The 496007-nt window shown below is 37.8% G+C and overlaps 20 protein-coding genes, 1 long non-coding RNA gene and 2 pseudogenes across 38 annotated transcripts; 14 read left to right on the top strand and 9 right to left on the bottom strand.

Moving 5' to 3' along the window:
- Positions 1-4113: 4113 nt before the first annotated feature.
- On the bottom strand, positions 4114-57993 carry LOC132127590 (relaxin receptor 2-like). Of its 2 annotated transcripts, none has more exons than XM_059539514.1 (18): positions 57599-57993; positions 47643-47789; positions 47078-47155; positions 45510-45615; positions 44539-44610; positions 31912-31983; positions 29545-29616; positions 28625-28696; positions 22052-22126; positions 19203-19274; positions 11604-11675; positions 11347-11418; positions 10822-10893; positions 10650-10721; positions 10313-10542; positions 6665-7075; positions 5761-5979; positions 4114-5287 (listed from the first exon to the last, which is right to left on the bottom strand). In XM_059539514.1, exons 1-18 carry the CDS (start codon positions 57684-57686, stop codon positions 5010-5012), a joined length of 2280 nt encoding a protein of 759 aa, XP_059395497.1. In that variant the 5' UTR covers positions 57687-57993; the 3' UTR covers positions 4114-5009. The 2 variants fall into 2 exon arrangements, with proteins under 2 accessions (XP_059395497.1, XP_059395498.1); XM_059539515.1 differs by having other exon boundaries at positions 47643-47786.
- A 22017-nt stretch (positions 57994-80010) lies between these two features.
- On the bottom strand, positions 80011-92363 carry LOC132126951 (beta-1,3-glucosyltransferase-like; annotated as a pseudogene).
- Positions 92364-92918: 555 nt separating this feature from the next.
- Positions 92919-101907, top strand: LOC132127336 (hormonally up-regulated neu tumor-associated kinase homolog A-like). Its single transcript, XM_059539142.1, has 9 exons — positions 92919-93923; positions 96027-96319; positions 96511-96566; positions 96910-97045; positions 97135-97262; positions 98379-98505; positions 98604-98772; positions 98859-99012; positions 99893-101907. Exons 1-9 carry the CDS (start codon positions 93681-93683, stop codon positions 100678-100680), a joined length of 2094 nt encoding a protein of 697 aa, XP_059395125.1. The 5' UTR covers positions 92919-93680; the 3' UTR covers positions 100681-101907.
- A 5458-nt stretch (positions 101908-107365) lies between these two features.
- LOC132127522 (protein Mis18-alpha-like) lies at positions 107366-110438 on the bottom strand. 2 transcript variants are annotated; one of them, XM_059539426.1, is made up of 5 exons: positions 110184-110438; positions 109366-109432; positions 109152-109274; positions 108936-109038; positions 107366-107946 (listed from the first exon to the last, which is right to left on the bottom strand). In XM_059539426.1, the coding sequence occupies exons 1-5, from the start codon at positions 110386-110388 to the stop codon at positions 107893-107895; spliced, it is 552 nt and encodes a 183-aa protein (XP_059395409.1). In that variant the 5' UTR covers positions 110389-110438; the 3' UTR covers positions 107366-107892. The 2 variants fall into 2 exon arrangements, with proteins under 2 accessions (XP_059395409.1, XP_059395410.1); XM_059539427.1 differs by lacking the exon at positions 109152-109274.
- A 2025-nt stretch (positions 110439-112463) lies between these two features.
- Positions 112464-115968, top strand: LOC132126950 (protein eva-1 homolog C-like; annotated as a pseudogene).
- A 1684-nt stretch (positions 115969-117652) lies between these two features.
- On the bottom strand, positions 117653-118471 carry LOC132127674 (uncharacterized). Its single transcript, XR_009427576.1, has 3 exons — positions 118284-118471; positions 117783-117982; positions 117653-117705 (listed from the first exon to the last, which is right to left on the bottom strand). It is a non-coding gene; the product is annotated as an uncharacterized LOC132127674 (long non-coding RNA).
- A 587-nt stretch (positions 118472-119058) lies between these two features.
- On the top strand, positions 119059-124755 carry si:dkey-18a10.3 (heat shock factor protein). Its single transcript, XM_059538974.1, has 12 exons — positions 119059-119267; positions 120541-120649; positions 120730-120860; positions 121006-121121; positions 121874-121949; positions 122029-122090; positions 122205-122319; positions 122455-122543; positions 122730-122870; positions 123420-123516; positions 123631-123739; positions 123867-124755. The coding sequence occupies exons 1-12, from the start codon at positions 119175-119177 to the stop codon at positions 124031-124033; spliced, it is 1305 nt and encodes a 434-aa protein (XP_059394957.1). The 5' UTR covers positions 119059-119174; the 3' UTR covers positions 124034-124755.
- A 1360-nt stretch (positions 124756-126115) lies between these two features.
- Positions 126116-130799, top strand: il2rga (interleukin 2 receptor, gamma a). The gene is made up of 8 exons (XM_059538523.1): positions 126116-126272; positions 127010-127091; positions 127173-127345; positions 127433-127569; positions 128726-128894; positions 129972-130068; positions 130188-130284; positions 130392-130799. The coding sequence occupies exons 1-8, from the start codon at positions 126200-126202 to the stop codon at positions 130638-130640; spliced, it is 1077 nt and encodes a 358-aa protein (XP_059394506.1). The 5' UTR covers positions 126116-126199; the 3' UTR covers positions 130641-130799.
- A 625-nt stretch (positions 130800-131424) lies between these two features.
- On the bottom strand, positions 131425-177737 carry LOC132127002 (ryanodine receptor 1-like). The gene is made up of 105 exons (XM_059538621.1): positions 177690-177737; positions 174559-174678; positions 174339-174464; positions 173840-173914; positions 173655-173733; positions 173451-173563; positions 173273-173372; positions 173079-173175; positions 172896-172970; positions 172649-172805; positions 172381-172545; positions 172081-172202; positions 171692-171884; positions 171440-171575; positions 171236-171331; positions 170879-170997; positions 170660-170793; positions 170337-170578; positions 170066-170258; positions 169578-169794; positions 169391-169495; positions 169134-169237; positions 168976-169059; positions 168267-168426; positions 167815-167962; positions 167509-167714; positions 167146-167320; positions 166857-167065; positions 166067-166425; positions 165858-165987; positions 165567-165727; positions 165258-165420; positions 164702-164788; positions 164367-164593; positions 163798-164242; positions 163106-163702; positions 162826-163026; positions 162580-162691; positions 161723-161863; positions 161363-161636; positions 161105-161219; positions 160897-161029; positions 160638-160732; positions 160419-160554; positions 159957-160143; positions 159710-159821; positions 159505-159625; positions 159253-159422; positions 158852-159072; positions 158638-158728; positions 158409-158549; positions 158122-158285; positions 157963-158041; positions 157679-157768; positions 157135-157275; positions 156888-156965; positions 156718-156793; positions 156459-156582; positions 156260-156375; positions 156111-156178; positions 155887-156008; positions 155662-155711; positions 155405-155465; positions 155175-155301; positions 154964-155075; positions 154784-154865; positions 154564-154694; positions 153753-154070; positions 153426-153666; positions 153256-153343; positions 153027-153119; positions 148837-149007; positions 148653-148712; positions 148447-148581; positions 148141-148253; positions 147913-148009; positions 147688-147794; positions 147204-147255; positions 146910-146975; positions 144054-144153; positions 143888-143967; positions 143717-143793; positions 143558-143631; positions 143036-143053; positions 138907-138987; positions 138564-138652; positions 138334-138462; positions 138103-138207; positions 136880-136961; positions 135508-136790; positions 135338-135408; positions 135056-135224; positions 134856-134942; positions 134385-134660; positions 134113-134243; positions 133868-133910; positions 133643-133779; positions 133456-133516; positions 133200-133346; positions 132987-133121; positions 132707-132863; positions 132501-132565; positions 132312-132412; positions 132182-132233; positions 131425-132103 (listed from the first exon to the last, which is right to left on the bottom strand). Exons 1-105 carry the CDS (start codon positions 177735-177737, stop codon positions 132008-132010), a joined length of 15225 nt encoding a protein of 5074 aa, XP_059394604.1. The 3' UTR covers positions 131425-132007.
- Positions 177738-178224: 487 nt separating this feature from the next.
- Positions 178225-183697, bottom strand: LOC132127464 (rho GTPase-activating protein gacJ-like). Its single transcript, XM_059539361.1, has 13 exons — positions 183407-183697; positions 183226-183314; positions 182987-183083; positions 182030-182313; positions 181604-181767; positions 181353-181499; positions 181036-181116; positions 180852-180954; positions 180705-180760; positions 180505-180613; positions 180314-180398; positions 180029-180173; positions 178225-179934 (listed from the first exon to the last, which is right to left on the bottom strand). Exons 1-13 carry the CDS (start codon positions 183527-183529, stop codon positions 178400-178402), a joined length of 3018 nt encoding a protein of 1005 aa, XP_059395344.1. The 5' UTR covers positions 183530-183697; the 3' UTR covers positions 178225-178399.
- Positions 183698-185175: 1478 nt separating this feature from the next.
- On the bottom strand, positions 185176-189547 carry LOC132127325 (malate dehydrogenase, mitochondrial). Its single transcript, XM_059539133.1, has 9 exons — positions 189364-189547; positions 187656-187824; positions 187197-187280; positions 186860-186969; positions 186560-186685; positions 186359-186436; positions 185984-186083; positions 185647-185798; positions 185176-185485 (listed from the first exon to the last, which is right to left on the bottom strand). The coding sequence occupies exons 1-9, from the start codon at positions 189424-189426 to the stop codon at positions 185354-185356; spliced, it is 1014 nt and encodes a 337-aa protein (XP_059395116.1). The 5' UTR covers positions 189427-189547; the 3' UTR covers positions 185176-185353.
- A 2297-nt stretch (positions 189548-191844) lies between these two features.
- Positions 191845-195696, top strand: LOC132127247 (spindle and kinetochore-associated protein 2). Its single transcript, XM_059539026.1, has 7 exons — positions 191845-191914; positions 193509-193598; positions 193676-193852; positions 194018-194092; positions 194620-194662; positions 194789-194921; positions 195085-195696. Exons 1-7 carry the CDS (start codon positions 191885-191887, stop codon positions 195236-195238), a joined length of 702 nt encoding a protein of 233 aa, XP_059395009.1. The 5' UTR covers positions 191845-191884; the 3' UTR covers positions 195239-195696.
- Position 195697: 1 nt separating this feature from the next.
- Positions 195698-209266, bottom strand: LOC132127245 (uncharacterized). 3 transcript variants are annotated; one of them, XM_059539025.1, is made up of 29 exons: positions 209215-209266; positions 208734-208883; positions 208519-208633; positions 208262-208427; positions 207629-207768; positions 207146-207230; positions 206759-206892; positions 206520-206636; positions 205792-205915; positions 205529-205707; positions 204423-204571; positions 204128-204318; positions 203791-203899; positions 203114-203655; positions 202523-202599; positions 202286-202377; positions 201985-202179; positions 201672-201769; positions 201364-201477; positions 201108-201207; positions 200936-201011; positions 200478-200629; positions 200231-200382; positions 198765-198945; positions 198506-198670; positions 198338-198419; positions 197781-198084; positions 196192-196252; positions 195698-196039 (listed from the first exon to the last, which is right to left on the bottom strand). In XM_059539025.1, exons 2-27 carry the CDS (start codon positions 208861-208863, stop codon positions 197925-197927), a joined length of 3825 nt encoding a protein of 1274 aa, XP_059395008.1. In that variant the 5' UTR covers positions 208864-208883; positions 209215-209266; the 3' UTR covers positions 195698-196039; positions 196192-196252; positions 197781-197924. The 3 variants fall into 3 exon arrangements, with proteins under 3 accessions (XP_059395008.1, XP_059395006.1, XP_059395007.1); XM_059539023.1 differs by having other exon boundaries at positions 208734-208914; positions 208979-209260; XM_059539024.1 differs by having other exon boundaries at positions 209060-209260.
- A 2476-nt stretch (positions 209267-211742) lies between these two features.
- Positions 211743-222443, top strand: LOC132127767 (C2 domain-containing protein 2-like). The gene is made up of 14 exons (XM_059539851.1): positions 211743-212760; positions 212909-213004; positions 213256-213375; positions 215771-215869; positions 216015-216131; positions 216415-216532; positions 217262-217370; positions 217999-218063; positions 218466-218581; positions 218834-218990; positions 219159-219263; positions 219438-219565; positions 220317-220587; positions 222111-222443. Exons 1-14 carry the CDS (start codon positions 212491-212493, stop codon positions 222338-222340), a joined length of 2001 nt encoding a protein of 666 aa, XP_059395834.1. The 5' UTR covers positions 211743-212490; the 3' UTR covers positions 222341-222443.
- Positions 222444-225301: 2858 nt separating this feature from the next.
- Positions 225302-237963, top strand: LOC132127766 (PR domain zinc finger protein 15-like). 5 transcript variants are annotated; one of them, XM_059539849.1, is made up of 24 exons: positions 225302-225394; positions 226493-226532; positions 227190-227283; positions 227873-228026; positions 228104-228256; positions 228414-228516; positions 228593-228841; positions 228947-229100; positions 229463-229584; positions 229671-229765; positions 229860-229947; positions 230216-230383; positions 230684-230778; positions 230863-230994; positions 231211-231354; positions 231915-232078; positions 232163-232242; positions 232324-232443; positions 232583-232714; positions 232803-232886; positions 232972-233147; positions 235607-235687; positions 235824-236027; positions 237175-237963. In XM_059539849.1, the coding sequence occupies exons 2-24, from the start codon at positions 226502-226504 to the stop codon at positions 237712-237714; spliced, it is 3363 nt and encodes a 1120-aa protein (XP_059395832.1). In that variant the 5' UTR covers positions 225302-225394; positions 226493-226501; the 3' UTR covers positions 237715-237963. The 5 variants fall into 5 exon arrangements, with proteins under 5 accessions (XP_059395832.1, XP_059395833.1, XP_059395831.1 ...); XM_059539850.1 differs by lacking the exon at positions 225302-225394 and adding an exon at positions 225726-225763; XM_059539848.1 differs by lacking the exon at positions 225302-225394 and having other exon boundaries at positions 228950-229100; positions 235610-235687.
- Positions 237964-239150: 1187 nt separating this feature from the next.
- On the top strand, positions 239151-242902 carry LOC132127448 (transducin beta-like protein 2). The gene is made up of 7 exons (XM_059539328.1): positions 239151-239671; positions 239827-239942; positions 240063-240247; positions 241329-241480; positions 241585-241711; positions 241967-242119; positions 242345-242902. The coding sequence occupies exons 1-7, from the start codon at positions 239539-239541 to the stop codon at positions 242802-242804; spliced, it is 1326 nt and encodes a 441-aa protein (XP_059395311.1). The 5' UTR covers positions 239151-239538; the 3' UTR covers positions 242805-242902.
- An 847-nt stretch (positions 242903-243749) lies between these two features.
- LOC132127178 (B-cell CLL/lymphoma 7 protein family member B-A-like) lies at positions 243750-248737 on the top strand. The gene is made up of 6 exons (XM_059538871.1): positions 243750-243933; positions 247034-247109; positions 247246-247339; positions 247453-247626; positions 248085-248164; positions 248482-248737. Exons 1-6 carry the CDS (start codon positions 243842-243844, stop codon positions 248566-248568), a joined length of 603 nt encoding a protein of 200 aa, XP_059394854.1. The 5' UTR covers positions 243750-243841; the 3' UTR covers positions 248569-248737.
- A 6-nt stretch (positions 248738-248743) lies between these two features.
- Positions 248744-266209, top strand: LOC132127179 (collagen alpha-1(XXVI) chain). Its single transcript, XM_059538872.1, has 15 exons — positions 248744-250492; positions 252349-252471; positions 252594-252697; positions 262570-262631; positions 262712-262841; positions 262937-263047; positions 263137-263253; positions 263675-263758; positions 263849-263892; positions 264176-264238; positions 264607-264642; positions 264793-264837; positions 264935-265010; positions 265303-265704; positions 265761-266209. The coding sequence occupies exons 1-14, from the start codon at positions 250350-250352 to the stop codon at positions 265419-265421; spliced, it is 1257 nt and encodes a 418-aa protein (XP_059394855.1). The 5' UTR covers positions 248744-250349; the 3' UTR covers positions 265422-265704; positions 265761-266209.
- A 445-nt stretch (positions 266210-266654) lies between these two features.
- On the bottom strand, positions 266655-268865 carry myl10 (myosin, light chain 10, regulatory). Its single transcript, XM_059538737.1, has 7 exons — positions 268762-268865; positions 268236-268322; positions 268065-268140; positions 267500-267604; positions 267178-267256; positions 267015-267063; positions 266655-266863 (listed from the first exon to the last, which is right to left on the bottom strand). The coding sequence occupies exons 1-7, from the start codon at positions 268762-268764 to the stop codon at positions 266759-266761; spliced, it is 504 nt and encodes a 167-aa protein (XP_059394720.1). The 5' UTR covers positions 268765-268865; the 3' UTR covers positions 266655-266758.
- Positions 268866-274500: 5635 nt separating this feature from the next.
- cux1a (cut-like homeobox 1a) lies at positions 274501-406465 on the top strand. 8 transcript variants are annotated; one of them, XM_059539519.1, is made up of 25 exons: positions 274501-274801; positions 309758-309868; positions 332484-332531; positions 349074-349152; positions 353121-353258; positions 356434-356596; positions 357590-357657; positions 357773-357839; positions 370379-370427; positions 371574-371678; positions 372284-372472; positions 374397-374455; positions 375670-375721; positions 376645-376741; positions 378281-379009; positions 382256-382336; positions 383405-383506; positions 384339-384425; positions 385843-386291; positions 387397-387729; positions 387972-388131; positions 394229-394507; positions 396597-396785; positions 400358-400655; positions 401639-406465. In XM_059539519.1, exons 1-25 carry the CDS (start codon positions 274739-274741, stop codon positions 402084-402086), a joined length of 4443 nt encoding a protein of 1480 aa, XP_059395502.1. In that variant the 5' UTR covers positions 274501-274738; the 3' UTR covers positions 402087-406465. The 8 variants fall into 8 exon arrangements, with proteins under 8 accessions (XP_059395502.1, XP_059395508.1, XP_059395507.1 ...); XM_059539517.1 differs by lacking the exon at positions 274501-274801 and adding an exon at positions 288938-289166; XM_059539525.1 differs by lacking the exon at positions 382256-382336 and having other exon boundaries at positions 274502-274801.
- A 39261-nt stretch (positions 406466-445726) lies between these two features.
- kctd7 (potassium channel tetramerization domain containing 7) lies at positions 445727-448304 on the top strand. Its single transcript, XM_059539807.1, has 4 exons — positions 445727-446157; positions 447189-447358; positions 447523-447701; positions 447782-448304. Exons 1-4 carry the CDS (start codon positions 445879-445881, stop codon positions 448156-448158), a joined length of 1005 nt encoding a protein of 334 aa, XP_059395790.1. The 5' UTR covers positions 445727-445878; the 3' UTR covers positions 448159-448304.
- A 1539-nt stretch (positions 448305-449843) lies between these two features.
- Positions 449844-457357, top strand: LOC132127737 (rab5 GDP/GTP exchange factor-like). 3 transcript variants are annotated; one of them, XM_059539803.1, is made up of 11 exons: positions 449844-449936; positions 450431-450623; positions 450747-450940; positions 452201-452329; positions 452667-452687; positions 453324-453490; positions 453578-453659; positions 454850-454982; positions 455222-455313; positions 455413-455669; positions 455972-457357. In XM_059539803.1, exons 2-11 carry the CDS (start codon positions 450445-450447, stop codon positions 456371-456373), a joined length of 1656 nt encoding a protein of 551 aa, XP_059395786.1. In that variant the 5' UTR covers positions 449844-449936; positions 450431-450444; the 3' UTR covers positions 456374-457357. The 3 variants fall into 3 exon arrangements, with proteins under 3 accessions (XP_059395786.1, XP_059395787.1, XP_059395789.1); XM_059539804.1 differs by lacking the exon at positions 452667-452687; XM_059539806.1 differs by lacking the exons at positions 452201-452329; positions 452667-452687.
- Positions 457358-459173: 1816 nt separating this feature from the next.
- Positions 459174-485785, top strand: LOC132127066 (E3 ubiquitin-protein ligase TRIM37-like). The gene is made up of 24 exons (XM_059538684.1): positions 459174-459275; positions 460355-460456; positions 460911-460951; positions 461294-461410; positions 461939-462026; positions 462223-462345; positions 462919-463042; positions 463121-463188; positions 469528-469652; positions 469960-470010; positions 470110-470191; positions 470267-470343; positions 470429-470608; positions 473966-474080; positions 474347-474544; positions 474901-475037; positions 477068-477150; positions 477845-478021; positions 478120-478410; positions 479118-479282; positions 479637-479829; positions 482445-482557; positions 482889-483041; positions 484308-485785. The coding sequence occupies exons 1-24, from the start codon at positions 459255-459257 to the stop codon at positions 484364-484366; spliced, it is 2883 nt and encodes a 960-aa protein (XP_059394667.1). The 5' UTR covers positions 459174-459254; the 3' UTR covers positions 484367-485785.
- The last annotated feature ends 10222 nt before the right edge of the window (positions 485786-496007 follow it).

Genomic DNA, 496007 nt, shown 5'->3' with positions numbered 1-496007 from the left:
GGAGGTTTCATTACAAAACTTTCTCTCAAAAACTGATTTAACTGAAGCGTGAGGCTGCCCTCTAGAGTTCAGTAGATGTACAGTTCATGGGTTTATCCCAATATTATTTCTTTATTTTTGAGCAAATAAAGTATGCTATTAAAATAACTTCACCCATAAATAATTTTAAGAAGCTAGATTTTAGTTCAATTTTCAGTTTCACATGGTTCTTCAGAATTCATTGAAATGCTGATGTGCTGCTCAAGAAACACATCACTTTTTTCAGGATTATTTGATGAATAAAAAGTTTTGAGCATTACTTTACATTAAATGTATTGGCTTAAACCATAAAGCATATAAAAGCATTAAAACGATTATGGAAACACATTACAACTTCACACTTTACAATAAGATTTAATTTGTTAAGATTAGATAACTCATCAGCTAAAAAACTCACAAAGAGCTAGGAAACATGTAGATAACAATGTGTGATCAGCACTAGGGTTGCAACTGTGTATCTCTCTCCTTGCTTATTAGATTGAGATACATCACAAAAAGATAAACTATTTGAGATGAGGGATGTGAAGATGGATGGAGATAGAGATAAAAAAAAAAGAATGCAGTGTTGCTATGGCTATGTTCCTTTTTTTGAAACTCTTACTCCCCAGTTAATAATTCATGATTAGAGCTTTGAAAAAAAAAGCCAGACTGAGAAGAGAGACATACAGTTCACAATATGGCTACAGCAGCTGAACAATGAAAAGCTCTTGACTAAAAATGAGTCACCATAGCACTTCGGCTTGACTCAAATGCACACATCTCACTTATGTTTCTAAAAACTACCTGCCAGAAGCTGTTATATAAAATCCCGTAAGCACCCAATAACCTACACAGTACACACAATAACCAAGACCATCGCTCTACGATTATATAATGTCTAAGTGGGCTGCGCATCACACATTCAGTCAGATCTCTCAGTAACTGTGAAATGTGTTCTTCTGAAGCACTACAGAAAGAATGTAAAACAATTAGATATGCATTTCCTGAAGGACATCACACTTATGTGAACAAATTGGTGTCATAACTGTTGTTTATATTTTAAATAACATTCTAACAATATATTAAGCAAACAGGAAATTTGAAGTTCATAGAAGAAAAGATACAAAGCACATTTAAGCCCAAAATGATCAACAGTCTTCAGGTATTGCAAGTTCTGATCCAGAAACCATTTCTTTGACATGAGAACCTAAACACATCAAGACAATGCAAATATGTTTTTAAAGATTTATAAGTCAAACTATCATACTGGCTAAAATGCATCCTTTAATATACAATTACATGACTTGTACTGTAAAAATAAAACCAAAATTATCTTCACTGATTGTAAAGCAGGATATGAGCCGCAAGACTAAATTACAACATCAAACCATCAATGATAAATGCGCCCACACTCACAAACAAACCCACAGCTGATTGCCTCCTAAAGGGGCTATTTGACAGACCTGTGCAAGCTTTTCTTCACATTGGACCAGTATACATTACAATACAGATTATTAGAATGATTAGCAAAACATTTCAAGCTAAATTAAATGCATTCACAAATGGCTTCAGCAACTGAATGTAAATATTTATAAACCCTCAAGCAAGCACACACATGGTTCACAGCAATGAAGTGAGCAATGCCGGCCGCCTGCTTTTGTCTAAACTAAATGTAATGAATAAAACATAGATGCAAAAGCTGTTTGTGCCCACAATTCTTCCTGGAACCTATGAGTATTGAAACAACCGAGGTAGCAGCAACCTGCCATACAGTAACAAAAACTGAAGCTCCTAAAGTCTGAGAGTGATAAAATGCTTCTACTTTGCCTTTTTGTTCGATTTAATATTATATAATAAGTATAACAAGTTTACATGATCTGTCACAGATATGTTTATTTGATCAGTGACAGAATAGTTCACAATTTTTATATATATATATATATATATATATATATATATATATATATATATATATATATATATATATATATATAAACATATCTTTACGTTTTCTTTGTTTGACCTTTTAAAATATTTTTTATTTTTATATAGATTTTGAATGCTTGATGTTCAGTGTGACTTTTTCACATAAATAAAACAGATTTGCATCTAAAGTCTTTGTTAATTAAATTTGCATCAGTAAATATAATCGGAATATAATTATTCATGATAGTAACAAATGTCATCTACTTTGCAGTATCCATGTCACATATATTGCACATCAATAAAATGACCTGCACAAATGAAAGAACGCTAATGCAATTTCTACTGCAAAACTTCAGGGTGCTCCACAGATTTTACATATTCCTACTTAATAATTAATAATTAAATAATGGTGGAAAAAATCTGTCACGACCTACTTGTTTAGACAAAGGAGGCGATTGCTGCCATGCAGAATACAAAATCATCCAATTTTTTTATATATAATAATATCGGTGATGCTTGATCGTGATGATCTGTGTCATAAGAAGATGTGTCTCAAAAGCGCGTCAACTGCCTAAGTAAACCAAATTTCTTAAATATTTACGTTACGGGCGGAATTTCAGTGTATCTTTGACAAAAGCTGCACACGCCGTGTTGCCCACAAATGCCGTCTAGATAGGCAGCACACTCGGTTTTGAGCACAGCCAGCCACTATTACATTGTTGTCATAATCACCGCAGAGATCTATCTCCATTACAGCTACATGTAAATTACATTTATTCCGCTTCGTGAACCCAGAACACCTATGCCAATCATTTAGAGAACACAAGATATTTGTAAGGTAATTATCCAAGTGACAATGTTATGCCAAATCTGTTTTGTTGTGTTTGTTATCAACAACAGACAGACAAACAAACACAATCTGTGCTGGTGGTATGGCCTTCCTCACGCTTTCTTCGTCAATTTTAGGCGGTTTCATAAATGAAGGCACACTGGAATAAAAACACGATTACATTTCCCACCGTAAAAGCATCGAGTAAAAACAGAATACCTTGTGTGTTCGTGTATAGCAGTTTATATGATCATATCTTTATCCAAACGTCGTCGCTCAATTCAATTTCACTTCATTGGTCTCCCGTCTCCTCGCATCGACTGACAGAAAAAGACGGCCGCTGAGGATGGCGCAGCTCCGCCCTTGGTGACCAATCAGAGCGTAGATATTTTCCAAAGGAGAGAAATGGAGATCGCTGATTGGCTCAGAAGCAAGCCCATCTGTTTCCTTCCATCCATTAGGTTCTGGAGCGGCTGGATGGATGCTGCTGCATACTGACAGGTGCACAGTGGCAAACAACCCAGACAAAAAGCATCAAATGTAATATTTTAATGTAGTCTACCTTTAAAAGAGCACAATTTCATTAAAACTGCGACTTGGAGTTTCTCCTCAAGTCGCTCCCGATGCATTTTGGAAAACATGATGTAATTTAATTGCGTAGTTCAAACGGTACACAACTGATAATCAGAATGTTCACAGCACCGACTTTACATAAGAAAAAATTTATATTCTACCAGTCAAAAATTTGAAACATTTTTTCAAATAAGTATTATGCCCACAAGGCTGTATTTATTTGATCAAAAATTCAAGACTGCGATAAATTATTGTTTCATTTTCAAAATACTATTTTGTGTCTGTTATCAATTAGGCTGCCATTGTTTCTCAATTATTAATAATGGTTTTTATTATTATCAGTACCAAAAACAGTTTTTGGTGCTTATTTGGATCATGTGCAAATAGCAATAAGCCTTGGGGAGCATTAGAGACTTATTTCAAAAACATTAAAAAAAACTATTGACCAGCAGTGTAAGCTGTTTGTGTGATATACATTATGAGAAAACTGCACAAACATGAGAATTTGAGAAAGATCACTCATTCATGATAAATTATGAACAATCAACATGCTTTTTTTTACTAAGAGTTTAAAATCTCTGTGTCATACAATGATTAAAGTACACTGAAAAAATTATTCATTGAATTTACTTTTTTTCTTTCAAGGTAAGTGGTGCAATCAATTTATTTTAGCTACATTTAAATAAATTTAGTTGAATAACTTTCAACATAGACATAGTTATTTTTTTAATGTAGCTAAAATAAATCGTTTGCAACCACTTACCTTACGAAAATGTAATATAATTTTTTTCAGCGTACAAGGATATCCTTGGCTCACTAGTGTCACTGGTTGATGAACTTCTGCAGATTTTCAATTGTATATTGCTTGTTAAATTGTTAAATCTGACTTTGATTATTTGTTCACATATCTCCAAAAATCCAACTTATAAATAGTCTGCATGAGTATAAAAATAAAATGCTTTCGCATCATTGTAAAAAAAAAAGAAAAAGAAAAAATATATTAAAAAAAAAAAAATTACTGAATGATATACATCACTTTATCTTGTTTGCATGCTTCTGTTCAGTCAGGAATTATTTACTTTGTTGACCAAAACAACTTTGAGGCATTCCATTCAATGTGTCTTTTCTGTGAAATGGCAGAACAAATATATAAAAAAAAAACCTTTGCTGTATATTACAAATAACTTCTCAAATTCAACCTCAAAACCACATATCGAAACATTTCCATAAAACAAATGCCCTTCATGTAAATAATACTATAAAGTTCTTTGGATCCCTCTGATGTGCTCTGCAGTAAATACTGACAGTCTTGTGCATTGCGTTTTGTAGTCATTGATTTTCTTCTTTAAAAGCTTTTGAGACAAACAACTAACCCAGCTCAGGGGCTGTGAGCCAGACATGGCATTTAGGGAAAAAATGGACGCTGGAGGGGTCTGAGGCTCTCGTCTAGCTAAAGTGATCAAAAATACTTCTCCTAATGGAGAAAACAGTGAAGCTAGAGTCATGTGTCTAAAAAGAGCACTACATACTGGAACCAAAACGGCAAGAATCACAGTTCCATTCTTCAACTGAACTGTTTCAGCAAAGACTGTCATTCTCCTGTCTGAACACAGATAATGATTATGATAGGCTACAGTATAAAACCATTTACTCATTGACTCTTTCACCCATATTGGTTATCCATGTTTGTCAAAGACAGTCGTGGCAAGGACATTTTTGCAGGGTATTCTGCAGGGTATTCTGCATTGCGAAAGGGCTCCATGTAGACGGTGGAGCTGGTGAGACTCTTACGGACTTTCTTTGACAAAGAGCGCCGCTGCCATTGGCAAAGGAGAAGCTCCACCTGCTCTCTGAAGAAGCTGGTGGTCAGGGTGTAGAGGATGGGGTTAAGAGCGCTGTTGATCGGAAGAATGAATATCACCACCCAGGAGTTTATTGTCCCTGCAGACATAAACATAGGGCATTCAGGTTAACAACAGAAGAGCTGATTGTTCTGATAATCTTAACATCTGTAAAACACTGAGACAGAGATAGCTTGGTCACTTTTAGAAACATTTTTTTTTCCATTTGTGCATACAAACGACGACAACAACCACTGAAATTCATTTAATTTGGAAACTTAACTTATATTATTTTTTGTGCACCTTAAATTCTAAAAATGTCACAGGGCTGAAGATCTGTGCAAAATGTCTAATCCCAGTCTTAGCTAGCCCCCATCATTGCACTACATTATTCACGGTCAGTATTCATGAACAATGTTTTCTGTAAAAACTTTTTAACTACAGTGTTTTTCAGCACAACAGAGGTCAAAATGCAAATCTATTGAAATACTGATCAAGAAACTTGCATGTTTAAAAAAATTTAAGTGAATAAATAATAGTTCCACCAGAGGATATACAGATAACATACTGTACCTGGAATCTCAACTTTTAGCAGAGAGAGTGTTTTGACCAAAAATATGGGTATCCAGCAGAGGGCATCAGAGAAAACAATAAAGAAAAAGCGGTTGGCCACGGCCACATCTTTGTGTAGCCGACTGCGCACATCTGTGGCATTGATGCCGGTTTTATAAATGGAACAGAACATGCTGGAGTAGGAAATGACAATCACCAAAAACGCCACCAGATTAAGACCTGTAAATACATAACAGACAAATATTTCAGGATGTGCATGAGGACTGACATAGGAAAGTGAATTAGGGTGACCAGACATTCCTGTGTATACAGTTTCATGAACTACAAGTTTAAAAGAACGGCTTATTTGAATATTTTGTAATATTATAAATGTTTTACTGTCACCTTTTTATTATCTAATGCCTGAATAAAAGTATTAATTTCTTACAAAAACAAAACAAAAAATCATTACTTGCCCCAAACTTTTGAATTGTAATGTATTAAAGTAAATCCACAAAAATATTAAGCAGCACAATTGACAGCAACAGACAGCAATAAGAAATGTTTCTGGAGAAACAAATCAGCATATTAGAATGATTTCTGAAGAATCATGTTACTCTGAACTCTGACAGTAATGACAGCTGAAAATACATCTTGCCGTCAAAGGAAAGAATTAAATTATTCAACTTGAAAACATTTATTTAAAATTCTTGATGTTTCAAAATATTACTTTGATCAAACAAATTCAGCTTCGGTGAACATAAGAGACTTCAAAAACAAGTCTCTGGTTTAAAATCTTAATTATTAAAATCTTAATTATTTAAAACTTTGACTGGAAGTATATTTTACATTCATAGAATAATTAAAACTACTAAATACATGAAAAACACATTAGCAAACATCAAATCTGTGAAATGATTCGAACCTAGAAATATTCCTGTGGAGTATCCTTTGGCTGCTGGTTTCTCCAGCCTATCAGAGTGCAGAGGAAAACAAACTCCATTTCGCCCATAATAGTTCCCAAACAGGTCTTCATTTAGCAAGGGAACAGCTGCTATGGCAAATCCTAGAATCCAGATGAAGGCCAGAGCCAACACTGTCTGCAGCTTCCCAGGCCGCAGATGGCTAAACGGGAAGACGATGACTAGGAACTTCTCTAGTGTCAAGTAGGTGAGGAGGAGAACAGATACTTCAGAGGAGAGCATGGCAAGAAAGCCAATCGTTCGGCATTCCACGCTATCCATCCAGATTAGAGCATTTCGGTTATATTCGCCCCGAAATTTCACATCAAATATCCCCAGGAAGAAAAGATAGACTCCCATCAGACAGTCAGCAACTGAAAAACATTAAAGTGAAGGATTAAACAATGACAGAGATCCTCAGGCATGTGATAGAGTGCTTAGCACAAATGAAAAAAAAAAACTGTAGGCTTCTACACATAAACGTAATGTGTAATCTGTTTAAATATGTGCCAGCCACAGGAAGATGGCTTGGTTTGTTCCTCATCCAAGTCCATCAATCCTCATTTCATAACTTTACAATGAAAGTCAGCATCTGTACTGATTGTGAAAATGCTATGTCTGGTACCGTCAGGTCGCTACATGTTGGTTTTTGTTATTCACTAGTCACAGACTAATTAAATTGATTTAAATCAGTAGTGTCTAGCGCCTGCTGTATAAATTAAAGGCAGGGTAGGTAATACATGTATAAACAACTTTCTTCCAAATTTGTTTAAACTTTCTATATATATCAATGCATAATTAAAATGTAAGTACTCTGATATAAAGAGTATAAAAATCGAGTGACTCTAGACCGTTTAATCTGTATTAAACACAGCTCATTGTTTCCATTCGGGACGAAACATAGGATTGGCTTAGGCGACTGTCACTCTCTCGCAACCATGGCAACCACCCTTTTGCCACACATGACCTGCCCACTTGCGCGTGCACGTTTGATTTGAGGAATTCAACAGGCACGGATCCTAGGAATACCAAAACAATGGCAGAGAAACAGCAAGCAAAATTCACAGTACCAGCCTATGCAGTTAGTGAAGGCAAGCCAGGCAAAAAAAGGAAGACAGTAACAGTACAAGAAAAGGCAATGAACAAAAAGTCTTTGGATAAACAAAGAAATAAAACGCGAGTTAATATCAGCGTGGCTTTCCAGCGATGGCGAGAACTGAGGGAACTCAAGGGGCTGAAAAGTGACTCCTTGATGGCTTTATTTCTGCTGGACAGGTAAATCTTTCTTTTTGTATTTTGATCATACATATTTTTTTCATGAAGCATGTGTCATTAGCACACGTAGCTGCGTAACATAGCTAACATAACATTACTTAGCGAGCCGTAGTAGAGATGATAAAGCCCAGAAGGGAGGGGGTGGAATGAATGGAAATAATGAGCTGTCTTTAAAACAGTCATGAGAGGTCTACAGTCACTCGATTTTTATACTTTCTTTTTCAGAGTACTTACATTTTAATTATGTATTGATATATAAATAAAGTTTAAACAAATTTGGAAAAAAAGTTTTTTTGACATTTTTTTACCTACCCTGCCTATAATGCATGGATATTAATCTTGACAGTGCAAATTCTGTTCCTCATTACCAATACAAAAACAAACTCAGTGTTACCAGAAATGGCGTAAAGCTCCTTGCCAGTTTATTTTAGGCCTTTCTATTCTGAGGTGTGAAATATTTAATAACTGCTCATTTTCTGGTTCGCCCACAAGTCATACACACAATTTAGGAAAACTGCAGCAGTCACAAAAGCTTATGAGAAAAGAGAACATGTTTCATATGAATAATATATAAATGCATTCTTGTTCATTATAGTTTGAAAGAGTACATCATGAATCGGAGCCAGACAATGGTAACACCATCTGTGGTAGCAGGCGATCTTTGATTCTGACAGCTTAGCAAAGGTGAGCATTCATGTCAGCAAACAGTCAACGGTAAAGGCCAAGCTCCTGTTCCCACTGAACACAGTGAAGCGGCTGAGATTAACAGAACAAGCAGACTGTTCAGAGACTGTGAACTGTGAATGTGACACCAGCTAATAACATCCCTCTGTGATCACAATGACCTTTACCTGACACATCTTAGGAAGAGAGTAGTTCCTGCAGCTCAACAGGACAAGCATCTCATTATTTTGTCTGCATACTGTACTTACAATTTAATTATATTCAGTAAATCAATAATTAATATGGACAATAAAAAGTTGCATAAATCAAATGAATATAAAATCTAATTCATTGCACTCCTACACACACATATACACTTTTTAATTGAATGTATTCTATGTAAAAAAATCTATATAATTAACATTAAATAATTAATTCCATAAATAAAAATATGCTGTAATACAATAAATTAAAACCGTCTTTAGCTAACATTAAGTCAGAATTCTTACATTGATTTTTAAAAAAGTTAAAAGATTTATAATAGATTTTATTATAGATTTATTAATTTATTACATTGTTTTTTTTACTAAGAATGATATACAAATTATAAAAATGTAGTATCAAAAAAATAAACCCAATAATTTATCCGTGACCTTACCTTGATGTTTGGAGAAACTACATCTGCCACAGATTAAGCATTAGTAGATGTGCTTATTTTTCGGTACATCAGGAAGTGATTGGAACTTTCTGTAACTTTACCCTTTAAATAAGTCCAAAAATGCATATAATGTTCAAAAAAAAGATAGCTTATGAAGACGAACGAACTGTCACTTTCTTAATAGGATTACAGATGCCATGCGTAAATGCTGAAGAACAAACAATCAAACATGCGCAAGTACTGTATACAAACGGACACAAAAGCAAACCATATCATAATAGGCTTAACTATTGTCAGCATCCACTATACAGATAAATTCCTTTACCTATTGTTACCCTTGGCTTTTCCACTAATCCCCCCATTCATGAACGCTGCATATCTGGGCATAGTTTCTCTCCAAGAATTTTTCTTTCTATCTATCTTTTTTGCTAGCAGAATGTCTAGCCAAACTTTTTTGGAGTTATTCCAAATCTGGCCATGTGGACTTTTATGATACTGTTACAGACAGATGACAGTGTGAGTGCTTGCATCTGTGTTATTATTAAAGTTATTTTTATTAAATATACAAGTTTACAGAACAAAAACTAGACTGATCTGTAATGAAGTTCATTCAGTTCATTTTAAATTTTATTTGTATAGTGCTTTTTTACAATGCATATTGTGAAAAGCAGCTTTACCAAAAGTGTATATATAACCTGATACACAGATAACAGATATAACCGATAAGTAATCTGTTATTTGTCAGAGTTGTATCCATATAGTTGTAGTAGCTATAAGGTAATACAGGTTGCGTGGCTAGTTAGCATCGTGTAATCAGCTAAGCAGGCATAATAAATATGTTAGATGATTACAGCTTGTGATCATAATGTCTACAATATAAGGTTAGTATCTGACAATTATGTATTTTAATCCGAGACTGGTATCATCTGAGATCATCATCTAATCATTTATATTATTGTTTTTGCATTTGGTGTATTTATTAATCAAAATTATCTACAGTTTCAGCTGTACTTACAACACAGGACTTTGATGCAGGCTGCATGCAGGTTGTTCTCTGCTTTAATGAAGGAGCGCATTCCGATAACAAAGAGATTCCCGAAGCAGGTGATGAAGGCCATAACCCAGACGGACACCCGCAGAACATGGCTGGCTAACAGGTCTTCCACTGATGAAATGCCATCTGTATTAGGTTTACATTTCCGTACATGTGGGGCATAGGAACAATACTGAAAATCCTTAAAATATCTAAAAAATAAATAAAAAAAGACAAAAAATGCACAAATAACCCATTACAAGCTGAGCGTCCTGCTTATGCAGTTTAATAAGCAGACCACACAATGAGAAGTACGTACATGTGGGACAAGTTCCCCATGGGAAGAAACATCTTGGTGGATATTTTAGGAATTTCAATGCCCTCCAGACTTCTGTTAAACGCACATGAATGTTGTATTTCATGTAACACCTACTAATAGGGTCTTAAAATGCATTCTTTTGAAAAGCAGGTCATGCAGTGTTGATACTTACAGAGACTGAAGTTGGACTAGGTGATCGAAGTAGCTGGCATGAATATGGAGTGAAGGATTATGGGATATGTTCCTGCAAAATCAAATGGAATATGTCAGCCAAACAGGTTCATTCTGATTATTTCCTGATCAAATTCCAAATCTGTTTTTCTTAAAACACAATTTTTTAAGGTACAAAAAGGACATGAAACACTAATCTGCTAAATTCAAAGTCTTTTGGCATCAATAACGTCAACACACCATTTTTTATCTAAATGCAGATGTATGCTACAAATGAGCTTTGATGAGGTTCTAAATACAGCTAGAATACTTTTATTGTGCTTTATTTTGGGAGGTTGACAGTTCTCAAATGTAGAATTGTTGGTTCCATGGAAGAAGTAACAACACACAAGGCTTGGAAGGACATGAGGGTAAAATAATGACAGAATTTTATCATTTTGGGGTGAAATATCCCTTTAATTTAAAAGTATTGTGGTGGATTCAACACATTTGAAATAAGGATGTGACTGATATGTGCATGACTCACAGTTTCTGCAGATATTGTAAACTCCTGAAAGTGTTTTTAGGAAGATCGGAAATTCTGTTGCAAGACAAATCTCTAAAAAAAAATATATATATATATATTAAGAAGGAGAAAAACAAATACATCATTTAGATAAGCAAAATCCATGTGCATAGAAAGAGATCTCAATTATGATGTCAGTGCATAACATTTAAACAAAGTTATCACTTTCAAATCATGAGATTTCACATCCTCTCCAGATTATGTGCCACAGTACTCACAGTTCAACCAAAGATTCAAGAGAATGAAAGGTGTTTTCTGGAAGGATCTTGATTTTATTGTCATGCAGTGATCTGGGCATAAAAAATAATGAGAGAAAAAAATTAATGTTACTTTCCAATGAGACTAAACTACACCACTGGCCTGTGAAACAGCCAGATGTTAACAAAATCTTACCGCTTTCTGTAGCTTATTTTTCCAGCAAGGGCAAGCTGACCCTATTTGCAGAGATACCCATCTTGCCATGAAAGTCTCATTTAAGATATGTCTGACACTTCCCCACATCTATTACAATAGAGAAAGGCACGTCTAAATAAACTAATAGAACCTTGAGAAGCGTCTGGAAGGGGTATTGTTGTCAGTTTCAGAGATGTCGGTCTGTCCGCAGAACACTGACAGAATCTTTCTGTCTTCACACCATTCCTGGGACCCTTTCTGCTTTCAACTTCAACAGTTTTAGGAGGAAATCAGGACTATGGCAGCTTTATAGCTTTTCTTCAAGTAATATCAGTTGTATCAAACTTCATGGTAACGCTTCATTTTAGGGACCAATACTCACTGTTAACTAGTTGCTGCATATTAGTAGAATATTGGTTTTTATAAGTACTTATAAACCACATATTAATGCCTTATGTTGCATGATCATATTTTCAATCCTTTAATCCTACCCCATAACTAAACTTAACAACTACCATATTAACTATTAGTAAGCAGCAAATTAGGAATTTGTTCAGGGAAAACTATTCGTTAACAGTGAATAATAGTGATTTTCAAGTGTTATAACAAGTATCAGTTAGCTTAATGCATTGCATGTAGTAAGGTTTTTTTTAATCATATAATAAATAAAAAGAAAACAAATAGAATAAAAAAAGAATAGAGCAAGCTAGTGTTAGAGGCTTTTTTGCTTTTGTTATTTATATAATAAAGAAAAAAGAAAAGAAGATTAGAGGAGCAAGTGTTAGTTTTTTTTTTAAGAAAACAAGCAGTAAAAAAATAGAGTGCAAGTCTAAAAGAGGAGAGTTTTTTATTTTGATAAAGAATAGAATTAGAATAGAGAGTGCTTGAGTTAGAGAGACAAATAAAGATGGAAGATATGTGTTTTTAGCCATTTCTTGAAGATGGCTAAGGACTTAGGTGCTTGGATTGAGTTAGGCAGGTCATTCCACCGGGAGGAAACATTTCATTTAAAAGTGATTTTGTGCTTCTTTGGGATGGCCCAATAAAGCAACGTTCACTTGCAGAATGCAAGCTTCTAGAGGTCACATAAGTCTGAAGTAATTAAGTTAGGTAAAGGGTTGCAGAGCCAGTGGTAGTTTTGTAGGCAAACATTAATGTCCTGAATTTTATGTGAGCTGCTATTGGTAGCCAGTGCAAACTGATAAACAGAGGTGTGACATGCATTTTTTTCAGCTCGTTAAACATGAATCTTTCTGCCAGGTTCTGGATTAATTGGAAAGGTATGATAGAACTGCCTAGAAGACCTGCCAACAGAGCATTGCAATATTCCAGCCTGGACAGAACAAAAGCTTGAACAAGGAATTGTGAAGCATGTTCCAAAAGAAAGTGCCTGATCTTCTTGATGTTGAATAAAGCAAATCTGCAGGACCAGGAAGTTTTAACAATGTGGTCTGAGAAAGTCAGCTGATCATCAATCATAACTCCAAGTTTTCTGGCTGTTTTTGAAGGAGATGTGTTTAACTGGATGGTGAAATTGTGATGAAATGATGAGTTTGATGGAACCACAAGCAGTTCTGTCTTGGCAAGGTTGAGTTGAAGGTGATGGTCCTTCATCTAGCAAGAAATGTCTGTAGACAATCTGAGATGCGAGCAGATATCGTCGGATCATCAGGATGCAATGAGAGGTAGAGTTGAGTGTCATCAGCATTGCAGTGGTATGAAAAGACAGAGAAGAGAAGTGGTCCACGATCTGAGCCCTGAGACACCCCAGTAGTTAAATGTTGTGACTTCCACCTCACCTCTCCAAGATATCTTGAAGGACCTATCTGAGAGATAAGACTCAAACTACTGGAGTGTGGTTCCTGAGATGCCCTTTGCCAATAGAGTTGACAGGAGGATCTGGTGGTTAACCATGTCAAAAGCAGCAGACAGATCCATTACTCCAAGATAAGTATTGAAGATTTGGAATCTGCTCTCGTCAGTTTTAGGCCTTTAAAAACTGAGAGCAATGCAGTCTCAGTTAAATGTCTACTTCTGAAACCAGACTAGTTGCTTTCGAGGAGGATGTTCTGTGTGAGAAAGGTAGAGATTTGGTTGAACACTGCTCGTTCAAGTGTTTTTGCAATGAAAGGAAAAAGGGAAACCGGTCTGTAGTTCTCTAAAAGAGATGGGTTAAGGCTGGGTTTCTTAAGTAGTGCAGTTATACAAGCCTGTCTAAAACACCAGTGTGAAGTGATGTGTTAATGATGTGAGTGAGTGCAGGAACAACTGCAGGAGAAATGGCTTGAAGGAGATGAGATGGAATAGGATCAACCGGTAGGGTAGTAGTAGGTAAGTAGTAGGATGATTAGAAAGGATGAGTTTGGAGACTTCTGCCTCAGAGAAAGAAGAGAAGGATGTGAACAAGTGTATGTTTGCTGGTAAGATGTGCTTGAAAGATTGTGGTGTGGAAAATTGTTCACTGATGGTGATATGATATATATATACCGTATCATGTGAGTAGCTACAAAGTAGGTCTGCGAATGTCTGAAAATAATATATAATCACCAAAATAATTTTAAATACATTACAGTTCAAACTTATATATTAATTTAATAGGTCTTTAAATGAATTTAAAAACAAATATGAATTGCAGGGGTGTAACGGTACATGTATTCGTACCAAAAAGTTCTGCTGCGGTTCTTTAGATTAGGTACATGTGCACTGAACAAATGCAGCATTGTTTTAACCACTGCACAAGTGAATCATCATTGGAAATTTCCAGATTTATATATTGTAACTTTTAATAAGAATCAAAGTATCGTCTTTCAAATTATGTCCATTTTATTTCAGGAAATCAAACAACAAATGCTGTTTTGACAGTCTTTGATGTGGCGAGACAGATCACTTTATAAACACCTCAGTTCAAATGGCAGCATGGAGCGCGAGTGAACGTGATCTTGTTACTACTAGTTTTAAGGTGAAAAAAACATGAATGAACATTAAATGCCTCATGTAATCATCTAATATACTCACTATATTTTACTTTACCTGTAATGATGTCTTAATTATTTAATGCATGTTTAAATAAATCTGTTATGAAACAAGTTATAACAGCCACTGTGTAAATGAATATATTTTAACAACAAATAAAAGTTTTTATAATTTAGAAGTTAATTTAAAATCTGCATTATGTGCAATTTATATTTTTGTATTACATTTTTAAGTTGAGTGTTTATTATTATATATATACACATATATAAATACATTTAAGGGTTACATTAAAAAGGGCTCCCTAAAGGGATCATAAGAGGGGGATTTTTATCCCTAATGAAATTTTTATTATACTGTAATTGAATTCATTTAAAAGAGTAGGAAAACCACTGTTCCCTTTCAGTCGGTCACTTTTGACGCCACGTCGGTGACCGACGAATATGGGATATCGCTTCGATAGACCAATCTACTTCGAGTGTAAACTAAACGAGCCAATGCACATTGGCATGCAATTATTGCATCCAGCTGCCGCTGATCACTGCGTGAGTATAAGAAGGCAGCAGGTGCAATGCATTCCAGCTTTTCGCTTCAGAGCCGAGCATTAGTATCGCTCTGCTCAACTGTGTCTGCTATGAACTACGAGTTCAGCACGCTCTCGGAAGCTTCGTGTGTTGGCGAGACGGCGCTTCAGCGGCGGTCGTTCCTGTGTCGAGTGGATTGCACACTTCAGGCTGCACTACCCCTGTCATGTTGCAAGCAGCCAATTCCCCTGTGCACCTCAGCACTAAAAGAGTATTTCCTAAAGAGCAAAATTCTCTAAAAGAGCTTCACGAGTGCGTCTTTGTAAAGACGACGGATCGTCCTTATAAGGATGCCATTTCACCCATGCGTTTCTGGGTGTGGTCGTTACCTGGCAACGGGTGATGGTCACGATCGCTGCCTCACGTGTCTGGGCATCGACCACGCTGAGGTGGCTTTCGTGGATGAGTCATGTTCTCACTGCTGGAATATGACCATCTCGGAGCTGCGAACCAGGCTCCGCTACCTTCAGGGGGCAGAGCCCCGTTGCCGCGGCCTCGATCTGGGGCTCGTTCTGGCTGCCGACAGACGAGAACCACTTCCGGCAGTAGCGCGGGTGGTTTGAGGGTCACAGTGGTGGCAAACCCCGCAGGGAACCAACCCTCTGGGGACCACCACTCCTCTTGCACCTCCGATCCAGTGGAGCAACCCACGAAACGCGCTCGGCCCTCTTCAGGGAGCATACCAGCGGTAACCATTGGGACTCCCCCCGACCAGATGTCGATCTCAACATAGGAGGGAGAGCTGTCGGATGACGATTCGGCTGACTCGGATCCCGAAGTGGCAGCTATGCTTTCCTGGGCCGCCGAGAGAGTAGGGCTCCTTACACCCTGCTTACGCCTTGAAGTGGAACTTGTTCGTCGAGTGGTGTTCTTCTTGCCGAGAAGACCCCCGAAGATGCCCGATTGCGGTCGTGCTGTCCTTTCTGCAGCAAGGGCTGGAACGAAGGCTGTCTCCCTCCACCCTCAAAGTCCAGGTTGCTGCTATTGCTGCGTACCATGAGCCTGTGAATGGGAAGTCTTTGGGTAAGCATGACCTCATCGTCAGGTTCCTTAGAGGGCCTGTCTCTAGTGCTTAAATCACTATAGCAGGGCCCATTCGAGCCTTTGCATTCACTTGAGCTAAAGTTTCTTTCATTGAAAACTCTGCTCCTGCTTGCACTGGCCTTCATCAAGAGGGTAGGGGACCTGCATGCATTTTCGGTCGACGATTCGTGCGTAGAGTTTGGGCCAGCTGACTCCCAGGTAAACCTGAGGCCCCGGCCTGGTGCTCACTCAACCAGAAGTGTTGCATCCTCATGGGCGCTGGCTCGTGGCGCCTCGCTGACAGATATTTGTAGAGCTGCGGGCTGGGCGACCCCTAACACGTTTGCTAGATTCTATAGCCTTCGTGTAGAGCCGGTATCCTCCTGTGTTCTCACCTCAAACGGGTAGTGGCACTGAGAGGCCCCGGTTAGTGTTGGCTTGCTTAAACTGCTCCAGAGTGTCCGTACTGTAGACCCTGTTGAGATCCTCCATCACCCTAAGCAGCTGGACGTGGCGGAACGTCCGGCGCCAGGCCTTCATGATGTATCCGTGAGAACCATGGAAGGGTGGGTTCCATATTGAGACCTAAGCGCTACTTGTATGTGTACAGTCGGGGCCAAAAGTTTTGAGAATTACATAAATATTAGTTTTCAAAAAGTTTGCTGCTAAACTGCTTTTAGTTCTTTGTTTCAGTTGTTTCTGTGATGTACTGAAATATAATTACAAGCACTTCATACATTTCAAAGTCTTTAATCGACAATTACATGACATTTATGCAAAGAGTCAGTATTTGCAGTGTTGGCCCTTCTTTTTCAGGACCTCTGCAATTCGACTGGGCATGCTCTCAATCAACTTCTGGGCCAAATTCTGACTGATAGCAACCCATTCTTTCATAATCACTTCTTGGAGTTTGTAGGAATTAGTGGGTTTTTGTTTGTCCACCCGCCTCTTGAGGATTGACCACAAGTTCTCAATGGGATTAAGATCTGGGGAGTTTCCAGGCCATGGACCCAAAATTTCAACATTCTGGTCCCCGAGCCACTTAGTTATCACTTTTGCCTTATGGCACGGTGCTCCATCGTGCTGGAAAATGCATTGTTCTTCACCAAACTGTTGTTGGATTGTTGGAAGAAGTTGCTGTTGGAGGGTGTTTTGGTACCATTCTTTATTCATGGCTGCGTTTTTGGGCAGAATTGTGAGTGAGCCCACTCCCTTGGATGAGAAGCAACCCCACACATGAATGGTGTCAGGATGCTTTACTGTTGGCATGACACAGGACTGATGGTAGCGCTCACCTTTTCTTCTCCGGATAAGCCTTTTTCCAGACGCCCCAAACAATCAGAAAGGGGCTTCATCAGAGAATATGACTTTGCCCCAGTCCTCAACAGTCCATTCACTATGCTTTCTGCAGAAGATCAATCTGTCCCTGATGTTTTTTTTGGAGAGAAGTGGCTTCTTTGCTGCCCTTCTTGACACCAGGCCATCTTCCAAAAGTCTTGGCCTCACTGTGCGTGCAGATGCGCTCACACCTGCCTGCTGCCATTCCTGAGCAAGCTCTGCACTGGTGGCATTCCGATCCCGCAGCTGAATCCTCTTTAGTAGACGATCTTGGCGCTTGCTGGACTTTCTTGGACGCCCTGAAGCCTTCTTTACAAGAATTGAACCTCTTTCCTTGAAGTTCTTGATGATCCTATAAATTGTTGATGTAGGTGGAATCTTAGTAGCCACAATATCCTTGCCTGTGAAGCCATTTTTATGCAATGCAATGATGGCTGCACGCGTTTCTTTGCAGGTCACCATGGTTAACAATGGAAGAACAATGATTTCAAGCATCACCCTCCTTTTAACATGTCAAGTCTGCCATTCTAACCCAATCAGCCTGACATAATGATCTCCAGCCTTGTTCTCGTCAACATTCTCAACTGAGTTAACAAGACGATTACTGAAATGATCTCAGCAGGTCCTTTAATGACAGCAATGAAATGCAGTGGAAAGGGTTTTTTTGGGATTAAGTAAATTTTCATGACAAAGAAGGACTATGCAATTCATCTGATCACTCTTCATAACATTCTGGAGTATATGCAAATTGCTATTGTAAAAATTTAAGCAGCAACTTTTCCAATTTCCAATATTTATGTAATTCTCAAAACTTTTGGCCACGACTGTATAGTCCACGGTATACCCTTAGAGCCCGTGTTTCCCCGGCAGACTTCTGCCTTCCCAAGAGGGTTTTTAATCACCTCAAATTTCTCAGTATACTTCTAAACGGATGCTATATGTCTATTTGCCTCCGAGACCTCCTTCCGGAAGGATGGGGCTTCCGCAGCGTCCCGGTTCTAAGCAGCGATCGAAGCGATATCCCATAGTCATTGGTCACCGACGTGGTGTCTCCGTTCCCTCCTTCAGGGAACGAGGGTTACCATACGTAACCGAGACGTTCAGTAAACAAGAAAAAAAAAGCTATTCTGTGTTTAATTTCCTCCACTGCTGCACCAAAAATTTTAATTAAGATGATTTTAACACATGCTTGACTTCATTGGTTCTTCACTTGTAAAAAACACATGCAGACAGACACTCACATGCTGATGACTAACCAAGAAAAAGCATTTCCTCTCAGAGATAATAAACTGAGGATAAAAAAAAACATGTCTGAGATCCAAAATCAACATTGTAAACTAAAACAGACATTTGTACCACATTCAATTACATTTACTATTAAATCAAACTCAATGCCATGTTGCCATTTTAAATTGTGATGCTGGCATCAATATATGTATAGCCATCATGTAAAACAATGAAAGTTACAGTGGATTGTGGCTGAGGGTAAATGCAAGTAAAAACACTTACAGCACTGTGAGCTCGGTGCAAGTCTTCAGAGAGGAATAATTCAAGAACTCAATGTGGTTCTCAGCGAAGTCCCTTCATTGAAAGATAAGCCAAGGAAAAGAAAAGATAAAAAAAATCTGTAAATTAAAAATACATATAAATCCTGACTTCAGGATATGAGAGGAAGACAACTTGTACACTGACGACTGGGAGAACTCATCCCACTGCTCTGCCTGCAACAGAAAAATTTGATCAAGAGCCACACGTGCTTGACATTAATTGACAAGCTTGCCTCATGAAGGCCCACACCAAAATTATTCATTCAGCGAGCACCTCGTCGAGAGGAGGTGCCTGAATTTGATGGTACCGCTGATAGATAACTGTTAGGCTGGGCTAGCAGATGGCAAATTGTCATTCAGTGGTGAGAGTATCGCAGCATAATTTAGAGCTGCTTGCATAGGTAACGTCAGAAATCACAGCGAACGAAATTATGTCCATTGTCAGCCTCTTTCTGCACTGACTATAATTACCAGAGTGAACTGTTCACAGAAAAGCTGAAAATGAGTCCTAAGTACTTATTATGAAGGGAAAGACACTCAGAAATACACAAACAACACATTTGGCAAAGATAAGTTTTTATTGTTAACTCAAGATTTGTGACAGTCAATGGAGTTGTAGTCAGACCTCTGACTAAATAGCACAAGCAGCTTATTCTGGTTTATTGTGCACTACAAATGAGTGTTTGACTGACATTTTAAAGGGGTGGTTAACTGTTTTTTTTCTAGGCTTGATTGTGTTTATGTGTTGCAGTCTAGAATGTGTTCATGCTTCGCTTTTTTTAAAACGCATAATTTTTCACATAATTTACCTTTATTCCTCACCGATCTGTCCCTTCTCTGACAAAAGCCTTGATTATTTCCTGTAATTATGAAGTCCCTCCCTCAGAAATACGCAATGGACTGAGATTGGTCATATGGCTCAGTGTGTTGTGATTCACTAAACCGCCTCTAGAATGCGTTTAAACATCCCGCCCCTCAAGCTCAGGATGTCCTAAGGTTGTATAGTAAACAATGACATCCTCTATATTGCTTATCAATTTAAGCCAGATTGAGACAGAGAATTAATGAAGAGGATTGCACAGAACCTGTGCAAGCACGGCTCCTAATGGTATGTTTGATTGTTACTGTCTCATACTTTTAGATATGCTGTTGTTTGTAAATGCTACTGCTCCTGTTAGCTTTTAATATACAGTTTTATTCTGATTAAAGCTTTAATACAGCACAGCAATATTTTCTATATTTCATACAATCATATCAGCATGATTAAATCGTTCAGCGTGTCATATCATCAGTTGCTAAATTGTTCGCTGGCTGGTGCTAAGCCAAATATAGACACATTTTACAGCACTGCTCATTATAACCAATAACACATGATGCTGTTGGGCTTATGAATGCAATGACCAATCAGAGGTGTTCAGATGATTCTTCGCTATGCAGAAAAATATATATATTGCTAAAATGTTTTATTTACTCGCTCGCTGACTGAATACCTCTTTCTTGCAAATTCTCTAGTCAGAAACAACAAAGTGCGAACGTGTTTATGAATCTATAAGATATTAATTTCATAGTGTAAACAGTTTTGCTCTTTTTCTGTACAATGAAAGTGTTATTAGTAGCCCAGCTTGCAATGTTTCTATTCACATGAAATATAAACGTATAAAAAATATGTTATGGCATTACCCCCATATCTGTTAATAAAGTAAACAGAAAGGTTTTTATGCATAGTTAATCGATTATATTATTAGGTTATTGACAATTGCCCACTATAGATCCACAATCTATAAAGATGAGAATCCACACACACACAAACAATTGAGTGCATGACGCCTCTGACACTAACTAATGTTAAAAAAATGAAAATGCAATTAACCACCCCTTTAAAAAAGAAAACAGTTTGTTTTGTTCTCACTAACCAGAAAAACGGGCAGATCTAGAGATTATTTTTTATCCCCGAAAGCACTCGTTGTATCACCCGGTACATCGTAAACATGACTTTGTTTCCAAGTAGACTGATAATAAACCCTGTGTGCCCTTACTCCAGGAAGCTACTTAAAATCTGCCAATCAGATTTAAGCTTGCCAGACACAGAAAATGCTTTCCAGTTTTGTGTGCAGTATGCATCAGACGGTCATTAATTTGGTCTTGGTCCTGTCTAAGAGAAATCAGGCTTCAAGGTAATTGCTGACTATAAAACTTGAGCGAACAGATCTTTAAAGCTTTTGAGTGTGGTCTTCTCTGGATGGTTTATCTAAGCAAAGTAACCGCTGAAAGTAGCCTAAGCTATATTAAGTGGTTTTACTTGGACAGCTGTGGAATTTCGCTGATGATATATGATTTATACTGAGTGAGATTTTCTCAATTCAAACCTACCTCATAACAAAACACTAGAGAGGATTATGATGAGGTATCATTTGTCTGGAGTTCAGAGACCATCAGCTAAGTGTTAAAGACTCTCTCTGTTCGTTAACTTTAGAATGACCTATTCAAATAAACCAAAGAGCCTGATGACTAATAAACTAACGGCATGCAGGAATAAACACATGCATACAGAGAGATACAGACACTTACACAGCATAAAAAAAGAGTACCAAATCATTCCAAATAAAGGCCTTATTTTTGCTCTCCCTAAACAAGATGCACATGTACAGAAATAAATGGAATTTAACACCATTTAACACTAAAAACTTTAACACTATTAAAGTACCATGCACAAAAACTGGAAGATTTTCATATTAGGAAAAAGGTGTGGATGATTTTATTCTCTACTTTGTTTATGAGGTGAAAAAAGGCTCAATAATAGGAGATACTCACAGCCACCTGAGCAAGGGCATATGCTGACAGAGACTCGAATCGGGCAGCCACATCAGGGACGTGTTTACCATTGATCTGAAATCAAAAATTAAAATCAACCACCTAAAATGTAAAATGTCTTGATGTGCATACTGTTACAGTGAGAAGGTCTTTAGTGCAGAAACGTAACAACCCCCCTGCAACACTTCCTCGCATGACTAAATCAGTTTCAGAGAAAAACAATCAAGGCTTTCTGCCAGACTAGCTGTGTGCCATTAGGTGTCCTCTGTTTTACAAGCATAATTATCTGGAAATTGTGTCTTAAATTAGTTCTTGTAAAGTTAGTTCTTGATTATTCTATAATTAATTTAAAACATTTAAAAAATGAAAGGATGTCATTAATTTAGTCAGAAACACCAGGAAATAAAACATTAAACTTAAACACAATCAATAATTCATCTTATTATGCAAATTTAAAGAGTTAATTTTTCTGTACCCTTAAATGCAAGATTACTGGAGTGCTTGTTATTCAGCGGACATCTGCAGAACTCATTTACAAAGTAGTATCTATTTCACAACAAATCACAAAAAAAAAAAAAAACGTTTTTATTCAGCTCACATATTTATTTTAATGTGTGCTACCTTGTTCTGTTATACATTTCTGACTATTTAGCAGTCCAGTCCTGCATCATTGTTCCCAAAGAATAGTTTTCTGTAAATACAGACCCCGCAAGCTAAGCTTGTGCATATAGTGGCTAAATTGCTAACAGAGCCAGGCTGCTGGAAACCATTCAAGAGACATACTATCGTCATTTTAGCTATACCATAATCATAAAGCGAAGTGAAATGGAGAAAACATTCTGCATAAGCATATAATCTCTTTTGGGATGACTTCAGATATATATATATATATTCATTTTTAAAAGGCAATCTCACAGGGGACTGTTCTTTGCAGTGATGCTTAATATCTCTATTACTAGTTAGCCGTCCCCGAGAAGACCCTGGTTTTTATTAAGGTGGAGAAACAAATGAAACCTTCATGAAACATGATTTAGTCATTCAATTATTCTTCACAAGCTGGAAGTGACATATAATATAATGTGAAATCATGCCATATATAGTATTATTATATAGAGCTGTGACGTACAAACACAATATGATAATTATGGTGGAGTTGACTAAAATTGCACATTAGTACACAGAGTCTCTGAGTCTCTGTGTGAAAAAAAAACATAATAATGAAAAAAAAAGAAAAATAAGCAATATTTTTGATTTATGGAGTAGAAAGAAAAGAAAGAGAATATTATGCCAATGTATTATTATTTCATGTGAGTAAAAACATAAAAAAATAAAGGGAAGGAATAAAATTAAACAAATCCATGTATATTCTATGTAAAGTATCTACACTATATTCATTAAAAGTGTGTAAAAGGTAAAGGATTCTCATGATGAAAGACAAAAACCCCGTAAGATTACAAAAAAAGTCACTTTTTTTGGCTGTTGTTTTTAGCAAAATGTCTATAGTCCCACAGAAAACGTCTCTAGGTTACGTATGTAACCCTAGTTCCTCGAGGGAACGAGACGCTGCGTCGAAGCGCTTTGGGGAACGCGTTCAGCAAACGCGACTCTGAATATCGTGTGTAATCAGTCCAATGGAAGGGCGTGACGTCACCGACGTGGTGACGTAAGCGACCAGGAAGCTATAAAAGCACGTGCCACGCAGCTGGCGTCAGCTTCGAGTACCAGCAAGCGCCGGCAGGGGTGCCGGGGGTATGGCTCCGAGACGCAGCGTCTCGTTCCCTCGAGGAACTAGGGTTACATACGTAACCTAGAGACGTTCCTCTTCAGGAACTCGAGCTGCGTCGAAGCGCTTTGGGGAACGAGTCCTAACGCCGCCAGACTACCAAACCCCTGCCTGGTGTGTATCCGAAGAGCACAGCTCAGGACAGGAGGACAGAAGCGCCTGGAGTGACTGGCATATCTAGGCCATAGAACCTAACAAATGTAGAGGGCGTGGACCACCCCGCAGCGTTGCAGATGTCCAGCATGGATACACCTGCTAAGAAGGCCTTAGAGGCCGCCATACCCCGAGTAGAGTGAGCCTTGGCTCCCGACAGCGGGGGACGACCAGAGGACTCATAGGTGACGTTGATAGCCTCGACTATCCAACGACTAATAGTCTGCTTAGAAGCAGGAGAACCCCTCTTGGGGGGACCGTAGCACACAAGCAATTGGTCAGTTTTTCTCCACAGGGCAGCTCAGGGCAGCTCAGTGCACCGCGGAGGAAACGTGTAACTAGGGGGTGTCTTCCCAAAGACTGACCGTCGAGAAGGGTGTGGTAGGCCGCAATGGCCGCCACGTAGACCTTCAGAGTAGAGTGGGTCAACCCTGCAGAGAGCCTAGCCTGTAGAAACTCCAGAACTGTACCAACTGGGCAGTTTGCTGGGTCTAGCTGGCGGTCTCTGCACCATGAAGTGAAAAGCTTCCACTTCAGGGCGTACAGTTTCCTCGTAGAGGGAGCTCTGGATTGGAGTAGGGTCTCCACAACCTCAGTTGAGAGACCAGCTGCTACCAGTTGTGCCCCCTCAGGGGCCACACCCACAGCTTCCACAACTCCGGGCGAGGGTGAATTATCGTGCCCTGCGCCTGTGAGAGTAGGTCTGTCCTGATCGGTATCTCCCACGGAGAGCCGTCGAGGAGCGAGACTAGATCTGAGAACCATACTCGGCCCGGCCAGAACGGGGCTACTAATAACAGACGGACCCCGTCCCGGCGTACTCTCGCCAGAACTCCCGGAAGCAGAGCGATAGGGGGAAAGGCGTACAGACGAAGCCTCGGCCAGGTCTGTACCATAGCGTCCAGTCCCAGAAGAGCTGGATGAACTAGAGAGAACCAGAGGGGACATTGTGACGTCTCCTGAATCGCAAAAAGGTCTACTTGAGCCCTGCCAAACACTCTCCATATCTGATCTACCACCCGTGGGTGAAGTCTCCATTCCCCGGGCCTCGGCCCCTGCCTCGACAGTATGTCTGCTCCCATATTTAATTTCCCAGGAATATATACTGCTCTTAATGAGAGGAGTTTGTTCTGGGACCACACCAGGATCTGGTGCGCCAGCTTGTACAAAGGGCGCGAACGCAGACCGCCCTGGTGGTTGATGTAAGAGACCACTGATGTGTTGTCGGTGCGCACCAACACATGGTGACCTCTCAGGTCTGGGAGGAAGTGCTTCAGTGCACGATAAACTGCTAGCATTTCTAGACAATTGATATGCCACGTTAGATGGCGATCGCTCCACAGACCACGGGCAGGGTGGCCACTCATGACCGCACCCCAGCCGGTGAGGGACGCGTCCGTCGCTAGTGTCACACGGCGACAAGGAGCTCCCAGCACCGGGCCCTGATTCAAGAACCAATGTTTCTTCCACATGTCTAAGGCACGGAGGCAGCGCCGCGTGACCTTGATAGTGCGAAGCGGATTGCCCCTCGGGGAAAATCCCTTGGTCTTGAGCCACCACTGTAGGGGTCTCATGTACAGCAGGCCAAGAGGTATCACGTTGGACGCAGCTGCCATCAGACCCAACAATCTCTGAAATTGTTTGACAGTGAGTGACTGGCCTTCGCTGACTCTCTTGACTGAGATGAGGATCGACTCGATACGAGCAGGGGACAATCGTGCCTGCATCGCGGTCGAATTCCATACTACGCCTAGATAGGTGGTTCTCTGAGCCGGAGAAAGTACACTCTTCTTGGCGTTCAGTCTCAAACCCAGCTCCCCCATATGTGCGAGAACGACATCTCGATGTCGAACCGCAATCTGCTCTGACTGAGCTAAAATCAACCAATCGTCGATATAATTGAGAATGCGGATGCCCTGCGTGCGCAGGGGGGCCAGAGCCGCATCTACACACTTTGTGAACGTGCGGGGTGAGAGTGCGAGGCCAAAGGGAAGTACTCGATATTGGTAGGCTTCGCCCCCGAAAGCGAACCTCAGAAACTTCCTGTGTTGAGGAAGGATGGAGATATGAAAATATGCGTCTTTGAGATCTATCGTGACAAACCAGTCCTCGGACCTGATCTGAGCTACAACATGCTTGATTGTGAGCATTCTGAACTTCAGTCTCATAACCGAACGATTTAAGACCCTCAGGTCTATAATCGGACGCAGCCCCCCATCCTTCTTTGGAACTATGAAATACCGGCTGTAAAATCCGGACTCCCTGTCCTGAGGAGGGACCACCTCGATGGCCCCCTTCTCTAATAGGGTTTCCACTTCCTGTTCCATAACCAGACCCTGCCCGGGGCCCACTATCGTGTGAACGACCCCGTTGAATATAGGCGGCACGGAGCCGAACTGAATGCGGTAGCCTTTTTCTACTATATGCAGGACCCAACGAGATACATTTGGCAGTAGTTTCCACGCTGCTAAATAATCTACTAAGGGAATCAGTCTCTCGAGACTGACCTCTGGTGTAAGAGACCCCCGCAGGGGCGGCGAGCGTCCCAGCCCCGCTACGCGCACGGGCGGAGGATACTGAGAACGATGCTCGCCCGGGGGCGCTGCGCCCTGGAGCACTGGCAGGGTTGGCAGAACGACCCCTAGAGGGCACTGAGGTGGGACGGGCACCGTGGACTGCGGCGTGTACCGTTCTACCCCAGCAGAGGCTGCCCTCTGAAACCCCGGGCCATTGGCGTCAGGGTTTCTTGGCCGAGGACTTCTTAGCTTCGATAACCGCCCTTAAATCTAATTTGGGCTTAGAAGACCTCGGCCTAGAGCGTCGCTGAGACTCTCGTTCCCGACGCGGAGGAGAATGGACGTTTCCACGACCTGGCGATCTCATCATGCAGGTCGGGAAAAAATGGAAGGCCCCGGCTGGGAGGTGGCTGACTCGCGCGCAGGAAGCGTTCATCCAGCTTGCTTCTCTGCGGTTCGGTAGACTTTTCGGCGGGCCAATCGATACTTAATTTGGCCACCGCGCGAGTAACCACCTCTAAGAGCTCCTCATACTGTAGCGAGTGGGGTGGCGAATCCCTATCGAGCGACTCCACATCAACCTCCTCGGAGGAAGAGAGGCGGAGCGTCGATCCCTCACCCTGAGTGGAAGGAACCGCTGTGCGTGCTTCCGACTCTAGGGATTGGGTGCCGGATCTGGCAGAAGTGGAAGGAGATAGAGACTGGCCCGTCTCCATTCCCTCTACCAGATCGACTTGCGAACCCCACGAGTGCAGCCGCCGTTCTGCCTCGACAGAAGCGGGACCAGCACCCCGGGGAACGCTGGCGAAGGCCCCCTCCTCGAAGAGGGCCCTCCGGGAACGAAGCAGCCGCACCGACATTCGCTCACAGTGCGGGCAGTCGGCCCCCTCGAGAGCCGACTCAGCGTGCTTCGAACCCAGGCAAACCACGCACAGGTTGTGTGTATCCCCACCCGTTATGTATCTCGGGCAGGGAGGAACACACAGCCTATAACGCGATTTGGAATCGCCATCTGAGTGCTTAACTTTCGCCTTGCTTTTTGGCATGTCTAGGAGCTCTTTTAACTGGACAGACAACAGTAAATAAGACTCACAAGACAGACAATTGACATTCACACACAGAGCGCTTGCTGAAAGACGCGAAGCTGACGCCAGCTGCGTGGCACGTGCTTTTATAGCTTCCTGGTTGCTTACGTCACCACGTCGGTGACGTCACGCCCTTCCATTGGACTGATTACACACGATATTCAGAGTCGCGTACGCTGAACGCGTTCCCCAAAGCGCTTCGACGCAGCTCGAGTTCCTGAAGAGGAACAGGTTTTGACAGAGTCTATAAAACACGTAAAAGAAGATATTAATCATAATAGAAAATTCATTAAGAAAGTAATCATAAAAGCAGGCAGAAAAGAGGAAAATATGAAATATAAATACAAACCGGGGTAAATGAACAAAAAGTGTTGTGATGGGAATAAATTTCATTTTTGTATTCTAGTCATCTCTGGCACAGCAGTGGAACTGGAAGCCAGAGGACATTTTCAGCAATATTAAAGACATTCTGATGAGGAATTATGATAACAAATTTGCTACTACTTGTAAAAATGGCTGCACAATGGCCTTCAGGCAACCCACATGTTGAAATATAAAATGTAAAATGTGTTTGCAATCTTGTGGGTTCAGACAGTTCTGTGTTAAGGTGAAAAGATCAAAAAGTTGTCTCAGAGATAGTTTGTTGCATCTTGTTGCAGATACAAAATTAGTTGTGTTTCAGGGTTTGTGAGCTGTATATTGCTTTAGCTGTTTCTTGAACAACAAGGTGCCTTTCTGTTGACTTGTAACCGACAAGTGAATGCAAAAGTACTGCTAATAATTTCAAATCATTTTGGCCATTGTGCCATTGCATTGATTTAGTGCACAGTAACAAGCAAACACAGAGTAGGAAAAATAAAAAAATAATGCTCAACTATAACTTCATAAAACACGTCAGACAGTAGGATCAGAAACAGGGACAAGCTTCATTAAATTTGACATTTTCCTCAAAGAGATAACAGTAAGTACAAGCTGATTAAATGAAATTCCACAATGAGAATGACTATAAAATATTTTAAAACAGCAAGATACTTACAGAAATGTCAGCGACCTCAGACCGATGAAAGTATCACAGGTGACACTTTTAAGTGGATTGTGATCCAATACTCTGAGGGGAAAAAAATAATTTTGAAAAGTCTTTTACAAAATGTTAAGCAAAGAAATACCTTGTTAGAATGTCAGATTTCAACAGTTTTTTTTTTTGCATGAAAGAAAGAAATATCTCGATGCCACTTGTTCTAGTACTGCATGAATCTGCTCAACCTTTGTCCGTGTTTGGCAATCAACAAGCTACCCAAGTAATTCTCAGCTACTTTCTGCAAAACCACATTCTATTTTCAGCACTTTCCAGTGCTAATCCACAGACCACATCTTTTCTGTGTGATTATGCTTATTATTCTGATTAATTTAATTAAGCATTATATTTTTTTGCATCATATTTACCAAGGGAGACAGTGATTCTCCAAAACATCTATATGATAAAAAATAAATAAAATGTGTAAAAAAAAATAATGTACTAAAATGTATTGTAATAAACAAAAGAAAATAAAAAGTAAATAAAATATTAAAAATATTAATAGAAATACTGACTAAAATAAAAATACATATATGAAATTTTAACAAAGTGTAAAACTAAATAAAATGACAGATATGCCTGTTCCTGTATTGTTGTAGTTATTACTTTTTTATATAGAACAAAATAAATGCTTCAGAATGCATGAACTGGATGATACTTTAAGCTGAAATTTCTTTAAAGTACATACAAATTCTGATAGTTGCTAACTGGTGGTTTCCAGTTGCTAATATAAAACTAATATAATATAGACCATTATAGTTGCTAATATAATGGTCTCAACATTCTACCTGCATTTCTTTTGTGACTGATATTTGATGCAAAAGACTAAGAAGCTATTTTCCCTTTTCTTGCTCATTAAATGTGATGTGATACATACTCACAGCCAGTCTAATTTGTGTAGATCTCTGAATACACCTGGTCCTAAATAGCTTATGTGGTTTTGGCTAAGAAACCTGCACAAAAGATAATTAGATAATTAGTTTAATTAGGGGCACAGATTTGAAATTGATAGAAAATGTATTAAAAAGGTTAAGTATTAAACTGACCAAAGGATTGATTCACAGACATAAAAATAAATTACCCTATTAGGAATCCAAGTGAATATGAGCACTGTAAAACTAATTTATGTCTCACACTGTGCTGCTTCTTAGATGTTTTTAAATAAACTAAAAACAGATTGGAACAGAAAAGCCCAGGTAAAACACAATAAAACTAAGATGTAATTTATCATCCAGAGCTGACTTTCCCTAATGATATACAACATCATACTGTATATCTTCATCATCTCGGGATTAGGCTCGTCCTTCATCACTTCTCCAAAAAAAAAAAAATCTCAGAGCTGCTGAAAAGGAAAGACAATGACTATATTCTAGTCGCAAGGAGTTCATAAAACTGCCTAAAAAAATTAGCCAGTCCCCATTTGGCCCCACAAACAAACACCTAAAGTAATAACAGAAGAAACATAATTGATCATGCCACAGTCTCGTGCAAGGGTGTAATATTGTTCAATATTCAAACAACAGTGCAAAAATGGGACATGCACTATATGTAGTCCACCATTTTGCAAAAATATTTTTGTGCAAATCATCTAAAATGTTATAAATAATCAGTTGTTAAAAATAATATGTTTTAATGAATTCAAAAATGTATTTATTATAAACTGAGTACATATCAACCGTTCAGTCTACAAACAAATTACTGTCACAGTCCAGACATATGACCAAAATGAACATTATGGGGCGCAGAAAAGAAAAAGGATAAACAATGCATTGAAATGTGGACAGCAGGACTGGTAAGCTTACCCTATTATAAGTCATTTTTAATCAATTTAACATTGTTGTTTAACATTGTTTAAATCAATTTAACATTGTTGCCTAAAGGGGCAAAGTGAATATCAGTTCATTTCTGAGTATCTTTATTGCTCAAAAAAAAAAAAAAAAAAAAAAAGATTATGATATGTTTGTGAATGCATGAGCATTTGATTTACATTTGAGAGAAACTAAGAAGATGGTTAACAAGGATGAAAAACTAATAAACGTTTGCTAAAAATTATCATTGTTAAATCATTGGGCCATTTGTGTGATTCATGTAAATCCGATGATCCGAGTTTTTAAAAAACTTTTTGCTACTCTATTCTTCAGTACAAAACGATGGTGAACTGACAAAAAGATGATTTGTTAGAATTTATGATTCTAAGTATAAATTAGGGCTGCACGATTAACCTTTATCGCATCGATATTGAGGTTTTAACTCCCGCAATAACCTAACCTCAGGAGTCTGAGGTTTTTTCCCCCGCCTCTGACATTTGAGTGACAAACCTATTAGCCAATCAAACTGGTCGAATCTCGCGTTCCTGGCTTGCTGGCCAATTAGAAATGGCAATGGAAAAACAAGGTTGTATGCAGTGCATCGGCTTTCTGTCAGCAGAAAAGCAGCTAACACACAACGTTTACCTCGAATTGTGCCAGAAAAAGCTTGTGTAACTGCGCATTCTTGGGTGACGGGAGAGGAAGCGGGGGAGCACTTGGTTAACAAGAAGGGTGGTACTTCAGCTGTTTGGACTTATTTTGGATTCGCGAAGAACGACGTAGAGCAAAAGAGTGCTAAATGTAAAATATGTTGACGTGCCGTGGCCAGATCCAGATCCGGTTTTATGCACTTAAAAGCATTGAACGCAAAAATCGAAAATCGCAACGCAATCGCAATATTTGTCAGAAAAACCGCAATTAGGTTTTTTCTCAAAATCGTGCACCTCTAGTATAAATCCAAAAGCAAAACATGTGAAAATAACTATTTTGCAGAGTGGAAATGGTAAACGTGACAAATGAGTTATCCTCTTCTGCCATCTATTGGATATAGTGGGAATATCAAGACATTTTTATTTTAATAGTGTGTTATCCAGTGTAAATCTTCCACTTAATCATGGCAAATTTACCATGAATTATCTTTATGAGTAAAAATGAACAAAAGTGAATTTTACACGTCTTCATTTAATAAAAAAAACATTACATTTTATTATAGTATTTACATGTATATATGTATATTCATATAATTTGTTATATATAAATAAATATATTTAATATATAAACAGCATAAAATTTCATGACCACACAGCTTTTCATGAAGGAGCAGATGCTAATAAAAGTTAATAAAATTGCACTGATCAGTAACTCCAAAACAGAGTTGATATTTATAATCTTTTCAAAAAGCTGATCTCAAGTGAAAGATAAGGAGAGAGAAGAACTTACAGTTTTTCTAGAGTGTATAGTCCACTGAAGGCACAGCTTGAGACCATCTGAATTACGTTGTTCTGAAGAAACCTGCTCAAAAAGAAAGTTGGAACAAATAAGCACTAAAAATATTAATGGATACTATTAATCATTCTTGGTTTGGATGCTCTTTTGGACATCAGACACCATAAATGGCCAGATATTCAGCTTTAAAATCTAAAAAGTTGCATTGTAAAATTTGAAAACAAAGCCACTGCTAAATAGCCATTCCCAAACACCACACGAAAAACGTTGTGTTTGTACAAGTCATCATAATACTGTACACTAATCATATGGTTCACTGTAATGTCCCAATGTTTTTACCTAATACATTTTATGTCAATTAATACCTCATTTTTTTAAGCCTCATTTACAACGTTATGACAGAAGGTGGACTGAGACTTTTATATTGTTTACCTCATCACACAGACATTCTTTTCTTTTGACAAGGCTCTTAACTATTGAAATACAGCCATCTCTATATATTTTATATCTCTAGATATTTTCAAGTCAAACAAGGCTATAAAGCATTAGAACATTGAGCAATACTACTAATAATTGTTTATATGTGTGAGACAGAAAGCAAATAATGTTTACCTCTACCTATTTACTTCAAGGAATGGACCATATGATGAGAGTAAGGAGGGAGAAAACAGAGGCACAAGCGAGCACTGGCATCATACCCAGATGTTAATTTACTTAATTAATAAATAACTACATCTGAGGTGATCCACTGTAGGTAATCTCGAAAATACTTGAAAAATAATTTGTAATTTGTAAATCTTAATCTGTCAGACCTTCAACATGCCACTGATGTTTTGGCCTTTGTCCCAGATCCTGGAAAATGCTCTGGTCCTGTTCTCTGTTTTATATTAGCATATGTTAGCTATATCAATTATTTAAATCCAGGACTATTGCCGGTGAGGCTAGTGTTGGGGTTCTAAATTCATTTTTGGATCCATGAGCTAGAAACTTTACTGAAATTGCAATATGATTTTCTTTTTATTTAAATGGCAACTTTTGAAAAGCAAATTTTGAAAAGTGACTCAAATAATTAAAAAAAAAACGTTTTCCCACTAAATCACACAAAAAGAGGAAACCGCTGATTACCTAGCAAGCCAAGCAGCATATCAGCTTGAAGAGAGCTGGAGATAGATGCCTAGCAGTACACATATCACATGTGAATTATGTCGCTAGTTGCATTGTTCAGTAATAATGGTTTACAGACATTTCCTGTAATCCTAAAACACAAAATGCAAGGCATAATTTAAAATACAGTTAAAATATTAATAAGATTTGTGCCATTAATTTTGAACATAACTTTTCAAGAAACTAATAAAATCTATAATGATAAATAAATAAAATGTCTTCCAATTGAAAATAAATAAATAAATAAATAAATCACAGGCAAATGTTTGACTTTATATTTAAACACACTTAGATCACTGTTTTCTCCTCTTTCTTTCACCGTTCTGGGCTTACAAAAGCATCTAAGTTTTACAATTCTGTAGTTCCTCTTCAGGAACTCGAGCTGCGTCGAAGCGCTTTGGGGAACGCGTTCAGCGTACGCGACTCTGAATATCGTGTGTAATCAGTCCAATGGAAGGGCGTGACGTCACCGACGTGGTGACGTAAGCGACCAGGAAGCTATAAAAGCACGTGCCACGCAGCTGGCATCAGCTTCGCGTCTTTCAGCAAGCGCTCTGTGTGTGAATGTCATTTGCCCGTCTTGTGAGTCTTATTTACTGTTGTCTGTCCAGTTAAAAGAGCTCCTAGACATGCCAAAAAGCAAGGCGAAAGTTAAGCACTCAGATGGCGATTCCAAATCGTGTTATAGGCTGTGTGTTCCTCCCTGCCCGAGATATATAACGGGTGGGGATACACACAACCTGTGCGTGGTTTGCCTGGGTTCGAAGCACGCTGAGTCGGCTCTCGAGGGGGCCGACTGCCCGCACTGTGAGCGAATGTCGGTGCGGCTGCTTCGTTCCCGGAGGGCCCTCTACGAGGAGGGGGCCTTCGCCAGCGTTCCCCGCGGTGCTGGTCCCGCTTCTGCCGAGGCAGAACGGCGGCTGCACTCGTGGGGTTCGCAAGTCGATCTGGTAGAGGGAATGGAGACGGGCCAGTCCCTATCTCCTTCCACTTCTGCCAGATCCGGCACCCAATCCCTAGAGTCGGAAGCACGCACAGCGGTTCCTTCCACTCAGGGTGAGGGATCGACGCTCCGCCTCTCTTCCTCCGTGGAGGTCGATGTGGAGTCGCTCGATAGGGATTCGCCACCCCACTCGCTACAGTATGAGGAGCTCTTAGAGGTGGTTACTCGCGCGGTGGCCAAATTAAGTATCGATTGGCCCGCCGAAAAGTCTACCGAACCGCAGAGAAGCAAGCTGGATGAACGCTTCCTGCGCGCGAGTCAGCCACCTCCCAGCCGGGGCCTTCCATTCTTTCCCGACCTGCATGATGAGATCGCCAGGTCGTGGAAACGTCCATTCTCGGCCCGCCTCTACATCCCCTCGTATGATTACTACGGAAATGTAGTGGGGATGGGAGAGCACGGTTATAGAGCGATGCCCCGGGTGGAAGAGACGCTTGCGAGCTATCTGTCCCCTGGCGCGGCATCGTCTCTGAAGGCCCCGGCATTGCCCTCAAAGCCACTAAGAACAACTTCGGCTTTGGTGGGCAAAGGGTATGCGGCTGCAGGTCAGGCTGGTGCGTGTCTGCACACCATGGCGGTGTTACAGGCGTACCAGGCCGACCTGCTTAAGGAGCTAGATGAGGGAGAGGAGATCAAGTCCCATGATATTTCTGAATTAAGAAGTACCGCTGATCTCTCCCTCCGCGCCACCAAGGAGACCGCCCGAGCGATTGGGCGGTCCATGGCAGCTATGGTGGCCGCGGAGAGGCACTTATGGTTGACCCTGTCCGATATGAAAGAACGGGACAGGGTCTGCCTCATGGATGCCCCGATCCAGCCGACTGGCCTGTTCGGCGACGCAGTTAATTCTGTCGTCGACAGGTTCCAGGAGGCCCGCAAACAGGCGGCGGCGTTCCATAAGTTCCTCCCTCGTCGCTCCCTCGGGGCATCTGGGAAGGAGATGCCCCAGCCGCACCCTAGCTCCTCACGCCGCGAGGCCCAGAAACAGAGCGTCTAGGCCGAGGTCTTCTAAGCCCAAATTAGATTTAAGGGCGGTTATCGAAGCTAAGAAGTCCTCGGCCAAGAAACCCTGACGCCAATGGCCCGGGGTTTCAGAGGGCAGCCTCCGCTGAGCCATCGTTCTCAGTATCCTCCGCCCGTGCGCATAGCGGGGCTGGGACGCTCACCGCCCCTGCGGGGGTCTCTTACACCAGAGGTCAGTCTCGAGAGACTGATTCCCTTAGTAGATTATTTAGCAGCGTGGAAACTACTGCCAAATGTATCTCGTTGTGTCCTGCATATAGTAGAAAAAGGCTACCGCATTCAGTTCGGCTCCGTACCGCCTATATTCAACGGGGTTGTTCACACGATAGTGGGCCCCGGGCAGGGTCTGGTTATGGAACAGGAAGTGAAAACCCTATTAGAGAAGGGGGCCATCGAGGTGGTCCCTCCTCAGGACAGGGAGTCCGGATCTTACAGCCGGTATTTCATAGTTCCAAAGAAGGATGGGGGGCTGCGTCCGATTATAGACTTGAGGGTCTTAAATCGTTCAGTTATGAGACTGAAGTTCAGAATGCTCACAATCAAGCATGTTGTAGCTTAGATCAGGTCCGAGGACTGGTTTGTCACGATAGATCTCAAAGACGCATATTTTCATATCTCCATCCTTCCTCAATACAGGAAGTTTCTGAGGTTCGCTTTCGGGGGCGAAGCCTACCAATATCGAGTACTTCCCTTTGGCCTCGCACTCTCACCCCGCACGTTCACAAAGTGTGTAGATGCGGCTCTGGCCCCCCTGCGCACGCAGGGCATCCGCATTTTCAATTATATCGACGATTGGTTGATTTTAGCTCAGTCAGAGCAGATTGCGGTTCGACATCGAGATGTCGTTCTCGCACATATGGGGGAGCTGGGTTTGAGACTGAACGCCAAGAAGAGTGTACTTTCTCCGGCTCAGAGAACCACCTATCTAGGGGTAGTATGGGATTCGACCGCGATGCAGGCACGATTGTCCCCTGCTCGTATCGAGTCGATCCTCATCTCAGTCAAGAGAGTCAGAGAAGGCCAGTCACTCACTGTCAAACAATTTCAGAGATTGTTGGGTCTGATGGCAGCTGCGTCCAACGTGATACCTCTTGGCCTGCTGTACATGAGACCCCTACAGTAGTGGCTCAAGACCAAGGGATTTTCCCCGAGGGGCAATCCGCTTCGCACTATCAAGGTCACGCGGCGCTGCCTCCGTGCCTTAGACATGTGGAAGAAACCTTGGTTCTTGAATCAGGGCCCGGTGCTGGGAGCTCCTTGTCGCCGTGTGACACTAGCGACGGACGCGTCCCTCACCGGCTGGGGTGCGGTCATGAGTGGCCACCCTGCCCGTGGTCTGTGGAGCGATCGCCATCTAACGTGGCATATCAATTGTCAAGAAATGCTAGCAGTTTATCGTGCACTGAAGCACTTCCTCCCAGACCTGAGAGGTCACCATGTGTTGGTGCGCACCGACAACACATCAGTGGTCTCTTACATCAACCACCAGGGCGGTCTGCGTTCGCGCCCTTTGTACAAGCTGGCGCACCAGATCCTGGTGTGGTCCCAGAACAAACTCCTCTCATTAAGAGCAGTATATATTCCTGGGAAGTTAAATATGGGAGCAGACATACTGTCGAGGCAGGGGCCGAGGCCCGGGGAATGGAGACTTCACCCAGGGTGGTAGATCAGATATGGAGAGTGTTTGGCAGGGCTCAAGTAGACCTTTTTGCGACTCAGGAGACGTCACAATGTCCCCTCTGGTTCTCTCTAGTTCATCCAGCTCCTCTGGGACTGGACGCTATGGTACAGACCTGGCCGAGGCTTCGTCTGTACGCTTTCCCCCCTATCGCTCTGCTTCCGGGAGTTCTGGCGAGAGTACGCCGGGACGGGGTCCGTCTGTTATTAGTAGCCCCGTTCTGGCCGGGCCGAGTATGGTTCTCAGATCTAGTCTCGCTCCTCGACGGCTCTCCGTGGGAGATACCGATCAGGACAGACCTACTCTCACAGGCGCAGGGCACGATAATTCACCCTCGCCCGGAGTTGTGGAAGCTGTGGGTGTGGCCCCTGAGGGGGCACAACTGGTAGCAGCTGGTTTCTCAACTGAGGTTGTGGAGACCCTACTCCAATCCAGAGCTCCCTCTACGAGGAAACTGTACGCCCTGAAGTGGAAGCTTTCCACTTCATGGTGCAGAGACCACCAGCTAGACCCAGCAAACTGCCCAGTTGGTACAATTCTGGAGTTTCTACAGGCTAGGCTCTCTGCAGGGTTGACCCACTCTACTCTGAAGGTCTACGTGGCGGCCATTGCGGCCTACCACACCCTTCTCGACGGTCAGTCTCTGGGAAGACACCCCCTAGTTACATGTTTCCTCCGCAGTGCACTGAGGCTGAGACCTCCAGTACGGTCCTGTATTCCCCCGTGGGACTTGGTTGTGGTGTTAGAGGCTATGTGCAAACCCCTGTTTGAACCTATTCAAGATATCTCAGACAGACATCTCACACTTAAAACCTCTTTTCTGTTGGCTATTACCTCTCTGCGGAGAGTAGGAGATCTTCAGGCCCTCTCGGTGGCCCCTTCTTATCTTGAGTTTGCACCAGGCATGACTAAAGCGTTCATATACCCTCGAGCGGGATATGTTCCCAAGGTTCCCTCTGTTACACCACGACCTGTAGTGCTGCAGGCCTTCTGTCCTCCTCCCTTACGGGAGCCCGACCAGGCGAAGCTAAACTGTATATGTGTCCGGTTCGAGCACTGGACGCATACGTCCACAGAGCTGCCCTGTGGAGAAAAACTGACCAATTGCTTGTGTGCTACGGTCCCCCCAAGAGGGGTTCTCCTGCTTCTAAGCAGACTATTAGTCGTTGGATAGTCGAGGCTATCAACGTCACCTATGAGTCCTCTGGTCGTCCCCCGCTGTCGGGAGCCAAGGCTCACTCTACTCGGGGTATGGCGGCCTCTAAGGCCTTCTTAGCAGGTGTATCCATGCTGGACATTTGCAACGCTGCGGGGTGGTCCACGCCCTCTACATTTGTTAGGTTCTATGGCCTAGATATGCCAGTCACTCCAGGCGCTTCTGTCCTCCTGTCCTGAGCTGTGCTCTTCGGATACACACCAGGCAGGGGTTTGGTAGTCTGGCGGCGTTAGGACTCGTTCCCCAAAGCGCTTCGACGCAGCTCGAGTTCCTGAAGAGGAACGTCTCTAGGTTACGTATGTAACCCTAGTTCCTCGAGGGAACGAGACGCTGCGTCTCGGAGCCATACCCCCGGCACCCCTGCCGGCGCTTGCTGGTACTCGAAGCTGACGCCAGCTGCGTGGCACGTGCTTTTATAGCTTCCTGGTCGCTTACGTCACCACGTCGGTGACGTCACGCCCTTCCATTGGACTGATTACACACGATATTCAGAGTCGCGTACGCTGTACGCGTTCCCCAAAGCGCTTCGACGCAGCGTCTCGTTCCCTCGAGGAACTATGGTTACATACGTAACCTAGAGACGTTTTCATTTATGCTTTTGCCACACACTGCAGAATTTTAGCCCCAATTTTCACTCGCTGACAGGTTTTGTGAAATTGCGAACAAACGTCCGAAATAAGAGGCAAATCATTCATGTGAGTGACAATCATGCAGTATGAAATATCAAAGACACAATCATAGAGAATCGCCTAAATATTTGTCATGTAAAAAATCTGGACCGATCAGTGATTCAAAATCCTGCTGTGTGAAATGAGTTTGAAATTAGTTCTGACTGAAAAATACATCAGTGATGACCTACAGCCAATGAGAGAGCAAGAAACAGGGCAGCAGGAAGTCCGGGAAGGAGTTATATGGAACATAGTTTGCAGACCAGACAGAGTTTTCTGTGATTCTTCCTATTGTAAAGTCATGCAGTGTGCATGCACCTTCTATGGCCGAACCATCGTACAATGTGAACACAGCAGCAACTAAATGCTATCCCATATAGTCGTGCAGTGTGAAAACAACAGTGATCCAATGACTTTGAAAATCGTGCAGTGAGAACCCACAGTTCTCTATGTTATGGGCAGAGTTTCGGAGCCTTGGAGCCACAACACAAAAAGCATGGTCACCCTTTGTCTTAAGGTGTGTTCTGGGAATAGTTAAAAGATCTACGTCAGAAGACCTCAAAGGCTGACTAGGGGAGAGATCCTCGATACAAAAAGGTGCTTGACCATGTAGGGCTATGTAAGTAATGACTAAAATTTTTAAATGCACTAAAACCAATGGGAAACCAAGGCAGGGCCTTAAGCACTGGGTAATGTGTGACCTCCTGCTAGTCCTATTCAAAAGCCTTACAGCTGCATTCTGTACAACTTGCAATCGAACCATAGAGGATTTGTTCAAACAAGTGTGCAGAACATTGCAATAGTCCAAGCGTGAAGAGATAAAGGGATGAATAGCATCTCCAACTATTTTTTGAAACCATAGATCTAATCTTTGCAATGTTCCTAAGATAGAAAAAAAAACATGAACAATCTACAGACTTTACATGACTGTTAAAACATATAGATCTGTCAAAAATAACACCCAAATGTCTTATGTCACTGCAGTCAGTGGATGGCAGACCTCCAATAACCTGCCTATAATCTTAGAAGTAATGTTGTCTGGGGCAAAAATCCCCATCTGCCATCCATTTGTTAATGGAGACTAGACAATTCTACAAAAGGGACAGTTTGTTTATCAGTACTAAAAGAAATGTATAATTGGATGTCATCGGCATAACAATGATAAGATATTAATTTGAAACTACCAATAATCTTGTCTAGAGGAAGCATATGCAGATTAAAAAGCAGAGGGCCAAGCACAGAACCTTGTGGTACACCACAGGACAAAGGAGCAGAGTCTGATATGTAAGTTCCTATGGACACCGAAAAACTTCTGTCAGAAAGATAGGAGGATAACCAGACCAGAGCTGATCCAGAAATGCCCACTAGAGAATACAATCTATTAATCAAAGTGCAGTGATCAACGGTATCAAACACTGCGCTGAGATCTAGCAAAATCATCACAGAACATTCACCTGCATCAGCAGCCATCAAAATGTTATTTGAGACCCTAAGGAGGGCAGTCTCAGTTAAATGTTTTTTAAGAAAGCCGGACAAAAATTTATCACATATATTATAAGCCTCCAAAACAGTATTTTACTGCATTGCCACAACCTTTTCTGAGATTTTAGGGATGAAAAGCAGTTTAGAAATAGGCATATAGTTGTTCAATGATGTAGCACCAAGATTACACTTTTTCAAGGGAGGCTGAATATCAGTAGGTTTAAAACACCTACAGTATATATAATTACATATACCAATAAATGTAATCAATTTCATAAACAAAGATGTAGGCAAAATATCCACAGGGCTTTGAGAAGGTTTCATCTTACCCACTAACTTAAGGATGTCATTCAGGGAAATAGGGCAAAAAGAGTCCAAAATGTACAGTCTTCGTCAAATAACTATGAGAGGGTTTTCTGACTGTGCAAAGCTTGCCCTGACAACCCTGACCTTGACCACAAAATGAGAGAAAAATTATTAAAATTATCATTAGAAAACAAAGGGACAAGAGATGTAGCAGGAGAAACAATATTGTTAATAGTCTCAAATATAGTTTTAGATTCCTTTAGCAGGCAGATATCAGTTATATAAAATAAGATGCTCTAGCATCCTTGATCATCTCATTTAGATCTGACCAGATGCAGACTCTTTAAGATGCAGGCGGTGAACTTGGAGCTGAGTTGGTTTCTATAAACGCTCAGTCTTCGCTGGAGAGGACTGAACTACTACAGTATTTTAAATAGAACGTATTGTACATTCAAAGCATTTAAATAGGTTTGAATGGGCACTAAACCCTCCAAAATTAGAACTCAGTAAATGGCTTCTCTTCTTATTACGTTAATTTGGATGAAGGATGATAATCTCATCTGCCACTTTTTTTTTCTTGGGTGCAAAAGAGCTTAAAAATGAATTTGCAGTTCAAGTGAAATGAGATCAAAAGCATGCTCTTGATTCAGAGGTTCCTGTGAGGGACACACTGACCCAGTGAGAAAAGTGGAGCTCTAAAGCTCTTACCTGCAAACATTAACAGCCATCACCACATGCTCCCAACAAGGCGAAGGGAAGTTTAGCAATGGGAAGCCCTGAAGAATGCATTGTCATGCTAGGAAGAGCTGTGCGCATAAAATGTTAAAACAAAATGTTTTGGACACTTTAGATTTTTCAAAGGTTAGTGGAACATTTTCATAATCACTGTTATGACAGCTGCATGAACCAGAAAATTACTTTACCCTGAGATCAGTTTGTTAAACATTACTGAAAAAAAGACTTAGTAAAGTAAAAATAATTTTTATGTAGATGCCACTTGGTTAGATATTTGATATTTAATACAATAACATTTACACATATTAAAGGAACAGTTCACCTAAAATGAAAATTTACCTCCTGGCCATAAAAAAAAAAAAAAATTGGAACAAATTTCTAGAAATGGGTTCCGTCAGAATGAGAGTCCCAACAGCTGATAAAAACATCACACCAATAATCCTAAAAGTAAAAGCTGTGTGTTTGTAAAAAAAAACACATGCATTATTAAGATGTTTTAACTTTAAACAGTTGTGCCGGGGGAAAATAAAAGACTACAAGATTTTTTCACTGAAGAAAGCAAAATTATGGATAGATTACTCATATTTTAGTTAGAAGCAACTTATAAATGTCATAATTAATTTGTTTATTACAAACACCCAGCTTTTCATTCACAAGAGGTTATTTGAGGTTGTTACTTGTGGATTATTGTGAATGTGATGTTTTCACCCATTCATTGCAAATCTGTTTCTCTATCTTGAGTATATTTTCAGCCAACTTAAATTTTTGCGTGGAATACTCCTGCTGCAAATTCTAATATTAATAAACAAAAATATCCAAATGTTTTGAGACACTAGGTCTCTAAAATTCTCTTGCATTTGAACATTTCTGACAACTTCATAATGTTGTTATAGTGATCGGATCAAAAAACTAAAAATGAGATGTTAATACTACATTTAACTTGGATCTATATATCCGTTAATTAATAGTGGCAAAAAAAATTAAATCAAAAGTCATACAATCAAAGATTTTCAGATCAATAGGCCTAAACTGCTGTAAAAAGCTAAACAAAGAGGACATCTGTCATTTAGACTGTCTTAACATTCCACAGATGGTCCCAACAGCCCTTTACTGTCCCTTTTATAGTCTTCTAAAAAAATGTATTAGTCTGTGGCTTTAGAGGGAATTTATCCTCATCACCACATGCCACTGCAAGTTTTTCTTATCATTGTTCAAAAACATTATGTGTAAAATAAGCTGAACTTTATGGCACGTTATCAATTATGAGTTGTACCCAGTACTAAATGTGCGTTTGGAGTAATGTGTTTCAAGATGGGGCAAAACTAAATATCACTATTTAACAAAACTAATAACACTATCAAAGAAAATATTCTATCAAAGAAAAGAAAAGAAGTGTGTTTCTTCATAATAAAATAATTTAATGAGTTTGTTTGCCCATATAATCTTTAGGAAAATATTTACATTTACATTTAGTCATTTTGCAGATGCTTTTATCCAAAGCGACTTATAATTGGGGGATACATAAAACAATTCTTCTTAAAGAGGCAAACAGACATAGGAAATGTTCGTAATAACAAGTTTTAGACATTGTTCAAATAAGTACAAGCTAGAAAAAGGAATAAATAAAGAGAAATGTTTTTTTTATGTTTAAACTTATTTGGTTTGCTGTCCACTGATGACTCGAGCTCTGTTAAACCGCCACAGAGACTCGATATAGGATGATTACAGATGGCAAGCTACCTAAGAGGAAGGTGGAGATTGGGGAGGTGGAGGGATGCTGGAACAGCTCAGACTGCAGAGAGGTAAGCAGCTGCTTATATACTCTGGCTGTTGATTGAAAGAATAGATGGGCTTGCACCTCCCTAACTTACGTTTAGGAACTTTATTTATTTTCCTGTCTCGCTGAGATGGTACTCAAAGCTCACTCAGTTCATTTTCACTCACTTGACATCAAAGATCTCTGATTGGGACAATTGTGTGCCAATCCATGAAGCCCTATATTCTGTAGACACCCTGTGCAGGCCTATTTCAGTTATTAGATAGGGTGGATATAAAGTCTGTTCTCAGCTATAGGCGTTGTCTAGCCAGTGGTGTCTTCTCTTTATTTCTGCACAATGAATCAGAGGCCTAACCCATAATTATGACACAGACAAACATCTCATCATCTAATAATTTATATCAATCAAAAATACAGTGAAAACATCCACATCAATTGTTGCATATACTGTATCACGTTGTGCATATATCTTACTAAATGCATAATTCTCTTGGTGTACAAGTTACATTATAAAGACCTCAAATACAAGATGAAATAGTGTGTTTTCGCTATTGCCAGTTAACAGCAAACAGTGGGATTAAATCAGCTTGACTCACCAAATTACATTCATTTGAAAAGTATTCAGGAGAATCAATTATTCAAACTTGTTAGTGCCTTTGCAGTCAAGATATGGATCCCCATGAATCAATTTAAATTTAAACTGAAAGCATAACATAATGAAGGTGTTCAACCTCTGACCAATGGAATTTCATTTAAAAATGTTTGTCCTTTTCAACATTTTTCCGTAATGGAGAACACTTGTACATCTTATCTGAAGTGAAAAAAAAAATCTGAATGAGAAAATTATTAACTGAACTACAAACAAAACTAATCAAACATTATGAAATCAAAAATCTGTGACGCTCTCATTTCTTAACTGATTTGAAAAAGTTTTCTTCAGTTTTGTCTTGCTTTCCATTAAAAATATTTGAGAAAAATTAGAAAGTAAAACTTATTTTTAGAGCACATAAACCTCACCAGTATAAAATCATAAGATCAGATCTGAACAAACTGAATTATGAATGAAGGTCTAAGCAGTAGATTGTGTAGACAGGAGGCTGTACTGTCTAGTGGCCTAAAAGTCTTATTATAAAAGGTTGCATGGTGGCCAGAAAATGTATGAGATATTGCACTCATCTCCCTCAGACAACCAAGGTTTCAAGACATAACCCAAAGTTCTCAGAGTTGAGATATTTTGGTTCATTAGATATTGGAAATTTCACAGCCTCCATAAACTTAGACATCAGCAGGAACTGGCGACATACAGCAAGTGGAAAACTGTTGAATGACTCAAAAAACATTGGCTGAAAACTTAATAGAATGGCCCAACAGTCTTAAATTTATAGTATAGATGATGTTAATGCAATTGGAATGCCTCTTGTTTCTTTTCTTTTCCCTTTTAACTACAGATCCCAGTAAACTCTGAAGCCTTTCTCTATCATATGAACCAATTATCTGACTTGTTTTTGTCATCCATGGCTGATTCTGATTATGTTGTTGCACTTTAACACTTAATTAAGTGATACTCACAGCCTCTGCAGTTGTGTGTATTTGGTGAAGATGTAATCATCCAAATTCCTGATCTTATTGTTCTTCAGGGATCTGTAAAATATAAAGCATCGTATTACAAACACATCATTACAGGTGTAGTTCATCTGAGAAAGGAAAATCTGTAATCTTTTACGTGACTAATAATGTCATACAAAACAATTCTTTTTATATTCCATTCCATTAGCTAAAGCCATATGATATGTATGAGGAACAGACCAATATGTAAGTCATTAGTTACTGAAAATCTTTCAAAACTCATTCCATGGACTGCTTTGATTTTCTGAGCTCGCTCAAACATTCAGTACCTTCAATAGAAAAGAAAGAACAACCTGGCCATTTTAAATATCTCCTTTTGTGTTCAAGCAAAAAAAAATCATACAGTTTTCGAAGAATATGAGCGTCATTCAAGAGTAAATTATTAAAGAATTGCCTTTTATCGGGTCAATGATCTCTTTCTTTTCATACCAGAAAAATGAAACAATGTGGTTTCCTGATACAAATTAGAAACTGCTGATATGAATTATCTAACATTCCTCTTTTTCCAAAAACATCCCCAGATTCCAAAAGATAATCTCTAGAATCTTTATTCCGAAAATCATAAAGTATCAATAGATACATGTTCTGCCCTGTTTATCTCAAATGATCTTCAAAGTCCAGAACAAAACAAATCCAAAATACCATTAGTACAAATACACCACATGCCGAACAATCTAAACATAACCAAAACCAACCAACAAAATAAAATCCAACCTTTCAAGCAATGTGCATAATTTTTCCTATGCCTGGTAAATGTTAAGCACAAAGAAGCTCTTTATCTCGTTAAGCTTTATGGCTCAGTGATGAAGCACTATGTCTCACTGATGCCAAATTTGTACTTCTACAGATTAATAACCTCTCGTGGGAGCAGAGGAGTAAAGCTCTGCAGATGGATCCCAGCTCGATGTACTTACAACCAAGTCACATTGGAGGAGAGGATTGGTACAACATGCAAGTTCACGTCAACACATTCCACCTCGGTCTTGATGCAATCACAGCTCTCCGGATACTGCTGCACAACTGTACAAGATCAATAAAAACACATACAATTATTCAATTATTATAGTAACATATTATTATAACATCTAGTACAAAACAAAAAAAAATGTTACAGCATTATTGTTGTTTTTCAAATTATGAACTCTTTTGCTGTCCCCCTCACTCTCTTTTAAATACTAACATATTTAACTAAACATAATTAGATATTTAATATATAGACATTAGTATCAATTTAACTATTGTTTCCATTAAATGCCATTAATCTTGTAGGAGTCATTGAATTCCAAAATGAAAATAAAAATCCCACACCAGGAATGTGTAAATATCATATGATATATATTAATATAATTAGTATGAGTGCGTGTTCTTTAATAAAACAATAATAATGTAATATTTAAAATAATATTTTATTTTATTTTTCTTCAAAAATCATAATTTCCTGTCTGCTTATGTGCCTTTCAGCAAAACTGTTTACAGGACAATTACAGAGCAAGCATCACCTAATTAATACTCATAATCCGAGTACATTTATAAAAGTTAATATAGTATTCCTCATTTGTAAATTGCTTTGGATTAAAGCGTCAGCTAAATGAATAAATGTAAATGTATAAAGTTCCCTTATTTTCAAGTCAGTATTAAGCCCCAGTAAGTACAAAAATGTCAAGGCCAAGGGACTTTGAAAGCTAATAAATTTCCAACCATGTGCTTCTACAAAATCGTAAAACTCATGCAGATTTACAACACATTACAGTAAAAAGCAGCCTATAGGATTTCTAACTTCAAAAGCATCCTGTAGACTACTAAGGCCTAAGGCTATAAATATATCAAATAAACTCTTAAGCCCAAAAAATACTGCACGATTTTAGCAATCCTATAAGATCACTGCATGTCACACTGTGCGACATGTGTGTAGACTGTACGATGATGACACCTATTGACTCATACGCTACGACGCACGTTACTACAGAAGAAAAAATATCATCAGGATGCGCTAGTGGTAAACAAAAATAGCATGATAAATCACACTTTAGCAATTGTATTTTTTATGTGTGCTGAAAAAAAGTGGAAGCGGCGAAAGAGGAAGGGATAAGAGCTAGAGGTAAACAGTTTTATGTTTTAGCGCCATGTCGCGTTGATTTCATGTCGCATTTCTATTGGTTGGTCAATAAACATGGATCGTACCAGTAAACACACTGTGCGATGATCATTCTGTTTCGTAGGCTTTCTTTGGTTGCAAGACCGTCTCAATCTAAGAACCTCTCTCACTGTACGACATAATAGCCACGATCAAAGAAATCGCCACGATTATTTCACAATGACAAATCGTGCAGTGTTTAGGGATTTAGAGAGGCAAAAAAAATCTAAGTCTGGCCCTCACATGGAAGTTGCAGCAGCAAACTAGTTTTTTTTGGACGAGCATCAAGATAACATAACTCATGCTAATCTTTTCCAAAGGAAATTAGATCAACACAGGGACACATACAGCAGTCATTAGGAAGGTCCTGTGGCTCTGCCTTTTTAATAGTGCGGTCAAAGATATCCGCCCATCCGCTGTTGTCCCCTGCAACAAGTAAAAACACATCTTTGTATGAAAAAGTAGGCACTGTAAAAATATAAAAATGTCACTTTAAAGACATGAATGACTTTTGTGGTCTAAAAGAGATGTCTTCTCACCCTGCATGGTAAAATTGATTATATACATATTTTTAAAAGTCAAAAAGGCATTAGAATTAAGTACAGCTTTAAGTACATCTATTTAATTTCGGTAACACTTTAATTTAAAAGTGTCTTTGTTAGACAGGTAGCTTTTACTTATTATTATAATAATTATGCATAATTACATGCAAGTAACCCTAAACCCTAATCCTGACCCTAACCATATAGTAAGTACATGTATTTAATTAATTTCACACAGTACTTAAATGTATAGTTACACTGTAACAATGACACTTCATGTTTTCAATGAAGCTTCAACCAATCAATGAAACTTCAACCAATTTCATGCAATTATCAGCAAAGTAAAAAAAGACAGATAAATGGGGCCTCACCGCAGTGTTCCTCATCTGCTCCGTTCTTGCAGTCCCTGTGGCCATTGCACTGAAGGACCTGGGGCAAACACACACTCATGTTTCCACAAGGGAACTGACCCAAAGGGCAGTTTTCTGTCACTGCCCTGCCAGCCATCATGGATGCTGCTGGGGGCGATAAGAAGAAGGCAAAAGAAGGAAGAGAAAGAAAAGTTACAACAGCAAAAAAAAAAAGCACTACAGAAATTTGTGCTTCTGTCAGGAAAAAGTAGATGACTGGAAGCCCTCCAGCAGTGTTTGATGGAAAGCATAAGCCAACAGACAAATGCGCACCAAAATACAGCAGAATTTGATCAAGTTTGTCCTTCAATGTCACAACAAAAGATATGCAAAGTGTATTATTCTCCCTTTTGAAAGTTGCTAAGCATATATGTTTTATCATCTTAACCATGTACATTGATGCCTCTAGATGCAGTAAATACAACGACATGGAAAGCACTCACACACAGCGTGTGACAACAATACTATATTTTGAAATTGGAAAATATGACGTCTATGAAGATGGGGCTCCCTACGGCAGGCAATTATTCTTCTTTCCATTTGACGTGACAGAGACGCCAGAGTACACAAACAAAACGTTCTGTACAAAGGCTCTTCCGTAATAAAAAAATCTTGTTTATGATCTTTCTTATCGGCTCTCACTAACACTCATTACAAAGTGGATTTGTCACAAATTGCGAGAGTGGGGGCATCTGCCAACTCGTAGATTTATCACAATGAAACATAGGCTTGTCTCTGACAGACTTACATACAAGAAATACGCTGTTATGTCTAAGGGTTATTTGTCACATTGTATATGTCACAGCTAGTGAATGACACAATTGTCAGAGCATATATATGCAGCTTATAATAAATATGTTGCACATTATTGGTGTAACCAGTGCTAGTTACAGCTTGTAGTGTATATAGCTTCTGTATAAGACCAACCATAGTCTCTTCTATAGGCCTACCATATATGGGTAGGAGTTTTAATGTATTTTTTATTAAACATTATGGAACACTTTCATATGTGTTAAAAATGTAATAAGAGGGTAAATAATGCTGCTATATCCACTCTTTTTTGGAAAAAAAGAATAAATGTTTGAACTAATTGGTATGCTTTCTTGAACCAGATTTTAACTGCTCCTAGAAACTGGAGAAACTGGTTTTGTTTTTTAATTGAATCATTTGTTAGACTGTAGAAAATGCTTAGAGCACAGGCTTTCACACATCAAGTTATAAAAGAAAAAAGCATATAAACACCTTCAAGTTATCATCATGCAACCTCAAATTCCTGGGAAAGAAAAACAACTCTGCATGGAATAATATTTTTAGCACTGGCTCAACAGTAACATTTCTGTCTGCCAGCCTCATCAAGCCAGTAGTTCTGATTTTCATTCTCTAATATATTTAAATATACTATATACTATATATTTATACTTTCTTTACTAAGACAATTTGCAATGATACCTGAAAAATATACAGGAAGTTCCCAGAAAGTCATAAATTGATGAGTACTGTACATATGCTAAAAAATGATGACATAGAGGGCAAAACATTACTCAGTGGTTTGTAATTTTCTACCTATTCTTGCTGATGCTAACAAGACTAAAAAACCACATGTCAGCCAGCAAAAAAAAAGGATAACAGTAGTTGAGAAAGTAAACAAATCCATTACAATAACAAAACGCCACAGAAACCAAATGTTGTAGTGTGCACAGCATAAAAATGAGTGTCAAATCAAAACAATTTAAAGTGCTGACCAAATAGGGCAGGGATCTCCAACCCCGCTGCTGGAGTGTTACCGTCTCACAAACTTCAGTTCCATCCCTGCTCCAACACACCTGCCTGCAATTTTCAAGTAATCCTGTACAACTTGATTAGCTGGTTTATGTGTGTTTGATTGGGGTTGGATGGTAGCTCTCTAGTGATGGGATTTATGGCTCTTTGAGGGGATCCGGATCTTCGCGATCCGTTCCTTTCAAAGAGCCGTTCAAAAGAACGGCTCTTTTTAAATATTTAGTCAGTTTTAAGAAGCCAGCTTGGGGGCATCTCAGTTTATCCTGGAAATAATCACTGGGAGGAATGATGAGGTGAGATTTGTAGCCAAATAATTAAAACTCAGATATCACACACCAATATCTGAGTTTGAATTATTCTGAAATATTGATTATTACCTCATTTGTCATGTGTGGACTATATTCCATAGGGTTGCACAAATCCCTCTGCTTAGACAGTGACATCACTATTTTGGATTTACCTTTAGTACAAAATGTGTGTGTGTGTGTGTGTGTGTGTGTGTGTGTGTGTGTGTGTGTGTGTGTGTGTGTGTGTGTGTGTGTGTGTGTGTGTGTGTGTGTAAAGCTACGTTGACTTATGTTATTCATACAATACCTACTCAAATAAACATCAAAAACAAAGCCGGCTGCAATGAATTTCTGTGCAAAACAGCTTTTACTACAAACACTTTCACACAAGAACATTGTTATCACACAAGAACATTTTGATAGAAAACAAAAAATATTTAAAGTAGATAAAATTAGAATAAATAAAATGGAAATGTCTACATACTACATACTATTACTACTGTAAACTTTGCAAATAGGACATCAGCCCCTTCAAGTCAATGAACAATAACAAAGTGGGCTGCAATGAACATGCACAACTAATAACTAATATCATCACGCTATAAAGGGTTGGCCTGCGCTGGGTGCGCCCCTCCCCCTATAACTGTTCTGTCTCGCGGAGGAGCTCATTTTTGTGCATCTGTGTGAAATACGCATAGGAAAAAAGAACGACAGAAAGAACGGCTCCCCTCCAGCCGCGACTCGGCTCCCATCGTTCATGTTTATGAGCCGTTCAAAAGAATCGGTTCGTTCGCGAACGTCACAACTCTATAGCTCTCCAGGAGCAGGACTTAATGCAAAACACAAAGCAAGAGAGATGTCATATTATCTTTTGTTTGTTTCCATTCCTATTTTTAGCAGACTATCTCTTTTTTATTTTTTTGCTGTTCCCCCAATCTGTGACTTCATTTAAAGGGATCATCGGATGCAAAATTCACTTTTGTTGTTCTTTGAACACAAATGTGTGTTAGAAGTGTGTACACATCTACCCTCTAATGATAAAAATCCACCCAGTGTTTTTTTTTTAAATCCCTATTTTAAAATCCCCTTTCTCAAATCAGGCTGTTCAGAGATTCCTAGCAGAATGACGGATTTCTGCACAGGCCCCTCCCACGATAGTTGATTGACAAGGCCTTTTTACCTTAGACCCGCTCTGAGTGAGCTGTGAGCTGTGAGCTGTCCATCATTGTGTCTACTCCGGTGCAGAGAAAGACAACAATGTCTCTGATTAAGTGATTGAGATGTTTTGTTGTTGGATTTAATAATGAATATAGCAGTCGTCATTTACCCCTGACATCTGAGCCGTTAAAGACGCAGAGAATTAACGTTACTTTCGTTTTTGAAGGAAATGCGCCTAAATGCGGTTAAGTTTGCGCGAATCATTCGTGATCCAGCTTCATCTACATCTAAGGGTTTTTATGAATCTTTGGAAATCACCTTTCCTAATATATGCTAATTAGCAAGTTTCGCTGCTGAAGTTTACAGTCTGCTCGTCACCTCATGGGAGAAAGCGGCGGGGTCAGCAGAGCTCATTAGCATTTAACGCAACATGGACTAGAACAACGTGCTGAAAACAGAGCTGATTTTGACAGAGTAAAAAGGGTTTTTTTACACTACCATTGAGAAATTTTAACCAAAGTATGCTATTCATTAAGAGCCTAAAGAATCATATCAATTTTTGGAAAATGGGCATCCGATGACCCCTTTAAATCTATATTTGGCTTCCAAGAATTAAAAAGACTAGCACTATTCTAGCTGATATGTTTAATCCACCTGGAAAATAGTACATAAAAATGTTTCTGGTGCCAGTATTCATTAGTTTTTATGTGTATGCAGCTGAGAAACAACATTAAGTCTGTGACTTCAAATAGCTAGTTTTGCCCTTCTGTGGCCAAGATTCCTATTAAATCCGTATGTGGCCATCAGGGTACATCAGCACTCGAAGCAACATATTCAAAACAAACAAACAAACTAAAAAGCTAGTTTTTAGACACCAATGCTAATCAGGATAATCACTGCAAATTAATGTAAGAGCCAAGTCCAGATCAAAAATATTAAATGAGGACGACCAACTGGATGGCTGAATGGTATCCATGCAGCATGCAGTGCTCATTAGGAAACCTGTTTAATAAAGTAACGAAGTGGCCAAATGCCACTTCAAATTAACCAAGAGAAAAATAAATAAATAAATACAACTTTCTGATCAGAGGCAATAAAAACGCTTTCATTGCCTGGCTGTAAACTTAATGGTTGTCACTGGTGTGGAATGTCCTTCTGAAGACATTTTCAAAACGCATGCAGTGTTCCTGTGAACATTCAAAAATAAATGCATAGGTAAACAAATAGTCAAATCATGACAGTCATGGTATTTGAAAAACACATGCTTTATACAGTGTGATGAATGGCTCAGCACTGACCACCTTAGAAAAAGCACAGCTGTGCTGTTCAGATATTTCTAAGTGTTGTCAGGAAACAGACTTTGACCACTAATCAAAAAATGGACTGGAGCAGGTATTAATTAACCATTAAAGCTATGTGATTTTGAGATGAATCAGAAAATCTGCATTCTGCCCATTTCTCACAGAATTAGAGGGGTTGGAAAAAAGCATTATTATTATGCATTATTAGTATGCTAGTATCATATTACTGCTACTTTTTTTGTGGAGAGTCCCTGTATGAAAAAACAAACACAAACACAAAAAATCCTTATCTTGTGTTCCATGGGAAAAAATAATAAGCATAAATGTTTGGAACAGCATGAGAGTAAGTAAATAATGACAGAATGCTTAATTTAGGGTGAACTTAGTTTAGGGTGAATCGTGCATTTAATTTTCCAGATGGGAATCAGGGATTAAGCTGAGCCACAAACTTGTCACCTTCTCATTTATCTCTCTCTCCTGCATAAAATGGCTGTAATCCTAGTAACTGGACCAGGTGGCCCAATGAGTCCTGCAAATCTGGTTTTCACGATCTTGTTAGCAGCCTTCCAGCAATGATCAGCTCATGGTGTCTCTGAACATGTTTAAAGTTGGGATCAAGTAAAAGAAAGTCTGGTCCTTCAAATCAAGAGAACAATTTTTTCTTTTAAAAGGTGTATTGAGAGCCAGAAGAATCCACAGGAGATGACTTTGTGTTTCCGAGACATTTCATCTGTTGGATTTCTACGTTTGTGGCATGAATCTTGCAGCAGCCTTTTTTTAATTCTACAAAAAAAGTCTTAGTTTTTTTTCATAGTCTGGAAATGCAATAATTTGCACTGTAAAACCCAGATTCACATTTTACGTCTCCCTGAAGATGTCCTTGTTTAAGAGGGAGCAGAGAACTTCCTATTCCTCACAGTTTTTGAACTGCCACAGTAAAATTTCAGCAAAAGTATTGTAAATGTCCCGTGTATCATCACAATTTTAATTTATGCAAATATTAGTGCTCTAAATAACTGCATTGCTCCAATTTTCTGTTTATATTAATATATTTTATATATTAGCCACTTATCTCCAATGCATCCGATCTCTTGGTTCAATGTATCCAATAGCCCAGAATGAATCTAATATGTGAAAAAAAAATAGTTTCTCCTCCTCAATTTGTGTGATGTGAGAAACTGAATAACATACAGCACAGGCACCTGTGTTATGAACTTTATGAATGAGACAAACAATCTCTAGACCAGGCAATCTTTGATAAGACACCTGTGAAAGACTCATTTATTTGAAAAGCTTCACACACACAGACATATAAACACGGCTTTGACCACTTTATCCAATGGTTATTTAGCGTCAAAACTATTCCATTATGTATTTCAGCAAAATGAACTGTAATAAATTATGACCAACCTCATGTTGTGTCATTAACCTTTCATTTTGAGGGCATGCCCACCATTCCCCTCATACTGGAAATCTGTTGATGTGTGTGCATGTCTGTGTGGAAGCCCAATGTTTCAGAAGTGCGATGGAAATATTAATGTCACTTGCAAACTCTTCAAGCTGTACTGTGAATCAGTCCGTTTTCAACTAAAAGCCGGGAAAAAAAGAAATTTTCTCACATTTTCTCATGCTCAAAAATAGCATAACATATGATGTTAAAAAAATAAATGGCACAGTGGATGAGAACAGTGATTTATTTACAGCATGGCCTCTCGTACCTTTATTGCTATAGATTAGAATAATGTTATTCTTTCATATCACATGGTGAAACAATTTAGTGAGGTTTAAAATATTATAAAAACAGAAAACCAATTATTATCTGACAGAGTTTTTTATCTACATCTATATATCTACAGATATGCATTAGTATCAAAAAGGTTTTGGGTTTTTTTTTTTTTTGTACTATGGTAAATGTAATTTCAGGGGAATTAAGGTTGGGGGTTCGATTCCCCGGGAACACATGATAGGTAAAAATTGATAGCCTGAATGCACTGTAAGTCGCTTTGGATAAAAGCGTCTGCTAAATGCATACATTTAATTTAAATTTAATTTTAATTTAATTTTAATTTAATTATTGTTGAGGACTTTATAAATGGCACCATATGCAAGTGTTTGTAATTCATTTAATTGTATTTGCATTTAGCTTGATCATTTTCTTAAATAATTTGCCAGCTCTTGTAAGGCTGCACTATTATAACAAAACTCACAATTGTAGATTATTCACTTGAAATTACAATTGGGACTATTAATTACAATTATTACAATTGACATTCTATGATGTTTATACCATTGTTTGATGCAACTGCATGCCGTATTTTTATATGAAAATAAACAAGCTAAAAACACTCTAACTGAAAGAATTTTAGTGCTTTTCTATAGTATTAAGTCTCAAATGTCAGCTATATATCGGATTAGTGTCCACTTTGCACGATTCTGTAATTGTGGCATCCATAATTGTAATCGCGATTAGAAATTTGATTAATTGTGCAGCCCTAAGCTCTTGCATGAAAAAGAACATATCAGTAATTTCTGCACACTACTGGAGGCTAAGCACAGAAGATAATGTTACAAAAAATCCATAGACACAAAATAAAAGAGAAAAACAAGAGAGCACATATATAACAATCTGATAAAGAAACCAAGTGAAACAAATGGCAATGCAGACCAGAAAGATGGCTTTTTTAACTGTGGAAATTTTTTAGATCTGTGTTTACATTTGAGTTTCACACAACTTAGGATTGTGGCTTTATGGAGGGCTCACATGTGACACTAACATCTGGAAAGAGGATCATGACAGTGGCAACAGGCTTTTTAAGGCAATGTTGCCAGGCAACCGTATTGGTTAACAGAAGGAGAAACTGGCTAACCAGTATTAATACAGTTTCCTACGTCTTTATTCACTGTTCAAGTTATAAAACAGAAAATTTCTTCAAATCAAAAGCAAAATTCTCAGTTCAAATCTAGGACATATAAGTGAAAACTAAGGTATAACCACTGATCTATAATAGAGAACATTATAGATCAGTGGATATAACTATAATACAATATAAATGACGATCTGCAGAGCCATAACAACACAGACGCAGTCAATGAGTCTGGATTATTTCCTACACATGGTGGCAGGTGCTTATTTCTTAAAGCTTGTCACAGTGAAATGAACATTCAAATAATCTTGATACAAATAAGAGCCATACAACACTGTCATTTTGTTTATGGTATAAAGCAGCCCAAATCATTACCAATACACTTCAAGATCAAATCAAATACACAAGAGCAATGTATAGCCTATAGCCTTTACCAATAACCAGGAGTTTAAAAGAGCAGGGACCTGTGGGAACTGGGAAGAGAACCGTTGAAGTTGACAGAGTAATAACTGAGCTTTCATATAATGAACAACTTATTAAAAACACCCCTGTACTATTACATTTGCAGTCAGTCTGCTGTCCACAGCGCAGTCTTTGACATTGGCCATTTGAAGTGCAGTGTCAGACAAACACCAGTGAACCATTTAATATTTTGCCTTTCAGCAAAGGTACTTACAAATCCAAGGCCATGGAACAAAAACCAGACACTCTTCACAATAAAAGTTCAAATTAGATCCAAAGAGACTTTTTAAAAGTCTTATGTAATGGAAGGTACTTCTATCATCTTTGTATAAAAGTTCATCAAAGATCTTTTAGAACTTTCACTTAAAGAACCCCGAAACAAATATGCTGATCCAAAGAACCTGTAAATTATCATTAAGAAGGCGTTTGATCTCCAGAAGACCACATAACCTTAGTCAGGGTAGATGCCATATTTAATACAAATGAAATAAAGACATGAGAGACTGATGTACAATGAATTGCATGTGTGTATTTTCAAATCTTTAAAAAGAAAAAAATCCTAAAGTATTTTCTATGTTCTGTAGGCCAAACTACTGCTTCAGCATGAATTTCTCTGTAAATCATTCATAAATCCATTTGTAAATTGCCCCACTAAACTGCATGTGACAATTTACATAGTGTAAGATGTTTTACGAATAATTAATCCTGAAATTCATTCCGATTCATAAAAAAGCTCATTACATTTTCATTCTTGTTAAATAAAACAAGGCATCTACCTGATTCTTATGTTTCTTTGGAATGCCATATTCTTCTTCTGAATAAAGCCTCTGATAAGATCCCTCTGCACCATGGCACACTGCATTGTTTGCCCGTCCCACCTTATTTAACCTCTTTCTACCAGCCCATACCTTATTTAACTTTACTTGTTTGGTTATGTATTAATAATGAATAAATGCACATAATTTTCGATTGCAAAATTTCACTATTTCACTCCAGCCAAATTTTCCCCCTACTACAAATACAATATTATATTGAATAACAGTCACATTTCTGAAATGACTTTCCATATTACGTGACATAATGGAGGGATAAAAATTCAATAATATGTCCAGGGGCTTTCATTAAGTCAAATATATGGGCATTAAGACAGTAAAGTCAATTTCAAAAGAACATGAGGATATAATAACAGCAGAAATGGGATTCAACAAACATATAACAGATGAAAACTCGTGGGTTTTTAAAAATGAAATGGGAGAAAAAAAGCACATATAGACTAAATAAAATATTAAAATTCAATGTTATAAATTCTAGGCTAAATTAATAGGCCTGAATGAAGTAGGTTACTAAGACTGAAAATAGATGTAATTTACACAAGCAACGCATTGCTCTGTAAGCACTGGCTGGCCCTTTTGCGTTTAATTAATTCTTGTCCCGTCCACTTAAAATACGTGCCCACTGTTTACTTTACTTCTTGTGTTGATAAGAATGAAACTTTTAAAACCTGTAGTGTGTCTGGTTGACATCCTGTGCTTGCTGTGAGGCGAAATGAATGTCTTTGTGCGGAATGAAGCACCTGAGTGAGTGACCAAACAACTGCGACAAGTTAAAACCTGCAGCCAAACCAAAAGTGTGTAGATACGCATCGATAAAGCCTCCATCGCTCATGTGCCACATTTTGTTTTATCTGATAGAAGTTGTTCAAGTCAAAGTAAGATAGTTAAACAAGTAAAATATTGTCATTGCTAAAGAACAGAGTGTACTGCGAGAAGGGTCAAAAGTTCCTCAGAGGTCTGACACGAGTGTTTTCTTCTCAGGCTAGTAAACATAGTCAAACTGTTTTGTCGTGGTGTATAACCTATAACAGTTAGGCTATATCTTATGCAGAGTGAGATTTTATTCTTTATTAAATTGATTCATTAGAAATTCAACTCATAGCCGCTTCTAGTAAATCATCAGAAAAGGTTACATTAGCATAAAGATCCGAGAGATGAATGAGAAAAAGTTTGTAAGAAAATCCCCGCTTGAATAACATTTTACATCTAAACGCAACCTAATGAAGATCTTACCTTCGGTCTCCATCCTGGAGTTTTGAATGAATAGACAAATGACGGTTAGTTCCAGGAGAGGATTTGAAGGATATTTGAAGGATTTCATTCTGAAGCTTCACAGCGATCCCACGGGACAGTCTATTCCAAAATCACGCTATTTCCAAATGAAGATGCACGTTTGTCGCTTTCATGAGGATGAACGGTGGAGCATCGCTCGGTTTGCGTCACCTGCAGCGCGTTAACGGCGCTCCCGCGGACTGAGAGGAATGACGAACGCCGCCGCTCGCGCTTCTTCTGAAGCTCAGCTCCACATCGTTCATTGACAACTTGGTCACTGACGCGTAGTGAGGGATTATAACGCAGCCTACGTATAGAGGTCGTTGTTTTCATTTTACTCTTTCGTGAGAACGCCAATTCCTGTGATCAGTAAGAAGAGATGAGATGAGAGTATGAGACATAGTATTAATTAGGCTACGTATATCATAAACACGTATTTTTATATGAGTGTCATAACATATTTTATTTAGATTGAGTTTATATATTAACCTGATCACAGTTTAATGGTAAATTACTAGTTTTTTTCATTATATTGGTTAATTGGTAAATTATATGCCGAAAGCGAGCAAACATTAGGCTATCACATTGTCTGACTAGTCTAGCGCGAGTAAAAAAACACGCGCGCTCTAAAAAAAAATAACTCCCGTTTTTATTATTCTAGACTGTGAAATGAAACTCTTCTTACGTCTTTCTTACCTGCACCTACCACAGACTGTATAAAAACAGGCACCTACACCCTTGGTTGTTTATAATGGCATTTCAGCGATGGCTCATCTTAATGCTTCTGATTGTAATCTTAAACGCAACAGAATGGTGTGTGATTGGTTATGATGCGCAGTGATGTAAAACGCATACAAACAATTATGATGCGAAATGAGCAGATCTGAATGTAGCCCGCATTCAACACATTTCATCACTCTATTCGCGAGAGCCGTAATATATTTAGTTTAATTGTGTATGGGCCTTCTTGGCCAATATGGTACAGGTAGCAGTTTTGCCTCAAGCCCCCTTAACCATATGTTATGAATAATGGGCAATGGCATTATCATAGGACTCCTAGCCCTGATTGGTGGAATTGGTGTCACTACAACTCTCTTCATGTTATAACTATATCCGGTCTCCCCCCCATATATACAATTAAATATATCGTAAAATATTTGTGAAATCATAATATGTAAAATGACTTGTAACGTCATTATTGTATTTTTTTTTTAACTGTAAAGTTTCGGTAACCACTGCTGCCATTTTTTTTTTACAGTAAATACATTTTCTTGTACAATCCATAAACAGCATCATTAATAATAATAATAATAATAATAATACATTTAATGGAAAACACAACAAAATTACAAATTAAGTAAATTACAAAAAATTTGCTTTTGCAACGACTTTCTCCAATGCTATGTTCTTTTTCTTTTTGTGCATTATGATAATAATGCAGTAATTCTTCTTACCCCTTTTGAGATCGACCCACTCCTTATGAGCAAATATCTTTATATAGCTCAGTGATTTTATTTTCATCAGTATGTGAGAAATACCGCACACTACATGAAAGAGAAACAATAGTGTGGCTTTTAAGCTTCAGGAAGTGAGGACCAATTTAACTTTGGAATATGCCAAATTGCTCCTGCAGAAAGATTTTTGGTAACACTTTATTTTATGGATAAATTCTCACTATTAACTAGTTGCTTACTAGCATGCATGTTACTAGCACATTGGTGGTTTATTAGTACTTACAAAGCACTTATTAATTTATTCTGCTTGACCATATATATTTAGATCCCTTAAACCTACCTCGTGCGTAAACATAAGAACAACCATACAAACTATTAATACATTTATTGAGGCAAAAATCATAATTAATAGTTAATGTTACCAGATTTTGCATGTATCACTTTGTATTGTTCTAATCATTTTGGCCACCATTGTAAGTTTTTTATGCACTTCAGCATTCAAATCAAGGTCAAGGTAGTGTTTATTGTCTCCCTTGGGAGAAATTTGTTTTGTATTATAGAGAACCGCTGCACATCAATACATAGAAAAACATGCAACATACAACATTAATAATCCTTCCAATCCTATAATTCCACATTATAAAAACCATGCCATTCAAATTAGTTTCTACTTAAAAAGAGACAACCACACAAAATTGCATCATCTCATACCAAATGATGCAATTTTCCTACTTTCCCTTTTAAACGTCCTGTCAAAATTGTTCATTAATTAATTTAACAGACAGTGGAACAAATTAGTGTTTATACCGACTATGCCTGCATAATGGAACCCTGTATCTTCTTCCAGAATCCATCAGCATATACTCGGGGTGCAACACATGTGAAGAGTCCAATGAAATCTTATTGGCCTGCTGGATCATACACAATTTAGAAATGTCTTGTAACGAACTGAGTGTCTGTATCCCCATAATTTTCCCTGCCACTCTCAACAAATTATTTAATTAGGCTCTCATTTTTACAGTTTAGTTCCCAAACCATACAATTATTCCATATCCTAAAATGGACTATTTTTTGGTTTATAAAAAGTTAGCATTACATTGCTGCTCACTCCAAATAATTGTAATATTTGTAACGAATTTAAGCGCTGATGAATTCTTGTACAAACTTTTAAGTTTAAGACCCCCAAATATTTGTAGGAATCATTCTGTTTAATATCTTGACCATGAACCACAACAGAGCCTCTATCCCCCACTAATCTGGGGTCTATAATGACGACTTCTGTCTTCTTAACATTAATCTGCAGAAGGTGGTCATCACACAAGGCTACAAACCCTCCTACAGCAGCTTTGTAGTCATTAATTCTGCAGTCTCTTGTCAACAGATGCAACAATACCATATCATCCAAGAACTCTGACTGGCGCATTTGTTAGTATAAAGAGTAAACAGAAATGGGGAACGTACACACCCTTGTGGGGCACCTGTTCTACTTACTATAATATCAGACAGAACTTAATTAATTTCCACCTGTTGTATCCTATTTGTTAAAAAAAGGATAATACTAATTAATAATAAAAGGATTGACTTGTAAATTAACTAATTTCCCCAGTAGTTTCTGCGGTTGAATTGAATTAAATGCAAAACTAAAATCTATAAAAAGTAACCTAGCATAAGCAGTCGGACTCTCAAGACGCTATAAAACAAGATACATTAATGTAGAAATCGCATCATTAGTTCCACGATTACTTTTATTAGCAAATTGGTACTAATCTAAGACTGGCTCAACTTCCTCACGCAGCTCTCCTATTATGATCTATTCAAATGATTTCATAACATTCAATGTTAAGGACAGTGGCCTTAATAATCATTACTGTCCTGCTGACATGAAGTTTTTGGAATTGGAATTACAATACATTTTTTCCAGAGTTTTGATACAATATGCATATCAACTGAGAGCTGGAAAAGGCAATGCCAGACTGGTGTAAGCTCCTCAGCAAATGTCTTTAAAAGGAAACATGACATACCATCTGATCTTGTTGCTTTGTTAGAGCATAAAGTTTTAAAAACCCTTAGAACATCCCCTTGACATATTAATATTCTATCATCGCCAACATCACAATTTACTTTACCAAAAATTTCATCACATTCCTTAAAATAATCAGTCTCAAATCTCATATAAAATTTGTTTAGTTAATTTCCCTGTCAGCTTCATTACGAGCAAACAATGGCTTCCTTACCGAGGTCATGTCTGCCATTCTCCGAATTGAGTTCCACAGTTCTTTTGTATTGGATTTAACAAATGTTGTTCAGCCTGTTCCTTATATTGTATCCGTGCTGTCCTCAGTTGCTGATTAAGATCCTTTTGTGCTGCCCTGAGCCCTACAGTGTCCCCCAGCCTGTAGGCCATCTTCTTCCTATTGATGCATCTTTAATTTCCCCTGTTACATATGGCTTATCGTTCTGATACCTCTTAATAACTCTCTGAGGAATAACACTGAAGGGAATATATGCCGTAATTGTTTCGGTGACCTTGTCTATTTGGTAATTTGCATCTTGGTAAAAAATGCCCAAGTCACTTGACCACACCTTAACAACCTTAATAATTGGTTTACTTGCCTTGAAAACTGAGCTATAAGTCGGGAGCAAAATTTGTCATTAATTAACATTCCCTAATATACACTGCACAAACAAATATATTGGTGAATCATCTGTGCAAATAATACGGCTGTAATGTAACACACAGTAGTTCAAGATCAGGATTACATATGCTTTCTCTTATTGCAAAATTAAAAAACCAACTTTCATTAATATAAATGCAGATGTCTCACAAGAATGATATACTTTCTTTTGTGTCCTCTGTTCAGAACATTACACGTAAAGGTATTTATAAAGAAACACAAAACACCACAACACAACCATCATAATTTGATGTAATTGATGTAAGGCTTGAAACATTTTATAACAGTGTATGCTATACTTTGATTCAAATAACATTGTGCTGTAGATTTACAGATCAGAGTTTATTTAGTTATTATTTGTGCTATTTAAAGAATTCATGTGAATAAAATAATTATATTACTATTAGTAATGATTTCAATACAATATCCTGATTAAGTGGAGAAGATGATTAAATTCTCAGCATTCAGAATCATGAAACATATCTTATTCTGGTTGTTCTTAAGCCTAAACATTTGCAGTGACCTTCACCTCCTGTTTTAATATTGAATATTAAAGAAGAATGAAAACAGAAGAATTGGAAGTCACCTCAGCTCCTCTGTTACTCTTATTAGCATATAGACTCAAAAGACACCAAATTAACATTCACAGAGGACTGGACCACAGCAACTGTAATGGATTATCACCATGCATGTTCACAAATAAATGTTCCCTTTCAAGGGAACTTCGAACTGCGTCCTCTGAGGGGACACTATGGGGAACACCTCGTCGTGACCCGTGTCTGAAGCATACTTTGAAAAACGCCAACGTGTTGGCCGGCGACAGCCTCTGACGTCACTACCAGCGCGACTATAAATACGCGCCCGTAGGACCCGTCACTATCTTCTTCGTCTTCAGTTGACTGTTTTGTTTGAAGCGTGCATCTGAGAAACGACCAAAACGGTAAGAGCGATCTATTACTGTTTTCATCATGGCTTCCACTAGCAAGGCGTTTAGACAGTGTGTGCATCCGTGTCAGCGTTATCTGACACCCGATGACACGCACACTCTTTGCGTCTCTTGTTTGGGCGAAGAGCACGCGCGCGATGTCCTTGAGGGGGCGGTCTGCGTGCACTGCGAGCGTTTCTCTCTGAGAAAGCTCCACTCTCGTTTGTCTCTCTTTTCGAGGAAAGAGGGACAGCCATCTGGATCCCGCGGCTCAGGTCCCGCCGTTGCCGAGGCACGGAGGAGAATGAGCTCGTGGGGATCACAAATGGATCTCGCTGAGGAGTTTAGAGAGGGAACTTCCTTTTCACACTCTCTGGCGGCGAACGAGAGCGAACTTCGGGAGGCAGATGTGGTATCATTAACCTATTCTGACACTGAAGTTAGTGCTCTGCTGGGTTCTACCCAGGAAGAGCAGGAGATGTCTGAGAGTGGTGAAGAAGCTGAGGCTGAGCCTTCTCAATCCTCCTGTCCCGCGTATGAGGAGCTGTTAGAGGCTAGAGGACGCAGTGTCTCGTTCCCTCTCAGGGAACCATGGTTACATTCGTAACCTGAGACGTTCCCTTTCAAGGGAACTTCGAACTGCGTCCTCTAAGGGGACACTATGAGAGGATGCCCCATGTAGAAGAGACGCTGGCTTGCTATCTCTCTGTGGGGCAAACATCCTCTCTTAAATCTCCCGCTTTGCCATCTAAGCCCCTCCAAGATACATCCCGCTTAAATGGCAGGTCATACGCGGCAGCCGGTCAGGCTGTGGCTTCACTGCACACGATGGCGGTGCTCCAGGCCTACCAGGCTGACCTGCTGAAGGACCTGGATACAGGTGAGGGCCTTTCACCTGACCAGGTAGCCGAGCTGCGCCGCACCACAGACCTCTCTCTCCGAGCTACCAAGCAGGCCGCCTCCGCCATGGGCAGGTCTATGGCGGCCATGGTGGTGACGGAGAGACATCTGTGGGTGAACCTGGCTGACATCGGGAAGGAAGAAAGGGGGTTTCTTCTCGATGCTCCGGTCTCGCCTTCTGAGCTTTTTGGTACCTCCATCGAGATGGTGGTCGGGAAGTTCAGGGAGGCAAGGGCGCGCTCAGCGGCCTTTAAATCCTTCATTCCACGAAGGTCCAGGTCCGAGCCCGAGCAACTCAGGGGTCCTGGCTCATCTCGATCTGAGGGTCGTAGAAGGGCGCAGAAGGCTAGTGTTGCGGCTCGCGCTCCTCCCCCGCCTAAGGGCAGGGGCAAGAGGAACCGCGGGTCACGGAGCGGTAAGCAGGGTCTGAGGGACGTGATTCGGACGAGGCAGCGTCCTCGCCCGGGTCAGAGCGGTAGTATGACCTAGTAGCTCCGGAGGTTTTTAACCTCTGTTTTTTGTCCTCCCCTGCCTAATTCCCCTGTAGCCACCAGCTTCCACCTGATCGAGGTTAGGTGGACGGTGCTGGTGGTTATATGTCTACTAACAATCTCTGTGAGTTTCCTTACAGTAGCTAGGTGGCCAAAGAATTGGCACAGCACTGCAGGGAACTCCATAGATGTCCGGCTAGAGGACGCAGTGTCTCGTTCCCTCTCAGGGAACCATGGTTACATTCGTAACCTGAGACGTTCCCTTTCAAGGGAACTTCGAACTGCGTCCTCTGAGGGGCCGCCTGGCGAGGTGATGCTCCCCTCGCCTAGAAAAGAGGGTTGGAGCTCACCGCTCCCGTGCGATCCAGCGCCTCTGCGATGCTTGGGAACCTCTCTGTACACACGCTTGCCTGTGTACTTTCTCAAAGCCACATAATGGTCAGTGTGCACGTTAACGCTTTGCGCACTGTCTGAAATCCACGTAAAGTGGTAAGTGTGCACGCAAGACTCTGCGCACTTTCTGAAATCCACATAAAGTGGTAAGTGTGCACGCAAGACTCTGCGCACTTTTCTAAAATCCTGTATGGTAAGGGTTACGCGCTCCGCTTCGTTCCCTTTCTTGGGATGATTCGCCCCCGGTGTTCCTTGGGCTTCATCCAACCAGTGTGTATTTGTTATGCACCTCAAGCATCGCTTCCCTCAACATGAGGGGCTGGGTGGTCTCCCTGGAGATTTGGCTCCCACATACTGTGCGTCTCCACTAAATAGCATATTGTGGTTTTCAGATAGTAGGCTTCACCAGGTCTCTCTGAAGGTGAGCTCCCACGTTCGGTGGTCGCCAGGTAGTAGGCCTCACCAGGCCTCCCTGGAGATTTAGCTCCCACATACTATGCGTTTCCACGGAATAGCATGTTGTGGCTTTTTTCAGATAGTAGGCTTCACCAGGTCTCTCTGAAGACGAGCTCCCACATACTGTGGTTGCCAGGTAGTAGGCCTCACCAGGCCTCCCTGGAGATTTAGCTCCCACATATTGTGCGTTCCACTAAATAGCACATTGTGGTTTTCAGATAGTAGGCTTCATCAGGTCTCTCTGGAGACGAGCTCCCACATACTGTGGTTGCCAGGTGGTAGGCCTCACCAGGCCTCCCTGGAGATTTAGCTCCCACATACTGTGCGTTCCACTAAATAGCACATTGTGGTTTTCAGATAGTAGGCTTCATCAGGTCTCTCTGAAGACGAGCTCCCACATACTGTGGTTGCCAGGTGGTAGGCCTCACCAGGCCTCCCTGGAGATTTAGCTCCCACATACTGTGCGTTTCATAAAGAAAATACGAGCTCCCGCGATTTGTGGTTGTCAGGTGGTAGGCCTCACCAAGCCTCCCTGGAGTTGAGTTCCATATTGCTTTCAGTTTCCACTGAGGTGGTTATCTGGTAACAGATAGTAAGCCTCTCTAGGCCTCTCTGTAGATGAACTCCCACATATTGTGGTTATCAGGTAGCAGGCTTCACAGGCCTCTCTGAATGTGAGCTCCCACATACTGTGGTTGTCAAGTAACCTTTCAGTACACACGCTTGCCTGTGTACTTTCTCAAATCCACGTAAAGTGGTAAGTGTGCACGCAAGACTCTGCGCACTTTCTGAAATCCACGTAAAGTGGTAAGTGTGCACGCAAGACTCTGCGCACTTTCTAAAATCCTGTATGGTAAGGGTTACGCGCTCCGCTTCGTTCCCTTTCTCGGGATGATTCGCCCCGGTGTTCCTTGGGCTTCATCCAACCGGTGTGTACTTATTGTACACCCCAAGCCCCCTCAACTTGGGGGGGCTGTGTGGGCAATTCTCGGGTAGTTCAGCAGCACCCCCCTTTTCTGAAAGGGTCACCTATGAGCATGCTGCTCGGAGCTCGGAGTCTTCCTCTCTTGGGAGACTGATTCCCGGTTCTTCAGAGCGCTCCAGTACCACATACTGTTTGAGACGCTCTGTGAGAGCAGGCATCCTGCTGAGGCAGGGGCTGAGGCCTCCAATTGCTCTGCTCCCGGGCCATTCTTCTACGAGCTGCTCTGACAGAGTCCCACGAGAACCCCTCCTTAGAACAGTATTTTAAATCCATGTTATGGTAAGTGTGCACGGGAGTCTTTGCGCACTTTCTAAAATCCACATTGTGGTAAGTTCGCACGCTAGTCTCTGCGTTCTTTCTAAAATCCCTAGATGGTAAGGGCTTCGCGCTGCTGCTTCGTGCCCTTTTCTTGAGTTGGTTTAAGCCCCGTTCATCTTGGGCACCACTCCACCTAGGTATCCTCGGATACCTATCTAGAACAGGGCGCCGCTACTAGAGTGCTGTAGGGACAGCCCTTTTCGGCAGGTTTTTGCGAAAGCTAGCAGTAGCCCCTGTGTGACAAAGACTTGGTAGAGGAAAGTGCCAGGCTCTTAGCCGTATCCCTTTAAAGGAATCTCCGTGATTCCAAGCCTTTAGCTCTACCCCGGGCCAAGGCCCTACAGGATAAGTTGGGTATGTAGCTTAGGCCTTTGGCCGTAAGGGATAATGTCATAAGGCAGCCGTCAGACCGTCCCAGGGGCGACTCCCGGTGAAGAGAAAAGCGGTAGAGTTGGTACTTAGTGTTTGCCATGATTCTGGTCTGCACTCCCCTCAGCATGGCGGCGTGGGTATACTGTTCCCCATAGTGTCCCCTCAGAGGACGCAGTTCGAAGTTCCCTTGAAAGGGAACGTCTCAGGTTACGAATGTAACCATGGTTCCCTGAGAGGGAACGAGACACTGCGTCCTCTAGCTCCCTGCCATGCTTCGGACGCAAGCTTCACGAAGAAGATAGTGACGGGTCCTACGGGCGCGTATTTATAGTCGCGCTGGTAGTGACGTCAGAGGCTGTCGCCGGCCAACACGTTGGCGTTTTTCAAAGTATGCTTCAGACACGGGTCACGACGAGGTGTTCCCCATAGTGTCCCCTCAGAGGACGCAGTGTCTCGTTCCCTCTCAGGGAACCATGGTTACATTCGTAACCTGAGACGTTTTTCATGATCTAGCAGCTGGAAAGGTAATCTCACCATGGTTCATTAAAAATGGAGAGAAAGGATGGATGTGGTGGAGTGAGAGATGCAGCATTGTTCTGTGGATGACAATGTCTCTTGTGCAAATAAGAGGACAATTGCCCTCTTTCCGTCTTTTCATTATTGTTCATTGAGCTGGATTCATGCTTTTCTTTATCAAATCACTGTGAAAGCATCGCTCTCTATTCCTATTGCTGATCTAGCAGAATTGTTAGAGGCAATAACCTGTGGAGAATCACTGAACTCCGTAAAGTTCAGATCGAGAAGTGGTTATCCACTCCCAACAGAAATTAAAAGGCTTTGCTCATCCAAACTGTTTCCCGCACCAACCATTATCTGGGAGCCTGCCTCAGAGAACAGCAGAATGTTGTTGTCTCAGACGTCCATCACCTGTCACTACTCAGACAATTAAATGAGGAAGCTATATGACTGGGGGACTTTTACTAGCACAACAGAATAATCTAAATGTTGAATCTATATAGTTTGATAGACAGAATGCCCGCAAGAAAGAAGAAAGAGAAAACTGAGAAAAGATAGAGAGAGAAAATGGCTTAATCTCAAATAAACATAAAAACATATATTAAAGAATGATTCAACTGTTATTATCCACAAAATGGCAAACTTATCTCTTTGTCTGTGCAAGGTATCATTAAAAGTAAAAAAAAAAAAAGATTAATGAGAATCTGTAGTTCAGTAGCTCATAAAGCATCGAGATGACAACACTAGCACAACCGTTTTTAAAATGTGCACTGCAGGAAACTGTGCATGAATGCAGTATTCATCAAGAAAATCAAAACATTTAGAGGTTGACAATGTCCTTTAATATTTCAACTGAGACAATGAGACAGAGTGTTCTCTATAGCAAAGTCAAGGATTAGCCAAAAATGCTTCTATTTGTCTCTTTTTCTTTTAGTTACTACAGACCTCACTCCCCTGAGCCTTTAATAAAGCGAAAGCGCCTTTGGTTATGTCACTGCTCTCTCATGCACTGAACCCTGCATCTGCTCAAGGTTGTTTAGAAGAAGCACAGTCAGTCTGTCACCATCGCTCTCACTCTGAGGCCATTCAGAATCAATGCATTCTCATGATTTCATTTGTAAAATATCTAAAAGATCCATATTGCTTTTAAATTATAAAAAAAAAAAAATCCTTTTAACAAATCACTGGCTTACACTGGCCCGACAGTGGAAAAGCAGGTATTGTGAAGTGCTTAGACAATTTTTTGGCATTCAGAAACATAATTGCATTATTTCAAACAAATGCAAGAGACATTTTGTAACTCTAAACCCAGTTGTGTATTTCTACCAAGACGTTGTCACACCACAACCTCATCTGCAGAAAGAAACTGCCACTCAAAATACGCACATAATGATGAATGTCATCATTATCATAGAGGACTGTGAAGATGTTCACTGGGACTTGGTCTTCATTGCATGTGTTTTGTGTTACACTTCCAATGTATTTATTCATGATCAGTGTTTATCATTTATTGTTTATTCAGCTTAATTGTTATTTCTGTCAATTCCCCATGTCAATAAAAAAGTACATAATTTGCACAGCTTGCTGTGCTTTTTAAATAAAAAAAAATACTAATGCTAATAGTGGCAATATACCATATTATAAAAAGCAATATGAATAAATCACACACACATTTCTATATGGAAACTTATATAGTTCTGCTATTGTTATAAGCCAATCTGGTTGAATCCAAATCTGGTATTGTTTAGAAGTCTGAAACTGTTTTCGGTGCTAAGCATCTAAACTTATAAAAAAAATTAAATAAAAAATTGCCATAATTAATTTTAACATTGCCAGGAGTGAGCTGGCACTGAACTTTAATAGATTTGATCAATTCATTGTCAGTGGTTGAGTCAGTTCTAGTGAACACAGTGCACTGCATTGATAGCTCTTTAGCTGTCCAACTCAGTAAAAGTTTCCTTTAAAGACTCCTGATGTGATTTTCACCTTCGTCAATCCTAAACCTTTTTATAGCACCTCATTAGGCAGCATTTATGATGTCCTAACAAAGTGCATTAGCCTATGCATCAGGGCCTGCTTCACAGAACATGTGTGCTTTAGCATCATCAATCAGGTCCATCCTGCTCTTTAACTTGTGCTGTGTTTGAGCACAGAAGGCAAAAGTAATACACCAATGGCCAAATAAAAAGCCATTTACATCCTTCATCTTCATCCTTCATCTTGCATATAACAGATATAGATTTTCCTCCTCATTAAAGCCTTGGCATATTAACGACCACTCAAAATGACTGAAAAAACGGGGACTAAAGGACAAGGCAAGAACTAAATTGCCATTTCAACCATAAAACCACAAAAGAGCCAGGGCTCTTCAGCCTTCTGCAATGACACTGGAGCAAGAAAGCACCTTTTTCTCTCCTTTTTTATTTTTTTTATTTGAAAGAATCATGACCATTTCTTTAAGCACTGGCATAAGTGCCCCACTTACAATGAAGGCCATACCTGAGAGAATAAGTTTTTTAGACCTTCATTTAAAGGTGCCATAGAATGGACAACTGCATTTACCTTGCATAGTTGAATAATAATAGTTCTGTACATGGTAATGACATACCGTGAGCCTCAAACACCATTGTTTCCTCTTTATGTAAATCTCGTGCATGCAAAAGACGAACCTGAACATAACACCAACTGTGCAGTCAGGATCACTAGTTATGCCCCCAACATTTGCATATACCCACCCATGTTCTATGCCAGCCACCAGCTGAACCTACACAGCCAAATCATTAGAAGTTCTGCAGGTATGTCATTGCCATGTACAGAACAGTTATTATTCTACTATGCCAAGGTAAATACAGTTTTCCATTCTATGGCACCTTTAAATATATAGATATTTTTTCCATTTAGTATTGCCCTTCAGAAGCAACAGAGGGTACCTGCAAATGCTATTTTTGACATAACAGAGCAGCTGAGCAGGAGCACCTGTGCATTTGTTCTAAAAGTCTGAAAATGATTTACTAACATCACCTGCGCTGTGACATCAGGATTGTAAACCATTCTAGACATAATGAGATTTTGAATAACTTCTGAAATTCTGAATGACTCATTGTTGTCTGCTTCTTCAAGATGTTCTCAGTCAGCAGGGAATCTGCCAATTTAAGATGGATTTAATTTGGATATTGATCTGTGTCTGATAATGGACCCAATGAAGTACAAGTGAAGTGTGAAAATTTACATTTGTTCCCACTTTTGGAAGTAAATCCAATATCTCGTACAGAAAAGATTACTTAGATTTACAGATAGCACAGAGCCATCTGATATATCTAAAGCTTTTAAATCCTGTATAATAGTGTAGTTTTGTAAATTACAGTTTTCTATGAAGAAAGGATGAAGAAAGAAAGGCATATGTTCAGATTAAACTAAATAAGCACAGAGAACTAAAATAATGATAGCCTCACTTCATTGGTCACGGTTTAGAGCATTACCAATTCTTTGAAAAAACTTCTAAAGCAAGAATTAATTTTAAACAGTCCAAAAAAAACAAAAACAAAGGATGACAAAACTTTATGTGCTCCACTTCCATCAAGTTCAATCAGACATATGTTCATTTAGCAAATTTAAAAGGCATTGGACTCAAATAAAAGCACATTAAAAGATGTTTAAGAAAAGATAAAACATCTTAAACCTAAGGTTTTCTATTCATGAGTCCTTTTTTCTTTTTTTGGCTTTGCTTGGAAAATTATAGTATTATTTTTACAGAGAAGCAAAAGAGAAACAAAAACCTTGAAAAACTTTGAAAACAGGCAAAACCCTGAAGAGCCATTAGCGAGTCTCTCAGCATGAGTGCAGTTCTATGAATTCTTCCTTGTTAAAAATGTTGCCATCTCTCATACTATGGAAACTGAGTTTAGCACTCTTGCTGTGACTGACTTCACGGATATAAGCTCAAATCCAGCATGATGCCCAAAACACATTCTAGTTTCTTTAAGCGTATTTCCATGGCTCCACTGATCCACTGTGTCAGCAGTAAACAAAAAATCAATTTCCAAAACAGAAATTCTATAATACATGCATTTAAATCTCTTACTCTTGTAGATTTTAAGACTAGGTGGATGTATGTACACATCATCTAGCATTGGTTACAAACAATGTACAAGGATGTTCTAGGTTCAAAAGAAGAGAAAGAATAGGCACCTCAGTCAAGTAGATGGAGATGTGCCAGGGTAAATAATGCTGCTTCTAAAAATTTACAGTGTAGCCAACTGAATCCTATTAAATGCTGCCAAAATTATTGGAGCAAAATCTTCTGTCTTAAAGGGAAGGACAAGAAGTTTTCCTCCTTTAGAGGAACACACTGACTATCCCTAGACAATTTAGCACCATATTTCACACAAAACGCACACACACACACACACACAAAACACAGATTGCCCACAGAACACTGTTGAGGTCGGTGGTGTTAATGAATGACAGATAGATCCTTGAAAAGTTCAAAAGTTGCACTGACTATAAAATAAAAAGTTCAAAATTCAGAACATAGATATGAACACGTCAAATAAATCAAATACAAAAAAATTCTTACATTTAATACACATTGTGTCACATATTACATATTTTTTAAAGTGTAGAAATATAACATTTGACACTTATGTTCTTTAGCATTAAGCCATTAAAAGGTTTAGCAAACTGAAACACAAAATACTTTATATTTTTCTTATAAAAAAAAAACTGAGGAAATTTAAAGGTTATAATTCTATTTATTTTGTCTATTAAAAATAATTACATTTAAATATAGTTTAAATATATATAAAGTCTAAAATAAAATGTTATAATAAAATCAGATTAATAAAACTATAATTAAAAAAATAGAAACACACATTTTCAGTGATTCTGTTAGAGAATCTAGTCTCCGGTCATTCACATGAGGAGCACAACTTGTGCCGTGCAACAGGATAAACTTCAAATCAGTCATTTTGCTTCAGTTGCTGCATTTGGGGCACTACCTGAGACAGAAGACTTATCACAGAGGATTTTGGAAGGGAGCTGAAGTCTCCACTCCAGAGCTTGTTAGCAGTCCAAGAGGGATATACATCTTGTTTTAAGTATAATACAGGTGCATCTCAATAAATTAAAATGTCTTGGAAAAGTTTATTTATTTCAGTTATCAACTCAAATTGTGAAACCTGTGTATTAAATCAATTCAATGCACACAGACTGAAGTAGTTTAAAAGTAGTTTAAGTATTTGGTTCTTTTAACTGTGATGATTTTGGCTCACATTTAACAAAAACCCACCAATTCACCCACATTCATCTAAAAAAATTAGACTCATAAAATTAAAGATTTAGTGAATTGTTGGCCTTCTGGAATGTATGTTAATTTACTGTACATGTACTTAATACTTGGTAGGAGCTCCTTTTGCTTTAATTACTGCCTCAATTCGGCGTGGCATGGAGGTGATCAGTTTGTGGCCCTGCTGAGGTGGTATGGAAGCCCAGGTTGCTTTGACAGTGGCCTTCAGCTCATCTGCATTGTTTGGTCTCTTGTTTCTCATTTTCCTCTTGACAATACCTCATAGATTCTCTCTGGGGTTCAGGTCTGGTGAGTTTGCTGGCCAGTCAAGCACACCAACACCATGGTCATTTAACCAACTTTTGGTGCTTTTGGCAGTGTGGGCAGGTACCAAATCCTGCTGGAAAATGAAATCAGCATCTGCAAAAAGCTGCTAAGCAGAAGGAAGCATGAAGTTCTCCAAAATTTCTTGGTAAACGGGTGCAGTGACTTTGGTTTTCAAAAATCACAATGGACCAACACCAGCAGATGTCATTACACCCCAAATCATCACAGACTGTGGAAACTTAACGATGGACTTCAAGCAACTTGGGCTATAAGCTTCTCCACCCTTCCTCCAGACTCTAGGACCTTTCCAAATGAAATACAAAACTTGCTCTCATCTGAAAAGAGGACTTTGGAGCACTGGGCAACAGTCCAGTTCTTCTTCTCCTTAGCCCAGGTAGGACGCCTCTGATGTTGTCTGTGGTTCAGGAGTGGCTTTACAAGAGGAATACAACAACTGTAACCAAATTCCGTGACACGTCTGTATGCCTTGACCCCAGCCTCAGTCCATTCCTTGCGAAATTCCCTCAAATTCTTGAATCAATTTTGCTTGACAATCCTCATAAGGCTGCGGTTCTCTCGGTTGGTTTTGCTCTGAGCTAAGATGATTCATTCATCCCAAGTGGGTAGTTCAAGATTAGCCTTAACATGCCTGAGTAGGGTCTGGGATGAAACTCTATGCTGTCCTCCAACAGCTTAGTCTCTGATGTATTCCTACACAAAGAATGTCTGTCTATGCAAGGTAGAAATTAAATAAATAAATAAAAGTCTCCTTTCAAAAGTGTCTTTCCTTACATTTATGCTGTAAGCGTCCTTTAGTTAATTACTGGAAAATTACTGGAGAAGTATGACCTAAAAACAGGTGTAAAACTGCTGTTTTTCTGAAGCCTATCCAAGTGTTCAGAATAAGGAAGTAATTAAGGTGAATATGTTGAAAGCACAGAATTAGAAACAGTGATTCATTATACCTGGAACAAATGACGAGTCCTGTTTACAAGGTTTCTGCAGGTTTTATGATGATACATTGAAGACTTATTAAAAGACCTTTTAAAAGTCTTAACCAATTACATAAATTTTAAGAATAAATTGAACAACACGTCAGTATGCTCTCATAATGTAAATCTCTATAGAGCACACATTTAGTTAGTGACACTTCAAAGCATAGACATACAGTTTCCAACAAATTTACATTCATTTATCATTCATTTTACAAAAAAAAAAAAAAAAAAAAATAGGTTCTCAAATATCTGTTCCCAACCACTATATGGAAATAATCTTAACCATAAACAAAACTTGTTAAAATGTTATGTTCTTCCTATGTAATTTTGTTTTATTTCCCAGAGCAAATTTATAAAGATTCTTTACTCAAGATATATTTACTTGAAAAGCAAAACTCAGAAACCCCCCAAACTCAGAAAACAAGATATCATATCTTTATTTTGCATCCTAAGTAAATGTATCTTGATTTAAGCATATTTAGATATATTTATTGGAAAACAAGGCAATAATACTGAGAAAGACTTTTATTTATTTATTTATTTTTCAGTGCATGCAATATTTTATTTACTTTTCTTAAATATATACATGCATGTGTGTCTATTTATATATGCATGATAAATATACACAGTACACATATTATGTGAACAAAAACATTTATTTTGGTTGGATATATCGGCAAAAAAATTGAAATTTCCATTTGGGGGTGCTGGCACAGAAATGAAGCTCTTCAGCTTTAACTGATAAAACATTTGCTTATCATTACACAAGTTTCAAAGTTAAGGTCAAAGGGAAACAGTAATGAAAGCATTAAACCATAAAAAGTAAATCCCAAGATGCATCAAAACAGAGGGATTTTGTTTGTTTGGGATTTGCTTGTTTGTTTTGATCTGCATAATTAAATGTGACCACTCTGCAAACCATGCATGGAATATTGTGTCCCTGGGCATTCTGTTTCCTACACTACTGCATGCTTATAAACATTTTGTATGGTCACAGTCCTATTCAAGAAGAGGTCAGTTTTACTTTCTTTATATCAGTAGTATTAATAAGTATGAAGAAATGCACATTAATGTGATACAGCTTCTTCTCTGCAAGTATTGCCAACTATATATTTATATATAGTCTGACCTCACGACAACCCTAGACTATTCACCATTGTTTAGTTAATTATCTTATTAATCCCTCTCCTATTTTGGTATAAGTATTCCCCATTTCTGTTTCATCCCTGCTGGTATTATTGTTGCTTTGGTCTCTGTTACTCTGTCTCTGATTACCTGTCTTCCTGTGGATTTATATTAAAAGCCTTCATAACTGTATTCTTCATCATATGCATTGTATCACTCTTAAGCAAATGTGACAAGTGTATTCCAGGGAATTATTCATGATTTATATTGTAAATTAATTCTGGAGAGTAGACCACAAATACTTGTCTTTTTTCATTTACTTACCGCATTCAATTTGTACAATTCAAACAGTTTAAATCAAAACCTACTGTACTTATGTAGTCACTGGTGTTCCACAGGGTTCTGTCTTAGGACCTCTTCTGTTTCTTATCTACCTATTACCAGTTGTCACCATTTTTAGGAAATATGGTATTCATTTCCAATGTTATGCTGATGACATCCAACTTTATCTGTCTTCTAAACCCCCCTCAAACTTTCTTCCTTCTGCTCCTGTCGAATGCCTTGATGAATTAAAAATTTGGTTTTCAAGTAATTTTCTCAAATTAAATAGTAAAACAGAAATTCTTCTTGTTAGTACAAAACCCACAATAGACTAGTCAAACATTTTCTCTGTGATAATAAACAATTTTGCCCTGTTCCTCAGTTTAATCAGGTTAAAAGTTTGGGTGTCATCTTCGATAAAACTTTATCTTTTGAAGCTCATATTGCGGTCGTTCTGCATTCTTTCACATGAGGAATAGCAATCATCTGCGTCCTTTCACTGAAGAGTATTGCATCCTCACAATCCTTCTTGTGCATGCTCTTGTAACATCACATATTGACTATTGTAATGCTTTGTTTTATGGGCTTCCTTCCAAATCACTTCACAAACTACAGTTGCTACAAAATGCCACTGCTCCAGTTATTACCAAAAGTTCCATCTCTGAACACATCTCTCCTGTTTTACAAAATTAGCATTGGCTCCCAGTGAAATTCCGTGTAAATTGTACAATTTTACTTTTAACTTACAAAGCTCTCAACAATTTGGCTCCTTCATATCTCTTAGATCTTCTTCATATACACACTCTTTCTCAAATTTTAAGACTGGCTTTAGAGCTTACCTTTGTTCTCCCACGCACTCTGACAACTTCCATGGGGTCACAAGCTTTTGGTTATGCAGCCCTTCTTTTATGGAACTCACTTCCTATAGAAGTTTGCAATAGTTCAAGTCTTCCGGTCTTTAAATCGTCTTAAAACTTATTTGTTTAGACAGGCTTTTATGTGAGTTTGTTGTATTGGCTTTTATTGTTTAATGTTATTGTTTCACCCTTTTTTATGGACCTTGTAAGGTGTCCTTCAGTGCCATGGAATGAAAATGTAAAATGTTATGTAAAATAAAATAAAAATGTATAATAATAATAATAATCCAATTAGTCAAAATGGTGGATAAGGATTATTTGTAGTGCAATCTTGTGATTTGAAATGCAAGTCTTTTTGAGTGGAACTTCCCAAAACCATGGGAAAGAGTTGGATATGTTCGATTCAAAGGGCATTAATGTGTGCGAGATGTGAATTTATATTGCATTTATTTACAGATGTATATTATGTCACACTTCACACATCTTTAGTAAGTTTTGTATGCGTGAGGATGCTGAAAAAATTGAGTGTGATATGAATTTTTTGAATAACATGAACAAAATAATTGTTTAAAGTGAAAAAAGGTTAGATTCAAGGTTAGATTGCATTTAACAAAATATATATGGTTCATTTTGATTGCATGGTTATTAAAATGCTTCTAGAGTATCAAATTATTAAATTTAATACACACACTCCATAAGCTCCATCTACAGCTCCTCTCTGGTCTTTGTGAGTGTGTGCGGTCTCCTCAGATTTGGCACTGTAAACCAGTGCTGGTATACGGCCACAGGGTTTATGTTGCAATGTTTGTGGAAGGAGACTGGGCTCTGTCGTGCCAGAAGCTCTTTTAGATAATCTTGTGGACGAGCCTTTGGTCAGAAATGAGACCATGTAATTACACCAGCGGTTTCACACAGCTCATAAAGACATAATTGTGAGCATATTATTTCCCATGATGTATATTTAAAATGTATGTCCTTTACTGCCATTCTTAAAATATCAACAATAACTATGCCTTTTAAAGGTGTATTTCACCCAGTAACTAACATTGTCGTAATTTATTTACCCTCATATTGTTAGAATCCCATTTTACTTTTTCTTCTGTGGAAAAAAGAAGTAGCTAGCAAAAAAAAAAAGAAAAAAGTCTAAGCTGCTTTTCACATAAAAGGAAAGTGAACGGTAGTCACATTACTGATCAAATGTATGGGGTCAGTAAGTTTACTGCCTTTGAAGGAAATTAAGACTTTAATCAGCATGGATCCATTCAATTGTTCAAAAGTGACAGTGAAGATCTTTATGTTACAGAAAGAAAATACAATTTCAAATAAATGCTTTCTTTTGAACATTCATCAAAGGATCCTGAAAAAATGTATCTCAGAAAGCACAACTATTTCCAGGTTTGATCATAAAAAAAGTGTTCTTGAGCACCAAATCGGCATTTTTTTATCATTTCTGAAGGATCATGAGACTCTGAGAAATGTAGTAAAGGCATCTGAAAAATCTGCTTTGAATAAACTACATTTTAAAGTATTTTAAAAGCAAAACAGTTAATAATACCTCTCAATATTACAGTTTGACTGTGTTTATTGTTAAAAAATGCAGTCATGGCAAACAAAAGGGATTCTTTCAAAATCATCTTATCAACCCCAGATTTTTGAAAGCTAACATACAGGGTGGCAAGGTTTTCTATGAATAACTAAATTTTTAATATAAGCATCTATCATAAGACTTCAAAAGTCTTGGAACAAACTGTACAGATCACATTTAGAATGATTTTATGGTGCTTTTTTATCCTTTTTGAGCTTGATGGCCACTTGTCCCCATTTACTTTTACTGTATAAAAGAAAGCAGTGTGAATATTCTTCAAAACGTTTCCTTCCCTAGAAAAACAGGTTTAGGGTTTGGAACAGAATGAGGATGAGTACCTGATTACATCATATGGGGAAAACTACTTTCATTTACAATCAAATCCATGTAGGATTTAGGATTTAATAGTAAATTCATTTTATAAATGAGGTTCACACAATTCAGTTTATTAGCTGCTCTGCTTGGGTGCTAAAAGCATCATTTACAGTTTTTGTTGCTGTAGAGAAGACAACAATTGAGTTGGCAGTGTGTGGGTGTGTATGCTACCTGATTGAAAAGTGGGCTGTGTGTGTCCGGGAGTCCCAGTGTGGTCAGACACATCCCTATCACCATCTCATCAGGGGCATCCAAACTGCAGCAACTGCAGCCACCTGCCAAAATATTCTGCACTGCTACTCTACTGAACACCATCCTGTAAGAATATACAAAGAATGAAACAGTTATGGCATTGTTTGGTTCACACAGACAATTCAGATACTGAATACTATCACAATTCAGGATCTAACAATGTAACAAGGTCTAAAGTGTCACCTGTGTGACAGTCACACACCATTGTTTTTTTTCACAAAGTACCTACATGGTAATGGGAAGTCACTGTCTGCAAATAACACTGCTTCAAGTAAACAGAAAACTATTTAGAACATTTAGTAGGCAGCACTGTTAGGTCACAAAGATTGCAATGCTAAAAATATGAGTACAAAACTATATATTACCACTCTTAAACCAACATCTTCTCAATAGCAATAGCATTTTCTTAAGTGATGTTTGCTTAAGTTGCTGTAAAAATATAAGGTTAAGTGGTTGCCATGGAGCAATTATGCAGTTGCAAAGTGGATTTGAGTGGTTTTTAGCATGTTGTTGTTTGGATCATAGAGTGTACTGGGTGGGGTAGAAGGTTGCTAAAGGATTCGTAGTTGTTTTAATTGTAGCTGCTTCTCATTTCGGAGACTGCATCCTCCTGCATAGGTAATCAAGGATGTCTTATTTAAGAAAAATAAACATTATAAAAATTACTCCTTGTGAGGTTAAGAAAAAAGTATTTTTTTTTTTTTTTTTTGCAATTTAACAGTTAATTTTCTTAAATGTGACTGCCCCAATGATGTATGCAACATTCAAATGTGAAGGTGTTCATTGCTAGTGCTTTACTATGTGGTGGATAAGGGGATCTGAGTTCATTTTTTAGCAGTTGCTTGGTGGTTTAGATGAATAAAGTAAACTAACAAAAAAAAATGAAATTAACCGTGATTAATAACATTTAATTATACTTTCATATTACAATAATTTCACATTCAAGCTTCAAATCAATGTATAAACAACATAAAGATATTTTTTTATATTTGTTTAGTGGTATCTTTTTTATGACTGAGGGCAAGTATCACCAATACTACTGATGTCTCTAGGAAATTGTTCTTTTCTTCCTAATATTTAACCATTGACTATAACCATTCAGCCATACAGCCTAATTAAAAGATGTCAATATTAACAGTTATTAGACTTTAAAAAATAACAAATTCTAATTTAAGTGAACTTAAAACAATCTTCACATAAACCCATTATAATAAATGTCATATATTTACCTGAGCCCTTCAGCAAGTAGAAAAAATATAGAAATTAAATAAAGTTTAACTATTAACTTAAATATTCAACTTAAATATTATTACATGCATTACATCAAATATTTAGCAGTTCACTCGTACCCGGCCACCTGCAGGTTCAGAGTGTTTTTAATGTTAATGGGGATCTAAGGGTTTTTTAGCATGTTGGTTATTACATATGCTGAATTCCATTTGTACTCGGAAGTTGGAAATTCCGAGTTCCCAGTACAAAATTTAACTGCTATATTGGCATGAAAACACAATATATTAAAATAAAAGCAATACATTTTTAGTTGACAGATTAATTTAAAAAAATGAAAACTTGAAAACTTGAACACGTATACCAATGTTATCCATCAACCCTGTTTACATCACATTTTTTTCCATTTAAAGAGATAAAGAGATTTTATATACTTCATTTAAAAGTAATCCTTTTAAGAAGTGACCTCTATAAAAGTCTCCTTTTTACTCCTCTATGTAGCATTGTCCTAAACTTGTCAGTTGCAATGTTCTTAAAACATCAAACCAGTAAAAACCTGATAATGGAAATACCAGCATTAAATTCTCTTACTGAGAGGCACCTTGTAGTTTTACGACTGCCTACAAATCTTTCTACAACCCAAGGAATCCATCCATGCAAAGAAAACAATACAAATAAGTTTGTTTAACTAAAGGAACTATGAAGATACATTTGAGCATACAGTTTAAGATAGCATTACATTTGAGATTATAATATCCATCTGAAAGGGCAAAAAGAAGATAAAAATCAATAAATCATATGAGGTTAACTTCACAAAAAATATATCCTGCTGTAAATTTGCAGATGTTTTACCAACACTGATAGTTATGATCTTTGTAGCCACACACAAAATGTTGTAGCATTAAATGCTGCCTGGAAAGTTTGATAAAATCAAACTCTGAACATAATCATGCAAATCGGTGCAATTACGGCTGACCAGCGGCAAAATGGAATCTCTCCTGGAATATAAAAAAGCAATAATACCTGTCATATTATACAGTATAGAGAGACTAAAGAAGGGGACTTGGGGGAGAACTGTCTTTGTGAGTACAATGTTTCTGAAAAGCTATGATGGAAATTATTGTAATTATTCCCTTTTATTATTTTCTATCTGTAAAGCATGTCTCGGTGGGCCCTTTTGCTGATTTGCAGGCTTTACTTTTTTTTTAAGACTGAAGGATCCAACCCCTCATAAATCTAAACTAATTAAAAGCTACGATAAATAAAACATGCAGTCATAGATATTTATAAGAAGCAAAGATTTAATGACAATGAAAAAGCAGAGGTGAAGTGTGTAATTTCTGCATAATAACCATCAACTCAATAAAAAATCATTTATTTTAAGATTCGGCATAATTAATAATGTTAACTAAACGCAATACCTCATGGTAACATTTACAACTATAGTTTTACTATATTGTTATATTGTTATATTGAATATATTGTTAGATGCAAAAATTAACATTGAACAAAATGTATAAATAAAGTACTGGTCATTATAAGTTTGTTACCTAAAAAGCCCTGACTTCACCTTTAAAGTTTGGTTAGTTATGATCAAATCACTGTCTTTATCTATTTCTGGAGAACAGGCTGACTACACCCACGTCTATCTCCATGAAATCTTTGACATGTTTTAACAGCAACAAAGACGTCAGGGTTTCCCTATGAAGAACATAACAGATATTTAAAGCAGTTAGGTGTCTGCTACCACTCTGGGAATTACAGTATTTGGGTCAAAACCAAAGTACCTCTTGTTCCAACTTTAAGATGTAGTATAGGACTTAGGACCATTAAGTTATTACAGAATGTCTGTGTGTCAGCTTTGAGAGGACACTTAGTATAAGGTGGCTTATTTCGAGGAATCTGAACTTATAGGCCTTTGATTATCACAAGAACAGCATGTGTGAAAAGCCACAAGCAGGAATTTGGCGTTCACATTTGAAGATTGTCATTTATTAGGGCATTAGTGACTGTGAGATATTAATACGCCTTGACTTTCTCTTGGCAGTCTCTTCTGAACAGAACGATTTGTCATAGTTTCATTAATTTACATGGCTGAGAGCTTGTATAAATCTCTCTGAACAATTGGTGAGGTCCGTTAGCATTTCTAGTACTTACACATGCAGACAAGGTGTTGATGGACGTAGCACAATCTCCTGTAGAGGACAAGCTGTGTAGCTCTGAGCAAAACTCGTTCACCGCAGTCAAAGCAGGACCTCTCCCTTCCTCCCAAATATAAAGGGAAATCTGAAACATCACCAAAAGAAGCAAAGCATGACTTCTTCTAGGAATCAATGACTATTAAATGTTGCACTTAAGAAACAAAGTTAAAATAAACAAAGAACTAAGCACTTCAGAAATCAAGGAAAGAGAGAGTATCTTGCAAACAAATAGTTCACCCTAAAATTAAGAGTCACAGTAATATGCACCTGTATACCTATAATTTAAATAACAGATTTGCAAGGAATAATTAATTAAGGAACTGTTGTAATGTTTTATAGTGGCTTTATGGAACTTGTGAGCTTCTGGTCACTATTTACTTCCATTGATTTGAAAAGAGCAACATGAACGTTCTGCTAAACATCATCTTTTTGTGGTCTATGGAAGAGAAGAATTGGACGGATTTGGAAAGACTTGACCAGTAAGTAAATGACAACAGGATTTTCATTTTGGGAGAACTATACCTTTAAGAACAAGACAGATGCCAGTTGGTAAGACCAGAGGGTTCTGAGCAGACTCTTAAGAGTACTGCATCAATAGAAATCACAAAAGTAGCACTGAGAGTTCTCTCTGGAACATACGGTCTCATTTTTATCAGTGAGGGAGAGAAGTCATGGCAAGAGAAAAGGAGAGAGACCGTCTTTCAACGTCAAAAAATTCTAAACCCTTTAATGATGACAGCTCCTGTGTGAAATCAATGAGGATTAATATATACACAGATATTCCCGTAGGCAGATGGCGCATTATTTCAACAGGAGATGCCAGACACTTTGAATTGAGATGTGACACCAAAGGAGACTATAGAGAAAGTGCATTATATTAGCTCAGAAGAGATAAGACGATACATCTGGAAAGAGGTAAAGAGTCTGTGTCTGGGTTATTTTGGAAAATGATATTTTTTTAAAGATGCTTTGTAACGGGTGCATTAGAGCAATTTCCATTACAAATATTCATGTTTATTGTAAAACCCCAAGCACTTCCACTGGAAGATAATGAATATTTGCCAAACCAACAGATATCTCTAGGGCATTTGTACATTACACTTAAATATCTTGAGCTCTTTCTCACGTCATGTTGAAGGTCAGTTGTGAAATCTGATTTGGGCGGCTCATAATTCACACGTTCTGCAGTTCTGAGATACCAGATCAAATGATATCTGTATTAAAAGTGCAAAGCAACAGTCTACAGCAGAGGTACGCAAGAAGCACAGAGATGAAATCTGACCGCTTAGCCACGGGGCAACTGAGGGCCCAGCCAGCAATGAAGTCAGGATAAGTGAAGCTGTAGGGGTCCTCTGAGAAAGCATAGTGGTGGATAATTGTTGCTTCATCATCATGGAGGGGTCTGCCCAGAAACCACTTCTATGGAGAAAAGACACTGGGGTAAGAGTTATTTTTTTTGCAAAGTGCTGTTTCAAGTCCGCAGGAGTTTTTATGTTTTGTGTTGACCTATCTACTTGTTCTCCAGGGAATGTTAGTTCAGGAGTAGGCCTATATAGCAATATCCAAGATGTTGTGGTATAAAAGTTTGTTTTCAGTTCAGTGGCGATGAAAGTCAAAAAAATGTTTAAACAGGGAGGACAGAACAGCCAATCCTGCTTAATTTGTGTGCAAGATCCAAGCAGTTGCACGTAAAATCCAAATCTGTAATGCCCTCCCATAATTTAACTAACATTATGTTTGGGTCTCTTAAGGAAAAAAAACAGTACAGGTAACATTTCACATAATTAAGAACAATTTATGAGAGGATAGGCCCTTAAGGGCTTCCTTGCAGCTTCTTATGATGGGATGTCTGAATTTAAAGTGACAGAGAAGTTTAAGTGTTGCGTGTCCACAGAGTGAAAAGTACATTTGGTCGAGAAAGTAAACAAGGACAACACTTTCAGCTGCTTTCTAGGACTTTTGCACACCCAGTCTCAGTGACATAATTTATGATCAGTCAGTCAACTCAATCAGTGACATGCTCTCTTAGTTTTCCTGATTCAAATACAACGATTGTTGCTATAAGAGAGCCACAGTAAACAAGCCATGAAATCTTCATATATAACTTTTGCAACAACTGAAAGACTGAAAAGTCTGCAGCTCACCTTTCTTGTCTTGAATTTGCTTAGCACCTGCAGAAGGTTGTATAAGTTCATGCTGGTCTCTTCTTCCAAAAACACAAACCATGAAGATGTTTCACAGTATAGTGAGTCAAAGCTGAAGACAATAAAAACAGATGCATAAAATGTGTTTAATAAGACAACTTCTTGAATCAACACTTGTAATTCTGACATGTCGAGAGGTGCAGTACATTCTTTGTTGTGTATATTTTTGAGATTTACCGTGGCAGTGCCAGAAGAATGCTGCACTTCCCATCATAGCCTGACAATTTGTGTGAATGAGCACAACATCTGGTAAACTCTGCTATACAGCACAGAATCTGGTAACAACTCAAATGAACGACACCCATTTAAAGGTTTTGGTCTCAGTCTTATTCATAACTCAATGCATTCTATAACAGGAGACATAGACTAAGGCAGAAAACAGGCCTTCATGCAGGTGTCAGAATTGAAAGCTAAACATTTAACAATTGAGATGCACTGATATGCATGGATTCACACTTAAACAAAATATTAAAGGAACACATGATTCAAAAATGAACATTATGTTGAAACAGATATTTCAAAATATTGAAAAATTCAATTTAAACATTTCAATTAAAATGATATGAAGTCTTATATAAAATATTTTTAAGTAAACATTAATAACTCCAAATGACATCAAAAGTAACTTCTAGCATTTCAGAAGTTGGGATTATGGCTCTACTACACTTGTTTGAACTTCACATTGACCTTTACGGAGAAAGGTCAAGGAATGCCCATTTTAAATGAGAAAAGGTAGGAGTAACGGGACGCCAGAGTGTACCTCTATGTACCAAATGTACTTGGAACACCAAAACATTTCAATGATGAATGTGATAGCAGAGAGTTTGAGGTTATTCAGAATGTGCTGGAAAATTAAACAGATGGAAGATCAAAAATTCAGCATTTGGGAGTTGAGATGAGTAAAGATGATGTGTGTAATTTATGCATTCCAAAAGAATTTCAAAAATTATAGCCCTGTAAGACTTGAAGAACCTGAGACACTTTGATCTTCTGAGATACGAACAATAAAACAGTGTATTAACATTCAGACATCTGTTCCCATAACTCAATGAAAGAAGATGCGGGGAAACTCCTTTCTCACTTATACATTGTTCCTTTTCATCCACTTCCTTCCCCTCACCTATCCTTCCTTTCACTCGGCTCACTCTGAATGATAAACAGCTAAATATAACATTTGACGTGAATGCAAGTGATATTCACAGTCATGTTTGGTATCATTGAATTGTCTCTGGTACAGGTGCAATGGTGGTCTCAATACAAGTAGTAGACTAAAAGGTAATGAAGATCCTAAGAGTTTAGAGATATGTTGCTTACTGTAGAGGGTGTGCCATTTTCCAGAGTCTTTCATACAAATTACCATCTATCCCAAAAAAGGTGTAAACTATCCATATCTAGGCATTGATAAATGCAGATTCCAATTAGTAGTCACCAGTGGCATAGCAAGTCAGCTTTGGGCCCATATGCAAAAAAAAAATAAATAATAATTGTCAGAAAATGAAATTGACGATCCTGACTCGCCATCTCCTCATTGGACATGTCTTGAGAAATGAATCTTTACAAATCACATAATGAAGGAGTTTTAGTTTTTGATTTTAATTATTTCATTTTAAAGAAGTAATTTGAATATTTCTATAAATATATGTATTTAACATGTCTGTGAAGCAAGTATATGCTGAGTTTCGACTAGCTTTTGTGAAGCGCTCCTACTCAAGATTCAAGTTTGTTTTCTTTATTTTACAAAAGCACAGCGTTTTGTTGATATTGTGAGTGCACACAAATAAAAGTAGACCCTTTACAGTTTTGAATGATTGATTACTCTTACATTTGAGAGCAAAGATTACGGCGTATTTTAAGTTATTTTCACTGTTATTAAGAATAAAAATGTAAGTGATTCTGTTATTGATGTTTCCTGCACAGAAAACGTTAGCTTCCACTCTCTTTACAAACAACTGGATATACACCTAACAGCACACATTTATCTAGGTTAAATGTTTAACCCTTATGCACTGTTGGTTTGGGGTGGATACTCGGGCTGTTTGGGGTCTCACAGACCCAAGGCAAAAAACTGTAATTTTGTAACAAAATATTTTTTTTACAAATGTAATTTAACTCCATTTATTAATGTTTTTACTCCACATTTGTGCCATTTTTGGAGGATTTATTATTTTAATTTATATAAAAAGCTTTTTTTCTTTTTCTTTTTTTTTTACAAAAATAGCTTTTTATTAGGTCCTAATGTTTAGAATTCCTAATTGAATTTCTTGTTGATCAAATGGCCAATATGCCACAATTTAATGCAAAATCTATTTAAAAATAAACACTTTTAAAATAAAATAAAAAACATGAAGTTTTAGAGCCTAGATGGCTCTAGAGCAGTACTCAATGGCTTACATGCCATTTCTACATAGGTAGTAGGTACAGATCTTTCCAGAATTTTTTTTTTTGTGTGTGTTTTACCTCCATCGTGGGCGTGGTAGTGGTGACCCCTTCAATTTTTGTGTTATCTGCATTGTAACATTTTGACAATTTTTTTATAAATTATGTAACAAAAAATATAGATTTTTTATAGTCTCCCATTAATGTCTATAGGTGAATTTTCTATTTTGTGGTCTGATTTGTGGTGGATGTAGTGATTGCTATTTGATGCTGAACAATTTGTGGAATTAAAAATTTGTCCTTAGCCAGCTCACTCAAATGTACATGAATCTGGATTATTATTGTTGTTTGAGTGAGCGAGCATGTGCCCATAACTAATCTGTTGCATAAAATATGGCAAAATCACTTCCATATTAGAACATATTGTGCAACCTCACTATTCACTCCTCTCACTCTCGAGAATTCTGTCTTGTCTGAGAGCATCTGCAGCAAAATTGTCAAATAATGCAAAGTGTTCCATTATGAATACCAGTAAAAACAAAAGTTTTTTTAAGCATGTGAATGAAGCATTGTTTACAAACAGGTTTCCAGAGCAATGTTTAAGCTCCTTTTTCCTTTTTTGATGCAACTCAACCTACGGATGGCTTACTTATAGCTGTCTCTGCATTATTAAGGTGCAGCAAAAAATGCACACATCACCCTTAGCATAAGAAAGAGACTATATTTCAAAACATACTGAAGAACACTTAAAAAGTTTAAGTTAAATTTAAATCTCTAATGCTGAAATCTACTTCATGAGGATTTGAGTTAATGAATGACACCTGAATGTCATTGTTACATGGTAATCTTTTTTATTCTGATCTTTGAAGGCTCCCAGACAGCTGTATTTTTTAAAGAGTGACAAAAGTAGTGTTGTTGCCTAAAGTGCCAGTTATACTGCCAAAAGCCTGAAGATGATTATGACAGAACCTGAAGAGAAAGAAAACAATGAGGAAAGAAGTCAGGCCTTTTGAATTTATGCACGGGAAACACTTCCCAGAAGTGGTTTCTACTGCCAAGTCACATCCAGTCATAGGGCTTTTACTTATCATAGGTTCTCGCCCCAGCACATGGTGGTTAATGAGCAGGGCTGATATTTCAGACAGGGTGATGTTTGGGAAACATGTTCCTCATGCTGTAGCACTGAGATGCAAACTGAAGTGTTAGCACCTTCCTGTCAACAGCTCCAATCCTCCAAAGAAATCTTGATGAAAAAATAAATGTCAAGATAAACAAACCTGAAACGACCTCACCTGAGAAAATATAAGGCATAACAAAAAAATCCTTACCTAAGGCTCTGGTATCAATAGCACTTTTTGCAAATATGTTTTTACAATAGAAGTCTGTCTATCTGTCTGTAATTGTATTCCTTTAAATTCTAATTCTTAATACATTATAGCTCTTTATTGAGTATAACAGTTATAAATACATATGTTCTACATAAACTTTAAGGCTTTGTCAAGCTGAAATACACTGTTTTGATATATCTTACTTTATAATTTATTAAGAGAGAGAGACGTTGAAAAAAAAAGGTTTCAGATAGTGCCTTTAACATAGGATTGTTGTGATATATTTTTGTACAATTCAGCACAGATACATCTTCTAAAAATGCCAAACTTAGTTTACAATCATAAATTGAGTATTGTGAAATCAAGGAAGATGGTTTCATGATATTCCGATGTATATTTTGTGACTTAAAGCCATGCGTATGTGTATTACTGTCTGAGCACTTTATTTTTATACAGAACTGCAAGAAAAAATACAAACAGCATATCACATTAAAGAGCATTTAAGTTAAACCAAATATTTCAATATTAATTACTACTAAAGTTGTAGATTATTACATTTCAGGTTTGGGGGAAACTTACTGAATTAAACAATTATGCTATATTTCATCCACTTACTTTGCGATGATTAATTAAATCAAATTAAAGCTGTTCAAGTAAACAAACATTTCCAGCCCATAGAGGATTATTCCAAATTAACTACAGCCGTGGCCAAAAGTGTTGAGAATGACACAAATATTAATTTTCACAAAGTCTTCTGCCTGTTTTTATAATGGAAATTTGCATATACTCCAGAATGTTATAAAGAGTGATCAAATGAATTGCAATTAATTTCAAAGTCCCTCTTCGCCATGAAAATGAACTTTATCCCAAAAACATTTCCACTAAATTACAGCCTTGCCACAAAAGGACCAGCTGGCATCATGTCAGTGATTCTCTCATTAACACAGATGAGAGTGTTGATGAGGACAAGGCTAGAGATCACTCTGACATGCTGACTAAGATAGTTTGGGGCATCTGGAATAAAGCTTGTCCGGAGAAGAAAATCTAAGCGCTTCCATCAGTCCTGTGTCATGCCAACAGTAAAGCATCCTGAAACCATTCATGTGTGGGGTTGCTTCTCGACCAAGGGATTGAGCTGTCACAATTTTGCATAAGAACACGATGAATAAAGAACTGTGCAAAAACAACCTCAAAGAGCAACTGCTCCCAACCATCCAAGAACAGTTTGGTAATGAACAATGCCTTTTCCAGCACGATGAAGGACCTTGCCATAAAGCAAACGTGATAATTAAGTGACTCGAGGAACAAAACATTGACATTTTGGGCCTATGACCAGGAAACTGCCCAGACCTTCATCCCATTGAGGACTATTTTAGGACTGAAACAACAGTGCCATCACGTGGCCAGAAAATCAGGAATCTGATAAACATAAACCATAAACATAAAGGTTTTAATTATATTGTACACTGCAAAGATGGCACTGAAGTGCTTATTAAGTGCCGATTACTACAAGTGTCTTTTCACTGCTACTTACTGGTGACATCAATTCATTTCCACAGCTATTACAGCTATACTTTGACACATGGGAGTCTGAGATGGATCTGAGCAGGCATAATTTAGTCTTGACTTTTATGTGGCAAAAGATCAATACACTTTTTTTTTGGTAAATCAAGAAATTGAAATTCAAGATTATCATTTTGCATTGTATATCTAACATCTTGATAAAAACAAATAATAATAACATTAAAATTACTGCAATATAAATAATTAATAAGGAACATAGTCATATCTTTACCAAAGCATTTAAAAAAAATTAAGTTTGCTAAATGAAACCAAAACTGCATTTTACAGATTTACTTTTATATACAGTACAATGTAAAACTAAGTGCTTTAAGGTTTGAGCCTGATGGGGAAGCGCTGTTCTTCATTGTTCAGCCCTGTGGGTGTGATATGAGTTTTTTAGGCTCCGTATCACAAAAACCACATCCCACACCTCTACCAAAGAAGATGAGAAAAGGGAGGAAAAAACTGACTTCATAGCGCCTAGCAGAGTCAATAAATTTTTCATATGCCTCAATTTGATCAAATTGGTGTAAATGCAGGTAATTACATCCTACTATAATTACATGTAATTCTGATTATTGCACGTGATTATTAAATGTGATTATTGCACAATAATCGGAAAGAAGAAGCCACTCAGCAGTAAATTGGTCAAAAATTTGTAGATCACTTCTAACTTGTTTCTGTGAGAGACAATATGAAGCATAAATGTTTCATTCAGTTAAACTCTAATAATGTACATGCATTCTGTACACAGCCACACACACCTGTTGGTTTTAACTCATCAAGCTAATCAAAGTATTCAGGACTATTTCAAAATAATGAACAGGTGTGTTGGATAAGGTTTGGAAGTAAACTATGAAGATCACAGGCCCTTCAGGAACGTAGTTGACTAACCCGTGCCCTACAATATCCCCTTACTCCTAAACCTACCCCTCACAAAAAACTTTTGACATTTTTAATAAAACATTATTTAGTATGGTCTCAGCTATTTTAATTATTAAAGGGGTCATATGATGCGATTTAAATTTTTCCTTTCTCTTTTGAGTGTTAAAAGCTCATGGTGTATAAAGAAGATCTGTTAAGTTACAAAGACTAAAGTCTCAAATCCAAAGAGATATTCTTTATAAAGGTTAAGGCGGCTCATTATAACACGCCCCCAAATGTTTAAGTCACAATGTGGAAAGATTTGCATAACACTGCCCAAATGTTCACACAAAGAAAGAAGGCTTAACTTTTATTCTTGCTGTTGCCACTGCTGTCATATTGTGGAGATGATGTGTGTTCTGTTGAGAAAGCAAAACTACTTTGTTTGACCTTCCAAATAAGCACACAACTAGAAATCAGTGGTTAAGTTGTATTTACAACACTGTTCCTGAACAGCTCAACCCAAATATTCAGATGTAGGCAATGCATTTTTACGGAGGACGAGGACTGTTTCCTGGGAGAGTAGCCTACAATGCCGGTGTCTGTTTCTGTAAAGTGGGGCAATTTCAACTTTGTAAGTACAGTTTGGTGCTTCTGACTCACACTCTGTAAGTACGTCTTTATATTTAAAGAATTTGCCACTGACTATTCAAACGCTAGTTTTGCAATCACAAATGTAGAAATGGTTTTACGTTTAAAAAAGACAATACAAGTCATTATAATCAGTAATTATGTCCCCACTGGATACAACAAATGACTCATTTATAATGGCTTTTATTGTTTTTGCCTCAGGACACACAGCATCACAGTATGGTAAGGGGCATAACATTTTCGTCACATGCTTGAGATCTTCGGCCAATCAGTGTACACCTTGCTTTTCAGAACAATGAGCTTTGTAAAAATTGACACATTTCAGAAAGGCGAGGCATAGATGTACATTATGTGGGAAATAATGTGGGTTTTTTTACTTTAAACCGCATAAACTCATTGGATTAAACATCAAATACACAAAATAATGTTCCCAGTCATATGACCCCTTTAAATAATTAATAATTGTGAATCATGTTTATGTTTTTATAGCAGTGTTATACCTATGTAATTATACAAATTTCTGTCTTCATAAATTATATAATCATGCAAACACCCACCCACATAATGCATAATTGCTAAAAAAAAAAAAAAAAAAAAAAGCCCTTATTTAACAAAGAAGACAGAATAAGCTTTCAAAGGTTAAAGAGTTAATGTGAAAATGCTTTCAACGTGTTGTCAGCTATTTACTGAGATGACTTAAGTGCATTAAAAGGTTTTTATTTTTTTAATGGGCTGTAAATCAGGTGTCTGTCAGGGCTCTGCTCTGCCTTGAGTTTGAACCAAGAAGTGAATCTCACGAGTCCCCATACTGATAATTATTTGGAACGCACAGAGCTTTATTTAGATTCATATATTATATGCATAGTATGGATAAATACTATGTTTCTTCTTACTTGTGAGATTCCGTCGTTAAAAGCTTTGCAAGAAGGCACTAAGAGAGATGGGAAGAATATAAAATTTAGTTGTAAGCATCTACAAATAACATTTCTAAAAAAACAAAAACACACACAAACACAGCTAGACTACACTTTTTTACACGCGTATATTTAATTTAATTAGGTCCGTGGAAATTGACATTATTTGTAACAACAGGTGTGTTTTCAGTTTTGAGAGAAACGAACTCATTTAGCTAAAAGTGGGAAGCGATGATTATTATGCGGAGAATGTGCACGTCACCAACTCACCAAACGAGGGCAGAGAGCAGCAGAAATATATGAAACTGGGTCCAGCAGTATGTCCAGACAGCTTTGAGGACCTTTAGCGAGCTAAGAAGCTCAAGCCGGCTGCAGAAGGATGGAAATCGAATACACCAGAATCAAGCCGTGAAGCTAGTAATGTGCGCCCTCTAAAGGTCAGCGGTGGCATGATATAATGATCCATAGCTACAGGTAAATATTTATTTAAATAAAGAGGGTAATAAGATGGCCAGGATCTTACCATTTATTGACATTTCATTGCAACAGCTCATGCATAATGCATCCAAAACAGAGGTCTGATAGCATACAAAGGCTGCTAAGGACAACAGGCTATTCTGATCCTAGTCTGGTCTTTCACCTCATGTACCTTTAAACAAATAAAATTCCCTTGCTACTGGGGAACATGAGCTTTAAAGAATGCAGAATGCATAGATAGATAACTTGTCTTACATCATATTACCGATAGAGGGCGCAATAGACCTACATACCTTCTTTCATGGCTCGTCTCATGACCGCATGGTAATGTAAACAAGCTACCAGGCTAGCCGGGGTGAGGTGACGCAATAGTGTGTCTTATTAAAAAAAAATATTCCATTGTTGTGGCGGTCTATTAATCATGTCAGGACAGTCGTCGCTGAGAGACTACAACTGATGAACGAATAAAACCCAAAGCACTCATTTACAAAAGACGTGTATAAGATACTGTATGATTAATATTATGCAATTTAGGGAATTTATTTGAAAGATTTAAAATGACATTGGTGTCTTTCTATTATTATTTCATAGGATAAGGTGTTTCATGGAAAATCTTTAATTGGCAACATGCTCAATTACATAAAAAAAAACAGTCTGAGGCACACTTGGGTTATTTTACATTATTTGACATATTTGTTATATTATTGCCAAGAATATAAAGTGCTTGAATTATTGAAATAGACAATGAGGAATACAAACACGGTGAGGTAATAAAAAATAAGGGGATAATAAAAGATAAAAGGATGAGGATGAATTTATGTAAAATGTGGAAAATACAAAGTTTAATGTTTAGAAAATAATAACAATAATAAAATGTAATTCTATATAATGCGGTAAATGTCATTAGCAAATTACTTAAACATATGCCATGACATCACTGCATAAAACGTGTTTGTGTGCATAAGCATCTCTGTGTCAATGAATAATCAATAGATAATTTAGTCGCGACCAATAGGTCAGCCAAAAGCGGTCTACGTAAACCATCACCGGGGAAAGCTGATAGAAATCAAGTATCACGGCGAATCTGACCCCTCGGCAACATGCCCTTTGTTGTCTAGGTAAGCATGGGAGAGGGGTGGGGTTAATTTTACAACTCCGGGGTGGGAGGAGCCTCTGGCTCCGGTACGATCACTGATTGGATCAGATTTCAGCCCGGCGACTGAGATGGGATTTTCTAGCAAATAAGAAACGCCCCCACCCCGTGCAGAGAAACTAACTACAAACAACAAATGTGAGAGAGTCGGCAGTCAGACACTCACTTCTCATTCAGATACAGTGAGGTGCTAGGAACTTCGCTTAATCACACGGAGACATTCGCATGTTAACAGGACGTTTTGGTCATTTGATTTAGATTAGGACCGAGAGTGGCTTTATTCATTATCCAATGACGACTAAAAACTATCACAATCTTATAGTTTGCGTATTGACAGCCAGCTGAGCAAAACAGGTGGTGCGTGTGTCAGGGTTTAGTTTAGGGACAGGGATTCAGATGTCCCATTCTCACAGAGGACTTCATAGTAAGCAGTAACAGTAGATTCAGAGGACAACAGGTTTTGTTCAACAGGCGCAGGGATGCCCGATGCAGGAACAGACATGGGGACGGACAGCGGGAGGATTTTGGGGGTGAAAGCTCCCCTGGCTCCCGCAGGAACAGAAAACAGCCCTCCTTCGTCTCTGAGCAGCGGTCTTCAAGCTGACATCCTCCGAAACTTTTACCACACGAAAAGTGTTGGGAATTATCTTATCGGGAGGAAGCTGGGAGAGGGATCGTTCGCCAAAGTGCGAGAGGGGCTTCACGCGATCACCGGCGAGAAGGTGAGAAGATCCAGTGTTTGACGAGTGTTAGCTTACTTGTATCTAAGTAACACTGTAAACTCGCATATTGATAGTGTTTCTTCAATATAGCCTACAGGTATAAAAAGTGTTTATTTCATTCTATAAGCAAACGAAGACGAAAGCATAAATCATCCTGTCAATATACATTAGTCTGAATCCATCCAAGACCACAACTGTTGCATTTGTTATTTGCTGCATTTAGTTTATCTATTTATCCATACCATTGCCTGAAGAAGAAATTGTTAGTTGAAAAAAATAACACAACTTAAGTCCAAACTGTTTAAAATTCAGCCTATACATCAATGCTGTTTTTTTTATACTACAGCTAAGTTCGTCTATTTGTTGACATTGTATGAATATGAAAACTGCAAGTTAAATATACATTTTGGTTAACTGACTTCCCCTCCCCTCAGTGTCAATGGCAGGCAAGGGACCATGCCTTTAATGCATTGTAATATGTTATTCAGTGATTAATTCTAAAACAAATGTTTACTGTCATTGTTAGGTTAAAAGCTGAATACTCGTCAGTAGATGTTTTCTTTGGGTGCAAAGAATGTCAGAAACACCATCCTCTGATTATCAGATTGAGTTGTTTCTCACTGGTCTCATGCTCCTCATCATGGAAATTAAATTAGGCAACAGAGACAATCCTTGAGCCTGTTTGCATTCAGGTGTCTGTATTAATCTTAGACCCCCCCTAGAGAAAGTGTGTAGTCATTCAGAATGAATGGATAAATACGTATAATGACTCATAGTTTTTCATTTTTTTGTTTATGCTGCATGATGCTATCTCTGTGAGTGGGGTGTGATTTTCTTTAGAACTGGCTGCTGGCTTCCTTGGAAGGATATGCTATGGGGTGGAGCTGCTATTCACTGTAGAAAAACAAATGTAGATTGCACTTCCAGTGAATGACCTGAAATACCTTCTTAGCATATTAGGGATTTGTTCAGCCTTCTTGCCTCGTTTCACTGTTGCTGTGGGAAGGAGAAGAGGTCTGTCCCGGGCGATGATGCAAACGCCAGCAATCACAAAGAGAAGCGAGGCTGCCTCGTGCTCCTCTTGTCTCCTGCCTCGCTCTCGTTCTCTGACATCACCTAGAAAAACAGACGGGGTGGGGCGGGGCTCACGATCGGTGGGCGACAGCACATGCTTCCCCCATGTATGTTGTGAGCATATCTAACCCACTTTCACCCTCGCCGCCTTTGTCTGCCAGAGAGAAAAACAACATGTTAGTCTGAGGCTTTGGGGGTCCTCCCGCCACCCCCCTTTAACCATCGACCACAAATGTCCCCCATCAACAATGCTTGCAAAACAGGGTGCTTTGATCCAGAAATGTCGGATTAGGATTTTAGGGAATTGTTTAGGGAGGGGATTCTGCCCTTTTTTCTCAGTACGTCTTTTGACATGCACTTCCGTTGACGTAATTGATCCAATTATCTTCTCAATTGGCCATGTATGAGCAGTTTGCTCAACTGTTTCTTTTTGTACCTAATGATTTGTGGTTGCACGGCAGGTCACCTCTTGAACCCTCCTCGAGTCATGCTCGGGGGGCTCTTTTATCAAGGCTATTGTTACAGCATACAGAGGGACTTTCAACCCAGGACAAAGAAATCCTGTTTGATAAAGAACAAAGACCCTCTCCTCCCACCTTAATCAAAAATAAAACATTGAAATGATGCAAATTATTTTATATATATATATATATATATATATATATATATATATATATATATATATATATATAAGGGGGGGGGGCTTTGTTTGGCTCAATGTTTATACAGCATTAGTCGACAAATGGGTGGTATTAAAGGCCATTTGGAGATTTCTCCTTCAGCTTGAGGTGTTCCAATGGCTACACATCGGTCATTTGTCCTTATCCCTCCCCCACCAAGTCCTCTACAGGATCTCAGGGTTGAACATTCAAACCTGGAGACGTGAGGAGACAGGCAAATAAGAGTCCTGTCTGTCTTAGTCTGGCTTGCCTCACCTGATCAGGGCTGTTAGAATAATTCTGTACATCCTCTAAACACTCCAGTTGTATTTTATATATTTACTAAATCTTTTTTTTTTATTCCCCACAGGTGGCAGTAAAAGTGATTGATAAGAAGAAGGCCAAAAAGGACTCGTATGTCACAAAGAACTTGCGTCGTGAAGGACATATTCAGCAGATGATCCGGCACCCCAACATCACCCAACTGCTGGACATCCTGGAGACGGACAACAGCTACTATCTCGTCATGGAGCTCTGCCCTGGTGGAAACCTCATGAATCATATTTATGAGAAGAAAAGGCTGGAAGAAAGAGAAGCCCAGAAATATGTACGCCAGCTAGTCATGGCGGTGGAGCACCTGCACAGGGCAGGAGTAGTTCACAGGTGAGAAACGAAGTGTAAAGTCATTAAAAAGGGAACTTTAAGCAAGACTTTCCAAAGAAACAAAAAATTTGAATTTATGCAGAAACCATAGGTTGATACTCCAGATAATATTGTGTCTTTGTTTTAGTTCATATAGCTGGTTTGATAAATTAAGGTTGTTTAAATAAAATTTTCTGTCTTAATTTCAACAGAGACTTAAAGATTGAAAATCTCCTCCTTGATGAACAAGACAACATAAAGCTGATCGGTAAGTATTGTCCGAGATCTAAATTACACAGGGTTTTTAAATTCTACTTAAAGTACAGCACAAACTCTCAATGACTCCTAATGACACAAAAGTGAAGTGGCATGGAAGTGTTCATCTTTAGCATGTGGTGAAGACTGATTGAGCAATCAGTATCTCATTAAAAATAAATGACCTCCTCTTTGTGAGACGGCTGACAAACGCATGGCTTTTATTTAGCAGCTGTGTGTGACAGACAGGGTTAGTGCTGGGCAGCCATAAACCCTTTTGCACCCCTTCTAGTAGGAACAACAGTCCCTCTATGAGAAAGTACATGCAAATACCCTCTCTCTTTTTTCCCATACAGATTTTGGACTTAGTAACTGTGCGGGCATTCTGGGATACTCTGATCCCTTCAGCACACAGTGTGGCAGCCCAGCATACGCCGCCCCTGAGCTTCTCTCAAGAAAGAAATATGGGCCCAAAGTGGATGTCTGGTCAATGTGAGTTCAGGAAATGTGAAGCACTGTGTTCCAAGTTTGCATTTGGGACATGTTTCTGAATTTAACTTTATGTATGTGTTTCAATGTAGAGGGGTGAACATGTATGCTATGCTGGCCGGCACCCTACCATTCACCGTGGAGCCATTTAGCCTGAAAGCACTGCATCAGAGGATGGTGGACAAGGATATGAACCCCCTACCTCCATCCATCTCTTCAGGTATTGAGAGAACTGCATTGCTGAGTTTCCCAAATGTTCTTCAGGACCACAAAGGTCCCATTGAAACAACAAGAAGCAACTATTACATGCTAAAAATAAGTTTTGTCCTCCTACCAATTAGGTTTTTATGGGCATCATGCTCCAAATGTTAAAAATGAATGCACTCTTTGTAAAACTACATGTTTTTTAGTCCAGTATGATGCTTTTGAATGCTAAATGCATTTTTTTTATTACAACATACTCAAGAAGTCATACTTAAAATTCTCAGTGCAGTTCCGTCGGCTCATAAACACATTGCAAACGTGCCAGATAAGTGGTGGCCTCATTTTTTCAACCACAAGAAAAACTTGTTTTAGTAACAAGGAATGATTTGCTTTGTTCAGATTTGTTTACAGATTTAATTATTAACCTTCCACAGAAGTAAGGTGTTTCTATAGTATGTACCTTAAGGCCATGTCCACACACGCACAACAGCTGACAATATGTGCATGTGCACGTTGTGTTGCCATGGACCAATCACTTTCCAGCTTCTCTTTTGTATTAAATTTGAAAAATGTTTTTGACCAATCATTCTTGTCATGCGCTTATATTTATATATTAAAACAGATTATGAGGTTTATGAGCACAGATTAGTGGAAAAAACAGCTCAACAGCGTTGAAGTGCAGACTTTACTCAGAATGCAAATACGACATGATGATGTCATCAGTATGCTAATGAATGACATTTAGCGACATTTAGCTACTTTTCAAGCAGGGTTTAGCTACTTTCCATTGAAAATAGTTGGCAACACTGATCATAGCATGCGTTTACGTTTTCATGTGGACATGCAAGTTTTTTTGTTTGTTTTTTAACGAAAGAAGGAAAAACTTGGGTTTATAAAAATACCCATGTACATGTGAACATGGCCTAAGAGTCATCTCATCTTTGTTCTTCATTGAGTGATATGATGCAAGCAGAATTCCAGATAAAATCTGTTTAAGAATAAGATATAGTAAACATTATGATTAATTGCATTCTGTTTTCCATTGCATTACACTTACATGATTGATCTCATAATAAAAAGAAAGATAGAAAGATAGCTCAAAGGCCTCACCTCTTCATGTATGTGTTTACAGCTGCCACCCGTCTGCTGAAGAAACTTCTCGAGCCTGACCCCGACAAGAGACCCAACATCCACCAAGTGATGGCAGACCCATGGCTGCAGTTGGGAAACCCTCATACTGGAGTTCCTTACTTAAATAGGTTAGTCACCTAATATGTTTGCAGGTCAAAAGTCAAATCTCATCTCTTAGATCTTCTATGACTTATTATGGCCTAAACTATTTTGTTGTAACTATCAGGATCCACATTAAGGAGATCAACCACACAGTTCTGCTCCACATGACAGAGAAAATGGGCTACAAACACAGTGAAGTTCTGAGCGCTGTGCTCACTAACAAAGCTTGCCACACGCTGACTGTGTACTTCCTCCTCAGCAACAAGATGAAGAGACTCTCAAAAGAGTACAGGGTAAGTTAGAGAAAACAATGACATTCACATGCCTTTTAAGCATTTCAGTTCGTTCTCATGAGTTTAACATTGTCTGGTTCTCACAGGAGAAACAGTACAACATTGAGAAGGAGAAAAAGAGTGAGCTGTTCCAGACTCAATGGAGGAAGCACGTTGAGAAGATTACGATTCCACCCAAGCAGACGCCCGCGTATCTCGCTGTGAACAAAGGTCCCACCAAAGAGAAGAAACAGAGAAATGGTGAGAGCCTGAAACTAGACTATAGACACAGTACAACATAGACATGCACATAACTGATGTGACAATAATTGTCTGAGAATGAGAATAAATACTACATAAAATAGCTGCTTGCACAAAATTTAAGACTATAAAATGTACAAAAAGTTTGCCTACAAATCCACCACTGGCTCTGTACCCATTTACCTAAATTCATTACTTCAGACTTATGTGCCCTCTGCAATTGAACGGTGCTTTATTGTGCCGTCCCAAAGAAGCACAAAGTCACTTTCACAGACTTTTAAATTAAATGTTCCCTCCTGGTGGAATGACCTTTAAACATTAATCATGACTTCACCAGTCACATGTAAGAAACCTGAAAACAGAAACCTGTTCCACTCACTTGATTGGTTGGTTGCCAAGCCATGTGACTATACTGAAGTATTCAGAGCCTCAAAGACGCTTCAACTCAATATAATAGAGGACATAGTTCATTAACTTGTACTTAACTTTTTCTCTTAGATCGATAGCCACAAAAACTCGAGTTTACTCACCATCACATACTTCACCATCACCTCACCTGTAAGATTTACTTTCTTTTGAAAAATGTCTCAGTTTGTTTGTTTGTCTGTCTGTCCTTACAATCAAAATCAATTGGATCCTATGTTGTTTTGCCTCATTTTTCTTTTATAGACAAGAACAGTCAAAACAACCAGCAATTTAAAATATCAAGTGCTAAACCTCAAAAGACATTCTGTAGCCCAGCAGACTTTCACTTTCTGTATGACAGAGTAATGTAAATATTAATAGAAAATATATCAGCCCACTGTTTAGTAATTGCTTGTACAGATAACACACGAGTTGGATCTCTTCTCAATCAAACTCTTTCCTCTCTCATTTTCAGGTCTTCTGAAAGCTGTGACTGGAGGTTTTAAAGATGTTTACTCAGGACGTGATGGCTGCATCACCTCATCCTCTCTGGAGTACATGGAGATCCACCCCCTTTACCCAACCCCACAGTCCACCCCAACCCATCCTACACCCGAGACCCAACCAGACCAGAAAGATAGATCCAAAGATTCCCCAAAAGCTGTCAAAGTCCCCGCTCGCCCACCTTCCTCCCTCGGTGCTCATTCCTGGGCTTCCGCAAGCAAGGAACCCAGCAAAGACAGTCCTCCATCACCATGGTACAAGCTGACCAACGGAGAGCTCTCTCCACCTCGACATGTGTCTGCTTTTCAGCCCGATAGCTCGTACTTGAAGAAGGCCACGATCCCAAGCATACCTGCTGTCATCGTCAAACCTCAACCCAAGAAAGCTTCAGAGTGGATGAGCTACACGGTGTCCAGCGGTAGCCCACCTAGCAGCATGGGAAACAATGAACCCGACAGCCCACCTGTTCACATCATCAAACCTCAAGCCAAGAAAAGTCCTCCTGCTTCAGAGCGTTTGAGCTCCTCAGAGTCAAGCGGTAACCTACCTAACAGCAGGGGTAGCGATAAACCAGACAGCCCTCAGCACCGCATCAAGTTCCCTTCCATGGGCATCGGGCAGATTTTAAAGAAAAAGGTGTCCCCCTTCAGGATTCAGCTGTCATTCAAGCCAGAGCGTGTGGTGGAAGTGGAGTCTCCAACTCCCTACCATATGCAAACTCTGATCTGTGCCACAGGGGCTCTCAAAACCCTGTGCTGAGGAGAAGAACTTTTAGATTATATAAAGTCAGATGTATGCAGTAACATGTTATCTCACCAACAACGCTTGCAGTTTGAGCAGTTGGGCTTCCCACTCGTAGACCAGATATATTGCTAACCCCCGCAGGGAGTCATTTGGCATGTGTCATATACATAGCTTGAGTGAAAGCTTGCAGAGAACATATAGGCTCTGAACACTGTGTAAAATTAGCCCTAGGACAGTAGACACTGAACATCAAGTTCACATGCAGCAGCACATACAACACGAATCTAGTCCAAGTGCCATGTAGCAGCTTAGCAACAACCTTTAACGCACAATTGTTCTGTGAAACAATGCTGTCACTGCCCACAATAATGTGTGTACTAATGTGTTCATGTACAGTAATACTACGAAGACTGTTAATGAATGGTTGGAGGGGTTTTTGACAGCGTGCTTATTTGATCAAACAATATTAGTGATTTTTAAGCTCTTACTGTATTTAACCTCAAATTGTAATGACACTCAGGTCAACAATGCTGAACTTTTCTAATTGCCTCACTTTTAAACCTGTAGTGAAACTGTCAATATTTGATTGGTAGATGACATTTCTATTGTTTTTTTTCCCCTTTATAGGGGATTGCTGGCATTTTGTATAGCCTTAAATATAATGCATTCAGCCCTTGGGCTGCAATGGAAGATTTACAGTGTTATTTGAACTCTTAGTGTATAAGATTCATTCTACCTACGAAGTAAATGTTGGGTGAAATAATAGATTGTGCAATAGTGTGTATATATTTAATGGCTGACCTGGTTATTACCAGGGTGGTGTTTTCTCTCCCAGAAGTGTCTTTCATTCTATGTGTTTGAAGGTGATTCATGCTGTCAATACACATTAGATTTACAAGGAAGACCTCTTTCACAGTCTTCACGTGCACCGAAGAGTATAACTGTGAAAAAAAATGTTCTCATCACAGCTACGCTTTTGCATGCACACCAGAAAAAAAAATGTGATGTCAGTTTTTGGTGACACGTCTTTGTACTTTTGTTATGTTGAAGAGCAATTTGAAGGTCTTTTGTAAGTTTTGTATTGTTTTGATTATTGCCAAGTTAAAAAAAAAAAAAGATTTTCTAAAGATGTAAAAAAGATTTTAAATATTTATATTTAAAAATATTCTTTCTTTTCTGAATTTTCTATTTTAAACCGGCATGTATTACTTCATTGACACAAATAAATGCACAAAACCTAAATACAGATTTGTATTTCTTTTATTCATACATACATAAAATGTTTCTTTTTTTGATGGTATTTAAACGATTTGTCACGAAGTCATTTACAGAGAAACAGGTGTTGGTGTAACTGTACGCTTTTCCCATGAGAACCCAGCAATAACCATTAAATGAGTGACAGCGGAAAGACTCGGTCAGATAATCCAGTCAGCTGCACCCTCACATGCACAAACACCCATATTATACACCCTCTCGTGCCCCCAAACAGAGACGGGAGGGGGGGGGGGGGTGACCCACAGACATGTACATTCAAGGCCTAATAAGTCTGTGCGGGTAAGCTGATAAAAGCTGAAGGACAAAAGAGGCTGCAAAGTATATTAAAACAAAACTCTTTGTTTACAAAGGATGGCACTAGTCGAAAATCCGATCAAGAGGCGAAAACAAGCTATGACAAAAATTTAAAAACAACAACAAGAGCTGGAGATATATTGGCTGTGAGAAGATGTAGAACAACATTTACACCAAACATTTTACTGCCCACAATCCATTTTACCTTAAAGTTTTAGCTCTGACTGATTCAAGAACATCCATCAAGCCCTTAAAAAGAACTGATAGAGTTCTGTGGTAAAGTGATGATATCAAATGGAAATATGAATCTCTTCTACTCTTGAATATTTTCTACTCGGCCATCTAAGCCTAACACAAGAATAGAAGGGCTCCACAAATGTCGAGTTAACCTGCTGACATCATAACCTGAGCAAAAGGAAGGATAAATTTTCTGTAAAGTTGCTTTGTAACGATTTGTATTGTAAAAAGCGCTATACAAATAAACTTGAATTGAATTGAATTGAATTGAATAAAGAAATCACGGATATCCTCTCTAGTGTCATCAGCATTGGACTAGCAGGGCATGTTAATGTGGCAATGTCGCAAGTTAAAATCCCCAACCCTTTGGACAAGGTGCGCAAATCAGTGTTTACTGTCGTTACATGGCTAAGACCATCATTAGAGTCTAAGTCAAATAAAGGCCCTCTTGCTGCATTTAGACCTCTTAATCTCTCAATCTGTTTGGGTTTAGAACCTGATTGAGACTAATCCTATTTTCAAAGGCGTTTTTTTTTCAGCTCAGGAATATTTTCTTTGTGTCTGAAAACAAAACAAAAACAAAAGACAATCTTCACTGGTATAGTTTTCACGTTTTCAGGGTGAGTTTATTTTTGAAAGTCTGTTTCTGTAAGGAAAGTTTAAAGTTTTGTGTGGAATATCGTCACACGGTAAGGGGAATGTTGTCAAAATTAAAAAATTCAACTATTTTAGACTTTTCAGCTAAATCTGTTTATAAAACACAAAACTCTGATTCAATGTAATGTAAAAAACAAATATCTTAATAAATATATTCTATGAATGTAGAACTTTTAAAACATGTGACAAATTATTTCTAAAACACAAAATACTTTCAGTACAATATAAAAAGTATTGTTTTGGACAACAAATGTAAAAAAATAATAATAAATAAATATATATATATATATATTGTAATGTCATTACATAAATTATATAATTAATTTTAATATATGGAAAATTGTATTGTAATTATTGCCAGTCAATGTAGATATTTTGTAAAGTTCCTACTCTAAGTATATCAAAACTTAAGTTTTGATTAGCAATATGCATTGGTATTTTTTTTTATTATTATTATTATTGTCCTATCCTAACAAACCATCCATCAATGCTTATTTATTCAGGTTTCAAATGATGTATAAATCTCAATTTCAATTACTGGTCCTGGATCACAATTATGTTATCCTGTAAAATAATATTTGCATACAACATTTAAGAAGAAAAAGCATATTCTGTATTTGTCAAAGTTCAACATATCAAAATTCTTTCAACAATAAATGCCAAGTCCAATGAAATGTTGAGCCGAATACAGGAAAATGAGAAGGCAGCTGTTCCAGGCAACACTCAATTTGCATATAAGCAAGAATGGACTGGCAAATCCTGTTTTGAGCTCCGCTGCTATTGGAGGGTTTGTCTCTACAGTCCTTGTGTCGATTGCCTCACGGGGCTATTTGCAAAGAAGTACCCTTCACTTAATCAGACTGTCTACATTATTGATTACCAGGCCACCAGTCCTCCAGGACAAACTGTGTGCGCGTGTGTTCATGTCTGGACATTGAGAGGGAGGTGGATGGGGTGGGTAAGATCATACTGAAAGTGCAGCGCATCAGCTCTTCAGTTCAAGTGAGATGCACTCTAAAATTTCAGCCAGCATCCATTAATCAAAGTGACAGCGGCTGGCAGAGAAGGTGGAGAAATTAGGCTATGGGAGAACAAATACATAAATTAACAAAGACAGCAACATATGTACAGTTCAGTAGTTTTTCGTTGGTGAACAAATCAATGTTTTTAAATATTTTAAGTCACTTTCTTTTTCTAAATTCTTACATTTATCATTCACCCTTTTGAACTGCTTTAGTTGGAAAACTCAGTGTTGTGAAGGAACATTTTCTTTTTGGGCTCATGAATGAATATGCTTCTTCAATGACCGGGTTTGAGATTCGAGGCACTGAACCGATGTTGTTTGGGAACAAAATGAACCAGACATTAAGAGATGGCATTTTGTTCCTTTATTGAGATTTGCTGTCACCCACATTTTAATAAAGAACTAAAAGACATTGCAGTTATTTAATAAATTGGTTGAGTGAATAGTTCAATGATTCGGAACACATAAAAACACTCACCTTTCAGCACCTGTTAAAACCAGTAGAACAGGACACTGAAGCAAACAATGAGCGAATCTCAACAAATATTTTATGTAACTTTTATCTTGTTGAACGCAATAAATAATAACTATAAGATTTTTATAATCATTCTATACAACTAGTAGTGTTAACTGCACATATAAGAATAATGGCACACTATCCACCTTATTTTCAATGCAGAAGTAAGTCTATGGGTGAGATTTCTGGTTCATTAGCCATCATGAAATAATGAGAAGAATAACAATGTGCAGTTAATGGTAAAACTGTTTGCAATACAAACCAGTGTCCTCATTATTAAGACAATACATTAAAAAAGTATTGTAAGACACACCTATTTTCAATATCAATGGGCTGTTTTGTACAGCTAAAAATAGCTGGAGGCAATGAGACCAGAAGCTAGACCTATAAAAAATATGGCTGTACCCACTCTTATGGGATGAAAAAGGTGGATAACCCGGCTTCAAAGAGCTTTAAAGTCGCAGATGACAAAACAACAATATGCACTTCTTATAAACTAGGGGTTGAAAAACTCCAGATTTTTTGTATTTTTAAGATTTATTTTTGGAGTTTTTGCCTTTTATTTAATAAGATAGTGAGACAGGAAGTAAATTGGCAGAGAGAGGGGATGGGATCGAAAATGTCAGCGAGCTGGGACTCGAACACTGGACACCTGAAGCACAACGGCCCTAACAGAGCCAACAACTTCAGAACCTTTAAAGCTGACATTTATGTAATGAAAATCGAGTCGATTACATTAGTAGTTACTAAGAAATATATGGTAGAACTTTTCTGTTTCTAAGTTATTTTATTGTTGACAATTCGGAGCTACTGAATGATTCTGTGTGTGTTCAATATACAAGCTACTGTCTGTAGCCTGTGTGTTTGCATTACAATACAGCATGCACAATTCACTTAGCTATACAATAAGCTGTTTAAAACCTGTCTTCTCCCATTCAGTTTTGAGCATCCAGATGATATGTTTACACATCTTGTGGAGCCCTTTCGGAGTATGCATTTATTTGCCATTTTAACTGTTTGGAAACGGAGCGTAAATATTGACTTAAAAGATTTCTTATCCTGATGATTTTCTAATCTACCTTACTTTTCCTGTAAGAGTGGGCATGGCCATTTGTAAGTTTAATGTCTGGCTTCCGGTATCAGGCTTATATCATGGCTTATATTTTAAACTGGTCTGTCTTACCATATTATTTTTATGTATTATCCTAATTATGAACACTCTTGTTTGTAGTGCAAACAGTTTAACCATTTACTGCACTTTGTTATTCTTTTAGGTTAATGAACCAGAAGTCTCACACATTTACGGAAAAAAGCTTAGTCCGCATTGAAAAATAAGGTGGATAGGCCTGTGACTAGTCAACGTCAAGATTAAAGCAGAGCATTAAAGTAGACTAGTTCAGTGGTTTTCAATCCTGCTCCTGGGGACCCACTGCTCTGCACATTTTGTGTGTCTCCTTTATCTGACACACTCAGCTGAGTTCATGGAGCTTTCTCTTAACTGGCTGGTGATCTGAATCATATGTTAAAAAAGGGTGTTTTTAACATATAGATAATTTTAAAGGAACCAAACCTAGCTCACTTAAGGAACCAGCTGAAAGTGACCTTAAGCCGTTTGGTGTTCACACTGTGAACTCAAAAAAGATCCTGGTTCTTTTCTTGGTCCTCTTCAGCATTAATGTGATCTCAAACCCTTTTTTTGTTCACAACGCAACTTCATAAAGACTCAGAACCCAGCTCTCTGAGCAGCAGTGGAATGCTGGAGTCTTACCTTTTGGAAAATTTGGAAGAGTAAGTGAATCTGAAATCAGATCTGAAATCACTTGGTTTGTTCACATATAGGAGCTGAACTGCTCCAAGAGCATTTGGAGGGCTCAAACAAACTAGTTGTGAAAGCACCCTAAAGGAGACATACAAAATGTGCAGAGCAGTGGATCCACCAGGACTAGGACTGAAAACAACTGGACTAGACAATTAGTCTGTGCAACCCTTAAAATTAACTAAATTATTGTCTGTTGGTGTAAACCCTGATACAGATATCATTTATAGTTATTGACTACGTTTACATGCTGTTAAAATTCGGGTTAAGGTCACTATTTGGGTTTCTGAAACATTCGGGATAACACGTTTACATGCGTGAGCAGAGAGAGTTACTCCTGTATGCATGGAATGTGTAATCAGTCGCCAATCCCGATGTAAACGGCGACGCACGGTTAGCGTCTGGACGTACGGACAATAAGACGCAATATGCGTCATTTCCGATTCTTCTTCCTGTATCCAAAGACAACAACAACAACAACAGCAGCAGCAGGCGGATAATGAATAGTTTGGGGCAGATAGCGATAGTCTTTGTTTGCGCTTTGGCGCTGGTACTGATCCACCAGCAGCACTTGACACTACTGTGCCTCTATACTGCACGCGGGGTTTTTTTATGCGCCGTCTCTACTCAAAAGACCAAGATTCCTTGCGAATGGAACATGCGCAGAACACACATTTTGATGGGGATATGCCGAAACGCGTTTACAAGACCAAATATTCGGGTTAGAAAAGGGGTACCCCAGGTATAATATCCGGGTTTTTAAAAACCGGGATATGAGCATATCCGGGTTTTTGCCGGTGTTTACATGGCCGTGCGCGACCGGGTTATTGCTAATATCCCGGTTTTGAACGGGTTATTGGCTGCATGTAAACGCAGTCACTGTTATTGGTGTAAACCGGCCTTTACTGAGATGACTCCTCAACAACTAGTACAACTATATATTATTGGCCTTTTGAGTGATGAAGTGATGTTTCCCTCTACTGGACACAAACAGTAAACATGATGCTATAATACCATGTGCTATACACAAGTTTTACCTCTTGTCCCTATTTTTAACTCTTCTGGGTTTACAGGCAGAACCTAGGAGGAGTTCAAAGGCACAAGAATGAAGAACTCTCTGCTGGTGAGGTGGAGACCACGCCCCTGCGAACGACTGAAGCGCAACGTCATCAGACTGACAGACCCCCCCCTCGCAAGCTGGTTGGCTGACTCGCTGGCCGGCAAATAAGGAAACAACGGATGCGATGGCAACAGGCTCTAGCGACAGCATGTGGTGCTTTGTTTCCATGGCAGCATGGTCCTTAGATACAGCTCTCTGGTTGGTCCGAGGTGCACGGATTCTATCAGCCGCTGTTGTTATGCTACCCCAGCTTTGAGGGTTGGGGGTGCGCGCCTTCAGAGTCTGTACTAGTCTTTTCCCGCCTCCTGATGGAAAGTGTTGCTAGGCACATTAGACAGGAACTGTAAACAAAAAAATAGCTTGAACCGAAATGCCCCCTCTTTCTCCCACCATTCACTTATTACTGAACCAGTTTTTCAGAGGGTTGGGCAGGGTTATTTTGATGCAAACGATGAACGATGGTGCTATGTGTTTTGCTTTACCATTATATTTACTGTACACGTGTATACATCTTGTAAATACTAGCATCACATATGACAACAACACAAGGATCGAGCTCATATCATATCATAGCTCATATCATTTCCCAGAACTGCACTGGAGGTGATTTTCAATCTCTAGTAGGCATTGTCCTATTATCACAGCTAGAGATTTTATATATATATATATATATATATATATATATATATATATAAAATTATTAATTCACAGCAAATCTACAGAAATCGTCTTGTAATTTAGAAGTTCTGTTTGATTTATTCGACAAGCACACAGACAAGGAATATGAAATTAAAACATTAACAATCACAAACAGATATAACTGTCAACACCCTTTTCTGGATCAAATTCTTGAACAGATCCTAATGTCTATTGTTTGCCGGACTCAGTGACCAAACAAAGAGCTCTAGCAGTACCGCGAGAGCGCCATCTGCTGTTTACTTGTGCGTGTTAAAAACACTAAAAAGCCCAGATAACTTTTTTTCAACAGCTTTAATTTTCTTCTGTGTACCTCACCCATACTGGAACATGTTTTTTCTTTTTTTTTTAATGAATGGATTTATTTTATGACCGCCCCCCCCCCCACCAAAAAAAGAAAATCAGTTTTAAATTCAAATTAAAACAATAAAATTGTTTTTAAGTTCAATTAATTTCCCCTCATAAAGCTTAATATCAATTATTCTTGTTGTCATGTTTTCTACACATTTAATATTGCCATTAATCCATGCATCTGTAGTGCAAAGAAAAAAAGCTTATTTTTAAACAGAAAAAGACTTAAATCGGTTTGCATCATAATAAATAATTTAAACAGTCTCTATAAGGGCTACTTTACCTCTGTCAACTGCTGTTCCACAATGTCCTGGCACTCCAGGGTCACTGGTCTGTCTTCTCTGTCAAAATCTGGCACCCGCTGGCCTGGACTGCCGACTACATAACTACAGAAAGAAAGACACAACCTTGTCCTCAGTGTGATACACAAAAGTGATTGTGATTATAAAAAGGACTAACGGTGAACATTGCACAGGCTTGTGCATAATAGGCTACTTACCTTTCAATATTTTCAACATTAAAGCAGAAAAGAGATTTCTTGTAATAAAGATTTTTTGGGGTTGATATGTACATGTTTCCTAATTCTGAGCAACAGCCACGGCAGGTCAGATTACCAACAAGACTGAATGTGAGAGACAAATTTTCAGAGACACTTATTTCATGTTTAGGTGGAAAAACACACGTATAAATAAATTGAAATAAAAATATCTTACCATCCAAGCTCCTTTCGGTTACCAGAAACTAAGGGCTCTTTACCTATGACAACATTGTCAGATATCCCTGAAAATACGTTAAAAAATATTGTGTGTTGCATGTTTTGCAGTCACTGTTATCAGTGCAAAAATCCCTATATTTGGATTTCAGCTATGTTTAAACTGTTTTTACCCACAGTTATATTATGCTATTCTAACAAATGCATGCAAAGCAAAAACTAAAATCACAATATTTCAAAATGCATAAAATTTGACAGTAAACACTACCATTCAAAAGTTTAAGATTGACGAGATTTCATGTTTATGATAAAGTCTGTTGACCCAATCACTTACCTTAGCAAAATACACTAAAAATAGTAAAGGTATTAAATATTTTTTTACAATTTAAATTCAATCTCTTCTCAACGATTCAATCTTTTAAAATATAATTTATTTCTAGGAGGCAAAGCTGAATTACTCCAGTCTTCAGTGTCACATTATTATTATTATTATTTTAATTTGCTGACCAAGAAACGTTTCTTATGTTCTTATTGTTGTCAGTATTGTAAGCGTTTTTGCTGCGTGATATTTTTGTAAAAACATTTTTCAGGATTCTTTGATTAGCCTGAAAGTTTAAAAGAACGACAATTCCGTAAAATCGTTTTTTGTAGCATTATAAATGTCTTCTCGGTCACCCTTGGTAAATTTAATGAGTCTTTGGTACATAAAATTTATTAATTCCTTTCAAACTTTTGCATAGTAGTGTATATCAACATACGACTTCAAGTTATAACCAGCATTTTACCGAAAAGAGCCATAAAAACATAATAATCTTGTACGTTTGAGCATGATTTGGTTCTGCTGGTCGTCACTGCCTGCCCAGGACAAACTGTTACCGACGGGCAGCTTGCATTTGCCGCACATAAACACCGCTGGACCGTCGCTTTCTCCATCTTTCTCCACTCTGCTGCTATCAGCGGCACTCTTACAAACAGAGTATGTTTTATTGCTACAGTAATCTGCAACTTTAATTTTGCCTGCCATTTCAGACAGAACATCAAAATCGCTCAATTCAATATATATTTCAACGTCTTCAAACGCTTCAAACGTACCATAGACAGTAAAAGAAACGTACGCGGGTATTTCTACTTCTGCAGTTTTGCAGTGATTTAGATAAAACGACAAGCGCGTAGCGCCCCCTGCTGCAACGGAGTTTCACTTCATCGCGTGAAGATCGATTTTAGAATATTATAAACATGACCAAACAGACAATACATACTTTTATAAAACAAACACTCTCACACACATATGAACGAAATATTTATATTTTTAATGTACTTATTTATATACCTTTTTATAAAGGTGTAATAGTCCAAAAAGGTTTGGCTTAGAAGATAAAGCTGCTAAGATGACTATCCATCCATCCATCATCATCCGCTTATCCGTGGCTGGGTCGCGGGGGCAACAGTCTAAGTAGAGACGCCCAGACTTCCCTCTCCCTAGCCACTTCCTGCAGCTCTTCCGGGGGAACCCCGAGGCGTTCCCAGGCCAGCCGGGAGACATCTGTCCCTCCAGCGTGTCCTAGGTCTTCCCCGGGCCTCCTCCCGGTGGGACGTGCCTGGAACACCTCCCTGGGAAGGCGTCCATGAGGCATCCGAAATAGATGCCCGAGCCACCTCAGCTGGCTCCACTCGATGAAAATGACTATATTAAAGGCAGGGTAGGTAAAAAAATGTAGAAAAAACTTTTTTTCCAAATTTGTTTAAACTTTATTTATATATCAATACATAATTAAAATGTAAGTACTCTGAAAAAGAAAGTATAAAAATCGAGTGACTGTACCTCTCACGACTGTTTTAAAGACAGCTCATTATTTCCATTCATTCCACCCCCTCCCTTCTGGGCTTTATCATCTCTACTACGGCTCGCTAAGTAATGTTATGTTAGCTATATTACGCAGCTACGTGTGCTAATGACACATGCTTCATGAAAAAAATATGTATGATCAAAATACAAAAAGAAAGATTTACCTGTCCAGCAGAAATAAAGCCATCAAGGACAGGAGACACTTTTCAGCCCCTTGAGTTCCCTCAGTTCTCGCCATCGCTGGAAAGCCACGCCGATATTAACTCGCGTTTTATTTCTTTGTTTATCCAAAGACTTTTTGTTCATTGCCTTTTCTTGTACTGTTACTGTCTTCCTTTTTTTGCCTGGTTTGCCTTCACTAACTGCATAGGCTGGTACTGTGAATTTTGCTTGCTGTTTCTCTGCCATTGTTTTGGTATTCCTAGGATCCGTGCCTGTTGAATTCCTCAAATCAAACGTGCACGCGCAAGTGGGCAGGTCATGTGTGGCAAAAGGGTGGTTGCCATGGTTGCGAGAGAGTGACAGTCGCCTAAGCCAATCCTATGTTTCGTCCCGAAATGGAAATAATGAGCTGTGTTTAATACAGATTAAACGGTCTAGAGTCACTCGATTTTTATACTCTTTTTATCAGAGTACTTACATTTTAATTATGCATTGATATATATAGAAAGTTTAAACAAATTTGGATGAAAGTTGTTTATACATGTATTACCTACCCTGCCTTTAAATAGTATTATTAATATTATGAATGATACTACATTTCAATCAGCTTCAGTGCTTCTCAACTCCACCGCAATGCATTTTCCCCGTGGGTTTTCCTCAACATCCTCCTCAAAAATCACTTTCTGAGTGCTAAAAAAACGTTTACCATTTGTTGTCTTACGTGGGACCCTAAAATCATCAGCAATGAATAGTGCGAATGTCGCTGCTTTCAGGCACCACTGACTTGTTGCGCACTTGTTGCGTCGCTTTGAGATGTTTGTTTTTTTGTGTGTCATATCCTCTGATTTCTCTTAAATCAAGGGAGAAAAATTAAAAGTAGCGGTATGAAAACATACTTTAAGTCAGGTGAAACTCTCAGGCAGGTGAGAGAGACAGACAGGAATTCCTGACAGTGTTTCTCCAGCTCGCGGCTTTGATGCAGAAATAACTGAAGGACTTGAACATGATCTCTGCGCAGCACCTGAGAGGCTGCAGGGCACCTGGGCTATGTGTTCAAATACTTTAGTGTTCTCATACTGTGGACCAAAGAAATGGACGGACTCTCGGATTTCTCAAGTGAGTCAATAAGTGTTGATTTACAATAAATGCAAATTGTATGGTTGCAGTATTCACTAATAATAATTAGAATTATTTAAACAGTATTTTAGAAATTATAGTATTTTTTTATACATAAATTTACATGTATGGGGCAGTGACACTTTTTTTATTCATGGTTTGATAGGCTAACTCTTTTCACAATAATAATTTAAATTGAATGGCTCTAAAAATATAATATAAAAACATCCAAATAATTTATTTAAATAATTTACACATTTATTATAGATCCAACCTCTCCACCTTTTCGTTAGATTATCTGTTTAGGATCATCAAGAGTCAATCAGCTCAAGCCTGTGATGGAGATCTCCTGCTCCTCAGGTGTCCACGACACTCCACCTCAACTATTCAGTCTGCATTTTATGGACAGAGTGCAATCCTTCCCGGGATCGTGCCAGGAATGAGATGCCAACGGCGTAATCACAGCTGTTCTGCTACCACAGCGCTGCAGGTGTATAGTCTGTGCTTTGCTTTCAGACAAAAAACAGACCATTAATTTTACATGCACTAAACACTTATTTAATAAAGCTGTTTTAGTACCTTTTCAATAGTCCCATAGTGAAAACAGCCCTAAGATGACTGTTGTAAGACAAGACTCCTCTGGCAGCCGAACTTATTCACTTCTAGCTCATAATCAGGACAAGGCTACTACATTTTCCCTGCCTTTTGTATAACACACATTCTATGGTGTTTGATAATATTTCTCTGTTAGAAAGTGCTCTCTGAATGCCAGGGTTACATAAATTGCCAGTTTCTTGTTAATCATCAAGTCTTTGGCAGAGATCCTTGTCCTGGAACTCCTAAATACCTCCATGTATCATACAGGTGTATACCTAGTAAGTATTTCCTCCTTTAAAGCTTTAATTGATTATTTCTTCTCCAATTATTTACTCCTGTACATCAGTAAAGATGTTTGTCTTACAGAGGAGCACAAGAAGAGAATAACATGTGAGGGAGATCGACTTTTGCTGCACTGCAAGTATCCAAAAGTGCTGATTATCTACTCTGCTGTTTATGGAAGACAGCTGAAAGAGAAAGACTTGTGCCCATCAGAGGAACAACAACCTCCACCATTTGGTACGTTTTTGGATTTAGTAAGATTTATATTTATTACTATATAAAATTAGGCTTTGCAGTTGGACAATGTGTTGTTAAATTAGTAAAAAAAAAAACATTTATGTTTGAATCTATTGTAATATATTATACATCTGTTTTAATTTTGAGCACATTTTGTTTATTTTTGTAGTTTGGTACTTGATAATGAGACATAAAAAAAATAAATCTCTTTAATATTACAGAATGTCTTTTTCATGGAGCCGTTGATATGGTATCCAGCATTTGCTATGGAAAACAGAGGTGTTTGTTTACCGTGGATGAGGAACATTTAAAAAAAACCTGCTCTCCTGGAACAAAAAAGTATATCACCATCCTCTATGCATGCGGTATGAATGCTCTCATTTCTGTCAAAATTTTCCCAAAGCAAAATCTGTTTGAATGTGTTTTGTCTTGAATTTTCTGAGTACAGTCACAGTATGGCATGCCGTCTTCACAGCATGGCAGATCTTTAATAATTTTGAGATATTAAATCATTGATTGAGAGTGTGGGAAAAGACTAACAAGTGGCCTTTGTCTCATCTCAGATTGTTGATTTACCCATGTAAGTTTTCTTCCCATCTCATAAATTACAATGGACACAAAAGTTGTTTGGAAACAAAAATATGGAAAAGAGCCTGGCATTTGAAGGCCTCCAGTCTTCCTGTAAAACCTGTGATTGCTTTGAATGCCAGGATTTTATTACTGATTGGAAGGCAGGATCAGTTCATCAGAAAAATATAAAGGTTACTCCTCAACCCTGCACTGAAAGATCCTGGAAGTTGGAAGATGTTAACTCTTTGTCCTGGGCCTTTTTCAGTTCTCCAAAGTTTACTCAAGCAGGCTGATCCCAGCAGTTTCCAAACTACCTCAGTTCCTAATCAGAGCACCAAAAAAGGTGACAGTACACCATACAGATCACTTTGTATAGAACATCTGTGCAGTTGAGGTAAATAAACCGTTAAACTGTTTTTCTTTGTTATTCATAGGGGAACGCCCAGTTATAGTTCAAAGTTTCCAGAGAACAGTTTTATTGTCAGCAGTTCTCTAATGGCATATGGCTACATTACAGGTAAACTGAAATATATTAAACATCTCAAGCATAAACATGTCTGGATTTTTTATGAGCCCAGTCAACATAAAGCAGCCCAAATGGAGGAATGGTTTTATATAAGTATTATATATATATATATATATATATATATATATATATATATATATATATATATATATATATATATAATTTGCTCACTTTCATGTAATTTCAAACCACTATTATTTTATCCATGCTATACAAAGGACAATTTTACGAAACATTTTACTTGAAAATACTATTTAAGCCTTTATAATTAAAAATTTCATTTAGTTCAATGTTACTTGCCGTTTCTTTGCAATTATTTGTGAGATTTACTAGCAGTTTTCAGAATGAATATAGTTTCAAAGTAAATCCAAAGCTAACTATAAGTGTACGCACTTTTACTTTTTGTGTAAACTATTCTTTACATGTACTCACAAGTCCTTTTCTCTTTCTCTCAGAACATCCAGAGATGACAAGACTGCTCTTCACATCAAGTGTTTGTGTGGGACTTCTGATTGTTCTAATAGCTGTTTCAACACAGCTAACCTGCAGTAGACATCTAAATGCAACTAGAACATTCAGGAAGAAGAGTAGAACAACTAATCTGGAAGAGGAGGAGCCAGTGAACCAGGATAATGATGAAGAGGAGGAAGATGAAGATGAGAAAGGGTCACTAATGGACAGCTCTAACCTGTCAGAGATTGGCAGGAAGGTGTGTTGCTGGATAGATGTGACGTACACCAAAAAGGCAGCAGAGCTGATGGAAAGGATTGAGTGCAGAGAGCTTGTCATTCAGGAGATCAGGATGAACGCATAGCTCAATGGAAACGCATGCTTCCTGCACTCATACATCCCAACTGTTACGCAGAATGTGCAGTAGCTGTAATTTCAAACAAAAGGAGTGAGCATTTTGAATGTTTTCGGCTACCAAAACACTAAAATTAAAGGTGAAGTGTGAAATTTTGTTTCACAACTGTCTACAGACAGGTTTGAAAGATTTGAAAGATGCATTTTAACATTAAAAAATAACACACATCACCTTTAAAGACAATGTCCGGTAAAAAAAAAAAAAGGAAGACATAATAGTATAGAACAAGCAATACCTGATGTGTTTTACTGCCTAAGTGAAGGTCAGAGTTATTATTCTGTTCTAGAATTATTCTATTCAGCTGATAAAGTAGCTGTTGTATTACACTTTACATAATGTAAAGCCATGTAATGAGAAAAGTATTTTATGAATTATTGCTCTATTAAACACTGGATGTATAATATATGTGGTATTGAAATCAATTCAAATTGAGAAGACTGGTAAAAATTTTACATTAAATGTATTTAAAAATTAAATCATAGAATGGAAATAAAATGAACACAAACAGAAAGTACTTTAATTACACGACATCGCACTCAACTTTTTCAGTGAAACCACACCTCCCGATACTGTAACCTCGATTTTGCCTTAAGGATTCCAAAATGTTCTGTAATTCCTTCTCAACTCTCTCCAAATGAACTCTGCGGTGCAACAGTTATCCTAAGAGCTGCACAGCAACATCCTGTCTTTAAACAGCATCAGGTTTCAACTGAGTAACTGCCAGAGGCACAGACAAATAGAGGAAAGGTAAAGAGAAGAAAGGTGTTGCATCCTTCTGCCAATGAATAAGAGCAGAGAAATCTGACGTCTCACGCTTTGCATTTACAAACCGTCACATATATACCTTTCATATGTAACGAAGGCACCAAATGGCATAAAAACAGCAGCAGTAGTGTAGAGATCTCTGATTTGTCAAATTGAGAGCAGCTGTAGATCAGCTGTGATTTTCTTTGTTCATCTATCTTGGGCCCCATTTGATATTTGTGAGTCCCTGGAACTGTCTTTTTAGGGCCTGTCTGTCCGACCAATCAGACTGAAGATATGAGTCATCATCTACCTCTTCTAGTTTCTATTGGCAAGAACAAAACAGACCAAACACTGATGAATGCTATAAAATAATGTAAATATATATATTTGGATATATTTTAATCATAAAAATAAAACTATATATATATCATAACGTACAATTAGATTATAAACTCTAAGAGTTAGTTAGAGGCCACTCACTTTTAGTTCTTCCTGCTTCTTGTAATAGTGCAGCATCATCTTTTTTTGTTCATTTACATTACATTTTTTACATTTTTATTCATTTAGCTGACGCTTATATCCAAAGCGACTTACAATTGCTATACATGTCAGAGGTCGCACGCCTCTGGAGCAACTAGGGGTTAAGTGTCTTTCTCAGGGACACATTGGTGTCTCACAGTGGATTCGAACCCGGGTCTCTCACACCAAAGGCATGCGTCTTATCCACTGCACCAACACCACCCTCCACACGCTAGTGGTTGTCGAGCTGGTGCACCCTGGCCTCTCTAAAATGAATGTGCAAACAATTAGTGATCAGTTTTCATTTCATTAGGTCAAATCATCTATAAAGAAATTCTTTGAAGATAAGTTTAAACACCAGTTTAAGGTCACAAAAATAAAAACTCAAATTCAAACTGAACACATACTTTCAGACTTTTTACAATAATTTTCATTGTCTCATTTTTTCCAACATTGTTCCACAGATGGTAGGAGGTCAGAAATGTTTGGAACGACATGAGGGTGATTTTGGGTTGAGTGTTCTTTTAAGAAAGACAGAAGATATCTCAGTTACCTGTGTTCCAGTTAGATCCTCTTGATTTTCAAACTCCATCCTTATTGGATCATGTGGAGGCAGCCCAATTGGGTAAACTATTATCACAGCTCCTCGCAACTGCTCCAAAGCCTCTTTGACCAAATCCAAGGTAACGCATACATTTGCTTTCACTTGTTTCATTAGAGTAAAGAAATGAAGATCACAAAACATATCAAAAGGGTAACAAAATATTGAAGTTGAGAAGTATTCTATATTAGAATCAGCTTCATACTTTTGAGATTAAAGCTTTGGCTTCATCCACTGTTTTCCTTAAAACTTCTTTCATCTTCTTGTTCGGAGCTAAATGGAAAGTCAGAATTTAGTTATAGCAATTAACCGGGCACTTCAAATGTAAACTTTAAAAGTGGCAGGACTACCATGTCCATTTCGACATCCAAGCTCATCCTTCTGTAACATCAGAGCAGATCCTGTCCACTTTTAATCTTCCATTATAGATGGCGCAGACCTGCTGGGCCAGTGTCTCAATCGACACATCCACTGCATTACTGAAAAGAAACTTACTCTCATCTCCTCGTTTGAAGTACAGCTGAACCATCTCCCAATTGCTGAATTTGTCCTGTGTAGGAATATAACAAATCTGAGATTTTGAAATACAAAAAAAAAGATATATAACCACCGGACAACAACAACAAAAACAAAGAAGTGTTGAGGAAACTGTTTTGCGTCCCGCGACTAGTGCCTGTGTTTGGGTTTGTTGCCATGACACCCAAGGACACCGCGCTCCAAGAAACTTATTCAAACATAACATGCGAGCAGCCTTCATAACATATGAATTTGAGGCGGTAACGTCGTAATAATACAGGCAATAGGCAAAATTAAGTCAATGAAAAATTATTATTAACCAAAATTATACTCACTCTTGATTTAGTAAATGAAAGGAACGCGGATACGCACAGAAACAGTAGAGATGTTATTTACACCGGAAGTAACGTTAGCGTATTCAAAATAAAAGCTTCAAACGCTGTCTAAAATAATGTGAACTTATTCTTCACTGTTTTCTAGTTATCTTCACTAATTTAATACTATTGTTAGTTTTCAATATACACACAGACGGATACGCATTCAATGATATCATACATACAAATACATTAATGTTAAATATTACATAAAAGATGTACAAGAAGACACCAGATCAAGTTACTTACTAGTTAACGTTACTGGTTAAGTATTAATTACTACTCATAAGTCAATGCATGTAATAATACAATTCTGCAAAACCGTGCTGTTCATTAAAATTGTCTCATTTAAATTATCCATTATATAGTAACGTATACTGTTGTTGTTCTATTGTTGACCTGACTGCTTCTATTGTTCTCATTTGTAAGTCGCTTTGGATAAAAGCGTCTGCTAAATGATTAAATGTAAATGTAATATAGTCAACACACAATACAAATATACACAAGTATGTTAGCTTTTTTCTATATTAATGACACGGAAAAGTATCAGAGTCTATCTTTATATAACAAAAGTTAATTTATTTAAAGCGGGTGACTATGTAAGACAGGAAAAATCATAGACAGTAAAATACAAGTACTTTTGCACAACACACTTATGTATGCTACAGGGATCCATGTTCGGGATTGGTGAAGAGAGGGACGAGGGGGTGTGTCGCAGCAGAGAAATTCACGTGTAGGTCAGCCTGGGACTTTATTTACCTCCTCACAGTCGGCTAAACTAGAGCAGTGTGACCAGCTTTATCTTTAAGAAAGTCAGAGAAGTTTTTTCACCTCTGTTTTTAAACAGGAGAGATGAAACACAGCCACTGCGTCCCAGCTTTTGTCAGCAAACTTTGGACACTTGTAGAGGCTCCGTCAACGAACGACCTGATCTGCTGGAGCCAAGTGAGTGTTTAATGCAAAATGCAGATTTGATTTCTTTTAACTTTTGTTCGTGTGGGGTAATTATTATATAGTAGTTATTGTTTATGCCGTGTCCTGAGTAAGAATTGTACAAAGGCAGGCCTTTGACTTTGACCAGACCAACAATATTAACTTTTCAGAATAAAAACCACACAATAATAAACTCTTCAAAATGTATTATAACTCACTGAACATTACTCAGTTTATCTGCTAAAATGATGTTAATCTTCAAATGGCCTATTAGTAATACTTTTTAATGCGCTGGCTGACCCATTTTACAAAACAGATCCACGTGTATTGCGCTGCTGCAGGTGGAGGCAGCTCGCTATTGGTCCACTGTCCGTCCAATGGGCGCTCTGTTTATTATTAGAAGAACGTACTACCTAATGAAGAACAGCAGTCTGGTTTGGAACGCCACGTTCTGAACATACGCTTCATGTGACACAACGATGTCCACTGAAAATAGAACATTTGTGATCAACATCCAAAAATAAAATAAAATAAATTCTTGTTATATTGAAGATGCTTCTATACATTTTTAAGTTAAATACATTAGTGTTAGATTTGAATCAAGCAAATTATTGAATTGACTGCTATAATTTTTCCTTTTTTTAATGAATTTATTTCTGGTGTTCAACTTCTTGTATTATTTATATATAGTTTTTTTTTTTTTTGTAAATGTTAATGTATATTACATTTGTTTGCTTTCAAGTTGTTATTAACACGACTCCTCCTAGTGGTAAAGATTATATTAGTCTATATGTTAACACCATAATAATTATTAATAATTACATTGTATTATGTTGAATAATTAATTTAAATGAATTAAATAACTTTATTGTCATTGTAAGCAAACAACGAAATTCTTAAAGCACCTGAGAGGTGTAATATCTATCTATCTATCTATCTATCTATCTATCTATCTATATCGTTTTACTGATCTTTTGCCATTTTTTCTTTAAGCAGGCATTTGCAACAAAAATTCTAGTGCCAGATTTAGAGCTTTTATAGTTTGTTTTATAAAAATAAAACATAAACTATGCATAACATGTTTAACTTTAAAATATGTAAATGTAAAAGTAGTGAACTCAAGAAGCAAACTTGAATGATTCTAGAAACCTGCGGTAATATGTGCAAGCGCTTTTAAAGAACAAATAGTGTTTCCTGCCAGACCGGAATGGGCTTTTCTTTAGAAACCGTATGATATATCAAGTGATGTAAGTCTAACCACATCTTCCTGTTTCCGCTCTATTAGGATGGCTGCAGTTTTCTTGTCCAGGATGAGCAGCGGTTCAGCAAGGAAGTCCTGCCTCTTTACTTCAAACATAGCAACATGACCAGCTTTGTGCGCCAGCTCAACATGTGTACGTGTTCAGCCAATGATCAAATATATATATATATAGCATCATTTTCTAACCCTCCTGTGTCTGACATCCACCTACAGATGGCTTCCACAAAGTGGTACATATGGGTGCTGGCTTGTCTAAAGCTGACAGCCAGGTTAATTGTGTAGAGTTTCAGCACGAGAACTTCCAGAGAGCTCAACCTCATCTGTTGGGCCTCATCCGCAGGAAGGTGAAGCTGATAAGCATTATCATACAGTGCTTGTGCAGAAGCAAAGCACTCACACACAGTTGCTAACCCTCTGATTCTCTCAAGCTGAGATGTGTGTGTAAATATCTGTGTTGTATATGTGGTGTATATGTGATTTCATGAGTAGGTTTCAGTTAGCCGTGGTGTTGAAGAGGGAGGCCAGGTGTCTCAGGTACTCATTCAGGTTAGTCACGTCAGAGGCTGGCAAGACTCCTCAGACCTCAAACTCATGGCTTTGTGCAGGTGAGCTTTCTCTATCTATCTATCTATCTATCTATCTATCTATCTATCTATCTATCTATCTATCTATCTATCTATCTATCTATCTATCTATCTATCTATCTATCTATCTATCTATCTATCTATCTATCTATAATTCTATAATTCTATAGTTCTATCTATCCTGAACTGTCAGTTAATGATTATTTCCTAATATGTCACTTTAAATACCAATACAAAAAAAAAAAGATTTGAAAAATATGACTTTTATTCATCAAGTCTGTTTATATGCGATCAAAAATACAGTAAAAAAACTGTAATATTATTACAATTTAAAACAACTGTTTTGAAAACAAAATATTTTCAAATGTAATTTATTCCTGTGATGCAAAGCTGAATTTTCAGCAGCCATTGCTCCAGTGTTCAGTGTCACATGATCCTTCAGAAATCACTCTAATATGTTGACTAGCTACTCAAATATCTTTTTAATCTCAGTGTTGGAAAAAAAGTTGTGCTATTTTATTTAGGATTATTTGATGAATACAAGTTCAAAAGAACAACATTTATTTGAAATGGAAATCATTAAAAATGTCTTTGCTGACACTTTTGATCTTTTTAATGCATCTTTGCTGAATAAAAGTAATAATTTCAACAACAAAAAAATCCATATATACTGACAGCAAACTTTTAAATGATACTATAGATCAATGCTAATAGCATTTTACATATTAAATTCTCTGCCATGACTAAACCTTTTAAATGTTTCTTTCCTGAAGGGATAATGAAAGCTTATGGAGAGAACTGGACTCATTAAGACAGAACTATCAGCAGCATCACAAAATCATACGCAAGGTAAATTAAAAACCAATAATAAATACTTTTTTGGTAATCACTTTACAAACGTCTCCTTTTGTATGTCACTCTTTTTCAGATTATAAAGTTCATCATCAACATCGTTCAGTCAAATGGGATAAAAGATTGCAAAAGAAGACTGTAAGTTTGTTCGCCTAAAGCACACAAAATGATCTTATAGTCAGTGAGAAATGTTATTGTTTGCATTTTCAGCTATCTTTTCTCACATCACATTTCCTTTCTCCACCCTAACAGCCCTATGATCAACAATTCTGGGGAGTTTCAGTCTGCGCCGAAATATGCCCGCTCCTTCAGTGTGAATCCCACCCTTACCACTTCCTCCCTCCAAGAGATTCCTTCGTTGCAAGAGGTGCCTGCTAAAATCATGATGTGTGATCTAAGTTTGAATTCTTGACTTTATCTAACACGATGCTCTTTAGTTATAAAAGGAGCATGATTTCTGTCATATTGAAAGTCAGTGACATCACTGTGGGTTTCTTGGTAGCTGGATGTGTCACCGGCTGATGTGTACTCAAATGGCATGATCATCTCTGACTTCACTCACCTGCTGGATCCCACACCTGAGCCCATCAGGTAAGACGGCAACTGCTCACCTGCAGTCTTTATCCTCTACAGGAATTGTGTTTTGTATAATTCACATTTTCCAAGGTTTTTAAAAATACTTCTTTACTGGGTAAATAAAAAAAAAACAGAACTGAAAGTACTTTTTAGGGTTTCACAGTCTATCTTCCGGTTTCATTTGTGTTTTCGGTTTTACAGAGAGCCAGTGACAGACTGCTTTCCCGCAAGTCCAACTACATTTTTACCTCCTGCCTCCCCTACTCAGCCCTCCATGGAGCTGGCGTTGAATTTGCTAGATGATCCAGCTGCCCAGGAGTCTGAGGAAATACCCTCTGAAAGGTTAGATCGCAAACAGATCATGTATGCCATTTTCTTTTATAGTTTTAAAATATCTCTGTTCTGTTTTATCAATAACTCTGTGCAGGATTTCATAGGGCTGCACAATTGGGAGGAAAATATAACTGCAATTCTTTTTTTTTTATAAAGTGATTTAAAATGCAATTTTCCATATTTATTGTGGTTATTTTTAGGGCTGAAACATTTGGCCAAATATTGTGATTATACACTCACTGGCCACTTTATTAGGTACACCTTGCTAGCACTTTTGCCTACAAAACTGCCTTTATTCTTAGTAGCATAGATTCAACAAAGTGTTTGCCGCAGGGTTAAACCTTCTCCTTTGTTGAGAACATGCAAACCAAGTTGCCCCAAGACACTGAAAACAGTGTTATCCTAAGTAGCCTTTCTATAAATGAACACAGTGATGTGCTTCACTCTAAAACACATAGTCTGCGATTTACTTTTAAATAAGTCTTTGTCATTTGATAATCACACTTAGCCATTTTGATTAAATGTTCAGCCCTTATATTTCACTTCTCTTGAGAACAGTAATGATGTGTCTGATCCACTGGCACTCATTGAATCCAGTTTAGCAGTGATCTCCTCATGCGTTCCACCTTCACCAGACCTGGACACTTTCAGCAAGGTCTGACTTGGACATCTTTAAATATACACAGATGCTATTACAAACCACACTGCTTTAGTAATAGTTAACAAGCTTTTGTATAATCTGACGTGTTTGATTTCATGTTCACGATAGATCCTTAGTCCTGGCTGCCACATCTCTGCTGTTAACGACTCTGACCCAAAAACCGAGAGCAAACAGAGAAGCCAGAATGAAGCTGATGCGCTACTTCACGCCGACACAGGTACACACATAAACGCCCACGCTTCCCTCTCACACACCATCCTGAACCCACACATGTATCACCTGCACAAACCACATGAATTCAGAACTTACACTTCTGGTTTGTTCCTTTTATTGTGCTTGTGCAGTTCCACAGCGGCAGAGCCTGCAACAGAATGCAGACCCAGAGCAAGAGTGCTACGATAGTGGAGAGTATTCAGATATCTTACCATCCCTTCTGCAGCTGGCGCAGGAAGCATCCAGCCTCTCCTTCAGTAACACTACACTGCCTTTAGAGCTCTCTTTTGTCATTTAAAACTCTAATGCATTTGATATTGTGCTGTGGTGGTTGATAGTATAAAGTGGTATTTGAAACTAATGAAAGGCTGTTTAATGAAAGGCTCAGTATCATTATGCGGCAATTTGATATGTCAATTGTAAATGTAAATCATGTACATTTTCTGTAGCGATTTTTATCCATCAGTGAACTCGAACCTCTCTTGTTGACTCAAGAGTGATTTCACAACAGACTTTTAGTCTATAACCACAATTAACCATGTAGGTTGAAGCAATAGACCAAAATTCCAGATAGCACTTTGAATCATCTGTCAGATTTTTTTTTAATTCAGTAAATGACAGAAAATTTTCCATTAATGCAACCTCTGCAGTGGGTGAATGGTGATCATGTTTGCGGAAGTGAATCATGGCACGAACAAAGGAGATCTTGGAGGACCTTAAAAAAAGTTTATGTTGCTCATCAGGCTAGAAAAAGGTCTTAAAAGAGACCATCTCTAAAGATTTTGGACTCCACAAATCCACATTCAGAAGATCGGAAATGGAGATGACCACTGTTACCTTCCCCAGAAGCAGTCGACCAACAAAGATCACTCAAAATGCAAGACTTGCAAATGAACCCAAGGTAACTTCTAAGCAACTAAAGGCCTTTCTCACATTGGCTAATGTTAATTTTTCTCCTGAGTCCATCATCAGGAGAACACTGAACAACCATGGTCTGCATGGCAGAGTTTCAAGGAGAAAGCCACTGCTCTCCCAAAAAAAAAAAAAAAAAAATCACTGCCTGTCTGCAGCCTGCTAAATATCATGTGGACAAATGTTTTGTATTAAGATGAGACCGAAATAGAATTTTGGTTTCTATGAAAAGTGTTCTGTTTGGAGAAAAGAACACAATGCATTCCAGCATAAGAACTTTATCCCATCTGCGAAACATGTTGGTGGTAGTATCGTGTTTTGGGCCTGTTTTGCAGGACGGTTTGACATCATTGATGAAAGATGAATTCTGAATAACTGTATACCAGCAAATTCTGAAGGAAAATGTCAAGACATCTTTCTGAGACAATTGTAAAGGGTTCACAAACTTTCAAGCAGCACTGATATATATAATATATATCAATAGTGTATCAATAGCATATCATACTCTTAAGCAACTTTAATTGCCACATTAGTACTATTATTAGTATATTAGTTATTACTTATTTAGACATTTGGTGGCTGAGTATGCAGCAGATTTTCTATATAAAACCTTTAAAATAAAAGAATCTTGGCAAGCCTCCCACACAAAAATGCTGACTTTAAAACAGCACAAACTGCAGAGGTTGCTGAATTTTAATATACACTGACAGATGTTTCAAAGTGCTTTCCGTCATTTTGGTCTATTGCTTTACCCTACATGGTAAAGCTAAATTGTACTAATAGACTAAAAGATTGTTTTGAAATCACTTTTGAGTCAGCCAGAGAGATTAGAGATAAAAATCACGATGGAAAGATTGACGTATCAAATTGCCTCTGAATCTGATAATGTTTTGGGCCATATTTATGCAGAAATATAGTTTATTGTAAAGGGTTCACAAACTTTTGTGTGTGTGTATATATATATATATATATATATATATATATATATATATATATATTAGTTTGTAGCACTAATACATTACAAATTTCATAATCAGTTTGTTTAATAGTCAGTCTTCTTTAGTAGTAAATTTCTCCACTGAAATATAGTTGGCGACCATATATTTATGATAGCATGTTAGTTTTGAGACAAAAAATAGTTTGCAGTACAATGATTTCTGATGTGGATCAGTTGTTTTACTGCATTGATTGTACTTGATGTACTTTATTGTCTAACTAAAGGTTAGAATATAGGCCATAAGTTTATTCTTTAAACATATTATAGTATAGTTTATTTAAGGTTTTTGATATGTTTGTTTTCATGTAAAAGTGAATTATGTAAAAGCTAAATAAAATGTTCTAAAATTGTTAATGCCTATACTCTCTTTCATACACAAATGTAGCATTCAGTTATTTTCATAACAGGCAATCGGCAGAATGTGGGTTCTTTGAACAGGAAATCTCACACGCAAACGTCAGCCCACACAGATACATTCAGCAGATACATAAAGGTTTGAACAAGGAAGACAGAAACAGACCTAAACAACAAGTGCGTTATGTGACCCTGTCCAAGATGATATTACTTTTAGTTAGTCTCTTCCTTGGGAACATTCCTTCCTTTGCATTTTCTGCGTCCTCCCAGCCAAGTGAGTATTTTACAGCTGCACTATTTTGTAATTATTTAGATTTTACATTATGTTGCCTTTACAAAACACAAACCTGGTATTAAAATACAAAAAATGATTACAAAAGTAATTTCTAAACTATTAAACAAAACAGGGTAGGGTTTGTTGGATTTGTATTAATTTCTTCCCCTTTTCGTGGTTTTATTATGCTCTTTAAAACTACGGAAGTATGCGGTTGTACAACAGTTAAGATGAAATAATCTTATTTGTTAACATATATAAGGCCTAAAAATGTCTCCTGATGGCAATTATTTCATCAGCAGACGTGACCTTTACATACTCCTCAGGAAATTGTGAAATTTTTCAGCAACCTGTCGTCTGAATAGTTGACAATATTCATATGCTTGCTTTCCAAAATGGCTTCTCTGTGGCCATGATGCGTACACGCAACCAAAGACAGTTTTGACTTGAGCCTACAACACTTTCAGTTCAGTTTTTCCATATAATGACTATCAAAATGTTCAAAAAATTCACATGTAAAGCTATGATTTAATTTTAATCAGTAAGACTGTATAAATCTGTGATTTTGACTGAAAATGTACATATTTCCTGTCTGTGTACGTTTCTTTCCAGTCCTCACAGGCTGAGCATCCTCTACTGACAACCTACAAGCTGCAATACTGTGCCATTTATATATAACATGATTACATAAAGTGCATTTAAGTTTTAACTATATTGTTTTTCTCTTCTTCACCCAGAAATTAACTGTCTTATCATAAATCTGGACTATGTTAATTGCACATGGACTGAGCATGAGCACCGTTACATTTTCAAGAGCATGTACGTATGTTGAACAAAATAGAAAACCTGCAATTTTGGATCGAGGTTTCCGAACTGACAACAGTGTGTTTTCTTTCTCAGGTTTACTCATAAGGAAATTTTGGACTGTCCAGAATATCTAAGGATTGATGGTGTTAATGCGGTCTGCAAGTTCCCCTACATAAAACCACAACGGTTTAATGACTTAATTACATGGCTGTACAGTGACAATGGCAGTTTGGTGACAAAGCAGGAACATAAGCTCAAAGAATATGGTATTAGAAATTATTCCTATTTATTATGACTTGACAATAATTGACCGGTTGATGAATTGAAACTTTACATATTGTATTGGTAATCAGTGAAGCTTAACCCTCCGTTCAACCTGTCCGTGATGGAGAAAAAAGACACTGAACTATGGCTGTACTGGAATAATTCAAAGAACGACAGCTGCATTGAGAGTGAAGTTCGTCACAGGACAGACAACAATCCATGGAAGGTATGAAATTTGTTCTGTGAAACCAAACTATGATTGGCCACATTTGAAACACATGGACATTGTATAGGTATTCATTTCATATGATAATGTTATAGGTTAAAAATGTTAGCCTGCATGCACTAAGTATGCTAAATGCATAAATTTAATTTAAATTGAATATGGCCTCTAATGGATTAATGATATAAGAAACATGTACTGATACTGAAATCACATCAAAATAAATTTACAAAAGTGGTTTTATATACACAGAGAGCATATCGAATGCAACTAAAGTGTTTTTAAAAATCAATTGATTGATTTTGCATTGTGATCCTTAAATAGTACTTGAATGTCCTCTAATGGTTCTTGATCTAAATATGCCTTACAAGGTTTTATTTATTTTTTTGGTACTTTGACTATTGTTACACTAAATTCCCTCATTCAAGTGGTGTGCCACTCAGCTTCTGTGAACAGTAAACCCCGCTGCCTTCGATTTGACTGGCTATTTCAAACATTTTGACATGGACGAGGGCTTTTGAGCACCACTGAGCCGGAGCACACTAAATTAATTAGACTGTTTTACTCAAGTGGCCGTGAGGGCCATTTGTCTGGGCCGATGGACATTTATTTATTTATTATAATTTATTATATATTTTTTCCCCAGTGGGCCATTGTACAATGTAGGCCAGCCCGTTGCGTATAAATACTCAATGGTCTGGCCTACATTGTACAATGACCCACCGGAAAAATCCTTGTGCTCCAGATGGCCATTCCACCACTGACTGGGTGAATTATTCAATGACTCATTTGTAAGAAAATGTCGCTTGTTTCTTTAATGTAGTAATCATTGTTGAAAAAGATACTAATTTGTCGCCACCTATCGGCTAAATGACGTATCATGCAGAGTACGTTCAGTAGAAATTCCAAAAATAATAACAGAGCAATTAGTATTTAAATAATAATAATAATAATAATGGTTACTACATATGTTATATCTGGTTGGAACTGCTTATTAAATGTTAAAGTGTTTGCTGGGATAAAAGAGAAAGTCCCAGTGCTTGACGACTAATCAATTTCAAGGACCATGTTGTACAAATTGTCATTGTAATGCATTCTCAACTTGCGGTTGTCTCACAATCAAACACCAAACGACAAAGTTTACATCTCTCTTCCCTAGAACACCACTCCAGGCAGAAGGACTACTTTCAGTTTGCCTTTCCCCGCAAAAAAACGCTATGAGTTCCAGGTCAGGGCCCGAATAGAGTCATCCTGCGGAGAGTCCAAGTTTTGGAGCGACTGGAGTGAGCCTGTCTACTGGGGATCTTTAAAGACCAACGACACCTCAGGTAACGTATCTTATCCGTTTTACAAGTCTCCTAGTGCTTTATCTGCCTAGTGTGCTGCGATTTAAAAGACAAAAAGATGCAGACAAAGTCACAGCTGCAAGCGCATTACATACTTTATAACGTTACATCGAATGCGAAAATATAGCGTGACGTCTTGCCTGTGCGCGCTCTCAGCCTCACACTCGCATCGCACTGCAGCATATTCCATGATGCTTTACCAGACTGAATGTTTTTTTATTATTATTATTTTTATTATTATTATTATTATTATCGATTTACATGTTGAAAGCGAGGAATTTGTCATTTAAAATCTTTCCACAACCAGTTTCACATTTGATTATTAATATACATTACGTACTAAGTTAGGTCTAATGAGACTGCTCAGTGATTAAAGGCGTAACGTTAGTCTCTTACTCTAACTTCACTATGACAGAATTAAATAATCCTGATATATTCCTTATTTTTTTTACATAATATTTGTGTCAATCCTTCCTGTTACAATGCTAAATATTAAAAACTAAAATTTACTAATTAACTTATAACTAGATAAAGTATATTCAAAGAAACTGACTGACTTACTAGTTGCAAAATAGGGTGCACAAGGGCCAAGGCCTGTACCAATACCCACACTTGCAGTCTTTGCACTTGCCCACTTGTTGACTTGCATTATGATCTATATAGGGTTAAAAATTAATAAAGTACTTCAGAATGTCTATTCAGTAGTGCCTTATGTAACAGATGACACAATTTAGCAATCGTGATGCTTATAATGTTGTAAACTTTGAACAAAATGCACATAAAAGATGCCTCAAATACCACAAGGAAGTGCATTAATGGCACTTAAAATTAACATTTTTCATATCTGCTGGCTAATCTTCCTATCAAGTGCAGAGTCTCAAGTGGCAAAGGCCACAAGTGTGGGTAGTGTTACAGACCTGCTGTCAGTTAAACAAGTTACTTTTTTTTTTAACTGTAACCATAAATGTCATTTGTTTGCAAAGGTTTTGGCTTAAATAATTAAAAAAAAGCACTTCTTAAAACTACAGCAGTGGCTTTAAAGGAAACTCTTTTCCCCAGGTGGTTTCCCCATGTCTGTGATGTCACTGGTGCTGTGTACAGCAGGAGCCACAGTTATTCTCATCATACTGTCCTGCTTGCTCGTCCATAGCGAGAGGTTTGAATCTGTTTTTTAACCATTTTTAAATACACATTTTAATTTTCCACTGTAAACGTTATCTTTTAATGCTGCAATAATGTTTTGTTTATGCTAATTTAATATCTAACTTTTCTTAGGCTAAGAATAATTTTAATACCAGTGGTACCAAATGCAGGACGAAATGTAAGCAAATACCTTGCAGCCCTGTTTGACAATTATGATGGCAATGTTGAGGTAAGAAACAGTTTTTATTTTATCAGCCATATACCATGCTTTAATTTGTTCTTTAACCCACAGTGGTAAAGAGGGAATGTGAGATTCAATCTTTTTTTGTCATGCAGAAATGGCTGTCCATGCCTAAAGATCTGGAGAATGGCTTCAAACCCAATTTCACGGAGCGTGCCTGTCCTGTGCGCGAGTACAGGATAGTGTCCCAGTCCAGCACTGACAGCGAAAGCATCCTCTCAAACCCAACAGACCTGTCATCAGATTACCAGTGCATGCATAGCTACTCATCAGCCTCCACCATACCTGGGTCTTCTGAAACCATACAACCCCAAGATCTGTCGCAAGTGGATAATCCAGTCTAAATCTTCATCTTAATCGGAAGCTATTAAAGTCGAGAGTTTAGAAATGAGTGTCTTTGACTTTTAGTTTTGAAACTAAAATCCTGAAAAGAAAAGAGAAAATATTTACACCTCAAAAAGGGGTGATGCATATGTTTTATGATGAATCCAAGTAAAATCCTGTTTTGGCATTTTGAAAATACATTTTTGCACTTAAATAATCAACTTGGAACAAGCAATGATAAACATTTGATTTGTTTTCTTATGTTAAAGCAGGGTAATGTAGTGTTTGAAACTGAAATTGTTCCTTTTTGTGTTTTATATAGTCTGGATTTTTTCTTTCTTTCTTGTATTAAGTCAGGCTGAGTAGCAGCATACTGGTCATGTGTTTTTATTTGTGTCAAAAGTATATTTTTTACTTGCAATATTATGTTTGCTGTTTTCCACAGTTATGTAGGTGAGATTTCTGTAGGATCTCCCGAAGCAAGGCTTTTTTTGCAAGCAGTGACCATTGTAAAAATTGTGACAAAGTGTAAAATGTGTCTGTGATAACATATATACTTAGTACTATGTAAATTCTAGAATCTGATTTGTGTACTTCTCGGGAAAATCCCATCACCTAGCAACCTAGTATTATCTGATTATTTAGCTGAGTGATATTTGTGAATCATGCTGCTGGCAATTTGTAAAGTAGTTGAAGAAGTTTCACTTCGACTAGACCTAGCTCCAAAACTTTTTCATACCATGTTGCAAAAGGCCCTAAAAAGGCACCTTAAAACTTAAAATTATACAACATTGATAACAAATGTATCTTGATTAATTGTTTATTCATTGTGTGTGTTTTCTTGAGGCTTTATTTTTGCACTTTTAGCGTTTTGCTCGTCTGTAGTACTCATAGAATTTTTTAACATTCAACATACTTTTAAAAATGTGAACTTGCCATTTTAAGATGATTATATGTTTAAAGACAAATATGATGCTTCAAGAATGTAATGCTTTTACAATCTGAATAAAAAGATTGGAATTTTCACAATGTCTGTGATAACTAAGATATTTTGATAAAATTTTTCACAGTATATTTTGAGCTGATCTTGAAGTGGGATGCTTAAAATTTTGAAATAAATATTTTGACATGCTAAAGAATCATTAGAATAGGTCTTAGGCACATTAACATTTTAAATGAGCAGATACTGTAAAATGACCCAAAAACACTTACTATGCATAAATAGAGTGCATTCTGAGTGTATATTATTATTATTATGCTCTGGTATAGACTCTTATACTCTTGTGCAAGTCTATATTTCTATGTATAATTTTACATAAATCATGGATTGTCACAAATATCATACTAGCTTTGTTAAAAGCTATGTACTGTACAAAACAGAAAAGCTTTATCCAAGCTGGTCTTCATATTGTTTCCTGAAGCAGTCTCCGGCAGGGAAGAAATCCCAGCATCTCTCCTGGTACATCTTCCACACGTATGATTCCTGTCACACATACACATGTCTGTTATATTTAGATCGCTTTTCATGTTTAGCAGTTATGAACATTTTGACATGTCTTGCCTGCCCAGTGTGCTCAGTTTCATCCTTGTTGATTAAGTACATCAGGAAGAACCTAGTGAAGAGAGAAGCATTGTTTTTGTTTGTCCGAAGATGGAGAGATTGTATAACATCAGAAAACTTGATTGCTCACATGTAATTGGCCAGGTTGTGTTCTTCAAGCGTATGTGTCTCAAAGCCATGTGGCGTTGTATCGAAGTAATCACTCCCAATTCCACATATAAAGCATTTGGTCTGAAGAAGCAATGCAAAGTATATAATCAGACACATCAATAAGAATATAAACTTAATCTGTATTTTTATTTTGTAAAGATCTTCGTACCTCCATGTCTTCTTTGACCTGCTCTTGCTGGTCTCTCAGCTCACCAAAAGCATCAATGATCAGACCTGTGCAAACAAAAACAGTGAATTGCAGTTTAGTGTTTTCAATCTAATGAAAATGAAATCTCAAAACCAGTTATACATCTCCGAAATGTAAGGTTTAATGCTAATTTGCTTGGCGCAGTTGAATAGAAACATGAGTCTAACCTTGAATGATGGCTAGCAGGATGACAATGACAAAGAAGAAGAAGGTGATGTCAAAAACCACCCGATAGAGTTCATACTCATCCCCTGCTGGGTCCTCAATCTCGTCTCCTATGCCTCCACCTGCCCGCACACCCACGTACATGTGGAACAGATAACACTGAAGAAAAAAAAAGAGAGAGATTTGTTGGATTATACAGCAGGTGTTACCGACAAAATGAGCTATTAGAGAAGAAGAATAAAATAAAATGTAACACTAATAATGTATAACGCAGTGACCAACCGTCATCATGTCATCACACTTCATGTCCGGCTCATCCTCATCCTCACTCTTATTGTAGAACTTCCTGAAGAAGTTGAAGGCCACCACAGTGTAGAGGTACACAACCACAGCCAGCAAACCCACAGTCATCATCAGCTGAAACAACCCAACAGAGTCAACCGGTGTATAAGTGCAGATTTTCAGAACCAGTTGAATTTGTTGTACTGACTGTACCTGTTTTCCATTGTGTGTGACCGAGGACAGAATTGTTCGCAGGGTCTTGACACCCATTGCGATGTCCAGCAGGTGACAAGCAAAGAAGAAATTGTTGTAATGTCCAAGAAGTGACATAACTGTGTACCACACCAGGTAGAGGAAAGTCTGTTAATTGAGAACACTTTAGTACACTTGACTAGAACTGTGCTTGGCAAAGTCTGCGATTTTATAAAATACAGTAGATTTTAATACCTGAAAAAAAATAAAGACTTACATTGTCTGTAAACACAACTCCAAATTTCCAGATCTGATACTTGATGTCAATGGAAGTGAGCCTGAAAAATAATATGGAAGGAAAATCTAATACTTTGCCACTAGTGGCAAAAAAATAACACACAACCTATATGTAATATCTTAAAATGTCATAGAATGATATGTCACTTGTAATGTACTTTGAATACCATGCAAGCATAGAGTTGTCTGGCTCTTTGGGTTTCTTGTCTGTCTGTTGTTTGCTGACATCCAGCGATGCCAGATCCATTCCCAGTAGCTCTGCGATTCGCTCACGACCATAAATGTCTCCATATTTATCCAGAACCTTGCCAAAGCAAACGAGAACAACATGGCTTCATAAACGCACATATTTTAAACCTACACACCAATGCACAGGAAGAATATAGGTTTACCTTTCGCTTAACAAATTTGTCCCAGTAGTTGGTGGGAAAGGAGCTAAAACAATGATAAAGAGTTTTAATAACAATTTTCCCAAAGAAAACTATGAATAAAAATGGCTAGGTCTGCTAATGAACACTTACTAGTCTATCAAGGAGACATAAATTAGAGACCACATATGTGAAAAAACCAGTTTGACCACAAAACAGAATCTAGTTCAACTTTCATTTTAGTCAACCAGATATATCTCCACACTTACGGTGTGTTAAGCACCAATCTGTCCCATTGACCTTTGATGTCATCATCCTCCGGCTGTTCAGTGATGTAAAGACCATCGAACTCCAGCTTTCTTGCCAGCTCTTTCTCTCTCTTAAAGATGACCAGTGGAATCTAACGGACCACAACATCTGGATAACTTATTGATAGCACAAATAATTGATAGCACATATTCAGAATTAATTAAAACAACCTGAATCAAGACTGATAATGACACAAGTTCAAGTGCTAAAATGTAAATCTAATGGTCCAAACCTTGAGGCAGTTGTATCCAATGATAGATAAGAAAGCAATGATGGTGTGCACAATTGCCAAGCAGGACAAAGTGGGCTGCATATATCCGGTACTCTCTTCCAGGAAAAAATACACAGGACCTTCCTCATCATCATCATCACCACCTCCATCCTCTCCAGCAGAGCCCTCAAAGTCTTCCCCAGAGCCTTCAAACACTCCAGAGCCTTCAAACAACCCAGAGCCTTCAAACATACCTGAGCCATCAAGCTCATCAGCAATCGGAGGAGTATCAGATACCTGGAGAATTAAAAAAAAACAGTAACAGTCTTAACAGTAACAGATTTTATTTTTATCTCTACGTGCATTTAAAAAGTAAAATTATTGTGAGGCATGCCATTTTAATTTAAACATTTAAACATATGCACATGTAATCAAGCCTAGAAGTCCAAATTAACCACAAATGAAATCAGTAAAACAGTGTAAAAATCCAACCTTGTAGAAGAGAAGAATGAAGTTCAGGGCAAAGGCGATGAACAAAGCCAGGAAACGAAGGTTGTAGAAGTTACGGGACAAGCAGTTCTGTAGATTGAAGTGGAGATTAACAGCAAATCAAAACCCGTAAAAATGTAACTAAACCTGGAAATAAAACTCAAAGTTTCAACTCAAATTTAGAAAAAAAAAATTTTTCCTACCATGAATTTATTTCTTTGAACATCCAACTCATTCCAGAGCTCAAATCCTGCTCTCTTGACTGATTTCTTTTCCTTTTTTGCTTTAGCTGCTTTCTCAGGTTTTGGTTCTTCTGTTGTGGCCTCAGACTTGACTTCTGCTTCCTTCTCAGCCTTCTCTCCATTCTCAGTGCTGTTACACATGGAAGATGGTCACTGAATTTGTAAATACGTCTAGAAAAACAACAAAAAATCGAACAGAAACACTACAATATCCTGTTTTCCCTTCATTTGGGAGTCACTCACTCTGCCTTCTCAGGCTCAGGAGGAAGTTCTTCAATAGCAGGAGATTGTTCAGGTCCTGCTTCTTCTGGTTGCTGCAGCATAAATAAAAAAAATAAACAACATGACACATACAAATTTGTGTAGAAGTCTGGTGAAGTAACACAGGGAATCCAGCTAAATAAACACCATACCATTTTCTTTTTCAGTAATGGAGTGCCCTCTGGAGTTGGCGGTTCCACAGGGGTCGTGTCACCCATATCTCCAAGTCCACCTGGTGTATCAATACCAGGAATCTTCCCACCGTCTTTTTCTTGGATGTCCTCATCCTCCTCCTCTCCTCCTCCGACTTCCATTGAGTCTGTTATCCCTCCTGTATCCTGCTCTTCTCTACCCCTTGGTTCTCCCGGTAGGTCTCCATGCACCTCATCCTGCGTGGGATCAGGCATGCTGGCCAGCAACTCCGTCACGGTGATGTTCTGGGCCCCTTCAACTAAACCACCTCCAAAAAGTGTCTGCCAGATGAGCAGGAAGAAACCTTTACACACACTGTAAATGAAATAGAGGATGCCCATGAGGATTGTCCATAGGAAGGTAGCAAGCTTGACCACAATTTCCTTGATGGTCATCTTTCTGAGCCTACAGTACCGTCTGCGAATATTCCTAAAGGTAAACATGCCCAAGAAATTCATTATGCTTTGGATGAAATCGGAAAAAGCAGAGCTTGATTCTGGCTGGCCCTCCTCCCCACCTCCCTCTTCATCTCCTCCTCCGGATTCCTCCTCATCGTCCTCTTCTTTCTCTTCCTCATCCTGCTCTGAAATCTGTGAAGCGATGTTCATCTCAAAGATGGTGTCCTCACAGAAGTTGACAAAAAGTTCCATCTTCTCTGATTCGCCACCTTCGTTGACCACGTCAAATATGAACTGCCGCTTGGACTCTTTGACTTGAGGCATTTCCCATTGCTTACGATTCACTTCACTGATCTCAAAGTAGATCCTCTCGATCTTCCTGCTGGCGCCCATTATCTCGATACGACCCAAGAATGGGCGGAAATAGTTTAGAACGCTTTCCGCTTGTTCAAGGAAATTCTGCAACCTGGTATCATGAGGAACATGTTCAGAGAGGTTGGTTAGCAGCACAGCTATGTTAAAGCCAATGTCTTTTGCTGGCTCTTGGAACCGACTGGCAAACTCCTCGTAATGAATCATCTCATTCTCATCTGCCTCAGAGCAGGACAACAGAAATTGGATCTCCGCAGGTGTGTACTGTTTCTGGCTGTCCATGGCTTTCTGGAAATCCTTCTTGGATATCAAACCTCTTAGGTCTGTCACATAGTCGCGGAATGCATCAGACGCAACAATGTCCTTCAGCTTGAGGAACATGTCAAAGAATTTGAGGATCATTTCCACATTGCTGGAGGACTCCACTAGCATGTCCACCATTTGGCGAGCAATGGTGCCATTTACAACATTACCTGACAAATATAGAGTCATACAGGCTAATCAGGTCTAGACTGAATGATGTGAAACTGATGATGAGATAAAATCAAGATTTTATTCATACCCTCCAGCAGAGACAATAACATGACCACCATATCTTTCTGAAGGTCCAACAACTCTTTTAGAAGACCAATCTGACTGGAATCCTTCAAGAAAACACAATGACATTCTGTATAATATACACTGTACCATAACATATATAATCTAAATCAGCAGCTTTTGTAAAAAAAAAAAAAAAAAAAAAAATATATATATATATATATATATATATATATTTTTTTTTTTTATATATATATATATATATATATATATATATATGATTTATAAAACTAAAATAATATATATTTATTATTTATTTAAAAAAAGGGAAAAACACAACTTAATGTTTTTGTGAGGGTATAGCTTACTGTATAAGGGTATGGTTACAAAACAATTAAATCAGCATCTTTACAAGAAATGTTACCTTATCAGATTGGTTCAGGAAAATGTAAAAAATTTTAACATTTAAATGTAGGTTATTGCATGCAGTAACAATAACAGGTGTTAATTACTAGAAAGAGAAACACTCCATACACACAAGAGATTGAGAAAAAAAATTCTAATAATCAAACAGCACACCAAAGGCAGAAGTGTAGAAGAGGCAAAACTTTTTAAAACAGCAAATTCACATAAAGTTGAAAACACATGGTTTTTCTGGGTAATGTTAACTGCCATTCATTTTCTCAGGCTGTTTGACCCACTTGTTTGCATACTTGCCAGATTTTTGTTTTTGTTTTTTGCAGAACTGTTGGAAAGTTCAGAAATTGGCATGTTAAATGAAGAGTAAAATTAGATTTTGTGTCAAAAAAAGGCCTACTGGGTTCAAAAAACCTGGATTTGGGAATCTGGAACATAAAGGGAAAAACTCAAATACAATCACTTCAATAGATAAAAAGAGTGATACATACTCTTCCCTGCATACGGTGTATGAAAAACAGTTTAATTAATCAGTAAAACATTGAGAGTAAAAACAATATTACATTCCAACATACTAGTCATTTAAAGTTTGAAAAAGGAATGTAACATGTTCTTTAATTCAGCATGTTATCTAATTATTAAAAACAGTTCTACAATACATAAGCAACTACTAAAGTTTTATTAACATGCACTTTCTATTAGCCACTTAAGTAAACCATAATCCCTTTTAGTAGAAATTACACACATTTGCTACTAGAGAAAGTGTGATTCAGATAAAATAAACACACAAAAAAATTAGATAAACAGAGGAATCAAGTTTAGATGGGTTACCTGAGCCAGTTTCATCATCATATGGGCAAACACGTGCAGGAAGCCCACCACAGCATCCCACAGGCGACTGTGGGTCAGAGACTGCTGGTTTCCTGTGCAGGGACCCTGAAACAGGAGGACAACTTAAATACATGACAGGACAGCAATATAATAAGTATATGATTTTGGAGAAAATTATATTGTTATATTATATTATGAATGTCAATGATCAAAAAAAAAAAGGTAATGTACCTGGATATACTCAGTAAGGCTGTTGAACACCTGCTTGGCCACAGTCATTGCTTTAGAGAAGTTCCTCTTGCCTGGTTCATCTATTATGTCTTTTCCTGAATAATACCAGTAGAAATCACTGATAGACTCCTGGAAAGAGAAAATAAACACCAACAAAGCAATAAGTGTGCTTACTGAGAGTGCTTAACTTTGTCTGAATTAGTCAGTTATTGAGGGTAAAAAGACTTCACCTGTAGTCTAAGCAGGTAATCCACTGTACAGATAATGACATTGATGGTGGTGGTGCTGCCTGTCTGTGTTCTCAGGTAGTTCTGGAAGTCTAAAGTTAAGTGAACTCACAGATGGTTAAACATTAAATCTGTACAACAATGACATTCCCTAAACTCTTGAAACTTGCCTCTTCAAATTCACTTTTTGTGTTTAACAGTAAAAAAACCAACATCATATAGGTTTTGAACAATATGATAGTGTTTAAATTCAAGACTCATTTCAAGAAATTGAAACTGCAATAAATCACAGTACATATTTTTCATGTGCACTATATTTGACTGTACATTCTGTTTAAGGACCCACCATTGTTGTGACCCTCACAGAGGAGCTGCAGAAAGCGAAAGAGGTCACAAGTGAACTCATCGTCAGCCATGACCTTCTCGCCTATGCGAAGGAAAGAAATATGCAGCAACACATTACATATAGATGAACATGTTGTGACACTGATCACAGGTTTAGTGTAGCAGCAATCTGATTAGAACTGGAAAGAGAAAGTAAGTGAAAGAGAGCAACTGATTAAAGAGCTTAGAGAAAAACTACCTCAAATTTCTCATGTTATAATGTTAGTGAAAACTGCTATATTTTCGTCCCTTTCTGTAAGACATAAGCAAGAAATTTAGTTATTTTTTTTGTTTCATTCCACTGCCCAGTTCAGTATTACATATGCTTACCAATTTGTCCCACCGAAACCCTAGAGGGCACCAGTGAGCATAGGCTGCTCACTATATTCACTTATGTCAATAAAGCCTTGAGAAGCACCAGAAATCTACAAACTAATATTTCAAAATAGTACCACTCTTTTTAAAAGCTACAATAACAATGCACAAAAAAAATGTATACAAAATGGCAGAATTGAACAATTCACTTCATTGTGAACTAGGGAGTGGAAAGAGACAGCTATTTGCGTAATCACTCGTTCTTAGACTGAAGTGATTTAGACTGAATTATACAAGCATAAAATTAAACACATTACAGAATCACTTTACCCAAGTAACACAACACATATACATCAACTATACACATACACAATAATGTGCATATAGGAACACAGATATAAGAACACTGATATATAATCACAAATACTGTGGTTCAAACACAGAGGGGGATTAATTACAACATGAAGCAGACGAGACACAGACGAAACTTAAGCATGCGGGATAGACCTACTGCAATCCTAAACCTCAGCTGTGTTTGGGTAGGTAAGGAGGAGGTCAATAATCAATGCTAAAATCATGAAAATCACATTCAAAGTCTTCAGCATAGAATGATGTTTTTGCAAATAACTTCAAGTGAATTTGTTGCATAGAAAAAACTGCACCGCTAAAATGCTGCGCACTAACATAACCTACCGTTTTTGATAATGGCTGGTTACTGGATTAATTGTGACCTCAAATCAATGTCTCAGCTGGGGTAAATATAGGAGGGCATATAGGGTTACATTAGGCACAAAAATGGTGAAGCCAAGACAGAGTTAGATCATTTATGGTTTAATTCATAACCAATGGCAGGATCTGGTAAGTTATATGTATTTGTTAGGAACAAAACAAATATTCTCAATTTAAGCATTTTAGTGCCATCATATGAAGGCTTAGACCTTTTTCACTGTAAAAACTAAATTTATTAAAGGGGTCATATGATGCTTTTTTAAAGATCGTTATTTGGTGTATTTGGAGTAACAGAATATGTTGACATGCTTTAATTTTCAAAAAACGCATTAGTTTTTCAAATGCTGTACATTATTGTGGGTCCTCTATGCCCTGCCTCTCTCAAATGCATAGTTTTCTACAAAGTCCCTCCTTCCGACAAGCGCTGTCTGCTCTGATTGGCCAACTGACCCAGTGCATTGTGATTGGCGGAACACTGCAAGCACTCGTCGGAAATGTAATGCCCCTTTCCGTAACTGCGAGCTTCATCTTTCAAAATAAATGTAAAGACAGTTAATAATGTCCTTAGTTTTACCCTCAGTTCAAACCCGAAAGAGACACAAAGTCACGTGACAGACACATTGATGAAGCTCGTATGTGTTTGCAGTATACAAGCCACTGACAATTAAGACAGCTGACTGCACTGTGAGACTCTGTCTCACTCTCTCTCGCTCTCTCGCTCTCTTACAGCATGCATCCACACACACATGTGATTAGTAAAACTCATTTGAACATTCAATAGCAAATACTTAAACTAATAACAAAACTTCCAGTAGCTGATTCAGAAGCGCCAGATTGTCATAGCAAAGTCAGAATTACCTCCTCTCCTAGGTTCACAAAACCTGAAATGTCTGCTTCAACACTAACGCCTGTTTCACATATAATCCGTCTGCAGTGCGTTTGCAGTCCGAGTGCGTTACGTATGTGATGCTGAAGCAGCATGGACTCATTGTGCTTTCACACAGGACGCATTTGCAGTTGCTACTGATGCGGCTGTTTAAGCCACAAAACACAACATTTGTCCATTATATTGCTATCAAATCATGTAAAAAAAAAAAAAAAAAAAAAAAAATTTAAAAACCTTTTTCAGCATTGTGATACTCTTTCATCACAGTACAGTAACAATCTTTCATAGACATATTTAGATTCAAATATAAACAACATTTTACTCATGCGTTTGACTGCTAGGTTTTTATAATAAGTTGCTGAAACAAGCTGCAACACATTTAAACACAACATGAGCCTACTTTTCTTGTTAGGATATCACAAACATTTAAAATTAAAACCAAAATTGTTTTTCTGCCTCTATAAAAGTGCATATATAATGTTGCCTTGTTTCTCTAAAGTTGCTCTTTTTCTTGTTTTAAATCTAGCCAAAACCTATGTGTTGCGTGTGAAACACAGTAGGCTTTAATTAGTATACATTTGTTGTGAAATGACTGCATTTCCGTGTCAATCCATATAAATTTTTACCGCAAACAATGCGCTGTCACTTTAATTCAGCACATGCAGCACAGCAAAAATAGACTCGGTACATAAACGATCACTGCACTGCTGCAGATGCACTGCTCCTGGAACGCATTGACGGACAGCAACCGCGTGCAGTGTGAACGCTGGAATCCGTTAACATGGGTGCGTAAAGAAATACGCAATGCATACACACTGCAGATGGAGTATGTGTGAAACGGGCGTAACTGCGGTTACTGAAACCACTCCTTTCTTTGCTTGAACATTTGGGTGGCATTACGCAGATATTTTCACATAGTGACGTAGATATGTGGGGGTGTGTTTGAACGAGCCATTTTAGGGGGGTGTGGCAGAGTCTTAACTTTGATAAAGAATATCTCTTTGGATTTGAGACTTTAGTCTTTGCAACTTCACAGATAATCTTTATTCACCAAGAGCTTGTAACACTCCTAAGAGAAAGAAAAAATTTTAATCGCATCATATGACCTCTTTAATACAAAAACCAACACTACGAATAACATTTTAAATTTTTTTGCCTGTTATACAAAACTAAAATGCAGCATATATTTATTATATAATTTATCTCCTGTTTTTTTTATAGATTAGACACAATGCAGAGATCTAGAGTTACAGTAGATCTGTTTCAGCACTCAAGGGGAGAAGAAAAACACTTCAGTCACATTCTGTGTAACTATACAGTAATTCAGATATAATGTAATGTACTGCGATCTGCATTTGCAATGTGACTGAATGTTGTTTTTACAAATCCTTGAGTGATAAGATTCATATATATATAATATAATATATATATATATATATATATAATATATATATATATATATATATATATATATATATATATATACATATATATACAGTACAGACCAAAAGTTTGGACACACCTTCTCATTCAAAGACTTTTCTTTATTTTCATGACTATAAAAATTGTAGAGTCACACTGAAGGCATCAAGGGCTATTTGACCAAGAAGGAGAGTGATGGGGTGCTGCGCCAGATGACCTGGCCTCCACAATCACCGTACCTGAACCCAATCGAGATGGTTTAGGGGTGAGCTGGACCGCAGACAGAAGGCAAAAGGGCCAACAAGTGCTAAGCATCTCTCGGGGAACTCCTTCAAGACTGTTGGAAGACCATTTCAGGTGACTACCTCTTGAAGCTCATCAAGAGAATGCCAAGAGTGTGCAAAGCAGTAATCAAAGACAAAGGTGGCTACTTTGATGAACCTAGAATATGACATATTTTCAGTTGTTTCACCCTTTTTTTATGTATATAATTCCATATATAATTCCACATTCCACATTAATTCATAGTTTTGATGCCTTCAGTGTGAATCTACAATTTTCATAGTCATGAAAATAAAGAAAACTCTTTGAATGAGAAGGTGTGTCCAAACTTTTGGTCTGTACTGTATAAAAAATTCCAAAACCCAAAAAGTGAAATTTCAAACAAAAATGATTTCAAAGAGATAAAAGGACAGAGAGGAGCGACAGGAAGAAATAGAGGTACAGAGGCATTATTTACCCCGCTCTAGCTTCATGTCTGAGGCCCGTGAAAGGACGGAACAATGAAAAGAGATGGAGGACAAAAGTATAGTTATGGAAAAAGAGGGATGGTGAGTTGACGGCAAACAGACAGCATGGAATGAAAAGGGAATTATTCATGGCCAATATCAAAATCAGTTTATTGACATCATATTAGACTAGACTATAAAATTTGGAGATGGTACGACTGTGAGAATATGGTTACAATTAATTTATTCAACTGATATATTTAACAAATTATGTGAATTTCCATATTAGAATGACCAAACATGTATGATTACAGATGGATGAATGAACACTTGGATGCCGTATTTCATTTGGCCTTAAATGTTGGAGCCAAACAAGACATTCTACATGTTTATGCATTTAACAATGTCTATACGATATAGTTACTCTATGCTTGCAAAATTACATTTGATAGGACTTAACTGATCTTCCTTTCAACAATATATTGGTATTATTCTTGATGAAAAAAAGATTCTAGACCATTCACATTACTTACTTGTTCCCTCCTCTGACACCATACCTAGACCCTCTGCTTTATTCTGCCTCTCAAAGGCATTCAGGTCCAAAACACTGCAAAAGAGGCACAAACACTGATTTAATGAATCATTTAACTAATATGAATGCGAGGTGACAACAGTTCCCAATCAGAATGTACCTGCAGGTCTGCATTAGAGCCTGGACACCGAGGAAGAAACCCACATCTTTCTTGTCTTTCAGATAGTCCAGCATTTTCTGCAAGCAAATTACCGATGCTGTTACATCTCAGCATCAGTTTAGGGTCTAGTTCACTGTCATGCCTCCATGATGCAAATGCCTCTTAACTAACCTGTTGGACCTCACTGTTTCCACCATTTAGAATGGAAATACCAAGTTTTAGGGTGGAAGAGACCATGCGACCAGTCTCACCTGTACAAAAAAATAATTAAAAAATAAATGGAGAACAAAGTGCTCAAGCTTAAAAAAAAACTGGATGAAAAGAGGTGAACATGTACCCTTGCAGGCGCTAATCATCTGTAGGACCATCTCAGCAGCCCCTCTGTTGTGGAGACGTGACTGTTGGTAGAGGAGTCTTTGCTTTTCCATCTCTTTCTCCTACAGGGTTAAACAAGGCAAAATTTAACTGTCTGAAAGCCTTAACATTTCTCTTTTCTTACAATCTGTTCTTTCTGCTCAATCTCCCTGCCCCTCTAATTGAACTACAAGCAATAATGTTCATTTTTCAGTCTTGCCCAGTTACTACTTGTCATTTTTATTGGCCTTATCCCATGAGCGATGGAAAAATCCAATTTGGTATTTCTAATTTTAGAAACTGCTTTTTACTGAGACTATGACTATGAGCAGCAGTGAGAATATGAAATTATTGTCATAGCAACCTAAAACACTGTTTGAGGCTTTCATCAAGTCAACCACAAACACTGGTAATGTTTACAACTTTAATTTTCAGCAGTATCATCAATTCTTTTCAGTGATTTTCTCTATTGATTGTTTAAATATCTTATACAACACAAAGTGAACACTTGTTTATTTTAGTTAAAATGTGATTATAACGGTGTTAAGGCAAGATCAGGTGATTGTGAGTGCTTGTAAATGATTTGGGCCCCTGCTGATGTGATTATTATTATTATTATTATTATATTCTAATATTCTCTTCTCTTTCAGTCATTTTTATTTAGCATGCTCCCATCATCATCATTAGTTTTGGGACATTCTAATTTCTCACGTTTGTCTATCAGAGCAAACGTTGGACTACAGTAAACTCTCCTGATGGCTTTGCATCTTACAAAGAAACAAAGAACCATGCAGGTGTTACTCATCTATAGTCTCCTGGAAAGTGAACTGTAAACTTAGGGAAGTGCTTCTGTAGAATATTCATAACCTTAACCCAGCATCATCAAACATCATTTCATTTAAAAATAAACTGGAATTGTATTTATAGTTTAACTTTAGCAGATTTAACAGATAATAAAAGCAAGCTTTTTTATTACAGACATATGTAAAAAGGATTGCATGAGAGATACATTTAAAAGCAAATATAAACACTGGTTTACTTAAGCTTACTTTGCTAAAAATTATAGAAATCATAAAGCGCATATGTTTATAAATACTGCATGAATAAAACAGTACACCCCCCTCCCAAACCTCCCATCCCACCCCCCTCCCGTGTAAGCCTGACCTAAGTAAGCACCCAAAAGTGTGGAGTATATAGAGCTTTTCTTTTTCCTATGTCTATACATATATGTTCAGTCTGATTGAGTGAGTGTGTGTGTGTATGGTGTGCACAATCCACTTAGTTATAGGTGCATCTGTGTGCTTGTTCCATTGTGTGTGTGTGTGTGTGTGTGTCTGTGTGTGTCTGTGTGTGTGTTTGTGTTTGCAGACTAGGAGACCGATCTGGCTTTAACTGTAGTCTGTGTGTCAGTATACTATGTCAGCAATATTAAGAAAACTTTCAAGTGATTATTGTGAATGGGTTAAAGGGGTCATATGATGCGATTTAATTTTTTTCTTTCTCTTTGGAGTGTTACAAGCTCTTGGTGCATAAAGAAGATTTGTTTCAAAGACTAAAGTCTCAAATCCAAAGAGATATTCTTTACCAAAGTTAAGACTCTGCCACACACCCCTAAAACGGCTCGTTCAAACATGCCCCCACATGTCTACGTCACTATCTGGAAATATTTGCGTAATGCCACCCAAATGTTCATGCAAAGAAAGAAGGAGTGGTTTCAGTAACTGCAGTAAAGCCCCGTTCACACCGCCAGTGACATTTCCTCTGCTTGTTGCTGGCAATTGAGGTCACTACTGGTTGCCTAATTACCCCGTAACTCTCTACTACAGCAGATGAATCACGTGCTCTCCACTGACTTCACTCCCAGTGGTTGTCGCTCACGAAATTAGCTGCTTATTTGCATAAAGTTGAAGAAATCTGAACTGGCTTGAACTAATGGTAAAACTGAGGACATTATTAATTGTCTTTAAATTTGCTTTGAAAGATGAAGCTTGCGATTATGGAAAGGGGTGTTACATTTCCAATGAAAGCATCATATGACCCCTTTAAAGGAAATCAAGGTAAGAATGTGAAAGCATACAGAAACAAAGTGACAAATATATTATCATTAGTTATTGCTCAAAGTAAAACAGCATATAGAAGTAAATGCACGTTCATTTGACACATCAATCTTATAGCTCATAGCAAGAACATGATTAAAAAATGTCATTCAACAAATGTTTACAAAGAAATGAGGACATAGCTTTTTTTGGACATCAAAGCTGCAACAGGTGATTTTTCACACACCGTACTGTAGTTTGTATCTGTTACACTTAAAAGCTTCATGGCCAATTAATGCAATTTGTTGAGCAGATTTGTCATTTTTGCGACATATTTGAAAATGATCACATGCTGCAACTTTAGGTTATGCAAACACTGAAAGGTACAACAAAAAGCATAAAAAAATCTCCTTAAGCCTAAACTACTAAACACATCTGAATAATGCTGCTCTTTTGGCATAAAATATAAGTTACTGTTTTTGAGATTTAATTTATTGTATTTAAATGTATTCAGATATTTTTATACTATTAATATCTGTGTTTAGTAGGTGGCTCAAAGTTTAATAACAATTGTAAAACAAAATAAACATGTAAAAGATGATGCAGTGTAATGTGATAAAGCATATTAGATGTAGTCAGATGGAGAGACAGAGAGCACAGCCTGGACAAAGAGATATAAAATGGGATGTGAGTGAATGGATGGATGATACAGTGGTTGGTTTGGATGTCACTCGGGTCTACCGCTTCTGTGTCTTTCCCGTCCCCAGCCCCCAGACTCCCCCTACCATCTCTGTCTGTCGCACCTCAAAGGACATCTCCTCCTCTCCCCCCTCTTCTCCCCCCTCATCCTCTTCACCCATGTGGCAACTCTAAATTCACCAGAGATGGACACAAAGAATATTACACAGCATGAGATCCTGCGATGGAAACTTCCATGTATTTAAAAACAATCTGAAAAAATCTAAAATCAAATAGGAAAATGGCTTGACTGACATGGAGAAAAGTTACAAGTTACAGTAAAGTAGCAATATTTTAAATCTATAAAATAAATTACTAAATTGGTGATGATTGTTAGCCATAAGACAGTGAGGTCTCACCTTAGCCATGATATCAGCATATGCCATGTATAAGTAATCCATGTCCAGTTTACTGTGACAGAGCAGAATCAGGGGGAAAAATAATCAAAGGATATAAAAGATGTAAAAACATGCCTGCATTTTAAATCCTAATTGATCCTAAAGTTGCTTTCTTTGTTAATAATTCTAAAAACCATATCATTTTTAGATAGTAAATACATATTTAGAAATATCCTTTTTAGATCATAATATCTGGTCACATTTCTTTGTATAATGATTTTTCAACTGAATAATTTACTGTTGCATTACTTACTGTATGAACACCGTACATCATAGAGTACTTCTAAACCTATACATTACATATCTGTAAATTGTTTTTATTTTGTAATGGATGATTACATAACTTCACCAAAAGACCATGTGAACAACGTGAATAGTCTGGTTACGTCCGTGTGATCATCTACTTTCATCACTACATCTAATCAGAGGTGTGGAGGGGTCTCACCTCTTCTCGGTGAGGGCTGTGCGACTAAAGTGAAGTATGAGCTGATGAAGAGGGTCTGGCTTTGTCTCCTTTTCTTCTTCCTCATCCTCTTCTTCCTCCATTGCTTTCTATGTCATTGAGAAAAAGTAATCTGTTACTAAATTTTTCTAGGGAAAAACAAAACTAACAGGAATTTCTCTCACACTAAAATGCATCAGTTATTTTTGTTAATTTGGGAGCACATACAGACAGGTCATCAATCATTCTATCCTCAAAGGAATATCCTTCGGTTTGGATCCAGTTTCGCTTGTACCCATCCAGGAACATGTTACATGCTCTATGTCTGAAAGAGAGACAATACATTTATATATCTTCTCTAATCCACCATTATCTCTTTTATTCATTTTATGAATCAGACCGACTAGAGCAGAAACATATACTTATGTTGTATGATTGTGACCTGTCTTGTCTCACCTGGGCAGGTTGTAAAGTGGAGTCATCCTAAAACAGGCCACCACCGCTCTACGTCGTTGCTTTGACAGCAGTTTATGCCAAACCATCTTTTTGGACTTGAAAGGGTGCTCAGTCTTTAAAAAGAACAACTATCTCAGGGCGTTTTCAGAATTTAAACCACATATAGAATAGATATTATGTCATCTAGACTACAAAAGGCTTAAGCAATTTCAGTCAATTAATGAAGTATAATGGGAGTGTGGGTGAGTGGTCGCCAAAGTGTGCATTATTTGCATTGCACTAGGAGACCTTGGAATTCAAACTCACCACTTCAATGTGGTACAGAACTGCAGAGACCTCTTGAACCCGCTTCACAACTTTCTCTGGAGCATCTGCATCTTCTGCCTTCCCTGCCATTTCCTTATACAGTTCCATCTGCCAGCGCATAGATGGGTTATCAACCTGAGGACAGAAAGATAGCATTCAAATGTCTGCAAAAACACTTTTTAAAAAGACATAAGACATACACTTACCTTGCCCTGGAGGTGCAGGTTATTTTGCAAGAACTCTCTGACCTCCTCATTTGTGTCTTTCTGTGGGTCAAAAACACAACAGACATGCTTCAGTTTACCTGTTTAGTGACCATCCTAAAGTTTTCATGTAAAACTTTATTAAAACATCCTAAAACAGACAGACAAATAGATGGGACCACACTACCAAAGAATAGCGTGTCTTGGCCAGGTTAATGAGCTCCTGGTCTGCAGGAGAGCACATGTTCAGTCCAATGGGAAGCATTTTTTTCAGGGCCGCCACAATGAGGGATGTTTGAACAGAGTATCGATCTCCCCGTCTCTTTTTCTTGGTACGCTCCACGTCCGAGCCACCAGCCTGAGATGACAGTAACATTCAAAGCATGACAGCTGACATAGACATCATTAAATAACTGTTAATGAAACCTTAGCATCTTGTAAGGCGATTTTCATATTGAATGATCTGCTAACAGAGTCTGTTGACCACAAAATAGACGTCCACCTCAAGAGTGTACCATCATTTTATTGCGCAAAATTCAAAGATTCCTGTTCCCTCACCAGGACCTAGACAACTAAACAGACCAATCCATCCTTACTTGAAGACATTACTTCAGTCATTAGATTTAATTTTTTAAGTTAGGACCTCTTTAGAGAACAGTCCTTAGAAATGAGTCATTCTGATTAATAGGGTCATTAAGAGGGAAGGAAGGGTAAATGTTCAGGGTTGCTTTTTATCAAAATAGACAACAACAGTAGGGCTTAGTGGGGAAGACAAGTTGTAGTATGTCTGAAGCTGAAATCTCAATACTACTGTAACAGCGAGGTGACAGCACCAAAGGAGCAAAAATCATTCAACATCATCTTAACTCAGACATATAATAGAAGCAAGCACTGGAGGTTGGCTGGTGCTGTAATGTGTCAGTGCAGTTTAATACACTCCATGCACTGAAAAGGTCTGCAAGGACGTGCACAGTCATAACATGCTCAGCCGCAGCGGGTGGAGGAGGAACAGCAATCCCACACTCAGTAATAATAACAAACACATTCAGTGGAGTTAATTATAAAACTAAGGCGAAACGATTGCTTTTGACTCGTTTTGGGTTGCTAACCTTGAAGAAACCCAACGCACAGAGACAAAGGAAATCAATCTTGATCACACGAGTCACGTTTGCACCAGTTTTGCCCCTCCAAACCAACACTCCCAGTTTTAGAAACTGGGCCACATTTAGGAAACATGAGCAAAATACATTTAATGAGACCCGTTGTGTGTAAGAGAGAATACATTGTAGTTGTTTGAATGTAAATCTGTGAAATTGATCTTACTCATAAATTTTTATGGAACAGTTTACTGAACCTTTAGAGACACATTTTAAAAAATGTGTTTGCATATGTTTTTTTGAGTATCATTTATTTATTATGCCAGGTTGTTCTGCCCTTTGTATCAAACACCTTGCTTGGTTCGGTCAGAGTCGAGGAATCATTTCTTAGCTTTATTGTTGAACATAGAATAACTTAAAACTAATGTGCCTTCTGATCAACTTAAATCGAGAAACTTTAACAGCCATAACCACATGCTCTTCCCTGCTACTGCTGAAACCCTGGCTCACACTTGTGATGTCATCACTTAAGGACCCAACAACATTATATACAGTACTTAACCTTGAACAGAAGGGTGCACTTAACTGGAGCTTTTATTAGACTAAACGGAGAACAGCACACAGGCTTTTATGGTTCATACAGTATGATACTGTATACAGAGCTCAAACAAAAAGAGGGAAAAAAAACACCTCACTTTTATTTAGAAGCCCAGACAGCAAAAAAAGAGATGGCCTTTATACTTAAATGGAATGGTATTTATATGGTCAAAATGTCAGATGAAATTCTGATAGATTCCATAACACTGGATATGTCCTAATAACATGTCTTAGAAAGATTATATTTAAATGCTTAGGTTCATGATGTAAAATCTGTTGTTGTTGTTTTAATTGTTTAAAAAAATCCAACCCAGTGATGCCTGAGAGATGGACAAATAACAGTTCCTTATAAGCCTGATGTATAGTATTTAATATTTACATTTTAACATGATTTAACATGATCCTTATGTTTACTTTATAAAAAAAGGTCTTTTAGTTTCTAAAAAATATCCACCTTATTTTTCAAGACAAATGTATGCAGTTTTCTGTGAATGTGCGAGGCTTACAGTTCATTAGCCACTGTAGGGAAATAAAAAGAAGAATAACAAAGTGCAGTAAAGGGTAAAACTGTTAACATTTCAAACCAGTGTGTTCAAAATTAAGACAATATTAAAATATTATGGTAAGAAACACCAATTTGCAATATCAAGCAGGAAGACTAGCTGTTTTTTTACAGCTAAAAATAGTTGGAAGCGGGTGAGACCTGAAGCTAGACACATAAAATGTACAAATGGCCACACACACTCTAGCAGGAAAAATACGTTTTTTTTATTTTAGGGTTACGACCATTAAAATCATAATAAACATGGCCTTTGTGTGGGTCTCATAACTTGGACTAACACCTCTTTGTCTGGGTCTGGGTCTTAAGAGCCGTGGTATTGGTCTTGATTTAGTGCTTATATACATTTCAACCCTGGTCTGAATAAATCCATCTATTCTGTCATTTCAGCTGTAGACCACTATGTTAATGCAAATTGTAATTGAACAATTAAAACCAAGTTTTAGAGGTTACATTAGTTCTAAAGTATGCAAATTTAGTCCCTTTTTCCACAATCCCACCTCAATCATTTTCTTTTGATTGGATCAGGGGTCATGGGCTGAAAGGGGTGGATGGGGAGACAAAAATGGAACAATATGGAGATGTGAGCCATTGGATATAAGTATGGCAACAATACCAGTTAAGGTGGGACTAAGTAAGCACACATTAGAGGATGGACTCTAAATGCCCCCCTTTGTCAGGGAGGATGTATGATAAAATAAACATTAATTGAGGTCAAATTCCTTCACATGAATCTAATTTAGGAAATTAACTGAAATACATTTTGAATCATTTGATGTGTGCATTTCTGCAACTGAGTCTCAGTTGACTTCCTGAACAGATTAAATATTGACCCCAACCTGCAGCCGTTATACAACACGAAAATGAAGATAAGAGATGTATGAAGGTCCCCATCCGAACTACAGTCCAACAGATGCAAACTGCTGTACAGGGTGATGGCACAGGCCTCCAGGGGCTCGGACCCTCTGCGACAGATATGGAATCAAGTGCCATGAACCTCTACAAAGAGTTCTTTCATCAAACGCCTCCATTCAGACTCCCCCCATCACACACTGGCAGCACAACAGGCTCCCTGTGGCCCTTGTGTCCATGGGGATGGGATCTTTTCATTTGCATCATAGTAGCCATTTTACCCATAATTCTTTTATTATATTCTCTCAAATTCACATTTTCAATTCTGTATTTCTTAGAAATCCGATCCATTAGGAGTAATACCATTTTGGGGGGATAAAACAAACCACCATTATGATTTCTAGCATGAAATCGATCAAAATATGTATCATGTAATGGAGGGAGTGAGTCACTAGTCTGGTCAAACAGTTGAGAAGTCACTTTTATGTGTGTGTAGAGTGCCAGTGTGTTGGGGGGTTGATGAAATGCCCCCCCGGATGTGAGGTGCCATGCGGTAGCACAGCAGTCGTGCAGTCAGAGAAGCTAACCTCAGAGTCCCCGGTCTAGAAACCCACCAGCATCCAGATGAGAAAAAGAGGACAGGGCACAGTCAGAGAGAGAACACCATTAACACTGTGATCTAAATCCTGTAAAACGCATCCGAAAAGCACTTGCCTTTGTGACAGCAAGAATTAGCACAACGTCTTTGAAACGTGACGCATGAAAGCACAGCATACTTTACCTTTGATGTAGAGCTCGATGCCAAACCAACCATTGACTGTTGGTTTATTAAGTATTTGTAAAAAAATTGCAGCTTTTACATTCACGGCATTAACAACCAGTGTTGTTATTGTTAACTAAAATGACTGAAAAATGTTTTTGGTAACTGACATATTATTGGATGAAATTAGTCTAAAATTTACTAACAATAATAACATGACATTAAATAAAATATAAATAAATATATTCTATATACTAAATATATAGAAAAAGCAACTTCAAAATATTAATAAATACAATATAGAAATCATTCTGAAGTAACACACCAAAACTATTATGCAAATGTAATGAATGAATGGACATTTTTGAAAAATGCAGTATAAACTAACATAGATGTATGAATTCACTCAAAAAAAAAATACTCAGACCACATGATAATCAAATATTAAAGTAAATTGTTAGTCAAATATGAAAGTCTATGCCCCATTGATTGCACATCTCAAAGGGCCTCACCTTGCTCATCTTGCTCTTACTGTCCGCAGTGAGAAAGGACATATTGTTAATTTCATTCATCACCACAAAGTTTTGCTCCTCTCGCTTGAAATTCTGCAGAGAGAATGAGAAGATCAGTGAAGTACACATAATTGTAGATTGTTGTATATGAATGTCATACACTGTGGCTTCAATTAAAGTATTTATCATGTCTGCTGATACTGTGATGAGTCAGGCATTTGTCTCTTACATGAGATTTGGACCAGAAGATGAAGACCTCTCCCACCATGCGGAACAGCTCCTCAGCATCAGGGTCTCTGCACATCAGCCATCTTGCTCTAAAACCCATGCAACATTTAAAATGTTAAGAGAGCTAAAAATAAATCCATAAAAAAAACCTACACAAGAACCACAAAATACCTGTTGTTATCCACATAGCGGATGAGAAGAGGGTACAGCGCATATAAGTCTCTACAGAGAACTGCAAATTCATCTCTAATAGTTCCTTCCTCCTCGTCCCCTTCAGACTTCCCCTCCATACGCAGGTGCTCCTCCTCAGCCACTACTTTAGCTGTACGCTTCTTCAGCTTCTCCATGGTGGGAATGAAATGAGATTTGAGCATCTCTGCTTTGGCTCGGCTCACAATAGGCTGGGAGAACACTGGATCGAGACAAGGACATTATGTTGAAGATCAAGTACTGAACCTAAAATACAAACACATACTTTAGAATCAAAACTTCTCGTACCTGCAAGCCTCTTCATCCAGGAAGCTTCGTCAATTCCCAAGTTGTTGACCACAATTTTCATGATACTTCCCAGAAGCTGGTTTAGCTGATCGGAAGTGACGTCTGTGCACAACTTACCCTCTAATTCGGGAAAGATCTCCTCTCCTCTCTCCCACCAGCGGGGCAGATAGTTACACAGCATGGGCAGGGTGACCTCGATCACATGAGGCATTTCTGTGTAGCGAGCCCCCGATTCAGCCAGGTCCCCAATCTCTTTTAATAATATGTCTAGCTCAGGAATGTCACACAGCTCATGGACGTTGTTCGGAAGGCCCAGGACTGTCGATTAAAGGGAGAATAAAAGTCAGAAACAAATACAGAAATGGATATATATGTGTTTGGTGTCATAAGATTTGTAAATGTTTTCGAGCAGTCTCCCATGTTCATTAAGGCTGCATTTTATTTCAAAATAAATACAGTAAAAACAATAATATTGTGAAATATTATTACAATTTAAAATTGCATTTTAAAACGTATTTTATTCCAGTGATGTTAAAAGCTGAATTTTTAGTAGCCATAAAAATGACGTGATTTAAAAGTCACATGATCCTTCAGAATACATCTAATATCCGAATTAGGTGCTCAAGAAACATTTCCTATTATTATCAATATTGAAAACAGCTGCGCAGCCTAATATTTCTGTGGAAACTCTTTTTTCCCAGAATTCTTTGATGAATTGAGTTCATAAGAATAGCATTTCATTGAAAAATCTTCTGTTACATCTGTAAGTAAGTTCTTTTTTATCAACGGTAGTGTAAAAGAGAGGACTTACTTGTTCTTTCTCTGGGTGTCTTGGTAGTGTACACTGAAAACGCATTGTATTCATTAAGATGGGGCTCAAGGTAGGCCACAGGCATGGCTGCAGCAAGATGAGCAAGACATTCTCCAAGGGCTGGTCTATGCCTAATGTAAATATAGAGGAAAGCTATAGAAACCTCAACCACAGTCACATCATTTATAGACTAATACACACAAATACACTCATAACAAACCTCTCTGCATGAGGTGTTTTTACACTTCCGGAATAGTAGATACTACACATGATTCGGTAACAGGACATCTGCAAATCATCCACTAACAGAAACAAAAGAGACAGGTTTATTTAACTACATTTCAAGACTATTGAAAAACATACTGGTTTTATGTATTTCAGTTTTCAAAAAAGTCCTTACGGATAACATCATCTCCAAATTGGTGTTGAGCGATGTGGTCAAACAGAGAAGTGAGGACAGGGAGCAGAGCTGTTGTGGTGTAGTTAATATTCTGGGATACACCTTTAACCGGCTGAGAGATTAAAAAATAATAATAATAATAATCATGCTATGCAAAAACAATGCAGCAAATGAACTTTGTCATAAACAGTCATCATTACTCTAGCTGTACCTGATTGCCTTTGGACAATTTGCCGAGTTTGAGGTTCTCCACCATCTTTTCAATGTCATCAGCTGCACTCTCAAAGAACAAACGCAGTCCTGCTTTCACGATCTCAGGTCCAGATTTCATCACAGTTCTGTTAAAGTCAGAGAAATGAAAAAAATTATTAAAAGAATGCAACATTTAACTACTTCACAAACGTTTTCCATTCTTACTGGAAATTCATTTCAGTGACTTACCTGGCATCAAGTGACCGTGCAAGGATATGGAGGCAGTTGACAATAGCAGGTGCATCCGTACCTGTGCATCACAAATAGATGGTATTACATCAAGGAGTGAAATTGAGCTATTTTAGACCCACAGGTAAAGTAAATTATATGCTTTATGCATTTAGTTGATGGAGAGCAACACAAAAAGAAAGCAAAGCAATAAGAAATAAAAGCAGTAAGAAAACAGAAAGGAACAGTGATGGAAGACAGCAGAGTAGATATCTTACCAAAGAGAAACACTCTGTGTCGCACCAGGGCAGACATCTTACAGAAGATACTGACACCAAATAAAAGGAAACCAAAAGAACATGATGAATAAATGAGAGAAAAAAGGAAAAGAAGGCAGCGAGAAGAACAGGGTGAAATAAAAGTAACAAAACGCGTGAAGTAAGAAGATCTGACCTTGTATTTGCCATAAACATCTGGTAAAGTGTCTGTAAGTGTGTTGTTACCTTGCAATCATCTCTTTTTCCTTGTTGGAGGCATGTCCACCACTGCCCAGGATTTTGGCAGGTGTGGAAAGGAAGTACAGGCAGTGATTTTTAAAATATTGATTTATTAAAGCCAAAAGAATCTGAGGATGACAAAAAAAGTCACTTATTATTCAAAGTCCTGTTCTAAAGTTCAGATGCTGAAAGACATTCAGCATCAGGCGTACAGACCACGAGAGCCTGACCTTGGCGAAGAACTTTATCTCCTGTTCGTGTGGCGACTTTTCCACACGGCCGCTGCTCACAACAGCCTCTGTAAACACAAATCTTACAGGAAATTTCGTTTTTCAATTATTCCGTAAATTCATGCAAAAAAGGATAAAGAAAGTTGTACCAAGATGGGCTATGAATTCCTGGGCAATATCCATCCACTTTAGCAGCTTCTGTAGGAAACCATATGCAAAACGCTTCTCAATAGAGGAAATGTCACTTTCCATATCTTTGAGCCCTCTGGACAGAGATTTTTTAGACAATCAGAATTATAGCAATTACAATATTTTGGAGTATACATTAATTTCAGTGGCTCCTTGTACCTTGTCACAGCATATCCATTCAGCTGGAGAAACTTGAGCAGCTCATATGCCTTCTCTCTATCCCGAGCCTTTTCTTTAGCCGTCAGTGTGTCATAAGGCACAAGCAAAGGGTGTGTGCCGCCCCCTAATTCAAAAAGAGAGATGTGGCCAAACTAAAAAGAGCTGCAACTAAAATACGAATTATAATAATAATAATAATACTGCACCAAAACAATTTTATTTTAGACATTTTCTGATGAGACATTATTGAAATGCAAACCTTTTCCTTGTAATTCCATTTTCTTTTTGCGCCCCCAGGTGTTGTGGTAGTTTTCTGCAAGCTGCTCTGCCATGGACTAGAACACAGTGTGTGGTTGGCTATGATGCTTTACATTGTATTAAATGTGGATATTGAATTAAATGGGAATGTGCATTAGCAGCACTGTGTACCTGTAGCTCTCTGGAAAGTGTCATGCCTGAGATATCAATGGGCTGAGGGCTGTAGCCATGACTGGGGTCATAAGTCGCCTATGAAAATAAATTAATTAAAAAATCATACTTTAAATATTTAGAGTATTAATATGTAATTTCTCATTTAGCACGAGAAACAAAAATCACAGAACAAAACTTGGAAACAGAAGTATGCAGCTAGTATTTGGTTAGAATCTCAAGATATTTTCCCACTCCCTGTCCTTACCTGTGCAGTCTGTGAGATCTTGCGAGCGGTCTTCTTTTCTGTTTTCTCGTCGTCTCCATCTCTGGTTTTGTCCAGCGTCCACTCCCATGCAATCATGGCCTTGATGGACTCTTTAATGGGCCAGCGGTAGATTTCTTTATCCTAATGCAAACATTATTGAATTAAAATATATGAAATAATGCTCTTGCAATAAACAAAAAGAGCACTGTGAAGTCTGAAAGTGTCAAATATCCCGTTCTGTGTCTTACTTTGGACTATTATGTGGAAATTTTGACTATGTAGCATTTCCTAGCTGTCTGTTTGCATTGTCTTTATTAATTTATTAATTAATTTAGGTATTAGTTATCTTATTTAGTGTTTAAATTGTGTTATCAGCATTGGTTCTTGTTTTTTAATGTTTTTGTTTGGTTTCTAATATAGGTTTTTGGTTTATGGTTGTTACATTTTTTTATTCTGCACTTGGATTTAGTGCTCACTTGTTTCCAAGTTCACCATAGTGATAGAGAGAGTGAAAATCTAATATTATACGCATGATGTCTTTTACCTTTTCAGAGAATGTTTTGTAAGGCCTGAGCATGGGATGAGTCTTGGCATTTTCATCCAGCACCTCACCAAATGTCCAGTTGTTTTGAATCTGATGGATTATAAGGCACTGGTAAGACTCTTACACAAATAAATAAATAAACAAATAAATCTGAAACTACCCACCTAGGCACCATTCATAACATACTACCAACTATTTTGCAGCACCCTTGCAACATACAGACCCCCTAGCAATGCGTTATATAAAAAATAAAAATAAAAATGAACAAACAATAAAATGCATACCTTTTCAAAAGCCCATCTATCATGTGTGTATTCTGCATATCTGTTGATGAAACCATCCAGCTTCTCTGGAATGATAGTGCTACAAGAACATAACATTAAAACGTGTGATAAGTGATCAAATATTTGACTTTAACAGAATAATTTAAAAATTAAACATACTTGGTCGTTTCCACAGGTTTGGGATCAAAGTTACCCTCAGCATCGACGGAGGCCTTTTTCTCTGTTTTGGAGGAATAACTGGCATCCACATAATCTGGAGGAATCGCTCCAGCAATCGCACATATACATGGCATGGCAATTTTAAATAGCTCTGCATCAAATTTCTGTCGGTAGACACAAAATATAAAAGCTACAATGTTACACAATATATTGGGACAGAATAACACTCTCAAACAGCTCAGTAAAAGCATCTTTTGTATTTATTACACAAGAGGGTGTATTCCCACCTTGTGGGCTAGAGATTCAAAAATTCCCCAGAAGAGTTTACGGGTCAGATGAAGCTCCTCCTCTGATGATACGCCAAAGTTAGCCCAGCCATTGGGCAAACAATAGTACTTCCAACAACGCTCGTAATGATTAGTAAGCAGCTGCAAAATAATCACACAGGTGAAATAACTGTAGAAACCAGTTTAAATTAATACTACCTACTGAATGTGTGATTAAATAACGCCATACCTTTAGGGGCATTTTAGCATACTCGTTTAGAATCGGCACATCAAACACCAGCCGCCTGAGGAGGTGCTGGAGCATGGATGGACGCAGGAACCTGTAAAGCAAACATTACATAATAAATCAAAATTATAAAAATAATGACGTCCGCTAAGGCTAAACATGTTTTAAATCCACACTTGTTGTTTTATTGCTGTTTGCTGCTGTGTATAACACTCACCTGCACAAAGACATGAGGCATTCCTCAATAACATCCCTCTGAGCTTTGGTTAGAGAGCGTCCTCGGGACAGCCTGTAGATGGTGTGGAGCATGGAGTCGATCATGATGGCACGGTGGTCTGTGCCAGCAAATAAAGGAGCACATTTAGTAATAAGAGGAAGCACAGCGGAGCACAGGTAACGGTTCAGCGCCAGGGCCATTTCTGTAGTGCTGAATGCGGCCTAAGAGAAAGATCAGGACGGTCATTGTGAGTGCAGACAGTTATGTACAGAGAATGTTGCAAGCTAAACTTAAATCCACATTTCCCATGTGAACACCACAGCTCAATATGTCTGATATTAATTGAATGCAAACACAGACAGCATTTTTGCTAGTGAAGAAAGATACAGTAGGTATCTTACTGTGTCTAAGGAAGCTGCTGCTCTCATGTCAGGCAGGAAGCCCACTTCCAGTACATGCAACAGGAAGTCTTGATTGTCGATGCCATAAACTCTGTCCAGGAACAGGACCATTGGTGCTTTATGATCAGGCACAAAACTGGCAGACATCTTTGGCTCAATGATGCTGTTATCTGAAATGTTATGGGCAAAACAGGAGGTGTGAGAATGGTATGAATACATGCATCTATCTACAGTCTGTTAACTGATAATTACCTTTTCCAAAAGCAGGTATCTGGAATGGCAAGCTGATCACACCAACCAGATCCTCAATAGGCACCAGAGACCTAAGAATGGCCCTGATTCTCAAAGCCTCGCCTTTCCCAGCTTGGATCAACTATGCAAGACAGGAAGTGTGAGATGTTCAGTTAATCAGATTTCATTTAGTATCACTCAAACATTAGCATACAAACGCACTTACATGCATCTCAGGTGCACAGCGACCCAGCAAATCAATGAGAGCTGAGTAAAATGACATGATGGCATTTCCCAGGTGCACTCTGTTCTCCTCATGCTGCTCTTCACCTCCAAACCTGACAGCATAAGAAGCACTCAAAAACCTCTGTACATACTACTGTGAAATCAGACAGTAACAAAGCATCACACTGGGTAACTTTGTCAGGATAAAATTAAGCATAAGATGTCTGGATAAGGTCATTTGTACGCACATGGGGAAGCGTCTGTCTTTTTTAACAGTGGGTCCATCTCTTGCAGGATCTTCTGAGATCTTAATGGCCTCTTCAATGGCAGCAAGTAGACCGTTGCCCCCTTCTCCTCTCAGCGCGGGACCAAAACATTCAGGCCTCCTGATCAGCAGTCGGACCACCACGTTAGCGTTCTCCTCCACGCTCTCTCCTGAAATGAGAACATTACATATAATGTTGAAAAACAATTCAGTTTAATTGAATGGATCTGAATTGACTTAAACTGAATGGAATTTGAGGATATTATACCGGATATGTTTGGTCCAACTAAGCTGTACCATCAATTATTATTATTATTATTATTATTATGTAGTCATATTAAGAGTCTTACACTAACAAACAAACCAATAGTGTACAGTATCTAATGTATGCAAACTACACTCTTTATTTTTCAGTTACATCCATCATCACATTACAAATACAAACCATTAACAAATACAGCAAAGCGCAGGAAATCCAAATACTTCTCGCCCCCGCAGGGATTCCACCCAATATCTGGGTAACCTTTTGATAAGAGCATGGGGCAGCTCTGCAGACCACAACCTGCCAAGTACTTCACCACCTGCATAAACAGAAACAAAAAGAGTTTTCTGGCAGCCACAAAAACTGGTCAAAGTTTTCCGTTTGTACTTTAGGTTGACACACCATCTCCAGGTCTTGCTCTTGGAGGGCCAGGGCAAGTTCGTTATTATCGATACAGGATGCAGCAGCAACATCAAGAGGAGTGGAGCCACGCATTCCTAAAAAAACGGTTTACTGGTTGGCTGATGTGACGATAAATAATAAACATTTATAGCTGAATAAAGTTAAATTTAAATTTGATTTTTGTTAATGTTAACTAGGCTACACATAAAAACACATACTGGATATGAAAGGGAGAGACAGCTTAAAAATCAGACTTTACCCAGCCCAATGCCACTGTTCTGCAGGAGGTAGCCCAGGTGATCAAACATTGAGCGCTGATTTTGTCTGCTGATACGGCAGAAATAACACAGGAAACGACAGCAATTGGTCACCATTCGAGGGAATCTGATCTCCTGCTCAGAGAAAATGATAATTAAATAATGTTTGAACATCAGATTAAAATGTGTCTTTTAATAAAAACTGAGTACCTTGGAATCTCCACCTCCAAGTACGTTCACCATCACCTCCATGACCGTCTCATGCATCCCCAGAGCTCTCATCAGGTTGGGGTGCTGGTAGAATACCCTGTTGCTCATAATATTTCTGAAAGACGAAGTCAGAGCATGGTTGCAACTCCAGCGTGGTGTAAATTCAAGACAGTGTAAGAAGATGATATCTTTTGCAGTTGCTATTGTTACTTATTGAAGTTAAGGAACTTTGTAAGGGTGTGATCATGCCCTCCTCACCCAATACTTTGGATCATCAGCCTTTCCTCTTCAGGCCCCATCTGTACGATGAGCAGGGAGCGGATCTGTCCCAGACACTCCAGTAGCTCCATTGTGTCTTGCACAGACACTGCATTGATAGTGTAGGCTTTGGGCAATGCTCGGATCAGCTCACCCAGGGCGTCGTACTGTCTGTGTAGCAGACTGAACATGAGCCGCACCAGCTCAGGGTTCTGAATGAAAGACTCCTGAGCCCAGTGGATCATGGTGTGGGAAATCAGCTCCTGCAGAGTACCTGTGACACAAGAGCAAATGTTCATGTAATTACGTTATGGGGAAAAAAAGGACTTTGAAGTCTAATTTGAAGTAAAAGACTTTTACTGGGTTTTTTATCTTCTTCAGGTTCAGGCTCAGCCTCCGGCTTCTTTCGCAAGCTCTTAACTTTCTTCACTAGTCTCAGGAGGCGCCCACGCAGAGAGGTGTCCAACTCCTCTTCCTGCTCTTCCTCTTCAATATGAACCCCTTTAATAGAGGAGGAGAATACATGTGACGCCCTACATCAGGGCTATTCAATTGGAGGCCCGCAGGCCAAATACTGCCTGCCAATCATCTTCATCTGGCCTGAGGAAGAGTATGCAGGTCGCAAATATGCCTTATACTGATTTTGCACTAATTAGTTTGTCCACAAGGTGGCAACACTGGCACAGACCAGCCAAAAAAAGAAAAGGAAGAAACGCAACAACAAACCTACCCGGAGACCGCAACACATAGAGGGGCAGCACTGACAAGCACTTGTGTGAGGGAGTTATGAGATATCCACCACATCTCTAGTTTAAATGGGTTTAGAGACAGGTTTATCGATGATAATTTGATGATGTCAATGATGAGTGCTGAAACTGGACGAAGGTTATCAAAGGAAGTAGCCTATAATTTGAAAGTCTGTGCTTTCAGCTGTACACATATGCTGAGCCGTTTAGTTTTTTGGAAGGCGGGCCTACATCAAACCTGGAACTAATTGAGCTGTTTGTGCCAGACTGTGGACAAAGGTATTGTAATAATGTAAATTATGTGAAAAATAATGTGTTTTTAGAACCACCAAGCATGAGAGCATGTTCTTGTACATCCCCAAAACAAAATCAAGACTTTGTAAAAGAGCATAGGGCCCCTTTAATCCTTATATGAAACATTTCAGAGTATATGTTCTTTGAACAGGGTTTAGTCTGTGTGGATAAACTGACCACAGTGAGCCAAAAGGTCATGGTGAAATGTCAGCAGGTCATTCCGGACTTCCTCAGGAATAGGGCAAACATCCTCCTCTGGAGAGTTCTTAAAGCTCATCAACATGTTCACCTGAATAAACAGTGTAAGTGTAAATTATAGCTCTTTTTTCCATGGCGAGAAAAAGCTTTTTTAGCTTTATATATACCAAGGCTGCTTTTTGAATACCAAAGCTGCACTGTCTCTCCAGAGCGGCTGAACAGTACCTGTTCCTGTGGAGGGGAGCGGAATTCACGCGTCTTGCGGGCTGTTTCTGCGGCGCTCATCGTGAAGGCCAGCATGAGCTCATTATAACGCTGTCTCTGATTGGTCTGCACCTGGTTGACAAACCTGTCTGAGAAAGCAATAATGGCTTCCACTCTGTGACGTAGCTCACAGTCACAGAAATATTGCAGGAGTGTACACATCTAAGGATAAGACAAAAAAAAGTCACAAAGTAAGAGAAATACTAATATATATGAAAGTCTTCAATCAATAGAACTTCACCTGAAGTTTAACAGACTCAGGAAGCTTCATGTGCAGCAGTCCCTCTCCCACATCCTCCTCTTCCTTTGCTTCTGTCTCTGCTGCACCAGTTTCTTTCTCAACTTCTTCATCTGTTGTTTTCTCTCTATCCATTTTTTCTGCAGCATGTTCATCCTCCCTTCCTTCTTTTCCTGCATGCTTTTCATATTCCTCCTCAGGTTCGAGCTCATCCTCATCTTCTTCAAGCTCTTCTTCCTCTTCCTCTCCCATTCCTTCGTCCAGTAGCTCTCTCTTGTTTTCACCCTCTACTTCCCCCTCTTCCGCTTTAACCTCCATTCCTTCCTCTTTGTAGACCAGCTGTTGTTCGGCATCTCCAGTTTTGGCAGCCTCCAGTTCTTCAGCTGGGTTCTCACCATCACTGAAGACAGATGGTTCGATTAACTTCAGGATGTGCTTGACGTCACTGTCATCAAACACGCCCATTATTAGCAAGGTGCTGATGAGTTTCAGAATGGGCACGAAGTGGAATTCAACGCTGCCACCTACTGGATCTCGCATGGCCTGCCCACCGTCCTGCACGGCTTCTGTAAGCATGCTGAGGGCATGGTCTTTAAGCGTCTACAGTACAGAAAGACAAAACGTAAGAAAGAAAAATTAAGATGCTAATTTTGTGTCAGTCTTTACAACAAGACACAAATTTCATTCTCACCTACCTGCAGAGGTAAAATGGGACTGAGGGTGTAAAGGTCTGCATTAGTACCCACAAATCCAGTTGGGGCAAAGTGTAGTTTGGGGCGTAGACAGGTGGTTAGCCCAACACCAGGAAGCGCATGGGCCTTCTCAGCATCTGAATAGAGGGTGATGCTACGTGTGTCATCCGTCATGGGCACAATGAACTCTTTATTAGTCATGAGACGGTTGCGCTTGGCAGACTCGAGGTGCATGGAGATAAGCAAGTCGTAGTAGCCGCTGCGGATGGGGCCGGGAAGGTAGGTGTTTTCAATAGCATAAAAGAGCTGCGATTCGTCAACATGGCTGCAAAGGGCGTGAGCGACACGGTTGTTGCCCAGAGCGCACACCGAACCATACAGTTTCAGTGTGTGGTAATGGAACTTCATTAGGTTGGTGCACTCCGACAGTTCCAGGATGTCAATGCACCTGGAGAAGAGAGAAAAGTTACATTTTTCATAGCACACTGAATTCTTTTATTTAAAAGGGTCAAGTATTTTTTTCTAATTTCTAATATAATAACCAGGTACTATTTCCATGCTAAATGTAATACCTGTTTTCTTCTGGAATGTGCAGCGCCATCATAATAAGAGGTTCCATGCACTGCACTTTCCAGCCCTGCCTCTCACTCACACGGCCAGTTTCAGGAGCCAAAAAGTGATTGGGCATCCGGCTCCAAATGACAGGTGTCAATATCTGGACATCCAACCTGGGAGGACACTGAGGGACGGGGTTCTTATGGTCGCTACGGAACATAGCTGCAGAGATGGGCATAATGTTCTGGATATAGAAAAGAAAAAGTAGAATAAGAATAAAAAACTATTTGCATGAAAAATCACTGTATAATGTTTGTACAACAAAATGACATTTTTAGCATGAGATAGTGACCTTTAATTTGCCGAGTTCCACCTGTAACATGTTCTGGCTTGATGGCAAACAAAAGACAGCAGGGAAGAGTTTAGTATTGGGTTCCACCTGAAACACAGAGAAAGAGCTTAATGTCACATTAAATGGACATAAAATTAGAGGTGCACGATAAATATCGGCAGATAATTAATACGCATCTCTTTAGGAAAGTTCAACAAGGATTTGCGCAGCTTGTCAGTTAACATCGGTTCTGTGCAGTAACAGCTGCTCTACATGAAATCACGCACCTGATGGAATTTACCACTGATTAGAGAGCAGGCTTTACTGACAAGATGCGCATTCATTATCGGCCGATATTTTTCGTGCACCCCTACATAGAATTATGGTGCTATTTAGTATTTGTAAAATAAATTAGATGAAATAAATAAAAAACATGGAAATAAGTTAATATTAATAATTTTAATTTAAAATTATTAATTGTAATTAATTTTATATTATATTATATCGCACTTGAAAAACTGTTGCAAACATGTAGTCATGTAATTTAAACTACTTCACTCTGACTACGTTCTCTCACCTGATAGAAGGCATTGATCTCTTTCCCATTGGCTGTAAAGGTCATCAGTCCTGTGTCCAGGTCCACCAAGCAGCCAATCACAAAATCCTCCTGGCTGATGCGTGTTTGCTGTGAGCTGCTAAACTCTCCTCCCCAAACCATGTAGCAATTGCTGCATTTTACACTGAGGAAAGCAGAGTAAAGACACTGTATTGTTCTGAGAAATGTAAAGTGATATGAAATGGCTTAAGTTAAGCCTGGGTCATTGCTCATGTATGCCTATTCTGGTGGAAAATGTACTGAAGTATGTAGCAGCATGAATGGTCTTACCTGTCATGAATGTTGCCTTTATCGTCCCCAACAGTAACGGTTACATTTCTGACTTTACCCAGATCAAAATGTGGGTCATACTGGTGGTAGTCAGGAGTGACCCACCCTACCCATACTCCACTGGGCTCCTGTCCGGCAAACACCCGGACTGAATAATAATACTGGTGGAAAGAAAATAAGCTTTTATTATACATGACAACATTGTCAAGGATCAAAGCATTATTTAAATGAAATTCTTCAAGTGATGCGAAGATATTTAGTAAGCAAAAGATTATAAAATTTCATCCATACAGTCGTTGTGTTAGAGATAATTTCAGTATCGTCTCGATCATCTGGGACAACGTCCTCCATCAGACGAGGCACTGCTGGAACCACTGGTGGTGGGGCAATAAATGCTGCCTTTTTTGCCATAGAAAAAAACCTGGAAATCATGAATACTTTGTCATTTCAGAAACAAGAGAGAGAATTCCAAATCTCTCATTGACTTTATATTCTCTCACCCTCTCTTTTTGCTCTTCTCTGTGGTGGTGTCTTTCTCATTCTCGCCCTCTTTGTTGCCAGGAAGCTCTTTAGGGACAGATGGCTCTTTTTCTTTCTCGTCTTGCTCCTTACGAGTGGCTGACTTCTTCAGGAGCTCAAATTCAGATTCAGGGTCCACCTCAAGGGCCTCATCCTCGGGGATAGTGAGGGTTCGGGTGAGGGGGGAAGCTCCCACTGGCACTTTGAAGGTTTCATGGAATTCGATTGGCATGCTGAGTCTAAAGAACAGAAGGTCTGTGTTGGCATTCTGAGACCCAAATGTCCTATGGTTCAGTTTCAGACAAGGGGCGCTATCCACTGTTCCATCCACACGGTACACCTGTTGGAGCAATTAAAGAAGAAAAGTGTCATAGACAGTGTTATTTTTAGCTTTTATAGCATTTATTAATATTTGGAAGAATATTAAATATGTTAAGTTTTCATTTTAAATTTGGTTTAAGTTCTAGTAATTGTCATGTATTAATTTTTCTTAATATATCCAATTTAGTTTTTTATTTCGATTTCTGTTTCAGGTTTAATCAATTTAGTACTTCATCTTATTTCAGTTATTTGCAATATTTTCCCACAACATTTTTGACTTTCATTAAAGTTTTTCATCTAATATTCATATTTTATTTAATTTATTTTATTTTATTTTAATCATGATTTTTTTATAGTTTTAGTTTAACTTAATGTCACTTGATTGAGAAAGGGAAAGACCTGCAGCTGAGATTCAAATGAATTAATAAGGCATTTTCAGAGCATTTTTACCTCAATATGAGGATGGTCTGTTGGCACAGGCACAAACTGGGGCAAGCTCTTGCTGAACCACATGGTAATATCTCTCTTCATGTTGATGGCAAAAGGCTCAAAACCTTCCTGCAGGCCACAGATTGTGAAGTAACGCAGGCTGCTCACATTCTGCCCAAGGTTGATACGGCCAACCTGAGACAGCCCCAGACTGCACACCGGGATGAAGCCTGCTCAGGAGAACAACGGACATATTATTAAATGTCACAGCAACTAATGTCTCAGTCTTATTCCTCTTCATGACTCTCACCTTCTCCGATCTCAATGTCTTTGAAGGCCATCTCAGATCCAGAGTCACTGATAAGCATTTCTCCATTCAGAGTAAACATGATGTTCTGCTCCGTCAGGTCAATCATGCAGCCCACCACATCACCAGACTGCCATTGCCGGCCAAACGGCTCATTCCCTATATGCCAACGCTGAGCCTAGGGTTCAAAATCAGATATATTATATTATACAGTACTGTTCAGTTTCATTTTTCAAGATATTTATTTTTTACTCTACATTAAATTGGTCAAAAGTGACAGTAAACACATTAGGTGCAATTAACAACAGTAGGAAGTTCTTAAAACAAAGAAGCCCCTAAGAATGCTAAAATTTTACATTAAACTACCTTGAACCCATTGAAGACATAGGCCAGGTCATCTGACCCCAAATCTCTGTCAGCATGGACGCTTGGTCTTGCCCAACCAACTCTCATCTCTCCCAATGTTACCGCCTCAAACTCAAAGTACCATTTGCCTTGGGTTACAGCGTAGGATTTCTCTGCCCTGAACACACGGATCTTATCACTCCGACCACTGCCAGCCCCATGGCCACCTAAAATAGAGAGTCATAGTTTACAAATACAAAATTCATTGTATGATTTTAAGTTCCCTTTGAAGGTTTATTTGGTAAATGACTAGATGGACAAACTCACTGCTCTCCTGGTCAGGTGGCTCAATATTGTAGCCATAGCCAATTAGAGTTCGTACAGCGGCACATACACTGTCACGATTGGTCTTTTTCGTCTTTTCATCCAGTAGATTGTACGGCACAAGACGGGGGTTGCGCTTGTTCACAATGTCCTAAAACAAATCAGAAGCAGATGCTGCAAGTCCTACAGGAAAATCAGCTATTAAAATGCTAATCTCATAAAAAATTCTAGATTTCTACGGTAATTATTATTGTATATCTTAACATTTTCAAAAGATTTTAGGAAAGAGTATTTCTGTCAGAAAATTGTTGAATACGAGTTCTGAAGTATGAAAATATGAAAAATGACTTGTAAAGGATAAGCCATGCTCTAGATGCATTTGTGCATTTCCTTATTTTTGTCATTTAATGTTGTTGTTATATTTTGTTGCTGCTGAAAAAAGCGTGCAGCCCTACCTGAATAATGCTGTAAGTCCATCCTTGACGAACGCGGTCTCGAGCCCAGACGTTGTGTCCATTTTCAGCCAGTCTTTCCACAAGTGTGTTCTGATTCGGTGTCAGTTTCACATGGTTGAGGTCCAGAGGAGCAGGTTTGTATCCATTACTTTGCATATATCTAAGAATTAAAAAAAGTAATTTAAGTTTAGACTTTCTTTTTTTTTTTACATGTTTAGTACTGTTCAAAAGTTTTAATTCGGTTAGTATCTTATGCTCATAAAGGCTGATTTTTTTTTTTCAATCAAAAACTACTGTGAAACATTATCACAATTAAATATAACTTTTAAATTCTAAAATTTTATTTATTCCTGTGATGCCAAAGCTGAATTTTCCATTCTTCAGTGTCACATGATCTTTTAGAAATCATTCTAATATGCTGATTTGATGTTGAAAACAGCCATACTGTTTAATATATTTGCAGAAACAAAGATTTTTTCAGGATTCTTTGATGAATAATAAAATAATTTAACTGAATGTTTTTTTAAAACAATGTAATAGTCCTACCTTTTTGATAAACTTTTAATGCATCCTTGCTGTAATATTAAAGTATTAATTTCTTTTAAAAAAATAATAATGTATTTAATTATACATTTTTGTGCAAAAGCAATTAAGACTTCATTATTCATATTCATGATTAGTGGTTATCAGAATATTCTATAGTACTGACGTTTTAGGAAGCTTGATTTTCTTCAAGTTCTCCTCTGCTTTTTCGTCACCCATTCCAACGTGACATCCTAAAGCCAGAAGTGTCCTATACAATACAGAGAAACAGGGATTAATTAACCAGACAGAAACAATCATGTCAAATCTCAGTATTTCACTCACTTCAGTGTCTCTCCGGACATTGCCAAGTTGTAGTTCTTCTCAGGCTCTGGGAGGCTCTGGAAATCCACTAGACATGGATGCAGCTTTTTGTTGTCATCACGAAACTAAAAGAGTGTAGACAGCAGAATGACAGTATTGAGTTATTGACTTCATACAGAGACAAATCAACAAAAAGACAGATTATTTATATATTAAATATGTTTATTGTGCACATAGTATTTTAATGATATATTTATCTTATGTAGTCATAGACTGACCGGTCCATAGGTCCAGCCCTGCTCAATTCGAGTGACGGCCCATAGCTCATGGCTGTTCTCAGCCAGTCTCTCTCTAATCCGCTCTAGATGAGGAGGAAGCACAATCTGCAAAAATAATTTAGATAGCAAAATCAGTAGATCTCACTTTATAAATATATTCCCTTAGCTACATTTTATGAAATCCTACCTGCACAGTGTCCACAGGGCAAGGAGTGAAGGCAGTGTGGGAAAGAGACTGGGTCGGTCCCAAAAGGTTCCGGACCCCATCGAAGTCATGCTTGTACTCTTTAATGGGCTCAATATGCAGTTTATCTCTGGGCAGAACTGCCTCATAGCATGGGGCGTAACCAGGAGGAGGAAGGAATTTAAAGTCTCCATGCCGTCCACCAAGTAGAAACCTAACTCTGTGACCGTAAAAAATTGGAACGATTGGACAATTGAATTTGTCCCATTAAGTCAGGTCTAATTCTGCTCTCTGAGGTCCACTTTCCTGCTGAGTTTAGCACTATCTCACATTCCTGGAAGTTTCTAGTGATCCTAATGACTCTGATTAGCTGGTTCAACAGTGTTTAAAAAGGGCTAGTGCTAAACTCTTCTGGATAGCGGCCCTCCAAGAACAGAACTGGAGATTTAAAGTTAACATTGTTGTGTTGAAATTAAAAGCTTGGCTCTTACTTGATCCCAGCTGAGAAGCTGACTGCAGGGAAAAAGAGACCGTCCAGGTTAAAGTTCTCGAACATGCCTTGAACGGGATGTCCATTGATCCGGAAGGAGATGCTAGGAACGCTCAGATCCAAACAGCAGCTCACCACATCTCCAGCCGCGAGAATGTGTGGATTTGATGAGGCCACCTGACGTAGTACGCGACCTGACGAGAGCATAATGTTCTAGATGACCGCAGTGGGATATCAGTGTGCTGGAACAGATTAAGGAAGGTAATCCTCACCTGTCCACAGATGTAGCCCATCAAAGCCATATGAGTAAAGATCATCTCCAACTCCATTGCTTCCCCATCCCTCTCCTCCTCCAGGGTAAGGGCTGTAACCCTCGGTCAAAGCCCAGCCAACACGAAGGTGACATGGCTGAGCAGTCAAGAATGACTCCACATGGTCTACAATTAACTCGTAGTACCACTTCTTATATTGTGTAGAGCCTTCACATGTTCCCAGAAAGATGTTGGGTCTCATACTGCAAAACATCAAACATGAGCTCCAGATGCCAAACAAACTAATCTACTTTCACGATGTATTATTTGGTTTGTAGTCAGACCTGGTGACATAATTGATGATGTTGGTCTGCAGGAGGAGATCACGCCCAGGAAGCAGATTCTCAGTGATCAGATTCTGATTGGACCTCACGGCAACACCATTACACACGCATAAAGAGCAGAGGACATCTAGAACCTACAATGAAAAGTCATAACAGAACAGATACAACTGAAGGTGCAGTCCAGAAACGTTTCAATCTTGATTACGAAGAGAGATCAACCTTGTGATTGCGTCCATGTTTGTCCAAAAGTGCAATGATAGATTTGATGTGGTTCTCCTGGATGATGTTAAGCACCTCAGGGCTTTCAATAAGGATACAATACAGCACCTCCAGAATGCCTGGCAGTTAAATATGCACATTTACACTACCGTTTAAAAGACATTTTTAAGAAAAAAAAATTTTCAATCAGGAAGGACACATTAAATTGATCTAGTGTTACAGTACAGACATTCTATATCAAATAAATGTTTTTTTAACTTTCCATTTATCAAAGAATCCTTAAAAAATGTATAATGGATTCAAGCTTTTAAATAAATTTCAGCGGCCTCTATTTTTAAATCAATTATGGCTTCCTACCTGAGGATGCCTCTAAACGGTCCAGTTTGCTGACCAACCAGTCAAGATTATCACAAAACAAAGCACAGTTTGACCTGTTTCCTCTGATCAGAGATGCTATAGGAGAAAAAAAAATGTTAGGGCTTTGCATTTTTCTAAAAACACTGAAAACAGTGTGGCTAAACATGCATTACATGTTACAATCATTAGTAAACACAACCATACCCAACAGCTCATAAAATAAGTTGACTATCTCTTTCCAGTACTCAGCTGCTTCCTCCCCGGCAAATTCTGAGAAGTGGGCTGAAGTGTTGTAGACATTCAGCCGATCAACACAGTCCAATACAAGACTGATCATGCCCTGTGCAACAAAGCAGACCTTGGTAACTATGTGCGTATGTTTTTGTAAATGTTAAAGACAATATATGATTTAGTATAAATGAAATTATACAGTATATATTTGCTAGCATGTCTAACCTCCTCTTGGAATAGATTCTGTCGATTCCTTAAGGAGCGCAGTTTGGTCTGCTTCTCTTCATGTTCCAACTCCTCCTCTGGAGGGCGGAAATAGAAGATGAGATCCTGCAAGGACAGAACCACGGCATCTAGAGGCAAGGATGGAGGTGATGTGCCTGGAGATTTACTCTTCCCTCTCAGAGAGTCCAGACCCCTGTCAGACAACACAAATTAACAAATACATATTATTTATCTTTACCCTAATATTTACCCTTGATAAAAAAAGCTATTTTTCAGCACAAGCTTATCTATCTGGTCTCTTTTGATGGTTTTTGGGTACTTTTTTTCTTTCATCCTGGAAGACCAGACTAAACCACTATAAGCTGGTTTAAGAAAGGATTTTTTCTTACTTAATGAACTGAGTGAAAAGTCCTGTTGTGCTATAGATCATTCTAGCAGCCTGGGATTCTGCTGTTTGAGAGCGCGCTACAGTCAGAGCATCATCCATGTGACCCTCCTGATGAAGTATAGCCTAAGAAAAAGAAGCACACATGTTAGCACTGGTGAAATCTCTGAATTGTGCAGTCTTACGCCTGACTAGAGGAAATTTACATAGCTGTTTTTCTTTTTTGGAAAAAAGTCTCTTATGATCTCCAAGAATGCATTTATTTGATACAGTAAAACAGCAATAATGTAATTAATATTTGTACCTTCCTTTTCAATGGCCCCAGCCGAGCAGATTTGGCATCCAACGAGGCATATGTAAGCCATAAGCTGGTAGAGACATGCTGCACAAAGCACATGGACTCTCCATACTTGATCTCTGGGATCCCCATTCCCTCCACATCACGTTTCTGAGTCACCTCCGTCTTCTCCTACTCAGTCACATGATGTTTGACATCAAAGATTGTTAGAAAACATTTTCAAAAGGGCAACCTCCCAGAGAGTAAGGTATGAAGCTGAGAGCAGTATATAAACCTTTGAAGCACGAAAGCAGAAAGCGGAGTTCTTTGTATTCGCTTTTTCCGCATCCACAAGCAGGAGTCCTTTCTCTTCATCCAGACACAGATACCTGCCTGTGGTGATGTGACGCACTCTGAAGGACTGACCCCACTTCATGTGGCTACCACTCCACCTGTGTACAGGTTGAACATCAGCTCAAAGAAAGAAAGAAAAAAAAAGTATATTTTTGTTAAGGCTCTTGATGTATACAAATAGCACCAACCCAATGCGAAGAGGCTCCAGCCTCCACAGAGATCTGGCGTGGCTGCACACGGCTCCACCTTCATAGTGTGCATTTCTGAAAAATCATGCAAAACAAGAAACGCTTGACTGTGGTGCATGTTTTCACTGAAAAAAAATACATTTAATTGTTTACATTACATTAGCATATGGCTTTATATCTCACCGTCTCTGGTCATCGCCCTGGTCAGCAGCAGGAATTGTTAAACATTCATCCATGTGCCCGTGGAAAAGACGCAGAACATGCCCTCCAGTCAGATACCCTGAACAAGGGAAACATCACAAAATAATGCATTACATTTGTTGTAAATACAAAGAAATTGGTAATCTCCAGAATGTATATCAATATTAGTTGCTTACCCTCTGCAAGCTCACAGCCAGAACAGACTGGGTTCATGTTCCAAAGAGTTTGCATAAAAGAAGCATCCACCATGAGGTCTCCGCTGGCATAGGAAAGGTGCTGTTGATGGGACAAATTTTTCAGGTAAAAACTCTAGACGAGACTGTGCTGACTACATATAGTAGAGATGAGCATTACCAGATATCTTTCAGAAGACACGCTAACCAGGATGAGATCATCGCCCACCCTGACCTTTTCACCCTCTGACCTCTGCTTGGATGCAGGGTGAATGGTCCACCAACATGCCTCACCTAAATGAAGATATGGACCTCTTTTAGTCAGAGTTCCCTTTTGTATATTTACAAGTACATTTGTGATAATGATCCACCAGAAATCAGACACCTGTCGACTCCTCACGCAAGCCCACGTCAAAGGCCAGCTTGTCTGTGAGTGACCTTGATGTCGTCAAACAGCTGAGGTACTGCATCATGCAAAGAAATGTCAATCAATAAAAACAGATAGGCTGAATGACTCTTTCACTGTAGTGATGATCTAGTAATGTATATGTGTATTGAGATTTGACCCACCATGCTAGAGTGAGTGTGTCTAAGCAGGATGGCGTGGCCATACAACAACGTGCGGTGGCCTCCTCCTTGTGAAGACTTGAAAGAAGGGGGAAAAACATGACTATATACAATTCAAAAGATGCATAAACATCTATATGCCTCTCTGTCGTTATTTTTCAAACTCCAACAAGACCAGTTTTTTTGACACAGTAATAAACAAAAGATTAATACAACATTAAGGTGAGTAAAGACAAGGACACTCTGACAGTGTTTAGCATCACAATGACTATGCGGCTATATTAGAAACAAAGCAATAAGAATAAACTAAATTCAAAGAACATTTCGAGGCACAAAGGGAAACCTACCCATTTATCCAAATCGACTGCCTAAAACAGGCAAAAGAGAAGGAGGACTCAGAAAAACAGTGTGAAAACATTTTAAGGTTAAAAATATGTACACTTTTATGAAGAACCCTCATGCTGTTTCAAACTTAAATGAACTTTTTTTAGGTAACTGAGACCTGAAGTACGTGTTCTGAACCGACCTCATTAAGCTCAGTTGTGTTAGCCAGCATCTCCTGTAGGGCCCGCACAGATAAGGACTGCTCCAGAATAAAGCAGCATATCGCCAGATCAGGAGGAACATTCTAGAATGGCAAGAAAGAAGTGTACAGGAAACTGGGAATCCAAAACCTTATACAATATTTAATAAATTCTGAATGACATCGATGAAAAGCAAACCTGGGCATTGGATGTAGTTTCCAGAAAACATAGGCGATTCCCAAAACCCTCACAGGACAGACAGAGTTTGATCTGCTCCTTTAGGATAGTAGCAGTGCACTGTAGAACCACCTGGTCATCCTACCAAGAAAATGGATGTCAAGATGTCATTCTTATGATTATATATATATCAATAAATAAGCCTAAATATTTTAGAATGTTTAAAAAGCAAACGAAATAGAACTTTCAACTTTGTGTTCAAGACAATATTGTTTTTTGATGCATTTTGTGATATCAAAACTACTGGCAATAAATATCTCAATTCTATTGCTTATTTGGAATCCAATCTGATGTCTGTTAAGATATCAACACTTCCTGAAATACTACTTTAGACAAGTCATCAGTGTTTTCTTTGTAACAGCATATTCATAGCACATGTTGCTGCTAAATAACATGGCATTTGTAGCCTTGATCAGGGCAGCATGCATCTAATCCTGAATGTGGCTCAGGTTACAGACTAAACACTTGAGGAGGCCTAGATGAGGCTTGTTTGAGAAGAAACAATTCAAATTTTGCCTTAATATATTTGAGCTCTATGAGAAAGTCAAATTATTGTTCTTAGTAGTGATAAAGCCTGTGGTGGTGCTACTCATTTTTATGTGCAGCACCCGCCGTCTGTAACTCTATTCCCATATAAGGTGACCTAAAAAGTCTTGATTTGATAGACAGCCTCATAATTGCTCCACTGATCCAGTTTAAATTATATGATGTGTTGTACAAATATGTCATGTTTATGTAATTTCTATTGTCAGCATTTCATTATAAAGATGTAATGTAAGAATGCCTTTTTAAAGAAATTGGGGCAGGTCATGTCCTTGACAGATTAGTGACGGTGTATTATGTATGTAAGTGTGTCATCTGCTGAGATATTCCAGGGCTGGAATGTAAGCCAGTGGGCCGTGAAAAACCCTGTCCACACTGACACATGCTGCTAGCAACCTGAGACCCAGCACTTCACAATATAGTCATTGTGAGATCACAAAAATAATTATTATTTTTGAATTTAATAAATTTCAGAATATGTATTTATACTGGGTGAAAGGGGAAATGCAACAAGCATTTTCAAGTGAATAAGAGTTTATCTCATTTACATCATCCAATTAAAATGTAACATATTTAAACCTGTTGATGGAAATATATTAAGGTTTAAAATTTTGGGGTCAGGTTTTTTTCAATAATTATTAATACTTTAATTCAGCAAGGGTGCAATAAATAGTTTAAAATGACAATAAAGGCTTTTATACAATTACAAAAGATTTCCATTTCAAAGATTTCTGGAAAAAAAATAATAAAGCCATTTTCAACATCTTAAGTACATTTTCAACATCTTAAGTAGGAAATTAGCATATTAGAATGATTTCTGAAGATTCATGTGACACTGAAGACTGAATACATTTTTTACAATTGTATTTATTTATTTAGGTTTTTACATTTATGGGAATGTGTAAACTTAGATATTATAAAGTTACTTAAAAGTACTCAATGTAATCAATTAACACAAGGTCACAAAAATCTACATGTAAAAAGAAAAATATTTAGAACACTTTTTTATTTTATTTTATCATGTCACTTTTTGAAACATTAGCCATGCTATGAAATTACAGTGACACAAACATTAAATTCTTTTTCCATCAGCTTTCTCCCCTACTTGTCTCTCCTGGCCTCCTCCTCATTCTCGGTCCCTCTATTTCAGGCTATAGCACCTGCTACATGCAATTTTCTCGAGCCAGAATACATCACGACATATCAACCAACAGTGCTGACTGGAAACTGAGCCACGAACAAATGTCTGTTTATTAATGACAGTCAAAAGATCATTAGCACAGAGTCTAAACGAGAGAACGGCCATCTGACTCCTTTTGAACAATCACTCCAGAATAAAACTTTAAATTAAAAAATTTTCTGAATCCTGAAATACATATACAAGTCAAAAGTTCGGACACACATGCACAGTTTAGAATAATAGTAAAATCATATAAATATTTTTCTTTCACCATCAATTACAACTTGTTTTTAACACGATTAAAAAAAACTGACTTTTCATCACAAGAATCACATACAAGTTATATTTGTTGTCACAAATTTAATTTCAAACTTAATTTCAAGAATTTCAGAAGACTTTCAGATCACAAGAAACAAATTAAAATTGTCTCCAAACTTTTGACTGGTAGTGTAGTTTCTTCACTTACTTATTCACGGTTAAATTATGTTCTTGAAATGTTCCGATTAATCAAACAAAGCACTAAATATGAACTGAAAAACTCTAGAGGCTGTCATAAAAGTAGAAGGACATGTAACAGACTTTTTAAATAGACTGAAACAAACAGGTGTTGGTTAAGGACAAGCCCAGAAAGCTGCTAATCCCATCTCTGTATATAGACTCAGAGCATCACAAACAACAGTAGAACAGCACTAGTTATCTCGATCTATGAAAATCTTTCAGTCAATCAATGACAGGATAGTTTTAGCTCTGGCAAGAACAACTAATGTCAAGCTCATGTTGACATAACCCCAACACAACCAGGTCAGGCATGTACAACACTAAGGTCAAGGATGGGCTCCTCTGTCCACAGAAGTGTGACAATATACAGTAGAGTGCAACCATATATTATAGCAGCAATGGACCTCATACTTACATCCTAAATTCATATACAGTATTCACCCTGCACATTTAGTCTACAGTCTAATTTATATTTTAGTCTTGGCAGTATGTTGCCTTCATGATTCTTTCTGTGAACAGTGTAAAGTGTAAAATCTTGTTTCAAACAGTGACAATCTAACCTCTGCACTGGACCTTGTATAAATAGACAACAAAGACTCACACCTGGTCATGTCACTCCACATTCTTCCAAAAACATCCATAAAAATGGCATGAGAAAAGCTGTCAAAATGTGGTCAACTTTAACAATATAAAAAGCGTCGTGTTCAAGATTTCCCCACTTCAAACAAGAATTTCTTGTGATTTACATTCATTCAAAATATTTCTAAAGCGTAATATACCGTGTATTATATAAAATGTATCATCACATTCTTACTATAAGGTATAGTTATGCAAATTAATCAGAGGTATGGTATTGTCAAGTAGAACTCACTGTTCGTAAGAACTGGATTTCCTCCTCTCCCTCTGCTCCTTCTGCCATGGTGCAGAAGATCTACTTGCCGTACAGATGTCAGGATGTGGTCCCTTCTCTTTCCTTTTTACACTCAAGACGGCAGATTGCCGGTTTGTGTGGGAGTACTGGGAGTCTCCGGCTCTGATGAATGTGGTTGAGAGAGATTGACAGGCAGCTCCACTTTCTCTAGTTTCCCCTCACTAGAGGGGAGGAGCACCAGCTTCATTAAACTAATGTTATCACTTTGTTTGTTTTAGCTACTTCATAATTAAATATACTGTTGTTAACATCTTTTTATGACAACAGGGACTGAAGCTTTTATTTAATGAGTGACATTGAACCTTCCTTTTTAATGCCTTCTCTTAACTCGATCAGTGCTTGAGATACAAAAATTTAATGACAATAAAGTAAAAGTACCTCAGCTTGTAAAAAATTTAAGTACTCAATATTTTGTTATTCAGTTTCTAAGAGAAAATTTAATAAACTGATCTTCTATAAAAACAACAACAAAAAATTTAACTACTGAAATTGATTTTATTAAGAACAAAGAAAATTTGTGACCGCTCACAAACATAAAAACACAAATAAAAGCATTGTTCCATAAATAATAAATGATTATACAATCCAATGTCAGATCCCAGTCATTGGGAACTAATATTTATTTAACCAATAAAAATGAAAAGAAACGTTTAAAGTGGTAACGGGTTCCAAGCAGACATTCGCACCTCATGTGAGGGCCAGCGGGGAGAATCTCTGTAATGCCTCCTTGCGGTCACATGCCTGAACTGAAAGGCTGGAGGGGAGAGATCGCAAGGTGACCGGTTACATGTGTCATTTTCAGAAATCACACCAACAAATGACAAAGGAGCAAAATTTGGAAACACAAATGGAGGACTGGCATTCAGCCATGAGGCAGTTTCCTTTTCACTTCCATTTAGAGGAGAGACTTGATCCGTTTTGAAGTCTTCGACTGAGCTTGTGTCTTCAAAGGGTTTCAATGGCACCGTCTGCTGGAAGAACATTGGAGACGCAAGATCGGGTGTAAGAGTTTCTGCAGGAACACTTGAATCTTGATGATCGTCTTCACTATGACCACCAATGTGGCACTTCTGATCCAATAGTTTATGAAGGTCAAGTTCCTTGACATCCTGCTCTGTTTGCTTGCAGGGAAACTGATTTTTAGTTTTGTCTCTTGTGGGCAAACATGGATCTTTGTTTGGATTTCCCAACGAGCTCAGAGAATTCACATCCACATCTTTTGTCACTGGAACTTTAGTGTAATATTGTGAAATCTTGCACACCTCTTGATGTTTAAAATCAATAATCGGCTCATGATCAAACGACTCCACACCTGAATCAGGGCTAGCATCGTGTATACCTATAAAAGCCTGATTTACTGGTGGAGATCCCACAGGGCTCTGCTCTAGTGGTCTCTCTGGCACTCCCTCATGACTGAAAGAACGACTGAACCTTCGAGCACCTTGTCTCCGGAGACGCGGGGGTCCCCTCTGAAGGGCTTCCTGTGGTTTCTCCTGAAACTGAGGTGCCGTGCGTGATGTCCGGAGAAGCAAGGTCAAAGCACTAAAGCCTCTAAGTCGCTCAGCCATGGACAAACGCAGATGGGGTCTTTTGAAACCAACAGTTGAATCTGTCATTTTGTCTTGCTTATAATTCTTAAAAGTTTTAACTTTGGCCTCTTGCATTTCTTTGACACACACCTTCTCCATGGCTACATTTTCCTGCTCATTTGAAAGGGTGGGACTTGCAAACATTGGCCAGACAGCATTATCCATCTCAGTTTCCGCTCTACCAACTTCTTTTTCCAACTCAGGCATCTCATTAGTACACAACTCCAATGTCACCTCAGGTAGGCTTATGGATCTACGAGGACAGGATCGGTTCTTAGAGCTCTTCTTCACTTTTTTGGACTTTTTACGAGGCTGGTCTTCTGGCTGCTTCACCTCTCGTTCATTCACTACTTCTGTGCTTGCATTTATCTGAGACACCTTGTTTTGAGTGACAGATTGTATTACCTCACATTGTCCTAACTGCACAAAGTCCTCAGTTTCGAGTACAGTCCAGGATTCATCATCACTGGGTTGCTCACTGTTCTGTCTTTGAATGCAAGATACTTGAGAAACTATGTTTAGACAGTCATTAGGGTTTTCAGCAAAAGTGCAGTTGAGAAGATCCGGGTCATCATCCACCTCATTCTCAACAACTACTGCAAGACAACAAAAGAGAACAGGAAAAGATTTATAGCATGTACTAATATTCATGATTCAGCCAATAGTAAATACATAAAGACTGATCCAAACCTCCTCCTGGTCCATCAATGAGGATAAGTGGTGTCTTTGGAGAAACATCAGCATTTGTAAGTGGTGAACCACTTTTACTGTCAGGCTGTTCTTGGTGTTCTTCTAAACAGTTTTCAGGGTCTTTGTGGTTTGGTGTAACTGAAAGCTATAAGTATTGAATAATGAAAAGGAGAATGGGGAAAAACTATAGTTAAAACCAAGTAAAAACTAAAATCACAGGCAAAAAAAGATGGCAATTAGTTAGTTAAAAAACAAACAATCAAAAAAATAAAATAAAACACACACAGGGTTACTGTTGTTGCCACTGGACTCAGTGAAAAATCTGAGAGATTTTCTTCTCCGATGCACCTTTTCTTCTCGTGCTGGAGGCCTGAAAACCCCAAAACAGATAACCCTGACTGCTCCTATTTGTACATTAGAATTCATGCACAAATGGTTTGATAATGTTAGTATAGTGTAGAATGCAGTCACGATACCCAAGTGATTTCCGCTTCTCTTTTAATTGGTTTCTCTTTTTAGAAGTGGTGGGAATGGGATCTTCTTTTCTACACTTTTCTTCCAGGGGACTATGACTGCTTACACATTCTAGCAGATGTATGCAAAGCAACCTTGCTGTGTTAATATTCTGAAACAATAACGAGATGAGCTGTTAAAATCCACACATAAATAGACTTACCTTCTGGCTGGGTGATGGGTGTCAGTGTGTCCTCTCTTAGGTCATGCAGAGACCGCCTGAACAAAAAACACACAATACATTACCTGCAAGTAATCTGAAGTCTTCTTACAATCGGGCACCACTGATATCAGGTAAGTCGCAAATCACCTTTTCCTTGCAGACCCTTCAAGTTCAGGAAGTGATTCCTCAGTGGCTTTGCGTTTGACTGTAACTGGTGATTGAGGGGTGGGGCTTTTTGAGAGAGGAGTCACTGCAGAGATCCAAAGTATTTTTTATAAGGAGATACTAATTTATATGAAGGCACTTGCCATACAAAAATATAGTGGCTCACCTGGTGTGACATCTAAAACTATCAGTGGTCCAGTAAGAGTACGACATGGCTTCAGTTTGGATAAAGCATCTACGAATATTTCTGAAACAGAATTTTTATATATATATATATATATATGCATGTATGTATAGCCTGAGGCAACATTTTTACACTGTTTAATGTAGAAAACAGTTGTGCTCCTAAATATTTTTTATACTTTTTTCTGGATACTTAGATTAATATAATTTTCATATGAATTATTAAATAAATTAGTAATAAAATATATAAATTTGATTAAAATCAAGAATGACACCATGTATTTATCATCGAAATCTCACCACCAACACTTCGCCTCCGTTGTCTTCTCAGGCTTCTGTAAACACTGAGTCCTGTCCTCTTACTAAACATAGCGCCACCTGCAGGAGAGGGCGTCTCAGTTCTCAATGTTGCTTTTGATGCCTCCAGCACACACAATGGAACAACACCTGATATACAAAGTTCATGCACAAGTTTACACAAAATAAAAGGATGCTTAAACCAGCAAATGGCCAGATAACCAATTATTTATACAAATCTCATACATCTTTACCAATACGATCTGCATGAAGAATAAGAGATTTGATCACTGATGTCTGCTGTTCTAAATGTTTCTCTGTGTCCAGAGTGAGTTTGCAAGGTGGTGTTGGAGACTGAAGCAGGTTAGGAGCAATAACAACTGCCAGACTGGTAGCATCCATTCTATTTTCACTGCCTCTGATCAAAGACATGAACATAAGGGGGAGAAAAAAAAAGTACTAAATCATTACTGACCTCTAAGAATGAGCTTTTGCATTGTCTGCATGTCTATGTAAAGCATCAGTTGGATGCTCTCAATTACCAAAAATAATACATTTGAATAAAAAATTAAGATTACAGAAAAATAAGAGAATATTCCTATAACATGCACAAATCCAACAAGTATAAAAGACTTTAAAAAGAAAAACAAGCATTTTCAAACTCTAATCAAATGTAAAACCTCTCTGCAACTTGGTGCAGAAAGGTGCAGAGGTATCTGAGAGCACGAGCGTGGGATGAAGGAAACAGAGCTGTTATGAGCAGTGTTGTTCTGTTTCTTGCTCCCTCCTGGTCATGTATCATCTCAAGTCCCTGGGCCTGAATCAGAGGGATCTGGAGGTCCGTAGGGATGAGAGGAGACGGCAGCTCACGTAAAAATTGCTTGATGAGAGAGGCAACATCCGAGGGCTGCAGGAGGGATGCATGCGGGGGAAGGAATACTGGCTTTCCCTGCTCCAGATCTGCCTATGAAATAGAAGCACTTTGCATTAAAACTGCTTTCCATTTTAAAATGGAATTGATTTCTGTGATAGCAAAAGTCTTTTTTTCCAGCCATTACTTCAGTCTTCAGTGCCACATGATCCTTCAGAAATCATTCTAATGCTGATTTGGTGATCAAGTACAATTATTATTTGTTCTCAGTTAATAATGATTCTTATTATTATCAATATTGAAAACAGTTTTTGCTGCTTAATATTTTTGTGGAAACTGTGATACAATTTTTCAGGATTCTTTACTCAACATCAGCATTAATTTGTAATAGAAATCTAATGTTTGTAACATTTCAAATGTCTTTCCTGTCACTTTTGATCAACTTAATGCAACCTTGCTGGGGAAAAAGGTGTGTTAATTAATTTTTTTCTTTAAAAAAACAATCACAATATTACAGTTTTAACTGTATTTTTGTTTAAATAAATGCAGCCTGGGTAAACACAAGAGACTTTATAATTCCAAACTTTGACCAGCAGAGTAAAAATTGCGTAACTAAAAAAATACATATGAACATATTATGTAAAGGTCAAAACATGTACCTGAATGAAAATGTGGTCATCCTCTAAAAGAATAAATCACTGTATATATTTTTTAAATGCAAAATTACTTAGCGTTATGAAAAAGTCTTATTAATGAAGGAATTTACCCTTAGAGCCCGAATACGACTCAGTGAACCAGTTTTCCTGAAAAGACCCTCTGTATCCAGATGTTGTGACAGATACCCACAGGCCTCCACCAGGAACCTGAAAACCAGCAAGCACATCAGACAAACACAAAAAACAGGTTCCTCGGTTTCTGTCAACCACTGTCATGATTCCCACGTAAAAAAATCATGGTTATTCTTTATTGTTTACATTTTTAAATAAAGTAAGTTATTACACATACTGAGGTACTGTACCACCCATGTCAGACAGTTCATGTTGAGGGAGCAAGTGCAGGTCACGGCTAAAAGCAAAGCGTTGAGACGCGCTCTCCTGAGAGACAGATTCAACGAATGACAATGATGATTTATATTTAAGCTACAAATAAAGGCATGGAGTTTCATACTTTTTTTTTTTGTCTTTACCTCAGTAAAAGTTTGTTCACCGTTTGAATCTCCGTTTAGAAAGTTCTTCCAGTTTTTCACGCGGATACCGACAGCTTTGAGCGCGTGAATAATCGCTACCACGCGCAAACGCTCCTCTGCCATTATTCTACGGTTTGTACACCAAAATACCTTTCAGTCTAAATTCGGAATGTTTTGTGTAATTATATGTTAATATACTGGCACAGTAAAGTAACAGAAACGGAAAATGTGACTAATTAGTACGGTGGTGGAACCGGAGACGATGTTTTCGTACGAACCGCCTGTACTGAGTGATTGCATTGGCCGCAGGAGTCCGCACGTATGCAAATGAGCAAACCTTACGCAAATAAGCCAACGTGAGACAAGAATTTAGAAAACGTATTTTTTCAGCGTTGACAATTTTTTTGTACAGAATACACAACAAAAATCAGCCTGTTTTGATTTATCTAATTTGGTGGAAGCATGGTTTATGTTTTATGCCAGTAAAATAGAGAGTCATTTTGGATAACGTGTCCTAACCCATTACATTTTTTTAAAAGTACAATAAACTGGATAATTATATATTTAATAATCTGCATGTTTCATTTAGATTTACATTTAATCATTTAGCAGACGCTTTTATTCAAAGCGACTTACAAATGAGGACAGTGGAAGCAATCAAAAACAAAACGAGCAATGATATATAAGTGCTATAACAAGTCTCAGTTAGCTTAACACAGTACACGTAGCAATGGCTTTTAAGTAATATAATAAATAAAGATTAGAAAGGTAGTTAGATTTTTTTTTAAAGAATAGAATTAGAATGGTGAGTGCTAAAGTTAGAGGGTCAAATAATGATGGAAGATGTGTTTTAAGCCGATTCTTGAATTTATATGTATATATATTACTTTTGAAACTTTGGACCACTTCTCTTCTCTGTCTACATGGCATCACTAGGTTCTGTCATTCAGAAACATGGCTTTTCATACCACTGCAATGCTGATGACACTCTACCTCTTATTCCATCCTGATGATCCGATGGTAGCTACTCGCATCTCAGCTTGTCTAACAGACATTTCTCGCTGGATGATGGACCATCACCTTCAACTCAACCTTGCTTAGACAGAACTGCTTGTGGTTCCAGCAAACCCATCGTTTCATCACAATTTCACCATCAAGTTAGTCACATCAATCATAGCTCCTTTAAAAACAGCAAGAAACCTTAGAATTATGATTGATGATCAGCTGACTTGTATATATATACATATATACACATATATATATATACATACATACATGCATACATATATATATTATTATTTTAATTTCTACTAAGGCAGCTTATGCTACTGTAATTGGAAAATGTGAAAACGTTAAAAACATAAAACTCGATATTTATAAAATTTTCATACGTTTCTAAAATGTTAGCTGGTTATGGTTACAAAATATTTGGGGGGGGGGTGATGCTTTCAAATTCTTTCATGCATGCAGCACCCCATTTTCAAACGATACAACTAAGGGGTAGATTTGCAGCCATCATATACGGTTTTTAATGAATAAATCATACAAACTTGAATTAATAGAATACGGATCTTTGTTTAAAAAAAAATACACACACTGACAACAGGATTAATCAGAGCCATTTCTGTTTATGTAAAATTAATTCACACTGATTTATGAGTTACTCAAATTGCAACTAGTTATCAACAACAACAAAATACAAGTCAATAAAAGGATCTCATAGCAAAATAGCAAATTTAACATTGAGTCAACTGAAAGGCAAAGTCGTATAGAGTTGGTAAACAGACCATTTTATTGATGGTTGGATTTGCCCATTTTAATCGTACAAAGACTGATAGTGTCTTTGAACATGATGAAAATACATTTTTGGGAAACCTTGTTGACATACAATGACTCCAGATTATTAAATAAATTACATTTCACAAGGTAATGTGCCACAAGCGCAGATCACTTCATGTTTGCAACAAAATCTTCTCCTTTCTTGATAGAGCCCTTCAGTTCATCCATGGCTTCAGCTACCAGCTTCTCCTCAAACGCAGAGAGCTTGCCAAGACCAAGGTTCTTTTCAATGCCGTTTTTCTAAGAAAAGATAGTTAATTAAATTTTAATTAAGTTCATTAAAACAAAAACAAAAAAATAACAAACCTAGTCTATTTTACTGGTTTATGGTTGTTACTTTGACCTTCTATGATCTGAAAATAAGGTGAAGTAACATCTAAAGAGGGTCTAGCTAGATTTACCCCGAGGAGGAGAGGTGTAGAGAAGTATTTGCATTCGGTCTCCTCAGATCTCACAAATGCACATTCAACAACGCCCTCTTTTCCATTCATGGCATCGAGAAGGGAGAATGTGAACCTGGCTCCAGCATAGGCCATTGAGAGAGTGGCAGAGCCTATGAAAAGATATACATTCAGTTTACACATTTGAATTCATATTCCAGATCTTCTAAATGGTATTTTACTTCACTAAAGTGAGCATCCGCACAATTAAAATGCTGCCAATGAAGGAACCAATCTTCAGAGTTCTTAATCAAAAACAAACAAGCAGCCAAACATCACAGAAAACTTCAGTTCTCACCTGCACCGGCTTTAGCCTTCACAACCTCAGTTCCTGCTTCCTGGATCCTGCCTGTCAGAGCAGACAGCTGATCTGCAGGGAACTCGACCTTGGGAGTACACTGAAAACAACACAAAATAAAATTTAAATCTGTCCTAAAGCAATCACAGCCAATCAGTTATTTGATGTTCATGGTATAGGACTTTGAACCGATTAGATTTCACAGTGGGGGGGGGGGTTTATGCAGTGCAATGCCACAGGAAAAAACAAAACAAATCAACAACTAACATACAACAAAATATCCGGTCACAGCTTGTCTTGCTATTTTTTGTGATATAATATTGTTCATATGCTTATTAAATAAATTAGAATTTAGGTAGTAACAGGTTTCCTTACCCGTGAAATGAGAGGAATTATGGTCTTTCCTGCATGTCCTCCAACAACGGGCACATTGACTCTGGCGGGATCAAGGCCCTGGAAATATTACAGCAATGCTGACAATGGGCTGACTGTGCAAAAGTATTTTCTGATGATGACATTAAATCTGCACTTAAAAATCAATTCTTCTTCTATCAATCTTGTATTTATAGAACTCACTTTGAGCTCAGCAACAAAAGTGTTTGCTCTGACAATATCCAGTGTTGTGACACCAAAGACTCTGTTGGGGTTGTAGACGCCATGTTTCTTCATCACCTCTGCTGTGATCGGGATGGTGGAGTTCACCTGAAATTCACAGTATCAAAGTTCAATACGCAATATATTTTTCTTTAGGAACATTTATCAATTATCGTAATGGATAACAGATAATTATCTTACAATGCTATAAACCCTTGTGACTTTTGAGCAGGTATGAAGTAAGATCTCAGCAATGCAAGGCTCCTGAAACCTTATACTTACTGGGTTTGAAATGATGCAGATCATGGCCTGAGGACAGTGACGGGCGCAAGCATCAGTTAATGTGGCCACAATGGTGGCATTGGTGTTAAACAGATCATCACGGGTCATACCTAAAAAAAACACGAAAAGCACAATCTTGAGAAAATCTGGTGGGTTTTTATCAATTTTTGGATTTATGATTGAGCCCATTTACATCTCCAAGACCTTGTATGTTTAAGTCAATAGTTTATGTTGAATTCATATATTGCACATATGCACAAATAAAATGGGTTACAAATGCCATTCCATGCTGACTTTAATGCACTTAATATATAAAGCAGAGGTAATATATACCCACCAGGCTTCCTTGGGACACCAGCAGGGATGACAACAACTTCACAACCTTTCAGTGCAGCACCCAGCTGATCTGCTCCCATGTATCCTACAATGCAAGACAGTGAACACTATAGCAGACATATTCAAAGTCACAATGACTTGAAAGCAGCAGATCTTCTTTTCAGATCTTTTAAGAAACTGGCAAGCTTTAAGTGATCTAAATGATTGAAGTCTGGCATACATGACCAGAGGGAAGTCTGTTGTTTCACAGTTAAAATTTTACTTACAAACTACAGGCTACAAAAAATTACATGGATGAATCTTTTAGAAAATCAAAAAGATGTATTAAGAAAATAGATGGGGTGAATTTTCACTGTATTTCAACTTTAAAGTTGCAAATATAATTTCTCTGCAACTAATAAAAACTCAAAATGACTAACCCCAACCTAAGGGGTTTGAGGATCTGAAGCCATCTCTGTACCTGTGACAGTGGCTCTGGTCTCAATGTGACTAAGGTCAGAAGCCACTCCTGGAGTGTGAGCAATATCATAAAGCGAAAGCTCGCTCACTAAAGGGCTGTTCTTCAGCAGGAGGGACAGGGGCTGCCCGATGCCACCTGAGGCACCCAGGACAGCTACTTTCGCATTGTGCTGCAAAGAGAAATAATTGCAATGTGTCACAATATATGAAGATCCACCTTACTCTTATCATTAAAGTGCCCTTTGATTCCACAGGCCAATAAATGTACTGCTTTGTATTGTTGAACTTGTGTGCATTAAATACATTAAAGATGGATCATTAATCATAATCTGACTGTTATAAAATGATTAAATAAAAATATAGAACAACCACTGAATGCAAAATGTAAAAACTGTGCACATCTATAAGCGTTTACACATGTAGGGTAACACTCACAACATATTTTTTTTTTTATCTTGACCTTGGACCTTTTTAGTCTGGAAAAAAGCCAGTGGAATTTTTTTCTACCACAAGGTTTAAACCAAGTGATTAAGGATTCTGTTGTTTCGACAGTGCAAAGGAAGTTTGTATGGCATATGAATGTGTTTAGAGAAGCAAACAAACTAATTAGTTTCACACAAATGGCAGTTGAACTGCATGCATTGCATTATGTTAAAAAAGAATGTCAAATACTTTTTTATAAATATATATATATAATTTTTTATTTTTATTTTTTAATGCCACAGACTCACAAATATTATCATACTCATGAGAAGGACCCTCTAAATGGCAGCTCTATATTTGAATGTATATAGATTCAACTAAATTTTTATTATTAATGTATAAATATTACTTGCAAAATATCTAGTTTGTTACATTCATTTTTTTATTCTACTCACTATAGTACTCTACTATTAAGACTTATTGTTTCTTCATATATAGCAACTATTTTACTATTTGTTCACTAACTAAACGTTTTACATGCATTTATTTAATCCAATCTTATTTAATAATATTTATTTTCACTGTTTTAATTTTTTTTGTGTTCCCGAAACCTCGAAAAAGTTTGAAATTCCCTGCCATATAAAAATAAAGGTATAAGCCTTATAATATGCATCAGATGGCACAACTAACAGCATCCCTGTAGCACTTTTGCTTTTTTCCATGGCCTTGCTGTTCACAACACAAAAGCTGCATTAAGCCTGATCTCTCATTACACTTTGTTTTATTTACTATGCAACAGTGAGCCAAGAAGCTGATTACAGTAATGACCTTTCAAAGGTGGACGTGAGTCAAAGTGATACTTCCTCTTAACAGGTTGATCCTACAGGCAGACTAAATGAGTTAGCAAGGTCGACTGAAAGAAAAACTTCTCATGCAAGATAACAGAATTTGACTCATAAGGAATACTGAATGATCCTTGCAACTTCCATAAACATGTGTAGACCATATGACTAAGAAATTAGTTATGTTGCAACACCTACACCGTCACTGTGATAGCTAAATGTCAAGCAAGGTAACCTCCAAATTACGTGGCAGGTTTACTTAACTTAGTTTCAATTATGCTATTGTAGTCTATGGCTAATTAAGAAATAAGAATTAGTATGGGGGGGGGGGGGGGTACACTGTATTAATTTTTCAGTTTGACATATTAACGTCATCGCACAGTCATACAAATCATGGAGGTTACTGTTAGCGCACTCGCATGTTAACAGATATGAGATTTTTACCTGGGAGGACGTGGACAAGCTCCGGACGAGGGTGGTGGTCGGTCTAGCGATGCGGGAGAACATGCTGGCTGGATTTTCTGTAAGTGCTTGCTGTTTTAAAATTAATATTTGATATAGAACCCCTCCTGACTGTGACTCCAACGTCCTCTATCAAGACAGCGGGGCGAGAGCGAGCCTCTGGCGCAGCCTAACTTGATTGACGCTGTGAGCAACTGGCCTTCTCTGATTGGTGTAGCAATGTCTATGCAGTGCTATGATTGAATATAAATTTTGTCAGTCACATTCAAAGCGGCGGAGTTAATCACCGCCTACTCTTTCAATGGCTGTTCACATTCTGGCGGTCGATTGGTCCGTTTGGGTGAAACGTCATTGAAATTTTTCTCTGAGAGGTCTTTATCCATCCACCTTATCCATGCTTTGGAGTAATGTATGTAACCATCATTGTTTTTTTTTTCTGTCTTTGAATTTGTTACATAATAATAATAATAATAATAATAATAATAATAATAAAATCCACCTATAATAAATAATCAGTTTAAACTATAAGTAGCTATAGTGTTCCTTACAACTTACCAAAGATGCAGCAAGGAATCGTGTTTCCTTTTTTTATTTTTTATTGCAAGACAAAATAAATACAAATACAAAATAGCACTGCATTGAAATACAATGGAAAAAAAGAGACAGGAAAATCTTTCTTTAAGTATAATATCCTCATAAGCCTTAATAAACTTGTTATTCTTATTATTATCAATGTGCTTAAGTGATTTAAAAATAAGCAAAATCTCTGCATGGAAGACATCAAATCTAGGTAACATATTGAGAAATGGAATCGTGTTGGAAAATGGAAAATTAGAAATGGAAATGGAACCTCTGGCCTTGGGACTCTTATTATTGCATTTGCCCATGTTTGGATTGAATCGTATTTTACTCTATGGTCTCTCATTGGAGCAGCTTTATTAAGGCACTGATACCAAATGTGTCTGTTGCATGCATTAGCTGGTGACTGATTCATCACTTAAGCTAAGCAGGCCAGAGCCTGGTCCATAAGTGGATGAGAGACTGTTGTGAAAAACTAGCTTGGTTGCTATTTTTAAATGGCCAGCAGAACTTGCTCATTCTCTGACTTGTATGGGTCCAAAAAGTCCTACTATAACGACGTGGATTTCAGACTGTAAAAAGAATTTCCCTTTTGATAGAGCTATGTATGTTTGTATGTACATTTCAGCATCTATCCGAACAGATTTTTGTACCTGTAAATGTTTTATTATTATTATTTTATTTAAAATACATTCAATCATGAAAATAAGTTTAGCAATTTTTTTTTCTTATTATTCCACAAGTGTCTATATTTTATGTCTGTGGCTGAAGTATAATGAAGGCTAATATATATATATTATATTTCCCTTACAGTCTAAAGATGTGTGAATTACAGACACTTAATTGTCTAAAGGTGTGACTGTGTGTTTTACTTACTATTTATGGATCCATGGGTTATCCAAGTTATTTTTTTATGTTTTTTGGGCTTTTTTATGGCTTAGTTTTGGGATTTCTGGTTAAAGACTGGTCTCTAGGTGGTTTTCAGAAGGCTGATATTGGATAGCAGTATTAAAACATGTTCTGGCCCAGTTCGGGGCTGGTTATTAGTTACTGTTTGGGTGAGATTTGGACCAGTTATTGTTCTTGTGTGGCTCGTGTCTGTAGTCCAGATCTGGTCCAAACAAAGGCCGTAATTCTTTGCTGCATGTGGGCCAAATGTATAACTGGTTGTTTGGCCCAGGTGACAGTTGCTATGTGGAAATTGTAGAGTCAAGGGCTATTTGACCAAGAAGGAGAGTGATGGGGTGCTGCGCCAGATGACCTGGCCTCCACAGTCACCGGACCTGAACCCAGTCGAGATGGTTTAGGGGTGAGCTGGACCGCAGACAGAAGGCAAAAGGGCCAACAAGTGCTAAGCATGTCTCGGGGAACTCCTTCAAGACTGTTGGAAGACCATTTCAGGTGACTACCTCTTGAAGCTCATCAAGAGAATGCCAAGAGTGTGCAAAGCAGTAATCAAAGACAAAGGTGGCTACTTTGAAGAACCTAGAATATGACATATTTTCAGTTGTTTCACACTTTTTTGTTATGTATATAATTCCATATATAATTCCACATGTGTTATTTCATAGTTTTGATGCCTTCAGTGTGAATCTACAATTTTCATAATCATGAAAATAAAGAAAACTCTTGAGAAGGTGTGTCCAAACTTTTGGTCTGTACTGTATGTAATACTAAATTTTAAATACTATGCATTATACATACACTGTGCAGTAAGTACAAGCAAAGTCTCGTATAGTCTTTGGTACAAGGACGTTGAATTCCATCCCGAACATACCGCCCCTTTTCCTCTCGTTCTCCCTCCGAGTCCAAACTGACCAATCATCTTCCACACTCTCTGACAGACGACCAATCAGAGAAGGCCTTGCGTTCTGCTGCGAGCTTTATATTTCCGGGTCTGCTTCAGGAATGTAAACTATTCAACATGGAGACAGTTGATAAGCTGGAGGCGATGGTAAGCTGTTTTTTTTCCCCAGCCAAACGTTTCCATCAGATGTTTTCAAGTGTAAACCGACCGTACGTGTTTATCGGTTAGTGACCCAGGTGCCTTTGCGATAGACAACGTAACGTAGAACAAACACGAAGAATTACATGTTCTGTAAATGCCTCTGACTTTCCCTCAGGTCGAAAAATTACGAAAACATGTAGCTGGATGGCTAACTAGCTAATGTCTTTTTTCAGTTCTATTTACAGCAAAAATCAGCCCGAATATGATTAATTTACTGTAATGAGCATAACTTGAATCGAAACCATGGCATTCACTCCGAAAAGTGTTAATTTGGCACGATGGATGCTGTGTGAAGCGCTGAGCGGCTGCGGGTGCACGAGGGCCTGTGCTCGAGTCCGCGCGCTGCATCCCGCACTTACTCCTCCTTAGACCTTATTATTCCATAATATATTTAAATGTGTAAACATTATGGGTTTATATAAACACCAGTTATCGTAGCAATTGTTATAAACTGATATTCGATAAAATGTGTCCATTGTTTCTGGATACACAGACCTCATTAAAAGTTTAGCTTTTGAAGACTGATTATTTGCATGCCTGCAAAATCTCATAAAAGCTATGTTGGTATTCTATTTAAGTAAAACCGTAATAACATGCAATAATATTTTTTTTCATGAGTTCAAATATCGTTAGGAAGTGGAGACGATAGGGGGCGCAGTTGCTCTTTGTAGCAAACTAGCATTAGTAACTTTACTACACTGCCAGTTAGAAATGCCTAGTAATAATTATATATTATATATTTTAGGTATTTTGAGTAAAAATTAAAATTATCTATCTGAACAATTACCGATGTTGCCTATTAAATTAGATAAATGCAAAATATCTATAATAAAATACCATAACGATAAACATTCACTTTTAAAAATTATTGATTTATTATGTCACATTATGACATGTCTACATAACTGTATCTCAACCCTATAATGTTTTAATGTTTATGTGACAATTGTTTTTTCTTCCCAGGCTTTTTGTTGACATTATTTACATGATTGGATATTTCAGCTTGCAAATGGACCGTCCTGAATGTGTACCGTCTGTCCAGTGCCCCTTTTATATTGTACTACTGATAACCCAGTTATTAAAGCAGTGCAATGTTAAAAGGGCATTGGCCAGGGATTTTTCTCAAAGGTAGGGTCAACAGCGTAGCCAGCTACATCAAGTGCTGTTAACAGGTGCTCTGACTTCATTGCACTACTGTACTGGACAGCTAGCAGTGCAATAGTATTGTCAAAGCATCTGAGAGCAGCTTTGCACAATGTTTGAAAGTTTTCAAAGAGGTGCGCCCACCGTCTCATCTGGCATATTGTGGTTTGTCCTCTCTGTTTTACAGGTCATGTCTAATCCTAATTCTTGGGACCCTATCAGTATTGCCTCTGCTGTCCACTGTGTTCAGAGTAGTGCAATATTGCTAATAGGGTTTCAGGTTTTAGGTTGTTCCCTCATTCAGATGGGTCACTAAAGCGTACAAACAGCAGTCGACCCCGATTCAAATCTTGTGAATGCTTACTGAATTTTGATGTTTAGATCTGTGTCCTTGTAGTTCCAGAAAGCAGAAGCTGATATAGAATATGTGGAAAAGCGGCTGAAATTTGACTTCATGGCCAATGCTCGAGAAGCGGGCACGTTTGAGGTATGTTCGTATTCATTTTTAAAAATTTTAAATACTGAACGAGTCAGTGTTTCTAAATCTGTGGTTGTGGATTTCAGGGAAACCCTGTTCAGTTGCTGGAGAACCTGTCGGCTATCAAAGCACGGCATGCGGCCCTGTGCACGCAGGTGGAGGAGATTACGGCCGAACAGAAACGATCAATGGATTCAATACGAGCTCACCTGGACACCACTGTGCAGCTGGTTCAACAGCTGCAGAACACAGCAGATGTGCAGGTATTTTTTCAGTTGTGCAACAACAGCCAAAATCTAACAAACCAAAAAAAAGTCCATGGTAATCTAACTACACTAGAGGCCATACACAGTGATTTCACTATAGATAAGGATTAGTCTTTACAGGTTTTTGGGTTTGGACTATGCTAATGGTAAATCTTGTTCAAGGTTCCACCGCTGACAAAAGAAGAACAAGAAGCGAGAGATTTTCTCTGCTCATCCATTGCCGCATTAAATGTAGAGGTTAGGCATTTTGTAAATCTTTTGATTACCATGATTACACCTACACTACTGTTCAAAAATTTGGGGTTGGTTTTGTAAGAAGTTTCTACATCGATTTGATCAAATACTACATAAACATTTAACAAAAGAAATTTGAAATATTATTACAATTTAAAATAACTTATCTGATTTAATAAATTATTTCTTCCTGTGATTGCAACACTGAATTCTCAGTCGCTATGACTTCAGTCTTGGGTTTCATTTTAATATGCTGGTTTAATGCTTATGAGTCATTAATTTTGAAAGAATACAAAGAAAGAATTTTGTTTAAATATATATATTTTTTTAACATTTAAATGTTTCCCCGGTCACTTGATCAGTTTAATGCATCCTAAATAAATAGAAGTCTTAATTTCAATAAAATTAAATAAAATCATACTCCCTCTAATTTTTGAACAGCAGTTGCATGTACTTATTAAAATAATTATTTGTGACGTTTTAAGGTTAAAAGCTACTTTGAGTTGGTGAATGTGTTTCTGTTTCTTTAGGATGTGCCTGCAGGAGAACCTCAAACTCAAGCACAGTCTGAATGTAAGGACAGAAGAGGACTGTCAACATTTAGCATTTGCAACACTGGCACAGTGTCAGGGGTCATCAGAATCAGTGTCAATATCAATAATTATGAAATTTACTGTGCTTTTTTTCACTCTCTTACAGCACAGAACGTGTGTGACGAGGTTTCTGAGGGGACTTTTGAGACTGTCCCACGGAGTGTTCGTGGTAACTTGAAGCTGAATGACCTCAACATGCTCTATAAGCAGTTATCTGAGTACTTCTCAGATAAGGACAGGTTTGTCTGGTCATATTTGTGCAAACATAACACATCACCTTTAACCCTGAGCCCTAACAAGATTGATCACGTCCTGTAACTTAAGACTATGTGACTTTTACATATACCATAAAAGTATTATCTAATAAATTTTATTTCAATATTTTCATTCTTGTCTCTTCAGGGGGCCAATAAGCACTCAGAGGATGAAGAAGCTGAACATGAAAGTCAGTGATTCTGCATTGAAGACCTTACAGCATCTCAAAATCATTGAACTGGATAAAAAAGGACTTGTGTCATTGCTGGCAAAAGACAGGGAAAAAACAGGAACAAAATAGACATCAAAACATATAAATCATCCAGTTCCTTCCACCTCTGTGCTGAAGTATATCCCTTCTTGCACTTTGATTGGATCAACAGTTTAGAACGGGAATAACGGCGACTTGAAAACACTTCATAAACATTGCATCCATAAAGTTAAAGTATATCCATTAATCAGAATTGCATACATTTAAAAGAAAATAATTTTAAGCACTAAACTTATTTTTGGCTGTTATTTACGGCCTACATAATGGTATGGAACCATTATTAAATTAGATCATGACCTGCTGTGGCATCATTAGGTTTGTATAAGAAAGAAACTGTTCGGCATAAGAGTTTATATTTTTTGTAAAGTGAAACCGGTGTTTATGAAATTTCAGATCTTAGTGAAGCAGGGGAGACTATTTGAATGGTAAGATTTTTAGATGGGTTACTGTTATAAATATTTTGAGTATGCAATAAAATCTCTTTTTTTTTTTTACATGTTTCCTTTATTGGAAAGCTACTGAATGCAACAAGACACTGGCAGTACATTTCTGTAACAACAACATCAGAACATTTAAATACAACTGAAAACATTTAAAAATTTATTACAAAGTAACATCAAAGCTCAAACTGTTGATGTATGTAAAAAAACAAGTCTGGAAGCTAAATATTTGGAACATTTTCTTCATTAAACAGTACATTCAACTTAAAGAACACAAACCACATGCCTTAAGCATCTAAAATGGAAACAATTCAGATGCAAAACATCGGGAACAGCTTTTCTTTAACCGTGCAGTTTGACTGACTCTGGAAGTGTCTGCTCAAGACCTCCGCTAATAATTAAACAATGAAATAACAAAAATTAATTCTGGAGCATTTTCAACCAGGAAATCCAGCAGGATTTTTCTAATATATAAGCAAAACGATTTACACTAGCAATGTATTCCTAGGGTCAAATATGTTTCGTTTTAAGCATCTTGTATACCTGTTAGGATGGTTCTCCTGATCAGCTGCCTCAATCTTCTCTCCTAGCTTGTTTATACATTCTACAAAAAGAAAACAAATGGGGCTTTAATCAGTTAAACCAGGGATAGGCAACGCCGGACCTGGAGTGCCGATGTCATGCAAAGTTTAGCTCCAACTCTATTGAAAAAAAAAACCTACCTATAGCCCTAGTAACCCATGTAATTCATAATAAGCCCTATATTTATAACATATAAATAGCCCTACTAATCCATTTAGTAAAAAGTTTATCCTATCCTAAGTCATGTGGGTTTGATTATGGTTGGAAATCAACTCTGCAGAACAGCGGCACTCCAGGACCGATGTTACCTGTTCCTGAGTTAAACACTTCATTGTGTGTTTGAGCTTAAGACTGTTTTAGTGCCGGCGTTAGATAGAGGCAAAACAAAGAAAAGTCTTGGAGGCAGCCAGTTCAAAATTTGGCTACATAAGGAGTTTAAAATGTCATCTTGTGTTGTTGGATGGTAAAATCGATAGTACAGTACAGTACAGTAATTAGAAATTTTATCACATACCTGCTGCCACCGACGGACAAAAAACCTGATGACAGCTATGTTTAAAAGCAATCGAATGAGTGGACTGGACAGAAACAATCATCAAAAATGCTTGCATTTGCAGCACATATAGATCAGGAACAATTAAATAGTGTTGTTATTAGTTGTTATGGATTATGGTTTGGTCACGTGAACCCCTAAAGATTTCTCATGCATCTCGCAATATGCAAGAGTATGAAATAATGTCTGTATGCATGTGTGTAAAAAAAACAACAACTGGCGACTTGATATGCTTAATCATCTGTGACTGTATATACATTGTTGTGATTGATTGTAGCTGGAATTTTTAAGAGCCTGGTAAGAAAGGATAATCAAATACAGAAAGTTCAAAAATGAATTGAGAGTGTCTAGAATTTTGATTTCTAAAAAATATTCACATCTTTAAATGCACTGTATTCAAAGTAATGTACGGTAATGATACTGTAATGTCACTGTAAAATATCATTATTTAGAAGGGGGTATTACATTTTAAAATAACTATTTGGCCATTGCATACATACCTCTTCAAATATCCATTACATTGAATGTTGAATTTTTTTTTTTTTATTGGCCCAGTTGATCACTCATGTAAAAATAGTTGCCTGTTGAAATTGAAATGTATGCCTACATCTTCATGGCTAGATAGACACAAGTGAGTTTCTCTTTACTGTACATGTTAGCTTTCTCAGTCAGGTAGGTGTAGATGTGAATCACTCAACCAGTGTCAGATCATCCATCCACTGAGTGAGGATATGTGTCGACCAATCTGGTTTTGTTTTTGAGATAACAATTGTGGCCCCAGACAGTGAGTGACCTTATCTATTCAGGTAAATCATGTTTCTCTGGTCATTGTTAAAAACAAGCAAACAAATCTTGATAGCTAGTGATGGAGAAGCAGTCCGGGGAATCTTTCTGCCTCCACCTAAGCTCCGCCCACAAAAAACATCACAATGTTTGCTGAAAAGGGGTCTGTACTAACCCTTGAAAGGAGACTAGAAAAAGACTTCTATCCACGCACCTGCTGCTGTCTCTATGTAGTGCCCTTCTGGACAACCCAAGTCCTCTCTCACATCCCCCTCTCCTTTTATGTCAGACACGCTAGACCAAGTACAGATTAATGTTTGACAGTAAAATATCATTCAGAAGACATATTTAATCCTATTTATAAAAATCCAGAGGCTGGTTTTTGAGACAGTCTTTGTGTCTGCAAAGAAAAACATGGAGCTTCAGCACTCACGGACCCTGGGTCTCTAGGGTTTTTCTGCTCTGTGGCTCTTTCCAAAAACATTCTCTGTAGATCCTCATCAAGGGTGGAGCTTGCCCTGTGAGATTTCATATGCCATTTCAAAGTAGAAGCAACTTTATTTTAGTTTTAAGAGAGGAAAATACAAATAAAAGAACCTCTTAACATGGATCTAAATATTTTTACAAATAATTCCACTCCATAAATTCCTTACTGCTGTAGACAATTTTAATAGAAGCCATTTCACTGATATATCACACTGTGTCTTTTTTTTGTCATCACCGTGTCATAAAGTAAAGCCTTTTACTACTGCAAACTATTGGGGGTTTTACCTCTCAGTTTCATCAAGGCTGTGACTCTTCTCTCTTTTCTGACAGTTTGCATTTTCAGCAGGGTTGTGATCTGGATGATGGTCTGAAAAAAAAAAAAAACAGAAGCACATTACTTCAATTCCTCATTTAAGTTAATAAAAACACAGTCCTACTGTAGATCTGTCTTACCATGTATCTGACATGGGTTTTCACCCTCACATCCTTCCATCTTCTCTGCAATGTCTTCATCATCAAACACCTTTTCATCAGAGGACTCTTGCTCACATTGACGTTCAGAGTCTGACAGGTCATCATCACCTACCTCCGCTCCCTCCTCACCCACATTATTGTTCTCTGCAGGAAGCACAAAAGAACAGTTTTCCCTTGTCATGGCAAACACATTATTACGTTTTTAAAAACGGTTGGAATGAACAACAAACTGTCGAACCAGCAGGATGCTCCGTCTCTTCACTGGGCCCCTGGCTGGTCTCAGTGGTCTGTCTGGCTCCAGAGCTGGCAGTGGTGAACTCTGCATTACCGCTGGAGGAAGAGTCTATTTCCTCCCTTCCATCCTTAGAGATGTTGATTTTTACTGGAGACTGCAGGACGCTGGACACAGAGGCATTTGTCTGAAAAGAGAAGCAGTATACAAGGATATCAGTATAAATGCTGCAGCTGTGACTAAACTGAGGCAAAAATAAGATAATGGTACATTTACATTTATCAGATGCAATCTTCTTCAACCAAACAACAACAAGCTTTTGTTTATAATATAAAGAAGTTGTCTTTACTGAAAATGCTCTGAGTGTATTCAAGTTGCGAAAACACAGAAAAGATGTCAATAGCATAAAACTAATAATAATACTGAAGATATCTGATGACTAGAGTGTACCATAATTTTATGCCAGTAAAGATGACATTTAATAGATTACATTTAAGATGACCCTGGACCACAAAACCAGTCTTAAGTAGCACAGGTATATTTATAGGAACAGCCAAAAATACATTGTATTGGTCAAAATTATCGATTTTTCTTTTATGCCAAAAATCATTAGGATATTAAAGATAATGTTCCATAAAGAGATTTAGTAAATTTCCTACTGTGAATATATAAAAACTTCATTTTTGATTAGTAATATGCAATGCTAAGGACTTCATTTGGACAACTTTAAAGACAATTTTCTCAATATTTGGATTTGTTTGCCCCCTCAGATTTCAGATTTTCAAATAGTTGCATCTCAGTCAGATTTTGTCCTATCCTAACAAACTGTACATCAATGAATAGCTTATTTATTCAGCTTTTTTTTTTAAAGGTGGTTTTGTGGTCCGGGGTCATGTATTAGAAATCAGAGATGCACTGATACTGAGATTTTGGGCAATAACTGAAATGATTAATACTTATGAAATCTAGATCAAAGAAATTATAAAAAAAACACCCACCTTAAAAGACAGACAGATAGATAGATAATTAATAATCAAATACATATTTATAAATAAATAGAAAGTAAAGGAATAAATGACATGATAAAATCAATTAATTATTGCTAAATTTTTGCATCACCTTTTATTTATTATTTTCTGTATTTATTTGTAACTTTATTTGTATTCTTTTTAACTTATTTTCAAATTCTTATTTTCAATACGTAGCCAACATTCTTTTACACTATGCATGTTAAAAATTAAAATAAAATAAAAAACAGGATCTATGTAGACATTTTAGGTTTAACATTATTTAGTCCAACTAGTGTAAACAATCTGGGGTGTTTATCTGAGTATAAATTGTCAGCTGTATATCACTTCATTTTACTTATTGGACTGATATGGAAAAACATAAAAAGTCACATTTATTGCCTGATACTGATATGATTGTTGTCAGAAATGTAATAATTCAAATATCATGATTCATTGACGGACAGTGCTGCTGTCTCCTGCGCTGACTGTGGCGAAACTCTCTGTGCAGACAGTATTGGATGGAGCACTGCCCCATGGTGACGTGTCCAACAAGCTCTGGAGGTGAGGGAGGGGCTCAGTGCCAACCTGCACATCTCTGAGGTGTGTCCTATGGCCTGTAATTAAACGGAGTTCACAATTAGACGAAACTGACCCACACAACATATTCTGAAACTTCATTCATGTTACATTCTTCTGATTCCCAGTTTACCTTTTGGGCTGCGTGGGGTGCTGTTACAGGGTGGATGTCCTCTGCTGAGAGGGATGGGCGGGGCTTCGGCTGACTCCACCCATTCTAGGTGACTGGCTGGTGAACAGGATATGCTGGAGAGGTCTGCAATCTCAGCGAGGTCTGGCAAACAACTGATCGAACAAAATTATCAAAATGTGGAGCACAGACTCGACCAAAGGAAGATTTCATTTATAATGACAAAAGACTTATACATACAAATGTACTTAAGAAAAGTTATATAATGTTTGGGGTTGGTAAGATGTTAATATTTTAACAAGTAATGTATTCCTGTGATGGCAAAGCTGACATTTCAGCAGCCATTACTCCACTGTTGACCCCAAAACTTAACAGTTAATAAAAAAGAACATGTATATTACAATAAACTGAATTATATCATCTGTTATTGAGCTTTGTGTGAGATGATTTATTTCTTGTACCTGATGGTAGGAATACACCTGTGCACTGGAGTAATGGATTCAGATTCCTTTGAGTCCTCTTGAGCAAGCTGGTATTCTAGATAAACAAGGGTGACATAACGGTTATAAAAAAGACAAACGTTACCCATAAAGCAGGCAATGCAATAACTGCAGGCTGTTTTGATCTACATACCACTCAGACTGTTTTCACCAGCCTGTTTTCCCTCTGCTGGAGATGTGCTGGGACGACACACCTCCACTGTGACGTCCAACTCGTCCTCTGAGCTCAGTGACTGAAAGACATAACAAGGGTAGAGGAAATCTACCTCTTTTATTCTTCAAGGCATATGCCTAATCTGATTTATATATATATATATATATATAAATTTTTTTTTGGCATTATATAAAGAGTGTCCCAAAAAATCTAAAATTGCATTTTGTATTTTTACCTGAGAACGCTCTTCACCAGATGATGTGTGGTTGGACAGGTGATGTTTGGGTGTGTAGAACATGCTAGACTGCTGTGTCTGTGTACAGTCCAAACCATCTGAACTTCCCTCATCCTTGAGATATAACATACATTAAAGGAAACATATTTAGAAGTTTTATAGCATTTTGTTGTAGAAGTCCACCTGTACTGTTAAAGTCATACAACAATCTCGATGTAGTTTTAAATGACGATTTATTAAACTCACACTGGCTTTATCAAACAAACTTTTATACAAAAATATATATATATAAAATCATAGTTTATCACCTCAGTTTGGCTTGTCACCTCCAGCACTCCATTTGTCACATCAAAAGTGTGATAGATAGTACGGTCATTTGTGCTCTCCTCACTATCACTCTGAATACCTGGCATTAAATAGCATTTTATATTTACAATTATTTAAAAAAAAAAAGGAATTTAATATAGAATTGAGCCCAAATAAAACATTAAATGAAATATCTTAAAGGAACAGTTCATCCGAAAATGAAAATTGTCAGAGGGTTAACAGCATGAGGGTCAGTAAATGATGACAAAATTGTCATTTTCAGGTGAACTATCCCTTTAACAGTAATTTCATTACCAGCAAAACTCTTGAATAGATGCTCCAGATCAGTGCTTTCCTGGTTCTCATATTCCTGGTAGTCTTTCACACTATGACTGTCCTGTAGGTGGAGCTGTTGCTCTCCTACATCCTCACTGTCACTGCTGCCAAAAGCACTCAAGGGTGACCCCAACCACCCACGTGTCATTAGGGCAACCATTTCACTAACCTCACCTACAATGAGTACACACACAACAGGTCACATTACACCTCTAAGACAGTCTTTGAACTGAATAAATTACGCATGAAGATAGTGAATGGTGTGGCTGTTGTTTCTCACTAGTCCATGAGGGTTTTGTTTGGACGTCATTTTCAAGAGATTGGTGTGTGTCATCTTTCTGAGTCTCTGACAACCCAAACCGTACATGTAACCTGAAACAAAGAAATGTATTTGCTTTTTTTTGTCATGTTCTTGACTATTTGTTCATATATATCCTTCCTGTTGTTGCTATCCATCCATCATTCTCCTTTTGACTTATATCAGTCTTTTTCTGCTAATGCTCTTATACTGTTGTACCTCTCTGACTTTTGACGTCCTGTCTGTTGCTGTCCTCTTTTTGTTGTTTCAACTCTCTTCAAGTCCCTGTTATCCTCCTGTAAGTAAAGCTTTTTCCTCATATTTTTTCAATAATTTATTTCAATCATTAAGCTTTACTGATTTTTATTCCTTTTTTGTTTGTAGGTGATCTCTGTTGGGGTATGCTTCACTCATTTAGTTTAGTTTTTTTTTCTTTCTTCAAGAAATTAATACTTTTTACGGAGCCATGACATGACATGCAAGAAAAAATAAATAAATTGTGTGCACAATTTACTAATTTGTTCCCTCAATGTACTAAAACGTGCAAACGATTACTATTGCGTTCCCTCGATTTACTATTGCGCTCCCTTGATTTGCTAAATTGTGCGCATAATTAAGCAAATCGAGGGAACGAATTAGTAAATCGAGGAAACACAATAGTAATCGTGTGCACGTTTTAGTACATCGAGGGAACGAATTAGTAAATCGTGCACGCGATTTAGCCTAATATTTTTTCCTGCATGTCATGTGCGGGGCTCAGTAACTTTTATTCAGCAAGGGCATATTAAACTGATCAAACGTGACATATACCTTTATACTCCTAGGAAGGGATGTGCTGTCGAAGCTCTCATCTTGAGCTGAGCTGTACTGACTGTCCTCCTCATCTCTATTAATGGTCCAGTTGGGAATATAATTTTTAAACGGTGGTCCCACAGCCTTCCCAACACCATCACTGCACTCTTTTTCCATGTTCACCCTCTTCATCACAGCATCCACCTCATCAAAGCATGGAGCGTCCAATTGGGCGGCCTCTACATTATCCAGACTCTGTTCAGCCTGCTGTAGAAGAACCTGAGACACTTTAAGGTTGAGAACAATGGAGCCAGTATGCTTTGAGATGGAGCGGCTAATTGCCAGATCCTTGTCTGTATCACTATAGTTAGAACAAGGTGGCTCAGAAAGTGGAATATGATGGGTAGTTGGCCATTCATGCAAAGCAGTGACGTCACTATGCGAAATATCCCAGTGGAGGTCATCAGTGTCTGTGGTGGACTCCTCTTCTTCTTTGTAGATTCCTTCCAGGTGATTTTCTTGGGTCTCATTATGAACTGCAGTCCTGCAGTCCTGATATACTAAGAGGAAAGAATAGGACAAACTATATTAATGTATTACATTAAATTAATGTTCTTACCAGACACTTTCTCACAAAATCGATCATTTTCTATGCTCTAAAACTTTCTGTAATAATGACTGAATGGAAATCTCACCAGATTTGTCCTGCTCTCTCGTCTGATTAATGTCAGTGTTCCATCTAGGGATGCTCTGAAGAGCTGACCATGAGTTCCACCCACGTCTCGTATTCTCGCTTCTTATTTCCTGTTGTAGATCAGATTGCACCATTTACTCTCATGCTGATATACTGTATATTACTCTCTATATCTCGAAGAATCTTGTATAACATATCCAAAAAAATTTACTTACTGATTTTAAATTTTCGTAAAAAGACTTTTGAACAGTAGTGCACATCCAGAAAATAAAGCATGTTACATGTGCACTGATACATACTAAAGAGATACAGTATCAGAGCTAGACCATTGTACAAACCCTTATATAACAGCGTAAATTAAAGCACAAATCGTGCAGGTTGCTGGTCCTGTGCTGGGCTCTGTGTTGCAGGCCCTCCTGCAGGAATTGGTAATAAGGCTCAGGCACGGCAGGGTTTGCTATCAGAGCCTGACCGGCTTCAACCGACCGTTTTATCCAGCGTGGATCCGTGGAGCCCCATGGCAAAGCATCTGTACAAGGCAATATAACTGCTTTACAAGTGCAATGCAATCTAGCAACACAAACAAGATCTATTACACAAGCTCTACAGTTTGCATCACATGCATGAAGGTACCTGTGTAGATCTCCTGTATAAGGGTGCACACACTATAGAGATCAGCTTTTCCAGTACATGCTCTACATCTGATCACTTCTGGAGCTGCCCAGTTGATAAGGCTGAGAGGTAAAGGAACGAGAGGTGGAGTGTAGGTGCTTGTTCCCTCACTGCAATTGGAAAAGAGGGTAAAGGCAAGTTAAACAACTAAAAGACTGTGTCCATGTAAGCCATTAAATTGACACATTTCCTAAATTCAGGTTATTTTAAATATATAGAGTCTTAATTTAATTTAAAGGGGCCATGACATGGATTTTTATTATTTTCATTTGTTCCTTGAGGTTTACTTGTAATGTTAAAAAAAGTTTTTTTGCCCACAAAAAACAGCAAATATGTGGGAAAATGATTATATTTCTAACACATATTCTGACTCTCTGTCTGAAATGATCTGATTTTAAGGGGCGGGTCCTTTAAGGATTGTCAGGAATCAGCCACTGTTGTGATTGGCTGAAGTCTCTGCATAGGAAACCTTATCAAATCCCCCTCGCTACTGCATGTTAGTGTTTTGACAAAATGATTAAAAAAAAAAACGCTAATTTCCAGACAAAATATTATGAAATCATTTACTTTTGGTTTATGATGCAGCTGCAGCCAGATCTAGTACCACTTCATCTTTCAAAAAAAATGTTTCCGAAAGCGAATGTGCCCCTGTATACTGCATCTAGTTTAGACAAGATAGCTGTAATGATTATAATTTCTATTTGCTTTAGACGCGTTGTGATACTCATATTCAGTGTAATCAAGTGTCAGCTGTTAAGCGACTGAACTCCAGTGGGCGGGGCCAATGGAGAGAGGATGACTATTCGTCGATGTCTTGCTCTGGATACAGTGTTTATGCAAACATTTGTGCCCAGGTGACGTCATCTTGCACCTCAGATCCAAAACAAGCCATTTTTGGAGCTTGATTAAATAAATGCTTTGTTTACAATGAGGAGGAAGTTTTAATCTATGAAACTCGCAGCATGTTGTAATAATACAGAGACCTCTTATATGCCAAAAGATCAAGGCAAATATGATTTCTCATGTCATGATCCCTTTAATATATGCCTTTAGTGAGAACGGTGTACCTGGGCACAATAAACCCGAGGCCTGTAACCTTGGCAATTCCAGGGTGCACAATAAGTACAGTGTGTGAGGAAAGGGCCCGGAGCACCAGAGATCGGCCATGCAGGTACATTAACACCTCACACACCTGTAGCACCACTGATAACAGGTCAACCAGCTGTAGGAGAGGAAACTCATCCCGCTGCAGATTGTAAACAAGGAACACATTTTAAGATAAACCCCCTTCTCAGCCATTTATAAATCTTTTTTAAATTTCAAATATTACCTTTTGGTGCAGCAGACTGTACAGGGACCCCACATTTACTCTCTCATAGACCAGCTTTGTGCTGTCCAGGTCAATGGACACACTCACAGCCATCAGCAGCAGCAGGTGCGGGTGAGACAGCTGACTACACAGGATATAATAGCAACCATTGCTACTGCACAGTGTATTTAGATAACACATGACAATGTAGAAAAAAATAATACAGGTTTTGAATTACTTCAACAAATGATGATAAAACTTTCATTTTAAGCTGACGTATTCCATAATTAAAGTATTCCATTTCTGTCAACATTAAATTAAAATGGACCTTAATAAATCTGTTGAAAAACGTCACTGGTTTAATTGTGCATGATTCTAACCAGGGTTATTGTTATAGGTAACTAAAACTATAGCTAAAACTAAAAAAAAAAAAAAAAAAAAAAAAAAGATTTAAATTGAAATAAAATAAATGTTATAAAATGTTTTTTTTTTATTTAGTTGATGTACTGAAAAACTAAAACTGAAATACAAATGAATAAAAAAATGTACAGACATTTATATATATATATTTCACTCAGAAATACAGAACGTTACGGAAGTGAATGCACTGCAAAACAAAAATTCATATTGTCTATAAAATGATATGATACAGAAAGATTTATCATCTAAATCAAATTTTAATTCAACAGTCCTTTACATGTTTAATGTCAAACTCTTTTGTAGCTTTTAAAGAGTGTTCATTGTCCTACCAGCAATACTCCTGCTCAGAAATGAGCAGATCCAGGAGACCATCACGTTCTTCATATTGTTGCACAATCTGATCATGCAACTCTTTAACAGTGACACGACATCCTTTCCAACTGCAACTAAGGCACAGTTAAAAAAATGATTACGTTTGCTGTAAGGAAATGCTGTAAATCCATTTCAATCTGTCCTCTGATTTCACGCATATTCAATAAAAGGTCATGGCTTGATTACAATGTCTTACTTGGTCATACGTATGAAAGATCCACACATAAAGGAATTGAGAGGCTCATCGTTAGCTTGAGTTAAATCACTGTCATTTATCAAGGGCACAGAAGCAGCCAGTCCCAGACCCAACTCTGGCCTTTCAGAGTATAACTGTAACGATTACAGAACAACATCTTAACAGCTTAATGTGATTAATAGCTGTCAACATGAAATTACATTGTGTTTAGTAGATTTGGTATGCTAATGGAACAGGGAATGTTCATTTTATAATCGTAGTCTAGGATTTAGAACATGTTTGTTAATAAATATGAAAACATTTATGCATATTATTAAAAATGTGATGTGTGTTCAGGTTTAATCTTCTCAAAATATTTGCAAGAGAGAACAAAATGTTTATGCATACCTTTCCATAGCCAAAACACTGCATCGTCATATCACAGGTAGACATCTTATGATTTATTTTATCTTCATGAGTGAGCCCAGATGCCCTAAAGAGAAGGACAAATATATGTAAACCTTTACTTTTTCTTTTGTATCAGAATCAATCAGAATCTTGAATCACTGTTCTCTTTCTCTAAATGACACTATAACTAAAGGCTGGAGAACATTAAACAATGTTTGTACATATTTTCCTTTGAATTGCATTCAGGTTCTCTGTTGTCGAGTGTTTTATTCCTAGTGTTCCAAAATCTGTTAAGGTTTTGAAAGTTGCATATTCAAGCCTTAAAACACAGAAAGTGTTAACTAATAAAGATGAATGGCCAGAGACCCAGACAGCAATATAGTGTTGGCCCAAATCCGGCCCACATCTGGCCTGCGTGAAATCCATTCGGGCCGGATCTGGGCAGACACTGCTTGCTGTATGGGGAAGAGCTGCAGATCTTACCAAGGTCGCAAAAGCTTAAGCAGGGATGGAGAGCTGAGCAGTGTCTTTGAGGAGGTCGGGGTGGTACGCGCATCCCTGGATGGATGGGTTTGCAGCAAGCTCTGCATTTGAGACTCACATCTCTTCAGAAAAGCAAGCATCTGTAGATAAAAAAAGAATAAATGGTCTTATGATGCCTTTACACAGCGGTGCAAATACAAAGAAATTACTACTATACTAAAATATATTATGGATATATAAATACACAAATACAGTATAATTTGAAAATATTTACATGTATTAATATGTCTATATTTATATTCATATAATTAATATTATAAATAAATATAAAACATAACTTATTTTTCTGAAATATATACATGCATTTGTGTTTTTTATATACACGGCAAACATACATATATTATGTAAACAAAAACTTTTATTTTGGATGCAATTAATCATGATGAATCGTTTGACAGCACTGGTTTTAATTAAAAACATACTGAAATGTGTTGAAACTATTAAAATTGTAATTAAAATGTGATGATTATATTATGAAATACTCTGTCATAATAAAGACAAAGTTTAAGGCTGCACTGGTGCTGTATGTTATAGATACAGAACCAAAGCAGCATCAAAACAATCAGTACACACCTTCGGACTGTTCTCCTGAGCACCTGCCTTGGCCCAGTCCTTCGGCATCCGGCCCTGGTCATCATGGAGACGCAGGTCGCCGCCAGAATCCAGCAGTGAACTCAGCAGCCAGGGATTACAAGAGAAAACTGCAGCATGAACGGGGGTACTTCCATCATTACAGCGGCTGGTGAACATAAACATCACACATGAGATAATATGCTATTTTCATATTCAAACAAGCTTCGTGGGCTTATTATGTGAAGGTTTGACCTTACTGATTTGGGTTTGCCCCATACTGTAGAAGCTTCTCTGCTACACTGGCAAAGCCAAGGAGAGACGCACAAAAGAGTGGTGTCTGTCCAAGGTGATTCATGCTGTCAACTCCCACACCTATGGAAAATGTCATTTAAAAAGTATTAATAAAACATGTAAAATCATTATAATGTATGTGAATATATATATATTGGAAATGCCTCTGATGTATGCTAACCTTTTTTGAGCACATTCTCCAATTTTGCTACTTTTTTCTCAATTGTGTATCTGTGCAGAAGAGTTGATAAACCTCCACCTTTTACTTTGCCGAGGAGCACAGGACAGGGCATTGGCTGAACCCCTGTCATGATGCAGATGTCCCATGGATCTAATTAGAAAAGCAAAGATTTCTTCCTCACCTGAAAACGGAAATATGCTTGGTTAAATAATTTTATCATAGCAAGCCGAGCAATAAATGTTTACTTACTAATTGCATGTGCAGTTATAGTTAAATTGGCTTCAGGCATAAAGTTCGAAAAAAAAAAGTTTAACAAGAAAACTAACCAGCGAAAACATAACCTTACTGACTTCTGTCACACTCAAACATAAATTTAAATGTAAACAACTTAACTGTACATCTATGCTAGGAAGCGGGCACCATTAGCTCAAGCTCATTTAATATCAATAGGCCTATTCCTATTTATCGAATTATAATTTACCCGTTCAGGTAGAGTAAGGTTCACCTTCGCTAATTAAAATTTGCGATTGAAAGTTTTTAAAATAAACAAAGATTGGAATTCAAATAAGTTCTTCGATATTATGCTTTTTTTTTAAGCTTCACGCTCTCATAATTCCGATGTGCAATGGGAATCGGCGGATGAATACTATTGGGTGGATCTTGAAATATCGACATTTCAAATGTTATCTAGAATCGATACTACAGTGTTTTAACTAATTATTTTAATATTTTAACGTGGAAATTACAGTTTTTATACACTTTAAAGTGAGAAAATAATTTTAGCAAAAAATATTCTATGATGCGCACTATTTTTCCTTCTGTTTTCTGCCTCCGCGCAGATTTACTTCAAGGATCAAACGTTATGCCTCGAAACTAAATTAATGACGTAGTAGCTCGTGTAAGATAATCGGTTTGTTGTTATAATAGGTTTTTGTAAGTTATCTAAGGAGTGCTCAAAAAAAATCTAACTATCTTTCTAATCTTTTTGTATTCTATTTTCTTTTCATTTATTATAGATTTAAAAAAAGACCTCTAACACTAGCTTGCTCTATTCTTTTTCTATTCTATCTGTTTTCTTTTAATTTATTATATTATTTAAAAGCCCTTGCTATGTGTACTGCGTTTAAGCTAACAGATTTGTTATAGCACTTATATCTCACTGCTCTTTTGTTGTTTTTGATTCCTTCCATTGTCCTCATTTGTAAGTCGCTTTGGATAAAAGCGTCTGTTAAATGTAAATGCAATGTATGTAATGTGCTCTGTTATTAATGTTAGCAATGAATAAACCAAGCAATGAGTAAATAATGTGAATAATGTTAGCAATGAGTAAATAGCGAACTAATTTTTTTTATTTATTTGCATTCTAAAAACATGTATGAAGGTAAACTGTAACGTTAAACATACTACTTTGAGAAAAACGTTTGCAAACACTCCATAGATCATCACAGTCCCGCCCACAGCCGGTGCCGGAAGTAAAAATTCAATACAATTTCTGCATTGACATTTAGGAAATAAACCATAAAAACGTAACCATACATGGTAGACTTAAAACCAGCTACGGCTGTACTAAGCGATAGTATATGCTCATATAAATGCCAAAAGTTCATGGGGCACTAACCTTGTTTTGAGATAAATGCCTTTTATTCGCGATGTCTTGGATTAGTACTTCATTACCCATAATCCTGAACAATCCCACAGTGATGCATCTGATTGGTGGAACTCGTGTAACTGTCTTGTGGTTAAACCCCGCGAAGGTCCGTGAAGACTGAAGATCATTAATAAAAAAATTAAATAAAATAAAAACCTGTGTTGCGTTTTTGCACGGTAGACTTATCAGTGCAATCATGACCTCCTTGGCTGCTATGATGGCTTTTTTCAAGGAGGAAAACAAGTGTTCAAAGGGGTGAAAAACACTTTAGATAGGGTCATGAAACGTTAGTTGAGTGTAGCGTGTCCGAGGGTCAGTAAGGGCCAGCATGAGGGACAAGACCTAACTTACAAAGTTTTGGTGAGTTTTGCAGGGAGGTTGGTAACGTTAGTTAGCATTATCGTCCACTTTAGCTAGGCTACTGTAGCCTTCATACGGTAATATACGGTATATTATTCATATCAAGCATTTTATGATGCCACTGTCAAAACATTATTTAGCCTAGGCATACCTTTTTGTGCATTTACTGTACATTTGTGTAATGGCAACGACATGTGTTGACTACTGAGCGGTGATTTCAGTCAGGTACAAAGCACTGCACCATGTTGCTGACGTTACCGTTAACCGCTTTCTAAAATACACGATGATAAATTTATAAAGATCAATACACAATACCTATATAAAACACTATTTATTTACACGATTAATACTGAACTGCTATTACTGCACATTTACTATATAAAATAAAATTCACTGGAGGAAAAAGTTAGGTAGATTTGGAAGTAGCTCAAAAGGCCAAGCTGCAGTCGAATTCAGTGAGGCGCGGTGGTTTATGGGATGAGTAGTTCCTTCGCTCGAAATGAAAATATGTACACAGTCTTGTACCCTTTTTTTGGATTTTCTCTTACTTTTTTGACTCGAAATGATATGTTGTATGCTTATGAGTTCAGCCGTAGCTGGTTATCCTCAGACATGCTCTAAACTCTTTAGATACGGATTTTTCCGAAAGTGAATGGGAGAAATGAATAGGAAATTTACCTTCCGGCACCAAAGCTCTCTCGGGCTGTGGGCGGGACTGTGATGCTCTATATGTTTTAGCAAGTAATCCACACACGCACATTTTCATAAAAACAAATAAACGCCCATTGTTCAAATGAAGAGACAATACCTTTGTCTTTTTTCTGCTAGCATAAATTCCCCGTAATAATAAATACTACAAGTAATTTAGTAATTTTTTATTGATTGATTTTGTCTACATATTTCAATTTACTGTTATTTAATGTTATTAATTAATTTAATTTAAACACGTCGATTTGTATTATTTTGGAAACAGCCGTCGGGACTTTTATTTTGTCTCGTCTGGTGACGGCGTTCTAGGACTCCGATCCTCAGTGCAAAGCTAATAATCCTAGAAATCGGCGGTGTGTGTGGCACACTCATCCACTCTGTTTCTGCCTCTCTTCATTATACACGCCCAGGAGGATGAACAAACCCGCTAGAGAGGATGAGAGCTGCACTTAATGTCACTTTTTAAACTCTTTTTTTCGGCTAATGTGATGGTAACGTGGCTCATCAACCCCGGGGGATTTTCAGGAACTTTTTTCACCTAGGATGCTCCGGATCTAATGCTTTTACTATTTAGAGTTGCCTTTAAATCTTCAATAACCGTCTAAAATGGATCTTTAATTTATGTTATCAAGTATATATATTTTAAAAAAACATTTCATCTAGTCGATTTATCCGGCTAGAATCTCGCAGATTCATTCACGGGCGGTTTACTGTGAACTGGCGCGTTAAAATGCTACGTAGAGTCTCAGTAGATGTGCAGATGCTGTAATATTTTAAACATCTGATTTAATAATCGTATTTTGTGTTAAAACACATCTGTCTGTCGCTGTCGTGCTGGTTGGAGTGAGATTTACGAGCCTCAACCCACCGTTCGCGTGTTTCCACCCACCCTCCGTGAACTTTCATTTTTGCTGTTTGTGAAGGAGCTTTATTAGTCAGGACTAGGAAGGTAAGTATCGTTATTGTGCTGGGATGCGGAAGGGAGAGGAGTAGGGCTGGTGGTAAACATGTTAAGGGTTTAAAGTGAGTGGCTTGTTGATCATGTCGTCCATGGAGGGTGTTTTCTCCTGGGTGGGTGACTGGCAGTGGCTCTGCATGGTCACTCTCTTTCTGGCCTCTGTTGTCACTTTGATTATATACTTGGTGCTGTATTTTTCCAACGAACCCCCTCTTGGGAAAACACTTCTCAGTCATGTGGATTCTGAGGAAGCTGATGGGATTTTATGCTGGGTGCTGTCTCTGAAAAGCTGGAAGTGTCAGTGGAGAAGAGCCTGGTTCAGGAGCCTCAATGAAGAAGTTTGTAGATCACAGGTGGGTTTGTTGTTCTTGTTGTCTTAATTCAGCTATATCTATGTATAGTCTTCATTTTTAAAATGGCACGTATGAGCTCCTAAAAAGGTAAATAGTGTGGTCTTTTTTTACTTATTGTTTTCCTTTGGTGTTTTGTTGTTCTTATTAGAGTGGGATTCAGTTGACATTTGAAGAAGATGGTGTTCAATCATCAGAACTGGCCGTGGACCAGATTTCGAGCTTTACAAAAACACTGGGTCAGAAAGTAAGGCCACGCTAACCCATATGAGTAAACTATTTGTTGCCATAGTTCTTTATTATATCACCCTGCTTACTTACGAGAACTGTATTTAGGTTTGGATGTTTTTGAATAAAAACAGGGTCATAAGACTTCTGGTTTTGACGTGCACCCTGTTTGATGATTCAGAAAAAGTATTAGCTATTTTATGACCGGTGAAGCGTGAGGATGTTTAAAGTGACATACTACTCTTAGTCATAATTGTATTCTTTTTGCAGAATGTCCTGTGTCAGGTGGTTGGAAACAAGCTGCAGTTTTCTCTCAGTGCTTTACCAAGCTCTATGTCTTCAGAAACCCCCATGAGATACAGTGTGACGATATCTCCACTTCGTCTGCAGGTAAACATGAGTGTTTCTGCTCTTAGTGTCACTTGAGGATGGTTGGGTAAACACAAGCGCTTTGACATATGTATAACAAATTGTAACAAGACAGTCATTCTTGAAATGCTTCCAGGAATATTGGCGATGTTGAGGCAGATAATCCAGTTTTAGTTTTTCTGTCACATGTTTTGCTATCAAAGTAAATAGTCATTTTAGTCACATTGGGATAATTCAACACCGTGCTCATTTGGGCTGTACATTCAGTTTTAGTGAAGAGGGAAATGAACCTTGTAAGGAAATGAAATCTAATCTAAAATAGGGAATAAACAAAGTTTTGTGATTTTGAAACCTGTATTTCAGATTCTTCACCATTTCGAAGTCAAATATAAGTAAATTCTTGACCATGTGAACTCTCGTACAAAAGGTCAGATTTTGCCAATTTTCAAATTATACTTGAAATAAAAAATATATATTTAAGTCAAGTAATACACAGTTTTTATTAGTGGTCTCAGTCATTTGGACCCCAATGTTTTAATTATTTTAGAATTATTTATATACTATTATAGTATTTATTAATATTCTAAATTATATTTTCACTTTTTTATTTTTAGATTGAGTTTTAAGAATTTTCCCTACTTGTCATTTTGATGTTTAATGTTTCTATATAGCTTTAAATGTTATTTATTTATTTATTTTTGGGTTTTCAACTTTTGTAATAGTTTTGGTTAACAATAACACTGTTTTATATGTGTAGAGCTACATACCTGTAAGGATCAGGAATAAACACATTTGCTCTTGAATAAGATGTGTCGTGTGCTCATGAGAGATGTAACGTTTCATGCGCCATCCCGAATGCTTTTGATTTAGAGGGTGTGACTCACTCTGCCGTTTTATTCGCCACGGGAATCAGATTAAGTGCCATGGTCGCAAGTACTGGCTCGATGTCCTGCCTTTATTTTAATCACCGTTAATAAGTCTCTGCCTCAGAAACATGCAATTTCGCTGGTACATCCTGCCTAGAATTATTCATGGAAAAGCTTGTACCTCTTGGACAGAGAGTTCATTTAATATTGCGCTACAAATGGCTGTAAAATGACTTTCAGTGTGCCCTCAGAGCTGCAGCTTTTTCTGCTCTGCAGTCGTTTACTATGCATTGTGTTTACACTCCCACAGCCTTTACTCAATTGCATTACAGCTATTTTTAAACCAATAAGTTGGCACGGTTCCTCATTGTCGTGCTGATCCCATTTTAGCCATAAGTGCGTTGAGTGGCTAAATGCGTTTAACCTGTCGTTAAATCTTTCGTTTCCTTGTATGCCTTCAGAATCCGCCCCGGATCTGTGGTGTTCTGTCATAGTGGGCTGTTTTTGTCCAAACAAATCAGGTCAAGTGCTAGATTGTAAATAGAATACCAGACATGTGCCAAGTGTACATACGGAATACTGGCCTTTAGGAGCAGTTGCATTTTCTGTTTGTCATTCCAGCCTCTTTCTGGAGGAATCCAGGTGGTTTCTACATATTTTCTAGCCGTTTCTCCTTCTGATCAGGGCTGGTTGCTGGAAAGCTCCCAGTGGTTGTTAGAATGGTTTCGTAGGCTGAACAACAGTATATTTAGAGCTTTTGTTTCTGTTCTAAAGGTCAGTGCACTCTAGAGCCCACAGCCACAAATAAAGATGTGGAATAACACTTTTATTGTGACTCCATAGGGTCCAACTCTTAGCAGAGTTACAAGTACTGTAAGCAAATATCTTTTCAAGCTCAGAATGAAATATATAGAAATTTCTGTATATATTGCACTGTATGCCATTAGTGCCATTTTCTAGTTCATCCAGACATCCACCCTCTTCAGACTTTAGAATTCCATGTGATTTAGAAATCAACTTGAGCACTGAGCATTGGACTTGAATTTGGCGTCCTGATTTTTTTTCTCTCTCTCCACTTTTCACCCAAGTTCAGTCGTGCTTGGACATGACAGCCCATTCCTCCGTGTACTGTGGGCCCTGCGGCTCAATGAGCTGTTGTGAATATGTGAATGCTCTGGACCCTTTGTTTATTGTGAGTTTGAAGTAGGCAGTGTTATGTTAGTCTCTTGTTGGCCGCTGTGTGTTTCTGCCTTGCTGATATACAGCAGCAACATTTTTTGTTTAATTTATGGCTGATATTAGGTCAACATAGATCTGTCAGCTGTTTATTTCATTTGGTTTTTCAAGCACCCTTTTTCTGAAATTGAAGATATACAAATACTTGTATGCAGCAAGTTAACATTTCTGTTTTCGGTTTCTGTTTCATTATTGGTAAAAGCAACAAGACAATTAAGACCTTGTGTTAAACCATTTTAAAAGAGGTTTTAGGCTTTACAGTTTTGCACACAGTGTCTCGTGGCTTACTGTTTGTGTGTGTATTGTTGGCACAGCTGGCCCTACAGATGAAAGAGGTGAACGAGGAGGTGGAGATTTCCTGGGGGGTGCTTCACCTGGACTCAGATTTGCAGCTTACACCAAGTTTTACACAGGTACATCCACACATTGAACCACTCGAGATTGCTCGACTCCATCGTTTGATTGCACACTCCATCGTTTGTAAATCTCAGTAGGTTTTTAAAGGGTGACTTCTGCTTATTTTTTCAGAATCCTCATGACTCTTTATGTGTGTTTCAGGGAAATTGTGAGAATATAAGCGAGGCTGCTGTGAACGACAAGCTCAGACAGGTCTTAAGTCGAGCTCAAGCATCCGTAACTCTGAGCAGCCGGCCTGCAGAGTCTGCAGAAGTTAAGGTACTACCCTGCACAAATGTGTCAAATGTTTAATGTAAATCATATTAACATTAGCGTTTAATCCTCTCTAAAACACTTAATATCAACCACAGAATCTAATAAATGTGTAGAACCCTCTTTTGTTTATCCTTAGGCCTTGATTATATGATTTGGTAAATTTCATAGTATTCAGAATGTTACAGAACTTTGGAATTTGCTCAGAATGGAGAGAAAAACACAGAAAAGGATGTTGCTGTTGGTGTTATGAGTGATGATGTTTTATTTCCTCTGTCCTCTTTAACAGGAAGTAAGGAACAAGACCTTGCAGGTGACCTCACCCCCAAAGCCCCCACGAGCTCATGAGTGGAAATTATTAGTGAAGAACATCCGGGTCACATGCAAACAGGAGGATGGTGCTGCAGGTCACTGAAACACACTCCTATTCCAGCAGAATGCTTGTCCTTCCAGTTCTCTTTAATATTTAGCTGAATCATTTAGAAGAAAATGAAACATGTATTGGTGATTTATTTTCAGCATGTGAAAATGTTTTTAGCATTTTAATATCACTTTTGCATCTTTCAGTCACTGTCAGCCGATTGTGATGGGCCATATATGGTCACATGACACAGATTCTCATTCTCTGAAATCTCATATGTCTCGTATATTAGATGGAACTCATACACACCACAGACTTCAGCTAATGTTTTCATATTGCTTGGATCGAAGTAATCAAGGCAATTATTAGAATGAAATTTTGTTGTGGGCACAAAGTGCAGGCTACATTACCCAAGAAGTACTGCCCCCACAACTTATTCAGTTTAACTGGCCATGTTTCCCTCAATCAGGATGTCCCTTCTGTTCGGAAATCAATTCCGGAAGAGGTCTAATAGTCCCACTGCTCTCCACTACTACAGCCCAGCAACCACTTAACAGAGACAACTAGCATCTCATCCATTTTATGCATAATTCATTATGGCAAAAAGCGTTTTCTGTTATTTTAGTTAGTCAGTTATTTAGCTCAAACACTCCTAGATCTCTTCTTTTTGCGCAAATACCTAGTTTTATTTCAACGTATTAGATTAGCAAATGGGCCTTCTTTTGGTAAGATATTGCTTGTCCTTGGTTATGAACTGTTTCTATTCTGGTTTCAGGCGGCATGAATCCCCAATGTATCCTTCAATTGGATGATCCTCCTCAGAAGGTCACCAGTTCAGTCTTGACTAACACATCCACTCCGGCCTGGGACCAGCCCTTCATGTTGTGAGTTCAGGTCCACTTCCATCTGCTCCCTCCCCAGCTGCTTCTGCAAACTTAATTCATCACCATTAAATTATTATTATAATTTTTTTGCCCATTTGCTACTTCTATAGAAAAGTACAGTAGAGGTAGGACAGGAAAATATTAGGAGAGAAGGGGGCGACATGAACCAGAAAACGTGAATCGGTCAAATGTTGGGCCAGAACTACCTGTTTAGCTGGGAAACCTGTTTGAAAACAATCAGAGTTCTTTGTACTCTTCTGTTTTGTAATGCTAGTAGGATAAATAAATGAATTAATATATCATGTTAATTACCAACTCTTATGTGGTGTGTGTGTGTGTGTGTGTATGTATATATATAAAAACACAAACACATATTTATATAATTTATGCATTTATTATTAGTTATTTGTATGTATTTAACTTTTTTTCTTTTTTGCATTTTATATGTGGTTTAATTCAAAACCATGATCAAGATAGTCAACTCAAGAAATCACAAAATATAAAATCAGCCAGCATTTAAACAATAAAATGTTTGTAGTTTGACAGTTTTGGGGCATCATCTAATCTTTTAAGATGAAATGCTGCATGATTTATTTTATCTCTCGTCATTGTCTATCTGTTTTTGCAGTGAGCTTAGCGGCCGATCAAAAGAGCTGAACATCCAGGTTGTGGATAACGGCAGAACTCTGGAGGGTAAGTCCACATGACTGAAAATAAACCAGCTTAACGGCATAAAAACAGAGAAGTGATATCCATTAATCTGGTCTTCTGTGAATTTTAATCTACTTTGGGTCATCTGTTTCTCTAAATAATGAAAAAGCCTCAAAAATCCTGTACATTATTATCAAAAATCCTGATTTATTGAGCTAATAGAATGATACTGTGATAATATCTTGACTTGAACACTTCTAACAGACACGTGACAGTTTATATTACTTTATGTCATTGGCCTTTCACCCTGATTTCCTAACAGCTTGTGTGAAATGTGTTTGTCTGTGTGTTTGGTGTCACTTTTGCCTTCCTTTGCAAACACATTGATCAAATAATGTACATTACTTTGATTTGATCAGTCATCGCTCTCTGTTTTCCTCCCAGATGGTTTGTTAGGGCAGGTATCTGTGCCTTTTGATCTAGTGAAGAAACACCCCAAAGGTCAACAGACGTTTTCACTCATGACCAAAGATCAAGTGACCGGATCACTAACTACTGAGGTGATCATGATACAGTGCAACTAGATGTTTATCACATTTCAGAATTAATTCTCATAGATTTCTCATAGAGATTAGATGCTTTATGGATTTTAACTGCATTTGCATTTCATAATATATATGTAATGTAATGTAGATTTTTGTTAAAATGCCATGCCCTAGCTTAATGTGCAGAAAGACTTGTTTATAAACCATTGGCAAATTGAATATGCAATTTGAATATTTGTTTACCAACCTAAATTAACTTCTGTGTAGTTCACCTACCTGGAGCCCAGCGAGGTGCGTAGCTGGCAGATGCCCACGCCGGCCCCTAATAAAAGAGTGGAGATGGACCGCACTGTGATGCCCTGTGGGACCGTTGTTACCACTGTCACTGCTGTGAGGAGCAAGCCAGGACGACCTTTAGCACCTGGTACCATTGATTCAGTTGTAGATTTTGAGAAGGCAATCTGAAAGTTATTTGGGTATTTGAAATCCAGCTTTAATATGAAGATGCTGCAGTTGTCATATCATTTCCTAAACCACAGTATCAGAATCTCCCATATGATTTTCATGTTTGGTTTAAAACTCGGTCTTACAGAATCCAAATCGCCTTCTAAAAACAAGCTGGCGGAGAGAAGGGTGTCGGAGCAGACGTCCCTACATGGAGCCAAAGTTAGCAAAGCCCTGTCATCGTCAGATACAGGTGGGATTTCCAGTAAAGCTTGTTGGTATAAATGGCTAAATGCATTTCCTTTTGTTTACAATTTCTATACAGCAAGTCCTCATCAGCAGTCCTGGAGTGTAAATTCAAAATGTCACTGTAGTAATGATTACGTTCAGCATTTTGACACTCTTTTTCACTTGTTTTCCTGCACAGAGTTATTGATATTAAACGGGACCGACCCTGTAGCCGAAGCTGCCATCAGGCAGCTCCATGAGTCTGCAAAACAAAAGCTTAAATCACCTGTCAAAAAGAGCACCATCATCATCTCAGGAGTGGCCAAGGTAGAGAAAAAGACAACTCTGTGAACCACATATGTATATTTAGTTGGCATGAACAGCGTATCAGTACCATATCAGCTATTGTATATTTAAAGTGTGTGCTTACTTCCCTCATTTTTACATTTAGATTACCTTTACTTTGTAAATTTTAAAACACTAATAACAGTTGTTAAATGATAAACTTGGTAAGTTTCAGTTATTATATTTTTTCACCTATTCATTCACTTTTTTCATTTAAAAAAAATGGATTTTAAATTAATTATACAAAATAGTGCAACATTTTAATCTGCTTGTTTGTGTCAGACAGATTTATTTGTATTTATTTTTTTAATTGGAAAACTTCGAAACCTTGGTGAAAAAGATTATCAACCCATGAATTAACACAAAATAAAAAAATCTGCGAGGCATTGATTTAATTAAAATTATAATCTTGTGATGCCCATTGTCACTCGTAGAATTAACAACTGATTTAGATTTATTTATACGAAATGTACAAAACTTAACAGCTTTTTGGTAAAACTTTCAAAATGTAAAAACCTTAATCTAGATTGTCAACCCAAGAATTCACACAAAAATAAAAATCAGCAAGCAATGCAAAATTGTCAAACCGATATTATCTGTCTCAAACAGAATTAATTTAGGTTGTTTCTACAGGTAGTTAGATGTACCTGTCATAACCACAATGTTGCAACATAAAACAAGTTCTTCAGTTGTCAGTTTCTAATTAATGCTTTACTATTAACCTCCTCTCTAGGCCCCTCTGACACAGGATGAGGAGATGACTCTGATGGCAGGATACGCAGCTGCGATGGACGCTTCAATGTCTGGAGCATCTGAGGAACCCAGCAGCGAAGCATTACTCTCAGAAACAGCGGTAGAACCCAGTGTTCTTGAACCCACAGAGTCTCTGGTGGGTGCGAATGGCACAGACCACGTGGAGGACTGGGAGAGCCAGACTGGAGAGGACCCAGATGCAGATAAAACATCTCTCTGTATCTCTGAAACGGGTTCCAAAAAAGGAAAAGGTGAGGGGGGGAAAGGGGGATGAACTTTGAGATTTCTGTGAATGAAGATCAACAACATTTAGATTATGCTGAACAAGCTTTTGAATTTGTGTTTAACTACATAAAGCGTTTTACTGGAGTAATAAATGTGATCACAGGACTTCATGTGGAAAAACGAAGGTCAATTGCCTGCATTAACATTGCCGTTCAAACATTTTGGATTAGGAGTTTTTGAAAAACATGTTATGTTCACCAAGGCTGCATTCATTTGATCAAAAATACAATATGGGATGGCTGCTAAAAATTCAGTTTTGCCGTTATTCCAGTCTTCAGTGTCACATGATCCTTCAGAAATCATTCTTATGTGTTGATATAGTGTTCGAGAAACATTTATTATTATCGTGGAATTATTATTTTTGTGGAAATTGATACATTCAGTGAACAGAACAGCAGGAAAGTGTCTTTGTCACTTTTTTTATCAATTTAATACTAATTTCTACAAACTTCACATGAAAAGTAGTTTATTCTTTCACTTGAGATGCTTTGTGAATCACCTTTGAGAGAAGAGCGAAGGATTTCTTAGTGATAATCTCTCTCAAAATTGAGTCTATTATTGGGGTGCCACAGCTAACACAAAGTTACTAAATTCTGCCTTATCTTTGTTTGTGTCTAATATGAACATTTCAGCACATTCTAGTGTCTTTCTGTTTGTACTTCTGACATTTGATGAAATTCCACTTTCTTTTTTTGTCCTCTATACCTCTCCCTTATCACTTTGTGTTTTTTTTCTTTGCCATCTTAAAGTGGAAACCTGTGCTAACCAGACTTTATTGCTGGAAGAGTAAGTGACCTCTTGAGAAGTCTATAATCGTTAAAGTATGTAGACTTCCTTGTGAAATAGTTAACAGACCCTTTAGTAAAAAGGCAGCCCATGCTCCAGCATATCATTCACACTTCCATCACAATAATAACTAAGCTTTTATTATCCTGTATTTAAATGAAATGTGGTTTCAGACTTAACTTTTGGACATGGAGAAAGATTTGACATGCTGTTTAGCATCTCAAATCTTTGGAGGCATCCCTTTCAGTTTTGTGCTGTTGAACCTTTTCATTGTTGGCCCAATGAGATGTTTGGCTGATAACTTGCCCAAACAGCTTTAAAAATCCAGAAGTTCAGCCATGCTGAACTTCTAAGATGGTTTGGACTGGCTTATACTTCTCTAATTCTAAAACCAAGCAATTTCGAATATGTTTGTGTACTTTATTTTAGTAGTGTGCTTGTGTTCTTTCAGCTAATTTACATTTGATGCAACCAGTGTATTGTAGTAGCATCTTTCATAGCTGAGAAAGACACAGCTTATGTCAGAATTCCTACACATCTGCTGCGTCTTCATGGAGGTCAACAAAATCGAAAGAATATTTGATTCCTAATTTCACAGTTGATCGGAGTGTGGAGTTTGACCTCCAGGTTGGCTCAGTGAAGTACTGTATGTTGTTTGGGAACTTGTCTGATTGTTTTCATCTCTGTTTGGTGCCCCCTGTAGGCAGCTTCCTGCACAAGAGTGCCAAGCTATTCTTCAGACGGCGACATCAGCGAAAGGAGCCAGGGATGAGCCAATCCCACAATGACCTGCAGTACTTGGAGCATCCCGAGGCGGCCATGATGGGCGACCGGGAAAAGAGGACAGCCACCTTCAGGCGCATCATCAACCGAAAGCTTCTGCCAAGGAGTAAAAGCAAAACCAACGGCACAGTGAGAGAACCGCCTACATGAGCTGCCCACTCGGTCACCTTCATCAAAGCTAATAGCTTTTGCACCTCTTAATCTTTCTAACATCCTCCTTTTCACATTCAATCTCATACATTTTATGCAAGTCGTTGCTTGTTTCTGGGCTATATTTGCCAAAACCTCTGCATAGCAACAATCACTATCATCAACTCCATATTAGCAATCACAATCATCAACTCCATATTAGCACCATGATCCAGATTCCCTGAAAACCTATTCCATTATTCAGACCTCTCCGCTTATGGAGCCAGAATGATCTCAATAATAATTCACGCAAAAGATGCGATGCACACATGCGTAACCCAGTTCACATGCATGAGAAATAATTCACATGTACGGAAAATATATATATATTCACAAAAACCAATTCACCTGCACAAAATAAAATAAAAATATGTTCATAAAATACATCTCAAATGCAAAACACACTTCGCAGATGTACAACTGTGTTTAACATTTTTGAATGTTTCAAATTCACAAGTTTATCACTGGTTGTGAATGTGAATCGCCTTGGATTTGTGTGTATTTAAGACTTTTCTGGTAGCGAACTCCTCCCACACGGGACACTCATACTTTTTAGCCAATCAGATTTGAGCCTGTCAGTTGACCATCAAATCAGCCGCTGGCTTACATTGTTCTCATTATCGAGTGTCTAAACGACCGATTTTACTTCCAATTTTTAAGTAAACATGCAAAAATAAAACGATAAACCTTTACTTGGCTTGTTAATTGTAATAACTAGCATTTTAGGAATATATGTTCTTATATTGTGCACTTGAACTGGTTTTTGTGAATTTTTTTTTTTTTTTTTTTTCGTGAATGTAAAATATTTCTCATGCATGTGAATTGGCTTACGCATGTGTGCATAGCGTCTTTTGCGTGAATTATTATTGAGATCATTCTGGCTCCATACATGAAAACTGTCTGCCTGGCGCTAGATTAATCTCTCCATCCATTTGTGTGCGTGTTTATGCAAGGAAATTTACAAAACAGCATTGAAATGAACACACGCTCTCTTCGTCTCTCCAAATGACTGTGTCATTTTACCTTATGCAAATATTGATCGTCATGCAAAAGATATTCTGCATTTGTGGCCTTCTAACCAAAGCGGGCTTTGAGGACAACTCTTTCTTGCCATCTATCTGAGCTTTAACCTTCTGGAAACCCTCTGGCGACCTGATGGATCCTGGAATATCAGACAAGGGAATACCATTGATTTTGATTTGCACTTGTTTATATGCATTTGCAGGGATGTGCAGTGAATTCTGTGAGGTTTGGTGTTGAAGATGCTCTGAATTAGTTTATTAAATTATGTGAGAGACCTCGGTCTTGATGTGAATTGATAATGGGAGTGTTCATTTTGTTAGGGAGAAAATTTGATTCTGGGAATAGTGCGTTTTAATGTTCAACAAAACATTTTCAAACAGAGCATAACATTTAAAATGTTCTGGTTTGGCACTGATATAAAACAGATTTTTTTTTTTTTTATTCATCTTTTAATTTCTAAATATTATCCTTTTTAAGTACACATTCAGTGTAATGTGTAATTATGTGTAAGCATATTTGATTGTTCATTTTTTTTCCACAGTTATTCCATCATGCCTCACATTAAAAAAAAGTGTGTTAATTGTACCAAAGGTTTTTAACACTAAGCCAAGGGCATTTTCGCATAGAGAAAGACCTGAATGAATGAGAATTTAGGTAATCAATAAGTTCATGATTTATGAGATTTTCCCAAGTGTGCAGTCTTTTTTTTACCCGTACTCTTAAACCAGCTGAAATGGCTGTGAATGATAACAAGTTTGTATTTTGGACATCATCTGTTGACCCTGTGCGGAGAACTGCAGTGGATTTTGTGATGAGAGATTCAAAAACAGGCTCCGCTTGACATTTACTTGACCTCAAACTGCATATGTAGAAGAAACCTGAATGCCTGTCCATACTGAATGTTGCCAGAAAGAAACCTCAGCAGTCTGGCTGTTAAATGTGTATCTTGGGACTACTGTTCTTTGTTTTTTTCATTTTTGTCTATGTTGCTATGTGAATCCTGCCTGTCAAAAAAAAAGAAAGCTGTATTTGAAATGGAAGGAGGCACATGAAGATTTTATTTTTGTCATGCTTGATTGGCCGGCCAGAGGTCATCCAGGCGTTAAATGAAATCTAACACATCAGTCCTCTGTATATGCATATCATCATAATATATCCATGTGCATTAAAGAACTACTCTCTTTAACTTAACTCCTCTATGCTTTCTCTTGAATTCTTGTTGGCCTCCTTAACTAGAAGGACCTTAGGAATTATATTTGTATGCTCACCAAAACACATTTATAAAACCGATACATATGTATGGCCTGTGAAGAAAGAACTTACCTAGCTGTTCAGTTTGAAGACTTAAAAGAAAACACATTTGAAGAAACCTCTAGAATTCTCTCAGTTTTAAAACTGGTGGTTTGCGATTTATGAGTAAAATAAAGTCTGTCGTTACTTATATTATAAAACATAAAGTACAGACTGACATACTACTGTGCTGTGCGTTTTAAAACATACATGGCGAGTGTGTAGCTAAATAAGCACTACAACTACCACAAGGATGTTAGTTTATGAAGCACTCTTCAAACCCAATAATTACCTTCCCAGTTAGCCTACAGATTGACTCCATGTCTGAGCGACTCTATTATGAGAAAGTGACAAAGACTTTGATGTCTGTGCTTAATGAATGTCAGCCTGTGCTTTGCAGGGATTGTGTATATCTTTAATAGTTTGAGCCATAAACACTGACTGAGCATTGCTGTGATACCTTTTTACAGATTTTAGGCCTTCAAAATTAAGACGTTTTGTGTTTGCATGAATGCATTTGAATCATCGATTTAATCAACTGGAATATTTACTAAAAATCTCACAGGGTATGGCGTTTGTGGGGGAAAAACTACAGATCCCATAATGCCATTCGATGGTCTTATTTCCGGTCCTGCGCGGTTTCTGGAGCGGATTGGAACCCGGAGTCAGGATTCACTAAATGTGTAGACGTTTCGGAAACAGGTAATGACTTTATGCTAAACTTGTGAGGCGTTTATATTCAAACGTATTGAACGAAATGCCCGACTGCTCCTCATTCACAGGTGCAGTAGCAATGAAAAGTGTTAGCGAAGCCAGTTCCTCGAGCTTTGCGCTTTCAAACGCTCTGGCTCCAGATGAGCGCTGCGTCTCCATTCCATCCGCCATGCCGATTGTTCTTTGTTACATTTGCATTGCTGAAAAAGAGCGAGCGCAGCCTGAGATCGGAGTTAAAACCCGGCTACAGTTTGAAATCTTCCCAAATCACGGATTCTGTCCGTATTTTAGTATTTTCCTGGCTGCTAACAGGCGATTCATTCGCGGACTGCTACCTGTTCTGCGTTGCTAAAGAGCGTAATTTGTTACTTTTGTTGATCTTCGGAGCATCAACAAAATATGTTGGGCTCTGCTGACTGACAGCAATGCAATGAATACAAAGTTATAATGGGGAACTGCATTTATGTGTTATTACTGTATGTGTGCATTAAGACCTTAAAGACTTACAATTTTATAACATATAATGATGATATAATCTTCTCTTTACTCAGTCTCTTACTAGACATCTGCATATTAGTCCATATTTATGTAATTATATTCAAAGATACATAAAAAAAATAAATGTCATACCAAAAATGACTTCAATAAACCTTATGTGGTGTAATTTTAATACTGAAAGTAAAAATGTTTTAAAAGTCTTGTTTCTTTAGACATAAATGTTAGCATAAGTTGTTTGACATAGTCTTTTATTATTATATATGTATTTAAGAAGTAATTTAGTAATTACTGAATGGGTATTTTTTTAAAGTCACAAGATAGTCAATCCAAATTTTTGTAGAAAATGGTTTCTCATTTTTAAAAAATGTGTCACATGAATCCAAGTCTGTGTTATTTGAATATGTAATGTTTTACAGTAATGTAATTACTGTGTTAATCTACATTTAATGGTTAATGAATACAAAAAATATTAAATGCTATTCTGTAATTAGCAAAAAATGCATAAGGACATCATGCCACAAATTAATTAAATGATAAAGTTGTCACAGGTGTTAAAACTAATGCACATATTTTATGCATCATCTCTAGGGTGTAAGAATGGCAGCGCAGACACCAGATGAGTTTATTTGTAAGTATGCAACTATAATCTCACATGTGTTTATGAATATGCATGCAGCATTATTGTAATAGTGCCATATTCAATTAAAGTTTATATGAATAGCGCTTTTTACGATACAAATCATTGGAAAGCAGCTTTACAGAAAATTTTAAGTTTCTAAATTATGTTAAGGAGTAGGTTATAAGTGGTGACTATGGCAGGAATGTACAGTAAGAATCATGCAATATATTACAAATTACACGTAATCAAACAGACGGTGGATACTATTTACTGCAATGATTATATTTTGCGATTAAACTCTACGATTGCAATTAAACGTTGCGATTAAGCCAAATTTGGTAGTTTTATGTTGTTCCAGGGTTATCATCATCTGAGGTCTTCTGGGGGTTGGCATCATCTCTTTTTAGGTGTTTAGTCATCTCAGATCTTCATGAGAGTTGGATCCAGACTGAAGCTTGTGTAATTCCTAGTTGCCTTGGGATGCAAGTCCCATGGCAGAAACAGAGAAGCAAATAGAGACTAAATTAGCATAGCTACTGTTCCAACCAAGCAAAGATGATGTGTTCAACCCAAGCAAAAGAATGATAATATTGTATCCTCATTGCCACTGTGAGGCTTTTTTTGCAGTGTCCTTGTCTTATGTGCATGTGACTGTTCTTCCTGCAGGGTGTGAGGACTGCGGGCAGTACCATGACTCTGAGTGTCCTGAGCTGGGGCCTGTCATCACGGTGAAGGACTCATTTGTTCTGAGTCGAGCACGGTGAGCGGACATGAGTGGCTTTTGGCCAGATACCATCAGAGAGGGTCTTGGCACTCCTTGAGTGCACTGAGCGCAATTAGATGACCATATGTGCCAGATATTCACTCTGTCTTGTGTTTATTACAAGTGTTTTATTATGACAAATACAGTTTATAAAGTCAGTTTTTATTGTAAAATTGTGAAATATTATTGATATTTAAAATAACTGTTTTCTGTTTTTTAAAATGTATTTTATTCCTATATATTTATTCAGCAGCCATTATTCCAGTCTTCAGTGTCACATGATCCTTTAGAAATCATCAACATTTTTTTTTACATTTTAAAAAGTTGTGCTGCTTAATATTTTTGTGGGAACCATGAAACTTTTTACATTTTTTCAGGAAAAATAAAATTGAAAGGAACAGTATTTATTTAAAATAGAATATCTTTGTAACAGAATGTAAGTTTTTATTGTCACTTTTGGTCAATGTAATGCTTCCTCGCTGAATAAGAGTTTTTTTTTTATTATAGATATATATTAGATATTAACTTAATATTATATATTAACTTTTAATTAGAAATTTTAACATCATCATTGTCCATGTTCCAGGTCGTCTTTACCAGACAGCTTGGAGATCAGGTCGGCTGAGGAGGGCAAAGAAGGTGTATTTGTAATTAGTCGGCTGGTTAAGAGGACTCGTTTTGGCCCGTTTGAGGCCAAGAGGGTTCCAAGCCTTCAAATTGAGGGGGCATTTCCTTTAAAGGTAAACAACAGACCGTCAATGTGTCACTTCTATCCAAATGGGCCTATAATTTATGTTTTCTCTATTGTTTATCTTAGATATTTCAAAAGGATGGCTCAGTTGTGTCATTTGACTCGTCCAATGAAGACGACTGTAACTGGATGATGTTGGTTCGGCCCGCCACAGACCACAAACACCAGAATCTGACGGCATACCAGCAAGATGATGATGTTTACTTCAATACATCACAGGTGAATTGATGCCTCACTCCTGTGCAATTCAGAGAACTATGATTATATAGTGAGGACAGTTACAGATAAATAATACACAGCTTAGTTTAATATTGGGGTGTTGTTAAACTTCAAATGCTCATTTACTTTGATTATTCTATCATTTGCTCCATCTCAGGATGTCCTGCCAGGAACAGAGCTTAGAGTCTGGTATGGAGCTTTTTATGCCAAAAAAATGGATCGGCTTATTCTTAGGCCACCTGTACTCCCACCTCCACCAGGTATGTGTGCTTTAAAGTCTGTACAATGTGAAGTATAGCTCTGTTGGATGACGTAATTCATCCTTTGTGTCTTCAGAAATGGTGTCCAACAAACAAGGAGTCCCTCTGACAAAGGGGCCAACAACATGGACCCTTCCTGTCCCGGACCAGCTGTTTTGCCAAGCCCCCGCGGCTGCTGTAGACCCATCTGTCCAGCAGGTTACAGAGGCGGTATCCCAAAACAACACAGCCAACATTGCCCCCACCCCACCAGAGCCAACCAGAAAACAAGGCAGGCCACGGCGAACAAAAACACTGAAACCTGGAACAGCTGATTCTAGTCAAGGTGTGGTGGGAATTTTAGGGGTATGACTTACAAAGTAGCATTTTTCAGAAAAGTAACACTTGAGAAGTTGTTTGAATGAGGTTTATTTTTCCACCTCCCATCTAGTAGAAGCCTCTGTTCATACATCAGGTGAGCGGACGCTCACTACTGTGGCTCCTGATGTTCCCCTGTCTGTACTGGATGTCCAAGAGGTGGTTGCCGGAGATGGCCCTCCACTCAAAACATCTCGGGTGACACGCTCCCCCATCTCCACTGGGAAGTAAGGAGACCCTTTACAATTACTTTGTTTTAAAGCACATTCCCTGCTGTTTACATTTGGGGTTTTTTTTTTTTGGAAATTCAGCAGGGATTCATTAAAATGATCAAAAGTGACAGCAAAGACATTTATAAATTTACTTTTGAACTTACTATTCTTTAAAAAATAAACTGGGGAAAAAATATCACAGTTTCCACAAATATATTAAGCAGCACAACTGTTTTCAACATTGATAATAATAAGAAATGTTTCTAGAGCACCAAATCAGCATAGAATGATTTATTTTTTATCAAATAAATGGCAAGCTTTTGATCAATAGTGCAATTTCACTCATTGATTGATTCTGTATCCTATTTGTCTCTTAGACCTGGTATGAGGAAGCGATCTCTGCGGCAGGGAGGCGATCATAAAAGAGTTTACCAGTGCTGCCTCTGCAGTAAGGTGTTTCAGAACAGCAGCAACCTCAACCGACACATCCGATCCCACGGTAACTCTCCCATCATCCTGAGAAATGAGGTTATTAGAGGTGCAATATGCTTCATTATTAATCTAAACTGTTTGCTTCATTTACAGGTGATAAATGTTTTAAGTGTGATGAGTGTGACAAGATGTTCAGTCGAAAAGAGAGTCTTAAACAGCATATATCATACAAACACAGCAAGAATGAGGTATGGCACATTTTTACTGATTTAATAAAAGAACGTATTTAAAGGTGGCTAGATGCATTCATTTGACATGAATCTGCGTTTTTGTATTTCTTAGCCTGACATAGAGTATAGATACAAATGTTCAACCTGTGACAAATCCTTCCGAGTGGAAAATGCCTTAAGATTTCATAACTGCAGGACAGGTAAAGAAGACGTTTCATTTGAATGATATCCATTAAATCATTTTAGCAAAGGATTGCAAACTATTCATACATATTTGTGTGCAAATATTGGCATATTTCATTTCTGGAATTATTTATCAGTTTACTTTTTTTTAGGGCTGTCGATTTAATTATCTGATTAAAAACAGATATGACTAATTAACAATTGTGTTATGTAATTAATTCCTAATCATTTTACTAATGTTTAAAATGTATTTAACAGCATGCATATGTTCTCCTCTTATTGCAGATGACAAAACGTTCCAGTGTGAAATATGCTCTAGGTTTTTCTCCACTAACAGTAATTTGTCCAAGCACAAAAAGAAACATGGCGAGAAACTCTACGCATGTGAAATCTGCAATAAGATGTTCTACCGCAAAGATGTCATGCAAGACCACCAGAGGCGGCATGTTGTTGGTACGTTTTTGAGATTGCTGCTTCAAATGTAATTCTTCAAATGAGCAAAGCAAAGACTCCATGCATATTTCAAATATAAATGAAGTATTTTTAAAAGTGTAAAGTGGCAGATAATGTCTGAAGTTGATCTAATCAGTAAATAAGCACAACCACTAAACAGATGGTTCTTGAACATCTATTATCTGTTCCTAGGCCTCATTAACTTTCTTTGCCCTTCGCTTTAAGCAGAGATCATCAACCATTATGTCGCTTCCTCTGTGTGTGCACTAATGGCTTCCACCACCCATTGCTTTTCCACAGGCCCGAAGAACATGAAACGAGAAGAGCTTGAAGCGAATGGCGAGGAGGGAAGCAAATACAGGAAGGAGCCTTCGGGGTGCCCCATTTGTGGAAAGGTGGCTTGCCTACATCAGTGACATCAAATATGTCGATATCAGTTCTGTGCAAAACGGAATTAAAAACGTAACTTTTTATTCAAGGTGTTTTCCTGTCGGAGTAACATGAACAAACACTTACTAACCCATGGGGACAAGAAATACACCTGTGAGATCTGCGGCCGCAAATTCTTCCGTGTGGATGTGCTGAGAGATCACATTCATGTACACTTTAAGGTGAGGAATAGTGGCGTGCTAAACTATTTTTTCATTATCTGGTAATTGGTGAGTTGTCTGAAGGACTTTTCGGCTGGAAGGAAATGCTGAATCAATAGGATCCACCACTGTCTATTAAAAGCATTTTTGTTTAGGGGCATTTGCATGCTTAAATGGAAATTAAATTGTTGATTAATTTGTGTTGTTGTACAATAATTGAATGCATATTTCTTTCAGGACATCGCCTTAATGGACGAGCAGGAGAGAGAGGACTTCATTAAGAAGATTGGCATCTCTATGGAGGAGAGTGACGATAGCTCTGATGAGGAAGATGAGAAGAACGATCCTGAACATCACAAATACAGCTGCAAGAAATGTCAGGTAAACTGTCATTATTGATTAAATATTGTCTTCTTCACATCTTAAAATTTACAGCCTTTTTTACATTAATGTCTAATATTTATTTACTCAGATTTTTTTTTATTTTATTAATTTAATTTTTAATTAATTTAATATTTTTTTTTATTAATAACCAAAATTTCATTAGTTGTTAAAAATTAAATGAATATGTTTATTGCGAGAATTAAAAAACAATCCAAATCTAGAAAAAAAAATATTAAGTGTGTTTTGCTATTTATTCATTTTCATTAATATGCACCACTATATATGAACAGCCATATTTACCGACATTTATCGCCACATTATCATTTATAAAATGTGTAAATGTATAAAACGTATTAATGTATAAAAATTCCATGAACATTTTTTTACTATTGCCATTAATTGAAATTCAGCTGATTCCAAAATCATTTAATGGCTAAATAAAAAGAACATTAAAATCAGTGTGATGTTCATAATGTTGCTTAATTTGGTATTCCTAGCGAAATCATTTATTTTCAGAATTTCATAAACTTTCTCCCACTTTTCATCAACTTCCTCAGGTGACATTCGCCAAGGGTCGTGACTACTTGAAACACATAATGGACATGCATAAGGAAAAGGGGTACAACTGCACCATGTGTAATCGCCGTTTTGCTCTGAAGGCCACTTACAACGCTCACCTGGTCATCCACCGAGACCACCTCCCTGATCCTGCAGTGCAGAAGTAAGACACAGCGTTTACACACAGCTGGTAACATCATGAGGTTTCCTTTTGTAGCAGAATTCAATTCCACTACTTTCTTTGCAGATATATTCATCCGTGTGACATGTGCGGACGGATTTTTAACAGCATCGGCAACCTGGACAGGCACAAAATCATCCACACAGGTGAATCTAGAATTACCAATAGATTATATAACATACAGATAAACAAGGCTTAGTAAATGCTAAACCCACTCTCCACCGCAGGAGTGAAGAGCCATGGCTGTGATCAGTGTGGAAAGTCTTTCGCCAGGAAAGACATGCTAAAGGAACATCTAAGAGTCCATGACAACGTCAGAGACTTCCTGTGTGCAGAATGTGGGAAAGGTATGAACACTTATCCCTCTCTATCCTATAATACATCTTGCATGATAATGCGAGACGCTGTGGTTTAACCTTAACCATAAGTGATTCCAAAGGCAGTGCATGTATGGGATGAGTCCATACATTTGTCTGTGTTTTCCAGGCATGAAGACAAAACATGCTCTACGGCATCATATGAAGCTGCACAAGGGAATTAAAGAATACGAATGCAAAGAGTGTAACCGCAAATTTGCCCAGAAAGTTAACATGCTGAAGCATTACAAAAGACACACGGGTGAGCAACATTCTAGACATGTACTGTAATGTTGCATATGATATGTACTGCAAAACAAGATTCAAAATATAATAACGTATTCCTTCAGGCACAAAGGACTTCATGTGTGAACTGTGCGGGAAGACGTTTAGTGAGAGGAACACAATGGAGACACACAAGCTTATTCATACAGGTACAGTTCACTGAAATATTATAGGGTTTGGTATAGTTGCAGAAAAACAGTCAGATGTTTACTATCATCTGTTTCTCTTTTGTAGTTGGAAAGACGTTTTCTTGCGCCATCTGTGACAAGAAGTATGTGACGCAGTATATGCTGCAGAAACACATGCAGCTGACCCATGAGAAGGTGGAGGCTCAGAGCTGCCACCTGTGTGGCACCAAAGTCTCCACACGCGCCTCCATGAACCGCCACATGCGCCGCAAACACCCCGAGGTGAGACACTACTTCACGCCTCAAGGTTAATGACATTAGTGATCAATATGATTTTTTGAAAAAGGTTTTTTGATATTGTCAATGATAATTAAGAATGATGAACGAAGTGATGATTATTCAGTTACTTGAATTAAAAAACTGGTATGTATGACGAGAAAAAATTGATGACGAGATATTAACAATGCACTAACAATGACATAGAAGAGGAAAAAAGTCGCTTTGGATAAAACGTCTGCTAAATGTATAAACGGAAATGTAAAAAAAGTAATTCAACCATCATTCATTTTGTACTGATATATCTTGTTATGCTTTCAAAACATTTGAAACTTTCTTTTGTGAATTCTACACATTTAAATAAATTCATTTTCAAAATGTTAATTTGTTAAATATCTAACTATAAGTTTGCATCAAATAAATAATGTATTTGTTGAATAAATTACATGCTGTCTTAGGAAAATAAAACTGTCTGTCTTTACTGTCACTTTTGACCAATTTAACGCATACTTGCTGAATAACGTTTTTTTTAAATTTTTTTATCTTACTTACCCCAAACTTTTGAATGGTAGTTTATCAGTGTCCACAAAAAATATCAAGCAGCAAAAAAAATGCAAATATAAATTAGTTATTTTAAATTGTAATATTTCACAATATTATTATTTTTATTGTACAACCCGAATTGAACAACCGAAAGTTGGGACGTTTTTTTAATTTTAATAAAATGAAAACTAAAGGAATTTCAAATCACATGAGCCAATATTTTATTCACAATAGAACATAGATAACGTAGCAAATGTTTAAACTGAGAAATTTTACACTTTTATCCACTTAATTAGCTCATTTAAAATTTAATGCCTGCTACAGGTCTCAAAAAAGTTGGCACGGGGCAACAAATGGCTAAAAAAGCAAGCAGTTTTGAAAAGATTCAGCTGGGAGAACATCTAGTGATTAATTAAGTTAATTGATATTAGGTCTGCAACATGATTAGCTATAAAAGCTTTGTCTTAGAGAAGCAGAGTCTCTCAGAAGTAAAGATGGGCAGAGGCTCTCCAATCTGTGAAAGACTGCGTAAAAAAATTGTGGAAAACTTTAAAAACAATGTTGCTCAACGTCAAATTGCAAAGGCTTTGCAAATCTCATCATCTACAGTGCATAACATCATCAAAAGATTCAGAGAAACTGGAGAAATCTCTGTGCGTAAGGGACAAGGCCGGAGACCTTTATTGGATGCCCGTGGTCTTCGGGCTCTCAGACGACACTGCATCACTCATCGGCATGATTGTGTCAATGACATTACTAAATGGGCCCAGGAATACTTTCAGAAACCACTGTCGGTAAACACAATCCGCCGTGCCATCAGCAGATGCCAACTAAAGCTCTATCATGCAAAAAGGAAGCCATATGTGAACATGGTCCAGAAGCACCGTCGTGTCCTGTGGGCCAATGCTCATTTAAAATGGACTATTTCAAAGTGGAATAGTGTTTTATGGTCAGACGAGTCCAAATTTGACATTCTTGTTGGAAATCACGGACGCCGTGTCCTCCGGGCTAAAGAGGAGGGAGACCTTCCAGCATGTTATCAGCGTTCAGTTCAAAAGCCGGCATCTCTGATGGTATGGGGGTGCATAAGTGCATACGGTATGGGCAGCTTGCATGTTTTGGAAGGCTCTGTGAATGCTGAAAGGTATATAAAGGTTTTAGAGCAACATATGCTTCCCTCCAAACAACGTCTATTTCAGGGAAGGCCTTGTTTATTTCAGCAGGACAATGCAAAACCACATACTGCAGCTATAACAACAGCATGGCTTCGTCGTAGAAGAGTCCGGGTGCTAACCTGGCCTGCCTGCAGTCCAGATCTTTCACCTATAGAGAACATTTGGCGCATCATTAAACGAAAAATACGTCAAAGACGACCACGAACTCTTCAGCAGCTGGAAATCTATATAAGGCAAGAATGGGACCAAATTCCAACAGCAAAACTCCAGCAACTCATAGCCTCAATGCCCAGACGTCTTCAAACTGTTTTGAAAAGAAAAGGAGATGCTACATCATGGTAAACATGCCCCGTCCCAACTATTTTGAGACCTGTAGCAGAAATCAAAATTGAAATGAGCTCATTTTGTGCATAAAATTGTAAACTTTCAGTTTAAACATTTGCTATGTTATCTATGTTCTATTGTGAATAAAATATTGGCTCATGTGATTTGAAAGTCTTTTAGTTTTCATTTTATTCAAATGTAAAAAACGTCCCAACTTTTCCGGAATTCGGGTTGTATTTTACTGTAAATTACATACTATATTAGTCAGTAACATAGACTAATTAATAAAAAAAAATAAAAGATTATGAAATGACAAAATACTCACAGACCTTAAAGCACATTTTCATTTCACCTTGTTACTCATATCTTTAAGATTTTTGAGTTTATGGAAATATAATATGTCTAAGTTTCATGTGATCTCAGCAGATTGTGGCAGTACGATTGAGTGACTTTGATCTTCAAGAACCCTCAACAGTCGACGCCTCCACCATCAGTATTTCACAGGTTTGTCTTTACACAGCCTGTATTGCGTGATGATAGACAGAGAATGGAAATTAACGGAGATAATTTGTTGCATGAGAAACATTTAAAAGTGTTTTTCCTGATTTGGTTTCTGTTTGTCATTCTCGCTGGTGTTCAGCCCTCTCTGACTCTGGAGAAAGGCTCTCTCACTGCAGAAAAAGTCTCCAGGAACTCCAATCACTCCAAGAAGAGGGCAAAACACCTGCCTCATGAGCCTGAGCTGTCTGATTCAGACGAGTACGATGACTTCACCAGCAAATCCACTGAGTTCTCCACCACTGTGGGAGATGAAACCAACTCTGCCGTGCAGAGCATACAACAGGTTTGTTCTATCAGAAACGCCAAGTCAACATTAAATAAGAATCAACACTATTTATTTTGTTAATACACACTGCTGGCCTTATTGAGCCTGATTCTGTTCAAAATATAATTAAAATTATATACTGTGTGTCTAAAGTTAATTCGTGTTTTAGTTAAAGTGTTGAAAATTTACATTTACATAAGCAAGTATACCATGAATCCATTTTCCAAACCGTGTTTTTGGCTTGTCTTGAATCACTACGGTACACCTCTAATAAGTGTTTATATTTGGACTATTTTAGACTGGTTCGGGTAGGTACTGCTGCAGAGTAGCCCAGTGCCTGCATGATCCGTGAAAGACATAAGCAGAGAAAAGTAGCTCCGGCTACAGTGTTCTTCTGCAAGAAGCACGGAGTTCTGTTTATTAACCACTAGAGTGCCAAAAGTTAAGGACTGCAGCTTTAACTATGAGTTGTTATATTATTTAAATATAACCGTTAGTAAATAAAAAATTAAACCCTAAAATCATTTTTTTTAAATGCTACATGTGAATTTGGGTATCATAACATAATGTACAGTATGAAAAATGTATATTAATTTTAAGATGTGCTGAAGATTACATTTAACAGTGTTATTAAATTAAATTTAATCAGTTTAAAAATGAACCCCATTTACTTCCATAATGTACATTCCTGGTCACATTGAGCATGATTCTTTTCACAGTTCAATTAACGATATGAAAATTCTGATGATAAACATATAGTTATTTCCATGTAATGGCTGAAACTGATGATCGGCAGATAATACAATTTTATTTGCTCCAAGTTAAAAATTAAACAAAAAAAACTTCATCATAACTTATTAATATATGGTTTAAAAAAAATGATATATATTTTTAGATTTACTGATTACATTTAACATTGTTAATTCAGTTTATTACAGTAATGCATAAATATCTAATATCAATCAATATTTGTAGTGTTTCCCTAGACCAAATCAATTCCTGAGAGATCAAATATTTTTTGTAATGGTCAAATATTTTGTTTCACAATTTTTAAAGCAAAAGAGGTTGTGAAATCCAGTACATGACTTTTAATACAACTTTGATTTTAAGTGTTGTTTCATCCGATTATATTGAATAATCTCCTCTGTCCAATGTACACACACAGGTGGTAGTGCTGGCCGACCCCAGCGCCCCTCCAGCCCCCTCCAGCTCGGTCAGTTTGACCAACATCACCGTGACCCCCATCACCTCACCCGCTTCTGCACAGTTCAGCAACCTGCAGCCTGTCGCTGTCAGCCACCTCGCTCCAACCGATCGCCCCATCACCCTGGACAGCTCCATCCTCACTGTGACATTCGATGCTGTCAGTGGTTCGGCAATGCTGCACAACCGGCCAGCGGATCTCCAGTCAGAGGCGGTGGGATCCACGGGGGCCGCAGCTCCACAATCAGTTGCACATTTCATTAACCTCACTACCTTCGTCAACCCGATCTCCCACCAGCTGGAGCAGCCTGCTCTAACCTGGAGGCCCGTCGCATCAACCGATGGAGCTCATGCAAGCACCATAGATGAAACCCAGACAGACACTCAGGCTCCCCCAGAACAGCCACAATCACTGCAAGAACAAAGGCACCAGATTCAGCCGCAGGTCACGGGACCTCCCCAACAACAGACCACCACAGCAACACAGATGTTCAGCTACTGAGAAATTAGATATATGATATAATTTATAGCTAAGATCCAATTTTGGAAGTTGGTTAAGAATAAGAACCAATATGATGAAAGGTTTTGTTAATAATTGAGCACTTCTCGTTGTTGAAAGTCTGACTGTGACTATAAGGGCAGTGCAAGTCTTTTGTTTGAATGTATTAAAATCGGTGGACAGTTTCAACAAATTATTAAGATCCTGGAGGTGATTATCTTATTTTTATTATTATTATTTTTTAAATAAATGCATGAAATTTAAATGATTATGATTTAAGAGGAAGCGGGGACCTTCGTTTTCTTTAAATAGTAACTCAGCTTATATTTGTTGTATGATGTCATGCTGTAGCACCTGTGGATTGATGATGTCAAAAGAATGAATCGATATAAATGTCATACATGGATAGATTGTATTGTAAGTGCTAACTGGAAATATTTTCTATTTTTCGTTTCCTTTTTTTAAAAAATTGGTTGGCCTTCTAATAAATGCATGTATGGGCTCGACTCTGAAGTGTTTTTTTTGCTTAACTTGTATTAATGGATAGACAATAAATATAATTTATATATTAATGTAAATTAATTGTACGCCCTCTAAATGGTTTAGCTCCTGCGTACCTAACTAGTCTTCTACCACATTACAACCCATCAAGCTCCCTAAGGTTACAAAATGCTTTTGGTAGTACCTAGGATAGCTAGGTCCACTAAAGGAGGTAAAGGCTCCTAAACTCTAGAATAGCCTTCCAGATAATGTTCGGGGTTCAGACACACTCTCTCTGTTTTAATCTAGAATAAAAATACATCTCTTTAGCCAAGCATTCAAATAATGCAACTCATAACTTTGGACTGCAGTTACATCTGATCAAATGCACATTACTATTCTTTAGCTTGTGTTAAATTAATTAATTTTACTTGGTTGGGACAACAGCTATGCTAATTATGTCTCTATTTTTTCTCTGTTTTGTCTATCTAGGATTTACACAAGCTCCAGTCTGGATCCAGAACACCTGAGAAGAGATGATGCTGACCATAGGGATGCTGACCCCTCAGAGGACCCCAGATGATGCTAACCCTTAAACAACATACAGAACTAACACGTTTTGCTACAAGTGTGATTGCGTCATATGATAATTGCTGTTAATAGTGTTCATCGTCTGTTTGACTAAGTCCTTAATTGATTTTCCCGAAAATATCGGCCATATGGACATAAACTGAGTCACCACTGATAAGCGACTACTTAATATTGTAGAAACTTCATTTTCTCTAAAGTTGCTTTACATGATTTGTATGGTAAAAAGCCCTATACAAATAAACTTTAATTATCTAATTGTTAAAAACGTCCACGTTAATCATCCACGATCTAAATGCAAAGAAAACCCGAGAATTTAACATCGGTCTAGAGTTCTGCTCTGCTGTACTCCACACCGCTAGTGGCGCTAACAGCGCGAACTTCACCGAAGTCATTCACTCCACAAGGAAGAAGAGAATTTTGCGGCTGCGCGGTGGCGAGCTAACGTTTGTCACTAGATTCAGTACAATATAATGAATTCTATTATAAAATAGACTATTTTAAGATTACATTACATACACGTAATTTATATAACAAAACAAATACAGGGGACTGTCGCGTAACGACTGAGAAGTTTGATGCACAAGGATAGTCAGTGAAGATCACGGTTATGTGTTGCAGCGAGTCACTGGAGTGAAGTGGAACTAAGTGCGACTCGAGTTACAGAAAAGAGAGAAAGACAAATCTGCAGCTTCACAGCCGTGGTCTGAGTTTGCTTGCTTGTGCCAGGAGTGAAAACGTGCCACAGATCTCGCCAAGATGGAGTTTGCAGCGATCTTTGCACTATCACTACTGATAGGTGCGCTGGTTTTGTTGGTGGTCGTGGCTGTTAGCAGACAGAAAGGCGAGTTATCTGAGCAGAACGAACAGAAGAAAGACACCAGTGCTCCGGGTAAGCGACGCATGCCTCCCACACCTACCAGCAAGTTTTGAAGTAGAGTTCTTGTCACTAATGTAACGGTATTTTAAATTAGTCAATGTTTATGTTTTAAAGTAGTCTATTTTTATGTCATGTCTTCACAATCAAACTGCTGGATAATGTTTCAGTGGAGGAAAATGCAGCGAAAGCTTCTTCCAAAAAGCAGAAGCATCAACAGCGCCCCCGTAAGGAGAAACCGCAGCAGCACACATTCTCACACAAGCTACTGGCTTCCAGTCTGAAGGTGATTTCTGCTTAAATATCAGATCTAGTAAACATTTACTGTCAAAGCTTGTTACAGTAAAGACATTTCAAAATGTTGTCTTCAAAGTCCTTTTCTCTCTGTTTAATTTCTCCTTTCTAGAATCACAGTGGTAATGTCACCTGCCTGGATTTTAGTAGCAATGGCAAATACCTTGCATCTTGCTCAGATGATCGTACCATCAGGATCTGGAGCACTAAAGACTTCCTGGAACGAGATCACAAGTGTTTGCGTGCCAACGTTGAGTTTGACCATGCCACACTCGTCCGCTTCAGCCCAGACTCTCGGTATGTTCGGCTTCATTAATAACCCCCAGTTCAATTATGGCTCAAGAATGGCTTTTTAAATCCTGTCTGGTACTCAATACTAAAAAGACAGTTTGTATGATGTTCACTAAACAGTCCCGCGACATTAAACAATCTGGTGTATTTTTAAGAGGAGAAGAATTAGAAATCGTCTCGGAATTCAAATACCTTGGTGTGACCCTTGATTCCACATTAAGTTTTAAAAAACATGTAAAAAGAATATCGAGTACAGTAAAATTAAATCTACAAAATTTTAAACAAATCCGTCAATTTATACCATTTGGGGCTGCTAAGGTGTTTCTACATTCTATGATTTTGTCACATATTGAATATTGTTGTACAAGTTGGACATTGACTGGTATGAACACACTCAAATCAATAGAATCACTCTATAAAAATGCCTTAAAAGTCTTTGATAAAAAACCAATTTCCTTCCATATTTGTAATATATTACAAACACATAATCTATTAAGTCTAGAGAATTTTAAACATTTTAAATATGCCTGTTTTGTTTACAAAGTGTAAAATGGATTAGCCCCATCTCCCATGTCGGACTTCTTTAAATTAAAGACTCACAGTGGTGCCAGGACACGGGCTTCCACTAGAGGTGACTGTGAGGTGCCTTTCAGAAGAACAGCCTTTGGACAAAATGCTCTGTCTGTGAAGGCTTGTAAGTTATGGAACAGTATCCCCATCACTGTAAGGGAATGTTCCACATTTCCTATATTTAAAATCAAACTCAAAGTGTGGCTTAAAGCAAACCAGTTTTGTGACCATTAAGTGACTTTTATTTTACTTTGCTTGAACTTATTCATTTTTGTCATTTTGTATGTTATAAGTTCTGTATTTCTGTAATTCGCCAATTAAGGGACTACGGATGTAAATTAGCCCTGTGGCTATAATCTGGCATGTTTACGTCTGTTTTTGTTGTTTCAATGCAGATGTTCATTAATGTGCATTGTCCCTATCAAATAAATAAATAATAATAAAAAAAAAAATTAGGTTAAATCTAACCGTTTTCTGTAACTGTTATTGCTGCTGACTTGTTCGTATTTGTCCCTAGAGCGTTTATCACTTGGCTGGATAATGGAGAGACCGTTCGCATCTATAAGATGATTAAAAAGGATGATGGGACATTCAATTTCAAAGCTGCCCCGGAGGATTTCCCTCAGAAACACAAAGGGATCGTTATCAACATCGGAATTGCAGAGACCGGTCGGTGGACTCCAGTAATTAAATGCAGCTAAACTAAATTGGATGGACATAGGCTAAGCAAGCTTACAAAAGACTTATATAGTAATTGTATATTCTATTTTCAGGCAAATTTATAATGTCTGCCTCTGTTGACACCACCATTGTGATCTGGGATCTAAAGGGAGAGGTTTTAGCTACTATTAACACGAATCAGATGACCAACTCGCATGTTGCTGTGTCACCGTGTGGAAGGTGTGTTTTCTGAAACCTCTAGGGCTCGTATCATATGTATTTTTTATTTTTTACTGATATATACACTTATAATGGTAGTGAAATGTTTTTTGGAGCAATAACAATCTGAATTGACATTTTTAATGTAGTTTAACGTGTTCCTTTCTTTAATGAAACCTCTTTGCACCACAAAGATTCATGTGGCGCATCAGTGGTAATAAAGAATATGGTTGTAATGTAGATCTAAATGAAACAATTTGTTTTCCTTCTCATAAGGTTTGTTGCTTCCTGTGGCTTCACCCCTGATGTGAAGGTGTGGGAGGTTTGCTTTGCTAAATCAGGGGAGTTCAAAGAGGTCGCGCGTGCATTTGACCTTAAGGGACATTCGGCCGGGGTCTACTCCTTTGATTTCTCCAACGACTCTCGGAGGCAAGATCATCTCATCTCATCTTTTACTATTGATCAGAAACATATAATAATATAAATATATTTCTATAAATAAAATCATAAATGCATAACTAAGTCATATAAATGAATATATAATATAGTAATACTATTATAGCATGTATTATTATAGCAGATACTTAATTTTTAGTTTCTGTTAAATTTAGATTTAGCTATATTTAATAACATTTCAATCACTTCCATTTACAGAATGGTGACTGTGTCCAAAGATGGCACGTGGAAGCTGTGGGACACTGATGTGGAGTATAAGAAAAAGCAGGACCCATATTTGCTCCGGACCGTGCCATGTCAGGTGTCAGAGGGGAGCCGCATTGCCCTGTCTCCTGACGGTCGTGTAGTAGCCATATCAAACGGTTTTGATATAGCTATGTACAGTGCCAGCACTGGTGAACTAGAGGAGGAGTTTCATGGTGTTCACAGCGAAGAGATAACAGACCTTAAGTTTGACATCAACAATCGTTTCCTAGTGAGTAGTGGGGACCGTGCCATTCGCGTCTTTCACAATGCAGTCGGTTACCGTGCTGCCATCCAGGACATGCAGACCATGCTGAAGAAAGCCTCAAATGATGGAGTGAGACAGAGACTCCAGCAGCAGATCACAGATGCTCAGAATGCTCTGGACACAGTGCTGAATGCAACAAAGAACTAAAAGCTGATTTGATTTCACTGGAAATTTAGTCTGTTTTTGGTTTCAGAATTAAGTTGATTTAGCATGCTGATTTTATTGAATAAATTGGGTGTTTTTAAGTGTTTGTCAATTACTTTTGTTCCTCTTTCACCGATTTTTCTACTGCCATCTCTTTGTGGCTTTTAAGGGGAAATATGTCCTACAAAGGCAAAATACAGTCATACTGAAATGGAAACACCCTTTTATTTACACACACACACATATATACTTTTCTGTTGATTGTATTCATTATTATTTATTATTTCCCTAAAGTGGCATAACTGAGCCAAACTTGTCTGACAAAAGACAGATCATAATCTGATAACTTTATAAACTGATACTGATAATTTAAAATGTTTAGACACTGTCTTTTGCCTTTTCCCTTCATTATATTTGTCTTTTTATAATTATGTCTACTTATAGTAGTATAGTAGAATATTGTATCATCAAAGAACCTTTAAGGAAGCGCTATCAGCTATTTGAAAATAATAAAACGTATAAAAATGATATAAACAATTAAAAAATATGTATATTCATTTTTTTTATCTAAATGTCAAACAAAAAAGCTCATATTTACTTTGTTTTATCACATTTTATCTTATACATTGCTGGCCTTAAGCTCGATTAACATGTATAATATTTAACATTAACTTTAATAATCACAACACATTTTAAAATCTCAATTCATCTAAAAAATAAGAATAGATCCTGAAGACTTTTATTTTGAAATTAACTTTGACCTTTTTAAGTTAAATTAAAGCATTTTGATTACAAATAAGTACACATTTTACAAGATGGGTTGGGCCATCGGTCGTTGAGTGATATATGTGCCTAGCGGCAATAAAGTTACCAAAAATGTAACAAATAAAACCACAACAGCCACCTGTGCCCTCAATAAGTAGGTGGGACCTGTCAAGAAGCTCTGGAAAGTGGAGTCATGAGTTCTCGCGATGCGAGATTAGCGCAGCCAGACTGCGAGACCGACACGATTCCAGTAAGAGCACTGATAAAATTCAGAAATGTCGGGTCGCTCGGTCCGCGCGGAGACCCGAAGCCGCGCTAAAGATGACATTAAGAAAGTGATGGCGGCTATCGAGAAAGTACGGAGATGGTGAGTATGACGGGCGGCGTCAAAATTCTTTGAAAGAGAAATGTTTTTCAAAAGAGAAACTTCAGTCGGAAAGGAGGAGGAGTTTTATAACAGGATGCCGTTTGATTGACACAAGAGACAGCCAATGCCAACGCGCTTGTCTTTGTTTTCTCATGGGACAATTGGCAAAAAGAGGCGGGTCCAGAGGACTTTTAAAAGGTTTCTTTATATATATATATATATATATATATATATATATATAAATATATATATATATATGTATATATATATATAAATATATATATATATGTATATATATATATAAATATATATAAATATGTATATATATATATAAATATGTATATATGTATATATATATATAAATATGTATATATGTATATATATATAAATATGTATATATATAAATATGTATATATATATATAAATATGTATATATGTATATATATATATATAAATATGTATATATATATATAAATATGTATATATATATATATATATATATATATATAAATATGTATATATATATATATATATATATATAAATATGTATATATATATATATATATATATATATATATAAATATGTATATATATATATATATATAAATATGTATATATATATATATATATATAAATATGTATATATATATATATATATATATAAATATGTATATATATATATATATATATATATATATAAATATGTATATATATATATATATATATAAATATGTATATATATATATATATATATATGTATATATATATATATATAAATATGTATATATATATATATATATATAAATATGTATATATATATATATAAATATGTATATATATATATAAAAATATGTATATATATATATATAAAAATATGTATATATATATATATATAAAAATATGTATATATATATATATAAAAATATGTATATATATATATATATATAAAAATATGTATATATATATATATATATATATATATATAAATATATATATATATATATATATATATATATGTATATATATATAAAAATATGTATATATATATATATATATAAAAATATGTATATATATATATATATACATTTTTATATATATATATATATATATATATAAATATATATATATATATATATATATATATATATATATATATATATATATATATATATATATATATATATATATATATACAGTCGTGGCCAAAAGTTTTGAGAATTAAATAAATATTGGAAATTGGAAAAGTTGCTGCTTAAGTTTTTATAATAGCAATTTGCATATACTCCAGAATGTTATGAAGAGTGATCAGATGAATTGCATAGTCCTTTTTTGCCATGAAAATTAACTTAATCCCAAAAAAAACTTTCCACTGCATTTCATTGCTGTCATTAAAGGACCTGCTGAGATCATTTCAGTAATCGTCTTGTTAACTCAGGTGAGAATGTTGACGAGCACAAGGCTGGAGATCATTATGTCAGGCTGATTGGGTTAGAATGGCAGACTTGACATGTTAAAAGGAGGGTGATGCTTGAAATCATTGTTCTTCCATTGTTAACCATGGTGACCTGCAAAGAAACGCGTGCAGCCATCATTGCGTTGCATAAAAACGGCTTAACAGGCAAGGATATTGTGGCTACTAAGATTGCACCTAAATCAACAATTTATAGGATCATCAAGAACTTCAAGGAAAGAGGTTCAATTCTTGTAAAGAAGGCTTCAGGGCATCCAAGAAAATCCAGCAAGCGCCAGGATCGTCTCCTAAAGAGGATTCAGCTGCGGGATCGGAGTGCCACCAGTGCAGAGCTTGCTCAGGAATGGCAGCAGGCAGGTGTGAGCGCATCTGCACGCACAGTGAGGCGAAGACTTTTGGAAGATGGCCTGGTGTCAAGAAGGGCAGCAAAGAAGCCACTTCTCTCCAAAAAAACATCAGGGACAGATTGATCTTCTGCAGAAAGTATAGTGAATGGACTGCTGAGGACTGGGGCAAAGACATATTCTCCGATGAAGCCCCTTTCCGATTGTTTGGGGCATCTGGAAAAAGGCTTGTCTGGAGAAGAAAAGGTGAGCGCTACCATCAGTCCTGTGTCATGCCAACAGTAAAGCATCCTGACACTATTCATGTGTGGGGTTGCTCCTCATCCAAGGGAGTGGGCTCACTCACAATTCTGCCCAAAAACACAGCCATGAATAAAGAATGGTACCAAAACACCCTCCAACAGCAACTTATTCCAACAATCCAAGAACAGTTTGGTGAAGAACAATGCATTTTCCAGCACGATGGAGCACCGTGCCATAAGGCAAAAGTGATAACTAAGTGGCTCGGGGACCAGAATGTTGAAATTTTGGGTCCATGGCCTGGAAAATCCCCAGATCTTAATCCTATTGAGAACTTGTGGTCAATCCTCAAGAGGCGGGTGGACAAACAAAAACCCACTAATTCTGACAAACTCCAACAAGTGATTATGAAAGAATGGGTTGCTATCAGTCAGAATTTGGCCCAGAAGTTGATTGAGAGCATGCCCAGTCGAATTGCAGAGGTCCTGAAAAAGAAGGGCCAACACTGCAAATACTGACTCTTTGCATAAATGTCATGTAATTGTTGATAAAAGCCTTTGAAACTTATGAAGTGCTTATAATTATATTTCAGTACATCACAGAAACAACTGAAACAAAGAACTAAAAGCAGTTTAGCAGCAAACTTTTTGAAAACTAATATTTATGTAATTCTCAATATATACAAGCCACGGCTGTATATATATATATATATATATATATATATATATATATATATACTAGTAAATTTATTATACAATTACTGTGCAAGAATAAGCACATTCTCTCAGGGTTTAGCCCAGCAAAAACCAAGCACTTTTGTGATTGAAATAAATGGGGATACTGGATAGGGTTCAACTCAACAACAAATGGACTTTGTAATCCCACATGTCCCGAAAAAGCAGCTCTTAGAGGAGCCTTTAATATTTCTCCAAATGGAAACTTGATAAGTGCTTTTTTCTGCATGGTTGCATTTTTAACATGGAAACTTGATAGAGCTTTTAAGTCATGTTTATGGGAAACCTGTTACACAATTCCTCTATTTCAGGGAGAAGAAATGGGTCACAGTTGGAGATACATCGTTAAGAATATTTAAATGGGTTCCTGTAGTAGACACAAAGGAGGTATGATAAATCTAAGATGATGATTTCTCTTGGTTTTAATTGTTTGAGAGTTAATTTTATACATTAGATCAACATCTAAAAAGTAGAGGATTTTCCTTCACTATATTTACTGTATCTGTAACCTGATGTCATTTAGAAGGACAAGAGCAAAGTGTCTGTGGGTGGAGAGAAAATTTTTCCAACAGAGGAGTCATCTGATAATTCCTGTTCTGTACTGTTAGATTATCAAGGTAAACATTTGCATTTTAAAGGCACAGTTCAATCAAATTCTGCCAAAATTGTATTGTTGACCTTCTTTCATCTCAAATTCTTATCTTCTTTTGGTTGCCTCTTGCCTTCTCAGATGAGAACAGCAACCAAAGTTCCCTGTCAGACTCCTACCAGCATAAAGTAGCTGCAGACAGCAGCAACAACTCCAGTCCACAGCCCAGTGAGCCGGTCAGCCCTTCACCTCAGAGTCTAGACTACCCTACAGATGACCCACAGCCGCCCACCCTCGGCCAGGAAATCATGGAAGGTGAGACTTCTATTTCTATTCATTAATTACATTTTTTATATAAATTTAAATAAATATATATTAATATTTTGCATTTTTATGATATTTTATTGTTAACCTCTGAGTTGAGGGATTCATTATATTTTATTATATTATATTCTATAACGAAATATTTTCATTATTTATTATTTATGTGTAATATTATTATTTAGAATTAAATTACACATTTACAAAGGTATATCCAGTGTTTTATAAAGTTTGTCATTTTATGAATTTGGCTAAAATATTTAATCATATTAACCTGAGATCTCACAGTGAGTTGTTTGCCCTCTTTGTGTCATTGTGATTGTGATCTGAACAAATACATTATGCTCGTATCTCCAAAACTACACATTTCACGGTAGGTCACTGAAATCGGTCCGGTCAGTCAGTTGAATTGGCCCGCTTTTAAAAATGAAAAGGTTTTTTTTTTTTTCTAGAGCCACTGCTGCAGTCAAGTGAGATTGCAGATGAGCCGCCGACACTGATCAAAGAAGATCTTTTACCCCTCACTGCTCAGGTACAAAACTAGTCAGAGGTTCTATATAACAAAGCATGAATGCTGGGACAGTTCCTCTGCCTTAGGCTGTGAACCTTGCTTTTTTTCAAATTCATATTAGTTTTTAATTTTGTGAAGTGCTGTATTTCAGTGCTGTATTCCTATATATAATATTTAAAATATAAAATTAATGTTTTTTTAACCATTTTTGCTCTTTATTTTACTATATTTTGTATTTATAATATATTTTGTAATATTTATTTGTTATATTAAACCTATTGTACTAGTGAAATTAATAACTAATTAATAATTTATTGTTCCTTTTACTTTGAGTACAGGAGGATGAGGACAGTTGTGGAGCCCCACCACTGAAAAGAATCTGTATCGAGCAGGTCTCGGTCATCCAGGCGGCCACTTTTAGCTAACACGCGCACACACACAAACACACACACACACACAGTACACTGGGCATTGATAATCAGCCAGACTGATCACTGACCTTCCTAGAACTGCTGCAAAAGACACAATATGGACCAGACATCAAAAAAGCACTATATTTATTATCAAATGGGATCACTTTGCAACATTTACAAATCATATCTCCCACAGTATGCTTCAGGTCATGTCTGGATTTCTGAAGATCTTATAGAAGAATCTCTGAATTGCTATCTCCAATTCTGACATAACATGAATGATGCATTGATTCAACATTTATTGGCCAAAACCAAAAAAAAGCCAGACTATTGACTAGACATTACTGTTTACATGGAAAATGAATGAATGTATTATCTCTATTAAGCCCTTCTTGCTGAAATTTATGTTACAGTTATTATAATGATAATAGTTTTATTTTATTGTCATTAGAATGTGATGCTTGTTATAAAAAGAAAGCCATAAACTAATTTCATGTTGACTGAAGGCTTAGCCATTATTGAAGAAAATGTCCTCCAAAACAAAGACAAATAACGAGTTAAATTATAAGGGTACTTGGAATATAATTGAACACATCACGCTTTATGCACAAATAAGCTTATTAGACCACACCATTGCCTTTTTAGAAAAACAATGATTCAACATGAAGAATGTCTTTAATCAAATTCAGTTTACATTTATATGATATCTATATTTTCTGCTTGTAGATTCTGATCTCAGGGTCTGTAGTGCCTCCTCTCATTTGTTTGTAGGAATTGAAAATGTACTCTTTTGTCACTGTAGGACACCCCTAAAAATGTCTGTCTCTTATGCCCCCTTTATTTTTTGCACAGTTGTCTAGTTGGCACACTGAAGTTGATGAAGCCGTCGTATTGTTATTTGATGCAAATATCATTAAAATTTTAGACATCTCAAGATCATTTTCAAAATTTATTTTCATCAATATTCTTTGAAAATAATAATGTATGCCACTGTTGAAAAATTTGGCGTTTCCAATACGTTTTCTTGATGAAGAATGTCATTTTTACATTCAAAAACAAAAAATGTTTTACGGTTTCTACAAAAATATTAAGCAGAACAACCCTAATAATAAAGAAATGTTTCTTGATTTCTGAAGGATCATGTGACACTGAAGACTGGAATAATGACTGCTGAAAAATTCAGCATTACATCACATCAAATTACACTGACTAGTGAAGTGAATTTGAACTAATTTATTCAAATAGAAAACTGTTGCTTTAAATTATAATAATATTTCAAAATATTATCCAAAACATAAACTGTATGGAGATTCAGTACCCAACGTTTGACCTGCGCGTGGCGCTGAAACACCATTTTCATTAAAAATAGTTATTACTTTCGCGGTTTTTATTTATTTATTTATTAATATATATCTAGGCTATATTGATATGTCCTCACGTATCATCATTGTATGTTTGAAATATCTGTTATCAACTAAATACATATTTTTCCCTTCTGGTTGTATTTTAGAACTTTCTCTATTGATTTTGGCATATGGATTACAGAGTACATAGAAGCCTGACGCATTTTTTGGCAATGCTGACTATGATGTAGTAGGTACTAGATAGTCAGCCAAATAGGTTATGAGACATAGCCAGTGTTTTACTCCAGAAGAGGGGATTGTATTTTACTCTAGTCAGTCCTCACCCGTCAGGTCTCAATAACTCCCTCAGGCGTTGAACTCTACTCGTCTGAGCAGGATAACATCAGATAAAGCACAGGGAATAAGGGAAGAGCTGTTAGACGTCGGACCATGCGTGAGGGATTTTGGAAACTTCTTTGTATTTTCATGTTTTCCTTTCGTGCTTTTAAAGCTTCGGCAGCTATTTATCAGATTCCAGTGAGACTGCAGCGCACAGTGTCGGAACACAACACTGGAGCAAACACACTCAGCAGGTAAACCTGTCACCGACTGGAATGTCTATAGCTTTATCGAACTGATTTAAAGCCTTATTATATTGCAGAATTATTGATTAAGGTAAATGAACTCGAAAAACCTTGAATAGTTAAACAATTATATTATTGTCTAATTCAACAGAATTTTATTTCTAGTGGCTTGCAGCTTTTCTACATGTGTATGTTACAACATTTCTGACGCTTAATACATTCTTGAAACTGTGTCTATATGTATGTCTTTTTGTCAGTCATTCCATATATCTATTTGTCTGTTTTCTATCTATCTATCTATCTATCTATCTATCTATCTATCTATCTATCTATCTATCTATCTATCTATCTATCTATCTATCTATCTATCTATGTGTCTGTCTGTCTGTCTGTCTGGTTTATCTATCTATCTATCTGTCTGTCTGTCTGTCTGTCTGTCTGTCTATCTCTGTCTGTCTGTCTGTCTGTCTGGTTTATCTATCTGTCTGTCTGTCTGGTCATCTATCTATCTGTCTGTATGTATGTCTGTCAGTCTGTCTGGTTATCTATCTATCTTATCTGTCTGTCTGGTTTATCTATCTGTCTGTATGTCTGTCTGGTTCTCTATCTGTCTGTCTGTCTGTCTGTCTATCTGTCTGTCTGTCTGTCTGGTTATCTGTCTGTCTGGTTGTCTGTCTGTCTGTCTATCTGTCTGTCTGTCTGGTTCTCTTATCTGTCTGTCTGGTTTTCTTGTCTGTCTGTCTGTCTGTCTGTCTGTCTGGTTCTCTTGTCTCTCTGTCTCTCTGTCTGTCTGTCTGGTTGTCTGTCTGTCTGTCTGTCTGTCTTTCTGGTTCTCTTATCTGTCTGTCTGTCTGTCTGTTTGTCTGGTTCTCTTATCTATCTGTCTGTCTGTCTGGTTCTCTTGTCTGTCTGTCTGTCTGTCTGGTTCTCTTATCTATCTGTCTGTCTGTCTGTCTGTCTGGTTCTCTTATCTGTCTGTCTGTCTGTCTGTCTGGTTCTCTTATCTGTCTGTCTGTCTGTCCCAAACCCATCTGTTAAGCATCCTGTGGACCCCTGATTATTTTCCCAGAAAAAGCATAAACCAGACCAAAGCCAAAAGTAATTGTTTAAAATGAAACATTCATTTTCCCCAAAATTTTTATGGTCTTACGTGTGGTTGAGGTTAAGCTATTTAGTCTAGACATGTGGAGCTTGTGTGTCTGTGGTCCGGTCACAACTAATCACAGTCTTTCCTGTGAAAAAATTAAGAAAAATGACTTGATAATTAAACAACCAGAACAGGGTCACAATCCTGTGATGTTCTTAATCATCTGAGACGTATCAGAAGGGAAGTTTCCCAGATTGAGTTTAGAAAACAAAGCATGTAGATTCAGGCACACATTGGATTTTTGTTTTAGTTCTCTTCAAGAATGTCTGTCAGACTCTTCTGGGGTGTTATATGATTGTCGGGAGAGAATAAATCATAAATCGGTCTCCTGCGGTAAAAGAAAAAAGATATGCTTGTGCCACTGAGAGGGTCTCTCAGAGGACTCTAAGTCCACTGTACTGTATTTTATCTCACTTTTGAAGTGAAGGAGATTCATGAAGAACATAATGGCACTAAAACTATTGAAGCCACACAACTGTTTACTTTGCAATGGCATCAATCTAAGTTTTGTAAATAAAAAAAAAGTGAATCTCAAGCTCTCTACATACATCACTTATTTTCCATGATTTAATTTCCTTGTTGTCTGATAGCAAATTAATTTGTGCATTAATTTCTCCATGGATGAAAAAAAAAATTCTGTTTAATTCTTGAATTTGCTGTATTGTGATTGGTCTGGTCTTTGTCATTGTTATTGTTTATTCAACATGGAATGAATAAGGAACTGGTGCCAGTACACAGTACAGAAGATTGTTTCATGCCAGACACAAAATGGGACAGAGACCATTGTGCAGCGACTGTTCCAGAGTTGCCGATGGCCTGGACCGTGTTCAAACCTCATCAGGTACAAAGAAAAGAAATGATCTCATGGTATACACTGGGTTATACTCCACTATTCACTCTTACATTAACTTGGACGACAGCTAACAGACTCTGTGTGTGTTTTGCCTCTCTATATTTTCCCAGCTACAGAACTCTGGTGAGACCTGTGTACAGAGTGACCTACAGGAAAATCACTTCTCTGGAATGGCGATGCTGTCCAGGATTCCATGGAGAAGACTGCAGAGAGGGTGAGGGAGCTCATTTTTTGCTGATCTCAAGTTCACTGAAGCATTACCAAATCATTTGAATGACTGTAAGGCAAAGGAATTGTTTGATGTCCAATTACAACGACATTTATTAGTGGCGTTTGCTAAGACAAGCAATATATAGCACAATTATCAAAGAGATTTTATGGTTGGCATCTTTTGACTTGTGACCCTAACAACCGCATAAACACCACTTAGAAAACTGGATAGCAATGCCTTAGCAATCAACTGGAACACCCAAACATATGCTACTGTGCATCCAAAATCGAATACTTTCCTATTAGGATATATAAATGGCCATAAAGCAATAGGCGCGTTCGACTTGAAGTAGCTCTACACAGATTGATCACTGTATGACATCAAAGTACCGCGAGAACGATAAGAGAGCGCACGGATCCAATGCATTCGAATTGCTCTTGTGGTACTTTGATGTCATACAGTGATCATTCTGTGCAGCGCTGCTTCAAGTCGAATGCGCCTAATGTAACTGAAGCTGGTAGGTCACATGACTGTAACAACATGGTGGATGTAGTACATCTAAATTTCATTCATACTACCCATATTCATACTATATGGAATTTACTTATTTTAACGGTTACAAAGTAGGTTCTAATTCAAATGTAGTACCTACTCAAACAGTATGCAATTTCAGAAACACCGATAATGATTTTGTGATTTGCCTCACTTGTGTAAACAAGCAATCTGAAATGAGGATGCCTCCCAGGTTTTTTTTTTTTTTTTAATCTAAATTCATGTCCCAGTCACATTTTCTCAGTTAAATAAACATTACTTACACGATCAGAAAAAGAAACATTAATATTTTAATCAGTATTCTATGAATCTTAAGTTAGTGTTTTTAAGCATTTTACATTTATCCCAAAATAATTTTAATTAATGTGAATTTTTAGGATCATCAGTCATCAAAGCTTGGTAAATATTGTTCACAGACAAGGAGATTTACTTTAAATTACACCAAGCTGATTACTTACTCAAAGATCCCTCAGATCATGTTTTCAGGTCATTTCAAGTCTTATTTTGAAGTAAAAGTGGTAATATCTAAGTGGGTGAGTTTTACTTTCTTTTTTAATTAATTAGTCTTCCTATTAATGCCATTTATATTCTTCATTTAGACTGATTCGCAAATGTGGAACATGCACGAACATGGGATTTATCGCATGAACCAATCACAGCCGAACATAACCAGTCATATCCAGTCATATTGCAATGGAGGCATTGCCTCCTCTCACTTGACTTTCCCTCATTCATTCTTAACAACCCCCCTCCCACCACCACCGCCAAACTCACAGCTCACTGCAAATTGTTTGCCTCTAGTCTGCCCTAGAAACCCCTTAGAACACCCTAGCAACCTCCTAACAATATCCTAGCAACCACCCAGAACATCCAGATATAGAGATTTATCGGTTGGCCTTTTTTGACTTGTGTATGCCAGCAACCATATAAAAACGACATAGAATACTCTAACAATACCCTAACAACCACTCATAACACCCTAGCAACCACATAGCAATGCCCTGGCAACCACCCAGAACAGCCAAGCATCTAGCAAGACATTTGCACGGGCGAACACCACTCACATTTGACTTGGCATGGCTTGGTGGGTGGTTCTTTTTTTACATTTAAATCTCTTAGCAACAAGGAAAGATCCCTTACATTTCATTGTGTGGGTGAGAATGTGAGTGACAACAGCTGTCCTGACTGTGGAAATCAAGCATCTGTGTGAAATCTCAAAGTGAATGTGTTATAATTATATGCCCGTCTGAATGTATTTCCTTTCTCGCAATATAAACAATAGAAACTTAAATGCATAAACATGTCTCTACATTAACCAGGGGAAACTGCATTATGACCGTGCTACAAAGCATGCTCAGATTTGCAATAGCTAACATTTCAAGTCAAAAGTCAGAGATCTCATCATGAATATTTTCACTATACTGACTCACTTTGCTGTTATCCTAGAGAGATAATAATAATCTAAACCGGCACAGCTCTGGGTCTTCAGATATATTGAGAAAATACATTTTAATTAACACTGAAATAAATAGCTGGAAGAAAATATTTTGAATTAAGGAAATGAGTTGGTGCTTTGATTCGTTTTGATTAATTTGACATAGTACAGTTAGTTGTGGTAGAGGACTCAAGAGTCCAAATATTTTCTATCCCAATGGGGATAATTTACCCATGACACACATTCCCATGTTTTTCTGGATTGGGATGGTTTGATGGCCCTCCTCCCCGCCCAAAGCAGACAAGCTGGCCCGTCTGCGGTGTCTCTTTTCAGATCATCCCCTGTGAGATGCAGATGATTTAGTTTGGGTCAAATCCAAGGGCGCCATGATCTCTGACATGGTAAATAAATCGGAAATCTTCATTCCCCATCCCTTTCTCCTTCCTCCCACTCCTTTATTCCTTCTCTATTGGGCTCATAGCTTTAGCCTGAAGCTGTCAATCCCCCGGGTCTTGGGCTTCTCTGTGTTTGGTTTATTTAAGAACATATTTTTGGAATTTGGATTGTGACTCACAGTCAAATAGCTCAAGTTAGGTCAAAGTCAATCCATGTGAAATACCAACATTTCTAGTTGTCATGTGTAATGAGGCCTAACGAAAAATGCTGTGTCTGATTTCACTGGATATAGAGCCTTTTTATATTTTCGGGTTTGAACCGTGGAAGTAAACCTTAGCAGGTTAAACTTCTATTCGTACTTGGTAAATGGGATATCATAGCAAATATTATTTTACCTTATCCAATTTGCTCCAGCAGCAGCTGTATTAGAAACCACAAATATTTTAATGCAAGAGTTGAATAGCAAGAAGAAATTTATAAAAATACTTTTTGTTATTCACTCTAGGCATTCTAACTATAAGAAACTGCAACTATGCTTTCTGTGTAAACAGCCCATAAGAATTCCTAATTTTGAATGGTAACAGTGTGTATTTGACCGATCAATATAATTGAAACCACTGTCGCACCACACAGACTTGTGCTTTCTCGGTTGTCTTCTGGCAGGATTCAAAGCTTGGTTGTAAGAACAAGCCAACTATAAGAGTGAACAATCCAGCCATGAATGTAAACAGAAATGCAATAAGAAACTTTTAAACTGATTCATGCTCCCCTGGAGTTGTGCTTTGAATGTTTATTCAGCTCAGTTTGACAGTTATTGAAAATTGTGTGACTAGTTGAGGTCATGTTCAACCACTTTAGTGATGTTTTGTCCTTCAGGAATGTACAGTGTCATAAATTTGTGTGCCTTGTATTAAAAGATACCAATGTGATGAAGTTGTTTGTTCGTTAATGCAGTCCAGACAAAGAAATCGTTTCCCATCCATCAGATTAGTCGTTTTGTTGCTGTCCCTCCCTAGGTTAACTTTTTGTTCATCAATGCATTCCTTGTATATTAAGACCAGTTCCTCTCTTCGTCTCAATAAATATTAGTATGTCAAGAAATTGGATATTCTGATCAGTTGTGTTTGACAATGTGAAAAGGATAGCTTTATGTTTGACTAAGAAGGAGTAGACGTCAAGGAATGCACTGGTGCAAAGTTGTTGAGATGCGGGTGTGTGGTTGCAGCTGGGATCGACAGCTGTAAGAGATCCTTTGTCCCATAACCATATTTCAGTTGTCACTAGAGTGCAACCCCCCCCCCCCCAGAGATAGCATGCAACAAATCAAAAATCCTTAACAATTTAATGTAAGACTTGGTTATGTTTTTGGATTTGGTGTAGAATTTTTATTGATATCTCAATTGATATATAAAACAAGATTGATAATACACTATCATTTAAATGTTTTTTTTTTTTTTTTTTTTTTTAGCAAATCAGCATATTAGAATGATTTCTGAAGGATCGTATGACACTGAAGACTGGAGAAAGATGAAGAAAATTCAGTTTTGCCATCATAGGAATAAATTACATTTTAAAGTATATTAAAATAGAAAATAGCTATTTTAAACTGTAATAGTATTTCACAATATTATTATTTTTATTTTATTTTGATCAAATAAATGTATAGACTTATGAAACATAATAAACTTGATAAGACAATTTCTCAAACTAATACTGAATATTTTTGAGAAAAGTTTTTATATATACAGCTCAAGACAGTGTTTCCTTTTTCCATTAGTAGAGTTATGATAGAGAAGCTAAGAAATATTTTCAATTCAGTTCTGGGCTGCGTTTTTCCAAAAGCATCGTAAGTGACCCATTGAAACCAATGGAGCTACAATCAACTCAAGCTTATGATGCTTTTGGGAAATGCAGCCCAGATGTGTTTGCAAAGTGCATTTCTCAAAATACATCTCTCTTAAAAATATTTTATCTTAAGTCAACATGTGCACTTTAAAATACATTTGTAAAATATTTTGTCTCCTTAAATTGTTTTTATTATTTGCTGTGGCTCTACATTTTTTTTTTTTTTTTTACTTATTTAGTCTAATTTATATTCACGGTGCAAATAACAGTGGTTTGAGGAATTCTATCCCTAAAAGCAAATCTAAACAAAAAGTTGAACTGATTTATTTTACAGTAATACATAATAATATGGCTCCTTTGGGGTTCCTGGATCCCAACCACTAAACCCTGATTGGTAGACTAAAGGCATTAGTCATTGATGGGAACAATTCCCATCAGCAGAATTACTCTGGTACTCGAACTTCCCATAATGCCCTGGTCAAAGTCTTATCAAAGTCTTATCTATATCTACATACTGTACATAGTCTGCTCCAGCTGTCTTTCTTACTACCCCCATACCAGGTTTCAAGAAGGCTTGGCAGAGGTTCAAATCTATCACCTGCTCTACAAATTCCGTTAAATTGAGAATGTGATCAGTACCCCTAGCCGTGAGAGTGGCTGTGGGAAAATGGGATGTCTGTGGTGTGGTATCTCATGATTGAGGAGGACGCGTGTGCTCCAGCCCCCTCAGCTGCCTGTAGTGGGTGAGATCATTTCATTTCTGTGGTGGAGCACAGATGGTCATGCCAATGGAGTCTACCTGTTGTTAGGTTAGCTTGTACGACAATGAACCCAAAATTGTATTTGACCTATGATGAATATAAGCTGTTTACCAATTATTTCAATCATTTTCAATCATTTTCAGGTCACAGTCTGCGGTTTGTCCTCTTAAACATAATTCACACTGCACAAACAGATGCCAACAAACAAGTTCAGTGGATTTTGTGTTATCCCTGTTCACGTCTGTTGACATTAGCCAATGCTTGTTTTCGCTGACTAAACATGACTAAACATGTTCTGTCGTTGTTTGATACCGTTTAGTACTTCTGTTACATTGTCTTCCCTTTGGGGATTTAAAATTTAAATGGGGTGTGAACCTCCAAAAAAGTATGTAAATTAGACTAAATAATTACAGAGTAGGGCTGAATCAAATTGACTAAAGCCCTGTTCACACCAAGAATGATAAAAATAAAGATAACGATATTAGAGTCCACACCAGTGAACGATATTGTTTCTTTATTCTAAGCACAAGAGCGTTTCTCACTTTAAACTCTTGAGCTCATCACGGTAGGATTGATTCTGATTGGCTGTCAGTGTTTTTATCGTTCATTAGCTAGAAAAAATAGTTCTGAAAGTAATTCCAATGATATTGTTTCTTTGTGCCTTCATTGTTATAGCTGTGGTGTGAACTCTGCAGATTTCCACTTTGCTACAGTCCATTTTAAATGAGCCTTGGCCCAGAGAAAATGCCTGCGCTTCTGGATCATGTTTAGATATGGCTTCTTTTTTGACCTATAGAGTTTTAGCCGGCAACAGCGAATGGCACGGAGGATTGTGTTCATCGACAATGTTTTCAGGAAGTATTCCTGAGCCCATGTTGTGATTTCCATTACAGTATCATTCCTGTATGTGATGCAGTGCCGTCTAAGGGCCTGAAGATCACGGGCATCCAGTATGGTTTTCCGGCCTTGACCTTTACGCACAGAGATTGTTCCAAATTATCTGAATCTTTGGATGATATTATGCACTGTAGATGATGATAACTTTAAACTCTTTGAAATTTTTCTCTAAGAAACTCCTTTCTGATATTGCTCCACTATTTTTCACCACAGCATTGGGGGAATTGGTGATCCTCTGCCCATCTTCTGAGAGACACTACCAACTCTGAGAGGCTCTTTTTATACCAATCATGTTGCCAGTTGACCTAATAAGTTGCAAATTGGTCCTCCAGCTGTTCCTCATATGTACATTTAACTTTTCCGGCTACCTGTCCCAACTTTTTTGAATGTCTTTTTTTTTTAGACCAAGAAACACTGATGAAAGATCTGACCCAGCCAGACTCTCCAACCACCTCGTCACCAACTTACTTGCTTGATTCCTGCACTGCCAGTGTAAGAAAAATAGTTTTAGGGGGAAAAATAAAGTATGAAAGCTCACTGGGACAGTACCCTATTAAAAAGTACATCCATGCACCTTATTTACCCGTAAAGGATGCGTTTTCGTACCTTAAAAGTGCATATTTATAACTAAACTTTACATATTAGTACCTTAATGGTACATATTAGAAGCTTTTGAAAATATACTGCCTCAGTGACAGCTTTTGTACTTTTATGAGAGTGTAGGCTATGCATAATAGTCTAAAAACAGTATCACAAATGTAATTAGATCAGAAACATGAACATCTTATTTTAAACAAAATGGAAGACAGCAAAGCTGTAAGGTGTTGTAGGATATTTGCAGCTGGGATCAACAGTTGTAACAGATCCACAGCAATGGTATTCCAATTATCAATAGACATCAAATCCCAGTGATATTATGTATCAAATGAAATGTCCGCAAGAATCCAATTTTAATTATTTAGTTTTTTTTTTTTTTTTTTTTTAAGCACCTGGGGGCTCTAGTTTATTAGAGGTAAGGTCCTTCACAAACCAAATGAGTAAATGGAGACTTAAGTGAAGTGCATTGAAATTAGATTTGTTTAGTCTGCTTAATGTATACTATATGCTTTAGGGGGATAAACTTCCCAGCCAATGAATCTCAAAGAGGAAAGGCATTCAGTGACCAGTCTTTCTGCAATGCATGTGCCCAAAGTATTTATTCGAAAGCAGAAACAGAGATTGAAGATAATTACTAATAAGATTAACAATTAATTCAGCAGAAGCAAAGGCTGATGACGATGATCTTTAGATATGGCAATACAGTTAATTCCAATTCTGTCTTAAATGCAGTTTACCAATGACCCCTTTTATAAACTTTATTCACCCAGGAGAACATGCAAAAGTATCTTGTGTCTTCATAATCTCTGAAAGCCCCTTCAGTCTCTGCCAAAATGCTGCTAATGGGTGTGGAGTCTTAATGTGGTCACTTTGCATGTCTGATTTGTGCATTTGTACTTCTCTTAAGACACAAGTCGCACTCTGGTTTGGTACATCAATACATCACTGATGTCTGAGCTGGCATGTTTTTGCATAACTTTATTAACCATGTCAGTTTTAATAAAACCGTTGTGCTAGTTCCAAAAATGGCCAGTTTAAAGCCTCTCTCACATCTGCAAAAATCATAGAGGCTCAGTATCTGCAGATCCCATTGAGCTGTGCTTCTTTACAGCTCATCCGTTGGGTGTTTTTCCAGAATACCCCAATGTTCAGCCTTCCACTGATCTGAGAGCAGTCCGGTATCCAGCAGAGCTGTGTGTTATGACCAAGGCACGAGGAGAATAGGCATGTCAGACAGCTGAACTTTTCATTCTGCTTTTGCATAGCCTGCCAAACTTAAGCCAAGGTTTAACTTGCACACAGTCTTTCTATCATACATCACCAAGTGCCATGAAGTCCCTACAAAGTAAATATTACAGAATTTGAGTTTTTCTGAGCAAAACAGATACAGAATGAATGGCATCCTTTGGGTTTACCATCATGGGTGTTTCCAGACGTGTAGATAGCATTGCCCTTTAATGCAGTCCTTATGTCTTTCCATCCAGAAAAACAGGAGACATGTCAACTTTTTCTGCTCTGTTGGATGTGTATATTGTGGTGAAGGGTGTCTAATTAGTTATTTTGCATTTTATGGAATGAGATAATGTCCCTTCATGAGGTCTGGCATCCAGAATGTCCTTTGATGACACTGTGACATGTTTGTGGCCTTTTGCAGTCAATTGAGAGCAGATGATGAAGCTCGTAGTTGTAATAGACTTTGGTCTATTAACTACCCACGTTGACCAGAAATTTAGCTGTTGTTAAAATAGTTGAAGGTACATGGGTGAGACTGGGGCTAGCTGTCACCCGTCAATGTATATTTCTTAGTCTTGTTTTTTTAAATAATATGCTGCATCATATATATATATATATATATATATATATATATATATATATATATATATATATATATAGTTTGAGCATATAGCTTCATTTGAATGTACACGAACAAGCTTTGTGTTTCAGGTTGTTTATATATTGGTTTGTGTAGCTCCTGTGTTTTTAACTCGCTCCTGTGAATTAAGGATTTTTTTCTTAGTAGATTTGTTTGTGTTTAGTGTGTTTAGTTCCTGATTAAATCAAGTCTTGTTCTAGATTTTATCACATTCAGTGTCCAAAAAAAAAGTTTTGGGTTGTTACAAATGTTTTTTTTTTTTTAAGAAGTGTTAGGTTATGCTCATAAAGCCTGCATGCATTTATTTTGTAATACAGTAAATGGTGCGAAAACAACAGTGTTGTGAAATATTATTACAATTGCAAATAACTGTATTCTGTTTAAATGTATTTTTAAATGTAATTTACTCTTCGCAAGAAACATATCTTTAAAACAGTTGTGCTGCTTAATATTTTTGTGGAAACCGTTATACATATTTTTCTGGATTCTTTCAGGAATAAAAAATTCAAAAGATCTTGAATGTAACTTTTGAACAATTTAACATGTCCTTGCTGAATAAGATTTTTTTAATCTTAGAAAATCCTAACTTTTAAATGGTAGAATTCATCAAATTATGTGTAAAATGGGAACGGCAATTATTCTGTACATTTAAAGTAGACCAGTTTATTAATTGTATCTCTGATCTCATCATCTGGTGATCTTTAAATTCTAATCTCATCATTAGGTAAAAAATAGCTGTATTGCATTTCAAATGTCACCACTAAGCGATCCCCTGCCATTCATCATCATCTCAATTCATGCTAAATAATTCCCAAATCTCTGCTGTCTGTCTTGGAAGATCTGTCTTCTTCCATAGAGAGATCCAGCACCTTGTGGTTGTCTTCAATCTGACCAGCCCTATGCTGTGAACAGCATCTCTCTCAAATGAAAAAGGTGAATGTTGGGGAAACCCAGAGTGAGATATTTCCCTTCACTAGGATTCCATGCAAATGGAAATTCATGGCTTGCCAGCATCTGGTTTTCCTGTTCCTTATTCTACCCCTGGGAGAGATGCTAACCAAAAATGTAATTTAACTCATTTACTGTCTCTAACAAATTCTCTTTGTTCACTGTTTTTTTTTTTTTTTTTTTTGGTTTCACACTGAGGTTTTGGGATTGATTTCATTTTTTGACTACAAGCCTGTGACTCCAAGAAAGAAAAAAAAAATTCCAAGGCGGGATCCTTGGAATTTTAAGCACAGTGTGAATGAATGTGTCTTTGTTAAGTTAACTTGTGAGAACATCACAAAAACTTTATTCAGATCACTTACTTTGACTAGTATACAATTATAAAATTGCAAAAACATTGAACTGTGATAGATTTGACTTATGACACGACAGATGGCTGAGAGATTTATAGCATTTGCTTAATCCATTCACTCTATCATGTATCACTTTTTATGGTTAGAAATTCCCCTTTCTCTACTGTCATACTTCATGTTACCTTGATGTGAATCTCTTTCTGCATTCATCCTTTTAGAGTGCATGAACTGTACTGGTTATGCTGACATCAAAGAGCGCTTGAGTGTCATTGAAGCTCAGGTAAGACACATATGTAGGTAACCTCTTCTATCAACCAGTTGTGTTAATATAGTGAGCATGCAGTTTTGCTTTTTTAACAGATAATGTTACTGAGAGATGCTGAAGCGCCCCCTCTCCCTCAGCCCAGCCAATCACATGAGAGAACAGCTGATAATGAAGTGGACAGGACACACCCCTCACCAATAACACCCAATGCCATTGGCCGACCAGGTGAGAAGAAAATAATTGTTACTAAACTGTTCTTTGAGAAGTGTAATTTTATTTAGATAATTAAGATAAATAGAAATGTGTGTGTTTATATATAGGACCAATAGGACAACCAGGACTTGTTGGGCCTCCAGGTCCCCCTGGGCCTCCTGGACCTTTAGGAAAGATGGGGTTTCCTGGAAAACCTGGTCCCATAGGACCTAGAGGTAAGAACTATCTCTATACTTTTATACTTCTATACTGGGAATATTAAAACAAATATTGAGCTTATTGAGCTCCTCTGCTCACTCTACATGACCTCAAGGGCTGCAAGGCCTTCCAGGTGAAAGAGGCCTTCCTGGGCCACCTGGACCCCCAGGGCCCTTCTCCATCAGGGGAGATGTTTACACTCTAATGGCTAAACAACATGCCCAGTGTGAGTACAATAGTCCACATTAAACAATCTATTTTATCACTTTATTTAATTTATGGCATTAAAATAATGCAGCACTAAATGAAAAATGAAATGAAAATATCAAATGCTTAAATTATTGTTATATCGAGTCTTTGCAAACACTACAGCAAACTGTTATTTCTCAACTTGACCATAAGATGGCAGCATCCGTACAGTATCAGCTTAAATAAACCTCTTGGAGAGCTGGCTCAGTTTAACAGTCTGGTTGGTTTCTGTCTGTCAGCAATTAATCAGAGTCATTTGTTAGCTGTCTGTGAAGCAGCATGAATCTGGATAACCCAGATAAGCTGAACCTGAGCACAAAATCCTACTGAATAGAACAGCAGTACAGCTGCACAAGTTTTGTTTTCACCTCAGTATGGCCATATCTTACATGTTGCAGATGAAGATAGTGACTTAGCTGCCTATCGTGACCTGCAGGCTTTTCTTGGTCCTCCTGGGCCCTCGGGCCCTCCTGGTCCACCAGGTACGTTAGAATATCAGAGCATACATAACAGCATCAACTTGTACTGCCCAGCCATTTCTTCACACACTTCCGTCCATACATGCTGAACAGGGCCTGCCGGACCACCTGGACACCCAGGTGCACCAGGGGAAAATGTAAGTCTAAATCTAAATCTAAATCTATCTATCTATCTATCTATCTATCTATCTATCTAATCTATCTATCTATCTATCTATCTATCTATCTATCTATCTATCTATCTATCTATCTATCTATCTATCTATCTATCTATCTATCTATCTATCTATCTATCTATCTATCTATCTATCTATCTATGTGATGTGCTCTAAGGTATGCATTTATAGTATGTATAAATAATTGGACAATATGTATAGATGTACAAGGCACAGTATACCAATTAATTCACATTTATCATAGGATGCCTTAAGCTTTTCAGCCACACCAGGTGACAGGGGACCCAAAGGAGATCCAGGAGAAAGAGTAAGTCATCAAAGACCTACATTTGTGACTCTGGACCACAAAAGTAGCACTGGTATATTTGTAGCAATAGCCAACAATGGGTCAAAATTATAGATTCTTTTTTTAATGCCCAAAATCATTAGGATATTAAATAAAGATCATGTTCCATGAAGATGTTTTGTAAATTACCTACCGTAAATATATCAAAACTTAATTTTTGATTAGTAAAATGCATTGCTAAGCACCCTCACATTTTCAAATAGTTGTATCTCAGCCAAAACATACGTCAATTGGTTTTGAAAAATTGACCCCTTATGACTGGTTTTGTGGTCCAAAATATATGTTGTTTTTATTTGAGCTAATTCGATTGCATTACTCTGTTTTCAAAGGGACCACCTGGAATAACAGGAAAGCAGGGACAGCCTGTGAGTGCACATAGTGGATTGCATTTCTGTTTTCACAGTTCATTCACTCATTTGTTTGCTTGTTTTATTTACCAATTATTATCATAATTTTTTTTCATATAATTATTTTATCATATTCACTTTATTCTTATTATCTTTTGTTGTGAGTAGGGTTTTCCGGGTCCTAAAGGTGAGCCGGGAGAGACTCCATCAGAGGTAAGGCTGGTGCCCATAAAAATTGGGGTGATTTTGGAGTTTTTGATTGTGCAGTTATGAGGATTTATTGTCACATGCTAACGCCGCTTTCTTGCAGGTGCAGCAGTTGAGGGAAGCGCTGAAGATTCTGGCCGAGAGGGTCCTCATTCTAGAACACATGATCGGCATTCATGGTGAGAATTATGGATTAATATTAATCTAGATTTCCAGTTATACGTTCTAACTAGAGGGCAGTTGGATTCCAGAGCACCATTATGATCTCATGGAACAAACTGTTGCTGAGGTTAGCGTGTGATGCAATTATTTAGTAATGACTTTGAGGTTTCATGGTGATAGATTGCTTTTAAGAATGCAAAATGATATCAGAGGACTAGAAATATAAAGCCAACTGCTTGTATTTAGACACATGGTTATGCAACAAGTTTTCCTTTAATTTTGTTTCTTTCCTGTCGTCGCTCTGCTCAGATACTCTGTTGGACTCTGGTTCTGGAATAGATCTCCTGGCGGACTTCATGCTAACAGGCAGTGCTAAAAATGTTGGCGCTGCCAAACCCTCCTCTCCTCTTACCTCAGACAGAGAGTAGCCAGACTCTGTTGGGTATGGAGAGTTAATAACAAACACTTGTGACCACAAGGCCTTTATCTCCTATCTGTTACTTTAAAGGACAGATCCCTCAATGTATTATGAGCTTGATAAGAGTGGCACTGATCTTTTCTACATTATTTACTTGTATTTCATGTTCATTTTTCTTTACCTGCCAAAAATATGTTTTTATTGCCAATCACAACCTGTTTTACTTCCACAATGTGATGTATTTCAGTGGCTGGTCTTTATTTTAGCCATTTATTGGATGGTGAAAAGTGGGCGTTTTGCTAAAGTTATGAAAATCTGGCTTTTAACTTGAAGTGTCTATTTAATGAAGTTCATTTCTTTTATTATAGTAAAAGTGAGGATTTTGGATGGGCAGGATGTCTGGGTTAATTAATCAACAAAGATGATACTTGATTATACAAAAAAAGCATTCTTGACACTATTTACTTCTTAATGGTTGTTATGTGGCATGAATAATGATTCAATACTGCAGTCATTCAAGCTGAAAATAAATGTTTTATCATAAAGACTTTCCAGAAAACAAAAAAGGCCCCGTTTTTCTTGTCATTTCCTTTTTGTTTTCTGATTGATGACCTATAATGACCTCATGCACATAATTATATATAGCAGCCTTAGTCGTGGCTTTGTATAAAAACAATTCCTGCCTCAAAACTCACAGTAAGCAAAAAATAGACTAGAATAGAACTTTAAAACCATATTCAACCCTTTGTCTGCATAGAAAGTGCAAAGTCTACCATAATAAATTGAGTTTACACCTCTGCTCACCTGTTTTTATTCATAAAACCTATCATTGACTCGCTGAAAACCAAGAATGGCCGAACGCACCAAGGGCTGCTATTAATAGGGCTGCAGTGAATAGCTGGAGAGACACAAAAGGCCCTGTTGACCTTGTTCGCAGAGCTCCGTTCAACACGCCAGTGTGGCTTTAAGCTTATTGTTGCACTTGAGCATTTGTAATCCCCTCGGGAGGGAACGGAATCTTTCCGAATCTTGGGCTTTTTCTTGTTGTTGTGTTAAGAAAGTGTTTGGTTGAAAGGTTTCTCACGGTAATGGTTTACGTTACTGAGAGCCAAAACCTGATTGCTAGTATTTTGCTTTGCTTTCTTTTGTTTTTTTAAATCAACTTTATGGGAAAATATTAATTTATTTTTAAAATCTATTATTATCTGAGCAAGTTAAATTGCAATAACAACTGCAGCTAGACTTGTTTTTATCTCTTTATTGACAAAAGGCGGATACAGAGCTTAAGGAGAAGACGACACACACATGGACGTGAACAAACATGGAGAAATATGGGAAAGGCAGTTTTTACTCCTGTTCTTTATCTTCTCCGTGGGTGATGACGTAGCACAGGTTTTTGTAGTCCAGGTTGCCAGCCACATCCAAGGGGAAATTTGTGAACATCTGGTTTACCTAGGTAAATTTTGAAAAACCATGATTAAAATCCATTGAACAATTGTTATATATTTTGATATCAAATAGTAAACTTTAATGATTTTAAATATTAAATGTAAATTTGAACTGGCATCTATCTCATAGACCGATAGAAAGGAAAGTATAGTACCTCAGCCTCTGTAAATTTGTCTGCCTGGGACATAAGGTGATATTTTATCCTGTGAGGAGAAACAAAAGAAATATATGAAATGCTGTGCATTTCAATGAGACCGTTTCCAGTCAAAGGTCGCTGATGTGCTGAAACGTTTTTACATTTACATAAATCTACATACTCTTCTCCTTTAAGGATTCCTGTGCCCTCTGGGTCGAAGATCTTAAAGGCATTGAGAATAGTCTCTTCAGGGTCTGTACCTGTTAGTCACAGAAATGTAACAGATTATTGATTAGTTTGTAATTATAATACTCTAATACATGTTAATTAACACATATAGAAGTCATTTCTGGGGGAAGCTGCATCCAAAATCCTAGCTTCTGATGCTAAACTGTATGATTCTTATATCAGTATGCATTGTGCCTGATATCTGCCGGGTTCTGCAGCTATTTGCACCACATTAGTATGATTATCATTTCAGTGTTGATAAATCTGATCCTTGCCTTTGAGCTTCTCTCCGAACATGGTGAGGAAGACGGTGAAGTTAATAGGGCCGGAGGCTTCCTTTAGCATTTCATCAAGCTCATCGTTGCCAACGTTGAGACGTCCTGCCAAACATGCACATACAGAGATACACATTAATACATAGCGCCACTTCCTCTGATAGTTTAAATGGAGTGTGAGTGAACTGGAATGCTTGTAGATGCTCAATGCAATTAAATAGTTGTCGACCTTAAAGGCCACACTGAAACCTGAAAATATAAGGGAGGTTTTAGGATTTTGAAAATAAAATAATTACAATTTTAAACCTTTTCATCATTTTTGGACCCTGCTATATCAAAATGTAATAGTATGATGACATTTGCAACTAAATCTGTGACAAACATAGCGTTGTAATCGCATTTAGGCTTCACAGCATTCAGCAGGGGTCTAAAGAGAGGCCACTGTAATCCTTAAAACAATACTCTTGTTAGTTCAATAGGATAAGCCCCTTTTAATATCTGAGACCTAGCTTCAGACTCTCCAGTATTTACACTGTATATAGTCATTCAGTGAGGCTTCACTCACCCAAAGCAGCAAATGTGTCCCTCAGGTCGTTTTTGTCAATGAAGCCATCTCTGTTCTGGTCCATGATGGTGAAAGCCTGGAGGAGCATTCAGATTTACAGAGGTAAGTAAGTACCTAAAAATATGCCAGAATAAAATGTTTAGGTGTAAGTGAAGCCTAGAAATGACCGACCTCTTTGAACTCCTGGATCTGTGACTGCTCAAACATGCTAAACACATTGGAGCTGGCAGCTTCCTTCTTCTTGGCCTTCTTTGGTGCCTGGAAATCAAGCAAAAGTTGATTTCTTCCAGCCTAATATTTTTTAAATGCAAGTTTGAAGCACACAAAACGTTAAAATCAGTGCAGAAATAACATAAACCTCTAAGACGTTTGTGCCATTTTAACCACTCTATGGCATGAAATTGAAGTACATCACAAACTGAGTTGCATTTATTCAACACAAAATGTCACAGACAATGATATTCACTCAGTTGAAAACCTTACTAAGATTAAAACAAAGTTGCTCTCATCACAAAGATCAAGGTACATGGAGACAAAACTAATAAAATTGTCATTGTCACAAATATATAAATCAATCCATAGAAGATGTACTTTTTAACATAACATAATACATTCTCTCAGTCTGAAGAACAACACCGTTCACTTGCACCAGCATTTCCATGTTAAAGAGTCCAAAAGCAAAGAGACACACTCCTACCATTGTGTAGAGCTTCTCTTTACTCTGTTCTTGGTCTCAAAAGCCTGAGGGACACTCAGACATCGTTGGTTTCCAGCTATATATTGGCACAATTGGCTTGAGAGCCCACCTGTTCTATGTTTAGACAAAGGAGGAGGAACAATACAAGAATACTTGCCATATAGAGAATCACCCAGCCCTTGCACCCCCCAGTTATTGTTACAGACAGATGCTAGGTGATGTGATCATTGTTTGTGGGCTTTGCTATCTTGGGATCATTTGGAGCGTCCTAACCCCTTAAAACTCTTCTATACGTCTAATGTGTCGTTTAAAGGCATTATGAAGCTGGCTTACTTCTCACATCAGTGCGTTTGGTCAGATGTTGATGTTATGTCTTCGCTACATGGATTAATTCAGTGATTTGATGCCCTTGTTACAGTGGTGGTCAGTAGAGACACTTTTTTGACCAGCTTTCAAGTCTGCAGACAAGGCTTAGGACCACAATCAAGTCAAGTCAAGTCACCTTTATTTATATAGCACTTTAAACAAAATACATTGCGTCAAAGTAACTGAACAAACATTCATTAGGAAAACAGTGCATCAATAATGAAAAATGACAGTTAAAGGCTTCATCCAGTGCAAAAAGTTTCAAACATTCTGGATGGATGCTTAAACTAGTGTAAGAGATAACAGAAATGTAATATATAATATATATATATATATATATATATATATATATATATATATATATATATATATATATATATATATATATATATATATATATATATATATATATTGCCCTTTATCAAGAATTATATTGCCATAGACTAAGGTAATATATAATTTCCACATACATCCGTTCTTGGGGTAGATGAAGATAGTTATAAAAGCCTCATAGAAAAATGTGTAATGTTAATAATATCTATTTGTGGATTTGTGTATCAATCATAAATGTCAACAATATATGCTTTTATTTATATATGCAACTTTATTAAAACAAACATATATGCAAAATAAAATAATAATAATAAAAAACGAATCTGTATGTTTATATATACCCTTTCTGTAGTATACATAACATATATAAACATATATATTTGTATGGGATACATAATGAAATTGCACTTTTTGAATAGGTTTCATGTATGTAATTTATCATTTTTTGTGTTTCATTTTGGACAGTTTACATGGGTGAGACTGGGGCTAGCTGTCACCCGTCAATGTATATTTCTTAGTCTTGTTTTTTTAAATAATATGCTGCATCATATATATATATATATATATATATATATATATATATATATATATATATATATATATATATATATATATATTATTTAACCATTATTGCCCAGGAATAGATACAGTCTATTAAACACATGCTGACCTTTTGTGACAACATGCCCCAGTGGTGGAGTACTATATTGTCACACTATATAGTCAGCTGTCACAATGGAAAACTGTTGTTACATGGCTTATTGATTATTGCATCATTATAATGACATATTTTCATTTGATATATAATTGCAATGAAAATACATGTACATGTAAGCAACACCAAAGCATACGTGAAGCTGGACTGCTCTCTCAAACCCTTTATTCATGAAGAAGGTTGTGAATTCTAATTGATTGATCTGTATGTACAGGGCAAAATGACTGCACATTATTGGAACATTCACATATGGAACTCATCCATTTAAATACAGTCATCTTAACATGAGCGCAGTAAAGCCCTTGGCTTCAATTTGGCATGCAACAGTTATGAACAAATTGTTTCTGCTTTGTCTCCCATTATCTGTTGCGAACAATCAGACTGAACAAAAGCCATTCTCAGCACTACAAATATAGCCAGTCATCCCATGCTTGCCAGATTTAAATGTGCTCTTACAAACAGCCAAGTAATGTGCCGTCAGATTGCCATAAATAATCTGTCCAGCTATCTGGCACGGCAGCAGGCTGTGTAAAGCTTGTTTTAGCAGTGTCCTCACAGACAACTGAACGAACACTGGCTAAAAGAGCTGTGGAGAAGAACTGCACCATGGGATGTTTGGAATGTCGCTGTGATCTCCTGCTTGGCATTGTGCATGTGTGTGTGTATGTGTGTGGTCATGACAGGGAGCGTGCCCATGTTAGGTGTGTGACTAGCAGGTGGGGCCCGAGAAGGAGTCAAGGTCTGCTTATGTGTGCTAGCAATAACACAACTGATCAGGAGCCTGGAAGGGAAGTGTCATCTTCCATTACAGCTGCTTCTTACTGTCAATCACATTAGCCATATGGTTCCATCACATCTCGACAAGCCTGTAAATGCATGCTACTTTATATGACCACACAGAGATGATGATACACTGCCCTCGATCTCTTTATTTTTAGTCATATTTGATGTTCCTCTCACTGTTCTTTATAGTAAAGTTAGGTAATTGGGCCATGTTTTGATCTCTCTGGTAAAATGTCTATGGACATCTACGATATGTGTGTCTTTCCAAAAAGTTTGTTTGTGTGTGTCAGGCCTGTTCTTTTACTAAAAATAAATAAATATGAAGGATCAAGTACTCAAGACTTTTTAAAATGACAATATTACAGTACATTTAGTGTTCATTTGCATATATGTGTTTTAGTGTGTTTCAGTATTATTGCAGTATCACTGATATACTATCAGATTTTGGTAATATTTGATGTAGATTAAAAAAAATACATTTAGATTTTAATTTTACATTTTCTGATTTCATTTTAATTTTTGTTAGAGTTTGTTGTGTGTTTTTGTGATTTTTTTGTATCATTTAATGTCTATATAGTTTATTAAATAATTTTTTGCTGAAACAAAATATCTAATAAGTAATTATGTATATATAAAAATTAATTTTAATTATATTAATTATAATTAATTAATTATATATATTTTTATAACAGTACATGAAATATGTGGACTATTTAATAAACCAGAACAAAATTCAGTGGGGTAAAAATGTAATGATTTATTTATTTGTTTATTTTACTTCTTTTCTTTTTGCAATTTTAATATTTTGTTAAGTAATAGTATATATAATTTGAAATAAAAAAATATACATAATATATGTGTACAGTTTTACATTTTGTTCATAGTATCTTTCTTAAAAATATAAGAGTATTCAGTTGTAGTTTGTTTGCCTGCAGATGGAGCAGTTTACCCAGTTCTACAAGTTTTTATAATACTCCACTACAAAATATATGACCTGCACAACTATAGTTCGAACTTCATAGACTTACATATTACACGATCGGTAAGCAATTTACATTTCAAATGTTATACATGAGTATTTATGGTAAAGATGTATTGTTTATCAGACACCTATCCTCTGCTCATCAGGTCTAGGTGTGCATGTGGAAACAATCATGCACACACATCCCCAGAACAATGCCCTCCTCACATCTCTGCTTGTCTCTTCATTATGTTCATTTGCCGTGTCTTTGCATCTCCATAATTAAAATCTAATCCTGCATGCCGACTTTTTAAACGAGGACTAGTCTCAAGAGGAGGCTTATTTGATTAAAAAAGGGGAAGGGTAGAGGAGGGAGTCCTCCACAGCTCGGCAGGCAGGAGAGACAGCTCTTAATTGTGCTCCCATGAGGTGTGTGCCCGCCTGGGTGGAGGGAGGGGGGGCTGGGTGCTCAGAGGCTCCAGTGGGCCTGAAAAAACAAACCGCCAGTGGGACCGGCTCTCCTGCGCAGCTCCCCTGGTGTCTCAGTGAGGGGAACCAAGGGGAGGAGCACTTATGAGGAGCCATGGGACTTTCCCAGCTTCCAATTCTCACTCCACCCTGCGGGGTCTGAACTGAGACCCCTCATCCTCTCTTTTTAAGTGTCTGTGTGCGGTGGTGAGGGTGAGAATCAGGGCTGCTCTACAGATCAACCAAACTCATGGAACTGGAGCCTCAGGAATCTGCTGGAATAATTAAGGTTAAAATGATCATTGTTTATTTTCTTACATAAATTCTGGTGTACTTATACATACTCTTTTTTTTTTTTTTTTTTGCATGGTACCACAAAATGTTTTTAGATAAAAAAATAAATATTTTTAAATCTCTTTTTCTAATAAGATTAGATATATGTTTTTCAATTATAGTACCTGTATTGTAACTGTATTGTTTTTCTTTGTATTTTTGTACTATATTGTATTATATATTTGGTACATTCTGCGGTTTTCTTATTTAAAACAATTCTTATTTAGATATTGTTTTACTGTTTAAGCACAAGGTACTGTAGATGCTAACTGTATTTTTATTTGTTTATTTGTTGTACAATGACAATAAAGTTGAATTACTATCAGAGTGGTCAAAGTGACAACCTGTATTGAAATTGAGTTGAAAGCTTATAAAAGCAAGCAGAGAGGACCAATACTATTATTGTGACAAGTAAATGGATAGAAAAAATGATGGTCTCTATGCATTGTTTCCACCACTTTTGACAGTGTATTAAGCGTATTACCTTTAAACAGTTAAAGAGCAAAAGAATGACCTCAGAATATTAACTTTGGTTGAACACACATACACACGTATGAGAAAGAGTTAAAGAACATCTAATATCAATATTTTATTATATATGTGTGTGCAGTTCACACACACACAATGCAAAATAATCATATTTAGTTTTTGAAATGAGCATAATCATGATTTAACATCACTTATTATATATATATATATATATATATATATATATATATATATATATATATATATATATATATATATATAAATTATGTAATATATATTAAATTAAGCTATTAAATTATTTTAGAATTTTAATTTTAAATTATTTTAATTATTTAAAAAGTATATATATATATATATATATATATATAAAATAATTGCAGTTCTAAAATAATTGAATTAATTTAATATCTGGCCATTTTTTCCCACTAATTTTATAATAATAATAATAATGATAATAATAATAATTTTACTTAATAAATGATGTATTTATGTAATCATCGTAATCACTGTCCAGCAGTTAACAGTCTTGGCTAAACAATGATTGATTGGTTATCATCATTAATTGGGACAATCAATACGATTACTTTGGATCATCACCATGCATCATAAACAATGAATTGAGACGATACTCCACACATCCAACAGAGGTCGCTGCTCTCCAACTTCAAGTTCAAAAGCAGTATTTACAATTCATCAGGAATCGACCTGACAAGGGTTTATGTTATAACATCAAATCATCTAATGCCACCATCTTAAACACCCTCCATAACCATTTTAAAGGCATATCGCTTCATGCAGTATTTATATGGAGAACGGTTAGATTGTGTTTCATTTTATTTAGGCTATCGATCGCCGTATCCACATTCTTCACGCAAGAACGCCCATAAAATCAATATAATAGATGTATTGGTTTTTGAGTACAAACAGAGGGTAGCTGGACATATAGACGACCAACATCAAAAACATTAGAAGACAACTGCGTCCACCCAAGAACATAAGATATATGTTCAATAGGATTAAAAATGAAAACTGAAAATCAGAAATCAATATATCAGGTGTACGAACGCAACAACAGGCCAGAAGGTTCTTCATCTGACCATGAAACATAAAAACACTCAAGTATCCGTCCGAACTGATCAGCGTCTCGTAATATCTACCTATAGTGATAATAAAAAATCAATAGCCGTATAAACTATTTTCTTTTAGCGGATGAAAATGTATCCAGTATCCCCCTCCCTCTCCTGCGCCACAAGGAGCTCGGCTCAACGGGGAAACTCCATCCCGCGTTTTCTGCCTTTTATTGAGGACGCTCTCAATAATTGTTTTCAGTAGCCCTATTCAATATCGCAGGTTGGCGTTCGTTCGATAACTCCGTTCCTCGCGCGCCCGCGCCGTTCGTCCCGCTCCGCTCCGTGTTTTGCGCGCGCTCCCCCGCCTCTCTCTCTCGCGCGCTCTCTCTCTCGCGCTGAACTCCAGCCCCTCTCGCGCTCTCTCTATCAGCCTTTCATTCCGTCTCAATATGTCTCAAGATGGCGGCCAATGCGGGATCGATGTTTCAATATTGGAAACGCTTTGATTTGCAGCAGCTCCAGGTCAGCTTCCTTTCGTTTTGTACTCGCGGTGTGTGCCGGTGAGCCGGTCCCGGGGAGCGTCGCGCTGAGAGGCTGGCGCGTTGCTCTCGCGTCGGCGCTCTCGCCGGGTTCGGTGCCCATTGATTAAAGCGGCTCTCGCGCTGATCGGAAATTGATCCTCTTTGTTCAATTCCCATCGATCAACCATCACGGTCAAGGTGGATGCGGCCACTTCGGCAACGGGAGCCCTTAGGTTTCCCGAGTCTTTCCCGCTCCTTTCCATCTCCGGGATGTTTTGAGAATAGTTTTTGCCGAGGAGGTTTAACAGATAGTATGTTTGCTGAAATAATTTTGTGTTTAGAAGTGTGTCGCGCTACACGGGTGGCGCTGTGCTGGACCGAGACGTTATTGCTTAGTAACGAGAGAGGAGTTAACGTTAGACTGTCTTCCTTTTTAGATTTCACCTCGTTTATTGTTTACTAGCACTTTTTGTGTGACTTTAGAAGTTTATGAAGTTAGCAGACGCAAAGTTCAGCTTAGTAGGTAAGTTTAAAGTGAAGACATAAACCTGCGCCAGACAGGAACAATTAAACACAAAACAATAAACAAACACCAACGGATGAACGTTTTTTTTTTGAGGGGGAAATATAGATGTGAGACTCTAGAAAATACGATTTATTTCTTTATTCAGTGTTACAGAGCCCGAATGAATGGCTCAGTAAAACAAATTAATGCTGTTCCACTCCTTGTTTTTTTCTTCACACATAACTTTTGCTTAAGTCGTGATACAGAAATATGGATCAAATGAGAGTTTAAACGCAGGTGGGAACGTAAAGATTCTGTTTTCATGCTCTGCAGTTGTTGTGGTATTTGTTTTTAAAATTGATTAGTTGTCAAAGTCAGAACTATTTCGTTATTTGTTAGTGTTCTTGCTGTAGGAGGATGAAGTGCATTTGTCGCGTTTGGTTAAGCATAAACAACAGACCCATGATTATATCAATTATTGATTAAGAGTTTATGTATTTATGAACTGAGGTCGCAAAGCTTAGCTAGAAAAAAAACGCTGACCTATTTTCCGTCGAACTTTAAATTTCCTCTGCACATATAATACATATTATAAATCTTCATTAAGCAACCCGAGTCATCAAAAAAAAATCGATATTATTCGATAATAACATGAAAACGAGCTTTTTTAGATCGATTAGGTTTTCTACGTTAGAAGTCTAGAAGATTTTTCATAGTTTTAATAAATAACGTTCATGTTAAAATATTTGTTTGTCAAATATGCTAGTATAAATGTAAATGAAAAAAAAAATGTAATACTATATATGTGCATGTGTTGCAGTATGTTTTGTGATGTTTCAGCTTTTGTGTAACATTAATCTGTAATAGTCAAAACATTGCCAGACTCGTTGCATGTCAGATGTTCTGCTGTTTGATTATGTTCTGCTCACGGAAAATCGTTTATTCAATTAGGGTTCAGACATATAGTGTTGAACATAAAAGGACCACACACACAGCTGGGCATATTCTGATGTGGTGACTCTAAATTTTCAATGCTCTCTCTCTCTCTCTCTCTCTCTCTCTCTCTCTCTCTCTCAGGCTGATAAGAAATGGCATCAGGGAGTTCAGGCTTTGATGATGTCATGGACGCTATTTATCTATTTTGTGCCTTTTCTATTCAAATCTTATTTTTCAGAATGTTTTAAATGATTTTATTTATTGTTTTGCTCTGATTAACTTCACTGATTTATGCTTAATTGATGCCTCGATGTGAGTCAGATGTCTTATATTACCCTGCAAAAACCTCACCAGACAGTGGAAGAAAGTCATCTTAATTATAATTTCCCTGTGACTCCAAAACAGACCTTTTCATCTCAAATATCCCCAACTTTCTGTTTGCCGGTTTCACCTGCGTCCTCCTGTGACCACGTGGCTCTGAGGTCTGTGAATGCAGGTGAGGTGTAAGTGTACCTCACTTGGTGTGTGGTCCCGGGTTTTCGTGCGTCAACATGGAGAGATTAGCGATTGACGCAGGCAGTTCTGTCACCATCAAGATGTGAACAGAGTCTCTTGTCTGGACCTGTGTTGGGCCCCTGTGATGACTTTAAAATGTGTTTGATTTCTTTAATGAGGGGCACATGGGTCGGCTGCGGTACACTGTGTACCTAAACACCATAGGAGCGTAATCTGTTGCGTTTTCAGTTCCTCTCTGTGGTGACTGTATGAATGGTGCTGCTATATCTTTGAGATCTTCTTCTGTACGCCTGTGAAGAGTTTTAGCAGATTAGGCTGCCAGACGTTATACTCATAGTTGGACGTGCCGTCATCCACTTTTCATACTGTAATAGATAATTAACAGACAACTTGTAATCTTGGTTAATAATTTATTGGACGAGTACAGTGTTGATGCATGATATTTGCATTTGAATATTTTTAAAGAGATTCGTCACTTGCAGATGGAGTGTTTTCATTAAACATCACTTAATGAACCGAGCACCTGTATTTTGACTGTTTTAAAAATAACTGTCTGACTGACACCTGGCTGGATTCGAAAGAATGGGGAAAGTCCCTAAAAAGTGAGCAGGAATTTCTCCACGTGTCTGTGAAAATGCGGGTAAACTACTTTTAGGCATGGTTTTAATGCTGAAATGAAAGATGAATAGAACAACAGCGTCTCTGTGGAGCCCACCCCACACATTGACTCAGATCCTGACCACTTCAAAACCAAGCCTACTATATATATGAGGCCCCAAAACAACACACATATTTGCATGTGGCCTCTCCAAATTAAGCCTCAAAGTAAAGCTCTTGTATTCGTCTAATTTTACAATTAAGACTGATGACAAATTCTGCAAGGCCCTTCGATCGTTTTTGATTTGCACTTTGAGGAAACCAAAAACATTTTCAGATATATTATTTGGTCTGAACTTGAAATTTTACACATTTATAAAAAAAAAAAAAAATTAGCCTTTTCACATTCATATAGAATATAGTGAAGCGCTTACATTGACTCTTGTATTACTATTTTTATTATTTGACAGTTTAGACTGATAATAAAATATTGCAACAAAAAAACATTTTTGGATATGTAATAACACTTTCATTTAAGGAACAATTATCTCTAAGTATGTAGCATGCATATTACTAACATGTTGGCTGTTTATTAGTACTTATAAAACATTTATTAATGCCTTATTTAGCATGACCATGTTTTAGATCTCTTAATCTTACTCCATACCTAAACTTAACAACTACCTTACTAACTATTAATACACAGCAAATCAGTTTATTGTCAGAGTTTATTGAGGCAAAAGTCATAGTTAATAGTAAGAACTGGACCTAAAAATAAAGTGTGACCATTATTTGCTCTATATTTGATGAAATTGTACAGTAAAATATTTTTTTTTTGATTTGTGTACATTAATAGCCTTTTCATGTTTGTAAAAACATGAAGAATGCTAGATATGCAGCATATGGTTCATCTGTGGTGGTTTTATTTTACCATTTCCTTTGCTGCCTTTTTTGTTTTGTTTTTGTGAATTGTATACATTAATAGCATTTTCATCTTTGGAAAGGCCTTAACACTATAATAAAACAGTTCAATTTAGGGCTGAAACGATTCCTCGAGTAACTTGATTACAAAAAATGATTGAGGCAAATTCCACTGCCTCGAAGCTTCTTTTAATTTATTTAAAATCTCACGTCAGGTTCTTTCGCAGTGATTTTTTAAATGTGACACACTGCGTTTACGTCACCCACAAAGCTGAAGGAGACACAAACACTGCGTCCGAAATCGCATACTGCAAGGAGTCAGCAGTGTTTTGATTTGAGGGCGCGGGCAAACGTAAAGAGAACATCGTGGCGTGTGTCCATTGCAAGATAGAGCTGGCATACCACAACTAGGGTCCTATGATTTCCGCGATGCAGAAAACGCGGCGGGAATCGTGGAATCCAGTTATAAAAAGGGAATTTACAGTTTAACGCGGAATGGCACGGAATTTGCCATATTTTGAATGCATTAATCCAAAATAGGTCATTGCACTTACATTAAATCACGATATGGACTAATATCTGTAAATATTAAGCCGGAAAAGTCTATTTAAATATGAATCCTGCATGTTCTGCGTGTCTCTGTTAATGGAGCAGAAGCGTGTCTTCATTCATTAAACACACTGAAGTGCGTGACGCTCGCGGTGATTTCAGCATCTGTCGTCTCTCTAAATAAGGACGTGAACAAATGAACAACATCTCCAGAACTGCTCTGACAGTCACTTTATGAGCATTTGACCATTTGATTTAAGTAAAACTAGCGTCACATCACATACACAGAACTGTAAAGGTACGTCAACCCGTCAAAATAAAAGTCCGGTTAAAGACTATTGTTCAGCAGAATGTACATAGCCTACTACTAAAAAAAAAAATCAAACATTATTTTTTTAAGGTTTAATCACACAATATTTCTTCCATGTTTTATTTTTAATAGTAAATCCCCTTTGTTTACCAAAAAGTTAAGTTTTCAATAATTAAAAGATAAATTAAATGTTTTATGTGTTTAATGTTTAATGTGCATCTCAGAAAATGCTTTATTTAAAACCCCAACTAAATGGCACTTTAATGCACTTAATTCATCTGTCAACAGCCCTAGTTCAGTTGACTGTTAATAAATTTGGTGTGGCCCTTTGAGTGTCTTAATATGCATTAAAAAAAAAAACATTTTCATATATATTATTTGTCTAAATTTGACTCAATTGTACATGAAGAAACACTAATAGCTTTTTCATATTCGTAAAGACATGACAAATATTACATATGCAATATAAGCTCCATCTGTAGTGGTTTCTCCATCTGTAGTTGACTTTCCTGTGTGTGACAGGAGATTCAGTCTGTTGCCTTGCTTTGGTTATTAAAAAGTAGCAGTGTTTGTTGCTGAAAAGAATAGGTTAGCAGCACTTTGTTTCAGATCTGGTACTTGAGCACCTCTGTTCTACTACCAGTTCAGCCCAGACGGCGATAATCTCACAGTATTTGAAATTACCTGCTCTGGGAGGTGCCACGTTCTAAAATAAGTGGGTTTTTTTTTGTCTCTGTGTAGTTGTCTGCCATCTCGTGTGATCAGGCCAGCAACGGTGGCCTGAGTATAGCTCCTTTAAAGAAGGACTTGAATCTTGTGTGATAAATACTTGATGATGATGTATTTTTATTCGGTCTGAAGAGGGAATCAAACTGTTCCTAAGGCAGTTCACCGGCCCCTGATGTATTTTAGTTTGGATATAAGATAAAGCTGTGTGTGGTGGTTAAATATATATTTATAGATTCATGCTTAATGTTTTTTTTTTATTTTTTATTTTTTTACTGGAATATGTAATATAAAGTGACTAAATAGTTAATGATGTGTTATAAGTGAGTGCTTTTTATAGGCTGTTCGGCTGACCCCTCTTTCCTTTGCTGATCGGTCTGTACTCGGTTGCTGGAGATAAAGATGGCAGAAAGAATTCAGTGGCCATGGGAATCTGGGGGAGGCCATGTGCCAGCACACTCTTTTTCTCTTTCTCTCTTTCTCTCAGTCACCCTCTCTCAGACGCTCATACACACGGTCATTACCTCACTGACTGCCCCCTTTTGCTGTGTCTGAGGGCTGGGGTTTCACGGGGGGGCCGCTCCCCTCCCGCCCCACACAGGGAAGCCAGAATTCTGACGCCACCAGCATAATTAGCCGTCCATTTCAAATAGAGCCTGAGTTGGAGGAGGGGATGAGATCACTCGCCCCTCCCACCCCTTCTCTCTTCCTCTCTTTTTCTCTCTTTCTCACTTCCTTTCGTTCATACTTTATGGCGTGTTTGGTCTGCGTTCCCGTGCACTCTGGAAATTCTTCCAGTTTGAAGGAATTTAACGCCTCTGATTTGTTTTTCAGCAGCTGAATTGAGAAAAAGAGCAAATTGCAAAAGAAAACCAAAGTTTAATGGCACTATAATGGTCTTTTTCTTTTTAAAAAGTCATTTTTAAGTCATGCAAATCTAATAGACCCTTTATTTTTTACTTTATTGATTAATGTGTCTTGTTGTATTGCGACTGATGCATCTGTGCATTTTATTGCTGAGTTTTTTTGTTTACTTTCATTAAAATGTGGTAAATTAGCTCCCTTTGAAACTACTTTACTGTGTTGCTGACATCACCAAAGCCACGGTGTCTATTTGATAATGTAACTAATACATTGACATTATAGATACACTGACATTGAGCGTAGCTTATGATATTTAAAGCCATTTTAATCCATTAATTTCTCATTGATAAAAAGTTCAGTATGGTTTCATTTGGCAATTTCAAAATACAAAAGTAAAATGGGTTGAAATGACAGTTAATGCTGACTTGTAAAACTGTACGATCACAAATTGTAGCATGAAAATTACAGATTGAAATGTTTAAAATGGTTAGAAAACTTCAGTTCCTTGTTTTTTCAAATAAAGGTCTGGAACATTGTTTCCTGGTGGTCGTACAAAAGCTACTTAAAGCCCTGAAAAGGAGAAAATGGACTGCTGAATAATATTTATGTAAAATAGTGTTAAAACAATGCGTCAGGTTATTACTGTGATAGACTGTGGAAAAAGGTTAGAACAGCGTTTTATTTGCTTCTGTTTAGAAACATCTGGAAAGAGTTTGAGGGAAGTAGTTCTGAATTAAGAGCCATGGGAAAGAGATCTGCTCCGATTGCCCTCTTTCCTGAGCGAAGGAGAGAGAGATAAAGGGAAGTTTAGTTCAAATGGTCTTTTTGTATATTGTCACTTAAAACAGATTTTATACTTAAGAATCATTACGACTGTCATCTTGTTCCATGTTATCTGTTCCATGTCATTTGGATATATCAGTTTGAATGGATACATTAAACAAAAAATGACAGTGCTTTCATGAAGGTTGTACATTTAGATCCTGTCATAAACAACCATTTTAAACCTGACTGGATCACGCTTACATTTGTTATGATTACCCCAACGTTGAACGTTTCGCACTGCAACCTGATCCATTGTTTTCAGACAAGATTCACTAACTCTGTGTCTGTGATGAGAAGAGCATGTTTTTATTTCCAGTCTTTGCTGCCATTTTGAGGATCGGCCGCGCCATCCTAATTCGCCGCAGATATGTTTAAAAAATCACAACCGCGGAGATCAAAGGCCTTGACAAAGCCTATGATTTTACTGTGCATAAAACTAATGAGGTGCATCTTCCTGCCTTCCTGCCTTTTTCATCTCCTCGTTGTCTGCTGTTGTCGTCAGTGGTATGTGGTTTATAGCAACCCTCGGTTTATTCTAATTGGAATTTACCTGCAAAATTCAGCAAAAAATAAATTTGGACAAAGATGAAAACTTTGCGAGCCATGAAGCTCTGTTTTCTAAAGTTAACATGTTATCAAAATTTTGAAAATAAAATTATTCCTGGTTTTAATTTGAATTATTCATTTGTGTATGTTAAAATGTTTGTCTTCATAGTCCAAAAAATAACTAATAGTCTTAAACTGACGTCTTTTCACCAACTTTGCTTGTTTCAGTCAAAATCTATTGAATTATAACCCTTTTATAGATGATTTGAATATTCGTTACCCTCAGAAATATATCACATTACAGACAAACGTTTGTTGAGACAAAAAGTTTGTGAATGTGAACACTTATTAATGTTGAATTCAACCACAAATGATTGGTGCTAGTGCGTAAATATTGCAGACTTTGTCTCTTAAAATCAACATGAAATCAAAATGGACTATATTTACCTTCTAAATACATGTTCCAGTTCTTAAGTTTTATATGCAAAATAATAATGTTTATCTTCGTGGTGTTTATTCATAAGTAAGTTGCTCCATCTTCAGAATGACGCCACTGAACTAATTTTTTGGTCCTACATCGTTGAACATGTTCTCCTTAAATTGTAACTAAAGTAGTTTGTCTTCAACCACAAATTGAAAATTGAGTATTTACTTTACAAAAACAAAGTTTTACGTTGCCGTTTTACGTTGACTTCTCCTGTGAGTGATTGGTGAAACTAGCTAGCAGTGAAGCCAAACCGCTATTTATCTTAACACAAAATGACTCGTCATGATGTTGTATTCGGTCCAAACAGCAGGCAGACGCCGTCCCTCGCTCGATAATTTACTTGGCGAGATTTTTATTGAAAAATATAGATTGTATTTGCTCTTTAAATATCAGAGTATTGATCACATGCGGTGGCAGCGGGTGAAGACTCGCAGTCGAAACTGTTAATGTATGTGTGGGAGACTCGAGAGGCTGGAATCTCACTCACATGCCATGTTCGATAAAAGCCCAGCTCTTAGGGTCTATGAACCGTCCATTTCAGCTGAGGCAAGGAGGAGGCGCGCACCTCTCTTTCTCCCTTTATCTCTCTTACTCTCTTTCTCTCTCTCACACTTTCTTACTTTCACACTTTCGCTGTGAGAGATGATTGAAAGCCAGAGTTTCCATCAGTGGCCGTCAGCTGTAAATGTACTCCGACTGTTGAAACAGCCCTGCGTTGTTGCTGACCATGGCATGGGCCAGAGGATGCTGCGCCATATTGCATTATGTGTAGTGTGCCAGCATAATCAGGTGTGAATAAGTAGGTCAGCTGTGGCCTGTGTTTTGCGTTGCGGTTTGGTATTTTTGTGCCAATCCACAGTTTGCGGATTGTTGATGTTGAAGACTGTTTGCGGGAAGAGAGGGCATTCGCAGCTTGAGTGTTCAGATGAAGGATGAATCACATTTGTGTTGGGTTACATAAGATGCCAACCCTTTGGGGGGGCCACCCAAGCTCTTTTTCTTTTTGCACTCCATGTATCTGCTTCTTTCATTCGTTTCACATTCAGACTCTCTCTGGTTGGCACGTAGCCTCAGTTTGATTGCCAACTGAGAAATTGCCACGGCGGTATCAGGATACCTGTCGTAAGGTGACACACTCTTTTGTCTGACGTCTCACGCGGTGACTTCCTATGAATACGTTCTGTCGAGAGACATCTGGACTGCTGTTTAACTTAGCTGTCTTGAGCATAAACAGGTGTTTTTGTGGCTAAATGGATGGATTAACCAGCAGACCCAGACACAGTTCCACTCCAGACTCCAATGCCAAATTTTTTTTAACCTTGTGCCATGTGCGTAATCCTTGTGATATAAATAACCTTCCTCAATAAGAACTGGAAGGAAGGGCACACGCACAGAAACTTTCATATGTTTCATTGTAGGCATTAGAAAGAAGTTATATGGATTTGGAACAACATGTGGTTCTGATGAACAAAATGATGACAAAATTTACATTTTTAGGTAAGCTATCCCTTTAAGGAAGAAGAGAATAATATAGTCTGGTAAAGTGGTCACCTGACCCCCAACTTTTCCTCAACCCTTTCCTGTAACCCGTACACCTATCTGTTATTGTAATATGATAAAAACAAACTATAGAAGTTGTATCGTTTTTGTATGGTTTAAGTTGTGTATCTTACAATTTTGCTATCTGTTATGAAATCTTACAAAAGTTGTCAAAGAGTATTGCAGTCTTTATAGTAAAAATGCATTCTCGATTAGCTGTCCAAAGCACAACTCAAGATTCTAAATATTGTCTGTTTTTAACGCGACCCATTTATTATATAATTACACACCTGTTCGAAAGTTGATCTCTTATGCTCAACAAGGTTGCATTAAGTTTCAAAAATACAGTAAAATGGTAATATTGTAAACTCATACTAAAATGTAAAATATCCATTTTTTATTATATTTTATTTAACAATTTAATCGTGTAATTTCAAATTTGAATTAAATGCAAGGAATCTAATGCATCCTTGCTTAAAAAGAATATAAATTTCTGAAAAATAAATAAATAAATAACTGAGCCCAAACCTTTGAACAGTAATGTATAAAGTGAGTGCACTGTTAAATGTTTTTTAATTTTACTTTTTTTTTTTCTAAGCACAATTAAGCAAACTCACTTAAACTCTATTATCTAATGAGCATAGTGTGTTTATAAAAACAGGAGTTTTTGTTGGAAACTGTTAGAGGTTTTATTCTTGAGGAGCCCCAGATGCTCAGTACATTAAGTGATATGATGGTGGCTCCTAATTTAGCCGCGGTCTTATCCTGTACGGATGAGTAATTGTGTCCATAAAGAAGGTTAATCTTCATAACAGGGAAACATAAACCAGATCTCTCTGGATCCTCTTCTGTTTCAGCACAGAACAGGGTAAGAGAGTATTTCTAAAGCTCAGAGCAGGGAACTTTTTTTGGTTGGAAGAATTTAGTGCCGTTTCTGAGAAAATAACATTACGCTTTAGTTTGCTCCTTACAGTTATTGTCTGGTCTCAGGAAGACCAGTCAAAGTTAGGTGAGGTTTTGGAAGCACTTATTTTAGAACGGCTCTTCGCGGTTCCCCAGCAGGACGTTCTGAACCACTGAGGGGGGAAAGACAGCGTTTCAGAAAGTCTCAAAGTTTCCGGAACAGTTCACTTCAGAACTTTCGACTGCCGTCTCGCTCCATTACTATTCTCAGAGACTCTCAGGTAGCCATGGCGAAGAGTCTGCACCCAGCTGTGGTTTAAGTGCTCTGTGAGAATGGGAAATAATCAGGAGACCCTTTAACCTCCTGTCCGCACTTTTTCCCTTCTGTCTTACTCTCACTCTCGCGCACATACACACACTTTTGAGTTTTACTCCAGACGTCCCTTGCCAGCCTGGGCTCAGCACTTTAAAAACCCAAACAAAACAAATCCTCTGCGGGGGCCTGCGGTGCCTAGGGAACCGGGCAGCTCCACCTCACTCTCAGCGGCAGCAGGGCTCCCTGATCTGGCTTGGAGCTAGACTTTGGCTGAACTTTCACTTTTGCCTGAAACAGTTATTATTAGTGACCTGAAAACCTCCAGGAGGAGTGGAAATGGAAGCCAGATGCCGTTAGTGGCTGGAAAACGATATTAAGCTTTCAAATGGTGCCCATGGGGAGGGAGACTGACATGGATTTCCATGTTGGGGGGTGGAGAAACAGTGACCCCGGCACTGCTCTGCTGATTTGTTCTGCCGATGACTTGTGCTTACATATCGTTACAGACGGGGGCAGGGATGGAAATTAGCACCCGCCACCAGCCAAATGCGGGTGATTTTGTGTTGTGGCGGGTAAACTCGCTTCACCTACCGGCCACCGTGGCGGGTAAATAAAAATCGCATACTGTTTCACCCGGTCGGTGGACAAAAAAGTTAATTTCCATCCCTGGTGTGTGTACAACACGCAATAAAGTGTAATATCATCCGAAGCAGCTCCGTGGAGAAAGGCGGTATAAACCGGGCTCGAAACGGTGGCGTTGTTCCTAGTACAGTGTTTGCAGCTGAAGTTAGTGCCGCCGGTGGAGTGATATATTTGTTGGTTATTTACAGTACGTTTTATAGCACGCGCGTGGAGAGTTGAATTTGTCATCGCGCACAAGTTTCCGCATACTGTCATGTCTCTGTCTAACCCCGGTAAGTTCATTTTCCTAAGTTTTTATTTCCAGTCTTCAAGTACTTTTTCAGAAGTTAGCTCTGTGGCTAGTAGGTCAACCCTCTACATTGCGAGTAAATCACTTGCATATGCGACTAAATCTTCCTTCTGGCTACTAAATGATGTCTAATATTAGACAATGGCTAATAAATTCTCTGATTTTACTCGCCAGTGTGTGAGTTGGAGGCTAAGTTTAGCACAGATATTTTCACCCGCGAACACTCTCTGACTCTCTGTCAGACAATCTTTGCTTTTTTTTTTCCTCAATGGATCTGCAGCGCACCTGTATAATGTACCGTAAACTCTAGTGTTAAGGAGCACAAATCGCCGTCGCTTTCTCTCACACTCACATAGAGAAAGAGAGAGAGAGAGAGGGGATTGACGTGCTACATTTAAAAAATATTATTTGTTGTATTTTCCTGTCAAAATAACAGCGTTCCTATGGAAGTATTTTAAGAACAGCCGGTTTTTCGGTAGTGGGTGGATTTAATGCGCGAATGGCAACCTCATTGGCTGGCGCTCACCTGTTATCGTCCCTGTTTTGATTTCAGCAAATCAGTTCGAGCGAACACACAAAACCTGATTAATATCAAATTGTCTCTGTTAATATTCATGAATCCAGCAGCTCATTAATCCTTAGTAATCCTTAAGTGTGTTTATAGTTTTTATTAGTAGGAATCGTATTATTATTATCATCTTATCAGTATTTTTGTAAGGTTTTTTTTCCCCAAGGTTTTTTTATTTTATTTTTTTATACAGAAACATTGAATGACCAAAAAAAGCACCACCACCAGTCCAGTTAAAATGTTCAGTTTAAAAGACTAATAAGCATTCAAACATGGTTATCAATTTTACTTCTAATTACTAAAGTTCTATTCTTAAATGATACTTGATTATTATCAAGCTTGACTGATTGGCGAGTAAACTGAAATAATTACTAGCCAATGGCGATTCAATTGCCAAGGTGTCCGTAGAGGGTTGTAAGTTGTTATGTAGAAACAACATTGTATCACTACACATGTTTGACAGCTCTGGCATGACGAGACGCATAAAAACGATGTATTAAAAACGCTGTGCATTTGTTTGTCGATGGTGTAAAAGTTTGCGAGCCAAGATTTCTTTCAGTGATACAGTGTTGAACAGGGGACTTTTCCCCACGTGTTCCATCAACCACAAAAAAAAAAAAAAAATACACCAAAAAAAAACATAAAAATAAATACAAATACACTTACACATACAAATACTGGTGAATCCTTTCCTTTGGAATTAAATACAACATTATTAATCCGTACAAAAACTGTTTAGAATTAGAATTTAGAAATTTTTCTGTCTATTAAAAAAGTTCAGTGCAGTGTATCATCCGGTTGGACTACGGAGTTGAGAGAATGAGCTGCTTCAGCAAGAGTCAGCTGTTTCAAAACCTAGTAAGCTGCCTAGATAGGCAGCATTTTTGAGCATCACTGAAATAGAAAATGTCAGTATTTCATTGAGACTTTTGATTAAACAAACTGCTTAAGTATTATAGATATTGTAGTATTAATTTCCACATGCAGTTACACATTGTCGGTTAAAAACAAGAAAGTGGCTGGTAAAAACATTGAGTGACTGGTAGATTTTGAAATCCACCAGCCACAGTGGCCGGTGGACAAAAAAGTGAATTTCCATCCCTGGACGGGGGGGTCTAGGGAAGGGTCGGACCTCCAAATTTAGTTGTTTGTCAGGGTTTGAAGGCTGTTGTTATCTCTGATCATACATATGGTAAAACACTGATGTTTCTTCAGATGTAGGCCATGATAATCTAGCTAAATTATTATTTTTGTACCAGACTTTTAATGCTATTCACTATCTCAGTAGTTTTTTATAATGATTTCCCCAGTTTTTTGTTGGTTGATAATATTTAGTATCAAATTATGTTGTATGTATGTAATAAACTGCTTTATTTACTAAAATTTTTAAAATCAATAAGTAGCTGTAATATTTACACACACACACACACACACACACACACACACACACACACACACACACACACACACACACACACACACACACACAATAACACTAATAATATATTATTATAAGTTTTATTATTATTTTTTTTACTATAACATTTGCATGTGGGGATGTCTGTAAACTACTGAATTTTGACTGAAGAGAACCAGTTTACTCTAATGGACAGATTTATCACCATTTTTATTCAAATATCCATCTTTACGTTCTCATTTTTCTAGGGAACTTTTGCAAACTTAAATGGCCACAAAAAAACCCCGAACCAATTATTTCACCAACAAAATAATACTGACCATAACATAAATATTCAGTATTCACTCTTGGCCTGCTTGTTAGTTTGTATCCAGCTTTTCTTAAATTCGCTAAAAAGTCTCAAACTTAAGTCTTCATTCATTCCTATTGTAAACTCTTTGTTAGCTGTAATGTTTACTTTAGGGAAAGGTAAACCCTTACTCTACAGTCTGACAATGTCTCCAGTCCAGGGAGACGATGCAACACACACTGCCCCTTTAATTCCAGCACTTCCTCATCCCCTTGTTCTCTCTCTTTTATACAAAGAGCCTGTCCTCCAACAAAAAACGACCATATAGGTTGTTTGTGCAAGCACCTTATTACGACCTATATTTACGTTTTAAAGTCTCCAGGAGGGTAATTATTTTTAGCAGGAAGTGTCTGAAAATGGACTGTACTTGGTCAGATGCGTGTGTATGTACGTGTGTGTGTTGGCCTCTGGCTGGCTGGCCTAGCTTGCAGTGAGGAGAGATTGGCGGGATGTTGGTGTTGTTATTAGTCCCTAACAGCAGCCGGGCAGAGGATGTGCTTTCCTGGGTCCCGCGGGATATCAGAGACAGATCTGTGGAGATCAGAGGGCCGAATATATCAGGTGAATTTCAGTGAGAGGGAATGAAAATAGCAGGCTAGCCGAGGAGGCTTTTTGCTTATTTATGAGAACGTCACACCTGGCCTATTTCGACGTGATCACATTTTACCCTGTTATTGTGCTACTTCCAACATTTTCATCCTTTGGTGGTCAAAGGGGATTTTTGGAGACCATTTATTGTTTGTTCTTCTCGCCCCTTAAATCAACAGAATTTGCACTTGCGTTTGTATGATTTCCCAAATTTACCCAGTGACTGTGCAAGTTAAAAAAAGAAGGAGAAAACAGATGATGTCCATGTAGTCATCTGTAGTCTCTGTGCAGGATTGTTTGAGGTGTTTGCCTTCAGTTCGACTAGGCTATTTCTTTTGGCAGGCCGATATGTACATATGACACTGATGGCTTCCCTGGCCATCAGCCAGAGAATATTTCAAACAACTTGCTTTTAAAAAGACCGCTGTGCGTTCTGGGAGTTACAGCATAATTAAACAGACTTGAACCTCTCTGCACAGAAACAAATCACTATAAATATCGGCATACTGAAAAGGCCTCTGTGCCTGCGGTCTTCCACAATGTTTGCGCTTTTTTTGTTGTTCATAAATAAGTCGAATCACATCTGTATTTCCTTTTCTTTGTTTTACAGGTGAATCACAAGACAGTTTTTGGTTTTTTACCATGTTTACTTTAATACACATTTAATACAAAAATTGATGGAAGAAAAAAAAAGATTTGTGTGTGTATATATACACACACACACACACACATGTATGAAAAAAAAAATAGGAAAAAAATCTGATCTTAACGAAATAGAACATCCAGTGCTGATGGTGTGATTTGAGACCTCAGCCCACCTAAAACATCTCAATCCCTCATTTAGAGGTCTGCGTTATCTTTGCGAGCAATCAGGTGGCTTATATTCAGTTTTAATCCAGGACTTCCACTTACACGGTGGTATTATCTCCGTTAAACACACAGATACTCGTTCCAAATGCATCCAAGACCTCCATTATGGAGAGATGCATTATCTGTCATGCTGGAATGTGCGTATTGTTATGGATTTAAGCGACCTGCATCAGAGGCCAGAGATAGAGAAAATAAAATGAGAGTCGGTGATCGTGTTTTGCCTCACGTTTACTCGCTCTGTAACTTCCGTTGCTGTCTGAGTCACTGGTCCAAGTCTCTGGGAAGTATTTTCTGCACTGTTTGCACTGCTGGTAGCTCTAAGATTTAAACTACTGATCTCATGCTAATTCCAAATTAGAGGATGCATCCGATAGAACATCTGATAGTGATCTGTCATATCCAGGAAGTTCAAACTAGTTCAGAATCACTGGAATGTTGCTTGTATTTAGGACGGCACAGTCACGTGACCAAGGTTCAAAATTCACCCTGCCCAAGCCCTCTACGGGTAAAAGTTTGTTTTTGACCATTAAACCGCGATAGTACATGATGATCTGAGATAAGTGATGTGAATGATTCAAATCAAAGATTTCAAAACGCCTACTAATAGCACTGAGACTTGAAATGCTTGTCTAACAAATTTTACTTAAGTGTAAAATTAACTGTTGTCAGTGTGTGTACGATGTTATTTGGTGACAGACATTTGATTGTTCAATTATTTACATTTTACTGTAAAAATGTAAGTATAAAAAATACTATTAAATGTAAATTTAAATCTATACTGTATATAAAATATTGAAATTAATATATAGACATTAGTAACAAACAATACAGTAAAAAGTAAATTTTTGGAGCTTCCGTATGACTCTGTTTTAGTTGTGATTTAGCTTTTAGCATCGTACCCCTGGTGACGTCACATACGGCTAGTCATCATGCACTGCTTTGCTGACTAATCCAATTGACGTTTTTGGCAAAGTTGGGCCTAAGAAAAAGTAGGGGGTAGTACTTGTGCATTCACTTGAGCGTGCATGCGTTTGCATCTGCCATTGTGTGTATGTGTGCACGTGTGTGGTCGTGCTTTGGCAGCGTGAGTTTGTTGTTCCCGGAGGCATGCTAGTGAAAGTGGACCCGCAGAAGTAGAGGAGCGCTCATGACGGTACTCGCTGGGAAAACCGCAGGCCAGACGAGCTGATTGGACTGTGCTGCGACACCATGTTTCCCATGTTCTGAACAGCTTTCACTGGAAGCCGGCCAACACAGAGGGGGACCCTCTCTTTTGCTCTCTGCCTCTTTATTTCTCTCCTTTCTCGCTCTTTTGTGCTCCCTGTATCCCATTCAGACCGATGTTATTGAGACGAGAGGGTTGCTGAAATTGTGAACTGGCCTTTGAAATGGAAAACAAATTTAAGAAAACAAGCATGGATGGATTTCCATGGCTCTTTCCTCATCTACATTTCCTCCCCTCCTCTATCGTTTGTGCTGGAAAGGGAAGCGTTGAGAGGTTTGACCCTTGAGAACTCACCCTCATGTCCATTTCAAACTTGTATGACTGACTTTCATCTGATGAACACAAATGAAGGTATTTCGAATAACGTTGGGATCCAAAACTACATTGGACCTCATTGACTTTCATTGCATGGAACCTTTTAACACCAATATTTCAGCTAATTTAGTTTGACTGCTAGCCGTCTCCATCTTGGATAAGGTTACTTGTTTTGTGCTAGTCATGCTGGTAATAACCCACCATAGGTCACAGAGATTATCAGCCATTTGCCGATGTGCTCAGATTAATTTAGCGTCGATGGGTTAAATTGAACTTGCAGCTCTGTCGCTAGGATATAGACGCACAGCCAGGCAGGTGCATAGCAGGTTCTCGTCTGCATTTCAACAAAAACAGAGACGTCGAGGTGGTCAGTCATCCCCTCAAACATAATCAGAAAAGAGCTGGCAGGGAAGGCCCATTTAGAAATGGCTCTGATAGTGTTCTGTTCACGATAAATACTTAAAGCGTTTGGAGAGCTCAGTCTGCGGGCTGCAGCGCATTTCATGCATTATTGAGGTAATGAGGGCTGAGGTGTTCTTCTGTGTCTCGCAGACAAAGACCAAAAAAGACGAGAGGCTTTTTGTATCAATGCCTCTAGAGCATCTAGTGAGTTATAGTATGCATCGATAAACGTGTATTTGCCACAATTCGACAAAGGCGATAATGTGATTTTGTAAAAATGTACTGTTTTAAGGGGGTTGTCATAAATCGCTTAATAGATTTTAAGTAGTCGATATCAATTCCACAGTCAAAACAAAACCAATTTTTTATAAGTTTCACAGCAAATATAGAGGTGTTGAAATTTTGAGGATGCTATTTTAAATGTTTACTCATATTTTTCACATTTTAATAAAAGCTAATTAAAAAACAATTGGCTAATTAGCTAATTAAAATAAAACAATAGAATGAAATCATCACATCATTTTAATTAAACACAAGTTGTCGCAAGAAATGCCAAGCTTGAAACAACATGCATAACTACCAAATTTTTCAATAAGTTTGATTGCACGTATAACAATTGCTGTTAATAGTGTTCATCGCCTTGTTTGATTGTCTTTAATAGATTTTTCTTTACATTTCTGCCATTTGTACATTAACTATCACCACTGATTAGCTACTACTAAATATATTGTAGAAACTTAATTTTCTCTCAGGTTGCTTTGCAACATTTTTTATCGTCAAAAGCGCAATACAAATAAACTTTAATTGCACAGGTTGTTATTTTCAGGCAACAAGTTATTCAATGACACTAGTTATTTAAATAAATATTCAGGAATAAAAAATATAAAATAAAAATATGATAAACTAAATTGAGCCAATATTGCTGAAAGGCTTTTATTATTTTTTTATTAATTTATACATTTATTTATTTTCAGCTGCTGAGCCTTTAACGCTGTACTAGAATAAAAATAAGACAGGAGAAAGATGAATACTTCAAAGTTTATTTTTGTGTGCAAAAAGAAACTTTGCATTCCCTTTTTAAACTGGTGTGTTTTCTCTCTAAAAATAAATAATAGTTTTGCATGCGAAGATACATTTTCTCAGGTGTAGAACACTATTTCTTTGTGAGCAAATACAAAAGCACTGAAATATAATTTTTCCTTCCAAACCCCCCCCCCCCCCCCTTAATACTATACTCTTGAAATTTCTAAAGTGTAATCTATCAAAAGTGCTCGCTAACAGTTGGCCCGATGCGTAGTGCACGATCAAACATTTTGTACAGTTGTGTTTGTACGAGCGGCCCAAGTCAAATCATTTCCTGTAGTCTTTCATCTGTTCTATCAATAAAAACAGCAAAAAGCCCCTAAAATAGTGCTCACCACCAATTTATCCTCGTCATGTTTTTTTTCCAGCTGCTTTCGTGTCTGTTTTCATGGTTTGTGCAAGTTTGGTTCCCCAAGCAGTCTCCCATTATGTCAATATTGCATATTCCTTTGACTATGTTGTGTATTTAGACATGGCACGTAAGCATATTCTGAGTTCAGGGCAGCTCAGCAGATGTGCATTGGAAGGAAATTCACAATCAAAATAATGTTCTTAATATTATGGCAGCACGGAGTTGTGGTGATGGAGCTCGAGGGGGGGTTGGCGACTCGCTGAACTAAAGTTAGCAGCTCGTTTTTTGCTGAGTCAGTGTTTGAGTTTAGCTTTTACACTCCAGGCTTGGGAACGTTTCTGCTGACACATTATTAATCCATTCCCTTACTATACTTTTGTGAGCAGTTATGTGTCAGGTCTTGTGGTTGCTAATAATGCTACATCACCACAGTTGTTTGAAAATAAATGAACGGAACAAGACTTTTGGTACAAATTCCCTCTAAATGAACACATAACTTTGACTTTTGAGGCGTTAAAAGCATTTGGAAATGTTTGCCTAGCTGCGATTCAAAAGGAGTTCTTTGTTGCCTTATCTAATGCTGTTAGAGACCTAGTGTTTGTGTTGATGTATGAAGGTCGGACTTGCGTAGTGTTTCAGATGAGAGTTGATTGACTGAGGCGTGCTGAAGGTCAGTCGTATTTCTGCATCTTCTCTAAGGTCACAGCCGGCGATGGCAGAAAGCCAGTACACACACACACGCCAGTGCCAACACAATAGCAGCCAGATTACTGTTTATCTCACACACTGCCTTGCATCTTTGCTTGCCTACTGTGTACACACTACTACTGCGAGCGCTATATACTCAGCAGCAAAAGAGCTTGAGAATATAGTGACTTGTGGGCTTAAGAACTAATTCTATTTCTCACATATTTGCACTTGTGTGTGATTTTTGTACAAGAAGTGTACAAGGAATCATTCAAGATTTTTATTTTTTACTTTGTATTTTCATACTCCCATGTCGTTTTACGGTTTACAGATATTTAACAGAATGTTCATGCTGTTCTTTTTCTCTTTTACAGTGACCTGTATGTAGTAAGTTGCTAAATTGATATCCTCCATGAAAGTACTGTGAAAGCACATGAGAACCATTTCATTTGATGTCATCATTGACGTTATAATTTGTAATCACATCCGGTTTGATATGATTATGCAACCCGTTCGCTTCAAAAAACAAAAAAGAATTAAATTCTAGTTGATACCTATAAGCCAATATTTTGTTAGCATACAAATCAAACATAGATTTAGAGATAAAAATAAATCATTTTAAGCAAAGGTAATCTAAATGTAAAAATAGGGGAATTTTGGCTGATATACATTTAATATTTAACAATGCAGATAAATGTGAAAAATCTCTAATATAGGCTGATAATCGATCGAAGACTTATTATTATGGTACATTTTTCCTTTCTAGAGCTTGGCCTCCATCTACTTTTACTCTAGATAAAACAGCAGCTTGGACATTCTTCAAACTTCTCTTTTTGAGTTCCTTGGAAGAAAGAACATCATACGGTTTTGGAAAGATATGAGGGTGGATAAATGGACTATTTCTTTAAACTACTGAGGGAATTAAATGCGGTCTCTGAATTGAATTGTGGTCTGTTTTTGGTTAGGGAATATTATGAACGTTATCGCTCTCATACACAGTGCACTGAATTTTATTTCATTCTGTTTTAACGCAACGGTGCATGTTGTCTGCAATGACTGGCCCTCACTTGTGGAGCGGTAACATAGTCTCTTCCCACTTAACTTGCATAAAGTTGTTTACCTGTCTTTCTGCTGTAATGCGAGTGAAAGATACAAGAGCTGCCAAATCAGCATATGAGGTGCTGAAGGTCACATGCTAATACACAGGGAGCTTAACCCCAACCAAAAACATGAAGAGTAGATTCGATAAGTTGACATAAAATACCGGTTGAGCTGTTTATAGGTGAAACATAGTCCAGGAATATGGAAAGATTAAAGTAATGTTTTAACTGGTAAACTGATATATGTTTTTGATCCACCTGCTATGTCACCATCTTTTGTGTTTTTGCAGCTGTATGTGTGTACATGCTGACTGATTAACAGCGAAAAACATTATTTCAAAGGGACCCTTGTCTTGTTTTCACCCCCACACACATTTTTGTCATAAAAAATAGCATTGGAATTACTTGAAATGTCATCCCTATTACATTGTCCACGAGGCGTCTTTTAAGGGTGTCTTAGAGCCTGCTCATGCTAAAAGCAAGTGACATATTTACGATTTAATCATTCCTTTATAACGAACAAAGCTTTATAAGTTGTTTTTTTTGGTTTAGATTTACTCACTTGCACTGTAAATAGCTCTGTGGATTCAAAGTTGCACACTGAAGTGTAAACAGCTTAATTTGACTCATTTAAAGTCATGCACTTGCAGTGTAGACAGTGTAGTGTAGATTTTAAATTGTGGAGTTGCAGTACATCTTTGTTTATTTGGACTTGCACACTTGCAGTGTAGATAATTAATTAATTTATATTAATTTATTAATTTATAATTTATATTAATTTAGGCACTTGTTCTTTGTGCAGTTGTACACACGTGCATTGTAGAGAGTTTATAGAGCCTATGGTTTCTGCGATTTGAAAAACATGGAAAAAATCGCAGAATCCAGTCATTAAAATAAAAGTTGCTGTATCACAATGAATATCACGGAATTTGTCAAATTTTGCTGGAATAAATTAAAAGTAGGTCAGAACACTTAAAGCACGATATAGACTAGTGCAGTGTCTTTGAATATGATGCTCACTGTGTTTTTAGCCTCTGCTGTCTTACTATATGACTGTCTCACTCCAGCTGCTCTGAGAGTCTTTTATGAGCATTTGATTTTACAGTTTTATTTGAAAAACAATTTAACTTAAATTGTGACAGAAATATTTTTATAAGTAATAATGTACATAATGAATATAATAATAATCCTTTTTAAGAAATAATAAATTTTCTTCCGCAGTAAACCTCTGTTGTGCAGAGGTTGTTGAGCATTTAATTTCACCTGTTTATAAATTAAATTATTGTTTTATTATTGCTTTTTGATTACCAGGGGGAAAAAAATCACAGGACCCTAAATAATTATTTTTTGTTACACTTTTCATAAATTGTTGTAAAAGTGTTGTGATTTAAATTAATTATACTTGCTTTTTGATTACTGAAATGTTATTATAAATGTATATTATATATATAATAAAAAAAAATGGAATCCTGAAAAATGTAAATAGGAAAAAAACCTGATTTGTAAACAGATTTAATAGGGCCCTGCATTTAGTTGATTCAAAGTCAAATTCTTGCAGTGTAGACATCATCTTTAATTCAAAGTTGTGCCTTTACAATGTAGACAAATGCAGTATAGACAGCTTAGATTATAATGGAGTTGTCATGTCATCTTCTTGCAGACACACATTCTTATTGTGTATGCAAGTGAATGAGAACAACAAATCAGTACAATGCAGTTTGGCTTCTCTGAATCAGTCGGACTACACTGTAATATCTAGTTCAGGCCACCGTCTACACCCCCAGCCCTCAACAATTAACCGCTTGTTGTCTTGTGAAGAACAAACACCCCCTTCTTTCTTCTCTCTGCCCCGATATGCTAATTTCCAGTTATGATTCTGAACATCTAATTAATTCAGTTTACAGCAGAGATTCCAGGATAAACAAACCTTGTATTAAAATGCAAATATGCAGAAGAGTTTGTGGTAGTTAGATGCCAGACTCTGTCATGAATTTCTTGAAAAATAATGCAGCACTTGTGCTCGTTTTGCAAACCTTGCTTGCTCGGAACAAGCCATGTGTGTTTACACTGAGGGTGTCGAATATTTTTATTGATTAGAATAGAACTGAATTGAGTGTAATCTATGAGAAACAGAGTGTTACACATGATTTTCTTCGATAAAACGCTAAGAAGGGTAATAAATGATATTATATTATAGGGTTGTAAACAGTCAGCGATTAAAAAAAGAATAAGAAACTAATCACAAGCAATAGTACAAAAAACTACAGTAGAACAAATAAGAAATGCTATAGTTACATACATTGTATAAAGTTATCAAATCTATAAAAACACTGTACATTCTTCACTGTGTAAAATAAATATATATTTCTTCTTATTAAAGTTACAAGATGATTAAATCAAATGCAGCGAAAAGATTTTTTCTCTTTTGTTGTTTAACATGAAATACTGCTGTCACTTTAAGAGCTGCCTGAATCCAATATAATGTTTCCAATGTACTTTCAATGTGTTTTTGTTACCACGTAGTGCACAGCAGCAACATGTGAGTGTGTATCCACAGTAGATACAAATCAGACGATAGTCCAAAATCTCTATTGATTTACAAATTTCTACCAGTTAATCATGTCTACTGGTATGTTCAAGTATAATGTTAATGCCTCAGAAGTGGAGCGAAAAAGTGCTACTCATTTGAATTGCGCCATTTGTTCACTTCCACTGAATAGTGAAAGTGTTTTATTGTAGTAACACTAACTGCATCATGGTATTGTGGCAGAAATGTGGAATATTCATATCATTTTTTTTATTAATCTGTAGCATTTGTGCTTTTACACTAAATGTATTTAGACTACTGTCTTTCATAGAAATACTTAGAAACCATACAGTTACATTTTACCATGATATTGAGGTGCTATGTGTGGTTTTAACTGTGGTTATCATATACTAAATGTACAGTATGCTACTATGAATGACCTATGGCTAATTTTAATAAAACTCAAACAATCAGAATAATTATATATTTCATCATATAAAACGAGGTAGTAAAATTTTTTATAGACGTTACTTTTTTTGATAAGGAACATGAATTTACATCTTGCATTTCTATGAGACAAAAAAAAAACATTTATATAAAATAAATCTCTCTCTCTCTCTATATATATATACACACACACACACACACACATATATATATATATATATAAAGCTAAGAAATAAATTTTTCTATTAAGGAAATATGACTGGAAAAATGCCAGTATGCTCAAAGAAATAGTTAAGCCAGTCTGCAGAGTAACTCCAGAGTCCAGTCTTTACCTCTCATGCACCAAAGGTAGTCAATATACATTCCATATACTTCTTTATTTTACTGAAGTAGGTGGCCATAAGAAGGTACGTTCCATTCCTGTGGCACAGTCTGTTTCTCTCACAGTTTCGGTTTCTCCAATGAGCCAGATATAATTTTAGAATTTAGAATTTCTGTGATTGCACACAATTCATTTATATTCTAATCAACAAAAATGTTCTACAAGGGCAGATATGTTGCATGGTGCTTTGCTTGCTGTGCATCATTTCATATTCTGTAGAATTTTATCAAGCTGAAACTTTTCCCAGAGACCCTTCCCTGTCACTGCAAATAAGCCATCAGTAGTTAGCTCTGGTTAAATTTAAGACACTTAGTATTATTTAAAGAACTAAATGTTTGCTATAGCACAACTTGCTAATAAAAATACCAATGTAAAATTTATATATTCTTTGCTTTTCTCTGTCAGTAATGATAATTGATTAGTTATGTATGCTGTGTGTGTGTGTGTGTGTGTGTGTGTGTAATTTTAAATAAGCAAAAGGAAAATAGTTAATAGTTGCAAAGCCATTTCATGCAATACTGAGTCATGTACTTTTGTGGAGCCAGTAATTGTTTTTTCTTGACTCAAGGCTGTCACATTAATGCAGCTACAATCCAAAAAACAAGAGGATCTCTACACATCTTTTGTCATCCATTCTTGGGCCGGTCAAACTTTTTGAAAAACACTTCACATCCCTCCCGACCAGAGATCCAATCCCCAGACGTTGCCTCCACTCCCAACTGGAGATATAATTGCTTTAATTAGTTTCTCTAAAACCCATACAGTATTTGAGGAATGCTGTTATCAGTGGTGGAGGAGGCAGAGCTGTATGTATTGGCTTGGGGAAGCCTAAAAGTTTCCGAGGTAAAGGCATGCTGCACTTATCTCGATAACAAATCAATGATTTTCGTTTTAAAAGTGCGTACTGTGCGACTGTGACAAGCAGTACCAACTTATGCTCTCAGACCTCCTCATATCGCAATTCTTCCAGTGCTGAATGAAAGCCTCTGAAGTAAATTGCTGATCTTGTTGCATAATAAATCAAAGGCGGAATGATGGTGGTTTAAAGAAAGAACGAATGAAAGAAATGAGAGGAGAAAGAAATAGAGAATAAGCTCTGGGCTTGTTCTTGTTCCTCAGCTTTAATGAACTGCGCTGTAAGCCCTTGAGAGTTCTGTTGATAGCAAACATGGCATGTGAGATGGTGAACCGGTCTTGGATTCATTACAGCTGTAGGAGCGGCTGATATCGCCAGCCCTGTGGACAGACCGGTCCACTCTGACATGAGATGATGCTGATCTGTGAGAACAGAGTTTCTTAAAAAGATACTATCCTAATGAGAATATAGTGTGGCAGTCATAATCCCAGTTGTGTGACTGAAGTCTTCAAACAGTTTCAGGTTAAAGGGGTCATATGACATTGCTAAAAAAGAACATTATTTTGTGAAATGTCTTTATGCGGTTTAATGTTCAAAAAACATTATTTACCACGTACCGTACATTATTGTTTCTTCTCAATGCTCCACCTTTCTGAAAAAAATAGATTTTTACAAAGCTCATCATTCTGAAAAGTGAGGTGTGCTCTGATTGGCCAGCTATCCAGTGTGTTGTGATTGGCCGAATGCCTCAAGCGTGAGATGGAAATGTTACGCCACTTACCATTCAGGAAACAGTCCTCCGTAATATGCATTGCACACACACAAACTGGGTTGAACTGTTCTGGAACAGTGACTACGTTTACATGCTGTTAAAATTCGGGTTATGGTCGGGTTAAGGTCACTATTTGGGTTTCTGAAACATTCGGGATAACCCGTTTACATGCGTGAGCAGAGAGAGTTACCAATCCCGATGTAAACGGCGACGCACGGTTAGCGTCTGGACGTACGGACAACAAGACGCAATATGCGTCATTTCCGATTCTTCTTCCTGTATCCAAAGACAAAAACAACAACAGCAGGCGGATAATGAATAGTTTGGGGCAGATAGCGATAGTCTTTGTTTGCGCTTTGGCGCTGGTACTGATCCACCAGCAGCACTTGACACTACTGTGCCTCTATACTGCACGCGGGGTTTTTTTATGCGCCGTCTTTGGTTCGCAAGGAACCAAAATTCCTTGCGAATGGAACATGCGCAGAACACACATTTTGATGGGGGTATGCCGAAACGCGTTTACAAGACCAAATATTCGGGTTAGAAAAGGGGTACCCCAGGTATAATATCCTGGTTTTTAAATATCCGGGTTTTTGCCGGTGTTTACATGGCCGTGCGCGACCGGGTTATTGCTAATATCCCGGTTTTGAACGGGTTATTGGCTGCATGTAAACGCAGTCAGTGTTGTAAATGCATTTTAACCACTGATTTCTAGTTGTGTCCTCTTTTGGAAAGCCAAACAAAGTAGTTTCGCTTTCACAATGAAACACAGCGTCTCCACAACATGGAGGCGGTGACAGCGGCAGCAATAATACTAGAGCGATAATCAAAGTTACGCTTTTTTCTTTGCATGAACATTTTGGCGGTGTTATGCAAATCTTCCCACACAGTAATGTAGACATGTGGGGGCATGTTTAAACGAGGTGTTTTAGGACGGCATGGTCGAGTTTAAACTTTTATAAAAGATTTCTCTTTGGGTTTGAGACTTTAGTCATTGCAACTTTACAGATCTTATCTATTTACAAACAGCTTGTAACACTCCAAAGAGAAAGGAAAACCCATCATATGACCCATTTAAACATGTAGAGATGTTTCCATGTTGACAAGTGCATGATCGCTCGAATGTTGACACAAAACAGGCCTGACGAATATAGTCAGTGAGAATCGGGTTGTGTAGAAAGCGTTTTTAAGCAGTTGCTCGCTCCTGATGTCCAGCCTACAAAACAAGTTGGAATTAGTAATGCGTGTACAGTCTGTTAAACCGCCTCAAAAAACTCTTGCCCTCCCCAGCTGGTATGAAAGGGAGTGTTCTTCTGTCAACAACTGGGACATTGTTGCACTGAGAAGACCCAAATGTACTGCATCATAATCAGCAAGCCCCCATAAAGCTTTGAGTGTCTCTTAATTGGATGGAAATGAAGTCTGGTCTGTAGTTTGTCCATATATAATGAGACTCAACCCCACGGTCCCTTGTTATTCACAGATTGTGCGTATGCGAGCACGTTATTCGTTCCCTTGCGCGTGTTCCCAGGGGTTGTAACAGTGGGCTCTCACATTATACAGCTCTGTGAACGCGGTGGTCTTGATTGGGTACTGCATGCCACAGTGTGAAGTTTCTGCACTATCGCAACCTCCCGCAATGATATTACTTGCGTGCCTTTGTCTGATTGTTGCTGTATGACAGTGGATCTTGATGGCACGCCAAATCCTTGATTTGCAATTAAGCCATCTAAGCTAAAGGAGACAGGAAGATTTAGTGTATCATAGACTACTGACACAGATGCATTGTTCGTGCAGTGCGATTATGTCATTGTTGAACTTTTTCAGACAGTGTTTGTAATTCAAGACGCAGAACAAGGAAGGAACTGAACAGATCAGACAGTGTCGTAATGCTTGTGGTTTGTTAAAAATGTTTGTTTATCCAGGGTGCAAATTGTATCAGAACAGTTAAATCAACTTTATTTGATTTTTCATAAAAATCTGCTAGCATTTTGTAGGCTAAATGCAGTTATATATCATAAAGGTAAATGCTGAGGCAGTTATGTTTTATAATTCTGTCTGTTCAAAAGTTGTAACACCACATTTCTTAGCATATATTTAGCATTTTTCTTTTTTTAATACTATTATTTCTAAAAATCTAGGTTATGTTTAAGTTTGCATAATATTCAGCTTTATATTTCATGCATCTTTTCTGCAGAGATATTCAACAAAAACATTTTTGCCACATGTTTTTGTCAGGGTAATGATTTGACTCCTTTTAATATGAATCACTGAACCATTGTTTTGATGATTTGAATTGTTTATTTGATTAGTGAAACATGGCAGGTGTGTGAATAAAAACATTTGCACTTCTAAGACTTTAAAGTTAGTAGTATTGACACTTTAAGTTAGCTTAGCTTAGCTGCTCTACTAAAACTAAACTCTTGTGTAGTGAGAATGGTTTCTTTTTTGTTTACTGTTGAAACAGTAGGTTTGGGTGGGGTGTACCATATTTTGTTTGAAATATCCAATAGAATTTAGATACATCACAACTATGAGCCATATGTTGTCACTTGGCTAGTCAGTTGTAGGTGGTTTGAGGGGGAGGAACATTTAATTCTGGAGCTTTGGATGAAAATCTGTGTAGTACAGGTTGAGTCATTGATATTTTTCATCAGTTTTCTTGGAGGAAAAAGATTGTATATTTTACATAGATATTATTTGTTAGATGTTACTTTAACAAAAGTTTATTGTTTATTTCATAGGGTCAAGTTTCCCTCTGCTTGCTGTTCTTTGGTTCTCGCTTATTAGCAGAGGTGGGTAGAGTACCGAAAAACTGTACTCAAGTAAAAGTAAAAGTACTTCTAGAAATATTTACTCAAGTAAAAGTAAAAGTACTAGTCTGAATAGTTACTTGAGTAAGAGTAAAAAAGTATCGGATAAAAAATCTACTCAAGTAGTTAGTTACTAGTTACTTTGGGTCATATATACTGAGCCTATTTTTATTTAGATATATAGATAAAATGTATGTAATGTATGTGTGTGTGTGTGTGTGTATATATATATATATATATATATATATATATATATATATATATATATATATATATTCATCAGCCTTTACTCCAGTCTTCAATGTCACATAATCCTTCAGAAATCATTCCAATATGTTGATTTACTATCAATGATGTTCTTTTTATCAACAAAATCTCACATGTTCCAAAAAAATATTAAGCAGCAAAACGGTTTCCAGCACTGGTAATAAATCAATATATTACATTTATATTTTGAAGGATCATAACTCTGAAAACTGGAGTAACAGTTTATGAAAATTCTGATTTGCATCACGAAATAAATTATATAAGTATGTATTATATATGTATAAAAACCTCTCACATAAAGAAGAGTGAAAACTCCTAACATAACTGCTAAATTACAGAACATCTGAACATAACGAGCAAAATGCACATTGACGGATCTTCTTTCATCTGTTCTGCAAAATGTAAACAAATGTATATTTCTGCAAGCATAAATATTGTGGAAATATCATTATTGATTGTGTCTAGGCATAGGGGGGTTGTCGTGTGACACACAGCAGCCACAGCATATTGGCAAATTATTATTAAGCATTATTATTATTTATTTAATTATTTTTTTATTTTTTTATTAGAAACATTCCCAGAAGCATGAACTTTGTCTTTTGGAAGCTGCATTCAACTTGGTTCCCCTCTGTTATAAGTTACACGTACAACAAACTAATGTCATAGTGGTATCGTGTACTGTAATCGAGTGTAGCCCAAGTTATACCTGTTGAACCGTAGACAGCGCACGTGCTGTTCATCCAATACAGATCTTCATCGCAAGCAATAATAGCATTTGCAGATTTGCTTTCAATTCAGTGCAGATCAAGCCACGTCTTCAACGCTCTTTCTGTTCTTAAACGTTACAACTCTGAGTGAACTGTTTCAAACGCTCCGCGTGCACGGCAGGATACTGAACGAATCATTCAAACTGATTCACGAACCAATTCAATGGTTAGCCAACTGGTTTGAACAAGCCTTTGAACAGAATTGACTCAAAAGAATGAATCATTCGCGAATGGGCATCGCCCAATGCCCAGAGAAAAGTAGACGGCGCGTTTGGATCAAACTGAAGCATTTATAACATATATTGCATTAAGATAAAGTAACGAGAGGAGCTAGCCCACAGTAACGAAGTAAAAGTACAGATTTTTTTCAAAAAATTTACTCAAGTAAGAGTAAAAGTACCCATCTTTAAATATACTCCAAAAAGTATTAGTTACCCAAAAAATTTACTCAAGTAAATGTAACGAAGTAAATGTAACTCATTACTAGGGGTGTAACGGTACGCAAAAATCATGGTTCGGTACGTACCTCGGTTTTAAAGTCACGGTTCGGTTCATTTTCGGTACAGTAAGGAAAAGAAATGCAAACATTAAACTGCAGGTTGTTTATTAATATACACTTTTTTTAAAAATACTTTTTAATAAAATATATATAAAATAAAAAAGAATAAGAAATAAAATACTGCTGCAAAGTTCTCCACTAAATAAAATACTCTCAGTCTCAAACCAATATCATATAATAAAATATAATGAAAAATATAATAGATAACTATGAATACAGTGCAGCATTACCAATCCCAGCTTGTAGGCCTGCTTCACCAGAATCGTGCCTGACACGGCGCTGGCGCCCTGCTGCTGCTGTAGGTGACATAATGTTCGTTTGGAAACACGAAAATGTAATTATATTCCACGCACAAAATATTGCATTCCGTCATTCGGTACACACGTGCACCGTACCGAAAGCCCTGTACCAAAACGGTCCGGTACGAATACACGTACCGTTACACCCCTACTCGTTACTACCCACCTCTGCTTATTAGCAATTAAATTGTTGCTCACAGGACAGACATTTCAGGTGTGAGGGCACATTGACCCATTTATGTGAAAACAATGTAAATATGCTACTTCGCTTTGTGGGTAAAGTAACACATCAGTGGCACTGTGCCCTTTCTTTTACTCTGGCTAACTCCAAAGCATCAGTTAAGGGGTCAAATGCATTATTCAGGCTTTAGAGTTCGCAAACTTAAACACAATGTCGAGGGATCTCTTTTCGGGACATGACAATGTTAAGTTCACACTTCTGCTGCCAAATCTTTGGCATAGGTGTTTAACAGACCCAACTACAGCGTATACTGAGTCAGAGCTCAAAGCGGTGGGTCAGCGTTGAGATTAGTTGCTCACACGAAGCAGGTTTTTTATAAATGGTTACAGCATTTCCAAAGACTTTGATAAGGGCTTAACGACCATGCCGGCATATAAATAGATTAGCTCTATCTGTGCTAATGGCAGCCATTGGTACCTTTCAAAATGCATACACGCACTTTGGGTATTGACTTTAAAGTCATACCCTTCAGAAATCAGATCACCTTTTTTTAGACCAAATGATTAAAGGACAAGCTATAAAAAACTCAGTCTAAAATCTGTTCAGCCTACCCAAGTACAGTAAACTGGAAAAACTTTTTTTTTGTTGTTGTGTATTTTTAGCTAATTTTTTTTTATTTTTTTTATGGACAGTGAAGAGGTCATCTGAAACTGTTTAAACTGTTGATGATGTCTGTTTGTAAGTGCATGCTCTGACTGCCATGCATTTGCAACATCTGTAGTGTGATGATATTGAGGGAAAACTAACACTGTTTACATTGTATGTATTGTGCAATATAATAATGGGGAAAAAAAAGTTACAAAAAATCACTTTTACCCTTTTACATTTTTGTGCATGAACCATGCTTTTAGGGCTGAAAAATTAGGGAAAAACTTGATTTGATTTGGGTGTTCATACTTGGGTTTAGAATATTCCACAGTTTCTGCCCCATTTAATATAATTACTTTTTAATAAAATTGTATTTGCATTCAATTTAATTTAATACATATATTTAAATAAGAACTGTTTGTCGTAGTACAATTGTAGTGTATAATAAAAATAGAATATTTAATTTTAAAAAAGTAGCGCATCTGTAAAATTACAGTGTTAACAATTCCATCCTAATTTCTCCATTTTCAAAGGCTAAACTATCAGACTTTAATTTTGATATTTATTTGCACTGCAGGTGCAGTGAAGCACAGCACTGTGTTTATTTACACTCAAGCAGCTCATGATAAAGTATTTTAGCGTCTTAGAGGGGCTTGGTTAATGGTAAATAAACAGTGCAGCGCTACACTCTGAAACCTGCAGTGATTATACTTAGTTAATGAAATCTCAGCATGCATGATTTGAGAATCGTGATCGATCTAAGCCATATCACGTTATTGATTTTAGTTTCATATATCCTGCAACACTAAGAAACAATAAGAAAAAAAAAGGACCAGACTTTGTTCTGTCCATTGGGAATGCACTTAATTGAGAAAAGTGACCAGAGTGGAACCAGTCTGGAAGAATAGGGTAACAAAAAAAAAAGAAGAGGTCTTTGTCATGTCATCCAAACTAAAAAAATTATTAGGAGACTGAGCAAGTTATTATAGTTTGACTATTATTAAGTACGGAAAAATGTGCACTGATAAATAATGGAAAATATGACCAGGAATGTGATTGGCAATTATTATTATAATTTTTATTTTAGTCCATTTAACCAGCTTTTCCTGCTAACAGAATTATAAACCCATTTGTTCAGAATTATACCTGCCATTTTTAGTTACAGTACAGTTCCCATGGCAGAAGTGTGTCTGCCGTCCCCTCTCACCTGTGTCAGAGTCTTGCTTTGTTTTTATCTGTTCCTGACTGCCTCTGAGCTGTTGACCCTCTTGAGTGCTCAGGTGCTCTGTGGCACAGCGACACTGGCAGTTATACAGAGAAAGAGAGAGAGAGAGAGATAGAGAGAGAAAGAGAGGGGGAGGAAATGTAATGGCCTGTGAGAAAGATAGGTTATGAGAGAACGAGGGAAGAAAAAACAGCAGTGAGAGGGAGAGAGAGAGAGGCCTCGCTGACGTTTCCCTGCTGCATATGCAGCTGATAGTATCTGGCAGGGCCTGGCTCTCTGGGGAGCCCTGTAATCTATTCCATCAGCGTTTACTACCGAACAAATTAACTAAGACAAGCACCGCCGCCTGAGCCAGCAGAATTCTTCCATTAGGAAAATTATAAAGCTATTATGGAGAACAATTTGGTCCTTTATATAAACGACTCTCATTGAAGGCTACAGGGCTTCCTTGAACTACACCAGGGGGCTGGATGGAATACCCCAGGGGGCATTAACACTATTGATACCAATGGAAAGAAAAATCATGCTCTTTAATATCTCAAACCTTTCTCTTTGACAGCAGCCAGATTAAATGGAGAGTTTTTATTAAGTATCTGAGAAGAAAAGACCCTAGGAAACTCAGTTGTGAGTTTCAAGCGAGTCTCAAACTGTGCTCAAAAGATCTGCTCTATTATATGCACATTAATTTTACAGCCTTATACTGTTTTTGTGTGTCAACAGTTGTCGTAGACATTTTCCACAAGGAATCCGAAAAACATCGGAGACTTGGTACTTCACTGAAGTACCTTCCTCAGCTTTGACCGCACAAACTTTTTATACTATTATATATTATGATTCATATTTACTGCAATTGTGGATGCTCAACCTTAAAAATCACATTGTACCATTTCATAAAATTAGTTTTCCCAAGGACCTTTAGGAGAAGCATCTGAAATGAAGTTGATACTTCAATGAAGTACATTCTTAAACCACGAAAGCACAGCTTTTGCTGTATGATTCATACTTGCTGAAGTTCTGGCTGCACAGCCTAGAAAATCACATTATAGTGTAAGACAAGAATATATATCATGCTTGCATTCACAAATCAGTTCTGAAGTTGACGTTTTGAATCCACCTCAGTCATTTAGTTGAAATTTAGAATCGAATCAACAGATTCTTTGAAAACTTTGATCTGGTTCACAGTTTAAAATGATTCATTCACGTATGGTTTCCTAAGTTAAAAGTGCACCCATTCCTGTATTATGATTCATATTTTCTTTAAATTTGGCTGCACAACCTTAAATTGTATTATGGTTTTGAACAAGTATGTGTATATGTCATGATTATATAGAGGTAATGTATATAGGCTACCCTTAATAATGCTCACGTACAGTGCGTACATCATGTCAGTGCATTGTTAGAGTAAACGCATTATATCACAGTTTATTTCCGTCACGGTCTCACCGCTTGAATTAATAACAAGCCATTTAGGAAGACCAGAACCATAGCCCACTTACATAGCATGACGTTTTTATCTAAAACATGTCCCATTGACCCAGAAACCAATGATCCACACCCGTCTCTAGGGATGGTATTTTAAAACCATATTTGTCTCTGGAGATCAGCCCTTGTGCTTTTACCTTGCCAGACTAGCCAAACGACGCTCTGTCGGAGTGTTTTGCGGAGCCATGTGTCTTCCTATGTGGAAGGAGGAGGTGATAATAACAGAGGAGAGTAAAACTGGGGCGAGACTGTGGTGACTCAGCCCCCTAGTTGTTGTGTTGGAGGTTTGGGGAGTCTGGCGCACAGAGTTCCAGCCTAATTAAGTTGATTTGTTCCCAGCATCTGGCTCCCAGATGTCAGACGATATTCTTTAGCTCAGCTCCCTGCTGTTGAGAGGAGAGGAGTGGGACGGTAGGGACCGCAGAGTGCTGACTTCTCAAGAGGCCCACTGGGGGTGGGACTGCAGTGCGCTGTGGGTGACTGATGGATGCAGTGGCCAATCGCAGTGTGTTTGTCGCAACTTTCCTGGGAATCTGATTGGCTAGTCGGAGCAAGAGGTTTATAGCCACAGTATGCCTGCAGGTGCATACCATGCGGTATTCTCACTCACACCTTATAAAACACATGTTTCCTGCAAAATAGAAGTGATGTTTGGCGTGAAGGTTCTGTTGTATTTTTACAGCTTTCAGCGAACGCGATTGGTCTCAAATCAGTTCTTATGCAGACTTTTCAAACCAATTTACTGACACTTTTAGTTTGAATTGTGAATCAATTCAAACTGATCTTTTCATTGACAAATCGATTCTTAAAGTGACATTTTGAATCCAACTCACTGAAACTTTTAACTCAAATTGTACATTTAATCAACCGCTTCTTTGCAGTGAATTGGTTGCTTTGATTCACAATTTAAAGAAATGGTTCATTTCTGATTCACAATTAAAACAATAAATCATTCAAGAATTGGTTCTTAAGTTGACATTTTGAATCCAGCTTGATTTATTCAGTCCGATTTGGATAAATTGGTTCTTTTTCATGATCCTTCAGTGCTTTCAGTGGTTGTTGGAACAAAGTTGGCCCGAGTAAATAATAGGAAAATTATCATTTTACTTTTTTCCTTTAAAATCTAATGGTCACATGGAAGACAAATCAGTTCTGATGATCCAAAATCTAAAATAATTGCCAATTCTGTCAATCCAAGGTTGATATTTAGGTACTTTTTTAACGATTCACTGATGTCATGTCATTTATTTACCAAATCCGTTACTCTGGAACCTCATCTGAATCGTTTCCTTTATCTGTCCACAGAAAGAACTGGATACCACCGCCACAGCCCTGGCCAACAGACAGGATGAAAGCGAGCAGTCCAGGAAAAAACTCATCGACCAAAGCCGTGAGTTCAAGAAGAATACTCCAGAGGTGAGCAAAAGCGTGAAATGGAGTGAGAGACGATTTTCCAAATGATAGGAAGCTCAAAGGTAGTGGAGTGAAGGAGAATTTGAGCACCTAATTGTCATATGTCTGGACCGACACATCCTGGTCTCATGGGTACCTGTGAAGCACCATGTTTTAGCAATTCAAATCAGTTGAATTTCCCCTGCTTGCGTTCTGCCTCCATTTGACTGCTTACAGGATTTTAAACGTGCACCCTGTAGAGTTGCATTCTTTTTATTACGATTGTTCCACTTGAGTTCTAGAGCATGGCCGCACCGTAAGATTATTTTTCTGAGTTTGCACTTGTCTGAAGCTCGGCATGGCCTTGTAAGAGAGGTCAGTAGCAGAGAAACCAGAGGATATTATGGTTTATCCATTTAGGGAATACTTGGTGTGCATGAATAGCGGCGGACGGTCGTGTCCAGACCATAGGGTTGTCTGTGAGGTCATCTTCCAGGGGAAAAAACGACGATGCATGTTAGCAAGACAGTAAGGATCAGTGAATCTTTATTTACTGAAAACCGTCTCTGATCTGATAGAGATCTGAAACAAACGTGTCCTGACAGTAGGAGAACATCATGGCCATTTGATCAGGATGCTTATCAGATGTTTGTTCTGTTTTGAAACCGAAAGATTATTCTTAATGTGCAGACATGATTCTGTTTTCATACTATAGTATTTACAGAATCAAAATCTTTAATACCATGGAGCATTAGTTTTTGCTCGCATATTGATGCATGACATTTTTAATGCATTTATCGATTTATATGATTCATTTGTAAATCAAATCCAGGTAAGAGCAGAATTTAGAATGAAATATGGATTTGCCATTTTTAACAAATATTTTTTAAATATTATTTGTATATATTTACATATTATTAATATATATTTTAATTTTAAGTTATTTTATTTTATAAATGTCAACGGATTTAACTAAATAAAAATGCTAATAATAAAATAATATATAATGTAATTAAACTATAAAATAAAATTACATAAATGAATAACTATAAAAGTACATTGTTTCATACAAATCTCATATATATATTCTATATGCTACTTCAATGTTGTTTTCTTTCCTTAAAAAAATAACTGAATGTTTTAACATGTTAAGTAAATTAATTTTGAATTACTCAATTATCCGTTTATCTGTAATTTGTTTGTAATTTGCTGTTTATTTGTCTTGATTTAGTATCGCGCTGAAGTCAATGTTAGTATGGATAATAGTAATTAAGGATTTAGTAATTAAAGCAAAGAAGTAAGAGAAAGAGATTTCAGACAGCTGTCAGAAGACATCTGGAGTTCCAAATAACCTTGGGCTTTTCTTTTAGTCTTTGATTAATAATATCCTTATCAGCATAAGAGTGCTTTTGTGAAGATTTCAGACAGGTGCCTCCAATCCTCCAAACGGTTTTCCAAAATTCCTCGCCGTGTTTGGTTTTGAGAAGTCTCTGCCAACGTATCTGTAGTGTGGAGAACTCAAGCGCACTGCGGCGCTCTGGCCAGCCATATCTTTGATCACGGTTGCTGTCGCCTCCTGCCCTCCTCCCTCTCGCTCCTTCTTTCTTGCCTCTTGTTTCGTGAATTCCTCGCGAGTTACCACTCCCAGAGAGTGCCGATGAATAAATGGAAAATAAAAAACCTGTTTGGTCTCCGGAGCCTCAATAAATCAGTCCCCCTTTTCCATTAAAAATGTCCAGGGCTGCAATTTATGTCTGAGCTTAATAACCCGTTACTAAATTAATCGTGCTGGGGGTTTTGGCTGGGAGGCCACACGTTCGGAGATTCTGTGAACCCTGTGAAAAAAAAGAAAAAAAGTCAGTCCGAGTGCTTTTCTGCCCAGTGCCCAAGGTGCAAGACATCAAGGGCCTCAGTCAGAGTGGTGGAAATTCTATCTGTGATGAGGGAAGCTGGAAATTTACCTTAATGCTGCTGGATGTGGAATTAATGTGCCATGGCTACCTTACTGTACCATTCCTTCAGACACAAGGCAAGCCGTAACCTAACCACAGTGGGCTTTGTTGTGTCAGCAGTTATGTTCGTTTGGGATGTTTGTGCTTAATTTACTCAAATTTGCATCAAGTTCCACTAGCTAAAAAAACCTAAACTTTCTAGACAAAAAACTGAAGTTTTTGAGTACAATTATGCTTCAAAATTACCCCCAAAAATTCAAATATCATAAATAGTCCGAAACTATTCAATTCAAATGTTCCAATTCAAATGTTGATGCATTGATATGTAACATTTGTGACATATTAATAATAATACAATGTAATATAATGAATTTTATTATTATTATTATTTTTTTTTTCAGAAAATTTGGATATTGTTGCTGAATATCATAAAATCAATATTTGTAACATAAGTAAATGAACACTGGGGTTTTAAGGCTACATAATGACAAGTTTAATAAATGTAGTTGGAAACTCTTTTGAGGACATTTACTTCCTTGATGTGAGAAACCGACTGAAACCCACTTTTTTCTTTTATTTTGATACTTTCTGGGGCTCTTGTGTCCTTTTTGAAGCTTGAAGCTTCCAGTCCCTAGAAAAGAGCGACCAGTATGTTATTTAAAATTTCTTCTTTTGTACTTCACTGAAAACAGGAAATCATACAGGTTTGGAAAGACATGAGGAAATAATGACACCGTTTTCATGTTTGGATGAACTGTCTCTTTAAAGTTTTCAGAACTCATCTGTATATTTTTAGACTGATGAATTGGCGTTTTTGTTTCTCTTTCTCTCCATATCCACTTCCATTTTCAGTCCACTAATGTTGGACTGTTGTTGTTTAATTGTTAATGACTAGTTATTTATATAGCTCCTTCATAGTTTTGCGTCACCTCAGGATGCAGGTTGAAAAGTTTATTGTCTTCTATGTGATGTCAATGTGACAGATAGGGATTTTTTCGGGATGAACCGTTATTTTCCAACCGGTTATGTAACGTCTGTGTTTTCCTTGCCATACACCTGTGAAATAAATAATCCTAAGCTGCCATTAAATTTGCCGCATTTTGCCTTTTTTTTTTTTTTTACGCATAAATATTTAACCCAAACAACCACTACATTTAGCCCTATTCTCGTTTCGCTTTTGCATGCTCATTTAGATGGAGTTTTAAATAGGATGTGATGGAGACTGAAAGAGACCAGTGTGTCGGCGCTGTAATTATATTCAGAGCTGCCTGCATGATGGAAATATTTTCATAAGGTCATGTGCATTCCCTCCCCTCTAGCTCACATATTTTGAGTTTATGCATTAGACACCATTGATAAAAATCACATTTTTTGCATTTTTGCTGAGAGTGTTGCACCACATGCAAACACCATAAGCGCATTTAAAGTTTACTCTGAGCGTTTGATGGTGAATAAACCACACAGTGCTAATATACCTGCTTTTTATGTGTACCTTTTAAAGCGAACATGAAGGGTTTGCAAGCTGTTTTATAGCCGTAATGTGGCAGTTTTTAAGTTTAACAATATTCATATACAAAAATGTATAATGGTTGGAGGATGGGGTTGAAAATGACAAATGTTTGGCAACTTCAGATGAGAAGGAAAGTTGCACTGAAAGATGAAAGACATTTTTTTTTTACTTTGTTCAGTGTATTAAAAAAAGTATTAAAAAAAATATTAATTCTGTTCAACTCATAAATTGAAAGAGCTAATTTTTTTTGTTCTTCGGGTGACCTAAGAATTATTATTTTTTTTTATACTGTTTTTGTACTATATTTTGATCATGTGCACTGATGTTTCCTCTGCTGATTCTCAGCGTCAAAGGCCACTACAAAGAGCATTGAGTCAGTCGAAGAAAAGCATCCTTTCATTTGAAAGGTTTTTTTTTTTTGCCGTTTTGATTGTTGTATGTGTGTGTCAGCCATTTTGATATTTACTCCTTCACTTGCTTTGATGTTGCCTTAAAGGGGACGGCTGGTTGGCCTCTGGACGTTGTGATGTTAGTGTCCAGAGATTTCATTGGCTGCCAGGGCTGTTCAGAGAGAGCTGTGAACTGAATGGTCCTGACAAAATGAATACAGTAATTAGGGCTGATCCACTGGCACGCCGCCCACGCTGGCAGACTGGCGTCTTACACTGTTAATTATAGACGTCCCATTCGTAACACGACGTTAGGGTATTTACCAAGGACTGAATTTGTTAGTGTATTTGTGTGTGGTTGTGTATCTCTGTGCGTGTAGAGGTAGTGTGTGTGAGAGAGAGAGAGAGAGAGAGAGAGAGAGAGAGAGCTTTGTGTGACTAGCACTCTGAAAAATGCCTTTGATGTTGACACTGTAATGGAGGCACGGGGGGCTGGGAGGCACAATCCAGTGAGGTCTGGGGTCGACATATCCGGTTTGTAGACCCGAGCCGTTCACTATATTCATACGTGACCGATGAAATGTTTCCACAGCCTGTAGGAAAGTAATATCATATTTCTTTATACATGTCAATTGTTTCTTCTAGGCTGCAGTGAGATTAAATGAGGACTTTTTTTTTTTTTTTTTTTTTTTTTTTTTTTTAAATCCTAGTAATCTCGCATGTGTCTCTGCTATACTTTCAGAAGATAGCTGTGGGATGGGCAAGATATGAACGTCTGACCACAAAAGTTTTTGTAGAGATTTCAGTATGAGAGCAAACAGTTCTCATTACTGTTGTCTCGATTTGTTTTTATTTCTCATTGAAATATGGTTGATACTTAAATAAGTATACTTGATATTGACAAAACTGAGAACTTCATTAAGTCTCTTGAACTATGAAAAAGCAACTGCTGAGCAACAGAGTTTTCCTGTGGGAGGTTTGCACACATGTTTAGTCTACCTAGAGCAACAGATCTTATTCAGAGTTTCAGTCATGTTTAATCATGCTCTTTCTCAATATTTTGTGTAAATTTGAAACTTGCCTGTTGTTTTCATAAGCTGGAATTCTGGAATTGCAACATGGCTTAAACAGCTATTTAAGTATGTAATAGTGCAATAAACATAACATGCATATTTTAATAAGTTATTTTGACAGGTATTTTGGTGGTATTTAGATTTAAATAAAAAAGAAATAAAGTTATATTTAAAAAGGATGCATTACATTAATCAAAAGTAAAGACATTTATACAAGATTTAGATTTTTAATTAATGCTGTTCTTTTGTACTATTCATTCATCAGAAAATCCTGATAAAAATAGACACAGTATGCATATAAATATTAAGCAGCACTATGTTTTCAACACTGATAATAAATGTTTCTTAAGCACAAAACAACATAATTAGAATGAGTTCTGAAGGATCATGTGACACTAAAGACTGGAATAATGATGCTGAAGATTCAGCTTTACCATCCCAGTAATAAATTACATTTGAAAAAAATTCAAAATAATATATATATATATATATATATATATATATATATATATATATATATATATATATATATATATTATAAATATATTATAATTTTTTTTTTTTTTACTGTATTTCAGGTTAGGTAAGCATCACATATATATTTAAAAAAACATTAAAATATTTTACTGACCCCAAAACTTACTTGAATTGTAGTCTGTATAGTACCATAATGTTCATAATGTACCTTCTATGTAGTTTTATTGCCTCATTCATGTCTAGCTTTTGAATATGTTTGTTTGATATATGTTTAAAATGATAACATCCTGCATTTTCAGAAAAGAAATGTTCACAATTCTCTCTACTCTGTCAGAGGTGATTTGCTTTTACATGGTATCCTTGAAGAGGGGCTGACCTACTAAAGGCTTGTGTGGGAGAGACGGGTCAGGGATATCTGTCTCTCTGCGTAGCCTTCAGGTTCATGGTGGGGTTTTAGCATTAGTGCCTATACGTCTCCTCCTGAAAGGTTAGTAGAGCTGAGTCAAGGGAAGAAAAGACGAGTAAAAAAGCAAAAACAAACCTCAGATTTGTTGGTTTTATATTTGGTTTATCACCCACCCTGAGTATTTTTTTTTTTTTTGAGGTTGAGAGCACTTGTTTAATGTACTGGTTCATTGTATTTGAGCCTGTAGGATTTGATCCATCTGCTCAGCCAAAGCGGGAACGAGACTGGAGTGGAACTGATGGGGCTTGACTGTGTGCCACTTCCTGTCTCTCTCAGCTGACTTGATTGGTTGTTTCTCAGAGCTTCCTTTCTGATAGTCACCACTGGACTTAGTGTTTTATGCATTTGGATATTCTGACTACTGTGTCTGTGTTTATGAGTCACACTGCTCCACATTTCAAAGCGAGTCCACTTTAATTTCTCTTGATTGTATTTGATTGGTAGTTTTAAAACAAATGCTGTTTCCTTCATAGTTTTATAATATTTAGTCTACTGTAATTTATCACCACCCACATGGTGACTTTATTACAGATTTGCAATATTCAAAAATCTGAAGCCAATTTGTGTGACGTCATAAGAATTCATTTGTTTTCCCATCAGAATACATCATTGAGCATGTTGTGAGTACCTTAACCTGACACTGCGCCCTCTGAGTCTGTAGGAAGACGCACGACTAGGGCTGAATGTAATTTTTCCTCCTTGTTTAGAATCCCTTTGTGCTGAGATATTGCACTGGGACATTAGAGCCGACAGGAATGGGACGAGGAATGGGAATAGGATCCGGAATGGGAACCCTCCCTCTGGAGTTCTGGGGGTTTGTCTGTCCCTGAGCTGCCTGGAGAAGAGTAATCTGTCTTCTCGAGGCGACCTAGCCGACAACAGATTGGTCACGTTAGCCGAGCCTTTGCAACCCCCAGCGATCCTTTCAAAACCCTGCAATTCACAGTCCTGCGGTCAGAAATCAAGTCTTAAAGGGATAGTCAACCCAAAAATAAAACTTCTGTGATCATTCACTCACCCTCATGTCTTTCTTCTGAAGAACACAAAATATATATTGAAGATCTGTTCTTGACCATGTAACTAAAGACATTAGGATTCAAAACAACACCAATTATATATATATATATATATATATATATATATATATATATATATATATATATATATATATTTTTTTTTTTTTTTTTTAAAGTCATACAGTTTAAAACGAAGAGATACATTTTTATGCAAGCTATCCCTTTAAATCCCATAATGTCCCCAAGATTAGGAAGATCTTGGATGGGAGCCTAGATATATATGGAAAATAAATTCCCCTGTCTGTTATTATTACATTTATTAAGCCACTGAATGCAAAAAATCTCAAATTAGTTTGACACAGACACACACACACACACACACACACACACAATCACACATTTTTTCCCAATCTAAACTCTTTTAACAATGTTTTTTTGTGAAGTTTGACTAAAAAATACTGGATTACAGTTTTTAGTTATCGTATCTGTTATTTGGTTTAATTATTGTCTGATACTTACTCTTCAGCTGAGTGTAAATCAATATAGTCAATGTTTGTTTATGAAAGATCCTTTGTGTTGTTCACATATAAGTTCTTTGTGCTTATGCAAAGAAAATTTCTACTATTGTTTGTAGAGCAAAAAGAATACGTATATTCTTCGAAAGCGAAGACATGCACTGTTGCGTTATTGTTTACTGTCTAAAGAACACTTAAAGTCTTTGTTTGGTGTTTTTACGCAACCTTAGGCTGCCTAAACAGCATATTATTGTGGCAGTGAATGTGTATGTGTGTTTGTTTGTGGGTTTTAGTGTCTGCGAGCACCCGATAACCCACACACTCATCTTCATCTCCTTGGGTGGGCAGTGTACTGGCCTTGGGAGCGTGATCAGATTTCAGGCTGTGCTCCATCATTCCCGAGCAAATGGCTGTGCTGTCAAACGCCTTCGGATGCACGCTGAAACATGCACACTTAAACATATATGCTCTACACACTCGTAAAGACCCTCTTCTTGTGTAAAAGCTCACAGGCAGGCATGCACAAATGCACAGACGCCATTAACCCTAGATCCACTTACTGCTTTTCAACACTGGGCTCGCCTGTCCTGTGCTTTTCAGCGCTGCGGCTCATGGTTCACCTCCGGAAGCCCGTCCTCTGAAGGGCCCCAGTCTCAATCACCTGGTCCCCAGTGTTAGATGTCCTAACAGAGACCTACTTTTACTGATTAATGTACCTTAGAGGTCTTTGTCTGACTTGGGTTACCGATTCTTAAAGTAAATGCGCGCGCACACACACACTCACCTGCACAGTGTCCTTTCAATAGTCCGTAAAGAGAGTTGTTCACACAAAAAAAATGATAATTTGCTGAAAATATACTCACCCTCTGGCCATCCAAAATGTAGATGTGTTTGCTTCTGTATATGAACAGATTTGGAGAAATTTAGCAATACATCACATGAACATTTAATGAATGGGTGCCGTCAGAGTCAGTACAGCTTATAAATTAAGTCTATTAGTTAACATCTTGCAAATTGAAAAGCTGCATATTGATAAGAAACCAATCCATCATTAAGATTTTTAACTTCAGACTGTTGCTTCTGGCTAAAATACAAGTCTGTAATACTGCTTTTTCCAGTGAAAAAATTGCTTCGTCTGAATCAGGAGAGAAATATGTAGAGATCATGTGAAAAAGTGATTTTTGGACTGGACTACTTGTGGATTATTGTGATGTTTTTATAAGCTGTTTAGGCTCATTCTGACGGCACCCATTCGCTTTAGAAGGATACATTGGTGGGCAAGTGATGTAATTCTAAATTTCTCCAAATCTTTCCTGATAAAGAAACAAATTCATCTACATGTTGTTTGGCCTGAGAGTTAAGTTTTAAAACTATTCTATTCAAACTATTTTAGAACAAACTATTTCTTTAAGGTAAATGCATGTGCACGCGCGCGCACACACAGCATGCTTTCAACAGTCCTTAAACTATGGGTGTGACATGAGATCTGGCGTGTTCTTCTTTCCAAGGCCCATTAAATCGTACACTTATTTTAGCAGTTTGCACAGGATATTTTAAGCACCCACAGTCATGGCCGCCTGACTAATGTGACAGTCATTCCTGTCATCTCTTTATTTGGGTGTGGCTGCCATTTTTCACTAGTGCTGAGTGACAATGTCGAAAAGTGAGCTCGGATGTTTTGGATGTATGGATATGGACGCCCCGCTTTTTCACCCGTCCTGCCCTGTGCCCGGGTCTCTGCCCGTCACTCCATCTGCCACCTGCGGATGGAGGTGCCAAGGCTACAGACCATTAGCACAGAGCAGCTCTGTATTTATAGCGCTTAACAGGCATGACTCAACAGCATCACTGTTTGCTTTTAGCTGTAATGGAATCTGCGCTTTGCAGAACACAGAAAAGCCATTATTGTGTATGATAATATTGTTTCTGTCGATGGGCGAACCAGGACTGAAATTTCCACTGGACCACTTGCACCTGCAGAAACCTTGTATATAGTGCGAGAGAAATGGGCAGGCGAAGGTGTAAGTTAGTGTGGTTTGTTCGTTTTCAGTGTGGAGCATTGACTGATGTCATGCCGGCCATGTGACTCTTCTCTCTGAGATGAGGTAATGGCTGTTGACGTTTACAGCTCCCCTTAATGAAAGACTGTGTAAAGTGTGATGGTCGTAACGGGACGTAAACCAGCTAGTAAACCTCTAATGTCACGCAGGACTACATGACATAGACTCTCAGGTTTTATCCTTTTCAGATGCTATCCAGATGATCGTTTTTTCATGAATCGCTGTGGTATGGACGTGTTTTTGATGCAGTTTAGTGTAAATGGCAGAATGCATAATAATTCATTTTTTTAGGACATAGAGGACTCAACAGACAAAAAAAACAAACAAACAAAAAAAAAATTATACATATGTATATTTATAGTTTTTATACATTTATAGTTATTATAGTTTATAGTTATATATTTAATTAATATATATAAAAAAAAATTTTATGTTTTTTTTTATGTTTTTAATTGATGTAAATTATTTTCTGGATATGTTTGTTTGTGTGTGTTTAATGATGTGTCTGCAAGGGTATGGCAGTTGCTAGTGTGTGACTGCACTGGGCCTCCCTCTTGCCAGTGTCCTCTGTTTCCCATTCCAGCCCTGATGAGTCAGAGTCTGTGAATGCAGCCGAGCGTACAGCAGCACAGTGACGTTAATGTGTTTACGCTCTGTGCGCTCCCTCAGCTACAGTGGGGCGCACTGACCTCCATATACAGCCACAGTCTCAATTTTTTAAGCACATACTGTCCCTCCTCCTTAAAAACAGACACAGTTTCTCCTTTACAAGCAACACAGTCTGTTCTTTACGTGCTAACACATTGTCACCGTTACAAGCTAAATCAGTTTCTCGTTTAGAGGCTTACACGGTCTCTGATTGAAAAATGAACACAGGCTCACCTCTTCAAACAGATACAGTCAGTACATTACAAGCGAACAATCTCATTTAATAGCTGACTCATTTTCTCCTTCACTGGGTAACATAGACTCTCCTCTTCAAAATAAAACAATTTGTTGTACAATCCAGTGCTGTGCTTGTTTGTAGAGCTGCACAGTTTGGCCAAAACTTTTGTGGTTGTATATCAATGTGATGATGATGATAATTCTAGTAATAATATCAAAGTTGTTGTTATAAATTTTTATTATCATCATTAATTATTACTGCTAAATCATAATTCTAAAAAAAGATACCATATAATACTTCACGTAATAATATTAATGATATAGTGTTATAGCGTATATATATATATATATATATATATATATATAAAATGTATGTACTGTATTATAGTATATAATGATATAGTATTTTTATTATTAATAAATGATTTTAATAAATAATGATTTTCATCATTATTAATTACTGCAAAATCAAAATACTCAAAAAAGATACCATAGTAATATTTCATGTTTTAATAATAATAATAATAATAGTTTTATTAATAAGAATTTTATTTTACAGTGCTATAAAACTGTAAAATTACAATACTAATATTGATGGTTGTCTTAATTTTCAAGAAACCGTCGAACTTTACCAAGGCCTTTAAAACTTCTAATTTGGTTTCTAATTTGGTTTTTTAATGCTTCTCATTTCGCATTTGGCAAGATGGTTGTTGCGTTATGCATTCCCAAATGCATGTTGTAATTTTCCCTTAATTTTAACTCACATGCTGTCACGGCTTACGCTGCTGGAAGGAACACGGAGCCGCGGGATAAACGAAACAAGGATTTATTAAATCAAACATAGGCAAGGTAAGTAGCAAATAACAGGTGGCAAGTGGCAAGTAACAGGTAACAAGTGGACAAGTAGACAAGTTGACAAGTAACAAGTAGACGAGTAGACCCGACAAAACAGAACTGAAAGGACAAGGCTTTTATACAAGGGATAATAGGCAAAACACAGGTGGATGGAATGACTGAATTAACAGGGACATGGAACACATGCAGAAATGACTAGACACACCTGGGAACTAATCAAACCACATAGAGACAGAAACTGGGTCACAGGGGCAAAAACACACAAAATGAGTCCAGGTGTGTGACAGTACTCCCCCCTCCCGGTAGGTGCGTCCTCGCACCGTAGAAACAACAAAGGGAGGCGTGGGTGGGAACTTGGCAGGAGGTTCCGGTGGAGGACAGCCTCCCAGGAGGGGGCCAGCAGACAGGGACTACAGAGGAAGGAGCCAGGGAGGAGATGACGGAGGGAGGAGCCAGGGAGGAGACAGGAAGGATCTGAAGCAGGAGGTACCCAGCAGGACCCAGGCCACAGCCATAACGGCCCAAGGTGGGGCCGACGGTGGAAGGAGCCATGGAGGAGGAATGGTCACCGACTCCAGGGACTCGACCCACGGCAACGGAGCAAGTGGAGGAGGAGCCCGAGGCGGAGACGGAGAGCCGAAGAGCCAGGGTGACGGGGAGGAGCCGGAGGTCCTAGGCGGAACTGATGGCTCTGGTGACTGACGCAGCGATGTGGATCCGGAAGGCCGCGGTGAGGCCAGAGTGACCGAGGACTGAGGTGTAGCCGAGGGGATGAAGGGGCCTGACGGAGCCGGAGGGACGGAGGGATGAGGCGAAGCCGGAGGAGTGGAGTCCCGAGGCATAGGAAGGATGACGCCAGACCAAGGCGGAGCCGGAGGGACGAGGGAGCCAGGCAGAGCCTGCGGACTGCCCGGCCACGGCGGAGAGGAAGGAGCTAGGAGCCATGGTGGAGCCGACGGGTCAACGGGCCGAGGCGGAGTCCAGGCCTCAGAGGCTGGAGGCGGAGGTGAGGGAGACGCCGACCAAGGCGTCGCTGGAGGATGGCGGTCCCGCTGAGCTCGCACCACAATGATGGTAGGCTGAGGGCGAGCAGAGGGGCAGCCAGACGACAGCGGAGGAGGAGGCAGGAGTGGGTGGGAGGGTGGGAATTTTGGAGGAGCAGGCATTGGAGTAAGCTCTGGGGCTGGAGCCCTTCCTGGGCTTAACGGAGGATCAGGAGCCCGTCCTGGGCTTAACGGAGGATCAGGAGCCCGTCCTGGGCTTAACGGGGGTTCAGGAGCCCGTCCTGGGCTTAACGGGGGTTCAGGAGCCCGTCCTCGGCTTAACGGGGGATCAGGAACCCGTCCTGGGCTTAAAGGAGGATCAGGAGCCCGTCCTGGGCTTAACAGAAGATCAGGAGCCCTTCCTGGGCTTAACGGGGGTTCAGGAGCCCGTCCTGGGCTTAACGGGGGTTCAGGAGCCCGTCCTGGGCTTAACGGGGGTTCAGGAGCCCGTCCTGGGCTTAAAGGAGGATCAGGAGCCCGTCCTGGGCTTAACGGAAGATCAGGAGCCCTTCCTGGGCTTAACGGAGGATCAGGAGCCCGTCCTGGGCTTAACGGAGGATCAGGAGCCCGTCCTGGGCTTAACGGAGGATCAGGAGCCCGTCCTGGGCTTAACGGAGGATCAGGAGCCCGTCCTGGGCTTAAAGGAGGATCAGGAGCCCGTCCTGGGCTTAAAGAAGGATCAGGAGCCCGTCCTGGGCTTAACGGAAGATCAGGAGCCCTTCCTGGGCTTAACGGAAGATCAGGAGCCCGTCCTGGGCTTAACGGAAGATCAGGAGCCCTTCCTGGGCTTAACGGAAGATCAGGAGCCCGTCCTGGGCTTAACGGAGGATCAGGAGCCCGTCCTGGGCTTAAAGGAGGAACAGGAGCCCGTCCTGGGCTTAACGGGGAATCAGGAGCCCTTCCTGGGCTTAACAGAGGATCAGGAGCCCGTCCTGGGCTTACAGAAGGATCTGGCATAGGTGAATTGGAAACCCCCTCATTTTGACCCATTTGGCGCTCCACATTTTGCTCCCTCGTGGTGGGCAGTGTCGCCGGCTCTCGCACCTGGTCTGACGGGTTGCTCTCTGGCTCTCCGTCATCGGTGGGCTCGGGCTTATGCCTCGTACCGTGGGGAGATTGTAGGCTGGGCTCTGGGTCCAGAGTGGACCTGGCGAGATCCTCCATTGGGCCGACCGTGAGAGGTGACCCATTTCTCACCAGATTCCACTCTATGAATGCGGCGAAATCCTCCCGAGGACCATCTTCAGGCGACAACGCTCTGCACCTGGAGTTCAGGCTGGCGTGATAAAAGGTGCAGAGCGCGTGGTCCGGGTAGCTGGTGGCATTAGCTATCAAGAGAAACTGTCTGGTATGGTCCTCGAGAGACAGTCCCTCCTGCTCCAGCAGGAGGAGGAGGTATTCGGGGCGATAGAGGGGATCCATGACACACTACGGAAAGAAAAAGACTGTGAAAAAACGGAAAACAAAATGGAGGGAAAACACGCAGTTTTTAACTTTTTAGGTCGGGTCTTCTGTCACGGCTTACGCTGCTGGAAGGAACACGGAGCCGCGGGATAAACGAAACAAGGATTTATTAAATCAAACATAGGCAAGGTAAGTAGCAAATAACAGGTGGCAAGTGGCAAGTGGCAAGTAACAGGTAACAAGTGGACAAGTTGACAAGTAACAAGTAGACGAGTAGACCCGACAAAACAGAACTGAAAGGACAAGGCTTTTATACAAGGGATAATAGGCAAAACACAGGTGGATGGAATGACTAAATTAACAGGGACATGGAACACATGCGGAAATGACTAGACACACCTGGGAACTAATCAAACCACATAGAGACAGAAACTGGGTCACAGGGGCAAAAACACACAAAATGAGTCCAGGTGTGTGACACATGCTGAAAACACCAGATCATGAGCTGCTCGCGTGTAAAAGAACCCAGTGCTGCACTTCACTCTGAAACACCTGATGCATTTTTTTAAATTATATCATCACATAAGTTGATAATCACACTAAGCCGTATTGCGATTTCGGTTTTATTTTGATTAGCTCTGCATCCCTACTTCACAAGCTAACATAGCCTCTCCTTTACAAATGTAGTCTCTTTTCTTCAATGTCTCTCCGTTTAACACACAAACAAAGTCTCTCATTAACAAGAGTCTATCCTCTTCAAACAGTTTCTTCCTTACAGACACAGTCGCTTCCGTTCCTCCTGTCCACAGATTACATTGTCTTTCTTTTCACACAGAGTCCCGTTTTCTCTCCTCCGGTCTGAATGTCTGTGGAGAACAGACTTCAGTTTCACTTTATTCAGCAGCGGGGGGGTGTGGGGGACTTTGCACAGTTGTGGTCGCTCCTGTGAACAGCCATGGCTGTCAGTGAAACATTAAACTGATTTGTGGGCTGTGCGATTGTCCTCGGGGAGGTGGGCTGGCAGTCTCCTTGCAATTCTGTCCCTCAATCTCTATACTGATCTTGAATCGGTACGACCTGAAAACCTATCCACTAAATTGATGTTTTATATTAAACAGCCAGTGTAGTTCATGCTCTGCGTCCAGACACTGTGAAACAGATGTCTTCTCAGCTGTAACAAATTGTTGTGTGTATATATTTATAGTCTTGGCGTACGATGGACCTCGTTCCATTTTTTTTGCCCAATGATCCAGGCGTGTGACCTGAATGTGCATTAAGTGTATGCTGTGTTGGTTCTATTGCTCTGAGCTTTATTTAATTGTTTTATTCACGCCACCTCCGCTGCAGATTCTCGCCATACCCTGCCCATTTGTCCTCGGTTTATCTCTGATTCTCTTTTATGTGTCCTCTGAAATGTCTTTGTGTTTTCTGAGAGACACTTGCATCAGCCTCCTCCCACCACATGTTTTATTTGAGGTAATTTTCAGAGCCCGAGACCCCCTCCACCCTCTGACAGAATTACAAGGCAGAAATAATCATGCAACATAAAACACTATTTAAAGTTTTCACAAGGTTCAGGCGAGTGGAGGGGGGCTGTTTCCATGGAATATGCTTTAAGAGGAATGCTGACAATTATGCACCCTGAATGGAAAAAAGCCTGAGACGTATATCTGGTAGGCACTTGTTTTTTTGTTTTTTTTTGACAACTCATTCCCACATGTGCGTCTGTAACGTTTGGTCCACAGACCCGCACACCTAGTGGCCAAAATCAGTCCTTGTGCCATATAGATTGCACTGTTTGAGGTGTCTGCCATTCTGTAGCATTATACGAATTCTGAGTAAACGTGTGTGTGTGTGTGTACATATAAAATTCACTCTTTTATACCCATAATGTGTTTTGTAATGCAGCTGATCTGCAATCATAAATTATTATTATTGTGTCGAGAGATGTAGCAACTCTCAATGGGTTGTATTCAAAAAAATTATTTGAATATAATTGTAATCTTTTAAAAATCATTTAAGTATTGATATTAATAATAAATATTAATATTTAATCATAATTGCATTTTTATAAATAATAATACATTTTAATTAATAATAAAACATTTAATTAATAAATTAATTATATATTAAATTACATTATCTTGTAATCTAATTAATTTATTAAATTATATATATTTTTTATTATATTCATTGTCATTATACACACTTAAAAAAATTTACATCTTAAATTATTATAAATTTATTTATTTATGTGTGTGTGTGTGTGTGTGTGTAATTATATATATTAAATGTTGAATATAATGAATAAATGTTATCTATGACTTCCATTAGGGACGAATGAGGGCACTCATTATGTGTCAATATAGGGAATAGTCAATGAGTGTGTCATTTTAAACGCATCACAAATGAATGAATAATCACTGTATTGAGTCACTCTGTCAATTAATGACTGCATGTTCCGCTTTAAGCTGTGTCCACAAGTGCAGACTGATTTTATGACACAAGTGAGGTGATTTAAAAACAAACCAAATACAGAAAAACGCAAACAAACGCATCATGTTGACAACGGGGCAGGGAATATGTCCACTCATTCACTGCGAGACCGTTTCATCACCAGATAGAGGCTGCCCTGCATTTCTCTGAGGCAGAAGGCCACATCTTTCTCTCTTTTTTCACCATCCCTCTTTTCCTCTTTCATTTCCCTTCTTTCATCCCCCTATCCCTCTGATCTGCATGGCCGCATCTCAGGTTTTTCTCCTGAAGCAATCTCTATAAATAGACCTTCAATAGCTGCTGCCTAACAAACCTGCTCATCAGAACTAATTGCTAAAGAAAAGTTCTTTTTTCCCAGCTTTCTTTGCATTAACCCTTTCCTATCCTACAGTGGCCCGAGCTCACCATGTGTCGAATAAAGCAGGTTTTCTGGGACACTTTTTGAAAAATATTCTGTGATGTTTGAGATGAAACAGGTAATAAAAGTATATTCCGGTGTATATATATATATTATAAATGATTTCAAATGTCTTTACTTGTACAGGTTCATTTAAAAAAAAAGTTATTTTAGATGTACAATGTATAATACATTTTGTATAAATGTCATATATTATATCATTGTTGTCATTTAACTAAAACAAGCTATTAAAATAGTTTTTGGTAGTTTAAGATTAAGTTGAAATAAAATATAAATATAAGATACAACTTTTAATGACCTTGGCAAATAATTGAAAGAAGTTTTAAGTACTAAAATTGAATAAAACTGAAATAAATAAAAATATATAAATGTAAATGTTAAACAAAAGAACGGAATGAAAAAATATAGTATATAGTATGACAAGAACAGACTGAAAATATAGATATTCAAAATATTAATTCTTAAATAATAATAACTAATATTATATTATTATATTATTATTTTTAAATCTATTGTTTAAGCCAATTTCTGCTTTGTTTAAAGTAAGATTTTCAAAGTATTTGTGATGTTTGTGGTGTGTATTATTAAAGGGTATGTGTGTGTGTGTGTGTGTGTGTGTGATTGATAGCCTCCATCAAGAGAGTATGTGTCTGAGAGGCCGGCCGGTCCTAGATCACAGTGTCTTTGTTTGGGGGTCTGTCTGACAGTTTCGTGACCTCATTACCAGACCAGCGTCTGGGGGCATTCATCTCGTGGGGACCAACGGGGGCCCTCCACCCCGACCACATACATACTTGATTTTCTCTCTATTTCTTGTTTTATCGTACTGTAACAACATATTTATATGGTTACGCAGCACACGGTTCCCTCTCGTGTTTATGTGTGGTTAAGAGAGCGTGTAAGTTTTAAGGTGGAGCTGAAATTGGTCTAAATGTGATGGGGGTCTGTTCTATGTCTGCTTTAATTGACTGTGACCTTAAGGGTGTGGGAGCACAGAACATAGGGGACACTGACACGCCCACGCACATATATGCGTGCACAGCTGCACACACAAATGCAAACACACATACACACACACACCCACACACACACACGATTGGGAGCAATAGGTAAGCACAGATGCACTAAATAATAATCGTGGATTCTTATAGGTTTGTTTAAGTCACTGAGGCTAAGTATGCTAATACCTTTCTTTTTCCTTATTACACGAAGAACCTGGAAAACTTCTGATTTTACAGATTCTTGCACAAAAGCTGATGGTGCACTTTGGTGTCAGCCACCTTCAGTAAAATGCCACAGTTCTGTTTCCTGTAGAATGGTTGGAAGTGTGTGTGTTCCTCTATAATGGAGGCACAACGGCCTTTCTCTTATCAGTGTAACTCTGCTGTCATCCATCATGGCTGCTCTCTGCTCTCTATGCATGAGTGTGTGTGTGTGTGTTTGTGTGTGTGTGTCCATGTAGTTTTGAATAACGAGTGGGGTGATGCTCCTGGACTTTGTTGAATGGAGATTCTACATCCAGAAGGCAGCGAAAGAAAAAAGAGTAGACATCCAGTGGACAGACAATACCATGTTCTTTCCTGTTTCCACCATTTCCAGTGCTGGATTTAGTGAGATTTACGACTCGCAGAGCAGGCCGGTAGCCATTTTCCAGGAGAATCCAAAACATAAAACTAGATTCACTGAGCTGAACGTTATTTCATTATTTCATTACTGCTGTATGAAATCTAATACTGAAGCTTCAATCTTACTGAAAGTGCTGGATTTAAGAATCTGCCGCACAAAAATACAGTAGAAATCCAGACAAATTTGAGTGCATGTTATTTATGACATTACAAAGCAAGTTTATTTTTTAAATATGTTGGAGAATCATGTTTTTAATACCCAAAATGATGTATTCTCAGCTTTATTTTAACTCATTTTAACGTTTATAAATTCTTTCTTTCATTGTTCACACTGAGAAACTAAAATAGTCTCAGCTTCAAATCAATTCAAATTCATTATGTGACTAATCTGTCAAGAAAGAATATACATAAGAAGGATTTTGGGAAAAAACTATTGGTGTCCATCATTTTCCACAATCCGCCCCATGTATATTCTCTCGGTCAATCAGATACGATTAAACCGATCTGTTGATCACCGTACCTCCCAAGCTTAGATGGTATTACGGCAGATACCAGCAGCTTAAAACAGGCCTGGCTCGGCTCCACTAAGGCAATGCCACCCTAGTGCCAGATGCCAGCGTGCCAGGACCAGTTGGCATGTGATGCGCTATATAATGGAGCGAGTAGGAGGAGGGAAAGGCTCGCGTTGATGGTAAATAATTTACCAGGCTGGCCCATGCAGCTGTGTAATCTGCCAAACTGCCGGGTTTAAAGATGCAGCGTGCTAGACGAGGGGACGGCTTTCAGGGACTGTAGGTGGCTCTGGATGTGGGGACACAGGAAACAACAGGAAATGTGTTTCTGCTGATTGACTGCAGTGTCTCACACAAAGCCCCCTAGAGGATGTCATCATTCTAAAAAAGCCCTAAACGCTATTGCACAAAATATAAAAGTCTGTTTTTCTGTGTTGTAGGTAGATTTAGTAATGAACAAATTTTTTTTTCTTCTTTTTTTTTTTCTCTCTAATGACTGATATTGATATTATTGCTAGAAATACTTCATCTATAATGCTAATCATGATGAGAAGTTAACCAGAATTTTTTTATTTAAATGTATTTTATTTATAGAATATATTTAATATAATTTATTTATTTATTTGTTACATTTATTTTAATAAGTGCTTATTTAAATTGGTTGATATTTCATATATTCTGTTTAAATTATTGACTTTTAGTTGCCAGATATCAGATATAGTGTTAAATATAAAACTAATATAAAGTGGCTTTTGATTGAAACTGTGTGCTGAGAGAGGTTAAAATGCCCCTTAAAATCAGTTCAAGCGGCAAATATTTCCTCTTAAGTTAATTTCTGACTCTGTATTATCTTATGACACTGTAATCAGTGTAATTGTAGCAATTAGGATGTATCAATATTTACTCAAATGACTAAAATCATTCCAGATCAGAAATTGTGCATGATATCAGCTGATGCTGATCATCTCACAATGACCAAATATTTGATAATTCATAGCTTGATAGTCACTAAAATTTCCCCTGTCAATCATCCATGATGTGCATTTTGCCTGCATGGGTTTTGCTCGTTCAGCTGTTAAGCTACCGTCAAGTCACGTTTTGACCTCACCGTCTCTTTCCGTGCCGCAGTATTCCAACAGATTGCGTTTCCGTCTTCAGACCCCTCTGGATTTAACAACGACTTGCACATGCTCGAACTGGGCCCGGTTCCTGGAGATTTACTTTTATTGCAAGCTTTTTATCCATTTGCTAACAACATAAATGTACTTTTATGCACTGCTGTTTTTACATACGAATGTGGGCAGATTGCATCTGCAGAGTAAGATGGAGTATGAGAGTACTGCTCAAAGCGGGCAGGGGAACTCTCTTTTGGCCAGGCCTCGAGTATTATGTTGAAACCAGATGTTGAGAGATGTTTCCTCCTGGTCACGTGGGCCCCTCTGGTGCGGCACTTACATAAATGTCATCTGTACAGTAGCCAGTGCGGGCGGGAGAGCGGGAACGGAGGCCCAGCTGCTCGCTCTGGGAAGATGAAGAGAGCAGTGGGGTCAAAGCTACCCTGCATCACTTCTGTCTGCTCTCTGCTAGCGCTCTTTCTCTGCAAACATGAGTGAGACATGCAGACGTCAGCTGTTCGGGACAGTCTTGGCTTGTCATTGTGTTACCTGCTCATTGTGTTCAATCTGGCAGACAACTTGCATGTATACAATGCGCAACACTGGTGGTTAACGTTTTTGTGTACTTGGATTGTATTTATTGACAGGGAAAGATTTAGTATTTATACTGTTGATGGTCACTCATTTTGTACAGGAGAATTACAGTGAATGGTGTGTACACAACTTTGTAAATTTGCTTATTTGGATAACATTTACATAATATTCACTCAATTTGCATAATGTTTTAATGAAAACCATACCAGTCAAATGTTAGGACACATTAATTTTATATTTAATTTTGTGCATGTATTATTTTAGAATAAAGGTAAAGCCATCAAAACTATTAAATAACACGCATTTAATTTAGACTATTATCTTACATTTTTTTGTTGTTGTTGTTTTCACACCTTGTGTTCTAACTGATGCATAAAATGTTTAGTTGGAAATGTTATTTTTTTTTTGGTTGGAATTTTAATTTAGCCAGAATTTACCTTCACTGTTTAAGTATTACATTCGTTTTAAAGCTAAAAGGCTGATATATTATGTTTGACTCAAATTGAACAAATAAAGAGTTTCATTTCTGTTGTCTATGCCTTAAGGTTTTAAGGTTTTTAAGATGTAGCCTAATTAACGATTTGAATAATTAAGTTACTTATTGAGTTACTAAATTACAATTTTTTTAGACCGAGTAATTCGTAAAGTAATTTATATACAATGTTGATGATGTAATAGTAATTAATTACTTTTTGAAAGTAACTTACCCAACACTGTGTGTGTGTGTGTGTGTGTGTGTGTGTGTATATATATGTAAATATAATATAATTCTTCAATGAAGGGGTTAATATTATAAAGAAATTTAGTTTAGAATTTATATTTGCTTACAAAACAAATTTTGAGACATTTAAGCAGCTATCTTTAGATTAATATATTTTTTAAATCGTACAGACCTAAATTTAGTCAGGTGTATACAAAGTGTATTAGTATAAATGTATATTAATTTTATTTTCAGACTATTCATCTTTTTCTGATATTCTGATCATTACTCAACACTTGACGAAACCGTAAAGAAAGTTTGGAGTGGATGGACTGAGGAGGTGGATTCTTTTTTGCAACTTTTCCTGTAAAATCCAATACTGTCTTGCCTATTTTATAAAATATATTGGCTGTGGTGACTCCTACACTGCTAATGAAATGCAAGCGGCTTTGGTAATGATGTGTATATCTTTATGCTGCAGTGGCGTAATGGCCTGCGTCCTGGCGATTACAGTACTCAGGGCGCCGTTTTATTTGGCCCCAGTGCTCAGTAATGTGTTTGTGCGTGGTAGGCATTCCTATACTGACTCTTAATGTGAGGGCTTTTTGTCCGGCCCGGAGATTTATTCACAGCCGTGTGTAATGTCATTTCATGTTGAAACACCCACCCTATGTTCAAATGAAAGAGGCATTGATGTTCATCTTAATCTGATATACTTTAATACCACGGCATCAAAATTTCTCGACTGTAAGGGCCCGCAAGAGGAGGGAGGTGCGCTGCCATCCAAACTCGAAACAGACACGGTTTGTTTTCCACAAGGAGATTTTTTTTTGTTTCTCTTTATGATTCTTTTTAAATGAAAATTTCATATCACTCAGAGCAACTCATTCATCTGTAACTTTATGACAAGATGATGTAGTAACAGATTACAGTTGTAAATCTTTCTTGAGAACTAATGATGTCATTTTTCGCATCAACCGTACGGCTGTAGTGAACATGTGCATGTGGCTCTCTGCACTTTGCTTTTTGTTCTCGCTGTTTTTGCATGAGCAGTTTTTGTAGTAAAGGGGACTGCGTCATGGAGAACTTGTGCAAGGGAAAAAACGAGGGCATATCAGGAGAGAGTGAGAGAGAGATGCATACATACACACTCCTTAAAGCAGACACTGTCCTTTGCCCATAGTCAGAAGCAGCACGAGGTGATACTCTTTTGTGTTAGAGAGCATTTGTGCATGTGCTTGCACATGTGCGTGCATTGGCTGTGTGTTTTTTCCTCTTTTGAAGAGAACAAAATCAGCCCTGGGACATTTGATAAATTAAGATATCCATTTGAATACATTTTGTGTATTTTTTTTCCCTAGTTATTTTTCTCCATCTGTGATCAGATGCCTGGTATTTTCTGCTCTCAATAATCCTGAGTTCCACGCATGCTACAAGGAAAATAAATCTGCCGTCTATTCATTTCAAACACGCCTCAGAATCTAATATAGTGAAATAATAAGTTCAACTTTGTTTTTGTTTTTTTGTCTTTCAGGATTTGCGTAAACAGATAGCTCCATTGCTTAAGGGCTTCCAAGCTGAGGTGAGTCACCTTCCTAAATGTCTTAAACTGTGGCAATGTGTGTGATTTTTAGATACTTACTTTTTCCCCAGAACAGCTATTTGTGTGTTGTTTCCCTTGAAAAGTCTAAACTTTGTGGCTCTGAGGTGCTATGAAAACATTTTTCTGTTTGTTTGAGCACCTAAATCTGCCCAACAACAGCAGCATTGGCTGAACCAGTGATGTGAGTTTAGGGGTGGGACTATTTGTGTGACCAACTAATTGCAAATGGCGGGAGTGTTCAGGGAAACCTGTTTGGAAACAGGTAGGATTTTTGCAGTTCCATCTGGTGATGGTTTTAGAACGTTTTAGAATTTATCTAATTTTTATTTATTTATTTTATTTATTTATTTTTAGAAAACCATATGAAGCCAGAAAACAATACATGGACCTGACCCTGTATTTTAAAATCAATAATTTGCTTCGAGTTTTTGTACAATTAATAATTCATTTTCAGAACATGATGAAGACACTCTTACTGTATAACTGGTTTGCATTAGACTGTTGTATGGTAGAATATTGGAATATCAAAGGGAAATTTTATTTGTATTTTATTTTGCCCTATAATTTTATTTTTTTGAATTAATATGTATTATCAAAAATATTTTATTTGACCTCATGTGACTATTTGATATTAAATGACACAAGAACCTGCAGCAAAATCCATGTGGGGAATTATTTTGCCTATCTGCTAAATTCTTAATTGCATGTATTCCTATTGAAATGACTGGATTTTACCAGCAAAAATTCACACAATAACAATAAATGTGTCCCTTTTCTTTTTTAGTTATTTCATGTGATATTAAGTCATTCTAATAAACTCCATAATCAGTGCATAGCATTTTTATTATAAATTTATTGTGATCCATTAAACTTTTACGCTTATAGTAAAAATACATGATCAGTAGAACTGAAAAGATCAATGAAGATCAAAAAAATTACATGGCTGTATGCTTGATTTTATGACCCTGTGTCAACATACTTTTGGCTTTTAGTCTGTTTTGGTACTAATACAGGTGAAATACAATGAGTTGGGTGATGAATCTATGTAGGGAGGAGAAAATCAGTGGTGGATTCAGTTGTTTAATCAATGCAGTGTGACAAAGCTGCTCAGTCAGCGGCCAGAGAGCACTACTATTAAACTACCTTCTCAGCATGGCTTTACACAGCCAATATGACTCTATCATGCTCACACCAATTAATCTCACAACTTTCCTTGTAAGAAATAGGTGGAAAAAGCCTGTTTGCTTAACTGGACACACACACAGATCTGGTGTAAGATGGCCCTCTCTGATCTGATTATAGTCTCAACTAGCTAAAAAGCCCACTTGATTTCACAACAATGCTTATTACGTGACAGATTGTTTTTCTTGTTACTTGAGGTCTGCCTGTGTTGTACAAAGCCTCCATATTTTGTCAGCATCTAATCAGATCAGACAGTTTTGATACGTTCTCGCTGTTTGCTGTCCCGCTCTTTTATTTCCGTTCCTCGGATGAGAGCGAAATCTTAATGATGCTTTCGCTCCATGGTGCCAGGTAAGTCTGTTTGTTCTGGGCCGAGCCAGAATGATGGACTTCCGAGTTTAACATTTCAAAGACAGAGATTTTATTATTATTTTTTAAATTATTTTTTTTAGGTTAACCTTAAGTTGTAAACAAGTTTTCCTTTTAAAAGGATGCTGTGGAAATCATTAACGATATCATGTAGAATGACTACAGTCATTTTTACACTTATTTGTTTTTTAAATAGATCACTGGTTCTCAGCTGGTAGGTTACAGAAAATTCATCTGTCATATCATTGGACACTTAAGAGTAAAAATTGTTTGCTGTGAATTAGTGGCAGAATTTAGCATTGAGATGTTTGTTTTAAAAGTCCTCCGATATTAAATTTGTCAGGTCATTTGATAATTGTTTAAAAATGATATAAAATAAGAGTTCACCAGTTGTTATCAGGGAATGAATCCGTGTTTCCTTTGACATGTCCATTGCTGATGTAATTGAGAACTGTAACATGGGGCTGTTTTCTTAAGTAATATGCATTGCCATACAATATGACAGCATGCAGATATTCAAATGCCCTCTGCAGTACAGACTTGAAATCTCATCATAATAAAAGGATATTGAGTTTCGTTTAGAGCCCTACCTTCTTAAAAAATTCTTTAGGTTAATTAAGGTCTATTTTAGTCTGATGCAGCCTGTGTTTTGCTAAAAGAGCTACACCTAATGTTCCTTGGTAATTCAGTCAATTATTTGTACTGTTGCATGATATCAAACCCAATTTGTTTAGGTTTGATTAGGCCGCATTAAATATCTCGCTAAGTGTTTCACAATTTTTTAGTTACCAAGTATGAGAACTATTAACTGTTTTTAGCACTTCTTTGCTAATAGTATTAAATTATCTGAAAAGATATTCATCAACTTTGAAAACAGCTGTGCTTTTAAACAATAGGCCTTTCAGTTTGAGGTTTGTAAGGTTATTAACTGCCAAATTCTTCCAAATTCGGGTTTAGACTAACTCTTAGCCTCTTTTTATATTGAACCGGCTAGCTCCAGAGCCTCTTTTATAGGGGATACAACCAAGAGTAATATGCTTGTACTTTATGGTAGCACATATCTGTACCTCTTTATTGGCATTATTAAATTTTTTATTAAGTAATATTTAAATGTATTCTCAGATCTAGAATTTTTGGCCTGGTTCCAGGCAGTTTTTAATTAATCTAAATTAGAAAAAGATATTTCTTGGCTATTTTTTTTGTGTGTGTGTTTGTGTGTGTGTTTGTGGAAATGTGTGGAAGCAGCACAGGCAATCTCTCTTTCCCTCAATAATTTTCTGCTCCCCTTTCACTCTTCTGTCTAATAAAGCATCCAAAAATAATAAAGGAGAAGGAAAGTGAGAAGTGCGTGTCAATTTTCCTTTCCTTTGACCTCAAAAACACTTCCACTCTCTGTTAAAGTACATTTCAGTATATGTAATGCAGCGTTTGACGGCCTTCAGCAGCACCTTGCGTTAAGAGGCAGTCGAAGGGCCTCAAAGCGCAGCAAGACACGGCTCTTCTGTGCTGTATGTAACTTTGATGAAGTGAGCGCTGTGAGTAGTGCCTCCCTGTTCTCCTCTCACGAGCCAGTACCACTGGCTAACTGCTCCATTATAGCTCATTGTGGTTTCGGAGCTGTGTTCTCGAGGACTAGCCTGTCATTAACAGGGGTAGTCGCCCCACTTCAAATCACTGCTCGGTTAAAAATAAATCCCCATCCCACCACTCCAACAGCGTCTATTATTTTTCGTTGTGAAATATTTTCCTTATAGACAGTGCCTGACCTTGACAAAACCAAAAATGTACTATTTTTCGGGCATGTTTCTCCGACGTCAGCTATTTGACGATAGCGGGAGGGATGGGATCGCTTGTGTTTTGTCTTGTCAGTCTGACCGTCCATTAAATCTTAAAATAGAAGAAGAGACTTCAATTTTGCAGCACCAATTTTAAACAAAAAAGATAGAGCACATATATAATTCATAATGGCAGACAGACCAATGAATACAGCCGTTTGCAACGAGTGAATGCTTTTTTTCAGTTTAATTTCTATCTTCCGTTTTCTTGTAACGGTGGGTTTGTTAAAATAGCACGTTTGAGTCAGACTGACGCTGATCTTGTGGGTCAGTGCAAAGTCCTTGCCACATGTCATTTTTTCATTCGAGAGAGTGAGAGCCTCCTCTTTTCCTGTCAGGAAATGAAAGTACAATAGGGAGCTGTACATAGCACGCGGCTGGGGCCCTGTTTGGGGTTGCACATGCATGTGTGTGTAAATCAGAGCTGGATGGTGAGGGGGGTCACTGTACTTAATTGTAAAGAGTATTTGCTCATTTATACTTCTGCCCCAGAGGCAAAGCCACATGTTACAGATGTTTAAGAAGACTTGATATACTGTATAGTAGCCTCTTAAATTTTTTCTTTTCTTTTTTGGTAAGGATACTAGGATACTAGACCCTAGGCGAGATAAGACATTACCAAAGTAGATAAAAATAAAAATATTTTGCTTTTTGTTTTGTGTTGTGCTGTTGTTTGTTTTGTTTTGTGCTGTGTTGTTTGTTTTGTTTTGCTTTTTGTTTTGTGCGGTGTTGTTTTTTGTTTTGTGTTGTGCTGTTGTTTGTTTTGTTTTGTGCTGTGTTGTTTGTTTTGTTTTGTTTCGGTGTTTTGTTGTAGTGCGTTTTTTTTTTTTTTTTTTTTACTTTGTTGTGGTCCTGGCTTACTTAGTGCCCTATTTGAGATAAGACATGAACAAATTAAAAAAAGTGGTGTAGCATTGCTTATTTCTGTTTTATTCATTCAATTTTGTTGTATTATGTTTTTTATGCCTAGACTGCTTATGCCTGTTTCGGCATGTTATGTGAAAACTACTCAAACTATGTGGCCTCCTAAGAGCGTATATGCTGTTCAATGTTATTGTGCCTTTTTAAGTGCAAGAAAAAAGCCTGCATTTAGCTTCTTATCTCAAGCTTCATTATGATAATAAATAATCATCATTACACCGTGGAAAATTCAACATTCTGAAAGAAAGAGTGTGAGACTGAGAGAGAAAGAGAGTAAGTTGACCCGCCAGCAAAGATCTCTGTGAAGAGAGCTAATCACTCTAGCAGCCGTTTACGGAGTGCCGTGGAAGTTCGACAAATTTGGAAGTCAGTATTGATTTGACGTAATTGTGCACTAATTTTAGCGGGCCGGAGTCTGCAGAGGCTCAATGTGGCCAAGTGCTGAGAAGAGAGAAGGTTAGTGGCAGCTCAGATTAATGAGTTTGGATCCAATGGTGGATGAATCTGAGATCATTAAACTGTCTATATATGCAGGCATGTAGGTTGTGAATCTGTTTATGTAGGAAATCACCTAGCAGTCTCTTTTTGGATGCATGTTTTTCTGGCACATTTAGCCTTGGTTCACGTGGATGATTTAGGTTTGAATCTACAGCGAGCGCCAATCCTTTCCCTCCTTAATAATTTCCTGCCATTCTAAGTCTAACAAAAGAGACAAAATGAAACTAAAACAGAAGTAAAATAAACTTGAGGGTCAAATATGTTTGAAGGCTGGTCGTCTGTTTGGAGGGCGATGCAGGTCATGAAGAACTGATGGAGTTTTCTGACTCTGCTCTCAGCAGTGCCAAGTCTGTGCTCCCCCACAGAAGCAAGAGCTATTTATAAGTGCTTCCCCAACCCTTCTCAATCCCTGTTCCGGCTGGACCGTCAGGGAATAATGCTGTTTAAACTGGCATGCTTTTGATGCCACCAGATGTGTGTTGTACGGTTCAAAGGGGAGGAACTGACTGTGTTTGTGTGTACATGTGTGTTTAGTGTAAAATGTAATGTAGGGGAAACTGGGGCTAGTTATCACACTTTTTATTTAATGTTTCTTAGATTAGGTTGTGTCTGTATAGATGTGTGCAGTAAAGAAAAAAGAAGTTCAGAAGTTTTTTTTTTATGTTTTTCAAAAAAGTATCTTATGCTTAACAAGGCTGCATTTGATCAATAATACATTACACCTTGTGAAACATTATGAAAATTTTAAGTGACTTTTCTATTTGAATATATTTTAAAATGTAATTTATTCCTGTGATGGCAAAGCTAAATTTTCATCAGCCGTTAGCTACAGTCTTTATTATGACATGATTTTCAGAAATCATTCTAATATGCTGATTTGCTGCCCAAGACACATTTCTTATTCAATATTGAAAACAGTTGCATTGCTTAATATTTTTATTGGAAACTAAAAATGCTCAAAATGATCAATTTTTCTATACTGTCACTTTTGATTAATTTAATGCATCTTTGCTGAATAAAATGAATCATTTCTTTACAAAAAGAAAAGATAGTGTAACTTTTGTGACAGCTTTTCGTGCATGACAGGTGTATGTTTTGTATATTTGAAGGGAATGATGTCTGTGAGACTGTTTGCATGACTTTGTGTGTATGTCCCACAGCATGATAATGCCAGATGCCCTGGCCATCAGATTGAGCTGGGAGCAGAGTAAGAGAAGAGTAGATAATCTATGCTGAGCTGTGACGGTATCCGCAAAGTAACACACGCCGCTTCTAGGCAGCCCTTACAGTCTCTTAACCTCCTGGCTGTGCTCTGTCTGGTTCAAAGCTCTGAGAGTTAAAAAATTGACATTGGTTCCTGCTAGATTTCAGGGGTAGACGTGGACCCGTGCCGAGAGAGAGAAAGAGAGGCAAGTTTAATTGCTCCATCTGCAAGAGGACTGCAGAACTTGGCCCCGCCTGGGCCGATCCAGATGTTTTCCGGCAAGAAACATCTGAAAATGTTTAATTTCTTTCCCATAGGAGTGAAAAGTCTGTTACATGTTGGATATTTACAGTGGCAAATGCCCTGTTCCATCCATCAAGGCCGGCAGTCTCAGGGCTGCAGATTTACAGCTTTTATTTGATGTTCCGCTGCTGGAAGACCAAACACACAACACTTGTGAACATGTAAACAGCACAGGAGTTCAACATTTTCTTAATGGATAAAAGCAATTCTGTTGATTCAGACCACATTGTTTTTGGGTGTGGGGTACTGCCGTTTTGGTGAAGCTCAGAAAGATTGACATTTGCAGGAGCTATTCAAGTCACTGTGCTGTAGTATTTTGAAGAACCCTGGAGGATCACGTCATGTCAAAATTACCATAATTACAAGTTCCCATCTTTTAAAAACCGCTCGCATCTTCGTAAAACTTTTAATTAAAACCTAGAAACTACATTTTATTGACTTTCTTACGTGACTGTTACGAACTTTTAATGTCTAGAAGGTATTTCGCAACACTTATTTTGAAACCACTGCTGATGTCTGAGTAGGATGGAATAAACACATGACACACTCGATTTGATGAATTAAAACTGGAATTTATTTCAAAAAGCCGAAGCCACTAGATCCAGTTCGTGAATGTTAAATGTAGTGCGCTATGTACAGCCTCAAGAGTAGAAAACAGTTTAAAATAAATTGTGAGTAAGAGAACATAAAGTGGCGCCAAAGAAACGAACAGAGTATAACAAAACAATCCTTATGCTAATCCTAAACCTAAACAAAGAAAAATGAGAAAAGAAAACCGAGATCTTCAGTGCATGCGGGCACTTAAATAAACTAGCTAAATAACAAAACATACAGGGAGTGGCGCTCACTCCTAACCTAGTGTGTCTAACAAGTTACCACTACGGGCGTTATGTATACCGCGGCATACTAACCTGACATTCTCTTACCAAAAGAGCAGCTTATAGGCAACCTCGTGGTGTTGAACTTGAACACACAGTTCTCAGTTTTGCTATCTCAAAAGTAAACAAGTCAAGTTCCAAAGAACAGATGAACAGAGCGACACATACATATCTCACTAACTTATCGAGTACAGGATTTCACATAGTTCTTAGTTTAAAATAAAAAAAACAAGCGAGTCGTGATCAGAATGGTGAAGGTGAACAGAGCCACATACAGAGCGCTCAAAACGCTGCGAGAGAGAGAGCGAGCATGAATGAACAGGTCGTTCTTTTGAAGTCATCTGGCAAACTCTGATTGGTTCCCAGACGCCGCCCCTAATGAGGGAATGATGAGTGACATACTGCTAGGCCAATCACAGCAGAGTGAAGACTAAAAACACAGAGAGAAGATAATGAGCACCAATCATTCACACGTGCAAAGCACACTAGCGTGTCGCTAGTCTCTAGACTAAATGAAAACAAAACCCACGTGGAACGTAACACCTCCCCCCTTAAGAATCAACTATATGGGCTCAAATAAACATATAGTTGTTTAAATACTTACGCTCAAATACCACAATAGGCAACCCTTGATAGTGCGTCAGCGATCACATTCTCGACACCCTTCTTATGCTTAATCACTAAATTATAACCCTGTACAATCAGAGACCAGCGCATCAAGTGCTGATTCTGATTATACATGCGCGACAGAAATACTAACGGGTTGTGATCAGTGAACACAGTAACAGGAAAATTACTCGAGCCGACATATACATCGAAATACTGGAGAGCCATTAACAGTGCTAATGCTTCTTTTTCGATCGTCGAATAATTTAACTGATGTTTGTTAAATTTCCGCTAAAAATAACAGACCGGGTGATCGATCTCATCCTCACCGGTCTGAATCAAAACGGCTCCAGCGCCAACAGAACTCGCATCTACGTCGAGTTTAAAAGCAGAGTCAAATTTCGGTGCGGCTAAAACAGGTGCATTACACAGAAGATCCTTGATCGTACTAAAAGCATACTGACAATCTTCTGACCATCGTAACCTACGGGATGGACTAAGAAGCGAAGTCAACGGATGTGCAACAGTTGAAAAATTCTGGCAAAAGCCACGATAATAGCCAGCCATCCCTAAGAATCGACGGAGCTCTCGTCGGGTGGTTGGAACAGGGAACTCGGCTATAGCCGTAACCTTAGCTTCTAAAGGGCGCACTTCACCTTGACCAACTTCCTTCCCAAGATACGTGATAGTGGCCTGTCCAAACTCGCATTTGGCTAAATTTAAAGTCAGTGAAGCTTTCTCAAGACGCTCAAAAACTGTGCAATGACGAAACGTGTTCTTCCCAGTCGGTCGAATTAACTACTAAATCATCTAAGTACGCATTGCACTTAGGTACTCCAGACAACACAAGATTAATGAGTCACTGAAAGGTGGCCGGTGCATTACGCATGCCGAAAGCCATTACGGAGTATTGGAGAAAACTATCAGGGGTGACAAAGGCTGAAATGTCAGAAGCGCGACTTGTAAGAGGAACTTGCCAGTAACCTTTTAACAGGTCTAACTTACTGACATAACGCGCTGAACCGAGATTGTCGACGCAATCTTCCATGCGCGGCAAAGGGTAACAATCGGGAACAGTCCTATTTTCCGATAGTCAGTGCAGAATCGCGCGGTACCATCACTCTTCGGCACTAATAAGCATGGCGAACTCCAGGGACTCTTACAGAACTGAGCGAGACTATGCTCTAATAGATACTCCACCTCACTTCGCATTACATCTCGTTTCGCCGCATTTACACGGTACGCGTGCTGTTTAATCGGAGCAGCATCACCCACATTGATGTCGTGCTCCAGAACTGTAGTGCGAGAAGGTACATCATTAAACAAAGCAGGGAAACTGTTAATCAACTGCATAATATCACATCCTTGTCGTTCCGATAGATGAGATACATGAGATGGAAGATCAGATAATACCTCAGAATTCTGGAGTCGAGCACATTGTTGATGAGTATGACGTAAAACTATTCCATCATCCTCTGGATCGATGATCTCAGCAGCAGCACAAGCGAGCACAGGAGATGACACAGGAGATGACGCTGGAACAGTGATCTCTATAGGTGAAACATTCTGGACAGCTTCTCTTTTGTGAAAAGGCTTTAACATATTCAAGTGACACACACGAGTCTTCCTTCTCCTATCTGGAGTTCTGATCACGTAATCGGTAGTACTAAGTTTTCTAACGACCTCGTATGGTCCAGAAAATCATGCTGATAAAGCAGACCCTATCATAGGTAGCAGAACCAACACCGAATCGCCCTCATTAAAGGTACGCTGTACAGATTTACGATCGTAGTAATGTTTCATTTTTCCCTGTGCCACTTCAAGTGACTCTCTGGCCACAGAACAAGCTTGATGCAAACGCTCACGGAATTTACTCACATAATCCAGCACGTTCATTTTCGGGCTAGACTCAACAGACAGCAGGTTCTCTTTGAGCATTTTCAAAGGACCTCTAACAGTGTGACCGAATACTAATTCAGCAGGACTGAATCCGAGACTTTCCTGAACTGCTTCCCTAATCGCAAATAAAAGTAATGGTACACCTTCATCCCACTCTTTACCTGTTTGCATACAGTATTTTCGAAGCATTGACTTTAACATTTGGTGGAAACGTTCGAGTGCCCCCTGGCTTTCAGCGTGATAGGCACTGGCGATCCTATGTGACACATTTAAACTGGACAACACTTGAGTAAAAAGTTTTGACAAAAAGTTAGTGCCTTGATCTGTCTGCACAATTTTTGGTAAACCAAACGTAGAAAAAAATTTAACAAGTGCTCTAGTTACGACAGGTGCCGTAATCTTTCTCAAGGGAATCGCCTCAGGAAACCGGGTCGCAGTACACATCACTGTCAATAAAAATTGATTACCAGTCTTAGATTTAGGTAATGGACCGACACAATCAACAATGACATGCTCGAATTGTTCTCCAACCACCGGGATAGGAATGAGTGGAGCACACGGGATTACTTGGTTCGGTTTGCCGGTAATCTGACAAACGTGACAGGTGCGACCAAAATTGTGTGACATCAGCTTTTATTCTGGGCCAAAAGAAGTGCGTTAAAACTCGGTGATAAGTTTTCTTAATCCCTAAATGTCCTGCCAGATCATGATCGTGAGCTAACGACAAAATTTGTTGTCGGTAACATGAAGGAATCACGATCTGATACACAGTACTCCACTCAGCATCATCTGCTATCTCTGAACACCACTTGCGCATCAGTAACCCGTTCTCAACAAAATATGCAGCTTTTCTCTCTCGAGCTTTCTCTGGGGAAACAGCAGCAGCAAAACATTTCTGAAGACTTTTATCCTGCTTTTGAGCAACAATAATTCTCTCACGCGTCACATGCATTTTTTCACACGGAATATCTTGAACAAGCACATTTTCAACAGTTTTACTCTCCTCAGGCAAAACATCATCAATAAAAACAGGTGCAATAAAAGATGCAGCTAAATCATCAGCATCTATTTTACGAGCTTGAGCCCGCGTAACTACACAAGTTGAAAAGGTTTCAGGATATGACTGTGATAATTCATCAGGCTGTATGGGTGCAACTGGATTGTCAAGGACTTCCAACAAAGGCATAATTCTCCCACCGGCTAAATCATTGCCTAAGATAACTTGTACCCCACTCACAGGTAGGCGTTCACGAACAGCTACTTTCACAAAGCCCGTGCACAGTTCTGATTCTAAGTGAATTCGATGTAACGGAACCTGAACGAGACCCATCTCTATGCCCTGCACTAGGACATTACTGCCACAGAAGGTTTGTTCAGAGAACGGCAGTACATCTCCACTAATAAAGGACTGCATAGCCCCTGTATCACGGAGCATCTGAACTCGAATTCGTTCCTCAGGATTTCCCGTAACGGAAATTAACCCTTCCATCAGAAAAGGTGCATAACTGGAATCAGGCTTGTCATTACACTCGATCTTTTTAGAATCAATCCGTTTCACAAAACCAGCAATCTTAGGTGCAGAACTCGACTGTTTTCGTTACAGCACAATACAATCAGCGATTAAATGGCCAGGTTTGTGACAATAAAAACATTCTCGATCCTCCTTGGACTTAAAAGGAACTGGTTTCGGTCGAGACGGACTACTCGAACTCACTTGGACAGCAGTCTTCTCAGAACATACTGAAGTAAACACATTTTTATGCGTCAAGGAAAACTCATCTGCCAAGACAGAGGCTTGAGATAAAGACGTGACTTTTTGTTCATTCAAGTAAACGACAACACGCTCAGGAATACAATTCTTAAATTCTTCTAAAAGAATAAGTTCTCGCATGTCTTTAAAATCATTTACTTTGCTAGATGTGCACCACTTATCAAACAAAATTCCTTTCTCCCTTGCAAATTCAACAAAAGTCTGGCTGAAGTGTTTTTTGTGACTTCTAAAACGCTGTCGGTAGGCTTCTGGTACAAGTTCATATGCGCGTAATATCGCAACTTTCACTAGCTCATAATTCAAGCTATCCTCTAAGGAAAGTGTAGCACAAACATCTTGAGCTTTACCGGTTAACTTGCACTGTAATAGTAGAGGCCAAACCTCTTTAGGCCAATGGAGCGTAGATGCAATCCGCTCAAATACACTAAAGTAAGAATCAACTTCTGTTTCTCGGAACTGTGGTACTAGTGAAATGTGTCTACTGACCTCAAAAGTGGTCCCCGCCGTGCCAGCATCAGCAGTCTGCGAGGGTTGCGTAACCGGAATAGGTGTCCTATTAGCTGCACTCAGCTCAAGTTCACGCAGCTTAATCTGTGTCTCCGCCTCGATTTCGAGCCTGCGGATTTCAAGTCGGTATTTCAGATCTGCCTCAATTCGACGGCTTTCCGCCCGTTCGTGTGCCTCCATTTGCACTCGCGCTAAACGAACTTTCAGTCGCGCATCACCTCTTTCAGACTCATCTGAGCCAGGAGAAAAAGGATCGGAAAGCGGCAAAACAGCCTTGGCTTCAGAGTCCTCCACCTCAGCCGTTTCGCTCCGCTTCTCCTCACCAGGGCGACCGTCAGAATCGGAGATACCTTCACCGACACCTGCGGACTATTTTAGAACACCTAATTCCACCAACCCCTGAGATACAGCAGACCTAACCTCTAGTTTACGCAGTTGCTTCGAGACAGCAAGTTTATAGTGAGCAGCGATCAGTACCAGATCCTCTTTCCTGCATTTACTAAGTTGTTCTTCTGTGGGTGCGCTAACAAAAGTATCCAAGTCAAAGTCAGCCATACTTATTCCTATCAAATCACTAATATACTCAACCAGCCCATCCGCTCACTAGGCTACATCACGAACATCGACTCTAACGAAAAGTTCTGTCATGGTCATTCCACCACTCACGCCAGCAGTAAATATTCCAAATAATAACTCTGGAAAAAATATGAATATTAATATCAATATTTAAATCCTGGATGAGCCCCCATTAAATGTTACAAACTTTTAATGTCTAGTTGGTATTTCGCAACACTTATTTTGAAACCACTGCTGATGTCTGAGTAGGATGGAATAAACACATGACACACTCGATTTGATGAATTAAAACTGGAATTTATTTCAAAAAGCCGAAGCCACTAGATCCAGTTCGTGAATGTTAAATGTAGTGCGCTATGTACAGACTCAAGAGTAGAAAACAGTTTAAAAAAAAATTGTGAGTAAGAGAACATAAAGTGGCGCCAAAGAAACGAACAGAGTATAACAAAACAATCCTTATGCTGATCCTAAACCTAAACAAAGAAAAATGTGAAAAGAAAACCGAGATCTTCAGTGCATGCGGGCACTTAAATAAACTAGCTAAATAACAAAACATACAGGGAGTGCCACTCACTCCTAACCTAGTGTGTCTAACAAGTTACCACTACGGGCGTTATGTATACCGCGGAATACTAACCTGACATTCTCTTACCAAAAGAGCAGCTTATAGGCAACCTCGTGGTGTTGAACTTGAACACACAGTTCTCAGTTTTGCTATCTCAAAAGTAAACAAGTCAAGTTCCAAAGAACAGATGAACAGAGCGACACATACATATCTCACTAACTTATCGAGTACAGGATTTCACATAGTTCTTAGTTTAAAAAAAAAAACAAGCGAGTCGTGATCAGAATGGTGAAGGTGAACAGAGCCGCATACAGAGCGCTCAAAACGCTGCGAGAGAGAGAGCGAGCATGAATGAACAGGTCGTTCTTTTGAAGTCATCTGGCAAACTCTGATTGGTTCCCAGACGCCGCCCCTAATGAGGGAATGATGAGTGACATACTGCTAGGCCAATCACAGCAGAGTGAAGACTAAAAACACAGAGAGAAGATAATGAGCACCAATCATTCACACGTGCAAAGCACACTAGCGTGTCGCTAGTCTCTAGACTAAATGTAAACAAAACCCACGTGGAACGTAACAGTGACCATTTTGATGTCATGTAAAAACAACTGAAATGTCGATAAACCCGAGTTTTAAGAACTCTTTCAAGTTCTGAGTACCAGAATGGTGAAAAACCTTGAGTTATAATGTATTTAGAATATTAGAGCATTTTAATTGATATTTAGTTCTATTTTAATTTGTCTTATAGTTGTCGATAGTTTTTATGCCATTATTGTTAGTTTTTCAGATTTTTTCAATTTGAGCTTTTATTTGAATTTAGTTATTTTTATTGTTAATGTAATAACTAGTATCTACTGTAGTAATGTTTGAAGTTTTATAATTAGCAAAGTTTACTATAGTATAGTGATATAAGTGGAACTTGTAAAATGTTATTATATGTTATTATTTTTACAATTTTTAATTTTTAGTTGTTATATTATTTTTATATATTATAATGGTATTTTTTAAATATTTGATCTATGGTGTAATGATATTCTAGTGGTATTTGCAAAAAAAATAAAATTATTAAATATTTTTAATAGTTTTACTTCATGGAAACAAATTTTAGTTTAATTTCAGTTGTTCTTTTAATTTAATAAATTTTTTTAAATAATATTTTTTATAATTAATTGTATATTCTTTATATTAATTAATTTTATATTTTATATTCTTTATTATAATAGTTTATAATTTGTATTAATATTCAATATTATTTTTATAGTGGTAAACAATAACAAACATATAATTTTGGTTTTCCTATCGAATTATAACTCATAACACATACTCATCTCAATGTCCTGGATTTTTACAGGTCTTTGCTCCAGCTGTTAAAATGTAGAACTTGGGTTAAGCTAGGTGAAGATTTGGTTCAGTTTTTAGCAGCTCCTAAATTACTGTATACAGGCTGTACTGATTTGGGTCCTTGTTTCCTGTCAGGTTTGACCCAGTTTGTTAGATTTGGCCCAGTTGGGCCAGACTGCATGCTGGTTCTACAGCACATTGTCATCAGCATGCTGTCATTATCAGAGACATACAGTACAGTGGGAAAGTGCTGCCATGGCATTTTATAATTTCTATATGCGGTTCACCACACCCTACTGAAGACAATCACTTTGATGTGTCGATCCAAGACATTTCTCCTGCCTTTGGTTGTCACACTGATAAATGCAGTTCTCAGCAGCTTAAGAAGTGTTATATTGGGTGGAAATACTGTTTCTGTACTGTTGCAAAACTTAGTGAACTGCCTACAGAAGCAGTATTGGTTCCAACTCCAAAGCTGTCCCAAAAGGTAGGCAACCTAATTATGCTGCCTCACAAAATACTCATTTTAGCCAAAAATCATACCCATTTTGGAGCAAGCAGTCCCAGAATGCAGTGCGACAAGCCCCAATATGATATTTTATCCACTATATTAACTTAATATAATTTTTCGTACTTTGCATTTTGATGTTGTGATGCCTGAATTTTCTTATAGCATTTAAAACAATTTATTTTAATGCTATATTTTACGTTTATTTAGACAAAATAATAAAAAACTTGAATATCTCCCATTTATTGGTTACCATAATTCTTCTTGATATCAGTGCATCCTTGCATGAAAAAATGTTTTAAAATTCCAGTGTAATTAAAATTAATAATCACACCCAGTATTTATGTACACTGTTTTATTCTTTTTGATTATTGGAGAATCACCCTTTTAACTTAGCAACCTGTTATCATCACATGTATCGAAATCAATAGTAAAATAACATTATGTTGACAAGATGGTTGACAACAGGGTAGTTTTTGGTCGTACCGTAAGAGAAGGCAGTTGGATGATGTTATCATAATCTGGCCAGAATCACCACAGCTGTGTGTATTCAGATTAAGAGAGGTCAGTGTCTTTATTAGAGCTGTGTAAACTGAAGAGCCTATACTGACTACCTTTCCCTCTTCTCTCATACTTTCTCACTCTTCCTTTCATATATATATATATATTTATTTATTTATTTATTTATTTTTAATGAAATAATGAAATAATTATTTTATTGAACTAGTTAATTATTTATTATTATTTATATTTATATTATTTCTGTAATTAATTCCTATAATCCCACAGGGGACGTTATCAAAGGTTAACACGTTTTTCATGTTGCATGTTATCATTGAAGCTCAAGTAGGAACCTTTATTGTTAAATATTATGAGTATTTTTAATCTGCTTTGCCTTCTATTGACATCCGTTAAGACCGTGATTGTTCATCTTTCGCCAAATTGACAGTTAGATTAAGTTAGTGGGCGGCACCTCAGTGACTGAGGCCACCATTCTGAAAATCATCTATCTTCAGGAAATGATAAAAGCCTCTCCTTGCAGTGGGAGCCGTAACCCAGATACAGTATGTAATTTGCCCATACATACTCGTCTGCAGCACTCTATATTAAGGCCAAAAGTTCTTCTCATTATCAGATTCCCTCATTACCTGTTTCTGTCATCTCATGCTCACAGGGGTTTGGATTTATACTTGATAATTACCTTCTATATAAAGCGAACCAGAAATGGTCCCAGCGTATACACCTAAAGCATGCCCCCAAAATGCCTCGACCCAGCACTTGGAAAAATATCGCACGCGTCAAAACATAAATGATTTACCGTGTGTGAATGGAAAGGGTCATGGTTATGTACACTTAGCTGTTTTATTTAGGTCGAATAGGTGGTAAGTGAGTTCAAAATCTCTTTTTCTAGGCTGTTTTCCATATGGCCATCTTTAATGGACTCGTCATTGCTGCTAATGTATGCAAATTTCAACCTGGTTGCTAATGCTGTTACCATGCCTGCAGTTCCAAGCACATGCAATTCAGTTATTCTGTTTTTTTTTCCTCATTGTTTCAGATTGACGTCTTGAGTAAAAGAAGTAAAGAATCAGAGGCTGCTTTCCTCAGCGTGTACAAGAGATTAATCGATGTCCCAGGTATGTCTCGGCTCGCTCTGAGCTGGCTGCTCACACACACACACACACACACACACACACACATACACACTGCTGTAGTGTTTCACTGAGGCGAGAATACTGTAAACACATCAGTCATATTTATGAGACCTCCATCTCTAGTGTCTAAAACACACACACATGCATGCGCACAGGTCGTCTTAATGACTTCTATGGCTTTAGAGACCCACTCCGTTCCAAACCCCATACACGGAGGAACTTGGATTCTAAAAAAAATCTGCTTTCATTGCCCCGACAAACACCTTTTAATCTTCTGAATTGGCTTTCTAACAGTAAGATAATGGCCTCTGGATCCTCAGTTTTTATATGGTAATGTTCTGACGCACTGATCTATAATAAGTTAATGGTGCCGCAAAGGTTCATGTGACATCCCAAAGCATCTTTAGTGAAGTTCACCACAAGCGAGTGTGGATAATGTATCAAACCCCTGTTAAGCAAGTGTGACTGTGGAGTGTGGTGAGAGACGACTTCTGGCTGAACTAAACTTCAGCTTGGGGAACCTTCAGACCTCCCTCAGATACACACACACATCTAGCTGTGTAGCTCCGCCCACATCTGCTGAGCGACAAGGAGGCAGACAGACAGACAGTGCTGCCTGGGCCTGTTGGAGCAGGTTAGACTGTCTGCCTGCACAACTACTTAATACATCCCTAAATTACCACAATGCTTGCGGTCTGGAGATCCCGGGCCAACACAACGGCATATCTGTGTTTATGGAAATGTGCGCAAGTGCGTTTGATTACCTTTTTTTTTTAAAAGTGACGTGACGTGACATTCAGCCAAGTATGGTGACCCATACTCAGAATTCATGCTCTGCATTTAACCCATCCAAAGTGCACACACACACAGCAGTGAACACACACAAACCTTGAACACACACCCGGAGCAATGGGCAGCCATTTATGTTGCGGTGCCCAGGGAGCAGTTTGGGGTTCGGTGCCTTGCTCAAGGGCACCTAAGTCATGGTATTGCCAGCCTGAGACTCAAACCCACAACCCTAGGGTTAGGAGTCAAACTCTCTAACCACTAGGCCACGACTTCCCCTTTTATTAGGGATGTTCATTTTAACCGGTTAACCGACCGTCAAGAATTTTGACCGATTAATGCAATCAGTAAAATGATTTAAAAAGTAATTTATTTATTTTCAGTAATTTATCAAAATATTTAGAAAGGTTTGCTGCATGGTTAAAATATGCTACACATATAAAATGTTTTTTTAGAGAAAAGAAAACATAGGCCTAATACGCGTATTACAAATTGTATTTTATTTTTTCATTCAATAATATGCCTAATGCTGACGCAAAATGTTTACAAACATTATAATAAACACTGTAAACAAAGTTAGGCTACTTAAGTTCCCCTCATTCAACAAAAAAATCCTTTCAATTAACAGTAGGCCTATTTAGATAAGAACAAGAATTAAAAATATGCCTTTAACAAGCTATAGCAATAAAAACGATGCGCCAAAACAAATTAATTTATTCTAAAACGAAATTGAAACAAACTTTGGGTGTCTCATTCGACAAATTCAAATGTTTCCGTATTCGCAATGTATTTGAATGCCAAATTATTATTTATTAAGCAGCACTTCACTCGCGTTAACAATTACCGGCACAGATTTTATTAAATATTTAAACTGAGCAGTGTATTTTTTCTCCCCCATATGTTTGACTGACTGTTAACAGTTAATAATTGGTTAATGAGCATTGGTTTTTGGTTAGGAAAAATAACCGAAATGAACATCTCTATTTTTTAGTAAGTATTTGAGAGGGAGCTGTATATGTGTGTGTGTGTGTGTGTGTGTGTGTTGCAGGATGTTGGAGTGGGAGGTCTAGTCTGAGAATGTCTTTTTCTATCTGTGAAATCTGGAGCTTGTCCAGTCTTGTCTATGTGTCTGTGAATGTGATCACAGCTTGACAAATTATCTTGTGATAGTTACACTGGTACACTGTGTAGGTCTCCGTGTGTGTGAGCATTGTGGTGTGTGTTAGCGGTAATGTTTGGAAGTGTTTCAGGCAACTTAATGCCAATATTTAACTTATTCAAAAGACTATGCTGTATATACAATACATTGTAAATGTTAAATTATACTGTGTATAAATGTGAGAAGATATATCTGTGTTTCCTGTTTACACCCACAAGATGTCAAAACATTGCCCTGATAATCACTAACTCAGCCATTGTGAATTCAGGAGAGATTCAGGAGTATTCTGTTCACACTGTAACAATAATTTAAAGGATTCACTCCTGCTTTTAAACACAGTTGTTCCTTTTACCTTAGGGTTCAACCTTAGGATTATTTTAATATTTTTCATTGAATTCTTTTTTTTTTGCTTTTAGAGGCTGAATGTGTCTCATAGATGCTATGATAGATTTTAAAGCATCTGTATGTTCCCACTTGTCCTTTAGTTTCTTTCAGTGACTTCAGTTTAGCTTCAGACGACAACCTAACCGAAAGGATTGTGCTTGTGGTAATGTGTTGTACATCAAATGACACGCATCCAAATTGATGTGCCTGTGTAAATCAGATTTGAATTGGCTGGTCATTTCAGTCACATGACAGTCACGTTCAGAATTGAGTGACACTCATGGCCGCCCGTCGAGCCGAGTTGAGCTGAAATGGCAGTTGCCACGACTACAAAAGGGAACACACTATGACAGCATATCATTCAGACTTCCTCTTGCAGTTTTTAGATATGACACACTCTCACGCACCACACATGCACATCACACATAACACACCCCATCAGCGTTTCCTGTACCTTTAGATGAGAATACAGAGAGTGGGAGGGATGTGCGCCGAAAACTTCGATATCGACTGTAACTTCACATAGAACATGTACAGGAATGACATGTTTTATTTGACACTCCTCTCCGTCAGCTTTTCCTTCTCTAATTTTACTCTCACACTCTGTCTCTTTCACTCTCATGTTCTGCAGGGGCTAATAAAATAGTTTGATTACATAATTAACTTGGCAGTCTCATTAAGGAAAATCAACGGGAACAGGGCCATAATTAGTCATATAGCAATTAGCATTTGAGGGGGACAGACTGTGATAAAAAAGCGTATGTGTGTGTGTCAGAATGTCTTAGTCCTTCAGTGCGGAGGGCTGGCCTTGGTCCCACAGCACTGCTGCGTTCTACCCCCCTTTCACTTAGCATCGCCTTCCCTTTATGAAAGCAACAAATTAACACCCTGCCAAATATGAATTAGTATAACTTCTTTTACAACCTGCTAATCTGAAATTTCTGCAGCTGGTGATTGTTGCCGGCATTTGAATGAATCAACAGATTTGTCAATCTATTTATTTATCATTTGATAAGAAATAATAAATTATTATTTTTATTGATTTAAAAAAATAAAACATTAATATATTTACTGAATGCAGGTTTATTGTGGTTGTTGCACAGATGTCAGATAATTTTTAACCTTTAAAAGAGATGTTTTTTTTTTTTTTTTGAATATTCAGTAAATATTGTGTAAAATGAATGTGTATTTAATTTTAGTGTGCATAATTTTATTATAATTATTATTTAGTGCAATAATTTAGTGTGTTGTTGTTTTTAATTACAATTGTTAGTGCCTTGCTTTGGCAGCAAATTGTGATTACTATGGTACATGTCCAGAAAACAATACTTGCGTGGTACCGTGATAACATCATGGCTCTTTTTGGTTCTTTTTTTTGTTAGTTTGATTTAATGGAGCAGAACTTAACCGGGGTGCTGGAGCACGGTGTGGATTTATTGGCGTGTTTTGGCTTGGTTTGTTTTTCTTGTTAACATTTTTAGCTGCGGTTGGCAATCCGCAAAAATGCAAAAACAGTTTTAGGTATTTAGTCGAGCTGCACAAAGACTGGCTCACACTGAATCGAACCTTTCACCTGCTCTGAATGCAGTACACGCGATGTTCTGACCCGTGTGTGTTTCAGATCCTGTCTCAGCTCTGGAGGCAGCTCAGCAACTCCAGGTGACTGCTCGGAAGATGCACGACTTGGAGACAGAAAACCAGAGGCTCAAAGATACACTACAAGAGTATGAACGTGAAATTGCAGAGGTTAAAAACCAAGGTAAACACAAGCTTCTTAATGCTGTTTTGACACATTTTCCACAGATTGAAATATGCAAAACTTCCATCGCCTATGAAACATATATTTTTTTGGTCACACTTTATTTTAAGGTCCAGTTCTTGCTATTAACAACCATTAACTACAACTTTTGCCTCAATAAACTCCTAATTTGCTGTTTGTTAATAGTTAGTAAAGTGGTTGTTAAGTTTTGGTATTGAGTAGCTTTAGGGATGTAGAATATGGTCATGCAGAATATGTGCTTTTTAAGTAGGCATGGGCGTTTTCCGCAAATATCACATTCGAATATTTGAGCTCACAAAAAACGAATATTTGAATATTCGTTTATTTAAATTAAGTTTAATGAGACAGACGTTATTTTTCAGCAACATTTATTGTTTCCATCATTTTGAACAAGCTTACACACAATAAGCTTGAACATTACACATCGTGTTTTGTAGCTGAAAACCTTTAACAATTTGTGCAAACAAACAAAAGTAGGCCTACAGATAAAAAAAAAAAAAAGTGAACAAAGAAAAAAAGTAAAGCAGCCTGCAGCAATTAGGCTATTGTAGAACGTAGCCTACACTTAACTTTGAAACTTTGAAACTGTCAGCAAATCTTTTTGGCTTTTTTTTCTATTGTTTTACATGTTCTTGTTAAGAAACACGGGCATGTAAACATGATCGGGGGAAAGTCGGCTCCTTAGTCTGTTAACAATAAGGCCGGCCGCGGAGAAAACTCGCTCTGACGGCACAGATGTTGGCGGGACTCACAAATAATGGTGTGCTAAGCGAATACGTTTTGTGAAGCGCTTCGTGTTTTCGTTTCACCACTGAATGGGATCCTCATCTGGTGGAATACATGGCTCCAGCAAGAACTGTTCCCACTCGTCTCGGCTGGACTCTCTGTAATCATCGCTGAAGAACTGACTCAGCCTTTTCCGACGAGTGAGCATTGCATCCTCTTCATCGTGGCGACTGCATCCGCAACACTCGCATCAAGGAAAATGTTCTGATAATGTTCTTTTCTTACTTCTCTCATGTTTTCATCGAGAGACCTGAGATGTTTGTGCCGAGGGTCTAGGGCAGATGCGAGAAGAGGAGTTTTCACTGCATTCTCCAAGTTAGCGGTGTTTATTCGTTGCTTGAGAGATGCCGCAACAATGTTCCTGAATTCGGTCACTTTCTGTGACTCTCCACGGCACATTTGAAGTACTGTAGAAGACCACAGTTCTTAGGGGCTGTTCACATATCGCGTCTTTTGCGCGCTCAAGTTCGTTATTTCCAATGTAGGCGCGCGGTATGCGCGCTCATAATGGAAGCGACGCGGTCGCGATGCGCACCGCATTGAGTTTAAAACATCTCAACTTTTCAGAATGCCGCAAGCGCACCGCAGGTCATGTGACAAGAACTAAGCATTCAGCTTCATCCTTTCCCATAACAACGTTGAAAGCTCAGCCAAGATGAAAAAGAAAAGTTTATTTAAATTATAATAACATTTTTACGGTATTACTTATTTTAATGTATTAATCATTCTGCCTACTTTTCACCATCAAATCCTAATGAATAAAATCAAGTTGTATTAAATACCTACATTACTTCCTGATAAATATTTGGTTGCACTCAAGATTGACACATAATGGAAGTTAAATGCTGTTTGTAACATTTTTATTTTGTAAAAGCAGGATTTATTTGTACCTAGCAAATTAAATGAGTTGCGCATATGTCATGTTGGCAGGCCACATAAGTGTATCCACATAGACAGGGCCCTATTTTTGTTCAAATGAGCTGTAGTCATCTGAGCTCTATTTCTGTCCCACTGCTGTTTCAGCCAGACATGTTTCTTTTTTTAATGTAAACAAGAGGGAGGAATTGCTCCCTCACCATCTGCGGAATTCCCCTAATCGAAACAGTTCAATAACGGCAGTATTTTATTTGTCCCGCATGAGCTGTAGGTGACGCCACATGCGACCTCTCTGTCGCAGACAAACATGTATGTGTACACACACAGGTGTGTTTCTGTCTTAGCGGGCCGCTAGGTAATCCTTCCTATTCTACACACTGATCTTTCTCAGGTCAGTGATCCTCCAGTCTCCCAGTGTTTAAAGTCCAGTTTAACATTTAAGGGTCTAAAAGGGCTCTTGTGGGACTGCTGCTCATTGATTATGTGTCAGCGCTGAAGTGCTGGAGTTTAAATCACCGCAGATGGCTGTGCAGGAGACGGAGAGAGGAGGAAAAAGCTCTCTATCAGGGATATTTTGTGTGGATGTGTGTGTGTAGGCATGTAAACACACATTTTTCTATCATGGGGGGACTTTCCCTTGACTTCAGTTGTTTTTTAACTGATCTAATGACATTTTCTATCCTCTTGCCCTCATTTATAAATAAACATAAATGTAACCCTCTTGATTTAGCATTTATTTACAATTAAATGAAAATACAATTTATTCACCTGGAACCGTTTCAAACTCAAATCACTTCCTAACAAAGAATAGGAACCAAGCAATTTCATAGAATGCGCTGGTTGCTCTTTTCCTTGCCATTACAATGAATTGTTATTTGAGATTTCAAGCCTCATAAATGATGAAAAAGCTCCAGTAATGTATGATAAAAGTGGTTCATATGACTTGTCTGTTGGATTTAAAGTCATAAAGTAGCTTTGGGTGAAAAACAGACTGCTATTTTTGACATTATTCACTGATAATATTCCCTCAAGTAAGCTGTTTCCTCGAGAATTGCACATTGAGTCTGATTTTCAGTGAAAAATGTCTTAAATTTCGGTTTGGTTTCACACAAAGTTGTCCCATGGCTTCAGAAGAATTGGAATATAGTCAAATTAACTTCTTTTATGGTGCTTTTGTGTCCTTTTGAAGCTTCAGTCCCCATTCATTGTAACTACCGCAGTCTTCATTTTTCCTTTTGTATTCTATGGTAGAAAAAAAGCTATATGGTTTTGGAACGACTTGAGGGTAAGTAAATGATGACAGCTTTGTCATTTTTGGGTGAATTGTTCCTTAAAGATATAATTTAGTATGTTTATTAAGTGGTTTTCCTCTTGGCCCATTTCAGGGTTTATTATCCTTGGGGGACACAGTGTAGACAAAACCTAAACCCCACACACCCTTAGGTCTTCACTGTCTTTCCTTTTCAAGCTTCTCTCTGTTTCTCTCCTACAGAAGTCACTATTAAAGCACTTAAAGAGAAGTTGGAGCAGTATGAGCGTTCTCTGCAGGCCAAGAATACAGAGGAAGCTCCCGATCACAACCAGGACTCATCAGGAAGAGAAGAGAGGGAAAGCAAAGGGGAAAACCTTCCTAACAACTATGCAGACAAGGAGAGGTTAGCCTGACCATTGCACAAATCCAATATGGCAATAATATTCATGATTGCGTTATGAATTCATAGGCTGTGTTTCAAAAACTAGCAAGCTGACTTCCTAGATAGCAATTTAGCGAGTTAGAAAATAAATTTTTCAGTTCTTAAGCAAAATTTTTGGGCATCATCAATTTGTTCAGCATTCAGTTCATGTTTATGAATTTTTAATTGTATTTTTCATGAATCATATGTGCCTTTGTAACTAAATTCTTTATACATAAAAAAAAAATAATAATAATTTCCCATTTTCATTTTGTTTAGTTTGATGCCTACAACTAAAACTTAAATAATAACTATAATAAGCTAATAAACACACCACAAAATTGTAACTAAAATGTCAATGAAAAAATAAAAACAAAAACGAATTCAAAATATGAATAACTATTTTTGTATTTTGTCGGCGCTGATACACTATTGGGCAGCGTGCCAACATATAGTAAAATAATTTTAGTATCTTATTGATAGTAAAATAACACTGGTAGTTCAGTAGTAAGCTTACTTTGGAAACATAGCTGTTTGTCCACATCAGAAATATCTAGTCATTAAACATTTAAAAAGGTTATGCAACTCTCAATTCTATTTCTATTTTATCTGCGTTTTCTTTTTTATTTACTTAAAAAAAACTTGTCCCTCTATCTCTATTCCGTTTGCTTTCTTTTTATTTAAAAATGGAACCTCTAACACTAGCGTTCTCTATTCTTTTCCAATTCTTTCAACTTTTCTTTTTAATTATTTAAAAAATTACCGTCTAACAATAGCGTTCGGTATTGTATTCCTATTGCATATTATTGTTCTTTTGTTAATTTTGATTAACTACTATTGTCCTCATTTATTAGTCGCTTTAGATAAAATGTGAGTTAATGTGACTATCCTGTCTGTACATTAATGTATGTTGGGATATTTGTTTTAATTGTCAACATACAGTTGTTCTAATTGTCCTTCTGTATGTCTATGCAGTCGGCCACAGCAGAACCAGGACAGCAGGACAGAAGACTTGGACATGAAAACGAAGTCCTTACAAACAGGTTTGCTAATATATTCACCGTCAAGTTGGTTGTTTTGACAATTACATAAATGTAATTTGACATAGTTGAGTTCTTTAAGCCTGTTTTACTGACTTGCATTTCATTTGTTGCGCAGCACTTGAAGCAACTCAGGCAGAACTCCATGAACTGAAGACGAAATACGATGAAGAATCCACAGCAAAGTGAGTAACCCATTTTCACTCTGACGGGACACAGCAGGAGACAGCGTGGATTAGTGCCAAAATGGCTCGGATTCCTCTTCCTGTATTTCTTCGACTGTCTGCTAGGCGTGCTGCGTCTTTGTCTCACCTTTGCACACACATTTACCCACATTTGCGTGTCCATACAGACACAGACAAACACACACACCCCTTTGATTTGCACCAAAACAGCTCATAATCCTACTGTAGACAGGTTTGATTATGGGGGAAAACACAGTGTGGTGAAATCACACCTTCATTCACGGACAAGTTGATATTCAATAGTCCTCACGTCCCGCCCATGATGCCTTTATGGCTACACAAGACTGAATAATGGATGACACAATCCCTCATAACTTGCACAGATGCTCTGAGTGATTCTCTGAGAATCCTGTAATGAAGGGATTCGTACTATCGTCTGACATTTTGTGGGCGGCGAAATCAGTATGTGCATACGTGCTTTTTGTTTGCGCATTGTGTCTGTTTGCCTTGATCTGGGTCATGCATGTGTGTTTGTGTGCGCCTGCATATGTGTGTTCTTCTCTCCCTGTCATGTGGTCGGGGTTAGGTGGCAATTTCCTTGTCTTGCTGTAACTGAGGAATGCATCCTGTTGCAGAGCGTGCTTGCTGCAGGCTGTTTCGAAGCCGTTCTCTGCTCTAGGAGTGGCATAATTACACTACCTGTGATCAAACCAAACCCTGCCATGACAGACCCCCAGCACTGTACCTTTGAAGTCCAAAAGCCACTTTTTCTAGCACAGAAACCCTCCTTGGGGAGCTGCGGTCGAACCAGAAGGTCAATGCGAGGTTTATTTGAGGAAAAGACACGCTTCTGAATCTACGATCACTAAAGACACGGATCTAACGAGAGATAAATCTCTCATCATGCTTGCGCACAAACATTTGAATATGACTGTGTATGTGTACACAAACGCAAACAAGTAAGACACACACACAGACGCACACACAAGAAAACGCATTGTGTCATTCAGTAACATTGGCCTGTTTCCAATCCACCCGGTCTCTCCTGGGGACTTTTATAGAGAGTGTGGCAGGTAAAACGTTTCCACTCCATTCGATTTCTTATCTGCTTCTCATCCTGGTGCCTCAGCTTTATTAGCATTAACTTGATAACTTGTAAGATGTCAAGTGGCATTTTTTTGTCAAGTAAGAATGACTTATTATTCGCAAAATCATTGGATATGATTTTGCTTCCGATATAACATGAAGCAACATTGTTGGTGTCACAGTGAATTTAATGCACTGTTTATTGTACTTTAAAGACAGTTTGGAAGTCATTCTCATAGCTTTATTTGCATGAATGAGAGTGTAAATATTAAAATGTATTTATAAAAATACTGAGTATTTTTTTGCAAGTGTACGGACACTTATATATATATGTATGTATGTATGTATGTATATGTATATGTATGTACATTTTATTTTCTCTATATTTTTCTTAATATACTTTTATTTGTATTGTATATTGTGTGTGTGTGTGTGTGTATACAATTGAATAATTGAATACGAAAATAGTGTTTTTCTATATAACAATGCATAAAAAAATCCTGTATCCATGCATATTAAATACCATATGATAAATTATAATTGACTTCGTACTATAATACAGTGGTTCCCAAACTTTTCCATTCCACGACCCACCTAGACAAGTGTAATATATTTCACGACCCACCAAAATATTAAAAAAAAAAAAAAAACAACGAGTGAAATTACTTTAAACCTAATCTTACTTAAAATTTTTATGACAGAAATTAAGTATTTAAGAAAAATAACCATTTTATTTTAGAGTACAACTGAAAATTTCACTACAAATTTACAAGTTTTAATTTTTGTTTACTGGCGTTAAAATATGTAGTGTCCATAAAAACGTGAAGCAGGCTCACTCCAGTGAAGTGTGATCTGCGCTGCTGTGTTTTGTTGCATTCATGATCCTTCCGTGTGTGTCGGCGAGAACGGAGCACAATCCAACACTTTTTTAGAAAAGCATAAGAAGCAAAGCAGAACTATCTAAAACAGTTTGGAGATTAAAATAATTGTGAAATAGGTAAAAAAAGACCGATTGAACCTTTTAATGACATTGCTCTGAGACCTTCAAAACACGCAACGCACACGGACTTAATTGCAATTTGAAAATCACACTAAGGATATTGCAGTTCATTATTAATGTTGGTGGGCTATATCGTTGTGATGAGTGGGTTCCCAGTTCCCGCCTCCTTCTTCCTGTGATTGTGAAGATTTTAATGTTTTACACTGGTGCCGAAGCCAGGGAGGAAGGAGGGGCGCGCTGCCGAAGATCCTTCGCCGCTGGGGTGAATCCGCAGTGCCATCGAGCAGGGCGAAGGAGTCTGCCGCCGAGGGTGCTCGATGTGGTGGGCTGGAGTGAGTTGCCGGGGGGGGGGGGGGGGGGGGCGAACTCACTCCAGCCCACCGCCTCGATGACTCCTTCGTGGAAAGAGGTGGGAACCGGCGGACAATCAAACAAAGTTTTAATAACCAAATAAACACAAAACAGCGCGACAGCCCCTCTCGGATGACTGCCGTGCACAAATAAAAAACAAACACAAAATAAAACCCAGGCCTGGTCCTCTCTCGTCCTTCACTGTCATCGCTCCTCTTTTGTATCTTTCCGATCTCCTCCGTGGTTCTTGAGACCGGTGAGTGTTGCTCATTTCCCAATCACTCCACCGGCCTAGCTCTGTTCCCATGGCACTAGGCCCCGCCCCACTCGTCACATTCGTGCAGCCCTAGACTGAACTGTGTTAGTGTCTGTGTGTCATTGAAACGCAAAATTAGCTGCAGCCAAGTGACTTTGTGCGACCCACCTTGTTCCATTCCGTGACCCACGAGTGGGTCGCGACCCACAGTTTGAAAACCCCTGCTATAATACATAAAATTCAGTATTTAAGCGCCCGATCCAAAAAGTGCCATTTATTTTGCATATTATGCTTGTGTATCTGTAGAAGTCATTTCAGAACAAATTTATATGTAATTTAATGTGTGTGTACATAATATTTTCATGATTATGCATTGTTATAAAAATAATCACTTAAAGGTGCAGGTTGTAGGACCTGCCACGAGAGGGCGCACTACCAAAACAATATCAATCGCGTGGTTTGATGATGCTAAGAAGGAGCATGGAATGATGGGATTTGTTGTCTTCTACCCAACCGCTGACGGCCATCAATCAGACGGAAAGATAAATCATGGATTTAACGCGAGTTCAACGATTTGCGCGAGTAGATTACATACAAAGTCAATGCAATGATGCGATCAGACTATGGATAGTAATAATACTAATACTAATCTTGTTGATCGTTATACAATATGTTTTCTGTAAAGATACGCATCAAAACAGCTCACCTGTCGAGTAAAACACAAGCGAGATCGGCATCTCTTTCTAGTTGAAGTTTGTCGCGAAGCTCTTTCCATCTAGAAAATGCAACACCAATATTGATCCTCGCTCTTTCTCTCCTCTTATCCCAAACTTTTCTCGGGTCTTTGGTTGGCCCGTACACTTACACCAGATCAAAAGTGTGTTTTTTCAAAAGTAAGATATACTCTTCTCTCACTTCCGTGATCTGTCATACGCGGATCCGTTTCAGCGGATGACACAGCACGTAATATGCGCAGTGCGCGCGCCTCTGAGATATGCTAGTCTTGCAAGTTTGTTTATAGGAGCAAAAGAAGCAAAGTTTCCTTACTTTAGCAAAAGAGTCTCCTCTTGGCTTATATCGAAATCCTCCTAAAAAATTTTTTTATATTAAATCCCATCATTTCATCAATATTTTAAGTGTTTTGCTACTAATAGTGTTTTTTGGTCTATATGCTGTACATATTTGGCTTTGTGCTTTAAATATCTGATTTTGCTTAAGCTTGGAAAGTCTATAATCCAAGGCTTCATCGTTGTCTTGTTGTTGTGATTGCTGACTTAATGAGGTTACGTGATTCTGTGCATGTGTCTTTGGTAGGGGATAAAGGAATCCCGCCCCCCATCTAAGAGCCCTTTCCTGGCCTCAGGGTTTTACATGCTCTGGTAACTCAGCTCATCTACAGTGGTAGTAGGTGGATCTCAACGGGAAGGGTGCGGAGACTTTCTTGTATGAGTTTTGCATAGTTAAATAAACATAAGAATGTGTCATGCTCCACAGTGCTCCAGTAATAAGCGAATGAGAAAGGAAGTCCCTCGGCGGGCAGTTGTTCTGCCTTTGATGTGGCCTGTTAGCTCTGGGTGTTCAGCAGGTATGGACACAAAATCCATAACATTGAACGATCATCACCTATATGAACCGTGGAGATGTTTGCGGTCGTGCTTGTTGAAAGACTGCATCAAATAAAATGGAATAACAATTCAGTGCATGCTATTGTAAAAAAAAAAAAGGTGATTTCATAGCTTTTCCATCTAAATCTTACAACTTTTTCAGTCTTTAAAGTGACTTTTTTATCTGCTGATGTAATCTAGGCCGTGTGGGTGGAGAAAACTAATACAAGCATTTTTGATGGATAGTAGAGTTCCTGCTTTTTTATTTATCCAGTTTTCACCCTCTTAACATTCAGTTTGTCTTTAACTAGTCAGTCCAGTAACATCATTCCTATTTTTGTCTCCCATATCCCTTCCTGTCGTCTCACCCTCCCCTTCCTCTTTCTCTTTTTTAGTTCAGTCTGAAGGAAGGATGGTATCAGCTGCAAAGAGTGTGTATTTGGTGTGTGTGTGTGTCTTGGGTTCAGGGTGAAAAGAGGAGCAGGGTTCAGTCGAGCGTAATAATGGAATGCTTCAATTCGCTTCGCTGTTTGTATGCGACCTCTCTCTTTTCCCCTCCCCCACATTCCCTCCCCTCCCAGACGTGTTCACGGTGGAATGTCCGCCTTTCTCACAGGCCCGCGAGGTGTCTGTCGTCCCAGCCATCTATCTTGTTCTCTCTCTCTCAGGGCTCTGTGTTGTGCTGAAATTGTAATCCGCTTCTTTTTCTTTTCCAGCCCAGACTCTGCTCTCATCCCTCCTCAGGACCTCCTCATTAATGTCCTGCCAGCTACAGTAACTACAGCTGGCACAGATACGGGCATCGCCCCATGCATGCCTGCACAAACACACGCCAGTGCTGATACACAGTCATCACAGTCTTTTTAAATAGCATAATAAACTTCAGATTTGGAGATTATATTTAACCGAGATGCTCATATTTATATTGAACTCAACTAATTTTTATTTAACTTAATGTTTTCATATGTTCAAAAGACTGCCTTTAAAAAGGCGTTGTAGTAATTTTTTTAATTTATGTATTTATATTTAACTCATTGTTTTTAACTTGTATTTGTATTTATTACAGTATAATTACATATTTAACTATTTTCTTAGTATTTATAATAGCTTAGTAATATAACATTTCCATTTTTCCATTTAACATTTTCATATTTGATATAAGAAATTGCATTTTCAATACAGTCATGCTTAATGATCATATTAGAATTTTTATTATTTCTATTTAATTTAAGGTTTCCAACTTAACTCAGTGTATTTAACCTACTGTTTTCATATTTAACTCAACATTTGTATGTAATAAATTGTTTTTGTATTTTATTCATTTTCATATTTAATTTAAGAACTCAGCATTTTCAGCATATTTGAATGTTTATTTATTGAATTAAAATAATTAGTTTAAATTAGCTTTCCAATTTAACTTAATGTTTTTATATTTAACTCATTTGTATTTAACAAATAGTTTTTGTAATTTAGTCAGCTTATTTGTGTTTTATTTACCTTTTCCATTTTTACATATTAAGTTTAACAAGTCAACATTTTTGTGTAATTTTAATTGAATGTATTTGAGCTTAATGTTTTTGTTTGTGACACTAGATATTTAGTTTTGCCTCAACATTAAGATATTCACTTTAACATTCACTTTTTCATATTTTTCATATTTAGCAATTGTCATATACATACTTAACAGTCTGACACTTAACCCTATTTTTTTTTTTTGTAGGAAACAAAGCTGAAAAATACATTGAGTTTATTACCTCGGGCACTTTTAGTAATCCTAGGGCTTAGGGTTGAGTTTGTCATGCTGTGTGGCCTGTTGTGCTTGTTCCCAGCGTGGTTAAACTCTCTCTGGTTTCTCCCTGACTGAATTGGAAAGGAACAACATGCAATTAAAGTTGTTTCTTCTGCGATGAAAGTGGCAGGTTGGGTTTTGCAGTGTGTCCTTTACGAGACAAATGGGCAGTAGATGGGGAGCTTACAGAAATAGCAGCCGTGTGTGAGGCCTGTGGAATTGTGTGCGGATGTTGGATCGCAAGCGTGCGTCTAGGTGGGGATGTGTGCATGTGTTATAAAGAGCGAGAAATGGAGAGAGACAGAGTGAATTTCTGTTTGTGGTTTATGTGGGCTTGGCGTGTGTGTGAGAGAGATGTAAACCGTGGAGGAGTGCACTGAGCCAGTGATCTGGTGCAGTCAGGGTTCTGGCATGCGAGAGCTGTGCACACGAATTTCATTGGCTCCCAGTGACATGACCGTCCCCACGGGCTCGCGGCGACTATGTGTTTGCTGTGAACATACCTTCAGATCCTTTTCTCTGTGCATCCTGTGATGTTACAAGCACTGACTCGGATAAACAGCATGGTTTGATTCCCCTCACATCCAGGCAGAGGAGCAACGTCAGGCCTGTTCGCACCTCTCAGCCTTTTTTCGTCTCCGAATCCAGCGTGTTTTGCTTGACAGGGTCTCTGCTGCGTTGTTGGTTGTGTGACATTTCGGAGGGTGGATTTTTGCTCTGTCTGATCCATTTGTCTGTACTCCCATCAGTCTGGCAGGTTTTGAATTACTCCAGGGAACACAAAGGACCTCATCCTACCCACCTGATTTATCTGCACAGATCTACGCTCGCCGGCTGAGTGCAAAGAAAACATTTCATCTGTGTCAAGCAAGACATTTCACCATCCCAGAAGCTCTTACATTGTTTGCTGATTTTTCCACAGTATTGTGCAGATGCATTATGCGGGTATATAGATTTTTCCAAATATAGCTTGATACACTTTAGTACACTAAACTAAAATGAATAGCTAAACTAACATCTCTATTGCTTATACCAATGGTTATGGGATTCTGAACCATAAACCTTGAGCATTTAACTTTGTGACATTTGACCTGTACTGCATTATTTGTATTATAAACAAAAATGATACCTCACATTGTGTGGTTTGTAGAGGAACAATATACTGTTACTTTTCCAACCAGTAAACATTGCAATTTTCATCTGGCTGTCAATAAAACTGGTGAAAAAATTCCATAACCAGAAGTCGCCGACCAATATTTGTGGATCAAAATAATAGAGATTTGGTGTTTTTTGTTGTTGTTTTTTTTAGGTGCCAGTAAGAACCACCTTTAACAACCATGTATTGATACTTTGCAAGTTTTGGAAAACTGTAAAATATGTTTTCTTCTAATTTAATATAACGATTCAGTGTTTTCATATTTATAATTTAATTTTTCCTTAATTTGTTTGACTTTGTTTAGACTATTTAATGTTTGGAATTAACTTTTAAACGTTTCATATTTATCAGTGTATATGTATAGTTACATTTTTTACACTTAACTTAATGGTTAAGAACTTTTTCTAAACCACAAAGCACTTACGCTTTGTGTTTCCTTCAGAAATTGAAGGAAAAACTATTATTGGTAAGGTTGAGTATCTCATTATAATGAAATAACAGGTAAATCAACATCTTTAGTATTTAATTTACTCCTGAACAAAACTCTTGAAAACTCCTTAGGAGATGATTATACACCTGTGTGATTGCTGTCGAGAAAAAATTGGGTCGATGATGTTTGTTGTTTTGAGAGTTAGTGAGGAATGACACTTAAAAATTAGATTTTTTGTATCTCCTGGAGGTCAGACACTCAACAAGAGGAGAAAAAATCAAACCCGAGGGTTTTCTTACCACTCCAGCCTTCAGAAGGTTAAGAGAGGATGGGAGGACAAAAAACCCCACCAGGATAAAGCCTACACTGGCTCCATAAGATAGGGGCCAAATGGAGAAAGAGAGCAAAATGGAAATCTAATGGGCTAAATCTGTGAAATGTCGTACCAGCCCAGGGGGATTTGATCCGCAACAGAAACAAAGACACTGGGGAGAGAGCGAATGAGAGTGAGTTCGAGCAAGACGGGAGAGAGAGAATGGCCTGAAAGAGTTGAATTACAGCCAGAGGATGCATGTAACCTGGACCTCTCTCTCGCTAGCTTCGCCCGAGCGCCGAGTTAACCTCCCCTTTCTGACAGCCATGCTGGATGGAAAAGGTCAAAATCAAAGCAGCTGGTTCTCATAATTTATCAGGCGAGAGACGACCAAATACAATAATCAAATGCAGTAAGTGTTAATACGCTCTATTCATCAGCGGTAGTTCATAGAATAACAAAAGAAGTTGTGTTTATGTGTTCCTGGATTACGTTCGCACTTTTATTTCTTTGGACTTTCCTACATTGTAGTGTGTTCGTATGTACATGATGAAATAATCAGAATAAATGATCTTGCAGATAACCTCTGGCCTCCCGGTTCGAGGTGATGCAGAACATGCTGGATTTGAAGGCTGAGCTCCAATGGGAGTTACGCATGTCTCACGCAGTTCTCGTCCTTATCTTTTCATCGTTAAAGTGGACATATCACGGATTTAATTTTTTGGTCTTTTGAAATTAAATTTCTATGAAGAACGTTGATGAACTCTAATATGCAAACCTCCCACTTGAAACATAAATATAAATATAACAAAAATTGCTACCAACAGTTCACGACAGGTCAGCCAATCACAGCAGAGCTCATTTGCATATAGAATTCAAAGATACAGTAGCAAAAACAGGCTGTTTATATGTTAGGGTCAAAGAGAGAGCGTTACACTAAATTATGATTGTTTTCAGTGCAAGAAACCTTGACTAATGTTAATGAATTCAAGTAAAGACAGAAAATACTATGAAAGTGTCGAATATGGCCCCTTTAAGGTCATCATTTAATGTGTTTTTACAGTGGGGCCCATAAAGGAGGGAGTGAACATGAGCTGACGAGAGCAGAAATGAGAGGAGATTAGGTTATGCAGGTTCACAATCATGTGTGTGAGCAAGAGAGAAAGAATGAGTGCCTCTTTACACTGTATTTAAGAGGGATTGTATTTTTGTATTCAGTGCCGTGACGAGATCATGACACTGTTAATGCATAAAATAAACCTCTGATCTGCAGTCTTTAGGTTTAAAGGAGTATTATATTCCATAATTCCAAAATCTGTGATGATCTTGCATTATTTAATGATTTATATTTAACTATTTGGGTTTGGTAAAGCTCAGAGGGAAAGAAGCTAGCTAAATATGTTAAATAATAAATATCTACATTATTGAACATTTTAGTTTTTAAAGGTGAAGTGAAATTGCAATTGGCTATATTTAGTTTCCTTAAATGTGCTGGTTCATATTATGAGAAATTAATCAGTGCACATAATATCAAAAAAAAAAATTGCAGTCTATTTTAATAGATGTTTAGACATTTTTTTTAGTGCCATTCTGGTGTGTAATGGCCATTTTTCATAATACAATTAATTCCCAGTGAGTAAAAAAAAAAAAAAAGTCCCGTTCTATTGTTGAATATTCTGTTTCACTTTGAAATGTCACATTTTAAAAAATGGGGTTTCACATTGATGTTAGAAAGCCATCATGTAATTGGAGTGAATAATTTAGTTTCAATAATAATTTGTAGTAGTACTACATAGTATTCTCTTTACTTTTTTTTTTTTTCGCCACAATGAAACTCCAATGCAGTATCAACCATGAGATGCCAGAGTCACGTGCTTAAAAGTGCGCACAAAGCCGAGTTAAGCTCATCTGAATCATTAAACCAAATCGCCTCTAATTAAGCTTGGCTGTTGAATTAATTTCAGCTGTGCTTGACTCCTCTCAGTTTGCAGTCACATGGTCAGAAATGTCAATGGGAGAACCGTTCGAGAGGAGAATACAGTGGGTGACAGAAATACTGCAAGTGCTTTTATCAGATTAAGAGCTCAGTATGTGGGCTAACAAGTTTTACTCTCTTAAAGATTATGTGTTGGTTAAATGTTTGTCGTGTCAAATCCAGCTACAAGCATTAGCTTTGCTGCTTCAAGTGTGAACACATGAGTTTGTTAAAGGCAGTGGTACAGAAATAGCTACTGTAGTGAGTAGTAACCTAGCAGTACACATGCTATAACACATTATGTGTGAATGTTCTGAGTTTGGTAAAGACTGTTTTACAAAATCAAGCAAAAAATAAACAGATTAGTCAAATTTGTAGCTTAGTTGTTGGAATACAGGCTACAACACATTATCATGTGTGAGCTATTTGAGTTTGTGGAGATTGTGGTTCAGAATCAAACAAAAATGGCTACACTACAAAGTACTAGCCTAGCAGTTAGCACACATGCTACACATTATTTTGGGAATGCTGTGAATTTGGTTTAGACTGTGGTTTAAAAATGCTCTAAGTAGTACAGAAACATTTGTTGTTAGAACACCAGAGACAACACATTGTAGTATGAGAACACATTGAGTTTGGTTAAGATGTGCCAAAATCAAAACAAAAACAGTGGTGTAACTTGGCAGTTAGTATACTTAACCACATGCTAAGTATGTCGCGGCAAAACATCTAATAAAAGAAAATTAAACACTTTAAATTGTCATATGCAAAATGGTTGTCAATTGAATGTTTTGATATAATGATGGCGGTAACACTAAAAGGGTTACTCCACCCCAAAATTAACATTTTGTCATTAATCACTTACCCCCATGTCGTTCCAAACCCGTTAAAGATTTGTTTGTCTTTGAAACACAATTTAAGATATTTTGGATGAAAACCGGGAGGCTTGTGACTGTCCCATTGACTGCCAAGTAAATTACACTGTCAGAGTCCAGAAAAGTATGAAAGACATCATGAAAATAGTCCATCTGCCATCAGAGGTTCAACCGTAACGTTATGAAGCGATGAGGAGACAAATTGTTGAAGTCGTTATTTTTGTTTTCTTTGTTTACAAAAAGTATTCTCGTCGCTTCATAACATTACGGTTGAACCACTGATGGCAGATGGACTATTCTGACGATGTCTTTCATACTTTTCTGGACCTTGAGGACCCATTCTCACTGTTAACTAGTTACTTATTAGCATGCTTATTATTAACATATTGTCTGTTTATTAGCACTTATAAAGCATATATTCTGCATGACCATATTCTACATCCCTAATAACTTAACAACTATTAATAAACAACAAATTATGAGTTTATTAAGGCAAAAGTTGCAGTTAATGGTTTGTTAATAGCGGAAATTGGACCTTAAAATAATGTGTGACAATAATGCTAAGTAACCGGCTAAACCATAAATGCATAGTACACCCAGAAATGAAAATCCTGTTGCCATTTACTCACCCTCAAGCTGTTCTAAAAATGGATGAGTTTCTTTCTTCTGTGGAACATAAAAGGTATTTTGAAGAATGTTGGTAACCAAACAATTGATAGCTTCTATAGAAAGGATAAAAATGTTATGGAAGTCCGTAGGGATCATAATCTGTTTGGTTACTCACATTCTTCACAATACCTTCTTTTAAGTTCATGCATGTTTGGAACAGCTTGAAGAAGAGTAAATGGTGAAACAATTCCTCAGCCTTGACTTTGGATTTGGATCATGATGTTTTCATATAATAAAAATATAATAACAATTCTAATAATAAAATTAAATTTAACCCAAATGGTTAGCATGACTTTTTGTAGTTTTTTTTTTTCTAAAAGAATGTTTGAAAGCTGTATTTAAGTGAACAAACTCCACTCATTTGAGTTGAATGTTTAATGGGGACATACTGTACTGTTAACCTTTATTGAAAGCAGTTGTGTTTACACACCTAAGCCATGCCATTTGCTGGGCTGAGCTGTGTGCTAGCAGAATTGAGAATATTATATCAGATTAGTGTGAATTAAAAGGAGTCTGAGGCCTATATTAGTGTAATCCCTCTGTTTTAACCTGGGCTTGTCCATGTGGCTGAGCCGTGAACCCACTGCTGGGCTACACAGCTCACAGTCCATCGGATTACTGTGAAATCGAGAGGGCTTAATGGCCCCGCGTGCGTGCGATAGTGTGTATGTGTGTTTGCCATACGGGTGAGTGTGCAAGTGTTTACATGCATGACAGGGTTATGGAAGTCCAACTGAAATGGCTGATCTCTACACAACAGTACACACATACCCAGATGCTTTCATGATGAATGCTCTCAGAACACATCTAGCTGCTCGTAATTGCATATGCACACATGCAAGCGGCCCAGAAGTGAGGCAAGATGCTGATTACCCGTTTTATGTTGATGTGAGGTCTTCTGTTCCACCTGGTCTGTTCCGTCTGTGACCCATTTTATTGCATTGCGTTATGTTGCATCATTGTGTTTTATTGCAACAAACCTGCGCTATCGTTTCCCTCCTGCCTGCGTAAGTAATGTGCGCCTTCATTTTTCAGGGCCAATGAGATTGAAGCGGTGACGACAGATTTGGAGAGAGCCAATCAGGTAAAGGCCATATTCCTCATGGAAAAGTGACTTGTATTTCTATTGTATGCAAATCTAAGACACAATAACAGCTTGTTTAGGTCTTTTATTAATATCGCTGGTCTAATGGACTCTACAGAAGTTGCTGTGCTAGATTGCAAATTTCTTTTATTAGCACACAACTTTATTGGAGTCACATATATACAAGTCCCAGATATCCTAATTCCCTCCATCTGCTTTCCTTTTGGAAGAAATCCATCATTCCTTTGCACTTTTTCGAGCTCTGAGCCCCAACGGCTAAATCTAAATGGATATCAGATCTTTTATGTGATGCAATATAAAGAATCTCTTGCCTTTTTATTGGTTTCGTGCATTTCTGGGAGTCTATCATTTACTGACCTTATGTGTATGGGAAAGCTGATCTGTAGGAATATTTTATTTTATATTATAATATTAATTTATCTCTTCCGGAGTTATTTCTTGCTAACATACTCAAAACTCCCATTTTTTTTCTGAATGTCTCTGTTTGCAAAACACTGTTAAATCAGCTTGCTTATCTAAAAATGATAAACTAAGTTTTTGAAAATGTAGGGCAGGCAATAAACAAACACTTGAGTATAAAGTTTATAATCATTGTTTTCATTAGCATTGTTATTCCAATCAACAGAAAAAAAGAACATTTGGTAAGACTTGTTACGTAGACACTTGGAATAAATTAGCATAATTAAGCTCGTCATTACCATACATGCATAAAGATGATGGTGCTGGATTCAGTGCATCTAAAGGTTGAATGCTTTAAGCAGCTTTAATAATACATTTAACTTTTGAAGTCTCATCGTGAATCTAGCTATTTGTCTTTAGGTCAGGCATCCATTCTAGGGCAACAAATGAATTAACACCACAATCTTTATTTAAAATGAACTCTGTGTGATTTGCATATTCTGTGAATCAACCAACCATACATACCTTGAAACACTTTAGCTTGAATACTTGAGCACTCAGCCAAGTAGGACCCATGTGAGTTCAGTTAACATTTTTTCAGCCCAGCCATAAAAAATAGGCCTGTGATCTCTTAGCTCCAAGTCTTCTCAGCATGGGTTGATATTATGGTTATGTATCTGCGACTTAGGCCATTTTTAACCCATTTGTTCTGTCTGTGGCCCACAGAGGGCCGAGGCGGCAGAGAGGGAGGCTGTGAGTCTGAGGGAGCAGCTCACTTCAGCTGACAAAACCCTGCAACCATCCAATCAGATCCAGAAAGCACCGGAAGTGGTAAGAACGAAACTCTACATGCCTGTATTGTAATGAAAGAGGGAGGATGTGGGAGAGATGCATTCACAGTGACGTTGTAAATTGTAATACATAAACAAGCAATATATTAATATTATAATATTGAGATTAATCTATTAGGGCTGTCAAAAAATATTTGTAAATTATAAAAAAAATGCATACAGTAGAAGCATGAATGTCTGATGTCATGAATGTCTGAAATGTTAACATTAAATATATGAACAATTAAACAAATAATGTAATACTGATTAGGATGCAAATTAGGAGTTGCAAAATTTGTGGTTAATGGTTTGTTGATATTCGAGAATTGTGACTTAGAGTATGACCAAAATATATTTATAATTATTTGTAAAATTGTTAAAAGGTGCATTATAAGGGTTTATGAATATAATGCATTTAAAATATTTTTATTGTGCTTTGCACAGTATATATACTGTTAACAGTGCAGGTTCATTTAGATACAAATTTGATACAACACAGTACTCTGCATCGCACTGCTCAAGAACACAGAGATTTGCCTTGGCTAACAGGAAGTGTTACCATTTACATTGTACAGCACTGTAAAATGTGTTTATCTGTGTGTGCAGGACAAGTCTCTGGAGGCGCTTTCTTGCAGCAGTCTGGAGGCAGAGCTGGGTGCGAAGGAAAGGGAGGTAGAGCGTCTGGCCGAGGACGTTCAGAGACTTCAAGCCAGTCTGGCCCAGCTCAGCGAGACCTCCACCAATCAGATCAGCCAGCTCGCACAGCAACTGAGCTCCAAAGAGGCCCTATTAAAGGTCAGTAAGACATATGTAATATATTATTTAGAGCATAACTTAAGCTTTGATCATGTGTTTAGATTGTTAGTAGTATGCAATTAGTTAGTCCTAAATTGCATTGTACGCCATTACTGTGGTAAAACTGCTGTGCCATACAGCCTTCTTTAATTATGTATAAGCATTGATGTAGAAGGGCCGCTCTTTAGTTGGCTAAACAGCTGTAGCAAGTGCAAGTGAAAGAGCCTGGAGGGTCATTATGGAGCAGCGGCCCATCTAAAGTCACATTAGCACTGGACTCCAGACACGAGCTGTTTCAACTCGACATTTCATGTTGGATGAAGCGAGTGGTCCTGCTCGTGGCAGCAGTCAGATCTCTGCTCTGTGGCTGCAGGACAGGCCTGTAAATGTTGCAGCGGCTCACATGAGCCATGTGACCCATGTAGTGAATGTTTAGAGTTTGAATGACAGCTGGTTGGATGGCAGGAGACTGAGCTGAGACGAAGCCATCACTGAGCCTCACGCGGAGAGACTGCTCTGATCTGGCCTGCCTGTAGCAGACTCAACTTCTACTGCAGAATCTGAGCGTGTGCTGGGAGATTCATGTGCACATACACGTTCTTACACATATAGAATAGTGGTTGAGCAAAATGGGTTTTTTAGTATATAAGTATATAATACCCCTAGTGAAAAAGAAATATACTGATATGTATATGAACATACATCTAATTCATGCTAAGCATTCTACAAATACATTCACGTATTTATGCACTTAATAAAAATACCCTGCAATTGTACTTTTGGTATACTAAACTGGTATAAAGTCTGATGAATTGGAACAACACATTTTGTACTTAATGCGGTCCAACTAAAGATACTTAGTGTGATACTTAGTGAGAAGTGATTGTGTTAAAGTGGATCTATACTTCATCTACTCTTTAAATAACTTTAAAGACTGATGTAATTCAGAGGTCTTACAGACCTCATCAGTAGTGACTTTAAAACACATTTTAGGATTAATATTAAGAAATGTGCTTTGTGCACAGGTGGTACTCCAAAAAGTTAACATAAACATTATAACAATAAATTTGAACTGTACTTTGTATGAAATAATGTGTTTTAAATATATTACTTTTGAACTACTAACAATTTAATGATAACAAAGTATAACTATACTATAAAAGTACACATAATTTGTACTCTTCATTTCACAATATTTACTCATTGTTTATAAATGCAGTATATGAGATGTTTTTGAAACATGTTTTTTATGCTCATCAAGGCTTCATTTATTTGATCAAAACTACAATTAAAACAGTATTTTGTATTATGAAATATTGTTACAACTTACAAACTGTAACTTTTTTAAATTTTAATATATTTGTAATATGTATTTACAAATAGTTTTTTTAAATAATTATTTTAAAATAAATATTAAAATTATAATTATTTAAAAAAAAAGCTATGTAATAATTATTTATTCCTGTGATGTTTCAAAACTTGTTCAAAAATGTATTTGAAGTAGAAATCTTTTGTAACATTGTAAATATAAATACTGTCACTTTTGATCAGTTTACTGCATCCTTGCTGAAAAAAATATTTTTTCCTAAAAAAAATCTTACTGACCCCAAACTTCTGAACAGTTAATGTAATAATGTATATTACCAAATATATTATTTTAATTGAAAAATTCACAATGAAAGAAATGTTTCATTGTTTGTATAATTTATTTCGAGCCCCTTAAAGGTATAGGACACCAGAAAAAAAAGAAAGAAAAATCTGTCACTCTTATGCCATTCAAAAATAGTATGCTATTTTTATTCTATGGGAAATATTTAAACCCTCTATGTGAATATTGTGATGTTTTCAGTATAATATAGTACATCAGTGATTCACAGTAAAAATTTGCTTATAAATACACATATCTGCCTTTTCCCCTCCCCAGCAACTTGAAGAAAAGCTTCAAGCGCAGTCAGACTACGAGGAGATCAAACGAGAACTCTGGTAAGTTCTGAAGCACTAATTCTGTCAGCGCAAATAATCCTGCCGCTTCAGCCTTTTCCCTCACATTTATGTGAATATTTTAGCATTATTACATTATTTTAACGCTGATGGGAACATTGCTTCAACCTTAACATGACATTCAATTGTGTAATACCACAAATTGGCTTTAAGGTGGGCCTAAATAAGCAAAGGTTTTGTTTGGAGTGACCTGACCTGGTGTTGTTTATCCACATACATAATTTAAGACCCTCAGACCATCCTTAACCTTTCCCCACCGCTCCGTTATGCATGTACCATCCTCTCTCGCTCCAGGCCTTGGATTATAAGTTTTCAGTACCTGGTGGTCTTGAACTTTACACCATGTAGTTCAGCCAGCTGAGATATGAACCGCAGAGATCGCCAAACCCTGTCTGCGCACGGACCTTTTATTCCCATATTTTACCAGAAGGATTTTTACTCTGCGGTAATCTCAGTTCTGTTTAATAAATTCAAAGAACCTTCGGTATGCAAGGAGTATTGGGTCTTATTTTTGAGAAAAGCGGATTAAGCACGCTTTGTTGTCGGAGTGGTTTCTGCTCGGGACTGAGGGATTGCTGCGTTTCATCTCCAGCCACAGCTGTAATGAGGAGGCTAACGTAGTTTGCATCGGCGATAACCTAATTGACTGATGTGTGTGTTTTTGGCTCGGCCGCTCGTCTGTTCTGTCAGCGTGTGTGTTGGGAGGCTTCAGGAGATGTCTGGCTGTCCGTTGCATAACTTGATTTTAGGCGTAATATTCCCAATTGGGACTTCTAAAGCAAGTAATCCATGAATAGAGGGTGTTGTTAAGATCTGCGCTGGTCTGATGATCGGCTGAAAAAGCCGCTTTGCTGAATGTATATTGATAGCTTGTTGTCTACTCGAGGCACATTCCACCGTAATATAATGAGTGTTTTCACCCAAAAGGCTTTTGAAAATGGCCCCGTTTAATCCATAGATAACAGATCAGCCCTGAGAGGAGCATGGCCAGGCACACAGGTTAATTTGAGTAACGTGATTGTAGGTGTCACAGGAATTTTCAAATTATGATACTGAACGCTGAGCCAACGCTTATTAAGCAGAGCGGCGTTCAGTTCTTGACCTGAATCGGAAAGCGAAGGCTTCTGGATGAACATTTGTCTTTGTAGTTGTGTTCATATTATTTAATACGTAAACACTTTTTTCACTCTCAACAGCAGCATGAAATCAATGGAGCACAACTCATCAGATCATCACTCTTCAGTACAGGTAACACATCACATTATTATTTTTTCTTCTTGTAATAGTAAAAGGCAGCATGTTATCTTGCTTTTAATGTTTTGTAAATATTGAATATCACGTCATAAATTTGTCCCGTTCATTTCTGAAACAATTTAAATTTTTTACTAATAAATTACTGTGAAAGAGCTAATATTTTTTTTTTTCTTTGGTTTGTTTCTTCCTTTACATTCCTTCTTTTATCTATTCTTTTACTCCTCGTTTCATTTTTCCCCTTTCCATTCCCTTCCTTACTCAGTTCCTTCCTTTCTTTCCCTTTCTCAATTCTTTCCTCCCTAAACCTTCTCTCCCCACATTTTCTTCCCTTTCCATAACTTTCCTTTTGTTTCTTTTTCTTCCATTTCATCTTTTGCTTCCTTCATTACCTTTCTTTTTCTCCTCTCTGTTCACTTCCTTCATCACTTTCTTCAGTTCCATTTCTCTTAACATTTCTTTTCAATTCTTATCTTTATTTCTTTCCTTCTTTTCTTCAAAAACTTTACATTTCCTTCTTTCTTCCTTTCTGCCTTAATTTCCTTTCTTCCATCTTTCTTTCCTATTTTCTTACTTTTCTTCTCTCAATTATTTCCTTTTAAAACATTACATTTATTTCCTTCCTTCCTTCCTTCCTTCCTTCCTTCCCTTCTTTCTTCGTTTCTGCCTTAATGTCACTTCTTCCATCTTTCTTTCCTATTTCCTTACTTTTCTTTTCTCAATTATTTCCTTTTAAACTTTACATTTGTTACTCCTTCCTTCCCTCTCCATAACTTTACTTTAGTTTTTCTTCCTTCATTTTTCTTCTTCCTGTTTTACTTCCTTCCTCACTTCCTTTTTCTCCCTCATTTCTGTTCCCTTACCATCATTTTCTACCCTTGTGTATATTTTTTCTTAACTTTATCCGTCCTTCATTTTAGGACTCATCTAAGCCGTTGGAGATGTTGCTGATGGGGAAAGTCCATAGCCAGCTGTCTGAGAGCGCTTTGAAAAGATTGGCCAACAATGACTTTAGTGGTGAGTTTACACATTATCCATCCTCTTCCGAGGAACATTAACCAACCAGTCACAGGGAAAATGCGAAGCTGCAGCTTATACACAGGAACTGGCATCATTTATTGATTACTTTTTTCCAAACCTAACTTCACCTAAAATGCAGCTGGATATGCAACATGACCTAATAAAACTTTCAGAACTTTATTGCTGTATGACTTTATTTTGCCTCAAGAAAAAACTAATATATATCGTAACAGATCATCCTGAGAGTGACGAGTTAGGTTTGGAGGCATTTGTGTTGTTAAGGTCAGTTCATCCTTTTCTAGAGGCAGCAAAATATTACGTTTTGGCTTGTAGGAGATCAGGTCACCTGGGGCTTGCATAAATCCTGAACGGCTAGCAGAGACCAATGTGATAATTAGACCTGCTCTTTCGACCAAGCTCTGTGTGTGTAAGGTTGGAAATGTCATTACAGAACACCTCTGGACACCCCTTTGGAGATCATACATTTCATTTGCGTTTTAAATGTGACTTTCTATCAAAAATTTTGCATTTTTAAACCTGGCATTCGCTGCTGATGGCAGTGTTGGAGAATCATGTGTGATCGTCGCATGTATCTGTCTCTGACAGCCAACAGAATTCTGTTGCACTAAATATTGATTTTGCCACCATTATATAAAGTGATGCTATTGTTATGGAAGTGCACACAGCAGAGGTGTTTTGTCATGGCAAAAAGGATAACCGTACTGACACCCACAAGCCCTTGCAGTGAACAGTCCCCACAGCATGAGCAGGTAGCCCACGCACAGTTGCCTGGCCTGATATCTCTGGACATGCCTGCTAGACTACAGACCTCAGAGGAGATCAGTGTTAAACGTCAGCCTGTGGCACACACACACACACACACCACAGATTTCCTTTAAGCGTGGAAAGAAAGTCTATGGCACTTTGCTTCTCCTGCTCGTTTTTTTTAGAAAATAACATTTAAATGGACATTTTTAATTTATCTGAGTTTCACTTTCACAATAGGGAAACAGATATAGCTGTGCACCAGAAAAAATGGGTATAGAACCTGTTTTCACTCAGAAATTTCTAGTAAATTTCACACATAATTATAATGAAACAGCAAGTAACAAAACATGACAAAAAATATATATATATATATATATATATATAATTCGAAATACAGTCTCTATATATGTGTGTATATATATAAATATATATATGGAATTCTGGATTGTAATTGGTCAAAAGACATTCTGTGGTCATGTATTTTTGTAGAATGATTGCTTTGTATAAATTTTGTCTTTTGTTCCAGGTAACCAATTTTAAAACCAATAGTTATAATTTCTTTAGTATTACTCTGTGTTCTCAAATTTCAGCATTGTCTATTTATTAAGTAGCCATGGCATAATGAACAGTAAATTGGCCAGTATCCACCTTCAGGATGGTACAAAATCACCTTGCCAGGATTTTACTGTACATTTATCTAAATATTTTTAGCAGCTGTCTAAATCAGTACCCATGATTTTTCTCATCACCCTTCGGTTTGTTCTACAGGATCTGTGGGGCGGAAAAGTAAAGAAACCACAGTGGAAAACCCTCAGCGTCTTCCTGCCACTCCAGTCCCTACCACACTCCAGGGGTCCCCTCCTCCCCCCTCCCCTCAGCTTTTGATGAGGACGGGCACCGCTACCTCCGAATCTGCTGCCAGTGCCAACGGTACCCACCCTTTCTCCCCTACAGGCATCGGGCCAGACTTCTTTACCCCCGGCATGGCCAGCGTGGGTGCCACGTTCCCCCCCTTAGCTGGCAAAATGGCACTCAACTCACTTCTTCAGAGGCAGCTCATGCAAACCATCTACACCAAAGCCCTCCAGGACCCCTCTCCAAGTTCTGTGCTCTTCGGACCGCCCCATTACGCTACAACCAACTCTCTCTCCAGCCCCCTACCCCCTCAGTCAGCAGGCAGCCCAGAGGTTAACGGCCTAGCGCCCTCTCCCAGCCAGTCTGAGGGCACGGGCAGCACGTCGGAAGGGGAGGAAATGGACACAGCTGAGATTGCGCGACAGGTCAAGGAGCAGCTGATCAAACACAACATCGGCCAGCGTGTGTTCGGCCATTATGTGTTGGGTCTGTCCCAAGGCTCGGTCAGTGAGATTCTGGCCCGGCCCAAACCCTGGAGCAAGTTAACAATCCGTGGCAAAGAGCCTTTTCACAAGATGAAGCACTTCCTGTCTGATGAGCAGAACATCCTGGCACTGAGGAGCATCCAGGGCAGGCAGAGAGGTAACTGACAGAGCTTGAGGAAACAACTTAACCTTGTTATCGCAAATGATCTCCCAATGCACGTTTATTTTCTCTCACATGTAAGCAACTTAAACATGGGCACACTGACGTTAGCAGTCTTACATTTGGAGTACATATTTCTTTAAAAGAGCAGTCAAATCAGATACTTTAATAGTCAAATATTTGAAATAACAAGAGAGGGCAGTGATTTGCGATTGCTTGTGAGCCAGCTGTACTCCTTATAGAAGCTTGTTTTTTTAGCCTCAGAGTATACTGCAATTATATATTAATATACAATTAAATGAGTACTTGTGAACTAAATGTTTAAATAAGAACTAAAGTTGCATTTGTGAGATACGAAGTCGTGATTTTGAGGTATTAATTCACAGTTTTGAGGTATAAAGTCGCATTTGTGAGTTGTAAAGTCATGAGATATAAAGTCATTATCGTGAGGTATACAGTTGCATTTGTGAGGTATAAAGTCATGTTTATGAGTTTTTTATGAGAATTTTAATGAATGAAGTCACATTTGTCGGGTAAAATCTTGCATTTGTTAGTTATGAAGTCACATTTGTAAGGTAAAAGTCACATTTCTAAGGTATGAAATCTTATTAGTGAGGTATAAAGTCATGATAATGTAAAATGAAGTCAAGTGATTGAGATACAGAAGCATTTTTTGTGTGGTAGTTGCATTTATGAGATAGGAAGTCACGTTTGTGAGGTAAAAACTGGCAAGTAACAGTCTTAATTGTGTGAAATAATTTTACATTTGTGAGTAAAAAGGGTCGCATTTGTGAGGTGAAAAAGTTTCAATTACATGGTATATATTTGCAATTTTGAGGTATAGAGTTTCAAATATGAGAAAAGTAGTCACATTTCTGAGGTAAAACTCACATTTCTGAGGTAAAACTAGCATTTCTAAGGTATGAAATAACTGAATGCAGTGTTGTGAAATGAAGTCACATTTGTGAGGTATAAAAATTTGTACTTCATTTTTGTGAAGTAGTTAAAATGATAAGATCTGAAGTCATGTTTGTGAGGTAAAATCTGGCAAGTAAAAGTCTTAATTATGAGAAATGAATTATGAGGTATAATTTCACATTGGTGAGGTACAGTATAAAATCATATTTGTGAGGTAAAAAAATGGGGAATTTTGTTATAAATTTGCATTTCTGAGGTATAGAGTTTCATTATAAAGTTTCATAGTTGAATTTCTGAGGTAAAAAAATAATCACATTTGTGAGGTTAGAAGTCACAATAATCAGGTATGAAGTCGCTGTTACCTTATTATTATTTTATTTTATTTTTTACTGTAGGCAAAAACAGGCTTACATGATTCCCTTCCGATAAACTTTAGGCTGAATTAACCCTTTCATCCACTATGGCACACATAACCATTAAGATTGAGAGTTTTCATATAACTACATGAAGCCCATAAAGACTAGAGACTAGAGTCTGACGGAAACACTATCAGTACTCAGTAGGCGCAGGAGGCGTGTTGATTAGAGCTAAACTTCAGCAGTCTACCCTTTCTTTCATTTCGGTTTCAGCCTACAGGTAAAGAGGAAGTTCAGAGCAGTTTGCGAGCATAATGTTTTGCCTCAAGTCTGTGCTTCACAGCTAGAGCGAACAAATCAAGGCCAAGCCCAGCGTGAGCGAGAGTACTTGCATATGAGGGCAGTTGGCTGCAAATCCTTGAAGCCGTGTTGAGCTGAGTCTAAGTTTGTTCAGTCTGGCTGTGAGGCAGTAGTTTTGAAAAAGAGCCGGAGCTGAAAAAGGCTGACTGTGCTGCCCATGCGTCTGCACACAGGTTTGGAACGTCTTCAAGGGAGTCTGGTCTGGCTGTCTGCCTCCATAGCATCGGCTTGTGCTCTCCCATGGGAGTATGAACTTTGTAAAAACCTTAAAACCCATTCATTCACATCAAAGACCTGGGATAAAGGAGCACATTAACGTTGAAATAATCGCTCGAGTGAGTTCTGCACGGTGCAGGTGGCTTTCTTTGGGGTCAGAATAGGTCGGTTTGTGTTTAAGATGAACAAACTACCATTCAAAGGATATTTACATGTATCTGTCCATGTAAAGGAATTACTTTGGATTAGTTTTACTAAGTGCTCTCAACATTCTGACAACCATTTAAGATCAGGGCTCAACAATAAGGATTTCTTAGCAACGCATATTACATGCTTTAGAAAAGGAATATATGCATTTCTTTTCACAGGAATACATTTGTATTTTTATTTAAAAAATGTAATTAATAATTTACCCCAAAATTATTATTATTTTTCGCTTTTCAGAAAAAAGTTTATATTTTTTACAATTTATGTTTATTTGTATTATATTGTAAATTATATTCTTATTGTTTGTGGCTGTAATGTCTATTTTTCTTGTTTTTGCAAATAAGTTTCCCCAATGGGGGACATAACATTTTATGCTACTATATGTATATTTTAAAATGGGTTAAACTTTACTTAAAGCCTTTATGTATAACGCATTATAAAAGTAGTTTTAATGCATTAATTATGCCTTGTAACACACCTTATAATGCATTGCACAATCACAAAAATCATCAATTCATTGTTACACTATGGATTTTAAATTCAGTTATAATTCTTGATGACAAGATGTATTACGACGCACATAATGGTTCATTAGAATGCATTATACCCTTAAATAACCCTTTATAATGCATTTTACATAAAGGCTATAAGTAAAGTGTTACCTTAATTTAAATTAAAATGATCTATAAAAAAAAAATCTGAAAAGCAGAAAAATGTTATGTATCATTAAACAAAAAATATAAATATATTTTGGTAAAGACTTCAGAAGTTTTTTAACTTGCGAAATTGCTGGAAATTGTACAGCTACAATGTAACTCTGAAAGCTATGGATTTATTAGTACTTTTGGAAAATGATAGCAAAACTTCACGGATTTTTTTGTGATAAAGGCTAGTCATTCTCTCGCAAATACAGCAAAACATAATCTGTGCTAGCTATTATTAGCTAAAAAACGTTAACATCTAAATCAGCAAAATTCAAATTCCAAGGTGTTTGCTCGTCAGCGAATGCAAGATACACTGATGCCCCTGAGGCTGTAAGACAGGTGACATTTCTGACCTAAAAAAGAAATGTTTTGTATAGAATAGTCATTCTTATTGTTGAGCCCTGGAGATGATTGGACAATTGACAGCAGAAGTTTAGGGCTTGGTCTTACTTTATTTCTATCCGCCACTTGTTTTCCAACAGAGAACCCAGGCCAGAACCTGAACAGAGTGTTTCAGGATGTTCCGAAGCGAAGGACCGGCTCGGAAGGCTCCACGCGGCCAGGTCTGTCTCACGCCTTCCCTCTTGTGTTACGGGTTTCTGGAGTGTCAGATCCGCAGTGTGTCTGTATGTTTTTGTTGTGCTGGTCTGTTTCTTCTCAATCTCTGGCCTGGAATCTGTTGCAAAACCAGTGAGTGAGACAGACAGGGCTGGAAGAGGTGTGACTGGAATTTAAAAAGATCTCGTTCGGACTGTCTGAAGACAGATGTTTATAATAATTGCTACACCTTTGACAGCATAGATTAGTTTCAAACTGTGGAAAAAACTCTGTGTCAGGGTTATCAAGCCTAAACCTATGTAACTTTCCATCACGGAGGTCCTTGAGAAGTCTGTCGTGTTATTTCGTGACCAGCTTGTGTGTGTATATATGTGTGTGTGTGGCAGAATCTTTCAGGCAGATCTGCAGTGCCACCACATTACAACTGGTGGTTGAGTCTCCCCCAGGGCGGCGCTGTGGGTGGCTAGCCACCCCTGTGTGTGTGAGAGAGAGCATTACTTCCACCTCACACACACGTCCAGCTGCTCTTCTCACACACCAGTGACTCTGACCTTGCCCTGCTGCCCACTACTCGCTGGGTGCTTTCCCTCCGCCACTTTTTCTTTCTCTCTCTTTCCATAATTATTATTATTGCACCAGCCCGTCTGATGATACTTCCACACAAGCTCTGTTGTTTCTCATGGATTTTATCCAAATCGCACCGTCTCATTGTTGTGGGGGACAGGAAAAGGTTTCAGTCCTTGCACAGGAAGTGCAGCTGTAGCCACGGGCAGGTGCTGATACACACAATATTATAGACAAGAAAACGATTGCTAATGTTTTTTTAGTTTTGTGCCAGTGAGTTTGGTTGCAGGATTGCAATTCCCTGAAATAAAAAAATGTCAGGCTTATTTTAGCATATCAGGTAGTTTGTTGTTTAGAATAAGCTTTCAAAATCAATTTGAACTCTTGCTTTGTCATGCAGAAATAGCCATATTTTTGCCATTTTCAGTCTAAAAGATTGTGTATTGTGCTCCAGATTGTTACACATGACGTGTCACTTACAGCTACATGTCCTTCTCGTGTCTTCGCAGGTAACATCACCACACGGATCCGCGCACCTGAGACCAACTCCGATGAAGCCATCAAGTCCATCTTGGAGCAGGCCAAGAGAGAGTTACAAGTGCAGAAAGCAGGTGAGTCTTTTTCTGTCATCAGGTAATCAAGGAAGGATCAAGGCATTCACATGTTTTTCACCTTCCCACAATCAGTTGTCACTTCCTGTAGGATTGGACTCAATCATTCTTTCATTCACTTTTTCTAAATGAGTCAAGTTTTCTATTGTAGAATTGATTGTGGTGTCATCATACTAACATAGTAAACTACTGTTCAAGAGTTGTTGTTTTTTTGTTTTTTTTTAAGAAATTTATATTTTATTCAGCAAGAATGCATTAAATTGATCAAAAGTGACAGTAAAGACTCTCGTTTCAATTTCAAATAATTTGTTCCTTTTAACTTTATATTTACCAAAGACACTTGAAAAAATGCATCACATTTTTAACGAAAATATTAAGCCACACAACAGCTTTCAACATTGAAATAATAAGTAATGTTTCTTTAGCACCAAATCAGCATATTAAAATGATTTCTGAAGGATCATGTGACACTGAACACTGAGTAGTGATACTGAAAATTCACAGGAATAAATTATATTTTAAAATAGATTGGAGTAGAAAACTCCTGTTTCAAAAATTGCAATACTATTTCACAGTATTACTGTTTTTACCATATTTTTGATCAAATAAATGCAGCATTGGTGAGCATAAGAGACTTCCTTCAAAAACATTCAAAAATCTTATTATGCCCAAACTTCTGAATGATGGTGTATGTCCTAAATGATTATATCAGTCAATAACATAGAGTTATATCCCCTCTGTTTTTGAATGTTGAAATTCCCTCCTTCACCTTTTCCTGTCCAAGCTTGTGTAATGGAATTAAACTAACTCTCTTCCCCACCTGCCACTGCAGACGGTGTGGGGGAGAGGCAACGGCGATCAGGTTACCACAGAGGGTCGGGCAGCTATTTCCAAATATATGCACACAGTCTAAGACTTGGTGAGGTTTTGTGCTGTCTGTTGAAAGTTTTCCCCCCAAGATTTTCCCCCCACGCCAAGAGCGTTACTGCTTCCAATGAACTTCTCACTGTCATAAATCAGTCTGAGTCATGGGGATTTATGACCGATGTATGTTTTATATATATATACATCAATAAAAACCCTGTGTACACGTGTTGAGAAATCTTTTACGGTCTCACTCACAGAAAACAGACATCTTTGTTTAACTTTAAAATTTTAAACTATAATATATAATATTGATATATCATATGTCATATTAAACTCCAAATTTATTCTGAAATGTTATTGGGTAGCATAGGGCAGCAATCTCTTATTGGCACCCTTTAAAGGAATAGTTCACCCAAATCAAAAATTCTGTCATCATTTACTCACATTCATGTTTTAGTTTTTCAAACCTGTATGACTTTCAATCTTCTTGGGAACACAAGAGATGATGTTTTTTAGAATGTTCAAGCTGCTCTTTTCCATACTATAGAAGTAATTAGGGGTAAAGCTCAAGCTCCAAAAAATTAGCTTTGTTCGTCTTCGGAACACAATTTAAGATATTTTGGATGAAAACCGGGAGGCTTGTGACTGTCCCATAGACTGCCAAGTAAATAACACTGTCAAGGTCCAGAAAAGTATGAAAGACATCGTCAGAATAGTCCATCTGCAATCAGTGGTTCAACCACGCAAATAAAACAAAAATAACGACTTAATTCAACAATTTGTCTTCTCTTTCTTACTTTCAAATCAAAGCGTAAATATATGTAAAAAACGGATCCTTGTGTCGCGGCTGACATAGAAGATCGTACGCTGGCTGCGTGCAGCTGAGATTCGCCAAAATGGCACTACGCTGATGATGAGTAACAGAGGAGACAAATTGTTGAATAAAGTCATTATTTTTGTTTTATTCGCATACAAAAAGTATTGTCTTTGCTTCATAACGTTGCGGTTCTGGACCTTGACAGTGCATATTGCTTGGCAGTCTATGGGACAGTCACAAGCCTCCTGGTTTTCATCCAAAATATCTTAAATTGTGTTCCGAAGACGAACAAAGCTTTTACGGGTTTGGAAAGACATGGAGGTAAGTGATTAATGACAAAATGTTCATTTTGGGGTGGAGTTTCCCTTGCAAAAACACCAATATTGAGTGTTTCTTGTACTCTTTTGTCCTTTTGGTCACTATCTTTTTATTGTCATAACTTCTGTCACAACATTTTTCAATGTTCCACTGAAGAAAGTTTGGAAAGATTTTGGTTTTTGGATTTTGGAAAACATGAGGGTTAAGTAAATAATACTAGAGTTTTTATTTTTCTGTAAGCTATTCCTTTAAGTTCCTCTTTTTTGAGTAATAATGTGGTGGTGTATAGGTGAAACAGATTGTGACCACTAACTTGTACTCTTCTGTTCTGCAGTTGAGAGTTCTCAGCCTCCGTCCTCCTCCAGCAACTCCGACGAGAACATTCGTTCCATCCTTGAGCAGGCTCGGAGGGAGATGGAGGCCCAGCAGGTGGCTCTGGAGCCCGTACTGAAGGCCAGCTCTATGGCCCCGACCGATCTCTCGCTCCTGGGCTCCTCGCTCTCCACCCTCCCCTACACCCCTATTACTCAGTCTCTGAAGAAGCCCTCCACCTCTCCTCTCTTGGACTTCCACAGTGGGGTGAAGAAGGAGATGGGTGAGGTGGCCGTCTCAGATGTGGGGGTGGATGGAGTGCACAAGCTGGGACGTCTCTCTGAGAGTGGAGGAGGTTTAGGTGGGGGTTCTTGGAGGGAGCACTGGTGGAGCACAGGTCTCTCTGAGCGTCGTGGAACCGGGCAGCCCTCCGTTAGCGAAGATGCCCACAGCCAAGAGGATAGCAAGGAGGTATAGTGCATTAATAGTGCTGCAGGATAAATCAAAATGAAATTAAATGTTAAACTCTCGATGTTTTTTTTTTATATTATTAACTAATTTATCTAATTATTAATTTATTTTTACACAATTTTTCTGTGGACCCCTAGTACACCATTAGGACACCCTGCAAAAAAACCCTGGCCTTGCAACTGCACAGCAATATCTTTGCAACCTCCATAACATCTGTATTGCATACAGAGAATACCATTTCATTCACAAGCTCTGTATTTACTTTACATCCGTCATAATAGTCTCACCTAGTGGTGCACGATAATTCGAAATTAGCGAAATATCGCAGATGTAAATATTGCAATATGCACATCACAATGGCATGTGATATCATAATTAATTTAATAATAGAGTACTTCAAAACATTGTGAAAATATGTCCTTTCTGACAGCGTGTGATCCCCTTCAGTTTTCTTTTGGGCCTTATTGCACTCGCATGGTCAAATACTGTACACACAGAGTTATGTCAAAATACCTAAGGGCAGTCGGTTACGTCTTAAGAAAATTTGAATGGTTGGGAAAGAAATCGGAATCGAAGCAACAGGATCCGAGCAACCTAATACAGTAAACCTGCAGCTGTCTGTTAAAAAAAAAACTTGACTGAATAAACTTTGTAGCTTTATAATGAATCTATGTATATTTAATTCATGTGAAGACCATGCAGTGTTTTAGTTTTACATTTGATTATTCTGTTTCTGTATTGTTTTTTACGTGAGTAAATATATCTAATGTAGGCCTACCTGAAAGACTCAAAGCGCTGTTTATTTTGTTTTGTTTTTTATTAATTTGTTCAATTGTTTGTTCACTTTCAGAAGAATTTTCGCATCAAGAAATAATGTGGAACATATATTGAATATATCATTTTTTATATATGTGATCTAAATTGATTTCACACACTTAAAGCAATATCGTAACGCATATCAATTATTGCATTATTTAACAAGGTATCACATATTGGATTTTTCTTCAAAAGTCACACACTAGAATAGCCCACTTCTTCCTCTTTAAGCCACATGCAGTTTCCTTATACGGCTAACCCCAACTTTATTACTCTTTGCCCCCACCAGAAGCTCCCTCGGCTGGGTAGCACTGCGCCCGTGGCTCCTGCTTCCTCTCTGGATTACTGGAAAGAATGGCCCAGCTCTGAGTCCCCTTACTCCCAGAGTTCAGAGCTGAGTCTGCAGATGCCCAGCGGCAGCGAGACTCCTCAGAGCAGCCCACTGCCTTCCTCCTCGCCTTTACTGTCCCTCCCCAAAGTCGCCAAACCCGTGGTGCCCCCGCTCACACCTGAGCAGTACGAGTACTACATGTACCAGGAAGTGGACACTGTCGATCTCACACAGCAGGTCAAAGACAAACTAGCCAAGAATGGCATCTGCCAGCGGATCTTTGGCGAGAAGGTCAGTGCTTTTCCCATCAGATACGCTTCCATCAAATACCCACCCGTGGTTCTCCTAAGAAACGATTTGAGCGAGTGTGTTGGTTTCGTTTTTATACTCCATGCAAATGTATGAGTTTGTAATAGCAGCTGTATCTTTCTTCTTATTGCATCATGAAATATCTTCATATTTGTTTCAGGGCTGTTTTTCTCTGAAACTGATGTACCATATCTCCTGTGTGTGTGTTTGTGCGTGGATTGCAGGTGCTGGGCCTCTCTCAGGGGAGCGTGAGCGACATGCTCTCTCGGCCAAAGCACTGGAGCAAGCTCACGCAGAAAGGAAGAGAGCCGTTTATACGCATGCAGTTATGGCTGAACGGAGAGCTGGGCCAGGCACTGCTGCCAATGCCTGGACAGACACAAGGTAACAGCCCGATAGTGTTTAGCATCACAGACGTCACTGTAGTTTTATCTATACAGAGAAACGTGCACAGTGGCTCAAAACGGATGTGAAAGAGCTTCTCATTTCTGATGTGGCTTTGGTTTCTCGGTTTCACTCCTCACATCCTGAACTGCCATCAAAGCCACCATTCATTCGGCTTTCTTATCATTTGGCATGGGCGTTTGAGAATGCAGAACTCTCCGATCACATCCGCTTCTCGCCAAAATTAGATTTCTCTAGAATATCTAACACTGAAAATATCACGGGAATGAAGCAAGCTGCCTGGTCTCTAATGTCAAGATCACCCATTTTTTACATTTTTTTTTTGATGAATATCTTGTTTCATTCTGACTTTAATGGATGGCTTATAATATCTGTCTGATTAATTTATAATAATCCTGAAAATGCTAATGGCTGCATTCCTTTAATGGTTTGACTGATACTGGTTGTAGCCTGGTTTGAATAAAAAAACCGAGGACAAACCTTCAGTAGTTCAGCCAGCTGTACCTCACTCGGCCTTATGGTGGGAGAATTTAAATTACTCATGACTAAATGGATACAGGATCATACTATTGACCCACTTTTAATGTGCAATCATTATCCACAACAACGCGTTCTGGTGATCGATCTCAGATGTTTATTAAAGTGCCATATAATTATTAGCACTGTGAACTAATGTTTAGTTTGCACTGTGAAATTTGAATATCTTAAACTGTGAGTTATGGATGTAAAAATCTAGTTATTATTTTGCAGTTCAAAGCCTTTTTAAACCCTGTTATGCCATTTATTAGCAGTCATCAATTTTTTAAATATTTCCATTGACCTGGATTTCAAGGAAAGGCATCGGGGGGTTGGGTTAAATCGTTGCAGCGTGGATGGGGAGGGGGGTTTGTCTCACAGGGGCCATCCAGAAAAGGCCCCCTGGGCTCTCTCAAGGGCCTCCTTGAGCTGTTGTAATCAATTAGCCCATCAGCGCCAGGATATATGATAATTACCCGCCTCTCCACCTCTGTGACTGGCTGCCGAGCGCACCATCATGCTTCAGTGGCTGATTAATATGCAAATAATCAGCCGATGGAATGATAAATGGGAGTCAAGCTGTGCGTGTGAGTGCGAGGCCGATTATGATGAATAGCACTTGCTCGCTGTCCTACTTAAAGAAGCCTTTCTCTGTCATTTTTACCACAAATTAAGCCGAGTAATATATACATTATAGCAATGAGTTCAACTGGAGAAGCAATAGGTGGTGATAAAAAGGAAAAGGAAACAGTCAACTTTGGAAACGAGGCTGTTAGCTTAAACCAAAATGTAAATGTCACTCCATTTTCTTGTTTAATCCAAACCATGAAGAATTTAAATGGACTTTATGGAGATATTACGATGGTTTTTAAACAGACACAGAGACAAAAACGCAAGATTATTGTCATTTCAAATGATTTCAAATGTCATTTTTTTTTGTTTTTGATATTTAATTATATTATATTGTAAAATGATAATCATAACTGAATTATAACATTTTGATAATTTTAATGCGTTCATGTTGAATAAAATTGTTTAAAAAAAATTACTGATATAAATTTTTGAACTGTAATATGTTTTATATTATATTATATATATTAAAAAAATGTTTTTTTATTTGTTTTTTTATTATGTAGAAATGTTATTTTTTATTTTTTATTTTTTTTACTGCTTATTTTGTATTTTTTTATTTATTAACTGTATTAAACTGGGAATGAGGATATATGTTTGCCAGTGCGGATAGTTGGGGAGAAAGTGTGTTTAAATGAACTGGCCAGGCTTGACCGATTTGGTAGATAATCTGAACAGCAGGCACCATAATGGCCCGAGCTTTAGACGTCTGTAATGGGTTTATTTCTTCCAGCTGCCCTGTTCTGTGCCTCACAGCTTTCAGCATGGAGCACTTAGCACTGAGCTAATGCACCTCAGCAAAAAAAAAAACTGCAAATGGTGGCAGGGCACAGGAAAGAGCCCGATCAGGATTTAAAACCGAACGTTTTTGATGACTTAGATTGATTTAGGTCAACTTACTGATATATGCTGATTTATAGAAAGAAGGGAGCCAGTTATTGCTTAAAAAACAAAATGAATATTTCACTCTGTAATGAAACGTGTAATTTAGTCACCCTCATGTTGGTCCAAACCAGTATGAGTGACTTTCTTTCGTCTTCACTCCACATTCACTGTAACTGCACAGAAAATCATTACATTCTTCAAAATTTTACTGTGAAGGAACTGAAGAAAGAAAGTCATACAGGTTTGCAATGACAGTAGGCTTAGGAAATGGTCATTTTTCAGTTTTTGAGCGAACAGTCTCTTTCAGAAAAACCATGTAATTAAAATTAAAGGGAAAAATCAACTCTAAAGGTTAAAAAAGACTAAAAGCCTAAATAGATAGATGTTACAACACCACACAAGGTTCTTCCTGTTCGCTGTCTGTTGTCCTCTAGCAAGTGTCCTGTATATTGCCTGTCCTTACTGACCCTCATTAGGACGACATACTCAGCCAGGCTAAAACAAGCTCTCCTCCAGGGTGTGTGTGTGTGTGTGTGTGTATGTATGTGTATGCATAGGTGTGTGTGTGTGTGTGTGTGTGTGAGTTGAAGAGCAATCCATGACCTCTCATCAGTCTCTGCAGATCCTCTCCTCTGAATGTCAGTCTGTCCTTGCGATTGTCCAATCAAAAGCCAGTTAAGATTTGACTGTGCTATAGTTTGGCAATGCCTTGATCAGATGTTTTAGGACCCATTCAGTTTAAACCTGTTGTTGCATGTATGTGGCGCAATCCCAACCTGATTCAAAATTAGGGCCGAAAAGAAATTTTTTTTTTCATGTTTTTAAAATAAATCTCACCTGCATTTATTTGATCAAAAATTCACTAAAACAGTAATATTGTAAAATATAATTACTATAAAAAATAACTTTATGGTCTCTTTACGTTCACTTTTGATCAATTGAATGCGTCCTTGCTGAATCAAAGTATTGATTTCTTTAAAATCTATGCTGTAGTTTGAGGTTCGAGCACGTCTCAATCGGATATTTTCAGACCCGTTCGATTTAAAACTGTTGTTCGTATGTGACTCAATCCCATCATGCATCAAAATTAGGGCTGGACAGATGTAGGCTTTCACGTTTGTGCCGCTTATTCCGGCTCTGTGTGTGTGCTCGGCCACATGCGTAGCTGCATTAACCAGCTGTGTGTCCAGATGTGGCCGCCCCTCCCGTCCTCTTTATCACACGCATACTCACTGGTTACTTGCAGCATGTCACGCAGGAACATCCTGTCATTCCCGCTCGTGTCCCTAAAACACCTCCTACATCCCTCGCTCCCCTCCCACACACACACACAGACCATGCCGCCAGTCAAACTGTCACCAGGCTGTGCGTGGTCTTGCTGCAGATCTGATATGACTGCCTGCTCCCCGCCTTGAGCGCCCTGCTCTCTGTTTGCCGTGTCCCCCAGCTCGGCAGGCAGCTAATCCAAACTGACGCTCCCTCCCGATGCTCTCTTCACCACCAGCACTGCACTGCACTGCCACAGCCAACGAATCTGAAATAGAGGGGTAGAGGAAGATGGGAAGCGAAAGGGAAGAGTATTAGAGAGATGCTTGATGTATGCATATTAAAGGAATAATAATTTACTTCAAATGAAAATTCGGTCATTATTTAATAGCCCTTATATCACTGCAAACATGTATGGCTTTCTATTTTCCTTTAAACACAAATTGTATACTTAGTTTCTTTCCTTTTATGTTAGTGTGTGGATGAGATTACAATTTAAGCTTTCACACTTCTAGCTTTTTTTCATCGTCTTTTTTAAATATTTCTCAGGGTTGTACTTGTAAGATGATACAATTATATATAAAATAAAAAAAATAATAATTTAAATGAAAACACTTTAATTAAAAATTTAAATATTTTTAAATATTTCTCAGGGTTGTACTTGTAAGATGATACAATTATATATAAAATAAAAAAAAATTTATAATTTAAATGAAAACACTTTAATTAAAAATTTAAATATAAAAATAAAAGATGCATTTTTCTTGTGCAAAAACAATGAGAAAATCATTTAGAGTGACATCATCAAAATACATGATGTATACAATATATAAAAAATGAGCAAATGAAACTATGACGGAGGGAAAGATTTTAAAACCATGCACTCTTATGCTCTTTAAGGCTGCATTTATACAGTAAAAATATAGTACAAAGCTTACGTATAAAAATGTTCACAATTATAAAGAACAGTTTTACATTTTAATGTATTTTAAAATGTAATTATTTCTGTGATTAATTCCTTTTCTTTCTGAAACCATTCTAATATGCTGATTCTGCGGTCAAGAAACATTTCGCATTATCAATTATTATAAAAACAGTTGTACTGCTCAATATTTTTGTGGATTTTTTTTTTCGTGTTCTTTGATGAATAGAAAGTTTAGCATTTATTTCAAATAGAAATTTAGTAAAATTATTAATGCCTTTACTGTCACTTTTGATCAATTTAGTGCATCCTTGCTGATAGGGATGTTCATTTTAACCGGTTAACCGTTAACCGACTGTTAAGCTTTTTTACCGAATAATCTGTTAAACGGTTTAAAAAATCATTTATTTATTTCATTTAGGTAGTTTATCAAAATATTTAAAAAGGTTTGCTGCATTGTTAAAATAGGCTATGCGACATGTATAAAGAAAAGTTTTTTAGAGAGAAAAAAACATACGTTGCATAGCCAATTAATAAGTCACATTTTATTATTTCATTTAGAAATAGGTCTTATGTTGACGTGAAATGTTTATAAACATTATTACAAACATAAACACATACCTATGCTATTTTAGTTCCTCTCACTCCGCAACAAATCCGTTCAATAAACAGTAGCCTATAAAAAAAATGGAAAAAAAAAAAATAGGCCTATATAAAGTTATAGCAACAGAAACGAAACATAAAACCAATGTTGGTTCTCTCATTCGACACAAAATCAAATGTTTCTTTATTTGCGATGTATTTGAATGCCAAATTATTATTTATTATAGCCTACTTCACTCTCGTTCCAATATCCACGTAAAACAAAATGTTTTGCATAACATCACAGCAGTACAGTAATAACACTTAACGACACATATTTTACTACATATTTAAACTGAGCAGTGTGGGTTTTTTTTCTTCATATGTTTGACTGACTGTATTTTATTATGATAATGAACAGACTGCATTGTCAAGGTAGCAAAGCTTAACTGTGTGCGCGCATGCTGCGCTAGCGCAATCACTTGAGTTTTTCATTCTAAGAGTGGAAGCATCTTCTCCATTAAGTCATAAAGATAATCGGAATTGTAAACGATTTGCCTTTATTTGTTTACATTCACAATATAACAAATATTTGTGAAATAAGCCTAAAGAAAAATAGGATGCTGCTTACTGCCATCTGGTTTCCTTTCGTGCAACACAAAAAACTCTGCATATTTCGTTTGTTTTCATAATGTATTATTCAAATAAAAATATATTTCTTGTATAGGCCTATTTATTTTCTATATCTAACTGATTCCAGCTTTGAACGATAGTGTAATTTCAGTCTTGCAGCTTGGAGATTCTTCCAAACAAAAAAAAAACAAAAAATCTGTTTCATAGAAGAAAGTCATACAGGTTTAGAACAACATAAGGGTGAATAAATTAAGACAGAATTTTTTTTGGGGGGGGGGGGGGTGAACAACTGGCCCTTTAAACACAGAAATGCGTGTTATTGCAGGAGCTATATTGGTACATACCATTATTAATTCTCAGAACACCAAACGCATTTGTATCTCTTCCTCGTTAATTTATTTGTCTCATTATGCTTCAAGAGAAGCTGTGACTTGGCATAACACGATGCATCTGTCACTGTCCATCACTTCCTGTTGCTGAGCAGGAAGACCTTGGTTGGGGTTACGGTTTCATTGGCTTCTCGCTCCATATTTAGACAGAACTTCGTTCGGGCCTTCTGTCGATATGTAATGCCCAGCCACAGGACAAGTTCACGTGCTGCATTGGCAAAACGTCTTAATTCTGTTCCTCTCGTTTCCATAGAGATTACTCCGAAGACCTCAGCCAGCTGCAGTCCTGCCCCAGAATCCCCTCTGAGTTCGGCTGAGGAGTCTGTCAAAAGCCAGCAGGAGGAACAGATGTGCCGAGCGTCCATCCAGGAGCCCAGCGAAACTTCCGAGTCCCAGCCCGGCACGCCTCTACCGTTACCTCTGCCAGGACACTCGGGCCTCAGCATACAAGAGATGGTAGCGATGTCGCCCGAGCTGGACACCTACGCCATCACTAAGAAAGTGAAAGAAGTTCTAACAGATAACAACCTCGGTGAGTGAGTAAAAAAACAGTGGTGGCCTATGTACCTCAGTGTGAACGAAATATGGACTAGCTGCAGTCGACTCCATAATTTCAAGTAGTTTGGTTAAAATGAAGCTACCGTTCTGAAAAGTTAGTTACCTACACTGCAGTTCAAAAAAGTTTGGGATCAGTGTTTTTTTTTTTTTCTTTCTCTATTTTTGTTCAAATAAATGCTGCCTTGATGTGCAAAAGATTCTTCTTTAGAAAACAATACAAATCTTGTTTATCCCAAACTTTTGAACACTATAGAAATGGTCATGGTTGACTGGTGGAGTATTCTGCAGTTTTTACTATTTTTATGTTTTTGATGCAATGTTTTGTTAATTTGATCATTTTATATATAAATTATAAAATATCATTATAAATAATATAATAATATTATAAAATAATTTTTATATATAATATATTTAAATAAATTGAAAAAATAAATTGTAAGAATTTTTTTATAATTTAAAAATATTTAAGAATTATATAATGGGTGGTATTTGTGGTCAGGGATAAACATTTCTACTTATTTCAGCACAAATATATATTTGCTAACACTTGCTTACACTTATGCTTGTTTCACTTGCCTACAAACCATAGTAATGCTTGATTTCCGAGCAAATCTTTTTTTTTTGGAGTCCATTCATTTAAATCAGTCAAACTGGTTCCCAAGTGGTCTGAATAATTTATTAGCAATTTGTTGAAAGTGATTTATTAAAATCCTAATCTAGTAAACCGCAGTCTACTAGAAATGTCATGGAAATTCATTGGTCAAAAAAAAAAAGAAAAAAAAGTGGAAACTCTGAGTCTAAATGGACTTTGCTATATGAATTAGACTTCTGAATACCACTGTGCATGATTCCATAAATTTGCCTCATTTTTAGATACAGTACATGTTGTATTTTGTCCTAGAGAGACAATACTTAATAATAATGTCTCTCCACATGAGAGGACAGGTGGAGGACAGGTTGGCGCTGCTTTAGCACTTAATGGCCGTCCACTACGACTGTCTCAATGTCCCTACCATAATTAATGAGAGGGCGAACGAGAATGTCACACTGGACACAGATACTTTCTCCTTCACCATTTGTTTTAACTCGCACCATCCGTTGTCCTCATGTTCAAAAGAGTACTGGCAAAAAACACTGTGACTTTCTTCTTTTAAACACATGTGATCACACACAATAAAAACAAAGGAGAATACAGATATATCGCGCAGACGCTACCTCAGTATGATACTGTGACAGTGTCTTTCATCTCGAAGATTCTCATTTCCCGACGCGATTTTTGTCTCGGGAGCAACAAAGATAAGTTGTGCTCTGTAGTGGTATTGACCTGTATAAAGAGCAGAATGTAAAGACAGCTGTGTTGATACGAGTCTGTGGGGACAGAGAGAAGTAAACTTCTGGGATCGCAGGCTTTTGTTTTACTCTGGGGAACATTTCCTTTTTGAACATAGACGGATCGCGTTTATTGTCAAGAGGATTCAGGTGCCTTTTGTTTGGAGTGAAAAAAAAAATTGTTGAAAGCTTAAGCGGCCGATGAAAACTGTTTGAAAGCACCTCGTCTTAAAGGTGGAGGTTAAAAGCGAAGTCAGCAGAGCTTGTTTGATCAAACTTTGATGCCACCACACAATAAAAACGTGTTCTTAGGAACTCTTTGTTTTTTTAATAACAATATTGGCCCAAAATAACTGAAATGTATCTGGCCTCAAAACATATTTGGACAATTCAGACACATGAATGAATGTTTTCTATTGTATATCAAAACCAAAGGGCTTATCTGCAGCATTCTCATGTGAAGGTTTCTTAAGGAAAATGATTGTTTGTGTTTGCTTTTCAAACCATGAAAGCAGCTTTTCTTAAAGGTGGAGGTTAAAAGCAAAATCATCAGAGCTTGTTTGATCAAACTTGATGCCACAATACAATAGAAGCATGTTCCTATATAGCACGTAAAACATTTAGCAAAAATTTTGTTAATAATAAAACAATATTTGTTAACAAGTATTTGGACCATTTCTGGTTGTCCAACATTGATTTCATTGAGGTTTCCTTGACAAATGCGATATATACAGGTCAGCGTCTGTTTGGCGAGAGCATCCTGGGTTTGACGCAGGGCTCCGTGTCTGATCTGCTGGCCCGGCCCAAGCCCTGGCACAAGCTCAGTCTGAAGGGTCGAGAGCCGTTCGTACGCATGCAGCTGTGGCTGAACGACCCGCGGAACGTGGAGAAGCTCATGGACATGAAGCGGATGGAAAAGAAAGGTAATCTCCTAACTTTAAAGGCATCTGTCTGGCTGCACACCAACAAACACCTGTTTGCAATTGTCTGTATTGTTTCAGAATGTTTTTATTTCAGTGTTTATTAAAGTGCTTCACAGTTTGTTCAGTGTCGGCTTATTTGGCAGGTCTTTTTAAGACGTTTAAAAGACTGCTGTCTGGTGTGGAATTTTATTTGCTTTTTGTGTTTTTTTTTTTTACTTGATGATGGAGCTGTGTTGCTGGACCCGTAGTGCTCATCTAGGTTGCGTTTCCAGTTTCCTTTCGACTGCTTTTTTTACTTACAAAATGCTGGTGCTGATTCTTGGCTGGTTCCATGTAAAGAAAAAGTGGCTCATGGACGTATTTATTGGTTTTAGCCACTTTAAACCTGCTAGTTTCAAACCAGGAACTGCTAACGTCAGTACCCAGGGTGCAGGAGAATGTCCTCACCACATCTTGTTTTCAAAACCTCGTTCCAGCCACATTCACACAAAACTAGATGGTGCATTTTTGTCTACCTTTGTCATTTTGCAAAACTATCTCAGCCACCGTAAAATCTTCTATAATGTGTTTTTTTCCAAATATTTTTTGTAAAGTGATTAATGTACTATATTTAAACAGCTTCTGGCATAAAGTCATAAAGACACTGAATTACACTTCAAAAGTTTGGGTTGGTAAGATTTATCAATGTTTTTGAAAGAAGTCTAATGTTCACCAAGGTTGCATTTATTTGATCAAAATACAGTAAGGTACAGTAATATTGAGATTTGCTTGATGATCAAGGTTCAAAAGTACATTGAAACTCTAAAAATAAATATGCATCTCAATGAACAAAAACACTTTAAATGAAACATTATAAAATCTTTACTGTCACTTTCGATCCATGAATGCATCCTAGCTGAATAAACAACGTAATAATTTAAATTGAAATATAAATGAGTTTACATGTTACATTTTTGAAGCTACAAGTAAAATTTGTAAACGAAAGCTTAATCTGTCTTACATTTTTCCAGTAACAGAAAAAAGCCAAACAATTCTGTATTTCCATGCACAGCCATCGCAGATCATCAGTACATTGGTCATGTGTCCATATTTACATGCAGCACCTGCTAATTATTGCCAACTGTGCGATTGTGCTTATCCAGTATTGATTCCAGCGCAGGAGTTGTAGAAAACAATCTTTAAGCTGCCTCTCAACAGCGTGCCTCTCTTTAATGCGAAGAGATGCCCGAGACAAGGCAGTCACGTGGAGGGAGGCCTGATGGGCTGTTTGATTGCTCTTTTTTTCCATCTTTAATAGCCCAGATGTGTCCTCTGGTTGCCGAATAGGCCACACATGCTTTGTAGGCCGCTCATCGCTGCGCTGTCTGAATTGATGAGGGTGGGAGATGTCATTTCTGTGATCGGCTGTGACAGGCTGATGGCTCTGTGGGGCTGGCTTACTTAAAGTCCACTGCACCCAGCGCTGGGCCCGTGCGCCTGCGAGCTTGCAGCAGGCAAGTGAACATTCCTGGAGTCATTAGGCCTGTTTAACACTCCTCTCGGGCTAAAAGTGACATTACTGGTGCTCCCTTGGTGACGATGACAATGATGGTTTTGTTGTGAGTCAGGCTTTGCGGTTCGTGGCGAAACTCGGGGGGACCTCCTCATTAGAGTGAAATTGGCTCCACCATTTACCCCTAAAGCCCACTGTGTGCTTGCCACAGACGGAAAGCAACAGTTTTGTTGTCGTGTTCTTTCTCTCTCTGTTTTTGTCTCTCTCCACCTCGCTGTCTTTTGCTCGAGCTTTTCAGAAAAGAGTATGAATCTGACCTCGACGCTGGCTAGAGGCACAAAGCAAATTAGCCCTGCTTGGCCCTTGTTCTGAGAGTTTTGGCCACCAGCGGAATCTTTTACCGTTGCTGTTGCCAAAGGCTCCTCTTCAGCAGACACTGAAACGCAGCGGAAATGACAAATTTCACACGCAGCTGTGTAGTTTTTAATCAGAATAAGGATATTAATGTGCTTGCTCTCTGTTTATGTTCATGTAAGAACAAATAGAACGACATTATCCTGATAACCCAGTGTTATAGTTACTGGAATTTGTTTTCATTAAACTGTAAATTGTTCGTAGGAGAAGGAATTCCAGGCGTTTCGAGAATATTTGGGCCTAGTTGGGCCAGGAATTTAGATTTGCCCTTTTCTTGCCAGTATTTTTTTATAGCACTGATACTTTTATTTGTAATATTGTTGTTACGACCCCTCTAAGATTTGTCTAGGAGCAAGAGGAGTAACACTAAAGAAAATATAGCAAAAATTGTAAGAATGATCGGAGGCGGCAAGAAACCATGCAAAAGACAAGAACTGCCAATGAAAAAAATGATTTATTGTACAAAAAGGAAAAAAGACCATTAAACTATAAAGTAGATTTACAAAAGGATTAATTATTAAAGCCACAACCAATATATACAAACTTACAAAAATAAATAAATAAATAAAAAGAAAAATGACCACGAGGAGAAAAAAAAAAAACTACTAAACAAATCAACCCGAAAGAAAGGGGACTCTATCAAATATAATTCCAATTTAAAATAAATGTTTCTTATATTAATGTATCTTAAAAGGTCATTTAATCCTGTGACGCAAAGCTGAATTTACTCCAGTCTTCAGTGTCACATGATCCTTCAGAAATTATTATAACATGCTCATTTGGTGCTCAAGAAAACACGTATTATTATCAATGCTGAATACAGCTTAATATTTTTGTGGAAACTGATACGTTTTCTCAGGATTCTTCTATGAATGTAAAGTTGAAAAAAGAACAGCATTTATTTGAAAAATAAATGTCTTTACTGTCACTTCTGATCAAACTTACATGCCCTTGTTAAACAAAAACAAGTAATTGTTTCTTCTAATTATTAATAATACAATATCTGGACTTTTTTTTTACACCTGCAGTATGACCTTTTGACAGCTATTTACATTATAAATACATTTATAAGAAAAGTCTTAAATTATGCTAAAACGTTAATGCTTTATGTGTCATTTTCAACCCATTTTCGCTTGAAAAAAGTCATCCCATTATGTTATGAAGGTTCATTGCTTTATTTGAATTAGCATAGTTTGCTCAAACAGAAACTGAATGTACAACAAACACAAAAACTTTGAACGCTCTCAAATAATCAGGTCATTTTATAGTTTAGCCCTCTTGAATCTCCCTTTTGTTTGTAGATTTTTTTTATTAATACTTTTTATAATACTGAGCTACCAGTCAAACTTACAAAAACCTCGATGCAATAATATTTGTAATCAAAGACTGCCCCCTACTGACTAGAGAAAAATACAACAATCATGCATTTTATCAACTGTAATTTAATCTACAGCACTTAACACATGCTGTTCAGTAGTACGGGAACCAACATAGAAATTGCCCCCAATATTAAAAGTATTGGCCAATCAATACAGGTCAGTACCTGTTCCTGATTTCCTGTTCAGTAAATCATGTGAACCATATTTCCCAGAACACATTTGCTTATTTGTATATACTGTATGTTCACTGATTGTATTTACAGCTGTTCTCCATATGTGTTTTCCAGCCTACATGAAGAGGCGCCACAGCTCCATCGGTGAGAGTCATTCGCTGGAGACTGCTCTGTCAGGAAGTGACCTCACTCAGGGTGCCAGCCCCCAAAACCTCTCCCAGCAGCACCAGCAGCAGCAGCAGCAGCAGCCCCAGCTGAAGAAACCCCGTGTGGTGCTGGCTCCAGAAGAGAAGGAAGCTCTGAAGAGAGCCTACCAGCAGAAGCCTTACCCCTCTCCTAAAACCATCGAGGAGTTAGCGAGCCAGCTCAACCTTAAAACCAGCACAGTCATCAACTGGTTCCACAACTACAGGTACTGAGACACTTTAACCCTTAAAGTTACTCACGCTGGTGTGTTGCAACTTTAATGCTGGATTCAGTATAATTAGAACTGTAATTAATAAGTCTCTTTGAAAAGCCTGCTTTAAACTGTGTTTAGTTTAAAAATTAATCCGCAGTGATGAAGCTGACAGACAAACAGTGTCTTACTGACACCATCTGGAACTTTGTTTACTTTATTTATTACATGTGCAAAATGGTGGATGGGGCTTGATGTAGAAGTGGGGGTTGATCTGCAGAAGTAGTATGACTGTTCTGACTGTGAAACAATGAGCCAGGCCAGTGTTGCCACCTTGTGGACAAACTTATTTAAAAGCCACATTATAAGGTTCTGAGGGACTCACCCTCAGCTTCTTTGTCTTTGTGTGTTAGAAGAATTGGCTCTACCCTAATGTATGCGTAAAACTCAAGTATACTTTGGGCTTTAGCTTAAGTGATAGTTCACCCAAAAATGTAAGTTCTGTCATTAATACTCACTCTCATGTCGTTCCAAACCCTTATGGCCTTTGTTTATCTTCAGAACACAAATTAAGATATTGTTTAAGAAATATGAGAGCTTTCTGACCCTGCATAGACAGCAACAGCAATCCTCCTTCAAGGCCCAGAAAGGTAATAAGGACATCGTTAAAATAGTCTGTGACATCAGTGGTTCAGTTGTAATGTCATGAAAGTGTTGAATAAAGCGGTTATTTTATTTTTCTTTATGCACAAAAAGTATTCTTGTAGTTTCATAACATTACGATTGAACAATTGATGTCACATGGACTATTTTAATGATGTCCTTGCTATCTTCCTGGGCCTTAAATGTGTTAGTTGCTGTCTATGCAGGGTCAGAGTACTCTGAACGAAGGTCTTACTGGTTTGGTTCAGAATTTTCATTTTTGGCTGAACTATCTTTTTTACACATCCAGCTGCCTTTGTTCCTTTTCTCACAAGTCTTGTTTGTTGTTCCCACAGATCCCGTATCCGGCGGGAGCTCTTTATCGAAGAGATCCAGGCAGCGGCCGGTGAAGGCGGGTCTCCCTCAACAAGGCCCGGGAAGTCTGGGGGCGAGGGAGACAACAGCTGCGATGGTACCGAGTCTGACAGCACCGCGGAGGGCCGACCAAGTGGCTCCGAGGAGTGCAAGGGCCTCCTGGAGAGTCCCAGCCTCAGCCACAGAGACGAAGAGGGCGAGGCAGAGTTCCCCAGCGCCTCAGGCTCCAGCAGGCCACGAGGAGGCATCATTGACAGCCTATTCGGCATCCCAGAGTCCATATCCGTCGCCACCACTGCCGCCACGCCCCCCTGCCGAAACCCAAAGGACAGCAGTCTGCGCAAGAAGAAAGCAGCCAACCTCAACAACATCATCCACAGGCTGGAGAAAGCGGCGAACCGCGACGAGCCTCACGAATGGGAGTTCTGAGGCGCCGCCATGTTGTTGTTGTTCTATTCTCACTTTGTCCCTCACTGAGCTAACCCGGCTAAGCCTGGTGCACACACAACACCGGTTAACCCAAGGGTTTTCGATTCGCTGTTTAGAAGTGGGCTGTCAGAGACAAGAACCAGAAAAGGAAACATGTTTTTAGTCTGTTTATTTTGTGAAGCACTTAACGGCCCTGCTGGCCACAGGGCTGTGACACCATTGGCTAATGGTGAAGACACAAAACTGAAAAGCACAGGAGAGGGAGCGTTCCCACGAAATATTCTTAAGACTGGCAACAGTCGCAAAAAAAAACAAATACACATTATGATATCACAGTGTCTCTATTTCTAATAGAGACGTTCTCACCAACAAGCTGAATAACTGTTACAATAATTTATCAGTTCTCAAGAGTCTTGGGAGTTTCCTCTTTTGTATCACGTAAGCTTCGACCGTCAGCAGAGACTAGTTCGAACCGGTTTCAAACCAAAAGTCAAGCATTTAAAAGCAAGTGTTGGCTGAAGGAACACGGGTGCACCGTCCCACCTGCCTCTCCCTCCCTACCCCAGAGGAGGCCATCCAATGGCTATGCAACTCTAGTACACAATGGATTCCAGCGTAATGGAACCCGCATTATTTTCACAGTTCGGAAGCTTCTCCGATGCGAGAAGAAAATCCTTTTTATAGCAATTAAGTTGCCACAGAGAGATTGCACAGTCAGTTGACTCTAAACAGCACTCCTTTCGATTTTACACGGCAATGGCCTAAAAGAGAAAAAAAATCATGCGAACGAAAAATTTTCTTCGTAAACAAGAATCCACGATCACGCTAAAATTTATATGGTTGTTGTAAGGTCGACACAAATGGGAGACTGGAGTAATTTCGTAACTTGATAGCTAAGTGTCAATTTGTAACTTTATTTAGGTCTCTTGTAAGGGTAGCGGCTCATTTATTTTTTCCATAGCTTTAATCACCTCCGCGACTTGCATTTTGAAGCCACGGAGGTCTTGTTTAATAATAAATGTCATTTTAGGCCAAAACAAAGACAGGTAGTGAAGAAAAAAAGGATTTGTACAGTACTTTGAGTAAATATTCCTGACAAGATATTTTTTAAAGAGAATGAACAAGCCTGATTTTTATCCTCTTATAATAGAACCATACATCAGAGACCTCTAACCAAGTTGGGCAGTCTGGGCCCATAGAATTACAATTCTAATCCAATATCTATGGTGTTATAAATTCTAATTCTATGGTGTGGCCGTGGGCCACTGCACTGTATGGGCTGGTCCTCAGCACCAGGGTACCGGACGCTGAGTGCGGGAGGAAACCCACCTAACCGCTTGTTCTCGTGCAAACTCGAAACTTCAGGTTTATCACCAACTTCTTCATTCACTGTTCACCCAACCGTATACAAGCCTTTCGTGGCATCCGCAACATGTTCACGGCACGCATCTGTCCTCCGAAACGACTGGAAAAACTCCTTACGAAACGGACTTGTTTCGTTTTTTCTTCATACTGTATATGACCGAGGACTCAGACACATTTTCATCTACATTTCTTGTTTAACACATTTAGAAAAAGAGGAAATATGTAGATTGTGAATGAAAAGCTCTTTTAACATTAGCAACCTGAGGTGGATCTCTACACTCGCGCATCAGAGGACGCGGCAAGGACTCTGCACCTCTGTAGAAACGTTCTTTCTCCTGAAACACCTTTTGAAGCCTGCTCACCTTTCAGCTCCGGCCCTTGTCATTTTATGCAGTTGATTTTGTGAACGAAAGCGCAGATCAGTGGTGCCACACGCTTGTCAGCGTGCGAACCTTGAGTGTGTGTGTGTGATTGTTGACTAGAGCGATTTATATTTGTATATTACTACTACTACTCGCCACAGGCAGTGGAAGCAAACACCTCCTCACGTCCCTAAGCTAATTAGCAGTCCTGCAGCATATCACATAGTACATTTAAGTTCTTTTTATTTACACGCATAAACTAATGGTAGATATTTTTTTTGTTTGTTGGTGTGGTTTGCTTATTTATAGATGCTGTCTTTTACATATTGATGTCTTATATTGTTATACGTGTTCTTTTTTTTGTAATGGAAGGGACTATAAAAGGTCAGGTTACATATTTTTAGACTAGACTGCCGGCAGTATTGGATTACATTTAAAATGATGTACTTTTGATACATGTCTATTGATTAATTCTGAAGATTATCATTTTTTGATTTTCTTTTTTTCATATATTTTACTCTGTTAGTGAGCTGGATGAACAGTTACTACATTGACAAAGGAAGCAGAATTTTATGTATTGCATTAATGATTTTCATTAGTACGCATTTGAGATGTTTTAACAATTTTTAAAGATGACGATTCAAGATGAATTGCATTTGGTTGTATTCACTCAACATAGGCAAACCGATCGATGCTCCTGAATCGGGTTTTCAGGTAATTAACCTGCGAACGTTGTGAGATTACGTACGTTTATAAATCGCAATCAAGATAAGTTGCTATAATGAGCCAGTGAACAACTGGTAGTTAACGTCACTGAAATTAGCTGTCGCTTTGAGCTGCACCTTGAGGAATTGGACTTTGTTTTTTGTTTTGTTTTTTAGTTGGAATGAAATTCATGTCTTTCAGTTGCGTTAAAATTTATATGCCGATGAATCTTGAAGAACAGCGTCGGCTTAAAACTACCTTTGGCCTTTTTTATGTGTGCCAATGAATGATTCAAATCAAATTTGTCTCTTTAAGACCTAACGAAAGCACAGAGATACTTCATGAACCAATGTTTTTATCGGAATAAACGAATAATATGTCGAAAGCCCGTGACTGTTTCTCGAACTTTCTCTCCACGTCTAACATTGGAGTGCCTTCACTGAAAACTGTTCGCTACTATAATCGCGTCGTCTTCATTCCAAATAAATGATTGGAAGTATCGCGTGTCAGATCATACCACGTTTTAGCCATTTTCGCCAGAAAGTTTAATAATAAGATCTCATCTAGTCTCAGGTCATACTATTCTGTACTTTTAGGGAGTCTATATTGTTTTATCTGAGAGAAAAACAGCTGTCCCAGGATTCAGGCTTGGTTATTAAAAACGACAACGTTTTCTACAATGACAATTTCGGTTAACTTCACATTTCTTTGTCCCAAATGTCGTTTTAATCATTTCTAGGCATTTATTAGATGTTTTTGACCGTGTTATAGGATTCCCCCATGTTGGAGGAAGTTCACAGATGGATTTCGCATATGGAAACTCTTGAAAAGATTTGTAGACTATACTGTAGTGTGGACCAAATTGTCAGAACCGACAAATCAACTTGTAAAGACTCTTTTCTGATCATGAACATGTGATTTCAATTGAACACAGATGAAGAAAAAAACACGTTTAGAAGCACATTTAAATCTGGTCTATATTAAGGATGCTTTTTTACGTCTGTCACGTTCTCACTGACTGAAACTGTAACCGTACTGTTGATATCATGGCATGAAACACTTAGAAGAACACTTAAGGATTCTCAATGCAGACGTCCAGCACTTTTTCTCTGCTTTTTGCAAATATTTTTCTATGGAAAGTATTGCAGATGACTAAATAACACATCAACATACGACTGCACAGAGAGCACGTTTATATGATTTCTTAAGAAAAAGAAAAAAAAAGAAAAAAAGTAAAACGAAGTAACAAAAAAAAAAAAGATCATCATTATTGATATTGCATTGGTAGTCACGAGTAGCATTAATGTAGATATTCGTCCGTAGCTTAGTTGGCTAGTGATGTCATAATTGTTACCTCGTTTATTCCCTCACACATTACGTCACTTCCTGAGACAGTATGTTCTTTCTTCACCTGAGACAGTATGTTCTGAACAGCCACAGTTTGTTTCATTGTATCCCAGATGGAGATTTTCTCCCTCTCTCTCTCTCTCTTTTTAAGTTGTGTAATTGTGTTACATGTGAGGCGAGCACGACGATTATACATCTGTCTCAGCGAGAGCAACACTTTAACCAAGTTATCACAATTCATTTCGACCAACAACCTTTGGAAACGGGATGTCTTGATCATGACGTTCAGATCTCCATGTCTCTCTGTTGTTGCTGTATGCTGTAATATGGGTAATATGAAGCCTTGTAATAAAATATGACAGGCAGCTCCCAACAAAAGCTGGTATCCTATAGATTCTCCTTAGGTCTCTCAAAGCTCAGGTAGAACCTCGGTTTAGCACAGTCCTTTTGTCCATCAGTTTGTTGGTGACACTTTCCCTCTTACACCTGCTAACGACAGTTGTATGGTTTATTTTTCTATGTGTCATGGTTTTGAACCACAAGATGGAGCTGAATCCTCCACTTTACCCGAATAAAGACTCTTCCACTTTGTTCTCTTGATATGTATTTAGTTCGGTTGGTTTTTCCTTTGTGTATCATCATGTAGTCTTGTATTCTGTTCCCAGCGCTGTTACAGTTCTAATCCAAAATGAAAAAAAGCAATATCACTGTTTGAAATTCATCATCATCATTATTATTATTATTATTCCTCATTACCACCATAGGTGTATTAACTGAAGTAAATATCTTTTGTACAAACACATTACCACTGTACTCTGCATTTATTTGAGTATTTCTGATGTCAGGAATTTGAAGCTGTGTTCAAGCATGTGCATGTGCACAAAGCATGTGCAAACTACATCATCTGCATGATGTGTAAATGTTTTTATGACTACAACACTTATATATACACACACATGGACCTTATGGGGACATTTTAAGAGGCCAAATTAAACTACAACATACAAAGGTTTCAAAAATAAATGTACTGCTAGAAAAACCACACTTCCACACACACAGAAGACAGTTACTGAAAAACTTTGAAAATTTTATTTTCTTTCCACTGTATTCATATTCATCCATGTGTTTAAATAACCAGAAGGCACATTTAAATTGAATTATTGTCATTTCAGTATTTCTCCATAATCATTCCAGTTTCAGATTGAACCCACAGCTTGTGTTAACAGCCTACATCCTTAACAACAGTTCGCCAAGCACGGCTCCAGAACATTACCACCATTCTTCCAGTTGACTACATTACACTAATTTACTTTCAAGTGACAGACATTTTGTACACAATACTTGTCTTTTTATTTTCTAAAACTTAAATTAGGCCCTCAGGTGAAGTGAAGCCAGACAAATAATAATAATAATAAACCAGTGCCTGTTTTTACCAAGGCCCTTTGTGCAAAAAATTACTAGCAGTGTTTACTAGCAGTTTAAATGCTTATGATCCATGCCTACAGAAATCATATAACTGTGAATACAGTATTAAGATAAGGTAGAGCACATAATTATATAGCTACAATTGCATCCATTATGATAGATAAACCATTTTCATACAACATAATACCTTCAAAATACATTAAAACATTTAGGATCTAATACTCTGTATCTGTCTTGTTTTACACACACACAATTGAATCTTTACAGGATCTTATTCAAATAGCTATGTCCGGTTTTATTTTCTAAAATTTAATTTAAAATAAAATAATAATTGTATATTTTAAAAAGTCTGGGGTATGTGAGTATTGTTTTATTTAATTTTCAAATACTGTGTATGTATATTAAAATAAGATTGATTTAGACTATTCTAATAAAATCCAGTATAGATTTATGATGGTTTTTATTAGTACCAATGTTTTTTTTAGCAGACTATGGTTACAATGGTGTGTGTTGGGGTGTATGTAACAAACCCTACTTCAGTAAAATTATAACTGATTTACATAAGGGGTCACTTGAAATTAGGAAATGGTTTTGCATAAAAAAAATGTCATTAAATATACTTATATTTGTATTAATAAGTAACTAAGTTTTAAAATAAGTAAAATAAGTGTTTGCAAAACCATTCCCTAGTTTTCAACATATCCCTTATGTGAAGTAGTTTGTGGCAACATCTGGGGGGGGGGGGGGCTGGGGTAAATATGACGTTTCCGTACAATATGTTAGTGTGTACAACTTTTAACTGTTAAAATGTGAGATATGGTTCAAGTATCCCTGTATCTTCTTCACTTGCTAGACTTTAGGCTAAATAAGATCATGAACGCGGCCTCCTCGCTCCCTGCGTTCTTGTCTGGGTGATAGACAGGGGCGGATTAAGGTTGTCAGGGGCCCCTAGGCTGCTCTTTGTGTGAGCCCCCACACTCCCCCACTAAAAATGTATATGGTCCATACGCAACTACGGTGATTAAAGTGTTTTCTTTACATTCCTTCAAGTGGTGGGCCACAACAGTAAGACAATTACCACCACACCACGTAGGTAAAATGAACAATTTAACATTACAAACAAACCACAAATACAAACAAGGCTCAGTGCTTAGAATCAACCATTTAATTATGATCAAGAAACACTGGCAGTACAAACAAAACATAAACAGAGAATGTCAGATAGTATTATCTGCCACCACAGCCCCCAAGCAAATGTAACTATAAACATCAAAGCAACAAAATACCTTCACATTTCAACTCTCTTCACTTGCTGTTGTCTCTCTCTCTCTCATCACTTGCTGTTGTCTCTCTCTCATCACTTGCTGTTGTCTCTCTCTCTCTCTCTCTCTCTCATCACTTGCTCACTTGCTGTTGTCTCTCTCTCATCACTTGCTGTTGTCTCTCTCTCTCATCACTTGCTGTTGTCTCTCTCTCATCACTTGCTGTTGTCTCTCTCTCTCTCATCACTTGCTGTTGTCTCTCTCTCATCACTTGCTGTTGTCTCTCTCTCATCACTTGCTGTTGTCTCTCTCTCTCTCATCACTTGCTGTTGTCTCTCTCTCATCACTTGCTGTTGTCTCTCTCTCTCTCTCTCTCTCTCATCACTTGCTCACTTGCTGTTGTCTCTCTCTCATCACTTGCTGTTGTCTCTCTCTCTCATCACTTGCTGTTGTCTCTCTCTCTCTCATCACTTGCTGTTGTCTCTCTCTCTCTCATCACTTGCTGTTGTCTCTCTCTCATCACTTGCTGTTGTCTCTCTCTCTCATCACTTGCTGTTGTCTCTCTCTCTCTCATCACTTGCTGTTGTCTCTCTCTCATCACTTGCTGTTGTCTCTCTCTCATCACTTGCTGTTGTCTCTCTCTCATCACTTGCTGTTGTCTCTCTCTCTCATCACTTGCTCACTTGCTGTTGTCTCTCTCTCATCACTTGCTGTTGTCTCTCTCTCATCACTTGCTGTTGTCTCTCTCTCATCACTTGCTGTTGTCTCTCTTTCTCTCATCACTTGCTGTTGTCTCTCTCTCTCTCATCACTTGCTGTTGTCTGTCTCTCTCATCACTTGCTGTTGTCTCTCTCTCTCTCATCACTTGCTGTTGTCTGTCTCTCTCATCACTTGCTCACTTGCTGTTGTCTCTCATCACTTGCTGTTGTCTCTCTCTCTCATCACTTGTTGTTGTCTCTCTCTCATCACTTGCTGTTGTCTCTCTCTCTCATCACTTGTTTTTGTCTATCTCTCATCACTTGCTGTTGTCTCTCTCTCATCACTTGCTCACTTGCTGTTGTCTCTCATCACTTGTTGTCTCTCTCTCATCACTTGCTGTTGTCTCTCTCTCATCACTTGCTGTTGTCCCTCTCTCATCACTTGCTGTTGTCTCTCTCTCTCATCACTTGCTCACTTGCTGTTGTCTCTCTCTCATCACTTGCTGTTGTCTCTCTCTCATCACTTGCTGTTGTCTCTCTCTCTCATCACTTGCTGTTGTCTCTCTCTCTCTCATCACTTGCTGTTGTCTCTCTCTCTCTCATCACTTGCTGTTGTCTCTCTCTCTCTCATCACTTGCTGTTGTCTCTCTCTCTCTCATCACTTGCTGTTGTCTCTCTCTCATCACTTGCTTTTGTCTCTCTCTCATCACTTGCTGTTGTCTCTCTCTCATCACTTGCTGTTGTCTCTCTCTCTCATCACTTGCTCACTTGCTGTTGTCTCTCTCTCATCACTTGCTGTTGTCTCTCTCTCTCATCACTTGCTCACTTGCTGTTGTCTCTCATCACTTGCTGTTGTCTCTCTCTCATCACTTGCTGCTGTCTCTCTCTCTCATCACTTGTTGTTGTCTATCTCTCATCACTTGCTGTTGTCTCTCTCTCATCACTTGCTCACTTGCTGTTGTCTCTCATCACTTGTTGTCTCTCTCTCATCACTTGCTGTTGTCTCTCTCTCTCTCTCATCACTTGCTGTTGTCTCTCTCTCATCACTTGCTGTTGTCTCTCTCTCTCATCACTTGCTCACTTGCTGTTGTCTCTCTCTCTCTCATCACTTGCTGTTGTCTCTCTCTCTCTCATCACTTGCTGTTGTCTCTCTCTCATCACTTGCTTTTGTCTCTCTCTCATCACTTGCTGTTGTCTCTCTCTCATCACTTGCTGTTGTCTCTCTCTCTCATCACTTGCTCACTTGCTGTTGTCTCTCTCTCATCACTTGCTGTTGTCTCTCTCTCTCATCACTTGCTGTTGTCTCTCTCTCTCATCACTTGCTGTTGTCTCTCATCACTTGCTGTTGTCTCTCTCTCATCACTTGCTGTTGTCTCTCTCTCTCTCATCACTTGTTGTTGTCTATCTCTCATCACTTGCTGTTGTCTCTCTCTCATCACTTGCTCACTTGCTGTTGTCTCTCATCACTTGTTGTCTCTCTCTCATCACTTGCTGTTGTCTCTCTCTCTCTCATCACTTGCTGTTGTCTCTCTCTCATCACTTGCTGTTGTCTCTCTCTCTCATCACTTGCTCACTTGCTGTTGTCTCTCTCTCTCTCTCATCACTTGCTGTTGTCTCTCTCTCATCACTTGCTGTTGTCTCTCTCTCATCACTTGCTGTTGTCTCTCTCTCTCTCATCACTTGCTGTTGTCTCTTTCTCGTCACTTGTTGTTGTCTCTCTCTCATCACTTGCTGTTGTCTCTCTCTCTCTCATCACTTGCTGTTGTCTCTCTCTCTCTCATCACTTGCTGTTGTCTCTCTCTCATCACTTGCTGTTGTCTCTCTCTCTCTCTCTCATCACTTGTTGTTGTCTCTCTCTCATCACTTGCTGTTGTCTCTCTCTCTCATCACTTGCTCACTTGCTGTTGTCTCTCTCTCATCACTTGCTGTTATCTCTCTCTCATCACTTGCTGTTGTCTCTCTCTCATCACTTGCTGTTGTCTCTCTCTCTCTCATCACTTGCTGTTGTCTCTCTCTCATCACTTGCTGTTGTCTCTCTCTCATCACTTGCTGTTGTCTCTCTCTCTCTCATCACTTGCTGTTGTCTCTCTCTCATCACTTGCTGTTGTCTCTCTCTCTCATCACTTGCTGTTGTCTCTCTCATCACTTGCTGTTGTCTCTCTCTCTCATCACTTGCTGTTGTCTCTCTCTCATCACTTGCTGTTGTCTCTCTCTCTCTCATCACTTGCTGTTGTCTCTCTCTCTCTCATCACTTGCTGTTGTCTCTCTCTCATCACTTGCTGTTGTCTCTCTCTCTCATCACTTGCTGTTGTCTCTCTCTCTCATCACTTGCTGTTGTCTCTCTCTCATCACTTGCTGTTGTCTCTCTCTCTCTCATCACTTGCTGTTGTCTCTCTCTCTCTCATCACTTGCTGTTGTCTCTCTCTCTCTCATCACTTGCTGTTGTCTCTCTCTCTCTCATCACTTGCTGTTGTCTCTCTCTCATCACTTGCTGTTGTCTCTCTCTCTCTCTCTCATCACTTGCTGTTGTCTCTCTCTCATCACTTGCTGTTGTCTCTCTCTCATCACTTGCTGTTGTCTCTCTCTCTCTCATCACTTGCTGTTGTCTCTCTCTCATCACTTGCTGTTGTCTCTCTCTCTCATCACTTGCTGTTGTCTCTCTCTCTCTCATCACTTGCTGTTGTCTCTCTCTCTCTCATCACTTGCTGTTGTCTCTCTCTCATCACTTGCTGTTGTCTCTCTCTCTCTCATCACTTGCTCACTTGCTGTTGTCTCTCTCTCATCACTTGCTGTTGTCTCTCTCTCTCTCATCACTTGCTGTTGTCTCTCTCTCATCACTTGCTGTTGTCTCTCTCTCTCTCATCACTTGCTGTTGTCTCTCTCTCATCACTTGCTGTTGTCTCTCTCTCTCATCACTTGCTGTTGTCTCTCTCTCTCTCATCACTTGCTGTTGTCTCTCTCTCTCTCATCACTTGCTGTTGTCTCTCTCTCATCACTTGCTGTTGTCTCTCTCTCATCACTTGCTGTTGTCTCTCTCTCTCTCATCACTTGCTGTTGTCTCTCTCTCTCTCATCACTTGCTGTTGTCTCTCTCTCATCACTTGCTTTTGTCTCTCTCTCATCACTTGCTGTTGTCTCTCTCTCATCACTTGCTGTTGTCTCTCTCTCTCATCACTTGCTCACTTGCTGTTGTCTCTCTCTCATCACTTGCTGTTGTCTCTCTCTCTCATCACTTGCTCACTTGCTGTTGTCTCTCATCACTTGCTGTTGTCTCTCATCACTTGCTGTTGTCTCTCTCTCTCATCACTTGTTGTTGTCTATCTCTCATCACTTGCTGTTGTCTCTCTCTCATCACTTGCTCACTTGCTGTTGTCTCTCATCACTTGTTGTCTCTCTCTCATCACTTGCTGTTGTCTCTCTCTCATCACTTGCTGTTGTCTCTCTCTCATCACTTGCTGTTGTCTCTCTCTCTCATCACTTGCTCACTTGCTGTTGTCTCTCTCTCATCACTTGCTGTTGTCTCTCTCTCATCACTTGCTGTTGTCTCTCTCTCTCTCATCACTTGCTGTTGTCTCTCTCTCTCTCTCATCACTTGCTGTTGTCTCTCTCTCATCACTTGCTTTTGTCTCTCTCTCATCACTTGCTGTTGTCTCTCTCTCATCACTTGCTGTTGTCTCTCTCTCTCATCACTTGCTCACTTGCTGTTGTCTCTCTCTCATCACTTGCTGTTGTCTCTCTCTCTCATCACTTGCTCACTTGCTGTTGTCTCTCATCACTTGCTGTTGTCTCTCTCTCATCACTTGCTGTTGTCTCTCTCTCTCATCACTTGTTGTTGTCTATCTCTCATCACTTGCTGTTGTCTCTCTCTCATCACTTGCTCACTTGCTGTTGTCTCTCATCACTTGTTGTCTCTCTCTCATCACTTGCTGTTGTCTCTCTCTCATCACTTGCTGTTGTCTCTCTCTCATCACTTGCTGTTGTCTCTCTCTCTCATCACTTGCTGTTGTCTCTCTCTCATCACTTGCTGTTGTCTCTCTCATCACTTGCTGTTGTCTCTCTCTCATCACTTGCTGTTGTCTCTCTCTCTCTCATCACTTGCTGTTGTCTCTCTCTCTCTCATCACTTGCTGTTGTCTCTCTCTCATCACTTGCTGTTGTCTCTCTCATCACTTGCTGTTGTCTCTCTCTCATCACTTGCTGTTGTCTCTCTCTCTCTCATCACTTGCTGTTGTCTCTCTCTCATCACTTGCTGTTGTCTCTCTCTCTCATCACTTGCTGTTGTCTCTCTCTCTCATCACTTGCTGTTGTCTCTCTCTCATCACTTGCTGTTGTCTCTCTCATCACTTGCTGTTGTCTCTCTCTCATCACTTGCTGTTTTCTCTCTCTCATCACTTGCTGTTGTCTCTCTCTCATCACTTGCTGTTGTCTCTCTCTCATCACTTGCTGTTGTCTCTCTCTCATCACTTGCTGTTGTCTCTCTCTCATCACTTGCTGTTGTCTCTCTCTCTCTCTCTCATCACTTGCTGTTGTCTCTCTCTCTCTCATCACTTGCTGTTGTCTCTCTCTCTCTCATCACTTGCTGTTGTCTCTCTCTCATCACTTGCTGTTGTCTCTCTCTCATCACTTGCTGTTGTCTCTCTCTCTCTCATCACTTGCTGTTGTCTCTCTCTCATCACTTGCTGTTGTCTCTCTCTCATCACTTGCTGTTGTCTCTCTCTCATCACTTGCTGTTGTCTCTCTCTCATCACTTGCTGTTGTCTCTCTCTCTCTCATCACTTGCTGTTGTCTCTCTCTCATCACTTGCTGTTGTCTCTCTCTCTCTCATCACTTGCTCACTTGCTGCTGTCTCTCTCTCATCACTTGCTGTTGTCTCTCTCTCATCACTTGCTGTTGTCTCTCTCTCTCTCTCATCACTTGCTGTTGTCTCTCTCTCTCTCATCACTTGCTGTTGTCTCTCTCTCATCACTTGCTTTTGTCTCTCTCAAATCACTTGCTGTTGTCTCTCTCTCATCACTTGCTGTTGTCTCTCTCTCTCATCACTTGCTCACTTGCTGTTGTCTCTCTCTCATCACTTGCTGTTGTCTCTCTCTCTCATCACTTGCTCACTTGCTGTTGTCTCTCATCATTTGCTGTTGTCTCTCTCTCATCACTTGCTGTTGTCTCTCTCTCTCATCACTTGTTGTTGTCTATCTCTCATCACTTGCTGTTGTCTCTCTCTCATCACTTGCTCACTTGCTGTTGTCTCTCATCACTTGTTGTCTCTCTCTCATCACTTGCTGTTGTCTCTCTCTCATCACTTGCTGTTGTCTCTCTCTCTCTCATCACTTGCTGTTGTCTCTCTCTCTCTCATCACTTGCTGTTGTCTCTCTCTCTCTCATCACTTGCTGTTGTCTCTCTCATCACTTGCTGTTGTCTCTCTCTCATCACTTGCTGTTGTCTCTCTCTCTCATCACTTGCTGTTGTCTCTCTCTCATCACTTGCTGTTGTCTCTCTCTCTCTCATCACTTGCTGTTGTCTCTCTCTCATCACTTGCTGTTGTCTCTCTCTCTCATCACTTGCTGTTGTCTCTCTCTCTCATCACTTGTTGTTGTCTATCTCTCATCACTTGCTGTTGTCTCTCTCTCATCACTTGCTCACTTGCTGTTGTCTCTCATCACTTGTTGTCTCTCTCTCATCACTTGCTGTTGTCTCTCTCTCATCACTTGCTGTTGTCTCTCTCTCATCACTTGCTGTTGTCTCTCTCTCTCTCATCACTTGCTCACTTGCTGTTGTCTCTCTCTCATCACTTGCTGTTGTCTCTCTCTCATCACTTGCTGTTGTCTCTCTCTCTCATCACTTGCTGTTGTCTCTCTCTCTCTCATCACTTGCTGTTGTCTCTCTCTCATCTGTGGTTGCTCAGTCTGTACCTCGTCATTCTTCTTCTGAGTGTGCAGTCCTTCACTGCACTCAGGTATTCTGCAGTTGTGTAGTCTCTGTTTAGGGCCAAATAGCATTCTAGTTTACTCTGTTTTTGTGTTGTTTGAGTCCAATAGGTCAGGTAATGCTCTCGTTGAGCTTTTATGATGTGGTTGGGCCGGATTGTGTGGATGAGGGTGTCAGTGTCCTGAGGCTGGTTAGTGTTAGTGGTGTTCGTCTGTGTGTGGAGCCTCAGGACCAGCTGAATGAGTGGGCTCTTCTCAGGGCTCATCTCATGGTTCTGAAGGGCTTTATAATGATAAGAGTTGGGGTCACTCATTTTTAGATGTTTCCAGAATTTGATGGCTCGTTTCTCCACATGTATCAGGAGAGGGTATTGGCCTAATTCTGCCCTGCATGCGTTGTTCGCCGTGTTCCTCTGTACTCTCAGGATACTCTTACAGAACTCGGCATGCAGGGTTTCTATCGGATTTTTGTCCCATTTGTCGAATTGGTGATTTAGGAGAGGACCCCAAACTTCACTGCCATATAATGCAATTGGTTCTATGACTGATTGGAATATTTTGAGCCAGATTCTGATTGGTATTTCAATTTGGATAGATTTTTTGATGGCATAGAAGGCCCTTCTTGCTTTCTCTTTCAGTTCATTCATGGCCAAATTTAGGTTTCCGTTTGCACTTATCTTCAGCCCGAGGTATGTGTAGCTTGAGACATGATCAAGTTTGGTCATACCAAGGGTGAAGTTTTGTCCCTTTTTGTCTCTCTCTCATCACTTGCTGTTGTCTCTCTCTCTCTCATCACTTGCTGTTGTCTCTCTCATCACTTGCTGTTGTCTCTCTCTCTCATCACTTGCTGTTGTCTCTCTCTCATCACTTGCTGTTGTCTCTCTCTCTCTCATCACTTGCTGTTGTCTCTCTCTCTCTCATCACTTGCTGTTGTCTCTCTCTCTCTCATCACTTGCTGTTGTCTCTCTCTCATCACTTGCTGTTGTCTCTCTCTCATCACTTGCTGTTGTCTCTCTCTCATCACTTGCTGTTGTCTCTCTCTCATCACTTGCTGTTGTCTCTCTCTCATCACTTGCTGTTGTCTCTCTCTCTCATCACTTGCTGTTGTCTCTCTCTCTCTCATCACTTGCTGTTGTCTCTCTCTCTCTCATCACTTGCTGTTGTCTCTCTCATCACTTGCTGTTGTCTCTCTCTCATCACTTGCTGTTGTCTCTCTCTCTCATCACTTGCTGTTGTCTCTCTCTCATCACTTGCTGTTGTCTCTCTCTCTCTCATCACTTGCTGTTGTCTCTCTCTCTCTCATCACTTGCTGTTGTCTCTCTCTCTCTCTCATCACTTGCTGTTGTCTCTCTCTCTCTCTCATCACTTGCTGTTGTCTCTCTCTCTCTCATCACTTGCTGTTGTCTCTCTCTCATCACTTGCTGTTGTCTCTCTGTCTCTCATCACTTGCTGTTGTCTCTCTCTCATCACTTGCTGTTGTCTCTCTCTCTCTCATCACTTGCTGTTGTCTCTCTCTCTCTCATCACTTGCTGTTGTCTCTCTCATCACTTGCTGTTGTCTCTCTCTCATCACTTGCTGTTGTCTCTCTCTCTCATCACTTGCTGTTGTCTCTCTCTCATCACTTGCTGTTGTCTCTCTCTCTCTCATCACTTGCTGTTGTCTCTCTCTCATCACTTGCTGTTGTCTCTCTCTCTCTCATCACTTGCTGTTGTCTCTCTCTCTCTCATCACTTGCTGTTGTCTCTCTCTCTCATCACTTGCTGTTGTCTCTCTCTCATCACTTGCTGTTGTCTCTCTCTCTCTCATCACTTGTTGTTGTCTATCTCTCATCACTTGCTGTTGTCTCTCTCTCATCACTTGCTCACTTGCTGTTGTCTCTCATCACTTGTTGTCTCTCTCTCATCACTTGCTGTTGTCTCTCTCTCATCACTTGCTGTTGTCTCTCTCTCATCACTTGCTGTTGTCTCTCTCTCTCTCATCACTTGCTCACTTGCTGTTGTCTCTCTCTCATCACTTGCTGTTGTCTCTCTCATCACTTGCTGTTGTCTCTCTCTCTCATCACTTGCTGTTGTCTCTCTCTCTCTCATCACTTGCTGTTGTCTCTCTCTCTCTCATCACTTGCTGTTGTCTCTCTCTCTCTCATCACTTGCTGTTGTCTCTCTCTCTCATCACTTGCTGTTGTCTCTCTCTCTCTCTCATCACTTGCTGTTGTCTCTCTCTCTCTCATCACTTGCTGTTGTCTCTCTCTCTCTCATCACTTGCTGTTGTCTCTCTCTCATCACTTGCTGTTGTCTCTCTCTCATCACTTGCTGTTGTCTCTCTCTCATCACTTGCTGTTGTCTCTCTCTCTCTCATCACTTGCTCACTTGCTGTTGTCTCTCTCTCATCACTTGCTGTTGTCTCTCTCTCATCACTTGCTGTTGTCTCTCTCTCTCATCACTTGCTATTGTCTCTCTCTCATCACTTGCTGTTGTCTCTCTCTCATCACTTGCTGTTGTCTCTCTCTCTCTCATCACTTGCTGTTGTCTCTCTCTCATCACTTGCTGTTGTCTCTCTCTCATCACTTGCTGTTGTCTCTCTCTCTCTCATCACTTGCTGTTGTCTCTCTCTCATCACTTGCTGTTGTCTCTCATCACTTGCTGTTGTCTCTCTCTCTCTCTAATATATTTTAGGTCGCACTCGCACAGATTTTATTTCAGGAGCATATGCGACCAAAATGGCTTTGATTTCGAGCATTGATGTTTCTTGTAATGTTAGCCATAGTTATTTATTTCTTGATTTTGGTGTCTGGGTTTCAAAGCCATCTCCCGCAGACGCGGTGACGTTTTTAAGCACGAAGGGCTAGAAGGGCGCCAGCGCCTCTGCCTCGCGAGTGGATGATAGCCTAGTACCCGAATCGTCCCGCGAGCTGTTCATTTAATAGTCGACTCGGAAGAAAGCGAACATTTTGACAAAAATAAAAAGCGAGGCGGAAGAAATTGCCATTGCGCACCGCCACAATAAAATAAACATAGAGGAAACACTGCATTGTGGAATAACTCCCCAAATTCCCTGAAATATTAACTTACCGATAACATGATGAGCTAGCTGCAGGCGTTTCAGCTTGCTCCGTTCTGGCAGTCTGCGGTGGATCTTGTCTTTGACTGGATGAAGATTCAGCAGCTTTGAAATATCCAGTCAATTTAGGATTTTTTTTCAATCTTGGTCCCGTTGTTCGCTTAACTGTAGTAATTTACGTTTTTGTGCTCCACTTTCATGCTTTCTTTCAGCCATTCTGCCACTATGTCCTCCAGCAATAGCAGTGACGTAAATGAAAATGATTGACATGATTTGACCAGCAGCAGCTGATTGGATAACCAATTCACATCTACCCAATCACCTGCTTGTTTTTTTACATGTTTCTTATGGGCCAATTAGGGTCTTCTTTTGTTCGCGCCCTGACAGGCCTAGGCCCACCCACTTTTCAACAGGCCAATCAAAAACTTTTCTTAAAAAAAAATTTATGTTCTAATTTTGTCAAGAATTATAAAAAATCGGCAATAAGCTCATAATTTTTGCTAAAATAGTCTAAATATTAGTTAAAAAAAAAAAATTTTAACCCTCTGGGCTTCTTCGTAAATGGGTCACACTTAGCTTCCTCCCGCCCGAAAACGGGCGACGCCTTAAAATTGTACTTTACTTTTTCCCAGGATAACCAATCAAATATATTTTTATTCTATAATTTTTTCTGATTATTATTTAGAATTTTTAGATTTTTTTATGATACTTTGCATTAATTATATAATTTTTATGAGCTATTTTTTCCATTAGAATTAATATATCATTTTTTATTTTATATTTATTTAAAAAAAAAATTCAATAAATGCAGCATTTCACATCAAAATAGAGTGCCAGCCTAAAAAAAAAATGTTCCAGGAGAAGAACTTCATCTAGTGGCTTTAAAAAATAGCCACTTTTGTGTAATGTCCTGTACCAGCCTGTAGGCTGTCTATAGCTTCCTATATATCCTATATAGAAAGGCTTTTTGATTCCTTTTGTTGTTTTAGACATGATTTCTCTATCTTATTCGTTTTTTTTATTTAGATATACATTTAGATATTCTAAAAGATGATTATTTTCTTAACAAAAATGTTTAGATAAGTATCAGGTTTTGCATTATGATTACAATCAAACTATAGCATTTGGTTAGAAAGGGAACACAATGTGTGTGTGTGTGTGTGTGTGTGTGTGTGTGTGTGTGTGTGTGTGTGTGTGTGTGTGTGTGTGTGTGTGTGTATGTGTGAGTGAATGTGTGTGTGTGTGTGTGTGTGTTGCATTTGAGCGAGAGTCTCTTTTTGTATTTTTTATTTATTATTTTTTTTTCATTTATTGATTTTTATGTGGAATATTCTACAAATTTGCTGTTGCAGTGGCCAGTTTATCTGTGTATGTGTGTGTGTGTTTGTGTGCGTGGGTGTGTGTGTGTGGGGGGGGGGGGATCTTATTTGCACTCTTGATGTTCTAGAGTGTCACCCCTTCATTGCTGTACACTTTTTTTCAGCACAGTTGCTGATCTGTAGCTTGTACCACCAAAAGTTTCTCTGAGTTTTCCTATTTTTTCGTATTTCCCATTCATTTCCTATGTCGCCCGTTTTCGGGCGGGAGGAAGCTAAGTGTGACTTTTTTTTTACGACCCTTTAACATATCAGAATCATCTCCTTGATTTTTTTTGTGTGTTCATATAGGTAATACAACAAAAGTCACCAAGTTTCATCCCCATCCGATGAAGCAAAAAAATTAAACATTTCAAAACGTTCAAGTTTTCGCCCGTTTTCGGGCGAAGAAGCCCAGAGGGTTAAAAAGCTGGTTATGTCTAACCTGTCTTTGATGTTTCTGCGCAAGTTCAGCAGACAGTGGTTCGGGTTTGTTCCGATCAGAGCTTGTGAGCGGAGAGCGCATTTCTGAATATTCCGCTTGCTCATTTCGCTCAGGGTCGAATGCTCAACCCAGAATGGCCTGCAGGCTACAAATATGTGGAATATGGGCTGCCTCCGACTAAAGTTTTTTCTAGTCGACAGGTAGTTGTTCATTTAAGCCATTCATGGACAAATCGCCCCTTTATATTAATTTAATTACTTAGCCTATATAGCAGATAGATGAGCGTTTACATAATATAGCCGCACTCAAGCGCATGACCACAAGAAGACATGTATGAATTATTTATTAATAAATTGGTGTTTTCTGTGTCGCAGCAAAGATGAAGTTGATGATGCGGTCTCGCCATGAATGCCAGAGAGAAATGCACATTTCATATTACATATTCAGAGTGTAGGCTAGCCTATTCATTTTACATTTCAAACTTTCTATAATAGATAGCCTATATTTCTCAAATCTGTGAAGCACAAGCTGAGTTTCGGCGCCCTCCAGTTCACATGCAATGCAAGTGATCGTGTCGGCGCCTTATTACACTGTCTGCTATATATTTGCTTGTTATTTAATAAATACAGGCAATTTGTTGAAAAAACATTGATCAAAATTAAGATACAATTTATACAAAACGAAAATCTTGTAAAAAAAGAGACTACAAAACAAAACTTAATGAAGTGGTCAAAATGTTTTACCCATGTCTCCAGACATATTGCACATCTCATGATGTATCATATCTTTCTCATGCTGCATGCTCACTTTCATAATCAACATTGATTAAATTAAAAAACATAATTACATCACATATTTTCCAACCCAGCCCTAGGCACTGTTGCAACAGTTGTTGTTTAGGTACCTTAAACGCGCACGTACAGTCTCGGAGTCATCGCTGCAACCAGGAGATGAAGAGAGCTGAGATCACATCATCACCTACATCTTCGTCTCTGCCACCCCAGGATGCTAGCGTGACCAGCGCCATTGCTAGTAGGGCGCCAGCGCCTCTGTCCTCAGCACCTCTGCCTCGCGAGTGGATGATAGCCCTGGCCCCTGAAGATGCCTAGCAATGGTTTAACCTTTAGTTAAGACATACCTTAAGGGGCCGTTTACACCTGGCCACTTCATGCGTTTTCTCAGATCGGATAGCTATCCGATCGTGAAAAGACCAGGTGTAAATGCCCTCCGAAACGCATTTGAGACGGATTTGAATCCGATTGCTCAAACCACTTCAGGAGGTGGTCTGGGCCGCATTCCAGACAACACTAGACAAGTGTAAATGCATCTGGTTGTTAAAACCACATATGTAAATTGTACTCCTCCCCAAAATGCTAAAAAAAATAAACGTGTGAGGGCATGTTATAGGCTATATGTAATGTTATAGCCAGATATGAAGACGCTACTGGAACACGCATCACCGCAGATGAGAAGCTGAGCATATATTCATTAAACCAACGCGCAAACTATCGCAAATCAAAGTGAAAGTAAGTCGCGAACGCTTAACACACAATCATCATCATTAATAGTATACGAAATATGCTGTTGCCGCTCTCTCTTATTGCAGTCTTAGATTTTGAAATTTTAGATTTTGAAGATCGGATTTAAATCCGTTTCGCAAAAACACATTCATGTGACCAGGTGTAAATGGAACCGTTTTGATAAATCATATAGCTATCCGTTCTGAGAAAACGCATGAAGTGGCCAGGTGTAAACAGCCCCTAAGAGTCTTCGTAGCGCGCTAAGAGACAACGTTATCGGGAAACACTGGCCAGGAATGATGCTTATGATGCGTAATGGAGATTCCAAAGCGCTCTTCTTTGGTCAGAACCACGGAGAGCGATCGCGGATAGGTCCGTCCTATGCACCGAATCTTTTTTACAATGCAACAAAATATTTAAAGAGCATCAATCTATTAAAATCTATATATAATCACAGATAATTTAACAGTATATTAGTCAGTATTTTTATTAGGTTAAACAGTGATTAGATACCGTTTTTAAAACTGGAATCCCAAAAAAAAAAAAAAAATGTCTGGCCAATCCGAGGCCCCCTGAACACGTGGGGCCCCTAGGCTGCAGCCTATGTAAGCCTGTGCATTAATCCGCGCCAGGTGATAGATGAAGGACTGTTTATAGTAGGCAGTCTTGATTTGTACGTGCGTGCGCGGGTGGAGAAACTCCCAAAATATCATAATAAGCGGACTTTGATTTGTATAATGGGCCACTATAAGCTCTGGTTAAAGACATAAACTGCCATAAATAATCATTTGGGGGTCCATAAAGCGTCTTTTTATAGATGGAGCTCCTTAACTGGCGCTTAAAGTGTGTGCCAGTATGACTGGACAGGAGAGGGAGTTTTCCTAAGCACGAGCTCCTTCCAGGAGGACACATGAACTGGAGATGCCTTCGAGCTCGATCCATTGCGGTCAGTCCGTGTAACCTTACTAATATTTCCAGAATTTATTAGTGGCACTTTCACGCTGTTCGCATTGCTACAAGAACAGATAAAGAGTGAGTTTAGAGTCCCTTCTGGAGTCTCCAGAGCTGCCGGTCTTTTAGCTGCTTCCACGCGGCCATTTCCAATCCCACAGAGCTGTGGTGAATGTATTAAAGCTGCAACATAAGATGCCGTTGAAACCGGTTTACCGTCTTTATCCAAAAGCGGGAGATTATTCGGTTTTAAAAGCTTGTTGGCCCTTCTCCTGAACCGCAGTCTAACCTCCAGTGTTGGGGAGTAACTAGTTACATGTAACGGCGTTACGTAATTTAATTACAAAATTATTGTAACTGTAATTAGTTACAGTTACTAAGAAAAAATGAGTAATTAAATTACAGTTACTTATGAAATTTTTAACGATTACAAAGGGGATTACATTTGAATATTTACACACAACCACATACAGATTTAACTGATTTCTTTCCCAAATTGCACTGACTATTCTGAGACATACCGCTCTAATAATTTCCGGGATGCGGAAATACAGTCTGGTTTGTAGAATCCAGTCATAAAAACGAAATGCCTAACGCGGACGGAATATGCCACATTTTGGATGACTAAATCAAAAGTAGGTCAGTACACTTGAATCAAAACATGACATCGACTAGTGTCTGTGAATATAAAGCCCCAAAAATGCAACATATGACTCCTGCACTTTCTGCGTGTCTGTGGAAATCAGGCGCGGACTGGACACCGGGAGAACCGGGACAATTCCCGGTGGCCTGGCAGCCGATTTTGCCCCACTATTTAATATCATTATTGTATAATTGCCTGCCGAATGTACAAAAGCGATCATTTGCGAATCCGCCATTTGATAATTAAATCTCTAATAAGTCATGAATTGTTAGTCATGACTCGCGCGCTCTCCGCGCCTCCGCCAAACGTTTTGGATCAGACTCAGAGTAATCAATGCGAGAGAGAGAGAGAGAGAGAGAGAGAGAGAGAGAGAGAGAGAGAGAATAGAGTGGACTGCTGGAACAGAGAAGCAGAACTCCTGTTCAGGGTTTTAGGTCAGTTTCATCTGTACACTCACAGAAATGATTCATGGCAGAGTTAGTTTTTATGCATTTACATCTATTTGATTTTATTTAAAAACTCATATTTTTAAAATCTATACATTAAAAGTAAATAAACTCTAAAAGATTTAATCAATTATACAATTTATTTAATGCAATTAGTTAATAAATACTAACATTGTTTGAATAATAAGAGTTATAAAACAAACAAGATTCTGTTATTTAAAGTTTATGTGATTGGTTTTCATCAAAGTTATGAAAAAAATCCATTTGGGAAACAGGAAACGACGTCACTTTCGCTGGACACAAGCCCTCGGGATATTGTGGGAATCCGTCACACACATGTTGGTAAGTAATCCGAAAACATCCTTTGTTGTATTGCTCCTGTTCTAATTATGCATTTTATTTTGCATCTAGTGTATATAATATTAATCCATTTATGATAAGTTTTATTAGTGATGGCAAAATCGAGGCCTCGTGAACCAATGAAACAGTTGAACCAAATGTGCGATATTGTTTCGAGGCTTCGAATCAATCCGACACCCGTCTCAACGGTGACACCTAGTGGTCACTTGCAGGTGTTGATCTGAAACAACCTTGACGAGCCATTAAAAAAATGTGTTGTTTTTTTATTATTATAATGTTCTAATATGTGAAGCTTGTAACCTATAGGCTCCTCACTGTGCATAATGTTATTTTGGTCATGAAAAATGAATATTAATAAAAGAAATCAAGCCACAATGTCTCACTTTTTTAGAGATTTTTATTCAAAAATATTAATTTATCTGCTGTGGAAGGACTTAGCCTACTTCTTTTTTTACAGATAATTTCTCCAGCCTTTGAAAAAATCCTCTCACAAGGGACACTTGTTGCAGGCATACAAAGATATTTTTTTGCAAGGACATACAAATGAGGAAAGATTACTGCTCTCTCTTTCCAGTAAGTTAGTGGATCATGAGTTCTGGGCAAATACGCATCGTTGATGTATTTTTTCACTTCCACTGTGGCATCAGCTGTAGCATTGTGTATCATCTTGGTTTGATGGATGCGAGTATCAAAAAGTTCCCATAAACTGTCCTGTGTTTCTACTGGTGTTGATGTTGATGGTGATGGTGATGATGATGATGATGGGTGTGATGTTGACATTTCTGGGTCTGAATAAAAATGAAAACAGCAATTAGTAACAAATCCTAAACTGACGGCATATATGAAGGATATATTATATTACATGATTCAGATTACATAACATAACACAGACTGAAACTGCTCACCAGGATTTGTGTTTGAACGCATCAGTGAAGCACCCTCCAGTGTGATATGCTTTTCAGCTTCCTGGGCTTTGGCAGCATTTCCAAATGCCACATTTTTGAACCTTGGGTCCAGCAGTGTAGCCAGTGCCAAGGCTCTAAAACTCTCATAACCTCCATATCTGGAGTGCAGACCTTCTTGCAGATGTGAGCCTATGAGCCAAAACAGGAGAAACACATATTTATAATAATGACAATAATATGACAGTTATGGCCAATCACATGGGTAGTATGGTCATTGTGGCCTACCTAATTGAACAGTTGATTCCTGCGTTGCATTTCCTTTTTTCTGTGCAAGCTTGTGCTGCAACATCCTGTACAGTGGTATAAGCTTTGAAGCAGACACTCTCTTTTCCTCTGACATCTCTGTTGTTGCGAGTTTGAATGGTTGCAGTATTGACAATGATTGTTCAATAATGTCATAATCAATACTTGTCAGGGGAGCAGTATCATTGTTTAAGTTGTAAAGTGCAGCAGCCACTGGTTCACGTTGGTCATACAAGCGCTGTAGCATGTCAAATGTGCTGTTCCATCTCGTGTCAACCTCCTGTATCAGTTTCAGAGTTGGTCTTCCCATCAAGCTCTGCATCTCCACAAGCTTGTCCTTTGCTTTGCAGCTGGATCTGAACAACCCCACTATCTTTCTGGCCTTCTGGCGTATTTCATTGATGACTGGGGTTTGATCTAGTGCCTTTTTCACAATCAAATTTAAAGTATGAGCAAAACATGGGACATGGCGAAGGTGGAGTAGCTGGGCACTTAGGATCATGTTAGATGCATTGTCAGTCACCATGCACTGAACTTTGGAGGTTATTCCCCACTCAGCCATTAGCAAGGCTTTAGCCTCCATGAGATGCTGGGCTGTGTGGGTTTGGTAAAACCTCCTTACACCCAGTACAACAGTTGCCATTTTTGCCTCTGGTGTTATGTAATGGCAAGTCACACCAAGATATCCATCCATATTAATGGAGGACCACATGTCAGCTGTAAGGCTAACAAATTCGGCCTTTTGTAGGTCCTCCATTGTCTTCTCCTTGGCTTTGTTGCACTTTTCGCTGATCATTATTTTAAGCACCTTCCGGGATGGGAGGACATAGCTTGGATCAAGCTTGTTCACAAATGCCCTGAATCCCTCATCGTCCACGATGGTGAAGGGCTGCAGATCCTTCACCACCATGTTTATAAGAGCCTCATCCAATTCCCTCTGTCTGACTTTTAAAAGAGAAGACAAAACATACTTTCAGACAAATACATTGGAAAAATACAGCTTCAATTAGTGCACATCTATTAAAAGTATAGCCTACTGGTTCATTATTTGGAAACCTTCCAGTGTTTATAATCAGTGCTTTATATAACTTATAAACTTTATAAACAGTGTCCCAAAAGGTTGTAATTATATTTCAATTATAATTATATCCCAAACAATGCATACCTTGCTTAGATGGCCCAGCAGTGTCAGTAGCAGGCCTAGGTACAGGGGGAATGCCATCCTCTGCACCCTGCAAAATGGCAGGATGAGTGCTCCTCAAATGGCGCATCATGGATGATGTATTGTTGCAGTAGGCTAGCTGCCGATCACAATACACACATCTCACTTTATTTGGGGTTTCTAAATGGAAATACTCCCACACCACAGATGTACGGCATCTCTTCTGGGGAGCTTCCATTTTATCTATCTATCCAAATCTATCTATCTATATATGAATCGATCTATGTATCTAGATATGTATCTATAATCTATGTATCTATATATGTATCTATCTATAATATATGTATTTATATATGTATCTATAATCTATCTATATATGTATCTATCTATAATATATGTATTTATATATGTATCTATAATCTATCTATATATGTATCTATCTATAATATATGTATTTATATATGTATCTGTACCCTTATGAAAATTAACCATGGTTTTACTACAAATAAAACCAAAAAACCATGGTTACTATAGTTAAACCATGGTAACCACAAATTAACCATGGTTTTGCTAAATTAACCATAGTTTAACCATGGTATTTGTAGTAAATCTGTGGTTATACAAATGGTAGTCAACACGCCAAAAAACCATGGGTTACTACAGTTTTACTATAATAAAACCATGGTTATTTTTCGTAAGGGTAATCTATCTATATATGTATCTATCTATTAATCTAGCTGTCTATATATATTTATATCTATGTATCTATTAATGTGTCACTATATGTATACTCTGTCTGTCTCTAGCCTCTCAGTCAATGTGTTGTGTAAATTTAAATGTAAGTCTAAATTGCCTATAACTAATCAAATCGCACTATGTCACTATATCACCAAAAATCCGCTATCTCAAAGTCAAACTCCTCTCACAAAAACCCACGAGGTCAAAATGCGTTTATTTCACTTTTATACAGATGTGCGATTGTGTGGTCTGTTCCCGACCGTTCCAATCAAACGCTGATTCGGCGGACCACACCTGATGAAACTTTTTTTTTTTTTTTTTTTTTTTTATTCAGTATTAACAATACAATACAACAACATCTGTTTATGCCAAGGTTGATACACAAATACACTACTAAAACAGGCATACAAAACAAACAATAAACACAAAATAAAATAAACAAAAAACGAGACCAAATTACATAAAAGGATCAAATTAAACATATTTAGAAAGTACAAGATCGGTCTTAATAGCCTTTCTATTTTTAAGACCTCTTACAGTGGTGTGATATTGTTTTAGCTCTGCTAAAAGGTGTTCAAAATTTGGTTTGGACTCTGCCCATTTCTTCTTATGAATATGGAATTTTCCTAAGACTAAAAACAATTGGACAAAAAAAGAAAAATCCTTATCTGTTCCACCATCTTCAAAGTAAATAAACACATCTTTCCCCCTCAATGTTAAAGTTTGTCCAGTTTTACGTCTTATATAGTTTTCAACATCTCTCCAAAATATCTTACTATATATACAGTCATAAAACAGATGACAAATTGTTTCATCAAAATTACCACAAAAGGTACAGGAATATTCAATGTCAATTTTAAATCTCTCTAAAGTTTTCTTTGCTGGGTATATTCTATGTACAATTTTATAAGACACCTCCTTTATTTTATTATTTAAGAGGAATTTGTCCCCAATTAACCACATTCTTTCCCATTTGATTTCTTCAAACTGAGAAGCCCAAAAGGATCTTGCTGCAGGAAGTGTTTTAGTGTGCATTAGATTTCTAATGTATTTGTTTGGGCATTTTTTGGTAGTGATGTCAATGTCGCCAAGGAAAATTTCTTGTGTAGTCAAATAACTGCCACTTACAACAGTTGAGTTATATTTTAAGATCTGAATGATATTTCTTGGCACAGCATCAAAAACGATAGCATACTCCTTAGGGGAGACAGGAAATTTTGCTTTTGAAAGAAACTCGTCATATGTTAGTAATTGTCCTTCTGTGTTCATGAGTTGTTCAACTAAAAGAATGTTGTTATCTACCCATCTTTGGTAATATATAGATTTATTTTTATATTGAATATTCCTGTTGTTCCAAATATAACAGTTCGTGGGAGAAAAATTGTGTTTGTATACCATTTTCCAGGCTAACAGGGCATGCTTGTGAAAGTCACAAGCATGCCAACTTCACAGGTAACTTCTCAATTTTAAAGTCACATTTCAACAAGAAGTTTAATCCTCCCAGTGAATCAAAAATCTTAACCATCTCACCAAAAAGGAATTACTTAAGGTTTCAAAAGTCAACACTTCAAGACCACCATCTTTCCTTAAATTACATAAAATATCTTTACGTAAATAATGGGATCTATTCCTCCAAATGAAATTAAATAAGATCTTATCAAGTTTTTTATATACACTAGCTGGCATTCCCATGGATAAAGATAGATAGACGGCACGTGATATCCCTTCTGCCTTAGACAATAGAACTCTACCATTCAGTGACAAGTCCCTCATCAACCATATATTAAATCTTTTCCTTATTTTCTCTACTATGGGGTCAAAATTGAGATTACAACGCCTTTTTTCATTTTTATCAATGATAACTCCCAAGTATGTTATTGTATTTTTAACAGGAATACCACTTATGACTGATAAGTCACATTCCTTTAGTGACAACAAGGCAGATTTATTTAGATTCATTCTTAAACCCGAGACTTCGGAGAATTTTGTGATAGAATCAATTGCTTTGATAACCTCGTGCTTATTACGGAGAAATAATGCTGTGTCATCCGCTAACTGTGAAATTTTAAATTCTGTACCTAATATCAATATACCTTGGAACTGGGCATTTTTAATATGTCTAGCCATGATTTGTGTAACAAGGAGAAATAGAAAAGGACTAAGGGGACATCCTTGTCGTATTCCACGACCGACCTCAAATCTAGGAGTTGTGCCATGAGCAAGTTTAACTGAGCTGTTACATCCTTTGTATAGAGTTTGGATAGCCTTTAAAAACTGTTCTCCAAAACCAAAGCATTTGATCGTTTTTAACATAAATTGATGACTAACAGTGTCAAATGCTTTATAAAAATCGACAAATAGGACAAAACTATCATCTACTATGTATTCAGTGTAATCAATCATATCCAAAATCAAACGTATATTATTACCTATATTCCGGCCTGGCATAAAGCCTGATTGTTCTTCATCAATTATATCATCTAACCCTGATTTTAATCTTTTAGCAAAAATTAGTGCAAATATTTTAGCATCATTATTCAATAAACTAATTGGTCTCCAATTTTCAATACTTAATTTATCTTTGTTTGGTTTGGGTATCAGTTTAATTAGTCCTTGTCGCATAGTTGGCGGGAGTTCCCCTTTCTTAATGGCTTCTATATAAACTTTAACTAAAAAAGGAGCTAACAATTGGTCAAAAACCTTGTAAAATTCACTTATTAGCCCATCATTCCCTGGCGATTTATTTTCTTTTAGAGAGGCAATGCATTTTTGCACTTCTGATAAACAAATCTCTCTGTCACAAACCAATTTAAAGCCATCGTCAATGACATCAAAATAATTTTGTTTACTTTTTAGGAAGAAATCCATATTTTTTGCATTTTCGACATCAGAAGAGTACAATCTTTGATAAAAATCAGCTATGTATTTTGATATCTGGATCTTATCATCACAGACGACATCATTGATTTTCAATTTACTTAGGGATGTTACTTCAAAGTTTATTTTTTCTAGATTAAAGAAATATTTAGTGCATTTTTCCCCTTTTTCAAGCCATTTCCTCCTAGATCTGACAAAAGCCCCTTTAGCTTTGTCTTCATACATCTTGTCCAATTTAAGTTGTAAAGAAGTTAATTCTGTAAATTCACATCCAGTTAAATTAACTTTCTCTGATAGCTTTATTATTCTAGTGATAACTCTGGATTCTTCCTCTCTCTTGTCTTTGGCTATTTTCTTCCCTAGTTTTATAGCTAACTTACGAACTTCAAATTTCATCAGCTCCCAGCAGCTTCCAAAGTTGTCATCAAGACTAGCTTTTCTCCAATATTTTCCAATTATCACGGCGGCATCATCCTTAAATTGTTTATTTTGTAATAGCATTTGGTTTAATTTCCAATAATCTCTGTTTGGTTTGTAACTAAGTATTATTAAATCTATCTTTATATAAATGGCTTGGTGATCTGTGAGAACAGTAGGTTCTATATGAACTGAAACCATCTTGTCATCGATCTCCGAAGAGATCATCCAGAAATCTATACAGGACTTCTGTGACCTATCTTTATTACTCCAAGTATATATGCTTTTGTTGGGATTTTTTTGTCTCCAGATATCAACAAGACTCATCCTTTGACATACATTCTCCAACTCATCTGAAGAACTGTTTCTTGGAGGCCATCTATCCAGATTTCCATCCATAACTGTATTAAAATCACCTCCCCATATAATTTTGGCAGTAGGAAAAATTGTAATCAGCTGGTTAATTTTATTTTCTATTGTTGTAAATAATAGCTTGTTGTCTTTTTTGTTGTTACACGCATAGATGTTTACAATAATGAATTGAGAATGATCTACCTCAACAACCAGTATTACCCATCTCCCATTTGAATCTGCTAAATGTTTAATAATGTGCCCTTTAAAGTTTCCCTGTAAAATAGCGACCCCTGCTGACCGGTTACTCCCAAATGAAAACCATATTTTTTCCCCCATTGACTCTCCCAAAAAGAAATATCTGATTTAGTCGCATGAGTCTCCTGTATAAAATAAAAATCAGCACCTTTGTTTTGAAAAAATAAAAATAAACATTTCCTTTTTCAATTGGTCTCTAGCACCTCTGGCATTTACAGATAACACAGATACAGACATAAAAACTCAGAACAAATAACGTTAACGAACTTTAATGAACTTCTTTGCAAAAACTGTGAGATAACTGCTCTAATGTAATCATTAGCTGCCTCAATGCCCCTTATTACACATGGGGGGTTGCCTTAAGATATGGTTGCACTTCAACAGAGCATACAGGATCTTTCCTTTTCAGGTGTCTTTAATTTCTTTTCCATTCACAAATGCTCTGGTCCCCACGAAATAAGCCTTCTCTCCTTTCTTTCTTGCCGCTTCTACAGTTGGCCAGAGCCGGCCGCGAATGGCTCTGTCTTCAGCGGTCAGGTCTTCTTTGAAACGAAGCTTCTTGCTGCTCAGGAACTCACTCTTCTTAGATGCCCTCCAGATTAAGTCTCTCGCTGTTCTCGACACAAACCGGATGATCACTGGTCTTGGTTGCTGATTGGAATTGCCATCTTTGCGTCTCCCAATTCTGTGTACCACGTCGATTGCCTCCATCACTGCTCCAACCTCACTAGCCGAAAGCACTGCACGGCAGACCTCTTGCACACGAGACTTCAAGTTGTCATCCTCTCTCTCTGGGATCCCGTGCAAACGTAGGTTCTGTCGTCGGCTGTATCGATCACTCTCGTTTACTTTAGTTTCCATTTCACTGACTTTTCTCTGGAGTGTCTCGCATGAAGCTTTTAAGATGCTATTCTGTTTTTTCAGATCTGCCACTTCTTTATGACAAAAGTCCAAAGACTTTTTCAGACCATCTATCTGGACTGTATTGTAATGCACCGCCTTGTCTGTCTGATCCGCCCGTTCGTTTATCTTGTCGATGACGGCAGAGATGATGGTATCCTGAAGTTCCAGAAGCGATGGCTGTTCTTCGTTGCCTCTTGCCTTTTTCATTTGAGGTTTTGTAGGCGTGTTAGGAGATGAGACACCCTCCTCAAAAGCACTGGCCTGGCATGCATAAGAGTGTATTTCTCGGGCAGTTCGTTTTTCCTTATTTGTCACCACTTCCATTGCACTGTTATGCTAGCTGCAGAGTTAGCAATGACTAGCTCGAATAATAAGACGCTATTTTTCCGAAAACCGGCATAAAAAAGGAAATTCAATAACACTGCAGTCGAGCAACCAGTAAAAAAAAAACTTTTAGCAGCAAAATTAAATTCTAAATGTTAATTTGAGCAGCAATATTCAACAGTTGTTCCAGGTCTATTCAAATTGCGTCTGGTCTCGCCGCCATCTTGAATCGGCCTCCACCTGATGAAACAATTAGTGAAACACTTCGAGGCTTCGTTTGGTCATAGTCACGTGACATGGGTGTTTCGAATCACGCTTCGGATCAGTGTTTCGACACATCTGCGCTTCGGGATCTCGCAAAGCTTCGGAACGACTGTTTCGCTTCGGCCATCCTTAAGTTTTATGTAGTTTGTGATTTTTTTAAAACGGTTTTACGTCGTTTTACCGGAGAATACAGAAGCCCGCGTTAGCATCGTAACTTTAGCTAGCTTGGTCAAACAACTTTAAAATGCATCAAATTAACCCATTGCTGTCGGTTTTTATGTTTGTGAAAATAAAGAGAATCGAATTCGAAGTCAAGAATTGTCATTGTAATATGTAAGCTAATGTTTGCTGTTTTACGGCTAGTTAGATTACAGAATTGAATGTTTGACACCACTTATCATTTCATTCTCTCATTCTTTTTTCCAGAAACGTTACTCTTATGGTATTTTCTTAGATTTCCTCTCGCCGTGTTCACACCACGTGGCAACATGGATTTTAGTAAGTATAAGTTAAAAGATGTACACGTTAAACACGTAGAACATATTAAATGAAGTTGTAATTAATGTTCAGTCCATGTAACGTAAAATAGATTTTCAATATAATAGTGAAATGTTTAGAGTAAACGTTAAAATGTGAAGTATTTAATTTACAATATAAAATGATAATTATGCCTACAATGTTTTATATAAGACTAGGTTGAATATGTGGGGTTTTTCCAGGTATTATTTTACATTATACAATTGAACAAGAGCTAGCTCATACGTTTGGAGCATCATTAATGTTGTTGAAACCTAACAAAAAACTAAAGTGAAAATGCAGCTAAGTTCACAAATAACCTAATAGAGTTGTTCTTGTGTTTGTCTTCATTCACAGGTGCTGTGTGAATGTGGCGTTGCAAATTGTGTGAAAGTTCGTTATCTTCCAGGTATGAATTATTAAAACATCTTAGGCTGAGACATTCACACCATTACCGGACTTTCCGATATCCATGTGTATATGTAGACTGCCCTTGCAGATTCACAACCTGGAAGAAACTTTTAAGTCACACATATCGAACACATAGCAAGTTAGACAAAGCTGCTGCACAGTCCACTACGTTTTCATGTCATACGTGTGGTTGTGAACAAATTGCAACAGAGAGGGAATACTTCAGCCATATTAATCAGCATCTTAGGCAATATGAAAATGTAACTTGTATGTTTGAGGGATGTACATATCAGTCAAACATATATGGCACTTTTAACTCCCATAAAAACCGTAAGCATAATCCTCACAGTCTAAAGGATTTCAAAGCAGGTGTAGTTAAAGTCAGTGCACAGTCTAGTCCAGCAGATGAGGGGCCCATATGTACTGCAGACATAGATGTTGATTTTTCAGGCGCGGATGCAGATAGTGATATTGATATTTCAGAAGACCTCCCTAAAGTTGTAGAAAAAAAACTTGGCTCCATTCTATTGAAGTTGGAAAACATTTTTCATGTTCCATCCACTGCGATAGACGAGTTGCTTGATGAGTTACACTACTTGCTGAGTACTGTGTCTGTGCCTATAACTTTTAGCTCCATTTCAAATTTTTTCAAAAGTAAAAATATTGAGGTTGGTAGTTTGATTATTAAGGAATTAGCAGATTTACTGTGTAAATCCAGCCCTTTGGCAAATACACTGGGAAAAGGTGGCCCCCTTGCAACAGCTTATAAAAGGAAAGAGTACTACAAAGAAGGGTTTAAGGTAGTTGAGCCAGTGGAGTTTGTTCTTGATGATAAAAAAAACGCGTCTTTTCAATATATCCCATTACTGCAGTCTTTGCAGCAGATACTCAATTCTCCTCAAGTGTTGAACAGTGTTATTGATAGCTGCAGAACACAGGGTAGTAACACGAATCCGCTTGAAAACCAGGAGTATCGTTCCATAAGAGATGGTACCTACTTCAAAGAAAACCCTTTCCTGTCAAGTGACGAGTTAAGGTTTTGTTTAACTTTATACATTGATGACTTTGAATTGTGTAATCCTTTGGGCACTTCAAGGAAGAAACACAAGTTGTGCAGCATATATTGGATTCTCAATAACTTGGAACCCGGTTCCCACTCAGCACTCACCTCTATTTATTTAGCAGTTTTGTGCAAGAGTAATTATGTAAAGACATATGGATATAAAAAAATATTAGAGCCACTATTACATGATCTTGTCACATTAGAAGAGCACGGTGTTTATGTTTCACAGTTAGGAATTTTTGTCAAGGGCACAGTGTACTGTGTAGTTGCTGACAATTTGGGTGCTCATTCTTTGGCTGGTTTTCTAGAAAGCTTCTCGGGGCATTACATTTGTCGCTTTTGTACTGCTCAAAAAGAAGAGATCCAGACAACTGATGTTTATTGTGGTGCATTTTCTCTGAGATCCAAAGAAATACATGGCACACATCTGAAGACTGCACAGGACACTGAAACAAGTTGCTTTGGAGTGAAGCGAGCTTGCCCTTTAAATGAGCATCTCAAACATTTTCATGTCAGCACAGGCTATCCCCCAGACTTAGTGCATGATTTGTTTGAAGGGATAGTCCCATTTGAGCTAGCACTGTGTTTGAACATTCTGATTTCTAAAAAGTATTTCAGTCTTGAGTCTCTTAACACACGTATCCTCAAGTTTCCTTTCAAGTGGAGCGACAAAAAGAATCGGCCTCATCCTATACCACACACCTATTTCAGAAGGAAGACAGTAGGTGGCAACGCTCATGAGAATTGGTGCCTTATACGTCTCCTTCCATTTCTGATAGGAGACCTCGTACCAAAAGAAGAGCTTGCCTGGCAAGTTATACTTGACCTGAAGGAAATTGTAGAGTTAGTTGTGGCACCTGTTCAAACCAGAGAGACAATCGCCTACCTTGATGTCAAAGTGTCGGAGCACAGGGAGAGACTACTTGAGCTAATCCCTGGTGAAACACTGAAACCTAAACATCACTATCTTGAGCACTACTCGCACTTGATCACATGCTTTGGCCCTCTTGTGGGTTTATGGACAATAAGATTTGAGGCTAAACATAGTTTTTTTAAACAAGTTGCCCGGCACACAAATAATTTCAGGAATATTGCTTTTACTCTGGCAACCAAACACCAGCAATTAATCAGTTATCATTTGCATTCATCTAGTCTCAGTACTTCAAATCTGGAAGTGACAAATATCTCCACAATCCCTATTGATGTTCTGAATGAGGAGATCGTAGTGGCTCTAAGACAGAAATATCCAGACATTAGTCAAGTTAATCTTGCTAAGAATGTCAAGACTAAGGGTATCAACTACAGAAATGGAATGCTGCTTGTATGCGATTCAACTGCTGGAATGCCTGAATTTGCAGAAATTCTAAACATGTGTATAGTAGGAGATGAGTTGAGCTTCATAGTTCGTTTGTATTTTGCTTGGTATCAGGATCATTTTAGGGCCTTTCAATTGACTTTGTCACCAGATAGAAAGGTTGCCCTTGTTCAGTTTGAGGAGCTAAGAGATTGCTACCCACTTGTGGCCTACACAGTCGGATCTAGACGCATGGTGACACTGAAAAGACATATAGTCATCAAAGGTATGATTCTCATATGCTTCACTGCTGTGAAAATTTTAGATGTCTTAGCATCCTCTATACTAGGAGACTGCAACCTTTATGATCTAATGAGCCACTTTTCCCTTCGGCCACAAGTAAAGTACAAAAGTAGAAAAAAAAAAAAAAAAAAATTCAAAATTAAATTTAACAAAAAGAGAAAGATTGGACACCAAAGAACCAATTATAAGAAAGTAAAATAACCTTGCCGAATTTAACAAAAAGAATCCCTTATTTCTTTATATTTATTCTATTAAAGCAAATCAATGTTACTCTCTCCTTGGCAGATTATCTTTGTTTAAAGGGATACTCCACTGTGTTTTCATATTAAACTATGTTTTTCCCTTAACTAAGACAAGTTGATACATACCTCTCTCGTCTCAGTCGCTTTGGCGCGCAGTGACACTTTGAATACCACCACCACGCAGTAATATCTTCACTTGTGAAAAATCCTCTCACCGGCCCCCGCTCCCTCTAGTGAAGATATTACTGTGCCAAGACGAAGTGTTTACAAGCACTTGCCATGGTATTCCGCCACACAATATAGTTATCCATTTTACACGTTTAGAAAAGCGCAACGTTTTGTTTTGTGCTACCGTCCTAGGTCGAGTTACACTACGCGAGTAACTGTATTTAAATAGGGAAAACATGGAGGTGTTTGGTAGCTTCTCTGCTTGGCCCATATTGAATGAATGGGCTCAGCTAATGCTTTCAAAGTATCACCACACGCCAAAGCGATTGGGTGCACGCACTGAGACGAGAGAGGTATGTATCAACTCGTCTTAGGTAAGGGAAAAACAGTTTAATATGAAAACACGGTGGAGTATCCCTTTAAAACAAGAAAATTAAATCCTGACATTTGGCTCATTTTAAGCATTTTGACTTATCAGTTATTGACTGTCTCCTGTCTGTGCCTTCTACTTTGGTGTATAAGTGTTTAAATAACCAAACTATTACCTGTCCACTCTTTCTCCTTAGATTAGCAAATCAGAATGCCAGGACGCGTGACTTTCAGAGTCCTTTTCGGAGGTGAAGGCGATGCAAGAAAACTCATCATTGAATCAGGAATACCAAACACCTTGGATGAATTTAATCTTCAAATTAAGAATTTCTTTCAAGTGACTGAGCCATTCAAGCTTCAGTTCCAAGACAGAGAAATGAACGATCAGTTCATGAACCTTATGTCAACTTCAGAACTTGAAGATAAAGCTACTGTAAAAGTTGTATACATGCCTTCTGAGACAACTAGCTCTAATCCACTCACAAGAGATGCCAGGCCCACAGTCCCAGGTACTCCTTCCAGTGTAAGCTCCGCTTCACATGATGCAAATGATTCAGATTCCTACAGCAGCAGTGATACCATCATCGTGTCATCACCTAAGACCCGGTGTTCTTCTTGGCCCGATCTCTTTGTTATACCTCGCTTCTCATACTGAGGTTACAGTCAACTCTTTGAAGAATAAACAAATAGGCCAGGAGAAGCCTGCTGCTAACGTGAAAAAGCCCAGGAAGGCAGAAGTTAATTTCTGTCCAAGCATGCCCAGCGGTGAAACAAGAGAGAGTATGGAGGCAAAAAGAGTGGCTCTACTGACAGAAGTAAAAAAGAAGAAAAAAGATGAGGCTGAGATAAAGAAAATGATGCAGCATACTTTTTCAATAAGGAGGCAAGAGGTTCTTCAGGAGCCAGCAATTGCAGAGTTTCTAGACAGATGGCCGGCACTCTTTGACGTCTGTGAGGTAAGTGTGAAGTGTAGTAATTTGTTCTATCAATGTTTACAAACATTTAAAATCCGTATCCTATGTGTTGTCTTTTACAGATCAACTTTGAATTTATGCGACTGACAACTGTACCTCTGACCTCCAAATTCCTTGGAGAACTGGACCGTCATTCTGGCAAACTGATAGAGATTTTTAATGCCAAAGGTGGTGCTGCAGGAAGAAAGATCAGCGCCATAATGGGCCAGATGAATAATGTATGTGTTTGTCTAATCTGATAACTATATAGTTTGTCATCTGTGAAGCTTGGGAAGCTCATATGTCAGTTTTTTCCTCAGACCTCTGACGTTTGTGAGCTTTACTGAGGTACCTAGCAAAAACTTAATTTGACCAAGATTTTTTACCTAGTTAGTAGTATAAAATATCTTATTACTCTTCCATAAAAATTGATATAAAACAATATCAGTGTTATTGAAACTTGTTTTTAGCCTTTTATACTTTAAAGCCTTGTATATAGAATAATAAAATTAAACAACAATTAAAACTGAAATCAACGGGAGTTTACTTGTTTGATAGAAAGATGTAACAATCATCTTATTTTAAGGAGTCTGAAAATGAGTTTCAATAACAAATAAACTTCATAAGATTGTTAGTTTTTGCAGTGTAAAACAAGGTGATTGATGTGGTCAAGAAGAGAAATGTCTTTGAAACTGTTGGCTTTAACAGATTGTTTTTTTTCCCCCCAGAATGAAGATATCATTGTGAGGCGAGATTGTGTGATGAGCTGTCTGAGCATCTACCTCAATGAAGACCTGGACACACTTGTTAAAGAATATGTGGTTTGTATCGGAATAGTGTGCCGGTAATTATTTCCATCTAGATAATATTGGGTTTTCATGAGAATGGAATGGACATGAGGACACACTGACCACCAGTATTTCAACATTGAGTCCATTGGGTTATTTTGAATTAAAAAATCATGCAAGGTAAATGGTGGTAGAGCTGTCACTCTGAGGGAATTAAATCCGCTTGGTCCAGAGGAACCTGAAGATGAAATTGTCCGGGTTCTGGCACCCACATGCCCCTTCTCCGCCAGAAACAACAATCCTCGCCTAAACAACAAGGTGAGGACACAGGCATTTCCTAGTGCTCATGAACCAGCGATTTTTACTGCATTGATATGATTTTGGAAATGTTAAGTAAGAAATGCCTTGTATCACCAGGATGCATGTTCTGGACTGTCTGCTTACGAACTCAAGCGCCTTGAGAACATCGCACAGAAGGAAGCCTTCTTGTCATCTCTGAAGATATGGCAAGTATGTGGACATTTAAGTAAAGGACTAATCAGCTGTTTTCCATTTCACTTGCCCTCTCCCTACCTCAGTCTCCACCCTACTCTCCTCTTAGTCTTTTTTTCTCTCCTTCCTGCTCTTTCACTGTTGTCCCCCACTGTACTGTCGTTCTCTCCTTCTCATTTCTTTCTCTTGTATTCACTTGTTATCTTACAGGTGTAACTTCACATATAGATTTTAAAAATATGTAAAGTTTGATTTTGGTGGGTTCTCGTATCTTTTTAACAATGTAGTTTACAAAGATATTGTAATTTCTGTCTTTATCCATTAGCACACCTTTTAGTATAATTATGGTTGCGGTCTATACAGAAAAACAAGGAGATAATTTTTTTTCTCTCTCTCTCTCTCTCTCTCTCTCTCTCTCTCCCTCTCTCCCTCTCTCTCCCTCTCTCTCAAAAGGCAGCGGAGGATCTGAGGCAGTCAGTGAAGCCAAAGCCGAATGTCAAAAAGTAAATAAAGTTACAATTACAAGCATGAAATTTTTTTTTTTACTGGTGGGGCTGATGGATGAGGAGTAAGCTCTATCGTTTTATGTAGTGATATGAGCTTTATAGCAGTAAGTGACGTCAAGGTGCACCTGCGTAATTTCATTGGAACAAACTAGAGCTGAAACATGGAATCGATTTAATCGATAAAAATCGATTATTAAAATAGTTGTCAACTAATTTAGTCATCGATTCGTTGCTAAATAACTTTTATTTGCCGTAAGCGGCTCATTTCGTGCATATTTCAAATCTGCGGTGACCAAAGTGTGGCAGTAATGAGCCATCGGAGGTTTTACTCAGCCAGTACATACGGAGAAGTAGCGAATAGCCAATAGCTGGCCTCGTTTTATGTCACGTGCTTCCCGAACAGCGTCTCTGCAGCATTTAGCGGGATGTGGGAGACTGGGAGTACTTTACTTTTTGAGCCTTCAAAAAAGAAGAGTAACCTGTAAACTCTGCACTACTGAACTGTTTAAGGGGACGTTCACATATCGCGTCTTTTGCGCGCTCAAGTTCGTTATTTCCAACACCGCACCGCATCGAGTTAAAAACATCTCAACTTTTCAGAATGCTGCAAGCGCATCGCGGGTCATGTGACAAGAACTAACCAATCAGCTTCATCCTTTCCCGTAACAACGTTAAAAGCTCAGTCAAGATGAAAGGAACAGCTGATCATAGTTGTATATGGATTTCCATTTTGAAATAAATTTAGTAGCAGAGCTACTGCAAGTGATTTTTTGAGCTGCAAATCCATTTATCCTTTGCTGAAATTTCCGCGTCTTCAAGGAGAGAGCACGTCATGGTTGCTTATCAAAGGCAGACGCCTCAGGGGCGCTTCTGCCCGAGCGCTTTGGAAAGAAGGAGAAAGCGGCGCGCCTAGCGTTTTCCACGCGTTTTTAGGCACGATATGTGAACGGCCCCTAAGACTTTTATTTGTGCAGATTCTCCAGTACAATGTTGTTTGCAAATGTTTAGTCGTAAAAGCTGATAACATTACTTTTTAACAGTTAACATTTAAAGCTTTACAAACATGTTCTGTGATCAGTTTGTCGTTTACCAGTTCAAAATTCAGTCGTGCAGCCTAATTATGACTGAATGAGAGAGGTAAATGTTTAAAGATATTTGAAATGCACTTTTTTTCTAAGTATTCACTGCTCTTTTTCACACAGCAGGTTTTTTGTGTGACTGTCCAATTTTTTTTTTTTTCTGGACAACCTTCTGATGGATTTTACTTTAAATTGTGAGTTCCATTCAGGTTTCATGTCACTGGCACTTTATTCGAAGGATTGTTTACAATTTCACAGCATAAGCTATAAAGCTGTTTCCCAGTAAATAATAAAATACAATGCACTGCAATTTTATTCTGTTTTATCCTTATTCTTCGTGAAAATATGTTCTGAAAGATTCCTTAATAAGCTTCGTTCGGGATGTTAAACTACTTTAGGAGCTCTAAGGACTGCCATGGTGAAAACATTATTTTAAATCTCCTTGTGAAATTTGCTAGAGTATGGGTCAGTGTTCTGATTGCAGAAGAGTTCGACAAAGGATTACTAACACAATAAAACAACTCCAGGTATATTTTTGATTAGGATATGACAGTGCAAAATGGTTAAAATCTCTTAAAAATCTATGCTGAAGGATAAAGACCATTTACTAATAATTTACTTGGGGAAAAAATGGGAAAAACTAAAATATAAGTACATAAATCGATTAATCGTAAAAATAATCGACAGATTAATCGATTATCAAAATAATCGTTAGTTGCAGCCCTAGAACAAACCGCTTCATCAAGGAGTTAGAGGATGGAACTCTTAAAGGGATAGTTCACCCAAAAATGAAAAGTTTGTCATCAATTACTCACCTTCGTGTTGTTCCAAACCCGTATCCCCTCCATTCATCTTCGGAACACAAATTAAGATATTTTGGATTTAATCCGAGAGCTTTCTGATCAAAAAAAAAACTATTCTTGTTGCTTTATCATGTTCACATTGGGTTACCCATGTCACATGGACTACATTAACTATGTTTTTAGTAGGTTTGTGTAATTTGAATGTGCACTTTCAGTGGTGTCTATGGGAGGATCAGATCAAAAAAATATCTTAATTTGTGTTCTGAAAATAAACGGAGGTGATATGGATTTGGAACAACACAAGGGTGAGTAAAAATTTAATTTTTGGGTGAACTATCCCTTTAAGTTTCAGGCTTGATGGACATTTACATTTATTCATTTGGCAGACGCTTTTATCCAAAGTGACTTACAAGTATTATCCAGTGGCCAATTATCACTGTACAGCAAATGGGGGTAAGGTGCCTTGCTCAAGGACACTTCAGTCATTGTCTGCTGGCACTGCGATTCGAACCCAGAACCTTCTGCTTACAAGTCCAACACTCTAACCATCAGAAAGAAAGCTGCCCAGCATTCATGAGAAGCGTCTCCATTTTTAGTTACTTTTTTTTTTTAACTGCATTTTTTTGTGGCAGGTCAACGGCTTCATTGGAAGAAAAATCTCTGCTGTCTCCCCGGAAATCCCTCCGTTCTAAAGCACAAAACCTTACCCCAAGTGAAGGGTTGACCCATAATCAAGTGAGAACAAGAATACTTGGATAATTTTCAGATATTATATTGTTGTTGTTACATTAATAGGAAATTGCACAACTGGAGATAAAAATGCATTGTGTTGTAAACATTATCCACAGCCTTGTGACTTTTTTCCAGACTTTTAGGGGGTGATCAGGTCTTAAGGTCATTATCCTGAACTTGCATCCATTCCATTCTCATGAATGCTTATATGCTGTGTGCTTTAATGAAAAGTTGTGTGTGTGTGTGTAATATTATATTTTAAGTGTGTGTTTATACATTCCAGGACATTGAATCCAGAGAGGCAGAGGAAGAAATGGCAGGAAAGACTATGGGCATCTACAAAGTACAATCAGAGGATCATGGTCAAGGTGATGGACGCTTCACTGATGTCTGTGTTGTGCTGGAAGGTGTGGAGGTTCTCCACAACCTGCAGAGTGTCACTCATGCATTTGTTATGTTATATGGCCTGATCTACGCGCTCAATTTGAGCTAAAAAAGTGTACATTTGAGGTGTACCAGAAAATCCTGATGGACCTGGACTCAACCAAGCTTTCCCCGAAAGTACAGACACTGAAACTGAAATTGCTCCAGTGATTTGGCTGGCAATAATGAACTTATACAGCCCCTACCCATTTTTTTCTCACCGTGTTCCAACCCAGAGATATGTTTAAATTATTTCCTAGTTTTTTAATGATACGTTAAATAGCAACTGAAAATGGATCTCTGTAAAGTCTTATTTTTATTTATTTTTTATTTTTTTGGGTGTCCAAGCAGTCATGTGATGTTCGAGTGGGGCTGTGTAAGTGGGTTCATGGATTGTTTCCTAAATGTTGGCTGATGTTAACTTGGCTCAATCCAGAGTTTTGTATCAAAGAAAAATATAAATAAATCTGGAATTTTCAAGTTGGTCTAATTCTATTTTTTTTTTTATAAGATGGGGAAACAATTGCATAAATGTGATTCATTGTTTAATTTGGTTTAGTATATAATCATACATTAAACATGATTCAAATAAATTTTAACTTTTTTTAATTATCCTGATTTAGTTCTCTTAATTATGCAATTTATACAATAAACTTTATGTATTTTAAATAAATAAACTTTTTATTATTAATTTAGAATAATTACACTTTACATAAACTAATTACATAAACCTGAGGATTATGCATTTAAAATAAATAGGTTTTATTATCCTAATGAAAATAAATCGTATAAAGTTTATTTGGTAGATTTGTGTTAAAATTATGAAAAAAATATAAATGGGAATTTGTCATGTAATAAAATTACATAAATCTTAAATTTTGGGTGAAATATTTCTGTGAGTAAAGATGCTTTTTTGTCTTTGTTTTTTTATTTATTTAATCAAGCAGCAGCACGTTGCTCATCAGTCATCACTCAAAATACTATATAAAGGACATCATTATTATCTGTTGTAATGTTACAGTAGGAATTTAGCTGAAAAATAATTCAGATTTTCCTTTATAGGTTTAGGGGGAGCTACGACAGACAACAACACAACCCTTACGAAAAATAACATTTTAATATTTAACTATAAATCCAGAGAAAATGGTTACTATTGTTTAACTGTGGTAACCAAAAATGTAAAATTATTTTACAAATGTATTTATTTAAAAATAAATACAAATCCATTTGCAAAAAAAAAAAAAAAAAACAAGGTTATTTTACTTTTATATAGGCTAATAAAAGCATGGTAATTTTTTGTAAGGGAAAAACATGAATCGTGTACAGTATTAGGATTTTTCTATAAAGATATTGTAGTATTGTAGAGTAGTGTATTGTAAAGTATAGTTTTGTTCAATCTTGAGTATTAAAGTCATGAGAGAGATGGATAACAGAGCAAAATAAAGAGACTGAAGAGAAAAATGGAAGTGAAGGTGTTCTTTCAGTTCAGGAGAGAACTTTTAATTATTTTGCATGTCCCCAAATTAAAGATTTAAACCTTTTTTATGTCAGGTCCATACAAAAAATAGTTTTATCCATGAATTTGTTTGTATGAGTTTGAATTTTCCAGTCTGAATTTTTTTCCCAGTCCGCCCCTCCTGTAAATTAATGGCAAAGACATGGTTTCATTTACTACACATAGGCCTACTGAAGCTCGCAGTGTTTTCAACCTCTGCTGCCTCAATATAGGAGTACACGAGCACATAAACATAATTTCTAGAACTGCTTTGTGTCACTTCATGTGCATTTTACTTATTTTGAGAAAACTATCATCATATACAGACAGCAGTTTCAAGAAAAAAACACCAATGTTTCAGGAGTTTATTACACAGAATACGTCATAAGTTGATGTATATGCTTTTATTTATTATTCTTTAATTTTCACAAATTTAGAAAAGTAATCAAAAAGTACTCAAAAGTAATTAGTTACATTACTTTAATAAAGTAATTGAAAAAGTTACACTACTATTACATTTTAAACAGGGTAACTTGTAATCTGTAACCTATTACATTTCCAAAGTAACCTTCCCAACACTGCTTAACCTCCGCCATTGTGCAGAGATCAACAAATTGCGGCAAATCACGGCAAATTGACCAATAAGAATTGAGCTGCTTTGCAGGTGGAGTGTAATTTGGCCAATGCCGTGCGAGAAGAATATTTCCAGAATATTCCTAAAATTTCAGTTCCTTCTTTAGTTTGAAATCTTTGAAAAAAGAAACCTATTTTTATTTATGTATTTTTTATTTGAACTAGTAGCGGCACACTACTTATTGAATTCAGATCATTAATTCAAATTCAGTTATTTCATCTGTTCTGTGGACATAAGAAAATGTCATTATTCAAAAAAAAAATTAAAGTTTTAAATTAAAGGCTCTATTAAAATGATGTTTAGTTAAAACTAACAAGATCAATGTAATTACATTTATGGGGCCACACATAAACACTGAATTATTCTCCTTGTCAAAAACTATTCTGGAAATACTCAATTCATAACTGAATAAAATATTGTATGCTATATAATTTTCCTCTTCAAAGTCAGTGAGTGCATATTTATATGGGTAGTTCAGGTATTGCAAATATTATTGTATCGTGTGAATTATATGTGACCCTGGACCACAAAACCAGTTATAAGTAGCACAGATATATTTGTAGCAATAGCCAATAATACACTGTATGTGCCAAAATTATCACTCATAAAGATCATGTTCCATGAAGAACACACACACATATATACGTAATTTTTTATTAGTAATATGCATTGCTAAGGACTTCATATGGACAACTTTAAAGGTGATTTCAACATTTGTATTTATTCATTTATTATTATTATTATTATTTTTTTGTACTTTCAGATTCCAGATTTTCAAATAGTTGTATCCCGGTCCTATCCTAATAAACCATACATCAATGGAAAGCTTATTTATTCTTCTTTTAGGTGATATAAAAATGAATTTGACTGGTTTTGTAATCTAGGGTCACATATTAGCAGTTAAATATTAATTATAAATATGTTACTAATCTCCAGTCTGCGGAGCGCACGGCAGAAAACATTCCAGAAGCACGCTGTCATCTACGTAACTTGCGTACGTGATTTCCAGCGCACAAGAGCAGGCTCACACACCCACCTGACCAGCCCACAGACCACACCTCTCGCTCGGCCGCCCTCCTGGACATCATACTAGTCGCTCGCTGACAGTCTGCTTGCGGGCCTCGATCGACGCTCGTGTCAGACCTGCTGTGGGTGTGTGTATGCAGCATAATGGAGCAGGCGAAACCCCGAACGGAGAGTCGCCTCCGCTTTCCTTTAGCGCAGCAGCTCCACTCCAAATGGCAGCATCACGAGTGAGGAGGACGGTCCCTCCTCAACCGAGAGTGATGGTGGTGTTTTCGGCTGCGAGTGACACTGAAAATCAGGGAGATGCGATGTCGGGCGCGGACACCGGGGAAGAGGAGTATCGCAAACCACTCAAACCTGTCCCTAATCTTAATCTAGGGAGGTCCCTTCGCACCTTAGACGTACCCGAGGAGGTAAGTCCCCGAGGTTTAAAGAGGATGCGCTATTTTTTATAACGGAGTAGTTGTAGTGTGCTGCATAGAAGTTAAATGCGAGTTAAAACGTCCACGTTCATCTGTTTCCTCCTCTTAATGTTATTTTTCCCATCAAAAGATCACCTGGAGGAGCCGTGTCAAAGTTCCCAAGCTTCTCATGCTTAATCATAACCGTTTCCATAGGCAACAGATGTATTGAGAGTGTTTGTTTCCCGATTGCTGCAAGCGGATTGGTGCATTATCCCAGTGGGGCGGGTGGACGTCGTTTCTGATTGGTTTACATCACACGTCTATCAAATCATATCGACTGGATTAAACTAATCGTGTTTTGCAAGGTCTGTGTTAAAGGTGTCCCTGACTTCTACTGATAAACCTAGCGTGACCTGTCAATATGTTTAATATGATTAGTCTAACCCCTGAACTTGGGAGGGGACTGATCCTGCATTGCTAGTAGATGCATTGCTAGTAGTTAAAAATTACTCTGCATAATTATAACTTTTAGTATATTTTTAGTCTTATATACACTACTGTTCAAAAGTTTTTAATCAATAAGCACGAATTGCCAAAAGTAACAGTAAAGACATTTATGAAGACATTTATAATGCTGCAAAATATTTATATTTCTAAGAAATTCTGCTCCCTTGAACTTCATATTCATCATCCACGTTTCTTGTGCACCAAATCAGCATTAGAATAATTTATGTAGGATCATGTGACTGATACTTCTTCTGCTCGAAGAAAGCAAAAACAACAACTTAATTCAATAGTTTCTTCTCTTTCGTGTCAGCATTCAATGCGTATTCACAGCAGTACCAGAAGTCATGCATGTCCAATAGAAAACAGTTATTTACAATTGTAATTATATTTCAACATTTTAAATCAAATAAATGCATTCTAGGTAAGCATAAGAGACTTAAAACATAAAAAATTCTTATCGACCAAACTTTTGAGTGTTAGTGTACATTCAGACAAATGTAAGGGCTATTTGTGTCGTTCCTCTCTCTTCATAGTTTCCAGAGGTCATCCCCCTGAATGTAGGAGGTACATATTTCACCACTCGGCTGTCCACCCTGCGACGCTATGAGGACACAATGCTGGCCGCAATGTTTAGTGGCCGTCACCACATTCCCAGGGATGCAGAGGGACGATATTTCATTGACCGAGACGGAGCATATTTTGGGTAAGTGTTTAGAATAGAGATTATCTGATAATGGTTGGTGCCTAGTAGTACCTAAAAATACAAAGTAAACACTTGGATTATCTGAATTTAGCATTTGCTTTATTATTTCATCAGTGGATTATTTTAATAACTAGAAACACTTATACATACTTGTCTGGCATTAGGGACATTCTGAATTTCTTGAGAGAGGGAGAGCTGCCTCAGAGGGACCGTGTTCGTGCGGTGCACAGGGAAGCTCAGTTTTATGCTATTGGGCCTCTTTTGGAAAGCTTGGAAGACACTCAGCCACTTACCGGAGAGAAAGTGCGACAGGCTTTTCTCGATCTTTTGCCCTATTATAAAGGTAGTATAAATTATAGAGTGAAAATAATCAAACGAGCTGCGGTTTTCAGCTGACTAAACAATTGTCCCCATTTCTTCCAGAAAATCTTGAGCGCATTGTGGAGATTGCAAAACTTCGTGCCATGCAGCGGAAGGCTCGTTTTGCAAAACTTAAGATCTGTGTGTACAAGGAGGAGATGCCCATCACCCCCTATGAAAGACCGCTGTTCAATTCGCTGCGATTTGAGCGCTCGGAGAGTGAGGCCAAGCTGTTTGAGCACCATTGTGAGGTTGATGTGTCCTTCGGACCATGGGAGGCAGTGGCGGATGTTTATGACCTTCTTCACTGCATAGTAAGCGACCTGGCAGAGCGTGGCATCTCTGCTGACCAGCAATGCATCGGCGTGTGTGACAAACACCTCATCAACCACTACTACTGCAAAAGGCCAATCTATGAGTTTAAAATCACCTGGTGGTGAAGGTGAGGGGTTTCAGCTGGTGTTTCTCTTGCCAAGAACTAATACATGCAAGTCTGAGCAAATGCTTTTTGCTGCTGTCTACAGTTACATGAAACCAGCAGGATCATAGAGTCTTACTCAACGTGAGCGGAAATAATGTCACCTTTGTCAATGTCACCTTTATTTATATAGCGCTTTAAACAAAATACATTGCGTCAAAGCAACTGAACAACATTCATTAGGAAAACAGTGTCAATAATGCAAAAATGATAGTTAAAGGCAGTTCATCATTGGATTCAGTTATGTCATCTCTGTTCAGTTAAATAGTGTCTGTGCATTTATTTGCAATCAAGTCAACGATATCGCTGTAGATGAAGTAATGGAAATAATATAAAGCTTTTGAATAGGATGGCTGTTATTGTGGCATTTGCTCTTTGGTTTCTTCATGAAACTGCAGTTTTCAACCCCATATTTCTTTTATGGGCAGCTCCTTTGATTCCTTAGTTTTTGTAAGTAATTGTTTAACTTAGTTTGTTTAAAATAAACCCGGAATTGTTTTGTCCAGTTGTACATGTAGTTCTAAAGGGATTTTCTGGAATCGTCCTCAGAGGAAGTGAATTTATGTAAAACAGTGTTTTTTGTTCTAAATATGACATCTCTTAGGTATGTTTCTGTGTAAGATGAATTGAATGTATTAACAGTTTGATCGAAGAATCAGTCAACTGGACCCATATTTGGAAATTATTTGTGATGTATTTCTTAAGAAAGAACCTTTTTTTTCCCCCTACAGTATTTTAAAATGATTTTACCCCATTTGTTTTACATGACTTGTATATGTAGGAACTGATCTGAGTCATGTTGCCAGTTACTTAACACCTTAGAGCATGCAATCTCAGCAGATACTGACTTTAACAAGAATACAAAGGTCTTGTCTGGTATTTACAGCAACTCAAAGCTTCACATAAAGCCTTCTAAAATAACCACACATCACTAGGCAAGCATAAAAGTTTTGATATGTCAAAAAATTAACTGTTCTCAAAAGGAGAGCACAAAATAGATTTTTTTTTAGAATAAGTTTATGAGCTAGATTTAATATGTACTGAATATGAATTAAAATGAGTATATTTAAAATTATACTAAAAGACTGTTAGCCACTTTATTGCAGGTTAGATTGCCTATTTTGCTACTTTGACACTTTATGAAGGTATTTTCTGCTGCCAAAAGCATTTGTCCATGCTTTTATTTGCCATTATCCCTCAACAATTGCATACAATATAGCATTATTTGTTATTTTTGTCATCTGAAAACTCTCTCTCATTGGTGAGAGCTGTGAAAGCCACATGAAGTTGCATGAGCTCTCTGTGTTTTGGCAGCAGAATATCTAAAACCAGTTAAAATGCTTTTGATAATCCTAACTGGGATTTATTTTCAGTCTTGCACAGTTTACTTTATGTTGCTCAAGTCTAAACCGATGCATATTTGTTCTCTGTTGTACATTTGGTGAATACTGTTGTCTGTATTGCATTACTGCACTGGCTCTTATTGTGATGATAATAAACCCTATATTTTGAACTTTATTAAAAGCAGATCCTTTTTGTCACATTTATACGTTCACAATAATGCTCCATTTATCAGTTTAGTAAACAAAACTACAGAAGATGATGAAAGCGCAGCATTTGTCATAAGGAATGTTGTTGACATTCCAAGCTCAGCCCATTATTGGCCCCGCCCACACAACCCATCCACCACTCGCGAGGATATGATGTAATCGTAACCCTGGAGAAGAGACCGTTGACGAGGTATCTGTCATTGTTTGGTAGATTCACTTCAAATACCAAAGCTTGCCGTTATTTTAAATTTTTTTGTTCAGTATCTCTTTAGACTAGTAATGCATATTTATCGTATTTCTTCTGGACTGGAGCTGTTGCGTTTGTTTTTAACCACGTAGCGTTAGCTGTTTTGCTAGCTCGACGTGTCTGCCTGCAGCGGATTGAATGACATTCAGATTAGCTGGGACATCCTCCCCCGTATAGTTATTAAAACTATGCATTTCGATATTTTACTTGCCCTTCAGCTATAAAATATAAATCTAAGTATGAATATCTGATATTCACAGTTTAATTTTCAGGTCTGCTCCAAGTCATTAAATGAGTCGTCTTATCTCGTTTAAACAGCAGTGTTGCAAGTTGCATGTCTTTGCAGGGTATATTATGTAACCTGACTCCTTGCTGCATGATTTGTAGAGTGGATATGCAAATTCAGATCGCAACGTCAAACATGTTTCTTTACCTAGATAAAAGGGACACTATGAGTCAGCGATCAGAGCGACGGGGGATCCATGTGGACCAATCAGAACTGCTGTGTAAGAAAGGCTGCGGTTATTATGGCAACGCTGCATGGCAGGGCCTATGCTCCAAGTGCTGGAGGGAGGAGTACCAGAAAGCTCGGCAAAGACAGATCCAGGAGGACTGGGCTCTGGCTGAGAAGTGAGTCTTAAATGGCAGTTAGATCACGCATTAAGTAAAAGAAACATTCAACTTTATCAAGACATTCATAAAGCAGAAATGATGTTCATACAGACTGCTGTAATGATGTGCTTCCTGTCGCAGGCTTCAGCGAGAAGAGGAGGCGGCTTATGTCAGCAGTCACGGTTCCTCTCAGACCCAGCCTCCTCAGTCCCACTCTCAGCAATCTCTCGCCACCTTCTCTAAGTTTGAGGAGAAGAAAACCAATGAGAAGACCCGTAAGGTCACCACCGTAAAGAAGTTCTTCAGCCCCTCCTCTCGCACGGCCCCTAAAAAAGGTACAAGGAGGGTGGAATTGGAGTGATATGAGTGTGATTCGTGTTGTTTTGCAGTAGGATTCGGCGGCTGATGTCCTGGAATGGATGGACAAAATTATTGTTTGCCTTTATCAAATATGCTTTATGAATATAATATTTGGTTGGACAAGTGAAAACTGATTTAAAATACTGTAGAGTGGAGTTTCACAGACTTGTGCCAGGGCCGTAGATTTTCCCTGTGTTGCCACTTTTCCCACAGAGCCCAAAATAGAACATCAGATATACCTTTGCTTCTGGGTTTCTTTTGGAAATCATACTTCTTTCAGATGCAAATGTCTGCCCTCATCATCATCCATAGTCCCAGTTTGATTTTGCCATTGGATGGCATCTCTCTGATAAAGCCTTAAATTGTCTGCATGCAACATCCAAACAGCAATTTGTCATTTATGTTAGTTTAATATTACTGTTAATGGACCTGAATGTTGGTAATTAAAAGGCTTTATCATTGAAACGTCAAGTGTAGACCATTCAAAAGTTCAGTGGGATCAGTACAGTTTTTTTATAATCTCTTTTGCTTCCCAATGTTGCTTTATTTGATCAAAGATAAAGTAAAAACATTATTTTGTGAAAAGTATTTTTTTTTAAATATATTTTTTAAATATAACTTATTCCTGTGATGGCAAAGTTGAATTTTCAGCAGCCTTCAGTGTCACATGATCCTTCAGAAATCATTCTAATGTGCTAATCCACCCATTAAATATTTTTTATTATTATCACTGTTGAAAACAGTTCATATTTTTCTTACATATTTTTTAGGATTCTATGATGAATAGAAAGTTAAAATAACATTTATTTGAAATCTTCTAATAAATTTTTTACATAACTTCACTGGCAACTTAGATCATTTTAATGCATCCTTGCTTGCTTTTTTTTTTTTTACTGACCCTAAACCTTTCAATGGTTATTTATGTCATCCTTGCTTGATTTCATACAGTTATGTATTCATTTCCTGTCAAAGCATTTTATAATTTGTCTATCATGTTTTTATGAGATGATTTTATTTGAACAAGTGATCCAGCCTTCATCTCTCAGTTTGTTTCCTTCATCTCATTGCTGTTCTGCCGTTCTGTCTGATCTCCGCCCCACCTCTCCCACAACTTTCTCTCTTTTTCACTCTATATTCTCATCTGACCTCCTCTGTTGCCACATTTTTCATCCATTTCACCCACTTTCACCCATTTCTATTACCTACCCTGGGTGTTTTACTCCCCCCTGAAAAAGAAAATGAGAAACAAGAGAAAGAGAAAGAGGAGAAGTTGCAGGGCAGGAGGGAGAGCCATGGAGAAAACCTCCTGAGGGATCTGAAGGGCATTTTTACCCAACCCTGGGAGATGGCCTCTCCCACTGAAGGTAATACAGAGCCTGAAGGAAAATCTGGGGTTAGGAGAAGGAACGTGGGTGGAGATTGCAGTGTTTTTCTTCTCTGAGGTGGACCACTGTTTTTTGTGTGATTTGATGTTCTGTGTTGAAGAGTGTCTTTGCTTAAAGTATTTCATAAAGTACAGCAATTATTTAATGTTGCCCTTTAGCTGTTCTTTGTGAAATACTGCCCTGATCCAAACCATAGTGTAGTGTGTATTTGTTGTGTGTGCATCAATAGACATGATTGAATTCACCCTACCATTTTTTCATGTTCACTGTCTCATTGTCATGCGGTGTCCTTTTTTTCTTGTCAATCTGGTGGCAGCTCTGGTATCAAGGCTGAGAGGTGGGTATTAGTGCCACATCACTGTAGCCCTCTAGCAAAATCAGAGAAAACAAACCAATGCATCAGTGTTATATATGAGCTGCATGCATTCAGGCTGAAACGCTTCTAATGCTCTATTACTCTCAGTGGGGCGTTTAGAAAGACAGGTGCAACAGCGTTTAGAACATCTGATTGTGTAGAGTTTAGCCAAAGCATGCTGGTACCAGAATTCTCTCAATTCATCCAGCTACTATGTTACTATCTTTGACTCTATGATGTCAAAGTTGTTGGCATGGTAACAGATCAATATTTCAGTAGAATGGCCTACTTGTGAGAAGGTTGTTCTGTCTCTTCATGGGATGCAAGTCAACTTATGCGATATTTAAGATCTTGTGTTGTTTAATCAGTGGGTTTTTTCATTAATCTGTGCAGAATGTCATGTGTAATTCAGCCCTGAGAAACAGTTTCTCGAAGACGATTGGCTGCTTCAGTTGTTGTAAGAATGATGGGAAATTATGATTTTATTTCACATGACATTCTGTGATGAAAACTAAGTTCTGAACTTCTATTTTCATGCGATCCATTTTAATATTCTCTTTACAGTATGTTCATGCAGCCTGTTTGTAGACATTCAGTGTGCTTGATTGTGTTGCTCAGAAAGCCACGAGGGAAAAACGCCCAGTCCCTCCATTACCCGCCAGTCCAGCATTGAGACTGATCGCGTGTCACAAGACTTTGTGGAGTTTCTCAAGACCTTACAGAAGCCCGGCAGAGAGATCCACAAGCAGAGCCGTGGTTTCATAGAGAGCATGGGAAATAAAAAGGTGAGAACCAGGGTCACCTGCCCACAGCAGCTTTTGGATGTTAGTCATTTAAGTAAATAAAAATATTCTTTTTGTTCTTATTTGAAGGATCTCGGTGCTGAAGAGCTGTCTGAGTGTGTGCAGGACTTCTATCAGGGCATGTCTGACCGACTCTTGAATCATTATAAAGGTAGAATTCATGCTTCAGAGAAACTTGGTAGCACTGAATTGGTCAAAAAGTTTCAAATGGTTTGAATTGGTTAAATGAAATACTCACTGAATTCATTAGAGTGTATACTAAATCTGATTAATCTGCTGACTGGTTGTTTTGTGTAATGGTATTTTTAAAAAGGTTTTGTATCCAGTTGGGCTCTATTGTTAAGGGAAGTAGGTTTGTTCTACAAAATGAAACATCTTCCTTGGTAATTAAAAAAAAGTAGTTAAATATAGTCAGGCTGGGACATAAAAATGAGTGAGATTGCAGTCCAATGTAGTCCATTTTAAGCATTTTGCATCATAAAACAATATTTTTTTAGAGAAGAGATGTCCAAACCAGGGCCTGTGTTGACCTTTGATAAAGCATGTACTTTTTGCCCACAGCCCTCAATCAAATTAGATTTTTGGTCCCTCGTACTAAAAGTTTGGTCACCTCTGTTTTATAGCAAGACCGATTTATAAATTATATATGAAAATGTTTAACTATTTTTTTTTTAAAAATGTTTGACTGAACCTGAATTTACAAAAAGGTTGTAAATGCCTCATATCAGTTCTGATTTAATATTAGCCTTAGTAATTTTTTTACTAAGTAACTTTTGTGCTTTATGTAATTATTTATTTTAGTTTCATTTTTAATTTGTTTTTAATTCAGTTTAAGTCATTTTACTTAAACACGAATGTTTTAAATTCAGTTGCAGAAAAAAAAACTCTCCCTCTCTCTCTGTGTGTGTGTGTGTGTGTGTATATATATATATTTACATATTTAAATGTTTTTTTAAATATAATATTTATTTATTTTTACTTTAATTAAGCTTTATTTCAGCTAACAAGAACATTTTCTAATAGTTTTAGTTAACAACCCTTGGGCATATCCAGGACACTCAGCCTCCATATCCGCAAACCACTGAAGAAACTTCATTGTTGTCCCAGCGTGGTGATGTGGGAGTGGGGTTATGTAACAAACTGATTTCATGTTTGTTTTTGTGCGGTATCTAAAGGATTTTTGTTGTATATGAGGAAAAGCAGTTGTCCTCTGTAGAATTCTGTGATTGGACCATAATGATTATTTACATTTTTGTCCATGTATACTTAATTTTTTATGGTTTACAGTTGTTTGCCAGAAGCCAAACTAATTATTTTTTGCAAATATAAACCTTTCCTCAGGCTCTTCTGAGAAAGTGGACAGAATAATGGACCAAGTGGAAAAATACATCATGACTCGACTCTACAAGAGCGTCTTCTGTCCCGAGACCTCGGATGATGAGAAAAAAGACCTGGTTACCCAGCACAGGATTCGGTCAGCCATTTTTTAGTATTGTTTATATGCTATTAGAGTATTTATTAAATAATTTAAATTAGGTTTTAGCTTTATTTTTATTTCAGTGCTAGTTTTAGTACTTTAGCCTATAATTATTTCGGTTCGTTACCAAAATAATATTTTGCTGAACATTCCTCAAATAAGTATTATTCTTTTACACAATTCACCTTTAAAATGTGGATTCTTGTACTTGTATTCTATAAACAATGGTTTTCCAGGGCGTTACACTGGGTCACCATTCAGATGTTGTGTGTTCCTGTGGACGAAGAGATCCCTGAGGTCTCTGATAGTGTAGTCAAAGCCATCACTGGTGAGTCTGCAAGGATGGGTCTGTTTTCTCTTTCGGTTGCTGCATTTTTTTCTTCCATCAAGATCCAAGATTTTTTGCTTCTTATTTTGTCTGCCTCAGATATCATTGAGATGGACTCCAAGCGTGTGCCCAGGGATAAACTGGCCTGCATCACCAGTTGCAGCAAGCATATATTCAATGCCATCAGGGTCACCAAGAACGAGCCAGCTTCTGCAGATGACTTCCTTCCCACCCTCATCTATATTGTGTTGAAGGCCAACCCACCACGGCTGCAGTCCAACATCCAGTACATCACACGTTTCTGCAACCCATCAAGACTCATGACCGGAGAGGACGGATACTACTTCACCAACCTGGTAGGTTCACATATAATTAAGAGTGGCTCAAAAATAATTTATAATGTCCAAATAAAAGTGTTTTTATTTTTCTTTCAAATTAATGCCCCTTGGTTTAATATTTTGTTATCAAATGCAATGGCATGAATAAATTTTTAAAGACATTATCCCCCCATTAGAAAAAATGCTGTCATAATTTATCCTCATGTTGTTCCTAGCACACAAGAAGATATTTTGAAGAATGTTGGTAGCACACTAATCTTTTCTTTTTTCCTTTTCACTGTATTTTTCAAATGTTCATCTTCATTGTGTGTTCCCCTCAGTGCTGTGCCATTGCCTTCATAGAGAAGCTGGATGGCCAGTCATTGAATCTCAGCCCTGAAGACTTTGAGCGCTATATGTCCGGTCAGGCTTCCCCTCGAAGGCAAGACGATACTGCAGTCTGGCCGCAGAGTGGTACCTGTGTAAACCCAGCACTTAGCCAGATCCATCACAACCTCAAGCTCCTATCCAGCCTTGAGAAAAGACAGCAGCAGGTCATCGAGGGGGCGCAGAACCTGCAGACCGAACTGGCAGAATGGCAAGACAGCGTGGCCCGCGAGGTGCAGGAAATCCTGGAGCGATACCCACTGGAGATCAAACCACGAGCATCCGCAATCGATGCGGAGAATGTGGAGAACGACAGGCTGCCACCTCCCCTTCAGCCACAAGTGTTTGCAGGTTAGCGTAGTGTAATGTCCTCTGGAGTGAATAAGCTAGCGACAAGGTCGTACAAAGACTGGTAAAGCAATGGCTGCTCTTGTCCAAGTTCTCCACTCCTTTTCTCCCTGTATTTGGGCTGTTACCATTCGTTATGTCTTTTAAATGCGCTTACAGAGTCCCCCGTCATAACTTTTCTGCAAACATATTCTTGTCTGACTATATTTGTGCAGCTGATTCATAAAGGACGAGGCAGAGTTTGTGAAACTAAATAAGCTTTTCTAACCAGGCTTTAGAAGATCTGTTAACAGTTTGATCTGCCTTAATACTGTATGAGTTGTTTTAAAATACTGAATCAAATAGCTGCTAATTCTTCCTCTAAATGTGACTGCAGTTTTTATGTGATCATACAGCACATATCAGTGTTTCTCTTGTAGATAAGTCATGTTCCCTGTAAGTTGTTTCACCCTCATGCCTTAGTGTGTATTTTTTCCTTGATACAGGTCTTTTTATGGATGTATAAAATGTTTTGCTGTTCATACTGTATATTAAGGAAACTTAAAAGTTGAACCCCATGCAGATGTAATTCATGTAATTGATTGGATATACTGTTGTGCATATTATTCAACAGTAAACACTATTTAGATAGGAATTTGTTTATTTACAAATGAAAATATTGGTATGAAGCTGTGCATTTGCTCACTTGAATGCAATTCTGTCATGGTGTCTGCAGGTAAGAAAAAGTGAACAAGTTCTTCCCCTCCAAGATGGGGATGACATTAATATGTCTTGCATTTGATGTTGTCAGCATTACATAAACCCAAATTTAATGTGATCAAGTTTAATTGTAATACTGCCCCAGCTGTAACTGTAAAAGATACTTAGCAAAACACTATATTCATGTGAAAATAATTGGTTTCGTTCACAGTAATTATTTTGAATTATGACTGTGTGTGATATTTTAACTGAACTGCTTTATTTATGATGTAAATATAACTTGAGGTGTGTTATTTTGTGTGTGAATCATTATTTATCATTATGGAGCACCAAAATGAATCCGCAAAGCACAATGCTGACATCTGATGGCCAATATAGAATTATCATATTTAACATGTTTTAAACCCAAAGGCCACAACATTTCAACACAATATTGCTTACTATCTCTTTTCGTTTTGAAGCATAAAATGTGTACAAAGTCCAGTATTGTATCAGTGCTTGTTCTCAATGCCTAACGGTTTACTTACAGATGACAGGTGATGATATGGTGTGCAGATGTCAGTCTGGTAACTCAAATATCTCTGAAATGAGTTGAATTGCTTCTCATCGGGTATAACCTGAATGTTACGGTTTAATTTGCACACGTTCATATGGGATTTTGAAATTGGTTCATTTAATGAGCAGATCTTGTAGCCCCACCAAACCTGAGTGTGGTACGATAGTTCCTCTGTACCTGCAGGCCTCCAGAGTTTCTAAGTATAGAATACAGGTCAGTGTCTCTCTGGAGAGTGAAGACGCTCCACAAGATACATACTGAGATCTTGATCTACGATGCAAATAACGTTACTCTACATTTGCAGTCATTACTCAGTCAATACCTGATATTAATTTTTGTTTGGTTGTTTGAGGCATTGATATAGCTTGTACTGTATGACTTTGAATTAGAATAATTTGGTAAAAATGTCAAATTTATGGCACATCACCTACTTTTCATTAGTTTAAACTACTTCAACTTTTACTGTTACACCAGAAAACAACTACATTGTGTCATTTGACAAAACATTGTAAATCCGATACAAAATCTTAAGAATTTGGTTACCAAAACGGTTAAATCCGTTAAAACCGATAACAAGCAAAAAGCTTAAATATTTGATGTTGGCGCTTTTAAAGTGGGAGTGCCACACCGCTAGATGAACCGCCCACTAGTAATGCACAATCGTGATTGGTTAATGCTAATCCACTCGGCTACCAACAGTAAATACGATTGGTGGATTCGGTTTTCCATGGTGTCTGACACGGTCTCCCATGGTGACTGACATTGACATATAGGCGCTACATTCGCGGCTTGCTGCTGCTAGTCAATAAACAAGCAGTCTGATGTTACAATACTTGTTCATAAAACACTAAATTATTAGCGTTTGATGTAGACCGTTGGAGTGACGGGTTCGAGGGCAACATTAAAAGGTAAATGCATTGATATATACGAGGTTTTTCTGTATGGTGAGTTTTATGCAAACCCTCATTGCTAACTTGCTAAATGCTAACCTGCGCTATATCACCTGCTAGTGTATGCACTGTGCATTTATTTATAGTTTGCATTTTTATTTTAACTGTTTATCAGTCGTTTCGTATCATCTCTGTATTGTCATTGAGTTTTAAGCTCGCACGTGAAGATGTTTCTTGTTGGATGTGCTCAAATATTGTCCCTGCAGGCATTTTAAATAAATTACAGTGTTTGTTATTGATCGAAATGGTCGCTATGTTGCCCATTTATGGGTTATTTGGTTGTTAAAATCAATCATCTGTTAACTGTTACCATTTATATCTTGTATTTGATACCGTTATTTGCCTTATAAAACCATGAAGGCCTCCATTTGATGTTGGCAGATGTATCCTGCAGCATTTAGGCAGTTCATGTAATATTTATTTCATCCTGTGTTTTGGCCATCTGCAGTCATATAAGCTCATACAGATGAATGCCTTCTGTCACTTGTCACATCAGCTCTGAGTTGCCAGGCATTAATAGGGCTCTACTGTAGACTGTTTTTCAATAGACTGGCAGACTATGTGCATTATGCTGTTAAGATGTGAGCATCTGAATGGCCTCTGCTCTCTTTTTTTACTGCAGTGAAAGCAAACCAAGATTCTCCTGTCAGGTATATTTGACTGTCAGAAGTAAAACTGGCTGAAATGGATGAGCAGAGTGTTGAGGTATGTTTACAGTATGATGTTTGTGTATGTTTTATGATTTATGCTGGCATCAAGTTGCCTTTCGTTTAAAGACAAAAAACTTTAGACACAGAACATTACTTTCAACCTTTAGCTAAACAGCAAAAATCTGTCATTATTTACTTGCCCTCATGTTGTTCAAGTATCTATTCCTTTTTCTATGGAACACAAAAGGTAAATTTATAAGAAATGTCCTGAACGCTCTTGTCATTATAATAGAGATTCAAGACTCCCAGATGAAGAAGGGAATTTTTTTTAAGTTATTTGGGATCTATAAGATTTGTGTGCTATATTACATGCTTGAATTGCACAAAAAAAGGAATGGTGCACCCAAAAATGTAAATTTGCTGAAAATGTACTCACCTACAGGTCATCCAAGATGTAGAGTTTGTTTCTTCAAAGAAATTTAGCGTTCCGTTGGTTTGTTCATGACAGTCCAAACAGCTGATAAAAACATCACAATAATCCAAACGATTCCAGTCCATCAATTAATCTATTGTGTAGTGAAAAGCTGCATGTCTGAAATAAACAAATTCATCAGGATGTTTTTTTAACATCAGACTGTGGACATCAGACTAAAGTCCTCTATCCATAATGATGAGTTCTCCAGCAAAAAGTCATTTCATTTGACATTTGAGTGAAATACATGTATGCAAAAATCACTATAGTTTAATGGATTATTTTGTCCAGAAGTAATGGATGCAAGTTAAAATGTCTTAATGTTGGATTTGTTTCTTACTAACATGCAGCTTTTCACTTTACAAGATTAGTAGTTTATTATTAATTCAAGATCATTAACTGATTGACTGGAATTGTGTAGTCTACTTGTGGATTGTTATGATGGCACCCATTAACTATACAGGATCCATTGGTGAGCAAGTAATGTAATGCAAAAATTTCTCCAAATCTGTTCCGATGAAGAAACCCCTTAATTTTCAGCAAATTTATATTTTGGGGTGAACTATTCCTTTAAGAACATAAACTCTTTGATTATTTTGTAGTGAATATTATTAGTCTCATGTTAATTTAGTAATGTGTTCATGTATCAACTAACTCTTCAGAGTATAGCGGAAGTCTTCCGCTGCTTCATTTGCATGGAAAAGCTGCGTGATGCCCGTCTTTGCCCTCACTGTTCCAAACTGTGCTGTTTCAGCTGCATCCGGGTGAGCAAACACATGGATACACACTCATTAACAGCACAATGATCATACTACACACAGCCTAGAGAAGCTCACAGTGTCTGTCTAATTAATCAACGATCTCTCTACTCTCTTTATTGTGTCTGCTTGACAGGACATGACTAAATTCATACATTGAGGATTTGGTTGAATAAGATTTCTAAAGCATGTTTAATATTATTATTATTATCATACACAAATATTATACACGTCACATTTCACTTGAGATCTGACTGATATATTTCTGTTGTTTTTGCCAAAACACTTTAAGTAAAGAGCAGTGTAGATTTAATGCTTTCCAAGTGCACCATGTTGGGAAGAATCCCACTAATAAAACACATCATGTATTTTAATAATTGACCTCTTATTGATTCGGAGGCTAAGCCAAGTTAGCATTTATAAAAGAGTACATTTTCCTCATCTGTTTTCTTCCTGGCAGCGCTGGCTGACTGAACAGAGAGCTCAGTGTCCCCACTGTCGGTAAGTTCTGAGGTTCAATTCAGTTTAAATGATGTTTTGAGCTCTGACGGTCTTTGAAGTAAATCTACTGGATTAAGTATTGATTTTTCTATTGTTAGAGTTTACAGAATGAGATCATTTCAGGGAAGCACTGATTAGTTACATTAAGGGAACCGCAGCCAAAAAAAAAAAAAACTGTAGACAACTGGACCAGAGCCACCTGATATTTGGCAATAGAAACACACTTACATGATTGCCAAAGCAGTTTGAAGTGTGTTCAAACCACAGCTTTATAATTACGTATTTTTAACAAACATACCGGTATATGGTTCTTTTTGCTAATCAAACTGGTGTTGTATTCAGAGCTCCGCTTCAGCTGAGGGAACTGGTCAACTGTCGCTGGGCAGAGGAAGTGACTCAACAACTGGACACACTGCAGCTCTGCAACCTCACAAAACATGAGGAGAACGACAAAGACAAGTGAGTAATACTGAATATTAATACAGTCTTGAAAGATGCAGTACAGTGTTTTTGAACCATGGGCCCTTTTGACCCTGTGGAATAACTATATATAATATTAAATGTGCAATATATACACTACAGTTCAAAAGTTTGGGGTCAGTAAGTGTTTTATTTTTAATTTTTTCTTCTTTTTTTAAAGAAAGAAATGATTACTTTTATTCGGCAAGGATGCATTAAACTGATCAAAAGTAACCGTAATGTTACGTAATGTTACAAATGTCTATTCAAGTTTCTTTATGTGTTTTTCTTTTTCTTCACATTCTTAAAGTGTACCACAGTTTCAACAGCATAAATGTTTAAAACATTATTTATATTATGGCTTTATAATTTTCCTAGGAAAAATAGGCATGGTCAAATGTTTCCATATCGAAAAAAAAAATCATGCGCCATGGCTTATGTTTGGTTTTCATGTTCTGGAATGACTAAGTGACCAATTAGTGTAGAGTTAACACTCACTGTCACTGATTCTCTCTTCTCATCTAACAGGTGTGAGAACCATCATGAGAAGTTGAGTGTGTTCTGCTGGACTTGTAAGAAGTGCATCTGTCACCAGTGCGCTCTGTGGGGAGGCATGGTGCGCAATTCTGAATTCAAAACGTATTAGTCAGGCTGGTGAATTGTCATTTCCTCGGATCCTAATGTGTTGTGCTAAAACATGACTGGTCACACATTGGAGCAAATTATCAATGAATAATACTGGGCCTAATGTGAATGTATGTCAGGTTGTCTCAAACAGGAACTTGCTTTTCTCCTCCTCCTTTTCTCCACAGCACGGAGGTCATACGTTCAAACCCCTGGCCGAGATCTACGAGCAGCATGTGACAAAGGTGAACGAGGAGGTGGCCAAGCTGCGGCGCCGGCTAATGGAGCTGATTAGTCTGGTTCAAGAAGTGGTAAGCCCCCTTCTCATTTCCCGCCCACACGGAGCCATTTAGATCTGTTTTGAGTTGACTGTTTGTAATGGATGCTAGTTTACCAGCCACAAATCCCATTTAGATGGAGCTGCTAATGACAAATCAAATGTTATCTAATTACATTTATTCCTGGTTTGATAAGTGCTTTCGAAGGCGTTTTACATAATGTAGAAACTCCAGGACGCCAAGAAACCCACACAAGTCCATCAGCTACTGTTTATAGCGCCTACGTCAGGGGATTGTCCTATAGAGGGAGCCACAGCACTAAACACGTTTACATTACATGGACAAATACATCTAGCGGATATGAATTTTTAATTTGATCAAAATCCAGTAAAAAAAATAGTAATATTTTAAATGTTACTACAATTTAAACGTCAATGATTTTAGCATCATTACTCCATTTTTCGGTGTCACATGATTCAGAAATCATTTTAATTTGGTGCTGAAGTTTTGATATGGGAGCATGTTTGGGTGTCCACATACTTTTGGCCTTGTGATCTTAATTTTGAAAGCTCTGAGAGCTATACTTTTGCATTTGATGTTTTTCAGGAGAAGAATGTTGAGGCAGTGCGAGGGGCAAAGGATGAGAGGGTGAGGGAAATCCGAAATGCTGTGGAAATGATGATAGCTCGGCTCGATAATCAGCTCAAGAACAAACTCATCACTCTCATGGGTACATACATGCTTTTGTTCTGACAGTTTTCATGTTATCTGACATTTGAGGTCTAATGTAAAGTTGATGCACCCACAGGACAGAAGACCTCTCTGACACAGGAGACAGAACTGCTGGAGTCTCTGCTGCAGGAAGTGGAACATCAGGTGTGTGGCTCAGTAAAATAAAGCAGATGTGCAATGGAGTTACAAGTCATGTCAAAAGAAATGTGCAATTCAACTACAATTAAAGGAATAGTTCGCCTAAAAATGATATTCAAGCCATGATTTACTCACCCTCAAGCCATTCGAGATGCATATGTCAATCTTTTTTCAGACGAACACATTTTCAGTTATTTTAGAAAATGTTTTAGATCTTTCAGTGGTTATAATGTGTAGCTATGGGGCTCACCTCTTTGAAGTTCCGAAATGTGCATGCATCCTTCTCAAAAGTAATCCATCCGGCTCCAGGGGGGTAAACGAAGGCCTCTTGATGGTAATCCGTGCGGTTTTGTCGTAAAAATATACATATTTTAAACTTTATAAACGAAAATATCTGGCTTCCGGCCACGGTCGACGCGCGTTCACGGGAGAAGGATGTCGGCGTATGACGTATGGCGTATCGTAGGAAGCGTCGTGACGTAGAACGAATGCGCCAGCGCAGCCAGAGAGCAGAGCAAAACAAAACTACACTCGGGATTTCCGTGAAGAGTTATATAAAAGAGTATTTAAAAGAAAATGTCAGAGGATTTTGATATTAGAGAAGAGGATATTCAGTTTTTGGCTCAGCCCTATCTGTTTGAACCGGAGTACAGTGATGAAGAACTCAGGAATATGGAGGCGGCTGCATCAGCAGTGGCACAACTAACAGCCTCAAATAGACAGAGAGTCCGGGAGACATGGTGGTGCTCATGCAGGAGATGTGAGGCCATGCCAACAGAGGTCGAGAGTGTTTGCTGCCATGAATGGAAAACTGGAATGCCAACTTTGGAAGCCAATGATGCCGCTATTGAGATGACTGAGTCCAATTGTGTTACAGAAGATGATGGCTTTCCGCCTTTGTTGAGCCAAAGTGTTCTTGAAGTTATCTTCCGTTTACCTCGCATAAACTGGAGACGTCGTCCAAGGCCTGAAGGAACCGGGGGCAGACTAACGGTGGAGTAAGTTTCGTTTTGTGCAAGTAATATGTTACTACAGGTGCGGCTGATCTATGTTATTCACAAATTGCATTTATTTTACAGTCAATTTCGTCTGGTTTCATACCGAGTTGTGCTTGAATGGATGCTGAAAGGAGAAAAACTAGGAAGAGGAAACCGTAAAGTTCTTCCCTCCTGTGTTGTTCAAGCCATAAGGGAAAAATACCCATCCCAGTCTGGATCCTATGTGGGTTTCAGAGAAGCAGATGATGCCTTTGCCATGATGTAGTGTACAAGTCTGCTACCTACTACATTATTTTTTTTGAATAAATACATATATTTCATATACTTTGTTTCCTGTGATGTTTAATTCAACAACTACATTGATTCAACCATGTTTATTTTGTGTTTAACTGGTAAACAAAATTTGTTTCAATTTTTGTAAATACAAATTTTTAAAAATTTTCTGTGTGGCTTTTGAAGTTCAGAAATAAATAATATTACACATACTTTTTTCAAAAAAGAAATGTTACTGATTTTAATTTCTAAACTGTTGCTATTATCACATCAATGCTTTTTCTTCAAGACAACAGTAATGTAACATGACATATAATTAAAAAAACAAGGAAATGTTAGATAAAAATAACTTTAAACTAAAAAAGATAATAAACAGTGCCCAATAATACTTTTATTAAATTCCCACTAAGGCACAAGAGTCTATGTAAAGCATTGTGTAGAGCCTTTACTTAGAAAATCTTGACTGGTGCTTTGAAATGGCATCTTCTTTGGCAGGTTTTGGCTTTCGTGCAATGTTTGCTGGTAATGTGGGAACAGTGAGTTGAGATGACTCGTCTGGAACAACAATGTTTGGGTTTCTACGGTACTCCAGAACTACATTAACCAGTTCATCTCTAAATGTTTGTGTGGTTGGTTCAAACAGTTTCTTAGCTACCCACTCCTTGGAGTGCTTGGGAAACACAACATTGTAGCGTTGTACTCCTAGAAAGAAACAAGACATACATGTTACTGTACTATATATTATTAGACTAATGTTAAACTACTGACCCATAAAAAAAAAGCACTTTGCATTAAATTTCATAATTTGGAATTCACTATTGTTTTAAACTTTTGTTGTTGTAATGTTCTTTACTTACCAGAGGTGGTTGTGGCCGGTTTGCGATGTACATTTTCATTATGATTCATAATTGCAAGCTGTGTGCATGCAAACATGGAAGAGTAATGAAAGTGCAAGTTCTTCGGACAGTACTTAAGTAGCATGGAGTGGAAAATTTCAAGCTTGCCTGTAAAATAAGGAAACATAATTAGTCTGGTGTTCTAAATAATCACTTTCCATATATACACACAATGTGATTTTGGTGTAACATACCTGTATGCTTAAACAGGGACATTTGCTGCAGGTCCTTCAAAATACCTTTGTCCAGAACTATTTTCTCCAGCGTATGGTATGCACGAGACTCTTTCATAATCCACCTCTTCCGTCTCTGTTGGTCAGGATTGAGGGCAGGATGGAGACATCTCTGTTCTAGGCCATCTTCGGTCCAACTATGTTCCCCAGAGATGTGATGAAGTATTGACTTCCATTTCCAGATTAAGTCCTACAAAACATAAGTTAAACAATTCATTATTTAATTTTAATTAAATCTACATCATCTTTGTAATGTTATATGGTGTACAAATTAAAACTTACTTCAGGGTCACCTCCACAACTAGAGCAGCAATACCACAAATGGTTGCAGATGCACTTGATCCAGGGCTGGAGATCTCTGTTGTCTTTGTATCTTGACAAGGACAGTAATTTCTTTAGCAACCCTGAGGAAACATTATTGACACGGTAATTACACAAAATATAATTGAATGTATATATACAAAGTACTTTTTTAATTACTAAAAGTAATCCTTGAGTAAAGGTTCACATTCAAACTAATTTTGAAAATTAAAAACAATGTAGTTCATTTACAGATTTAAATTTTATCTGACACAATTTCTTACCCTTCACCACATGCCAAATGTCAAACTCAAGGTGAATTAATGGATAATCCTCCCGTATGATCTTTCTTATGGATGGTGATCTGTCAGTGGTCAACACATCTACTTTGATGCCTTTCTCCAAAATTTGATTTAGGCCTCTTTTAAACCCAATGGGCTCCATGGCCGCTGAGCTAGATGCTTCTGTCACCTAAAAAAATTTAAGACACAACAAATATATTCTTTATATTAAGTATAAACAGGTTTTGTCTTTCTTTATAGTGTTTTCATTTAGGGTGTAATAAGTATAATATTCTGTATGTTTGTACATTACTTTACAAAGTATATTACCATTTGTGGTGTTTACTAATTAAAACTTTGCATAATTTTATACTGTATATATCAACATGTACACTCACCTGCACCAACTCAAAGTGTACAATTTTATCCGTTGTGTCATCCATAAGGCTGTATGTGTTATATTTTGCTGAAAACCCAGGGCTGTAGCAGGTAGGACATAAGATGAAACAATAAACTTTTTGTTTTTCATATTTCTTTTAATTATTGTAAGAAAGGTGTCTCATTTACCTGTCTGATCTCCCATCCCCAGATAAATGCACCTCATTCTGTAATGCATTTTGAAGCTGTAAATCGTTCAGAATCCCAGCTTGTTTTTCTTTGTAAGTAGCATCAACTGCAGGAATGAGGTATGAAGACTGCATTGAATAGAAAGCGGTTTTCTTTGGCACCTGTAAGTTCAGCAGTGCAGCCCAATCAGCAATGTTGACATAAGTTGCACCACTGAATAGGACACTTGCAGAAACCAGAAGATTGTTTAAAGGCATTCACCGAACATCTTCACATGAACTCCAACGGCCCTGATGTTTGTTCTCGCATTCCCACAGCACTTCGATACGGCTCCCATTGGATTTTTTCTCGGTTCCAGGAATTAGTGCTCCACAATCCTGACATCTTCTAAACATCTTCATCACATTTGATTCGTTTACGATCCATTTTCTTTCCTTCCACTTCTCATTTTCTCTATCGTCCTCTGTAGTTGTAGTTGACGTTGATGATGTTGAGCTGGCAGGAACAAAACTTGAGTCCTTGTCTGATGGACATTGCATTGAAAGCATGCTGATATCGAGATCACAATCTTCAGATTGTAGTTCAGTCTGTGATGTCTGATCCTATGTGACAGACAGTAAATTGTAATCACAATTTTTAATTATAAAAATAGTGTGTAAAATCACACATTATTATAATCTACACATAGATACATTTTTCTAGTAATAATTAGAATTTTTTTTAGATATTTAGATATCACAACTGACATAACTATCATAACTTGAAAAAAATGTTTGCATGATAAAACACTTACTAAGTACTTACCGACTGATATAAACTTATGGGGGGTAAGGCTATGTATGTCCCAGATGTTGATGGACCTGTCCTTCTGTCAAATGATTCTGGACTTCTAAGCGTGAACTTGATTCCAGCCATAATTCCTTGATTCTCTTCTTTGCTTCTATGTTTAACTGGAGTTGACTGTGGAACACCCTCTAGTGCTGATATATCCAGGACAACTTTCTCCTGATCTTTTTCAGGTGATGTGCAAAGCAGATTTGGCTGAGCCTGTACAGCAGGATCCCTTGGTGTTTCCTAAAACAATTCATAATGCAATAGTACATGTTTACATACATGTAGAGGTTAAAGTGAAAGTAATTTAACTAAAAGTAATTATGTAAACCACTGTTTGACAACATAATCCAAACAACACGACAACTGGGCAAAACATTGCATGACAAAACGCATATGAGTACTTACTGACTGATAGAAACGTATTGGGGGGAAGGCAATGTATGTCCCAGATGTTGATGGACCTGTCCTTCTTGGAATTGATTCTGGACTTTTAAGCATCAATTTGAGTCCTGCCACAACTCCTTCATTCTCTTCTTTGCTGCTATGTTTGACTGGAGTTGACTGTGGAACACCTTCAAAAAATGCTGATGCACCCAGGACAACTGTCTCCTGATCCTTTTGTGTAACTGTGTAACAGAGACTTGACTGAGTAGTAACATCAGGATCCCCCTGTGCTTCCTACAACAATAGATTGTACATGATTACATTTTAAAAGAAAAATTAAATATTTATACAACAGAAAAAATGTGTCCATGACATTTTAACGTCATGTCTTATCTTAAAACGTTAACTAAAACTTAATTAGTATTCGGTAAAATTAGGAAATAAAATGTTTAATGTCCCTTAACTTACTTATTATGATGTAATGTACAGACAGACGATTGTAATCGTGAAATAAGTCCCTAATGTGTGATACAAGACCGTATGGACTTATATAACAACCTGCTGCATATACATTATCCCTTACATGTAGCATCACAATCAATACACAAAATAATACACCCTACAGTACAGAGTACTCAATACATACCGGATTTTGCGGGAAAAGCAGCACAGGTACAGGCACGGCTGACGATTTCAGAAGTGGTTTTGTTTTTCCAATCTTTGCCTCGTAATCGTCTGGACTGAAATGTTCACTGCACATCCGATATTGCAAGAGTTTTTCCTTTGGTGTATTTATATCCCAACCAATAGCGAGCAGCCATAACTGCAATCGCTCAGAATCATGTACTGGGAATCGGTGAAATGCTACTGGTGCATCTTCCTTTGACGCCCGCGCGCGTAACATTAACGTTTTACATATGTTTAAGCATCCAGGGTAGATGCAGGCCCGAACCATTTCATACGCCGACATCCTTCTCCCGTGAACGCGCGTCGACCGTGGCCGGAAGCCAGATATTTTCGTTTATAAAGTTTAAAATATGTATATTTTTACGACAAAACCACACGGATTACCATCAAGAGGCCTTCGTTTACCCCCCTGGAGCCGGATGGATTACTTTTGAGAAGGATGCATGCACATTTCGGAACTTCAAAGAGGTGAGCCCCATAGCTACACATTATAACCACTGAAAGATCTAAAACATTTTCTAAAATAACTGAAAATGTGTTCGTCTGAAAAAAGATTGACATATGCATCTCGAATGGCTTGAGGGTGAGTAAATCATGGCTTGAATATCATTTTTAGGCGAACTATTCCTTTAAGGCCTGAAAAATAAAAATAAATAAATAAATATATATAAGGTTTTAAAGTAGAATGGGTCAGATAAGAAAATGTGATTTAACCAAATGCTAATTCTGAATTTTATGTGAAGTTTTCCAAGTCAGCTTTTCACTTAAATTATGCAGTTGCAATCATTTTAAAATTAAAATATGGCTTTAAGTTAGATTTTAGAAGAATTCATGACCGTTTCAGATGTTTGTAGACTTTCTGATTTGTGACTAGTGTGTTTTCTCCTCACAGCTGCGTTTGTGCAGTAAGAGTGAGCTGATCTCTAAGAGTCCAGAGATCCTGCTCATGTTCCAGCAGGTTCACAGGAAGCCAATGCAGAGTTTTGTCACCACCCCTGTCCCACCAGACTTCACCAGGTACACAAACATAGACACTGTACCAGTTATATTGCTCCCTCACACACAGAGACGAGATCTGTGTACGCTTGAACTTTGGCGCTCTCTGTGGCAGTCTATGAATAATGAATAAACATGCACACCTGTAAAAACAACTCCAGGCTTATAAAGCCATTCAATCATAATGTCAATTTGTAGGCCAATGTGACATGCTATTTCTCCAGTTAGATTAAAAAAAAAAACACTTAAAGTTTGCGGTAAACTTGAAGAGACATTCCTATTTCGATTTGCAAGATAAATTGCTCAGTCATATTTCATTTCTTCTCAGTGAGCTGGTCCCTGCCTATGACTCGAGCACTTTTGTTTTGGCAAACTTCAGGTAATCACACTCCCTTTGTCTTTACTATTAATAAATTTTTTTAAATGCTGCATTGTTTTTCTTGCGTCATTTGAATCGTTGTTGTCTCATTGCCTTAAGTACTCTGCGGCAGAGAGCCGACCCCGTCTACAGCCCCCCACTCCAGATATCAGGCCTGTGCTGGAGGTTGAAGGTTTATCCGGTAAGTTTGTCACCCGTAACAAATTAAAATTTACAGACTCTTCCTATTCTCACAGATGTTGTTGTTGTGTTTTAGGATGGCAATGGCGTTGTTCGAGGAAACTATCTCTCTGTTTTTCTAGAGTTGTCAGCTGGACTCCCAGAGACGTCCAAGTAGGCTGCACTTGCTGTCCTGTCATCCTGCTGTGCAGTGTCACAAATATTGTTTTTAAAGGCTAACTGGTTGCATTTCGTCCAGGTATGAATACAGGGTGGAGATGGTTCATCAGGCCTCCAGTGACCCCACCAAAAACATCATTCGAGAATTTGCATCAGACTTTGAGGTGGGCGAATGCTGGGGGTATAACCGGTTCTTCAGGTTGGACCTTCTCGCCAGTGAGGGCTACTTGAATATGCAGACTGACACTCTTGTGCTCAGGTGCGACCTTGCAGCTGAATTTTAGACTATTTTGTAATAATAAAAATTCATTTTATTTAAATGGTGCCTTTCATGCCATGGTCACCTTACAGCAAGCAAATTGGTAAAAACAGTAGTTAAATAAACAAGTCCTGCTAGCATTACAAAGTTCAACAGCACAACTGCATACATGCGTCATAAATGCCATAAAGGCTGAATAAGAGCAAGTCATTAGAAAAAGCCTGGGTAAAAACATAAGTCTTAAGATTAGATTTAAAAGTGTGAAGTCTGTTGCTGTTCCATATATTAGGGGGAAGAGAGTTCTATAGGCGAGGGGCCACAAAACTAAAAGTTCTTGCTTCCATGGTGCTTAAACATATACGTGGTGACTAGGGCTGTCACTTTTAGTTCGAAAATCGATTGGACAATCGATCGGATCAACCAAAAAAAGTTTCGAAAATGAAAATAGGGAATCGATTTTAACCAAATATGTACACTATTAATTTTAAAATAATTAAACAATTAAATAAATTTATGTAACAAAACTCACAAACAAGCAGAAAAAGAAAATAAAGAATTCCCAAAGTGCAGTATGCCTTGCAAAAGATAGACAGAAAATACCAGCAATTTTACGTGCCTATAAGACCCAGTGACGTCGAAGGTGACCTCTCTGTGTTCACACCAAACGCGAATAGAGCGTCTGGCGCGAATGATTTCAATGTTAAGTCAATGTAAAGAGGCGTTATGATAAAAAAGATTTTTTCACAAAAGTGACACCCCTAGTGGTGACACAAGAGAGATCGAGTGTGAAGACCTGAGTGCAAGAAGGAGTATAGATGTGGAGAAGGTCGGTAAGACACAGTAGAGTAAGGCTTTGTAGTGCCTTAAATATGGGAAGCAAAGTTTTAAAATCAATGCAATACTTTACTGGGAGCCAGTGTAAAGGTTGGAGAACTGGAGAAATGTGCTCGATCCTAGAAAGAGAACGAGCAGAACAAGGGGTTCTGAACTAGTTGGAGTCTGTAGAGAAGTTTAGAAGGAAGACCAGTAAGGAGATCATTATCGATGTCCACAGTAAAAGAATAAGATTTAGTCAAAGTAGATTTTGTACCAATAAGTAAATTGCTTGTTTAAATTGCAAGTAAATTGAGTTTTAGAAAGTTGTCTGAAAGCCAGTCTTTAATTTCAGCTACACATCTGGTCAAGGAAGGTGGAGGAAAAGAACTAGAGAGTTTGGAAGAGGTAAAGCTGGGTGTCTTTGGCATAGCAGTGAAAATGGATACTATATTTCCTGAAAATATGGCCAAGAGGAAGTAAATCGATGATGAATAAGAGTGGGCCCAAAACAGAAACCTGAGGGGCACCTATAGTAACTGTAAATGGTCTTGATTTAAATTTATATGAACAAACTGAGTGTGATCGGTAAGACCTAAACCAGGACAGAGGAGTGCCAGTAATCCCTAAGTGATTGAAACAAATCTGTCCAGGAGTATCTTGTGCGAGTTCATATCAAAGGCCACACTCAGGTCAAGTAGGACAAGTATTGTTAATAAACCAGAATCAGCTGCCAATAACAAATCATTAGTTATTTTGACAAGAGCAGTCTCTGTGCTATGGTGGGGATGGAAACCGGATTGGAATTGCTCAAACAATTTATTATTTGGGGAGATGATTGTGAACTTGAGCTGCAACACATTCAGATTTTAGAAATTAATGGTCAATTAGAAATTCAATTCAGTTCACGTTATTTGTATAGTGCTTTTCACAATACAAATCGTTGCAAAGCAGCTTTATAGAAAATTAAGTTTCTACAATATATTTAGTAGTAGCTTGTCAATGGTGACTTTCAAGTTGATGTACATATGGCAGAAATGTACGGTAAAAATCAGTTAATGACATAAACAGACTATGAACACTATTAACAGCAATGATTTTATGTTGCATCAAACTTATGGGAAAATTTGGTGGTTCTGTATGTTGTTTCAAGGTTGGCATCATTTGAGGTCCTCATTTGGCATCATCTCTTCTCGGGAGTTCTGGATCCAGACTGGAGCTTGTGTAAATGCTAGTTACCATGGGATGTCAATCCCATGGTAGAAACAGAGAAACAAATAGAGACATAATTAGCGTAGCTGCTGTTCCAAAAAAAAAAAAAAAAAAAAATTTTGTTCAACCCAAGCTAAAGAATAATAATGTGCATTTGATCAAATATAACTGCAGTCCAAGATTATGAGATGCATTATTTGAATGCTTGGCTAAAGAGATGTCTTTAATCTAAATTTAAACAGAGAGAGTGTGTCTGAACCCCGAACATTATCAGGAAGGCTATTCCAGAGTTTGGGTGCCAAATGCAAAAAAGCTCTATATTGGTTGATAATTTTCAAAATTTCACAGATCAGTCCCTGATTTATTTAGTATAGGGGTAATAATAGTAGTTTTAAGAGAAGAATGTACAGAACCAGAAACAAGTGAATAGTGAATCATTTTACTAATTTATGAAGGCAAAGATGGTAAAGGGGCTTTAACTAAATGAGTAGGCATTGTGTGGAGATGACAATTAGTAGTTTGAGATTCACGCTAAAGTGTACATAAGAGACGAACACAGGTCTACACAGAAACCCAAAGATAAAGATGGCTCAGAAGACAACAAAACGCTGTGCAGTGCCAACGTTAGGAAAGAGTGGATGAACTTTATTTTTAATGAAGTTAAGAACATGTCAGTCCTTTTGTTTACTTGATTTTACTGCGGATTCGTTTACAAAGCACAATTCCAAGTGGGATTTTCAGAAAGATTGAAACTAAAAAAGGATGCTGTATTGACTATATTGGATCTGACAGTAATGTTGCAACACACAGTTTTGTGACTAACTGTTTTTGTTACATGATCACTATTTCCTTGTCTGTTAAACAGATTATTTGAAATGGGTATTTTTGCATTTTAAACCTAAATCACTGAATTGTCCTTCTGTGAAGGATGTAGACTGACAAACATACACAACTATTAGCCAATCATAGCAGTGAGCATTTACTTCCGAGTCTACAATCTGCCATGACTATTCAAAAGGAGCGTTCTTGCAAGAAGGGTTAAAAACAGGACATAAAAAAAAGCCTACTAAAGAGTTACTTCTAAATTATGACGTTTTTGATGCAAAATTCTTGATAATGGCTTGACAGCAGAGAACAGTACAAAAAAAAAAAAATTTCATGACCCATTTAAAGCCTGTTGACACATGAAGCATACAGTATTTGTTTTTAATAGGATGGGAATGGAATTTCCTCCTCCTTTAGAATGACCATGAAATGCATGATATACTATCCAAGGATATATCCAGTGTATGCTTCATTTCTCATGCTCTGCTTTTTCTATTAATCTCCCAGGTATCAAGTGCGATCACCTACGTTTTTTCAGAAGTGTAGAGATCAGTATTGGTACATAACTCAGCTGGAGTCAGCCCAGTCCAGCTACATTCAGCAGATCAACAACCTAAAAGAGGTTAGTGGTAAAGATGCTAGTTTTATGTTACCCTGAATACATCCTACTTAGAAACTGCATTGTTTCAAATGTGAACCGAATTTGAAATAGCCACTTATTTCTATATAGACTGTAACGAGTGTTATTTATTAATGCATTAGGTATACGTGTAATATTTGTGCTGTAACATGTAATGCCTGTTGATGTTTTTAAACTTAATGAAGAAAAACTTTTTCCAAATTGTGTTGTCATGTATGCGTTTTATCTTTTGGTGTATTTCTGTTCAGAGGTTAGCTATAGAACTGTTCCGTCGGCAGAAGTCGAGGAGTTCCTCTCCACTTGAACGGCGGCTCTGCCCCACGACTTCCTCCGGAAGAGACTCTCGTCAGGGAAAGAGCTCCGTACTAGAGGAAGGGAGTCAGGCAGCCTCAGCAGAGACTAAAGAAGATGAGGATGAGGAGAAGACCCAGCATGATGACTCTAATGTAAGGCCTGTCAGAGCAGCATGGTGAAATTCATTATTATTTCATATTATTTTAGCAATAAAACAAACTTTTTCTTGTTCTTTTTGAAAACTAAAAACTCCCCCAAGATATTATCCATCATTTCATCATAGCCACATCTTAAACATCTTTTACATCATCAATTGCTTTTAGGCATGTGACATTCAAATCATATTACACTCATTGTGATCTCTAAAGAAAACAAGCCTACATATAATGTAGTGAACCTGAAGCCCTAACAGCCACGTTTCTTGAATCATTTTTATGCTCGAAGCTATTGGATGTTATATTGCGCACATTAGGATCAGTTTGCTGATGATGTGTTGATGCAATGTTAGGAGTTGTCTGACGGGGATCTGGAGGTGGACTGTCTAACTGGAGATGAAGATGTCAATCCTCTGGACGGTAGTAGCACCTCTGGGAGCTCCACAGCCACCAGTAACACAGAGGAGAATGATATTGACGAAGAGACCATGTGCGTACAAGATTTAAAAACCTCTTTGCTAAAATTTCAGAATGTTTTTTTTAACCATTTGAGGCCAACTGTTATAGTCACGAGTATGGTTAAAAAAAAAAAGTAATAATTTCCTTGTTTTCTTGTTTTCCATTTCATTTTGAATGACAGTCTTGATAGTCTCTGTTCATTTTCTTTCTTTATCTGGAAAAATGCAGCTTGGAGATTTATTCTGTTTGGAGAATTTTATTAGAAAGAAACTAAAACAAATTTCTAACAACATGAGGGTGAATAAATAATGACAGATTTTTTTTTTCCCCAGCTGAACTATTTCTTTTAACCCAGGCAGAATCGTAGCAATGACTAACAGTTCTGATGCAAACCTTACTGAATGAGCTATAATTAGAGCCATTAATAATATTAATATAATTTATCATACTTGTTGGAAGACAGCACTTGATGAAGGTCACAAGTTTCATTGTGGGCTATATGTAGATAATGTAGGTCTTTTGAAAGCGTTTCTGGCAAAATTGTGATCAGCTCTTATAGTGATTTTCTTTTTTTTTTTTTTCTTTTTTTTTTTTCCTTAAAGCAGTATTCCTCATTTGCTAGGTCACGTTTTCTTGGTGTGGTAAATACTAGTGTACTAAGATTCTCACATGAGATGGTGCTTTGTGTGCCATAGGGTAACAGCTGTATCCTCCCCCCGGCTGGAAAGCACAGTTTAATTAGCGCTGCTACCACATTTGTGACAGGCATTCCCTCGTACTCTGTGTTTAACCAGAGAGCTGTTCTTTCTGTCCTGTCCTATCACGATCTGAGAGAATGAGCAGTATTGGCAGCTTTGACTTGTGTAGGCTCTGTGAGAGCGCTCGCGTTTCTGTAGTGAGGTGTTGGAGTCAGAACCTCACATGTTTTTGCTCATGCTCCAGGCTACCGCCCGCTCACACTGCTCTCAAACACACACATTGCTCCAACCAGATGAGACGAATGAGTCATCAGAGCCTCTGCCTCCTGCTTACAAATGCTCGTTCTCACAGTCTCTGGATTTTCCAGTGTGCACACACACACACACACACACACAAACATGCTCTCTTGCTCTCAAGCCCACGCACATTCTCTCACACCTTTGACTCTATTTGCTGGAGTGTTTTGTGTGAGCTCTTCATGTTGGCTTTGTAAAGGTGCCCATGCACTTACCGTTACCCAAATGTCAGATGTGCCGCTTATTCAGGATAAAGTAGGGGAAAGAGGGAATTATGGGGTGTTAGGCACTGTTTACAACTGGTATTATCATCTCAAATGGGTTTTCTGTGACCACTTGAGATTGCATATGGACTTGATTTTTGTTTTATGATCACATTTTCCCATTTAAATCAGCAAAAATGGAAAAGTTCAAAACCTTTGTTTCAGCACAGTGGTTCACCAGAGAGTAGGTGGTTGGTCATGTTTTTCCAGGATGCATCATGACCAATTAGCAATTTCAGTACAAATGCAATAATGTCCAATTATATATGATTGATTTTATTATTATCTACAGTGTAAATGCTAGCAGGGTATGTAAACATTTGTTAGATGTATCTATGTGGAGTCGAAGCTCTCAGCTTCTATAAATTCTGTAGTGGAACCGCTGGAGAGGACTGAGTCATCATACAGTTGAGCCTGAGACAATGGTGCATGTTACCCTTACACACACACACACACACACACACACACACACACACTCACTCACATATACATACATATTCAGCAGGATGCTTGGAGCAGAATGCTATCCTCACCCCCTGTGGAGCAGCTTATTTCAGACTATACCACTTTTCACTATTAATAGGGGGAGCCACACAAACGAATCCTAACTATTTAAAGCATGCGGCGATACACTGGGGATATAATACCAGTCACACCTCATCTAGCTCCATTGGGATCCAATTAATCATTCAAAATCTAGAGCTGATTTGGTTATGCATTGTGGATTTGTTTACTTGCTGCTGACATTCTTCTAGTACTAGAGAAATAACACAAGTGACTTGTTTTTTTTTAATCGGTTATAGGTCTGGTGAGAATGATGTGGAGTACAGTGGGAATCTAGACCTGGAGGAAGGTGAATTACCCGATGATGTTGCAGGAGCGACAGGTGAACCAGAGTTTCTCTGTCCAAGCGGCCTCATTGATTCAAATAATGCTGTTTCTCTAATGAAAAGCGAGTGTCATGCATATGGCAATCTGGTGTGTTGAAACACTTGCCTTTAAGTGTCATCGACTGTGACACCCTGTTAATCACTTGTAGTGATGTAACTGAGCCTAATTACCATATCAGCCTTTGAAGATTGACTGCAGAATCTGCAGTTTAAAACACTGTCAGAGCTTCTGCTGCAAGACTCTTAGTGCTCACAAAATTTAAATTTCATTTAATAATTCTCACCCAAAAAATACCTAGGACTATACTATTTAACTATATGACTGATATAATAAGTTAAAAAGTATAACATAAAATTATGTGCCAGATAAATCATTAATAATAAACAATTACATTTCCATACAAAGAGGGTCAAGTTTGATTTTCATAAAAGTAAAAAAAAATGTTAATTCAAAATATTTAATATGCTTATAATAATAGTATGTTAATAATAACAGTATTTCAACAGTCCATATATGCTGCATATTGTGATGTAATCTACTGTACTGTACCCGCTGACAATTATGATACATTCTCTGCCTGTACTTTTCATATCTCTACTGGCCACTACCTCTAATGCTTACCTATTGACTATAGCTGCATAATGCTAACCTTACACCGTCTGTACTAACTGTCTCCCACTGCTGGTCAGGAGGTTCTGGTGCAGGTGCCCGGGGTTCAAGGAGAGGGGCAGGTGCAAGCTCAGCCAGCCTCCTGGAGATCGACCCGGTCATCCTCATCCAACTACTGGACCTGAAGGACCGCAGCCATATGGAGTCATTGTGGGGGATGCAGCCCCGTCCCCCTACATCTCTACTCCAGAGCCAAGGTGGCATTGATGTGATCAGAATTATGAACATGAACTCACTCTGAAGTGAACGTATAGTTGACATGATTCATGACTCATTAACCGGTTTTGATTGACAGCCGCTGCAGTGCCTTCTCGTAAAGAGCGTGAGCGTCGGCCTCAGGCGGTGCGTCGGTCAGCCCCGGACTCGGGGGTCCTGATCAGACTGAAGGCTCAGATGGCAGAAGTTCGCAGTAAGATGTCAGACGTAAAAGGACAGCTGGAGGCGCGCAGTGGACCCGGTAGATTCCCCTCTCATGGAGCCGCAAACCACGAGCAGGGCCCCTCCACTGACTCTGAGATGGGACCCAGTCGCAAACCCAGCGATCTGCTCTTCAAAGCGCCGGTCTCATCACGACACTCTCGAAGTGGTATGACACTGAGCTAGATTACCTTATATGACGCATAAAACAATGTTTTAGTAACATGAAGTTTAGATTAAAATTTGTATGGCTTTGTAAAAGTTATTGTGCAATTTAGGCACTTTTTTAGGACAAATATAATGCAGTCTTTACAATTATCATGAGCTCCTAAAACTGATTGACAATTGTATTGATTATTAATGAGCAAAATGCTCTTTGAAATACTTTTAGAAAGAGTACTGCATATCACACACTGTACAAAACGTCAAAATGAGGCAGCGAAAGGTCAAGATTTTTATAATGTTACAAAACATTTTTATTAGTTTATAGTTCTTTCTATTAGTCAGATAATCCTGGAAAAAAGTTGCATTTTTCCATTTTTAAAAAAATACTAAGCAGCACAACAGTTTTTAACATTAAAAAAAAAAATTCTTGAACGCCAAATCAGAAAATTAGAGTGATTTCTGAAGGATCACGTGACACTGAAGACTGGAATAATGACTAAAATTCTGCTTTTCCATCACAGGAATAAATTACGTTTTAAAATATATTGAAATAGAAAACACTTCCTCAAAATGTTATAATATTTCACACTATTACTGTTTTTACCATCTTTATAATCAGTTAAAATTTAGCCTTGGTGAGCATAAGAGTCTTCTTTCAAGAATCATTAAAGAATCTTATATAGTTGTAGATTGAGCGTGACTTTGTTTCAGGAGTGAAGAAGGCTGGTTCTCCTAAGCAGGAGAGCGTGGGAGCTCTGGGTGGACTGTCGCTGCGCAGGGCTGTGGATGCTGGGGAGAAAGAGCTGAGAGGAGCTGGACGAGACTCCCCTACTGAACCTGCTCCTTGTCTCAGAGAGGGAGCCTCCTGTTTGGATGGTCAGTACACTACACTAAACATCAGTCAACATGCTTGACTAGACGTCCGCCAACCTACTAGTTTATCTAGTCTCATCAGTTTTTCAGCATCTTGCACCATAAGCATTGCATTTTAAAGATGCCATGTCAATCTAACCTAACCAGCCTTACTGTGACTACTTAACTAGTTGTTCAGATAAAATATGAAAATATGCAGTTTTGCTCACCCCAAGATGCAACAATCACTTTGAAATTCTTACAATTACGCTAGGAATAATCTGAGAGTTTCATTTTGAGAGACTTCTGGAAAACTCAACCCTGATATTACAGCATGTATTCAAATCGTTTAGAAGTGACACTATCTGGGTTTCGCAGGCTCGCTGAAAGCACACAGTGTGCAGAGTTCTCCTCCCTCGCTGGGAAGCAGCTCCTCTTCCTCTGATAAGCCCTCTGGCTCCAAACACGAGGAACTTCTGTATGGAGCTTCAGCTTCAGACCTGTTCAGCGTCACAGGCCTCAATGGAGCAGCTGCTCCTGTCACCAAACAGCGCAGGACTCCAGCCATCGGGTAATGTACAACAGCACAGTGTATTGTTTGTGTGTGTGTGTGTGTGTGTGTGTGTGTGTGTGTGCTCCCAGTCATAAACAAATGCAGTAAGTGAGCTTGAATGAATGTTGCTGTTTTCAGATCTAGAATAGACGTTAAAACGCGCAGCCCCTTGGTTTTAATTTGTCATTAAATTCATTGTTATGAAGGAATCTCTTAAAGGGTACATCACATACACCTAATCTCATGTTAATCTTGAGTACCTATATAGTAGTACTGCATCCTTCAAATATACAAAAAGTATTTAGTTTTATCATATTTATAAAAGAAAATACAGCTTTCCGATTCTTTCCTGAAAAAGCCAAGCTCCTGGAGGCGTGCCGTGGGCGAAGTTATAATACTGATGTGTTGTTTCCATTAACATATATTCACTTATGTGCTGATTTCCAAAAAAATACAGAAATCTGATGCAGTTGTACTTACATGAATGGGGTCTTTTATCACTGGGACCGCTCCATGTTTTAATAGAAAACGATGTGCAAATCCAGCGTCGACTAGGGCCTTGTTTATAAAACATTAATCAATCAAATGATCAGAACACACAAACGCACTTGATACACTCCGCTGCCCCGGAAAAACAAACTGCATCCACTGTTCATGTAACGCAGGGTTCTTGGGGAAGCTGACCACGGTAAACTTTCCCTCACATCCAAAAACACACTTATTTGGAGACATTCTCAAACAATCCTACACAGCTCTGACAACGATTTTGAAGCGCGTTGATGTGCGCGGTCTCGCTCTCCTCTGGTCAATGTGTGCACGGGCGCACTTTTCTGAGAGAAATGCTCATATAAGGAGTTCCGTTCTCGTCTACGTCATTAGATCCATGATCGAAAAAAAAACAGCCGAAACTTGTACCAACCTGGAAGTAAGATTTTCAGCACAGAAATTCTCAGTCATTCTTCTAAATAATTTTTTTAAACTTTGGCCATGTTTAGCATGAGAATCCATCTCTTTAACACTGTGAACAACTCTGAATACATGAAACACCATTGTACCCCCCCTTTAAGTTTTCTTCTGATGCTGTAAATCAGGGGTTGGACTTGGTATTTACTATTATTTAAGATACCTTTGCTACTTTCTGATCCTTTTTTTTTGGTTTGGTTTTTGTTTTACTGTTTTGATTTGTCTTGGGGTTGGATTTTGTTTAGTAGTATTTGTTGTTAGTTGCACATTAAATACTTGTCACACATTTGCTTTTACCATCTTAATTTTTGTTTTAGTGTATTTTATGTAAATTAAGAAGCTTAATGTATTTGATCATTACAGTATTTGGCTTTGTTCTGTGTTCTTTGGGTTGGTGGTGTTGTTTTGTTTAGCTTAGTTAATGCTAATATTTGCCTTTTTTTTGTTTAACATGACACCCTTTTTTCCACCCTTACTTTTTTTAAATTTGTGTTTGTTTGTTTTAGTCAGCATGCCGATTAGTGCTGCAACGCGTCACACTGTTTAAATCTCGCGTAATGGCTGCTTCTGCTCCTGGGAATGGAGAAAGTTGCATTCTATCACAAAAACAATAGGAAAACATACTGGCGCTCCCCGGTGTTACGGTTTAACTGGTTACCGTGCTAATGAACATTTCATGACGTCTCAGACAACTGTAAATTTGTGGCTACTGTGGTTTAATTATAAACGTTATCGTTAACTCATATTTTCCATGGTAAAATAATTTCCTTTGCTTCTTTATTTTTGTATACTGTAAAAACTTCAACCACATTTAAGTATTTTTTGGAGAGAAAAAAAATGAATAAAGGTTGAAATATTATATTAGAAGTTGTGCTTATATTTTTTTGTAAAGTTATCCAAAGTCAAAAAAAGAAAACTAGATTAATAATTTATTTTAATAAAAATAATCGTTAGAGTAGTCAACTAATCGAAAAAATAATCGTTAATTGCAGCTCTAATGCCGATGTTTTGTTTGTCTTTTTTTTCACATAAATAGCATGACACACAATTGTGACCCTGGACCAAAAAACCAAGTGTCAGTTTTTTTAAACTGAGATTTATACATCATCTGAAAGCTGAATAAATAAGCTTTCCATTGCTGTATGGTTATTAGGATCGGACAATATTAGTCTGAGATGCAACTATTTGAAAACCTGGAATCAGAGGATGTAAAAAAAATCCAAATACTGACAGGTCTGGGCAACTTTAAAGTTGTCTAAATGAAATCTTAGCAATGCATATTACTAAGCAAAAATGTAATGTTTTTTTTTGGCTATTGCTACAAATATACCCCAGTGACTTAAGACTGGTTTTGTGGTCCAGGGTCACAATTTGTTTCTGCCATACTAATATTTGCTTTTATTTTGGTGTGTGTGTGTGTGTGTGTGTGTGTGTGTGTGTGTGTGTGTGTGTGTGTGTATATATATATATATATATATATATATATATATATATATATATATATATATATATATATATATATATATATATATATATATAAATTATTTTTATTATTTATTTATTTAAGTTTTTTTTTTTGGTTTTCTTAGTTTTATTCAGGGCTATTGTTTTTTTTTCACATTAAATGGCGTGATACACAACGGCTTTTTTAATAAGGTTGTATCCCTCAGGTCTGGCCTGCTGACAGACAGCTCTCTTAACTGTGACCGAGAGGGTTCCGGCGAGATCCATCAGATCCTGTCACTGGCTGAAGCCTCCTCTTCCTCCTCACGCCCCGATGAAGGTGAGACATGAAGATCCGTTTTTGAAAACTCAAAAACAGGAAAAAACATGGGGTATAATTATTCTGCAGCAAGTTATTGCTTCTGCAACATCGATGTGTTGCATCGATGAGTCACCGCACACGCCGTGAAGGAATGCCACTGTCATTTTAACTGAACACAAAATTAGAGGAGTTCTCAGGAAATTACATTTATTCAGGTGCTTCATGAGTAACACTCTTACTGTGCAATAGGAAATAAAGCACTACTAATACTAAATAAGAAAAAAATAAATTTTCTCAGTACTGACATCTGAAGGAAAGTTCATATAAAGGTATGATTGTCTGTCCATAGGTCTGGTCAGCCAGACGCAGCCCCACCATGTGCTGCCGAGCATGAGCAGTGACAGCGAGCTGGACTGTGACACAGAGAATGAGAACGAGGATGAAGTGGTGGCTCTGGAGGCTGGAGACTGTGCGTTTGACAGCAGATCTCTACCCTGCACAGGTTCATATACCACCATACTTCACTGCTGCTGTTAGCTAATACACTGAAATATGTGCAAACTGTTGGCTGGTAGCACTCAACTTATTTTTTACTGTTCAAATTTAAACTTAAAAAATGATAAATGTCAGTTCAGATCAAATTGAAAATGTAACTTGATTAATTTATTTTAACATTTGTACACGGCCGTTCTATAGTTTGGCATAAGCAAGAATTTTATTTTTTTTTAACTCTTTTGCTCATTGTGACTCCATTTATTTGATCAAAAATAGAGAAAAATGAATATATTATTGTGAAATTTAAAACAACAGTTTTCTATTTTATTAAACTTGAAAGTATAATTTATTCCTGTGATGCTTACTACATATATATATATATATTTTGAGCCCGTGAGGGTTTTCCAGGATTGTTTGATGAATAAAAAGTTTAAAAGAACAGCATTTTTAAAATGGAAATCTGTTTACTATTGATTTTTATCCGTTTAACACATCCTTGCTGAATAAAAGTATTAATTTCTTTAATTTCTTTAAAGAATTTACAATTTAAACATACTGAGCCCAAACTTTTCAACGGCAGAGTAAATTAGAATCAGTCTTACTGAAAATTAGGCAACAAGCTACTAATTATAACAAAACCATGGAAGCTAGTTTCCACCATGGAATAACAAATAAAAAAGGTAATTGCAACTTTTTATCTCATAATTTGGACATTTTTCTCCATATTATGACAAAAAGAAAAAAAAGAATTGCAAGAGATAAAATAAGAATTTGTATTTTTATAGCTAGCAATTCTGTAATAAAAACGGCAATAATTGTTGGATGTTAGTTTTTTCTTTTCTTTTCTTTTATCCCGTTGTGGAAATGCGCTTCCATACAGAAGTAATACAGACTCACAGAAATGTCTATTTAACATGTCATTGTCAGTTCAAAAAAACTAATTATGAATGTAATGTGTTTATTATTTTTGGGGTTATTATTTCTTTTTAATTTTGGTGGGTGAAGATGCAGATTATTGCAAAAAAATTAAATAAGTTGTTGTATGTTAGGTAAACACCCAATCACACAGTCTGTATGACGGATAAATATAAGTGCTTTGTTGAAGTTAAAAATTGAGAGGGACTGGTCAGCCACCTGCTTAGTCTGTCATTATCTCCCAGACACCAGCGTAATATAATATTAGGGTATTGCAGTATATAATATGACAGTACAGACTGGTGTTCCAGCAGTCTGTGTGTGGTCTGATGAAGTGGCGTCTGTGTCTGGTTCTCAGGCGAGCAGCTGATCCCTGATGATCTGAGCTTTGTGACTGGAGACACCACAGAGAGATGATCCGCCACTGGGTTACAAAAATGTCTGCAAGTCACATGAATCCTGTGTCGTCAGCCACTGAATGTGCTCTTTACATGTCTGTGCACTTACTTTATTTTCAGAACAGGACTATATGTTTCTGTGTGCTACTGTATGTTATTTCAGAGAAACTACTTTTGGGATGGTAAGGATCAAGTTTTAGGTTTTTTTGCCTTGCATTTTGAAATGCATAACATTCCGTTATAAAACTAGGTGTATATATTTTGTTTGTGTGCATAACTATTCATATTACAGTTCTACACATTTTCTTTATTTTTGCAATGTTGTTTATTGTCAAAATCATAGGGAGTTGCCAAACACCTCAATACCTTGAGTTTTCAAATGCTTGGCACATCGAGTCAAAGAATGTCAGTACAGGTGCTGCTCTCTTACTTTTTATCTGGCTTATTCTTTGTGCAGTTATAATAAATATATATATATGTTTTTTTTGTTTGTTTGTTTGTTTAATGTAGCTTGTGTATGAATATATTAAGCTGTCCAGAACACAGTTCATAGATTCCTATACCTGAAACGTTTACACTGACTAAATGTCTGCAAAAAGGGAACATGGAGCCGTGCAAACAAGTTCAAACTATTTCCACAATTATAATTTTTTATATAGTTCAAATAAGCAGTTATTTAGCATTGCACAGCACAAGCACTTTTGAACTTCTTAATGCTACATTCCCTTGTATGTTTTTTTTTTCCTTAAGTTATTTTTAGCATGTTAACTCAAATAAAAGGCAGTTACATACTTAAACCAAAGTCTCAGACGGGTCCAAGTGTGTGTTTGCGTTGAGCTCAGACAGAAAGCATTGATGACGTGCTCTTACGGCAGCAGCAGCAGCTGGGTAATCACTCCGTTCTGTTGTTAATAGATGTGATGTCATCAGCAGCAGCAGCTGGGGAGTGATGCACATATATTCAGTTAAAGTCACGGTCTTTCTCTTTGCATGCACAGCTTTCGCTCTGCAGTCTGTTGAACTTGTGAATGTTTTGTTGAAAAGTGTACAGCGAGTAATGCATTGCTTTTGCTGTTTAATTATTGGTTTAAGAATTGCTTTATGCAAATACTTTTTTCTCCCACTTCCCCTCCAGCATGTTCTGCAATGATGTGTTAAACAATGATAACAGTGTTCCTGTGACTATTCAATGTAAAGCTAATTCATTTTTTTTGTGCTGTTATTAATAATGTTTCTCTTTTGATGTTTATGTTTCATGTGAGGAGTAAGAGGGCAGTCTGCTCTCTGTGTACATTTCTAGTTTACTGGTTTCTTCTCTAGCATGTTTTTAAAGATTTTCTGGGGGCCCAAAACAAACTGGAGTATATGCGCAGTATGTACTGTATATTTGTCTAGATTAAAAACTGAACAAATAAATGACGTGATACTATCATTATAATGCTTTTTTCATTTAAATGACATTTACCATAGTGAAATATGTTATAAGGTCTACAAAAAAGGTTAATGAGAAGTATAAGTTATTATAATTTTTTTTTATTTTTTAATGTGTTAAATTGAATGCTTGTATTATCTTTTTATGACAGTTAAGCAAGTTTTTTGTTTTGGCGTTCCAATTTTTGTGAAAGGATTTTGTAGATACATTATTTATATATTAGTAGTCAGCGTTTGAAGAGGTTTAAAAAAAGTTAATCAAAGTTGTCTTAAGACAGGAGCACATTTTAGTTTAGGTTTTAGGACTACTTTGATAAAAGGTTTTGATCCACTTCAAATGCTGACTAGTGTATACAGTATATAAATATGTATGTATATACATGTATAATGTATAATATAAAATGCAAACAATACATGTGCACACACACACACATAGTTTTAGTTTAATTTTTAGTTTTACCTTTTTAAGTGAAATATGACCCAGCTTTCACCAGCAAATATGTAAGTATATTCTTATAAAAATTATATAAGAAAATACTGGGAAAATAAATATAATATAAAATATAATAATAATCTTATATTTTATGTTCATTTAAAGTTCCCGTTCTTCGTGATCCCATGTTTTAAACTTTAGTTAGTGTGTAATGTTGTTGTTAGAGTATAAATAATATCTGTAAAATTCTAAAGCTCAAAGGTCAATGCCAAGCGAGATATTTTATTTAACAGAATTCGCCTACAACGAACGACCAGTTTGGACTACAGCCCTCTAGTTCCTGCAGCAATGACGTCACTAAAACAGTTTTTTGACTAACCTCCGCCCACAGGAATAGAAGGAGGAAGAGTTGCGTTTGAATGGTGCGTTTGTCGCCATGTCGTCGAAACGCTGTTATTTTCATCTGTGTGTCCAATCACCTTTGTTTGGGCTTCCCAGCGACGCTGTACTTGGAGATTAATGGTTACAATTTATGTTTAACTCCGTTCCGAAAATTATAATCCACATGTAAAACTATGTGCAGCACATTTTGCTGAGGACAGCGAGCTTCCTCAATCTCAATCAGTTTAATGCCGGATTCGCACAAAGAAAGATGAACCAGTTCCCTCTTTGTCTGGAGAAAGCGTTGTTTATGGACCACAACCGGTAAGTGTATTTTATTATTTAAGTTGGTGCGTTTAACAGTTTCTGTAACTCATTACACAAAGGGCAACGCTGTTTAGCTTTGTTAACTAGATGGTAGGGCTGGGCAAAAAAATCAAATGCGCATCTCTTCAGTAAAGGCGTTCTGTGATTAGAAGTACATCTCCAGCACTTGTGTTCAGATCAGGATTGCCAGGTTTTCAAAACAAATCCTGCCCGGGAAAAAACCTAATTTTACTGATTTCAAAATAGAAATGGGTCACTACCTGTATACTTTAAAAGAAATAAGAAATGAAAAAGCCAAAAAAAACCCTGTAAGTTACTTTAAAGCCTTAAATCTATTTTTTTAATAATTTGTCTGTACGTAATTTCTCTACTTTTTTTTTTTTTTTTTTTATATTAAACTTCAATATACAAGTACATCAAGTACAGATTTTGTGTACAAACAGTAACAATCACGCCAGGGGAGAAGACAACTAAGATAACATACAATAAAAGAAGAAAAAAATAAATAAAAAAACAAATCATACAAATGCATTGTAAAGCAGAAACATTGTATGTGACCTAACAGCTTTCTTATTCGTAGAGCAGGAAATGGAGGAGATGTATTGTTTTACATTAACGGAAAGTTCAATAAAGGTAGGTTTCTTATTCTGGAATTTCGATTTATGAATGTAAAACTTGGTCAAAATAATAATTAGATTGATTAGATAAAACTCAGAGGTAAAGTTCATGTCATGGGTAACAAAACCAAACAGTACATTTTCCCATTTCAGCATAAAGTCAAGATAAATATGGTCGGCAATATATTTACTTAGTTTACTCCAAAGCAGCCTAGTATGAGGACACAACCAAAATAAGTGCACAAGTGTTTCTCTTTGATCTCCACAAAAGGAGCAATTAACATCAATATCTTTTTTAAGCTTCTGTAGGTAATGATTAGTTGGGTAAAACCTATGAAGCATCTTAAATGAAATTTCTTTAACTTTATTCGTTAAAAAAACTTATGCGGCAGCAGCCATATTTTATTCCAACACATATCACCAACAAAATGAGACCAATATGGCACTGATGATGGTACAGTGATAATTTCTTGCTGGAAAGATCGGCAAATGTTTTTATTTACACTTTTACTCTGAACTGAGAGACAGCTTTTACCAATATGTGTTTCCAAAACATTCCCTAATACAGGGGGATTGTCATTTCCCATAACACCTCTAAATAACGATATTACACCTGTAGGGATGGCATCAAAGACAACAGAAAAATCCTTTGGGGTGACAGGGATGCCAAATGTAGTGAGAAATTCAGAGTAAGAATAAAGCCGACCATCCTGATTAAACAACTGGCTAACCAAAAAAATATTGTTTTCAAACCATTGTTTTAAAAAAAGTGATTTGTTTTTAAATAGAATATGCTTATTGTTCCATATGTAGAATCTATGAGGGCTAAAATTGTGTTCGTAATTTCTCTACTGTGCGACAGAGAGTCGCAGGTTATGACGCAACCGTTAGCCTATTTTTTACAAAAACTGCTTCTACGGGGCCACAACGTAAGATACAAGGTAATGGGGCCTTTCATACATTTTCGTGTTTCTTTAGAAATAATGAATGGACAAATTGAGTCTTTAAATGCCTCAGATGTAAAGTTATTCGCTGTCAAAGAGACGCCAAAATGAATGGGAGTCAATGGAATGCTAACAGCAGGTGAGGGTCCGCTAGCCAATGGCGGCGGCCAGGGGTGCTTCAAAAAAATATGAAACCCTGCCCCCCTGGTTTTTATCACAGTGAAAACAGCGGTATACAGATAAGTGAATTGTGTGGAAAAATACTTTGTTTTTTTACACGCGAAACATGAACACATGTTATATTGCACACTGTAAACACAATGAAAGCTTAAAAAAAACACGAAAAACGTGACCTTTTAAATTTTTTATTTTTTAGTCACAATTAGGCAGATTTTAATTATTCATATTATTTTAATTCCTTCTTAATTTATCTGTAAATTGAAATAAAGTATTATTAGATTTTGAAGTGGAATTTGACCTGGATTTCAACCCTTAAATAAGAAAACAATGGAAAATATAATTTAAAAAATAATAAAAAAATTTTTTTATAGTATGTTCATTTAAATTTTAATTGGTTCTTTTTTTTAGGTGTTTTTTTTTCTTAAATGCAACATATATATATATATATATATATATATATACTTTTTTTTTTTTTTTACATTTAAATCAGTGCAATAAATATCCTTATTATACCATTATATATAAATACCCCTTATTAAAATTACACATGGTTTTATTTATGGTTCTGTTTTTTTTTGGGGGGGGGGGGGGGGGTATTTTCTACCATTTGTATACTATGGTTAGTGTAGCAAAACCATTGTTAATTTGTGTTTACCACAGTTTATCTAAAGAAACCATTGTTTTTTTTTTGTTTTATTTGTAGTAAAACCATGGTTAATTTGTGCAAATAGATATAAATTTGATTGTCTTGAGAATTTTATTGTTAAAAGTAAACGTCTGAAACTTCAAATATAGTGCATTTGTTTCTTTATATTTTTGGGTGGCCTGTGACCTGGATTCATCCACCAAGGGCAGTGTTGTGTGTCTGGTCTGTAGTGCAGTGCCAGGTCGGTGCTGTGTGAGAATAAGCCCGGCAGTGTTTATGTGGATGAGTGCGTGTTGGCTCAGATCCTGTCCTCCTCCAGCACCTGACTGCCAACACTCACAGCCTCCTATTGTGTCCATTTCAGTCTGTAGTCATTACTGACACCGCTTCCATCAGAACATGTCTTCATCATAATAACATACCTGGTCTGGGCCTGTAAAACCTTTACCTAGCATTTCCATTAGTGCTGTGATGACCGATCTTCACGGGGTTTATGTAACACGGCGGATCTGTTTTTGTAGGAAAGTGCTGTATGCTAAGTACACAGTTTTAATTTACTGCTCATCCAGAGAGCTGAACACTAAATCCTGTTCTTAGTGCAAATCATCGCCTTCAATCTGGACTACTCGACCAGAAAAATCCAGCTTACATTTGGACTTAAGTAAACAGCTTTTTTTATTTTTTTTTAGTTACAGGTATTTGTTTAGACACAACAACACGGCTGGCTTTGACTTGCAAAACACTCTCAGAAAAAAGGTACAAAAGTTGTCACCGGTGTGCTACCTTTTAAAAAGTACACTTTTGTACCTTATTTACCCCTAAATGGTGCGCATTAGTACCTTGAAGATACTGCCACAGACAGCTTTTGTACCTTTTTTTGTGTATGTGTGAAAATTCCTCAGTTCGATGTCTCAATGGTTTCAAATGTTTTAATTCATCATATCACTTTGATTTTGTTTCTCCATGTGCCAAAATGTATATTTTTCTGGCCACAATAAATTAATATTATATATGCTAAATATGCTGTACAGTGAAGCTCATTTTTAAAACTGGGAATATATTTAATATATATACTAAAATATATATTTCAGGAGCAAGAAAATATATTTACAATCTTGAAAGAGTCTACAATTAGGCTAAATGCAAATAACTGGAATAGCTTTATGACTATAATTAAATTTACAACTAGATTTATGATTTAATGTTTATATATTATGTAATCTTCAGAGGTTTTATTTATTTACTTCTCTATAGTTGTAAAATATGTTCCTAACTGAATTTTTTTTATCAAATGTGACTATTTTCCTTGACTGAAATATATGGTGGGTAAATTATATAAAATAAATAAATGTGCTGTATGGTGTGATATTAGTAACCTAATCTAAGATAAACCTGCTTGGTTACCAGGTTTTTAAAAACAGCTTGTGAAACGAAAATACACTGCATACGTATTTTGTTTTGCGCAACAATTACGTAAACTACATTTAACAGGAAAAGCTCTCCTGAACTACAGCAGGGCCTTAAAAACATATCCATTAATAACTCAGGAATGATTAAAGTTTTATATACGCCACAACACAGAACAGAAGATGCTTCCCGCGGCACACGTCACACTGTACAAACAGCACAAAACGTTTGCATCTGAACTCTTCATGTTATATGTATATTTTATAATAAAAATGTATAAAGTATATCAAAATAATCCAAACCTAATGGTAAAATGTTAGTTGCAGTTCTGCATGTAATGTGGTGTTTGTATGATGTGTGCCACAGGATATATATAATGGATATATATATATTTTTATAGATATTTATTATACTTTATTATTATTATTATTATATAGTCTCTTTTAGAATAATGTCAAGTAACAAAAGGGCTTTACAACCGGGTGCCACATAACAGCGTATGTGTGACACGGGCTCATGCTCTTGTCGCCACAGGAAGTGCAAGTAGCTTGATTAAAAGGCAGCTTGTTCAATTAAATTGTTCTGTGTTATTGCCAGGGCCTGACAGGTGGAGGCCGGAGACTAGAATTACACGTCCCAGCTCAGAACACCTTCAGGGGTCACAGGAAGGACTCAATCACAGAAATCATCGGGGAGTGATACTAGAATTGGTGCATATGTTAGCATTACAGGGGTCATGATCTGGCTTTTTTATTATTTTGCACTGTTTTCTGAGGTCCACTTATAATTTTATCAACATAACTTAGAAGTAATAGGCAATTTTCTGTCCTGTTTTTTTTACCCTCCTCATGTTGGCACTGCACAACATTTTGTTGTCTTCTGAGCCATCTTTATCTTTGGGTTTCTGTGTAGACCTGTGTTCGTCTCTTATGTACACTACATGCGTGAATCGGTGGGCGGGGCTAAACAGGCAGCGATGTAGAAGCAGGTGTTTGATCTTCCGCAGAGATGTGTTTAGCCACACGATTACATCATAGAGTGTCATATCTTGGAGTTTTGGCAGACTGGCTTCAATATAAGCTGTTTTAGACTAACGAGAAAGTTCTGATTTCTGAAACTTACAGTTTTTATAGAACAATGACCTCTTATATGTCAAAAGTTCAAGGGAATGTTGATTTCTCAGTTCATGACCCCTTTAATGTCCAAGTGTAGAAATATTGCAAATCTTAGTGGCAATCATAGGATGAAAAAATAAAAAAAGGAAATTGCATCTAAAAAATAAATATATAAATAAACTGAATAGCGAGATATATATATTTTTCACAATTCTTACAATTCTGAATTTTCTCCTCAGAATTCTGTAAGAAACATCAGAATTCTGAGATTATTTTTTTTTAAAGTCATAATTCGTGATCGTGTGGATTCCTGTTGAAATGACGGGATTTTGCAAGAGAAAATTAGCCCAACTACAAGTGTAACTTTTTGAGAACTTGCTGTGGTTGTTATTGCATGTGGGAAAACACTGAACATGTTTAATTTATATTTAATATATTTCACACATATTTACTACGAAACCGCATATATACACGCACAAAGTTTTAGAGACTGGCGCAAAAGATGATTACATTATCACTGTGTTCACTTGTTCATGTTTCAAACCTGACCGACTTCCAGCTCACCTGGTTATTAACAATCTGAAAATTAAGATTAATTAAAAATCTTCTCACAGTTGAAACTCCTATCAAGCACTGACCAGTCCATGAAAACTATCATGCATCCCATGAATAAACAAAAGCTCTTAGAGTACAGCAGTGGTTTCTCATCAACACAGGTTTAATAGAATACAGTGATGACCATCAGTTACATAGGTTTCTTTTTAAAGATACGTTTGTTTTTTTCCCCTCTAAGTTGTCTGGAAACCCTTCCTCAGCTTTGCTTTAGAGAAGACGAGCCCTTTGAAGAGCTCTCTTCACTCATGGCTTGCGTAGGTTCATTATTGCTAGCAGAAAAAGAGCAGTACTGAACAGTACATGGACAAAAGCAGTGACAGCAAGTGAGGAGGGCTAACCGTCATGAAAGATCGAGAGCACGGCCTCGACGCAGAAACTATCGCTAACAGGGGTAACGCTGAGTCTAACAGTCAGTCCACGGGGGGCCAAGACTCAAGAGTATGCGAAGATGAAGTGAGATGTTCTTTACTGAAACGAACAGTCCGAAAACTTTGGTCCTTTGACTCATTACCACTCGGTGAATAAGTGAGAGCATGTGAATGTATTACAGACTCCCAGCGCGGCTGCATCTGTTAGACTTCGCGCACATCCAAGTAAGTTTCAAGTACGTACTTCAGTGAGAAGGGGGCGGGGCCAAGGGTTACTGAAAAGCATTACAGACTTTTGATCCATCTGAGTTACCAGTGGTGATTAAAATAGCACATTTAGAAGACAGACGTCACATACACATCCCAAATGTTACGCGCACTCACGCACACGCTCAAAACACACATACATGTATACAATATATGTAAGTTACTACACTTCCGATATATAATTTGTGCCCCGTATGAGGTGCTAGAGGAATGATCGTGAGGGAGATTGTACATGATGGTGAGGGTGAAAGGGCAAGGTTATCTCTGAATCTACGCCGTATATATCATCTAGAGCGCAGCTTCATCCCGAGGTCCGTGTCCTGTGAGCTGCACTCATCAATCTCTGGTCATCAATCCCGTCTCGAAAGCCGTGAGGGAACATTTTCCACTTCTATTGCAGATCTAGGATTTACGAGACATGATGTATCTGGCAGGGCAGCCGGTGACGTGCTTAGAAACTTCCACAAAGGGTAAAGAATCCGGTGGCGAATGTCTTAATGGACGGTAGATTGCGTACATACATTCGGGACAGTCTGGGCATCTTTTAATGCGGGTAAAAGTTTCATTGATCCTGCTCCATGTTTCTGTTTGAAGGGCTCCTCTTTCAGTACATTCGACATCTGGATGTACATTCAGGCAGGACCAGTTAAAATGCACCATAACAGATAAACTTCTCATTCAAGACCCTTTTTCTGATGGCGTTAAGCTCTGGCTTGTGTGGGTGAATTTCATGGAGGCGGATGAAGGGAGCTTGAATGACAACACACAAGTAATAGACGTTTATGCCCCGCCCATTATCCATCCCTCCGCCAACAAATAAATTAAAGAAATGGAAACAGATCAGTGCAATGGCACAGTAGGGATGGCACAAGTCTTTCCGCTAGTTCTAGGTGTAAAGGGGAAGTAGGTAAGGGTTGCAGCATTGCTAATCAGAAACACACGTGGTTTGTGTCAAGCACAAGACCAGAACATGTATCTTGAACAGAAGCATCCAATGTCATCATAGCTGTGACATCATCATGCGTGTCAAATATGAAAACGCGCATATGTACTGTAAGAAGATTAAAGAATGAATAATCAGATAAAAGGTGACGGTTAAAATTGCAAATAACTTTAAATAGTTCCAAAATATGACTGTTAACAGGTGGGATGGTTGGAAACTGGAATGTTGTTATTAAAGCAAGTTCAAATGTTTGTTATTTGAGTTGCAAAGTTCTTTGAATTAGCTTGAAGATTGAATATAATGGCACAGACAAGTTGGTAAGGGATTTGATCACACTAGTCTCAGTCTAAGATAATGTAGCCTATTCAATATATACTTTGGAAACATTGTGACAGTTGCTTACAGGGCATATATTTGATTCATTTTTAAAAATAAAGCAAAATTATTTAATCTTAAATGGATAGATCACACAAAAATGACAATAAACATTCTCCTATCGTTTACACACCCTCAAGACATTCCAAAACTATGAACTATATATTTTTTAAATGTCTCTGTTTGTTTTGTTAATACAATGAAAGTCAATGGTAACCGTGACCAACATTCTTCAAAATATCTATTTAAGGGTGTGTAAAAGATATCTGTATATGTACCATTTAAAGATTTTAACATACTCTCCTTATCTTAAGTGTTGTATCCATTTCTAAATAAAGAAACTGTTAGTGTATAGAAAAAAATTGGTAGAGCAATCGGATTTACTCTTCATCCACTTTCAAGCCTGTCAAAAACAGACCCATGTTGAAGATAATAAAGGCACACATTGTGCTACTAAAACTCAACTATCCATGTCCTCAACACCTGAGGGGCACTTCAGACTACGAGCATCTCCTGTCAGCCCTATTCTGTTGTCAAGCAAACCTCTCTGGCTACATTTACACATCCCATACAAACCTAAATCTGAAAATTATTCAAATCTTAATCCAGCTTGCCAATATAAAGATCACTGATAAGAGATATTTGGCCAAACATATTTGTTTTGAACAGGAAGTGAATATCTTGGACTAATATTTCTCTACAGGATTTAACAAGCTCTTGTAGATGAAGCACTGTTTAGGTGGTGTCTCCTGATAAATACTCAGTCATTTTCATCTTTGGTTTTGAAACTGAAAGTGTATTGAATATATACTGCATCTAAATTTGATCTGATATGTTTCTCTCCAAGGCAATGATTGGAAAAGCAACAGGTGTAGTTTGTCAGTGGGTTATGTTATTTGTAGTAAGCGTCATCAAAGGGTGGCTGGAAATGTGGGGAATGTGCAAATGCTTCGACGTGGCAGCTGCCCAAAACCAGCCCAGCACTTTCCACAAATAGAATACAAAACAGAGCCTCTTAAAAATCAAATGATTTTTAGTTCTTTCAACAAATGGTCATAAAATTAACTTCAGAAAATGATGACCGTCAACCTAGCGAGGTCAAACGAAATATTATATGAGTTGGTTTATTTTACATTGATTTTATGAGGTTTGCATTTTTGCAACCCACTTATCAAGTAATTTTGTTATTTCCTAGCAATAAACAAAATAAACATTCAAATGAAAGGCATACTATTATTGAATTAAAATAAATTGGTAAGTAAAGAAAAAAAACACTAAATTGTATCTTATTTGTGAAAAGCACCATCCATGGTTTTTAGATGAATGGACACGTCTAACAAAATGAACGAGGTAAAACATGGGGTCATAAACCGCTTGTGTGCTTAAAACATAAAGACACACATGCATATGATGCCACTCATAATTATGCATGAGCTGCAATTTATAGACAAATCCTAAGCTGTAATTTATAGACATCATTACATCCTCGAAGTAACCAGTTTATACAATAAGTAAACGCTTCAGATAAAAAGGAAAAAAATAATTTTAGATGTCTATAATGTCAGCTCCTCTGAAGACTCTAGTGTTTGAACATTAAAATGGCTTCAATAA

The sequence above is a fragment of the Carassius carassius genome, chromosome 45, assembly GCF_963082965.1.
Source record: "Carassius carassius chromosome 45, fCarCar2.1, whole genome shotgun sequence".
NCBI lineage: Eukaryota > Metazoa > Chordata > Actinopteri > Cypriniformes > Cyprinidae > Carassius > Carassius carassius.
Note: the sequence above shows the minus strand (reverse complement) of the source record. Positions and strands in the feature narration are given on the sequence as shown.

Bases quoted from the DNA above. Each gene is read 5' to 3' on its own strand.
- LOC132127590 (XM_059539514.1), bottom strand. From the start codon at position 57,686: ATGAAATCCTTCAAATATCCTTCAAATCCTCTCCTGGAACTAACCGTC. The intron at 44,611-45,509 runs GTAAGTACATCG...TATATTTTACAG, and splicing joins TCCTCCAATGTGACTTGGTT to ATCCCTGAAGAACAATAAGA. The intron at 10,543-10,649 runs GTACGTACTTCT...TTTATTTTTTAG, and splicing joins ATGGGGAACTTGTCCCACAT to ATATTTTAAGGATTTTCAGT.
- LOC132127336 (XM_059539142.1), top strand. From the start codon at position 93,681: ATGCCCGATGCAGGAACAGACATGGGGACGGACAGCGGGAGGATTTTG. The intron at 93,924-96,026 runs GTGAGAAGATCC...TATTCCCCACAG, and splicing joins ACGCGATCACCGGCGAGAAG to GTGGCAGTAAAAGTGATTGA. The intron at 97,046-97,134 runs GTGAGTTCAGGA...GTTTCAATGTAG, and splicing joins AAAGTGGATGTCTGGTCAAT to AGGGGTGAACATGTATGCTA.
- LOC132127522 (XM_059539426.1), bottom strand. From the start codon at position 110,388: ATGGCAGGCAAAATTAAAGTTGCAGATTACTGTAGCAATAAAACATAC. The intron at 109,433-110,183 runs GTACAAGATTAT...ACGTATTTTCAG, and splicing joins GAACCAAATCATGCTCAAAC to GGATATCTGACAATGTTGTC. The intron at 109,275-109,365 runs GTAAGATATTTT...TCTCACATTCAG, and splicing joins AACCGAAAGGAGCTTGGATG to TCTTGTTGGTAATCTGACCT.
- si:dkey-18a10.3 (XM_059538974.1), top strand. From the start codon at position 119,175: ATGAAACACAGCCACTGCGTCCCAGCTTTTGTCAGCAAACTTTGGACA. The intron at 122,871-123,419 runs GTTAGATCGCAA...TCTTGAGAACAG, and splicing joins GAGGAAATACCCTCTGAAAG to TAATGATGTGTCTGATCCAC. The intron at 123,740-123,866 runs GTACACACATAA...GTGCTTGTGCAG, and splicing joins GCTACTTCACGCCGACACAG to TTCCACAGCGGCAGAGCCTG.
- il2rga (XM_059538523.1), top strand. From the start codon at position 126,200: ATGATATTACTTTTAGTTAGTCTCTTCCTTGGGAACATTCCTTCCTTT. The intron at 127,570-128,725 runs GTATGAAATTTG...TCTCTTCCCTAG, and splicing joins CAGACAACAATCCATGGAAG to AACACCACTCCAGGCAGAAG. The intron at 128,895-129,971 runs GTAACGTATCTT...TCTTTTCCCCAG, and splicing joins AAAGACCAACGACACCTCAG to GTGGTTTCCCCATGTCTGTG.
- LOC132127002 (XM_059538621.1), bottom strand. From the start codon at position 177,737: ATGGCAGAAGGAGCAGAGGGAGAGGAGGAAATCCAGTTCTTACGAACA. The intron at 161,220-161,362 runs GTGAGGAGGGCA...TTCGTCTTTCAG, and splicing joins CTGATGATCCAAAGTATTGG to AAATATTATGAGCAACAGGG. The intron at 146,976-147,203 runs GTGAGACCTCAC...TGGTGAATTTAG, and splicing joins ATGCTGATATCATGGCTAAG to AGTTGCCACATGGGTGAAGA.
- LOC132127464 (XM_059539361.1), bottom strand. From the start codon at position 183,529: ATGGCAGAGGAGCGTTTGCGCGTGGTAGCGATTATTCACGCGCTCAAA. The intron at 181,768-182,029 runs GTTTTACATTTG...GTCTTTGATCAG, and splicing joins CTGCACCAAGTTGCAGAGAG to AGGCAGTGAAAATAGAATGG. The intron at 181,117-181,352 runs GTGAGATTTCGA...ATTCTGTTTCAG, and splicing joins ACGGAGGCGAAGTGTTGGTG to AAATATTCGTAGATGCTTTA.
- LOC132127325 (XM_059539133.1), bottom strand. From the start codon at position 189,426: ATGTTCTCCCGCATCGCTAGACCGACCACCACCCTCGTCCGGAGCTTG. The intron at 186,970-187,196 runs GTGGGTATATAT...TGTTTTTTTTAG, and splicing joins TGGTGTCCCAAGGAAGCCTG to GTATGACCCGTGATGATCTG. The intron at 185,486-185,646 runs GTAAATCTAGCT...ATCTTTTCTTAG, and splicing joins CTACACCTCTCCTCCTCGGG to AAAAACGGCATTGAAAAGAA.
- LOC132127247 (XM_059539026.1), top strand. From the start codon at position 191,885: ATGGAGACAGTTGATAAGCTGGAGGCGATG. The intron at 194,093-194,619 runs GTTAGGCATTTT...CTGTTTCTTTAG, and splicing joins TTGCCGCATTAAATGTAGAG to GATGTGCCTGCAGGAGAACC. The intron at 194,663-194,788 runs GTAAGGACAGAA...ACTCTCTTACAG, and splicing joins AACTCAAGCACAGTCTGAAT to CACAGAACGTGTGTGACGAG.
- LOC132127245 (XM_059539025.1), bottom strand. From the start codon at position 208,863: ATGACAGGGGTTCAGCCAATGCCCTGTCCTGTGCTCCTCGGCAAAGTA. The intron at 205,708-205,791 runs GTAATATTTGAA...TACAATCTGCAG, and splicing joins ACAGTCTGCTGCACCAAAAG to CGGGATGAGTTTCCTCTCCT. The intron at 200,383-200,477 runs GTAAACTGGGAA...GTTTAATTACAG, and splicing joins CACCCCACGCAGCCCAAAAG to GCCATAGGACACACCTCAGA.
- LOC132127767 (XM_059539851.1), top strand. From the start codon at position 212,491: ATGTCGTCCATGGAGGGTGTTTTCTCCTGGGTGGGTGACTGGCAGTGG. The intron at 213,376-215,770 runs GTAAACATGAGT...TTGTTGGCACAG, and splicing joins TATCTCCACTTCGTCTGCAG to CTGGCCCTACAGATGAAAGA. The intron at 215,870-216,014 runs GTACATCCACAC...TGTGTGTTTCAG, and splicing joins TTACACCAAGTTTTACACAG to GGAAATTGTGAGAATATAAG.
- LOC132127766 (XM_059539849.1), top strand. From the start codon at position 226,502: ATGGCAGCGCAGACACCAGATGAGTTTATTT. The intron at 232,715-232,802 runs GTGAGCAACATT...GTATTCCTTCAG, and splicing joins GCATTACAAAAGACACACGG to GCACAAAGGACTTCATGTGT. The intron at 232,887-232,971 runs GTACAGTTCACT...TCTCTTTTGTAG, and splicing joins ACACAAGCTTATTCATACAG to TTGGAAAGACGTTTTCTTGC.
- LOC132127448 (XM_059539328.1), top strand. From the start codon at position 239,539: ATGGAGTTTGCAGCGATCTTTGCACTATCACTACTGATAGGTGCGCTG. The intron at 239,943-240,062 runs GTGATTTCTGCT...TCTCCTTTCTAG, and splicing joins TACTGGCTTCCAGTCTGAAG to AATCACAGTGGTAATGTCAC. The intron at 240,248-241,328 runs GTATGTTCGGCT...ATTTGTCCCTAG, and splicing joins CGCTTCAGCCCAGACTCTCG to AGCGTTTATCACTTGGCTGG.
- LOC132127178 (XM_059538871.1), top strand. From the start codon at position 243,842: ATGTCGGGTCGCTCGGTCCGCGCGGAGACCCGAAGCCGCGCTAAAGAT. The intron at 243,934-247,033 runs GTGAGTATGACG...CCTCTATTTCAG, and splicing joins ATCGAGAAAGTACGGAGATG to GGAGAAGAAATGGGTCACAG. The intron at 247,110-247,245 runs GTATGATAAATC...GATGTCATTTAG, and splicing joins CTGTAGTAGACACAAAGGAG to AAGGACAAGAGCAAAGTGTC.
- LOC132127179 (XM_059538872.1), top strand. From the start codon at position 250,350: ATGCGTGAGGGATTTTGGAAACTTCTTTGTATTTTCATGTTTTCCTTT. The intron at 250,493-252,348 runs GTAAACCTGTCA...GGAATGAATAAG, and splicing joins GGAGCAAACACACTCAGCAG to GAACTGGTGCCAGTACACAG. The intron at 263,048-263,136 runs AGAACTATCTCT...ACTCTACATGAC, and splicing joins TCCCATAGGACCTAGAGGTA to CTCAAGGGCTGCAAGGCCTT.
- myl10 (XM_059538737.1), bottom strand. The intron at 268,141-268,235 runs GTCGGTCATTTC...ATGCTCCTCCAG, and splicing joins AGATCCAGGAGTTCAAAGAG to GCTTTCACCATCATGGACCA. The intron at 266,864-267,014 runs GTACTATACTTT...AAATTTACCTAG, and splicing joins ACAAATTTACAGAGGCTGAG to GTAAACCAGATGTTCACAAA.
- cux1a (XM_059539517.1), top strand. From the start codon at position 289,098: ATGTGCTTTCCTGGGTCCCGCGGGATATCAGAGACAGATCTGTGGAGA. The intron at 384,426-385,842 runs GTGAGGTTTTGT...TCTGTTCTGCAG, and splicing joins TGCACACAGTCTAAGACTTG to TTGAGAGTTCTCAGCCTCCG. The intron at 394,508-396,596 runs GTGAGTGAGTAA...CGATATATACAG, and splicing joins TCTAACAGATAACAACCTCG to GTCAGCGTCTGTTTGGCGAG.
- kctd7 (XM_059539807.1), top strand. From the start codon at position 445,879: ATGCAGCATAATGGAGCAGGCGAAACCCCGAACGGAGAGTCGCCTCCG. The intron at 447,359-447,522 runs GTAAGTGTTTAG...GTCTGGCATTAG, and splicing joins CGAGACGGAGCATATTTTGG to GGACATTCTGAATTTCTTGA. The intron at 447,702-447,781 runs GTAGTATAAATT...CATTTCTTCCAG, and splicing joins TCTTTTGCCCTATTATAAAG to AAAATCTTGAGCGCATTGTG.
- LOC132127737 (XM_059539803.1), top strand. From the start codon at position 450,445: ATGAGTCAGCGATCAGAGCGACGGGGGATCCATGTGGACCAATCAGAA. The intron at 450,941-452,200 runs GTACAAGGAGGG...CCCCTGAAAAAG, and splicing joins TCGCACGGCCCCTAAAAAAG to AAAATGAGAAACAAGAGAAA. The intron at 452,688-453,323 runs GTGGGTATTAGT...TGTGTTGCTCAG, and splicing joins TCTGGTATCAAGGCTGAGAG to AAAGCCACGAGGGAAAAACG.
- LOC132127066 (XM_059538684.1), top strand. From the start codon at position 459,255: ATGGATGAGCAGAGTGTTGAG. The intron at 460,952-461,293 runs GTAAGTTCTGAG...TGTTGTATTCAG, and splicing joins GCTCAGTGTCCCCACTGTCG to AGCTCCGCTTCAGCTGAGGG. The intron at 470,344-470,428 runs GTAGGCTGCACT...CATTTCGTCCAG, and splicing joins GGACTCCCAGAGACGTCCAA to GTATGAATACAGGGTGGAGA.